The sequence below is a fragment of the Pseudophryne corroboree genome, chromosome 9, assembly GCF_028390025.1.
Source record: "Pseudophryne corroboree isolate aPseCor3 chromosome 9, aPseCor3.hap2, whole genome shotgun sequence".
NCBI lineage: Eukaryota > Metazoa > Chordata > Amphibia > Anura > Myobatrachidae > Pseudophryne > Pseudophryne corroboree.
In genome coordinates this window covers 155,441,580-156,013,497 of record NC_086452.1, presented here as the reverse complement: position 1 = coordinate 156,013,497, position 571,918 = coordinate 155,441,580, and the positions used below count along the sequence as shown (strand labels likewise).

At 47.4% G+C, this 571,918-nt stretch overlaps 2 protein-coding genes and 2 pseudogenes across 3 annotated transcripts; 1 reads left to right on the top strand and 3 right to left on the bottom strand.

Annotated features, from left to right (window-relative positions):
- Positions 1-89,076: 89,076 nt before the first annotated feature.
- TMED5 (transmembrane p24 trafficking protein 5) lies at positions 89,077-130,983 on the bottom strand. Its single transcript, XM_063939872.1, has 4 exons — positions 130,661-130,983; positions 122,038-122,135; positions 121,780-121,963; positions 89,077-90,949 (listed from the first exon to the last, which is right to left on the bottom strand). The coding sequence occupies exons 1-4, from the start codon at positions 130,880-130,882 to the stop codon at positions 90,731-90,733; spliced, it is 723 nt and encodes a 240-aa protein (XP_063795942.1). The 5' UTR covers positions 130,883-130,983; the 3' UTR covers positions 89,077-90,730.
- Positions 130,984-131,573: 590 nt separating this feature from the next.
- CCDC18 (coiled-coil domain containing 18) lies at positions 131,574-566,087 on the top strand. Of its 2 annotated transcripts, none has more exons than XM_063939870.1 (28): positions 131,574-131,747; positions 184,391-184,540; positions 185,140-185,296; positions 213,794-213,943; positions 225,847-225,956; positions 226,131-226,250; positions 280,747-280,843; positions 290,295-290,416; positions 290,561-290,834; positions 341,929-342,023; positions 342,114-342,229; positions 348,127-348,347; positions 367,593-367,703; positions 374,098-374,229; positions 388,380-388,514; positions 412,054-412,131; positions 412,286-412,402; positions 452,027-452,194; positions 454,158-454,300; positions 455,447-455,610; positions 456,308-456,509; positions 464,362-464,461; positions 491,173-491,289; positions 493,295-493,438; positions 522,654-522,857; positions 536,089-536,205; positions 564,431-564,931; positions 565,894-566,087. In XM_063939870.1, the coding sequence occupies exons 1-28, from the start codon at positions 131,662-131,664 to the stop codon at positions 565,897-565,899; spliced, it is 4,137 nt and encodes a 1,378-aa protein (XP_063795940.1). In that variant the 5' UTR covers positions 131,574-131,661; the 3' UTR covers positions 565,900-566,087. The 2 variants fall into 2 exon arrangements, with proteins under 2 accessions (XP_063795940.1, XP_063795941.1); XM_063939871.1 differs by lacking the exon at positions 131,574-131,747 and adding an exon at positions 131,754-131,854.
- Positions 223,170-223,287, bottom strand: LOC134964891 (5S ribosomal RNA; annotated as a pseudogene).
- LOC134964968 (5S ribosomal RNA) lies at positions 446,784-446,903 on the bottom strand (annotated as a pseudogene).
- Positions 566,088-571,918: the final 5,831 nt, after the last annotated feature.

Here is a 571,918-nt window from a genome sequence, read left to right as displayed (position 1 = left end):
TTGGATAAAAGTTGTCTTTTTTTTTTTTTTTTTCTCCTTCAGAAGTCCTAACTTGGTGTAAGGTGTGACTGACACTCCAAGAGTAGTAGTGTACCGTATATTCTTGACTTTTTGTGGCGTTAGCACAAATGAGATACACTATCTATTAGTGTACTAGAGACGCTAGGCTACAACTTTATCAGGAATTGGTTTTACATACGTACAAATTATGCAGATGAAGCACAACAGAACCTGGTGTGAGGAAAGCTGCGGCTGCTCACATTAGGGCCCTTTTTACATAGATTCAGACTGTCGCACACAGATGTACAAATGTTGCACAGCCCATTTGATCAGTGTACGCTAGCAATATAGTTTTTGTTTTTAATGTCGTTTGTATTTTAATTATGCTAATAAGACACACATTTTGAGCAAAACTTTTGGCATAACAGTCGCACAGGACCTGGCTCAGAGAGGGGACTATTAGGTGCCACTAAAGCAAAATACGTATCTGTAATACTTTCTGTAACTTACATCTACTGCCAAGGTTTCAGAGAGTTCAGTACGGGGCTCTTACCACTGATGAATGGCTTGTAACCCACACTAGATAATTTTATATGCAATGGCCATCATGAACGGTTTCTTTCACATTTGCCCTTTCCCATCTTAATACGGGATGCAGTTAAAATTACTGCTATTGGGATCCCAGGGTTCGGGAGACTGACGCCGGAATCATGACAGCCTATGAAAAGGAGAGTTATGGAAGACTTAACTTTGTTTACACTTTCTTCGAAGTTCATAGAGTCCACAGGGAACATTGGGGTTGTAGATGATGAATGAGTCAGGCACCAAACATTTAAAGCTTTCAGCGTTTAACAGAATCCTTGGCTCCTCTCCCCTATAACCCCTCCTCCAGGCTAAGGCATTCAGTTTTGTTAATCAGCTCAAAGCAGGAAGAGCAAAGGAGAGAAGAAAGATGGTAGGCTCAGAAAAACACATTCTCTCAGACAGGAGAAAGGAACCAGAGGCCAATGTTGCAAAAATCCAGGGAGGCCAGGTGTGTCAGGGTGGGCGCCCTGTGGACCCTATGAACTTCGATTTAACAAAGGTAAGTCTACCATAACTCTCCTTTTCTTCATCAGGGTTCATAGGTTCCACAGGGAACATTGGGGATGTCCTAAAGCAGTACTTCAAGGGAGGGGACCCGCCTGAGAGGGTAAAAGAATCCGGTGTCTGAGTGAAGCATTCTGGGAGGTGAATGTATCCAAGGCATAAAACCTAAGAAACGAGTGGACTGAAGACCACGGAGCAGTCTTGCACAATTGTTCGGTGGGCGCACCACGGCGTGCCACCCATGAGGGTCCTACAGATCGAGTAGAATGGAAGCTGGTACGGGAAGGTCTGCTTGAGTGTTAGCATGTGCAATTGACCATTCTAATCCATCTGGCATCTAATCCATATTAGCAGGCCAACAACGCTTGTGAATACCAAAAAGAATAAACAGGACATCAGACTGTCTGATGGAGCTAGTACGGTCTACATATATACATAGAGCATGAACCACATCAAAAGAACTTTATTTAGCAGACAAGTCTGGCGAGACAAAGGCTGGAACCACAATCTCCTGATTAAGGTGGAAGGAAGAAACTACTTTAGGGGGGTAACCAGGCCTATTTTGAATAACTGTCCTGTGTTGATGAAAAATCTTTAAGGGGAAGGATGGGAGAGGGCTCCTAAGTCTTAACACCCTTCTGGCTGAAGCAATGGCCAGCAAAAATAGCATTTTAGCAGTCAACCATCTGAGATCGGCTGACTCAAAAGGGAGACTCTTGAAGAGCAGTCAATACTATAGACAGATCCCATGGAGCCACAGGAAGGACATAAGGAGGTTGTATGTGGAGGACATCCTGAAGAAAGGTACGTACATCAGCAAGTGAGGCAATCTTGCGTTGGAACCAAACAGACAATGCAGAATGGTGCACTTTGAGAGAAGCAAAATGTAAGCCTAAATCCAAACCATGTTGTAGAAACACAAGTATTCTTGGTGTGTAAAAAACTATTGCATCATAACACTTGGCAGCGCACTACGTAAAGTAAGTGGGCCATACTCTATAATAGATTTGTGCTGAGGCAGGTTTACGGGCCTGAAGCATAGTTTGAATCTCAGCCTTCGAAAATCCTTTTGTCTTTAGGATTGATGATTCAAGAGCCATGCCATCAAAGACAGACAGGCCAGGTCTGGATGGAAACATGGGCCCTGAGATAGAAGGTCCCGTCACTGAGGAAGTTGAAGGGGTTGCCCAACTGAGAGGCCCTGGAAATCGTAGAACCAATGCCATCTGTGCCACCAGAATGAGATTTCCTCTTTGTTTGAACTTCTGAAGGACCTGAGGCTGAAGGGACACCAGAGGGTAGATGTATGGTAGATGATGGGTCCACTGGACGGACAGGGTGTCTACGAATGCTGTCTGAGGATCTGAAACGTATACTGCTGGTAGCTGGCGTTCAGCCCATTAGAGAATTTTGTACACTTATTGCATTGCCATCTTGCTGCGAGTGCCTCACTGATATATGCCACTGTTGTAGCGTTGTCTAACTTAACCTGTACTGGTTTGTCTTGGAGTAGTGTGTGGGCTAGAGTCTGCGCCCTGTACACCGCCCTCAACTCCAACACATTGGCAATTAAGACTCCACTAGGCTCCAACATCCCAGAAACGACCGTTCGGTTACCGCTCCCCAGCTGCGGAGGCTGGCATCGGTCGTCAGCAGGACCCAGAAAGGGCCTCCCATATTCAGTTGCTGGTTTTGAAACTACCAAGTCAGTGACAGCCGAACCTCCAGAGTCCTAGTTATCATTTGGGATCTGATGCAATGAGGTTGGCCATTCCACCTGGAAAGAATCAGTCTTTGCAGAGGACAAGAATGAAACTGAGCGAATTCGACCATGTCGAATGTTGACACCATTAGCCCGAGGATTTGCATTGCTGAAAGCACCAACACTCGACTGGTGAAGGAAGTGTCGTATTTTGTTCTGCACTTTCAAAATCTTGTCTGGGGATAGGTAGTCGTTGACTGTTAAAGTCCAGAAGCGGATTTGGGACGGAGTAAGGGAGGACTTTTTCTAATTTATTAGCCGTTGGTGACATTGCAGAAAGGCTATGGTTGGAAATGACTGAGGAGAACGTTGTACGAGTTTGCCAGAATCAGCAGATCGTCCAGGTATTGGAGAATCTGAATAACCTGGCGACAAAGGTGTGCTGCCATGACTTTGGTAAAGGATCTCTGTGCTGTGGATAGGCCAAACAGCAGTGCCTGGAACTGATGATGTTGGTTACATATAGCAAACCGCAGGAATTGCTGGTGGGAAATAGCAATAGGAATATGCATCTAGGCATCCTGTATAGGGGGGAGGGGTCTTGGGGTGCACACCGGTAATGAGCGGTGCGACCCTGCGGAGACCTTTCGGTAGTACTGCATACAAAGAAAAGGTTGCAGGTGCACAATTCAAACACTACCAATTTATTATTAATAATCTCACTCAAAATGCACAGTGTTTGAATTGTGCACCTGCAACCTTTTCTTTGTATGCAGTTCTACTGAAAGGTCTCCGCAGGGTCACACCTCGCATTACCGATGTGCACCCCAGGACCCCTCCCCTGTATACCTAATGCTGTGTATTTACATACACAATAGAAGGCCAGAGACCCCTTCTGCCTGGTGGTAGCACCCACGCCCACCTGTCCTATATATTGGTTTTAATTAGGTTCCTGACATTTCTTAGACTGCATGCAGAGCAAGGCGAGTCCTGCACAAATGTATATCGGATTATCAGATGGGGGTGCATTTCCTGGGTGTCCCCCCTGTACTGCTGTGGCTGTTTGGCCTCAGGAGCAACACATATTAACACTTTCATATTTACTGTCATCCCTATCGTGTTTTGTTTCAATGTAACTCATTTCCCACCTTCACTTTTCACTACTTTACCTCACTACTTTATTTCTCACCTCGTTATCTCTCTGATTTACCCCTTCTGTTTTCAGCAGCCTCTCTCACTAACCTATTTTCACTATATTTCTCTAACGTCCTAGAGGATGCTGGGGACTCCGTAATGACCATGGGGATAGACGGGCTCCGCAGGAGACATGGGCACTTTAAGAAAGACTTTGACTCTGGGTGTGCACTGGCTCCTCCCTCTATGCCCCTCCTCCAGACCTCAGTTTGATACAGTGCCAAGTGGAGACTGGGTGCATTTCAGGAGCTCTCCGGAGTTTCCTGTAAAGAAAGCATTTTAGTTAGGTTTTTTATGTTCAGGGAGCCTGCTGGCAACAGACTCCCTGCATCGAGGGACTGATGAGAGAGAAACAGACCCACTTCTCTGAGTTTCAGGGCTCTGTTTCTTAGGCTACTGGACACCATTCGCTCCAGAGGGATCGGTACGCAGGTCTCACCCTAGCCGTCCGTCCCAGAGCCGCGCTGCCGTCCTCCTCGCAGAGCCGGAAGATTGAAGCCGGGTGAGTATTGAGGAAAAGAACATCAGAGGCGGCAGAAGACACCTTGATCTTCATAGAGGTAACGCACAGCACTGCAGCTGTGCGCCATTGCTCCCATTCACCTCACATACCTCGGTCACTGTAAGGGGGGGGGGGGGGGGGGGCGCGGCGCCCTGGGCAGCAATATAAACCTCTCCTGTGGCATATATAGATATATACATGTACAGCTGGGCACTGTACATGTATATAAAGAGCCCCTGCCATGTTATTGAGAAATTTGAGTGGGATAGAAGCCCACCGCCGAGGGGGGCGGGGCTTCTCCCTCAGCACTCACCAGCGCCATTTTTCTCCACAGCAGCACTGAGAGGAAGCTCCCGGACTCTCCCCTGCTTAACACACGCTGAAAGAAGGGTTTTAAAGTAGAGGGGGGGCACATAATTGGCGCATATACATATCAAAAGCGCTTCTGGGTAAACATACTGTGTTTCTCTGATGTCCTAGTGGATGCTGGGGACTCCGTAAGGACCATGGGGAATAGACTGGCTCCGCAGGAGACTGGGCACTCTAAAGAAAGATTTAGGACTATCTGGTGTGCACTGGCTCCTCCCCCTATGACCCTCCTCCAAGCCTCAGTTAGATTTCTGTGCCCGGCTGAGCTGTATGCACACTAGGGGCTCTCCTGAGCTCCTAGGAAGAAAGTGTTTGTTAGGTTTTTTATTTTCAGTGAGACCTGCTGGCAACAGGCTCACTGCATCGAGGGACTAAGGGGAGAAGAAGCGAACCTACCTAAGTGGTGGTAGCTTGGGCTTCTTAGGCTACTGGACACCATTAGCTCCAGAGGGATCGAACACAGGACCCGACCTCGTCGTCCGGAGCCGCGCCGCCGCCCCCCTTACAGAGCCAGAAGCAAGAAGGTGGTCCGGAAAATCGGCGGCTGAAGACTTCTGTCTTCTCCAAGGTAGCGCACAGCACTGCAGCTGTGCGCCATTGCTCCTCATGCACACCACACACTGCGGTCACTGATGGGTGCTGGGGGGGGGGGGGGCGCCCTGAGCAGCAATACCGACACCTTGGCTGGCAAACTGGCACCATATATAGCCCCAGAGGCTATATAGGTGCTTTTTAACCCCTGCCAGAATCCATAAAAATGCGGGAGAAAAGTCCGCGAAAAAGGGGCGGAGCTATCTCCCTCAGCAGACTGGCGCCATTTTTCCCTCACAGCTCCGCTGGAGGGAAGCTCCCTGGCTCTCCCCTGCAGTCAATACACTACAGAAAGGGTTAAAAAGAGAGGGGGGGCACAATTTAGGCGCAGTATACAATATATATAGGCAGCTATAAGGGAAAACACTCTTTATATGTGATATCCCTGTGATATATAGCGCCCTGGTGTGTGCTGGCATACTCTCCCTCTGTCTCCCCAAAGGGCTTTGTGGGGTCCTGTCCTCTGTCAGAGCATTCCCTGTGTGTGTGCTGTGTGTCGGTACGGCTGTGTCGACATGTATGAGGAGGATAATGATGTGGAGGCTGAGCGAATGCCTGTAAATGTGATGTCACCCCCTGCGGGGTCGACACCGGTGTGGTTGGACTTATGGAAGGATTACGTGAAAGTGTCAACTCCTTACACAAAAGGTCGACAACACAGAACAGCCGGCTACTCAGCTTGTGCCTGTTCCAGCGTCTCAAATGTCATGGGGGGCTCTAAAAACGCCCGCTACCTCAGATGGCAGACACAGATGTCGACACGGATACCGACTCCAGTGTCGACTACGCTGAGACTAGTGTACCCTCCAAATAGGTCCACCCGTTACATGATTGAGGCAATGAAAAATGTATTACACATTTATGATAATACCCCAGGTACCACATAAAAGGGTATTATGTTTAGTGAGAGAAAACTACCAGTAGTTTTTCCTGCATCTGAGAAATTAAATGAGGTGTGTGAGGAAGCGTGGTCTTCCCCCGGTAAGAAAGTGATAATTTCTAAACGGTTATTGGCAGCGTACCCTTTCCCGCCAGAGGATAGGTCACGTTGGGAAACACCCCATAGGGTAGATACAGCGCTTACACGCTTATCAGATAAGGTGGCACTACCGTCTCCGGATACGGCCGCCCTGAAGGAACCTGCTGATAAAAAGCAGGGGGTTACCCTAAAAGATATAGTCACACACTCGGGCATTATATTGCGACCAGCCATTGCTTCGGCATGGATGTGCAGGGCTCCCGCTGCGTGGTCAGATTCCCTGTTGGAAAATAACTATGGATAGGGACAATATTTTGCTGACAATAGAGCATATAAGAGACGTGGTCTTATACATGCGTGATGCACAGAGGGATATTTGCCGGCTGGCATCAAAAATAAGCGCTAGGTCCATTGCCGCCAGACGGGGGTTATGGACTCTGCAATGGTCAGGCGATGCCGACTCGAATCGGCACATGGAAGTTTTGCCCTATAAGGGGGTAAAACTGTTTGGGGATGGTCTTTCAGACCTCGTTTCCACAGCTACTGCTGGGAAATCGACTTTTTTGCCACAGGCTACCCCACAACAAAAGAAAGCACCGTATCATCAAGTACAGTCCTTTCGGCCCCAGAAAAGCAAGAGGGCTAGAGGCTCATCCTTTCTGCCGAGAGGCAAAGGTAGAGGAAAAAGCTGCAGCACACAGCTAGTTCCCAAGAGCAGAAGTCCTCCCTGCGTCCGGTAAGTCCACAGCATGACGCTGGGGCTGCTCAGGCGGACCCGGGTACGGTGGGGGCCCGTCTCAGAAATTTCAGCGCCCAGTGGGCTCTCTCACATGGATCCCTGGGTCCTTCAAGTAGTATCTCAGGGGTACAGGCTGGAGTTCGAGACGTTCTTCCCCCCGCCGTTTCCTAAAATCTGCCTTACCGGCACCTCCCTCTGCCAGGGAGGCGGTGTTGGTGGCTATTCAACACTATAATCACAACAAGTGATTGTCAAGGTGCCCCTCCTTCAGCAAGGAAGGGGTTACTATTCCACAATGGTTGTGGTACCGAAACAGAACGGTTCGGTGAGACCCATCTTAAAATTAAAATACTTGAACTTTTATATCAGAAGATTCAAGTTCAAGATGGAATCGCTCAGGGCGGTTATTACGAGCCTGGACGAGGGGGATTACAGGGTCTCCCTGGACATCAAGGATGCGTACCTGCATGTCCCCATTTACCCTCCTCACCAGGAGTACCTCAGATGTGTGGTACAGGACTGTCACTATCCGTTCCAGACGCTGCCGTTGGAGTTGTCCACGGCACCGAAGGTCTTTACCAAGGTAATGGCCGAAATGATGATACTCCTTCGCAAGAAGGAAGTTTTTTATTATCCCGTACTTGGACGATCTCCTGATAAAGGCGAGGTCCAAAGAACAGTTGGTAGTGGGGGTAGCACTCTCTCGGGAAGTGCTACAACAGCACGGCTGGATTCTCAATATTCCAAAGTCACAGCTGGTCCCGACGACACGTCTTCTGTTCCTGGGAATGATTCTGGACACAGACTAGAAAAGAGTGTTTCTTCCAGTGGAAAAAGCCGAGGAGTTGTCATCTCTAGTCAGAGACATCCTAAAACCAGGACAGGTGTCGGTACATAAATGCACACGAGTCCTGGGAAAAATGGTAGCTTCGTACGAAGCATAATTCCATTTGGAAGGTTCCACGCAAGGACGTTCCAGTGGGACCTGTGGGACAAATGGTCCGGGTCCCATCTACAGATACAACAGCGGATAACCCTGTCAGCAAGAAACAGGGTGTCGCTGCTGTGGTGGCTGCAGAGGGCTCATCTACTAGAGGGCCGCAGATTCGGAATACAGGACTGGGTCCTGGTGACCACGGATGCCAGCCTTCGGGGCTGGGGTGCAGTCACACAGGGAAGAAATTTCCAAGGAGATTTCGCTTCACATAAATATTCTGGAGCTAAGGGCCATTTACAATGCCCTAAGCCAGGCGAGGCCCCTGCTTCAGAACCAGCCGGTACTGATCCAATCAGACAACATCACGGCGGTCGCCCATGTAAACAGACAGGGCGGCACAAGAAGCAGGATGGCGATGGCAGAAGCCACAAGGATTCTCCGAGGGGCGACCTACACCCGGGAGAATGGGGACTTCATCCAGAAGTTTTCCAAATGCGGGTAAACCGTTGGGAATGACCACGGGTGGACATGATGGCGTCCCGCCTCAACAAAAAGTTGAAAAGATATTGCGCCAGGTCAAGGGACCCTCAGGCGATCGCTGTGGACGCTCTAGTGACACCGTGGGTGTACCAGTCGGTTTATGTGTTTCCTCCTCTGCCTCTCATTCCCAAGGTACTGAGAATCATATGAAAGCGAGGAGTGGAAACTATACTCGTGGTTCCGGATTGGCCACGAGGAGCTTGGTACCCGGAACTTTAAGAGATGCTTGCAGAGGACCCTTGGCCTCTGCCGCTCAGACAAGACCTGCTGCAGCAGGGATCCTGTCTGTTCCAAGACTTACCGCGGATACGTTTGACGGCATGGCGGTTGAACACCGGATCCTAATGGGTATTCCAGAGGAAGTCATTCCTACCCTGATCAAAGCCAGGAAGGATGTCACCGCAAAACGTTATCACCGCATTTGGCGAAAATATGTTGTGTGGTGTGAGGCCAAGAAGGCCCCGACGGAGGAATTTCAGCTGGGTCGATTCCTACAATTCCTGCAAGCAGGAGTGACGTTGGGCCTCAAATTGGGGTCCATCAAGGTCCAGATTTCGGCTCTGTCGATTTTCTTCCAGAAAGAACGGGCTTCACTGCCTGTAGTTCAGACTTTTGTCCGAGTTCTGCATATTCAGCCTCCTTTTGTGCCCCAGTGGCACCTTGGGATCTAAATGTGGTTTTGGAATTCCTGAAATCACATTGGTTCGAGCCACTTAAGACTGTGAATTTAAAATATCTCACGTGAAAAGTGGTTCTGTTGTTGGCCCTAGCTTCGGCCTGGTGGGTATCAGAATTGGCGGCTTTGTCTTGTAAAAGTCCTTATCTGATTTTCCATATAGATAGGGCAGAGTTGAGGACTCGTCCTCAGTTTCTCCCGAAGCTGGTCTCGGCTTTTCACTTGAACCATCCTATTGTAAGCCTGCGGCTGCTAGGGTCTTGGAGGATTCCATGTTCCTGGACGTAGTCAGGGCCCTGAAAATTTATGTTTCCAGGACGGCTGGAGTCAGAAAGACTGACTCGCTGTTTATCCTGTATGCACCCAACAAGCTGGGTGCTTCTGAGCAGTCTATTGCGCGCCGGATTTGTAGCACTATTCAGCTGGCGCATTCTGCGGTGGGATTACCGCAGCCTAAATCAATAAAAGCCCATTCCACAAGGAAGGTGGGCTCATCTTGGGCGGCTGCCCGAGGGGTCTCGGCTTACAACTTTGCCGAGCAGCTACTTGGTCAGGGGCAAACACATTTGCAAAATTCTACAAAATTGATACTCTGGCTGAGGAGGACCTGGAGTTCTCTCATTCGGTGCTGCAGAGTCATCCGCACTCTCCCGCCCGTTTGGGAGCTTTGGTATAATCCATGGTCCTTACGGAGTCCCCAGCATCCACTAGGACGTCAGAGAAAATAAGAATTTACTCACCGGTAATTCTATTTCTCGTAGTCCGTAGTGGATGCTGGGCGCCCATCCCAAGTGCGGATTGTCTGCAATACTTGTACATAGTTATAGTTACAAAAATCGGGTTGTTATGGCGAGCCATCTATTCAGAGGCTCCATTGTTATCATACTGTTAACCGGGGTTCCTATCACGTGTTATATGGTGTGATTGGTGTGGCTGGTATGAGTCTTACCCGGGATTCAAAATCTTTCCTTATTGTGTCAGCTCTTCCGGGCACAGTTCCTAACTGAGGCTTGGAGGAGGGTCATAGGGGGAGGAGCCAGTGCACACCAGATAGTCCTAAATCTTTCTTTAGAGTGCCCAGTCTCCTGCGGAGCCCGTCTATTCCCCATGGTCCTTACGGAGTCCCCAGCATCCACTACGGACTACGAGAAATAGAATTACCGGTGAGTAAATTCTTATTTTTTTCCTGGGTCATATAGCGCTGGGGTGTGTGCTGGCATATTCTCTCTCTCTCTCTCTCTCTCTCTCTCTCTCTCTCTCTCTCTCTCTCTCTCTCTCTCTCTCTCTCTCTCTCTCTCTCTCTCTCTCTCTCTCTCTCTCTCTCTCCAAAGGGCCTGGTGGGGAACCTGTCTTCAGAAAAGAGCTTCCCTGTGTGGTGTCGGTACGCGTGTGTCGACATGTCTGAGATTGAAGACTCGCCTAAGGAGGAGGGGGAGTGTATGAATGTTAGGTCTCCGTCGGCAGTGCCGACACCTGACTGGATGGATATGTGGAATGTTTTAAGTGCTAATGTTAATTTATTGCACAAAAGATTAGACAAAGCTGAAGCTGGGGTACAGTCAGGGAGTCAACCCATGCCTGTCCCAATGTCGCCTGGACCTTCGGGGTCTCAGAAGCGCCCACTATCCCAAATAGTTGAGACAAATACCGACGCAGATTCAGACTCCAGTGTCGACTACGATGATGCAAAATTACAGCCAAAGGTGGCTAAATGTATTCGATATATGATTATCCTAATAAAAGATGTTTTGCATATCACTGAGAAACCCCCTGTCTCTGACACGAGGGTACACATGTATAAGGGAAAGAAACCTGAGGTCACCTTTCCCTCATCACATGAGCTGAATGAGTTATGCGAAAAAGCGTGGGAAACTCCAGACAAAAAACTGCAGATTCCCAAAAGGATTCGAATAGCATATCTTTTCCCGTCGCAGGACTGAATCCGATGGTAATCCTCCCCTAGGGTAGACATAGCTTTGACGCGCTTATCAAAAAAGATAGCTCTTCCATCCAAAGATACGGCTACCCTCAAGGAACCTGCTGACCGCAAGCAGGAGGTTACCTTGAAGTCCATTTACTCACATTCTGGTACGTTACTCAGGCCGGCTATTGTGTCAGCCTGGGTTTGTAGTGCTGTAGCAGCATGGGCAGATTCATTATCAGCGGATATTGAGACCCTTGATAAGGATACCATTTTAATGACCCTAAGGCATATAAAAGATGCTGTCTTATATATGAGGGATGCTCAAAGAGACATTAGTTTACTGGGTTCCAGGATAAATGCTATGTCTATTTCTGCTAGGCGTGTCTTATGGACCCGACAGTGGTCAGGTGATGCCGACTCCAAGAGACACAGGGAGTTGTTGCCTTACAAGGGTGAGGAATTGTTTGGAGAGGGCCTCTCGGACCTAGTCGCTACGGCAGGTAAATCGAATATTTTGCCATATATTCCCATACAATCTAAGGAAGCGCCTCATTATCAAATGCAGTCCTTTCGTTCCAATAAAAGCAAGAGTGCGTGGATCGTCTTTTCTTGCCAGAGGTAAGGGCAGAGGGAAGAAGCTGCATAACACAGCTAGTTCCCAGGAACAGAAGTCCTCCCCGGCCTCTGCAAAATCCACCGCATGATGCTGGGGCTCCCCTGAGGGAGTCCGCCCCAGTGGGGGCACGTCTTCGACTGTTCAGCCACATCTGGGTTCACTCACAGGTGGATCCCTGGGCAATAGAAATTGTTTCCCAGTGTTACAAGCTGGAATTCGAAGAGGTGCCTCCTCGCCGTTTTTTTAAATCGGCCCTACCGACTTCCCCCCTGGAAAGGGAGATAGTGTTACATGCGATTCGCAAATTGTGTCTTCAACAAGTGGTGGTAGAGGTTCCCCTGCTTCAAAGAGGGAAGGGTGTACTACTCAACTGTTTGTGGTCCCGAAACCGGACGGTTCGGTCAGACCCATTTTGAATTTAAAATCCCTGAACCTTTACTTAAAACGGTTCAAGTTCAAGATGGAATCGCTCAGAGCGGTCATCGCCAGCCTGGAAGGGGGAGATTTTATGGTATCTCTGGACATAAAGGATGCATACCTGTTCCCATATATCCTCCTCATCAGGCGTAACTGAGATTTGCGGTACAGGATTGTCATTACCAATTTCAGACGTTGCCGTTTGGGCTTTCCACGGCCCCGAGAATTTTCACCAAGGTAATGGCGGAAATGATGGTGCTCCTGCGCAAACAGGGTGTAACAATTATCCCGTACTTGGACGATCTCCTCATAAAAGCGAGATCACGGGAGAAGTTGCTGAACAGCGTCTCACTTTCACTGACTGTGTTACTACGACATGGCTGGATTATCAATATTCCAAAGTCGCAGCTGAATCCTACAACTCGTCTGCCCTTCTTGGGCATGATTCTGGACACAGACCAGAAGAGGATTTTTCTTCCGACAGAAGAAGCGCAGGAACTCATGACTCTAGTCATGAACCTGTTGAAGCCAAAACAAGTGTCAATACGTCATTGCACTCAAGTCCTGGGAAAAATGGTGGCGACATACGAAGCCATTCCCTACGGCAGATTCCATGCAAGGACATTCCAATGGGACCTATTGGACAAATGGTCCGGGTCACATCTGCAAATGCATCAGCGGATCACCCTGTCCCCCAGGGCCAGAGTATCTCTCCTGTGGTGGCTGAAAAGTGCTCACCTTCTAGAGGGCCGCAGGTTCGGCATTCAGGACTAAATCCTGGTGACCACGGACGCGAGCCTCCGAGGTTGGGGAGCAGACACACAGGGAAGAAATTTCCAAGGCCTTTGGTCAAGTCAAGAGACTTGTCTTCACATCAACATCCTGGAACTAAGGGCCATATACAACGCCCTACGTCAAGCGGAGATCTTACTTCGCGATCGACCAGTTCTGATCCAGTCAGACAACGTCACCGCAGTAGCTCATGTAAACCGCCAAGGCGGTACAAGGAGCAGGGTGGCAATGGCGGAAGCCACCAGAATTCTTCGCTGGGCGGAGAATCATGTAAGCGCTCTGTCAGCAATGTTCATTCCGGGAGTGGACAACTGGGAAGCAGACTTCCTCAGCAGACACGACCTGCATCCGGGAGAGTGGGGACTTCATCAAGAAGTCTTCACGCAGATTGCAAGTCGGTGGGGACTGCCCCAAATAGACATGATGGTGTCCCGTCTCAACAAGAAGCTACAAAGGTATTGCGCCAGGTCAAGAGACCCTCAGGCGGTAGCTGTGTACGCCCTAGTGACACCGTGGGTGTTCCAGTCGGTCTATGTGTTTCCTCCTCTTCCTCTCATACCCAAGGTGTTGAGGATAATAAGAAAAAGAGGAGTGAGAACAATACTCATTGTTCCGGATTGGCCACGAAGGACCTGGTATCCGGATCTACAGGAAATGCTCACAGAAGATCCGTGGCCTCTTGCTCTAAGGCAGGACCTGTTACAACAAGGTCCCTGTCTGTTCCAAGACTTACCGTGGCTGCGTTTGACGGCATGGCGGTTGAACGCCGGATCCTAGCGGAAAAAGGTATTCCGGATGAGGTTATTCCTACGTTAATAAAGGCTAGGAAGGACGTGACATCTAAACATTATCACCGAATATGGCGTAAATATGTTTCTTGGTGTGAGGCCAGGGATGCTCCTACGGAAGAATTCCATCTAGGCCGTTTTCTTCACTTCCTACAGACTGGAGTGAATTTGGGCCTAAAGTTAGGCTCCATTAAAGTTCAGATTTCGGCCTTATCCATTTTCTTTCAAAAGGAATTGGCCTCTTTACCTGAAGTACAGACTTTTGTGAAAGGAGTACTGCATATTCAGCCTCCTTTTGTACCTCCAGTGGTGCCTTGGGACCTTAACGTGGTGTTAAGTTTCCTTAAGTCACATTGGTTTGAACCACTTAAAACAGTGGAGTTGAAATATCTCACTTGGAAGGTGGTCATGTTGTTAGCCTTGGCTTCGGCTAGGCGAGTTTCGGAATTGGCGGCTTTATCACATAAAAGCCCCTATCTGGTTTTCCATATGGATAGAGCGGAATTGCGGACCCGTCCTCAATTCCTACCTAAGGTGGTCTCATCCTTTCATATGAACCAACCTATTGTCGTGCCTGTGGCTACACGTGACTTGGAGGATTCAGAGTCCCTGGATGTGGTCAGGGCTTTGAAAATTTACGTGGCCAGAACGGCTAGGATCAGAAAAAGAGAAGCACTGTTTGTCCTGTATGCAGCCAACAAGGTTGGCGGCCCTGCTTCAAAGCAGACTATTGCTCGCTGGATCTGTAACACGATTCAGCAGGCGCATTCTACGGCAGGATTGCAGTTACCGAAATCTGTTAAGGCCCATTCCACTAGGAAGGTGGGCTCGTCTTGGGCGGCTGCCCGAGGGGTCTCGGCACTACAGCTGTGCCAAGCTGCTACTTGGTCGGGTTCAAACACCTTTGCAAAATTCTATAAGTTTGATACCCTGGCTGAGGAGGACCTCCTGTTTGCTCAATCGGTGCTGCAGAGTCATCCGCACTCTCCCGCCCGTTTGGGAGCTTTGGTATAATCCCCATGGTCCTTACGGAGTACCCAGCATCCTCTAGGGCGTCAGAGAAAATAAGATTTTAAACCTACCGGTAAATCTTTTTCTCGTAGTCCGTAGAGGATGCTGGGCGCCCGTCCTAAGTGCAGACTACTTCTGCAAGACTTGTATATAGTTATTGCTTACATAAGGGTTATGTTATAGTTTCATCGGTTTTGGACCGATGATATGATGTTTTTTCATACTGTTAACTAGATAGTATATCACAAGTTATACAGTGTGGCTGGTGTGAATCTTGCCCTTGGATTAACTAAAATCCTTTCCTCGTACTGTCAGTCTCCTCTGGGCACAGTTTCTCTAACTGAGGTCTGGAGGAGAAGCATAGAGGCCGGAGCCAGTGCACACCCAGAGTCTAAAGTCTTTCTTAAAGTGCCCATGTCTCCTGTGGAGCCTGTCTATCCCCATGGTCCTTATGGAGTCCCCAGCATCCTCTACGGACTACGAGAAAAAGATTTACCGGTAGGTTTAAAATCTTATTTTTTTCACTTTAGTGTTGCCCTGGGGTCACTCAGCTGCTTCATTTTGGGGTGTACTGCACCCTAGATTTGTACCCCCCAAAATGTTAGCAATTTGCCCGACAAAAAGAAGTCACCTGGACACTGTGTGCAAGCCGTTACTTATGGCCATAACTATGCGAAGAACCTCGCTCAAAATGCTAAATTTTATTGCAATGATTATTATTAATAAATTGGTAGTGTTTGAATTGTGCACCTGCAACCTTTTCTTTGTATGCATGCATCCTGTATATCCAGGGAAACCATGAAATTCCCAGGTTCCATGGCTAGAACTATGGATCGCAATGTTTTCATGCGAAAACTTGGAAACTTTCACAAACTTGTTTAAACATTTGAGGTTGAGAATAGGCTGATGTGACACGTTTGGTTTTGGAACTAGGAACAGGGACAAACAATAGCATCTGCCCCATTGGGACTGAGGAACCGGTACCATCACTACTAAGTGTAGAAGGGAATGGACCACGGTTTGATCGGATCTGAAGGTAGGCCTGTGTTGACATACTGTTGAGGGGGGCTCCCTTTAATGAGACTGCGTACCCATGAGAGACAACTTCTTGCACCCAAGCGTCTGAAGTGGTCGTGGTCCAAACCTGCGCAACATGTAGGAGTTTGCTTCTCACCCTGAGCTCCCCCAGGTGGAGGCCCATTCCATCAGGTTCTGGGCTTGTCAGGTTTTGCTGCAGGTTGATGCGCTGCCCAGGGTAGCTTGGACTTGGATTCAGTGTTTGTCTAGGAAATGCTTGTCTCTTACCTTTTTCTCTGACGTCCTAGTGGATGCTGGGAACTCCGTAAGGACCATGGGGAATAGCGGCTCCGCAGGAGACTGGGCACAAAAGTAAAAGCTCTTAGGTCACCTGGTGTGCACTGGCTCCTCCCCCTATGACCCTCCTCCAAGCCTCAGTTAGATTTTTGTGCCCGGCCGAGAAGGGTGCATGCTAGGTAGCTCTCCAGAGCTGCTTAGAGTAAAAGTTTTAAATAGGTTTTTTATTTTCAGTGAGACCTGCTGGCAACAGGCTCACTGCATCGTGGGACTAAGGGGAGAAGAAGCGAACTCACCTGACTGCAGAGTGGATTGGGCTTCTTGGCTACTGGACATTAGCTCCAGAGGGACGATCACAGGTTCAGCCTGGATGGGTCCCGGAGCCGCGCCGCCGGCCCCCTTACAGAGCCAGAAGAGCGAAGAGGTCCGGAAAAATCGGCGGCAGAAGACGTTCCTGTCTTCAATAAGGTAGCGCACAGCACTGCAGCTGTGCGCCATTGCTCTCAGCACACTTCACACTCCAGTCACTGAGGGTGCAGGGCGCTGGGGGGGAGCGCCCTGAGACGCAATAAAACATGTTTAAACCTTATATGGCTAAAGAAATACATCACATATAGCTCCTGGGCTATATGGATGCATTTCACCCCTGCCAGTTTTCCTAAAAAAAGCGGGAGAAAAGGCCGCCGTGAAGGGGGCGGAGCCTATCTCCTCAGCACACAAGCGCCATTTTCCCTCACAGTTCCGCTGGAAGGAAGGCTCCCTGACTCTCCCCTGCAGTCCTGCTACAGAATCAGGGTAAAACAAGAGAGGGGGGGCACTAATTGGCAGAAAATACATATACAGCAGCTATAGAAGGGAGAAACACTTATATAAGGTTATCCCTGCATATATATAGCGCTCTGGTGTGTGCTGGCAAACTCTCCCTCTGTCTCCCCAAAGGGCTAGTGGGGTCCTGTCCTCTATCAGAGCATTCCCTGTGTGTGTGCTGTGTCGGTACGATTGTGTCGACATGTATGAGGAGGAAAATGATGTGGAGGCGGAGCAATTGCCTGTAATAGTGATGTCACCCCCTAGGGAGTCGACACCTGACTGGATGGTCGTATGGAAGGAATTACGTGACAGTGTCAGCACTTTGCAAAAAACTGTTGACGACATCAGACAGCCGGCAAATCAGTTAGTGCCTGTCCAGGCGTCTCAAACACCGTCAGGGGCTCTAAAGCGCCCGTTACCTCAGATGGTCGACACAGACCCAGACACGGATACTGACTCCAGTGTCGAAGGTGACGAGACAAACGTAATGTCCAGTAGGGCCACACGTTACATGATCACGGCAATGAAGGAGGCTTTGAACATTTCTGATACTACAAGTACCACAAAAAAGGGTATTATGTGGGGTGTGAAAAAACTACCCATAGTTTTTCCTGAATCAGATGAATTAAATGAGGTGTGTGACAAAGCGTCGGTTTCCCCCGATAAAAAACTGCTGATTTCTAATAAATTATTGGCATTATACCCTTTCCCGCCAGAGGTTAGGGCGCGTTGGGAAACACCCCCTAGGGTAGATAAGGCGCTCACACGCTTAAAACAAGTGGCGTTACCGTCTCCTGATACGGCCGCCCTCAAGGAACCAGCTGATAGAAAGCTGGAAAATATCCTAAAAGGTATATACACACATACTGGTGTTATACTGCGACCAGCAATCGCCTCAGCCTGGATGTGCAGTGCTGGAGTGGCTTGGTCGGATTCCCTGACTGAAAATATTGATACCCTGGATAGGGACAGTATATTATTGACTATAGAGCATTTAAAGGATGCATTACTATATATGCGAGATGCACAGAGGGATATTTGCACCCTGGCATCAAGAGTAAGTGCGTTGTCCATTTCTGCCAGAAGAAGTTTATGGACACGACAGTGGTCAGGTGATGCAGATTCAAAACGGCATATGGAAGTTTTGCCGTATAAAGGGGAGGAGTTATTTGGGGTCGGTCTATCAGACCTGGTGGCCACGGCGACGGCTGGGAAATCCACCTTTTTACCCCAGGTCACCTCTCAGCAGAAAAAGACACCGTCTTTTCAAACTCAGTCCTTTCGTCCCCATAAGGGCAAGCGGGCAAAAGGCCACTCATTTCTGCCCCGGGGCAGAGGAAGGGGAAAAAGACTGCAGCAAGCAGCCTCTTCCCAGGATCAGAAGCCCTCCCCCGCTTCTGCCAAGTCTTCAGCATGACGCTGGGGCTTTACAAGCGGACTCAGGCACGGTGGGGGCCCGTCTCAAAAATTTCAACGCGCAGTGGGCTCACTCGCAAGTGGACCCCTGGATCCTGCAGGTAGTATCACAGGGGTACAAACTGGAATTCGAGACGTCTCCCCCTCGCCGGTTCCTGAAGTCTGCTCTACCAACGTCACCCTCCGACAGGGAGGCAGTATTGGAAGCTATTCACAAGCTGTATTCCCAGCAGGTGATAATCAAGGTACCCCTCCTACAACAGGGAAAGGGGTATTATTCCACGCTGTTTGTGGTACCGAAGCCGGACGGCTCGGTGAGACCGATTTTAAATCTGAAATCATTGAACACTTACATAAAAAGGTTCAAATTCAAGATGGAATCACTCAGAGCAGTGATGGCGAACCTGGAAGAAGGGGACTATATGGTGTCTCTGGACATCAAAGATGCTTATCTCCATGTCCCAATCTACCCTTCTCACCAAGGGTACCTCAGGTTTGTGGTACAGAACTGTCATTATCAGTTTCAGACGCTGCCGTTTGGGTTGTCCACGGCACCACGGGTCTTTACCAAGGTAATGGCCGAAATGATGATTCTTCTTCGAAGAAAAGGCGTCTTAATTATCCCTTACTTGGACGATCTCCTGATAAGGGCAAGGTCCAGGGAACAGTTAGAGATCGGAGTAGCACTATCTCAGGTGGTGCTACGTCAGCACGGGTGGATTCTAAATATTCCAAAATCGCAGCTGATTCCAACAACACGTCTGCTGTTCCTAGGGATGATTCTGGACACAGTCCAGAAAAAGGTGTTTCTCCCGGAGGAGAAGGCCAGGGAGTTATCCGAGCTAGTCAGGAACCTCCTGAAACCAGGACAAGTGTCAGTGCATCAATGCACAAGGGTCCTGGGAAAGATGGTGGCTTCTTACGAAGCGATTCCATTCGGAAGATTCCATGCAAGAACGTTTCAGTGGGATCTGCTGGACAAATGGTCCGGATCGCATCTTCAGATGCATCAGCGGATAACCCTATCTCCAAGGACAAGGGTGTCTCTCCTTTGGTGGTTGCAGAGTGCTCATCTTCTAGAGGGCCGCAGATTCGGCATTCAGGACTGGATTCTGGTGACCACGGATGCCAGCCTGAGAGGCTGGGGAGCAGTCACACAGGGAAGAAACTTCCAGGGCTTGTGGTCAAGCATGGAAACGTCTCTTCACATAAATATCCTGGAACTAAGGGCAATTTACAATGCCCTAAGTCAAGCAAGGCCTCTGCTTCAGGGTCAGTCGGTTTTGATCCAATCGGACAACATCACGGCAGTCGCCCACGTAAACAGACAGGGCGGCACAAGAAGCAGGAGGGCTATGGCAGAAGCTGCAAGAATTCTTCGCTGGGCGGAAAATCATGTGACAGCACTGTCAGCGGTGTTCATTCCGGGAGTGGACAACTGGGAAGCAGACTTCCTCAGCAGACACGACCTCCACCCGGGGGAGTGGGGACTTCACCCAGAAGTCTTCCACGTGATTGTAAACCGTTGGGAAAAACCAAAGGTGGACATGATGGCGTCTCGTCTCAACAAGAAACTAGACAGATATTGCGCCAGGTCAAGGGACCCTCAGGCAATAGCGGTGGACGCTCTGGTAACACCGTGGGTGTACCAGTCGGTGTATGTGTTCCCTCCTCTGCCTCTCATACCCAAAGTACTGAGAATCATAAGAAGGAGAGGAGTAAGAACTATACTCGTGGCTCCGGATTGGCCAAGAAGGACTTGGTACCCGGAACTTCAAGAGATGCTCACGGAGGACCCGTGGCCTCTACCTCTCAGAAAGGACCTGCTCCAGCAGGGACCTTGTCTGTTCCAAGACTTACCGCGGCTGCGTTTGACGGCATGGAGGTTGAACGCCGGATCCTGAAGGAAAAAGGCATTCCAGATGAAGTCATCCCTACCCTGGTCAAGGCCAGAAAGGATGTAACCGCAAAACATTATCACCGCATTTGGCGGAAATATGTTGCGTGGTGTGAGGCCAAGAAGGCCCCTACAGAGGAATTTCAACTGGGTCGTTTCCTGCATTTCCTGCAAACAGGACTATCTATGGGCCTAAAATTAGGGTCCATTAAGGTTCAAATTTCGGCCCTGTCAATCTTCTTCCAAAAAGAACTGGCTTCAGTGCCTGAAGTTCAGACGTTTGTCAAAGGGGTACTGCATATACAGCCTCCTTTTGTGCCTCCAGTGGCACCTTGGGATCTCAATGTAGTGTTGAGTCTCCTAAAATCACATTGGTTTGAACCACTCACCACTGTGGAATTGAAATATCTCACATGGAAAGTGGTCATGCTGTTAGCCCTGGCTTCAGCCAGGCGTGTCTCTGAATTGGCGGCTTTATCATATAAAAGCCCTTACCTAATTTTTCATTCAGACAGGGCAGAACTGAGGACTCGCCCTCAATTTCTCCCTAAGGTGGTTTCAGCGTTTCACATGAACCAGCCTATTGTGGTACCTGCGGCTACTAGGGACTTGGAGGACTCCAAGTTGCTGGACGTAGTCAGGGCCCTGAAAATATATGTTTCCAGGACGGCTGGAGTCAGAAAATCTGACTCGCTGTTTATCCTGTATGCACCCAACAAGCTGGGTGCTCCTGCTTCTAAGCAGACGATTGCTCGTTGGATTTGTAGTACAATTCAGCTTGCACATTCTGTGGCAGGCCTGCCACAGCCAAAATCTGTAAAAGCCCATTCCACAAGGAAAGTGGGCTCATCTTGGGCGGCTGCCCGAGGGGTCTCGGCTTTACAACTTTGCCGAGCAGCTACTTGGTCAGGGGCAAACATGTTTGCTAAATTTTACAAATTCGATACCCTGGCTGAGGAGGACCTGGAGTTCTCTCATTCGGTGCTGCAGAGTCATCCGCACTCTCCCGCCCGTTTGGGAGCTTTGGTATAATCCCCATGGTCCTTACGGAGTTCCCAGCATCCACTAGGACGTCAGAGAAAATAAGAATTTACTTACCGATAATTCTATTTCTCATAGTCCGTAGTGGATGCTGGGCGCCCATCCCAAGTGCGGATTGTCTGCAATACTTGTATATAGTTATTGTTACAAAAATCGGGTTGTTTATTGTTGTGAGCCATCTTTTCAGAGGCTCCTACGTTTATCATACTGTTAACTGGGTTCAGATCACAAGTTGTACGGTGTGATTGGTGTGGCTGGTATGAGTCTTACCCGGGATTCAAGATCCTTCCTTATTATGTACGCTCGTCCGGGCACAGTATCCTAACTGAGGCTTGGAGGAGGGTCATAGGGGGAGGAGCCAGTGCACACCAGGTGACCTAAAAGCTTTTACTTTTGTGCCCAGTCTCCTGCGGAGCCGCTATTCCCCATGGTCCTTACGGAGTTCCCAGCATCCACTACGGACTATGAGAAAAAGAATTATCGGTAAGTAAATTCTTATTTTTTACTTGTTGATAAAAGGAGCGAGAAGTGGTACTTTTTGCGGTGCTGAGCAGGATTAGTTGGGGGCAAATAGGTTGTTTTGGCCACAGCCAAGGATCTCACAATTTTAGTTCTTTTCCAAATAAAATGTGAAGGGAAGACTTTCCAAATTTTTCTTGGAATCCAAATTCACCTACCAGTAACGCAGCCAAAGAATGTTGTGCCAGCACACATGTAGCAGACTCCTGTGCTGCCAAAAGACCGGCTTTAGATTAAGATTCTTCAAAGTAAGAAGTGACTGACTTAACATGTGAGATTCATTCTGCATTCTTGAGACATATCTAAAGGCAGTGCCTCTGCAATTACCTGTACCCATGCTTCAATAGCCTTAGTGGCCCAAGAAGCTGTCACTATTGGTTTACGTATAGCCCCTGTAACCAAAGAAATAGATTTCAGGCAGTTTTTTTCTTTACACCTATCAGTAGGGTTGTTTAATGAGTAGTCAGTGGTGACCGGTGAAGTGCATGGCACAACAAGATGTCTAACATGGGAGTCCACTGGAGGTGGAGTTTCCCACTTTTCACGCACATGTACCGGTACAGGATAGCTCGCCATTGCATGCTTGGACAAAGGAAACTTTATCAGGAGTATTCCAGGGTTCCTGCCCAATTTCCATTAAATCAGCATGTTGGAATTCAGGTTTAATTTTCTTTTGCTTTTTAAATAAATTTGTTTTCTTAGCAACCACTGTGGGTTCCTCCTCAGAAAATTGAAGAATATGTTTAATAGCTTGAATTACTGCAGGAACATCCACCAGAATGGGAGCTTTCTCCTCTGCTCCACAGGAGTCTGTGTCAGAGAGAGCTGTATTTTCCCCCTCTTCCTCAGATGACACATAGACAATGGATCCACCCAAGGTGGATTAACAATTGGCACAATATTGGGTGTTAGTGATTTAGAGGGCGTTATACGTTCCACCAGAGTACCTATTCGTTTAGAGAAGGCTGCCCAGGGAGGCTCCTGGGTGGGGGCAGGATGTATAGAAACGCCATCTTGTATAACATCCTCTGCAGATACCCCATATGAGAGTAGCACAGGAGGTTCTGCTTGTTTGCGGCCCTATTTGTCAGACATAGTAACATAGTATCTGAGGTTGAAAAAAGACATTTGTCCATCGAGTTCAACCTATTTGTTGTCTCCTATGCACGATTTGTCTAAAATTGACTGATGATTTCAGCCGTTGCATTTTATCCCTTTTTATAGTAACTATAGTGCGTGACTATGCACCATAACCCTGGATATCCTTATCCATGAGGAATATATCTAACCCATTCTTAAAGGTGTTGACAGAGTCCGCCATTACAACTCCCTCAGGCAGGGAATTCCAAACACGTATTGTCCTTACCGTGAAAAAGCCTTTACGACGTATTGTGCGGATTCTCCTCTCTTCTAACCTGAGCGGGTGTCCACGAGTCCTATGTGTTGATCTGGCCAAAAACAGGTCCCACACTAGCTCTGTGTATTGTCCCCTTATATATTTGTAGATGTTGATCATATCCCCTCTTAGTCTCCTCTTTTCCAATGTAAACATTCCTAGTCTTTCAAGCCTTTCATTGTATTCCATCCTCTCCATGCCCTTAATTAGTTTGGTAGCCCTCCTCTGAACCTTTTCTAGCTCCGGGATATCCTTTTTTTAGTATGGTGCCCAGAATTGTACATAGTATTCAAGATGTTGCCTCACTAGTGATTTATATAATGGGAGTATAATACTCTCGTCCCTTGCATCAATTCCCTGTTTTATGCATGCTAGTATCTTATTAGCCTTCTTTGCTGCCATCCTACTTTGGGAACTGCTGCTTAGTTTGCTGTCTATGAGAACACCTAAGTCTTTTTCCAGTACAGTATCCCCTAATTTTACCCCATTCAGTATGTTATTTTTATTCTTGCTACCACAGTGCATTACCTTACACTTGTCTGTGTTGAAGCGCATTCTCCATTTGGCTTCCCATGCTTCTAATTTAACTAAGTCGTTCTGAAGAGACTGCATCCTCCTCTGTATTTATAGCCTTACACAATTTGGTATCATCTGCAAAAATTTACACCATGCTCTCTAGACCTTCTGTTAGGTCGTTGATGAAAATATTGAACAATAGCGGTCCTAATACCGAGCCTTGTGGCACACCACTTAACACTTCAGTCCAATTTGAAAGAGATCCATTAACCACAACGTGCTGCTCTCTATTAACTAACCAATTCTTGACCCAAGTGCATATAGAGCTTCCTAGCCCTATTTCTTGTAGCTTGTAGGTAAGCCGCATGTGTGGTACTGTGTCGAAAGCTTTGGCAAAATCTAAAAAGATTACATCCACCTCTTTACCCTGATCGAGGTTTGCACTTACTGTTTCATAAAAACCAAGTAAGTTGGTTTGACAGGATCTGTCTTTCACAAATCCATGTTGATTCCTTTTAATGATTTTATTGGCTTCAAGGAACTTCTGAATACTATCCCTTAGAATACCTTCCAGTACTTTCCCCACTATAGATGTAAGACTAACTGGTCTATAGTTTCCCGGTTCAGTTTTACTTCCCTTTTTGAATATAGGCACTACTTCCGCTATACGCCAGTCTTTGGGAACCATACCTGATATAACTGAATCCTTAAAGATCAAAAATAGCGGTCTTGCAAGTTCAGAGTGAAGCTCCATTAGAACCCTTGGGTGAATTCCATCGGGCCCCGGTGACTTATTCATCTTTAAATGTTTTAATCGGTCACAGACTACCTCCTCGCTTAAATAAGTACCTATCAGTAGGATATTCTCATTATTGAGGTTGTGTGTTAGTCCCATAATTGGGTCCTCTCTAGTAAATACTTAATGAATTTTTTTCAACAGTATGTCCGCTATGTCATTATCATTTCTCTAACGTCCTAGAGGATGCTGGGGACTCCGTAAGGACCATGGGAATAGACGGGCTCCGCAGGAGATAGGGCACTTTAAGAAAGCTTTGGATTCTGGGTGTGCACTGGCTCCTCCCTCCTCCAGACCTCAGTTTTACACTGTGCCCAGAGGATGAAGGGCGCACTGCAGGGAGCTCTCTTGAGTTCTTTGCTACAGAAAGCATTTTTGTTTGGATTTTTACTTTTTCACAGGAAGCACTGCTGGCAACAGGCTCCCTACATCGAGGGACTGAGGAGAGAGGGGCAGACCTACTTAACTGATAGGATCTGCTTCCTCGGCTACTGGACACCATTAGCTTCAGAGGGGTTGAACACAGGTTCGTCCTGGGCGTCCACCCCCAGAGCCACGCCGCCGTTCTCCTCACAGAGCCAGAAGCAAGAAGACGTCTCAGGCGGCAGAAGCCTTCAGCTTCACAGAGGTAAGGCACAGCACTGCAGCTGTGCGTTATTGCTCCACATCACCTCACACACTCCGGTTTCTGTATGGGTGCAGGGGTGTGTGCCCTGGGCAGCAATAATAACACCTCTTAAATGGCAAATAGGTATATACATGTACAGCTGGGCACTGTACATGTATATAATTGAGCCCCCGCCATTTTACACGATTTTGAGTGGGACAGAAGCCCGCCACTGAGGGGGTGGGGCTTCTCCCTCAGCACTCACCAGCGCCATTTCTCTCTCCACAGAACGCTGAGAGGAAGCTCCCCGGACTCTCCCCTGCATACACACAGTTAAAAAGAGAGGGGGGGGGGGCACATCATTGGCGGAATAAAGTATAATACAGCGCTGCTGGTCTCCAGGTTGTTGCGCTGGGGTGTGTGCTGGCATACTCTGTCTCTCCAAAGGGCCTTTCAGGGGATACTGTCTTCAGAAAAAGTTTCCCTGGGTGTGTGCAGTGTGTTGGTACGTGTGTGTCGACATGTTTGATGAGGAAGGCTCGCTTAATGTGGAGGGGGGAGTGCTTGAATGTCAGGTCGCCGTCGGCAACGCCGATACCGGACTGGGTGGATATGCTGAAAGTCTTGAATGCAAATGTAAATCTCCTGCATAAAAGATTAGACAAGGCTGAAGCTAGGGATCAGTCAGGTAGCCAGTCCGTGCCTGTCCCTGTGGTGCCAGGACCTTCAGGGTCTCAAAAGCGCCCCGTATCCCAGGTCGCCGACACAGATACTGACTCTAGTGTCGACTATGAGGATGCAAAATTACAGCCGAAGGTGGCAAAAGGTATTAGGTACATGATTATTGCCATAAAAGAGGTTTTGCACATCACGGAGGAACCCCCTGTCCCTGACACGAGGGTTCACATGTATAAAGGGAAAAGGCCTGAGGTCACGTTTCCGTCCTCATTTGAGCTAAGCGAATTATGCGAAAAGGCTTGGGAATCTCGGGATAGGAGACTCCATGTTCCCAAAAGGATTCTTATGGCGTATCCTTTTCCACAGAAGGATCGGATACGATGGGAATCTGCGCCTAAAGTAGACAAGGCGCTGACACGCTTATCCAAGAAGGTGGCACTGCCTTCTCCGGATACTGCTTCCCTCAAGGATCCTGCTGATCGCAAGCAGGAAATTACCATGAAGCACATTTACACACATTCAGGAACTATAGTTAGGCCGGCCATGGCGTCGGCCTGGGTTTGTAGTGCTGTCGTGGCATGGGCAGACTCCTTATCTACGGAGATGGACACCTTAGATAGGGATACCATTCTAATGACCATGGAGCATATCAGAGATGCTGCCTTGTATATGAGGAATACTCAGAGAGACATTTGTTTACTAAGCTCTAGAATAAACGCTATGTCTATTTCTGCTAGGCGGCTCTTGTGGACCCGACAGTGGACGGGAGACGCCGACTCAAAGCGGCATATGGAGTCATTGCCTTACAAGGGGGAGGAGTTGTTTGGAGAAGGCCTCTCGGACCTAGACTCTACTGCTACGGCCGGGAAAATCGAATTTTTTACCTTATGTTCCCCCGCAGCATTCTAAGAAGGTACCACATTATCAAATGCAGTCCTTCCGTTCCAATAAAAACAAGAAGGTACGAGGATCGTCCTTCGTTGCCAGAGGTAAAGGCAAGGGAAAAAAGCTGCACTCAGCTAGTTCCCAGGAGCAGAAGTCCTCCCCTACTTCCGCAAAGTCCACAGCATGACGCTGGGGCTTTCAGGGGGGGGGGGGGAGGGGGTCAGATCAAGTGGGGGCACGTCTTCGCCTTTTCAGCCACGTCTGGGTTCAATCACAGGTGGATTCCTGGGCAATAGAGATTGTTTCCCAGGGATACAGACTGGAATTCGAAGACATGCCCCCTCGCCGGTTTTTCAAATCGGCTCTGCCGGCTCCCCCGTCAGAGAGGGAGCTAGTGTTAGCAGCAATTCACAAATTGTACATTCAACAGGTGATCATCACGGTTCCTCATCTCCAGCAAGGATAGGGTTATTATTCATCCCTGTTTGTGGTACCGAAACCGGACGGTTCGGTCAGACCCATTCTAAATCTAAAATCCCTGAACCTGTACTTGAAGAGGTTCAAGTTCAAAATGGTATCACTCAGAATGGTCATCGCCAGCCTGGAGGGAGGGGATTGGATGGTGTCCCTGGACATAAAGGATGCGTACCTTCATGTTCCGATTTTCCCCCCTCACCAGGCGTTTCTGAGATTTGCAGTACAGGATTGTCACTACCAATTTCAGACGTTGCCGTTTGGTCTTTCCACAACCCCGAGAATTTTCACCAAGGTAATGGCGGAAATGATGGTGCTCCTGCGCAAGCAGGGAGTCACAATTATCCCGTACTTGGACAATCTCCTTATAAAGGCGAGATCTCGGGAGAAGTTGCTGGACAGCATGTCTGTCCGTGCAGACGTTGCAGAAGCACGGCTGGATTCTCAATTTACCGAAATCCCAGCTAGTACCTGCAACGCGTCTGACCTTTTTGGGCCTGATTCTAGACACAGACCAAAAAAGAGTTTTTCTTCCGATGGAGAAGGCTCAGGAGCTCATAGCCCTGGTCAGGAACCTTTTAAAGCCAAAAAAGGTTTCGGTGCATCATTGCACAAAGGTCCTGGGGAAGATGGTGGCTTCATACGAGGCCATCCCCTTCGGCAGGTTCCATGCGAGGACTTTCCAATGGGACCTATTGGACAAATGGTCCGGGTCCCATCTACATATGCAGAAACGGATCACCCTGTCTCCCAGGGCCAGGGTATCTCTCCTGTGGTGGCTGCACAGTGCTCACCTCCTAGAGGGTCGCAGGTTCGGCATTCAGGACTGGATCCTGGTGACCACGGATGCGAGCCTCCGAGGTTGGGGGGCTGTCGCACTGGGAAGAAATTTCCAAGGTCTCTGGTCGAGCCTAGAGACTTGTCTCCACATCAATGTCCTGGAGTTGAGGGCCATTTACAACGCCCTACGCCAGGCGGAGGAATGGCTTCATAACAAACTGGTTCTGATTCAGTCCGACAATATCACGGCAGTGGCTCATGTAAACCGCCAAGGCGGCACAAGGAGCAGAGTGGCCATGGCAGAAGCGACCAGGATTCTGCGCTGGGCGGAAGGCCATATAAGCGCACTATCAGCAGTGTTCATCCCGGGGGTGGACAACTGGGAGGCGGACTTCCTCAGCAGGCACGACCTGCTTCCGGGAGAGTGGGGATTTCATCAAGAAGTCTTCGCACAGATCGTGGCTCGGTGGGGACTGCCTCAAATAGACATGATGGCGTCCCGTCTCAACAAAAAGCTGAAGAGGTATTGCGCCAGGTCAAGAGACCCTCAGGCGGTAGCGGTAGATCCTCTGGTGACACCATGGGTGTTCAGATCGGTCTGTGTTTCCTCCTCTGCCTTTCATACCCAAGGTGTTGAGACTAAGAAGGGTCAGAACAATTCTCATTGTTCCAGATTGGCCAAGGAGGACATGCTATCCGGATCTGCAAGAGTTGCTCACAGAAGATCCGTGGCCTCTTCCTCTAAGGCAGGACCTGCTGCAGCAGGGGCGCTGTCTGTTCCAAGACTTACCGCGGCTGCGTTTGACGGCATGGCGGTTGAACGCCGGATCCTAGCTGAAAAAGGGATTCCGGAGGAGGTTATTCCTACCCTGATCAAGGCTAGGAAGGATGTGACATTGAAACATTATCACCGTATATGGCGGAAATATGTTTCTTGGTGTGAGGCCAGAGCTGCTCCTACGGAGGAGTTCCATTTGGGCCGTCTGCTTCACTTCCTTCAAACGGAAGTGAATTTGGGCCTAAAATTAGGGTCCATAAAAGGTCCAAATTTCTGCCTTATCCATTTTCTTTCAAAGAGAATTGGCTTCTCTTCCTGAAGTACAGACTTTTGTACTGCTGCATATTCAGCCTCCTTTTGTACCTCCGGTGGCGCCTTGTGATCTTAACGTGGTATTAAGTTTCCTCAAGTCACCTTGGTTTGAACCACTCAAAACAGTGGAGTTGAAATACCTCACTTGGAAAGTGGTCATGTTGTTGGCCTTAGCTTCTGCAAGGCGTGTTTCGGAATTAGCGGCTTTATCATATAAAAGCCCATACCTGATTTTTCACGTGGATAGGGCAGAGTTGAGGACTCGTCCTCAATTTCTGCCCAAGGTGGTCTCATCTTTTCATATGAACCAACCTATTGTCGTGCCTGTGGCTACAAGGGACTTGGAGGACTCTGAGTCCCTGGATGTGGTCAGGGCTTTGAAGATTTACGTGACCAGAACAGCTAGGATCAGGAAGAATGAAGCTCTGTTTGTTCTGTATGCGGCCAACAAGGTTGGCGCTCCTGCTTCAAAGCAGACAATTGCTCGCTGGATCTGTAACACGATTGAGCAGGCGCATTCTACGGCAGGATTGCCATTGCCTAAATCGGTTAAGGCCCATTCCACTAGGAAGGTGGGCTCTTCTTGGGCGGCTGCCCGAGGGGTCTCGGCACTACAACTGTGCCTAGCTGCTACTTGGTCGGGGTCAAACACCTTTGCAAAGTTCTATAAGTTCTATAAGTTTGATACCCTGGCTGAGGAGGACCTCCCTCCTGTTTGCTCAATCGGTGCTGCAGAGTCATCCGCACTCTCCCGCCTGTTTGGGAGCTTTGGTATAATCCCCATGGTCCTTACGGAGTCCCCAGCATCCTCTAGGACGTTAGAGAAAATAGGATTTTACTTACCGGTAAATCTATTTCTCGTAGTCCGTAGAGGATGCTGGGCGCCCGTCCCAAGTGCGGACTTCTTCTGCAAGACTTGTATATAGTTATTGCTTACATAAGGGTTATGTTATAGTTGGTCGGTCTTGAACTGAGGCTATGTTACTTGTTCATACTGTTAACTGGGTAGTTTATCACAAGTGATACGGTGTGATTGGTATGAATCTTGCCCTTAGGTTACATAAATCCTTTCCTTGTACTGTTCATATGCTCTGGGCACAGTTCTCTAACTGAGGTCTGGAGGAGGGACATAGAGGGAGGAGCCAGTGCACACCCAGAATCCAAAGCTTTCTTAAAGTGGGGGGGGGGGTTTGGTTGTTATAGGGGAGAGGAGTCAAGCATTCTGGGATGTACTGAAAGCTTTAACGGTTTGGTATATAGGGGGGGGAAACACTGCGCTCACAGAAGGGCAATTAATAAAACAAACAAGTATCAAATTGTGTTGTCATGAATGAAATACTCTGAAGCTCAATAATATAAAAATGAGTTTATATATGAATAGATTAACAAACCATATCGCACACATAAAATAGTAAACAAGCTTTAAGTGTGCAAGCTTTAGGTACAATTGTATCTCATAGACCACTGCAATTGGGTATAGTGCTGCAGCACATAATGTTATCTGGTGCTGATTTAGTATAAATTGGTAAACATTAAAATAACTAAACAGCCATTGACCACGGTCCCAGTCTGTTTACACACACTTTTTTTTTTTTTTTTTTTTAATTTAACGGTTTGGTGCCTGACTCATTCACCACCTACAACCCTGATGTTTTCAGTGGAACCTATGAACCCTGATGAAGAGATACCGATGGACAGCATCTCGACATCTGTAGGTTATTCGCACTCGGCTGGTGGGTCCACACCACCAACTGAGTGGGAATACAACCTGTGGCGAGCCACCGGGCCCGAAGCATCACAAACGCAGCAAGTCCAGGAGGGAACTCTGTGCCGGGATTCCGACAGACAAAATGCTGCTGTCAGTATAATGATAGCTGCCATCCCGTCTTCTGGTAAAACACACAGAAATCTACAATACATACTAGTAAAGTATGTATGACAGTGTTATGTGAAATTGGAGGTCTTTCTGGGTGCTGTTGTTAAAATCTGCATCTACGACATGGAAACTTTATTCTCCAGATAGCTCTCCTTTTTTGTAAAAGCCATCTTCAGTTACCTGCAACAAAAAGTGCTGTAACTTTTGTACCATAACAGCTATTTAAAAAATTGTTTCCAGCAAAAAACTTTTCAGCAAATTCTGATGTTGTATGACATGTTATATGACCCCCTCTCCCTTTGTAAAAACTGATTTAGATTCAAGGTGGCTGATTTCAAGATTGCGCCGATGTTCGGTACATACCCTAAAAGATAGCCCACCTCACCCATAACGTACTGAAGTATTCAGTTTTCCCATTTCCTGCACAGTTTTTGAAACAAAAGGGTATACTGTGAATTTTGAATCACCCTGTATAGTCAAAATCTTAAAGTTAGTGCACATCTCAAAGTGTTAGGCAACTTTTGATCCCGATGCGCACTCCCGTGGGTTTATCGCAAGACTAAATAGTCAAGATTGACTTGCCTGCATAGGTGTGCGCAGGGGGGGGGTGCCTGGTGCGCACAGGCACCCCTTAATGTCTGACACCCCAATCTCACATGCCTGATGCAATGATCGCTGAGCAGTCTGATTACTGTCACCTCTGCGCTGCACCCTGTCAGGACTGCATTACTGACAAGACGCCTGGGTTAATCAAGGGTGCCACTGCCACCGGCTTTCAAACTCCCGGCTCCACCACCATGTACAAAAACATGCTCGCACGCCCACCTGCCACATGCCCACCTCTCCTTCTATGCTATGCCAACGCCAGCCACTGATGAGGAGCAGCATGCAGCCAGCGTTCCTCTTAGGAAGACAAATTCAATACTGGCAGGCGGCCGGCAGCAGCATTGACACGTCACTTTTGTTTCCAGCAGCAGCAGCACTAGTCTGCGACTGTCAGCGTCAGTGAGTGACTGACTTTTAAGTAAGCTGCTGCAGCTTGCAGGGGAAAGAGAGGGGGAGCCAGACCAGGCTGAGGAGGAGCAGTGTAATTGCAGTGAGTGCAATCAGCGGTGTTTGTTTGGTGCACACCACATCTGACAATGTATCTGCTTTATTAGGATTGGTACAAGGGTGGATATTTTATATTGCGTTGACCGTCAATAGATGGTTCTAGACACGCCCAAAAGGCGGTGCTAGACACACCCCTCCGATGGTGCACCCCCTAATAAAATGTGCTGCGCACGCCTATGCTTGCCTGCACAATCTATCTAGTACAAAGTATAGTCAAAAAGGAGATTTTTGGTAAGAACTTACCGTTGTTAAATCTCGTTCTGCGAGGTACGCTGGATTCCACAGCAAATAACATCAGGGTGTAGAGTTGGATCTTGATCCGAGGCACCAACAGGCTAAAAGCTTTGACTGTTCCCAGGATGCATAGCGCTGCCTCCCCTATATCACCGCCGCCAGGCACTGGAGCTCAGTTTTGTTACCCAGTCCAATGCAGTAGCAGGTAAGAGAGACGACAACAGTTAGTAGCCACATACACTACATTCTCACGACAGGAGAAGGTACCAGTGGCTAATGCCATACAAACGCAAAGAAGCTAAGTTCGTCAGGGTGGGCGCACTGGAATCCAGTGTACCTCGCAGAAAGATTTAAAAACGGTAAATTCTTACCGTAAATATTTTTTTCTGCAGTGGGGTACACTGGTATTCCACAGGGAATAACATCGTGGATGTCCTAAAGCAGTTCCTCATGGGAGGGAACGCACTAGCAGGCACAAGAACCCGGCGTCCAAAGGAGGCATCTTGGGAGGTGGAAGTATCGAAGGCATAGAACCTTATGAACGTGTTCCTTGAGGACCACGTGTCACGATCCGGGTATCTGGACGCCATTTCTTACCTATTAGATGCCTCCTAAGGCTGGCTCAGCGCTCCAGGGCCGGATCCCATCTGTTATCCTGATGTGCACATTCCCGCATCCTCTCCTGTCTCTCTGGACGCAGTCACAGTAACACCTTATACATCTGGCATGGCGGCCTCCGCCGCCGTCCCTGAGCTTCTGCATTCAGAGTGGCGATTACGTCAGCCGCGGCCTCCGCTGTGTCCGCGTGGTCGGATGTGCATCTGTCAGCCTGGCGTCTCCGGTGGCCGGCGCCGCCATTACTGTTTTCCAGACCACATGGATTACAATCCAAACTTCCCTCCAAGTGTCTGCATGGGCGCAGCCATCTTGGATTTTGTCAGCTGATCATTCCTACCAATCCGTTGTCAGTATTATTAATTTGCATAATTGCCTAGCCAATGCCTTCCTTGCTGCAAGTATAAATAGGTTGTGCCTGAGCAAGGAAGGCGTCAGTGCTTTGGTTGTCAAACCTAGTTCCAGTTTGTCTCTCTTCTGTGAATGTCTTCCAGGTTCCAGCTCCTGTCTCCAGACTTCTGCTATAGAGACCCGCACCAGCATTCCATCTGCGGTGTAGCCTGACTCTCCGATCCATTCTGGACTCACCTGTTTCCAGCTACAACATCACCTGCTTCCAGCTCAGCTTCCAGCAGTGTACAGCTTCTCTTAAAGGGCCGGTGTCCTTTCTGCAGTTTACCACTCTCCACCGGTATTATTATTTCTCCGCTCTCAAATTCTACATTTCATCTACATTGCATCGCTCTCAAGCTTTATTATTTAACTGGTTCCAGCCAGTATCCACTCCGTGCCAACACCTGTCTGGTTCTAACCAGTACCCACAGCAGCATTTTATCTACAGCAGTCCAGCTTTCCCTGGAACACCAGCTGGTACGACCCTGGGCTTTCCTCATTGCTACAGTTGAGCCTGGTAAGGACTTTCCAACTTGCAGATAATAAGAACTGTCTCATACCACCAGAGCTCTGTGGCCCCTGCCACCCTGTAGTACCCAGGAACTGTATTATTATTTCTCTGCTGATTTTTATGTTACTTTTTACTGCTACTGTGATGCATGGAGTTTGTCATAAATAAATATCATTGACTTTTACTCAAGTTGTCGTGGTCACGCCTTCGGGCGGTTTCTCTTCATGTTACTTACATGTCCAGGGGTCTGATACAACCTCCCAGGTTCCGGTACATCTCAGCCCCTACAACTGAGGCTGCCTTCCGTCAGCCCAGGCCCTCAGTTGTGACACCACGTAGCCACCTTGCACAATTGTTCAAGGGTTGCACCACGTCGGTCCACCCAAGAAGGTCCAACAGACTGAGTAGAATGGGCTTTGATGGTGGCAGGAGTTGGAAGGCCAGCCTATACATAAGCATGTGCAATCGCCATTCTAATCCATCTGGCCAAGGTCTGCTTATTAGCAGGCCAGCCGCATTTGTGAAAACAAAAAAGAACAAAGAGAGAATCAGACCTCCTAAGCGAAGCTGTTCTCTTCACATAAATACGGAGAGCCCGTACCACATCCAAAGACAGCTCTTTGGAGGATAAACCAGGAGAGGTAAAGGCCGGAACCACAATCTCTTGGTTAAGGTGGAAAGATGACATCACCTTAGGCAGATAACCAGGGCGAGTTCTAAGAACCGCCTGGTCACTGTGAAAAATCAGAAAGGGTGACCGACAGGACAAGGCACCCAAGTCTGAAATCTGTCCAGCAGAGGCAGTAGCCAGCAAAGACAAGACCTTAAGAGTAAGCCACTTAAGGTCCACAGACTCAAGAGGTTCAAATGGAGACTCTTGTAGGGCATCCAGAACAACCGACAAATCCTAAGGAGCCACAGGAGGAACATAGGGAGGTTGAATCCGTAGAACACCCAGAGTGAATGTGTGAACATCAGGAAGAGTCGCAAGCTTTCCCTGAGACCAAACCGACAAGGCAGAAATATGAACCTTGAGGGAGGCCAGACAAAGGCCCAAGTCCAGGCCCTGTTACAGAAAAGCCAAAAGATTGGCAGTACTGAACTTGAAAGCATCACAATTCTTAGTGGCACACCAGATGAAGTAAGAATTCCAGACCCTATGAAAAATCCAGGCAGAAGGCGGCTTACGGGCCTTTAACATAGTTTGAATGACCGACTCAGAAAAAACTTTTGCTCTCAGGACTGAAGCTTCAAGAGCCATGCCGTCAAAGCCAGCTGGGCCAAATCTTGGTAGACACAGAGGCCCTGAACAAGGAGGTCTGGTCATTGCGGAATCAGAAGAGGACGCTCTAACGGGAGACCCTGTAGGTCTGAGAACCAATGCCGTCTGGGCCATGCTGGAGAGATCAGAAGAAGGATTCCTCCTTCTTGCATGAACTTCCTTATTACTCTGGGCAGGAGTGACACCGGAGGGAACACGTACGGCAGCCAAAAGTTCTATGGAATTGCCAGTGCATCCATGAACGCAGCTTGAGGATCCCTTGTCCTTGCTCCGAAGACCCGGAACCTTGTGATTGTGTCGATACGCCATCAGATCTACATCTGGTAGGCCCCACTTGTCCACTAGGAGTTGAAAGACTTCCGGATGAAGACTCCACTCTCCGGCGTGTACGTCCTGGCGACTGAAGTTGAGGACTCCCGGAATGAACACTGCCAATATGGCTGGCAGATGGTGTTCCGCCCAACAAAAGGATTTTTGATACTTCCTTCATTGCCTTGCGGCATTGAGTGCCGCCTTGATGATTTATGTACGCCCCCATGGTGGCGTTGTCTGAATGTACTTCAACAGGCCGATTCTGTACTAGAGGCAGGGCTAGTGTCAATGCATTGAACACTGCCCGCAATTCCAGAATGTTTATCGGGAGGAGAGATTCCTCCCTGGTTCACCGACCCTGAAGAGAGTGTTGCTCCAACACTGCACCTCAGCTCCGCAGACTGGCATCTTTTGTCAGAAGTACCCAGTTGGAGATGCAGAAGGGACGACCCCTGCTCAATTGCTGGTCCTATAGCCACCAGTTCAGTGACTAGCAGACCTCCAGAGTCTAGGAGATCACGTGGGTCCTGATCCGGTGAGGCAGGCCGTCCCACTGGGAGAGTATCAACCTCTGCAGGCGGTGGGAATGAAATTGAGCGTCCCCTACCATGTCGAAAGCCGACAGCATGAGGCCTAGTACTTGCATTGCCGAATGAGGAGACACACTTTGGCGAGAGAGGAAGCATCATATCTTGTCCTGAAGTTTCAGGATCTTTTCCAGGGACAAAAACAACCGCTGGTTGTGGGTGTCCAATAGTGCTCCCAGGTGCACCGTGGTCTGAGCAGGGACCAGGGAAGATTTTTTTCCAGTTGATGAGCTACCTGTGGGCTAGCAGGAATTAACACAAGTAATTAATAGTAGCCCGCTGCGCCCTCCGCGGCTGCAGTTGCGTAGACCCTGGGTGTCACTCAACAGTCTACAATACAGATATACACAAAAAAATGAGTGCTACTTCAACTGTGCATAGCAAAAATGACCCACTTGGGTGCCTTACACATACGGGGAAACTTCAGTCTGTATAGAGATAGATAATTGTCTTCCAATTGTCTCTTTAGTCCATTTGGTAATGGAATTCCCTCTGGGTTGGTCCAATGTCCCTCAAAGAAAATAAGAATTTACTTACCGATAATTCTATTTCTCATAGTCCGTAGTGGATGCTGGGGACTCCGTAAGGACCATGGGGAATAGCGGCTCCGCAGGAGACTGGGCACATCTAAAGAAAGCTTTAGGACTATCTGGTGTGCACTGGCTCCTCCCCCTATGACCCTCCTCCAAGCCTCAGTTAGGATACTGTGCCCGGACGAGCGTACACAATAAGGAAGGATTTTGAATCCCGGGTAAGACTCATACCAGCCACACCAATCACACCGTATAACCTGTGATCTGAACCCAGTTAACAGCATGATAACAGAGGAGCCTCTGAAAGATGGCTCACAACAATAATAACCCGATTTTTGTAACAACTATGTACAAGTATTGCAGACAATCCGCACTTGGGATGGGCGCCCAGCATCCACTACGGACTATGAGAAATAGAATTATCGGTAAGTAAATTCTTATTTTCTCTAACGTCCTAAGTGGATGCTGGGGACTCCGTAAGGACCATGGGGATTATACCAAAGCTCCCAAACGGGCGGGAGAGTGTGGATGACTCTGCAGCACCAAATGAGAGAACTCCAGGTCCTCCTCAGCCAGGATATCAATTTTGTAGAATTTTACAAACGTATTTGCTCCTGACCAAGTAGCTGCTCGGCAAAGTTGTAAAGCCGAGACCCCTCGGGCAGCCGCCCAAGATGAGCCCACCTTCCTTGTGGAGTGGGCATTTACAGATTTTTGGCTGTGGCAGGCCTGCCACAGAATGTGCAAGCTGAATTGTACTACAAATCCAACAAGCAATAGTCTGCTTAGAAGCAGGAGCACCCAGCTTGTTGGGTGCACACAGGATAAACAGCGAGTCAGATTTCCTGACTCCAGCCGTCCTGGAAACATATATTTTCAGGGCACTGACAACGTCTAGCAACTTGGAGGCCTCCAAGTCCCTAGTAGCCGCAGGCACCACCAATAGGTTGGTTCAGGTGAGACGCTGAAACCACCTTGGGGAGAAACTGAGGACGAGTCCTCAATTCCGCCCTGTCCGAATGGAAAATCAGATAAGGGCTTTTTCAGGATAAAGCCGCCAATTCTGACACGCGCCTGGCCCAGGCCAGGGCCAACAGCATGACCACTTTCCATGTGAGATATTTTAACTCCACAGATTTAAGTGGTTCAAACCAATGTGACTTTTGGAACCCAAAACTACATTGAGATCCCAAAGTGCCACTGGAGGCACAAAAGGAGGCTGTATATGCAGTACCCCTTTTACAAACGTCTGAACTTCAGGGACTGAAGCTAGTTCTTTTTGGAAGAAAATTGACAGGGCCGAAATTTGAACCTTAATGGACCCCAATTTCAGGCCCATAGACACTCCTGTTTGCAGGAAATGTAGGAATCGACCCAGTTGAATTTCCTCCGTCGGGCCTTACTGGCCTCGCACCACGCAACATATTTTCGCCAATTGCGGTGATAATGTTTTTGCGGTTACATCCTTCCTGGCTTTGATCAGGATAGGGATGACTTCATCCGGAATGCCTTTTTTCCTTCAGGATCCGGCGTTCAACCGCCATGCCGTCAAACGCAGCCGCGGTAAGTCTTGGAACAGACAGGGTCCTTGCTGGAGCAGGTCCCTTCTTAGAGGTAGAGGCCACGGATCCTCCGTGAGCATCTCTTGAAGTTCCGGTTACCAAGTCCTTCTTGGCCAATCCGGAACCACGAATATAGTGCTTACTCCTCTCCATCTTATCAATCTCAGTACCTTGGGTATGAGAGGCAGAGGAGGGAACACATACCCTGACTGGTACACCCACGGTGTTACCAGAGCGTCTACAGCTTATTGCCTGAGGGTCCCTGGACCTGGCGCAATACCTGTCGAGTTTTTAATCATGTGGAAGACTTCTGGGTGAAGTCCCCACTCTCACGGGTGGAGGTCGTGCTGAGGAAGTCTGCTTCCCAGTTGTCCACTCCCGGAATGAATACTGCTGACAGTGCTATCACATGATTTTCCGCCCAGCGAAGAATCCTTGCAGCTTCTGCCATTGCCCTCCTGCTTCTTGTGCCACCCTGTCTGTTTACGTGGGTGACTGCCGTGATGTTGTCCGACTGGATCAACACCGGCTGACCTTGAAGCAGAGGTCTTGCTAAGCTTAGAGCATTGTAAATGTCCCTTAGCTTCAGGATATTTATGTGAAGTGATGTCTCCAGGCTTGACCATAAGCCCTGGATATTCCTTCCCTGTGTGACTGCTCCCCAGCCTCGCAGGATGGCATCCGTGGTCACCAGGACCCAGTCCTGAATGCCTAATCTGCGGCCCTCTAGAAGATGAGCACTCTGCAACCACCACAGGAGGGACACCCTTGTCCTTGGTGACAGGGTTATCCGCTGATGCATCTGAAGATGCGATCCGGACCATTTGTCCAGCAGGTCCCACTGGAAAGTTCTTGCGTGGAATCTGCCGAATGGGATTGCTTCGTAGGAAGCCACCATTTTACCCAGAACCCTTGTGCATTGATGCACTGAGACTTGGCTCGGTTTTAGGAGGTTCCTGACTAGCTCGGATAACTCCCTGGCTTTCTCCTCCGGGAGAAACACCTTTTTCTGGACTGTGTCCAGGATCATCCCTAGGAACAGAAGACACGTCGTCGGAACCAGGTGCGATTTTGGAATATTGAGAATCCAATCGTGCTGCCGCAACACTACCTGAGATAGTGCTACACCGACCTCCAACTGTTCCCTGGATCTTACCCTTATCAGGGAATTGTCCAAGGAAGGGATAACTAAAATTCACTTCCTTCGAAGGAATATCATCATTTCGGCCATTACCTTGGTAAAGACCCGGGGTGCCGTGTACCATCCATACGGTAGCGTCTGAACTGATAGTGACAGTTCTGTACCATAAACCTGAGGTACCCTTGGTGAGAAGGGTAAATTTTGACATGAAGGTAAGCATCCTTGATGTCCCGAGACATCATGTAGTCCCCTTCTTCCAGGTTCGCAATCACTGCTCTGAGTGACTCAATCTTGAATTTGAACCTCTGTACGTAAGTGTTCAAAGATTTTAGATTTAGAATCGGTCTCACCGAGCCGTCCGGCTTCGGTACCACAACAGTGTGGAATAATACCCCGTTCCCTGTTGCAGGAGGGGTATCTTGATTATCACCTGCTGGGAATACAGCTTGTGAATGGCTTCCATAACTGTCTCCCTGTCAGAAGGAGACATCGGTAAAGCCGACTTTAGGAAACGGCGAGGGGGAGACGTCTCGAATTCTAATTTGTACCCCTGAGATATCACCTGAAGGATCCAGGGGTCTACTTGCGAGTGAGCCCACTGCGTGCTGAAATTCATTGAGACGGGCCCCCCACCGTGCCTGATTCTGCTTGTAAAGCCCCAGCGTATACTGAGGGCTTGGCAGAGGCGGGAGAGGGTTTCTGTTCCTGGGAACTGGCTGATTTCTGCAGCCTTTTTCCTCTCCCTCTGTCACGGGGCAGAAATGAGGAACCTTTTGCCCGCTTGTCCACGAAAAGACTGCGCCTGATAATACGGCGTCTTCTCATGTTGAGAGGCGACCTGGGGTACAAACGTGGAATTCCCAGCTGTTGCCGTGGCCACCAGGTCTGAAAGACCGACCCCAAATAACTCCTCCCTTAATAAAGCAATACTTCCAAATGCCGTTTGGAATACGCATCACCTGACCACTGACGTGTCCATAACCCTCTACTGGTAGAAATGGACAACGCGCTTAGACTTGATGCCAGTCGGCAAATATTCCGCTGTGCATCACGCATATATAAAAATGCATCTTTTAAATGCTCTATAGGCAAAAATATACTGTCCCTATCTAGGGTATCAATATTTTCAGTCAGGGAATCCGACCACGCCAACCCAGCACTGCACATCCAGGCTGAGGCGATTGCTGGTCGCAGTATAACACCAGTATGTGTGTAAATACCTTTTAGGATACCCTTCTGCTTTCTATCAGCAGGATCCTTAAGGGCGGCCATCTCAGGCGAAGGTAGAGCCCTTACAAGCGTGTGAGCGCTTTATCCCCCCTAGGGGGTGTTTCCCAACGCACCCTAACCTCTGGCGGGAAAGGATATAATGCCAATAACATTTTAGAAATTATCCGTTGTTATCGGGGGAAACCCACGCATCATCACACACCTCATTTAATTTCTCAGATTCAGGAAAACTACAGGTAGTTTTTCCTCACCGAACATAATACCCCTTTTTTTGGTGGTACTCGTATTATCAGAAATGTGTAAAACATTTTTCATTGCCTCAATCATGTAACGTGTGGCCCTACTGGAAGTCACATTCGTCTCTTCACCGTCGACACTGGAGTCAGTATCCGTGTCGGCGTCTATATCTGCCATCTGAGGTAACGGGCGCTTTAGAGCCCCTGACGGCCTATGAGACGTCTGGACAGGCACAAGCTGAGTAGCCGGCTGTCTCATGTCAACCACTGTCTTTTATACAGAGCTGACACTGTCACGTAATTCCTTCCAACAGTTCATCCACTCAGGTGTCGACCCCCTAGGGGGTGACATCACTATTACAGGCAATCTGCTCCGTCTCCACATCATTTTTCTCCTCATACATGTCGACACAAAAGTACCGACATACAGCACACACACAGGGAATGCTCTGATAGAGGACAGGACCCCACTAGCCCTTTGGGGAGACAGAGGGAGAGTTTGCCAGCACACACCAGAGCGCTATATATATACAGGGATAACCTTATATAAGTGTTTTTCCCCTTATAGCTGCTGTATAGTTAATACTGCGCCCAATTAGTGCCCCCCTCTCTTTTTTTAACCCTTTCTGTAGTGTAGTGACTGCAGGGGAAAGACAGGGAGCTTCCCTCCAACGGAGCTGTGAGGGAAAATGGCGCCAGTGTGCTGAGGAGATAGGCTCCGCCCCTTTTTCGCGGACTTTTCTCCTGCTTTTTTATGGATTCTGGCAGGGGTTAAATGCATCCATATAGCCCAGGAGCTATATGTGATGCATTTTTTTGCCATCCAAGGTGTTTTTATTGCGTCTCAGGGCGCCCACCCCCAGCGCCCTGCACCCTCAGTGACCGAAGTGTGAAGTGTGCTGAGAGCAATGGCGCACAGCTGCAGTGCTGTGCGCTACCTTGTTGAAGACAGGACGTCTTCTGCCGCCGATTTTCCGGACCTCTTCTGCCTTCTGGCTCTGTAAGGGGGCCGGCGGCGCGGCTCTGGGACCCATCCAAGCTGGGCCTGTGATCGTCCCTCTGGAGCTAATGTCCAGTAGCCTAAGAAGCCCAATCCACTCTGCACGCAGGTGAGTTCGCTTCTTCTCCCCTTAGTCCCTCGATGCAGTGAGCCTGTTGCCAGCAGGTCTCACTGAAAATAAAAAACCTTATCTAAAACTTTCACTAAGAAGCTCAGGAGAGCCCCTAGTGTGCACCCTTCTCGTTCGGGCACAGAGATCTAACTGAGGCTTGGAGGAGGGTCATAGGGGGAGGAGCCAGTGCACACCAGATAGTCCTAAAGCTTTCTTTAGATGTTCCCAGTCTCCTGCGGAGCCGCTATTCCCCATGGTCCTTACGGAGTCTCCAGCATCCACTTAGGACGTTAGAGAAAAAGCAGTATCATGTAGTAAGTCCTTAGTCTGAGGGGATTGCTTTTCTCTCAATCTTAGATTTCGAGGTGTAAGGGGTTGGTTCGTACCGTACTCGCGTCTTAAGTTGATGGATTTCCACACATAAAGGTTTCTTTTTAAATCCGAGTTTCTCCCAACCGGATGAAGATGTTGTTTACACCCCTTCAGTATCTCCCAGAGTTGTATCCCATCGGAAATAAATATTGGAGAAAAAATAGCCCAAATTACTATATCATAGTGGGGTCCGTACCACCATTCTTATTAACAGTGAAGGAAAATAAACCGGCGTACCGTACTTACAATCCGCAAGTACTCAATAAGCCCATAAAGGTATCTTTAAATATACTCCACAGTAAGTACAAAGAACACAAAAAGGGCAAGCGTACCCAACTTACAGTATTCCAACTGGTAACGTGCCCGTAGCGGTTTCTTTACTCCATTTCCTCCTAGGAAGTGGAACTCCAATATCCGATACATATTTTTATTCTATCAAGATTGGGAGTATCGGATATTCCTGACGAATGTCAACCAAGCGGTCAGAATGAGGTAAAAATAGGATTTTAATACCTAGCAGTAAATCCTTTTCTCCTAGTCCGTAGAGGATGCTGGGGACTCCAAAAGGACCATGGGGTATAGACGGGATCCGCAGGAGCTTGGGCACACTAAAAAGACTTACTGGGTTTGAACTGGCTCCTCCCTCTATGCCCCTCCCCCAGACCTCAGTTATAGGAACTGTGCCCAGGAGAGACGGACATTTCGAGGAAAGGATTTTGTTAAATTAAGGGCGAAACACATACCAGCCCACACCAAACATACCGTACAACCGGAATAACAAGAAACCAGAAAACAGTATGAACTAATAACAGCAACAAGCTGAATATAACCGATACACAATCCGCGTGTAACCAAAACCAACCAGTAACACAACTACTACTGCAAGGAACAGTCCGCACTGGGATGGGCGCCCAGCATCCTGTACGGACTAGGAGAAAAGGATTTACCGGTAGGTATTAAAATCCTATTTTCTCTTACGTCCTAGAGGATGCCGGGGACTCCAAAAGGACCATGGGGTCTATACCAAAGCTTCAGACCGGGCGGGAGAGTGCGGACGACTCTGCAGCACTTAATGAGCAAACATGAGGTCCTCATCAACCAGGGTATCAAACTTGTAGAATTTAGCAACAGTGTTTGAACCCAACCACGTAGCTGCTCGGCAAAGTTGAAGTGCCGAGACCCATCGGGCAGCCGCCCAAGATGAGCCCACCTTCCTGGTGGAATGGGGCTTTACAGACCTCGGCAACGGTAGTCCAGCCGAAGAATGAGCCTGCTGAATCGTATTACAAATCCAACGTGCAATAGTCTGCTTAGAAGCAGGATTTCTAATCTTGTTGGGAGCATACAAGACAAACAGAGCCTCTGTTTTCCTAGTAAGAGCCGTTCTGACGACATAAATCTTCAAGGCTCTTACAACATCCAGAGACTTTGGAACCGCCACAACATCCGTAGCCACAGGTACTACAATAGTTTGGTTTATGTGAAATGAAGAAACCATCTTCGGCAGAAATTGCTGACAAGTCCTCAATTCCGCTCTATCAGAATGAAAGATCAAATATGGGCTCTTGTGACACAAAGCTGCCAACTCGGACACTTGTCTAGCAGATGCCAGAGCCAAAAGCATGACCACTTTCCAAGTGAGAAATTTTAACTCAACCTTCCTCAAAGGTTCAAACCAGTGAGACACAAGAAGCTGTAACACCACTTCAAGGTGCCACGGGTGGCACAAAAGGAGGATGTATATGCAGTACACCCTTCACGAAAGTCTGAACCTCAGGAAGGACAGCCAATTCCTTTTGAAAGAAAATAGATAAAACCGACATCTGCACTTTGATGGAACCCAATTTCAGGCCTGCATCTATGCCTGCCTGCAAAAAATGGAGGAAACGAACCAAATGGAACTCCTCTGCAGGAGCTGCCTTGGTTTCACACCAGTATACATACTTTCTCCAGATACGGTGATAATGTTTTGCCGTGACCTCCTTCCTAGCTTTAAGGAGAGTGGGATTGACCTCCCCAGGAATACCCTTCCGAGCTAAGATCTGGCGTTCAACTTCCACGCCGTGGAAAGTCTGGAAACACGCAGGGTCCCTGTAGTAACAGGTCCTATCTTAGAGGAAGCGGCCAAGGATCTTCTACCAGCAATTCCTGAAGATCCGGATACCAAGCCCTCCGTGGCCAATCTGGAACGAGTATTGCCTGAACCCCTGTTCGTCGTACGGTCCTCAGCACCTTTGAAATGAGAGGAAGCAGAGGGAACACATACACCGACCGAAACACCCACGGAGTTACCAGGGCGTCCACTGCACTGGCTTGGGGGTCTCTTGACCTGGAACAATACCTCGGAAGCTTCTTGTTGAGGCGCGACGTCATCATGTCTATTATAGGGATGCCCCAACGCCTTGTCACTTCTGCAAATACCTCTTGATGAAGAGCCCACTCTCCCGGATGGAGATCGTGTCTGCTGAGGAAGTCTGCTTCCCAGTTGTCCACGCCCGGGAGGAAAACTGCCGACAGAGCGCTCACGTGCTGTTCCGCCCAGCAAAGGATTCTTGTGGCCTCCGCCATTGCCGCCCTGCTTCTTGTTTTGCCTAGGCGGTTTACGTACGCCACTGCTGTTATGTTGTTCGTCTGGATCAGGACAGGAAACCCCCTGAAGAAGGTTCTTCGCTTGCAGCAGGCCGTTGTAAATGGCTCTTAACTCGAGGACATTTATGTGGAGACAAGCTTCCTGGCTTGACCACTTTCCCTGGAAATTTCTTCCTTGTGTGACCGCGCCCCAGCCTCGGAGTCTTGCATCTGTTGTCATCAGGACCCAGTCCTGGATTCCGAATCGGCGTCCTTCTAGGAGGTGAGAGCCTTGTAGCCACCGCAGAAGAGAGATCCTGACTCTGGAAGATACTTATTTTCCGGTGCATGTGCAGGTGAGACCCGGACCATTTTTTTTTTATTTTTTTTATTTTTTTTTAGCAGACCCCACTGAAACACCTGGGCATGAAACCTGCCAAACTGAATGGCTTCGTAAGCCACCACCATTTTCCCTAGCACTCGAGTGCATTGGTGAATCGACACACTTGTCGGCCTCAGAAGCTCACTGACCACAGTCTGGATTTCCAGGACTTTGTCCTCTGGAAGCAATACTCTCTGTTGTTCCGTGTCCAGGATCATACCTAGAAAGGACAGCCGAGTGGCCTGGAACAACTGAGACTTTGGCAAATTCAGAATCCAACAGTGATGCCGCAGAACCGACAGGGAGAGATCCACATTTCTCAACAACTGATCCTTGGACCTCGCCTTTATCAGGAGATCGTCCAAGTACTGGATAATTGTGACCCCTTGCTTGCGAAGGAGAACCATCATCTCCGCCATTACCTTGGTGAAAACCCTCGGGGCTGTGGAAAGCCCAAACGGCTGCGCCTGAAATTGGTAATGACCATCCTGTACCGCAAACCTCAGGAAGGCTTGATGAGGAGGGTATATCGGGATGTGCAAGTAAGCATCCTTCATGTCGACTGACGCCATACAATTCCCCCCTTCGAGGCTGGAGATCACCGCTCGAAGAGATTCCATCTTGAACTTGAACACTTTCAAGAATGGATTGAGGGATTTTAGGTTCAGAATCGGTCTGACCGATCTGTCCGGCTTCGGCACCACAAAGAGGCTCGAATAGAACCCTTCCCCCTGTTGGGACGGGGGAACCGGCACCACGACCCTCTGTTAACACAACTTTTGTATCGCATCCCTTACCACTTCACTTTCGGGAAGAGAAGCTGGCAAGGCCGACACGAAAAACTGGTTGGGGGACATCTCCTGAAACTCCAGTCTGTACCCCTGGGACACTATGTCTGAGACCCAAGGATCCAGGTCCGAACGAACCTAGACCTGACTGAAGAATCGGAGACGGCCCCCCACCGGTAGGGACTCCCCCAGGGGAGACCCAGCATCATGCGGTGGACTTGGTAGAGGCGGGTGAGGACTTTTGGTCCTGGGTGCCTGACACTGCAGGTGACTTCCTTCCTCTACCTTTTGAAGCGAGGAAGGACGAGCCCTTACCTCTTTTGTATTTATTCGGCCGAAAGGACTGCATCTGCTGATGGGGTGCCTTTTTCTGTTGTGTGGGAACATAGGGAAAAAAAGACTTACCCCCAGTAGCGGTAGACACCAGGTCAGCCAGGCCGTCACCGAACAAGACACTACCTTTAAAAGGGAGCGCTTCCATATTCTTCTTGGAGTCGGCATCAGCATTTCATTGATGAACCCACAGCGCCCCCCTGGCCGAAATCGCCACAGCATTGGCTCTTGATCCCAAGAGGCCAACATCCCTTGCCGCATCCTTTAGGTAATCTGCAGCGTCCTTGATATAACCAAGAGTCAAAAGAATATTATCTTTATCAAGAGCATCCATATCAGAAGCCATATTTTCAGCCCACTTAGCAATAGCACTACTCACCCATACCGACGCCACAGCAGGTCTGAGCAATGCACCAGTATTGACGAAAATGGACTTCAACGTCGTCTCTAGCTTGCGATCCGCCGGATCCTTGAGGGCAGCGGTGTCAGGAGACAGAAGCGCCACCTTCTTGGACAATCGCGAGAGGGCCTTGTCCACATTGGGAGACTACTCCCATTTTTCCCTGTCAGAAGGGAAAGGATATGCCATCAAAATTCTCTTGGGAATCTGCCACCGTTTGTCAGGCGACTCCCAAGCCTTTTCACAAAGCGCATTCATTTCATGAGAGGGGGGAAATTTTACCTCCGGTCTTTTCCCTTTAAATAAACAAACTCTTGTGTCAGGAACGGCAGGTTCCTCAGCTATATGTAAAACATCTTTAATGGCTATAATCATGTACTGAATATTCTTGACAACCCGTGGATGCAAAGAAGCTTCATTAAAATTGACATCGGAGTCAGAGTCCGTGTCGGTACCTGTATCTGCCATCTGGGTAAAAGAACGCTTTTGTGACCCTGAGACTGTACCTGAGACAAAGCGTCCTCCACGGACTGTCTCCATGTTTGTGTCTAAGAATCGGATTTATCCAGCCTCTTAGATAATAAAGCCACATTTGCATTCAGTGTACTCAGCATAGTCATCCAATCAGCAGTTGGCTGTGCCGACAGAGACATACCTAAATCCTTTTCTGCACCCCCAATAACTTTTTCCGGGGAGGAACACCCAGGCTCAGACATGTCGACACCGAGTGCCGACACACCCACACAAGCCACAAGCACGGGGACAGACCCACAGAGAAGCCTGTAGGGAGAAACACGGAGTATGCCAGCTCACACCCCAGCGCCCATACACTAAAGGAATAGTATATATGATCAGCGTTGTCTAAACATATATGAAAGCACCAAATTTTATGCGCTCCACCCCCCCCCCCCTGTTTTTTCCTCTCCGTTACTTGCGGGAGCTTGGAGGTCCGGGCCAGCGTCTCTGCAGCACTGTAGAGATAGGAGAAAATGGCGCTGGAGAGCAATGTGCGGCTAAGCCCCACCCCTTCCTGGCACGCTGTAGCCCGCTAAAATTCTAATTTCTTAACACTGGCGGGGGTACTCTATACGGTGTCCGGACACCGTATATTCCGTTTTTTGGCCAGCCACCGACCCCAGTAACTGCTGCCCAGGACGCTCCCCCCTAGCGCCCTGCAAGTGCCATTGGTGATGTGTGGGAGCATGGAGCGCAGCGCTACCGCTGCGCTGTACCTCGTCACTGAAGTCTTCGGTTCTTCTAATACTCACCCGGCATCTTTCTTCTGGCTTCTGTGAGGGTGGTGACGGCGCGGCTCCGGGAACAAGCAGCTAGGCGAACCAAGTGATCGAACCCTCTGGAGCTAATGGTGTCCAGCAGGGACGTGCGGTCAGGGGAGGCAGTGCCTCACCTGTCTAAAGATTAAAATAATACAAAGAAGTATATGCTTTAGACTTTGTATTATTTTAATAATTTTTACATTGTAAATACTGTTTAAAATGTGTGTTGGAGGCACCACTCTCGGTGCCTCCCGCAATTAATGAGAAATGGCTGGAAGCAGGGGGCAGGGCTAAGAAATGGACAGCGAAACTCCATTAAAAAAAGCACCTGAAGCGGCACTTACTATAAGTGCCTTTGTGACAGTTAGCTGTGATTCGGCAGTGGTAGGGGGTAGCACTAAACTGTGCATCGTCAAGAGCCGGCCTCCAACCCCTCCCCTCCTGTACACACCTTCTCCCCTCCGGCGGCGGCACCCTCACACACCCGCCTACCGTCCGGCACCTGCACACCCTCAAGGAGGATGACGGACGCTGCCAGCTGCTCCCTGCTCGCGGCTGTCTCAGCTCCCCCGCCGCACTCGTCCCACTTGGCTATCCTGAGGAGAGGAGTGGAGCTGACACTGAGCTGGAGAGCAGCCGGCTACACTCTTGACTATGCTGAAGGGGACATGCACTGCTGCTGGAGCTCCGGCCGAGGTCAGGAGATCACTACCCAGGTGTGGGCTGCACAGGAAAGAGGGGCTATGGGGTGTGCATGTGGGGGGACAGTGAGAGCAGGTTGTGTGGTGGGGGTAGTGGATTATTGGGTGTATGTGAGGGAACAGGGGGACTAGCTTATGTGTTGGGGTAGAGGGTTGTATGTGGGAAGACTAGGGTTTGTGAGGTGGTGATAGTTTATGGGTTTTATTTGAGGAGACAGAGTGATTAGGGTGTGTGAGTGATAGAGGGATATTTATTGTATGTGGGGAGACAGGGGGAGTAGGGTATGTTGTGGGGTAGAGGGGTATGCAGTGTATGTGGTCAGACATGGGAAGTAGGTTGTACAGGGATATGCGTTGTATGTAGGGGGGGCAGGGGGAGTAGGGTGTGTATAGATGATATGAAGATAGAGGTTGGATATGGGGCGATAAGGGTCATATGTGGACTGGGAGATTATGGGGATGTGTGGTGTTAACGGATAGGGTACTTGGTCAGAGGCCGAACTAGCGGTGGTGCAGCCAGTGCATTGCACTGAGATGCAAATTAGCGGCAAGGGAGGCCAGGGGGTTGATGGCGGTGATTTTGAAGGCCATTGGCTGGGGCAGCAGCCATTGGTAGTGGCGGTAGGGAGTATTGGCTTGAGGATGGTAGCTGGCATCGGCGGGACTCAGTGGACATTATGGTTACTGTGCCTCACCAGCCACTGACCTCACCGCACGCCACTGGTGTCCAGTAGCCTAAGAAGCAGAGCCCTTAACTAAGAAGAAGTGGGTCTGACTTCTCTCCCCTCACTCCCATGCTGCAGGGAGCCTGAAGCCAGCAGGTCTCCCTGAAAATAAAAACCTAACAAAAGTATTTCTAGAGAAACTCTGTAGAGCTCCCCTAGTGTGTGTCCAGTCCCTCCTGGGCACAAAGTCTAACTGAGGTCTGGGGGAGGGGCATAGAGGGAGGAGCCAGTTCACACCCAGTAAAAGTCTTTAGTGTGCCCAAGCTCCTGCGGATCCCGTCTATACCCCATGGTCCTTTTGGAGTCCCCAGCATCCTCTAGGACGTAAGAGAAACTAATTTAGTGACCTTGTGACTTTTAAACTTATCTGGTTTCTCAGAGGTAGCTGGAGGCTCTTCGTCTTTGAAGAATCAGCCTGATGGCCTCCAAAAAGTCAGGAACATCCACTTGTGTCAGATTTCCCATCAGAAGCATCTGCATCAGTGTCTGAAGGGTTAGTGTAAGCGCCACCTTTATCGGATGAGGTATCCGAAACGTGAGGAAGTAATGGCCCATTTCGATGGTCTTATACGAGCGAGAGTCAGGATTTTGCTTAGCCAGAACCTTATTTAATTGCTGTAACTGAGAAGACAGAGTATCTGCCCATGGTGGATTAACTACTGGGACAGTATGTGGCTGTAATGGCACAGAAGATCCCATAGGGGGTGCAAGTCTAGTTACTAGCGTAGTCAGTAAATTAGAGAAATCAGCCCAAGGTGGGTCTCTATTTGCCCACGTTGCTGCAGACTGACCAGGAGGTATAGAACCCCCAGTACCTGAACCCTCAGCTGCTATGTTTTCCTCCAAGTAATCAGTGGCATCAGCATTGCATGGTGCAGGATCAGCCATAGATTGACCACCCTGTTTAGCAGACATTATATGTAAGTGTAACCTTAAGGTGTAACAGTACAATATAAGCAAATTACCGGACAAAAAAAACCCTGTATTGTGTGACTACAAGCAGAGCACAAACAGGATTTAAAAGGTATATGGTGACTGAAAAATGGAGTTTAACCAAGGTTAGATCGGGCGCATAAAGGGCTGCTGTGCTAATTTGAGCAGCTGCTATAGAAACCGGTATAGTCAATCCTGTATAGCTAGAAATACCATACAACAAACAAAATTAGCAGCGCTATACAATCTATAAACATTCAGACAATGATGAGTGTATTAAGTAAAATCAAATGATATACATGGAGATGCGTGGACTGAAGGTGGGAAAAATAGGGTTATTTATTAAAATAATAAGAATTTACTTACCGATAATTCTATTTCTCGGAGTCCGTAGTGGATGCTGGGGTTCCTGAAAGGACCATGGGGAATAGCGGCTCCGCAGGAGACAGGGCACAAAAAAGTAAAGCTTTAGGATCAGGTGGTGTGCACTGGCTCCTCCCCCTATGACCCTCCTCCAAGCCAGTTAGGTACTGTGCCCGGACGAGCGTACACAATAAGGGAGGAATTTTGAATCCCGGGTAAGACTCATACCAGCCACACCAATCACACCGTACAACTTGTGATCTAAACCCAGTTAACAGTATGATAACAGCGGAGCCTCTGAAAAGATGGCTCACAACAATAATAACCCGATTTTTGTAACTATGTACAAGTATTGCAGATAATCCGCACTTGGGATGGGCGCCCAGCATCCACTACGGACTCCGAGAAATAGAATTATCGGTAAGTAAATTCTTATTTTCTCTATCGTCCTAGTGGATGCTGGGGTTCCTGAAAGGACCATGGGGATTATACCAAAGCTCCCAAACGGGCGGGAGAGTGCGGATGACTCTGCAGCACCGAATGAGAGAACTCCAGGTCCTCTTTTGCCTGGATATCAAATTTGTAGAAATTTACAAACGTGTTCTCCCCTGACCACGTAGCTGCTCGGCAGAGTTGTAATGCCGAGACCTCTCGGGCAGCCGCCCAAGATGAGCCCACCTTCCTTGTGGAATGGGCCTTAACCGATTTAGACTGTGGCAGGCCTGCCTCAGAATGTGCAAGTTGAATTGTGTTACAAATCCAACGAGCAATCGACTGCTTAGAAGCAGGCGCACCCAACTTGTTGGGTGCATACAGTATAAACAGCGAGTCAGATTTTCTGACTCCAGCTGTCCTGGAACATATTTTCAGGGCCCTGACAACTTCTAGCAACTTGGAGTCCTCCAAATCCCTAGTAGGTGCAAGGCACCACAATAAGCTGGTTCAGGTGAAACACTGACACCACCTTAGGGAGAGAACTGGGGACGAGTCCGCAGCTCTGCCCTGTCCGAATGGACAAACAGATATGGGCTTTTTTGAGAAAAAACCACCAATTTGACACTCGCCTGGTCCAGGCCAGGGCCAAGAGCATGGTCACTTTTTATGTGAGATGCTTCAAATCCACATATTTGACTGGTTTTAAACCAATGTGATTTGAGGAATCCCAGAACTACGTTGAGATCCCACAGTGCCACTGGAGGCACAAAAAAGGGTTTTGTATATGCAATACTCCCTTGACAAACTTCTGGACTTCAGGAACTGAAGCCAATTCTTTCTGGAAGAAAATTTACAGGGCCGAATTTGAACCTTAATGGACCCCAATTTGAGGCCCATAGACACTCCTGTTTGCAGGAAATGCAGGAAACGACCGAGTTGAAATTTCTTTGTGGGGCCTTCCTGGCCTCACACCACGCAACATATTTTCGCCACACGTGGTGATAATGTTGTGCGGTCACCTCCTTTCTGGCTTTGACCAGGGTAGGAATGACCTCTTCCGGAATGCCTTTTTTCCCTTAGGATCCGGCTTTCCATCTCCATGCCGACAAACGCAGCTGCGGTAAGTCTTGGAACAGACATGGTACTTGCTGAAGTAAGTCCCTTCTTAGCGGCAGAGGCCATAAGACCTCTGTAAGCATCTCTTGAAGTTCCGGGTACCAAGTCCTCCTTGGCCAATCCGGAGCCATGAGTATAGTTCTTACTCCTCTACGTCTTATAATTCTCAGCACCTTAGGTATGAGAAGCAGAGGAGGGAACACATACACCGACTGGTACACCCACGGTGTTACCAGAACGTCCACATCTATTGCCTGAGGGTCTCTTGACCTGGCGCAATACCTGTCCCGTTTTTTGTTCAGACGGGACGCCATCATGTCCACCTTTGGTATTTCCCAACGGTTTACAATCATGTGGAAAAAACTTCTCAATTAAGTTTCCACTCTCCCGGGTGGAGGTCGTGCTGAGGAAGTCTGCTTCCCAGTTTCCATTCCCGGGATGAAAAACTGCTGACAGTGTTATCACATGATTTTCCGCCCAGCGAAAAGTCCTTGCAGTTTCTGCCATTGCCCTCCTGCTTCTTGTGTCGCCCTGTCTGTTTACGTGGGCGACTGCCGTGATGTTTTTCCCACTGGATCAATACCGGCTGACCTTGAAGCAGAGGTCTTGCTAAGCTTAGAGCATTATAAATTTACCCTTAGCTCCAGTATATTTATGTGGAGAAAAGTCTCCATACTTGATCACACTCCCTGGAAATTTTTCCCTTGTGTGACTGCTCCCCAGCCTCTCAGGCTGGGCTCCGTGGTTACCAGCATCCAATCCTGAATGCCGAATCTGCGGCCCTCTAGAAGATGAGCACTCTATAACCACCACAGGAGAGACACCCTTGTCCTTGGATATTGGGTTATCCGCTGATGCATCTGAAGATGCGATCCGGACCATTTGTCCAGCAGATCCCACTGAAAAGTTCTTACGTGAAATCTGCCGAATGGAATTGCTTCGTAGGAAGCCACCATTTTTACCAGGACCCTTGTGCAATGATGCACTGTTTTTAGGAGGTTCCTGACTTGCTCGGATAACTCCCTGGCTTTCTCTTCCGGGAGAAACACCTTTTTCTGGACTGTGTCCAGAATCATCCCTAGGCACAGCAGACGTGTCGTCGGGATCAGCTGCGATTTTGGAATATTTAGAATCCACCCGTGCTGATTGTAGCAGTATCCGAGATAGTGCTACTCCGACCTCCAACTGTTCCCTGGACTATGCCCCTATCAGGAGATCGTCCAAGTAAGGGATAATTTAGACGCCTTTTCTTCGAAGAAGAATCATCAATTCGGCCATTACCTTGGTAAAGACCCCGGGGTGCCGTGGACAATCCAAACGGCAGCGTCTGAAACTGATAGTGACAGTTCTGCACCACGAACCTGAGGTACCCTTAGTGAGAAGGGCAAATTTGGGACATAGAGGTAAGCATCCCTGATGTCCCGGGACACTATATAGTCCCCTTCTTCCTGGTTCGTTATCACTGCTCTGAGTGACTTCATCTTAATTTGAACCTTTGTAAGTGTTCAAAAAAAATTTTTTAGAATAAGTCTCACCTAGCCTTCTGGCTTCAGTACCACAATATAGTGTGGAATAATACCCCTTTTCTGTAGTAGGAGGGGTAATTTAATTGTCACCTGCTAGGAATACAGCTTGTGAATTTTTTCCCATACTACCTCCTTGTCGGAGGGAGACTTGGTAAAGCAGACTTCAGGAGCCTGCGAAGGGGAAACGTCTCGACATTCCCATCTGTACCCCCGGGATACTACTTGTAGGATCCAGGGGTCCTGTACGGTCTCAGCGCCATGCTGAGAACTTGTCAGACGCGGTGAAACGCTTCTGTTCCTGGGAATAGGCTGCCTGCTGCAGTCTTCTTCCCTTTCCTCTATCCCTGGGCAGATATGATCTTATAGGGACGAGAGGACTGAGGCTGAAAAGACGGTGTCTTTTTCTGCAGAGATGTGACTTAGGGTAAAAAACGGTGGATTTTCCAGCAGTTGCCGTGACCACCAGGTCCGATGGACCGACCCCAAACAAGTCCTCTTCCTTTATACGGCCATACTGTGCCGTTTGGAATCTGCATCACCTGACCACTGTCGTGTCCATAACATCTTCTGGCAGTTATGGACATCGCGTTTATTCATGATGCCAGAGTGCAAATATCCCTCTGTGCATCTCGCATATATAGAAATGCTCTATAGTCAATAAAATACTGTCCCTGTCAAGGGTATCAATATTTTTAGTCAGGGAATCCGACCAAGCCACCCTAGCTCTGCACATCCAGGCTGAGGCGATCGCTGGCCGCAGTATAACACCAGTATGTGTGTATATACTTTTTATTATATTTTCCAGCCTTGTCAGCTGGTCCTTGAGGACGGCCCTATCTATAGACGGTACCGCCACTTGTTTTGATAAGCGTGAGCGCCTTATCCACCTTAAGGGGTGTTTCCCAACGCGCCCTAACTTCTGGCGGGAAAGGGTATACCGCCCATAATTTTCTATCGGGGGGAACCCACGCATCATCACACACTTTATTTAATTTATCTGATTCAGGAAAAACTATGGTAGTTTTTTCACATCCCACATAATACCCTCTTTTGTGGTACTTGTAGTATCAGAAATACGTAACACCTCCTTCATTGCCTTTAACGTGTGGCCCTAATAAGGAATACGTTTGTTTATTCACCGTCGACACTGGATTCAGTGTCCCTGTCTGTGTCTGTGTCGACCGACTAAAGTAAACGGGCGTTTTAAAACCCTTGACGGTGTTTTTGAGACGTCTGGACCGTACTAATTGTTTGTCGGCCGTCTCATGTCGTCAACCGACCTTGCAGCGTGTTGACATTATCACGTAATTTCCTAAATAAGCCATCCATTCCGGTGTCGACTCCCTAGAGAGTGACATCACCATTACAGGCAATTGCTCCGCCTCCTCACCAACATCGTCCTCCTACCTGTCGACACACACGTACCGACACACAGCACACACACAGGGAATGCTCTGATAGAGGACAGGACCCACTAGCCCTTTGGAGAGACAGAGGGAGAGTTTGCCAGCACACACCAAAAACGCTATAATTATATAGGGACAACCTTATATAAGTGTTTTCCCTTATAGCATCTTAATATATATATAAGCATATCGCCAAATTAGTGCCCCCCCTCTCTGTTTTAACCCTGTTTCTGTAGTGCAGTGCAGGGGAGAGCCTGGGAGCCTTCCCTCCAGCCTTTCTGTGAGGGAAAATGGCGCTGTGTGCTGAGGAGATAGGCCCCGCCCCTTTTTCGGCGGCCTCGTCTCCCGCTCTTAACGGATTCTGGCAGGGGTTAAATATCTCCATATAGCCTCCGGAGGCTATATGTGAGGTATTTTTAGCCAAAATAGGTATTCATTTGCCTCCCAGGGCGCCCCCCTCCCAGCGCCCTGCACCCTCAGTGACTGCCGTGTGAAGTGTGCTGAGAGGAAAATGGCGCACAGCTGCAGTGCTGTGCGCTACCTTTAGTGCTGTGCGCTACCTTTAGAAGACTGAGGAGTCTTCTGCCGCCGATTCTGGACCTCTTCTTACTTCAGCATCTGCAAGGGGGCCGGCGGCAAGGCTCCGGTGACCATCCAGGCTGTACCTGTGATCGTCCCTCTGGAGCTGATGTCCAGTAGCCAAGAAGCCAATCCATCCTGCACGCAGGTGAGTTCACTTCTTCTCCCCTAAGTCCCTCGTTGCAGTGATCCTGTTGCCAGCAGGACTCACTGTAAAATAAAAAACCTAAGCTAAACTTTCCTAAGCAGCTCTTTAGGAGAGCCACCTAGATTGCACCCTTCTCGGCCGGGCACAAAAATCTAACTGGCTTGGAGGAGGGTCATAGGGGGAGGAGCCAGTGCACACCACCTGATCCTAAAGCTTTACTTTTTTGTGCCCTGTCTCCTGCGGAGCCGCTATTCCCCATGGTCCTTTCAGGAACCCCAGCATCCACTAGGACGATAGAGAAATATATAATATATTCAATCAACAACAATGGTTAAAAAAATGAATAAAATTACACGACATCCAGAACACCAAAGGGCTATTTAAGTGGTTTGTCCGTTCCTTATTTCATGTGGACTATAGATGAATGGGTGTAAAAGAGATTAGGGCTGATGGCACAGTCCTGATGGTGATAATTACCACAGTGGTTACCGCTGGAGAGGGATCCTCTGGATTAGCGTCCCTTTTGGAGGGGAGTTAAACTCTGGGATCTTGTGTCCTCACCAGGTTGCGGAGTCCTCAATGCTGAGTGGATAAGTGGAGTCACCAGTGGGCAGATGCTGTTTGCCCAATCATCTAGAGATGTAATTTCAAAGTCCACTAAAGGTCCAGATAGCCCGTGCAGTTTCCGGTCGGCGGTGGTGAGCTGGAGTAGAAATCCGACGCGTTTCGCTGCAGTACCTGCAGCTTTTTCAAAGGTGATCTAGTCAGTCCCAGGGTTTCTGTATTTATACCCTAAGATGGCTGCTGATTGGTCCACACCTGTTCAGTCCACTTATCTCCAATTAATCAATCCATTACGCAAAACAAATAAATATCTTTCCAAATGCATTAAAAATTAGACTCTTTAATAGTACATACTTTGATCTTTTATTATTATTATTCTGTGTAAAAAGAGCTAAACTAGTTCTTATCTTTAGGAATTACATCCAGGTCATTAGACATCCTTATGGTCATGTGACTGTCCTGATCTCAGCTGAATAATTCTTTCCAGGTCAGCTGGCAGTGTTGCCTAGCAACCAAAATATACAACTCATCTCATTTGTAATGCTTTTAAATTTAGTCTCAATTGAGGTAACCCCTCTTTTGATTATACTTCTGCCATTTATACTATTAAGCTTTTTGTTTCATCTACAATCAGTCTTTGAACTAAGATCGTGTCTGTGTGACTTTTCTACACAGACCACGTCACTTCCGGTCGTGGAGGGGAGCTCCGCTCAGTGCCTAGACAACCATGCACTAAACGGTCATCCAGCCCGCGATTTGTATCCCCTCCCCGCATGTAAGTTGCCGAGAGCACGGGGTCCAGTGTGTGTAATACATGTATCTGCACTGTGGCTGCGCAGAGCCGAGAACACCGGTGCGGCGCACATCACTTCCAATTGCGGGAGAAAACCCCGGTCCGTATCCAGCCAACCATAACAACAACAACTGGTTACCGGACCGCACTAATAGCCCCATCTTTAACATGTAAACTGTTGAGGAATGAGGGGAACATAAAGGGAGGCGCTTTATCTTCTAGTGTGATTGTGTCTGTTTTGAGAAGGGGAATTTCTCAGCTCAGAACACATCACATCTATTAGGCACTATTCTTCAGTCCATAACAAGGCGGCCGCACAGCATCCGGTCACCTGTCCTATGGACCGCATCCTTCTATACTTCCTTAATTTTGGAACGCAATACATAGAAAACCTACTTTTAATCACATTGGCTGAGACCCACATCAGCGCCCGAACTCAAACGCATATTGGTATAGTTCTGGAAACTTTAATTTACTAGTATCCATGTAATATAATCCCTTTTATATTCCAAAATCTAGTATAACATACTTATAATTTCTCGTTTTGATTATTTTTGCACAATAAATTCATACATTCCTTGACTTTAGACAACCTTCCAGAAGAAAATTTAAAAATAAAGAATTATAATGTATAGAGAAGTATTTAATACGTGTTTATACGGTTCATCACAATATGATGTGTAACTATATCCATATGCCATCCACATATTGTGAATTAATAAATTTGCAATAATGTAACTGGACATTAAATGTCCTAACATTTCAATAAGACTCTATTATGCATGATTTACACAATATTTCTCTAACGTCCTAGTGGATGCTGGGAACTCCGTAAGGACCATGGGGAATAGCGGGCTCCGAAGGAGGCTGGGCACTCTAGAAAGATCTTAGACTACCTGGTGTGCACTGGCTCCTCCCACCATGACCCTCCTCCAAGCCTCAGTTAGATTTCGTGCCCGGCCGAGGTTGGATGCACACTAGGGGCTCTCCTGAGCTCTTAGAAAGTTATAGTCTTAGAATTTGTTATTTTCAGTGAGACCTGCTGGCAACAGGCTCACTGCAGCGAGGGACTAAGGGGAGAAGAAGCGAACTCGCCTGCTTGCAGCCGGATTGGGCTTCTTAGGCTACTGGACACCATTAGCTCCAGAGGGATCGACCGCAGGCCCAGCCTTGATGTTCGGTCCCGGAGCCGCGCCGCCGTCCCCCTTACAGAGCCAGAAGCAAGAAGATGGTCCGGAAAATCGGCGGCATGAAGACTCTGTCTTCACCAAGGTAGCGCACAGCACTGCAGCTGTGCGCCATTGCTCCTCTCACACACTTCACACTCCGGTCACTGAGGGTGCAGGGCGCTGGGGGGGGCGCCCTGAGGCAGCAATAAAAACACCTTGGCTGGCTAAAATACCTCAATATATGGCCCCAGGGGCTATATATGAGGTAAATACCCCTGCCAGAATTCCATAAAAAACGGGAGAATAGGCCGCGAAAAAGGGGCGGAGCCTATCTCCTCAGCACACTGGCGCCATTTTCCCCTCACAGCTCGGCTGGAAGGAAGCTCCCTGGCTCTTCCCTGCAATTACTACAGTACAGTAAGAGGGAAAAGAGAGGGGGGGGCATTAAAATTGGCACTGTATACAGTATATTATATAAAAAGCAGCTATTAGGGACATAACTCAGTTAGTCCCTGCATTATATAGCGCTCTGGTGTGTGCTGGCATACTCTTACTCTGTCCCCCCAAAGGGCTTTTGTGGGTCCTGTCCTCGTTTAGAGCATTCCCTGTGTGTCTGCGGTGTGTCGGTACGGCTGTGTCGACATGTTGAATGAGGAGGCTTATATGGTGACAGAACAGAGGCCGATATATGTGATGTCGCCCCCTGTGGGGCCGACACCAGAGTGGATGGATAGGTGAAAGGTATTAACCGACAGTGTCAACTCCTTACATAAAAGGGTGGATGACGTAACAGCTGTGGGACAGCCGGCTTCGCAGCCCGTGCCTGCCCAGGCGTCTCAAAGGCCATTAGGGGCTCAAAAACGCCCGCTCTCTCAGATGGCAGACACAGATGTCGACACGGAGTCTGACTCCAGTGTCGACAAGGTGGAGACATATACACAATCCACTAGGAACATCCGTGACGTGATCCCGGCAATAAAAAATGTGTTATACATTTCTGACTTTAACCCAAGCACCTCTAAAAATGGGTTTTAGGTTTGGGGAGAAAAAACAGGCAGTGTTTTGTTCCCCCATCAGATGAATAAATGAAGTGTGTGAAAGCGTGGGTTCCCCCGATAAGAAACTGGTAATTTATAAAAAGTTACTGATGGCGTACCCTTTCCCGCCAGGTGGATAAGTTACGCTGGGAGATATCCCCTAGGGTGGATAAGGCGCTCACACGTTTGTCAAAAAAGGTGGCACTGCCGTCTTAGGATACGGCCACTTTAATAGGTGCCTGTTGATAAAAAAAACAGGAGGCTATCCTGAAGTCTGTATTTACACACTCAGGTACTAGACTGAGACCTGCAGATAGTGCTGCTGCAGCGTGGTCGGTGACCCTGTCAAACAGGGATACTAGTTGGCAAACATAAAAACATATTAAAGACGTCGTCTTATATATGGGGGATGCACAGAGGGATATTTTGCCGGCTGGCATCCAAAATAAATGTAATGTCCATTCTGTCAGGAGGGTATTAGAGACCTGTCACTGGACAGGTGATGCTGACTTAAAAAGCGCATAGAGAGCCTTATAAGGGTGAGGAATTATTTGGGGATGGTCTCTGGGACCTCGTATCCACAGCAACTGCTGGGAAGAAATAATTTTACCTCAGGTTTCCTCACAGACAAAGGTACAGTCCTTTCGGCTTCAGAAAAGCAAGCGGGTCAAATGGCGCTTCCTTTCTGTACAGAGACAAGGGGGAAAAAGCTGCACCAGTCAGCCTGTTCCCAGAATCAAGATTCTTCCCCCGCCTCCTGTGAGGCCACACCATGACGCGGGTGCTCCACAGGTGTAGCCAGGTACGGTGGGGGGCCGTCTAAAAAATTTCAGCAATTAGTGGGCTCGCTCACAGGTGGATCCCTGTTTCTTTCAAGTAGTATTTCAGGGGTACAAGCTGGAATTCGAGATGTCTCCCCCCAGCCGTTTCCTAAAATATGCCTTGCTGACTACTCCCTCAGGCAGGGAGGCTGTGCTAGAGGCAATTAATAAGCGGTATTCCCAGCAGGTAATACTCAAGGTGCCCCTACTTCAACAAGGACGGGGTTACTATTCCACACGGGTTGGGGTACCGAAACCGCATAGTTCGGTGTGACCCATTTTATATTTAAAATCCTTGAACACAAAAATTCAAGTTCAAGATGGAATCGCTCAGGGCGGTTATTCCAAGCCTGGACGAGGGGGATTACATGGTATCCTGGGACATCAAGGATGCTTACCTGCATGTCCCCATTTACCATCCTCGCCAGGAGTACCTCAGATTTGTGGTACAGGATTACCATTACCAAGTCCAGACACTGCCGTTTGGACTGTACATGGCACCGAGGGTGTTTTATCAAGGTAATGGCCGAGATGTTGATACTCCTTCAAAAAAAGGGAGTTGTAATTATCCCGTACTTGGACAATCTCGTTATAAGGGCGAGGTCCAAGGAGCAGTTAGTAGTCGGGGTAGCACTATTTTGGAAAGTGCTACAACAGCATGGTTGGATTCTAAACAGTCCAAAGTCACAGCTGGTTCCTATGACACGTCTACTGTTCCTGGGGATGGTTCTGGACATAAGCCAGAAATAGTGTTTCTCCCGGAGGAGAAAGCCAAGGAGTTGTCATCTCTAGTCAGAGACCTCCTGAAGCCAAAATAGGTAGCAGTGCATCATTGCACGCGAGTCCTGGGAAAAATGGTAGCTTCCTACGAAGCAATCCCATTAGGCAGGTTCCATACAAGAACTTTTCAGAGGGACCTGTTGGACAAGTGGTCCGGATCGCATCTTCCGATGCATAGGCTGATAACCCTGTCTCCAAGGACCAGGGTATCTCTACTGTGGTGGCTGCAGAGTGCCCATCTTCAAGAGGGCCGCAGTTTCGGCATACAGGACTAGGTCCTAGTGACCATGGATTCCAGCCTTTGAGGCTGGGAGGCAGTCACACAGGGAAGAAATTTCCAGGGACTTTGGTCAAGTCAGGTTATTTCCCTACACATAAATATTCTGGACCTGAAGGCCATTTACAATGCCCTGAGGCCGGCAAGGCCTCTGCTTCAAAAACAGCCGGTACTGATCCAATCAGACAACATCACGGCAGTCGCCCATGTAAACCAACAGGGCGGCACAAGAAGCAGGATGGCGATGGCAGAAGCCACAAGGATTCTCCGATAGGCGGAAAATCATGTGTTAGCACTGTCAGCAGTGTTCATTCCCGGAGTGGACAACTGGGAAGCAGATCTTCTCAACAGACACGACCTCCACCCGGGAGAATGGGGACTTCCTCCAGAAGTCTTCCAATAGGATTGTACACCATTGGGAAAGGCCACAGGTGGACATGATGGCGTCCCGCCTCAACAAAAAGCTATAAAAGATATTGCAGGGTCAAGGGACCCTCAGGCGATAGCTATGGACGCTCTGGTAACACCGTGGGTGTACCAGTCGGTTTATGTGTTCTCCCCTCTGCCTCTCATACCAAAGGTACTGAGAATAATAAGAAGGCGAGGAGTAAGAACGATACTCGTGGATGGCCAAGAAGAGCTTGGTACCCAGAACTTCAAGAATTTATATCAGAGGACCCATGGCCTCTGCCACTCAGACAGGACCTGCGGCAGCAGGGGCCCTGTCTGTTCCAAGACTTACCGCGGCTGCGTTTGTCGGCATGGCGGTTGAGCGCCGGATCCTGAAGGAAAAGGGCATTCCGGAGGAAGTCATTCCTACGCTTACTAAAGCCAGGAAAGAGGTTACAGCAACTCATTATCACCGCATATGGCGAAAATATGTTGCATGGTGTGAGGCCGAAAGGGCCCCAACAGAGGAATTTCAACTAGGTCGATTTCTGCATTTCCTGCAAGCAGGAGTGACTATGGGCCTTAAATTGGGTTCCATTAAGGTACAGATCTCGGCTCTGTCGATTTTCTTTCAAAAAGAACTAGCTTCAGTACCTGAAGTTCAGACATTTATAAAAGGAGTGCTGCAGAGTCAGCCCCCGTTTGTGCCTCCTGTGGCACCTTGGGATCTCAACGTGGTGTTGAGTTTCTTAAAATCACATTGGTTTGAACCACTAAAAACCGTGGATCTGAAATATCTCAAGTGGAAGGTGGTTATGTTATTGGCCTTGGCTTCTGCCAGGCGAGTATCAAAGTTGGCGGCTTTGTCTTGTAAAAGCCCTTATTTGATTTTCCATATGGATAGGGCAGAATTGAGGACTCGTCCCCAGTTTCTCCCAAAGGTGGTGTCAGCGTTTCACCTGAACCAGCCTATTGTGGTGCCTAGGCTACTAGGGACTTGGAGGACTCCAAGTTGCTAGACGTTGTCAGGGCACTGAAAATATATGTTTCCAGAACGGCTAGAGTCAGAAAATCTGACTCGCTGTTTATCCTATATGCACCTAATAAGCTGGGTGCTCCTGCTTCTAAGCAGACTATTGCTCGTTGGATTTGTAGTACAATTCAGCTTGCACATACTGTGGCAGGCCTGCCACAGCCAAAATCTGTCAATGCCCATTCCACAAGGAAGGTGGGCTCATCTTGGGCGGCTGCCCGAGGGGTCTCGGCTTTACAACTTTGCCGAGCAGCTACTTGGTCAGGGGCAAACACGTTTGCAAAATTCTACAAATTTGATACCCTGGCTGAGGAGGACCTGGAGTTCTCTCATTCAGTGCTGCAGAGTCATCCGCACTCTCCCGCCCGTTTGGGAGCTTTGGTATAATCCCCATGGTCCTTACGGAGTTCCCAGCATCCACTAGGACGTTAGAGAAAATAAGAATTTACTCACCGGTAATTCTATTTCTCGTAGTACGTAGTGGATGCTGGGCGCCCATCCCAAGTGCGGTTTATCTGCAATACTTGTACATAGTTATTGTTAACTAAATCGGGTTATTGTTGAGCCATCTGTTGAGAGGCTCTATTGTTTCATACTGTTAACTGTGTTTCATATCACGAGTTGTACGGTGTGATTGGTGTGGCTGGTATGAGTCTTACCCGGGATTCAAAATCCTTCCTTATTGTGTACGCTCGTCCGGGCACAGTACCTAACTGAGGCTTGGAGGAGGGTCATGGTGGGAGGAGCCAGTGCACACCAGGTAGTCTAAGATCTTTCTAGAGTGCCCAGCCTCCTTCGGAGCCCGCTATTCCCCATGGTCCTTACGGAGTTCCCAGCATCCACTACGTACTACGAGAAATAGAATTACCGGTGAGTAAATTCTTATTTTATATAGTACCACAAGACCAAAGATACCTATCCTATGGAGCATTTGATTTTGTTCGTTCGTCTCATATGAATATGTACCTAATACAAATAAAGTTTATAAAACCACATAACAATGAATTATTTTACCGAAAAAGGGGTTGATGTTCTAAATTATTCTATTTAGTTCTACTCACTCATTGAGTCCGTCTGGGAATATTGTATTCATTTTGAACATCCATAATGCCTCTTGTTTACACAGCTTTTTTATATCTGTCACCTCCTCGTAAAGTTTTTGGGATATGTTCTATACCAAAAAGTTTTAGACATGTTGGATTCCCCTGATGGTAAATACTAAAATGGACCTTATTTTGGATGAACTCAAGTAATACATCTACTCTTTCCACATTTATAGCATCCCTTCAATTTTTTCAGCCAGTTAACATTATCCACACCTTTGATGTCACAAGGCGTGGTAGGTTTTAAATGGCTGGGTGCTAACAGATTCTTCAGGGATTGGTTCTTCTTAAAGATGATCCGTGGATTTTGTGGCAAGACAGAGGAGAAGTGGGTATCTTGTCTAAGAATATTGAAATTTCTAGAAACAATATTTTTTATTTCAGTATGACCGTTATTGAAAGTGGAGATGAAGGCTACTTCTTCTTGATCAAGGTTGGCCTTCTTATCTCTTTTGGTGGGACATAACAGTTGACTCCTTTCTAATTTTTTTACTTCATCTAGAGCATCTCTGAGTGGCTCTGGATATCCTCTCATAGCAAAAGAATCGTACATATGTTTTGCTTGTAATTCGAAGGAACTGTCTTCCGAACAGTTCCTGCGAATGCGCAAAAACTGACTTTTGGGGATACTTCTCTTCCAGGGCATATGATGAGCACTTTAGAAATGTAAATAGGCATTAGTGTCAACTTCCTTTGAGAAGTTTATGGTATGAATTTTTGATTCTCTTATCTTCAGGGAGATATCTAAAAAAGAGATGGAGTGTGCCTTAAAAGTCTGAGTGAATACCAAATTATACTGATTAGAGTTAAGGTGATCAACAAATTTTTGTGCAGAAGTGCTGTCCCCATTCCAAATAATAAAAAGGTCATCAATATAACGGCCATAGAGAACCAGGTTTGCGCCAATGCCGCCCCCCCCCCCCCCCCCCACACGAGTTGGTTCTCAACCTCACCCATGTAGAGGTTGGCGTAACTCGGCGCAAACCTGGTTCCCATGGCCGTCCCCATCACCTGTAAATAAAAAGTGTCCAAAAAAAGAAAATAATTGTGTTGTAAAATGAAAGAAATCGAATCTAATAAGAATGTTTGGTGTTCTTCAGTAAGATCCCCATCCTTATGTAATCTATTTGCTATAGTCCGAACACCTAGTTCGTGTGGAATATTTAAATACAAACTCTGGACATCAAGTGTGAGAAACGCATATGTCTCCCTCCACTCAATGTCCTTAATTAAGTTTAGAAAATGTGTTGTGTCTTTGATGTGTGACCTAAGTGTTGACACCCGTGGTTGTAAAAATGAATCAACATAAAACGAGAGGTTGGACGTGAGGGAATATATACCGGAAATAATGGGACGCCCAGGAGGTGATGTGAGGGATTTGTGTATTTTAGGGAGGTGGTAATAAATGGGAACAGTGGGATGTGAGCAATAAAGAAAATTATATTCTTCCCTGGAGATAATGTCATCATTCATTGCCCTAGTAAGGAGGTCCCCAAGTTGTTAGAAAAGCTTGGGAGGGATCACAAGCCAATATTTTGTAAAATTCCTCGTTCCTAAGCTGCCTAGAGGTTTCCTTAATATATTCCATCCTATCTTGTATTACTAGCCCCCCCCCCCTTATCTGCTTGTTTGATAATTATAGAACTATCCTTCATTAATTTTTTGATAGTGTGGTTTTCCCATTTATTTAGATTCTTAGGTTTTTTTTGCAAGTTTACAGGAATTCATACATAATTCTCCTAGAGTTGTCTTATAGAAGGAGTTAATACTGGATCCTTTGGATTTTATGGGGTAAAATTCTGACTTATTTTTGAATTTATTCCTCTCTTGTTTTATATCATATAACATAATCGTCTGTGAGGGTGAATTAATATCACCTTCCTCCAAAAGATCTGTTAAAGCTTCCAGAGCCACTTTATCCTCAGTATCGAGGACTATAGGGCAAGATTCATCTTTATTTTTCTGGAGGACCTGTATTGCGAAATATTTTTTTCGACATAGAGCCATCACAAACCGATTTAACTCTACGAAGAGGTTGAATATGTTGGGTGGTGCAGAAGGGGAAAATTTCAGGCCCTTATTAAGTACTCGTAGTTCATTCTCTGTTTATTTTTTGGTGGATAGATTAAAAACCGTATTTTGAAGTGTATTATTTCTATTTGTTTTTAGTCTCTTTAGTACCTCTTTCCTTCCTCCTCTTCTTCGTCTGTACTGATGTTTCTCCTTTTTGATGGTTCTATTTGTCAATCTCTGCCTCTGTCTTGGAACCTTCTTTTTCATTGTTCTAAAAAAAAAAGGGGGTGTGTCGTCTTGTGATGCACTTCCTGAGTGAGTTTTGGGTCTAGCACCTGGTTCTCTGGTGGCAATTCTGGATTCTTCTTTTTCAGTGGATTTCCTTCTTGTTGGGGAATTCCTAGTGCTATCCTGATGTTGGTATATCTGTCTATTTCTATTATGGGATCAATCCCTGGTAGTATCATGTTGATGGGGCCTATGAGGAGTCCTAGCATGTGGATGAAATGTATCTGTATCCAACCATTTAAAGGATTTTTTTATCTACTTTATATCAATAATTCCTAACACAGTCTGAACTGTAGTCTTCTATGTCTCTTTGAAATTTTCTACATTTTGTTTCTAAGATGGTCTGTTCAAATTTGTTTACTCTTTCTGTAGTAGCTACATCCCTTTCTTGAAATTCAACAGTGTTGCTAAGGGGTTCTAATTTTTGTTTGAGAGCTTCAATCTCTGTTTCAATACTCCTTAATTTGTTAGTTATGAAATCTATTACTAATGCCATAAGATTTAAGGAGCACTTATCTAACAATGAATTCCACTTATCTTGATATTCTCTGTTATCAAGAAAAATGGAAGGTTTTGACAGTCTCAGGCCTCTGGGGATAATCTTTCTATCAATATATTTTTGCATGTTTACAGTATCCAACCAGTGCCTTGCCTCAGACTTTAAAAGATCCTCTAATTTTAGGAATTCCTCACATAGGGGCAGATGTATTAACCTGGAGAAGGCATAAGGAAGTGATAAACCAGTGATATGTGCAAGGTGATAAATGCACCAGCCAATCAGATCCTAACTGTTAATTTACATCTTGGAGCTGATTGGCTGGTGCCTTTATCACCTTGCACATATCATTGGTTTATCACTTCCTTATGCCTTCTCCAGGTTAATACATCTGCCCCTTAGTTGGCTATCATGATTATTTAGCTTATTTTTTAGAGGGTTCTCCCATTTGGAAAAATATGACTGTCTTCTGTTGAATCTATCAGAAAAATTAGAAAAGCAGCCGATGCTGCCCGATTGTGGACTATGTGTAGAAGCAAAAAAAATGGAGTTTAACCAAGGTTAGATCGGGCGCATAAAGGGCTGCTGTGCTAATTTGAGCAGCTGCTATAGAAACCGGTATAGTCAATCCTGTATAGCTAGAAATACCATACAACAAACAAAATTAGCAGCGCTATACAATCTATAAACATTCAGACAATGATGAGTGTATTAAGTAAAATCAAATGATATACATGGAGATGCGTGGACTGAAGGTGGGAAAAAAAAGGGTTATTTATGAAAAAAAAAAAAAATATATATATATATATATATATATATATATATATATAATCAACAAAATTTGGTTAAAAAAATGCATAAAATTACATGACATCCAGAACACCAAAGGGCTATTTAAGTGGTTTGTCCGTTGGTATATATATATATATATATATTACCACATTATATTGTGATGAACCGTATAAACACGTATTAAATACTTCTCCATATATTATAATTCTTTATTTTTTTATTTTCTTCTGGAAGGATATCTAAAGTCAAGGAATGTATGAATTTATTGTGCAATGATAATCAAAACGAGAAATTATAAGTATGTTATACTAGATTTTGGAATATAAAGGGATTATATTATATGGATACTAGTAAATTAAAGTTTCCAGAACTATACCAATATGCATTTGAGTTCGGGCGCTGATGTGGGTCTCAGCTAATATGATTAAAAGTAGGTTTTCTATGTATTGCGTTCCAAAATTAAGGAAGTATAGAAGGATGCGGTCCATAGGACAGGTGACCGGATGCTGTACGGCCGCCTTGTAATGGACCGGAGAATAGTGCCTAATAGACACAATCACACTAGAAGATAAAGCGCCTCCCTTTATGTTCCCCTCATTCCTCAACAGTTTACATGTTAAAGATGGGGCTATTAGTGCGGACCAGTAACCAGTTGTTGTTATGGTTGCCTGGATACGGACCGGGGTTTCCTCCCGCAATCGGAAGTGACGTGCGCCGTGCCGGTGTTCTCGGCTCGGCGCAGCCACAATGCAGATACACGTATTACACACACTGGACCCCGTGCTCTCGGCAACTTACATGCTGGGAGGCGGGGAGGGGATACAGATCGCGGGCTGGGTGACCATTTAGTGCATGGTTGTCTAGGCAGGCACTGAGCGTAACTCCCCTCTGCGACCGGAAGTGACGTGGTCTGTGTAGAAAAGTCACACAGACACGATCTTAGTTCAAAGACTGATTGTAGATGAAACAAAAAGCTTAATAGTATAAATGGCAGAAGTATAATCAAAAGAGGGGTTACTAAAATTGAGACTAAATTAAAAGCATTACAAATTAGATGAGTTGTATATTTTGGTTGCTAGGCAACACTGCCAGCTGACCTGGAAAGAATTATTCAGCTGAGATCAGGACAGTCACATTACCATAAGGATGTCTAATGACCTGGATGTAATTCCTATAGATAAGAACTATTTTAGCTCTTTTTACACATAATAATAAAAGATCAAAGTATGTACTATTAAAGAGTCTAATTTTTAATGTATTTGGAAAGATATTTATTTCTGTTTTGCGTAATGGATTGATTAATTGGAGATAAGTGGACTGAACAGGTGTGGACCAATCAGCAGCCATCTTAGGGTATAAATACAGAAACCCTGGGACTGACTAGATCACCTTTGAAAAAGCTGCAGGTACTGCAGCAAAACGCGTCGGATTTCTACTCCAGCTCACCCCCGCCGACCAGAAACTGCACGGGCTATCTGGACCTTTAGTGGACTTTGAAATTACATCTATAGATGATTGGGCAAACAGCATCTTCCCACTGGTGACTCCACTTATCCACTCAGCATTGAGGACTCCGCAACCTGGTGAGGACTCGGGATCCCAGAGCTTTACTCCCCTCCAAAAGGGATGCTATCCAGAGGATCCCTCTCCTCCAGCGGTAAGCACTGTGGTAATTATCACCATCAGGACTGTGCCATCAGCCCTAATCTCTTTTACACCCATTCATCTATAGTCCACATGAAATAAGGAACGGACAAACCACTTAAATAGCCCTTTGGTGTTCTGGATGTCGTGTAATTTTATTCATTTTTTTAACCATTGTTGATTGAATATATTATATATATTTTTTAATAAATAACCCTATTTTTCCCACCTTCAGCCCACGCATATCAATTGATTTTACTTAATACACTCATCATTGTCTGAATGTTTATAGATTGTATAGCGCTGCTAATTTTGTTTGTTGTATGGTGACTGAAACACAGAGAAAAATACCAAGGTAGTATATCCTTTGAAACACTATATTTATGAGGACCCTGGTGCACTTAGCCCTCTCAGGGTACAGAATATAGGGATAGCAATATGTGTGGGATACACACGAAATAGAGATCACACAGCAGCTACAGGCGCACACACAGTCACATATACAATGTAGAAATTATTACCAACAATAAAACTACTGGACTAATAATACTAAGTACAACTGTACCACTAAGTAAAGCTATATAGGTATATAGATATAACAATGCACATTAAAGACTGGATGTATATCACAGGGTAGTAGGGTAGAACAAGGGTAGTAGGGTAGAACAAGTGTAGTAATACACTTGTTCTTAAATAACACTGTCTAAATGCCATGTACTTAAGTGTCCTGTAAATGCACAGCACTGATGATGCAAACAGCTTTAACGAGTAGACATTGCCCAGCAGTCCCAGAATCAGCTCAGCATGTTGTGATGGCGCCAAAAGCTGACAGGGAGTGAGGGAGACAGAGAGATGCAGCTCCAGGGTGGGAGCATTTACTGTAAATAGCGCCCAGGGGCTGGGGGAGGGGCTACAGGTCAGAGCCTTATCCCCTTGCTGGACTTAACCACCGGGTACTGCGGCCCTCAATAAAATGGATTATAGGAGAATCGGACCTGTGCCCCTAGTCTAGTGGGATCCCTATAACAACAGTGTCCATGCCAGTGTGCGCGGCCCGTCTCCTAATGGCTGAGCCGGATCGCTATTTGCAGCGGATCCCGCCTGAGGGACTCTCTTACCTCCTCCCTAGATGCGGCCATGCAGAGAGCTGCTGCGAGTGTATGTGCCTGATGAAAAAGACCGGAGAACTCCACTGTAAGTGCCCGGCAACCAGGGCGCGGGAGTATACAGCGCCGCCGGGGGAGGTGATGGAGCTGCAGCATGAGATGTCAAAATGACATCTAGCACTATGAGTGCCTATGCTGCAGCCCTTGAAGTCTTCTATCTTCTTTAAATAGCTGTTTTCAGGGCTGCTGCCTGTTTGTGTCCTGCACTGCAGACACCAACTTACAAACTGAGCTCCTGTGCACGGAGGTGGGGTTATAGAGGAGGAGGTGGCAGCGCTGAGCATCTTGGGAACAGTCAAAGCTTTTAGTCTGTTGGTCCCTCGGCTCAAGATCCTACTCTACACCCCCAATGTTATCCCTGTGGAACCCAGTGTACCCCACTGCAGAAATTGAGCATACTCCATGTCGAAAGGCGACATGAGGCCTAGTGCTTGCATCGCTGAGTGTATCGACACACGTGGGCGAGATAGGAAGCATCGTATCTTGTCCTGAAGTTTCAGGACCTTCTCCGGAGACAAGAACAACTGTTTGTTGTGGGTGTCCAATAATGCCCCCAGGTGCACCATGCTCTGAGCAAGGACCAGTGAGGATTTTTTCCAGTTGATGAGCCACCCGTGGGCTTGCAGGAATTGGATCGTCGGTTCCAGATGATGGAGGAGAACCTCTGGAGAGTTCGCCAGGATCAACAAGTCATCCAGATGCGGCAGAGCATAGCTGTTCATGACCGCTATGACCTTGGTGAAGATTCTCGGAGCCGTGATCAGACCAAAAGGTAAGGCCTGGAATTGAAAATGTGGGTTGCAAATAGCAAAGCACAGGTATTGCTGATGCGACATAGCAATAGGTACCTCTCTGAGCCAGAGGCACCGGCACTATGACTCCTGTGTCTAGGAGGGATTGTACCACCAAATGGAGAGTTTTTGCTTTTACCGGATCCGAAGGGATGTTTGTTGAGCAAAACTGGCGCAGGAGACGTTTCTTGAAAGAGATGACGTATCCGTGAGTGATGACAACCTTTACCCAGGCGTCTGAAGTGGTCTGTAACCATACCTGAGCAAACCGCAGAAGTCTGATAGCCTCCAAGAGGTCAGGAACACCCCCATCAGAAGCATCTGCATCAGTGTCTGAGGGGTCAGTGTATGCGCCATCTTCATCGGATGAAGTATCCGAAACGTGTGGATCGTGAGGAAGTAATGACCTGCTTAGAGGACCCATTGGTCCTAGGCGGGCAAGGGTTAGGTTTTTGTTTAGCCAAAGACTGATTTAATTGCTGTAACTGAGTGGACAGATTATCTGCCCATGGCGGATTAACTGCAGGGACAATATGTGGCTGTAATGGCACAGGAGGTCCCACAGGGGGTGCAAGTCTAGTTACCAGCGTAGTCAGTACATTAGAGAAAGCAGCCCAAGGTGGGTTTAGGTGTGCCCCCGGTGCTGCAGACTGACTGAGGGGTATAGAACCCCTGGTACATGAACACTCAGCTGCAATGTTTTCCTACGAGCAATCCGTGGCGTCAGCACTGCATGGTGCAGGATCAGCCATGGATCTACCACCGTTTAGCAGACATTATTTCTAAGCGTAACCTTAGGGTGTAATAGTACAATAAAAGCAGACAAAATACCTGACAAAAGATCCCCTGTATAGTGTGACTGCAAAGCAGAGCACAGAGAATTTAAGAGGTAAATGGTGACTGAAACACAGAGAAAAATACCTAAGTAGTAAATCCCGTGAGACACGATAACATGAGAACCCTGATGCACTTAGCCCCCTTCAGTCAGTGTACAGAATATAGGGATAGCAATATGTGTGAGATACATGGAATAGAGACCACACAGCAGTTATAGGCACACACAGTCACATGTACAATGCAGAAATTATTACAAATAACAATAAAGCTGCACTGGACTAACAATACTAAGTAACTGGACTACTAAGTAAAGCTATTTAGAGATGAGCGCCTGAAATTTTTCGGGTTTTGTGTTTTGGTTTTGGGTTCGGTTCCGCGGCCGTGTTTTGGGTTCGACCGCGTTTTGGCAAAACCTCACCGAATTTTTTTTGTCGGATTCGGGTGTGTTTTGGATACGGGTGTTTTTTTAAAAAAACACTAAAAAACAGCTTAAATCATAGAATTTGGGGGTCATTTTGATCCCATATTATTATTAACCTCAAAAACCATAATTTCCACTCATTTTCAGTCTATTCTGAATACCTCACAATATTATTTTTAGTCCTAAAATTTGCACCAAGGTCGCTGGATGACTAAGCTAAGCGACACTAGTGGCCGACACAAACACCTGGCCCATCTAGGAGTGGCACTGCAGTGTCACGCAGGATGTCCCTTCCAAAAAACCCTCCCCAATCAGCACATGACGCAAAGAAAAAAAGAGGCGCAATGAGGTAGCTGACTGTGTGAGTAAGATAAGCGACCCTAGTGGCCGACACAAACACCGGGCCCATTTAGGAGTGGCACTGCAGTGTCACGCAGGATGTCCCTTCCAAAAAACCCTCCCCAATCAGCACATGACGCAAAGAAAAAAAAAGACGCAATGAGGTAGCTGACTGTGTGAGTAAGATTAGCGACCCTAGTGGCCGACACAAACACCGGGCCCATTTAGGAGTGGCACTGCAGTGTCACGCAGGATGTCCCTTCCAAAAAACCCTCCCCAATCAGCACATGACGCAAAGAAAAAAAGAGGCGCAATGAGGTAGCTGACTGTGTGAGTAAGATTAGCGACCCTAGTGGCCGACACAAACACCGGGCCCATTTAGGAGTGGCACTGCAGTGTCACGCAGGATGTCCCTTCCAAAAAACCCTCCCCAATCAGCACATGACGCAAAGAAAAAAAGAGGCGCAATGAGGTAGCTGACTGTGTGAGTAAGATTAGCGACCCTAGTGGCCGACACAAACACCAGGCCCATTTAGGAGTGTCACGCAGGATGTCCCTTCCAAAAAACCCTCCCCAATCAGCACATGACGCAAAGAAAAAAAGAGGCGCAATGAGGTAGCTGACTGTGTGAGTAAGATTAGCGACCCTAGTGGCCGACACAAACACCGGGCCCATTTAGGAGTGGCACTGCAGTGTCACGCAGGATGTCCCTTCCAAAAAACCCTCCCCAAACAGCACATGACGCAAAGAAAAATAAAAGAAAAAAGAGGTGCAAGATGGAATTGTCCTTGGGCCCTCCCACCCACCCTTATGTTGTATAAACAAAACAGGACATGCACACTTTAACCAACCCATCATTTCAGTGACAGGGTCTGCCACACGACTGTGACTGATATGACGGGTTGGTTTGGACCCCCCCCCAAAAAAGAAGCAATTAATCTCTCCTTGCACAAACTGGCTCTACAGAGGCAAGATGTCCACCTCATCATCACCCTCCGATATATCACCGTGTACATCCCCCTCCTCACAGATTATCAATTCGTCCCCACTGGAATCCACCATCTCAGCTCCCTGTGTACTTTGTGGAGGCAATTGCTGCTGGTCAATGTCTCCGCGGAGGAATTGATTATAATTCATTTTAATGAACATCATCTTCTCCACATTTTCTGGATGTAACCTCGTACGCCGATTGCTGACAAGGTGAGCGGCGGCACTAAACACTCTTTCGGAGTACACACTTGTGGGAGGGCAACTTAGGTAGAATAAAGCCAGTTTGTGCAATGGCCTCCAAATTGCCTCTTTTTCCTGCCAGTATAAGTACGGACTGTGTGACGTGCCTACTTGGATGCGGTCACTCATATAATCCTCCACCATTCTTTCAATGGTGAGAGAATCATATGCAGTGACAGTAGACGACATGTCCGTAATCGTTGTCAGGTCCTTCAGTCCGGACCAGATGTCAGCATCAGCAGTCGCTCCAGACTGCCCTGCATCACCGCCAGCGGTTGGGCTCGGAATTCTGAGCCTTTTCCTCGCACCCCCAGTTGCGGGAGAATGTGAAGGAGGAGATGTTGACAGGTCGCGTTCCGCTTGACTTGACAATTTTCTCACCAGCAGGTCTTTCAACCCCAGCAGACTTGTGTCTGCCGGAAAGAGAGATCCAAGGTAGGCTTTAAATCTAGGATCGAGCACGGTGGCCAAAATGTAGTGCTCTGATTTCAACAGATTGACCACCCGTGAATCCTTGTTAAGCGAATTAAGGGCTCCATCCACAAGTCCCACATGCCTAGCGGAATCGCTCCGTGTTAGCTCCTCCTTCAATGTCTCCAGCTTCTTCTGCAAAAGCCTGATGAGGGGAATGACCTGACTCAGGCTGGCAGTGTCTGAACTGACTTCACGTGTGGCAAGTTCAAAGGGCATCAGAACCTTGCACAACGTTGAAATCATTCTCCACTGCGCTTGAGATAGGTGCATTCCACCTCCTATATCGTGCTCAATTGTATAGGCTTGAATGGCCTTTTGCTGCTCCTCCAACCTCTGAAGCATATAGAGGGTTGAATTCCACCTCGTTACCACTTCTTGCTTCAGATGATGGCAGGGCAGGTTCAGTAGTTTTTGGTGGTGCTCCAGTCTTCTGTACGTGGTGCCTGTACGCCGAAAGTGTCCCGCAATTTTTCTGGCCACCGACAGCATCTCTTGCACGCCCCTGTCGTTTTTTAAATAATTCTGCACCACCAAATTCAAGGTATGTGCAAAACATGGGACGTGCTGGAATTTGCCCATATTTAATGCACACACAATATTGCTGGCGTTGTCCGATGCCACAAATCCACAGGAGAGTCCAATTGGGGTAAGCCATTCCGCGATGATCTTCCTCAGTTGCCGTAAGAGGTTTTCAGCTGTGTGCGTATTCTGGAAACCGGTGATACAAAGCGTAGCCTGCCTAGGAAAGAGTTGGCGTTTGCGAGATGCTGCTACTGGTGCCGCCGCTGCTGTTCTTGCGGCGGGAGTCCATACATCTACCCAGTGGGCTGTCACAGTCATATAGTCCTGACCCTGCCCTGCTCCACTTGTCCACATGTCCGTGGTTAAGTGGACATTGGGTACAACTGCATTTTTTAGGACACTGGTGAGTCTTTTTCTGATGTCCGTGTACATTCTCGGTATCGCCTGCCTAGAGAAGTGGAACCTAGATGGTATTTGGTAACGGGGGCACACTGCCTCAATAAATTGTCTAGTTCCCTGTGAACTAACGGCGGATACCGGACGCACGTCTAACACCAACATAGTTGTCAAGGCCTCAGTTATCCGCTTTGCAGCAGGATGACTGCTGTGATATTTCATCTTCCTCGCAAAGGACTGTTGAACAGGACTTGCAGGGGGCGTGCAAATGGTGGAAGGCGCATGCTCTTCACGTCCAGTGTTGGGAAGGTCAGGCATCGCAACCGACACAATTGGACTCTCCTTGTGGATTTGGGATTTCGAAGAACGCACAGTTCTTTGCGGTGCTACTGCTTTTGCCAGCTTGAGTCTTTTCATTTTTCTAGCGAGAGGCTGAGTGCCTCCATCCTCATGTGAAGCTGAACCACTAGCCATGAACATAGGCCAGGGCCTCAGCCGTTCCTTGCCACTCCGTGTGGTAAATGGCATATTGGCAAGTTTACGCTTCTCCTCCGACAATTTTATTTTAGGTTTTGGAGTCCTTTTTTTACTGATATTTGGTGTTTTGGATTTGACATGCTCTGTACTATGACATTGGGCATCGGCCTTGGCAGACGACGTTGCTGGCATTTCATCGTCTCGGCCATGACCAGTGGCAGCAGCTTCAGCACGAGGTGGAAGTGGATCTTGATCTTTCCCTAATTTTGGAACCTCAACATTTTTGTTCTCCATATTTTAATAGGCACAACTAAAAGGCACCTCAGGTAAACAATGGAGATGGATGGATACTAGTATACAATTATGGACGGACTGCCGAGTGCCGACACAGAGGTAGCTACAGCCGTGAACTACCGTACTGTGTCTGCTGCTAATATAGACTGGTTGATAAAGAGATGTCGTAGTATGTATGTATGAAGAAGAAAAAAAAAAAAAAACACGGTTAGGTGGTATACAATTATGGACGGACTGCCGAGTGCCGACACAGAGGTAGCCACAGCCGTGAACTACCGTACTGTGTCTGCTGCGACTGGATGATAAATAATGATATAAAAAATATATATATATCACTACTGCAGCCGGACAGGTATATATATTATATAATGACGGACCTGCTGGACACTGTCTGTCAGCAGAATGAGTTTTTTATAGAATAAAAAAAAAAAACACCACACAAGTGAAGTCACACGACGAGTGTTTAACTTTTTCAGGCAATCACAATATAGTATACTACTAACTATACTGGTGGTCAGTGTGGTCAGGTCACTGGTCAGTCACACTGGCAGTGGCACTCCTGCAGCAAAAGTGTGCACTGTTTAATTTTAATATAATATGTACTCCTGGCTCCTGCTATAACCTATAACTGGCACTGCAGTGCTCCCCAGTCTCCCCCAAAATTATAAGCTGTGTGAGCTGAGCACAGTCAGATATATAATATATACATAGATGATGCAGCACACTGGGCTGAGCAGTGCACACAGATATGGTATGTGACTGTCTTGTACTCCTGGCTCCTGCTATAACCTATAACTGGCACTGCAGTGCTCCCCAGTCTCCCCCACAATTATAAGCTGTGTGAGCTGAGCACAGTCAGATATATAATATATACATAGATGATGCAGGCAAGCAGCACACTGGGCTGAGCAGTGCACACAGATATGGTATGTGACTGAGTCACTGTGTGTACCGTTTTTTTCAGGCAGAGAACGGATATATTAAATAAAACAACTGCACTGCTGGTGGTCACTGTGGTCAGTCACTAAACTCTGCACTCTCTTCTACAGTATCAGCCTCAGGTCAATCTCTCTCTCTCTCTCTCCTAATCTAAATGGAGAGGACGCCAGCCACGTCCTCTCCCTATCAATCTCAATGCACGTGTGAAAATGGCGGCGACGCGCGGCTCCTTATATAGAATCCGAGTCTCGCGAGAATCCGACAGCGTCATGATGACGTTCGGGCGCGCTCGGGTTAACCGAGCAAGGCGGGAAGATCCGAGTCGCTCGGACCCGTGAAAAAAAACATGAAGTTCGTGCGGGTTCGGATTCAGAGAAACCGAACCCGCTCATCTCTAGTAAATATACAGATATAACAATGCACAGTAAAGACTGGATGTATATCACAGGGTACGTGTACTAAATAACCCTGAAGTTATGCACTTTCTTCTTAACTAACACTGTCTAAATGACATGTAGAATACTTGTGTCCTGTAAATGCACAGCGCTGATGATGCAGGCGGCTTTACAGAGGAGACATTGCCCAGCAGTCCCAGAATCGGCTCAGCATGTGTGTAATGGCGCCCAAACGCTGACAGGGAGGGAGACAGAGAGATGCAGCTCCAGGGCACGAACATTTGCAGTAAATGGCACCTGGGGCTGAGGGGAGGGGCTTCAGGTCAGAGCCTTATCCCCTTGCTGGACTTCACCACTGGGTACTGCGGGCCTATTGATACGGATTTTAAGAAATACCACCTGTGCCCCTTGCCCTGGTGATCTAGTGGGGTCCCTGTACGGCCACAGTGTCCATGCCAGCGCACGCGGGCCATCTCATGGAGACAGTGCCTGATCGCGATTTCAGCGGGTCCCACCTGGGGGAACCTCTTACCTACTCCCGAAGATGCAGGCACGTGATCCAGGAGAGCAACGGCAAGTGTGTGCCTGAAGTAACCGGAGCCCTCTGCTGTAATTATCCGGCCACCAGGGCACGGGAGTATATAGCGCCACTTGGGGAAGCGAGGGTGAGCCGTAGCACGATATGTCAGCATGACATATAGCACTTCTAATTGCCTGTGCTGCGGCCCTTGAAGTCTTCTTTCTTCAAAAAGCTCTTTTCAGGGGTGCATGCACTGTAGGCACCAACTTAGAAACTGAGCTCCAGTGCCTGGAGGCAGGGATATAGAGCAGGCAGCGCTGTGCATCCTGGGAACAGTCAATGGTTTTAGCTTGTTGGTGCCTCGGATCAAGATCCAACTCTACACCCCACTGTTATTCCCTGTGGAATACCAGTGTACCCCGCTGCAGAAATTGACATTTAAAAGTCAAAATCATACAGACAAAATCGAAAGTACAGATAGTCAAAATCTGTGCTATCTGGGCTCTTGGGGAGTTCAAAGGAAATCGCATAGTCAAAATCGGGCATAGCAAGGATCTCACTGTGTGTACACACCTTTAGCCAGCAGTGAGGCTCCTCCCATCCAGTTAACTGCTTCTTTAGCCATCAACCGTGTATAGGTTGAGTATCCCTTATCCAAAATGCTTGGGACCAGAGGTATTTTGGATATCGGATTTTTCCGTATTTTGGAATAATTGCATACCATAATGAGATGTCATGATGATGGGACCTAAATCTAAGCACAGAATGCATTTATGTTTAATATACACCTTATACACACAGCCTGAAGGTCATTTTAGCCAATATTTTTTATGACTTTGGGCATTAAAGAAAGTGTGTGTATATTCACACAATTCATTTATGTTTCATATACACCTTATACACACAACCTGGGGGTCATTTAATACAATATTTTTAATAACTTTGTGTATTAAACAAAGTTTGTGTACATTGAGCCATTAAAAAAATAAGAATTTACTTACCGATAATTCTATTTCTCATAGTCCGTAGTGGATGCTGGGGACTCCGAAAGGACCATGGGGAATAGCGGCTCCGCAGGAGACTGGGCACAAAAGTAAAAGCTTTAGGACTAGCTGGTGTGCACTGGCTCCTCCCCCTATGACCCTCCTCCAAGCCTCAGTTAGGATACTGTGCCCGGACGAGCGTACACAATAAGGAAGGATTTTGAATCCCGGGTAAGACTCATACCAGCCACACCAATCACACCGTACAACTTGTGATCTGAACCCAGTTAACAGCATGATAACAGAGGAGCCTCTGAAAAGATGGCTCACAACAATAATAACCCGATTTTTGTAACAATAACTATGTACAAGTATTGCAGACAATCCGCACTTGGGATGGGCGCCCAGCATCCACTACGGACTATGAGAAATAGAATTATCGGTAAGTAAATTCTTATTTTCTCTGACGTCCTAGTGGATGCTGGGGACTCCGAAAGGACCATGGGGATTATACCAAAGCTCCCAAACGGGCGGGAGAGTGCGGATGACTCTGCAGCACCGAATGAGAGAACTCCAGGTCCTCCTCAGACAGGGTATCAAATTTGTAGAATTTAGCAAACGTGTTTGCCCCTGACCAAGTAGCTGCTCGGCAAAGTTGTAAAGCCGAGACCCCTCGGGCAGCCGCCCAAGATGAGCCCACTTTCCGTGTGGAATGGGCTTTTACAGATTTTGGTTGTGGCAGGCCTGCCACAGAATGTGCAAGCTGAATTGTACTACAAATCCAACGAGCAATAGTCTGCTTAGAAGCAGGAGCACCCAGCTTGTTGGGTGCATACAGGATAAACAGCGAGTCAGATTTTCTGACTCCAGACGTCCTGGAAACATATATTTTCAGGGCCCTGACTACGTCCAGCAACTTGGAATCCTCCAAGTCCCTAGTAGCCGCAGGTACCACAATAGGCTGGTTTAAGTGAAACGCTGAAACCACCTTAGGGAGAAATTGAGGACGAGTCCTCAATTCTGCCCTGTCCGTATGAAAAATTAGGTAAGGGCTTTTATAGGATAAAGCCGCCAATTCTGAGACACGCCTGGCTGAAGCCAGGGCTAACAGCATTACCACTTTCCATGTGAGATATTTTAAGTCCACAGTGGTGAGTGGTTCAAACCAATGTGATTTTAGGAACCCCAAAACTACATTGAGATCCCAAGGTGCCACTGGAGGCACAAAAGGAGGCTGTATATGCAGTACCCCCTTGACAAACGTCTGAACTTCAGGAACTGAAGCTAGTTCTTTTTGGAAGAATATCGACAGGGCCGAAATTTGAACCTTAATGGACCCTAATTTTAGGCCCATAGACAGTCCTGTTTGCAGGAAACGACCCAGTTGAAATTCCTCTGTAGGGGCCTTCCTGGCCTCACACCACGCAACATATTTACGCCAAATACGGTGATAATGTTGCACAGTTACATCCTTCCTGGCTTTGATCAGGGTAGGGATGACTTCATCCGGAATGCCTTTTTCCTTCAGGATCCGGCGTTCAACCGCCATGCCGTCAAACGCAGCCGCGGTAAGTCTTGGAACAGACAGGGTCCCTGCTGGAGCAGGTCCTTTCTTAGAGGTAGAGGCCACGGGTCTTCCGTGAGCATCTCTTGAAGTTCCGGGTACCAAGTCCTTCTTGGCCAATCCGGAGCCACGAGTATAGTCCTTACTCCTCTCCTTCTTATGATCCTCAGTACCTTGGGTATGAGAGGCAGAGGAGGGAACACATACACTGACTGGTACACCCACGGTGTTACCAGAGCGTCCACAGCTATTGCCTGAGGGTCCCTTGACCTGGCGCAATATCTGTCCAGTTTTTTGTTGAGGCGGGACGCCATCATGTCCACCTTTGGTTTTTCCCAACGGTTCACAATCATGTGGAAGACTTCTGGGTGAAGTCCCCACTCTCCCGGGTGGAGGTCGTGTCTGCTGAGGAAGTCTGCTTCCCAGTTGTCCACTCCCGAAATGAACACTGCTGACAGTGCCACCACATGATTTTCCGCCCAGCGAAGAATCCTTGCAACTTCCGTCATTGCCCTCCTGCTTCTTGTGCCGCCCTGTCTGTTTACGTGGGCGACTGCCGTGATGTTGTCCGACTGGATCAACACCGGCTGACCCTGAAGCAGAGGCCTTGCCTGACTTAGGGCATTGTAAATGGCCCTTAGTTCCAGGATATTTATGTGAAGTGACGTTTCCATGCTTGACCACAAGCCCTGGAAATTTCTTCCCTGTGTGACTGCTCCCCAGCCTCTCAGGCTGGCATCCGTGGTCACCAGGACCCAATCCTGAATGCCGAATCTGCGGCCCTCTAGAAGATGAGCACTCTGTAACCACCACAGGAGAGACACCCTTGTCCTTGGAGACAGGGTTATCCGCTGATGCATTTGAAGAAGCGATCCGGACCATTTGTCCAGCAGATCCCACTGAAAAGTTCTTGCGTGGAATCTGCCGAATGGAATCGCTTCGTAAGAAGCCACCATTTTTCCCAGGACCCTTGTGCATTGATGCACTGACAGTTGGCCTGGTTTTAGGAGGTTCCTGACTAGGTCGGATAACTCCCTGGCTTTCTCCTCCGGGAGAAACACCTTTTTCTGGACTGTGTCCAGAATCATCCCTAGGAACAGCAGACGTGTCGTCGGAATCAGCTGCGATTTTGGAATATTTAGAATCCACCCGTGCGGTCGTAGTACTATTTGAGATAGTGCTACTCCGACCTCTAACTGTTCTCTGGACCTTGCCCTTATCAGGAGATCGTCCAAGTAAGGGATAATTAAGACGCCTTTTCTTCGAAGAAGAATCATAATTTCGGCCATTACCTTGGTAAAGATCCGGGGTGCCGTGGACAATCCAAACGGCAGCGTCTGAAACGGATAGTGACAGTTCTGTACCACAAACCTGAGGTACCCTTGGTGAGAAGGGCAAATTGGGACATGGAGGTAAGCATCCTTGATGTCCAGAGACACCATATAGTTCCAGGTTCGCTATCACTGCTCTGAGTGACTCCATCTTGAATTTGAACCTTTGTATGTAAGTGTTCAAGGATTTCAGATTTAAAATAGGTCTCACCGAGCCGTCCGGCTTCGGTACCACAAACAGCGTGGAATAATACCCCTTTCCCTGTTGTAGGAGGGGTACCTTGATTATCACCTGCTGGGAATACAGCTTGTGAATGGCTTCCAATACCGCCTCCCTGTCGGAGGGAGACGTTGGTAAAGCAGACTTCAGGAACTGGCGAGGGGGAGACGTCTCGAATTCCAATTTGTACCCCTGAGATACTACCTGCAGGATCCAGGGGTCCACTTGCGAGTGAGCCCACTGCGCGCTGAAATTCTTGAGACGGGCCCCCACCGTGCCTGTGTCCGCTTGTAAGGCCCCAGCGTCATGCTGAGGACTTGGCAGAAGCGGGGGAGGGCTTCTGTTCCTGGGAAGAGGCTGCCTGCTGCAGTCTTTTTCCCCTTCCTCTGCCCCGGGGCAGATATGAGTGGCCTTTTGCCCGCTTGCCCTTATGGGGACGAAAGGACTGAGCCTGAAAAGACGGTGTCTTTTTCTGCTGAGAGGTGACCTGGGGTAAAAAGGTGGATTTCCCAGCCGTTGCCGTGGCCACCAGGTCCGATAGACCGACCCCAAATAACTCCTCCCCTTTATACGGCAATACTTCCATATGCCGTTTGGAATCCGCATCACCTGACCACTGTCGCGTCCATAACCCTCTTCTGGCAGAAATGGACAGCGCACTTACTCTTGATGCCAGAGTGCAAATATCCCTCTGTGCATCTCGCATATATAGAAATGCATCCTTTAAATGCTCTATAGTCAATAATATACTGTCCCTGTCTAGGGTATCAATATTTTCAGTCAGGGAATCCGACCAAGCCAGCCCAGCACTGCACATCCAGGCTGAGGCGATTGCTGGTCGCAGTATAACACCAGTATGTGTGTATATACTTTTTAGGATATTTTCCAGCTTCCTATCAGCTGGTTCCTTGAGGGCGGCCGTATCAGGAGACGGTAACGCCACTTGTTTTGATAAGCGTGTGAGCGCCTTATCTACCCTAGGGGGTGTTTCCCAACGCGCCCTAACCTCTGGCGGGAAAGGGTATAATGCCAATAATTTTTTAGAAATTAGCAGTTTTTTATCGGGGGAAACCCACGCTTCATCACACACCTCATTTAATTCATCTGATTCAGGAAAAACTACGGGTAGTTTTTTCACACCCCACATAATACCCTTTTTTGTGGTACTTGTAGTATCAGAAATGTTCAAAACCTCCTTCATTGCCGTGATCATGTAACGTGTGGCCTTACTGGAAAATACGTTTTTTTCCTCACCGTCGACACTGGAGTCAGTGTCCGTGTCTGGGTCTGTGTCGACCATCTGAGGTAACGGGCGCTTTAGAGCCCCTGACGGTGTTTGAGACGCCTGTACAGGTAATAACTGATTTGCCGGCTGTCTCATGTCGTCAACAGTCTTTTGTAAAGTGCTGACACTATCACGTAATTCCTTCCATAAGACCATCCAGTCAGGTGTCGACTCCCTAGGGGGTGACATCACTATTACAGGCAATTGCTCCGCCTCCATACCATTTTCCTCCTCATACATGTCGACACAACGTACCGACACACAGCACACACACAGGGAATGCTCTGATAGAGGACAGGACCCCACTAGCCCTTTGGGGAGACAGAGGGAGAGTTTGCCAGCACACACCAGAGCGCTATATATATATATATATATACAGGGATAACCTTATATAAGTGTTTTTCTCTTATATAGCTGCTGTATAGATTTATCTGCCAAATTAGTGCCCCCCCCTCTCTTGTTTACCCTGTTTCTGTAGTGCAGGACTGCAGGGTTGTCAGGGAGCTTCCCTCCAACGGAGCTGTGAGGAAAAATGGCGCCAGTGTGCTGAGGAGATAGGCTCCGCCCCCTTCTCGGCGGCCTTTCTCCCGCTTTTTTAAGGAAAAATTGGCAGGGGTTAAATGCATCCATATAGCCCAGGAGCTATATGTGATGTATTTTTTTGCCATATAAGGTGTTTTTATTGCGTCTCAGGGCGCCCCCCCCCCCAGCGCCCTGTACCCTCAGTGACCGGAGTGTGAAGTGTGCTGAGAGCAATGGCGCACAGCTGCGGTGCTGTGCGCTACCTTATTGAAGACAGGACGTCTTCTGCCGCCGATTTTCCGGACCTCTTCAGTCTTCTGGCTCTGTAAGGGGGCCGGCGGCGCGGCTCTGGGACCCATCCATGGCTGGGCCTGTGATCGTCCCTCTGGAGCTAATGTCCAGTAGCCTAAGAAGCCCCAATCCACTCTGCACGCAGGTGAGTTCGCTTCTTCTCCCCTTAGTCCCTCGGTGCAGTGAACCTGTTGCCAGCAGGATTCACTGAAAATAAAAACCTATACTTAAACTTTTTTACTAAGCAGCTCAGGAGAGCCACCTAGTGAGCACCCTTCTCGTTCGGGCACAAAAATCTAACTGAGGCTTGGAGGAGGGTCATAGGGGGAGGAGCCAGTGCACACCAGGTAGTCCTAACGCTTTTACTTTTGTGCCCAGTCTCCTGCGGAGCCGCTATTCCCCATGGTCCTTTCGGAGTCCCCAGCATCCACTAGGACGTCAGAGAAACAAAGGTTTCACTATCTCACTTTCACTCAAAAAAGTCCGTATTTCGGAATATTCCGTATTTCGGAATATTTGGATATGGGATACTCAACCTGTACTACCTAAACTCAAGTCTCTGAGCTCCCAGTACCAATCTAACTGCTAACAAAAGGTAAGCTTTAGCTGGTGCTAAGAAAGGGCTGCTGACTTCCCAACAACAATTTTATACATAATATAGCAGCCCTTAGAGAACACTGAAAACACTTTAAACCAGTGGTTCACAAACACTGTCCTCAAGGCACCTCAAGCGTCTTTTTATGGAGACTCGTGCTTAGGCATAGGCAGTACTATTTTTCTGGAAAAATAAGTTAAGGAACTATGGGTCTGGGGGTGGAGTTATTAAAAAATATTTCTGGATATTTTTTTTAGCTAAGAACGCACTCAAACTGGACTTTCAAGTAAGTTATCTTATGGATAATACATTTTGGCCAAGGACATGTTCTGGAACCTAGTTCCTGATTAGGTCATATTTAATTTGAGGTTCAGGAACTGAGCTCCTGTTGGTTCTTGATGAAAAGAGCACTGGGCACAGGTGACTTAATTACTACCTCAGTCAGTTTGACTATACAATCTGTGCACAGAGATATCCTTAAAACCTGGACTGTTGGGGTGCCTTGAGGACCACATTTGGAAAACAATACTATAAATCCAAGCATAGAAAATATTTTAAATCTCTAAATTACCACCCAAAAACCTGCGATATTGAACTGGTATCATACAGTTAGGGAAATTCAACTGGTTTTTGGGTGCCCTGTGTCTGACAAAGCAATTCGGTTGCATACAACTGGTGACTATTATTATATTAGTCTGGCTTTTTGCACATTTTTCTTGTCCCGCCCAATAGTTTAGACAGGTTTAGCCACTTTATGTTGCTAAACCCCATTTGGGTGTTCTCAGCGCAAAAAAGGAATGGGTGTTCAGTACCGGAAAACCAGCTGAATATCACTGTCTAAATCAGCAGGCCATGTTAAAACAATGGAATAACTAGGTAATAATCTGAAGCAAGTTTGGCCAAGTCTGATATAATTGAAGATGTTCTATTACTGGAAAGACCACTGGCCTGGTTTAAATTGGATATGCCAGGTAAAGCAGGTTCAGGTGTTTATCAATGAACATTCTCCTGATTTCACTTTTTCTTGTAGAAAAACTCTGCAATTTCTTATTGAGCTTCAGTCTGGTAATGTGACAATATCCTTCCTCCTGAGTGATGATTTATTTTTTTATCCTCGCGGCTAGAGTCTCCTTTCTGGCTCCTTCGAGAAGTTTGCAATGCTCATGTGTGAAGACAGATGCTCACAATTATTTACTAGGCTTTGTGCTGCAATGTATTTTGAATTATACAACAATTGAATTAAATCATTACTACAGTATCTAGCGGCTGTCCAGCCTGTCCTTGGCTACTGGAGGGTTATGGAACACTCAAAGAATGTAGCTGCAGAGCTGAAGTGTCACAGCTGAAGTGTCACAAGTAAATGCTTACCAACGATAGATCTCCACTAAGGGGACAGTTATTTATATTTACTCTATTATATTAACTGGTGGTAAAATTGTAATTGAAACTGTCATTATGGGCTGGATGTAATGAAATCCGAATTGCCTGGAAGTGCGGGCTCCTGCCTGAACTTGACTTTTTTTTTTTTTTAAAGTGGCAATCATTTTACAAGGCATAATATTTGCCTTGTACATGGATTGCCGCTTTAAAAAAAAAAAAAAAAAAGTCAGAGTCTGGCTAGGAACCCACACCTCTGGCCAACTCGGTCTTCATTAGACAAATTGATATTAGGGAAAGAGCTGGCTGCTGTGAGATAAGCACTTGTGTACTGGTTACTCTCAAGCAAACTTGAATCACTACCTAACACCAGCCTGAAATGGACATAAGTTGTCTAGTTAGAGAAAATTATTGGCTCACTTGTGGCTTGTTAAATTGTGCCAAGCAACTCTCCTCATTGCCCAGAACATGGACACCAAATTACAGTAGAGCTGGAGAAAACATAATACACAGTAAAAAACAGCTAAATGAAAATGCATTTTTTTTTTTTTGCTAGAACCCTTCGGCCATATTAGTCACAATCTGCATTTTTAATGTGGATATTACATCATTATTGCGTAAAGTTATATTGTAGAAGTGAATATTATGAACACTAACCATTATGCTCTGCTATGAGACGGGCTCTGATAAGGGATCCCTCTCCAAAAAAACAAAAACAAAACCCCAATACAGCAGCCCGTAGGATTATTCCATTTTCAGCATTTCAGAGCTTGGTATATCAGACTGCACAGCAGCTCTTCAGGGCTTTGGAGGGACTGTGGCAGATATCCTAGTAAATCCAGAGGATATTTAATATTTGCAGTTATTTCTGAAAACTAATTGCTAAATAGGCCCCTCGCTGTATGAAAGTTGTACAGTTCGTAAGAGTCTGTGTGTTTGATAAAAAGCGGAGTCTGTATGATGGAACTTGAACTTGCCTAACGGCAAAAGTCGTACTAAGTTCCAGGCATAGATGATGGAAACAAAGTAGTATCAATCCTCCCTCCACAGGTAATGAAGGAATTACCAGTCTTGCACTATACGTCATACCCTCTTACACATAAAAATTGGTACAAATGCGGAAAGGGTCGTGGCCACGCCTTTTTTCCCCCCTATAATTTCAATGGAAGCTTGGAGAGCCAAAAATCAGAACAGACCATGAAAAAAAAAAAAAAAAGTACTGTACCTGCCAAGAAGGTACAGTTGGAGCGTGCGTCACTGTCCTAAAGACTGCAATAAAACTCCAAACAGAAAACAAGCAAGGTATACCATTCCAGTGTACAGGTGAATCATTGTTCATATGAGCAGCCGTGTAGGCGTAATGGTTTCACTTCCTGTCCACAGCACTATTACATTCTCCCCATGTTTGGGTGGGTTGCCTCCCACAAGCCAAATGCATGGCTTCTGATAAAATAAGAAAACCCTGTGTGTGGCCAGGGACTGATGTGAATACATATTCTCTGTGAAGTGCTGCAGAGTGTGTGTACGCCTATAAAATAAATGTAAATTAATACAAATACACAAGGCACCCTTTCCGGTATCACAAGAAAGTGGCCTGGTCCTGGCATACATATAATAAAAAATAAAATAAAAAAAAAAGCTGCAGGCTTCCTTGCTGGGTGATAAATAGGGACAGAATCTAGAAATGCATTCATTTTTATTAGTTCTTAACCCCTTCAGTGGCATGCCCGGAAATCTTCCGGGCTAGCCAACGCTGGCACCCCCGGGAGATTTCCGGGCATACTACTGACTAAGATCCCAGGGACAGCCGTGCAGCGTGCACAGTGCCCGGGAATCAGTATACTCCATTATGGAGTATAGCCCGCCCCCGGACTCCTATTGGCCAGGGGCGGGCTTAGCAGTAAAATGCCTTATGCTGATTCCCGGGCGCAGCAAGGCACCTGGGAATCAGCGCTGGGGCTGGCGGGCATCGCGATTGTCAGGCAATTAACTCGCCCTGCCCCAACAGTCACCCCCCCCCCCCCGCACCTTCCCCCCCTCCCCCACTTTAATTTAAAAACACACCCCCATGGTGTATTTTTAAATTAAAAACCTGCCATTGAAGGGGTTAAAGTGCCTGAGTTCCTGGCTCCACATCTCTATCCCATTGTCACTCATTCATGGATAGAGGGCAAATTAATGTACAACAATTAAAAAGCCTTTTTCCTCAACTTGCATACTTAAAAACAGTGCGTTGAGGAACAGGATTACTGGCTCTGCAACTCCCAGACACTGAGGCTGGGTCTTTGTGCCCGCATGATTGTTCTAATCTACCACTGACCTTGCAGGAGCTCTGCAACATCGTTATCGGAGGTATACGACATTCCAGATCAGTCACTGTTCCCCTCTGCCTTCTTTAACGGATGGTGGGTTGGGCAATGATATACACACACACACACACACCAATTCTGTATAACAGACAATCCAAAACCACTTGAAGAAATTGTATTGGTTTATGCTTGTACCCTATGTAGACAAGTGATTGGACACCACTATCCCACTCCCAAGCGAAAATGGTGTGCTCCTGCAGCAGGTATGCGTTTGTGAAGGTATAAAACAGGTAGAGGGGCGCACTGATTAGATCATTTGCTAACAAAATGGCTTGCCGGAAGGATCTAACAGTGTTTGAAAAGGGATTATTGTAGGCATGCGCTGTGTCATGTTTCCAGGGCGACGCTGGACTGGTATACAGAACACGAACCAGCTCATAGTCCAGATCTTAAACCCATTAAGAACCTCTAGGACGAACTGGAGTGACTAGTGCGTTCTAGACTAACTCGGAACTTCTCCAGAGTCACAGTTGGTCACTGTACTTAAGGCGGAATGGCAAATCATGCCGCCTGCTGCTGTCCAGGATCTTGTAGACAGTTTGCCAAGAAGGGTGTCTGCAGTAATCACTGCACGTGGTGGATCTACAAAGTACGGACGTACATATAATCTCAGTGTCTAATAATTTATTAATCACCTCAGTGTAGATCAGTTATAACAAGATAATAGGTTAAGAACAGGTTAGGTTTTATTGGAAAACAATCAATGACATACAAAAATAAAAAATAAAAAAGCTTCAGATCAGCATTTCACATTTACCCAATACAAAGAGTGTGAGTATATATAAAAAGTCTTAAAATCTGCACTAGTCAAGTGTTCGTGTTTAAAGGGGATAGATGAATGAAGTTTAACACAGAGGCACCCATGGTAGGAGCATTAACCGTACACTGCTGCTCCATTACCAAAAACCACGTACTGGTGTGTTTTTGTGCACCTTAAAACAATCATCTGTAAAATATAGCCCGTCAATTCCTTAAGAACAAGTGATATCACTGAGAAGCTCCTTAATGTATGGTCTGCAATGATCCTAAAGACTGCCTCACTCATTCCACTGGCAGAGAACGTTCTTTTTGACATGGAAAAATTAAACTGTACATTTACCCATGCTGCATGCTCTTCAAGATCTGCACCTCGTGGCTAGAGTCAGAATAAAGAATGTACCGCAGGCAGGACTTTAACTAGAAGAAGTTGGTGGTTTTGGTGACCACTAACTTGTAAAAATAAGTTACAGTACAGCTTAGAAATCAGATATTTCCTTAGAAAAAAAAATCAGTGATGCTACTGATTGCTCCGATTACTGACCTAATGCCTAAATATCTTGTGCAATAAAGTGTACTGTAACAGGGTAAACATACATTCATGTTGGCTTTCACATACCTGATCTCTAGCATCAAACTGAATGCGCAGTAACTTCACACTCTAGTTAACTGCTCACTCACAGGCAATTACAGGAGGAACTACTCCGAAATATATATTGTATAGGGGAACCTGTAATATCACCTAATGTCCTAAAGATTTCATACATAAGTCATTATGTTTCTATGAAAGTGTCTCAAGTTTGTAAATCAACAAATTGGACCAACAGCAACAATGGATGCTTACTTGCTCAGACTTCACGCATTCCGTCGTTATTGGGTTTCATATCCCATATGTATTTATTTTTAATTTTCAGTGACAGTATTTTATATTTGTTCTTCACTCATTACATAAACATTGTACTGATTAGTGAGATCTCAAGACAGCCCTTCATCCATAACTAGTGGAACTTATGCAAATTCAATATATTCACACATGTATACAATCCCACTCTTTTGTATGAGTGGATGTGTTTTACATAACTTTTACAAAAGATGGGTGTATTCTATTTAATGCAGTTCAACTGTGGGATGAATTGGGGTTTTTAATAGGAAGGTTGACAATTCCATTGTATTACTCATTTGGTTGTATGACAAGTTTCCCCTACCATACAAAGTTTCCTAAATACATTAATGAAAGCAAATGTGAACTTGTCGTCCTTATCCCTAATAAGCCTGTTCTCTCTGGCACATATTGGTTTAGTAATGGCCCCAGTAGTACACAGATTTTGTTCACATTGGTGAGAAGGATGGAAACGATGGTAAAGTGATCATCATGCAGTTATTTGTCCCAGAGAAAAACAGGATGATCACTGCAGCAAGAAAATGTCACAATTAAAAGGTCATAAATGTACCTTATAACGATAGCTGTGATGGATTTAAAAAGGGGTGGGGAAAGAGTGGCGGAACAAAAATACTCTTCCTTTCAATCAAGTAAGGATTTTGGTTCAAAGCTTCTCCAATGTTCAGGGCCTACTCTTCCGCTTATCCTCAAAAAGACTCTTCAGCATAAAGACTTGCATAACAGACACCACAACCATCACCGCTAAGTTGACAATGGACCAGAAGGTCACTCTCTCGTAATTGCTTTCTTGGATTTTACGATCTCGTGCCTCAAAGGCCCTCAGAAGAGTCTGAATTTGCAGGCTCTTGCCTAGTCTTCCTTTTACGCCGTTGATGGTTTCCTGAACAGAGGGAAAACATGCAAATGTCAGATAACAGAGCTCCACCATGTGCTAACCAGAAAAATAGGATTTTAATACCTACCGGTAAATCCTTTTCTCTTAATCCGTAGAGAATGCTGGGGTGCTTCAAGAACCATGGGGTATAGACGGGATCCGCAGGAGACATGGCCACACTATAAGACTTTGAATGGGTGTGAACTGGCTCCTCCCTCTATGCCCCTCCTCCAGACTCCAGTTATAGGAACTGTGCCCAGGGAGACTGACATTTCGAGGAAAAGGATTTATTTAATATTTTTAAACCAAGGTGGGATACATACCAGCTCACACCTCTAACACGCCGTACAACATGGCATTCAACAAACAACGCATGCAACGGCATGACCAACAACAGTCACCGACTGACTGAACTCAACGCAACATGAGCGTAACTATAAACAAACTGCAGATACAGCCCGCACTGGGACGGGCGCCCAGCATCCTCTACGGACTAAGAGAAAAGGATTTACCGGTAGGTATTAAAATCCTATTTTCTCATACGTCCTAGAGGATGCTGGGGATGCTTCAAGAACCATGGGGTTTATACCAAAGCTCTAGAACGGGCGGGAGAGTGTGGATGACTCTGCAGCACCGATTGACCAAACAAGAGGTCCTCCTCAGCCAGGGTATCAAACTTGCGAAACTTTGCAAAGGTGTTTGATCCAGACCAAGTAGCAGCTCGGCAAAGCTGTAATGCAGAAACCCCTCGGGCAGCCGCCCAGGATGAGCCCACCTTTCTGGTAGAATGGGCCTTCACCGATTTCGGTAACGGCAATCCTGTCGTAGAATGAGCCTGCTGAATCGTATTACAGATCCAGCGTGCAATAGTCTACTTGGAAGCAGGAGCCCCAATCTTGTTGGGAGCCCACAGGACAAACAGAGCCTCTGTTTTCCTAATCTGCGCCATTCTGGCAACATAGATTTTCAAAGCTCTAACCACATCGAGAGATTTCGATTCCGCCAAGACGTCAGTAGCCACTGGCACCACAATAGGCTGGTTTACGTGAAATGAAGAAACCACTTTTGGCAGAAATTGTTGACGAGTTCTCAACTCCGCTCTATCAGCATGGAAAAGCAAATAGAGGCTTTTGTGAGACAAAGCCGCCAACTCAGACACTCGCCTTGCGGACGCCAAGGCCAACAACATGACCACTTTCCAAGTAAGGAATTTTAACTCAACCTTGCGCAAAGGTTCAAACCAATGCGATTGCAAGAATTGCAACACCACATTAAGATCCCACGGTGCCACAGGAGGCACAAATGGAGGTTGGATGTGCAGTACACCTTTTACGAAGGTCTGAACTTCTGGAAGAGAAGCCAATTCTTTCTGAAAAAAAGATTGACAAGGCCAAAATCTGTACTTTAAGAGAGCTTAACTTTAGGCCCGCATCCACACCTGCTTGTAGAAAATGGAGCAAACGCCACAGGTGAAATTCTTCCTTAGGAGCCTTCTTGGATTCACACCAAGACACATATATTTTCTCCAAATACGGTGGCAATGCTTTGCCGTTACTTCTTTTCTAGCCAGAAGAAGTGTGGGAATGACTTCACTGGGAATACCCTTTCAGGCTAGGATTTGGCGTTCAACCGCCACGCTGTCAAACGCAGCCGCGGTAAGTCCTGATACACGCACGGCCCCTGTTGTAACAGGTCCTCCCGAAGAGGAAGGGGCCAGGGATCTTCTATGAGCAATTCCTGAAGATCTGGATACCTGGCCCTTTTTGGCCAACCCGGAACAATGAGGATCACCTGAACCCTTGTTCTTATTTTTTTATCACCTTTGGAATGAGTGGAAGGGGGGGGGGGGGGGGGGGGGAGACGGGGGACGACACACACATATACCGACGGAAACACCCACGGTGTCACTAGGGCGTCCACCGCTATCGCTTGAGGGTCCCTTGACCTGGAACAACATCTCTGAAGTTTCTTGTTGAGGCAGGACACCATGTCTACTTGAGGAACTCCAACGACTTGTCACTAACGCAAAGAACCTCTTGATGAAGACCCCACTCTCCTGGATGGAGATCTTGTCTGCTGAGGAAGTCTGCTTCCCAGTTGTCCACTCCTGGAATGAAGACTGCTGACAGAGCGCTGGCATGTCTTTCCGCCCAGCGAAGAATCTTCGTGGCCTTGGCCATCGCCGCTCTGCTCCTTGTTCCTGCTTGGCGGTTTATGTACGCCACCGCTGTCACGTTGTCTGATTGAATCAAGACAGGCAGACCTCGAAGAAGATGTTCTGCTTGCAGTATGCCGTTGTAAATGGCCCTTAATTCCAGAATGTTTATGTGTAGACAAGCTTCCTGGCTTGACCACATTCCATGAAAGTTTCTTCCCTGTGTGACTGCTCCCCAGCCTCGGAGGCTTGCATCTGTGGTCACCAGGATCCAATCCTGAATCCCGAACCTGCGTCCCTCCAGAAGGTGAGAACTGTGCAGCCACCACAAAAGGGAGATTCTGGTCCTTGGAGATAGAATTATCTTCCGGTGCATGTCCAGGTGAAACCCGGACCACTGGTCCAACAGGTTCCACTGAAACACCCTGGCATGGAACCTGCCATACGGAATGGCCTCGTAGGCCGCCACCATCTTCCCCAGCAACTGAGTGCATTGAAGAACTGACACCTTTGCTGGCTTCAGAATCTGTTTTACCATGTTCTGTATTTCCAGAGCTTTTTCCACTGGAAGAAAAACTCTGCAATTCTGTATCCAAAATCATACCCAGGAACGACAGCCGTGTCGTCGGATCCAACTGTGATTTTGGCAAATTTAGGAGCCAACCATGTTGTTGCAGAATTGTCAGTGAAAGGGCAAAATTTTTCATCAATTTCTCCTTGGACCTCGCCTATATGAGGAGATCGTCCAAGTACGGGATAATTGTGATTCCCTGCTTGCGCAGGAGAACCATCATTTCCGCCATTACTTTGGTGAAAATCCTTGGAGCCGTGGAAAGACCAAACGGTAACGTCTGAAATTGGTAATGACAATCCTGCACAGCAAATCTCAGGTAAGCGTGATGTGGAGGATATATGGGGACATGCAAGTAGGCATCCTTTATGTCGACCAACACCATAAAATCCCCCTCTTCCAGACTGGAGATCACTGCTCGTAGAGATTCCATCTTGAATTTGAATTTTTTTTTAGAAAGAAATTGAGGGATTTTAGGTTCAGAATCGGTCTGACTGAGCCATCCGGCTTCGGGACCACGAACAGGCTCGAACAAAAGCCTTCCCCCTGTTGTGACGGGGGCACTGTGACAGTTACTTGATTTTGACACAACTTTAGTATCGCAGCGCTTACTATCTCCCTTTCTAGAAGAGAAGCTGGCAAGGCCGATTTGAAAAAAATAAAAATCGGTGAGGGGGCACGTCTTGAAACTCTAACATGTATCCTCGGGTTACTATTTCTACTATCCAAGGATCCAGGTCCGAGTGCACCCAGACCTGACTGAAGAGTTGGAGACGTGCCCCCACCGGTGCGGACTCCCGCTGAGGAGCCCCAGCGTCATGCGGTGGATTTGGTAGAAGCCGGAGAGGACTTCTGCTCTTGGGAACTTGCCACAGCCTGTGACCTTTTTCCCCTTCCTCTCCCCCTCACAGCAAGGAATTAGGACCCACGTCCTTTTTTTAAATTTATTGGGCGGAAAGGACTGCATCTGATAGTGAGGCGATTTCTTCTGCTGTGCAGGAACATAAGGTAAAAAAGAAGACTTACCCGCAGTAGCCATAGACACCAGGTCTGTGAGGCCGTCACCAAACAAGACCCTACCGTTAAACGGTAGAGACTCCATCGCCTTCTTAGAGTCAGCATTCCATTGATGAATCCACAATAATCTCCTTGCTGAGACTGCCATGGCATTGGCCCTTGATCCCAAAAGGCCAATATCCCTTACAGCTTCTTTTAAATATGCTGCAGCGTCCCTGATGTGACCCAGAGTCAAAAGCACACTATCCCTGTCCAGTGTATCTACCTCAGATGACAAGTTATCTGTACACTTTTCAATAGCGCTACTCACCCATGCCGAAGCAACGGCAGGCCTGAGTAGCGACCCTGTGAGGACATAAATGGATTTTAGAGTATTTTCCTGCTTACGATCCGCAGGATCCTTTAGGGCTGCCGTGTCAGGGGACGCAAGCGCCACCTTTTTGGAGAGACGCGATAAAGCTTTGTCTACCGTGGGGATTGACTCCCACCTTTCCCTGTCCCCAGAGGGGAACGGATATGCCACTGGAATCCTTTTGGGAACCTGTATCTTCTTGTCAGAATTTTCCCAAGTCTTTTCAAAAAGTGCGTTCAGTTCATGAGAGGGAGGAAACGTTACCTCAGGTTTCTTTCCTTTAAACATACAGACCCTCGTAACAGGAACAGCAGGGTCCTCTGTTATATGCAACACTTCTTTTATTGCCACAATCATGTACCGAATGCTCTTAGCCAGTTTAGGATTTAACCTGGCATCACTATAGTCGACATTGGAATCAGAGTCCGTGTCGGTATCTGTATCATCTATCTGGGTAAATGCACGTTTCTGTGACCCCGAAGGGGTCTGGGCTTGTGACAAAGCATCCTCCATGAATTTTCTCCATGTCTGGTTCTAAGACTCAGATTTATCAAACCTTTTAGTCAACCTAGTCACATTTGCGTTTAAAACACTCAACATATTCACCCAATCATCCGTCGGCGGTGGCGACACGGCCACTCACAGTATTTTCTGTCCCCACTCCAGCCTGGGAAGAGCACTCAGCCTCAGACATGTCGACACATGTACAGACACCCACAACCACACTGGGGCTATAGGAGACAGACCCACCACAAAGCCTGCAAGAGAGACACAGAGAGAGTTCTGGCAGCTCACACCCAGCGCCTATCCCAGTACTGCAGCAAGTAACAAGACTGCCCAGACCTGTTAGCGCTTTATATATATATATATATATATATATATATATATATATATATATATATATATATATATATATATATATATATATATATATATATATATAATTTAGCACCAAATCACTTGTGCCCCCCCCCCCCCCCCCCGTTTTACACCCTGTTACTTGTTCAGCAGTGTGGAGGTCAGGGCCAGCTTCTCTGCAGCTTCTGTGGATAGAAAATGGCGCTGGTCATAGCTGTGTGGGCTAAGCCCCGCCCACTACATGGCACGCTTCAGTCCTGCTTAAAATAATCTTTATACTGGCGGGGGGTCCCTTAACTAGTGCCTAGGCACTGTTATAACTTATGCCAGTGGCGTTTGTGGTGTTCATGCTGCCCAGGGCGCCCCCCCTGCGCCCTGCACCCTTCAGTGACGAGTTATGTGTGGGACCATGGCGCGCTGCGCGGTACCTTAAACACCGTCTTCTGCCATCACTGAAGTCTTCTGATCTTCTCATACTCACCCGGCTTCTGTCTTCTGGCTCTGTGAGGGGGATGACGGCGCGGCTCCGGGAACAAGCAGCTAGGCGCACCAAGTGATCGAACCCTCTGGAGCGAATGGTGTCCAGTAGCCTAAGAAGCAGAGCCCTTGAACTCAGAAGAAGTAGGTCTGACTTCTCTCCCCTCACTCCCACGATGCAGGGAGCCTGTTGACAGCAGGTCTCCCTGAAAATAATAAACCTAACAAAAGTCTTTCTGAGAAACTCTGGAGAGCTCCTCAGTGTGCATCCAGTCTCACTGGGCACAGAATCTAACTGGAGTCTGGAGGAGGGGCATAGAGGGAGGAGCCAGTTCACACCCATTCAAAGTCTTATAGTGTGCCCATGTCTCCTGCGGATCCCGTCTATACCCCATGGTTCTTGAAGCATCCTCTAGGACGTATGAGAAACAAGTGATGAATAGTCTGATCTGAGACTCATTGGTCCCCAATATTCCTTACTTCTTAAGAGCACAGGAATGATGTGTGGCCAAAATGGATTGTTACGTGAGATATACTGCAATAATGAGTTTGTAAGCCAATTTATTTGGAAGTGTTTCGATCAGGATAATCATCCATGTTTCAATCAAAGGTAAATGCATAGGAGGAGTGGACTTTATATGACTCTTTATGAAAGGTCATCATTTCTGAGGTTGTTAAAAGACAATTGTACATGGAGTTCAAACTGTTAGTGATCTCCTACACTGTAAATTTTGGACTAATTTTAGCTGGGGTGAATGTTTAGCCGTTATTTCATGTACTCCTTGTTTTTTTATTTTAATATATTATGTTCTATTGCTATAGTGCATGATTTACCCACCATATCCCTGTATATCCTTATCTATTAGGAACTTATCTAGCCCATTCTTAAAAGTAGTGACAGAGTCTGTGATTACTACTCAGGCATGGAATTCCAAATACATATTGTCCTTACTGTGAAGAAACCTTTTACGTTTCTGTGTGTGAAATCTTTCTAACCTAAGCGGGTGTTCACATGTCCTTTGTGATGATCTTACCAAAAACAAATCCCCCGCTAGCTCTGTGTCTTGACCCCTCATATCTGAAAATGTTACTCAATGGTTGCCCTTCAACAAATTTCGATATCACCAATGGTACGAGACAGGGCTGTCCATTGTCACCTCTCATCTTTGTGTTAGTGATTGAGCCCCTGGCTGAGAGAATCAGATAGTCAGCAGATATCCATGGTCCTATTATTGGTGATATTTCTCATAAGATTAGTCTCTTCGCGGATGATAATTTCTTATGTTTATTGAAACCTGAGATTTCACTCCCTACTTTACACTAAGTTCTGAAGTTCTCCGGAATTATCACAGGAATTAAAAGACAACTTTATGTATGCTTGGCAGTCTAAGGGGTCTATTTACTAAGCTTTGGATGGAGATTAAAGTCGCTGGAGATAAAGTACCAGCCAATCGGCTCCTAACAGTCATTTTTCAAACACAGCCTGTGGCATGACAGTTAGGAGCCGATTGGCTGGTACTTTATCTCCATCCAAGGCTTAGTAAATAGACCCCCTATGTCTCTCAAGTATTAATGGGTTAATTTATTTATGCCAGGGACTGTGACTTAATTGATTGCAATTATAAACCTTTATTGACTGCCTTTGAGACTCTGACCAAAGAATGGATGATGCACGAAGTCTCTTGGTTGGGCCGCATTGCGGCTGCTAAAATGGTGCTATTACCTAAATTAATGTACCTCTACCGTGCTATTCCAAGACTTCTTCCCAGACAATTACTTAACAGGTTTAACCAAATTCTCATTAAATATGTATGGAAATGTTCTATGCCTAAAATAGCCAGATACTATTTCCTTTCCAAAACTCAGAGGAGGTGCTGCCATTCCAGATTTTGAGGTGCACCACTCTGCCTGTATATTGAGCCAAATTAAAGACTGGTTCCAATCTGATTCCCTTAAACAGTTGGTTGTTATTGAATCTGCTATGTCGTCTCCTTTTGGTCTCCCAGACCTCCTATGGTTATCTACTACGGTAACTCCCCCCCCCGAACCCATACTTGTAAGGCGGTTTTCACGACCATTCAAATTTGTATCCTCTAACACAGGGATTACTGTACCTTCTTTAGAACTGTCCCCATCTGCCATAGCTGCCTTAATTCCCTCTCTACAATTTGATGCGTCAGCTGGAATGTGTTTGACTTCTTTGAACGATGTGTTCCAGGTTGATGGACTGGTACCCTTCTCTCTCCTCCAGAGTAAAGTCCCACACACACTGGCCGATATATTGGCCGTTCTATTGAACAGCCGATATATATCGCAGGTCTGTCGGCCAGTGTGTACGGGCGATATGTCTGTGAACTCAGTTCATTCAGACATATTGCGTCAGCCCTCCAGCACAGCCGACGACCAATATATCTACAGATATATTGGCACATCGCTGTGTGTGTGTACGGGCGACCAGCTGACCACCCGTACACATGCTGCGGCAGCCGAGGGTGATTGACAACTGAACTGGGTGGGCGTGTGTACATGCCTGCCCAGTTCATGATGCCAGTCCCCCACAGATCGGCCAGTGTGTATGCACAGCACACTGCCCGATCCATCCATAGATAGATATATCTGCAGATCAATTGATCTGCAGATATATCTATCAGTGTGTACCCACCCTTAAGGTGGGTACACACTGGCAGATATATTGGCGGATCAATTGATCAGCCAATATATCGTTAACTGATCGGCGGGTGTGTATAAACGATATGTCTGTGAACTACGTCGTTCACAGACATATCGCGTCTGCCCTGCTACACAGACGATGACCAATATATCTGTAGATACATTGGTACATCGTTCTGTGTGTACGGCCGACCCGGATCCGCTCATAGGTCGGCTGTCTTGGGGTGGGCGGGATTATTTAAATAATGTATCCCGGGGTGGGGGTGGTCAGCAGACAGGACCAGTGTACGTCCATGGCACCTGTCACCACAAGGCAGCCGGGGGAGAGATCGCAGTCCTCCAGATTCTGTTGCTGCTAAGCCCTGCGCGGAGCTCCGTGGCCTCTTCATGTACGCAGCCATGCGTACCCGGATCTCTGCTGTCTCCTCCACCGCCACCGCCCCCCGCATTCCGTGCCTCAGGCTCACCACAGCGCATCCGCCCGGGGCCAGCATACCCGCTCCAGGCAGCTTCCAGCTCTGCCGGCTGCACCACTTCCACAAAGAAATGGAGCTGCGGCCGGCGACCACCCGCACTTGTGCCCCCCCCCTCCCCCGTGCCCACACCTACACCTGTGTCCCCTCACCCTGCGTGACTACACCCGCAATTATGCCTCCCCCTCCCTACAACTGTACCCCCTCCCCCCCCGTGACTAAACCTGCACCTGTGTCTCCCCCCCTCCCCACACCTGTGTCTCCTCTCCCCCCTTGACTACACCTGCACCTGTGTCTCCTCTCCCCCCTTGACTACACCTGCACTTGTGCCTCCCCCCTCCCCACACCTGCGTCTCCTCTCCCCCCTTGACTACACCAGCACTTGTGCCTCCCCTATGCCTACACCTGTGCCCCCTCTCCCCCATGACCACACCCGCACTTGTGCCTCCCCTCCACCATGCCCATACCTACACCTGTGCCCCCTCTCTCCCCCTTGATTACACCCACACTTGTGCCCCCCCCCCCCCCTGACTACATCTGCACGTAGGAGCTGCAGCAGTGCATCCATAGCCAGCGTGGGACAGGATATTCCGTGCAGAGACTGTAGTATTCCACCACTGCGGGGTCTGGAGTTGGCATGCCGTGGAGCTGGTGAGTTTGGGCATCTTGCAGCACACAGCCAAGGGGGGCAGGGACACTACTGGGGGGTGTTGTAAATATCTTGAGTGTTGTAAATATCTTGAGCAGTAGGTGTCCAGCGGGAGTCCGACGTGTGGGTGCCCATGATGGTGATGCACACAGCATGTGGCCCGGCCGGGATCAGTATGAGATCACAGCGGTCGGGAGCCCGACAGCTGGGATCCCAGCGGCGAACGCAGCGCGTCCCCTTGCGGACTCGCTGCGCTCACCACGCTTCAGGCCAGGTGGCGACACAGGTCTCTCTTCACCTCCGGGTGGTGGAGTGGACCACCACCTAAGAGGGGTGACCGCCGGTATTTCAGCTGGTGTCGGGATTCCAACATCAGTATCCTGACTGCCGGGTCAACTGACTGTCGACCGGCCAGTAGTAGGTAGCGCAGGGGGTGGGGTTTTCATGTGCTCATTAGTTTTCAATACTATGGCCCTCATTCCGAGTTGATCGCTCGCTAGCTGCTTTTAGCAGCAGTGCAAACGCTAAGCCGCCGCCCTCTGGGAGTGTATCTTAGCTTAGCAGAAGTGCGAATGAAAGGATCGCAGCGCGACTACAAAAAAAATAATTGTGCAGTTTCAGAGTAGCTCCAGACCTACTTCTAGAGATAGTGATCACTGCAGTCTGTTTAGTTCCTGTTTTGTCGTCAGAAACACGCCCTGCGTTCGGCCAGCCACGCCTACATTTCCCCAGCCACTCCTGCGTTTTTATCAGACACGCCTGCGTTTTTCCACACACTCCACGAAAATGGTCAGTTACCTCCCAGAAACACCCACTTCCTGTCAATCACTCTGCGGCCAGCAGTGCGACTGAAAAGCATCGCTAGACCTTGTGTGAAACTGCATCGGCTTTTGTGAAAGTACGTTGTGGATACTAGGTCTATTGCTGGGTACACAGTAAACGATATATCACCTGATAAATTAATCGGGTGATACTGTATATCGCTCAATGATCAGCGGGTATATACAAATGATATGGCTGTGAACAGCATCGTCACTCCAGACATATCGCGTCAGCTGTTCTGCACAGACGATGACCAATATATCTGGTTCATCATTGTGTGTGTATGGCCGATGCACGATAGGGTGACTGGCTAGTCTGTCATGTAGATGGACTGGATGATGTAAATGCTCACATGTCCGGGGATCACTGGTATGGGCGGCGGCAGTGTGGGACTGTCAGCATCAGCGTGGACTGATTGAGAGCGGCATGCCTTGGAGTCCTCATGGGAACAGAGGCGTTGTCAGGAGCAGCATCAGCTTGGTAGCAGTGTTGTCCTATTGGGAGCCAGTGTCAGCGTGGAACAGGTGTCTTAGAGTAGACAGCGGTGCAGAGCCCACAGAACACATCCTGGATAGTGTGCGGGGTCAGCCTGACCAAAAAGGTACATGCTGGTCACTACAGAGTGTAGTCCCTGCTTGGCTGCTTAAGGGCCCTACACATTGACCGATCCGCCGCCGAGCTGCCCGACAGCGGATATGGCCGACGGGCGACCTGGCGGCGGGGGTGTAGCGATGGGGGTGGGGGAGTGAAGTTTCTTCACTCCCCCCGTCACCCGGCTCCATTGAAGTGCAGGTAAATATGGACGACATCATCCATATTGGCCTGCATGCACAGCCAACGGGGCACCAGAGATGAACAAGCGCGGGGCCGCGCATCGTTCATCGCTGGTGACTCCATACTCAAAGATATGAACGTTATCTCATTCATTAATGAACAAGATCGTTCATATCTTTGAGGAATATCGGCCAGTGTGTAGGGCCCATTAGTGTATAGTACCTAATTGGAGGTCTTAGATTTTTATTTATTATTGTTTTTGTTTTTAAAAAAATTAAATGAGGATGTTTTCATTTATTTAAAAAAAAAGTAACATTTACTGAAATGAGCAGTAGGGAAGGATTTTTTAAAAATACTATAACAATGTCTCCGCCATTGTATGTACTTTTTTATTCAGCTTGTAGAGCTAGTTTCTGCAATTTAGATTTTATAAAATGTCCACCTGAGAGTCGGTCCTCCCAGGCTTGCATTGGGCATGGCAGTGTGTGTAATAATTACTGTGTTTGTAATCTATTGTGGGGGCCAATGTGGTGTGATTTTTTTTTTTTTGTGGCCCAATGTGTGTACTTTATTGTGGGGGCCAATGCGTGTTATTACTGTTGAGCCACTGCTTTTGTACTTTAGCGTGTTTCAACCTCTGGGGCCAATTCAGTAAGGTTAGCAAATTCTGCTAATCAACAGAATTTGCTAACCATTAGCACTCATGCTGACAGACCCCCCCCCCCCCCCCCCCCCCCCGCTTCAAGCAGAAATTGTGAACAGCACGCAATTTCTGCTTGTTAGCAGAAATTAAGGATAACTGCTGCCGGCGCCATTTTAGCTGTCGCAGCAGCTGTGTGTGACGTCACGCAGCCGCACCCCCGACACCCCATTTGCGCGTACCAGCCCACCATTTGGGCTGGCACGCCCCCACAACACTCCGTTTCCACCCAGAAAACGGAACGTTGCCGCCTCCCTCCCGCCCCGCGACCGCCTCTGCTTGGTTGACAGGCAGAGGCGATCGTACTTTCAGCGGCCCCCCGCAGAAAATGCGGGCGCATGTGCAGTAGGGCCTGCTGTGCATGCGCCCGCGGCCCCTCAGCAAAAATTCTGTACGAATCGCTACTTGCGATTCATACTGAATTTGCCCCTCTGTTCTCAAATGTGCCACTGGCCAGAGACGCCTGCAAATCTGCTGCTGTCATCACATAAATTGTAGTGTGTGCTCTGTAGAAGGCCAGCCCATTATGTCAATTGCAGGAATATTTGGCACATTTCACAACGATGATCTGCCAGTGTGTACAGAGGAAAGATGAATTGGTCAATGTCCGCAACAACAGATATATCTGCAGATGGCAGTGGTGGTTGGTCAGTGTGTATGAACAATTACCATCTGCAGATATATCTGCAGATTGGTTGATCTGCAGATATATCTTTAGGTGTGTACCCAGCTTTAGGCTAATATTTCACCTCAAGATTTTTACAAATATTTACAATTGAAACATTGGCTACAGAGTCATGTCTCGCTTCCCTTGAGCAACTTCATCCCCCCCCCCCTCCCCCCCCTTCCTATCCCCCATATTACTGTCCAAACTTAACTCCTCAGCTCAGAGAACCAAATACCTCCTGGTGGTATCAGTATTAGCTTTCTGAACGGACATCTGGGAAATTGCCCTCTCAAGTTAAATGGGAGAAAGATTTCTCTCAAGTTAACAGATGAGGACCAGGATGTCATTTTTTAGACTTGTTTTTAAGATATCCAAATGTGCTTACCACTCAGAGATGTACTATAGACTACTTCATAGGGCCTATTTCACTCCGGAGCGGCAACATAGAACTGGGAAACTGAAGGCCATATTTTGTTGGAGGAACTGTGCCTCGACCGGAGATATTTTCCACGTTTTCTGGGCATGCCTGATTGTACAACCGCTCTGGAGAGAAGCATTAGGATTTGTTGTCCCTGCAGACCCATTTGGTTTAATTTTTTTCCGGGGCCTATGTCCCAGGGAGACAGGTACCTTAGGGGGACATATTTTGATAGTGGCCAAGGTTTCCATTGCCCAACTGTGGAAATCCCCTCTTATCCCTACTATCGCTGTTATTATGGGTAAAGTCCATAGGCATTGCTTATTTGAGATGGCGGAGACTACATATTCATCTTCTGCCTCCTCTAATCATATGAAATGGTTTAAGTGGGGAGAGTTCAGGGAACAAATGGGGCATTCCACTATTTACAGTGTGCCAATAGATTTTAATGTCTTGAATTCCCCTAACCCAGTTCCCTAAGACAGTGTTTTTGTTATTGCATAGATGTGATATTTTCCTTTTTTACTTCTACTGTGTGCATATAAGTAGGTTCTATTTGTTTGTTTGATGCTAGATTGGTCTGGCAATTCCCCCTCCCCTCTCCTATGTCATCTAATATTTTAATCTTTTTTTTTTTTCCCCCACACTTCTTCAAAGCTTGTTTGTTTGATTGTATTTCCTATACTGTATAATCCCAAAAGCTCAATAAAAATAAATTGTTAAAGAAAAAAAAAGAAAAAATGAAGAAAATGTTAATCACGTCCCCTCTTAATCTCCTTTTCCCCTGTGTAAACATGCCTAGCCTATCAAGCTTTCCCTCGTATTCTAGCGTCTCCATCTCCTTGATCAATTTGGTTGCCAGTCTCTAAATTTTTTATAGTTCCAGGATATCCCTTCTGTAGTATGGTGCCCATAATCTTCCGCAGTATTCGAGATGTGGCCTCATTAGCAATTTATAAAATGGAAGTATAAACACTCTCATACCTTGCATCAATTCCCCGCTTTATGCAAGCTAATACCTGGTTTGCCTTTTTTGCTGCATTCCTACTTTGGGTACTACAAATAACAAACTTAGCTATGTGAATACCTAAATCTTTTTCCAGTACAGAATCCCCTAGTTTCTCCCTATTTAGTATGTAGGTAGTATTTTTGTTCTTTCTACCAAAGTGCATTATCTTACATTTGTCTATATTGAACCGCATTCTCCATTTTGCTACCCATGATTCCAATTTAAATAAGTTGTAGTGTCATTTTTATTCTATTTTAAACAGCTCAGATTGGTTCCCATTACACCCCCAGTCTCTGGGAAAGAATCCTGACCACTTTCTAATGTTGAGGGCATACAGATTGCTTTGTGATGTAATTGTGCACACATGAGAAGATGTCTTTCTCCCCGGAACCCTGTGCACTTCTGAGGATTAGTACGATTTGCAATAAGCAGGAGGTATATCTGCAGGACAAGTCGGACTCAACTAGGCAAAAGTTGCTTTTCAGAAATGGCCTGCGTTTCTGGTAGAATAGTACACATTGGTAGTGGCAGTGATCTGACAGTAGACTGCAATCTCAGCGTTTGACCTGCTTCTAAAGAACAGCAGATGTCAGAGATGCTTCGATCTTGCAGCGTGGAAAAATGCACAATGTATTTCTCTTACGTCCTAGAGGATACTGGGGTCCTTTTAGTACCATGGGGTATATACACGAGTCCACTAGGAGCCATGGGCACTTTAAGAATTTGTTAGTTTGGGCTGGCTCCTCCCTCTATGCCCCTCCTACCAGACTCAGTCTAGAAAATGAAGGAAGCTCCTTAAGAGTTTTCTGCATTTATTTTCAGGCAGGGCAGGTTGGTACCAGCATGCCTGCTTCGTGGGACTTGGGGAGGGGGAGGAGAAGAACGGCCCAACCTCCTGAAGGGTCAATGGTCCCGTTCCCCGCTGACAGGACACTGCGCTCCTGAGGCACCTACTCGCAAGCCCCACCACGGTGAGCGTACATTCCCACAGCATGCCTCCACCCCTAACAGAGCCAGGAGAATGAAGAGTGGTGAGTACTAAGCCGGCGTCCCGGTTAGCGGGGCGCCGGCCATTATGGCGGCACGAGGGTACGGAGACGCACAGCTTTTAAACGGGGCAGAATGAGTCTCCACACACAGTACACAACTGTGTCTCAGTACCCAAACTGGAAAACACAGCCTTAAAACGGTTCTGCTCCATTTTAAGCACAAAAATTACCTCAGCCAGTATAAAAAATAAAAAGTGGGAAGACAGCACGCCATTGAAGGGGTGGGGCTTCACTATGAGAGGATCCAGCAGCTCACCAGCGCCATTTTCCCTCTGCAGTGGACACAGATGCTGACAGGGACGCGCAGCTCCTCCGGTGTGACTCCAAATTACCTCAGCGGTACCAGGGGGTCATAGCAGGGTGGGGGGTACTTAGCCTGCGACCCGGCTAAGCTTGGCATTAGCGGTAAGGTCGCGGTGGGCGCTGGCTCCAAACAACTCTGTCTTTCTGAAGGGGGGTGTGTGGTGTGGTGTGTGTGTGTGGTCACATTTACATTATGTCAGGCAAAGAGTGTTTCTTGTACACACCAGGGGGCTCACTACTGGGTACTCAGGGGTCACAGAATCGTGGGGCTGAACCGTAGTGGGTTAATTCTCTTAAAGGAATGATCTCCACTCTTTCTACAAAATTGTCCCACAATGAGAAAGACGCAATACTTAAAAACAGACTGTGGATGAGTTTACAAACAGAGACTCAGTCCCCAAAACAGGGTCTCAATCCCCTCCCATTTGTCCGCAAAAGCGATCTCTGGCCCATATCCTGCAGTCTGACTCTGAAGCTGACCGGTCAGACATGGAGGAGGGTGAGGTGGATTTGGATGGGGGATCCGGCTCTGTCACAGGGAATAGAGGCTCTTATAGGAGCCTATCAGAGATGTTCTGCATATTCCTGGTAAGGTGTCAGGGAAGTGCGAGGAAACTTATTTTAATGTAAAAAATAAAAAGAAGTCACTTTTCCTGCGTCAAAGGAATTGAATACCCTGTTTGAAGAGCCATGGGTTAATCCTGATAAGGAATTTCAGATCCCTAAAAAGGTTGCTCTCCTCTTTTCCTTTTCCTCTGGAGGATAGGAAAAATGGGAACATCCACCGATAGTGGACGCATCAGTCTCTAGGCTGTCACGTAAAATTGTATTGCCTGTTCCTGGTGCAGCCTCCCTGAAAGACATGGCTGATCACAAAATGGAGAATACACTCAAATCATTGTACACAGCTGCCGGGGCCCAAAGACCCACTATTGCATGTGCATGGATCACAAAAGCCATTGCAAAATGGTCAGGTAACCTAATTGAGGGGTTAGGTTCTTTGTCTAGGGGAGCAGGGGGGGGGGGGGGGGAATGTTATACTCCTGCAGCATATACAGGACTCTGCAAACTTTATGGTGGAAGCCATAAAAGAAATAGGCTTGCTTAATGCATGCACGCACCACCGCTATGGCAGTGTCTGCACGCAGGAGCTTGTGGCTACGCCAGTGGACTGCTGACATGGACTCCAGGAAAGGCCTACCATTCACAGGAGAGGCCTGGTTTGGAGATGAACTAGACAAATGGATCTCCACAGCTACTGCGGGTACGTCTACGTATCTTCCTTCCGCAGCCCCCCCCCCCCAACCAAGAAGACTTATTCAGCTTCTAAGTTGCAGTCCTTTAGGACAGCAAAGTTCAAGAAAAAATCCAGAGGTGCTTCTATGTCCTCCAGCGGCGCATGAGGTAAACCACGCAATCCAGCAACTGCCAGTGCTCAGAAACAGAGCTCAGGCTCTGCTTCCTCAAAGCCATCAGCATGACGGTGGACCGCAATGCATGGTAGGCTGTCAGGTGGGAGCCAGACTACAATTCTTCACTCAGATCTGGTCAAGTTCGTGCCAGGATCCCTGGGTCATAGATCTTATTTCCCTGGGCTACAGACTGGAGTTCCAAGAGCTCCCACCTCACAGATTCTTCAAAATCAGGCTTACCAGTGTCACAAGAGGCAAGTACCGCATATACTCGAGTATAAGCAGACTTTTCAGCACTTTTTTTGTGCTGAAAAAGCCCCCTCGGCTTATACTCGAGTCAGTGGGAAGGAGGGACACGGAGGGCACAGCGCGCGCCTCTCCTGTGTCCCTCCTGCGTCTCCGGCGGGTCTATTAAATGAAGTACCCGTTTGTGAGCTCTGATTGGCTCACGAACCGGCACTTTATTTAACACACACGCCGCTGCTGCCGGAGACGCAGGAGGGACACAGGAGAGGCGCGCGCTGTGCCCTCCGTGTCCCTCCTTCACAAAACAGCACGGGAGCGGCGGAGGGTAAGTTGTAACTGGCACTGGGGGAGCATATTTGGCACTTGGGGGGGGGGGCATATCTGGCACTGTGGGGGGAATATCTGGCACTATGAGGGCTGTGTACGGCTAGAGCTGCGTTTCCCACCCTAGGCTTATACTCGAGTCAATAAGTTTTCCCAGGTTTTTGTGGTAAAATTTAGGTGCCTCGGCTTATATTCGGGTCAACTTATACTCGAGTATATACGGTATAATTTTACAGCATACCATCCAAAAGCTGGTACAGACTCAAGTCATTGTTCCAGTTCCACCTCATCTGCAAAACAAGGGGTATTGGGGGTCATTCCGAGTTGTTCGCTCGTTATTTTTTTTCCGCAACGGAGCGATTAGTCACTAATGCGCATGCGCAATGTCCGCAGTGCGACTGCGCCAAGTAAATTTGCTATGCAGTTAGGTTTTTTACTCACGACAATACGAGGTTTTTTCTTCGTTCTGGTGATCGTAATGTGATTGACAGGAAGTGGGTGTTTCTGGGCGGAAACTGGCCGTTTTATGGGAGTGTGTGAAAAAACGCTGCCGTTTCTGGGAAAAATGCGGGAGTGTCTGAAGAAAACAGGGGAGTGTCTGGGCGAACGCTGGGTGTGTTTGTGACGTCAAACCAGGAACGAAACTGACTGAACTGATCGCAGTTGCCGAGTAAGTGTGGAGCTACTCAGAAACTGCTAAGAAGTGTCTATTCGCAATTCTGCTAATCTTTAGTTCGCTATTTTGATAAGTTAAGATTCACTCCCAGTAGGCGGCAGCTTAGCGTGTGCAATGCTGCTAAAAGCAGCTTGCGAGCGAACAACTCGGAATGAGGGCCATTATTCCAACTGGTTTGTAGTACCAAAACCGGACGGTTCGATAAGACCAATTTTGAACCTCAAGTCATTGAACTCATACTTACAAGTGTTCAAATTCAAGATGTCTTGAGAGCGGTGATCTCAGGTCTGGAGGAAGGAGAGTTCCTAGTGTCTCTGGACATCAAGGATGTATACCTTCACATTCCGATCTGGCCGCCTCATCAGGCTTCTCTACAGTTTGCACTGCAGGACTGGTCTCTCCACAGCACTGAGGGTGTTCACCAAGGTGATGGCAGAGATGATGTTTCTACTCCGCAAACAGGGAGTGAACATAATTCCGTACCTGGACGATCTGATAAAAGCACCGTCCAGGGAAAGGTTGCTGGACAGCATTGGTCTTTCAACCAAACTCATGGGTGGATTCTGAACCTTCCAATATCTCATCTAGAGCTAACACTGAGGCTCCCATTCCTGGGAATGATACTGGACACGGAGTCGCAGAAAGTTTTCCTTCCGTTGGAAAAGGCATTGGTCATCCAGTCGATGGTTCGGGATGTCCTGAAGCCAACCCGGGTATTGGTACATCTTTGCATTCGCCTTCTGGGGAAAATAGTGGCCTCTTACGTTTCACTTCAATACGGAAGGTTTCACGCAAGACCCTTCCAGCTCGATCTGTTGGACAAATAGCCCGGAACGCGTCTTCACATACACCAGAGGATCCATCCGTCGCCAAAAGCCAGGAACTCCCTTTTGTGGTGGCTACAAACTTCTCACCTCGTCAAGGGTCGGAGGTTCGGAATTCAGAACTGGATTCTGTTATCCACAGACGCAAGCCTCAGGGGTTGGGGAGCAGTCACTCAGGGGGTGCAGTTTCAAGGAAGATGGTCAAGTCAGGAAGTCATCCTTCCAATCAACATTCTGGAACTCAGGGCCATATACAATGACCTTCTGCAGGCCTCACATCTCCAAGATTGGGCCATTCAGGTACAGTCGGACAATGTGACGGCAGTAACGTACATAAACAGACAGGGTGGAACGAAAAGCAGAGCAGCAAAGTCAGAGGTGTCAAGAATTCTCCTCTGGGAAGAAAGAAGCGCTGTGGCGTGGTCAGCGGTCTCCATTCCGGGAGCAGACTTCGTCAGCAGACACGACCTGCACCCGATGGAGTGGGGCCTTCACCCGGAAGTGTTCAGGTGCTTGACACGTCGATGGGGATATTCCCAGATCAACATGATGGCCTCTCTTCTCAAGAAGCTCAGGCGGTATTATTCCAGGTTGAGAGACCCACAGGCAGTGGCGGTAGATGCTCTGGCGACTCCATGGGTTTATCAGATGGTGTACGTGTTTCCTCCACTTCCTTGGATCAAGAATTCTTAAGCGAATAAAAAGGAAAAAAAAAAAAAAAAAAAAAAAAAAAGGGGGGAGGTTCAAGCAATACTCATTGCTCCGGACTGGCCAAGAAGGGCCTGGTATGCGGACATTCTGGAGATGCTCCTCGGAGATCCGTGGCCTCTACCTCTTCGTGAGGATCTTCTGCAACAGGGCCCGTTCGTCTATCAGGACTTACCGCGGCTACGTTTGACGGAATGGAAGTTGTACGGCCGATTCTAACCAGGAGAGGGATTCGTAACAAGGTCATCACGACTTTGATCCAAGCCAGGAAGGGGGTAACGTCTAACCATTACCATCGTATTTGGAAGAAATAAGTCTCTTGGTATCAGAGCAGAAATTATTTTGCGGTGGCATTTCATCTGGGACATTTCCTGCTTTTTCTGCAGTTAGGTGTGGATGTAGGCCTGCGTCTGGGCTCCATAAAAAGTCCAGATTTCGGCCTTGTCCATTTTCTTTCAGAAACAATTGGCTTCTCTCTCCGAGGTCCAGACGTTCTTGAAAGGTGTTCTGCACATCCAACCTCCCTTTGTGCCTCCCACGGCACCTTGGGATCTCAATTTGGTGCTGCAGTTCCTCCAATCGGACTGGTTTGAAGTGTTACAGTAGGTGGACGTAAAATATCTTACGTGGAAGACCGTCACACTGTTGGCCTTGGCTTCAGCAAGATGTGTGTCGGAACTGGGGGCTTTGTCCCTATTTAATTTTCCATGCGGACAGAGCTGAACTCAGAACTAGTCAGCAGTTTCTTCCTAAAGTGGTGTCTGCGTTTAACATCAACCAACCTATTGTGGTTCCGGTTGTCACCGACACCTCTGCTACTTCAAAGTCTTTGGATGTTTGGAGGGCTTTGAAGGTGTATGTCAAGCGAACAGCTCGTCACAGAAAATTGGACTCGCTGTTTGTTCTTTAAGATCCCAATAAAATTGGGTGTCTTGCGTCAAAGCAGTCCGTTGCATGCTGGATCAGGCTTACCATCCAGCATGCTTATTCCACGGCAGGTTTGCAATTGTCCAAAATCTGTACAGGCCCACTCTACTAGGTTCTCTCTGGGCTGCTGCCCGGGTGTCTCTACTTTACAGCTCCGCCGTGCAGCTACTTGGTCAGGTTCGAACAAGTTTGCCAAGTTCTACAAGTTCGATACTTTGGCCTCTGAGAACCTTCAGTTTGGTCAATCAGTTCAGCAGGAACCTCAGCACTCTCTCACCCAGTTTGAGAGCTTTGGTACATCCCCATGGTACTAAATGGACCCCAGTATCCTCTAGGATGTAAGAAAAAATAGGATCTTAATTACCTACCGGTAAATCCTTCTTGCGTAGTCCGTAGAGGATACTGATCGCCCGCCCAGTGCTTCATTCTTCTTGCACTGTTACTCGGTTAAGTAATGATGGTTCAGCCGTTGCTGTTCCAAGTTTGGTTAGCTTGGCTTTCCTCTTGTTGTGTGTGTGCTGGTTCGTTATCTCACCACTATCCTTTTCTATCCTTCTCTCGAAGTATGTCCGTCTCCTCGGGCACAGTTTCCTAGACAGAGTCTGGTAAGAGGGGTATAGAGGGAGGAGCCAGCCCACATTATCAAATTCTTAAAGTGCCCATGGCTCCTAGTGGACCCGTCTATACCCCATGTTACTAAATGGACCCCAGTATCCTCTACGGACTACGAGAAAAGGATTTACCGGTAGGTAATTAAAATCCTATTTTTACCTTCATGGTTCATAAATAAATTAATGTGGGGTTCAGAGGTCTTTTAAACTAATGTATACATAGTTTTTTCCTTTCTAATATTTTTTATACCCAACCCATCATTAGAATTTTTTGGTTTTGCCGACAGAGGTTTAAAAAAATAAATAAAAGCTGGATCCAAACCTTTGCATCCCATCTCCTCTTACCTTTATACTGGCAAGGAGACAGATACACAAGTGCAGTACTAAAGATACATTAGCAAGTGATAAGATGGTGGGAGTTTACAAGGTCTTGGATATACATGGCAATAAGTAGGGGTGTGCGAGCAGTGCCATTGGCCATCTGATTAGCAGGGTCCCTGGAATGGAATTAGTGCAGCTTTAGCGCTGCTAGGAGAGAGTCCAGGCAACTCCCCACACTTCTGCTGGCTGTCCTGCCCCCTACTGTGATGCGAAGGGCTTGGGGGCGGAGCCAGCACAGGAAACCAATGTGATCTGCTCTGGCGCTGTGGATATATGGAACTGTAAAATTCTAGTAAGCCAAAGTAACATAATAATCACTCCTTGTTTGAAAGAAAGACTGAGGACTGAAAGTGCAATTGTAATCATGATGTGAAAACATACTAAAGAAACCCCCCCCCCCCCCCCCCAAGAAAGGATCAATATAAAATATTGAATTCTTAAAATAAGATTTTACTCACCGGTAAATCTATTTCTCGTAGTCCGTAGTGGATGCTGGGAACTCCGTAAGGACCATGGGAAATAAACGGGCTCCGCAGGAGACTGGGCACTCTAAAAGAAAGATTAGGTACTATCTGGTGTGCACTGGCTCCTCCCTCTATGCCCCTCCTCCAGACCTCAGTTAGGATACTGTGCCCGGAAGAGCTGACACAATAAGGAAGGATTTTGAATCCCGGGTAAGACTCATACCAGCCACACCAATCACACCGTATAACTCGTGATACTACACCCAGTTAACAGTATGAAATATAACTGAGCCTCTCAACAGATGGCTCAACAATAACCCTTTAATTAGGCAATAACTACATACAAGTATTGCAGACAATCCGCACTTAGGATAGGCGCCCAGCATCCACTACGGACTACGAGAAATCGATTTACCGGTGAGTAAAATCTTATTTTCTCTGACGTCCTAGTGGATGCTGGGAACTCCGTAAGGACCATGGGGATTATACCGAAGCTCCCAAACGGGCGGGAGAGTGCGGATGACTCTGCAGCACCGAATGAGAGAACTCAAGGTCCTCCTCAGCCAGGGTATCAATTTTGTAGAATTTAGCAAACGTGTTTGCCCCTGACCAAGTTGCAGCTCGGCAAAATTGTAAAGCCGAGACCCCTCGGGCAGCCGCCCAAGATGAGCCCACTTTCCTCGTGGAATGGGCTTTTACTGATTTAGGATGCGGCAATCCAGCCGCAGAATGCTCCAGCTGAATTGTGCTACAAATTCAGCGAGCAATAGTCTGCTTAGAAGCAGGAGCACCTATTTTGTTGGGTGCCTACAGGATAAAAAACGAGTCAGTTTTCCTGACTCCAGCCGTCCTGGAAATATACATTTTTAAGGCCCTGACTACGTCCAGTAACTTGGAATCTTCCAAGTCCCTAGTAGCCGCAGGCACTACAATAGGTTGGTTCAAGTGAAAAGCTGATACCACCTTAGGGAGAAACTGGGGACGAGTCCTCAATTCTGCCATATCCATATGGAAAATCAGATAAGGGCTTTTACATGACAAAGCCGCCAATTCTGACACACGCCTGGCCGAAGCCAAGGCCAATAACATGACCACTTTCCACGTGAGATATTTCAAATCCACAGTTTTAAGTGGCTCAAACCAATGTGATTTTAAGAAACTCAACACCACGTTGAGATCCCAAGGTGCCACAGAAGGCACAAAAAAAGGGGCTGAATATGTAGCACTCCCTTTACAAATGTCTGAACTCCAGGCAGTGAAGCCAGTTCTTTCTGGAAGAAAATCGACAGAGCCGAAATCTGGACCTTAATGGAACCCAAATTTAGGCCAATAGTCACTCCTGACTGTAGGAAGTGCAGAAAACGACCCAGCTGAAATTCCTCTGTTGGGGCCTTCCTGGCCTCACACCACGCAACATATTTTCGCCAAATACGGTGATAATGGTTTGCGGTTACTTCTTTCCTGGCTTTTATCAGCGTAGGAATGACTTCCTCCGGAATGCCCTTTTGCTTTAGGATCCGGAATTCAACCGCCATGCCGTCCAACGCAGCCGCGGTAAGTCTTGGAACAGACAGGGCCCCTGCTGTAGCAGATCCTGTCTAAGCGGTAGAGGCCATGGGTCCTCTAATATTATTTCTTGAAGTTCCGGGTACCAAGCTCTTCTTGGCCCATCCGGAACCACGAGTATCGTTCTTACTCCTCGTTTTCTTATTATTCTCAGTACCTTTGGTATGAGAGGCAGAGGAGGGAATACATAAACCGACTGGTACACCCACGGTGTCACTAGAGCGTCCACAGCTATTGCCTGAGGGTCCCTTGACCTGGCGCAATATCTAGTTTTTTGTTTAGGCGGGACGCCATCATGTCCACCTGTGGCCTTTCCCAACGGTTTACCAACAGTTGGAAGACTTCTTGATGAAGTCCCCACTCTCCCGGGTGTAGGTTGTGTCTGCTGAGGAAGTCTGCTTCCCAGTTGTCCACTCCCGGAATGAACACTGCTGACAGTGCTAAGACGTGATTTTCCGCCCATCGGAGAATCCTTGTGGCTTCTGCCATCGCCATCCTGCTTCTTGTGCCGCCCTGTCGGTTTACATGGGCGACTGCAGTGATGTTGTCCGATTGGATCAGTACCGGCTGGTTTTGAAGCAGAGGCCTTGCCAGACTTAGGGCATTGTAAATGGCCCTCAGTTCCAGAATATTTATGTGTAGGGACGACTCCTGACTTGACCAAAGTCCTTGGAAATTTCTTCCCTGTGTGACTGCCCCCCCAGCCTCGAAGGCTGGCATCCGTGGTTACCAGGACCCAGTCCTGTATGCCGAATCTGCGGCCCTCTAACAGATGAGCACTCTGCAGCCACCACAGTAGAGATACCCTGGTCCTTGGACACAGGGTTATCAGCCGATGCATCTGAAGATGCGATCCCGACCACTTGTCCAAGAGGTCCCACTGAAAGGTTCTTGCATGGAACCTGCCGCCGAATGGAATTTTGCTTCGTAAGAAGCTACCATTTTTCCCAGGACTCGTGTGCAGTGATGCACCGATACCTGTTTTGGTTTCAGGAGGTCTCTGACTAGAGATGACAGCTCCTTGGCTTTTTCCTGCGGGAGAAACACTTTTCTGTTCTGTGTCCAGAACCATCCCCAGGAACAGTAGGCGTGTGGTAGGAACCAGCTGTGACTTTGGAATGTATAGAATCCATCCGTGCTGTTGTAGCACTTCCCGAGATAGTGCTACTCCGACCAACAACTGCTCCTTGGACCTCGCCTTTATAAAGAGATCGTCCAAGTACGGGATAATTAAAACTCCCTTTTTCGAAGGAGTATCATCATTTCTGCCATTACCTTGGTAAAGACCCTCGGTGCCGTGGATAGTCCAAACGGCAGTGTTTGGAATTGGTAATGGCAATCCTGTACCACAAATCTGAGGTACTCCTGGTGAGGATGGTAAATGGGGACATGTAGGTAAGCATCCTTGATGTCCAGGGATACCATGTAATCCCCCTCCTCCAGGCTTGCAATAACCGCCCTGAGCGATTCCATCTTGAACTTGAATTTTTTTATGTATGTGTTCAAGGATTTAAAATTTAAAATGGGTCTCACCGAACCATCCGGTTTCGGTACCACAAACAGTGTGGAATAGTAACCCCGTCCTTGTTGAAGTAGGGGCACCTTGACTATCACCTGCTGGGAATACAGCTTGTGAATTGCCTCTAGCACAGCCTCCCTGCCTGAGGGAGTTGTCGGCAAGGCAGATTTGAGGAAACGGCGGGGGGGGGGAGACGCCTTGAATTCCAGCTTGTACCCCTGAAATACTACTTGAAGGATCCAGGGATCCACCTGTGAGCGAGCCCACTGATCGCTGAAATTTTTGAGGCGGCCCCCCACCGTACCTGGCTACGCCTGTGGAGCCCCCGCGTCATGCGGTGGACTCAGAGGAAGCGGGGGAAGAATTTTGATTCTGGGAACTGCTGACTGGTGCAGCTTTTTCCCTCTTCCCTCGTCTCTGTGCAGAAAGGAAGCGCCTTTGACCCGCTTGCTTTTCTGAAGCCGAAAGGACTGTACCTGATAATACAGTGCTATTCTTAGGCTGTGAGGAAACCTGAGGTAAAAAAATTTTTTCCCAGCTGTTGCTGTGGATACGAGGTCCCAGAGACCATCCCCAAACAATTCCTCACCCTTATAAGGCTCTATGTGCCTTTTAAAGTCAGCATCACCTGTCCAGTGTCGGGTCTCTAATACCCTCCTGACAGAATGGACATTGCATTAATTCTGGATGCCAGCCGGCAAAATATCCCTCTGTGCATCCCTCATATATAAGACGACGTCTTATGTTCGCAAAATAGTATCCCTGTTTGACAGGGTTACAGACCACGCTGCAGCAGCACTATCTGCAGGTCTCAGTCTAGTACCTGAGTGTGCAAATACAGACTTCAGGCTAGCCTCCTGCTATTTATCAGCAGGTACCTTCAAAGTGGCCGTATCCTAAGACGGCAGTGCCACCTTTTTTTGACAAACGTGTGAGCGCCTTATCCATCCTAGGGGATATCTCCCAGCGTAACTTATCCTCTAGCGGGAAAGGGTACGCCATCAGTAACTTTTTAGAAATTACCAGTTTATTATCGGGGGAACCCACGCTTTTTCACACTTCATTCACTCATTTGATGGGGGAACAAAACACTGCCTGCTTTTTCTCCCCACACATAAAACCCTTTTTTAGTGGTACTTGGGTTAATGTCAGAAATGTGTAACACATTTTTTATTGCCGGGATCATGTAACGGATGTTCCTAGTGGATTGTGTATATGTCTCAACCTCGTCGACACTGGAGTCAGACTCCGTGTCGACATCTGTGTCTGCCATCTGAGGGAGCGGGCGTTTTTGAGCCCCTGATGGCCTTTGAGACGCCTGGGCAGGCGCAGGCTGAGAAGCCGGCTGTCCCATAGCGGTTACGTCATCCAGCCTTTTATGTAAGGAGTTGACACTGTCGGTTAATACCTTCCACCTATCCATCCACTCTGGTGTCGGCCCACAGGGGGCGACATCCCATTTATCGGCATCTGCTCCGCCTCCACATAAGCCTCCTCAAACATGTCGACACAGCCGTACCGACATACCGCACACACACAGGTAATGCTCTGACTGAGGACAGGACCCCACACAGCCCTTTGGGGAGACAGAGAGAGAGTATGCCAGCACACACCAGAGCGCTATATAATGTAGGGATAAACACTATCACTGAGTGAATTTTCCCCAATAGCTGCTTGTATAAACAATATTGCGCCTAAATTTAGTGCCCCCCCTCTCTTTTTAACCCTTTGAGCCTGAAAACTACAGGGGAGAGCCTGGGAACTGTCTTCCAGCTACACTGTGAAGAGAAAATGGCGCCAGTGTGCCGAGGGAGATAGCTCCGCCCCTTTTTCGCGGACTTTTCTCCCGCTTTTTTATGGATTCTGGCAGGGGTAATTATCACATATATAGCCTCTGGGGCTATATATTGTGATTATTTTGCCAGCCAAGGTGTTTTTATTGCTGCTCAGGGCGCCCCCCCCCCCCCCAGCGCCCTGCACCCTCAGTGACCGGAGTGTGAAGTGTGTATGAGGAGCAATGGCGCACAGCTGCAGTGCTGTGCGCTACCTTGGTGAAGACTGAAGTCTTCTGCCGCCGATTTTCCGGACCATCTTCATGCTTCTGGCTCTGTAAGGGGGACGGCGGCGCGGCTCCGGGAACGAACACCAAGGACGGGTCCTGCGGTCGATCCCTCTGGAGCTAATGGTGTCCAGTAGCCTAAGAAGCCCAAGCTAGCTGCAAGCAGGTAGGTTCGCTTCTTCTCCCCTTAGTCCCTCGTTGCAGTGAGCCTGTTGCCAGCAGGTCTCACTGTAAAATAAAAAACCTAAAATAAACTTTCTTTCTAGGAGCTCAGGAGAGCCCCTAGTGTGCATCCAGCTCGGCCGGGCACAGAAATCTAACTGAGGTCTGGAGGAGGGGCATAGAGGGAGGAGCCAGTGCACACCAGATAGTACCTAATCTTTCTTTTAGAGTGCCCAGTCTCCTGCGGAGCCCGTCTATTCCCCATGGTCCTTACGGAGTTCCCAGCATCCACTAGGACGTCAGAGAAATAAGGATAATGAACACATACAATATTAAGAATGTTGCTCTATTCTCAAACATTTTATTTAGTCCTCCGCTTATCCTGCACAATTTCTCCCAGGGAATTTGTTGCTGGAGAGGAGATGCTCAGCTTTTATACACGTGTCACCTTTATTGCCAAGACTTGTGTGTACTGTCATCAGGTAAGCAGAGACACCCATGTTCTGTTTGCAGTATCAGTTTATTTAGATAAGAAATTCCTATGTAACTTGTACTATGTAAATATTTAAAAAATAAACACTAAATATTATATTTGGCCTGACAGTGACAGACACTGAATACACAGTAATTAATATCTACATTAGTTTATTAACTGGTCATTAAAAGTATGTTTATTCATGGCTGCTGATACTGCAACATTGGACACCCACACTCATTTACTCTTGTTTAAGTTACTTACAGTCAGGTCCATAAATATTGGGACATCGACAATTCTCATATTTTGGGCTCTATACACCACCACAATGGAGTTGAAATGAAAAAAAGATGTGCTTTAACTGCAGACTTTCCGCTTTAATTTGAGGGTATTTACATCCAAATCAGGTGAACGGTGTAGTTATTACAACGTTTTCTATATGTGCCTCCCACTTAAGAGACCAAAAGTAATGGGACAAACTAAAAACAATCCTAAATCAAACTTTCACTTTTTAATACTTTGTTGCAAATCCTTTGCAGTCAATTACAGCCTGAAGCCTGGAACACACAGACAACACCAGACGCTGGGTTTCATCCCTGGTGATGCTCTGCCAGGCCTCTACTGCAAAGCTCTTCAGTTCCTGCTTGTTTTTGGGGCATTTTCCCTTCATCAAGTGAAATGCATGCTCAAATCGGATTCAAGTCAGGTGATTGAATTGGCCATTGCATAACATTCCACTTATTTGCTTTAAAAAAAACAACAACAAAAAAACTTTGGTTGCTTTCGCAGTATGCTTCAGGTCATTGTCCATCTGCACTGTGAAGCGCCGTCCAATGAGTTCTGAAGCATTTGACTTAATATGAGCAGATAATATTGCCCGAAACACTTCAGAATCCATCCTGCTGCTTTTGTCAGCAGTCACATTATTCCATAAATACAAGGGAACCAGTTCCATTGGCAGTCATACATGCCCACGCCATGACACTACTACCACCACCATGCTTCACTGATGAGGTGGTATGTTTTGGATCATGAACAGTTCCTTTCCTTCTCCATACTCTTCTCTTCCCATCACTCTGGTACAAGTTGATCTTTGTCTCATCTGTCCATAGAATATTGTTCCAGAACTGTAAAGGCTTTTTTAGATGTTGTTTGGCAAACTCTAATCTGGGCTTCCTGTTTTTGTGGCTCACCAATGGTTTACATCTTGTGGTGAACCCTCTATGTTCACTCTTGTGAAGTCTTCTCTTGATTGTTGACTTTGACACATATACACCTACCTCCTGGAGAGTGTTCTTGATCTGGGCAACTGTTGTGAAGGGGTTTTTCTTCACCAGGGAAATAATTCTTCTGTCATCCACCACAGTTGTTTTCCAGATCTTTTGGTGTTGATAAGCTCTCCGGTGCGTTATTTTTTAAGAATGTTCCAAACAGTTGATTTGGCCACACCTAGTGTTTTTGCTCTCTCTCTGATGGGTTTGTTTTGATTTTTCAGCCTAATGATGGCTTGCTTCACTGATAGTGGCAGCTCTTTGGATCTCATATTGAGAGTCGACAGCAACAGATTCCAAATGCAAATGTCACACCTGGAATCTACTCCAGACCTTTTACCTGCTTAATGGATGATGAAATAACGAGGGAATAGCCCACTCCTGTCCATAAAATAGCTTTTGAGTCGATTGTCCCATTACTTTTGGTCCATTAAAAAGTGGGAGGCACATATAGAAACCATTGTAATTCCTACACCGTTCACCCGATTTGGACTTAAATATCCTCAAATTAAAGCGGAAAGTCTGCAGTTAATGCACATCTGGTTTGTTTCATTTCAAATCCATTGTGGATACAGCCCAAAATATGAGAATTGTGTCGATGTCCCAATATTTATGGACCTGACTGTATGTATTAGGCTACCAAATTCTAAAGTGTCTCATCTAAACATGCGGATGCTGTGTTTCTATGGGTTTTTGATATATATCACATACTTTATAGCTACTTTTAGAACATGTCAGTCTGTACTGGGTGTACTAAAAAAACAAAACAAAAATATGATCTATCTATCTAAGGGAACAGGACTGGCTATCAATTATTGCATCTGTACTTAAGCGGTGTAAGTAGTAAACACAAAATCATGAAACTTTGGGGCAATGGTGGGTTAAGGCACAGTCGCCTCCAAGTCATTGTACTGCTGCTGAATTTAAAAAAAAAAAAAAATTGGAAAAAGCGATTTCTAATATGCTCTATTTCTGCAAAAGACCTGTATCAGCTGAAATCTTGTGACCTACATATAAATGCTAACAATCTCATCCATCCCTGGCTTCCCTGTGTTTAACTTAGCTTGTTTAACTTAGCTGCCTGATACGTCTGGTTCATCCTTCAGAGTAAGCAGTCAGCATGAACCCAACATATCACCAGCCTGGGAGGAGCCATTGTACATCAGCTACACAACCCTCCTAGACTCAAAGGAGGCGATTAAATTATCGTTTGCCCCAGTAGCCACTAGATGGCGCCCACCGGAGCACTTCAATTGCTGCTCCATTCAGGCGCACATTTCAGATCGTAGCCTCCTGAGGTGAGAGCTGAAATGTGAGGAAAATACGGGTTGGGTTCTCAAACATGGCTAAACCCTGTACTAATGGGCCAGCACACAGGACATGAGCATCAAATGGGGGAGGCAGACAACTGAATAGCTTCAGTGGGCACCCACAAAAAAATTGAATCGCCCCCATTGACTTAACTTGTAACCATGGTGATAAGCAGTTAAAACTGATGCTACTTGACAGCCCAAAACTAAACGGCTGTATGACATTTATGGTGGGTTACTTAATGGTAAGGGGTGCATTCATGAAGCAGTGAAAAGAGTGGAGAAGTGTGCCAGTGTTAAAGTTGTCCATGGCAACCAATCAGCTTCAAAGTAACATTTATAAAGTGTGTTTTATAAAATGATACATAGCATCTGATTGGTTGCCATAGGCAACTTCGCCACTCTTCACTGCTTTATGAACAGGCATGTAAATCTGTAAAAACCCCACCCAATACAGGGTGGCAGAGTGATCCCATCATGTCCCAAGGAAAAATCTACATTTAAATAGATTTTTTCAATGAGTAATTCAGACAAATATGCATATATGTGTATTCAGCCCTGAACACTACACAGCTACCTGGAGCTGTTAGTCTGTGATTGAGCTCTAGTATGTAAGTGAAACAATGTGGATAGATACAGGATTTATTTTATTTTTTTAAACATACAGAAGAGCGGTCATCACTCCATGCTATTAGGGGAACTTAACCTTCACCATCTCATTTTTAGTCTGTGATGTTCCAGCTTATCTCCATTACCTTCCTCCCTGCCTCGGTCAGGAACAGTGTTGTCCTCACTAACATAAAACACCCATGTGGACAGGTTAATGACCTTCAGAAGCCTAATAAACTCATATCCTGAAACATCAGAACCTGTGCCACTATGTGCATTCCTATGAACATATTTGGGAAAGCATGACCGCTATACACAACACACTCACCAGTATGTCTTCCAGCTTCATATCAAGCAGATCTGTGCCTATTACGAAATTCTTCCAGTCTTCTTGATCACTCTCTTCATCACTGAGGTGATCTAAAATCAGTTCAAAGAAGATCACCTTTTCAGATATATGGCTGAAGGTGTTGTCAAAGCAGAACTGGTAATCTCCATCGATCGCTTCTATCCTGTGTGAAATGCGTAGGATTATACAAGACACAATGCAATTCTCAGCCCATCACAAATATTTCATTAAACTTACGTGTGAACTCCATCTGACTGTCGCTCCTCAGCTAGGACGATCTCACCGTTCGGGGCGATGAGGGAGAAGTCGATATCTAAACCTGCACCATCCAGAACCTAGAAGAAAAGAAAAAAAAAAAAAAAAATAAGATACATTAAGTCAGAGGTTCCCAAACTGAGTGCCATGGCTCCCTGGGGTGCCTCGGGACACTTGCAGGGGTGCCCTGGGTTGGTGGTCCAGTACCAATTCAAATTATTCATGGTCAATATAATAGGCAAAACCAGTGCTGGTAGCTGCCAGTCATAAAATATGTGCCCAAACAGAAGCAAATCTTGTCCCTCACCACACAACTGACCCTAAGGATGACATATAAACGCGACCTACTTAATGTAATATTTCTTTCTAAATTTCTCAGACATTTTTGGCCTAGGGACGGGTGTCGTGAAAAAAAATTCTGATATTCTAGGGGGCCGTGATTCAAAAAAGTTTGGAAACCACTGCATTAAGTGCAAGTCTGGTGTCACAAGCAGGACAGTAAATCCCTTACTGATCAAAGTCAGCGAGACACTTAGAATGCATGCTACAAAATGCCATGTTGCTCTTAGATAGGCAATCCAATGCACATCAGGGTCCATGTTTACTCTCCACTGTTTGGGGAAAGTACAGACCTCAAAAAACACAATTTGCAAAAAAGATACTAATCATATCAGTTTGCGCCCCTTTCTACTACTACCCAATTTAAATAATCCCACTCCTCAAAACACTGTACACCACGTGTCTACTTCATAGTTTACCTTGTAACAAGCGCACTACTCCACCCAACTGCTCATCAGTGTGTGCAAACTTCTGCACACTGACATACACTACTGCATTCAACTTAAACCCATGCTCCTTGTCAGAAATCAAGGCACACACACGTGCAAATTATACAAGTTAATATTTTACTCCTGCATCCTTCCATTCCCCCCATAATATCCCAGAGGGGAGGTCAGTGTGGCCACTGCAGGACACTTTGCATCACAAACTGCACAACAGCAGCTTCATGAATGCTGTCCAATGCCACAATTCAGAGTGTAGCATCATCAAGCCGCTGATTGCCCACTTCACTAGGTAAGTGGGTTCCGGAAGTCTTGTCTATTCTCCTCAGACAGATGCACAAAATTCAGTAGTTATCCAGACATCTCATGATAACAGGTAGATATGATGCAATTTAAAGCAAGCAGGGTTCCAAAGGTGATCTTGCACTAAAGAGTGAAAACTTACTTGTAAAACACCCAGTGGCCATACGTGTGGTACGGGATGCAGTCAATATACTGGCTGACCAGATACAGTGTTCAGAAGAGAGATGCCAGAATCCCGATGCCCGGAATCTAAAACGCTCAGTATTCCCACTCGGTTGGTGGGTCCACCACACGTTGACTGGTGGACTCAAGGAAGGTGCTGATGCCTCCACTACACATCAAGTTGCCTTATGAAACTATTTGTTAAAGCTCTAGATAAGAATTTGGCAGCCTTCAAATACCTTTAATCCCTAAACTGTCTGAGGCAAAGGTCAAAACTGGTGTTTTTGTGGGACCACAGATTAGGAAGATCCTGCAGTGCAAGAAATTCCTAAGGATGCTCACTCAGGAGGAAGCTGCTTGGACCAGCTCAACTGCAGTGATTCGTGGCATCCTGGGCAATCAGAAGGCTGAAAACTACATGCAGTTTGTTAAGACTGTGATGAAGAACTAAGGCTGAATGGGGTGCAGGATCTCCCACAAAGTTCATATTTCTGATGCTCATATTGAGAAATTCAAGAAGCAAGGCAAGCGCTTCCACCAGGATATACTGAAGTTTGAACGCTGCTACCAAGGACAGTATAGCAAGAACATGATGGGAGACTACATCTGGGGGCTGTTTCGTGACAGTGATGTACTGTATATATAATCATAAATCTACTCACTTCTAATTCTTCTGTGGTCTTGTTTGGACAACTTTATATGTTCATTTTCATACACACGCCGATTTGGTTTCTCACATTGTACAAAATAAAATGCAAATTTGCCCTTTTCTCATTTGAAATAGGTACATTTCAAAGTATAAAATGTCCTGGCCACAAAACAAGTTATGGGAATAAATACGATTTTCTGTACTATTGAGACATAAGCATTTAAGAAACAGCACTTACTACCCAGTGACAAAAACGTTGTTACATAGTAATAATCTACCTGTTTTTTTGGGCTGTATAGTCAATGACCTTTCACAGAAACAATTAAGATAATGACATAAAAGCTGCGAGTTAACTGCTCTCATAAATATGATAATGTGATCAACCCATACATACATACACACAAGGTGATCAAAAATAATCCAGCTTTGATTACATTTAACTGTGTAATTTTATATATGTCTCTAACAAACACACACATAATAACTGCAACAGCTCATTACACATGTTTTCTGGGACACATTTAGGCATTAACGGATTTCCCCCCTCAAAAAAAATAACCCCATGCTTATGTTTCATGAGTTCTGGGAATTGTAATTGACCCTCCTGCTATTACATCACCCTCCACCATCATTTAATGTTTGTATACTGCATTGATTTGCTGGTACTGTATTACAGATTGGCTGCATGCAACAGAACCAGGGAGTCCAACAAGTGGGAAGGGGTGGTCTTCTGTATACCGGCGGTCGGGCTCCCGGCGCTCAGTATACCGGCGCCGGGAGCCCGACCGCCAGCATACCGACACTTATTTTCCCTCGTGGGGGTCCACGACCCCCATAGAGGGAGAATAAAATAGTGTGGCGCGCGTAGCGCGCCACCGTGCCCGTAGCGTGGCGAGCGCAGCGAGCCCGCAAGGGGCTCATTTGCGCTCGCCACACTGTCGGTCAGCCGGCGGTCGGGCTCCCGGCGCCGGTATGCTGGGCGCCCGACCGCCGGCCAGCCGTAGTGAACCCGTGGGAAGGGGACCTTAGTAAAATCTTTTTTTAGTAGTATGATGAATATTTAGCGGGTTATAATTTTTCTTATGCACATCACTTGTTATAAAAATAAATATAATTATACTATGTGTGCATATCTTTTCATAAACTTGCTTAATTAGGATTGTGCAATCTTCCCACATAGAAAGCTATATACTTATTACTGGGAGACCAATACGTTCACACTTGGAGGTCATACCTTTTGGATGATCTTCTGATATGCACATGACCACATATAAAATTCGCCCCCAAGTTTTGCTTACCTTGTATTTACTCCTAGAGGGAACAATATATGCACCTGGTTTACACTAGGAGTAATGGCTTCAAAGTAGCAGTGCTAAAACCTAAAATCCAGTATGTCAGGACATTGTTATTAATAGCTAAAAATGTTGCATTTACAATGTGAAAGAAAACAGGAGAAGGAACAACATAAAATGAAAGTACTAGGTTCAAATCGGTAAACGTTTATTGGCGTCACATTTAAAAAGGATGATCAAATGTTAATCTGCTCTAATGCTGTGCAGGTACACCATTGTAATAAACAGATTGCAGCAGTCACATTATAATAGTATAAGAGGCAGGGATTCAGGCATGCACAGCCCACTAGAAGAGCCTGCTGACTGTCCCCAGTTTGCATTATGCACCAGGTGTCAAGCACTCGCAGGTGATTCGCTCCCCAATACCCCTTTTAGACACAAGACCTGGGAAATACACGGGTACAACCTAGGTCTAACAACCCAGGAATTTGTCAGGTCTACGTTTCGAGAACCCCATTCACAATACATTAAAAAAACGGAGAAATTCCCAGGTCGGATACATTCACACTGAACCCGAGTCTGCCTTGGAATTTGATGTGTATTTAAAATGTGTCACTTTCATGTATATTATTCAGCCTTTGCTATTTGGTAATTTTCTATTTGGTTTTATGTTCTATTTAAATACATTTTTCTTTATAGCTCTGCTACTTACTATGTCATTCTTTATATTTTCTCTTACTAAAGTGCCCCCACTGAAATTCCCCCACCCACACCCAACTATCAGCCACTATTACCATTCCTCTGTGTCAGATATGCCCTTCTCGTGTGTGAACATCCTGTATGTATACAGCATTTCCCAGTCTGCTGTCAAATAGTCTACACTTAGCTGGGTTATGTTATAGCCAGTGGTTAAAGTGTGCCGAAACGGGGCGTAACTGCGTTCCGTCAGTTCCACTTGGAGACGGAACACAGTTCCACCTCCTCCGGCTCACCTAACCCGCTGTGTGCAGTGCGATGCCGGGCGCCCGCTGAGATTGCATTATCAGCAGGCGCCCGGCGGCAGCCGGAGGCAGGAGCTCAGTACTGAGCTCCGGCTTCCGGCGCCCGCTATGGGAGAGACGTCATGATGTCTCTCCCATAGTGCCGAGAAGCGGGCGGCGAGAGAGGACTGCAGCGGTCTGGAAGCGGGGCTCGGTAAGTATTGTGATTGTTTTCTTCCGTAGCGGCGCATCTACTGGGGGGGGGGGGGCAAACTACTGGGGGGTGGGGGGATCTACGGGGGGCATCTACTGGCGGCATTACTACTGGGGGAGCATCTACTGGGGGACATTATTACTGGGGGCCAACTACAAGGGGGCAAGCTACAGGAGGGCATTACTACTGGCGGCAAACAACAGGGGGCATTACTACTGGGGGGCATCTACTGGGGGACATTATTACTGGGGGCAAACTACAAAGGGGCTAACTACAGGAGGGCTTGACTACTGGGGGCAAACTACAGGAGGGCATTACTACTGGGGGGGCATCTACTTGGGGCAAACTACAGGAGGGCAAACTACTGGGCTAAACTACAAGCAGGCAAACTACTGGGGCTAAACTACTGGGGGCATTACCACTGGGAGGCTAAAACTAAAGGGGGGGGGGGTAAACTACTGTGGTCATAACTGCAGGGGCATTACCACTGGGGGCATACATAACTACTAGGGCTAAACTACAGGGGGCTAAATGACTGGGGCATTAATACAGGCAACATTACTACTGGGGGCCCTTCTAATGAGGGCATTGTAAAGAGGGCACTTCATAAGGGGCATGACTCCTGAGGACATAAGGGGCACTACTATTGCGGGCATTGCATAAGGGGCACCACTATTATGGGGTCTATATAAGGGGCACTACCACTGTGAGCACTAGCAGTACAGTGGACATTGCATAAGGAGCACTACTACTGTGGGCATTGTATAAGAAGCGCTACTGCGGTGGGCATTATGTGTATTACGGGGTGCTACTACTGTGGGCATTATTACTATTCTGTGACCACGCCCCTTTCTTTTTGAGACCACGCCCAATACCTTTGTTACATGTGCGCCGTGGGGTGGGGGTGAGTTCCACCACCTCTGTAGAACCACTTTAAGCACTGTTTATAGCCATTAGCAGAACAGCCAATCAGACACTTCTTCTAATCCGGGTCTAAAATCCCAGGTTGGATGCATTCACACTAGAGGTGATCAAAGTTTCCCGTTCACACTATAAGGACAGGCAGCGCTTGGAGACCATGTGATCTCCAAGTGCCGCCTGTCCCTATAGTGCGAATGGGAAATGGGCCGCAGTGACCTGGCTTTCCCGTTCACACAGCACAACGAGCCGGGGTGAACGTGCGTTCAACCCTGCTCGCTACCAAAGTTGAAATACCGGGTCGCTTGACCCAGATAATTTCAACTGACCCCTTTCAGACCGCACAGCAATGCAGGTTATGCGCGCTCATGTGCAATAACCTGTGTTAAAAGCTGGCGGTATGAAAGGGGTATAACAGGCACATAAGCATCTTTGTTGTGGTCAGCATGATATGCATTTTGCACAGAAAAGAAAAATCCTTATTTTTGTGGGGCTGAGGCACCCCTGCTACCCCCTGTTCCGCATCTTAAAGCGCAAGGAGTTGCAAGCACTAGATACATCTTAGCTACCACTGGGGCAACTATACGAGGGGACAATACAATTCGCATTGTGGTGATATAGCTCCCAGGTTACATGAGGGTGCGATCAGAAATACGCATTAACTAGAGCCTCAGAGCTAGATGAACTATGTATGGTAACAGAATCACACCCACAAGATGCAGTTTACAGTGAGCTAGCACCGGGCATTAGTCGTGGTAAAGTGCACATCCTGGTTTAAGTGCCGAGCATGATACAGTCAAGCTAATAGCGCCGGGCACTTAACCTGGGAGCTACATCCCCGCGATGCTAATTGAATCACCCTCCAAAAATGTATGGCACAGTAAAAAATAAACAACACTTGCTTCTGAGTCCAACTCTACACGAGTCCCTTGTATATGGGCCGCCTTATGCAACATAAAACCACATTCAGGAGGACAGGGCTTTACAATGACTATGTGAATAATACAAATATACCAGTTTTTTTTTTTTTTTAAAGGCCTCTGTAGCCCCCTCCGAAAGCTGCTTGGCTTGAAATAAAATACCATCCACAAATTGGCTGGCTTTCTCATAGGTCATGTAACAATGATGTTGCAACTTCTCATTGGTTGGACAGAAAGTTATGCTGATCTTTGCTTTACTTTGTCATCTATTTGCCCAGAGGACATTGTGTTTATGTCAAGGAAACCTGAATCAGCTGAAGCCTTGGCAACTCTCCAAAGTATGTAAAGTCTGTTCTCCAACTCCAGTGCCAAGATAGGACTGGAATAATATAGATAGTACTAATATTACAGGTTGAGTATCTCTTATCCAAAATGCTTGGGACCAGAGGTATTTTGGATATCGGATTTTTCCGTATTTTGGAATAATTGCATACCATAATGAGATATCATGGTGATGGGACCTAAGTCTAAGCACAGAATGCATTTATGTTTCATATACACCTTATACACACAGCCTGAAGTTAATTTTAGCCAATATTTTTTATAACTTTGTGCATTAAACAAAGTGTGTCTACACTCACACAATTCATTTATGTTTCATATACACCTTATACACACACAGCCTGAATGTCATTTAATACAATATTTTTAATAACTTGTGTATTAAACAAAGTTTGTGTACATTTAGCCATCAAAAAACAAAGGTTTCAGTATTTCACTCTCACTCAAAAAAGTCCGTATTTCTGAATATTTGGATATGGGATACTCAACCTGTATATGACAAAATGACTATAGCTACTACCAGTGTCAATATATGATAGGTACACTATAGCCGCTGCCACTGCCATTATACGATAGGTACACTATAGCCACTACCAATATGATTATACGATAGGTACACTATAGCCACGCCACTACCAGTATTATTATATGACAGGTACACTATAGCCACTGCCATTATACGATAGGTACACTATAGCCACTACCAATATTATTATAGGATAGGTACACTATAGCCACGCCACTACCAGTATTATTATATGACAGGTACACTATAGCCACTGCCATTATACGATAGGTACACTATAGCCACTACCAATATGATTATACGATAGGTACACTATAGCCACGCCACTACCAGTATTATTATATGACAGGTACACTATAGCCACTGCCATTATACGATAGGTACACTATAGCCACTACCAATATTATTATAGGATAGGTACACTATAGCCACGCCACTACCAGTATTATTATATGACAGGTACACTATAGCCACTGCCAGTATTATTATAGGATAGGTATACGATAGCAACTACTACTACATTATTATTATTATTCACAATACTGGTAGTGGCTATATTATACCTATCGTAATGATACTGGTAGCTATAGTATTACTTTCCTATCCTGGCGCTGGCAGCAGCTATAGTATACCTATCTTATAATAATACTAATATTGGCAGTAGCATAATAATAATAATAATAATAATAATAATAATAATAATACTACAGCTGCTGCCAGCGCCAGGATAGGACAGTAATACTATAGCTACCAGTATTATACGATAGCTGGGGATACAGTCAATTTACAGACGGTCAAAATACCAGACAGCAATTGACCGACGGTCAAAATGCCAGCATGGTCAAAATGCTGACACGATTTTTTCATTGAAACCGAGTTGTTCATACTTTACCATCCCAGTGGACCTGGAGGTGGAATAGAATAGTGTGCCTGAAGCATGGCGAGCGCAGCGAGTCACGCGAAGGGATGCGGTACACTTATATGGTGTCCATGTCGACCTATGTTGACATACACACCAAAAAAACAATGAAAAACTCATGTCGGCATTTTGACCTGTCAACATTCTACATGTCGGTATTTTGATCTTGTCTGTATTTTGACCGTCGGTCAATTACTGTCGGTATTTTGATTGTAGGTATTTCATACCGATCCCAATAGCTATACTATAGATACTATTATAATTCGATAGCTATGCTATAGATACTATTATTATTATTATTCGATAGCTATGCCATAGCAGCGGCCAGTGCCATTACACGGTAGGCATACTGTAGCTATTACTGAAATACACGTCTATTAGTTTCAGTGTGTACAGCTACCAATGACCCTGATCCCCGGGCACAGGGCAATGTGCTATACGTTGCCGGGGATCAGTGCCCCTGTGCATGTAACAGAGAGCGGCTGGTGTTACTCTATACAGGGCAATGTACAACATTTGTGCCCTCCATCCCCCCGTTGTGCACGGTGCCCCCGGCATGCACACCCACCCGTTACCTTACATGGGGGGTAACACATACCTGATACTCTATCTCCAGGGTGGCCCCCTGCCGCATGGGCTGGAAGAAGCACTCCCGCCGGCCTGACGGGAGGGTGAAGGTGAAGTCATTGTCCACAGACTGCGAGAAGGCGGCCACGCAGTACCGGGCGGTGTGCCATGCCAGCAGGAGGGTGATCAGCGCTGCCTGCCCCATCCCAACCCGGTGCCCGCCGTACTGCGCTGCCGATACACACAGGAGCATGTGCTGCCGCACCTCTCCCCGGGCCGGGCGGGGCGTGTCCGGAAGAGGCGCTGCCGCCAATCACAGCCTCACCCTGCGGCCACAGCCCGGGGAGTCCCCAGCCCACAGGGTGACAGCTCCGGCACCACTTACTGATCCCCCGGCCTGTTCTCCACCGGTAGCTGCCATAGTCCAACCCCTCGCTGCCCGCATACAGCCAGCCCCGCACACTCTCCCAGTCCTCATATAGCCGATCCCGCACAGCACGCAGGCCACTGGGACGTATTTGGCGGAGCCGGCGCTGTCCCTGTACGGGAAAGGTGGTGGTGTGTGTCGCCCATGCTGCCGCGCTATCACACCTCCCTGCCTTCTGGGACGTATTGTTCCTCCGCAGCCGCGGAGACTCGGTTTTCTGTCCTTTCTTCTATGCGACCAGGAACTACAACTCCCAGAGTGCACCGCGCGGAGCCCAGTACCGTAGTATGTACTGTATGTATGTACCGTATGTACGGGTATAGCGGCTGATCCTTTCCTGTATTTGCTATGTCATGTATATTCTGTATGTAAGCCTGGCGCCGGCACAGTGCGTTGTGTGTCAGGCTGTACGGGACTATACATATGTGTGTAAAAGACAGTAAATGACACAGAGGAACACAGCTGCCAGAGGAATTATGGAATTGCCACGTGACGGGCAGCTGTCTATGCTAATAAAGTTACATCTGACAGAACTGTCGGCATGGAAACGGTACATGCGTCATCCCGCCCTCTCTGTAACGGACGGCTGTGCTACTGGGTGAGGGATGAGAAGCGGGAAGGTGACGTCACGTGGCTTCATCCAATCACAGGCGCGGAGCCCTGGCTGTCCGTTTGGGCGTGGTCGCTGGAGGTGAGGAAGTGGGCGGGGTCTGGCTGTGTTGTGGTGTGAGTTGTAGAGCGGCGGCATGATAAGGGGAGAGCCGGTGTGGGGATGGAGGCCGCTCTGTGCTAGCAGTGGTGAGTGCCGGCTACATTCATTTAACGTTACAGTTGTTATAAACTCTACATCGAGCTTCACGAGCAGCCTGGTCATGTGACGGGGAGGGGGGGCTCGCTGCGTGGTGACAGTGACACTGGGGCAGATGCAGCTTTAACTGCATAATGTGCAGAATGCGTTTCCAAGAAGTTGCACGCAGAAGTAGCGTATTTCCCACCCACACGTGAGGATGCCCTTTCCGTCAGTAAAGTATGGCATACAGCATGCAACTTGTTTACGGCAGGCACACAGCCCAGATGATGATGTCCCACCTGCGCTCATATTGTAATCATTTATGCTATGTGCAGCTAACCATTCACTCAGGCATCATTTATACAGTAATCTTCCCTGATACTGCAAAAACTGCGCCATGTTTTGTTTATGCTAAGAAAAAACATAAACGTTCTAAAGGGCCCCATGCACTAGAACCATAATACCCGATTTCGGCCATTCGGTCCGATATATCGTATAAAATCGGGAATTTCGGATGTGTTTTACATCCGATCCGATGCGCGCTCCTGTGAGCATCGGATCGGATTCCCTAGATTAAATGTGCTGCACTCGTGATATGTCGGACCCCGCAGGCATGGCTGGGATCGCACAAGATACATCGTATGCAAAAGGACAACATACAATGTAATCTTATGCGATCCTGTCCCCCGGGAAGCTGCCACGGTGATCGCCTGCGACATGAGGGTCCAACATGTCGCAGTAGTGTATGGGGCCCTTAATGCTAACCATACACTAGAGCAGTGGTTCTCAAACTCGGTCCTCAGGACCCCACACAGTGCATGTTTTGCAGGTAACCCAGCAGGTGCGCAGGTGTATTAATTACTCACTGACACATTTTAAAAGGTCCACAGGTGGAGCTAATTATGTCACTTGTGATTCTGTGAGGAGACCTGCAAAACATGCACCGTGTGGGGTCCTGAGGACCGAGTTTGAGAACCTGTACACTAGAGCGTTCTCATATTTAAATATATATACGATTTCGCCACATTGTACAATGTTTTGCATATGATTGTGATGCAATGCGCGGCTCCGTGGGTCGAATGTCAAATCCTCAGATCATATGTGAAGGCCATATTATCCGTGGTAATTGTATGCACATAAGTGTATAGTAGGATGATGCATACGATCAGCGTCCTTTTAGATTACTTTTTATTTTTAGTGATCACGTGTTTAAGGTGAGGCATACGATTGTACAATAGATTGTATGCCTCATCGTATGGCAAAAAAATAAATCGTGTGCCTGGAGCTCCTAGGGAGATTGAAGAGAAATCATCTGTGCATTAGGATCTTATGCTGGTCGGGGTTGGGTACTGCCGCTGGGGATCCCGGAAGTCAGCATTAAGATTGCGGGCTTGGTGTCGAGCTTATGGGTGCTGGATTTAGCCTTCAGTAATGTGGCCGGCGCTCACATAACTAAATCCCGCTGGTAGTACTAATGTACGGCCAGCATTAATCACACTGATTAACAATTAACAATGTTACTGATGCCCAAGTGTGAAACAAAAAACCACCAATCGGTGTCTCCAGAGTGTTTGCAAACAGCCAATCACAAGCGGTTGACTAGTACCGGCGACCACCATCATCATGCCCAGCTCCCATGTTAATAATACGGCAATAACGTGCACACCCTTAATGGGGTCTATTCAGGGTGTTTATTTTCATGATAAAAATGTGGAAACTAGTGTTTCCGAACATTTATCTTAACCATGCTATTCAGCAAATGGTTAACAGAGAAGATAATGTAATTTTCTCTAACGTCCTAGTGGATGCTGGGGACTCCGTCAGGACCATGGGGAACAGCGGCTCCGCAGGAGACAGGGCACAAAAAGTAAGCTTTTAGGATCACATGGTGTGTACTGGCTCCTCCCCCTATGACCCTCCTCCAAGCCTCAGTTAGGTTTTTGTGCCCGTCCGAGCAGGGTGCAATCTAGGTGGCTCTCATAAAGAGCTGCTTAGAAAAAGTTTTTTAGGTTTCTTATTTTCAGTGAGTCCTGCTGGCAACAGGCTCACTGCTACGAGGGACTTAGGGGAGAGAAGTGAACTCACCTGCGTGCAGGATGGATTTGCTTCTTAGGCTACTGGACACCATTAGCTCCAGAGGGATCGAACACAGGCCCAGCCATGGAGTCCGGTCCCGGAGCCGTGCCGCCGACCCCCCTTGCAGATGCCGAAGTTGAAGAGGTCCAGAGGTCCGGAAACAGGCGGCAGAAGACTTTTCAGTCTTCATAAGGTAGCGCACAGCACTGCAGCTGTGCGCCATTGTTGTCGGCACACTTCACACCAGCGGTCACTGAGGGTGCAGGGCGCTGGGGGGGCGCCCTGGGCAGCAATGTATAATACCTTTTTCTATGGCTAAAATACATCACATATAGCCCTTGAGGCTATATGGATGTATTTAACCCCTGCCATATATCGCAAACTCCGGGAGAAGAGCCCGCCGTTTTAGGGGGCGGGGCCTATTCTCCTCAGCACACAGCGCCATTTTCCTGCTCAGCTCCGCTGTGAGGAAGGCTCCCAGGACTCTCCCCTGCACTGCACTACAGAAACAGGGTCAAACAGAGAAGGGGGGCATATTTTGGCGATATTTTTATATATTAAGCGCATATAACAGAAACAACACCTTTTAGGGTTGTTTATATACATTTTTATAGCGCTTTGGTGTGTGCTGGCAAACTCTCCCTCTGTCTCCCCAAAGGGCTAGTGGGGTCCTGTCTTCGATAAGAGCATTCCCTGTGTGTCTGCTGTGTGTCGGTACGTGTGTGTCGACATGTATGAGGACGATGTTGGTGTGGAGGCGGAGCAATTGCCGGTAATGGTGATGTCACCCCCTAGGGAGTCGACACCGGAATGGATGGCTTTAATTATGGAATTACGTGATAATGTTAGCACGCTGCAAAAGTCAGTTGACGACATGAGACGGCCGGAAAACCAGTTAGTACCTGTCCAGGCGTCTCAGGCACCGTCAGGGGCTGTAAAACGTCCCTTACCTCAGTCAGTCGACACAGGTACCGACACAGATGAATCTAGTGTCGACGGTGAAGAAAGAAACGTATTTTCCAATAGGGCCACACGTTATATGATCACGGCAATGAAGGAGGCTTTGCATATCTCTGATACTGCAGGTACCTCAAAGGGGGGTATTATGTGGGGTGTGAAAAAACTACCTGTAGCTTTTCCAGAATCAGAGGAATTGAATGACGTGTGTGATGAAGCGTGGGTTAACCCCGATAGAAAACTGCTAATTTCAAAGAAGTTATTGGCATTATACCCTTTCCCACCAGAGGTTAGGGCGCGCTGGGAAACACCCCCTAGGGTGGATAAGGCGCTCACACGCTTATCAAAACAAGTGGCGTTACCGTCTCCTGATACGGCCGCCCTCAAGGATCCAGCTGATAGGAGGCTGGAAACTACCCTGAAGAGTATATACACACATACTGGTGTTATACTGCGACCAGCAATAGCCTCAGCCTGGATGTGCAGTGCTGGGGTGGTGTGGTCGGATTCCCTGACTGAAAATATTGATACCCTGGAAAGGGACAGTATTTTATTGACTATAGAGCAATTAAAGGATGCTTTTCTTTATATGCGAGATGCTCAGAGGGATATTTGCACTCTGGCATCGAGAGTAAGTGCGATGTCCATATCTGCCAGAAGAAGTTTATGGACGCGACAGTGGTCAGGTGATGCGGATTCCAAACGGCATATGGAAGTATTGCCGTATAAAGGAGAGGAATTATTTGGGGTCGGTCTATCGGATCTGGTGGCCACGGCAACAGCCGGAAAATCCACTTTTTTACCTCAGGTCACCTCCCAACAGAAAAAGACACCGTCTTTTCAGCCGCAGTCCTTTCGTTCCTATAAGAACAAGCGGGCAAAAGGACAGTCATATTTGCCCAGAGGCAAAGGAAGGGGTAAGAGGGTGCAGCAAGCAACTACTTCCCACGAACAGAAGCCCTCCCCGGCTTCTACAAAGCCCTCAGCATGACGCTGGGGCTGTGCAAGCGGACTCAGGGGCGGTGGGGTGTCGACTAAAGATTTTCAGCACACAGTGGGCGCGCTCACAGGTGGACCCTTGGATCCTGCAGGTAGTATCTCAGGGTTACAAGTTGGAATTCGAAAAGTCTCCCCCTCGCCGGTTCCTAAAGTCTGCTTTACCAACGTCTCCCTCAGAAAGGGCGACGGTATTGGAAGCCATTCACAAGCTGTATTCTCAGCAGGTGATAGTCAAGGTACCCCTCCTACAACAGGGAAAGGGGTATTATTCCACACTAATTGTGGTACCGAAGCCGGACGGTTCGGTAAGACCTATTCTAAATCTGAAATCCTTGAACCTGTACATACAGAAATTCAAGTTCAAGATGGAGTCACTCAGAGCAGTGATAGCGAATCTGGAAGAAGGGGACTTCATGGTGTCCCTGGACATAAAAGATGCTTATCTGCATGTCCCAATTTACCCTTCACACCAAGGGTATCTCAGGTTCGTGATACAAAACTGTCATTATCAGTTTCAAACGCTGCCGTTTGGTTTGTCCACGGCACCTCGGGTCTTTACCAAGGTAATGGCCGAAATGATGGTTCTTCTACGAAGAAAAGGCGTATTAATTATCCCTTACTTGGACGATCTCCTGATAAGGGCAAGGTCCAGAGAACAGCTGGAAGTCGGAGTAGCACTAACCCAAGTAGTGCTTCAACAACACGGGTGGATTCTGAATCTTCCAAAATCTCAATTGACCCCGACGACACGTCTGCTGTTCCTGGGAATGATTCTGGACACTGTTCAGAAAAAGGTGTTTCTCCCGGAGGAGAAAGCAAGGGAGTTATCCGAACTTGTCAGGAACCTCCTAAAACCAGGAAATGTGTCAGTACATCAATGCACAAGAGTCCTGGGAAAGATGGTGGCTTCTTACGAAGCAATTCCATTCGGCAGATTCCACGCACGAATATTTCAGTGGGATCTGCTGGACAAATGGTCCGGATCGCATCTGCACATGCATCAGGGGATAACACTGTCACCAAGAACAAGGGTGTCTCTTCTGTGGTGGTTGCAGAGTGCCCATCTGTTAGAGGGCCGCAGATTCGGCATACAGGACTGGGTCCTGGTGACTACGGATGCCAGCCTACGAGGCTGGGGAGCAGTCACACAGGGAAGAAACTTCCAGGGCGTGTGGTCGAACCTGGAGACGTCTCTTCACATAAATATACTGGAGCTAAGAGCGATTTACAATGCTCTAAGCCTGGCAAAACCGCTGCTTCAGGGTCAGCCGGTGTTGATCCAGTCGGACAACATCACGGCAGTCGCCCACGTAAACAGACAGGGCGGCACGAGAAGCAGAAGAGCAATGACAGAAGCTGCAAGGATTCTTCGCTGGGCGGAAAATCATGTCATAGCACTGTCAGCAGTGTTCATTCCGGGAGTGGACAACTGGGAAGCAGACTTCCTCAGCAGACACGACCTCCACCCGGGAGAGTGGGGACTTCATCCAGAAGTCTTCCACATGATTGTGAACCGTTGGGAAAAACCAAAGGTGGACATGATGGCGTCCCGCCTCAACAAGAAACTGGACAGATATTGCGCCAGGTCAAGAGACCCTCAGGCAATAGCTGTGGACGCTCTGGTAACACCGTGGGTGTACCAGTCCGTGTATGTGTTTCCTCCTCTGCCTCTCATACCAAAGGTACTGAGAATTATACGGCTACGGGGAGTAAGAACAATACTCGTGGCTCCGGATTGGCCGAGAAGGACTTGGTACCCGGAACTTCAAGAGATGCTCACGGAAGAGCCGTGGCCTCTACCGTTAAGAAGGGATCTGCTTCAGCAGGGACCTTGTATGTTCCAAGACTTACCGCGACTGCGTTTGACGGCATGGCGGTTGAACGCCGGATTCTAAAAGAAAAGGGCATTCCAGAGGAAGTTATTCCTACCTTGATTAAAGCCAGGAAGGAAGTGACCGCACAACATTATCACCGCATTTGGAGAAAATATGTTGCGTGGGGTGAGGCCAAGAAGGCCCCAACGGAGGAATTTCAATTGGGTCGATTCCTACATTTCCTGCAGGCAGGATTGTCTATGGGCCTCAAATTGGGGTCTATTAAGGTTCAAATTTCGGCCTTATCGATATTCTTCCAGAAAGAATTGGCTTCAGTGCCTGAAGTACAAACCTTTGTCAAAGGTGTACTACATATACAGCCCCCGATTGTGCCTCCAGTGGCACCGTGGGATCTCAACGTAGTTTTGGATTTTCTCAAATCCCATTGGTTTGAGCCGCTCAAATCGGTAGATTTGAAGTATCTTACATGGAAAGTAACCATGCTACTGGCCCTGGCTTCAGCCAGGAGAGTATCAGAGTTGGCGGCTTTATCGTACAAAAGCCCATATCTGATTTTCCATTCGGACAGGGCAGAACTGCGGACGCGTCCTCAGTTTCTGCCTAAGGTGGTTTCGGCTTTTCACTTGAACCAGCCTATTGTGGTGCCTGCGGCTACTAGCGACGTGGAGGACTCCAAGTTGCTGGACGTTGTCAGAGCATTGAAAATATATATTTCAAGGACGGCTGGAGTCAGAAAATCTGACTCGCTGTTTATCCTGTATGCACCCAACAAGATGGGTGCTCCTGCGTCTAAGCAGACGATTGCTCGTTGGATCTGTAGCACAATCCAACTTGCACATTCTGTGGCAGGCCTGCCACAGTCTAAATCTGTAAATGCCCACTCCACAAGGAAGGTGGGCTCATCTTGGGCGGCTGCCCGAGGGGTCTCGGCATTACAACTTTGCCGAGCAGCTACGTGGTCAGGGGAGAACACGTTTGTAAAATTTTACAAATTTGATACTCTGGCTAAGGAGGACCTGGAGTTCTCTCATTCGGTGCTGCAGAGTCATCCGCACTCTCCCGCCCGTTTGGGAGCTTTGGTATAATCCCCATGGTCCTGACGGAGTCCCCAGCATCCACTAGGACGTTAGAGAAAATAAGAATTTACTTACCGATAATTCTATTTCTCATAGTCCGTAGTGGATGCTGGGCGCCCATCCCAAGTGCGGATTGTCTGCAATACTTGTACATAGTTATTGTTACAAAAATCGGGTTATTATTGTTGTGAGCCATCTTTTCAGAGGCTTCTTCGTTGTTATCATACTGTTAACTGGGTTCAAATCACAAGTTGTACGGTGTGATTGGTGTGGCTGGTATGAGTCTTACCCGGGATTCAAGATCCTTCCTTATTGTGTACGCTCGTCCGGGCACAGTACCTAACTGAGGCTTGGAGGAGGGTCATAGGGGGAGGAGCCAGTACACACCATGTGATCCTAAAAGCTTACTTTTTGTGCCCTGTCTCCTGCGGAGCCGCTGTTCCCCATGGTCCTGACGGAGTCCCCAGCATCCACTACGGACTATGAGAAATAGAATTATCGGTAAGTAAATTCTTATTATCTTCTCCGTTCATACCCATCTCGCTGAATATCGCACAGTAGGGAACACTCCATTGATCTCTCATTGATCTCTACTGTGGTTTAACCTTTTATGCTATTCAACAAGCATAAAATTGTTAAACTTCCCGAAAAATCGTTATTTATATAACGCCAATTCAGAATAGCATTATATAAAGCAAATCTTTAATTTTGACCAAAAATGCAGGGACAGAGGTCATTTTTCCCATCAGACCCTGCAGGATATTATGACAAGTGGCAATTGGGCTATCAGTTGCCGCTTGTTACACTTGACTGCAGACTTAACGATGCGAGACTATTCGCATTGTTAAATAAAAGCATGACTGAGCATGTGCAGAACAAAAACACAGAAAGTTTTGTTTTCGGATTACCGCAACCACTGTTCCTATGAAGTTTTATGCTGAATAGCATGATAAAAAAAAGGGTTAACAATTTTTTTTTCATGCCGATATTGCCCGATAATGATCGAGTCAATATCGACTTTCTTGCCGAATAGAGCCCACTGTGCTTGACCCAAGTAAGAACCCTAAGTTCCGCTTAACCATAAATGGGATGTAGTTAAAATGCCGCCGGGATTGAAATACCGATGCCGGAAACCCGGACGAGGACATAAGGCTGGCGTCAAAATCCAGGCGGAGCTCGACATCCCGGCATCAAAATACCGACACCCGGAATCCCGATCGTTCTTCCAGCGGGACGCCTTTGTGTGCTGCTGCGAGGGGTGGGAGGTTTAGGCATTAGAAGGGGGGTTAGGGTGAAGGGAAGGGCATGGTTAGGTATTGGGGAGGGGGAGTTAGAGTTAGGCACTTAAAAGGGGAGGTTAGGGTTAGGCACCACTGGAGAAGGTTAGGCACCTACAAGGGAGGGTTAGGGTAGATGGCAGGGGAGGTTTAGGATACTTTCTGGGGGCTGTGTCAGGATTCTGATGGTCAGGATGCCGATGTCAGTATTCTGACAACCGGCATCCCGTCCATCGGGATTTCATACCGAATCGCCATAAATAATAATGTTATTTATGTAGCACTTTTCTCCCAATAGGGCTCCTAGGGACATATTTATCACAATCTGCATCTCGGATGCAGACGGATTGACATAAATTCTCCCAAATTCGCCTGTAGTTTGTGTACAGGTAACAATACGCTGTGATCGTTAAACAATTCATGACTGTGAGCTGCTAGCTGGTGCTTGCTCATTCAATACAAACATGATGACTTTCGATAAAAGTGACAGTATAATTTCTCAAACGTCCTAGAGGATGCTGGGGACTCCGTAAGGACCATGGGGTATAGACGGGATCCGCAGGAGACATGGGCACACTATAAGACTTTGAATGGGTGTGAACTGGCTCTTCCCCCTATGCCCCTCCTCCAGACTCCAGTTTGATTCTGTGCCCAGGACAGACTGGACACACACTAGGGGAGCTCTACTGAGTTTCTCTAAAAGACTTTATGTTAGGTTTTTTATTTTCAGGGAGACCTGCTGGCTACAGGCTCTCTGCTTCATGGGACTGAGGGGAGAGAAGTCAGACCTACTTCTGTGAGTTAAAGGCTCTGCTTCTTAGGCCACTGGACACCATTAGCTCCGGAGGGTTCGATCACTTGGTGCGCCTAGCTGCGGAGCCACGCCGTCACCCCCCTCATAGAAGCCAGAAGAAAGAAGCCGGGTGAGTATGAGAAGAATAGAAGACTTCAATGATGGCAGAAGACTTCCGAGTCTCAGAGGTACCGCGCAGCGCGCCATTGTTCCCACCCACCAGCGGCTGACCACGGGTTACCTCACCGCTGACCGCAAAGTTCCCACCATTGAAGATAATGGAGGGGCTGTGCGATGCGCTGTCTGCCAGCTCAGACGCGCATAGGCAATCAGGAGAGTGCCACGACGTGGCGCTCCCTGATTGCCTGAAGGGAACCTCTGTGACAGGAGTCACGGGGGGGTCTCGGCATTCGGGGAAAGGGGTCCCATGTGTAAACATGGGACCCCTTTCAGTCCGTGTGGATCGGGTAAATGCGGTTTGTTTTTTTGCCAAGTACGTGGATTACAAAAACAGGACAGGACACACTGGATTTAGGTGAGTATAATTTTATTTTCAGGTACCCCGGATTCTACATGGAGAAGTGGACAGAGGTCGGCATGTGAACATAAGTAAGTATGTGTGTGTCGGCATGTGTGTAATAAAGTTGTACTTTCACGGTGTGCGTGTGTTTTTATTTGGGTATTTTTTTTGCAGAACTACAGGTACCAGCGGGCCCATTTCCCCCCCCGCATGCTGGTACTTGTGGTTCTCCAAGTACCAGCTTGCGGGGGAGGCTTGCTGGGACTTGTAGTTCTGCAAAAAAACAATATTCTTTCATTTTTACACATGGCTATCAGCCCCCCATCCGCAGCCCTTGGATGGGGGGGGGGCAGCCTCGGGCTTCACCCCTGGCCCTTGGTTGGCTGGAGGGGGAGACCCCTTGATTTAAGGGGTCCCCACTCCTCCAGGGTACCCTGGCCAGGGGTGACTAGTTAGGTATTTAATGCCACGGCCGCAGGGACCGGTATAAAAGTGTCCCCCGGCTGTGGCATTATCTCCCCAGCTAGTGGAGCCCGGTGCTGGTTCAAAAAATACGGGGGACCCCTACGCTTTTTGTCCCCCGTATTTTTTGCACCAGGACCAGACGCAGAGCCCGGTGCTGGTTCTAAAAATACGGGGCATCCCCTGTCCATTTCCCCCCCGTATTTTTACAACCAGGACCGGCTCAAAGAGCCAGAGGCTGGTTATGCTGCAGAGGGGGGGCCCCACGCATTTTTTTTCCAGAATTTTAACCCATTCCCACCCCTTCCCACTGAAAACCATGCTCTCTCAATTTTAGTCAGTTAAAAAAAAAATATATATTTTTAAAAATATATAAATAATAGTTGAAAATCCTAATAGACAAATCAAGTACCTAATCCCTTCTAATAGAAATAGATATGCTATTAGCAATAAAAAAAACACATAAAAACATGTTTTAAATTTTTTTTATTAGATTCCGCCAGCAAAATGAGGCGGAATGAAATTGACGAATTTACTGTCGAAAAGCACTGTTGTCGAATCGACATTTTTCAATTGAATATACTTTTGTTGAAAAGCCGCATTTTTACCATTGCAGACATGTCGAATTTCAAAAAGTCGAATCTGAAAAGTCAGGTTTTTTTTTGTCGAAAAGTACTGTATTGCATCGTCGAATTTTTTTTTGTCGAAAATGCACCGTTTTTCGACATTTTCGGCAATTCGACCGCAATTGCATATACCCCTATATGTATGTATGTATATATATATATATATATATATATATTATAAAATGATATGTGTATCACATTATGTATATTCATATTACGATTTCTAATGAATGCTGAAGTAAAAGTATTCCTTCTCATGTGCTGGTCGCTCTGTTGATAAAGCTCTAGGTCGGCCGTGACGAGTTGGTCTCAGATCCTCACAAGGAGTCCGAATATTTGTTCTTTTCCCGCCGCGGATATAATACTGTGAAAGGTCCTGGTCGACACGGGGCGCTGTCACAAAGGATCGTACACAGGAAGCTAAGTGATTTTTTATTTATATGCTTTGGAGTTATTTGCATTACATGCACATGGGGGAGTGTTTGTATTCGGAAAGGCATCCAATAGAATTGCCCTAAAGAGAGTGGGGATGTTTCTTATGTTGATTTTTCTCTATAACATGGCGGCAGGCTGCCGTGCGACGGCAGGAGGTGTGGCCGGGGGAATGCTGAGACTGACTCCGAGAGATACTGGAGTTTCTCTTACGTCCTAGAGGATGCTGGGGACTCCGTAAGGACCATGGGGTATAGACGGGCTCCGCAGGAGACATGGGCACTCTAAAACTTTAGATGGGTGTGAACTGGCTCCTCCCTCTATGCCCCTCCTCCAGACCCCAGTTAGATCCTGTGCCTAGAGGAGACTGGATGCACTACAGGGGAGCTCTACTGAGTTTCTCTGAAAATACTTTTGTTAGGTTTTTTTATTTTATCCCTGCTTCGTGGGACTGAGGGGAGAGAAGCAGACCCACTTTTCTGGACTGATGGGCTCTGCTTCTTAGGCTACTGGACACCATTAGCTCCAGAGGGTCGGAACACAGGTGTCGTCCTTGCTGTTCGTCCCAGAGCCGCGCCGCCGTCCTCCTCACAGAGCTGGAAGATTGAAGCCGGGTAAGTATAGGAAGCAAGAAGACTTCAGATCTTTATGAGGTACCGCGCAGCGCGCCATTGCTCCCACAACGCACACAGGCACAGCAAGGGTGCAGGGGGGGCGCCCTGGGCAGCAATTATTACCTCACATAAGACTAGCACACGTATATAGATACTGCGGAGGCAGTATATAATAAATTCCCTGCCAGTATAATAAAAATAGCGGGACCGAAGCCCGCCTTCGAGGGGGCGGAGCTTGATCCTCCAGCACTAACCAGCGCCATTTTCTCCACAGCATGCTGCAGAGAAGCTGCTCCCGGATTCTCCCCTGCTGAACAAGTAACAGGGGGCAAAAACGAGGGGGGGGGGGGCACATTTATTTGGTGCTAATTGTGTATATATATAAAGCGCTGTACAGGCTGGGACTTTGTTTCAGTATCTAGTGGCGCTGGGTGTGTGCTGGCATACTCTCTCTCTGTCTCTCCAAAGGGCCTTATTGTGGGTCTGTCCCCATATTCATATATCCCAGTGTGTGTGGGGGTGTCAGTATGTGTGTGTCGACATGTCTGAAGCGGAAGGCTCGTCTAGGGAGGAAACATAGCAGATGGTGGTGGTGTCTCCGTCGGCACAGCCGACACCTGATTGGTTGGACATGTAGAATGTTTAAAATGCTAATGTGGCTTTATTACATAAGAGATTGGACAAAGCAGAGTCCAAGGACAAAGCAGGGAGTTAATCCATGGCTTGTACTGTGTCACAAGACCCTTCAGGGTTCCATAAACGTCCCTTTTCCCAGATAGCAGACACTGATACCGACACGGATTCCGACTCCAGTGTCGACTATGATGATGCAAGGTTGCACCCAAGAGTGGCCAAGAGTATTCAATATATGATTATTGCAATAAAAGATGTTTTGCATATCACAAAGGACCCCTCTGTCCCTGACACGAGGGTCTGCATGTTTAAGGAAAAGAAACCTGAGGTAACGTTTCCCCCATCTCATGAGCTGAACGCTTTATTTGAAAAGGCTTGGGAAACTCCAGACAAGAAACTGCAGGTTCCCAAGAAAATTATTATGGCGTATCCTTTCCCCTCAAAGGACAGGTTATGGTGGGAATCCTCGCCCACGGTGGACAAGGCCTTGACGCGCTTGTCCAAAAAGGTGGCACTACCGTCCCCGGCGGCCCTAAAGGATCCTGCAGATCGCAGGCAGGAAACTACCTTAAAATCAATTTATGCGACTACGGGAGCCCTGCTCAGACCTGCAGTAGCGTTGGCATGGGTGGGTAGCGCAATTGCAGCTTGGGCAGATAACTTGTCATCTGACATTGACACCCTGTTATGAGCCACGGCTGTGGCTCATTCCTGTTTTGTATTTTATGTTATACTTCTGTTTATGTTCCCCGTGGGTGTCATGGGGTGTTCTGAGCTCACCCTTAAGGAGAGGGTACTGTTATGAACCACAGGTAGTGGTTCATTCCTATTTTATGTTTATAGTTGTCTTGCAGGCCAGGATTTCCCGTTGCTCTGGTTTAAGAAAACTCTTGTTTGCTGCCGGTGGTGAGTCTGTGTAATTGCAGCTTGTTCCCATGTGTTCAGCCTCACCTGTCTGTTGATTGCACTTCTCAGTTGTGCAGCAGGTCAGCTGCACCACATAATTAATTAAGACTCTGTTATATTCTGGCTCAGTGCAATTCACAGACGCTGGTGATATTTCCTGAGTTCCAGAGTTCTTGAGTTCTGAGCTAGTCTTTGCCAGTTCCTGAGCTCCTGTCTAGCAGTGTCTGTCTAGCTGCTTCCAGTGTCGGTTCCTGTGTCGATTCCAGTGTCTGATCCTGTGTCCTGCCGTGAAGCGTTCCTGTCCAGGAGTCCTGTGGCTTTGTCTGTGCCTGGGCGAGTGCCTGGCTTCTTGGTGTCCACCGGTCTGTCGTTTGGGATTCTGCCTGTCCTCCAGTTCTAATGGAACAAGTGAAATATAGATATTGTGATATCTGCGCAGAAGTACAATGTTAGATTAGCAGCATACACATTTACAGAAAAAATCACCAATTTCTCTGACGTCCTAAGTGGATGCTGGGGACTCCGTCAGGACCATGGGGAATAGCGGCTCCGCAGGAGACAGGGCACAAAAGTAAAAGCTTTAGGATCAGGTGGTGTGCACTGGCTCCTCCCCCTATGACCCTCCTCCAAGCCTCAGTTAGATTTTTGTGCCCGGCCGAGAAGGGTGCAATCTAGGTGGCTCTCCTAAAGAGCTGCTTAGAGTAAAAGTTTTGTTAGGTTTTTTTTATTTTTAGTGAGTCCTGCTGGCAACAGGCTCACTGCATCGAGGGACTTAGGGGAGAGAAGTGAACTCACCTGCGTGCAGGATGGATTGGCTTCTTAGGCTACTGGACACCATTAGCTCCAGAGGGAGTCGGAACACAGGTCTCACCCTGGGGTTCGTCCCGGAGCCGCGCCGCCGACCCCCTTGCAGATGCCGAAAAGTGAAGAGGTCCAGAAACCGGCGGCAGAAGACTTTTCAGTCTTCATAAGGTAGCGCACAGCACTGCAGCTGTGCGCCATTGTTGTCAGCACACTTCATAGCAGCGGTCACTGAGGGTGCAGGGCGTTGGGGGGGGGCGCCCTGGGCAGCAATGATAGTACCTTATTCTGGCTAAAAATACATCACATATAGCCCCTGGGGGCTATATGGATGTATTTAACCCCTGCCAGGTCTCAGAAAAACGGGAGAAGAAGCCCGCCGAAAAGGGGGCGGGGCCTATTCTCCTCAGCACACAGCGCCATTTTCCCTCACAGAAATGCTGGTGGGAAGGCTCCCAGGCTCTCCCCTGCACTGCACTACAGAAACAGGGTTAAAACAGAGAGGGGGGGCACTTATTTGGCGATATGACTATATATATATTAAAATGCTATAAGGGAAAAACACTTATATAAAGGTTGTCCCTGTATAATTATAGCGTTTTTGGTGTGTGCTGGCAAACTCTCCCTCTGTCTCCCCAAAGGGCTAGTGGGGTCCTGTCCTCTATCAGAGCATTCCCTGTGTGTGTGCTGTGTGTCGGTACGTGTGTGTCGACATGTATGAGGACGATGTTGGTGAGGAGGCGGAGCAATTGCCTGTAATGGTGATGTCACTCTCTAGGGAGTCGACACCGGAATGGATGGCTTATTTAAGGAATTACGTGATAGTCAACACGCTGCAAGGTCGGTTGACGACATGAGACGGCCGGCAAACCAATTAGTACCTGTCCAGGCGTCTCAAACACCGTCAGGGGCGTTAAAACGTCCTTTTACCTCAGTCTGTCGACACGGACACTGACTCCAGTGTCGACGGTGAAGAAACAAACGTATTTTCCTTTAGGGCCACACGTTACTTGTTAAGGGCAATGAAGGAGATGTTACATATTTCTGATACTACAAGTACCACAGAAAAGGGTATTATGTGGAGTGTGAAAAAACTACATGTGGTTTTTCCTGAATCAGATAAATTAAATGAAGTGTGTGATGATGCGTGGGTTTCCCCCGATAGAAAATTATTGGCGGTATACCCTTTCCCGCCAGAAGTTATGGCGCGTTGGGAAACACCCCTTAGGGTGGATAAGGCGCTCACACGCTTATCAAAACAAGTGGCGTTACCGTCTCCAGATACGGCCGCCCTCAAGGAGCCAACTGATAGGAGGCTGGAAAATATCCTAAAAAGTATATACACACACATACTGGTGTTATACTGCGACCAGCGATCGCCTCAGCCTGGATGGGCAGCGCTGGGGTGGCTTGGTCGGATTCCCTGACTGGAAATATTGATACCCTTGACAGGGACAGTATTTTATTGACTATAGAGCATTTAAAGGATGCATTTCTATATATGCGAGATGCACAGAGGGATATTTGCACTCTGGCATCAAGAGTAAGTGCGATGTCCATATCTGCCAGAAGATGTTTATGGACACGACAGTGGTCAGGTGATGCAGATTCCAAACGGCACATGGAAGTATTGCCGTATAAAGGGGAGGAGTTATTTGGGGTCGGTCCATCGGACCTGGTGGCCACGGCAACAGCTGGAAAATCCACCTTTTTTACCCCAAGTCACATCTCAGCAGAAAAAGACATCGTCTTTTCAGCCTCAGTCCTTTCGTCCCCATAAGGGCAAGCGGGCAAAAGGCCAGTCATATCTGCCCAGGGATAGAGGTAAGGGAAGAAGACTGCAGCAGGCAGCCTATTCCCAGGAACAGAAGCCTTCCACCGCTTCTGCCAAGTCCTCAGCATGACGCTGGGGCCGTACAAACAGGTGCGGTGGGGGGTCGTCTCAAGAGTTTCAGCACGCAGTGGGCTCACTCGCAAGTGGACCCCTGGATCCTACAAGTAGTATCCCAGGGGTACAGATTGGAAATTCGAGACGTCTCCCCCTCGCAGGTTCCTGAAGTTTGCTTTACCAACGTCTCCCTCCGACAGGGAGGCGGTATTGGAAACAATTCACAAGCTGTATTCCCAGCAGGTGATAATCAAAGTACCCCTCCTACAACAAGGAAAGGGGTATTATTCCACACTATATTGTGGTACTGAAGCCAGACGGCTCGGTGAGACCTATTCTAAATCTGAAATATTTGAACACTTACATACAAAGGTTCAAATCAAGATGGAGTCACTCAGAGCAGTGTGAAGGGGACTATATGGTGTCCCTGGACATCAAGGATGCTTACCTCCATGTCCCAATTTGCCCTTCTCACCAAGGGTACCTCAGGTTCGTGGTACAAAACTGTCACTATCAGTTTCAGACGCTGCCGTTTGGATTGTCCACGGCACCCCGGGTCTTTACCAAGGTAATGGCCGAAATGATGATTCTTCTTCAAAGAAAAGGCGTCTTAATTATCCCTTACTTGGACGATCTCCTGATAAGGGCAAGGTCCAGAGAACAGTTGGAGGTCGGAGTAGCATTATCTCAAGTAGTTCTACGACAGCACGGGTGGATTCTAAATATTCCAAAATCGCAGCTGTCTCCGACGACACGTCTGCTGTTCCTAGGGATGATTCTGGACACAGTCCAGAAAAAGGTGTTTCTCCCGGAGGAGAAAGCCAGGGAGATATCCGAGCTAGTCAGGAACCTCCTAAAACCAGGAAAAGTGTCAGTGCATCATTGCACAAGGGTCCTGGGAACCAGCTTATTGTGGTACCTGCGGCTACTAGGGACTTGGAGGACTCCAAGTTGCCAGATGTTGTCAGGGCCCTGAAAATATAGGTTTCCAGGACGGCTGGAGTCAGGAAAACTGACGTGCTGTTATCCTGTATGCACCCAACAAACTGGGTGCTCTTGCTTCTAAGCAGACGATTGCTAGTTGGATGTGTAGTACAATTCAGCTTGCACATTCTGTGGCAGGCCTGCCACAGCCAAAATATGTAAATGCCCATTCCACAAGGAAGGTGGGCTCATCTTGGGCGGCTGCCTGAGGGGTCTCGGCTTTACAACTTTGCCGAGCTGCTACTTGGTCAGGGGCACACCCTGGCTGAGGAGGACCTGGAGTTCTCTCACTCGGTGCTGCAGAGTCATCCGCACTCTCCCGCCCGTTTGGGAGCTTTGGTATAATCCCCATGGTCCTGACGGAGTCCTCAGCATCCACTTAGGACGTCAGAGAAAATAAGAATTTACTTACCGATAAGTCTATTTCTCGTAGTCCGTAGTGGATGCTGGGTGCCCATCCCAAGTGCGGATTGTCTGCAATACTTGTACATAGTTATTGTTACAAAAATCGGGTTATTATTGTTGTGAGCCATCTTTTTCAGAGGCTCCGCTGTTATCATGCTGTTAACTGGGTTCAGATCACAGGTTGTACAGTGTGATTGGTGTGGCTGGTATGAGTCTTACCCGGGATTCAAAATCCTTCCTTATTGTGTACGCTCGTCCGGGCACAGTATCCTAACTGAGGCTTGGAGGAGGGTCATAGGGGGAGGAGCCAGTGCACACCACCTGATCCTAAAGCTTTTACTTTTGTGCCCTGTCTCCTGCGGAGCCGCTATTCCCCATGGTCCTGACGGAGTCCCCAGCATCCACTACGGACTACGAGAAATAGAATTATCGGTAAGTAAATTCTTATTTTTTCCACAAATTGCAGTACGTAGTAGATAAAATGTATAATTGCGCTTATACTGTACAAAGATGCAAAGGTTTTGAATGCGAAGTTTTCATATAGTCAAATGCATGGAACAGTAAACCAAAGGGGAATGATCCCTTGGATGGTATAGCTATAAAAGAAAATAAACAATAGTGCAAGTACGCCAGTATAGGAAATAATTTCTTTTAATGATCTGTATATTAAACTCACAAACGCAGGTTTTTTGAGAGCATGTCACAGTAAAGGTGGTTTACAATTAGGAACAGTTGGTGAATTCCATGCTTCTTTCTTATGGCAAGATTAGGAAGGCTGGAAAATAATAATAAAAAAGTGCAATAGCACCAAATGCACTCACAAACATAAAAGCAGCTGTGGCTACCCTTGGATTAACTGGAATTGGAATCTCTTTGAGAAACCCCCTCGAGTATCCGGAACTCTGTGGGACCTCTGCGAGACTTATCTCTTGATAAGTATATGTGACTCCATCTATCCAGCATTTTTATTACAAGCTTCTTTTAAATCTGTTTGTGAGTGCATTTGGTGCTAATTAAATTGTTTATTTGCACATCAGGTTTTGCACTATTGCACTTTTTTATTATTTTTATAGCTATACCATCCAAGGGATCATTCCCCTTTGGTTTACTGTTCCATGCATTTGACTATATGAAAACTTTGCATTCAAAACCTTTGCATCTTTGTACAGTGTAAGCGCAATTATACATTTTATCTACTACGTACTGTCCTCCAGTTCTGAGAGTCTGTGTCGGCTGCATTAGGGGTTCCTGTCCATTTGCCAGTATTTGTTCCGGTTCCGTGAGTAGCGGCTTTGCCGCGTCCGTCGGCCTAGGCCGCAGTATTCTTTGGTTATATTTAGTTACTGGTGTTTTGCAGAGGGTTCTGCTTATGCTGTCACCGCCGGTACGCAAAAGTATTGTGTCGGCGTGTGGACAGCATTTCCTTTGTTGTTCTTTTCCTTTGGCGGCATGCCGCACATATATTTAGTTTTAGGGTAGTTAGTAGCCCCTAGCTTTCTGTTTTAGTAAGAGGTCCCCTTGTTATTATCCTGTCTCGGTTCACGCCTTGTCTCACGCTAAAACCTGGGGGCATCGGAGTTGGGCAGACATAATCCGCCCTTCAAACGCGGCTGCCGTGGGCCCAAGAAACCATAGTCACTCAGGCGTGAACGGACCACACGGGTGAAACAACGGAGGTAGGGTGCTAGGGGCTATTTCCACACCACACCTTGTTTCAGCGTCACGTTCTGGTGCTCAGGACTCACTACGCAACATCTCCCTTGTTCTGAGCACCAGGAACCTAACACACCCTAGATAAAGATAGTTTCTCTGACGTCCTAGTGGATGCTGGGGACTCCGTAAGGACCATGGGGATATAGCGGCTCCGCAGGAGACAGGGCACAATAATAAAAGCTTTAGGATCAGGTGGTGTGCACTGGCTCCTCCCCCTATGACCCTCCTCCAAGCCTCAGTTAGATTTTTGTGCCCGGCCGAGAAGGGTGCAATCTAGGTGGCTCTCCTGAGCTGCTTAGAATAAAAGTTTAAGTTAGGTTTTTTTCTTTCAGTGAGACCTGCTGGCAACAGGCTCACTGCTACGAGGGACTTAGGGGAGAGAAGTAAACTCACCTGCGTGCAGGATGGATTTGCTTCTTAGGCTACTGGACACCATTAGCTCCAGAGGGAGTCGGAACACAGGTCTCACCCTGGGGTTCGTCCCGGAGCCGTGCCGCCGACCCCCCTTGCAGATGCCGAAGTTGAAGAGGTCCAGAGTCCAGAAACAGGCGGCAGAAGACTTTCAGTCTTCATAAGGTAGCGCACAGCACTGCAGCTGTGCGCCATTGTTGTCAGCACACTTCACCAACAGTCACCAACTGTCACTGAGGGTGCAGGGCGCTGGGGGGGGCGCCCTGGGCAGCAATGTATAATACCTTTTTATGGCTAAAATACATCACATATAGCCCTTGAGGCTATATGGATGTATTTAACCCCTGCCAGATCTCACAAACTCCGGGAGAAGAGCCCGCCGAAAAGGGGGCGGGGCCTATTCTCCTCAGCACACGGCGCCATTTTCCTGCTCAGCTCTGCTGTGAGGAAGGCTCCCAGGCTCTCCCCTGCACTGCACTACAGAAACAGGGTTAAAACAGAGAGGGCGGGCACTTATTTGGCGATATGATTACATATATAAAAATGCTATAAGGGAAAACACTTGTATAAGGGGTTGTCCCTGTATAATTATAGCGTTTTTGGTGTGTGCTGGCAAACTCTCCCTCTGTCTCCCCAAAGGGCTAGTGGGGTCCTGTCCTCTATCAGAGCATTCCCTGTGTGTGTGCTGTGTGTCGGTACGTGTGTGTCGACATGTAGGAGGACGATGTTGGTGAGGAGGCAGAGCAAATTGCCTGTATTGGTGATGTCACTCTCTAGGGAGTCGACACTGGAATGGATGGCTTATTTAGGAATTACGTGATAATGTCAACACGCTGCAAGGTCGGTTGACGACATGAGACGGCCGGCAAACAAATTAGTACCTGTCCAGGCGTCTCAGACACCGTCAGGGGCTTGTAAAAACGCCCATTTACCTCAGTCGGTTGACACAGACACGGACACTGACTCCAGTGTCGACGGTGAATAAACAAACGTATTTTCCTTTAGGGCCACACGTTTCATGTTAAGGGCAATGAAGGAGGTGTTACATATTTCTGATACTACAAGTACCACAAATAAGGGTATTATGTAGGGTGTGAATAAACTACTTGTAGTTTTTCCTGAATCAGATAAATTAAATGAAGTGTGTGATGATACGTGGGTTTCCTCCGATAGAAAATTATTGGCGGTATACCCTTTCCCGCCAGAAGTTAGGGCGAGTTGGGAAACACACCTTAGGGTGGATAAGGCGCTCACACGCTTATAAAAGCAAGGGGCGTTACCGTCTCCAGATACGGCAGCCCTCAAGGAGCCAGCTGATAGGAAGCTGAAAAATATCCTAAAAGTATATACACACATACTGGTGTTATACTACGACCAGCAATCGCCTCAGCCTGGATGTGCAGCGCTGAGGGGGCTTGGTCGGATTTCCTGACTGAAAATATTGATACCCTTGACAGGGACAAGATTTTATTGACTATAGATGCATTTCTATATATGCGAGATGCGCAGAGGGATATTTGCATTCTGGCATCAAGAGTAAATGTGATGTCCATATCTGCCAGACGAAGACACGACAGTGGTCAGGTGATGCAGATTCCAGACGGCACATGGAAGTATTGCCGTATAAAGGGGCGGTCCATCGGACCTGGTGGCCATGGCAACAGCTGAAAAATCCACCTTTTGTTACCCCAAGTCACATCTCAGCAGAAAAGGACACAGTCTTTTCAGTCTCAGTCCTTTCGTCCCCATAAGGGCAGGCGGGCAAAAGGGCCAGTCATATCTGCCCAGGGGTAGAGGAAAGGGAAGAAGACTGCAGCAGGCAGCCCATTCCCAGGAACAGAAGCCCTCCACAGCTTCTGCCAAGTCCGCAGCATGACGCTGGGGCAGTACAAGCGGACTCAGGTGCGGTAGGGGGTCATCTCAAGAGTTTCAGCACGCAGGGGGCTCACTCACAAGTGGACTCCTGGATCCTACACGTAGTATCCCAGGTGTACATTGGAAATTCGAGACGTCTCCCCCTCACAAGTTCCTGAAGTCTGCTTTACCAACGTCTCCCTCCGACAGGGAGGCAGTATTGGGAACAATTCACAGGCTGTATTCCCAGCATGTGATAATCAAAGTACCCCTTCTACAACAAGGGAAGGGGTATTATTCCACACTATATTGTGGTACTGAAGCCAGACGGCTCGGTGAGATCTGAAATATTTGAACACTTACATACAAGCGTTCAAATCAAGATGGAGTCACTCAGAGTAGTGATAGCGAACCAGGAAGAAGGGGACGATATGGTGTCACTGGATATCAGGGACGCTTACCTACATGTCCAAATTTGCCTTCTCACCAAGGGTACCTCAGGTTCGTGGTACAGAACTGTCACTATCAGTTCAGACGCTGCCGTTTGGATTGTCCACGGCACCCCGGGTCTTTACCAAGGTAATGGCCGAAATGATGATTCTTCTTAAAAGAAATATGGACGCTTTCCTGATAAAGGCAAGGTCCAGAGAACAGTTGGAGGTCGGAGTAGCACTATCTTAAGTAGTTCTACGACAGCACGAGTGGATTCTAAATATTCCAAAATCGCAGTTTTTTCCGACGACACGTCTACTGTTCCTAGGGATGATTCTGGACACAGTCCAGAAAAGGATGTTTTCTCCCGGAGAAGAAAGCCAGGGAGTTATCCGAGCTAGTCAGGAACCTCCTAAAACCAGGAAAAGTATCAGTGCATCATTGCACAAGGATCCTGTGAAAAATGGTGGTTTCTTACAAAGCGATCCCATTCGGTAGATTTCACGCAAGAACCTTTCCGTGGGATCTGCTGGAAAAATGGTCCGGATCGCATCTTCAGATGCATCAGCGGATAACCCTGTCTCCAAGGACAAGGGTGTTTCTTCTGCGGTGGCTGCAGAGTGCTCATCTATGAAAGGGCCGCAGATTCGGCATTCAGGACTGGGTCCTGGTGACCACGGATGCCAGCCTGAGTGGCTGGGGAGCAGTCACACAAGGAAAAAATTTCCAGAGAGTGTGATCAAGTCTGGAGACTTCTCTCCACATAAATATACTGGAGCTAAGGGCAATTTACAATGCTCTAAGCTTAGCAAGACCTCTGCTTCAAGGTCAGCCGGTATTGATCCAGTGGGACAACATCACGGCAGTCGCCCACGTAAACAGGGCGGCACAAGAAGCAGGAGGGAAATGGCAGAAACTACAAGGATTCTTCGCTGGGCGAAAAATCATGTGATAACACTCTCAGCAGTGTTCATTCCGGGAGTGGAAAACTGGGAAGCAGACTTCCTCAGCAGGCATGACCTCTACCCGGGAGAGTGGGGACTTCATCGGGAAGTCTTCCACATGATTGTAAACCGTTGGGAAAAACCAAAGGTGGACATGATGGCGTCCCGCCTGAACAAAAAACTAGACAGATATTGCGCCAGGTCAAGGGACCCTCAGGCAATAGCGGTGGACGCTCTGGTAACACTGTGGGTGTACCAGTCAGAGTATGTGTTCCCTCCTATGCCTCTCATACCAAAAGTACTGAGAATCATGAGAGGGAGATGAGTAAGAACGATACTCGTGGTTCCGGATTGGCCAAGAAGGACTTGGTACCCGAAACTTCAAGAGATGTTCACGGAAGACCCGTGGCCTCTACCTTTAAGAAAGGACCTGCTCCAGCAGGGGCCTTGTCTGTTCCAAGACTTACCGCGACCGCGTTTGACGGCATGGCGGTTGAACGCCGGATCCTGAAAGGGCATTCCAGATGAAGTCATCCCTACCCTGGTCAAAGACAGGAAGGATGTAACCGCAAAATATTTTCACCGCATTTGGTGAAGATATGTTGCGTGGTGTGAGGCCAAGAAGGCCCCTACAGAGGAATTCCAACTGGGTCGTTTCCTACATTTCCTGAAAACAGGACTGTCTATGGGCCTAAAATTAGGGTCCATTAAGGTTCAAATTTCGGCCCTGTCGAATTTCTTCCAGAAAGAACTGGCTTTAGTGCCTGACGTTCAGATGTTTGTAAAAGGGGTACTGCATATACAGCCTCATTTTGTGCCCCAGTGGCACCTTGGGATCTCAATGTTGTTTTGAGTTTCCTAAAGTCACATTGGTTTGAACCACTCACCACTGTGGTCTTAAAACATCTCACATGGAAGGTGACGATGCTATTAGCCCTGGCTTCAGCCAGGCGTGTGTCAGAATTGGCGGCTTTATCATATATAAAGCCCTTACTTAATTTTTCATTCTGACAGGGCAGAATTGAGGACTCGTCCTTAATTTCTCCTTAAGGTGTTTTCTGTTTTTCACATGAACCAACCTATTGTGGTACCTGCGGGTACTAGGGACTTGGAGGACTCCAAGTTACTTGACGTTGTCAGGGCCCTGAAAAATATGTTTCCAGGACGGCTGGAGTCAGAAAATCTGACTCGCTGTTTAGCCTGTATGCACCCAACAAGATGGGTGCTCCTGCTTTTAAGCAGACGATTGCTCGCTGGATTTGTAATACAATTCAGTTTACACATTCTGTGGCAGGCCTGCCACAGCCAAAATCTGTAAAAGCCCATTCCAAAAGGAAGGGGGCTCATCTTGGGCGACTGCCCGAGGGGTCTCGGCTTTACAACTTTGCCGAGCAGTTACTTGGTCAGGGGCAAACACGTTTGCTAAATTCTACAAATTTGATACCCTGGCTGAGGAGGACATGGAGTCTCTCATTCGGTGCTGCAGGGTCATCCGCACTCTCCCGCCCGTTTGGGAGCTTTGGTATAATCCCCATGGTCCTTACGGAGTCCCCAGCATCCACTAGGACGTCAGAGAAAATAAGATTTTACTTACCGATAAATCTATTTCTCGCAGTCCGTAGTGGATGCTGGGCGCCCATCCCAAGTGCGGATTGTCTGCAATACTTGTACATAGTTATTGTTACAAAAATCGGGTTATTCTTGTTGTGAGCCATCTTGTCAGAGGCTCCTTCGTTGTTATCATACTGTTAACTGGGTTCAGATCACAGGTTGTACGGTGTAATTGGTGTGGCTGGTATGAGTCTTACCCGGGATTCAATATCCTTCCTTATTATGCACGCTCGTCCGGGCACAGTATCCTAACTGAGGCTTGGAGGAGGGTCATAGGGGGAGGAGCCAGTGCACACCACCTGATCCTAAAGCTTTTATTATTGTGCCCTGTCTCCTGCGGAGCCGCTATATCCCCATGGTCCTTACGGAGTCCCCAGCATCCACTACGGACTGTGAGAAATAGATTTATCGGTAAGTAAAATCTTATTATTTTGTTGACCTTAAGTCACATCAAGGACGCAGCGTTATATATGAGAGAGGCTGCGAGAGATATTGGGATTTTGGGTTCAAGAGCCAATGCCATGGCAGTTTCTGCTAGAAGGTCCCTGTGAACCCGTCAATGGACAGGTGGTGCTGCCTCAAAGAGACATATGGAGGCTTTGCCTTACAAAGGTGAAGTTTTATTTGGGGAGGGCCTCGCGGACCTGGTTTCCACAGCTACCGCGGGTAAGTCTTTTTTGCCTTACGTTCCCCCACAGCAGAAGAAAACACCTCAATACCAGATGCAGTCCTTTCGGTCTCATAAGTTCAGAAAGGGGCGTGGCTCTTCTTTCCTCGCCAGAGGTAGAGGGAAAAGAACACCAGCTACGGCTAGTTCCCAGGAACAAAAATCCTCCCCGGCCTTTACCAAATCCACTGCATGACGCTGGTGCTCCGCTACGGGAGTCCGCACCGGTGGGGGCACGTCTTCGACTCTTCAGCCAAGTCTCGGTTCAGTCGGATTTGGATCCTTGGGTGGTTGAAATTGTATCCCAGGGCTACAAACTGGAGTTCGAAGATGTGCCTCCACACCGATTTTTCAAATCGTCCTTGCCAACTTCTCCCCCAGAGAGGGAAATAGTTTCAGCTGCCATACTAAAGCTGTGTCAACAGCAAGTGATTATCAAGGGGAATTATCAAGGTGCAACAGGGGAAAGGGTTTTATTCAACCCTATTTGTGGTCCCGAAGCCGGATGGCTCGGTCAGACCAATTCTGAATCTAAAATCCCTAAACCTATATTTGAAGAGGTTCAAATTCAAGATGGAATCTCTCCGGGCAGTGATCTCCAGCCTGGAAGGGGGGAATTTTATGGTGTCACTAGACATAAAGGATGCATACCTCCATGTCCCCATATATCCTCCTCATCAGGCGTACCTGAGATTCGCTGTACAGGATTGTCATTACCAGTTTCAGAGGTTGCCGTTTGGGCTTTCCACGGCCCCGAGAATTTTCACCAAGGTAATGGCGGAAATGATGGTGCTCCTGCGCAGGGGGTCACAATTATCCCATACTTGGACGATCTCCTGATAAAGGCAAGATCAAGAGATCAGTTACTAAAAAGCGTGTCTCTCTCCCTGAGAGTACTACAACAACACGGCTGGTTTCTAAATCTACCAAAGTCGCAGTTGGTTCCGACAACTCGGCTCTCATTTTTGGCCATGATTCTGGACACGGAAAAAAAATAGGGTTTTTCTCCCAATGGAAAAAGCCCAGGAACTCCAGAACATGGTCAAGGACCTGCTGAAGCCAAAAGAGTGTCCGTTCATCAATGCACTCCAGTATTGGGAAAGATGGTGGCGGCCTACGAGGCCATTCCGTTCGGCAGGTTCCATGCGAGAACTTTTCAGTTGGACCTTCTGGACAAGTGGTCAGGGTCCCATCTACAGATGCATCGGAGGATAAGCCTGTCCCCCAGGGCCAGGGTCTCTCTCCTGCGGTGGCTCCAGAGTGCTCACCTTCTAGAGGGTTGCAGGTTCGGCATTCAAGATTGGGTTCTTGTGACCATGGACGCGAGCCTCCGAGGATGGGGAGCAGTCACACAAGGAAAAGATTTTCAGGGAATATGGTCAAGCCAAGAGGCTGGTCTACACATCAGTGTGCTGGAATTAAAGTCCATATACAACGGCCTGCAACAGGCGGAGAATGTTCTTCGCAACCTACCCGTTCTGATCCAGTCAGACAACGTCACAGCCGTGGCGCATGTAAACCGCCAGGGCGGGACAGGGAGCAGAGCAGCAGTGGCAGAAGCCACCAGGATTCTTCGCTGGGCGGAAAATCATGTAAGCGCTCTGTCAGTGGTCTTCATTCCGGGAGTAGACAACTGGGAGGCAGACTTCCTCAGCAGGCACAATCTCCATCCAGGAGAGTGGGGACTTCATCAAGAGGTCTTTGCAGAGGTAACAAGTCGTTGGTGACTTTTTCAAATAGACATGATGGCGTCACGCCTCAACAGAAAGCTTCGGACGTATTGTTCCAGGTCGAGGGACCCTCAGGCAGTGGCGGTGGACGCCCTGGTGACACCGTGGGTGTTTCAGTCGGTCTATGTGTTCCCTTCACTTATCCCAAAAATATTGAGAATCATAAGACGAACAAGAGTGCAGACAATACTCATTGTTCCAGATTGGCCTCGAAGGGCCTAGTATTCAGATCTTCAGGAAATTATCACAGAAGATCCGTGGCCTCTTCCTCCCAGGGAGGACCTGTTGTAACAGGGGCCCTGTGTGTTTCAAGACTTACCGCGGTTACGTTCGACGGCATGGCGGTTGAACACCAAATCCTAGCTAGGAAAGGTATTCCGGGGGAAGTCATCCCTACTCTAATCAAAGCTAGGAAGGAGCTAACGGCGAAGCACTATCACCGTATCTGGAGGAAATATGTATCTTGGTGTGAAGCCAAGAATGCTCCTACGGAAGATTTTCAGCTGGGTCGTTTTCTCCATTTTCCACAGACAGAAGTGGATATGGGCCTAAAGTTGGGCTCCATTAAGGTGCAGATTTCAGCCTTATCTATATTCTTTCAGAGGGAATTGGCTTCTCTCCCAGAAGTCCAGACTTTTGTTAAGGGAGTGCTGCACATCCAACCTCCTTTTGTGCCCCCTGTGGCACCGTGGGACCTTAACGTGGTGTTACAGTTCCTTAAATCACACTGGTTTGAACCTCTCCAAACAGTTGAATTAAAATGTCTCACTTGGAAAGTGGTCATGTTGTTGGCCTTGGCATCTGCGAGGCGGGTGTCCGAATTGGCGGCTTTGTCTCACAAGAGCCCCTATCTGATTTTCCATGTGGATCGAGCAGAGTTGAGGACTCGTCCTCAATTTCTGCTTAAATTGGTTTCGTCGTTTCATATGAACCAACCTATTGTGGTGCCTGTGGCTACGGGTGACTTGGAGGATTCCAAGTCCCTTGATGTACTCGGGGCCTTAAAAATTTATGTAGCCAGGACGGCTCGGGTTAGGAAAACAGAGGCTCTGTTTGTCCTGTATGCAGCCAACAAGGTTGGCGCTCCTGCTTCTAAGCAAACTTGCTCGCTGGATCTGTAACACGATTCAGAAGGCTCATTCTACGGCTGGATTGCCGTTACCAAATTCGGTAAAGGCCCATTCCACTAGGAAGGTGGGCTCTTCTTGGGCGGCTGCCCGAGGCGTCTCGGCATTATAGCTTTGCCGAGCAGCTACTTGGTCGGGTTCAAACACTTTTGCAAAATTCTACAAGTTTGATACCCTGGCTGATGAGGACCTCATGTTTGCTCAATCGGTGCTGCAGGGTCATCCGCACTCTCCCGCCCGGTCTGGAGCTTTGGTATAAACCCCATGGTCCTTACGGAGTCCCCAGCATCCTCTAGGACGTAAGAGAAAATAAGATTTTATACCTTCCGGTAAATCTTTTTCTCCTAGTCCGTAGAGGATGCTGGGCGCCCGTCCCAGTGCGGACAAATTCTGCAAGGCTTGTATATAGTTGTTGCTTACATAAGGGTTATGTTACAGTTGAGATCAGTCTCTGGCTGATGCTGTTTTGTTCATGCTGTTAACTGGTTTAGTATATACCATGTTGTACGGTGTGGGCTGGTATGTATCTCGCCCTTAGATTAACATAAATCCTTTCCTCGTACTGTCCGTCTCCTCTGGGCACAGTTCTATAACTGAGGTCTGGAGGAGGGGCATAGAGGGAGGAGCCAGTTCACACCCATCTAAAGTTTTAGAGTGCCCACGTCTCCTGCGGAGCCCGTTTATGCCCCATCGTCCTTACGGAGTCCCCAGCATCCTCTACGGACTAGGAGAAACAGATTTACCGGTAGGTTTAAAATCTTATTTTTTTTCCCAGTGACTGTGTACCGCTGTTTGGGGATGCCTCGGTTAAGTCACTCTCGGCGGATACCACTGGTAAGTCTACCTTCGTGAGTTAGACTCCCTCACAACGGTTGGTGACGCATTCTTTTGTGGGATGCAGTCATTTGAACCGGTTCGATACTGTTCTTTTTTCCCTTTCTGCGCAGATAGTGGAAAGTGAAAAGGTAAGAGTTTCTGCAGCCTTGTTAGGTTTGCAGAAGCGGATATCGTCTTCTGTTTCTACCACATCCACCGCATGTCGCTGGGTCTATCTGGCTGGAGCCCACACCAGTGGGAACTCTTCTAATACTCTTCAGTCAGTCCGGGAATGGACTTGGACCTGTGAGTTAATAATAGAATCCAAACGGGGACGTACTGGAGTTTACAGATGATTCCCCTCACTGATTTTTCAAATAGATCTTACCGATTCCCCTCTGGAAGGGGAGGTAGTACGCAACGCCATACCAGAGTTGCGTCAGGTTCAGGACATTGCCTTGCTGTCCCTGTTAAAAAACAAAAACAAAAAAAAAACAAAGCTTTCTACTTACGAAGTTGAACTACAGGTTGGAATTTCTCAGGCCAGGGAGCTCCAGCACGTAAAGGTAAAAAAGGGTTTAAATGCATTTTTCTGCACATTCAGCTTACCTGGGTTGGTATCCAGGATTGTCTTTGCCATTTCACCGGAGTGATGGCAGTATGATGGTTTTCTTTCAATAGTAAGAGCCATTGTTATTCTGGACTGAGACACTCTCCTGATTAAGGCGAGGTCAAGAAACAAGTGGTGCATATCGTTGTTTCTCTCTGACTGTTCTTCAACACAGGGAATGGCTGTTGTTCCCAACGACGCAGATGTCGGAGGTGGGTATCAGAGTAGATACTGAACGGTTGAGGTTCTGTGTTTTCCTGTGGAAAGAGGTCTGAGGATCCAGAGTCGGATCAGATTTGCAGTGACAATCCATCAATATGTTCCGTTGATGAAGAAGATGAGTGTGGCCTATGAGGCCTTTTCGGTGAGCAGGTCAAATGCCAGAGTGGTTTTCACGGGACCAGTTCGAAATGTGGTCCGGGTCTCACCTGCACATGCACCGGAATATAATCCTCTCTTACCTCCTAGAGGGACGAAGGTTCGGGATTCAGGATTAGATCCTGGTGTCCATGCATGCAGATCTCCGAGGCTGGGGAGCAGTCCTTGCAAGGGAAGTATTTCCAGAGGAAAAGGTCAAGCTGGGAAGCTTGTCTGCGATAAGCTTTCTTGAATTAAGAGCTATTTTCAACGAACATATTCTTCATGATCTGCCCGTGTTAATTTTGTCTAACGACTTGACAGCAGTGGCGTAAGTAAGCCGCTAGGGTGGAACAATGAGCAAAGTGGCAATGGCAGAAGCCGCAAAGGTTTTCCGCTGGGTGGAAAGACTGGTAAACGCTATATTAGCAGTCTTCGTTCCGGATGTAAACGATGGAGAAATAGATTTCCTCTGCAGACGCGATCTCCATCCGGGAGAATTACAGTCATCGAGAAGTTTTCACAGAAGTGACAAGTCTTTGAGGAGTGCCTCAATTGGACATGTTGGCGTCTCGCCTCAACGAGAGATCTCAGGGATATTGTTCCAGGTCAAGAGATACACAAGCTATAGCAGTGGACGTCCTCGTGACACCTTGGGTGTTTTCAGTCGGTCTATGTGTCCCCTCCGCTTTCACTCTTCTGAAGGTGATAAACGTAAGAAGAACAAAGGTTCAGGCGATCCTCATTGTTCCGGTTTAGCCAAGGAGGACTTGGTATCCAGTTCTTCAAGATTTACTCATAGAAGATCCCTGGCCTCTTCCTCTACGTGAGGAACTGTTACAGCAAGATCCGGCCGTGTATCAAGACTGCTGCGTTTGACGGCGTGGCGGTTGGACGCCATATCCTAGCCCGAAAGGGTTTTCCCAGTGAAGTCATTTCCACACTTCTTCAGGCTAGAAAAGAAATAACGGCAAAGCCTTACCACCGTATTTGGCGTAAATATGTGTCTTGGTGTGAATCCAAGAAGGCTCCTACGGCAGACTTTCAGATGGGTCGTTCTTCTCCATTCTTTGCAAGCAGGTGTGGATGCAGGCATAAAGTTCGGCTCCATTTCAGTGCAGTTTTGGCTTTATAAATTTTCTTTCAATGAAAGAATTGGCCACCTTTCCAGAAGTTCAGACTTTCGTGAAAGGAGTACTGCACATTCAACCTCCATTTGTGCCCCCATTGGCACCGTGGGTCCTTGACGTGGTGTTGTGTTTTCGTGTGTCACACTGATTGGAACCTTTATGAAAGGTTGTGGTAAGATTTCTCTCTTGGAGAGTGGTCATGCTATTGGCTTTGGCGTTCGCAAGGCGGGTGTCAGAAGTAGCGGCTTTGTCTCACAAGAGCCCCTGTTTGATCTTCCATGTGGATAGAGCGGAATTGAGAACTCTGATAATAGTTCTGCCAAAAGTGGTTTCTGTGTTTCGCAGAAACCAGCCTATTTTGATGCCTGTGGTTACTTAAGCATTAGCTGATTCAAAGTCTCTCGATGTAGTCAGGGCTTTGAATATTTATGTTGCCAATTTGGCTCAGATTGGGGAAACAGAGGCTCTGTTTGTCCGGTATGCTCCCAGCATGATTGGGGCGCCTGCGTCTATGCAGTCTAGTGTTCACTCTAGGAGTGAAAAGGGGCAGGGCACCGGACTCCGGTGGCACATGTGCGCGCGGCCACGCAAATTAGGGGGCGTGGCCATGCCTACGTCATTTTAGGGGGCGGTGCGGCCCACAGACGCTACTATAGAGAGCGTCTGTGGCCGGCGATGTCACTGTTGGGGGCGTGCCCAGCACCTCCGTCTGTCTCCCCTCCGTCGGTGCTGGGCTTCCCCCAGCCCTCTCCCAATGCGTGAATGGATGCCGAGCGCATGCGCACGGCATCTATACACGCCAGGAGGGCAGGAAGCGGGCGGCTGTTCTAGCAGGGCGCCGCAAAAGGGGCAGGGCGGGTTTCGCCCTGCTAAAACAGCCTAGAGTGAACACTACAGTCTGTTACACGCTGGATCTGTGATACGATTCGGCGTGCTCGTTCTACGGCTGGATTGCCGTTACCAAAGTTGGTGGAGACCCATTCTACTAGGAAGATGGGCTCTTCTTGGGCGGATGCCCGAGGAGTCTCGGCGGTTCAACTTTGCGGAGCGGCTACTTGGTCGGGTTCAAACACTTTTTTGCTATGCTTTACAAGTTTGATACCCTGGCTGATGGGGACCTCATGTTTGCTCAATCGGTGCTGCAGAGTCGTCCGCACTCTCCCGCCCGGTCTGGAGCTTTGGTATAAACCCCATGGTCCTTACGGAGTCCCCAGCATCCTCTAGGACATTTGAGAAAATAGGATTTTAATACCTACCGGTAAATCCTTTTCTCTTAGTCCGTAGAGGATGCTGGGCGCCCGTCCCAGTGCTTACTGTGTCTGCAGTTATTGGTTATGGTTACACTCGTGTGGTGTTTTCTTTTCTGTCAGGCTGTTGCTGACGTTGTTCAAGCCATGGCATGCGGTGTCTTATTATTGGTTGTGTTGACACACAGGTTGTGTTACATATTCTCTCAGCATGTGGCTGTGTATTTTTTTTTAAGGCCGTTGGCTGGTGTTCTGTTGAATGCCACGTTCTGCGGTATGTTCGAGGTGTGAGCTGGTATGACACTCACCGTGTTTAAACAATACATTTTTTCCTCGAAATGTCCGTCTCCCTGGCCACAGTTCTCAACTGGAGTCTGGAGGAGGGGCATAGAGGGAGGAGCCAGTTCACACCCATTCAAAGTCTTATAGTGTGCCCATGTCTCCTGCGGATCCCGTCTATACCCCATGGTCCTTACGGAGTCCCCAGCATCCTCTACGGACTAAGAGAAAAGGATTTACCGGTAGGTATTAAAATCCTATTTCTCTGACGTCCTAGTGGATGCTGGGGACTCCGTAAGGACCATGGGGAATAGACGGGCTCCGCAGGAGACTGGGCACTCCAAAAGAAAGATTAGGTACTATCTGGTGTGCACTGGCTCCTCCCTCTATGCCCCTCCCCCAGACCTCAGTTAGAATCTGTGCCCGGCCAGAGCTGGATGCACCTAGTGGGCTCTCCTGAGCCTGCTAGTAAAGAAAGTAATTAATTAAGTTTTTTATTTTCAGTGAGATCTGCTGGCAACAGACTCACTGCTACGTGGGACCGAGGGGAGAGAAGCAAACGTACCTGTTCACAGCTAGGTTGCGCTTCTTAGGCTACTGGACACCATTAGCTCCAGAGGGTTCGAACACGGGCAGAGGTCCTCGGTCGTCCGTTCCCGGAGCCGCGCCGCCGTCCCCCTCGCAGAGCCAGAAGATCAGAAGATTGGTGATGAAATCGGCGGCTGAAGACTCCTGTCTTCATTAAGGTAGCGCACAGCACCGCAGCTGTGCGCCATTGCTCCCACTGCACACCACACACTCCGGTCACTGTAGGGTGCAGGGCGCTGGGGGGAGGGGGAGGGGGGGGGGGCGCGCGCCCTGAGCAGCAATAAGAATACCTTTGGCATAAAAAGACACATAATACAGTCTGTGACTGTATATGTGTAAAACCCACGCCATTTTTCAGTCAGAAACAGCGGGACAGAAGCCCGCCGCTGAGGGGGCGCGGGGCTTTCTTCCTCAGCACACCAGCGCCATTTCTCTTCACAGCTCCGCTGGAAGGACTCTCCCCAGGCTCTCCCCTGCAGTCTCCTGGCACTAAGAGGGTAAAAAGAGAGGGGGGCACATAAATTTAGGCAAAAGGTGTATTTATACAGCAGCTATTGGGAAAAATTCACTTCTGTTAGTGTGTATCCCTGTGTTATAGCGCTGTGGTGTGTGCTGGCATACTCTTTCTCTGTCTCCCCATAGAGCTTGTGGGGTCCTGTCCTCAGTCAGAGCATTCCCTGTGTGTGTGCTGTGTGTCGGTACGGCTGTGTCGACATGTTTGATGAGGAGGGTTACGTGGAGACGGAGCAAGTGCAGATAAATGTGGTGTCGCCCCCGTCGGTGCCGACACCTGATTGGATGGATATGTGGAAGGTCTTGAATGACAATGTAAACTCATTTACACAAGAGATTTGATGATGTTGCTGCCGGGGGACAGCCGGGCTCTCAATATCCACAAATCGACATGATGGCCTCTCGTCTCAACAAGAAGCTCAAGCAGTATTGTTCCATGTCGAGACACCCACAGGCAGTGGCGGTAGATGCATCAGATGGTGTACATGTTTCCTCCACTTCCTCTGATCCCAAGAATTCTAAAAAGAATAAAAAGGGAAAAGGTCCAAGAAATACTCGTTGCTCCAGACTGGCCAAGAAGGGCCTGGTACGCAGACCTTCTGGAGATGCTCCTACAGGATCCGTGTCCTCTACCTCTTAATGAGGATCTTCTGCAACAGGGCCCGTTCGTCTATCAGGGCTTACCACGGCTAGGTTTGACGGCATGGAAATTGAACGGCTGATTCTAGCAGAAGAGGGATCCCTAACAAAGTTTTCCCGACTATGGGCCTAATTCAGAGTTGATCGCAGCAGCAAATTTGTTAGCAGTTGGGCAAAACTATGTGCACTGTAAGGGGAGCATATATAGCATGTGCAAAGAGTTAGATTTGGGTGGGGTGTGTTCAAACCGAAATCTAAATTGCAGTGTAAAACTAAAGCAGCCGGTATTTACCCTGCACAGAAACAAAATAACCCACCCAGGTCCATGTGCCGCGGTAGGCGGCAGTGGGGGGGGGTCTGCTCGTGGCGGCGGGACGCCGATACAGCGGGTCTCTTTTGCCTGGCGGTTGCTAGGAGACCTGGGGCAGTAATTGTGTGGCTATGTCTTACTGGGTGCCGCCATGTTGTAGATCAAGTTTGGAAGCATAGTGCAGGCTTCCTGTTTCTTCCTGCCAATCCAGAGTAAGTTCTCCTTATAAAAGGGGGCTGGTTTATGACAGGGAGGCCAGTGCTTCAAGTTACAACCCTGTTGTAGGTGCTTTAGCCCTGTGCTCCCAGGATTCTTGCCGTGTTCTGGTTACTCCTAACTCCGCTTAGCCGTGTCTCAGTTGCTGCTGCAGCCCTGCCGTTCCTAGCCTACTGCTGCCTGTGGAAGCACTCCTGGAAACCCCGGTCCAGTAAGAGCCTTAGGGCACGGACGGTCCCGGGCTTTCTGCCTGACCTTTCAAGCCACAGTCCGCAGTTCATTATCTACAGTCACATCTTTCAAGCCACCGTCCGCATTTCTTTGTCTCCAGCCACGTCTTTAAACCACCATCCACAGTCCGCAGTTTATTATCTACAGTCACGTCTTTCAAGCCACTGTCCGCAGTTCTTTGTCTCCAGCCACATCTTTAAACCACCATCCACAGTCCGCAGTTTATTATCCACAGCCTCGTCTTTTCAAGTCACAATCCGCAGTTCTTCGTCTTCAAACCTTGTCTTCAAATCAACGTTCACGAACCAGTTCTTTTCTCTGTCTCGTTCTCAAGAACTACTACCCACTGACTCTTTGCTCCACCTACGTTCTCCATTGATCCCTGTCCCATGAGAAGGAACTATATCCAACCCCCACGTCTTCTTCATCCGCAGACAACTACTTCCTTGGGCAAGTCTCAGCTGCCGGATCCTCAAAACCAGCCGAGCATGACACTCTCTCTGTAAATGTTATATCTGCCCCACCTGCAGTGCACATAGTTTTGCCCAACTGCTAACAAATTTGCTGCTGCGATCAACTCTGAATACCCCCTATGATTCAAGCCAGGAAGGGGGTAACGTCTAAACATTACTGCCGTATTTGGAAGAAATACGTCTCTTGGAGTGAGCAGAAATTTTTCTGTGGTGGAATTTAATCTGGGACGTTTCCTGCTTTTTCTGCAGGCAGGTGTGGCTATGGGCCTACGTCTGGGGTCCATAAAAGTCCAGATTTCGGCCTTGTCCATTTTCTTTCAGAAACAATTGGCTTCTCTCCCTGACGTTCTCGAAAGGTGTTTTCCACATCCAACCTCCCTTTGTGCCTCCCACGGCACCTTGGGATCTCAATTTGGTGCTGCAGTTCCTCCAATCGGACTGGTTTGAACCATTACAGGAAGTGGATGTAAAATATCTTACGTGGAAGACCGTAACACTGTTGGCCTTGGCTTCAGCAAGACGTGTGTCGGAGCTGGGAGCTTTGTCTCACAAAAGCCCCTATTTAATTTTCCATAAGGACAGAGCTGAACTCAGAACTAGTCAGCAATTTCTTCCTAAATTCTGCATTTCACATCAACCAACCTATATTGGTTCCGGTTGTCACTGACACCTCTGCTACTTCAAAGTCTTTGGATATTGTGAGGGCTTTGAAGGTATACGTAAAGAGGACAGCTCGTCACAGGAAATCCGACTCGCTGTTCGTTCTCTATGATCCCAATAAAATTGGGTGTCCTTCAAAGCAGACAATTGCACGCTGGATCAGGCTCACTATCCAGCATGCTTATTCCACGGCAGGTTTACCGGTTCCGAAATCTGTATAGGCCCACTCTACTAGGTCGGTGGGTTCTTCCTGGGCGGCTGCCAGGGGTGTCTCGGCCTTACAGCTGTGCTGAGCGGCTACTTGGTCTGGTTCGAACACGTTTGCTAAGTTTTACAAGTTCAATACTTTGGCCGCTGAGGACCTTTTGGTTTGGTCAATCGGTTCTGCAGGAACCTCCGCACTCTCCCACCCGGTTTGGGAGCTTTGGTACATCCCCATGGTACTAAATGGAACCCCAGTATCCTAGGGCATAAGAGAAAATAGGATTTTCTCTATCGTCCTAGTGGATGCTGGGGTTCCTGAAAGGACCATGGGGAATAGCGGCTCCGCAGGAGACAGGGCACAAAAAGTAAAGCTTTTCCAGATCAGGTGGTGTGCACTGGCTCCTCCCCCTATGACCCTCCTCCAGACTCCAGTTAGATTTTTGTGCCCGGCCGAGAAGGGTGCAATTCTAGGTGGCTCTCATAAAGAGCTGCTTAGAGAAAGTTTAGCTTAGGTTTTTTATTTTACAGTGATTCCTGCTGGCAACAGGATCACTGCAACGAGGGACTGAGGGGAGAAGAAGTGAACTCACCTGCGTGCAGGATGGATTGGCTTCTTGGCTACTGGACATCAGCTCCAGAGGGACGATCACAGGTACAGCCTGGATGGTCACCGGAGCCGCGCCGCCGCCCCCCTTGCAGATGCTGAAGTCAGAAGAGGTCCAGAATCGGCGGCTGAAGACTCCTGCAGTCTTCTAAAGGTAGCGCACAGCACTGCAGCTGTGCGCCATTTTCCTCTCAGCACACTTCACACGCAGTCACTGAGGGTGCAGGGCGCTGGGGGGGGGCGCCCTGGGAGGCAAATGTAACCTATATAAAGGCTAAAAATACCTCACATATAGCCCCCAGAGGCTATATGGAGATATTTAACCCCTGCCTGGATTCACTAAATAGCGGGAGACGAGCCCGCCGGAAAAGGGGCGGGGCCTATCTCCTCAGCACACGGCGCCATTTCCTCTCACAGCTCCGCTGGTCAGGACGGCTCCCAGGTCTCTCCCCTGCACTGCACTACAGAAACAGGGTAAAACAGAGAGGGGGGGCAAATTTATGGCGATATTTTGATATATATAAAGCAGCTATAAGGGAGCACTTATTATAAGGCTATCCCTGTTATATATAGCGCTTTTGGTGTGTGCTGGCAAACTCTCCCTCTGTCTCCCCAAAGGGCTAGTGGGTCCTGTCTTCGTTAGGAGCATTCCCTGTGTGTCTGCTGTGTGTCGGTACGTGTGTGTCGACATGTATGAGGACGATATTGGTGTGGAGGCGGAGCAATTGCCAAATATGAGGATGTCACCCCCTAGGGAGTCGACACCAGAATGGATGCCTTTATTTATGGAACTACGGGATAGTGTCAACACGCTAAAGCAGTCGTTTGACGACATGAGACGGCCGGACAATCAATTAGTGCCTGTCCAGGCGACTCAAACACCGTCAGGGGCTGTGAAACGCCCTTTGCCTCAGTCGGTCGACACAGACCCAGACACAGGCACTGACTCCAGTGGTGACGGTGACGAATCAACCGTATTTTCCAGTAGGGCCACACGTTATATGATTTTGGCAATGAAGGAGGCGTTACATTTAGCTGATACTACAGGTACCACTAAACAGGGTATTATGTGGGGTGTGAAAAAACTACCTATAGTTTTTCCTGAATCAGAAGAATTAAATGACGTGTGTAATGAAGCGTGGGTTGCCCCTGATAAAAAGCTGATAATTTCAAAGAAATTATTGGCATTATACCCTTTCCCGCCAGAGGTTAGGGAGCGCTGGGAAACACCTCCTAGGGTGGACAAGGCGCTAACACGCTTATCTAAACAAGTGGCGTTACCCTCTCCTGAGACGGCCGCACTTAAAGATCCATCAGATAGGAGGATGGAAAATATCCAAAAAAGTATATACACACATGCAGGTGTTATACTACGACCAGCTATAGCGACTGCCTGGATGTGCAGTGCTGGGGTAGTTTGGTCAGAGTCCCTGATTGAAAATATTGATACCCTGGACAGGGACAATATTTTACTGTCGTTAGAACAAATAAAGGATGCATTTCTTTATATGCGTGATGCACAGAGGGATATCTGCACACTGGCATCACGGGTAAGTGCTATGTCCATTTCGGCCAGAAGAGCTTTATGGACGCGACAGTGGACAGGCGATGCGGATTCAAAACGACATATGGAAGTTTTGCCGTATAAAGGGGAGGAGTTATTTGGAGTCGGTCTATCAGATTTGGTGGCCACGGCTACAGCCGGGAAATCCACCTTTCTACCTCAAGTCACTCCCCAACAGAAAAAGGCACCGACTTTTCAACCGCAGCCCTTTCGTTCCTTTAAAAATAAGAGAGCAAAGGGCTATTCATATCTGCCACGAGGCAGAGGTCGAGGGAAGAGACAGCAACAGGCAGCTCCTTCCCAGGAACAGAAGCCTTCCCCGGCTTCTACAAAAGCCTCAGCATGACGCTGGGGCTTCTCAAGCGGACTCGGGGACGGTGGGTGGTCGTCTCAAAAATTACAGCGCGCAGTGGGCTCACTCGCAGGTAGATCCCTGGATCCTGCAGATAATATCTCAGGGGTACAGGTTGGAATTAGAGACAGATCCACCTCGCCGTTTCCTGAAGTCTGCTTTACCAACGTCCCCCTCCGAAAGGGAGACGGTTTTGGAAGCCATTCACAAGCTGTACTCTCAGCAGGTGATAGTCAAGGTACCTCTTCTACAACAAGGGAAGGGGTATTATTCCACTCTTTTTGTGGTACCGAAGCCGGATGGCTCGGTAAGGCCTATTCTAAATCTGAAGTCCTTGAACCTGTACATAAAGAAGTTCAAGTTCAAGATGGAGTCACTCAGAGCAGTGATAGCGAACCTGGAAGAGGGGGACTTTATGGTATCCTTGGACATCAAGGATGCGTATCTCCACGTTCCAATTTACCCCTCACACCAGGGGTACCTCAGGTTCGTTGTACAAAACTGTCACTATCAGTTTCAGACGCTGCCGTTCGGATTGTCCACGGCACCTCGGGTCTTTACAAAGGTAATGGCCGAGATGATGATTCTTCTTCGAAGAAAAGGCATATTAATTATCCCATACTTGGACGATCTCCTAATAAGGGCAAGGTCCAGAGAACAGCTAGAGATGGGATTAGCACTGTCGCAAGAAGTGCTAAAACAGCACGGGTGGATTCTGAATATTCCAAAATCCCAGTTAATGCCGACAACTCGTCTGCTGTTCCTAGGGATGATTCTGGACACGGTTCAGAAAAAGGTTTTTCTCCCGGAGGAAAAAGCCAAGGAGTTATCCGAGCTTGTCAGGAACCTCCTAAAACCAGGAAAGGTGTCTGTACATCAATGCACAAGAGTCCTGGGAAAAATGGTGGCTTCTTACGAAGCAATTCCATTCGGCAGATTCCACGCAAGAATTTTCCAAAGGGATCTGTTGGACAAATGGTCAGGGTCGCATCTTCAGATGCACCTGCGGATAACCCTGTCTCCAAGGACAAGGGTGTCTCTTCTGTGGTGGTTGCAGAGTGCTCATCTATTGGAGGGCCGCAGATTCGGCATACAGGATTGGATCCTGGTGACCACGGACGCCAGCCTGAGAGGCTGGGGAGCAGTCACACAAGGAAGAAACTTCCAGGGAGTATGGACGAGCCTGGAAACGTCTCTTCACATAAACATTCTGGAACTAAGAGCAATATACAATGCTCTAAGCCAGGCAGAACCTCTGCTTCAGGGAAAACCGGTGTTGATCCAGTCGGACAACATCACGGCAGTCGCCCATGTGAACAGACAGGGCGGCACAAGAAGCAGGAGTGCAATGGCAGAAGCTGCAAGGATTCTTCGCTGGGCAGAGAATCATGTGATAGCACTGTCAGCAGTGTTCATCCCGGGAGTGGACAACTGGGAAGCAGACTTCCTCAGCAGACACGATCTTCACCCGGGAGAGTGGGGACTTCATCCAGAAGTCTTCCACTTGCTGGTAACCCGTTGGGAAAGACCAATGGTGGACATGATGGCGTCTCGCCTCAACAAAAAACTGGACAGGTATTGCGCCAGGTCAAGAGATCCGCAGGCAATAGCTGTGGACGCGCTGGTAACGCCTTGGGTGTACCAGTCGGTGTATGTGTTTCCTCCTCTGCCTCTCATACCAAAAGTATTGAGAATTATACGGCAAAGAGGCGTAAGGACGATACTAGTGGTTCCGGATTGGCCAAGAAGGACTTGGTACCCGGAACTTCAAGAGATGATCACGGAAGATCCGTGGCCTCTACCTCTAAGGAGGGACTTGCTTCAGCAGGGTCCCTGTCTGTTTCAAGACTTACCGCGGCTGCGTTTGACGGCATGGCGGTTGAACGCCGGATCCTAAAGGAAAAAGGCATGCCGGAAGAAGTCATTCCTACTTTGATTAAAGCAAGGAAGGAAGTAACCGTGCAACATTATCACCGAATTTGGCGAAAATATGTTGCGTGGTGCGAAGATCGGAGTGCTCCGACGGAGGAATTTCAACTGGGTCGATTCCTACATTTCCTGCAATCAGGATTGTCTATGGGTCTCAAATTGGGATCTATTAAGGTTCAAATTTCGGCCCTGTCGATTTTCTTTCAAAAAGAATTGGCTTCAGTCCCTGAAGTCCAGACCTTTGTTAAGGGAGTGCTACATATACAGCCTCCTGTGGTGCCTCCAGTGGCACCGTGGGATCTCAATGTGGTTTTGGACTTTCTAAAATCTCATTGGTTTGAACCACTAAAGAAGGTGGATTTGAAATATCTCACATGGAAAGTGACCATGCTTCTAGCCCTGGCTTCGGCCAGGAGAGTGTCAGAACTGGCAGCTTTATCTTACAAAAGCCCATATCTGATTTTCCATTCGGACAGGGCAGAACTGCGGACTCGTCCGCATTTTCTCCCTAAGGTGGTGTCAGCATTTCATCTGAACCAGCCTATTGTAGTGCCTGCGGCTACAAGTGACTTGGAGGACTCCAAGTTACTGGACGTTGTCCGAGCATTAAAAATATATATTGCAAGGACAGCTGGAGTCAGAAAATCTGACTCGTTGTTTATATTGTATGCACCCAACAAGATGGGTGCTCCTGCGTCTAAGCAGACGATTGCTCGTTGGATCTGTAGCACAATCCAACTTGCACATTCTGTGGCAGGCCTGCCACAGCCTAAATCTGTAAAGGCCCACTCCACAAGGAAGGTGGGCTCATCTTGGGCGGCTGCCCGAGGGGTCTCGGCATTACAACTTTGCCGAGCAGCTACGTGGTCAGGGGAGAACACGTTTGTAAAATTTTACAAATTTGATACTCTGGCTAAGGAGGACCTGGAGTTCTCTCATTCGGTGCTGCAGAGTCATCCGCACTCTCCCGCCCGTTTGGGAGCTTTGGTATAATCCCCATGGTCCTTTCAGGAACCCCAGCATCCACTAGGACGATAGAGAAAATAAGATTTTACTTACCGATAAATCTATTTCTCGGAGTCCGTAGTGGATGCTGGGCGCCCATCCCAAGTGCGGATTATCTGCAATAATTGTACATAGTTATTGTTAACTAATTCGGGTTATTGTTGAAGGAAGCCATCTTTCAGAGGCTCCGCTGTTATCATACTGTTAACTGGGTTTAGATCACAAGTTGTACGGTGTGATTGGTGTGGCTGGTATGAGTCTTACCCGGGATTCAAAATCCTCCCTTATTGTGTACGCTCGTCCGGGCACAGTACCTAACTGGAGTCTGGAGGAGGGTCATAGGGGGAGGAGCCAGTGCACACCACCTGATCTGGAAAAGCTTCACTTTTTGTGCCCTGTCTCCTGCGGAGCCGCTATTCCCCATGGTCCTTTCAGGAACCCCAGCATCCACTACGGACTCCGAGAAATAGATTTATCGGTAAGTAAAATCTTATTTTAATTACCTACCGGTAAATCCTTTTCTCGTAGTCCGTAGAGGATACTGGGCGCCCGCCCGGTGCTTCGTTCTTCCTGCACTGTTACTGGGTTAAATATTGTTGGTTCAGCTGTTGCTTTTCCTGATTAAAGTTGGGTTAGCATAGCTTTCCTCTGGTGTGTGTGTGTGTGTGTGTGTGTGTGTGTTGGTTCGGAATCTCACCACTATCCTTTAGATCAGCTATTTTCAACCGCTGTGCCGCGGCACACTAGTATGCCGCGAGCGGTCTCTAGGTGTGCCGCCGCCCGCCAGGGAGATCCGCTGCCACTAGCCAGAGAGACCAGCCGGCCGCCCGCCACCCGCCGCAATCAATAGCCGGCTCGAAAAGCGCAGCCAGCGCTGTGCACTTCCGCGAGCGGCCTGTGACCTATTGTGACTCGGGTCACGCAGGCCACGTCGCATTCCTTCCTGGAGTGCCCGCCCGCCCCCACCGGTCATTGCTGCTCGTCAATCCGTGCTGCCTTCTCAGCGCTCATCACAGTTGCAGGTATACAGTATATTTAAAAACAAACAAACATGTGTTTGTGTGTGGAATTACTGTGGGTGTTTGGATGCAAATACAATGTCAGGAAATATGGGGGGGGTACGCGAACAGGCAGTGAGTGTAATTAATGTGAGTGGAATTATTATGGGGACAGTGAGTGGAATTATTATGGGGGCAGTGAGTGGAATTGTTATGGGAGCAGTGAGTGGAATTGTTATGGGGCAGTGAGTGGAATTGTTATGGGGGCAGTGAGTGGAATTATTATGGGGGCAGGGAGTGGCATTATTATGGGGGCAGGGATTGGAATTACTATGTGGAGCATCATGTGGAATTACTGGGGGAGAAGTGTGTACCATTATTATAAAATTGATATGTTTTATCGACAAACGGGATGCTGGCTGTAAGTATACCGACAGCGGCCTCGCGTCTGTTGGAATCCCAGCAGTGAGTACCCTCGCGGGCTCGCTGCGCTCACCACACTTCAAGCCCGGTGGCTTGCTTAGCTAGCCACAGGTTATATTCCCACTCAGTTTATGGCGTGGACCCACCAACCCGAGTGAGAATACCCTGCAGAGGTCGGGATTCCACTTTTTCCACTTTTACTGTCTGTCGGTATTCCGGCGTCGGTCTCCCTAACGCCGGAATCCCGACAGACGGTATTTTAACTGCATCCCATTATTATAAATCTGTGGGGGTGAAAGCATTTTTTTTTTTTTTTATTACCGCAGGGCCCAATGTATTTGTATTACTTTGGGGGCCAATGTATTTGTGCTACTGTGGTGGCCAGTGTGTCTGTTTAATTACTATGGGGGCCAATGTTTTTTTCCCCCGTGGGGCACTGATGGTGTGCCTTGGCAATTTTAAAGTCTTGCCGGTGTGCCGCGAGTTGAAAAAGGTTGAAAATTACTGCTTTAGATCCTTCTCTCAAAGTATGTCCGTCTCCTCGGGCACAGTTTTCTAGACTGAGTCTGGTAGGAGGGGCATAGAGGGAAGAGCCAGCCCACACTATCGAATTCTTAAAGTGCCCATGGCTCCTAGTGGACCCGTCTATACCCAATGGTACTAAGTGGAACCCTAGTATATTCTACGGACTACGAGAAAAGGATTTACCTGTAAGTAATTTTTTCTGGCGACTCTTTCATAAAGCCCAGCTCTATGGAGTGTACAGCTTATTATCGCAGTATGGATGGTGTAATGGTTAGCATTACTGCCTTACAGCACTGGAGTCATGGATTCGATTCCCACCATGGCCATAACTGTGCAGAGTTTGTATATTCTCCCGTGTTTGCGTGGGTTTCGTCCCTCAATCCAAAAATATACTGGTAGGTTAATTGGCTCCCAGCAAAATTACCCCTAGCATGGATGTGTCTGTGTGTACATGTGATAAGGAATATAGATTTTCTCTATCGTCCTAAGTGGATGCTGGGGTTCCTGAAAGGACCATGGGGAATAGCGGCTCCGCAGGAGACAGGGCACAAAAGTAAAGCTTTTACAGGTCAGGTGGTGTGTACTGGCTCCTCCCCCTATGACCCTCCTCCAGACTCCAGTTAGATTTTTGTGCCCGGCCGAGAAGGGTGCAATTCTAGGTGGCTCTCATAAAGAGCTGCTTAGAGAGTTTAGCTTAGGTTTTTTATTTTACAGTGATTCCTGCTGGCAACAGGATCACTGCAACGAGGGACAGAGGGGAGAAGAAGTGAACTCACCTGCGTGCAGGATGGATTGGCTTCTTGGCTACTGGACATGAAGCTCCAGAGGGACGATCACAGGTACAGCCTGGATGGTCACCGGAGCCACGCCGCCGGCCCCCTCACAGATGCTGAAGCAAGAAGAGGTCCAGAATCGGCGGCTGAAGACTCCTGCAGTCTTCTTAAGGTAGCGCACAGCACTGCAGCTGTGCGCCATTTTCCTCTCAGCACACTTCACACGGCAGTCACTGAGGGTGCAGGGCGCTGGGGGGGGGCGCCCTGGGAGGCAAATGAAAACCTTTAAAAAGGCTAAAAATACCTCACATATAGCCCCAGAGGCTATATGGAGATATTTACCCCTGCCTAAATGTACTAAATAGCGGGAGACGAGCCCGCCGAAAAAGGGGCGGGGCCTATCTCCTCAGCACACGGCGCCATTTTCTGTCACAGCTCCGCTGGTCAGGAAGGCTCCCAGGTCTCTCCCCTGCACTGCACTACAGAAACAGGGTATAACAGAGAGGGGGGGCAGAATAAATGGCAATATATTAATATAAAAGCAGCTATAAGGGAGCACTTAATCATAAGGCTATCCCTGTCATATATAGCGCTTTTTGGTGTGTGCTGGCAGACTCTCCCTCTGTCTCCCCAAAGGGCTAGTGGGTCCTGTCTTCGTATAGAGCATTCCCTGTGTGTCTGCTGTGTCTCGGTACGTGTGTGTCGACATGTATGAGGACGTTATTGGTGTGGAGGCGGAGCAATTGCCAAATATGAGGATGTCACCTCCTAGGGGGTCGACACCAGAATGGATGCCTTTATTTGTGGAATTACGGGATAGCGTCAACTCGCTTAAGCAGTCGTTTGCCGACATGAGGCGGCCGGACACTCAATTAGTGTCTGTCCAGGCGCCTCAAACACCGTCAGGGGCTGTAAAACGTCCCTTGCCTCAGTCGGTCGACACAGACCCAGACACAGGCACTGATTCCGGTGGTGAAGGTGACGAATCAACCGTATTTTCCAGTAGGGCCACACGTTATATGATTTTGGCAATAAAGGAGATGTTACATTTAGCTGATACTACAGGTACCACTAAACAGGGTATTATGTGGGGTGTGAAAAAACTACCAGTAGTTTTTACCGAATCAGAAGAATTAAATGACGTGTGTGATGAAGCGTGGGGTGCCCCGATAAAAAACTGCTAATTTCAAAGAAGTTATTGGCTTTATACCCTTTCCCGCCAGAGGTTAGGGAGCGCTGGGAAACACCTCCTAGGGTGGACAAAGCGCTAACACGCTTATCAAAACAAGTGGCGTTACCCTCTCCTGAGACGGACGCACTTAAAGATCCATCAGATAGGAGGATGGAAAATATCCAAAAAGGTATATACACACATGCAGGTGTTATACTACGACCAGCTATTGCGACTGCCTGGATGTGCAGTGCTGGGGTAGTTTGGTCAGAGTCCCTGATCGAAAATATTGATACCCTGGACAGGGACAATATTTTACTGTCGTTAGAACAAATAAAGGATGCATTTCTTTATATGCGTGATGCACAGAGAGATATCTGCACACTGGCATCACGGGTAAGTGCTATGTCCATTTCGGCCAGAAGAGCTTTATGGACACGACAGTGGACAGGCGATGCGTAGAGGAGTTATTTGAGGTCGGTCTATCGGATTTGGTGGCCACGGCTACGGCCGGGAAATCCACCTTTCTACCTCAAGTCACTCCCCAACAGAAAAAGGCACCGACCTTTCAACCGCAGCCCTTTCGTTCCTTTAAAAATAAGAGAGCAAAGGGCTATTCATATCTGCCACGAGGCAGAGGACGAGGGAAGAGACAGCAACAGGCAGCTCCTTCCCAGGAACAGAAGCCCTCCCCGGCTTCTACAAAAGCCTCAGCATGACGCTGGGGCTTCGCAAGCGGACTCGGGGGCGGTAGGCGGTCGTCTCAAAAATTACAGCGCGCAGTGGGCTCACTCGCAGGTAAATCCCTGGATCCTGCAGATAATATCTCAGGGGTACAGGTTGAAATTAGAGACAGAGCCACCTCGCCGTTTCCTGAAGTCTGCTTTACCAACGTCCCCCTCAGAAAGGGAGACGGTTTTGGAAGCCATTCACAAGCTGTATTCTCAGCAGGTGATAGTCAAGGTACCTCTTCTACAACAAGGGAAGGGGTATTATTCCACTCTATTTGTGGTACCGAAGCCGGATGGCTCGGTAAGGCCTATTCTAAATCTGAAGTCCTTGAACCTATACATAAAGAAGTTCAAGTTCAAGATGGAGTCACTCAGAGCAGTGATAGCGAACCTGGAAGAAGGGGACTTTATGGTATCCTTGGACATCAAGGATGCGTATCTCCACGTTCCAATTACCCCTCACACCAGGGGTACCTCAGGTTCGTTGTACAAAACTGTCACTATCAGTTTCAGACGCTGCCGTTTGGTTTGTCCACGGCACCTCGGGTCTTTACAAAGGTAATGGCCGAGATAATATTTCTTCTTCGAAGAAAAGGCGTATTAATTATCCCATACTTGGACGATCTCCTAATAAGGGCAAGGTCCAGAGAACAGCTAGAGATGGGTTTAGCACTATCTCAAGAGGTGCTAAAGCAGCGCGGATGGATTCTGAATATTCCAAAATCCCAATTAATGCCGACAACTCGTCTGCTGTTCCTGGGGATGATTCTGGACACAGTTCAGAAAAAGGTTTTTCTTCCCGAAGAAAAAGCCAAGGAGTTATCTGACCTGGTCAGGAACCTCCTAAAACCAGGAAAGGTGTCTGTACATCAATGCACAAGAGTCCTGGGAAAAAATGGTAGCTTCTTACGAAGCAATCCCTTTCGGCAGATTCCATGCAAAGGGATCTGTTGGACAAATGGTCAGGGTCGCATCTTCAGATGCACCTGCGGATAACCCTGTCGCCGAGGACAAGGGTATCCCTTCTGTGGTGGTTGCAGGAGGCTCATCTATTGGAGGGCCGCAGATTCGGCATGCAGGATTGGATCCTGGTGACCACGGATGCCAGCCTGAGAGGCTGGGAAGCAGTCACACAGGGAAGAAATTTCCAGGGAGTGTGGTCGAGCCTGAAAAAGTCTCTTCACATAAGCATTCTGGAACTAAGAGCAATCTACAATGCTCTAAGCCAGGCGGAACCTCTGCTTCAAGGAAGACCGGTGTTGATCCAGTCGGACAACATCACGGCAGTCGCCCATGTAAACAGACAGGGCGGCACAAGAAGCAGGAGGGCAATGGCAGAAGCTGCCAGGATCCTTCGCTGGGCGGAGAATCACGTGATAGCACTGTCAGCAGTATTCATCCCGGGCGTGGACAACTGGGAAGCAGACTTCCTCAGCAGACACGACCTTCACCAGGGAGAGTGGGGACTTCATCCAGAAGTTTTCCACATGCTATTAAACCGTTGGGTAAAACCAATGGTGGACATGATGGCGTCTCGCCTCAACAAAACACTGGACAGGTATTGCGCCAGGTCAAGAGATCCGCAGGCAATAGCTGTGGACGCGCTGGTAACACCTTGGGTGTACCAGTCGGTATATGTGTTTCCTCCTCTGCCTCTCATACCAAAGGTATTGAGGATTATACGGCAAAGAGGAGTAAGACTAGTGGCTCCGGATTGGCCAAGAAGGACTTGGTACCCGGAACTTCAAGAGATGGTCACGGACGATCCGTGGCCTCTACTTCTGAGAAGGGACCTGCTTCAGCAGGGTCCTTGTCTTTTTCAAGACTTACCGCGGCTGCGTTTGACGGCATGGCGTTGAATGCCAGATCCTAAAAGGAAAAGGCATTCCAGAAGAAGTCATTCCTACCTTGATAAAGGCAAGGAAGGAAGTCACCGCGAAGCATTATCGCCGTATTTGGCGAAAATATGTTGCGTGGTGCGAGCAGCGGAGTGCTCCGATGGAGGAATTTCAACTGGGTCGTTTTCCTACATTTCCTGCAATCAGGATTGTCTATGGGTCTCAAATTGGGATCTATTAAGGTTCAAATTTCGGCCCTATCAATATTCTTCCACAAAGAATTGGCCTCAGTCCCTGAGGTCCAGATTTTTATCAAAGGAGTACTGCATATACAGCCTCCTGTGGTGCCTAAGGTGGCACCGTGGGATCTAAATGTAGTTTTAGATTTCCTCAAATCCAATTGGTTTGAACCACTAAAGAATGTGGATTTGAAATATCTCACATGGAAAGTGACTGTTACTGGCCCTGGCTTCGGCCGGGAGAGTATCTGAACTGGCGGCTTTGTCTTATAAAAGCCCTTATATAATTTTCCATTCGACATAGGGCAGAGCTGCGGACGCGTCCGCATTTTCTCCCTAAGGTGGTATCAGCGTTTCACCTGAACCAGCCTATTGTAGTGCCTGCGGCTACAGACGACTTGAAGGACTCCAAGTTGTTGGACGTTGTCAGAGCCTTAAAAATATACATTTAAAGGACGGCTGGAGTCAGAAAATCTGACTCGCTGTTTATACTGTATGCACCCAACAAGTTGGGTGCACCTGCTTCTAAGCAGTCGATTGCTCGTTGGTTTTGTAACAAAATTCAACTTGTACATTCTGTGGCAGGCCTGCCACAGCCTAAATCTGTTAAGGCCCATTCCGCAAGGAAGGTGGGCTCATCTTGGGCGGCTGCCCGAGGGGTCTCGGCATTACAACTCTGCCGAGCAGCTACGTGGTCAGGGGAGAACACGTTTGTAAATTTTTACAAATTTGATACCCTGGCAAAGGAGGACCTGGAGTTCTCTCATTCGGTGCTGCAGAGTCATCCGCACTCTCCCGCCCGTTTGGGAGCTTTGGTATAATCCCCATGGTCCTTTCAGGAACCCCAGCATCCACTAGGACGATAGAGAAAATAAGAATTTACTTACCGATAATTCTATTTCTCGGAGTCCGTAGTGGATGCTGGGCGCCCATCCCAAGTGCGGATTATCTGCAATACTTGTACATAGTTATTGTTAACTAATTCGGGTTATTGTTTAGGAAGCCATCTTTCAGAGGCTCCTCTGTTATCATACTGTTAACTGGGTTTAGATCACAAGTTGTACGGTGTGATTGGTGTGGCTGGTATGAGTCTTACCCGGGATTCAAAATCCTCCCTTATTGTGTACGCTCGTCCGGGCACAGTACCTAACTGGAGTCTGGAGGAGGGTCATAGGGGGAGGAGCCAGTACACACCACCTGACCTGTAAAAGCTTTACTTTTGTGCCCTGTCTCCTGCGGAGCCGCTATTCCCCATGGTCCTTTCAGGAACCCCAGCATCCACTACGGACTCCGAGAAATAGAATTATCGGTAAGTAAATTCTTATTGTAAGCTCCACTGGGGCAGGGACTGATGTGAATGGGCAAATATTCTCTGTACAGCGCTGCGGAATATGTGTGCACTATATGGTATTAAATAAATAAATAATTGTGGTGACATGCGCAGATACACCAGTCTCTGCTGTGGAACTCTGCAGCTCCTTCAGGGTTACCTTTGGTCTTTGTGCTGCCTCTCTGAATAATGCCCTCCTTGCCCGGTTTGTGAGTTTTGGTTCCCGGCCCTCTCTTGGCAGGTTTGTTGTGGTACCATGTTCTTTCTATTTGAAGATGATGGATTTGATGGCGATCGGGGGATCATCAAAGATTTGGATATTGTTTTTATAATGCAACCCTGACTTGTACTTTTCAACAAATTTGTCCCTGACTTGTTTGGAGAGCTCCTTGGTTTTCATGGTGTGATGCCTCTTTGCTTAGTGGTGTTGCAGCCTCTGGGGCCTTTCAGAAAAGGTGTGTTTATACCGACCGATCAACTTAGACTATTTTGTGCAGATCCATCACATCAAATTCAGATTAAAAAATTTAATTACAGGTTGTAATGTAACAAAATATGTAAAAGCCAATGGGGGTGATTACTTTAGCAATGCACTGTAAATCTAGGGTCAGAGAGGATGGAGAATACTGAATAAAATACAGTATTATTAATTAAAGTCTACAATAAATCACTAAAAAAATACAACCTGGTTGATCCTGATACAACAAGTAGTACTTAATTAAGCCGTAAGGATGCATATCACATGCTAATATATAGCTATTTAGCTCAACTGAGTGATTCCCATGACAAAGAGTTGTTGCGCAGCGGCGGCGCAAGTAAATCTAGGGCTAGAGAGTGAGAATGGATAAAACTGTATAAAAATACAGTATTATTAATTAAAGAATGCAATAAATCAATCACTAGAAAAATACAACCTGGTTGATCCTTCCTGATACAAGTAAGTAGTAGTAATACAGTATTCCTACTTCTGCTACAAAAGAATGAAGCCGTATAGAAAGGAGGCATATCATGTCTCATGATAGAGTTGTTGCACAGCCACTGTCCGGGCTGGCAGACCACTACGACCTATCCACAAGACTAGAGCTCTCTCTTTAGTTTGTTGTTCTTATGCATATGGATTGGCACTTTGAAGTCAAAGCAATCACATTCGGAAGAGTTGTCTGTTGTTTATCTTTTTCCCTGCCTGTTTTCTATACAGCGATAGTCTCCGGAATTTGTAGGATTAAAAAATGATGTGCAACAAGCAGTCGTGTTTATCCCTCACCCGTGCACTTTAGACACCCAGATTTCAAGTTTAGATAAATCATTCTGCAGAGACTCCACATTAATTACCCTACACAGTTTAGTTTCATCTGCAAAGATTGACACTATGCTTTCCAGGCCTATTTCTAGGTCATTGATAAATATGTTGAACAGTAGTGGCCCGAGTACGGACCCTTGTGGTATTCCGCTGACTACTGGTGTCCAGCTTGAGTACTTCCCGTTGACCACTACTCGCTGTACCCTGTTATCCAGCCAGTTACTTATCCATGTACAAACAGTTTTTCCTAGGCCAAGCTCATTTAATTTGATGATCAGTCTCCTGTGAGGCACTGTATCGAAGGATTTTGCAAAATTTAAGTAGACCACATCCACTGCTTTTCCCTGGTCAAGGTTATCACTCACTTCCTCGTAGAAGCTAATTAAGTTAGTTTGACATGATCTGTCCCTCACAAACCCATGCTGGTTCTTGCTAATAATCTTAGCGATCTGTAGATACTCCTGTATGCTATCCCTTAGAATTCCTTCCAATATTTTCCCCACTATAGACGTCAAACTAACCGGTCTGTAGTTACCCGGATGATTTTTGGATCCCTTTTTAAATAATGGCAATACCTCAGCTATACGCCAATCCTTCAGTACCATGCCTGATCTAATTGAACTTATGAAATTCAAGTATAGGGGTCTTGCTAGTTGTGACCTAAGCTCCATCAGAACCCTCGGGTGAAGTCCATCAGGACCAGGTGATATATTAATCTTAATTTTGCTTAGTCTCTCCCGGACTACTTATTCACTTAAACAAGTATCTAACCACGAATCATTACTGGCACTATCGTTATGCACTACTCCCACCATCAGTACATTCACCGGAACTCAGATATAAGTTTATATGCAGATATTTCTTTCTTTTACAATCAATTTTTTATCTTCATTTTTATATACAATTTCTAGCATGCATGCATAGTATCTGATATGATCCACCTTTCAGGATAATCATTTTTGGTACCTTTTTATAACTTGTGTGGTCATCATTATTGTGAGATATAATAGGTGTAAACTGTAGTATTAATTAAATTTATATAAAACAAAATGCAAATGAAATATTGAAATAGTGTGATTCGAGGGTTCATCCAAACCAGTGCTCCATCCACTAGACAGCGCAATTTTTCCTCAGCAATTCATTTAGTGTTCTGATCAGTCAGAAGATATTTAATGATTATGCACACACAAGCACCAACAGCCGACATGCCAACTAACAGGGAATATTCCGCTCGCTACCGAGCCTGCAAGGGGCTCCATTGTGCCTCCCCTCCCCCGCGCTGGCATTCTGCGTCCGGGATCCTGGTATCGAGATGCAGACCCTGTGATGCTGGCCGCCGGTAACCCATACCCATCCCATTTTTACCTTATGAATCAGTTTCCTATACTGACAGTTTGTTTTTTCCCTCACAAATAACTGATTAATGAAAACTTCAAACCTTCACTGCCGGCACGTGACCTCTACTGATGTGTGCGCAGGATGCCGTATATTCATTGTAAGATGTTGCTTCAGCTTATTCCAGGAGAGATGGATTGAATTTGTGTTTATTTATTAACAATGACAATTACTTATCTAGCACCAGCATATAACGCTGCACTTTACAGATGGGTTTGCTACATTATTTAGAAGTGATGTTCACGATGGACTGTAGCCTGTGTTAGTTTTATATTGTCTGCATTTAACTATTTTATTATCTGTAATCTGTTACTCTCACAGAAATTGCATTATATTCGTTAGAGAGATCTCGTATGAAATGGAATCGAATGCACCAAAATACCAAAACAAACAGACTTTAGCAAACCGTGACACGTCAATACTAATGCAGACAGAGAATAACTTACAGAACTTGAAAGGTCATCATTCCAGGTATGTATTAAATCTCTGTTAAAGAAAGTGTTCTCCCAGCAGCAAAATACAAGCTGTGCTTTTATCATTTTGCCTTTCCTGACAGGCAAAAGATTACAAGCAGACAGAAGTTTTAGGATGTCTGACTTGTGCTTTCTTATATTCCGTAGGGATGTTTTGTATTTACGGGTCAGTAGACGTTTGTGTTATGGAGAAAGTATATGGTACTGTATTTGCTTATCAAGCAAGACGCCTACAATTATAACTTTGCAAAGAACTACTTATAGATGATGCTTCATTCATTGTTATAGCATATCATTCCATAGTCTTCTCTAACACTAGTAATATTTCTGATGTTGATTACTCATAGCAAATTGAAGTAATAGTAAGTTTTATTGAAATATTTGAGCAACTTTATAGTCACGTGTAATACATTTTATATTTATTATAGTTAACGACTGTAACATTTAAATAACTACTTAAAATGTATCTTGTAGCTACTGTATACAGCTGCTTTTGAGTGTCTCATTATTCCAGTTTTTGTAGTTAGTTTTTCTTATTATGGTGTTATTTTATTCTTCATTGTGCATTGTTTTCCATGCTGCCTTTTACTGTATCAGTGACAGCGGGAGCGAGCACTCCATCAGCAGAGCTCCCTTAGGTCTGACTCTAGAAGATCTCGAGCAGCCTAGTTACTGTGAGCCCCGGGAGAGTGTACCTAAACAGAGGAACATGTCTCTAAATGGAGGATATTCCCTGAGGAGAGCTCAAGATAAGGTATGTAGCTCCCTTGTGCCACACAAATCACATATTCATGTATTGCACCTGTCTGCAAATTAAATATATATTTTCTTGGACATTAATATGTCTGAGGTAGAATTATAGTTTGAAAACACACATCAGTCACCAAATGCTACATGGTGCGGGAAAACAGAAGTTATTTTTTTCATGTTGTTCTTGCATAGGAAACAGTTCTTTAATAGGAACAACTAGGTTTCATAACGCACCATTTTGAAGTGAGATATATAGGAGAATTCACATAAAGGAAAAGAAACATTGGTAGCGAAAAACTTAAATTTTTAGTGATGTTTCCTGATGTTTCTCCTGTAATTTTTTTTTTCCGGACAATCTAATTTGGCCGCCTGAAAAAAATACATGTTCTACTGAAAACACACAGGTTCAGTGAAACCTGTGTGTTTTCAGTAGAAACTGCCCAGTTTTCATCTGAAGACAAAGAAGTTTTTCAGGGATTTATTTCTCCTGCCTGAGTCAGGAAAAACATAATCCCAGATAAATGACGTAATTGCCATGCCTTTTACAGAAATATTTACTATGTCACCGTTGTATCTACTGTTTTTTGTTTTTTACCATGTGCTACCACCCTACTGTATGCAATACTGTACCATGTGCTACCACCCTACTGTATGCTATTCCTCAAATGTCTGCACACACTGCCAGCAGCGACCTACACAGTGCACCCCAGAATGCTGCCTCATAAGGGTTTTCTCTGGGCAGGATGTGCCACATTTGGATCTGTTCATACAGAATACTAGGTGATTCATCGCGCCCTACGGGCGCTCTTCACACCGTTGTAAGGGGCTACGTCCCCTTAACCCTTGCACACCCTTGTGGCATGCAATATTTTTTTTATATGGCGTATAACCTCTAATCATAATTGTGTGAGTGGTTAAATATTGCAAGGATAAAGGGCGTGCAATGGTTAAGGGGTCGAAGCCCCTTGCAACGGCGTGAACAGCGCACGCAGGGCCTGATGAATCACCTAGTAGGTACTTTGGTTGGGGTAGTGGCGGGTGCGGGGAAGACGCGGATGGGATCCGGGGGTGGAGGGGCGGTTGCGATGGTGCCGCAGGTGGGGGAGGGGCTGGTGCTGTGGTGCCGTGGGTGGGGGTCCAAAGCTACCGCGGGTGGGGGAGGAGCAGTTGCGGTGGTGCCCCGGGTGGGGGAGGGGCGGATGCGGTGGTGTGGCGGAGGGGCGGGTGCGGGGGTGCTGCGGGTGGGGGAGGGCGTCTGGAGCTACCGCGGGTGCTGGAGGGGGTGTGTGGGGGTGCCGCGGATGGGGCCCAGAGGTACTGTGAGTGGGGGAGGGGCGGGTAATGCTTCTCCTCCTGTCAGCAGCTAAGCTGCTTTCCTCCCTTTGGCAGTGGCTCTCCCGGAGACTCGCACGGAAGCAAAGCAGCCAGTCACTATTCTTAGCGCCGGTGTCCCAACGTGCCGCATTACAGGGAAAAAGATGCACTCAATAAACTACAGCTCCCAGCAGCCTTAAGGGCCGGAATGCTTCGGCGCTAAGGGCAGCTGGGAGCTGTAGTTTATTTAGTGCGTCTACTTCCCTGTAATGCGGCGCGTTGGGACACTGGTGCTAACAATAGTGACTGGCTGGCAGAACTGTCTGACTGGCTGAATCGAAGTAAAGGTGAGAGTGCTGTGCAGTGTCAGTGACACTGCACACAGGCCCTGTGCTAGCCGCTCAGCACAGGGATGCAGTGCAGGGAGGCAACAGGAAGGAGAGGCGTTCTCCCTGCTCTGCATCCCTGTGCTGAGCTGCTGCTGCTATCCCTGCTGCTGCTGCCGGCTGCTGTCACACATGCAGCGGCGCCGGCAGCACAAAACCTCCTCTCCCCCTCGGCGCCGGCAGCACAAAGCTTCCTCTCCCCTCCCCTGTGTGACATTCAGTGGCCGGGTGGGAGCCAAAGGGGGCACAGCTAGATGGGAATAAGGGGCGGAGCTAGACGGGACCATGCTGCAGCAGAAGTGTCGGGAAAGAGAGTGAGTGTGTGTGTATGTATATGTGTGTGTGTGTATGTATGTATGTATGTATGTATGTATGTATGTATGTATATATATATATATATATTAGTGTCTGTGTATACTGTATATATGTGTGACTGTGTGTGTGTATGTATGTACAGTATGTTTGTGTGTATATATAAATATATATTTCTCTAACGTCCTAAGTGGATGCTGGGGACTCCGTAAGGACCATGGGGAAATAGCGGCTCCGCAGGAGACTGGGCACATCTAAAGAAAGCTTTAGGACTATCTGGTGTGCACTGGCTCCTCCCCCTATGACCCTCCTCCAAGCCTCAGTTAGATCTCTGTGCCCGAACGAGAAGGGTGCACACTAGGGGCTCTCCTGAGCTTCTTAGTGAAAGTTTTAGATTAGGTTTTTTATTTTCAGTGAGACCTGCTGGCAACAGGCTCACTGCATCGAGGGACTAAGGGGAGAAGAAGCGAACTCACCTGCGTGCAGAGTGGATTGGGCTTCTTAGGCTACTGGACATTAGCTCCAGAGGGACGATCACAGGCCCAGCTTGGATGGGTCCCAGAGCCGCGCCGCCGGCCCCCTTACAGAGCCAGAAGGCAGAAGAGGTCCGGAAAATCGGCGGCAGAAGACGTCCTGTCTTCAACAAGGTAGCGCACAGCACTGCAGCTGTGCGCCATTGCTCTCAGCACACTTCACACTTCGGTCACTGAGGGTGCAGGGCGCTGGGGGGGGGCACCCTGAGACGCAATAAAAACACCTTGGATGGCAAAAAAATGCATCACATATAGCTCCTGGGCTATATGGATGCATTTAACCCCTGCCAGAATCCATAAAAAAGCAGGAGAAAAGTCCGCGAAAAAGGGGCGGAGCCTATCTCCTCAGCACACTGGCGCCATTTTCCCTCACAGCTCCGTTGGAGGGAAGCTCCCTGTCTCTCCCCTGCAGTCACTACACTACAGAAAGGGTTAAAAAAAGAGAGGGGGGCACTAATTAGGCGCAGTATTAACTATACAGCAGCTATAAGGGGAAAAACACTTATATAAGGTTATCCCTGTATATATATAGCGCTCTGGTGTGTGCTGGCAAACTCTCCCTCTGTCTCCCCAAAGGGCTAGTGGGGTCCTGTCCTCTATCAGAGCATTCCCTGTGTGTGTGCTGTATGTCGGTACTTTTGTGTCGACATGTATGAGGAGAAAAATGATGTGGAGACGGAGCAGATTGCCTGTAATAGTGATGTCACCCCCTAGGGGGTCGACACCTGAGTGGATGAACTGTTGGAAGGAATTACGTGACAGTGTCAGCTCTGTATAAAAGACAGTGGTTGACATGAGACAGCCGGCTACTCAGCTTGTGCCTGTCCAGACGTCTCATAGGCCGTCAGGGGCTCTAAAGCGCCCGTTACCTCAGATGGCAGATATAGACGCCGACACGGATACTGACTCCAGTGTCGACGGTGAAGAGACGAATGTGACTTCCAGTAGGGACACACGTTACATGATTGAGGCAATGAAAAATGTTTTACACATTTCTGAAATACGAGTACCACCAAAAAAGGGGTATTATGTTCGGTGAGGAAAAACTACCTGTAGTTTTCCTGAATCTGAGAAATTAAATGAGGTGTGTGATGATGCGTGGGTTTCCCCCGATAACAACGGATAATTTCTAAAATGTTATTGGCATTATATCCTTTCCCGCCAGAGGTTAGGGTGCGTTGGGAAACACCCCCTAGGGGGGATAAAGCGCTCACACGCTTGTAAGGGCTCTAACTTCGCCTGAGATGGCCGCCCTTAAGGATCCTGCTGATAGAAAGCAGGAGGGTATCCTAAAAGGTATTTACACACATACTGGTGTTATACTGCGACCAGCAATCGCCTCAGCCTGGATGTGCAGTGCTGGGTTGGCGTGGTCGGATTCCCTGACTGAAAATATTGATACCCTAGATAGGGACAGTATATTTTTGCCTATAGAGCATTTAAAAGATGCATTTTTATATATGCGTGATGCACAGCGGAATATTTGCCGACTGGCATCAAGTCTAAGCGCGTTGTCCATTTCTACCAGTAGAGGGTTATGGACACGTCAGTGGTCAGGTGATGCGTATTCCAAACGGCATTTGGAAGTATTGCTTTATTAAGGGAGGAGTTATTTGGGGTCGGTCTTTCAGACCTCGTGGCCACGGCAACAGCTGGGAATTCCACGTTTGTACCCCAGGTCGCCTCTCAACATGAGAAGACGCCGTATTATCAGGCGCAGTCTTTTCGTGGACAAGCGGACAAAAGGTTCCTCATTTCTGCCCCGTGACAGAGGGAGAGGAAAAAGGCTGCAGAAATCAGCCAGTTCCCAGGAACAGAAACCCTCTCCCGCCTCTGCCAAGCCCTCAGTATACGCTGGGGCTTTACAAGCAGAATCAGGCACGGTGGGGGGCCCGTCTCAATGAATTTCAGCGCGCAGTGAGCTCACTCGCAAGTAGACCCCTGGATCCTTCAGGTGATATCTCAGGGGTACAAATTAGAATTCGAGACGTCTCCCCCTCGCCGTTTCCTAAAGTCGGCTTTACCGATGTCTCCTTCTGACAGGGAGACAGTTTTGGAAGCCATTCACAAGCTGTATTCCCAGCAGGTGATAATCAAGATACCCCTCCTGCAACAGGGAACGGGGTATTATTCCACACTGTTGTGGTACCGAAGCCGGACGGCTCGGTGAGACCGATTCTAAATCTAAAATCTTTGAACACTTACGTACAGAGGTTCAAATTCAAGATTGAGTCACTCAGAGCAGTGATTGCGAACCTGGAAGAAGGGGACTACATGATGTCTCGGGACATCAAGGATGCTTACCTTCATGTCAAAATTTACCCTTCTCACCAAGGGTACCTCAGGTTTATGGTACAGAACTGTCACTATCAGTTCAGACGCTGCCGTATGGATGGTACACGGCACCCCGGGTCTTTACCAAGGTAATGGCCGAAATGATGATATTCCTTCGAAGGAAGTGAATTTTAGTTATCCCTTCCTTGGACAATGCCCTGATAAGGGTAAGATCCAGGGAACAGTTGGAGGTCGGTGTAGCACTATCTCAGGTAGTGTTGCGGCAGCACGATTGGATTCTCAATATTCCAAAATCGCACCTGGTTAAGACGACGTGTCTTCTGTTCCTAGGGATGATCCTGGACACAGTCCAGAATAAGGTGTTTCTCCCGGAGGAGAAAGCCGAGTTATCCGAGCTAGTCAGGAACCTCCTAAAACCGAGCCAAGTCTCAGTGCATCAATGCACAAGGGTTCTGGGTAAAATGGTGGCTTCCTACGAAGCAATCCCATTCGGCAGATTCCACGCAAGAACTTTCCAGTGGGACCTGCTGGACAAATGGTCCGGATCGCATCTTCAGATGCATCAGCGGATAACCCTGTCACCAAGGACAAGGGTGTCCCTCCTGTGGTGGTTGCAGAGTGCTCATCTTCTAGAGGGCCGCAGATTAGGCATTCAGGACTGGGTCCTGGTGACCACTGATGCCAGCCTGCGAGGCTGGGGAGCAGTCACACAGGGAAGGAATATCCAGGGCTTATGGTCAAGCCTGGAGACATCACTTCACATAAATATCCTGAAGCTAAGGGACATTTACAATGCTCTAAGCTTAGCAAGACCTCTGCTTCAAGGTCAGCCGGTGTTGATCCAGTCGGACAACATCACGGCAGTCACCCACGTAAACAGACAGGGTGGCACAAGAAGCAAGAGGGCAATGGCAGAAGCTGCAAGGATTCTTCGCTGGGCGGAAAATCATGTGATAGCACTGTCAGCAGTATTCATTCCGGGAGTGGACAACTGGGAAGCAGACTTCCTCAGCACGACCTCCACCCGGGAGAGTGGGGACTTCACCCAGAAGTCTTCCACATGATTAAAAACTCGACAGGTATTGCGCCAGGTCCAGGGACCCTCAGGCAATAAGCTGTAGACGCTCTGGTAACACCGTGGGTGTACCAGTCAGGGTATGTGTTCCCTCCTCTGCCTCTCATACCCAAGGTACTGAGATTGATAAGATGGAGAGGAGTAAGCACTATAATCGTGGTTCCGGATTGGCCAAGAAGGACTTGGTAACCGGAACTTCAAGAGATGCTCACGGAGGATCCGTGGCCTCTACCTCTAAGAAGGGACCTGCTCCAGCAAGGACCCTGTCTGTTCCAAGACTTACCGCGGCTGCGTTTGACGGCATGGCGGTTGAACGCCGGATCCTGAAGGAAAAAAGGCATTCCGGATGAAGTCATCCCTATCCTGATCAAAGCCAGGAAGGATGTAACCGCAAAAACATTATCACCGCAATTGGCGAAAATATGTTGCGTGGTGCGAGGCCAGTAAGGCCCGACGGAGGAAATTCAACTGGGTCGATTCCTACATTTCCTGCAAACAGGAGTGTCTATGGGCCTGAAATTGGGGTCCATTAAGGTTCAAATTTCGGCCCTGTCAATTTTCTTCCAAAAAGAACTAGCTTCAGTCCCTGAAGTTCAGACGTTTGTAAAAGGGGTACTGCATATACAGCCTCCTTTTGTGCCTCCAGTGGCACTTTGGGATCTCAATGTAGTTTTGGGTTCCAAAAGTCACATTGGTTTGAACCACTTAAATCTGTGGAGTTAAAATATCTCACGTGGAAAGTGGTCATGCTGTTGGCCCTGGCCTGGGCCAGGCGCGTGTCAGAATTGGCGGCTTTATCCTGAAAAAGCCCTTATCTGATTTTCCATTCGGACAGGGCGGAATTGAGGACTCGTCCTCAGTTTCTCCCCAAGGTGGTTTCAGCGTCTCACCTGAACCAACCTATTGGTGGTGCCTGCGGCTACTAGGGACTTGGAGGCCTCCAAGTTGCTAGACGTTGTCAGTGCCCTGAAAATATATGTTTCCAGGACGGCTGGAGTCAGGAAATCTGACTCGCTGTTTATCCTGTGTGCACCCAACAAGCTGGGTGCTCCTGCTTCTAAGCAGACTATTGCTCGTTGGATTTGTAGTACAATTCAGCTTGCACATTCTGTGGCAGGCCTGCCACAGCCAAAAATCTGTAAATGCCCACTCCACAAGGAAGGTGGGCTCATCTTGGGCGGCTGCCCGAGGGGTCTCGGCTTTACAACTTTGCCGAGCAGCTACTTGGTCAGGAGCAAATACGTTTGTAAAATTCTACAAAATTGATATCCTGGCTGAGGAGGACCTGGAGTTCTCTCATTTGGTGCTGCAGAGTCATCCGCACTCTCCCGCCCGTTTGGGAGCTTTGGTATAATCCCCATGGTCCTTACGGAGTCCCCAGCATCCACTTAGGACGTTAGAGAAAATAAGAATTTACTTACCGATAATTCTATTTCTCATAGTCCGTAGTGGATGCTGGGCGCCCATCCCAAGTGCGGATTGTCTGCAATACTTGTACATAGTTATTGTTACAAAAATCGGGTTATTATTGTTGTGAGCCATCTTTCAGAGGCTCCTCTGTTATCATGCTGTTAACTGGGTTCAGATCACAGGTTATACGGTGTGATTGGTGTGGCTGGTATGAGTCTTACCCGGGATTCAAAATCCTTCCTTATTGTGTACGCTCGTCCGGGCACAGTATCCTAACTGAGGCTCGGAGAAGGGTCATAGGGGGAGGAGCCAGTGCACACCAGATAGTCCTAAAGCTTTCTTTAGATGTGCCCAGTCTCCTGCGGAGCCGCTATTTCCCCATGGTCCTTACGGAGTCCCCAGCATCCACTACGGACTATGAGAAATAGAATTATCGGTAAGTAAATTCTTATTATATATATATATATATATATATATATATATATATATATATATATATATATATATATATATATATATATTGGTAACAACAGCCCGGCACTCCCTTGTGCTGAAGAGTTGAACAATGCCCCGGTGCCCTCAGAATGTATGCACATCAAATGGAAAAAGAAGGACTGCGGCACTCAGGGACGTTTTGAAAAAATAGCTGTATTAAGTTCAGTACATCATGGCATCGACGTTTCGGGGATTTTAACCCCTTCCTCAAGATGCGGTAGAGACAAGAAGAAAAGAAGGAAACCCACTCACCTTTAAAGAAGAAAAGCCCGCCAAGACCCCCGTGCGTTCCGTCCCGAGCTCCAATGTCCGGCGTGAGGGGTGCGCCTGGAGATGACCTGCCGTGACGTCCTTGCTGTGCGCGGACGCCCGTAACCTGGCAACACCGACGCTGTACCCGCCGGCCGGAGACTGGGGAACGGGAAGAGAAGAGGGACATGAAGCATAGCGCCATGCACTAGAACATGGTGGCTGGCTAAAACACACAGTGATGGTACAAATAAAGTATGACAATAAAGCACCATTGGTCCCTTTAACCCCAGAAAGCCATACATGCTGAAGATGGAACATGCCTTGTGTGCAGATAGTGGGATGAGAAGAGAAAAGTGCGTGGTCGAGTATTAGTACAGGTGAAACTGTGACCTGGCACCGTAGGGGGTGTGTCCTATATGGATGTCTCCTCCAGATCCCCTTATCCCAAATGGTGAAGTCACTAAAGGGTTAGGGGTGATATAGGGAAAAGACTGTCCTAAGGACTGTTTCCAGTCAGGATAGTACATAAGGACATGAAAGAGTAGGAACAGCATAAAAATTTGGGAGAGAAACACATATTCCAGCAAGTCCATGTATTACGGGTCCAGGCTGGGTGTGTCGCCCCTCCTCCTGATCCTGCTCGGTCTGCTGGCCACCCTTGTGTACTTCGTATATTAACGTATTGAGGGAACAGGCGGCTGTTATCCAAATATACTCCACACTATCCGCTCATTTAGACCTTTAGGATGGATCGTATTGAGTCCATAGATCCAAGATGCCTCCTTACGGAGTAACAGTCCATCACGGTTGCCCCCCCGTATATGCTTAGGGACGTGGTCGATGATGATGTGTTTAAGGTCTCCCAAGGAGTGTCCGGCCTCATAAAAGTGTCTAGCCACCGGTTGTTCGGAGGGAGTGCCCTTGATGGCAGACTTGATCGCCGAGCGATGTAGGGCCATGCGTTCTCTTAAAGTTCTAATTGTCTTCCCTACATAACAAAGATTGCAGGGACAAATGATGAGGTAGATGATATGCGTGGTAGTACACGTAACTACGTGTTTGATGGTAATTTGTTTATCCGTGAGTGGAACTGCAAAAGATGGCCCAACGATCATGTGGCTGCAGGTGGTACATCCCAGGCAGCGGTAACAGCCTGGTTTTTTTGAAAGAAACGTCTCCTTGGAAGACTTTGAGAAATTAGAGATATCTGTATGTACTACGAGGTCTTTGATATTTCGACCCCTCCTGTAGCACATCATTGGAGAGGTGTGTTTGAAGGGGAGGGACGCATCTGTGGAGACTATGGGCCAAAGGGCTCGGTTGACTCTGTTCAGGATAGGACTAGAAGTGTCGAAAGACGTGGTCCATGGGATTCTGTCTGTCAATGAACGTGGAGTAGGCCTTAGAAGTTCATCACGTGACAGCTGTAGCATCTCCCTCTTTGTTTGGACCAGAGCTGTTTTGTTATATCCCCTTTGCGTAAATTTGATGACCATCTTGTCCAGTTCCTGTTCCAACTTGTCTGGTTGGTTACAAATGCGCACTGTTCTTAGCATTTGGGATCTAGGTAACCCCCGTTTGAGGGAGCGTGGGTGATGGCTGTTGGCCCGTAGGAGGGTGTTCTTGTCCGTAGGTTTGCTGTAAATGTTGGTTAGGAGTTTTCCGCAGCTCAGAGACAACAGGACGTCCAGGTAATTGATGGAGGTCGAGGACCACTGGTAGGTGATCCTGATAGGGGAGGGTCTGATGTTGATGAATTCCAGTAGCCGTTTAAGTGCCGTCTCCCCTCCAGTCCACAAGATGAAAATGTCATCAATATATCTGGTGAACAACGCTATAGACTGGGCTACCAAGGGATCTTGAAAGAACATGGATACCTCCTCTTGTAACATATAAACGTTGGCATAGGAAGGTGCCACGTTACTCCCCATGGCACATCCTGTCTTCTGTTGATAAAATTTGCCATCAAAGAGGAAGAAGTTCCTTGTTAAGGTAAGCTCCAATAGGGTCATAAACAAGTCGAGGTCCACTTCACTCATAGCCTCTTTGCGTAAGAAAGACCTCATTGCATTTAAACCCCCTTCGTGGGGTATACTAGTGTAGAGACTGCAGATATCTATTGTGCACAACAGTGATCCCTCTCGAACTGTGCCAACGGCATCTAGAAGCAAAAGAAAAGACGTGGTGTCTTTCAAACATCTCGGTTGTTTCAAAATGAGTGGCTGAAGCACACAGTCCAGAAACTGAGAAATAGGTTGATACAAGGATTGACGTGCGGATATGATCGGACGACCAGGGGGTTGGGTGAGATCCTTATGGATTTTGGGGACTGTAAAAAAGATAGGGACCCTGGGAAAGTCCTGAATGAGGGCTTTAAGGATCCTGTCCGATATATATATATATATATATATATATATATATATATATATATATATATATATATATATATATATTTCTCTGACTTCCTAGTGGATGCTGGGAACTCCGAAAGGACCATGGGGAATAGCGGCTCCGCAGGAGACTGGGCACAACTAAAGAAAGCTTTTAGCTCACCTGGTGTGCACTGGCTCCTCCCACCATGACCCTCCTCCAAGCCTCAGTTAGATTTTGTGCCCGGCCGAGGTTGGATGCACACTAGGGGCTCTCCTGAGCTTCTAGAAAGAAAGTATATAATTAGGTTTTTTATTTTACAGTGAGACCTGCTGGCAACAGGCTCACTGCAGTGAGGGACTAAGGGGAGAAGAAGCGAACCTACCTGCTTGCAACTAGCTTGGGCTTCTTAGGCTACTGGACACCATTAGCTCCAGAGGGATCGACCGCATGGAACTGGCCTTGGTGTTCGGTCCCGGAGCCGCGCCGCCGTCCCCCTTACAGAGCCAGAAGTAAGAAGTGGTCCGGAAAATCGGCGGCAGAAGACATCAGTCTTCACCAAGGTAGCGCACAGCACTGCAGCTGTGCGCCATTGCTCCTCATACACACTTCACACTCCGGTCACTGAGGGTGCAGGGCGCTAGGGGGGGGCGCCCTGAGCAGCAATAAAAAGACCTTGGCTGGCAAAAATACCACAATATATAGCCCCAGAGGCTATATATGTGATAATTACCCCTGCCAGAATCCATAAAAAAGCGGGAGAATAGTCCGCGAAAAAGGGGCGGAGCTATCTCCTTCAGCACACTGGCGCCATTTCTCCCTCACAGCTCCGCTGGAAGGAAGCTCCCTGGCTCTCCCCTGCAGTCTACACTACAGAAAAGGGTAAAAAAGAGAGGGGGGGCACTAAATTTAGGCGCAGTATATATAACAGCAGCTATAATTCAGTTAGTCCCTGCATTATATAGCGCTCTGGTGTGTGCTGGCATACTCTCACTCTGTCTCCCCAAAGGGCTTTTGTGGGTCCTGTCCTCTGTTAGAGCATTTCCTGTGTGTGTGCGGTGTGTCGGTACGGCTGTGTCGACATGTTTGATGAGGATAATGATGTGGAGGCGGAGCAGATGCCTATAGAAGGGATGTCACCCCCTGCGGGGCAGACACCTGAGTGGATGGACTTATGGAAGGAATTGCGTGCACGTGTCGACTCCTTACACAAAAAATTTGACGACATGCCAAATGCGGGACAGCCGGCTTCTCAGCTCGTGCCTGTCCAGGCGTCTCAAAGGCCATCGGGGGCTCTAAAACGCCCGCTACCTCAGATGGCAGACGCGGATGTCGACACGGATACTGACACCAGTGTCGACGACGATGAGTCTAGTCTAATGTCCACTAAGGCCATTCGTTGCATGATTGAAGCAATGAAAGAGGTGTTACAAATTTCTGATATAAACCCAGGTACCACTAAAAAGGGTATTATGTTTGGGGAGAAAAAACTACCCGTAGTTTTTCCCCCATCAGAAGAATTAAATGAAGTGTGTGAAGAAGCGTGGGCTTTCCCTGATAAAAGATTGGTAATCTCTAAGAAGTTACTAATGGCGTTCCCTTTCCCGCCAGAGGATAGGTCACGTTGGGAGACACCACCTAGGGTGGATAAAGCGCTCACACGTTTGTCTAAAAAGGTGGCACTACCGTCTCCGGATACGGCCGCCCTCAAGGAACCTGCTGATAGAAAGCAGGAGGCGATCCTGAAGTCTGTATATACACACTCAGGCATTATACTTAGACCAGCTATTGCGTCAGCATGGATGTGCAGTGCTGCCGCTGCGTGGTCAGATTCCCTGTCAGAAAATATTGACACCCTAGACAGGGACACTATTCTGCTAACCATAGAGCATATAAAAGACTCAGTCTTCTACATGAGAGATGCACAGAGGGAGATCTGCCGACTGGCATCTAAAATAAGTGCACTGTCCATTTCTGCTAGGAGAGGCTTATGGACTCGCCAGTGGACAGGGGATGCAGATTCAAAAAGGCACATGGAAGTTTTGCCTTATAAGGGTGAGGAGTTATTCGGGGATGGTCTCTCAGACCTAGTTTCCACAGCAACTGCTGGGAAGTCAGCATTTTTACCCCATGTTCCCTCACAGCCTAAAAAGGCGCCGTTTTATCAGGTACAGTCCTTTCGGACTCAGAAAAACAGGCGTGGAAAAGGCGGGTCCTTTCTGTCCAGAGGCAGAGGTAGGGGAAAAAGGCTGCAACAAACAGCAGGTTCCCAGGAGCAAAAGTCCTCCCCCGCTTCTTCCAAGTCCGCTGCATGACGGTGGGGCTCCACAGGCGGAGCCAGGTACGGTGGGGGCCGCCTCAAAAATTTCAGCGATCAGTGGGCTCGCTCACAGGTGGATCCCTGGATCCTGCAAATAGTATCTCAAGGGTACAAACTGGAATTCGAGGCGTCTCCACCCCACAGGTTCCTAAAATCTGCCTTGCCGACAACTCCCTCAGGCAGGGAGGCTGTGCTAGAGGCAATTCACAAGCTGTATTCCCAGCAGGTGATAGTCAAGGTGCCCCTACTTCAACAAGGACGGGGTTACTATTCCACACTGTTTGTGGTACCGAAACCGGACGGTTCGGTGAGACCCATTTTAAATTTGAAATCCTTGAACACATACATAAAAAAATTCAAGTTCAAGATGGAATCGCTCAGGGCGGTTATTGCAAGCCTGGACGAGGGGGATTACATGGTATCCCTGGACATCAAGGATGCTTACCTGCATGTCCCCATTTACTATCCTCACCAGGAGTACCTCAGATTTGTGGTACAGGATTGCCATTACCAATTCCAGACGCTGCCGTTTGGACTCTCCACGGCACCGAGGGTGTTTACCAAAGTAATGGCGGAAATGATGATACTCCTTCGAAGAAAGGGAGTTTTAATTATCCCGTACTTGGACGATCTCCTGATAAAGGCGAGGTCCAAGGAGCAGTTGTTGGTGGGAGTAGCACTATCTCAGGAGGTGCTACACCAGCACGGTTGGATTCTGAATATTCCAAAATCACAACTGGTTCCGACGACACGTCTACTGTTCCTGGGTATGATTCTGGATACAGTCCAGAAAAAAGTGTTTCTCCCGGAGGAGAAAGCCAAGGAGCTGTCATCTCTAGTCAGAGACCTCCTGAAACCGAAACAGGTATCGGTGCATCACTGCACGCGGGTCCTGGGAAAGATGGTGGCTTCTTACGAAGCAATTCCTTTCGGCAGGTTCCATGCCAGAATCTTTCAGTGGGACCTGTTGGACCAATGGTCCGGATCGCATCTTCAGATGCATCGCCTAATAACCCTGTCTCCAAGAACCAGGGTGTCTCTGCTGTGGTGGCTGCAGAGTGCTCATCTTCTAGAGGGCCGCAGATTCGGCATACAGGACTGGGTCCTGCTGACCACGGATGCCAGCCTTCGAGGCTGGGGGGCAGTCACACAGGGAAGAAACTTCCAAGGACTATGGTCGAGTCAGGAGACTTCCCTACACATAAATATTCTGGAACTAAGGGCCATTTACAATGCCCTAAGTCAGGCAAAATCCCTGCTTCTACACCAGCCGGTACTGATCCAGTCAGACAACATCACGGCAGTTGCCCATGTAAATCGACAGGGCGGCACAAGAAGCAGGATGGCAATGGCAGAAGCCACAAGGATTCTCTGATGAGCGGAAAATCACGTACTAGCACTGTCAGCAGTGTTCATTCCGGGAGTGGACAACTGGGAAGCAGACTTTCTCAGCAGGCACGACCTCCACCCGGGAGAATGGGGACTTCATCCAGAAGTCTTCACGCTGATTGTAAATCGATGGGAACGGCCACAGGTGGACATGATGGCGTCCCGCCTAAACAAAAAACTAGAGAGATATTGCGCCAGGTCAAGGGACCCTCAGGCGATAGCTGTGGACGCTCTAGTGACACCGTGGGTGTACCAGTCAGTTTGTGTTCCCTCCTCTGCCTCTCATACCAAGGGTACTGAGAATAATAAGAAAACGAGGAGTAAGAACAATACTCGTGGTTCCGGATTGGCCAAGACGAGTGTGGTACCCGGAACTTCAAGAGATGATCTCAGAGGACCCATGGCCTCTGCCGCTCAGACAGGACCTGCTGCAGCAGGGGCCCTGTCTGTTCCAAGACTTACCGCGGCTGCGTTTGACGGCATGGCGGTTGAACGCCGGATCCTGAAGGAAAAGGGCATTCCGGAGGAAGTCATTCCTACGCTGATTAAAGCCAGGAAAGATGTAACTGCAAAGCATTATCACCGCATATGGCGAAAATATGTTGCTTGGTGTGAGGCCAAAAAGGCCCCAACAGAGGAATTTCAACTAGGTCGATTTTCTGCATTTCCTACAAGCAGGAGTGACTGTGGGCCTGAAATTAGGCTCCATTAAGGTACAGATCTCGGCTCTGTCAATTTACTTCCAGAAAGAACTAGCTTCACTACCTGAAGTTCAGACGTTTGTGAAAGGAGTGCTGCATATTCAGCCCCTGTTTGTGCCTCCAGTGGCACCTTGGGATCTCAACGTGGTGTTGAGTTTCTTAAAATCACATTGGTTTGAGCCACTTAAAACCGTGGATCTAAAATATCTCACGTGGAAAGTGGTCATGTTATTGGCCTTGGCTTCAGCCAGGCGTGTATCAGAATTGGCAGCTTTGTCATGTAAAAGCCCTTATCTGATTTTCCATATGGATAGGGCGGAATTGAGGACTCGTCCCCAGTTTCTCCCTAAGGTGGTATCAGCTTTTCACTTGAACCAACCTATTGTGGTGCCTGCGGCTACTAGGGACTTGGAGGATTCCAAGTTGCTGGACGTAGTCAGGGCCTTGAAAATGTATGTTTCCAGGACGGCTGGAGTCAGGAAAACTGACTCGCTATTTATCCTGTATGCACCCAACAAGCTGGGTGCTCCTGCTTCTAAGCAGACTATTGCTCGCTGGATTTGTAGCACAATTCAGCTGGCGCATTCTGCGGCTGGACTGCCGCATCCTAAATCATTAAAAGCCCATTCCACAAGGAAGGTGGGCTCATCTTGGGCGGCTGCCCGAGGGGTCTCGGCTTTACAACTTTGCCGAGCTGCAAGTTGGTCAGGGGCAAACACGTTTGCAAAATTCTACAAATTTGATACCCTGGCTGAGGAGGACCTTGAGTTCTCTCATTCGGTGCTGCAGAGTCATCCGCACTCTCCCGCCCGTTTGGGAGCTTTGGTATAATTCCCATGGTCCTTTCGGAGTTCCCAGCATCCACTAGGACGTCAGAGAAAATAAGATTTTACTCACCGGTAAATCTATTTCTCGTAGTCCGTAGTGGATGCTGGGCGCCCGTCCCAAGTGCGGATTGTCTGCAATACTTGTACATAGTTATTGTTAACTAATGGGTTATTGTTGAGCCATCTGTTGAGAGGCTCAGTTGTTTTTTTATACTGTTAAACTGGGTATAGTATCACGAGTTATACGGTGTGATTGGTGTGGCTGGTAAGAGTCTTACCCGGGATTCAAAATCCTTCCTTATTATGTCAGCTCGTCCGGGCACAGTGTCCTAACTGAGGCTTGGAGGAGGGTCGTGGTGGGAGGAGCCAGTGTACACCAGGTGACCTAAAAGCTTTCTTTAGTTATGCCCAGTCTCCTGCGGAGCCGCTATTCCCCATGGTCCTTTCGGAGTTCCCAGCATCCACTACGGACTACGAGAAATAGATTTACCGGTGAGTAAAATCTTATTATTTCTGCTGCGGTGTACACTGGGCTCCATATGGAATGACATTGGGGTGTAGAGTAGGATCTTGATCCGAGGCACCAACAGGCTCAAAGCTTTGACTGTTCCCAGAATTCATAGCGCCGCCTCCGTGCACAGGAGCTCAGTTTTGTCGTTGGTGCCATGCAGTAAGCAGGCATACAACAGGGGGGCTGCTCCAGCAGCCCTGAGAAGAATCTTTTAAAGAAAAATGAAGACTTCAAGGCTGCAGCAGGGACACTGACTGTGTTAGATGTCAGTCAGACATCTCCTGCTGCAGCTCTATCACCTCCCCCAGCAGCGCTGTACACTCCCGGGCCTTGGTTGTCGGGTACCTACAGCGGAGGCTCCGGTTTTCTTCCAGTTAGTCACACACACGACCGCTGTTCTCCTGGATCGCGTGCCCTAACTCAGGGAGGAGGTAAGTGGGTCCCCCCGGCGGGACCCGCTGTAAATCGCGATCCCGCGCGGCCAGTGGGAGTACTGGGACCCCACTAGACCATCAGGGCAATGGCACAGGTCGGTTTTCTCTCATAAACCGTTTATATAAGCCCACAGTACCCGGTGGTGAAGTCCAGCAGGGGTATAAGGCTTTGACCTGTAGCCTCTCCCCCAGCCCCGAGGCGCCATTTAGAGTAAATGTTCTCGCCCTAGAGCTGCATATCTCTCTCTCCCTCACTCCCTGTCAGCGTTTGGACGCCATTAGGACAAGCTGAGCTGATCCTGGGACTGTTTGGGCAAATCCTCCTCTGTAAAGCCGCCTGCAGTATTCTACATGTCTATTGACAGTCTTTAGTTAAGAAAGAGTGCATTTAGTCAGGGTTTTATAGTACAAGTACCCTGTGATATACATCCAGTCTTTACTGTGCATTGTTATATCTATTGAGTGTATAGCTATACATAGTACTACTCTGTATTGCTAGTCCAGTGCAGTTTTATTGCATGTCATAATTTCTGCATTGTACTATGTGTGTGTGTGCATATAGCTGCTGTGTGACCTCCATTTCGTGTATCTCATTTAGATTGCTATCCCTATATTTTATAACCTGAGGGGGCTAAGTGCGTCAGGTTTATCATTTAATATAGGTAGTTCACAGGATATACTCAGTGTGTATTTTTCTCTGTTTTCTAGTCACCATATAGCTCTTGAATTCCCTGTTTGTGCTGATACACTGCAAGGGGTTCTTGACATGTATTGTGCTGCTGATATTGTACTGTGTTGCCTTGTATTGAGCTTTCGGATATGTCAGCTACAAAGGGCAATGGTGCTGGGGCTTATCCCACATTGCGTGGTGGTGACGGCTTGAGGGCCAAAGGTTTGTCTGAGGCGTTTATTCAAACTATGTTGAAGGCCCGGATACCGGCTTTTGCTTGGATGTACCATAGGGTTTGGAATTCTTACTTTGCTTGGTGCGCAGCTAATAATCATGACGCTTACAAGTTTTGTACGGTCAAAATTTTGGCCTGTCTACAACAGGGCCTGGACTTGGGCCTTCGTCTGGCCTCCATCAAGGTTCATATTTCTACCTTGTCTGTTTGGTTCCAGAGAAAAATTGCAACTTTACCTGATGTTCATACGTTCACTCAGGGTGTGTTGCAGATCCAACCTCCTTATGTCCCGCCTGTGGCTTCTTGGGACTTGTCGAAGGTTCTAGAGGCATTGCAAGAGTCTCCGTTTGAGTCCCTTTGATCGGCAGACCTTAAGTGGCTTTCTCTTAAGGTTTTGTTTCTGCTGGCTATTGCCTCTGCTAGACGGCTGTCGGATTTGGGTGCCTTATCTTGTAGGTCACCATATCTGGGTGGTTCTTAGAACACGTCCCGGGTATTTACCTAAGGTGGTGTCTTCTTTCCACCTCAATCAGGAGATTGTGGTTCCTGCCTTTGCCTCTCCTGAATTGTCTTCCAAAGAGCGGTCTTTGGATGTGGTACGGGTCTCTGTATATACCTGAAGAGAACTGCCTCCATTAGGAAGTTGGACTCTCTCTTTGTTCTGTTTGGTTTTCACAAACGTGGCTGGCCTGCTCACAAGCAGACCCTAACCAGATTGATTAGAATGGTGATTGCACATGCTTATGTACAGGCTGGCCTTCCAGCTCCTGTTACCATAAAGGCCCATTCTACTCGGTCGGTTGGACCTTCTTGGGCGGCCCGCCGTGGTGCGACTCTTGAACAATTATGCAAGGCGGCTACGTGGTCCTCAGTGAACACGTTCATAAGGTTTTATGCCTTCGATACTTCCGCCTCCCAGGATGCTTCCTTTGGACGCCGGGTTCTTGTGCCCGCTACAGTGCATTCCCTTTCCATAAAGAACTGCTTTAGGACATCCCCAATGTCAGTCCCTTTGGAGCCCAGTGTACCCCGCAGCAGAAAACGAGTTTTATGGTAAGAACTTACCATTGTTAAATCTCTTTCTGCGAGGTACACTGGGCTCCACAGGGCACCCACCCTGACGCACTTAGCTTCTTTGGGTTGGTATATCATTAGCCGCTGACACTTTCTCCTATCATGAGAATGTAGTGTATGTGGCTACTAACCGTTGTCTCTTTTGCCTGCTACTGCATTGGACTGGTTAACAAAAACTGAGATCCTGTGCATGGAGGCGGGGTTATAGAGGAGGCGGCGCTATACATTCTGGGAACAGTCAAAGCTTTGAGCCTGTTGGTGCCTCGGATCAAGATCCTACTCTACACCCCAGTGTCATTCCCTGTGGAGCCCAGTGTACCTCGCAGAAAGAGATTTAACAACGGTAAGTTCTTACCATAAATCTCGTTATATGTGTATGTTGTGTGTGTATGTGTGACTGCGGCATAATGTGTGTAAGCGTCACTGGTACAGGAGGCGTTACGTGTGTAAGCGGCACTGGTACAGGGAGGTGTTACGTGTGTAAGCGGCACTGGTACAGGGAGGCTTTACGTGTGTAAGCGTCACTGGTACAGGGGGCGTTACATGTGTAATTGTCTCTACTACAGGGGGTATTATGTGCGCTGTGCCTTTGTAATGTATGCGAGGGTGCAAATTTATAATTTGCAGGGGGGCGCCGAACACCCTAGCACCGGCCCTTACTGCACACCAATGTCACCTTTTACATTGATTCAGCGTCCAGACATTACCCTCCGTGATATCACCCACTCTACCCGTTACATTAGCCATCTCAGGGCTTCCAGGCCGGCAGCCCAGGTGCTGTGTTGCGGAGTCAGGGCCTCTGGGGACCTGGGCGCGGCTGTGGCGGGGAGGCACTTCTGTGACATCACGCACCGAGGAGGCTCCGGGGCTCAGAGAGTATGCGGCGCAGGGAGGGCTATGAAAGCCTTCCGCTGCGCCGCTTTCAAATACATCTATGCCGGTGGCTGCAGCAGTTTTTGTTCCACCTGCGCTGTGGCTAGGGAGTGGGGACTGTTGATGTCGGAGGGGGCAGGTAGACTGCATACCCTCCAACAATTTACACATAAAAATCGGTACAAATTCGAAAAGGGGGCATGACCACGGGTAAAGTGGCGTGGCCACGCCCCTTTTCCTATACTTTCAATGGAAGTTTGGAGAGCCAAAAATCTGTACAGACCATAAAAAAAAGGCACTGTACCTGCCAAAAATGTACAGTTGGAGGGTATGGGACTGGCAGCAGGACATAGGATGCTGCAGTAGAAGTTTTTTTTTCCCCCCCTATCTACAGCACAGAGACTTGCTGCAGATGCAGTGGCATACCCTCCAGCTGTACCTTTTTGGCAGGTACAGTCCCTTTTTTTTATGGTCTGTACCGATTTTTGACCCCCCCAAACTTCCACTGGAAGTATAGGAAAAGGGGCGTTGCCACACCGCTGTACCCGTGGCCACGCGCCTTTTCAAATTTGTATTCATTTTTATGTGTAAATTGTTGGAGGGTATGATGCTGCAGATGCAGTGGGCCTATTTTGGGTTGTGGGGCTGGAGCTGCAGCTCCATCAGTCCCATTGTTAATCCTGCTCTGGGAAAACACAGCAGCCAAAGGGCATAGCCTCCCATTGGATGTAACCTGTGTGGGAGGGCGTTTCTCGCCCAATCAGCTGTGGACTGGTTGTGATAGACCTGCCACTAACCCAATGAGAGCTGCTAGCCACGCCCAGCGTTAGAGACACAGGTACAGAGTCACAGATCTGGGCTATTATATAGGAGATACTATACTACCATACACGTGTCAGTTTTCCCAGATGTGCCTTGGTTCCTGTATGGCTTTTCTCCAACAGTGTAACGTTTTGTAGTGAGCCGAATATGGCTGCCTCACCTGGTACATTCATGGACGAGATCGAAAATATATAGACCTGATGGCTTTGGGGGGGTAATTCAGATCTGATCGCTGGGCTGCGTTTTTTGCTGTCCTGCGATCATATAGTCGCCGCCTACAGGGGGTGTGTATTTTTGCGGTATCCGGACTCCAGATCGACAGCAAAAAGGTCGACAAACCTTAGGTCGACGCCAATTGGTCGACAAACCTTAGGTCGACATGGACAAAAGGTCGACATGGACAAAAGGTCGACAGGAACAAGGTCGACATGGAAAAAGGTCGACATGAGTTTTTCACGGTTTTTTTCTTTTTTGGAACCTTTTCATACTTAACGATCCACGTGGACTACGATTGGAACGTTAATCTGTGCCGAGCGAAGCGGTAGCGGAGCGAAGGCACCATGCCCGAAGCATGCCATGCGAGGGGACGCAGTGCACTAATTGGGGTTCCCGGTCACTCTACGAAGAAAACGACACCCAAAAAAAAAACAACCTCATGTCAACCTTTTTCCATGTCGACCTTGTTCCTGTCGACCTTTTGTCCATGTCGACCTAAGGTGTGTCGACCAATTGGCGTCTACCTAATGTTTGTCGACCTTTTTGCTGTCGATCCTGAGTCCCAGACCCATTTTTGCTGTGCAGGTATGCGTTCCTATGTGTTAGCAGAGCTGCTAAAAATCAGTTTGTGCAGTCTCTGCGCAGCCCAGGACTTACTCTTCCAGTGCGATTGAATCCTGCTGATCGGTGCCGGAGCTGACGTCAGACACCTTCCCTCAAAACGCTTGGACACGCCTGTGTTAATCCAGACGCTCCCTGTAAACCGTCAGTTGCCACCCACAAATGCCCTCTTCCTGTCAATCACCTTGCGTTCGCCCGCGCGAATGGATCCTTCGCACCATCCCGTCAGTGACCGGCGATGCCCGTTGTAGCTGTCTGACGCGCCTGCGCATTGCGGTACATATGCATGCGCAGTTTGGACCTGATCGCCAGTTGTGCGAAAAAGCAGCGATCAGATCTGAATTACCTCCTATGTTTGGACCCTACTCCAAGCATTAGGACTCTGCAGCCACCCTATTTCTCTATCGTCCTAAGTGGATGCTGGGGTTCCTGAAAGGACCATGGGGAATAGCGGCTCCGCAGGAGACAGGGCACAAAAAAGTAAAGCTTTACTAGGTCAGGTGGTGTGCACTGGCTCCTCCCCCTATGACCCTCCTCCAGACTCCAGTTAGATTTTGTGCCCGAACGAGAAGGGTGCAATCTAGGTGGCTCTCCTAAAGAGCTGCTTAGAGAAAGTTTAGTTTAGGTTTTTTTTTTTCTTTACAGTGAGTCCTGCTGGCAACAGGATCACTGCAACGTGGGACTTAGGGGGAAAGTAGTAAACTCACCTGCATGCAGAGTGGATTTGCTGCTTGGCTACTGGACACCATTAGCTCCAGAGGGATCGAACACAGGCCCAGCCGTGGAGTCCGGTCCCGGAGCCGCGCCGCCGACCCCCTTGCAGATGCTGAAGCGTGAAGAGGTCCGGAAACCGGCGGCTGAAGACTCCTCAGTCTTCATAAGGTAGCGCACAGCACTGCAGCTGTGCGCCATTTTCCTCTCAGCACACTTCACTGGGCAGTCACTGAGGGTGCAGAGCGCTGGGGGGGGGCGCTCTGAGAGGCAAATATAAACCTTATACAAGGCTAAAAATACCTCACATATAGCCCATAGGGGCTATATGGAGATATTTAACCCCTGCCTGACTGGAAAAATAGCGGGAGAAGAACCCGCCGAAAAAGGGGCGGGGCCTATCTCCTCAGCACACGGCGCCATTTTCTGTCACAGCTCCGCTGGTCAGAACGGCTCCCAGGTCTCTCCCCTGCACTGCACTACAGAAACAGGGTAAAACAGAGAGGGGGGGCACATTAATGGCTATATATATATATATTAAAGCAGCTATAAGGGAGCACTTAATATAAGGATATCCCTTGTATATATAGCGCTTTGTGGTGTGTGCTGGCAGATTCTCCCTCTGTCTCCCCAAAAGGGCTAGTGGGTCCTGTCTTCATTAGAGCATTCCCTGTGAGTTTGCGGTGTGTGTCGGTACGTGGTGTCGACATGTATGAGGACGATATTGGTGTGGAGGCGGAGCAATTGCCAAATATGCAGATGTCACCCCCCAGGGGGTCGACACCAGAATGGATGCCTTTATTTGTGGAATTACGTGATGGTTTATCTTCCCTTAAACAGTCAGTTGAGGACATGAGGCGGCCGGACAATCAATTAATGCCTGTCCAGGCGCCTCAAACACCGTCAGGGGCTGTAAAACGCCCTTTGCCTCAGTCGGTCGACACAGACCCAGACACGGGCACTGATTCCAGTGACGACGGTAGAAATTCAAACGTATTTTCCAGTAGGGCCACACGTTATATGATTTTGGCAATGAAGGAGACGTTACATTTAGCTGATACTACAGATACCGTAAAACAGGGTATTATGTATGGTGTGAAAAAACTACAAACAGTTTTTCCTGAATCAGAAGAATTAAATGACGTGTGTGATGAAGCGTGGGTTGCTCCTGATAAAAAGTTGATAATTTCAAAAAAGTTATTGGCATTATACCCTTTCCCGCCAGAGGTTAGGGCGCGCTGGGAAACACCCCCTAAGGTGGACAAGGCGCTCACACGCTTATCCAAACAAGTGGCGTTACCCTCTCCTGAGACGGCCGCACTTAAGGATCCATCAGATAGAAAGATGGAAGTTATTCAAAAGAATATATACACACATGCAGGTGTTATACTACGACCAGCTATAGCAACTGCCTGGATGTGCAGTGCTGGAGTAGTTTGGTCAGAATCCCTGATTGAAAATATTGATACCCTAGATAGGGACAATGTTTTACTGTCGTTAGAACAAATAAAGGATGCATTTATCTATATGCGTGATGCACAGAGGGATATTTGCACACTGGCATCTCGGGTGAGTGCTATGTCCATTTCAGCCAGAAGAGCCTTATGGACACGACAGTGGACAGGCGATGCGGATTCAAAACGTCACATGGAGGTTTTGCCGTATAAAGGGGAGGAGTTATTTGGAGTTGGTCTATCAGACTTGGTGGCCACGGCTACTGCCGGGAAATCCACTTTTTTACCTCAAGTCACTCCCCAACAGAGAAAGGCACCGACCTTTCAACCGCAGCCTTTTCGCTCCTACAAAAATAAGAGAGCAAAGGGCTTGTCGTACCTGCCACGAGGCAGAGGAAGAGGGAAGAGACACCAACAGGCAGCTCCTTCCCAGGAACAGAAGCCCTCCCCGGCTCCTGCAAAAACCTCAGCATGACGCTGGGGCCTCTCAAGCGGACTCGGGGACAGTGGGGGGCCGTCTCAAAAATTACAGCGCGCAGTGGGCTCACTCGCAGGTAGACCCCTGGATCCTGCAGATAATATCTCAGGGGTACAGGTTGGAATTAGAGACGGATCCTCCTCATCGTTTCCTGAAGTCTGCCTTACCAACCGTCTCTTCCGAAAGGGAGAGGGTGTTGGAAGCCATTCACAAGCTGTACGCTCAGCAGGTGATAGTCAAAGTACCCCTATTACAACAAGGAAAGGGGTATTATTCCACTCTATTTGTGGTACCGAAGCCGGATGGCTCGGTAAGGCCTATTCTAAATCTGAAGTCCTTGAACCTCTACATAAAAAAGTTCAAGTTCAAGATGGAGTCACTCAGAGCAGTGATAGCGAACCTGGAAGAAGGGGACTTTATGGTATCCTTGGACATCAAGGATGCGTATCTACACGTTCCGATTTACCCCGCACACCAGGGGTACCTCAGGTTCATTGTTCAAAACTGTCACTATCAGTTTCAGACGCTGCCGTTCGGATTGTCCACGGCGCCTCGGGTCTTTACCAAGGTAATGGCCGAGATGATGATTCTTCTTCGAAGAAAAGGCGTATTAGTTATCCCATACTTGGACGATCTCCTAATAAGGGCAAGGTCCAGAGAACAGCTGGAGACAGCTTTAGCACTATCTCAAGAGGTGCTAAGACAACACGGGTGGATTCTGAATATTCCAAAATCCCATTTAATCCCGACAACTCGTCTGCTGTTCCTAGGAATGATTCTGGACACGGTTCAGAAAAAGGTTTTCCTTCCAGAGGAAAAAGCCAAGGAGTTATCCGATCTGGTCAGGAACCTCCTAAAACCAGGAAAAGTGTCAGTACATCAATGCACAAGAGTCCTGGGAAAAATGGTGGCTTCTTACGAAGCAATTCCATTCGGCAGATTCCATGCAAGAATATTCCAAAGGGATCTGTTGGACAAATGGTCAGGGTCGCATCTGCAGATGCACCTGCGAATAACCCTGTCACCAAAGACAAGGGTGTCACTTCTGTGGTGGTTGCAGAAGGCTCACCTATTAGAAGGCCGCAGATTCGGCATTCAGGATTGGATCCTGGTGACCACGGACGCCAGCCTGAGAGGCTGGGGAGCAGTCACACAAGGAAGAAACTTCCAGGGAGTATGGACGAGTCTGGAAAAGTCTCTTCACATAAACATTCTGGAACTAAGAGCAATCTACAATGCTCTAAGCCAGGCGGAACTTCTCCTGCAAGGAAAGCCGGTGTTGATTCAGTCGGACAACATCACGGCGGTCGCCCATGTAAACAGGCAGGGCGGCACAAGAAGCAGGAGTGCAATGGCAGAAGCTGCCAAGATTCTTCGCTGGGCGGAGAATCACGTGATAGCACTGTCAGCAGTGTTCATCCCGGGCGTGGACAACTGGGAAGCAGACTTCCTCAGCAGACACGATCTTCATCCGGGAGAGTGGGGTCTACATCCAGAAGTCTTCAACATGTTAATAGACCGTTGGGAAAGACCAATTGTAGACATGATGGCGTCTCGCCTCAACAAGAAACTGGACAAATATTGCGCCAGGTCAAGAGATCCACAGGCAATAGCTGTGGACGCACTGGTAACTCCTTGGGTGTACCAGTCAGTGTATGTGTTTCCTCCTCTGCCGCTCATACCAAAGGTATTGAAGATCATACGGCAAAGAAGAGTAAGAACAATACTAGTGGTTCCGGATTGGCCGAGAAGGACTTGGTATCCGGAACTTCAAGAGATGCTCACGGACGAACCGTGGCCTCTACCTCTGAGAAGGGACCTGCTACAGCAGGGTCCCTGTCTTTTTCAAGACTTACCGCGGCTGCGTTTGACGGCATGGCGGTTGAACGCCAGATCCTAAAAGGGAAAGGCATTCCAGAAGAAGTCATTCCTACCTTGATTAAGGCACGGAAGGAAGTCACCGTGAAACATTATCACCGCATTTGGCGAAAATATGTAGCGTGGTGCGAGGATCGGAGGGTTCCGACGGAGGAATTCCAACTGGGTCGTTTCCTACATTTCCTGCAATCAGGATTATCTATGGGTCTCAAATTGGGATCCATTAAGGTTCAAATTTCGGCCCTGTCAATATTCTTCCAAAAAGAATTGGCCTCTGTCCCTGAGGTCCAGACTTTTGTCAAGGGAGTACTGCATATACAGCCTCCTGTGGTGCCTCCGGTGGCACCGTGGGATCTAAATGTAGTTTTAGATTTCCTCAAATCCCATTGGTTTGAACCATTGAAAAAGGTGGATTTGAAATATCTCACATTGAAAGTGACTATGTTACTAGCCCTGGCCTCTGCCAGGAGAGTATCTGAATTGGCGGCTTTATCTTATAAAAGTCCTTATCTAATCTTCCATTCGGATAGGGCAGAACTGCGGACTCGTCCGCATTTTCTCCCTAAAGTGGTATCAGCATTTCATCTGAACCAACCTATTGTGGTGCCTGCGGCCACTAGCGACTTGGAGGACTCCAAGTTGTTGGACGTTGTCAGAGCCTTAAAAATATACATTGCAAGGACGGCTGGAGTCAGAAAATCTGACTCGCTGTTTATATTGTATGCACCCAACAAGTTGGGCGCACCTGCTTCTAAGCAGTCGATTGCTCGTTGGATTTGTAACACAATTCAACTTGCACATTCTGTGGCAGGCCTGCCACAGCCTAAAACTGTAAAAGCCCACTCCACAAGGAAGGTGGGCTCATCTTGGGCGGCTGCCCGAGGGGTCTCGGCATTACAACTCTGCCGAGCAGCTACGTGGTCGGGGGAGAACACGTTTGTAAAATTTTACAAATTTGATACCCTGGCAAAGGAGGACCTGGAGTTCTCTCATTCGGTGCTGCAGAGTCATCCGCACTCTCCCGCCCGTTTGGGAGCTTTGGTATAATCCCCATGGTCCTTTCAGGAACCCCAGCATCCACTTAGGACGATAGAGAAAATAAGAATTTACTTACCGATAATTCTATTTCTCGGAGTCCGTAGTGGATGCTGGGCGCCCATCCCAAGTGCGGATTATCTGCAATACTTGTACATAGTTATTGTTAACTAATTCGGGTTATTGTTAAGGAGCCATCTTTAAGAGGCCCTTTCTGTTGTCATACTGTTAACTGGGTTTAGATCACAAGTTGTACGGTGTGATTGGTGTGGCTGGTATGAGTCTTACCCGGGATTCAAAATGCCTCCCTTATTGTGTATGCTCGTCCGGGCACAGTACCTAACTGGAGTCTGGAGGAGGGTCATAGGGGGAGGAGCCAGTGCACACCACCTGACCTAGTAAAGCTTTACTTTTTTGTGCCCTGTCTCCTGCGGAGCCGCTATTCCCCATGGTCCTTTCAGGAACCCCAGCATCCACTACGGACTCCGAGAAATAGAATTATCGGTAAGTAAATTCTTATTTTTGTGTCATCTCTTCTGGGCGTAACCTATTTCACCCAGAGTAATCCTACGTAGTGCGCCCAAGACAGCTGCCTCACCTGGACGTCTTTGTGGGTGGAGTGTATAACTTGTGGAACTTCTTACCCAGAATGTCTGCACCTTCCCCGCAATATGCTTATTGTGCTCTCTAGGTTTTTCGTTTTGTTCTGTTTTTACTTTGTTTTATTGAAGCATATGTCATTATATAATGCACAGTATAGATTCGTACAACATTGTAAAACTTTACATTGTAAGAACATTTCAGTGCTGAGTGGTGGATTAACAAATACAACAGCTGGCCGAGCGCAAATGAGCCCCTTGCGGGCTCGCTGCGCTGGCCACGCTGCGGGCACGGTGTATTCTCGCTCAAGGGGGGTCGTGGACCCCCAAGAGAGAGAAAAGATGTCGGTATGCCGGCGGTCAGGATTCCGGCACCGGTATGCTGGTCGTCGGGAGCCCGGCCGCCGGCAAACAGAAGACCACCCTAATGAAATATCATACAGTTAAGTGTGAAGGTTTACTGTATAGATTATACAGCAATATTATGTGAAATAGATCATGTGAGGCTCGCCGCTCATGTCTTAATATTTTCTGTAAAATCTGGGTGTTCACAAAATGATTGGGGGATCACTGTCCAGAATTCTCAGGCAATACCAATTAGTCAAGTGCAAGCTATTATGGATTGTCTTACGTGTTAAAATAGGTAGTTGTGCAACGTAACTCTCCCATACATCAAAGAATCTACACACACATTTTACTTTGTTAAACATGGTTACCACCCAGTCCATCCGAAAAATGTGGTGGTTTTTCCTTGTATAGGAAAAAAGATGGGGGTGCTAGGGTGTATCCAGTTTTGTAAAATGTTTTTTTTTAGCTGCAGAACTTAGGGCTAGTAAAAGATTCTTGCCTCCTTTAGTGAAGCGTTGAGTTTTGGGGGGAAATCCAAATATAGCCCACTCTTGTGAGAAGGGAATATCATTATTTAACAAGGTCTCTGCATCACGTTTAATTCTTAACCAAAAACCCCTGATAATAGGGCAATCCCACAAACAATGGTATAGGTCGGCTAGATTCGTTTGACATTTGGGATATGTATCTGAGGATGTTAGTCCCATGAGATACTGTCTGGTTTTGTTGTTTTAATCATTTCTGTCTGGTTTTTCTACTTGCTGTAAAACTACATGCTTTGTCCTATGTACTGTGTTTTTGATGTCTGTAAAGCGACTTTGAGTCCCGCTACAGTATATAAATAAAAGTATTATACTTTGCAGGCTGGGTCACTCAGAAACAATGAACAAGAGAAGTTGGTAGAGAAACTTAGTTCTCTTCGGGAGCAAAATGCTTCTTTGATCTCACAAAACCACTCTCTTCTGAAGAAAATGGAATCTGTGCAAGAGGAACTTGCAAAATCCAAATCAAAGGTATTCAAATGAATTTTGATGTCATCTTGTTAAATTATAATATGTTATGTTATAAAATACTAATATTAGAGATGCACCAAATCCATGTGTTAAGTTTCTGCCAAAAAATCTTTTTGTAAAATATGCTCTTGATTACCTAACCAAATGCAAATATTAAGCCTGTAGGTCGCCTTTTGCAGATTACTTTTTCTGTTAATGTTTACTGAAGCTCCATAATAGAAATCACAAGGAATCTGTCCTTTTCTGACATGAGGTCTCACAACCACACTGCCCATAGATACATTACAAAATAATTTTTTATTTGTTTTACCTTTTTAGGTTTTTGTTTGTTTCCTACCTTTCCTGCAGTATTATGTTATCTAGGGCTATTGGCAATACTGTGCAAATAATACTGCTTTTCCACCAAAATCCCGGGTCTGACCCAGTACCAGGTCTCACTCCAATGTCCCCGTTTCCACTGCACTCTATTCCCGGGTTTCTCTTACGTCCTAGAGGATGCTGGGGTTCACATTAGTACCACGGGGTATAGATGGGTCCACCAGGAGCCATCGGCACTTTAAGAGTTTAATAGTGTGAGCTGGCGCCTCCCTCTATGCCCCTCCTACCAGACTCTGTTTAGAAAATGTGCCCGGAGGAGCCGGTCACAGCTAGGGGAGCTCCATAGGAGTTTCTCTGTTTTTTTTTTATTTTAATAGAGTTTAGGCACAGGGAGGCTGCTGGCAACAGCCTGCCTGCTTCGTGGGACAAAGGGGGGGGGAGTAGTGTCTGCCCTAAGGGGTCTGAGCCACTGTCTCCGCTGACAGGACACTGAGCTCCTGAGGGGAATGAACGTTCGCCGCCACAGGTGATCGCTCACCCCCGCAGCATGCCGCCACCCTCTTACAGAGCCAGAAGACTTCAGTGGCGAGTGAGTCACCGGTCCCCTGGCAAGCGGGGAGCCGGTGTGAAGTACTAACTGCGCTCCGGGGCTCAGCGGTACATTGTGCGGCGCTTTGAGGGGCGTCCTGAGCCAGCGCCTGCACCCTACACTGGTCAGAAGCCTGTCTGGGACCCCAGGTCACTGCCAGCAGATATTCCTCAGGCCAGTAAAAAGAACCAGAGAGCGGGAATCAGCACCATGGAAGGGGGCGGAGCTTCTCCTCAGAGCGGACCCAGCAGTGTTCAGCGCCATTTTTCCTGCATGCAGAGACGCTGACAGGGAGAGCTGTTCCTCCTTATCAACTCCAGCTATCTTGTACTGTAACCAGGGGATTGTAGGAAGGGGGGGGGGGGGCGGTGTATGTGTACTGTGTTACCTATTAAGGTGCACAGTAAGCGCTGGACAGTGGTTTTCCCTATATCTAAAAAGCGCTGTGTGTGGGTTGGCTCCAATCTTTGTGGGTTTCTTGGCATTCTTGGGGGGAAACTCTGTCTGCCTTTTCCCTGTGTGTGTGTGTGGAGTGTTTGTTGTCCCAAACTGGCCATGTCTAGGGACTCTGTGTCATATCCTGCAGAGGATATGTCCTCTCAGGATGACCCCATTCCATGTAATCAGGATTGCACTGTTTTAGCACAGATTCCTGCTAAGGAGCCTGAGTGGTTAGCCTCTCTTAAGGGTATGATCTCTCAGATTTCTGCTAGGGTAGCGCAAACTGAGACAGCAACTCAGGTTTTACAAAACTCTATGGCTGTATGGTCCGGTTCTGTTCCTCCAGGGCCCCCTAGCATACACTCTCAAAAATGTGCTCTTGCCCAGATTATGCAAGGTGACACGGATACTGATTCTGACACGGCAGACGGTGAGGGGGATGTGCTGAGGGGAGCGGCATCTCTTGCAAAAGGGGTGCAGTTGATGATTGAAGCTATTAGAGATGTGTTGACTATTACTGACGCAACACCTGAGCAGGTTGAGGAGGCTTACTTCACGGATAATAAGAAAGTCTCGCTAAGCTTCCCTGCGTCTAAAGAATTAAACGCTATATTTGAGAAATCCTGGGAAAACCCGGAGAAAACATTCCAGATCCCCAGAAAGGTTCTGGTTACTTTTCCCTTTCCTTAGGACGATAGAAAGAAATGGGAAAACCCACCCATAGTTGACGCATCTGTTTTCAGACTGTCAAAGAAGGTGGTTTTACCTGTCCAAGGATCTACCGCGTTAAAAGAAACGGCTGATCGCAAAATTGACACTACGCTCAAATCCATATACACAGCTTTAGGGGCGATATACGACCTACTATTGCCTGTGCATGGATCTCTAAAGCTATAGTAAAGTGGTCAGGCACGTTACTTGAGGAATTGGATTCAATTGATAAAAGTGACGTTGAATTGTTTTTACGTAACATACAGGACTTTGCAAGATTTATGGTGGAATCCATGAAAGACCTGGGTTCGATGGCTGCAGGGATATCGTCCATGTCTGTCTCGGCTCGCAGAGGACTCTGGCTACGCCAATGGTCTGCTGACGAGGAATCCAGGAGAGGTGTGGAGAACCTACCATACACAGGTCAGGCTCTATTTGGGGAAGCGTTGGATGCGTGGATTTCCACGGCAACTGTGGGTAAGTCACCTTTTCTTCCCTCAGCTACACCTGCTATGAAGAAACCTTTTTCTTTATTCCCATCACAGTCCTTTCGGACAGAAAAAACAAAAAGGCCAAGCCTTCTAACACCTTCTTTAGAGGAGGTCGTGCAAAATCCAAAAAACCTGCTACTGCAGGTTCCCAAGACCAGAAGCCTGCTCCTGGTACATCAAAATCCTCAGCATGAGAGTGGACTGCACGGCCTGGAGGAAGGGCCGGTGGGGGCGAGGCTCAGACGGTACAGCCACGTGTGGGTGTCATCCGGCCTGGACCCCTGGGTGCAGGAGATTGTGTCCCAGGGGTACAGGCTGGAGTTTCAAGAACTCCCGCGTCACCGATTCTTCAAATCAGGCTTACCAGCTTTATTGGCAGACAGGGCTGTCCTACAGGAAGCCATCCAAAAATTGGAGAAGTCAAAGGTCATTGTCCCAGTTCCACCTCAGATACAAAACAAGGGTTACTGTTCAAACCTTTTCATGGTTCCGATACCGGATGGCTCGGTCAGGCCAATTTTGAATTTGAAAATGTTAAACCCCTATCTGAGGGAGTTCAAATTTAAAATGGAGTCTTTGAGAGCGGTGATCGCAGGTCTGGAGGAGGGGGGAGTTCCTGGTTACCCTGGATATCAAGGATGCGTACCTCCACATTCCAATTTGGCCGCCGCATCAGGGTTATCTCCGATTCGCACTGTTAGACTGTCACTATCCGTTCCAGGCACTGCCATTCGGCCTCTCCACGGCACCGAGGGTGTTCACCAAGGTGATGGTAGAGATGATGGTTCTCCTCCGCAAACAAGGGGTGAACGTAATCCCATATCTGGTCGATCTGCTGATAAAGGCATCGTCCAGGGAGAGGTTGTTGCAGTCCATTGTTCTCACGACTCATCTGCTCAGGGAACACGGTTGGATCCTGAATCTTCCAAAACCACATTTGGAGCCGACAAGGAGGTTGTCTTTTCTGGGAATGATCCTCGACACAGAGGTGCAGTGGGTGTTTCTTCCGGAGGAGAAAGTGTTGGTGATAAAAACAATGGTCCGGAATGTTTCATGCTCGGCCCTTCCAACTGGATCTCCTGGACAAGCGGTCGGGATCTCATCTACACATGCACCAGAGAATACGTCTGTCGCCAAAAGCCAGGATTTTACTCCTCTGGTGGCTACAACTACCTCACCTTCTGGATGGCCGCAGGTTCGGGATTCAGGACTGGATCCTTCTAACCATGGATGCAAGTCTCCGGGGCTGGGGCGCAGTCACTCCGGGGGAAACCTTCCAATAAACATGCTGGAACTAAGCTGTCTACAATGGTCTTCTCCAAGCGGCCCATCTTCTGCGAGATTGAGCCATTCAAGTGCAGTCGGACAATGTAATGATAGTGGCTTACATAAACCGACAGGGCAGAACTAAGAGCAGAGCTGCAATGTCAGAGGTAACAAGAATCATCCTCTGGGCGGAAAAACACTCGTTGGCGCTGTCCGCAATCTTCATTCCGGGAGTAGACAACTGGGAAGCAGACTTCCTCAGCAGACACGATCACCATCCAGGAGAGTGGGGACTCCATCCGGAGGTGTTCACGGAGGTAACAGATCTTTGGGTGTATCTCAAATAGACATGATGGCCTCTCGTCTCAACAAGAAGCTTCGGCGGGACCCGCAAGCCGTGACGGTGGACGCCCTAGTGACTTTGTGGCTGTTCCGTTCGGTGTACGTGTTTCCTCCACTTCCACTCATTCCAAGAGTTCTAAAACTCATAAGGAGAACAACAGTTCAGACGATCCTCATTGCTCTGAACCGGCCAAGAAGGGCTTGTTACGTGGATCTTCTGGATCTACTGCTAGAAGAGCCGAGGCCTCTTCCTGTTCGGGAGGACCTGCTGCAGCAGGGGCCATTCGCTTATCAAGACTTACCGCGGCTACGTTTGACGGCATGAAGGTTGAATGCCAGATATTAGCTCGGAAGGGCATTCCGAACAAGGTTATTCCTACCCTGATACAGGCTTCATAAAGGAGTAACGTCTAAACATTACCATCTTATTTGGAAAAAATATGTATCTTGGTGTGAGTCCAAGAAGTTTCCTATGGTGGAGTTTCAACTGGGACGGTTTCTCCTCTTCCTGCAAGCAGGTGTGGATATGGGCCTGAGGTTGGGATCCGTAAAGGTCCAGATTTCGGCCCTATCCATTTTCTTCCAGAAACAGTTGGCTTCCCTCCCTGAGGTTCAGACCTTTTTGAAAGGGGTTCTGCACATCCAGCCTCCCTTTGTGCCGCCTACGGCACCATGGGATCTTAACGTGGTGCTACAGTTTCTCCAATTGGATTGGTTCAAGCCTCTACAGGAGGTTGAGGTCAAATTTCTCACATGGAACGCTGTCACTTTGTTGGCCTTACCTTCTGCTAGAAGTGTGTCGGAGCTGGGGATTTTGTCTTGTAAGAGCCCCTACTTGGTCTACCATGAAGATTGAGCTGAGCTCCGGACATGTCAGCAGTTCCTTCCGAAGGTTGTGTCGGCATTTCATATCAACCAACCTATTGTGGTGCCAGTTGCTACTGACTCCTCAATTTCACCAAAGTCCTTGGATGTTGTAAGGGCTCTGAAAATCTATGTAAAGAGGACTACTCGACACAGAAAATCGGACTCTCTGTTTGTCCTGTATGATCCCAAGAAACTTGGGTGTCCTGCTTCTAGGCAGACGATCTCTCGCTTGATCAGGTTCACTATCCAGCATGCGTATTCTACGGCAGGATTCCTGTGTCCTACGTGAGTTAAGGCCCACTCTACTTGTAAGGTGGGTTCTTCCAGGGCGGCTGCCCGGGGAGTCTCGGCTTTACAGCTTTGCCGAGCGGCTACTTGGTCGGGGTCGAACACGTTTGCAAAATTCTACAAGTTCGATACCTTGGCCGCTGAGGACCTGAAGTTTGGTCAATCGGTTCTGCAGGAGCCTCCGCGCTCTCCCTCCCGTTCTGGGAGCTTTGGTACATCCCCATGGTACTAATGTGGACCCCAGCCTCCTCGTTGACGCAAGAGACAATAGGATTTTAATTACCTACTGGTAAATCCTTTTCTCGTAGTCCGTAGAGGATGCTGGGCACCCGCCCAGCGCTTCGTGATCCTGCAGTGGTTACTGAGTTCAGCACTGCTTAGTTCTTCGTTGAGTACTGTTTTGTTACTTGGTTAAGTAATCTTGTTCAGCCGTTGCTGATATTTCAAGCTAGTTAGCTTGGTTTGCCTTGTTTGTGTGAGCTGGTGTGAATCTCGCCACTATCTGTGTAAAATCTTTCTCTCAAAGTTGTCCGTCTCCTCGGGCACAGTTTCTGGACTGAGTCTGGTTGGAGGGGCATAAAGGGAGGAGCCAGCCCACACTCTCAAACTCTTAAAAACACGGTAAAACACAGTAAAACCTGTGTTGTCATAGCAACTCTCCTTCTGCTTTCTCTCTGTGTGACCAGCTCCCTCTCTGTGCTCTGTCACCTGTGCCCAACGTCCAATCTGTAGCCTGTGTGACCAGCTCTGTGTCCAGCACTCCTAACAGCGACCAGCTTGTAAACCAGCCTCTCCAGAGTCCTCTCTGTGCTCTGCCATCTGTGCCCAGCGCCCAATCTGTAGCCTGTGCCCAGCTCTCCCAACAGCGATCAGCATGTAGACAAGTCTCTCCCAGCGTCTCCTCTGGTCCCTGGGCAATGACATCAGCTGCCAGCGCCCAGGAGGGACTAATCAGCGCTTTTTCGAAATTCCTCGGTTGAAAATCCCAGGTAAGAGCTGTTTCCACTGCAGCTCACCAAGGAAAGACCCGCTAAATACCCTGCTTGTGACCAGGGTAAAAATCCCAGGTCACTTTACCCGGGAATTTTAACTTGTAGCCGTTTCCACTGACCAAAATCCCGGATAGGTGCACGTTCATGTGAAAAAATACAGGATTTTCATGTCAGTAGCAATTTTGCTTTCCACAAAGAGTCCTCTGCAAAATTCTTATTTAGTGTCAATTTGCAGATTTTTAAGGACTTGTTGGTTGTGAATAGATGGTCTAAGGTTTTATACTTTTGAAACATGGCATTCAATTTTGTTTCTAAAGTACAGTACCTATGATTTCGAACATTGTTGGTTTTGTTGAAAATATCAGTTATTATTACCAGTTATTTATATAGCGCATACATATTGTGCAGCGCTTTACAGAGAATATTTGGTCATTCACATCAGTCCCTGCCCCAGTGGAGCTTACAATCTATATTCCCTATAACATGTAGGCGCACACACATTCACACAAGGGTTAATTTTGTTGGTAGCCAGTTAAGCTACCAGTATATTTTTGGATTGTGGGAGGCAACCGGAGGAAACCCACACAAGTATGGGGAGAATATACAAACTCCACACAGTTATTGCCATGGTGAGAATCGAACCCATGACCTCAGTGCTGTGAGGCAGTAATGCTGACCATTACACCATCCGTACTGCTCAGTCATTCAAATGTAAGATTTTATTTTGGTTTATTTACATTATTATAGGAAATATGTACAAAATGGCTACTGACCAGTTAGGTGCTTGGTAGTTTTGCACTTACAGCAAATATAAGAGTCACATAAAACAAATACAAAGAGGAGTGGATGAATAGAGTTTTAAGACTTCCCTCCTTAGCAGAAGTGGCAAGGCAATTTCCCATTGACACATGGGATAAACGAGTATAAATGACGTTGTGTCAAATATCAAACAGAAGTCGCAATGCCACCAACAGGAAGTCGCGGGACCACACATTTTTGTAATAACACCACAAAGGACCTATAAGAGACTACCAGCACTGCACCGCATCTATCTGCCTTGAAAAAGAGCCCAGATTGGCTCGAAACGCGTCGGCGCTACTAGTCTGGATGCAGCAATTCCTCACCTTGGACTACTCATCTCCCCGGTATTGCTATGGAGATCGGGCAGTGTATTAATCCGGAGATTCACTGCTTATACCAACCATCAGTGGCTCACACCTCACCAACTGGGTGCGATCGTTTCCAGCATGTGGCACTTTATATCTAGCTACACATGCTTGATATTTGTTATACACGTCATGTATACTGGTTTATCCCATGTGTAATCTGCATATTGCCTTGCCACTTCTACTAGGGAGGGAAATCTATATTCTCCCATTCCCTTTGTATTTATTTTATGTGACTCTAAAGGCCCATACACACTTGACGATGCACACATCGTTAACGACCGTCGTTAACGACTTCCCTTGAACAGCTGAGCAAACGACATGAGCATACACACTACCAACGACCAAAGACGAAAGACCAAAGACCATTCATCGTTGAAGCATCCAAGCTGAACAGTTTATTAAACTAATGAGCTGGGAACAGGGCTGGTGAACAGTGGCTTGGTCGTTGGTCTTTCACACCATACACATTCAACGATGTCTCTGGTCGGTAACGACCATAGTGGAAATTGAGCATACATGCTCCACAGATAAGCGAGGGTCGTTAACGTCCCGCGGGGCCGCGCATCGGTGGTCGTCGGATGCATACACACTTGACGATATAATGAGCGACGTCGTTGATGAGGGCTGAAATGAACGACGTCGTTCATTTTATCGTCAAGTGTGTATGGGCCTTTAGATTTGCTATAAGTGCTAATTATATTTATTTTTTTAGTTCCATACTGTCCAAAATACCAGATGCCTAGTAACCTAAATACCCACATGGATATAAAACAAAGGCACAAATCTATATGTAACAAAGTGAAGGTATGAGGTATTGGTCATATTTTGATCAAAACAGTTAAATTGTAACATTTTACTTTTATTGATGTATTAAAGGGTTATCTTTCTAATAACTACAATTCTCCCTCTATACATTGCTGCTTTTCCCTACCATTGAGTAAGGTCTTTCATACATACAAAACAGGTTGAGTATCCCATACCCAAATTTTCAGAAATACAGAATTTTTCCGAAATACGGAATTTTTTGAGTGAGATGGAGATAGTGAAACCTTTGTTTTCTGATGGCACAATGTACACAAACTTTGTTTAATACACAGTTTTATTAAAACATATTGTATTAAATGACCATCAGGCTGTGTGTATAAGGTGTATATGAAACATAAATGAATTGTGTGAATGTACACACACTTTGTTTAATGCACAAAGTTATTAAAAATATTGGCTAAAATTACCTTCAGGCTGTGTGTAGAAGGTAAACTATTTGTAAAAAAAAATGGTTCCCGTATAGTACCGGAGCCAAAGAGAAAAAAGAAAGACTATATGTCTCTTCTGGGGCACGCTTGTATTGAAAATTATGTAATGTGTTAAGTTTAAAATATAACTTTTATTAGTAACCCTCTTAAAATAATGGCTATGAGGCAAAAGAAGGGGATAAAGAAATAGCAAAAAAAGGAATAGCAAAAATTAAAGTCAATTTATCAATCCAAGTAAACATCAAATGTTGTAATACAAATTTTTCATGGTGGCTCTGAGAACGAAAATATGTATGTGTCTCCAATATTGAGAAAATGATGTCTTCTTCCAAATTTAATACAAAATAAACTATGATAGAAATATACCAGGAAAAGAGAGGGAACATACAATATAATGTATACCGGGCTCCACCCTGATTGCTAATATGGTATAGATTTCAGACAAATGAAAGGAAGTAATACTTGGTTCTAGGTCCTGTGTCCTTGGTTTGGATAAAAATACCTGCAGTACCCGGTATTCTCTGGTGGTCTCCCACCCAGGTACTGACCTGGCCCACAGTGCTTGGCTTCCAAGATCAGACGAGGTTGTGCATACTCAGTGTGGTTTGACCGCAGGTAGATATATCGCACCTGATGACATCAGGACCCATGTGTTGTGGGCTCTGAGAGAAATCCCAAACTTTCCTGTAGGATTACTGGGTGCTCCTGAATCAAGATACCAGTGGTACCTGGTATTCGCTGATGGTCTCCCAACCAGGTGCTGAACCGGCCCACTTGGCTTAACTTCAAAGAAATCAGATAAAGTTAGGCCTCTTCCGTGTGGTTAGCCTTGGGTGGATAAGTTGCACCTAATAGCTGCTGGAAACCAAGTGGAAACCAAAGAGCTAAGGGCTAAATGAGTCTGATCTGAGGTGTCTGTGGGAACCAGTGAACAAGCTCTCCCGAGCGAAACGTACGTCACTTCCGGTTCCGAACTTCCGGTCGGCGGACACCGGCGTCTCACTGCTGGGCTCACCCTTCACCACGGACACTCAGGAGCGGCGTCCAGCGACCCAAGGGGGTATTCCACCCCTCCACCTATTAGTAGGTCACAGGGCATTTCTGACTTTTTTCAGCGGACCCGTTTTCCCTGGTAATCTGTTTTTGCTCCTTTCATTCACTTCTGCATTAACCAATTGTGTGACTATACATATTTTTGACAAGTGAACAAAGCAAATGAGAGATATACATATTTTTCCATCACCAACCAGGAATATACGGTAACAAGGGAATATGCCATACTCACCAACAAGCCGCATCAATGTCCAGGACTCATCATAAATTTATTACTACTTACTAACCACCCATTCATGGTTCCTAATAGGTTCAGCCCTTATTTTGGGTTTTTTATATATGCATAAGACAAGTGTTTATATTTAATTACCTTTCCCACAGATACGAGCATTCTCTTTTCTCCATCCTTTTTTGATAAGTGACTTTTTGATACACTGCAAATCGGAAATTGATTTATTGTGTTGCTGACTGTATTGCGCAGTTGTGGATCAAACACGTGATTTATCACAAATTATCACCTGAGTATTTTTCTATATACAAACAGTTAATCTCTTAAGAACATTCCCACTTATATGGGATTTCTGGAACTCTCTCTCATTCTGTTCAAACAATCCTGGTGGCTCTGCAATGCAATATGTAAACAGAGCACCATTTTGTTACAAAACAGGACAGTAGAAGTGTTCCTCTACCTTTCTTCTGTCTCAGTGTCGTTTCTCACCACCCTCTCATTTTTTCATTCGATGCCCAGGCAGATGATCAAAAAGTAGAAGTGGTGTTTAACTCAGACCTGATTCTTTAATACTCAACCTCTTTTACAGCAGTGTCACACTATCATCCACTCAGCACTCCTCACAAAACCTGGGGAGTTCCCACAGACACCTCAGATCAGACTCATTTAGCCCTTAGCTCTTTTGGTTTCCACTTGGTTTCCAGCAGCTGTTAGGTGCGACTTATCCACCCAAGGCTAACCACACGGAAGAGGCCTAACTTTATCTGATTTCTTTGAAGTTAAGCCAAGTTGGCCGGTTCAGCACCTGGTTGGGAGACCATCAGCGAATACCAGGTACCACTGGTATCTTGATTCAGGAGCACCCAGTAATCCTACAGGAAAGTTTGGGATTTCTCTCAGCGGTCAAACCACACTGAGTATGCCCAACCTCGTCTGATCTTGGAAGCCAAGCACTGTGGGCCAGGTCAGTACCTGGGTGGGAGACCACCAGAGAATACCGGGTACTGCAGGTATTTTTATCCAAACCAAGGACACAGGACCTAGAACCAAGTATTACTTCCTTTCATTTGTCTGAAATCTATACCCTATTAGCAATCAGGGTGGAGCCCGGTATACATTATATTGTATATTCCCTCTCTCTTCCTATTATATTTCTATCATAGTTTATTTTGTATTAAATTTGGAAGAAGACATAATTTTATCAATATTAAAGACACATACATATTTTCGTTCACAGAGCCACCATGCCAAATTTGTATTACAACATTTGATGTTAACTTGGATTGATAAATTTACTTACATTTTTGCTGTTCCTTTTTTTGCTATTTCTTTATCCCCTTCTTTTGCCTCATAGCCATTATTTTAAGAAGGTGACTAATAAAAGTTATATTTTAAACTTAACACATTACATAATTTTCAATACAAGCGTGCCCCAGAAGAGACATATAGTCTTTCTTTTTTCTCTTTGGCTCCGGTACTATACGGGAACCATTTTTTTACAAATAGTTTACTGAACTATTTCTGGGAGCTCCGCCAACCCAGCGCCGAATACCAATTATCTGTTAGATATATGGCCATACGTTGGTTTACACTAGAGCTATAGCTTTAATGATATCATTCTAAATATTAAGCATTTAGATAGTGATCTTGTGCAGACTCCACCAATCTCTGTGTGTAGAAGGTGTATATGAAACATAAATGTATTCTGTACTTAGACTTACATCCCATCTCCATGATATCCCATTATGGTATGCAATTATTCCAAAATACGGAAAAAAACGGATATCCAAAATACTTCTGTTCCCAAGCATTTTGGATAAGGGATACTCAACCTGTATGTTACTTGGTAGGATATCTATTTATTTATTAAAGGTAATCAACACTCTTTTTTTAGGTCCGTTTTTACGAGTCTACCTTTGGACCTGGAACGTCTAGAATCCCTGGACTTCAGGAACAGATTGGAAGCTTGAAAGCAGAATCCGGAGCTCAGGAGAAGGCACTAAGGTAACATTGTTGTGTTATTAGTGCACTGTTATTCAAATATTTTGATACATGCTTCCTTCAAGTAGTATAGTACAGTTTAATTGCAACAACAACATATTGATGTGTACATTTATCATGAAGCATCTATGGATTTAGTAAAGGACATCTCCAGTGTTCTTACTTTTCATTTCTTAGGATTGCTGAAGACAAGCTACTGGAAAATCGCTGTATAATGGCTGAGAAAGAACAAAAGTTCAGAAATGAATTGAAAAGAATGAAAATAGAGCTGTATGAATGTAATAAGCTATGTAAAAGGTGAGGCATAAGTACTAAACTTATATTACTTTTATTGTTGTTTTCTTTTAGGAACTAGAAAATACTTTTAGGGGGAGATGTATCAAGTCCTGGTGTTGTATAAAGCCTCTGAGAGATATAAAGTGGAGCAGTTGCCCAAAGCATCTTCATCTTTTTTCATTTCTTTTTGGTTTTATTGCAAGAAAATTCTTGAAGATGTACAACCATGGTTACAGACAATGAGTAAAGAGAAATAAAGGTGTACATCCAGCGAGATACGTAATAGGAAAATAACATATCAATACACTTTCTCACTCTTCAATATATGGAAAACGAAACCGTATAGTTAGCAGGTAAAAAGGGATTTCTGAGGAGGGGAAACAAAGAAAGGGGAGACAATATGAAATGATCTTAATGGAGAATGTCATAGGTTCTGAAACCTGTTGCTTTGAGTACTAGATTTGATTTTTTGAACTTTGTAAATTGAGATATTAGTCACAGTTGTAGAGCATTCTATATAAAACAAAAAAGATTGTTTAAGCAACTACAGTATAAGCCAGCCGGATTTAGCAAATCACGTGCTATAGAAAGTAAAAGAATGTTAAGGAAGTCAATGCTAGTAAAGCAATCGTAGACATAGTATATAAAGGGAACAAAAGGAAAATAAAAGAATTACTAACAAGCCTGTATTCATGTATAATATGAATTGCAAATAACATAATAAGCTAGGAGATAATCGTGTTACACAGATATTTTCGTTAAGTGTGAGGAGTGAGATCTAAATCGTAGTTAAAAGTGGCCAGCATGGAGCCAAGGCGCTATAGAAAAGCTAAGAAAATTCAGCTTCACCCCATACCGCTTCTAGGGAAGAAAAAGAGCAATTTAAATAAAGAGTGGAAATGCCTCTCACCGTCTTCTGATTATCCATCCCGACCCGTGGAATTAGGCAATTAAAGCCGAGGGTAACAAAAACAAAACAAAAAACGCCACTTGGAGAGCCCTAAGAGGATCCCGGGAACAGGAAGCACAGATGCATAGCCATGGATGGAAACTGGAGGGAAAGCTAAATCATCAGTAAACAAATTGGGCAGCACAGATTTCCCTATGCCCCAGGCATACTCAGGTCAGTCATATCAATAGGTGGGAAAACAAGAACCTGAGGATGAGATTGTACAAGTAGACCACTATCAACATCTAGATTCTGCTAGGAATCCAGGACAGGTGGTGTGATAGAGCGTACTCATGATAGCAGGGACGTGCCGTGAGGTAAATGTCTCAGGAGGCACTGGCTAGTACCAGAGCCAGATTTAAACACAATATGTAAGCCCAAGAGTTCATGTGGGCATTATACACAGGTGCAGCAGTACATACTGATGGAAATTCAGTGAGTTTTGATCAGAGATGTGCAGATAAGGTAGGCAGGGAAGGCACTGCCTCATCTGTAATAGACTTTTTACTCCGGAGTTTTCACTATAAAAATGATTAGAATAATACAAAGAAGATATTTATTTTATATATATATATATATATATATATATATATATATATATATATAGTTTCAATGCCTTTCCCACCTGTGGCTCAGGTGTATCTGGAAAAGGACGAGAGGCGGCACTCCAAGGACTTGAAAAAACTTTTATGTGCAAAACATGGCAGGACAATAAAGTGCAAAACAGCTAAAAAACATGGAGGTCTTACGACGTTTCAAGGCAGCAAGCCTTTTCCTCAGGTAAGGTAACCCATGTGGAGTGTGATGTGCAAAAAGCAAGAACCAGGCTTTTTGCACATCACACTCCACATGGGTTACCTTACCTGAGGAAAAGGCTTGCTGCCTTGAAACGTCGTAAGACCTCCATGTTTTTTAGCTGTTTTGCACTTTATTGTCCTGCCATGTTTTGCACATAAAAGTTTTTTCAAGTCCTTGGAGTGCCGCCTCTCGTCCTTTTCCAGATACACCTGAGCCACAGGTGGGAAAGGCATTGAAACTGCATTATTTCAAGGAAGGCACCCAGGCAGTTGCATCGTTGCACAGAGTGCCGGATCAGTACATTTTAATATTTTAATATATATATATATATATATATATATATATATATATATATAATTTGTATTTTTAAAATACTTTATATAGGCATTACTCTGGCATACACGTTAGTATGACAGGAAAGGCTCTGCCCACCTACCTCACCTCCACGCATGTCACTGCGTGATAGTACTGTTTGTAGGGTAGCCCAAATAACATTTAATTTGTTACAAAAGTGAGATGTTAAACATGGCAGTTGTGACATGGCAACAATGGGAAACTTAGCCAAGATATCCATAACTAAATAAGGATACAGACAAATGAATATAGACTACAACACCAAAAATACGTACAGTAGCAAACACCATTAATAGCTTTTTGAAAAGAAGAAAGTTGGGTAGAACATATAGGGCGCTCCTTGTAATATAGACCTCCTGCTGCCTCTTTCTGACACCCCTGGATTAATCCCAAAAAACCCAAAATTGAACAAAGCTAGAAGGAGTGGATGGGTGCAGCAAGTTGGCGCTGGAATGAAAAAAAAAAAAAAAGACCTTGGTGGCTGATGATTCAGCCAAATGTTATTGGACTAAACAAATTGATGTGATGAAAGGTGAAAAAAATAAAGAATACTTATCCTAAATGATTGGTTTGCTGAATCTTCTGGTCATCGAGATGAAGAGGTTTTTCTCTGACGTCCCAGTGGATGCTGGGTACTCCGTAAGGACCATGGGGTATAGACGGGCTCCGCAGGAGACTGGGCACTCTTAAAAGAAAGATTAGGTACTATATCTGGTGTGCACTGGCTCCTCCCTCTATGCCCCTCCTCCAGACCTCAGTTAGTATCTGTGCCCGGCTAGAGCTGGATGCACCCTAGGGGCTCTCCTGAGCTTCCTAGAAAAGAAAGTATTTGTTAGGTTTTTTATTTTCAGTGACATCTGCTGGCAACAGACTCACTGCTACGTGGGACTGAGGGGAGAGAAGCGAACCTACCTGCTTGCAGCTAGCTTGGGCTTCTAAGGCTACTGGACACCATTAGCTCCAGAGGGATCGAACACAGGCCCAGTCCTCGGTCGTCCGGTCCCGGAGCCGCGCCGCCGTCCCCCTTGCAGAGCCAGAAGAACGAAGAGAAGTTGAAAATCGGCGGCTGAAGACTCCGGTCTTCATTAAGGTAGCGCACAGCACTGCAGCTGTGCGCCATTGCTCCCTTAGCACACCACACACTCCGGTCACTGATGGGTGCAGGGCGCTGGGGGGGGCGCCCTGGGCAGCAATTAGATTACCTTACTTGGCGAAAAGCACATAATACAGTCTGATAAACTGTATATGTGCATTAACCCCCGCCATTAAAGTACATAAAAGGACAGAAGCCCGCCGCTGAGGGGGCCGGGCCTTCTTCCTCAGCACACCGGCGCCATTTTCTCTTCACAGCTCAGCTGGAAGGAAGCTCCCCAGGCTCTCCCCTGCAGTATCCTGGTACACAAAGGGTAAAAAAGAGAGGGGGGGGCACATAAATTTAGGCGCAAAACTGTGTATATAAGCTGCTATAGGGGAAAAATCACTCAGTATAGTGTACATCACTGTATTATATAGCGCTGTGGTGTGTGCTGGCATACTCTCTCTGTCTCTCCAAAGGGCCTGGTGGGGGAACTGTCTTCAAATAGAGCATCCCCTGTGTGTGTGGTGTGTCGGTACGCGCGTGTCGACATGTCTGAGGTAAAAGGCTCCTCTAAGGAGGTGATAGAGCGGATAAGTGTGTGGGAGGGTGTCTCCGTCAACAACGCCGACACCTGTTTGGATATGTGTAAGTGCTGAGGTAAAATTATTGCACAAAAGGTTAGGGAACAGAAAGGAAATCTACCCTGGTCTGTCCCTATGTCACAGAGTTCTTTAGAGTCTCTCTATGCTCACTATCCAAAATAACAAAGTATCGACACGGAGTTTAACTCCACTGTCGACTACGATAATGCAAAGTTACAGCCAAGAGGGCTAAAAGATATTCAATATATGATTATTGGAATAAAAGATGATTTGCATATCACTGATGACTCATCTGTCCCTGACACGAGAGTACACATGTTAAGGGGAAGAATGCTGAGGTAAATTTCCCTCCTCTCATGAGGAAAAAGAGCGGGAATCTCCAGACGAGACGGCAGCTTCCCACAAGCGAATTCTCAGGCTGGATCCTTTCCCCACTAGGGCCAGGATGTGTTGAGAATCTTCCCCTTGGGTGTCCTGTTTGCACTAGCTATTCTCAGGGATCCTGCAGATAGAGTGCACATTCTAGTATACTACCCAGACCGGCGATTGTGTCGGCATGGGTTTATAGCGCTGTGGCAGCGTGGACAGGTACCTTACCAGCAGAGATTGAGACCCTAGTATGCATATAAATATTTTAAGATGCTGTCTTAAGTGACAGATATATAATTATAAAGCATGCCCAAAGGGACATGAGTATACTGGGTCCTAGAGACAAAAGCTATGTCGATTTCTGCTTGACGTGTCCTGTAGAATATACATTGGACAGATGATGCCGACTTAAGAGGCATATGGAAGGCTGAGGATTGTGTGGAGAAAGGTTCTCGGGCCTGGTCTCCACAGCTATAGCTGGTAATTCTGATATTTTGCCTTATATTCCTGCACAGCCTAGGAAAGCACGACATTATTAAGCGCAGCTTTTCGAATAAAGAAACAAGAAAGTCTGAGGTGCGTCCTTTCTTGTCAGAGCCGGGGGCAGAGGAAAGAAGCTGTACAACACAGCTAGTCCCCAGGAACAGAAGTCCTCCCCGGCCTCTACAAAAATCCACCGCATGTCGCTGGGGCTCCACAGGCGGAGCTAGGCCCGGTGGGGACACGCCTTCGTAAGTTCAGCCACAAGTGGGTTCACTCCCTGTTAGATCCCTGGGCAATAGAAATTGTATCGCAGGGATACAGGCTGGACTGTGAGAAGATGCCCCCTCACCGAGGACCCGGCAGGCTTCCCCCCAAGAGAGGGAGCCAGTGTTAACTGCAATTCGTAAATTGTATCTTCAACAGGTGGTGGTCAAGGGTCCCCTCCTTCAACAAGAGGGTGTTATTATTCGACCATGTTATAATCCCGAAACCAGACGGTTCGGTTAGACCCATATTGAATTAAAATCCCTGAACATATACCTGAAAAGGTTCAGGTTCAAGATGGAATCGCTAAGAGCGGTCATTGCAAGCCTGAAATGAATCGGGACATAAGGGATGCATACCTTCGTGTCCCCATTTATCCACCTCATCAGGCGTACCTCAGAATTGCGGTACGGGATTGTCATTACCAATTTCACCAAGGTAATGGCGGATATGATGGTGCTCCTGCGGAAGCAAGGTGTCACTATTATCATATACTTGGATGATCTCCTCATAAAAGCGAGATCAAGAGAGCAGTTGCTGGACAGCGTATCACCTTCTCTGGAAGTGAAACGGCAACACGACTGGATTCTATATATTCCGAAGTCGCAGTTGGTTCCTACAGCTCATCTGCCTCGCCTAGGCATGATCCTAGACACAGACCAGAAGAGGGTTTATCTCCCGATAGAGAGAGCTCAGGAGCTCATGACACTGGTCAGGAATCTATTGAAAACCAAAACAGGTGTCAGTGCATCACTGCACTCGAGTCCTGGGAAGGATGATGGCATCATACGAGGCCATCCCCTTCGGCTGGTTCCATGCAAGGACAATGGAACTTACTGGACAAGTGGTCCGGATCACATCTTCAGATGCATCGGTTAATCACCCTATCCCCCAGGGCCAGGGTGTCTCTCCTGTGGTGGCTGCGGAGTGCTCACCTTCTCGAGGGCCGCAGATTCGGCATTCAGGACTGGGTCCTGGTGACCACGGATGCAAGCCTCCGAGGGTGGGGGGCAGTTACACAGGGAAGAAAATTCCAAGGTTTGTGGTCAAGCCAACAGACTTGCCTTCACATCAATATCCTGGAACTAAGGGCCATATACAACGCCCTAAGTCAAGCGGAGTTCCTGCTTCGCGACCAACCGGTTCTGATCCAGTCAGACCGCAGGGGCTCATGTAAACTGCCAGGGCGGCACAAGGAGCAGGGTGGCGAGGGTAGAAGCCACCAGAATTCTTCGCTGGGCGGAGAATCAAGTAAGCGCACTGTCAGCAGTGTTCATTCCGGGAGTGGACACGACCTCCACCCGGGAAAGTGGTGACTTCATCAGGAAGTCTTCACGAGTTTTGCAAATTGATGGAAACTGCCTCAGGTGGACTACATGGCGTCCCACCTCAATAAAAAGATAAAAAAGGTTTTACGCTGGGTCAAGGGACTCTCAGGCGATAGCTGTGGTCGCACTAGTAACACCGTGGGTGTTCCAGTCGGTCTATATATTCCCTCCTCTTCCTCTCAGACCCAAGGGCTGAAAATTGTAATAAACGGAGGAGTGTGAACAATATTCTTTGCTCCGGATTGGCCAAGAAGGACTCGGTACCCGGAACTGCAAGAAATGCTCTGAGGACCCAAGGCCTCTGCCTCTCAGTCAGGACATGTTGCAACAGGGACCCTGTCTGATCCAAGACTTACCGCGGCTGCGTTGGACGGCATGGCGGTTGAACGCCGGATCCTAGCGGAAAAGGGCATTCCGGATGCAGTTATTCCTACGCTGCTAAAGGCTAGGAAAGACGTGACAGCAAGACTTTTTCACTGTATATGGCGAAAATAGGTTGCTTGGTGTGTGGCCGGGAAGGCCCTACAGAGCAATTCCAGGGGGGTCGATTCCTGCACTTCCTACAGTCAGGAGTGACTATGGGCCTAAAATTAGGACCCATAAAGGCCAAGATTTCACCCCTATCCCTTTTTATCTCAAAAAGAACTGGCTTCACTGCCTGAAGTTCGGACGTTGTTACAGGGGTGCTGCATATTCAGCCCCTTTTGTGCCTCCAGTGGCACCTTGGAATCTTAACGTGTGTTGGATTCCTAAAATCCCACTGGTTTGAGCCACTTAAGACCGTGGAGCTAAAATATCTCACGTGGAAAGTGGTCATGCTTTTGGCCTTAGCTTGGACTAGGCGTGTGTCAGAATTGGCGGCTTTGTCATGTAAAAGCCCATATCTGATCTTCCATATGGAAAGGGCAGAATGGAGGACTCGTCCCCAATTTCTCCCTAAGGTGGTATCATCGTTTCATTTGAACCTACCTATTGTGGTGCCTGCGGCTGCTAGGGACTTGGAGGATTCCAAGTTGCTGGACGTAGTCCGGGCCCTGAAACTTTGTTTCCTGGACGGCTAGAGTCAGAAAAACTGACTCGCTATTTATCCTGCATGCACCCAACAAGCTGGGTGCTCCTGCTTCAAAGCAGACTATTGCTCGCTGGATCTGTAGCACGATTTAGCTTGCACATTCTGCGGCAGGACTGCTGCATCCTAAATCAGTAAAAGCCCATTCCACGAGGAAGGTGGGCTCTTCTTGGGCGGCTGCCCGAGGGGTCTCGGCTTTACAACTTTGCCGAGCTGCTACTTGGTCAGGTTCAAACACTTTTGCAAAATTCTACAAGTTTGATACCCTGGCTGAGGAGGACCTTGAGTTTGCTCATTCGATGCTGCAGAGTCATCCGCACTCTCCCGCCCGTTTGGGAGCTTTGGTATAATCCCCATGGTCCTTACAGAGTACCCAGCATCCACTGGGACGTCAGAGAAAATAAGAATTTACTCACCGGTAATTCTATTTCTCGTAGTCCATAGTGGATGCTGGGAGCCCGTCCCAAGTGCGGACTCTCTGCAATACATGTATATAGTTATTGCTTAACTAAAGGGTTATTGTATGAGCCATCTGTTGAGAGAGGCTCAGTTATTGTTCATACTGTTAACTGGGTATAGTTATCACAAGTTGTACGGTGTGATTGGTGTGGCTGGTATGAGTCTTACCCTGGATTCCAAATCCTTTCCTAGTAATGTCAGCTCTTCCGGGCACAGTTTCCCTAACTGAGGTCTGGAGGAGGGGCATAGAGGGAGGAGCCAGTACACACCAGATATAGTACCTAATCTTTCTTTTAAGAGTGCCCAGTCTCCTGCGGAGCCCGTCTATACCCCATGGTCCTTACGGAGTACCCAGCATCCACTATGGACTACGAGAAAAAGAATTAGCGGTGAGTAAATTCTTATGTTTCTCCAAGAAGAATGAAATCGCAATTGCGGGATGATATAAAAAATAAAAAATAATGGGTTTTGAGTCAAGGCCTCTTAAAAGTTTCAAATAGCACACTTCTGATAGTGAATTCAATAGGAAGATGGACTGCTTTCACTACAATGAGCGTACCTCACTTACATAAAGTGGGTGAGGCTAAAAACATATAAAGGTATCTTTCAGCAGTAATATTGAAGCTTTAGGCGTACCTAACTTACAATAAGGCAGGTAGGTATACACTCATAAAGGTATCTTTTAGCTGAACTGCGTACCGGTACTCACTGGTAAAGGTGTCTTCCGTCTGCGCATAGAGGTATCTTTATCCAGTCAGCATTCATAATGGAACACCCATAATTAAAACAGGGGGGTTTATTGGATAAAACAAATTTAATACAGATTATAACAAATTATAAAAATGTAGCATTTGCCGCAAGGAGAGAGGCTGCCAGAGAGAGGAGAAAGCACGACTTTCAACACTGAGCTACGATTGGCCCGGTACCAAAAGAACTGAATGTGAGAGATTTTACCTAAAGATTCGTACCTTCCTCCTCAATCGTGCAGAAACCAATCCAAGCGGACAAAGGCTCTTTCCAGCCAACGCGTTTCGAGTTCTCTTTGTCAAGGCTCACATTCAGTTCTTTTGGTACCGGGCCAATCGTAGCTCAGTGTTGGAAGTCGTGCTTTCCCTTCTCTCTGGCAGCCTCTCTCCTCGCGGCAAATGCTACATTTTTATAATTTGTTATAATCTGTATTAATTTGTTTTATCCAATAAACCCCCCTGTTTTAATTATGGGTGTTCCATTATGAATGCTGACTGGATAAAGATACCTTTATGCGCAGACGGAAGACACCTTTACCAGTGAGTACCGGTACGCAGTTCAGCTAAAAGATACCTTTATGAGTGTATACCTACCTACCTTATTGTAAGTTAGGTACGCCTAAAGCTTCAACATTACTGCTATTGAAAGATACCTTTATATGTTTTTAGCCTCACCCACTTTATGTAAGTGAGGTACGCTCATTGTAGTGAAAGCAGTTCATCTTCCTATTGAATTCACTATCAGAAGTGTGCTATTTGAAACTTTTAAGAGGCCTTGACTCAAAACCCATTATTTTTTATTTTTTATATCATCCCGCAATTGCGATTTCATTCTTCTTGGAGAAAAAAACTCTTCATCTCGATGACCAGAAGATTCAGCAAACCAATCATTTAGGATAAGTATTCTTTATTTTTTTCACCTTTCATCACATCAATTTGTTTAGTCCAATAACATTTGGCTGAATCATCAGCCACAAAGGTCTTTTTTTTTTTTTTTTTTTTTCATTCCAGCGCCAACTTGCTGCACCCATCCACCAATAATAGCTTTACTTCTCAATAGTGGGTGCTATGAGCCACTCAAAAGAACATATATAGGGCGTGATTCAGACCTGATCGCTTGGCTGCAAACTTTGCTGTCCTGTATTCAGATAGTTGCATCCTCCAGGAGGAGTCTAAATTCACTGTGCAACTGTGCGATTCCATGTGTATGCTGAGCTGCAAAAATCTACTTTGTGCAGTCTCTGCGCAGCCCAGGGCTTACTCCTACAGTGCGATGAGAACAGGCTGATCGGGGCCAGAGCTGACGTCACACACCCTCCCTGAAAACGCTTGGGCACGCCTGCGTTTTTCCGGACACTTCCAATAAACGGTCAGTTACCACCCACAAATGGCTTCCTCCTGTAAATCACCTTGCGAACGCCCGTACGAACAGATTTTTCGCACCATCCCGACTCTGCCCTTTGTTGTTGTCCTAGACACGTGCACATTGCGGTGCATACAGAATGCATGCGCAGTTAGTACCTGATCGCCCACTGTGTGAAAACGCACAGCATGATGAGGTTGGAATCCCCCCCCCCCCCCCCCCTAGTGTATTACTAAGAAGTGTGCAGTTATGCAATTACAATGGCCCTCATTCCGAGTTGATCGGTCGCAAGGCGAATTTAGCAGAGTTACACACGCTAAGCCGCCGCCTACTGGGAGTGAATCTTAGCTTCTTAAAATTGCGACCGATGTATTCGCAATATTGCGATTACTAACTACTTAGCAGTTTCAGAGTAGCTCCAGACTTACTCTGCCTGTGCGATCAGTTCAGTGCTTGTCGTTCCTGGTTGACGTCACAAACACACCCAGCGTTGGCCCAGGCACTCCCACCGTTTCTCCGGCCACTCCTGCGTTTTTTCCGGAAACGGTAGCGTTTTCAGCCACACGCCCCTGAAACGCCGTGTTTCCGCCCAGTAACACCCATTTCCTGTCAATCACATTACGATCGCCGGAGCGAAGAAAAAGCCGTGAGTAAAAATACTTTCTTCATAGTAAAGTTACTTGGCGCAGTCGCAGTGCGAACTTTGCGCATGCGTACTAAGCGGATTTTCACTGCGATGCGATGAAAAAGAACGAGCGAACAACTCGGAATGAGGGCCAATGTAAGAAAATGCAGTGTCTCAAAACATGTATGCAGACTTAGCAGGTGCAGCAGGCATTGTGATATTACACACTAAAGATCCCAAGTTGCAAAAGGGAGTATATCTCAAGAAGGACAGCTGTGTAATATGATACTAATTAGAAGGGACCACCACCACCGCCGCAATACAGCAGGAGGGAGTTTGCACAACACTACAGCCAGATAACACTGGGACAGGGCCGGCTACAGAGGGATGGGTGCAGGCAAGAAAGGGACACAGCAGGTCAGCGGCAACAACAGCATGGCAAAGAGTGGTGCAGATGTCTGGGCGAGTGATGCAGCTCGCAGGTGGCAGCGGGATGGAGCCGGCTGCAGGCACCACCACAGAGAGTTAGTAGCAGCAGTCAGCACCAGGCTGACAGTCCGCCGGGGGTCAAAGGTACCGGCAATACAAAGCTAGCCAAGGCCAGTGATGAAGAGCGGCACCGATTGGACAGCAGAAGGGAACGTGAGCAACAGCAAGAAGTCAGCAGCCCCGTCTAGTCGAAATCCACCGGTCAACAGTCTTAAGATTAGGCATAGACCCCAAAGCTGTCCAAAGAGGCGTGCCACAGGTGGGATACCAGGACAGAGGATCTTCCAGCTACAAGGAGCACGCCGGCCGGCAAACCGCCGAGCCTCCACCTATGTCTCAAAATAGGTACAGCAACAGAGTAGCGGGATCAAAGGGGGCCAGGTAGAATAACATGATGCAGGAAAGCGTAGTCCTTGAGGAGGAGGAGTCCGGAGTCCCGCACAGGCAGAAGAGTGAGGGAACGAGCGTGTAAAAGGTCCGTTACTCAGGCTCACTAAAAATAGCAAGGGGGCCTGAAGGTCGCGCCAACTAGCATGGCAATCATGAGCTCCTCACATTAAAAGGCTGCATTCTAGGGATAAAGGATAGCTCAATTTTATATATATATGGTTCTCCAGTATCCTAAAGCCTCCAGGACTGTTGATAGCCAAAGGTTTGGCAAATAAAAGTAAATCTGGAGGCCAGATGGAGTTAGATTAAAGAAAAAGAGGAAAAAATAAAATAAAGATAAAGAAAAAAATAATAAATACCAATAAATAAAACAATTAATAACACCAATATTAAAACTGATACTGAGATGGAATACCAGAGAAAAATATATACCAATGATAATTTAATCTAATTGGCTTGAAACATTTGTAAAACCTGTGCAAGCTAAATTAATATCGCACAATGTCCTCGCTTGGTAGTAAGATCCCTTGGAATAGTTCAGATGGTTAATAGTTGCTGGCCAGAAGGAAACATAGTTTCATTTTTCATGAAGATTTTAAAGATTGATATAATGTCATCCACATATGCCACAATGTGACAGTACGGATCCAGCTGAATGAAATAGCCTTTGAAAAGGATTCCTTAATACACAGTCTCTTATGTTAGAGTTACCTGGGTCCCACGGCACTGGTGCTGTACCTCTGTGATCCTCCTACTGGACCTGCCAGCGTGTTACAACAATGGAGGAGGGTGATTTTTCCGGTGTGATCCGTGGTCCCGTTCTCTTCGCTGACGTCAGAACTGTGTACAGGTAATTCGGGTATTGTGCTCAGCGGCACTCCGGGGCCCCGGAGTGCCGCTGAGCACAATACCCGAATTACCTGTACACAGTTCTGACGTCAGCGAAGAGAACGGGACCACGGATCACACCGGAAAAATCACCCTCCTCCATTGTTGTAACACGCTGGCAGGTCCAGTAGGAGGATCACAGAGGTACAGCACCAGTGCCGTGGGACCCAGGTAACTCTAACATAAGAGACTGTGTATTAAGGAATCCTTTTCAAAGGCTATTTCATTCAGCTGGATCCGTACTGTCACATTGTGGCATATGTGGATGACATTATATCAATCTTTAAAATCTTCATGAAAAATGAAACTATGTTTCCTTCTGGCCAGCAACTATTAACCATCTGAACTATTCCAAGGGATCTTACTACCAAGCGAGGACATTGTGCGATATTAATTTAGCTTGCACAGGTTTTACAAATGTTTCAAGCCAATTAGATTAAATTATCATTGGTATATATTTTTCTCTGGTATTCCATCTCAGTATCAGTTTTAATATTGGTGTTATTAATTGTTTTATTTATTGGTATTTATTATTTTTTTCTTTATCTTTATTTTATTTTTTCCTCTTTTTCTTTTTTCTTATTTTTGTTTTTTATGTCATCAATTAAAAGTTTATTGATTATCTATACCGCTAAATGAGTATCAATTATATGATTAAAGTAAGTCTAAATTTGTAGTAATCCTAGCAGCGCTCCCACTCTGTCTGTTTTTTGTTTCTATCATAATCACGGGGGTTGCAAAACATCCCTTAATGTGGGCAGCAGCAGCAGCTTTACTACTAAAATATTTCTGAAAAGGAATTGTATTAATAGCAGTTTCTCCACCGGTGAATCAGCGCAACACCTATTTTCCAATATTAGATTAAATCTTGAATGAAGGATCTGTTGTAAAAGGCTGCCATTCATGGTGCTCCGCCCCCGGAAGTCTCCAAAGCATCTTCTAACTATTATTTATCTTGCACAGTCTTTGAAATGACCGTTAGAAGCTGATTTGTTCCTTTGGGCAGCTTCTCCACTTTCTCTCTCCAGGGCTTGATATATCTACCCCTTTACTAAACCCTAAACTTACAACCCATAAATTAACCCAAAAATAGAACACTGTAAGGGCAACAATTTAAATGTAATATATTAAACTAAACCATGTAATTACAGTGGAGTTGACCTTTGGCCATGTTTGCTGATCTGTCCAGCCATGGTTGAAAAATCGCTTTTGTTGCTCCACAGAGCACAGCTAACAGGAGACGTGCACATTTCCAAACATTGCTGCAATATGGCTGCTCATCTAAAGCTGGGCATACACTATACAATTACATGGCAGATGATATGCCAGATCTGGCTGGTTGAAATGAAAATATGGTAATGGATGATAGCATTGACAATCAACAAAACCTGTTGTTCAGACAAATTGGTTAAATCACAGATTTAACCAATTTGTATGAATGGTGATTTTTGTCCATTTTCCAGTGTTTATAGAAACACAGAATTTGACGGCAGATAAGAACTACTTGGCCCATCTAGTCTGCCCCTTTTTTACCATATTTTTATCTCTAACCTTATTTGATGCTTATGTCTATCCCATGCATATTTAAATCGCTCTACTGTCTTAGCCTCTACCACCTCTGATGGGAGGCTATTCCACTTGTCCGCTACCCTTTCTGTGAAGTATTATTTCCTCAAATTTCCCCTGAACCTACCTCCTTCCAGTCTCAGTGCATGTCCTCGTGTCCTATTGCTTCTCTTCATTTGAAGAATGTTTCCCTCCTAGACTTTGTTAAAACCCTTGATATATTTGAACGTTTCTATCATGTCCCCCCTTTCCCTTCTCTGCTCCAAACTATACATATTGAGATTTTTTTTGTCTTTTGGGTATGTTTTGTGATGTAAGCCATGCACCATTTTAATTGCCATTCTTTGTACAGTCTCTAATGTATTAATATATTTTCTCCTTCATCCACTAGGGGCCACTGGAGCGTAGTTACAATGGGGAAATAGTAGGCAGTAATTGGGAGCTGGCACTTTAAAATTCTCACACTGTGGCTAGCTCCTCCCCTACTATCTCCCCTCCAAGCCAGTCTTAGTTTAGTGCCCGAGGTGAGCTGGTTCACTTGGGTTTTTTAGCTGAAGAATTTTTTCTTTTTTCTTTATTATTTTATTTTTCTTTCACACACACACACAGACTGGCAGCTCTGCCACTGCCAGTCTGCACCGCGGGAGCTGCCGGCGGGGTCCCATCGCAGCTGCGTGCGGCTCGGGATGGGCCCCGGCTGAGGGAGACACTGAGCTCTCCTGAGTTGGCCGGACACCGCTGCGTGCGGCGCGTGTCGGGGCCGCTCCACCAGCAGAAGATTCCGGCAGCATGGCAGCGGTAAGTCTCAAAAGTGGCCGGACACCGCTGCGTGCGGCGCGTGTCGGGGCCGTTCTGTCGAGGAGTAAACACCGCTGAGTGCGGCGCAGATCGCTACATCTGGACAGTGGTGAGTAATGTACATTTTGGGCGCGGAGCTTCAGCCCGCTATGTAAGTGGGCTCAACGCTCACCGCTCCCCGGCCGCAGCAGACTAAGCAAATAACTCAGACCTGGGTTCAATCCTGATCACTGTCAGGTTGTTACAGGGAGTCCTATGTTTAATCCCCTCTATGGGCTGTGATTAAGATGCAGCCGGGTGGTACAAGCGCTTCCCGCTTATTTTACATAGCAGCGGGTTTAAATTTGAAATTGGCGCCAGAACTCCCGCTCCGTACGGCAGGCTCAGCGCGCTCCGCTCCCCGGCCGCAGCATACAGGCGGCCGGGGGATACAGGGCACTTCCCGCTTACTGTACACTTGAAGCGGGTTTCATTTAAACTTGGTGCCGAAGCGGGGGGGGCGGAGCTAACTCCCGCTCTGTACGGCGGGCTCAGCGCTCTCCGCTTCCCGGCCGCTGCAGCATGCCAAGACGCCGCCTCAGTCCCCTGCTCCCCGGACCGCTGAAAGATCTTTTCCTCTGCCGGGCTGTTTGATGAGCATATTCTACATTAAAAGGTATGAGGTGGTGGAGGAACTTATTCCCGTTTTACTCAGCGGGCTCCCCGGCGACGGCTAGCAGCGCTCAGTGTCTCTTGGCAACAAATCCTGTCTCAGGGGGTTTTTAGTTTTTCTGAGCAGGGAGATGCTAATATATTTGTTATATCGCACCCATTCCTCCCTGCAGGGCAGTCCTCTGCCTGGCACAGAGAGCCAGCTTTATTACAGGAGCTGGGGCTCAGCTCCTTATTAATTAAAATATAGTGTGCATGGACAGTATTTATTTACCCTATTAGGTTCAAATAGACAGTATTGATCTACCCTGTGAGGTTCACATTGACAGTATTGATCTACCCTGTTGGGTTCACTGTGTGGATATGTGTGTATATATGTATATGTGTGTGTGCATACAATACCATATATAGGGGATAAAACAGACCACTTCCGCAATGTTTTATAATAACAAAATACCAACCTTGCCACATAACATTTCTCTATCGTCCTAGTGGATGCTGGGGTTCCTGAAAGGACCATGGGGAATAGCGGCTCCGCAGGAGACAGGGCACAAAAGTAAAGCTTTCCGATCAGGTGGTGTGCACTGGCTCCTCCCCCTATGACCCTCCTCCAAGCCAGTTAGATTTTTGTGCCCGGCCGAGAAGGGTGCAATTCTAGGTGGCTCTCCTAAAGAGCTGCTTAGAGAAAGTTTAGCTTAGGTTTTTTACTTTACAGTGAGTCCTGCTGGCAACAGGATCACTGCAACGAGGGACAGAGGGGAGAAGAAGTGAACTCACCTGCGTGCAGGATGGATTGGCTTCTTGGCTACTGGACATCAGCTCCAGAGGGACGATCACAGGTACAGCCTGGATGGTCACCGGAGCCTTGCCGCCGGCCCCCTTGCAGATGCTGAAGTAAGAAGAGGTCCAGAATCGGCGGCAGAAGACTCCTCAGTCTTCTAAAGGTAGCGCACAGCACTGCAGCTGTGCGCCATTTTCCTCTCAGCACACTTCACACGGCAGTCACTGAGGGTGCAGGGCGCTGGGAGGGGGGCGCCCTGGGAGGCAAATGAATACCTATTTTGGCTAAAAATACCTCGCATATAGCCTCCGGAGGCTATATGGAGATATTTAACCCCTGCCAGAATCCGTTAAGAGCGGGAGACGAGGCCGCCGAAAAAGGGGCGGGGCCTATCTCCTCAGCACACAGCGCCATTTTCCCTCACAGAAAGGCTGGAGGGAAGGCTCCCAGGCTCTCCCCTGCACTGCACTACAGAAACAGGGTTAAAACAGAGAGGGGGGGCACTAATTTGGCGATATGCTTATATATATTAAGATGCTATAAGGGAAAACACTTATATAAGGTTGTCCCTATATAATTATAGCGTTTTTGGTGTGTGCTGGCAAACTCTCCCTCTGTCTCTCCAAAGGGCTAGTGGGTCCTGTCCTCTATCAGAGCATTCCCTGTGTGTGTGCTGTGTGTCGGTACGTGTGTGTCGACATGTAGGAGGACGATGTTGGTGAGGAGGCGGAGCAATTGCCTGTAATGGTGATGTCACTCTCTAGGGAGTCGACACCGGAATGGATGGCTTATTTAGGAAATTACGTGATAATGTCAACACGCTGCAAGGTCGGTTGACGACATGAGACGGCCGACAAACAATTAGTACCGGTCCAGACGTCTCAAAAACACCGTCAGGGGTTTTAAAACGCCCGGTTACTTTAGTCGGTCGACACAGACACAGACAGGGACACTGAATCCAGTGTCGACGGTGAATAAACAAACGTATTCCTTATTAGGGCCACACGTTAAAGGCAATGAAGGAGGTGTTACATATTTCTGATACTACAAGTACCACAAAAGAGGGTATTATGTGGGATGTGAAAAAACTACCATAGTTTTTCCTGAATCAGATAAATTAAATAAAGTGTGTGATGATGCGTGGGTTCCCCCCGATAGAAAATTATGGGCGGTATACCCTTTCCCGCCAGAAGTTAGGGCGCGTTGGGAAACACCCCTTAAGGTGGATAAGGCGCTCACACGCTTATCAAAACAAGTGGCGGTACCGTCTATAGATAGGGCCGTCCTCAAGGACCAGCTGACAGTAGGCTGGAAAAATATCATAAAAAGTATATACACACATACTGGTGTTATACTGCGACCAGCGATCGCCTCAGCCTGGATGTGCAGAGCTGGGGTGGCTTGGTCGGATTCCCTGACTAAAAATATTGATACCCTTGACAGGGACAGTATTTTATTGACTACAGAGCATTTAAAGGATGCATTTCTATATATGCGAGATGCACAGAGGGATATTTGCACTCTGGCATCATGAGTAAATGCGATGTCCATAACTGCCAAAAGATGTTATGGACACGACAGTGGTCAGGTGATGCAGATTCCAAACGGCACAAAGGTGTATTGCCGTATAAAGGAAGAGGAGTTATTTGGGGTCGGTCCATCGGACCTGGTGGCCACGGCAACTGCTGGAAAATCCACCGTTTTTTACCCTAAGTCACATCTCTGCAGAAAAAGACACCGTCTTTTCAGCCTCAGTCCTCTCGTCCCTATAAGATCATATCTGCCCAGGGATAGAGGAAAGGGAAGAAGACTGCAGCAGGCAGCCCATTCCCAGGAACAGAAGCGTTCCACCGCTTCTGACAAGTTCTCAGCATGGCGCTGAGACCGTACAGGACCCCTGGATCCTACAAGTAGTATCCCAGGGGTACAGATTGGAAGGTCGAGACGTTTCCCCTTCGCAGGCTCCTGAAGTCTGCTTTACCAAGGTCTCCCTCCGACAAGGAGGCAGTATGGAAAAAAATTCACAAGCTGTATTCCCAGCAGGTGATAACTAAATTACCCCTCCCACTACAAGAAAAGGGGTATTATTCCACACTATATTGTGGTACTGAAGCCAGAAGGCTAGGTGAGACTTATTCTAAAAAATTTTTTGAACACTTACAAAGGTTCAAATCAAGATGGAGTCACTCAGAGCAGTGATAACGAACCAGGAAGAAGAGGACTATATAGTGTCCCGGGACATCAGGGATGCTTACCTCTATGTCCCAAATTTGCCCTTCTCACTAAGGGTACCTCAGGTTCGTGGTGCAGAACTGTCACTATCAGTTTCAGACGCTGCCGTTTGGATTGTCCACGGCACCCCAGGTCTTTACCAAGGTAATGGCCGAAATGATGATTCTTCTTCGAAGAAAAGGCGTCTTAAGTATCCCTTACTTGGATGATCTCCTGATAAGGGCATAGTCCAGGGAACAGTTGGAGGTCGGAGTAGCAGATACTGCTACAACAGCACGGGTGGATTCTAAATATTCCAAAATCGCAGCTGATCCGACGACACGTCTGCTGTGCCTAGGGATGATTCTGGACACAGTCCAGAAGAAGGTGTTTCTCCCGGAAGAGAAAGCCAGGGAGTTATCCGAGCTAGTCAGGAACCTCCTAAAAACAGTGCATCATTGCAAAAGGGTCCTGGTAAAAATGGTGGCTTCCTACGAAGCAATTCCATTCGGCAGATTTCACGCAAGAACTTTTCAGTGGGATCTGCTGGACAAATGGCCCGGATCGCATCTTCAGATGCATCAGCGGATAACCCTATATCCAAGGACAAGGGTGTCTCTCCTGTGGTGGTTATAGAGTGCTCATCTTCTAGAGGGCCGCAGATTCGGCATTCAGGATTGGATGCTGGTGACCACGGAGCCCAGCCCGAGAGGCTGGGGAGCAGTCACACAAGGAAAAAATTTCCAGGGAGTGTGATCAAGTCTGGAGACTTTTCTCCACATAAATATACTGGAGCTAAGGGTAAATTTATAATGCTCTAAGCTTAGCAAGACCTCTGCTTCAAGGTCAGCCGGTATTGATCCAGTGGGAAAAACATCACGGCAGTCGCCCACGTAAACAGACAGGGCGACACAAGAAGCAGGAGGGCAATGGCAAAAACTGCAAGGACTTTTCGCTGGGCGGAAAATCATGTGATAGCACTGTCAGCAGTGTTTCATCCCGGGAATGGAAACTGGGAAGCAGACTTCCTCAGCAGGCACGACCTCCACCCGGGAGAGTGGAAACTTCATCGGGAAGTTTTTTTCCACATGATTGTAAACCGTTGGGAAATACCAAAGGTGGACATGATGGCGTCCCGTCTGAACAAAAAACGGGACAGGTATTGCGCCAGGTCAAGAGACCCTCAGGCAATAGCTGTGGACGTTCTGGTAACACCGTGGGTGTACCAGTCGGTGTATGTGTTCCCTCCTCTGCTTCTCATACCTAAGGTGCTGAGAATTATAAGACGTAGAGGAGTAAGAACTATACTCATGGCTCCGGATTGGCCAAGAAGGACTTGGTACCCGGAACGTCAAGTGATGCTTACAGAGGTCTTATGGCCTCTGCCGCTAAGAAGGGACTTGCTTCAGCAAGTACCATGTCTGTTCCAAGACTTACCGCAGCTGCGTTTGTCGGCATGGCGGTGGAAAGCCGGATCCTAAGGGAAAAAGGCATTCCGGAAGAGGTCATTCCTACCCTGGTCAAAGCCAGAAAGGAGGTGACCGCACAACATTATCACCACATGTGGCGAAAATATGTTGCGTGGTGTGAGGCCAGGAAGGCCCCACAAAGAAATTTCAACTCGGTCGTTTCCTGCATTTCCTGCAAACAGGAGTGTCTATGGGCCTCAAATTGGGGTCCATTAAGGTTCAAATTTCGGCCCTGTCGATTTTCTTCCAGAAAGAATTGGCTTCAGTTCCTGAAGTCCAGAAGTTTGTCAAGGGAGTATTGCATATACAACCCCCTTTTGTGCCTCCAGTGGCACTGTGGGATCTCAACGTAGTTCTGGGATTCCTCAAATCACATTGGTTTAAAACCAGTCAAATCTGTGGATTTGAAGCATCTCACATGAACAGTGACCATGCTCTTGGCCCTGGCCTGGACCAGGCGAGTGTCAAATTGGTGGTTTTTTCTCAAAAAAGCCCATATCTGTTTGTCCATTCGGACAGGGCAGAGCTGCGGACTCGTCCCCAGTTCTCTCCCTAAGGTGGTGTCAGTGTTTCACCTGAACCAGCTTATTGTGGTGCCTTGCACCTACTAGGGACTTGGAGGACTCCAAGTTGCTAGATGTTGTCAGGGCCCTGAAAATATGTTCCAGGACGGCTGGAGTCAGGAAAACTGACTTGCTGTTATCCTGTATGCACCCAACAAACTGGGTGCTCTTGCTTCTAAGCAGACTATTGCTAGTTAGATGTGTAATACAATTCAGCTTGCACAGTCTGTGGCAGGCCTGCCACAGCCAAAATATGTAAATGCCCATTCCACAAGGAAGGTGGGCTCATCTTGGGCGGCTGCCCGAGGGGTCTCGGCTTTACAACTTTGCCGAGCAGCTACTTGGTCAGGGGCAAACACGTTTGCTAAATTCTACAAATTTGATACCCTGGCTAAGGAGGACCTGGAGTTCTCTCATTCGGTGCTGCAGAGTCATCCGCACTCTCCCGCCCGTTTGGGAGCTTTGGTATAATCCCCATGGTCCTTTCAGGAACCCCAGCATCCACTAGGACGATAGAGAAAATAAGAATTTACTTACCGATAATTCTATTTCTCGGAGTCCGTAGTGGATGCTGGGCGCCCATCCCAAGTGCGGATTATCTGCAATACTTGTACATAGTTACAAAAATCGGGTTATTATTGTTGTGAGCCATCTTTTCAGAGGCTCCGCTGTTATCATACTGTTAACTGGGTTTAGATCACAAGTTGTACGGTGTGATTGGTGTGGCTGGTATGAGTCTTACCCGGGATTCAAAATTCCTCCCTTATTGTGTACGCTCGTCCGGGCACAGTACCTAACTGGCTTGGAGGAGGGTCATAGGGGGAGGAGCCAGTGCACACCACCTGATCGGAAAGCTTTACTTTTGTGCCCTGTCTCCTGCGGAGCCGCTATTCCCCATGGTCCTTTCAGGAACCCCAGCATCCACTACGGACTCCGAGAAATAGAATTATCGGTAAGTAAATTCTTATTTTTCCCCCATCTTTTCTCGCAGGCTGGCCACCATTTTGAAAAGCCAGCGGAACCTCTGAGAAACTTCTGGTGCACCTAAATTAGTGGTACACTACATACAGGGCAGGGTGTTGCCTTCCCTTTATTATTCCTTGGTGTCATTGGGTACTAATGCTATTAGTAATTTGGGGAATGTGTGTAAGGCATCAGACAAATAGCGCTGTGGCTCAGTACGCTAGTAGCGGGTATCTGAACAGGGGGACCAGGGTTTGAATCCCAAAAAAAAAAAAAAAAAAACTTTAAGGGGAGCTCCTATAGCCTAGTGGCTAAGACTCCTGTCCCACAGCGCAGCGCTACTGGTTCAGGTCTCCGCTGCTCCAGAAAGTTCATTTGAATCGGGTCGGTCACTACAAGTTATAGTGCAGACCTTACAGAAGGCTGTGTTTATTTAACCCACCTTTTCTCCTTTAGTTTGTCTCACCTGGGATAGTCAAAGAATTCCCTCTTAGGTGTGAAGTATGCGGTGAAGCCATCGGCTTAGCCCTCCACGCACCTGCAGGACGCTCCTGTTTGAACAGCTCAGATTATGCAGGTAATGTCACTGTTAACCAGAGACCTTGTACGTCATTTCACCTTTCCAGGTTTCTAAAAGAACCTTGCTAACCTTCCATGTTACACGACTCGGCGGTGGAAAGGCCTCTCTGGGAGGAGGCGAGAGATGTCCAGGATACTGATGATGTCTGTTTTCGGTGGAGTCTGAACCAGGGTCTCAGAATATCCAGGTGCATTATACAGCAGTTCGTCTGATACTGCAGGTAAGGGTGGCGGACACGTCAGGTCCATCAGGGTTCGACGCCGATGACGAAATGTCAGCGACTGGTCCAGTTTCGGATGAGCGGGGCAGGCTCCGGTAGGCGGCCTGCAGACACCCGAATACACAATTTCAGGTATCAAACAATGTTTGTTTTTCCTATCCTTTCCCCGCAGACGGCAGGAAATGGTATCAGAACCTCTCCAGGGTATACCCCTCGATGTATCGCCGGTCCTACAGGCTGCCGTTTTTCCTGAGGTAACCTTGCTCAGGGATCCATCGAAGACACATATACGGCAGCGGGGTTCTACCTTGTCCGGAACAGGTAGGTTGTGGAACAATTGTCCTCTAGGTTACGGGATAAGTCGCATCAGGATAAACTGATACTTTGGGACAGTTCAGAATCACGATTCTGCTTTATGTTCTTTTGAGGTCTCCACGTCTGCAGACACGGAACCTGCATTTCTCTATCGTCCTAAGTGGATGCTGGGGTTCCTGAAAGGACCATGGGGAATAGCGGCTCCGCAGGAGACAGGGCACAAAAAAGTAAAGCTTTTACCAGATCAGGTGGTGTGCACTGGCTCCTCCCCCTATGACCCTCCTCCAGACTCCAGTTAGATTTTGTGCCCGAACGAGAAGGGTGCAATCTAGGTGGCTCTCCTAAAGAGCTGCTTAGAGAAAGTTTAGCTTAGGTTTTTTACTTTACAGTGAGTCCTGCTGGCAACAGGATCACTGCAACGAGGGACTTAGGGGAGAAGTAGTGAACTCACCTGCGTGCAGAGTGGATTTGCTGCTTGGCTACTGGACACTAGCTCCAGAGGGACGATCACAGGTACAGCCTGGATGGTCACCGGAGCCGCGCCGCCGGCCCCCTTGCAGACGCTGAAGAGAGAAGAGGTCCAAAATCGGCGGCTGAAGACTCCTGAGTCTTCATAAAGGTAGCGCACAGCACTGCAGCTGTGCGCCATTTTCCTCTCAGCACACTTCACACAACAGTCACTGAGGGTGCAGAGCGCTGGGGGGGGCGCTCTGAGAGGCAAATAAAAACCTTATTAGAGGCAAAAAATACCTCACATATAGCCCACAGAGGCTATATGGAGATATTTAACCCCTGCCTAACTTCAAAAATAGCGGGAGACGAGCCCGCCGAAAAAGGGGCGGGGCCTATCTCCTCAGCACACAGCGCCATTTTCTCTCACAGAAAGCCTGGAGAGAAGGCTCCCAGGCTCTCCCCTGCACTGCACTACAGAAACAGGGTTAAAACAGAGAGGGGGGGCACTGATTTTGGCGATATTGTATATATATAAAAGATGCTATAAGGGAGAAACACTTATATAAGGTTGTCCCTATATAATTATAGCGTTTTTGGTGTGTGCTGGCAGACTCTCCCTCTGTCTCCCCAAAGGGCTAGTGGGTCCTGTCCTCTGTCAGAGCATTCCCGGTGTGTGTGCTGTGTGTCGGTACGTGTGTGTCGACATGTATGAGGACGATGTTGGTGAGGAGGCGGAGAAATTGCCTGTAATGGTGATGTCACTCTCTAGGGAGTCGACACCGGAATGGATGGCTTATTTAGAGAATTACGTGAGAATGTCAACACGCTACAAGGTCGGTTGACGACATGAGACGGCCGACAATCTATTAGGACCGGTCCAGGCGTCTCAGAAACACCGTCAGGGGTTTTAAAAACGCCCATTTACCTCAGTCGGTCGACACAGACACAGACACGGACACTGAATACAGTGTCGACGGTGAATAAACAAACGTATTTCTCATTAGGGCCACACGTTAAGGGCAATGAAGGAGGTGTTACGTGTTTCTGATACTACAAGTACCACAAGAAAGGGTATTATGTGGGAGTGAAAAAACTACCTGTAGTTTTTCCTGAATCAGATAAAATAAAATGAAGTGTGTGATGATGCGTAGGGTTACCCCGATAGCAAATATTGGCGTTATACCCTTTCCCGCCAGAAATTAGGGTACGTTGGGAAACACCCCTTAGGGTGATAAGGCGCTCACACGCTTATCAAGTGGCGTTACCGTCTCCAGATACGGCCGCCCTCAAGGAGCCAGCTGATAGGAAGCTGGAAAAATATCCTAAAAAGTATATACACACATACGGTGGTTATACTGCGACCAGCGATCGCCATCAGCCTGGAGATGCAGTGCTGGGTTGGCTTGGTCGGATTCCCTGACTGAAAATATTTTATTCATGTAGAGCATTTAATAGGATGCATTCTATATATATGTATGTGAGATGCACAGAGGGATATTTGCTCTCTGGCATCAAGATAAGTGCGTTGTCCATATCTCCCAGAAGATGTCAGGGACACGACAGTGGTCAGGTGATACAGATCCCATACGGCAGATGGAAGTATTGCTGTATAAAGGGAAGGAGTTATTTGGGGGTCGGTCCATCGGACCTGGGGACCACAGCAACAGCTGGGAAATCCAACCTTTTTTACCCCAAGTTACATCTCAGCTAAAAAAGACACCGTCTTTTCAGCCTCAATCTTTCCTTTCCCATGAGGGCATGCAGGCAAAAGGCCAGTCATATCTGCCCAGACATAGAGGTAAGGGAAGTAGACTGCAGCAGGCAGCCCTTTCCCAGGAAAAGAAGCCCTCCACCGCGTCTGCCAAGTCCTCAGCATGACGCTGGGGCCGTGCAAGCGGACTCAAGGTGGGGGGGTAGTCTCAAGAGTCTCAGGGCGCAGTGGGATCACTCGCAAGTTGACCCCTAGATCGTACGAGTATTATCCCAGGGGTAAAGATTGGAGAGTCGAGACATCTTCTCCTCGCAGGTTCCTGAAGTCTGCTTTACCAACGGCTCCCTCCGACAGGGAGGCAGCATTGGAAACAATTCACAAGCTGTATATCCAGCAGCTGATAATCAAAGTACCCCTCCTACGACAAGGAAAAGGGTATTATTTGTCCACACTATATTGTGGTACTGAAGCCAGACGGCTTGGTGACACATAGTCTAAATCTAAAATGTTTTGAACACTTACATAAAAGGTTCAAATCGAGATAAAGTCACTCAGAGCAGTGATAGCGAACCGGAAAAAAGGGGACTATATGGTGTCCCTGGACATCAAGGATTACCTCCATGTCCAAATTTTGTCCTTCTCATCAAGGGTACCTCTGGTTCGTGGTACAGAACTGTCAATATCAGTTTCAGACGATGCCGTTTGAATTATCCACGGCACCCCGGGCCTTTTTACCAAGGTAATGGCCGAAAAGATGTTTCTTCAAAGAAAAAAGGCATCTAAATTATCCCTTACTTGCACGACCTAAAAAGGGCAAGTTCCAGAGAACAGTTGGAGGTCGGAAGAGCACTATCTAAAGTAGTTCTTCGACGGCACGACTGGATTCTAAATATTCCAAGAATCGCAGCTGTTTTCCGACGATACGTCTGCTGTTCCTAGGGATGATTCTGGACACGGTTCAGAAAAAGGTTTTTCTTCCCGAGGAAAAAGCCAAGGAGTTATCCGACCTGTCAGGAACCTCCTAAAACCAGGAAAGGTGTCTGTACATCAATGCACAAGAGTCCTGGGAAAAATGGTGGCTTTTTACGAAGCAATTCCATTCGGCAGATTCCATGCAAGAATTTTCCAAAGGGATCTGTTGGACAAATGGTCAGGGTCGCATCCTCAGATGCACCTGCGAATAACCCTGTCGCCAAGGACAAGGGTATATCTTCTGTGGTGGTTGCAAAAGGCTCATCTATTGGAGGGCCGCAGATTCGGCATACAGGATTTGATCCTGGTGACCACGGACGCCAGCCTGAGAGGTTGGGGAGCAGTCACACAAGGAAGAAACTTCCAGGGGGTATGGACGAACCTGGAAAAGTCTCTTCACATAAACATTCTGGTACTAAGAGCAATCTAAAATGCTCTAAGCCAGGCGGAACCACTCCTGCAAGGAAAACCGGTGTTGATTCAGTCGGACAACATCACGGCGGTCGCCCATGTAAACAGACAGGGCGGCACAAGAAGCAGGAGTGCAATGGCAGAAGCTGCCAAGATTCTTCGCTGGGCGGAGAATCACGTAATAGCACTGTCAGCAGTGTTCTTCCCGGGCGTGGACAACTGGGAAGCAGACTTCCTCAGCAGACACGATATTCACCCGGGAGAGGGGGGTCTTCATCCAGAAGTCTTCCACATGCTAATAAACTGTTGGGAAAGACCAATGGTAGACATGATGGCGTCTCGCCTCAACAAGAAACTGGACAAGTATTGCGCCAGGTCAAGAGATCCACAGGCAATAGCTGTGGACGCACTGGTAACACCTTGGGTGTACAAATCAGTATATGTGTTTCCTCCTCTGCCTCTCATACCAAAGGTATTGAAGATTATACGGTGAGGAGGAGTAAGAACAATACTAGTGGCTCCGGATTGGCCAAGAAGGACTTGGTACCCGGAACTTCAAGAGTTGGTCACGGACGACCCGTGCCCTCTACTTCTGAGAAGGGACCTGCTACAACAGGGTCCCTGTCTCTTTCAAGACTTACCGCGGCTGCGTTTGACGGCATGGCGGTTGAACGCCAGATCCTAAAAGGGAAAGGCATTCCAGAAGAAGTCATTCCTACCTTGATTAAGGCAAGGAAGGAAGTCACCGCGAAACATTATCACCGCATTTGGCGAAAATATGTCGCGTGGTGCGAGGATCGGAGTGTTCCGACGGAGGAATTTCAACTGGGTCGTTTCCTACATTTCCTACAATCAGGATTGTCTATGGGTCTCAAATTGAGATCTATTAAGGTTCAAATTTCGGCCCTGTCAATATTCTTCCAAAAAGAATTGGCCTCAGTTCCTGAGGTACAGACTTTTGTTAAAGGAGTACTGCATATACAGCCTCCTGTGGTGCCTCCGGTGGCACCGTGGGATCTAAATGTAGTTTTAGATTTCCTCAAATCCCATTGGTTTGAACCATTGAAAAAGGTGGATTTTAAATATCTCACATGGAAAGTGACTATGTTACTGGCCCTGGCTTCCGCCAGGAGAGTATCTGAATTGGCGGCTTTATCTTATAAAAGCCCTTATCTAATCTTCCATTCGGATAGGGCAGAACTGAGGACTCGTCCGCATTTTCTCCCTAAGGTGGTATCAGCGTTTCACCTGAACCAACCTATTGTGGTGCCTGCGGCCACTGGCGACTTGGAGGACTCCAAGTTGTTGGACGTTGTCAGAGCCTTAAAAATATACATTTCAAGGACGGCTGAAGTCAGAAAATCTGACTCGCTGTTGATACTATATGCACCCAACAAGTTGGGTGCCCCTGCTTCTAAGCAGACGATTGCTCGTTGGATTTGTAACACAATTCAACTTGCTCATTCTGTGGCAGGCCTGCCACAGCCTAAATCTGTTAAGGCCCATTCCACAAGGAAGGTGGGCTCATCTTGGGCGGCTGCCCGAGGGGTCTCGGCATTACAATTCTGCCGAGCAGCTACGTGGTCGGGGGAAAACACGTTTGTAAAATTCTACAAATTTGATACCCTGGCAAAAGAGGACTTGGAATTCTCTCATTCGGTGCTGCAGAGTCATCCGCACTCTCCCGCCCGTTTGGGAGCTTTGGTATAATCCCCATGGTCCTTTCAGGAACCCCAGCATCCACTTAGGACGATAGAGAAAATAAGAATTTACTTACCGATAATTCTATTTCTCGGAGTCCGTAGTGGATGCTGGGCGCCCATCCCAAGTGCGGATTATCTGCAATACTGTACATAGTTATTGTTAACAAATTCGGGTTATATTGTTAAGGAGCCATCTTTAAGAGGCTCTTTCTGTTATCATACTGTTAACTGGGTTTAGATCACAAGTTGTACGGTGTGATTGGTGTGGCTGGTATGAGTCTTACCCGGGATTCAAATTGCCTCCCTTATTGTGTACGCTCGTCCGGGCACAGTACCTAACTGGAGTCTGGAGGAGGGTCATAGGGGGAGGAGCCAGTGCACACCACCTGATCTGGTAAAAGCTTTACTTTTTTGTGCCCTGTCTCCTGCGGAGCCGCTATTCCCCATGGTCCTTTCAGGAACCCCAGCATCCACTACGGACTCCGAGAAATAGAATTATCGGTAAGTAAATTCTTATTTTTCGCTTGGGCTGTCTTAGCCCGTCGACCTCTGGGGCTGCGACAGTGACAGGTGAACCTGCAATCCTATGGGGCAGATGGTTCAGGGGAAGAAAATTTCTGCACCATGGGAGGTAAGTCCACTTTTCTTTCTCCTACTGCTGCCCCAGCTCCAAGACGGACCTTTTCCGGTCTTTCCTTTAGATCTTTCCGTGCCCTTTCAGACTTTCGACTCCACACGGGCGGTATCTCCGTCGCCAAGGGATCTCATGATAACAGGCTGAAGCAGAGGTTCAGCATCCTCGGTCCAGTCTGATTTTAGGTCATCCTACACATCCACTACAGGTCAGACCTTCCTACCACCTGGAGGGTCCCAGGGTAGGCGCTGGTCGGTGGTCCTACTGGGAGGACTGAGAAGGTTTGGCCCTCGGCATGGGTCGGCCGGTTTACGATGACAAGAGAGTCATACTGCAGGCGGTGCTCCATATGCTTCTAACCACAAAGGGGTGTTGATCCCTGTTTTCACATATCATTTGAATCGGAACAGTTCTCAGGCCTTTGTTTTCTTTTCACGTGCCGAAGCCAGATGGCTCGGCCACGCCTATTCTGGCCTTACAATCCTTTCAGTCTGAGATTGCTAGTTTTGAACAAGAAAAGGGGTTTTACGCGTCCCTTGTCTTCAGGGATGCCGGTTTACTCATTTCCGTTGGGTTTTTTCCTCATCTGGCTTTTCTCAGATTCGCATTACAGGATACTCATTTTCACTGTCAGTCCTTTCCATTCGGTCTCTCTCTTCCGCTCCCACAGGGTTCAGGAAGATCACAGAATAGCTCTTTTTCAAGGGCAGGAAGTGACGTTTGTTCCCTAATGGCACAATCTACTGCTAGTATCTCACTCTGCAGATTAGGTGGCTTCTGAATATCCGGAGGATCCAGGAGTTTCTGGGTCGACACGGATCCAATTTAGGCTCCTCGTAGACGTTTTTCAACACGGTCCGTCAGAGGATTTTTCCTTCCTCGGCACCAGGTACTCTCTTTCTTCAGTCAAGTTGCGACGCAATGAGTGGTCGCCTACATTCCCCTCTGAGCAGAGGACAACAATCTTCTTTCCAGGTCAAGCCGCCAGGTCAGACTCCCGGGGGAAAGGACATTCCCCGGTGTTTTGTCAACTGGTCCGCTGTTGGCGGAGATTTCGGATCGACCTCCGGGCGTTCTGACTGACTCTTTAACCCTTTACTGCTCTCGGAAGTGAGCTCTGGCGGCAGTAGCCGAGGATGCCCTCAGGGCTCCTTGGAGTTTCTGGTTAGTCTATCCTGCCTCCTTTTCTATTTCTACCTCACTTTTGGTAACACAGGTGGGGAGAATGCGCGCTAGTCCTCTCGGTGGCTCCGGTTGGGCCACGCATGACTTAAAGATCCAGCCTGCACCTGTTGTCAGTAGAGGAGCCTTGGCTCCTACCTCGACTGGACTGTCTACTTCAACAGGGTCCTTTTCTTTGTTCAATCTTACACTGGTTTCGTTTAACCGCGTGACTGTTCACGAGACCTCAGAAGGGAGGAGTTCCCTAGTTCGGTTATGCCTACTGGGCCCCGATTTCAGAAGTCTGTTACCTCTTCTCGCTTTTGCCACTTTTGCAAAACTTTATGGGGCATAGTAGGGATAACAGGGGTTTTCCCCTTCTTTCAGTTACCATTCAGCCGTCATCTTTGGTTTATCTGGGAGATTTTGCTCGGCTGCGCTTCATACTACATTGGCCTGAATTTTAGGTCTCTGACCTTTCGGCTTTCTTCCAAAAGAGATTAGCCTGGCGGCCGTAAGTTCGGGCTCTCTTTCAGGGAATACTCTATTGGCAACTCCCCCGGCTGAGTTTTCACATTCAGAGTTTCAGCGGTCTTTTCTTCCAGAGGGGATGTCCGTTTTTCATATACGTCTGACACTAGTGTTTTCGGCCCTCTTTGCATGTTGTCAGGGCTCGCCGACTCTCTCTATAGAGGTCTTCGGCTATTCGACGAAGTGGTTTCTTCTTTGTTCTGTACGATGCTCCCGTACTAAATAGCCGGGGTCCCAGCATACACTGGGCCGTTGGATACATCTGACCATCAGAGAGTCTTCTTGGCGGGTGCTCGGGAGCCTCCGTTTTCCATTTCAGCGCACTCTACGCGCATTGTGGGACCTTTGTGGGCGGCTGCCCGTGGGGTCTCCATGAATACTTTGTCGGGCGGCTACTTGGTCGGACCGTCATTCGTTTTGTCGAATTCTACAAGTTTGACACTTTAGCGGCCTCTGCATCACAGTTTGGCCGAGCGGTTTTACAAGACTCTCAGCGCTTTCCCACCCGTTTTGGGAGCTCTGGGACGTCCCCATTGTAACTACGCTCCAGTGGCCCCTAGTGGATGAAGGAGAAATCAGGATTTTGGTACTTACCGATAAATCCCTTTCTCCGATTCCACAGGGGCCACTGGACGCCCGCCCAGCGCTGTTCCTCCTTGTTTTTTGCTTAACGGTTTGCAGATCACCATGTGACTGCTTGTTGAGTTCGGGCTAGCCTGTTTTTTGTTAGGTTCTGTTCCAGGTTTGGTTTGTGTTATCCTGGTTTACAGGGCGTCATTAACCTCCTCTACCTTACGGTTTGTTTATTCTAGCTCTCCTCGGGCACAGTTTTACGTAGACTGGCTTGGAGGGGAGATAGTAGGGGAGGAGCTAGCCACAGTGTGAGAATTTTAAAGTGCCTACTATTTCCCCATTGTAACTACGCTCCAGTGGCCCCTGTGGAATCGGAGAAAGGGATTTATCGGTAAGTACCAAAATCCTGATTTTAAAGATATGGGAGTAAATTTACTAAGATGTGAGTTCTATTTAATGTGGTATGTTGCCCATAGCAACCAATCAGATTCCAGGTATTATCTTCTAGAAGGTGCTAGATAAATGAGAAGTAGAATCTGATTGGTTGCTATGGGCAACATCCCATCTTAAATAGAACTCCCATCTTAGTAAATTTACCCACTGGCTTCCAGAATTGAACACAGTATTCTAGATGAGGTTGTACGAATGACATATACAGTGGCATTATTACTTCTTTATTTCTGCTGCTGATTCCACTCCCAATGCAGCCTTCCTCATTGCTTTGCTACATTGCTTACATGCCTTTTAAGTCACCTGAAATAGTGACTCCTAGATCCCTTTCCTCAGTAGCGCCCAGTATAGTGCCATTAATACTATATTTCTCTAACGTCCTAGTGGATGCTGGGAACTCCGTAAGGACCATGGGGAATAGCGGGCTCCGAAGGAGGCTGGGCACTCTAGAAAGATCTTAGACTACCTGGTGTGCACTGGCTCCTCCCACTATGACCCTCCTCCAAGCCTCAGTTAGATTTCGTGCCCGGCCGAGGTTGGATGCACACTAGGGGCTCTCCTGAGCTCTTAGAAAGTTATAGTCTTAGAATTTGTTATTTTCAGTGAGACCTGCTGGCAACAGGCTCACTGCAGCGAGGGACTAAGGGGAGAAGAAGCGAACTCGCCTGCTTGCAGCCGGATTGGGCTTCTTAGGCTACTGGACACCATTAGCTCCAGAGGGATCGACCGCAGGCCCAGCCTTGATGTTCGGTCCCGGAGCCGCGCCGCCGTCCCCCTTACAGAGCCAGAAGCAAGAAGATGGTCCGGAAAATCGGCGGCATGAAGACTCTGTCTTCACCAAGGTAGCGCACAGCACTGCAGCTGTGCGCCATTGCTCCTCTCACACACTTCACACTCCGGTCACTGAGGGTGCAGGGCGCTGGGGGGGGCGCCCTGAGGCAGCAATAAAAACACCTTGGCTGGCTAAAATACCTCAATATATGGCCCCAGGGGCTATATATGAGGTAAATACCCCTGCCAGAATTCCATAAAAAACGGGAGAATAGGCCGCGAAAAAGGGGCGGAGCCTATCTCCTCAGCACACTGGCGCCATTTTTCCCTCACAGCTCGGCTGGAGGGAAGCTCCCTGGCTCTTCCCTGCAATTCTACAGTACAGTAAGAGGGAAAAGAGAGGGGGGGCATTAAAATTGGCACTGTATACAGTATATTATATAAAAGCTATTAGGGACATAACTCAGTTAGTCCCTGTATATATATATAGCGCTCTGGTGTGTGCTGGCATACTCTTACTCTGTCCCCCCAAAGGGCTTTTGTGGGTCCTGTCCTCGTTTAGAGCATTCCCTGTGTGTCTGCGGTGTGTCGGTACGGCTGTGTCGACATGTTGAATGAGGAGGCTTATATGGTGACAGAACAGAGGCCAATATATGTGATGTCGCCCCCTGTGGGGCCGACACCAGAGTGGAAGGTGAAAGGTATTAACCGACAGTGTCAACTCCTTACATAAAAGGGTGGATGACGTAACAGCTGTGGGACAGCCGGCTTCGCAGCCCGCGCCTGCCCAGGCGTCTCAAAGGCCATCAGGGGCTCAAAAACGCCCGCTCTCTCAGATGGCAGACACAGATGTCGACACGGAGTCTGACTCCAGTGTCGACAAGGTGGAGACATATACACAATCCACTAGGAACATCCGTGACGTGATCCCGGCAATAAAAAATGTGTTATACATTTCTGACTTTAACCCAAGCACCTCTAAAAATGGGTTTTAGGTTTGGGGAGAAAAAACAGGCAGTGTTTTGTTCCCCCATCAGATGAATAAATGAAGTGTGTGAAAGCGTGGGTTCCCCCGTTAAGAAACTGGTAATTTATAAAAAGTTACTGATGGCTTACCCTTTCCCGCCAGGTGGATAAGTTACGCTGGGAGATATCCCCTAGGGTGGATAAGGCGCTCACACGTTTGTCAAAAAAGGTGGCACTGCCGTCTTAGGATACGGCCACTTTAATAGGTACCTGTTGATAAAAAACAGGAGGCTATCCTGAAGTCTGTATTTACACACTCAGGTACTAGACTGAGACCTGCAGATAGTGCTGCTGCAGCGTGGTCGGTGGCCCTGTCAAACAGGGATACTAGTTGGCAAACATAAAAACATATTAAAGACGTCGTCTTATATATGGGGGATGCACAGAGGGATATTTTGCCGGCTGGCATCCAAAATAAATGTAATGTCCATTCTGTCAGGAGGGTATTAGAGACCTGTCACTGGACAGGTGGTGCTGACTTAAAAAGCGCATAGAGAGCCTTATAAGGGTGAGGAATTATTTGGGGATGGTCTCTGGGACCTCGTATCCACAGCAACTGCTGGGAAGAAATAATTTTACCTCAGGTTTCCTCACAGACAAAGGTACAGTCCTTTCGGCTTCAGAAAAGCAAGCGGGTCAAATGGCGCTTCCTTTCTGTACAGAGACAAGGGTAGAAGGAAAAAAGCTGCACCAGTCAGCCTGTTCCCAGAATCAAGATTCTTCCCCCGCCTCCTGTGAGGCCACACCATGACGCGGGTGCTCCACAGGTGTAGCCAGGTACGGTGGGGGGGCCGTCTCAAAAATTTCAGCAATTAGTGGGCTCGCTCACAGGTGGATCCCTGTTTCTTTCAAGTAGTATTTCAGGGGTACAAGCTGGAATTCGAGATGTCTCCCCCCAGCCGTTTCCTAAAATATGCCTTGCTGACAACTCCCTCAGGCAGGGAGGCTGTGCTAGAGGCAATTAATAAGCGGTATTCCCAGCAGGTAATACTCAAGGTGCCCCTACTTCAACAAGGACGGGGTTACTATTCCACACGGGTTGGGTACCGAAACCGCATGGTTCGGTGTGACCCATTTTATATTTAAAATCCTTGAACACAAAAATTCAAGTTCAAGATGGAATCGCTCAGGGCGGTTATTCCAAGCCTGGACGAGGGGGATTACATGGTATCCTGGGACATCAAGGATGCTTACCTGCATGTCCCCATTTACCATCCTCGCCAGGAGTACCTCAGATTTGTGGTACAGGATTACCATTACCAAGTCCAGACACTGCCGTTTGGACTGTACATGGCACCGAGGGTGTTTTATCAAGGTAATGGCCGAAATGTTGATACTCCTTCAAAAAAAGGGAGTTGTAATTATCCCGTACTTGGACAATCTCGTTATAAGGGCGAGGTCCAAGGAGCAGTTGGTAGTCGGGGTAGCACTATTTTGGAAAGTGCTACAACAGCATGGTTGGATTCTAAACAGTCCAAAGTCACAGCTGGTTCCTATGACACGTCTACTGTTCCTGGGGATGGTTCTGGACATAAACCAGAAATAGTGTTTCTCCCGGAGGAGAAAGCCAAGGAGTTGTCATCTCTAGTCAGAGACCTCCTGAAGCCAAAATAGGTAGCGGTGCATCATTGCACGCGAGTCCTGGGAAAAATGGTAGCTTCCTACGAAGCAATCCCATTAGGCAGGTTCCATACAAGAACTTTTCAGAGGGACCTGTTGGACAAGTGGTCCGGATCGCATCTTCCGATGCATAGGCTGATAACCCTGTCTCCAAGGACCAGGGTATCTCTACTGTGGTGGCTGCAGAGTGCCCATCTTCAAGAGGGCCGCAGGTTCGGCATACAGGACTAGGTCCTAGTGACCATGGATTCCAGCCTTTGAGGCTGGGAGGCAGTCACACAGGGAAGAAATTTCCAGGGACTTTGGTCAAGTCAGGTTATTTCCCTACACATAAATATTCTGGACCTGAGGGCCATTTACAATGCCCTGAGGCCGGCAAGGCCTCTGCTTCAAAACCAGCCGGTACTGATCCAATCAGACAACATCACGGCAGTCGCCCATGTAAACCAACAGGGCGGCACAAGAAGCAGGATGGCGATGGCAGAAGCCACAAGGATTCTCCGATAGGCGGAAAATCATGTGTTAGCACTGTCAGCAGTGTTCATTCCCGGAGTGGACAACTGGGAAGCAGATCTTCTCAACAGACACGACCTCCACCCGGGAGAATGGGGACTTCCTCCAGAAGTCTTCCAATAGGATTGTACACCATTGGGAAAGGCCACAGGTGGACATGATGGCGTCCCGCCTCAACAAAAAGCTATAAAAGATATTGCACCGGGTCAAGGGACCCTCAGGCGATAGCTATGGACGCTCTGGTAACACCGTGGGTGTACCAGTCGGTTTATGTGTTCTCCCCTCTGCCTCTCATACCAAAGGTACTGAGAATAATAAGAAGGCGAGGAGTAAGAACGATACTCGTGGATGGCCAAGAAGAGCTTGGTACCCAGAACTTCAAGAATTTATATCAGAGGACCCATGGCCTCTGCCACTCAGACAGGACTTGCGGCAGCAGGGGCCCTGTCTGTTCCAAGACTTACCGCGGCTGCGTTTGTCGGCATGGCGGTTGAACGCCGGATCCTGAAGGAAAAGGGCATTCCGGAGGAAGTCATTCCTACTCTTACTAAAGCCAAGAAAGAGGTTACAGCAACTCATTATCACCGCATATGGCGAAAATATGTTGCATGGTGTGAGGCCGAAAGGGCCCCAACAGAGGAATTTCAACTAGGTCGATTTCTGCATTTCCTGCAAGCAGGAGTGACTATGGGCCTTAAATTGGGTTCCATTAAGGTACAGATCTCGGCTCTGTCGATTTTCTTTCAAAAAGAACTAGCTTCAGTACCTGAAGTTCAGACATTTATAAAAGGAGTGCTGCAGAGTCAGCCCCCGTTTGTGCCTCCTGTGGCACCTTGGGATCTCAACGTGGTGTTGAGTTTCTTAAAAATCACATTGGTTTGAACCACTAAAAACCGTGGATCTGAAATATCTCACGTGGAAGGTGGTTATGTTATTGGCCTTGGCTTCTGCCAGGCGAGTATCAAAGTTGGCGGCTTTGTCTTGTAAAAGCCCTTATTTGATTTTCCATATGGATAGGGCAGAATTGAGGACTCGTCCCCAGTTTCTCCCAAAGGTGGTGTCAGCGTTTCACCTGAACCAGCCTATTGTGGTGCCTACGTTGTCAGGGCACTGAAAATATATGTTTCCAGAACGGCTAGAGTCAGAAAATCTGACTCGCTGTTTATCCTATATGCACCTAACAAGCTGGGTGCTCCTGCTTCTAAGCAGACTATTGCTCGTTGGATTTGTAGTACAATTCAGCTTGCACATACTGTGGCAGGCCTGCCACAGCCAAAATCTGTCAATGCCCATTCCACAAGGAAGGTGGGCTCATCTTGGGCGGCTGCCTGAGAGGTCTCGGCTTTACAACTTTGCCGAGCAGCTACTTGGTCAGGGGCAAACACGTTTGCAAAATTCTACAAATTTGATACCCTGGCTGAGGAGGACCTGGAGTTCTCTCATTCAGTGCTGCAGAGTCATCCGCACTCTCCCGCCCGTTTGGGAGCTTTGGTATAATCCCCATGGTCCTTACGGAGTTCCCAGCATCCACTAGGACGTTAGAGAAAATAAGAATTTACTCACCGGTAATTCTATTTCTCGTAGTCCGTAGTGGATGCTGGGCGCCCATCCCAAGTGCGGTTTATCTGCAATACTTGTACATAGTTATTGTTAACTAAATCGGGTTATTGTTGAGCCATCTGTTGAGAGGCTCTATTGTTTCATACTGTTAACTGTGTTTCATATCACGAGTTGTACGGTGTGATTGGTGTGGCTGGTATGAGTCTTACCCGGGATTCAAAATCCTTCCTTATTGTGTACGCTCGTCCGGGCACAGTACCTAACTGAGGCTTGGAGGAGGGTCATAGTGGGAGGAGCCAGTGCACACCAGGTAGTCTAAGATCTTTCTAGAGTGCCCAGCCTCCTTCGGAGCCCGCTATTCCCCACGGTCCTTACGGAGTTCCCAGCATCCACTACGGACTACGAGAAATAGAATTACCGGTGAGTAAATTCTTATTTTATCCTTTGGATTTTTGAGATCCAAGTGCATGATTTTGCATTTTTTGGCATTAAACTGTAATTGCACACTCTTAACCATTCCTCTAGTCTACCTAGATCCTCAATCATTTGTTTTACCCCTCTTGGTGTGTCTACCCTTTTGCACACCTTTGTGTCATCTGCAATAAGGCATACTCTCCCTTTAATGCCATTTGCAATGTCCCCAATAAAGATATTAAAAAGAGCTGGTCCAAGTACAGATCCCTGGGGGTACTCCACTGGTAACATTTCCCTCCTGTGAATGCACTCCATTTACTACAACTCTCTGTTTTCTATTCAGCAACCAAGATCTTATTCATTCAACAGTCTTAGTATCCAATCCCAAGCTTTCAAATTTACTTAGCAGTCTGCAATGTGGAACAGTGTCTAAAGCCTTTCTAAAGTCTAGATAAGCTATATCCACGGCTCCACCTTTATCCATCACTTTAGTCACAAATTCAAAAATGCCAATAAGGTTTGTTTGGCATGATCTCCCCCAACCCCCCCATACCCCCCCAGTGAATCCATGTTATTTGGGATCCTGTAAATTGCTGGATTTGAGATAATCTACAACTCTTTTAAGAGTGCTTCCATCAATTCCCTACTTAATATCCCTACCAATGAAGTAATGGTATGTACACACGGTGAGATATTTTCTTATGATTTTGACTATATAGTCAAAATCGTAAAAAGAAAAGTTAGTGCAGATTGCAAGGTGAAAGTCACCTTGCGATCCCGATTCGATGCCGATGATAAACATTGGGATATGAGGTAGCGTCAGCAGATCGGCACCACTGATCAAAGCTTTCGGCCTCCCAGAATGCAATGGGCCACTCCCCTATGTCACCGCCTCCTGGCTCAGGCAATTCAGTTTTTTTTGTTGTTGCGGCAAGAGCCGGACCACGATCTTTGGGTTGCTGATTTTGGCAGCCATAAGCTTGTTACTCAATTTATTTTTAGTCTTAAGTTTTTTGAGCAAGTTTTCTAAAAAGCATCTTACACACACCTTAGAAAGAGTCGCTCCAACAACTCTCCGCCGGGTCGCAACAACACTTTCCTACGTGTACAGTGCTGTATCGGCGGGCGTCTGTGTCGGATGTACTAGCAAGTCTAGCAGACGTTACCAGGTTGTGACCGGAGCACAGGGAGAAGGTAACAAGTCTGGTAAGACTAGAAAACATTGGGCTACCAGAGGGTCTGCTTCCAAGCCAGAAGGTAAGCCATCAGCCTGATGGTGCAGTCCTCCACCTGGGGGATCCCAGGGCGGGAGGTCGACTTCTTCATTTCTCTTACGTCCTAGAGGACACTGGGGTTCCATTTAGTACCATGGGGTATAGACGGGTCCACTAGGTGCCATGGACACTTTAAGATTTGATAGTGTGAGCTGGCTCCTCCCTCTATGCCCCTCCTACCAGACTCAGTTTAGAAAATGTGCCCAGAGGAGGCAGTCACGCTTATGGAAGCTCCTGAAGAGTTTTCTTCATTTATTTTATATTTTTGTTATTTTCATGCAGGGCACCAGCCTGCCTGCTTCGTGTGACTTGGGGGGGGGGGGGGGAACGGACCAACCTCTTGAAGGGTTAATGGACCCGTTTCCCGCTGACAGGACACTGAGCTCCTGAGGGAACTATTCGCAAGCCCCACCATGGCGAGCGTACATTCCCGCAGCACGCGGCCACCCCTAACAGAGCCTGAAGAAAGAAGAGTGGTGAGTACTAAGCCATTATGGCGTCACAAGGGTACGGAGACGCACGGTTTCTAACCGGGGTGGAATGCGTCTCCATACACAGCACACAGCTGCGTCTCAGTACCTACTCTGGCAAAAATAGCCTTAAAACGGTTTTCTCTCCATTTTAAGCACCAGATTACCTCAGCCTGTATAAAAAAGCAGGAAGACCGCGCGCCATTGAAGGGGTGGGGTCTTCACTATGAGAGGATCCAGTAGCTCACCAGCGCCATTTTCCCTCTGCAATGAACACAGCCGCTGAGTGACAGGGACGTGCAGCTCCTTTGGAGAGACTCCATATTACTTCAGCGGTACCAGGGGATCATAGCAGGGGGGCAGCGATTCTTAGTGTACTAAGTCCCCTATCAGGGTACTTAGTCTGCGACCCGGCTAAGTTTGGCATTAGCGATAAGGGCGTGGTAGGGGCTGGCTCCAAATAACTCTTGTGACTCCCTGAAGGGCTCTTTGTGGGTTAATTGTGCTTAACCTTCCTGTGTGTGTGCTGTCACATTTACATTATGTCAAGCAAAGAGTGTGTTTCTTGTACAGCGGAGTGTTCCTCTTCACCAGGTGGCTCACTAATGGGTACTCAGGGCAGTGCACCTTCCCAAACTGGATTGGGTTGCTTCCATTAAGGGAATTATCTAAAATATTTCTACAAAGCTATCCTGCAATGAGAAAGAGACGCAATACTTAAGACAGACTGTGGATGAGTTTATGAATAGAGACTCAGTCCCCAAACCACGGGTCAGACATGGGGGTACATTTACTAAGATGGGAGTTCTATTTAAGATGGGATGTTGCCCATAACAACCAATGAGATTTCATGTATTATCTTCTAGAAGGTGCTAAATAAATGAGAAGTAGAATCTGATTGGTTGCTATGGGCAACATCCCAACTTAAAAAAAACTCCCATCTTAGTAAATTTACCCCATGGAGCAGGGTGAGGTGGATTTGGAGGGGGGGATGCTACTCTGTCACAGGGGATAGAGGCTCTTATAGAGACTATCAGAGATGTTCTGCAAATTCCTGATAAGGTGTCAGAGGAGTGCGAGGAATCATATTTTAATGTAAAATAGAAGTCCTCAATCACTTTTCCTGTGTAAAAGTAATTGAATACCCTGTTTGAAGAACCGTGGGTTAATCCTGATAAGAAATTTCAAATCCCTAAAAGGTTGCTCTCCTCCTTTCCTTTTCCTCTAGAGGATAGGAAAAGTGGGAAAATCCACTGATAGTGGACGCATCAGTCTCTAGGCTGTCAGGTAAAATTGTATTGCCAGTCCCTGGTGCAGCCTCCCTAAAAGATACGGCTGATCGTAAAATTGAGACTACACTTAAATCATTGTACACAGCTGCTGGGGTGGCCCAAAGACCCACTATTGCATGTGCGTGGATCACAAAAGCCATTGCTAAAATGTCAGGTAACCTAATTGAGGGGTTAGATTCCTTGTCTAGGGGGATGTTGTTTTACTCCTGCAGCATATACAGGACTCTGCAAACTTTATGGTGGAGGCCATAAAAGAGATTGGTTTGCTTAATGCATGCACCACCGCTATGGCAGTGTCAGCACACAGGGGCTTGTGGCTATGCCAGTGGACTGCTGATGCGGACTCCAAGAAAGGCGTGGAAGGCCTGCCATTCACAGGAGAGGCCTTGTTTGGAGACCATTTAGACAAATAAATCTCCAAAGCTACAGCAGGTAAGTCTACGTTTGTCATACGTCCTAGAGGATGCTGGGGACTCCAAAAGGACCGTGGGGTATAGACGGGATCCGCAGGAGACATGGGCACTTTAAGACTTTGAATGGGTGTGAACTGGCTCCTCCCTCTATGCCCCTCCTCCAGACTCCAGTTAAATTCTGTGCCCAGAGAGACTGGACACACACCAGGGGAGCTCTCCTGAGTTTCTCTGAAAAATACTTTATTTAGGTATATTATTTTCAGGGAGCACTGCTGGCAACAGGCTCCCTGCATCGTGGGACTGAGGGGAGAGAAGCAGACCTACTTCTGTGAGTTAAAGGCTCTGCTTCTTAGGCTGCTGGACACCATTAGCTCCAGAGGGTCTGTTCACTTGGTATAGCCCAGCTGCTCGTTCCCGGAGCTGTGCCGTCGTCTCCCTCACAGAGCCAGAAGAAAGAAGCCGTGTGAGTAACCGAAGTACAGAAGACTTCACTACAGACGGCAGAAGACTTCAGTGTCTCTGAGGTACCGCGCAGCGGTCGCGCTGCGCGCCATTGCTCCCACACACAAGCGGCACTACAAGGGTGCAGGACGCGGGGGGGGGGGGGCGCCCTGGGCAGTAATATACCTCATATATTAACCTGGCACAGAGGTATACACTGCATAGGGGGGGGGGGGGGGGGGGGGCACAGTTGTTTAGTGCACTATAGGTGAAAAATAAAGCACTATATATAATGAGCGTGTGGTAAATGGGCTGGTAAACGTTTTCTGTGTTCTCCCTGTCAGATACTGGGATCTACCCCTTATAGTCAGGTGTAATGTCGGTGGGTGTTTAGTACACGTGTGTCGACATGTCTGAGTGCTCTGCCACAAACGGCTATGGGAATCCCTCTGTCGGCACCGCCGACTCCTGATGGTACTTGATTCATGAAATTAAGTGTCAACATGTCAGTAGTTGTATGCTTTTCCAAAAGAAAAAAATATATGGGAGACACAGGCGTGTGTGGGTGACCATGTCAGCACCAACTAATCTGACTGAGTATAAATTAACATGATAATGTGATGCATTTAAAAAAAGCTATACCTGTGTGTGTGTATATATATATATATGTATGTATGTATGTATGTATGTATGTATGTGTGTGTATGTATATATATATATATAATATGTATATGTATGGTACGGTTGCATTGATCTGTGGCTCGAGCACAGACGTAGTAATATTTGTGGGGGCGTAATATTAATAATATATATATATTTCCCTCAGACCCCTCGGGGTCACAAAAATGTTATTTTGCCCGGTTACTACTCCCTGTTGTCGACACGAATACTATGTCTTATGTCGACCATAATGTTTCCTGATTAGATCCACAACATTGGCATTCAGTACATGTTTCATACACATTAAGAACGTATTAATGTCACTAGGGACCCTGCTGTTCCTGACAAAAATATATATATATATATATATATATATATGTGTGAGATATGTATATATAGCTACATGTGTGTATATGTGTATTTAAATGTGTATATTTATACAAAAAATTTATAATGAATGCTGAAGTAAACTTTTTCTTCTCATGTGCTGGTCGCTCGGTTGAATAACTCTAGGTCAGCCGTGACAAGTTGGTTTCAAATCATCACGAGGTGTCCGAGTGTTTATTCTTTTCCCGCCGTGGATAGAATAAAGTGAGAGTCAACCCCTGTTCTGCACGGGGCCCTGTCACAAAGGATCGTTTACAGGAAGCTAAGTGATATTTTAATTATATGCTTTGATTATACTTGCATTGCATGCGCAGGGGGGAGTGCTTGTATTCAGAAATGGTCGGTTACTTTGTCATCTGATATAATTACCCTGGGGAGAGATGTGATACTCCTTAAGTTGGGTCATATCTAGAACATTGCAGCATACTTCCGTGCGACTACAAGGGATGGGACTCTTGGGTGCGCGGGCCACTTCCATGGCGGTCTAGGTTAGGAGGACGTTGTGGATTCACCAAAGGGATGCAAATGCTGACTCCGAAAAGAAGTGGAGTCTCTTCGCCATGAAGGTGAAGCCTGGTTTGGTGATGGCCTTGTTAATATGCTCTCGGCAGGTGCCACGGGTAAGTCTACCTTCTTGTCCTATGTTCCCTCACAACGGTTGGTGACGCATTGTTGTAGGATGCAGTCATTTCGACCGAATAGATAAAGAAGTAGGATGCAATCATTTCGACCGAATAGATAAAGATTCCCCTTTCTTTGCAGGTAAAGGAAGGTAAAAAAGGTAAGAGGTCAGCTGCCTTTCAGGTTCACAGGAGCAGAAATCATCCGTTGTTTTCTGCCACGTCCACCGCAGGACGTTGGGTCTATCTTGCGGGGGCCCACACCGGTGGGACCACGTCAAAAACTCTTCAGTCAGTCCTCGAAAGGACATGGACCAGTGATTTAAGGATAGAATCCCTAGGGGGACATACGGGAGTTTCCCCTCACTGATTTTTTTCAAATCGACCTTACCGATCCTCCTCATTGCAGGGAGGTAGTATGTGACGCAATACAAGAGTTGTGTCAGGATCAGGTCATTGTCCTGCTGTTCCGGTCATCATTTTTTTTTAAATAAATAATAAAAAAAGAGAAGAAGCTGTTATTCAAGCTTTTTCGTGCTCTTGAGGCCTGACGGCTCGGTCAGACAAATCCCAATATTCCTGCTTAAACTCCATGAGGAAATCTCTCATGGCAGGGTTCTCCACTCTGAAAGATGATGAAGAAGGTCTGATTTACGGTTTCTTCCGCATTAGGCTTCCTTGAGGATTGTTGTTACCATTTCACCAGGGTGATGGAGGTATGATGGGTATCCTTCGATAGTAAGGAGTCATAATTATTCTGTACTGGATCGCTCTCCGAATTACGGAGAGATCAAGAAGCCAAATGGTGCAAAACGTTGTTTTCTCCTTGACTGTTCTTCAACAACAGGACTTGCCAGAATCCCTGTTGGTCCCAACGACGCGGTAATCGGCTTGGGCAATATTATTAGATGCAGTACTGAGGAGAGTTTATTTGCTTCCAAAAAAATAAAAAAGGGGAAGCTCTGAGAATTCAGAGTCTGGCAGACCTGCAACGGTGTCAATCCGTCAATGCATTCAGTTGCTGAAAAAGATGGTTGCGGCCTACGAGGCCATTCAGTGAGCAGGTTGCAGGCCTGAGTGTTTAGCGGGACCTGTTGGACAAGTGGTCCGGTTCCCACCTGGGATAATCATGGTTTCAAGACCAGTATCTCGCTCCTGTGGTAGCGGCGCAATTCTCACCGAGGATAAGTGTCATGTTAGGATACTTGTCGCCTCATTAACGGTCTAAAGTTAAGGGCCGTTATAACGGTTTTCCACAGACAAAAACCGGAGAAGAAATAGCGCCAGCTAGATTTTCTGCTGGGCGACGAAAACATTTACGCGCTCTATCAGCGATGTTCGTTCCAAGAGTGGAGAACTGGGAAGCAGACTTCCTCGGTGGACACGTTCTCCGTCCAGGAGGGTTGAGTCTTCATCAAGCGGTTTTCACAGAAGTGACAAGTCTTTGGAGAATTCCGCAAATAGACAAGATGGCGTCTTGCCTCGGCAAGAAACTTCAGAAATATTGTTCCAGGTCGAGGGTACCTCAAGCGATAGCGGTAGATGCCCTAGTGACACCGTGGGTGTTTCGGTCGGTCTATGTGTTCCCTCCACTTACACTCTTTCCAATGATGTTAAAGATTATAAGAAGAACAAAGGTTCAGATGATCCTCATTGTTCCAGACTGGTAAAGGAGGGCTGGTGTCCGGATCTTCAGCAATTACTCATAGGAGATCCCTGACCTCTTCCTCTGCAAGAGCATCTGTTATAGCAGGGGCCGTGTGTGTTCCAAGACTTACCGCGGTTTCCATTGACGACTTGAAAATTGAACGTCGGATCCCAGCCCGGAAGGGTATTCCCAGTGAAGTCATCCCTACTCTTCTTCAGGCAGAAAAGAAGTAACGTCAAAACATTACCACTATATTTGTAGGAAATTAGGTGTCTTGGTGTGAATCCAAGAAGGTTCCTACAGAAGAATTCCAGTTGGATCGTTTTCTCCATTCTTTTGTTACAAGATCATGTGGATGGGATCTTAGGTTGGGCTCGATTAAGGTTCAGATTTCAGCCTTATCGGGTTTTCTTCCAAAAACAATTGGCCTCCTTTCCAGAGTTTCAAACTTTCGTTAAAGGAGTCTTACACATCCATCCTCCCTTTGTGCCTCTGTGGCACCATGGGATCTTTGCGTGGTGTTGCAGTTCCCGCAATTTCTTTGGTTGAACTTTTCAGTAGGGTTGAGTTGGAATTCCGCACTTGGAAAGTGGTCATGCGGTTGACCTTGGCATCCGCAAGGCGGGTGTCTGAGTTGGCGGCTTGGTCTCACAAAAGCCCTGTTTAATCTTCCATGAAGATAGAGCGGAGTTGAGAACCAGTTTCTGCCAAATGTGGTTTCATCGGTTTCACTTGAACCAACCTATTGTGGTGCCGGTGACTACTGACGCCTGGGCGATATCGAAGTATCTCGATGTGGTCTGAATGTTGAAATTTTGTGTTGCCAAATTGGCTCAGATCAGGAAAACGGAGGATCTGTTTATCCTATATGCTCCCAACAAGATTGGGGTTCCTGCTTCCAAGCAGACTATTGCACGCTGAATCTGTAATACGATTAAGCTTGCTCGTTTTACGGCTGGATTGCCATTACCGAAATCGGTGAAGGCCCATTCTACCAGGAAGGTGGGCTCATCCTGGGCGGCTGCCCGAGGGGTCTCGATTTTATAGCCTTGCGGAGCAGCTACTTAGTCGGGTTCAAACAGTTTAGCAAATATTCTACAAGTTTGATACCCTGGCTGATGAGGACCTCTTGTTTGGGCAATCGGTGCTGCAGAGTCATCCGCACTCTCCCGCCCGTTCTAGAGCTTTGGTATAGACCCCATGGTCCTTTTGGAGTCCCCAGCATCCTCTAGGACGTATGAGAAAATAGGATTTTAATACCTACCGGTAAATCCTTTTCTCTTAGTCCGTAGAGGATGCTGGGCGCCCGTCCCAGTGCATACTGTATCTGCAGTTATTGGTTATGGTTACACTCATGTTGTGTTTCTTTTCAGTCAGTCTGTTGCCGACGTTATTCATGCCATGGCATGCGGTATGCTATTATTGGTTGTGTTTACACACAGGTTGTGTTACATTTTCGGTCAGCATATTGCTGTATGTTTTTTCATGCTGTCGGCTGGTGTTCTATTGAATGCCACGTTCTGCGGCATGTTTTAGGTGTGAGCTGGTATGACGCTCACCGTGTTTAAACAATAAATTCTTTCCTCGAAATGTCCGTCTCCCTGGGCACAGTTCTATAACTGGAGTCTGGAGGAGGGGCATAGAGGGAGGAGCCAGTTCACACCCATTTAAAGTCTTAAAGTGCCCATGTCTCCTGCGGATACCGTCTATACCCCATGGTCCTTTTGGAGTCCCCAGCATCCTCTACGGACTAAGAGAAAAGGATTTACCGGTAGGTATTAAAATCCTATTTTCTTCCGTCTGCAGCTACCCCAGCCAGGAAAGCTTATTCAGCTTCAAATTTACAGTCCTTTCGGACAGCCAAGTTTAAGGGAAAATCCAGAGGCGCTTCTATGTCTTCCAGAGATGTAAGAGGTAAACCACGCAAACCAGCAACTGCAGGTGCTCAGTAACAGAGCTTAGGCTATGCTTCCTCAAAGCCTTCAGCATGACGGTGGACCGTGAGGACTGGAGGGCTGTGAGGTGGGAGCCCGACTAAAATTCTTCAGTCACATCTGGTCAAGTTCGTGCCGGGATCCCTGGGTCATAGATCTTATTTCCCAGGTATACAGACTGGAGTTCCAAGACCTCCCACCACACAGATTCTTCAAATCAGGCTTACCAGCTTCACAAGAGGCAAGTATAACTTTACAGCAGGCCATCCAAAAACTGGTACAGACTCAAGTCATCGTTCCTGTTCCACCGCATCTGCACAAGAAGGGATACTATTCCAACTTGTTTGTAGTACCGAAACCGGACGGTTCGGTACGACCAATTCTGAACCTCAGGTCCTTGAATCCGTTCTTAAGAGTGTTCAAGTTCAAGATGCAGTCCCTGAGAGCGGTGATCTCAGGTCTGGAAGAAGGGGAATTCCTTGTGTCTATGGATATCAAGGATGCGTACCTTCACATTCCGATCTGGCCGCCTCATAATGCTTATACACGGTTTGCACTACAGGGCTGTCACTACCAGTTCCAGGCCCTGCCATTTGGTCTCTTCACGGCACCAAGGGTATTCACCAAAGTGATGGCAGAGATGATGTTTCTCCAACGCAGGCAGGGAGTGAACATAATTCTGTACCTGGACGATCTTCTAATAAAGGCGCCGCCCAGGGAGAGGTTGCTGGACAGCATTGGCCTCTCAACCAAACTTCTACAGGATCACGGGTGGATTCTGAACCTTACGAAATCTCACCTAGAGCCAACACGGAGGCTCCCATGATACTGGACACGGAGTCGCATAAAGTGTTCCTTCCGTTGGAAAAGGCACTGGTAATCCAATCGATGGTTCGGGATGTCCTGAAGCCAACCCGGATATCGGTTCATCTATGCATTCGACTTCTGGGGAAAATGGTGGCCTCTTACGAGGCGTTTCAATACAGAAAGGTTTTCTGTAAGACTCTTCCAGCTCGATCTGTTGGACAAATGGTCCGGATCGCATCTTCACATGCACCAGAGGATCCGTCTGTCGCCAAAAGCCAGGATCTCCCTTCTGTGGTGGCTACAGATTTCTCACCACATAGAGGGTCGGAGGTTCGGAATTCAGGACTGGATCCTGTTAACCACGGATGCATGCCTCAGAGGTTGGGGAGCAGTCACCCAGGGGGTGCAGTTTCAAGGAAGATGGTCAAGTCAGGAAGTCACCTTCCAATCAACATTCTAGAAATCGGGGCCATATACAACACCCTTCTGTGGGCCTCTTATCTTCTTCAGGATTGGGCCATTCAGGTCCAATCAGACAATGTGATGGCAGTGACGCACATAAACCGACAGGGCGGAACGAAAAGCAGAGCAGCAATGTCAGAGGTGTCAAGAATTCTCCTCTGGGCAGAAAAAAACGCTGTGGCGTTGTCGGCGGTCTTCATTTCGGGAGTAGACAACTGGGAAGCAGACTATGTCAGCAGACACGACCTGCACCCGGGGAAGTAGGGCCTTCACACGGAGGTCTTCAGGTGCTTGACACGTCGGTGGGGATATCCACACATTGACATGATGGCCTCATGTCAACAAAAAGCTCAAGCAGTATTGTTCCAGGTCGAGACACCCACAGGCAGTGGCGGTGGATGCTCTGACGACTCCATGGGTCTATCAGATGGTGTACGTGTTTCCTCCACTTCCTCTGATCCCAAGAATTCTGAAAAGAATAAAAATGGGAAAGGTTTGAGCAATTCTCATTGCGCTGGACTGGCCGCGAAGGGCCTGGTACGTGAACCTCCTGGAGATGCTCCTCGAAGATCCGTGGCCTCTTTGCGAGGATCTTCTGCAACAGGGCCCGTTCGTCTATCAGGACTTACCACGGCTACGTTTGACGCCATGGAAGTTGAACGGCTGATTCTAGCCAGAAGAGGGATCCCAAAGTTATCCTGACTATGATCCAAGCCAGAAAGGGGGTAACGTCTAAACATTACCACCGTATTTGGAAGAAATAAGTTTCCTGGTGTGAGGGCAGAAAATATGCTGTGGAATTTCACTTTGGACTTTTCCTGCTTTTTATGCAGGCAGGTGTGAATGTGGGCCTACGTCTGGGCTCCATAAAAGTCCAGATTTCGGCCTTGTCCATTTTCTTTCAAAAACAATTGGCTTCTTTCCCTGAGGTCCAGACCTTTTTGAAAGGTGTTCTGTGCATCCAACCTCCCTTTGTGCCTCCCACGGCACCTTGGGATCTCAATTTGGTGCTGCAGTTCCTCAAATTGGACTGGTTTGAACCGTTACAGGAGGTTGACGTAAAGTACCTTATGTGGAAGACCGTCACACTGTTGGCCTTGGCTTCAGCAAGATGTGTGTCGGAGCTAGGGGCGTTGTCTCACAAGAGTCCCTACTTCATTTTTCATGAGGACAGAGCTGAACTCAGAACTTGTCAGCAATTTCTTCCTAAGGTGGTGTCTGCATTTCAACCAACCTATTGTGGTTCCGGCTGTTACGGACACCTCTGCTACTTCAAAGTCTTTGGATGTTGTGAGGGCTTTGAAGGTATACGTAAAGAGGACAGCTCGTCACAGGAATTCCGACTCGCTGTTCATTCTATATGATCCTAATAAAATTGGGTGTCCTGCTTCAAAGCAGACAATAGCACGCTGGATCAGGTTCACTATCCAGCATGCTTATTCCACGGCAGGTTTGCCGGTTCTGAAATCTGTACAGGCCCACTCTACTAGGTCGGTGGGTTTTTCCTGGGCGGCATGCCCGGGGTGTCTCGGCTTTACACCTCTGCCGAGCAGCGACTTGGTCAGGTTCGAACACGTTTGCTAAGTTCTACAAGTTCGATACTTTGGCCTCTGATGACCTTCACTTTGGTCAGTCAGTTCTGTAGGAATCTCAGCACTTTCCCACCTGGTTTGGGAGCTTTGGCACATCCCCATGGTACTAAATGGAACCCCAGTATCCTCTAGGACGTAAGAGAAAATAGGATTTTAATTACCTACCGGTAAATCCTTTTCTCGTAGTCCGTAGAGGATACTGGGCGCCCGCCCGGTGCTTCGTTCTTCCTGCACTGTTACTTGGTTAAGTATTGTTGGTTCAGCTGTTGCTGTTCCTGTTTAAAGATGGGTTAGTATAGCTTTTATCTGTTTATGTGTGCTGGCTCAGAATCTCACCACTATCTTTATCTGTCCTTCTCTCAAAGTATGTCCGTCTCCTCGGGCACAGTTTCCTAGACTGAGTCTGGTAGGAGGGGCATAGGGGGGGGAGCCAGCCCACTGTGTCAAATTCTTAAAGTACCCATGGTTCCTAGTGGACCCATCTATACCCCATGGTACTAAATGGAACCCCAGTATCCTCTACGGACTGCGAGAAAAGGATTTACCTGTATGTAATTAATATCCTTTTTATGCACAGATTCGGCAGCAGTCCACCAAAGCTGCCTGGGTGCAAGAAGCGGTATCTCACGGTCAGTGGCGTAACTAGAAATTTTTCTCCCCAAGCCAAAAAGTGCGCCCAAAAAGGGGTGTGGTTTCATTAAAATGGGTGTGGCTTCGCTTAAAGGGGCGTGGTGTTGCAGGAAAAGCCTACCTTATACCCCAGTTTTGCAACCTGCACGCCGAGACATTGGCGACCACGGGAAAAATAAATAATTCTGATTTATGCCCCTTACATTATTTGTCATTATTCCTCCTTATAGTAATGCCCAGTATACATTATGCCACATACTGCAATGGCCCTTAGACATTATGCCACACACCGTAATGCCTGTGACACATTATGCCACACTGCAATGACCGTTATAAATTATGCCACACACTTCAGTGTCCCTGAGACATAATACCACACACCATAATGCCTGTGACACATTACGCCACGCATCACAATGCCCGTTATACATAATGCTACAAACTACAATGCCCCTGAGATATTATACCACATACAATGCCCGTGATACAGTATACCACACACCGTCATGTCTGTGACACATTATGACACACACCGCAATGCCCGTTATACATTATACTACACACTGCAATGCCCCTAAGACATTATGCCACATACAATGCCCGTGATACAGTATACCACACACCGTCATGTCTGTGACACATTATGACACACACCACAATGTCCGTTATACATTATACCACATACCACAATGTCCATGATACAATATGCCACACACCGCAATGCCCGTTATATATTATGCCACACATTGCAATGCCCACTACACATTAAGCCCAACAGTAAGTCTTCTAATTACTTTTAAATTACCTGATCGTTGCCGGGGGTTTCATGATCTTCGTTCCATGCACGGTGCCAGGGGTTTTCATGCTCAGGGTGTCATGCTCGTTGCCAGGGGTTTCATGCTCAGGGTGTCATGCTCGTTCGTTGCCAGGGGTTTCATGCTCAGGGTTTCAGGGAAAAGTTCAAAATGATTTGCCTTTCTGCTATCCGTCTCCAGTAGTTCTTATGTTCTTTTCCAGTACATGGGGCGTCAGTAACTTTTGCCAGAATTATGCTTAGAGTTCTGTGTTTCAATCTCATTATACATGTTCTTCTAGTTTGCAGACAAAGATATCATTACTTCTACCCACACTTTGATCTCATTAATCAATGGTCTGCAATACACATCTGGGAATTGGCAAGTGCATTATATGTGCCACGGGCACCGCTTCCCGGTCCCCCCGTTGTTGCTGCTGCCCCCGCCACTCCATGGTAGCAGGGTGGCAGGGTGTTGCTGGCCGCGGCCAGCGCTATGCGCTCCTGCGGGTCCCGGCACTTTCTAGACCTCTAGCATGTCTCTTCTATGGCAGCGGCCATTTTGGAAAAGACATTTAGTAGATTGACATGCGGACGAGTCGTCCGCATGTCAATCTGCTCTGATTCAGTGGCGGTGCCCCCTCAGCCCTGCTCCTCCAAGCCTCCGCAGGGGCTGCGGGGGCAGTAGTTACGCCACTGCTCACGGTTGTAAGTTTGCCTTAAAGAAACACCCTCCACAAAGGTTCTTTTGTACCAGCCCGTCTTCAGTGGAAATTATGGTAGTAATGGCGGCTTACCTCCGTTAACAGGGGATAAGAATTTTTCCATACCTCGACAATTTATTAATCCTGGCACAATCTCAGGATTGCTTCAGTTTCATCTGCAACAGACAATAGCTTGTTTGCAGAGACACAGATGGCAAAGTCATCCCTGGTTCCGTCACAGCATATGACACACTTGGGGGCTGTATTGGATTCAGGTCTTCAGAGAGTGTTTTTACCTCTGAACAAAATATCCACAATACAGTCGAGGATTCAGGAGCTGCTACACAGTCAATGGGTATCCATCCAAATGGAATGGGTTACATCAGACAATAAAAACTCAGACTATGGTCCTTCCTCTGGAAGTATGGAGGTCGTTAGCCTGGTGGCTACAGACATCCCATCTGGACAAAGGGAGACCCTTTTGGATCTCGGATTGGGAGGTTCTGACAACGGATGCCAGTCTGCAAGGCTGGGGAGCAGTGTCAGAAAGAAGTTGCTTCCAAGGGCAGTGGACCAAGGAAGAAAGTTGCCTGCCAATAAATATATTGGAGCTTCAGGCCATATATGTGGCACTCATTCAGGCAAAGGACATTCTTCAGGGGAAACCAGTTCAAATTCGCTCAGACAATGCAACGGCAGTAGCATACCTCAATCATCAGGGAGGAACTCGCAGTCAAAAAGCAATGAAGGAGGTAAGCCGTTACGTTAATGTGGGCAGAACTTCATCTGAGCCTTGTCCGCAGTGTTCATTCCGGGAGTCCAAAACGGGGAAGCTGACTTTCTCAGTCGACACGTCATTCATGCAAATGAATGGGCTTTACACCCCGAGGCCTTCCAGACTCTGGTAGACAAGTGGGGGTTACCAGAGATGGATATCATGGCTTCCTGTCAGAACAACAAAGTTCCCACATACGGGTCAAGGATAAAGCATCCCAAAGCGATCTTTGTGGATGCCTTGTCAGCAAAATGGGACTTTTGTCTGGCTTATGTGTTTCAACCGATCACCCTGTTACCCAGGGTGATGCGAAAGGTAAAACAGAAAAAGGGTGCCATGATACTAATAGCTCCGGTTTAGCCAAGAAGACATTGGTACACAGATCTACAGAGGCTGTTGTGGATGCTCCATTCCTACTCCCTCAATGTCCAGGTCTACTGTCTCAGGGTCCTTGCTATTACAAGCACCTGGATCGGCTGTCTTTGACGGCGTGGCTCTTGAGACTTCCATCCTGAAAGTAAGAGGATTTTCACAACAGGTAATTCAAACAATGCTCAGAGCAAGGAAACCATCCTCCGCTCGCATTTATTACCGAATATGGCAAGCCTATAGTCAGTGGTGCAGTGATAGGAAATTTAACTCTAGGTCTATCAGAGTGTCCAGAGTCCTAGCATTCCTTCAGGCAGGAATGGACAAAGGTCTATGGGTGGCTTCCTTGAAAGTTCACGTGTCAACATTGACTGCATGGTTTCAAAAGAAAATTGCTCACCTATAGGATGTTCACACTTTTTTCCAAGGAATGCTTCACATCCAACCTCCTTTTGCTCCTCCTACAGCTCCTTGGGATCTAAGTTTAGTCATAAAGGAGCTTCAAGTTGCCCCATTTGAACCACTGAAGCAAGTGGATCTTAAATGGTTGACAGCTAAAGTTCTCTTTCCACTGGCTATTGCTTCAGCTAGAAGAGTTTCAGACTTAGGGACACTGTTATGTCGCCCTCCTTTTCTGATATTTCATCCAGATAGAGCGTTTCTCAGAACCAAATCTGGGTATCTTCCTAAGGTGGTGTCTAATTTCCACCTTAACGAAAAAATTGTATTCCCAGCCTTGCAAGGGCCGGATCTTTCTGTGGGAGATGCATCCTTGGACGTAGTCTGTGCTTTAAGGATCTACGTGGATCGTACCAGTGCCATCAGAAAGACAGAAACTTTCTTTGTTCTCTACGGATTTCACAAGAGAGGATGGCCTGCTGACAAGCAGACAGTGGTGAGGTGGTTTCGGATGACTATTTCAGAAGCATATTCTCAAGCTGATCTCCCTGTTCTGGCTAATGTCTCTGCTCACTCTACTCGTAAGGTAGGTCCTTCATGGGCAGCACAATGTGGTGCTTCAGCTGAACAGATATGTAAGGCAGCCACATGGTTTTCCATTACTACATTCATTAGACATTATGCCTTTCAAACCTTTGACACTCAGGACGCTGAATTCGGGCGAAGGATTCTCCTGTCTAATCAGGAGCGTCCCCTCCACTAAATTTGCTTTGGGACATCCCAATGTTTATCCTGTGGATAATTTGTGGACCCTGCAGGAGTATAGTAGTTATGGTAGACATATTGTTGATAACTCTTTCTCCTGAGTCCACAGTATCCACAGGGATCCCATCCTGATGCACCTGATATGAGGATCCTTTCACCTACTACCCTCTTCACTCTTGTACGGAAGGGTGTGCATGTATGTTCTTCTCGCTTGATTAGGGCTCTCTGATGCTACTGCCTTGAGCTTTGGAAAACGACTGAATTGCCTGAGCCAAGAGGCGGGGATTTAGGGGACTGGCCAGTTGCATTCTGGGAGGCCGAAAGCTTTGATCGTTGGTGCAAATCCGCTGACGCTACCTCATATCCCAATGTGTATCCTGTGGATACTGTGGACTTAGGAGAAATAGAGTTATTGACAGTAAGTCTTCCATAACCACGTATTTTCATTCCAACAAGCCAGATCTGCCAGATAATTGTATGGTGTATGCCCAGCTTAAGTGCACTGAAGCTGGATCATCCATTGTGAAAGCAAAATTGGTTAATTGGCCTTTTACTTTGCTTAGACCATGAGTCTTCAACCTGCGGCCCTCCAACTGCTGTGGAACTACACATCCCACCATGCCCTGCCATACTTTTGCTATTAAGGTATGCTACAACTGAGGCAGGGCATGCTTGGAGGGCCACAGGTTGAAGACCCATGGCTTAGACCCATAATAAGCACGAAGCCCAGTAATAGTCTAGTCACTCATTACGTAATTTAGGGGGTTATTCAGGTCGCATTGCTAATCAATGCGACCACAATAACCTGATTACCAGGCAGAGGCGTTGGCGTGGGGGGCTGCGTGAAAAAAACAGCGGCAGGTCGGCTGCATTTTCGGGCCACCATGCAGTCACAGCCACTGGGTATGCCCTTTAGTATGCTGGTTGGCCTTGCCCTGCGATGGGTAGTCCCCAGCATGCGATAGAAAGGATTGCAGATTCTGCTTTTTAGCAGACTCTGCAGTACTTACTGAATAACCCCCTTAGTGCGGTTTGAAGCAGTATGGAACTTAAAATATTAGTTGCTTTATGTAAGTGCCTTTATAAACATTGATTTGTTTTTGTTTTTTCCAACAATCAGAGTTCTGATAACTTTTGTATTTTAACATTTTGAGTTTGTTTTATAATATCAGAGTACAGTGTTAACAAATTCAATTTCTCCTGTAAAGAGCTGAAAGACAGAGGAATGAAGCACTGCTTAATGCTGAGGGGCTGACTCAGGCGTTCCAACAATACAAAAACAATATTGCTGATAAATTAGAAAGGGTAAGATATATATTTCTTTATGGTTGTATATAACTATAGGACAAAGATTTCTTTATTTGCCATTGAAGTGTATTTTCAGTCTTTACATCACTTGTTTTTGATAAGCGTCTCTAGGAATCTGGTGTCTTGAAAGGTTCATTTATTTCTTATTTTTTTATTTTTTTAATAGTTCAACATAATGAAAGTAAATAGAGTCTGTCTCAAATGAGTTTAAATTCTAAAAGTGTGTCTAAATGCAGAGATTTAGAGTGACATTAGAGGGAGTGTGAGCCGGTGGAATTTCCTAGTGCATTTATTGATTGATGAGTTTACAGATATTTGAATGAAATGCATAAGTGAGTTACATGAAGTCCTCTTGGAGCAATAAGTAAAGAAGTTAGTAGAGTAGTGTGACTGTGGGTCTGGAGGTGAGGTTGGAAGTAAAAGAAGTGTTTAAAATTGGGTTGTAGAGCGATTTTTATATATATATATATATATATATATATATATATATATATATATATATATATATATACACCAACAATCAAAATCAGAGGCGGCACTCGGAGTCTTTGAAAGCAGTGAAAAAGCTGTATTAGTGAGGTCACTAATACAGCTTTTTCACTGTTTTCAAAGACTCCGAGTGCCGCCTCTGATTTTGATTGTTGGTACTTGTTAGGGAGAGGATCCCTGGGGAGGGCACCGGAGCGAGGCACACCCTGAGGGGGAGGACTGGAGTGCCGGAGTCTATTTGCGATATATATATATATACATACAGATCCCTGCACTCTCACATAACTCTGCCAACAACTGGGGTGCCAATCAGAGTCCAACCCACTTAGAGGTGGGACCTGATAAAGCTAAATATTTATCTTATTTAAAACCCTTTAAGAGGTCTAAGAACACTGTACGCTATTGACGTATGGAGTACCGTAAGGGTACGCACGTTGCGTAGCAATCGCTTAGCCGAGGTCGAGACGCTCAAGCGTCACGTTCGCTCACGGCCAAGAGATCACAGGCAGGCACACTATTGGCTGCCGACTAACGTAATGATTTGCTATAGCGATGCGAACGCTCGAGACCACGAGGAGATCACCAGCGGCGCAGACGCTCACAATGTTAAACCTTTGTAACTATACCATAAAACAGTGTATTATGCAGTAAACCTTGGTGCAGAGATTGAGTGTAGATGCAACACCGTGTAACCTTATTAACTTAAAAGCTGTTCGAGCGTCACCGACGCTCTGAGAATACTTAACACTATAAGAAATACACAAATACCGTGCTTAGGGTCTAACGCCTAATATGAATGTTATACTTGAAAAAGAATAATACAATTACAAGTCATACACTACAATATAACATAGACTAACTAACCAGATAACTACACGGGAAATACAATACAATACAATTACGTTTTAAGAGAATACTAGAGAAAGAGAAGAGAGAGAGAGAGAGAGAGAGAGAGATATGGCCCATAATAACAAGAAAGACAATATGATTGCGGAGAAAACTTACGCACAAGGGGAACAATCGCATGCGCCTCTGGACATCCAGCTCCCGATTTTCAGCAATGAGAACCGTTGAAGAGTGAGCTGGATGTGATCGGCTTGTCTATTTATGCCCCACACACAATACAATTCAATGGTCCCTACAATCTCATTGTTCATTGGACACAGGAATTCCTCCTCGCATTATAACAAAAGGTCATAGGTTGATTCATACAGGTGGGCTGTGACGATTTCCAACTGCTCAGGTGGGTGGGGAACTGGGTTTCCCGCCGCATGGATAAGTAAGTGCAAATAATAGCAAATGGACATAAACTTCTTATGTCCATAACTATTCGCACGAGCGATTAATCCGCTTCAAACCAACACCGGAATATTGCTAATTAAATACTCTTCCGATGGATACTAAACACCACTGTATTACTCCTGTCTGACCCTTTGTATCAAACAAAGAGGGATTTCTCTGTCCATGAACATGCTACATTAACCAAACTTTCAGAATCTATCAAAGGGATCATAATCTACAAAATACATCATATAGTGGAAATATGTAACGAAAGAGTCGCCCGCTAGACGCATACAATCTCTACCGTAAATGCGCATACCGTGCGCCTGCGGGTGCCCGCAACAGCGAGTATGCGCACGCACGGGAGAGCGCACGCATGCGCAGCAGGGACACATATGAGGTGCAAATATGGCAGTGTGCATCGTGATATTTTTCTGACTTTGACAGTCCCATAGTACAGTACAAGGTTATCCACCTAGTGGAACAGATAGCACTCTCCAGACTTTATCTCAATTAATCAGCAAAGAGAATTTAATAAAGGTAATCTCACAGTTCCAGTTTAAAGTCCAATTCCGACGTTTCGGTCCACACCAGGACCTTTGTCAAGGAGTTACAGCATGGTTACAGCAGACATCAGCACAGCACGGTCAGCATAAATGGGAACTGTTGTTACAGAGGAATTGCCTCACCGGCCCCCATTATATACCCCTCCTATTGGCGCTAGTCCCACCTCTCCACTTCCTGGGAGTTATGTGGAACGCATTGCAGGACCATATGCAGCACTTACTGGTACCCAGGAAGTGTGCTGTGTCCGTGCGAGCCGGCCCGAGCAGCGGGCGCGTCGTGGAACGCAAACCGGAAGCGCGTGTTGGAACGCACGCGTCACTTCCGGTCTTTGAGCAAGTTGTAGTTTCCATGGTAGCGGTGAAACCGCTACTAGTCTCAATCGTGTGTGTTGTGTTGTTATTATTCTCATTCAGAGGTGCATAGTCCTATGCTACTGGAGGGCGCTTATTAGAACAGGGTAAAGGGGGATAATTATATCATAATTTCTCTATCGTCCTAGTGGATGCTGGGGTTCCTGAAAGGACCATGGGGAATAGCGGCTCCGCAGGAGACAGGGCACAAAAGTAAAGCTTTCCGATCAGGTGGTGTGCACTGGCTCCTCCCCCTATGACCCTCCTCCAAGCCAGTTAGATTTTTGTGCCCGGCCGAGAAGGGTGCAATCTAGGTGGCTCTCCTAAAGAGCTGCTTAGAAAAGTTTAGCTTAGGTTTTTTATTTTACAGTGAGTCCTGCTGGCAACAGGATCACTGCAACGAGGGACTTAGGGGAGAAGAAGTGAACTCACCTGCGTGCAGGATGGATTGGCTTCTTGGCTACTGGACATCAGCTCCAGAGGGACGATCACAGGTACAGCCTGGATGGTCACCGGAGCCTTGCCGCCGGCCCCCTTGCAGATGCTGAAGTAAGAAGAGGTCCAGAATCGGCGGCAGAAGACTCCTCAGTCTTCTAAAGGTAGCGCACAGCACTGCAGCTGTGCGCCATTTTCCTCTCAGCACACTTCACACGGCAGTCACTGAGGGTGCAGGGCGCTGGGAGGGGGGCGCCCTGGGAGGCAAAATGAATACCTATTTTGGCTAAAAATACCTCACATATAGCCTCCGGAGGCTATATGGAGATATTTAACCCCTGCCAAAATCCGTTAAGAGCGGGAGACGAGGCCGCCGAAAAAGGGGCGGGGCCTATCTCCTCAGCACACAGCGCCATTTTCCCTCACAGAAAGGCTGGAGGGAAGGCTCCCAGGCTCTCCCCTGCACTGCACTACAGAAACAGGGTTAAAACAGAGAGGGGGGGCACTAATTTGGCGTTAGAAATATATAAAAAAGATGCTATAAGGGAAAACACATATAAGGTTGTCCCTATATAATTATAGCGTTTTTGGTGTGTGCTGGCAAACTCTCCCTCTGTCTCTCCAAAGGGCTAGTGGGTCCTGTCCTCTATCAGAGCATTCCCTGTGTGTGTGCTGTATGTCGGTACGTGTGTGTCGACATGTAGGAGGACGATGTTGGTGAGGAGGCGGAGCAATTGCCTGTAATGGTGATGTCACTCTCTAGGGAGTCGACACCGGAATGGATGGCTTATTTAGGGAATTACGTGATAATGTCAACACGCTGCAAGGTCGGTTGACGACATGAGACGGCCGACAAACAATTAGTACCGGTCCAGACGTCTCAAAAACACCGTCAGGGTTTTAAAACGCCCGTTTACTTTAGTCGGTCGACACAGACACAGACAGGGACACTGAATCCAGTGTCGACGGTGAATAAACAAACGTATTCCTTATTAGGGCCACACGTTAAAGGCAAAGAAGGAGGTGTTACATATTTCTGATACTACAAGTACCACAAAAGAGGGTATTATGTGGGATGTGAAAAAACTACCATAGTTTTTCCTGAATCAGATAAATTAAATAAAGTGTGTGATGTTGCGTGGGTTCCCCCCGATAGAAAATTATGGGCGGTATACCCTTTCCCGCCAGAAGTTAGGGCGCGTTGGGAAACACCCCTTAGGGTGGATAAGGCGCTCACACGCTTATCAAAACAAGTGGCGGTACCGTCTATAGATAGGGCCGTCCTCAAGGACCAGCTGACAGGAGGCTGGAAAATATCATAAAAAGTATATACACACATACTGGTGTTATACTGCGACCAGCGATCGCCTCAGCCTGGATGTGCAGAGCTGGGGTGGCTTGGTCGGATTCCCTGACTAAAAATATTGATACCCTTGACAGGGACAGTATTTTATTGACTATAGAGCATTTAAAGGATGCATTTCTATATATGCGAGATGCACAGAGGGATATTTGCACTCTGGCATCAAGAGTAAATGCGATGTCCATAACTGCCAGAAGATGTTATGGACACGACAGTGGTCAGGTGATGCAGATTCCAAACGGCACAAAGGTGTATTGCCGTATAAAGGAAGAGGAGTTATTTGGGGTCGGTCCATCGGACCTTGTGGCCACGGCAACTGCTGGAAAATCCACCGTTTTTACCCTAAGTCACATCTCTGCAGAAAAAGACACCGTCTTTTCAGCCTCAGTCCTTTCGTCCCTATAAGATCATATCTGCCCAGGGATAGAGGAAAGGGAAGAAGACTGCAGCAGGCAGCCCATTCCCAGGAACAGAAGCGTTCCACCGCTTCTGACAAGTTCTCAGCATGGCGCTGAGACCATACAGGACCCCTGGATCCTACAAGTAGTATCCCAGGGGTACAGATTGGAATGTCGAGACGTTTCCCCTTCGCAGGCTCCTGAAGTCTGCTTTACCAAGGTCTCCCTCCGACAAGGAGGCAGTATGGGAAAAAATTCACAAGCTGTATTCCCAGCAGGTGATAATTAAATTACCCCTCCTACTATAAGAAAAGGGGTATTATTCCACACTATATTGTGGTACTGAAGCCAGAAGGCTAGGTGAGACTTATTCTAAAAATTTTTTTGAACACTTACAAAGGTTCAAATCAAGATGGAGTCACTCAGAGCAGTGATAACGAACCAGGAAGAAGGGGACTATATAGTGTCCCGGGACATCAGGGATGCTTACCTCTATGTCCCAAAATTGCCCTTCTTACTAAGGGTACCTCAGGTTCGTGGTGCAGAACTGTCACTATCAGTTTCAGACGCTGCCGTTTGGATTGTCCGCGGCACCCCGGGTCTTTACCAAGGTAATGGCCGAAATGATGATTCTTCTTCGAAGAAAAGGCGTCTTAATTATCCCTTACTTGGACGATCTCCTGATAAGGGCATAGTCCAGGGAACAGTTGGAGGTCGGAGTAGCAATATCTAGGATACTGCTACAACAGCACGGGTGGATTCTAAATATTCCAAAATCGCAGCTGATCCCGACGAAACGTCTGCTGTGCCTAGGGATGATTCTGGACACAGTCCAGAAAAAGGTGTTTCTCCCGGAAGAGAAAGCCAGGGAGTTATCCGAGCTAGTCAGGAACCTCCTAAAAACAGTGCATCATTGCACAAGGGTCCTGGTAAAAATGGTGGCTTCCTACGAAGCAATTCCATTCGGCAGATTTCACGCAAGAACTTTTCAGTGGGATCTGCTGGACAAATGGTCCGGATCGCATCTTCAGATGCATCAGCGGATAACCCTATATCCAAGGACAAGGGTGTCTCTCCTGTGGTGGTTATAGAGTGCTCATCTTCTAGAGGGCCACAGATTCGGCATTCAGGATTGGATGCTGGTGACCACGGAGCCCAGCCCGAGAGGCTGGGGAGCAGTCACACAAGGAAAAAATTTCCAGGGAGTGTGATCAAGTCTGGAGACTTTTCTCCACATAAATATACTGGAGCTAAGGGTAAATTTATAATGCTCTAAGCTTAGCAAGACCTCTGCTTCAAGGTCAGCCGGTATTGATCCAGTGGGAAAAACATCACGGCAGTCGCCCACGTAAACAGACAGGGCGACACAAGAAGCAGGAGGGCAATGGCAAACACTGCAAGGACTTTTCGCTGGGCGGAAAATCATGTGATAGCACTGTCAGCAGTGTTTCATCCCGGGAATGGAAACTGGGAAGCAGACTTCCTCAGCAGGCACGACCTCCACCCGGGAGAGTGGAAACTTCATCGGGAAGTTTTTTCCACATGATTGTAAACCGTTGGGAAATACCAAAGGTGGACATGATGGCGTCCCGTCTGAACAAAAAACGGGACAGGTATTGCGCCAGGTCAAGAGACCCTCAGGCAATAGCTGTGGACGTTCTGGTAACACCGTGGGTGTACCAGTCGGTGTATGTGTTCCCTCCTCTGCTTCTCATACCTAAGGTGCTGAGAATTATAAGACGTAGAGGAGTAAGAACTATACTCATGGCTCCGGATTGGCCAAGAAGGACTTGGTACCCGGAACTTCAAGAGATGCTTACAGAGGTCTTATGGCCTCTGCCGCTAAGAAGGGACTTGCTTCAGCAAGTACCATGTCTGTTCCAAGACTTACCGCAGCTGCGTTTGTCGGCATGGCGGTGGAAAGCCGGATCCTAAGGGAAAAAGGCATTCCGGAAGAGGTCATTCCTACCCTGGTCAAAGCCAGAAAGGAGGTGACCGCACAACATTATCACCACATGTGGCGAAAATATGTTGCGTGGTGTGATGCCAGGAAGGCCCCACAAAGAAATTTCAACTCGGTCGTTTCCTGCATTTCCTGCAAACAGGAGTGTCTATGGGCCTCAAATTGGGGTCCATTAAGGTTCAAATTTCGGCCCTGTCGATTTTCTTCCAGAAAAAATTGGCTTCAGTTCCTGAAGTCCAGAAGTTTGTCAAGGGAGTATTGCATATACAACCCCCTTTTGTGCCTCCAGTGGCACTGTGGGATCTCAACGTAGTTCTGGGATTCCTCAAATCACATTGGTTTAAAACTAGTCAAATCTGTGGATTTGAAGCATCTCACATGAAAAGTGACCATGCTCTTGGCCCTGGCCTGGACCAGGCGAGTGTCAAATTGGTGGTTTTTTCTCAAAAAAGCCCATATCTGTTTGTCCATTCGGACAGGGCAGAGCTGCGGACTCGTCCCCAGTTCTCTCCCTAAGGTGGTGTCAGTGTTTCACCTGAACCAGATTATTGTGGTGCCTTGCACCTACTAGGGACTTGGAGGACTCCAAGTTGCTAGATGTTGTCAGGGCCCTGAACATATGTTCCAGGACGGCTGGAGTCAGGAAAACTGACTTGCTGTTATCCTGTATGCACCCAAAAAACTGGGTGCTCTTGCTTCTAAGCAGACTATTGCTAGTTGGATGTGTAATACAATTCAGCTTGCACATTCTGTGGCAGGCCTGCCACAGCCAAAATATGTAAATGCCCATTCCACAAGGAAGGTGGGCTCATCTTGGGCGGCTGCCCGAGGGGTCTCGGCTTTACAAATTTGCCGAGCAGCTACTTGGTCAGGGGCAAACACGTTTGCCAAATTCTACAAATTTGATACCCTGGCTAAGGAGGACCTGGAGTTCTCTCATTCGGTGCTGCAGAGTCATCCGCACTCTCCCGCCCGTTTGGGAGCTTTGGTATAATCCCCATGGTCCTTTCAGGAACCCCAGCATCCACTAGGACGATAGAGAAAATAAGAATTTACTTACCGATAATTCTATTTCTCGGAGTCCGTAGTGGATGCTGGGCGCCCATCCCAAGTGCGGATTATCTGCAATACTTGTACATAGTTACAAAAATCGGGTTATTATTGTTGTGAGCCATCTTTTCAGAGGCTCCGCTGTTATCATACTGTTAACTGGGTTTAGATCACAAGTTGTACGGTGTGATTGGTGTGGCTGGTATGAGTCTTACCCGGGATTCAAAATTCCTCCCTTATTGTGTACGCTCGTCCGGGCACAGTACCTAACTGGCTTGGAGGAGGGTCATAGGGGGAGGAGCCAGTGCACACCACCTGATCGGAAAGCTTTACTTTTGTGCCCTGTCTCCTGCGGAGCCGCTATTCCCCATGGTCCTTTCAGGAACCCCAGCATCCACTACGGACTCCGAGAAATAGAATTATCGGTAAGTAAATTCTTATTTTCAGAGACATTTGGGGCTAAATGAACCACACCTCTTATTAAAGAGAGATTGCTGGCTGTAGGTGGCTTACCTCAGCCAGTTTTAATAGGGTTTTGATCATTACTGGGTATATTGGAGGCCGGTGAAGTCACTATATTAAGTACTGTAAGTAATAGTAATAAACTGCTTTAACAGTATAGTGCTTAAACAGTATAAAATTATAGTACATGCAGATACAGTAAAGTACATAATACATCTAATGTCTGAATGGTGTTTTTCTTCACACCTATCTGACCCGAGCGATCTTGCAATTAAGGCATCAAAGGTACAACAAAGAATTTAGTCATAAGTGAAAATAAATATAATCATAAATATAATCATAACTGCAAAAGCGCCCTCCAGTAGCATAGGACTATGCACCTCTGAATGAGAATAATAACAACACAACACACACGATTGAGACTAGTAGCGGTTTCACCGCTACCATGGAAATTACAACTTGCGCAAAGACCGGAAGTGACGCGTGCGTTCCAACACGCGCTTCCGGTTTGCGTTCCACGACGCGCCCGCGGCTCGGGCAGGCTCGCACGGACACAGCACACTTCCTGGGTACCAGGAAGTGCTGCATATGGTCCTGCAATGCGTTCCACATAACTCCCAGGAAGAGGAGAGGTGGGACTAGCGCCAATAGGAGGGGTATATAATGGGGGCCGGTGAGGCAATTCCTCTGTAACAACAGTTCCCATTTATGCTGACCGTGCTGTGCTGATGTCTGCTGTAACCATGCTGTAACTCCTTGACAAAGGTCCTGGTGTGGACCGAAACGTCGGAATTGGACTTTAAACTGGAACTGTGAGATTACCTTTATTAAATTCTCTTTGCTGATTAATTGAGATAAAGTCTGGAGAGTGCTATCTGTTCCACTAGGTAGATAACCTTGTAATATATATATATATATATATATATATATATATATATATATATATATTTATATATATTGAATCCCATTACTTATGTTATCTGCTTAGGGTAACATCATAACCTTTGATTTGTGTTAATATGGAAAGGGGTATGGAATAAAGTAATTATTGGGTTTTATTGCTTAACAGTTTTGTCTTGGTTTTTATTAGATTCAAGCAGAAGGAGAGTTACGTAACAAGAACTTCCAAAACTGTGAAAAAGAACGTGTGGAATCACAGGAAAAATGTACAAAGTTGGAAAATGAACTTGAAAATGTGAAAGAGCATTTAAGGTACTGTACAGAAGGCTGGTAACAGTGAGACCTTACTACCAGATATCTGTGACCGTTTGTAATAATTTCGGGCACTTGTAGTGGAAAAATAGAGACAACACTACATGTAGAATATATATGAAATTGGTATCTTCCCCCCTCTAGAAACTTGATGTCGGAAAAGACAGATGAACGAGAGAAGCAGAAATGTAACGAGATGAAAACTGCAGAGCTAATCTCACTCCTCGCTCAGTCTAGCCAGAGAGTTCTTAGACTTGAGAGTGAACTTGAAAATAAAGAGAGAGTGCTTGAAGAAAACATTAATCTTCTACATGAGACTAAAGAGTTAAAAAAGCATCTTGCTGAAATTGAAGACATCAACGAAATAAAACATTGTGAGTCTGAGTCCGGTGATATTTGGCCAATATCAAAGTTACAGGTGAGAGTAATTCACAGTACTTTTATGTTGGAGAACATGAATTGTTTATTGCTATATTATCCTGTATTACAGGGGAGAAGTTCCATTCCATGATTTATACCCACTGTTACCACTGCTAACTCTGACCCTGCTTACTGTGTTTTCATCAGACTCTCCTGCCTCCTTCTCTCCCTCTTTATAAGGATTATATAGTTAAGGAGAGCTGAAGGTGTTGGTGACATGCAAGTTGTTTTGTATGAGGGATTAGCTGCATATATCCCTCTGTGAGAGTAACACCTTTCAGGCAGAGCTCCACGGCCTCTTTGGTGACTGGATGTAGAGAAGGCACTGTGTTCATTTTCTTTCCCAATGTACATAGATAATGTCTTGAAAGTCTTTTAGGGGGGAATTCAGTTATCCGTGGTAAATTATCGTGGACTAAATGATCCCCCGGGGCTATTCAAATAGGCCCCTCTGGCAGCACTTACAGTTATTTTAATGGGTGTTACACGGGTTCTCGGGTGAGAAACAGAGTGCAGTTGAATAGCCACAGTAAAGCCTGAGGATGCCTCCATTTTTCATCCCCCTGTTAACTTGACGTGAATAGTTGAGTTCCCCCATAGGCTTTAGAGGTGGGGTTTAACTTTCCAAACCAGATTTATTTATTTATTTATTTATTTTTCTTCAGCTATGTCATTGTCTGGACTTTCAGTTAGAGAGTAGCCTTTCTAATTTCTCAGTGCGCTTCAGACCCTCAGCAGAGGCCGTGGTTAGATTAGTACTAAAGGGGCAGACTAGATGGACAAAGTGGTTCTTATCTGGCGTCAAATTCATGTACTTATTGATGTGTAGTCCATGAAAGGAAATTGATGTGGGAGATGTACAGTATGCTTGCCACCTCAATAACGATGATTGGGAAGAAGACCCTTTCCCGAACTACAATGAACATAATGTCTGATATTGTACCTCCTAAATGAAGCAAAATCAGACAAGACACCCAGGGAGATATTTATGAAGCAGTGGAGAAGTGTGACTGTGGAGAAGTTGCCTATGGTAACCAATCAATTTTGATGTAAAATGAATTAAGTGCAGTCTATAAAACTATAGGTAGCAACTGATTGGTTGCCATGGGCATCTTCTCCGCTGTCCCACTTCTCTCTTTTCACTGCTTCATATGTCTCCCCCCAGTATCCTAAGTATCACACTCACCCAGGTAGATTTATGCATTCACTTTGGTGTTCTCTCAAACTGCAGAGTTTTATGCGCAAAGTAAGGAAATTGCTTAATTCAGTGGTTCCGAGGGATCGGACATGGAGTAGCACACAGGTTGTCTGGCTCTCCAGCTCTACAATCCGCTAGATCGATCCTGTGAACCCCCCGGGGGCTGTGGGCTGGACCGGTTGGATATCAAGCTGTAAGGCGCTGCAGGTGATTCTCCTCGAGCTGGCTGGCTGCTGTGTGAGGCGGGGCCCGAGAGGAAGCCGCTGTGTGAGGCGGGACCCGAGAGGAAGCCGCACCACGTGGGACACTTACCTACTCCAACACCGCCACCATTGTGTGGGCTCCGCCAAGTCCTCCCTCCTGTGCTTCCATCGCTGACCCATCAGTTGCCGGATGTTAAGCGGCGCTTTGGAGCCTGGACGCCCACTCCTCTGATGGTCATCTGGAGACGGGCAGTGCCACGAGCAACGCCGTCCCACAGCTCCTACTGAATGCGGAAGGTGCTCCCCTGGCTTTCTATTCATATGCAGCTCTTAAGGGCCCTACACATTTTAACAATCCGCCGCCGAATTGCCCGACGGCGGATACGGCCGACGGGCGACCCGGCAGCGGGTGGGCAGTGACGGCGGGAGTGAAGTTTCTTCACTCCCCCCGTCACCCGGCTCCATTGACGTGCAGGCAGATATGGACGATATCGTCCATATTGGCCTGCATGCACAGCCGACGGGGCACCAGCGATGACCGAACGCGGGGCCGCGCATCGTTCATCGCTGGTGACTCCACACTCAAAGATATGAACGTTATCTCGTTTAATAATGAACGATATCGTTCATATCTTTGATGATTATCGGCCAGTGTGTAGGGCCTATCAGTCTTGCTGACGCTGCCCGGAGAGATTGGGGTGCTGCAGAGATCCTCTGGTTACGATGCTATGTGCTGTGTCAATCCTGTTGGTTGGAGGAAAATCTCCTACACTGTGACCTGCTATGTGGCTTCCTTGGCTCTCATAAACCTGATAGAAGCTGACCGTCGGTGAGCCCTGCAGCTGTCTGTCCCACTGTATTGGAAAATCTCAGGTGATGCATCATTTTGGCAAGTGTTGTATATGCCTGTTATCACATACTATCAAATACGCTTACTGAGACATTACTTTGCCTTTGATTAGTGCCCTTTGAGGGTTGTCTTGTCCTGCTAAACTATTCAGCCTGCTGTACCTGGACAATAAATTACATCTTTAGCTCTGTTGGAAGTGTCAGACTAGTCCCACTACAGAGCTCAGTACCTATTGTGACTTATTCCATTTCTTTTGGTGACTCGCTAAATTCTTAGTGTTGGTATGAAATATGCCGGTTATAAAAGCCCCAGCTACTGAGACTCCAGCTTTTTTTTTTTTTATTGAAAGTTTTTCAAACATTTAATACAGGTAGACAGACTTGCTATACTGTAGAGCCACGTAGTAATAGAACAACACAAATCAGCACGCAAGAAGATGTCAAAGGACATAGGCCGCAAGCCTATCAGACAATACTTCTGAACATCTCTGTGCAGGTAAAGTCAGCAAGACATGACTCTAGTTTATGTAAAGATAAACACAGTTTCATTCATACCACAAGACAAACAAAAGGTAAGAAAAGGATTGGAGGGGAGGGGGTGTTCAAGTTTCCATAACCGTAGTCAAAAGGAAAGAGATACTGCAATGCGTATGTCCAGATGATAACAGAATAATAAGATAAAAATGGTTAATTATCTGACAATGTCTTGTTGGAGGTCAACGAGAGACCGTCAAATAGTTTCAGTACGTGGGCACGTTGTGATGATTCTAAAGGTTCCACAAACGGGCCCCATTTCTTATAAAAGAGTGTCACTTTGGTTCCCAAATCAGGCAAGGTAGATTGTCTCTCAAAATATAGTATGCTAGTCAAAGAGGATTTCAAATGTTCTAACCGTGGTGGGGAAGCACAGATCCATTGGGTTAAAATCCGTTTTTTTCCAACTGTAAGTATAACCCACAATAGGGAATATAATTGGAATGAGAGCGGGGCAAGTCCCATGTCGAGACAAGCATACCCAAAAAAGAGCCAGGTGTTAGGGGGGATAAGAATACCAAAAGTCTGGCTTATGTACCATTGTACTTTGTGCCAAAACTTTGTAATCTTAGGGCAGTGCCAAAAATGATGCATAAAGGAAGCATCCGGTGTTTTACATTTAGGACATCTGCCAGATTCCGTAGGAACCATGTGCTTCCTCCGACGAGGGGATATATAGGCTCGCTGCAAGAACTTATAGTGTGTTTCTTGTAATTCGGAAGAATGGAGCACTTCGAAAACATTTGGTATAAGTTTAAAGACATCTACCCAAGCTAAGTCTTGAGATAAATCAGAGCTCAACTTTTCTGACCAAGTCGACCACATCTTATTCACTTTGGTACCCTTAGGAAAAAGGTCCCAATAAATCCATTGGGCCTTAAAACCTTGTTTACTAGTTGTAGCAATTTATTATTATTATTATTATTATTATTATTATCCTTTATTTATATGGCGCCACAAGGGTTCCGCAGCGCCCAGTTACAAAGTACATAAACAAATAATCAAACAGGAAAACAGCAACTTACAGTTGATGACAGTATAGGACAAGTACAGGGTAAATGAACATAGTTACATCAGCAGATGACACTGGAATAAGTATCAGGTGGCAGAAGACTGGTTACCAGGGGCTCAGGCCCATCTTCAGCATTCCATACAGGTGGTAGGGACTGGACGTAATGGCGAAGCTGGAGATACATAAAGAAATCTGAACGATGAAGTCTGAACTTCTGCATTAGGTCCAGAAAAGAGCATAATACTCCTCCAGGATCAAAAATGTCCCTTACTACCGCGATAAAAAAACAAACAAATACTCCCAATTTGCGCTTAATAATACATATATGCAACCGATAGTAAATTAAAAACCACAATTTTATTCAAATAAAAGAATTAAAACAACCTCCCGGGGGTTTATGTGTACAGTTAATACAACAATGGGTTCAGTATAAAATTATACACAATCTGAAAGAACACCAGTAAACTGTAAGTTTAGTAGATCATATATAAGGTTTGACTGGTGTTGATTCATATACTCGCAAGAAACCTGTATTATATTGCGCCTGCATGAGCCAAATAATAGATTGTAATGAATATTATATTACCAGCTGGATATTTAACCAAGCAGCGGAGACTGTCAGTGTTTGTGGAGCCTGTCTCGACGCTGATGGAGAGTCTTAGTAGGTAGATGACAAAGCAGGGGACCCCACGCTGTAAGTGAGCTGATGGCCCGCTGTGTTCTGGCACACTGTGTGTTATGCAACCAGAGCGTGTCTTATCCTGTGCTCAATGGTGTACTTTCCTGTATGGGGAAATATCCAGACCACCGGAATCCGCACACGACTAGGAATTTGCGGCCGCGGCTTACCGGTGTATGCTGAGTGCTGTAGGGTGTGAGCAAAGGCGTAAGCAGCCGTGTGTTCAGTGCTGCATATAGGGATGTCCAAACTGCTGAGAAAAGCCTCCTTGCAGTGCGGGAAACGCGTAGAAGATACAAGAGTCTGCTCTATCTCTTCCTGCATCTCACAACTACCTGTATCTGCACCTGCAAATAACCCCTAAACCAGGAACATTCAAAGAGATCCTGGCACGGCCGAAGTGCTCACACACCAGTTATAGCTATAGTTCCGTCAGCGTGCTCAGCCTGATTCTACGTGTCTTTGTAAACACTGAGCGGCACTGTGCGCTGCACTGCCAGTGTCCCCTGTGTGCACATCGGTGTGTACTTCAACGTTGCTGGCTGACAGGTCACGGACCGGCACACTGCTACTGCTGAAAGCTCTCCTACACCACAGCCGTGTGCTGCTCTGATCGACCCACTGTGATGTGCGGCTCCTGTTCACCTCTGAGCCTTTACCATCTTTGCCGGTAAAGCGGTCCAGCTCTCCACCATGTGCGGATCCCGGCAGTTTGAACATCCCCATATGCAGCACTGAACACACGACTGCTTACGCCTTTGCTCACACCATACAGCTCTCAGCATACACCGGTAAGCCGCGGCCGCAAATTCCTAGGCTCCACAAACATTGACAGTCTCCGCTGCTTGGTTAAATATCCAGCTGGTAATATAATATTCATTACAATCTATTATTTGGTTCATGCAGATGCAATATAATACAGGTTTCTTGCGAGTATATGAATCAACACCAGTCAAACCTTAAATATGATCTACTAAACTTACAGTTTACTGGTGTTCTTTCAGATTGTGTATAATTTTATACTGAACCCATTGTTGTATTAACTGTACACATAAACCCCCGGGAGGTTGTTTTAATTCTTTTATTTGAATAAAATTTTGTTTTTTTGTTCTGTGTTAAGAGGCTGGCTTACTCTTTTTCTCAGTCGGCTGCTGATATACACTAATCAAGAGCTATATTCAGTACAGCGCCCCAAAGCCATTTTCTTCTTACTACCGCAATACCTTTTTGTTTCCAATTATGAAATTTGGTGTTATCCGACGCCGGCGTAAAACAGGGGTTGCCTAAAAAAGGAATAAACGAGGACTGCCCAGGTTGTCTACGCAGAGCTAAACTTAGGGCCCTCCAAGCTTGGTAAGTATCCCAAAAAAGTATATTTTTCTGTATACTTAAAGGTATCAAGTTCTTAGGGGCGTGTATGAGTGCACGAAGATCATACGGTGCCACAAGAGCTTGCTCAATATTGTAGTTAGCAAAGGTGCAAGATTCCAGCAACCAATCCGAAAGGTTTCGAAAAGCGATTGCCGTGGAAAAAGCTGCTAAATCTGGAACTGCCAGTCCGCCATGAGTTTTCTGAAGTTTAAGTTTGGATAGGGCTATGTGGGATTTCTTGCCACTCCATACAATTTTTGTAAACATCCTATCATAAGCAAGAATATCTGCTTTATTAAGTTTGAAAGGTAACATTTGAAGGACATAAGAAATCTTAGGGAAAATTATACTTTTTAAAACTGCCACTCTGCCCAGTAGGGATATTGGAAGTGTGGACGATGAAAATAACAACTGTGAGACTTTAGTCAGTATAGGGGAGAAATTTACTGCGTAAAGCTGAGAAAGCTCTGCAGAGATAAATATTTAAGCGTGGAAGAGTTAAACGTAACTGTGATAAGACAGGGGAAGAGGCCATGCGAAAAGCAGGGGGATTAAGTGGAAGGAGTTCTGATTTGGACATGTTAACTTTATAACCAGCAAAGGATCCGAACAGGTTTAACTTGGACATTATGGCTGGGATCGATTTTTGAGGATCTTTGACTAATAATAACATGTCATCAGCAAGAAGACTTAATTTCAATTCCTAATCACCTATAAGAATTCCAGAAAATGGAGAGAGCACCCTCAATGCTACCGCCAGAGACTCAATAGCTAGGGCGAACAATAAGGGAGATAGGGGGCAACCTTGCCGGGTACCTCTATGCAATTGCACTGGTGCAGAGAGATATCCGTTACATAGAATACAGGAGCTCGAGGAAGCATACAGGGTTTACAGTACACTGGAGAGGCCCAACGGAAAACCAAATCGTGAGAGGGTGGTAAACAAATAATCCCAACTGACTACATCAAAAGCTTTGTCTGCATCAATAGATAACAAAGTGTGGGGTTGGGTTCCCGTGGAGCCTCCTCCAATGCGCCGCAGCCAGCACCTTGCATATGTTGCTAGAAGAATGCCGCCCCACAATAAATCCAGTCTGGTCTGTGTGGACTATAGAGGGAAGAAGGGGTTTTATTGTGTCTGCCAGTATTTTCGTAAATAATTTGTTATCTACTTTAAGTAGTGAGATGGGCCTATAACTACCTAGTAGATTAGGATCCTTTCCTGGTTTTGGGAGGAGACGAATCATGGCATCATTGAAATATTGGGGGATTTTATGAGAACGCATTATAATATTGAACACTGCCGTCAAAGTTGCCACTATTCTGGTCTTCAAAATCTTATAGAACTCCCCCGAAAAGCCATCGGGACCCAGAGTCTAAACTGGCTTCAGAGATCCTATTGCCTTTTCCACTTCTTGAGGGGTAATTAATGCACAGATCTGTTCAGCCAGGGAAGACTCAATAAACGGTAGCTCCAGAGAGCTCAAAAAAGAAGATTTAGAACTTCATATATATCAGAATAAAAGTCAGAAAGTACAGGCGCTATATCTCTAGATTCTGTAGGAAGGGAGGCATCAGGGCGTCGAAGTGCCTGTGTAAGGGAGTATGGGGAAGTACCTTTCAATAAATTTGATAAGTCTGCCTGTCTTGTTGCCAAAATGATAGAACTTATGATTTTTGTGGAAAGAATGTTTATCCCCTAATACTCGTAAAGTAGCATCAAAGTGGGCTTTAGCCTCAAGGTATAATCGTCTGGAGCTAGATGTAGGGCTCGTCTTAAAAGTCGAATAGGTCTCAGTCAATCGTGATTGGACCCATTTAAAGGTGGCAGCAAACTGTTTTTTTACGGCGGAATACATACTCTATTATACTATATTATATTATAGCTTTCACGACCTGCCACATAAGTTGAGGGTCAGTTTGGGCCATTTCAGCATTGTCTTTCTCTAACGTCCTAGTGGATGCTGGGAACTCCGAAAGGACCATGGGGAATAGCGGGCTCCGAAGGACGCTGGGCACTCTAGAAAGATTTAGGACTACCTGGTGTGCACTGGCTTCTCCCACTATGACCCTCCTCCAAGCCTCAGTTAGATTTTGTGCCCGGCCGAGGTTGGATGCACACTAGGGGCTCTCCTGAGCTCTTAGAAGAAAGATAGTCTTAGGTTTATTATTTTCAGTGAGACCTGCTGGCAACAGGCTCACTGCAGCGAGGGACTAAGGGGAGAAGAAGCGAACTCGCCTGCTTGCAGCCGGATTGGGCTTCTTAGGCTACTGGACACCATTAGCTCCAGAGGGATCGACCGCAGGCCCAGCCTTGATGTTCGGTCCCGGAGCCGCGCCGCCGTCCCCCTTACAGAGCCAGAAGCAAGAAGATGGTCCGGAAAATCGGCGGCATGAAGACATCTTTCTTCACCAAGGTAGCGCACAGCACTGCAGCTGTGCGCCATTGCTACTCTCACACTTCACACTCCGGTCACTGAGGGTGCAGGGCGCTGGGGGGGGGGCGCCCTGAGGCAGCAATAAAAACACCTTGGCTGGCAAAAATACCTCAATATATAGCCCCAGGGGCTATATATGAGGTAAATACCCCTGCCAGATTCCATAAAAAAAGCGGGAGAATAGGCCGCAGAAAAGGGGCGGAGCTATCTCCCTCGGCACACTGGGCGCCATTTTCCCTCACAGTTCCGCTGGAAGGAAGCTCCCTGACTCTCCCCTGCAGACTACTCTACAGAAAAGGGTAAAAAAGAGAGAGGGGGGGCATTTAATTTGGCGCAGTATATAGTTATATTAAAAAGCAGCTATAAGGGACATAACTCAGTTAGTCCCTGCCTTATATAGCGCTCTGGTGTGTGCTGGCATACTCTCACTCTGTCCCCCCAAAGGGCTTTTGTGGGTCCTGTCCTCTATATAGAGCATTCCCTGTGTGTGTGGAGTGTGTCGGTACGGCTGTGTCGACATGTTTGATGAGGATAATGAGGTGGAGGCGGAGCAGATGCCTTTAGAAGGGATGTCACCCCCTGGGGGGCAGACACCTGAGTGGATGTGCTTATGGAAAGAAATGAGTGCACGTATAGACTCATTACATAAGAAATTTGACGACATGCCGACTGCGGGACAGCCGAGTTCTCAGCTCGTGCCTGTCCAGGTGTCTCAAAAGTCATCAGGGGCTCTGAAACGCCCGCTATCTCAGATGGCACAAGTAGATGTCGACACGGATACTGACACCAGTGTCGACGACGATGAGTCAAATTTAATGCCCATTAAGGCCATTCACTGCATGATTGAGGCAATGAAAGAGGTGTTAAATATCTCTGATTTACATCCAGGTACCACAAAAAAGGGTATTATGTTTGGGGAGAAAAAACTACCTGTAGTTTTTCCCCCGTCAGATGAATTAAATGAAGTGTGTGAAGAAGCGTGGGCTTCCCCTGATAAGAAATTGGTAATTCCTAAGAAGGTACTAATGGCGTTCACTTTCCCGCCAGAGGATAGGTTACGTTGGGAAACACCTCCTAGGGTGGATAAAGCGCTCACACGTTTGTCTAAAAAGGTGGCACTACCGTCTCAGGATACGGCCGCCCTTAAGGAACCTGCTGATAGAAAGCAGGAGGCGATCCTGAAGTCTGTATATACACACTCAGGCATTATACTTAGACCAGCTATTGCGTCAGCATGGATGTGCAGTGCTGCCGCTGCGTGGTCGGATAAACTGTCAGAAAATATTGACACACTAGACAGAGACACGATTCTGCTAACAATTGACCATATCAAAGACTCAGTCTTCTATATGAGAGATGCACAGAGGGAAGTCTGCCGGCTGGCATCTAAAATAAGTGCATTGTCCATCTCTGCTAGGAGATGCTTATGGACTCGCCAGTGGACTGGAGATGCAGATTCCAAAAGGCACATGGAAGTTTTGCCTTATAAGGGGGAGGAATTATTTGGGGATGGTCTCTCCGACCTGGTTTCCACAGCAACGTCTGGGAAGTCAGCATTTTTAACCCATGTCCCCTCACAGCCTAAGAAGGCGCCATTTTATCAGGTTCAGTCCTTTCGGACCCAGAAAAACAAGCGGGGAAAAGGAGGGTCTTTTCTCTCTAGAGGCAGAGGTAGGGGAAAAGGCTGCAACAAACAGCAGGTTCCCAGGAGCAAAAGTCCTCCCCCGCTTCCTCTTCCAAGTCCGCCGCATGACGGTGGGGCTCCACAGGCGGAGCCAGGTACGGTGGGGGCCCGCCTCATGAATTTCAGCGATCAGTGGGCTCGCTCACAGGTGGATCCCTGGATCCTTCAAATAGTATCTCAGGGGTACAAGCTGGAATTCGAGGCGACTCCACCCCACCGGTTCCTAAAATCTGCCTTGCCGATTGCTCTCTCAGGCAGGGAGGCGGTGCTAGCTGCGATTCACAAGCTGTATTCCCAGCAGGTGATAATCAAGGTACCCCTACTTCAACAAGGCCAGGGTTACTATTCCACACTATTTGTGGTGCCGAAACCGGACGGTTCGGTGAGACCCATTTTAAATTTGAAATCCTTGAACACATACATAAAAAAATTCAAGTTCAAGATGGAATCGCTCAGGGCGGTTATTGCAAGCCTGGAGGAGGGGGATTACATGGTATCCCTGGACATCAAGGATGCTTACCTGCATGTCCCCATTTACCATCCTCACCAGGAGTACCTCAGATTTGTGGTACAGGATTGCCATTACCAATTCCGGACGCTGCCGTTTGGACTCTCCACGGCACCGAGGGTATTTACCAAGGTTATGGCGGAAATGATGATACTCCTTCGAAAAAATGGAGTTTTAATTATCCCATACTTGGACGATCTCCTAATAAAGGCACGATCCAAGGAACAGTTGTTAGTGGGAGTGGCACTATCTCAGGAAGTGCTGCGCCAGCACGGCTGGATTCTGAATATCCCAAAGTCACAGCTGGTCCCGACGACACGTCTAATGTTCCTGGGAATGATTCTGGACACAGTCCAGAAAAAAGTGTTTCTCCCGGAGGAGAAAGCCAGGGAGTTGTCTTCTCTAGTCAGAGACCTCCTAAAACCAAAACAGGTATCGGTGCATCACTGCACGCGGGTCCTGGGAAAGATGGTAGCTTCTTACGAAGCAATTCCATTCGGCAGATTCCATGCCAGGATTTTTCAGTGGGACCTGTTGGACAAGTGGTCCGGATCGCATCTTCAGATGCATCGCTTGATAACCCTGTCCCCAAGAACCAGGGTGTCTCTTCTGTGGTGGCTGCAGAGTGCTCATCTTTTGGAGGGCCGCAGATTCGGCATACAGGACTGGGTCCTGGTGACCACGGATGCCAGCCTACGAGGCTGGGGGGCAGTCACAAAGGGAAGAAACTTCCAAGGACTATGGTCAAGTCAGGAGACTTCCCTTCACATAAATATTCTGGAACTAAGGGCCATTTACAATGCCCTAAGTCAAGCAAAATCCCTGCTCCTACACCAGCCGGTGCTGATCCAGTCAGACAACATCACGGCAGTCGCCCATGTGAATCGACAGGGCGGCACAAGAAGCAGGATGGCAATGGCAAAAGCCACAAGGATTCTCCGATGGGCGGAAAATCATGTACTAGCACTGTCAGCAGTGTTCATCCCGGGAGTGGACAACTGGGAAGCAGACTTTCTCAGCAGGCACGACCTCCACCCGGGAGAGTGGGGACTTCATCCAGAAGTCTTCCAAATGATTGTAAATCAGTGGGGTCGTCCACAGGTGGACATGATGGCGTCCCGCCTAAACAAAAAACTAGAGAGGTATTGCGCCAGGTCAAGAGACCCTCAGGCGATAGCTGTGGACGCTCTAGTGACACCGTGGGTGTACCAGTCAGTTTATGTGTTCCCTCCTCTACCTCTCATACCAAAGGTATTGAGAATAATAAGAAAGCGAGGTGTAAACACAATTCTCGTGGTTCCGGATTGGCCAAGAAGAGCGTGGTACCCGGAACTTCAAGAGATGATCTCAGAGGACCCGTGGTCTCTGCCGCTCAGACAAGACCTGCTACAGCAGGGGCCCTGTCTGTTCCAAGACTTACCGCGGCTGCGTTTGACGGCATGGCGGTTGAACGCCGGATCCTGAAGGAAAAGGGCATTCCGGAGGAAGTCATTCCTACGCTTATTAAAGCTAGGAAAGAGGTTACAGCAAATCATTATCACCGCATATGGCGGAAGTATGTTGCATGGTGTGAGGCCGAAAAGGCCCCAACAGAGGAATTTCAACTAGGTCGTTTTCTGCATTTCCTGCAAGCAGGAGTGAATATGGGCCTAAAACTAGGCTCCATTAAAGTACAGATCTCGGCTCTGTCGATTTTCTTTCAAAAAGAACTAGCTTCAGTACCTGAAGTTCAGACATTTGTGAAAGGAGAGCTGCATATTCAGCCCCCATTTGTGCCTTCTGTGGCACCTTGGGATCTCAACGTGATGTTGAGTTTCTTAAAATCACATTGGTTTGAGCCACTAAAAACCGTGGATCTGAAATATCTCACGTGGAAAGTGGTCATGTTATTGGCTTTGGCTTCAGCCAGGCGTGTGTCAGAATTGGCGGCTTTATCATGAAAAAGCCCTTATCTGATTTTCCATATGGATAGGGCAGAATTGAGGACTCGTCCCCAATTTCTCCCAAAGGTGGTGTCAGCGTTTCACCTGAACCAGCCTATTGTGGTGCCTGCGGCTACTAGGGACTTGGAGGACTCCAAGTTGCTAGACGTTGTCAGGGCCCTGAAAATATGTTTCCAGGACGGCTGGAGTCAGAAAATCTGACTCGCTGTTTATCCTGTATGCACCCAACAAGCTGGGTGCTCCTGCTTCTAAGCAGACTATTGCTCGCTGGATTTGTAGTACAATTCAGCTTGCTCATTCTGTGGCAGGCCTGCCACAGCCAAAATCTGTAAATGCCCATTCCACTAGGAAGGTGGGCTCATCTTGGGCGGCTGCCCGAGGGGTCTCAGCTTTACAACTTTGCCGAGCAGCTACTTGGTCAGGGGCAAACACGTTTGCAAAATTCTACAAATTTGATACCCTGGCTGAGGAGGACCTGGAGTTCTCTCATTCGGTGCTGCAGAGTCATCCGCACTCTCCCGCCCGTTTGGGAGCTTTGGTATAATCCCCATGGTCCTTTCGGAGTTGCCAGCATCCACTAGGACGTTAGAGAAAATAAGAATTTACTCACCGGTAATTCTATTTCTCGTAGTCCGTAGTGGATGCTGGGCGCCCATCCCAAGTGCGGTTTATCTGCAATACTTGTACATAGTTATTGTTAACTAAATCGGGTTATTGTTGAGCCATCTGTTGAGAGGCTCAGTTGTTTCATACTGTTAACTGGGATTCATATCACGAGTTGTACGGTGTGATTGGTGTGGCTGGTATGAGTCTTACCCGGGATTCAAAATCCTTCCTTATTGTGTACGCTCGTCCGGGCACAGTGTCCTAACTGAGGCTTGGAGGAGGGTCATAGTGGGAGGAGCCAGTGCACACCAGGTAGTCCTAAATCTTTCTAGAGTGCCCAGCCTCCTTCGGCGCCCGCTATTCCCCATGGTCCTTTCGGAGTTCCCAGCATCCACTACGGACTACGAGAAATAGAATTACCGGTGAGTAAATTCTTATTTTTTGAAACTCCTCCCAAAACAGAATTAACTGTTCTCTAAAAGAAGCAGAGAAGGCAAAATCTGTAGGGAAGTGCCATCGCCCAAAAGAGCCCACATCAAGTGAGGTGGAAACTTCAACCCAAACTAAAGAGTAATCAGAGAGGGCCATGGGCTGTAGAGAACTGGGCATTAAGGAATCAGACTATAAAAGAAAATCTATACGGGACAATGAATTATGGGCAGCAGAGAGAGGCACGTAAAATCCTTCTCAGTAGGATGAAAGAATCTCCACACATCAGTAACCTTTAATTGTTGCACTATATAGAGAATACCAAGCTTGGAGGGAGATCTCGAATGCATTCGAGAGTTAGGATCTAGCAGTTTAGAGGATATCATATTGAATCCCCACCTACAATCAACGGCATAGAGGAATACGTGAGGAGTTTTGAAATAAGTAGGCGGATAATGGAGCTTCACTCTGAACTGGCAAAACCGCTATTTTTGATCTTTAAAGATTCAGTTATATCAGGTATGGTTCCCAAAGACTGGCGTATAGCGGAAGTAGTGCCTATTTTCAAAAAGGGAAGTAAAGCTGAACCGGGAAACTAAAGACCAGTTAGTCTTACATCTATAGTGGGGAAAGTACTGGAAGGTATTCTAAGGGATAGTATTCAGAAGTTCCTTGAAGCCAATAAAATCATTAAAAGGAATCAACATGAATTCGTGAAGGACAGATCCTGTCAAACCAACTTACTTGGTTTTTACGAAACAGTAAGTGCAAACCTCGATCAGGGTAAAAACGTGGATGTAATCTTTTTAGACTTTGCCAAAGCTTTCGACACAGTACCACACATGCGACTTATCTATAAGCTACAAGAAATAGGGCTAGGAAGCAATATATGCACTTGGGTCAAGAATTGGTTAGATAACAGAGCAGCGAGTTGTGGTTAATGGATCTCTTTCAAATTGGACTGAAGTGTTAAGTGGTGTGCAACAAGGCTCGGTATTAGGACCGCTATTGTTCAACATTTTCATTAACGACCTAACAGAAGGTCTAGAGAGCATGGTGTCTATTTTTGCAGATGATACCAAATTGTGTAAGGCTATAAATACAGAGGAGGATGCTGAGTCTCTTCAGAACGACTTAGTTAAATTAGAAGCATGGGCAGCCAAATGGAGAATGTGCTTCAACACAGACAAGTGTAAGGTAATGCACTGTGGTAGCAAGAAAAAAAATGTACACTTACAAACTGAATGGGGTAACATTAGGGGATACTGTACTGGAAAAAGACCTAGGTGTTCTCATTGATAGCAAACTAAGCAACAGTTCCCAAAGTAGGATGGCAGCAAAAAAGGCTAATAAGATACTAGCATGCATAAAACGGGGAATTGATGCAAGGGACGAGGGTGTTATACTCCCGTTATATAAATCACTAATGAGGCCGCACCTTAAATACTGTGTACAATTCTGGGCACCGTACTACAAAAAGGATATCCTGGAGCTAGAAAAGGTTCAGAGAAGGGCGACTAAACTAATTAAGGGCATGGAGACGATGGAATACAAGGAAAAACTTGAAAGACTAGGCATGTTTACATTGGAAAAGAGGAGACTAAGAGGGGATATGATCAACATATACAAATATATAAGGGGACAATACACAGATCTTGCGCGGGACCTGTTTTTGGCCAGATCAACACATAGGACTCATGGACACTCGCTCAGGTTAAGGAGATTCCGCACAATACGTCGTAAAGGCTTTTTCACAGTAAGGACAATACGTGTTTGGAATTCCCTGCCTGAGGGAGTTGTAATGGCGGAATCTGTCAACACCTTTAAGAATGGGTTAGATAAATTCCTAATGGATAAGGATATCAAGGGTTATGGTGCATAGTCACGCATTATAGTTACTACAAGAAGGGATAAAATGCAACGGCTGACATCAGCATCAGTCAAAAATTGTAGACAAATCATCATGCAAATGTCTTTTTTCAACCTCAGATACTATGTTACTATAAATAATTTGGAATTCGTATTTGGGGCGTATACAGTGCATAAAACATATTTTTTATATTATATATTTCCACTTTCAGTATCAAAAATCTGCCCTCCGGGTCTAAAATAGATGAGACTATCTGGATCGGGAGACTAGATTTGGCCAGGATCATAACTCCCCTATCTTTCGTGGAGTAGGGGGCATCTACAAGAACCCGCCAACCCAAAGATCCCAGTTTCTGGGCTTCAGGGGTAAGGAGATGCGTTTCTTGCAGAAATACTAAGTCCAATTTCAATCTATTTAAATACATGAGACATTTTTTCCGTTTTATTGGTGAATGAATACCACCGACAATCCATGTCGCTACTCTATTAGTGGCCATACTCCTGTGTTATACAAAGAGGAACAGATATATGCCTAGCAAAAATTTGTAAAACAATAAATCATGAAAAGTCCGTAAGGAAAACATCAAAACAGTTAGGGAAACAGGAGGGAAAGGGATGGGGGAGAGGGGCACAACAAGACAAACACATCCATACCAAACAACAATACAAGCAAATAAGAAATTGTCAGAGAGTTCCAAGTATGGAAAACTCTGCGTTTTCTTTTCAAGGGACTTCGCGGCAGGCAAGGGAAACCCTGCCCCATGCAGCATGGAGTTACCGCACTCCTAGCCCTTGCTACAACCAGCTATCATAGTCGGAAGATTAAATACTAGGTACCCACACAGAATCCGCTTAACACATGAAATGAGGGGTTAGCACGGAGGCCAGTCCCACTAAAAGGCATGTCCAAAGTCAGACGGAGAATATGTACCAGCATAGTCATAACCAAGCTAATCTGAGAAATAGAGGAAGAGCACTGTAAAAAAAATCAAACGTCATGGATAGCTAATAAATCACAAATAATCCAGGAAACCCACAGGTAGTTCTAATCAGTCAGCCTCAGATTCAGTACGGTTCGCTTCCAAGACATAGGCCTGTGCATCTTCAGGAACCGTAAAATCTTTGAATGAGGAACCATCAAACACCCTTATCCTCGCCGGATACAGCAACGCAAACTTATGCCCCGACTGGGCCAGCTTAAAGCAGGTAGGAGAAAAGGCCTTATGTAGCCTGGTAAGTTCTGGAGAGTAATCCTGGAACAGTAATGGTCGAGATTCCTCCCAAACAAGATCTTTCATACTGCGTGAGGCGGACCATAGGGCCTCCTTGTGAATAAAGTTGATGCATCCTAAAAAAAACTGTCTGGGTCTAGCTGAAGCAGAGGAGGACACTCGAACAGGACCAGTCCTGTGGGCCATCTCCACGACCAGATCATTGCAGACGTCCCGTACTTCCAACAGATCAGGTAGGGTATTGTGTAGAAAGTCATACAATGCGGGACCTTTAATGGATTCGGCAGACCAATCAGACGCATATTGTTGCCACATGATCTGTTCTCGAGATCGTCTAACTTTGCCCATACCTGTGCATCAGATTTATGCAATTGTCCCATTCCATTTTTAAGCTCAGTAATAGCTTGAAAATTCTCTCCTGCAGTGTGCTCAACATGAGAGAGACGTTTTGCAAGCTGCTTGCACTGGCTTTTTATGTCAGTGACCGCTTGTTGTACAGCTGCAGCATTTGTCTGTGCTTGTTTCAGGAGCAGGAGCTGCACCGTTTCCCTGACTGCTTTGACCACATCATGGTAGGAAAGAGGGGGTCCAGGGGGCTGCTCAGCAGTGTGGGCTGCTTTACTGATCGTTTAGGAGCTGATCCGTCAGAATGAGGAGCAGAGGCAGAGTCCCCAGTGTCTGGCTGTGTGACGGCGGCCATTTTTTCTGCTGCACCACAGTCAGAATCAGGGCGCGAACGGGCTGATTTCCTCGGCATTCCAGACAGGAAACGCTCCATAAACAGTGGGGGCAACTTGCGCGAGGTGCGGAGAGCGGTGAGGGGGTCTGTAGATGCCTAGAAACAGCGTGGAGCAGGGGTAATAGGCGGCTGGCTCAGGGAGCTGCAACCCAATGAAGCACCAAAACCAGAAGTGACTCCAGCTCTTTATTAGATTCAGGTTCAGCTTTACTGTGAAATAGAAAGCATCGGCAAATTGATCTGTGTGTTGCCTTCTTAGTTCAGTGACTATGTTTAAAATACTCCGTCCAAACTAAAAAGTTGGTCCAGCACTTTCTACTACACAACGTGATATTTAAGTGTGAACTATAGGATCCATAAAGGAAACTTGATACTGCAGGTCGAGACTTTACTATCCTAATAAGCAAGTGATATTTTTTGCTATCTAAATATACTAGTGAAAACAGCTAGTTTCTGCGTGCAGTTTCTTGTATCATTAAAAGACCGCTTGCCACAATGGTTAGACAGCGCCATAATGCAGCGGCAGCAGCCACGGCCAAGCTAGAGGTTTTCTAGAAATCCCCCTATAGCACAGCAGCTGGGGGGGAGAAGCAGCAATCTGTCCCACCACCACTGTCTCCTAATATCAGCACTTCATCTGTTGAGACCTTCGTTGTGGCTATTCAGAAAGTATTGGATGCAGTGAACGCTAGTGAAGCTAGGCTAGCAGATAAGATCGGCCAAGTGCAGACGGGTTTATCTACTGTACACCAGGAGCTCCAGCGGGTGAGAGAGAGAGTTGGAGAGGCGGAAACGCGCATTTTCACACTTCCAGACATCGTATCACCACTTGAGAAGCGCACCACTACCTTGGAATCCCAATGATGGAGGTGCACAAAAATTTGCAGATGTAGAAGGGCGCCTATGCCGCAATAATGTTTGCTTTATTGAACTGCCAGAAAAAGAGGAAGGAGCCTATCCTGAAAAGTTCGTAGAGAAATGGTTTATTGACATGTTTGGTGCAGAGGAATTCACTCCACACTTTGCAGGGGAACGAGCCCATGGGGTGCCAATGCAGCCCTCACCTCCAGGTGTTCCACCTTGCACACTCCTTGCCAGACTGCTGCATTATCAGGACTAGGACATAATATTGAAACTGGCACGTAATAAAGGCCCTCTCAAGTGGAACAGGTCCCAAATCTCGATCTTTCCAGACTTTGCAATAAGTGTGCAAAAAGATAGAGCCCAATTCAAGCCAGTCAAAATAAGATTTTACTCACCGGTAAATCTATTTCTCGTAGTCCGTAGTGGATGCTGGGAACTCCGTAAGGACCATGGGGAATAGACGGGCTCCGCAGGAGACTGGGCACTCTAAAAGAAAGATTAGGTACTATCTGGTGTGCACTGGCTCCTCCCTCTATGCCCCTCCTCCAGACCTCAGTTAGGATACTGTGCCCGGAAGAGCTGACACAATAAGGAAGGATTTTGAATCCCGGGTAAGACTCATACCAGCCACACCAATCACACCGTATAACTCGTGATACTATACCCAGTCAACAGTATGAAATATAACTGAGCCTCTCAACAGATGGCTCAACAATAACCCTTTAGTTAGGCAATAACTATATACAAGTATTGCAGACAATCCGCACTTGGGATGGGCACCCAGCATCCACTACGGACTACGAGAAATAGATTTACCGGTGAGTAAAATCTTATTTTCTCTGACGTCCTAGTGGATGCTGGGAACTCCGTAAGGACCATGGGGATTATACCAAAGCTCCCAAACGGGCGGGAGAGTGCGGATGACTCTGCAGCACCGAATGAGAGAACTCAAGGTCCTCCTCAGCCAGGGTATCAAATTTGTAGAATTTAGCAAACGTGTTTGCCCCTGACCAAGTTGCAGCTCGGCAAAGTTGTAAAGCCGAGACCCCTCGGGCAGCCGCCCAAGAAGAGCCCACTTTCCTCGTGGAATGGGCTGTTACTGATTTAGGATGCGGCAATCCAGCCGCAGAATGCTCCAGCTGAATTGTGCTACAAATTCAGCGAGCAATAGTCTGCTTAGAAGCAGGAGCACCTATTTTGTTGGGTGCCTACAGGATAAAAAAACGAGTCAGTTTTCCTGACTCCAGCCGTCCTGGAAATATAAATTTTTAAGGCCCTGACTACGTCCAGTAACTTGGAATCTTCCAAGTCCCTAGTAGCCGCAGGCACTACAATAGGTTGGTTCAAGGTGAAAAGCTGATACCACCTTAGGGAGAAACTGGGGACGAGTCCTCAATTCTGCCCTATCCATATGGAAAATCAGATAAGGGCTTTTACATGACAAAGCCGCCAATTCTGACACACGCCTGGCCGAAGCCAAGGCCAATAACATGACCACTTTCCACGTGAGATATTTCAAATCCACAGTTTTAAGTGGCTCAAACCAATGTGATTTTAAGAAACTCAACACCACGTTGAGATCCCAAGGTGCCACAGAAGGCACAAAAAAGGGGCTGAATATGTAGCACTCCCTTTACAAATGTCTGAACTCCAGGCAGTGAAGCCAGTTCTTTCTGGAAGAAAATCGACAGAGCCGAAATCTGGAGCCCAATGGAACCCAAATTTAGGCCTATAGTCACTCCTGACTGTAGGAAGTGCAGAAAACGACCCAGCTGAAATTCCTCTGTTGGGGCCTTCCTGGCCTCACACCACGCAACATATTTTCGCCAAATACGGTGATAATAGTTTGCGGTTACTTCTTTCCTGGCTTTTATCAGCGTAGGAATGACTTCCTCCGGAATGCCCTTTTGCTTTAGGATCCGGAATTCAACCGCCATGCCGTCCAACGCAGCCGCGGTAAGTCTTGGAACAGACAGGGCCCCTGCTGTAGCAGATCCTGTCTGAGCGGTAGAGGCCATGGGTCCTCTGATATTATTTCTTGAAGTTCTGGGTACCAAGCTCTTCTTGGCCCATCCGGAACCACGAGTATCGTTCTTACTCCTCGTTTTCTTATTATTCTCAGTACCTTTGGTATGAGAGGCAGAGGAGGGAATACATAAACCGACTGGTACACCCACGGTGTCACTAGAGCGTCCACAGCTATTGTCTGAGGGTCCCTTGACCTGGCGCAATATCTAGTTTTTTGTTTAGGCGGGACGCCATCATGTCCACCTGTGGCCTTTCCCAACGGTTTACCAACAGTTGGAAGACTTCTGGATGAAGTCCCCACTCTCCCGGGTGTCGGTCGTGTCTGCTGAGGAAGTCTGCTTCCCAGTTGTCCACTCCCGGAATGAACACTGCTGACAGTGCTAAGACGTGATTTTCCACCCATCGGAGAATCCTTGTGGCTTCTGCCATCGCCATCCTACTTCTTGTGCCGCCCTGTCGGTTTACACGGGTGACTGCCGTGATGTTGTCTGATTGGATCAGTACCGGCTGGTTTTGAAGCAGAGGCCTTGCCAGACTTAGGGCATTGTAAATGGCCCTCAGTTCCAGAATATTTATGTGTAGGGACGACTCCTGACTTGACCAAAGTCCTTGGAAATTTCTTCCCTGTGTGACTGCCCCCCAGCCTCGAAGGCTGGCATCCGTGGTTACCAGGACCCAGTCCTGTATGCCGAATCTGCGGCCCTCTTGAATGTGAGCACGCTGCAGCCACCACAGTAGAGATACCCTGGTCCTTGGAGACAGGGTTATCAGCCGATGCATCTGAAGATGCGATTCCGACCACTTGTCCAAGAGGTCCCACTGAAAGGTTCTTGCATGGAACCTGCCGAATGGAATTTTGCTTCGTAAGAAGCTACCATTTTTCCCAGGACTCGTGTGCAGTGATGCACCGATACCTGTTTTGGTTTCAGGAGGTCTCTGACTAGAGATGACAGCTCCTTGGCTTTCTCCTGCGGGAGAAACACTTTTTTCTGTTCTGTGTCCAGAACCATCCCCAGGAACAGCAGGCGTGTGGTAGGAACCAGCTGTGACTTTGGAATGTATAGAATCCATCCGTGCTGTTGTAGCACTTCCTGAGATAGTGCTACTCCGACCAACAACTGCTCCATGGACCTCGCCGAGATCGTCCAAGTACGGGATAATTAAAAACTCCCTTTTTTCGAAGGAGTATCATCATTTCTGCCATTACCTTGGTAAAGACCCTCGGTGCCGTGGACAGTCCAAACGGCAGTGTTTGGAATTGGTAATGGCAATCCTGTACCACAAATCTGAGGTACTCCTGGTGAGGATGGTAAATGGGGACATGTAGGTAAGCATCCTTGATGTCCAGGGATACCATGTAATCCCCCTCCTCCAGGCTTGTAATAACCGCCCTGAGCGATTCCATCTTGAACTTGATTTTTTTTATGTATGTGTTCAAGGACTTCAAATTTAAAATGGGTCTCACGAACCGTCCGGTTTCGGTACCACAAACAGTGTGGAATAGTAACCCCGTCCTTGTTGAAGTAGGGGCACCTTGACTATCACCTGCTGGGAATACAGCTTGTGAATTGCCTCTAGCACAGCCTCCCTGCCTGAGGGAGTTGTCGGCAAGGCAGATTTAAGGAAACTGCGGGGAAGAGACGCCTCGAATTCCAGCCTGTACCCCTGAGATACTACTTGAAGGATCCAGGGATCCACCTGTGAGCGAGCCCACTGATCGCTGAAATTTTTGAGGCGGCCCCCCACCGTACCTGGCTACGCCTGTGGAGCCCCCGCGTCATGTGGTGGACTCAGAGGAATCGGGGGAAAAATTTTGATTCTGGGAACTGGCTGACTTGGTGCAGCTTTTTCCCTCTTCCCTCGTCTCTGTGCAGAAAGGAAGCGCCTTTGACCCGCTTGCTTTTCTGAAGCCGAAAGGACTGTACCTGATAATACAGTGCTTTCTTAGGCTGTGAGGAAACCTGCGGTAAAAAATTTTCTTCCCAGCTGTTGCTGTGGATACGAGGTCCCAGAGACCATCCCCAAACAATTCCTCACCCTTATAAGGCTCTATGTGCCTTTCAAAGTCAGCATCACCTGTCCAGTGTCGGGTCTCTAATACCCTCCTGACAGAATGGACATTGCATTAATTCTGGATGCCAGCCGGCAAAATATCCCTCTGTGCATCCCTCATATATAAGACGACGTCTTATGTTCGCAAAATAGTATCCCTGTTTGACAGGGTTACCGACCACGCTGCAGCAGCACTATCTGCAGGTCTCAGTCTAGTACCTGAGTGTGTAAATACAGACTTCAGGATAGCCTCCTGCTTTTTATCAGCAGGTACCTTCAAAGTGGCCGTATCCGAAGACGGCAGTGCCACCTTTTTTGACAAACGTGTGAGCGCCTTATCCACCCTAGGGGATATCTCCCAGCGTAACTTATCCTCTGGCGGGAAAAGGTACGCCATCAGTAACTTTTTAGAAATTACCAGTTTCTTATCGGGGGAACCCACGCTTTTTCACACTTCATTCACTCATTTGATGGGGGAACAAAACACTGCCTGCTTTTTTTTCCCCAAACATAAAACCCTTTTTTTAGTGGTACTTGGGTTAATGTCAGAAATGTGTAACACATTTTTTATTGCCGGGATCATGTAACGGATGTTCCTAGTGGATTGTGTATATGTCTCAACCTCGTCGACACTGGAGTCAGACTCCGTGTCGACATCTGTGTCTGCCATCTGAGGGAGCGGGCGTTTTTGAGCCCCTGATGGCCTTTGAGACGCCTGGGCAGGCGCGGGCTGAGAAGCCGGCTGTCCCATAGCTGTTACGTCATCCAGCCTTTTATGTAAGGAGTTGACACTGTCGGTTAATACCTTCCACCTATCCATCCACTCTGGTGTCGGCCCACAGGGGGCGACATCCCATTTATCGGCATCTGCTCCACCTCCACATAAGCCTCCTCATCAAACATGTCGACACAGCCGTACCGACACACCGCACACACACAGGGAATGCTCTGACTGAGGACAGGACCCCACACAGCCCTTTGGGGAGACAGAGAGAGAGTATGCCAGCACACACCAGAGCGCTATATAATGGAGGGATAAACACTATCACTGAGTGAATTTTCCCCAATAGCTGCTTGTATAAACAATATTGCGCCTAAATTTAGTGCCCCCCTCTTTTTTTAACCCTTTGAGCCTGAAAACTACAGGGGAGAGCCTGGGGAGCTGTCTTCCAGCTACACTGTGAAGAGAAAATGGCGCCAGTGTGCCGAGGGAGATAGCCCCGCCCCTTTTTCGCAGACTTTTCTTCCGCTTTTTTATGGATTCTGGCAGGGGTAATTATCACATATATAGCCTCTGGGGCTATATATTGTGATTATTTTGCCAGCCAAGGTGTTTTTATTGCTGCTCAGGGCGCCCCCCCCCCCCCCCAGCGCCCTGCACCCTCAGTGACCGGAGTGTGAAGTGTGTATGAGGAGCAATGGCACACAGCTGCAGTGCTGTGCGCTACCTTGGTGAAGACTGAAGTCTTCTGCCGCCGATTTTCCGGACCATCTTCATGCTTCTGGCTCTGTAAGTGGGACGGCGGCGCGGCTCCGGGAACGAACACCAAGGGCGGGTCCTGCGGTCGATCCCTCTGGAGCTAATGGTGTCCAGTAGCCTAAGAAGCCCAAGCTAGCTGCAAGCAGGTAGGTTCGCTTCTTCTCCCCTTAGTCCCTCGTTGCAGTGAGCCTGTTGCCAGCAGGTCTCACTGTAAAATAAAAAACCTAACATATACTTTCTTTCTAGGAGCTCAGGAGAGCTCCTAGTGTGCATCCAGCTCGGCCGGGCACAGAAATCTAACTGAGGTCTGGAGGAGGGGCATAGAGGGAGGAGCCAGTGCACACCATATAGTACCTAATCTTTCTTTTAGAGTGCCCAGTCTCCTGCGGAGCCCGTCTGTTCCCCATGGTCCTTACGGAGTTCCCAGCATCCACTAGGACGTCAGAGAAAAGAAGATTGCGCGAGTTAAATCTAGTCTATGCTATGTTGTTTCCCTCTAAATTACGGGTTATCGCTGATGGAGAAACAAAATTTATTCTAAATCCTCAGGAAACATCAGCTTGGCTGGACAGATACTTTCTGGCGTGAAGAGCGCTTGTGAATTAATAATCTTGAAGTTTAATTGATATTCTGACCACTATGAAACTATATGGTAGTCTATTGATATTTGATCGATGTAAAGACATAGAGGTACTTTTGTGGTATATGTTCTAGATAAAAAATGGTACATGATAGATGAGCTTGAGTTCATGTCAAGGCCATCAATATGTTTATTTTCATTTTTTTGTAAAAAGATGCACCCCTTCTTTATTGGATTGGATTTTAATCTTGGTCTACATTATCTTTGTAATGTAATTCTATTGCATGCCCTAAGAGGGTAGGATTCCAGCTGGGAGGGTCTCCTGCCCTGATGCTGCTAAATTCCTAACCCCCCACCCCCTTCCTGCCTCCCCCCTTCCTTCCCCCCCACCTCAGTCAGCTTCCCAGTTGCATTAGGGCTAGTAGTATGTGAGTTTATACTCCCATCATAGCGGGTATACTTTTGTAACGGAGGCATTGTTTTGCTAGGGCAATAGGTATGCTACAAGGGGGGAGTAGTATATAGGGAGGAGGGTGGGACAAGGTTAGGGATTGTTATATGTTGTATTATTTGTGGTTGTACTATGTGTCTGAGGTTGTTCTACTGATAATGCGAGTGAGAGTAATCGTATCTTTTCAGCTATATTTTCGATGTGGCTGGCTCCATGCTGGTTTCCTCATTGTTAGGATAGAAATTCATGGCTGTGGCTAACATTCTCTCATGGAATGTGCGGGGAATTAATGACAAAATTAAACGCTCCCTTGAACTTAGACAGACCAAGCATTATGCGGCAGATATGATATGCCTTATGGAAACCCATTTACTGGGGAGTAAGATAATGTCCCTTAAAACCCCTTGGGTGGGCTGGGCTTTTCATTCAGTGTATACCTCGGCTTCGTGAGGGGTCTCGATTCTTAATAAAAAAAACTGTTCCTTTTTTTTGGAAGGTGTACATGTGGACCCATAGGGCAGATATGTCTTCTTAAACTGTAAAATCAATTCCATACCTTTACTCCTTCTAGCTGTGTACATACCGCCTCCCTATTCGCATAATGTACTTAAAAAAGTGGCTGGATTTATGACTCTATCACCAGGTGTGCCCACAATATGCCTATGAGATTTTAACAATGTCTTGGATCCAGTGAAAGATAGGTTGTCTGCGGTGCCCTCTAGTGCACATATGGGGCAATCACGATTTACAGTTACTGTTTCGGAGTTGGGTTTGATTGATCCTTGGAGATTGAAGTATCCCTCCCTGAGACAATATTCGTGTTTTTCTTATACCTACTCTTCTTTTTCAATAGATATGGCCCTCCTCTCAAAAGAATTGATCCCTAGAGTTCATACATTTAGATGCGAGACCAGAGGAATCTCGTATCACTCCCCTATATCACTCCATATTGATCTAGATTTACAACGGGGACAGGCAGTTTGGAAATGTAATCCTTTCTGGCTGATGCATATGGGGAGTGCTTTGAGATGTAGGCTGTTTGGCTGTAATTCTTTCAACATAACATTGAGATATTTGAAATATCCCTACTTTGGGATGCCTTTAAGGCTTTATTAAGAGGGACCTTGATTAAGAGGGTGGCGATTCTTGCTGTTGCCGAATTAGTTTATTTGGAGGATAGGTCAGATAGTTCCAGATTGGATTGGTTATCTGTCCAAAAAGAATGGAAAGCTTTTTTGACGGAGAAAATACAACATCGGCATTTGTTCTCCTCCCATGCCATCTATGCTACAGGTGATCGGCCAGGTATATACCTGGCCAATTTAGCACGTGGAGATCGATCCTCTAGTACAGTATTGGAAATTATAGCGCCAAGAGGAACCAGTTTAGTTCAGACCCCTCAAATTGTGGCAGAATTTGTAATATATTATCAACAGTTGTATAGTTCAAAATTGGATTGTAATATATCGGAATTTGCAGATTATATACATAATATACAGCTGCCGTGTTTGTCTAAGTATGCTCATGACCTTTTAGAAGCTCCATTAACATCTGATGAGATTGAAACCACAATGAAGATGTCTCCTGGTGGTAAAGCTTCGGGCTTAGATGGCATCCTGATAGAGTTATATAAAAGTTATCTGGCTTTCTTTGTACCTCAACTACTTAATTTATACAGGTTAATTTTTGAACAGAATACGCTTCCCCCATCTATGGCGGAGTCATTAATTATTGTAATTCGAAAATCCGATAAAGATTCTAGGTATGTTGAGTCATATCGTCCCATCTCTCTCTTATCTACTGATATTAAAATCCTGGCAAAAATTTTAGCGACCAGACTAAATCAGGTTCTAACACAAATTTTTCACCCTGATCAAACAGGTTTTATGCCCAGTAAATATAAGTCAATTAATTTGAGACGTTTATTTACTCATTTCCAGATTTCACATAGGGAGGCCTGCTCTTTCATTATAGTGTCATTGGATGCAGCAAAAGCTTTTGATTCGATGGAATGAACCTTCCTTTGGGAAACTATGGGCAGATTTGGTATAGTTCCGAATTATATTAAATATGTCAACCATTTAGATGGGTAGACTTGTTCATGTATTTGGGTATATGGGTGTCTAATGACTCTAAGGACTATATTACTCTTAATATTATGCCGCAGATAACCTATGTTCATTCCAAAATTAACACCTGGGGTAAATTGCCCTTAACTGTTACAGGGCGGGTTAACTTGATAAAAATGGTTTACCAGCCCAAACTACTTTATGTCCTCCAGCAAGCACCTCTATACATTAACTTGAAAATCTTTAAACAAATAGACAGCTTAATGTCGTCCTTGATATGGGCAAAAAAAGAGAGCTTGAGTAAAAATCAAAACTTTTTATCTTGACCTAAATTGATAGGAGGATTGGCCCTTCCTGCTTTTAAATTCTATTATTACGCAGCTCAGCTGGCGCACATTTGGGACTGGGTAAATGACTCGAACATGATATCTCTGCATTCACAAATGATACTGCAGGAATATCCAGAGGGCACACCTCTTCAAATCTTCCTCTGTGGAAATACCAAGATATCTAAGTTGTCTTTAATAAAGCAAGCAATGCTTATTTGGAAGTTGGTACATTCCATCTTACAAGGTCAGGGAATAGACCCAGATACCCCTTTAGATAATAAGTATGGTTTTCCAGAATTATCTTCAATACAAATCAAGGAGACATGGGGGATGTGGGATATAATGTCCCTGGGACAGCTGTTTATTGGTAATGTATTTAAATCTTTCCAGCAACTCCAGCAGAGTATGGTGTGCCTTCTTACTATTTCTATTGTTACCTGCAGTTAAGGCATGCGACAAATGCACAGTTTTCTGGAGTCTCTCCAATTCTTAATAATTCTCTTCTCAAGTTGCTATTGCAGAATCGGGGGAATGGGCATCTTGTATCTGGTATTTATGCCACCATAATACAAACCTATTACTTAGATCCAATGACTAGTCTTAGAAATAAATGGGAGGTAGATCTGTGTCCCATTACGGATAAGAAATGGAAATGTGCTTTAAATTCTCCTGGTATTTCTACTACTGCCATCAGATATCCGCAAATTCAATTGTTTCTCTTACGTCCTAGAGGATGCTGGGGTCCACATTAGTACCATAGGGGTATAGACGGGTCCACCAGGAGCCATTGACACTTTAAGAGTTTGAGAGTGTGGGCTCTCTCTATGCCCCTCCTACCAGACTCAGTTTAGAAAATGTGCCCGGAGGAGCCGGTCACAGCTAGGGGAGCTCTACAGAGCTTCATTAGAAAAAGTTTTTTTAGAGTTTATTATTTTACAGGGAGGCTGCTGGCAACAGCCTCCCTGCTTCGTGGGACTAAGGGGGGGGAGTAGTGTTCGCCCTGCGGGGTCTGAGCTACTATCTCCGCTGACAGGACACTGAGCTCCTGAGGGGATCGATCGTTCCCCGCCACAAGGGATCGCTCCCCCCCAGCAGCATGCCGCCACCCCCTTACAGAGCCAGAAGATTGGCGGCGAGTGAGTCACCGGCCCCCCTAGCAAGCGGGGTGCCGGTGTGAAGATGGCGGCAACATAGTATGGAGCACAGTACTAACTGCGCTCCGGGATTCAGCGGTACATAGAGGGTCATTCTGACCTGATCGAATGCTGCAGTTTATCGCTGTGGTGCGATCGGGTCAGGACTGCGCACACGCCAGCGCCGCAGTGCGCCGGCGCATGCCAGAAGGCCGTTGGGCCGCTACGATCGCCTCTGCCTGATTGACAGGAAGAGGCGGTCGCTGTGCGGGTGGGGGGGGCGGAGCGGCGGCGTTTGGACGTCGTTTCGTGGGCGTGGTCCGGCCAATGCAGGCGTGGCTGGGCTGAACGGGGGCGGGTCGCTGAGTAGCTCCCGGCCAGCACGCTAAGGCTGCGCTGGTCGGGAGCTACACTTGAATTGCAGCGGCGATGCCTTTGCACTTATGCAGGGGGGTGGGGGGCGTCACTGACATGCGGGGCGGGATAGCCCTGTGCTGGGCATCCCTCCACATGTCATTGTGAAAGATCATAGCTGTGCTAAATTTAGCACAGCTACGATCATCTCGGAATGACCCCCATAGTGCGGCGCTGTGAGGGGCGCCCTGAGCCAGCGCCTACACCCTACACTGACCTTCCAGCCTGTCGGTCCCTGGATTGCTGCCAGCATAATTCCTCAGGCTAGTATAATCTTCTGAAGAGCGGGAAGACAGCGCCATTTTGGGGGCGGAGCTTCTCAGAGTGGACCCAGCAGCGTTCAGTGCCATTTTCCTGCCTGCACAACGCTGTCAGTGAAGAGTGTCAAAGTCGAAAAATATCATGCTTCACATTGCCATATACTAACCCCATACACATGCCCGCTGCTCGTGCATTCAGTCTGCCGTACGTGCACATGTCCGCAAATTGCGTACACTCGCTCCGGCGATTACGCGCGGTATATGCGTATTTACGGTAGAGTTTATGAGCTTGTAGCGGACGACTCGTTTATAGCATAGTTAACTAAAATAGTGCGTTTTGTAGATAATATTCCCTTTAATAATGTCTGCAAGTATGTTTAGTGTAAATGGTTCGTGGACATGGGGATTCCTCTTTGCATGATACGAAGGGTCTGACAAAGGTTGAACAGTGGTGTCTAGTACTTAACTGAAGAGTATTTTATTAGAAACATTCCGGTGTTGGTTAGGAAGAGATTAATCGCTCCTGCGTATAGTTATGTCTATAAGAAGTTTATGGACATTTACTGTATTTGCAGTTCATTATCCATGCGGCGGGAATCCTGTGGATACCTCCCACCTGAGCAGTTTGAAATAGTCACAGCCCACCTGTTCAAATCCACCTATGACCTTTTGTTATAGTGCAGAGAGACATTCCTGTGTCCAATGAACAATGAGATTGTAGGGCCCATTGTAGTGTACTGTATGTTGTGTATATAAAGGCCACTGTCCCCTGACCGGCCAGTACTCTCTCTCATCAACATTTATCTGTCGGATAATTGGAGGACTGGATCCGGTTGCGCTAGCGAGTGTTCCCCCGTATGGTATGTTTCTCTGTGGCCACTTTGTTACCCGTTTAATGTAAGCCATTCATTCTTATTCTATGTATTTGTGTTTGCGTTCGTTCGCCATTGTGTATATTTCTGTCTAGTGATTCTGTTTAGTTATTAATGTTAGGACTGTAGTGTATAAGCTGTAAACTGTTTTTCTTTTCCCTTTTACATACTAAAATCATCTAGTAAGGTGTTGGAACCTTAACAAGTGTCTGTGTGTTTCACCATTTATCACTAAGGGTTTCTGAGCATCTCAATCGCTCAAACTGCTGGCTTAAATACAAAGGTTAATCAGTGTTATATCGTTACAGTACCTCAATGCTAAGGTTTACAGTGTAAGCATATTCTGTTTAAGGTTTAAAAAGGATATTGTCTGTGTGTACGCTCGCTGTGTGTATTCCGTACACCCAGCGTAGCGTGTGTACGTAACTTGCGTACCACGTGCAAAGTCTTTGTACGCAAATAGCGTACAAAGTGCGTAGCACGTGCACAAGGTTTAGCGGCCATTACGGCTTCACGGTATTAGTAAATAGCTTGTGTTAAAGGATAAATATTTAGCTTTATCAAGAGCAAGTCCCTCCAGAACAACTCCAGCTATCTCTCATGGTACCGGGGGTTGTAGAAGGGAGGGGGGAGGCTGTATATAGGCTGTGTAACCTATTAAGGTGCACAGTCAGCGCTGGTTGGGGGTCTCCCTTTACCTAAAAAGCGCTGTGTGTGGGTTGGCTCCAATCTCTGTGTCTCTCTTGTCATTCTTGGGGGTGAAACTCTGCCTGCCCCTCCCCTGTGTGTGTGGAGTGTCTGTGGTCTCCATTAAGCTATGTCCAGGGCCTCTGTGTCATATGCTGCGGAGGATATGTCCTCTCAGGATTATCCCATTCTATGTAATCAGGAGATTGCACTGTTTTAGCACAGATACCAGCAAGGAAGCCTGAGTGGTTATCCTCTATCAAATCTATGATTACTCAGATTTCTACTAGGGTTGCACAGAATGAGTCTACAACTCAGGCTTTACAGAACTCTATGGCAGTCTGGCCCAGTTCTGTTACCTCAGGGCCCCCCGCTGTATATTCCCAAACACGTGCTCTTGCACAGATTATGCAATATGACACGGATACCGATTCTGACTCTGAGGACGGTGATGTGGATGTATTGAGGGGGGCAGCATCCCTTGCAAAAGATGTGCAGTTGATGATAGAGGCCATTAGGGATGTGTTGAGTATTACTGAGCAGGTTGAGGAGGCTTACTTCACTGAAAATAAGAAAGCCTTGCTAACCTTCCCTGCGTCAAAAGAATTAAATGCTATTTTTGAAAAAGCTTGGGAAATCCCTGATAAAAAATTCCAGATCCCTCAAAGGGTCCAGGTGGCGTTCCTTTCCCTGTGGAGGATAGGAAAAAATGGGAAAACCCGCCCATTGTTGACGTGTCTGTATCCAGACTCAAAAAAGGTTGTTTTACCTGTTCCAGGATCCATCGCCTTGAAAGAGAGTGGCTGAAGGTAAAATTGATAATACGCTCAAATCCATGTACATGGCTTCAGGGGCTATACTATGTCCCACTATTGCCAGTGCTTGGATTGCCAAAGCAATAGTAAAGTGGTCAGGCACGTTACTTGAAGATTTGGATACTATGGATAAATCTGATGTTGAATTGTTTTTGCGTAACATTCAGGATTCGGAAGGATTTCTGGTAGAATCCATGAAAAACCTGGGTTCCATGGCTGCCGGAATTTCTTCCATGTCTGTCTCAGCTCGTCGAGGACTGTGGCTGCGACAGTGGTCTGCCGACGCGGAATCCAGGAGGAGTGTGGAGACCCTACCCTACACAGGTCAGGCTCTCTTTGGGGAAGCATTGGATGCGTGGATTTCCACGGCAACCGCGGATAAGTCACCTTTTCTTCCCTCAGCTACTCCTTCTACGAAGAAACCCTTTTCTTCAGCTGCATCGTAGTCCTTTCGGACCGCTAAGACAAAAAAGTCAAAGCCTCCTACCACCTTCTTTAGAGTTGGTCATGCAAAATCCAAAAAGCCTGCACCCGCAGGCTCCTAGGACCAGAAACCGGCTTCTGGTTCCTCAAAGATGCATAGATCTCCACGGCTACAGTGGGTAAGTCACCTTTTCTTCCCTCAGCTGCACCTGCTCTGAAGAAACCCTTTTCTTCAACTGCATCACAGCCCTTTCGGGCTGCCAAGCCACGGAAGGCCAGACCGTCCAACACCTACTTTCGGGGAGGTCGGCTCCAATCCAAGAAACCTGCTGCTGCGGGTTCCCAGGAACAGAAACCTGCTTCAGGTACGCAGAAGTCCTCTGCATGACGGTGGACTGCACGCCCCGGAGGTGGGGCCGGTGGGAGCGAGACTCAGGCATTTCTGTCACGTCTGGGTGTCGTCCAGCCTGGATCCCTGGGTGCAAGATATCGTGTCCCAGGGGTACAGGCTGGAATTTCAAGATCTCCCTCCGCAGCGATTCTTCAGATCAGGCTTGCCAGCTTTGCTGGCAGACAGGGCTGTCCTGCAGGCAGCCGTCCAGAAGTTGGTGGAGGCACAGGTTATTGTACCGGTCCCTCCTCATATGCAAACAAAGGTTACTATTCGAACCTTTTCTTGGTACCGAAACTGGATGGTTCGGTCAGGCCCATTCTGAGCCTAAAATCGGTAAATCCCTTTCTGAAGGAGTTCAAGTTCAAAATGGAGTCTCTAAGGGCGGTTATATCAGGTCTGGAAGAGGGGGAATTCCTGGTATCCCTGGATATCAAGGATGTGTACCTCCACGTTCTGATTTGGCCGCCGCATCAGGCTTAACTCCGATTCGCACTGTTGGACTGTCACTATCAGTTCCAGGCTCTGACATTTGGCCTCTCCACAGCACCGAGGGTATTCACTAAGGTGATGGCGGAAATGATGGTTCTCCTCCGCAGACAGGGGGTGAACATAATTCCATATCTGGATGATCTGCTGATAAAGGCATCATCCAAGGAGAAGCTGTTACAGTCCATTCTTCTCATGACCCACCTGCTCAGGGAACACGGTTGGATCCCGAATCTTCCAAAATCAAATTTGGAACCAACCAGGAGGTTGTCCTTTCTGGGAATGATCCTCGACACGGAAGTGCAGAGGATGTTTCTTCCAGAGGTAAAAGCATTGGTGATACAAACAATGGTCTGGGATGTCCTGAAGCCAGCCCGGGTGTCGGTTCATCAGTGCATTCGCCTTCTGGGAAAGATGGTGTCCTCTTCCGAGTTTCTACAGTATGGGAGTTTTCATGCCCGGTCCTTCCAACTGGATCTCCTGGACAAGTGGTCGGGATCCCATCTACATATGCACGAGAGTATACGTCTGTCACCAAAGGCCAGGATTTCACTCCTATGGTGGTTGAAACTACCTCACCTTCTGGAAGGCCGCAGGTTCGGGATTCAGGACTGGATCCTTCTAACCACGGTTGTAAGTCTCCGGGGCTGGGGCACAGTCACTCAAGGTTAGACCTTCCAAGGAAGGTGGTCAAATCTGGAAGCCAGCCTGCCGATAAACATTCTAGAACTAAGAGCTGTCTACAACAGTCTTCTCCAAGCGGCCCATCTTCTGAGAAAGTGCAGTCGGACAATGTAATGACAGTGGCTTAAATTAACCGACAGGGTGGAACAAAGAGCAGAGCTGCAATGTCAGAGGTAACGTGAATCATCTTCTGGGCATAAAAACACACGTTGGCGCTGTCAACAATCTTCATTCCGGGAGTAGACCACTGAGAAGCGGACTTCTTCAGCAGCAACGATCTGCATCCAGGAGAGTGGGGTCTCTATCCAGAGGTGTTCAAGGAGGTAACAGATCTTCGGGGTGTACCTCAAATCGACATGAATTCATCTCATCTCAACAAGAAGCTTCGTGATATTGTTCCAGGTCGAGGGACCCGCAAACAGTGGCGGTGGACACCCTAGTGACTCCGTGGGTTTTCCAGTCGGTGTACGTGTTTCCACCACTCCCACTCATTCTAAGAGTGCTAAAGCTCATAAGGAGAACAAGGGTTCAAGAGATCCTCATTGCTCCAGACTGGCCAAGAAGGTCTTGGTACGCTGATCTTCTAGATCTACTGCTAGAAGAGCCGAGGCCTCTTCCTCTTCGGGAGGACCTGCTGCAGCAGGGACTGTTCGCCTATCAAGACTTACCACGGCTGCGTTTGACGGCATGGAGGTTGAACGCCAGATACTAGCTCGGAAGGGCATTCCGAAAAAGGTTATTCCTACCCTGATACAGGCTAGGAAAGGAGTAACGTGTAAACATTACCATCGTGTTTGGAAAAAATATGTATCTTGGTGTGAGTCCAAGAAGTTTCCTACGGTGGAGTTTCAACTGGGACGTTTTCTCCTCTTCCTGCAAGCAGGAAGCAGGGCCTTAGGTTGGGATCCATAAAGATCCAAATTTCAGCCCTATCAATTTTCTTCCAGAAACAGTTGGCTGCCCTCCTTGAGGTTCAGACTTTTTTGAAGGGAGTTCTGCACATCCAACCTCCCTTTGTACCGCCTATGGCGCCCTGGGATCTTAGCATGGTGTTGCAGTTCCTCCAATCGGACTGGTTTGAACCTCTACAGGAGGTTGAGGTCAAGTTTCTCACGTGGTAGGCTGTCACTTTGTTGGCCTTAGCTTCTGCTAGACGTGTGTCGGAGTTAGGGGCTTTGTCATGTAGAAGACCATACTTGATCTTCCATGAAGATAGAGCTGAGCTTCGGACACGTAAGCAGTTTCTTCTGAAGGTTGTGTCGGCATTTCATATCAACCAACCTATTGTGGTGCCATTTGCGACTGACTCCTCAATTTCATCAAAGTCCTTAGATGTTGTAAGGGCTCTAAAAATCTATGTGAGGAGGACTGCTCATCACAGAAAATCGGACTCGCTGTTTGTCCTGTATGATCCCAAGAAAATGGGGTGTCCTGCTTCTAAGCAGAAGATCTCTCGCTGGATCAGGTTCACTATCCAGCATGCGTATTCTATAGCGGGATTGCCGTGTCCTACGTCTGTTAAGGCCCACTCTACTCGTAAGGTGGGGTCTTCCTGGGCGGCTGCCTGGGGTGTCTCGGCGTTACAACTTTGTCGAGCAGCAACTTGGTCTGGGTCGAACACGTTTGCAAAGTTCTACAAGTTCGATACTTTGGCCTCTGAGGACCTGATGTTTGGTCAATCAGTTCTGCAGGAGCCTCCGCACTCTCCCTCCCGTTCTGGGAGCTTTGGTACATCCCCATGGGACCCCAGCATCCTCTAGAACGTAATAGAAAATAGGATTTTGGTTACCTACCGGTAAATCCTTTTCTCGTAATCCGTAGAGGATGCTGGGCGCCCGCCCAGCGCTTTGTTTTCCTGCTATTGTTATTTGGTTCAGTACAACTTTGTTTAGTTGAGTACGGCATTGTTAGTTGGTAAGTAATGTTTCAGCGGTGGCTGAGTTTTAAGCTAGTTAGCTTGATGTGCCTTGTATCTGTGAGATGGTGTGAATCTCGCAACTATCTGTGTAAAATCCTTCTCTCGAAGATGTCCGTCTCCTCTGGCACAGTTTCTAGACTGAGTCTGGTAGTAAGGGCATAGAGGAAGGAGCCAGCCCACACTCTCAAACTCTTAAAGTGCCAGTGGCTCTTGGTGGACCCCTCTATACCCCATGGTACTAATGTGGACCCCAGCATCCTTTACGGACTACGAGAAAAGGATTTACCGGTAGGTAACCAAAATTCTTTTTTTTTCATTCAGTTACATGACATCAATGAGAGTGTCTCGGTTTGAAAGTACACACTCAACGAAGTGTCCTAAATGTGGGATATAGACGCTAATTTTTGGCATCTAGTCTGGCTGTGTTCCATGCTAGCATCATTTTGGAGCGGGGTGATTAGGATATTGGTGATAACTGGAATTCCAGTGTCTGTTTTTCCCCTGGTGGCATGTGTTTTGTCAGCAGTAGATGATGATACTCTAGATTCTTTTAGTAGACGCTACATAATTAATACTTGTATTTTAGCTAAAGTATGTACCGCTAGATTATGGCTTGATAGGGAAGCCCCAAAATGACAGTCTTTGATTGCATTAATTAATGAGAGTACGAAAAATTTGTATATTTGGCCAGGAAGGCGGGAAGTAAATATTACAATCTGTGGGATAAATGGCTTGATTCTCCATATGCTGCTTGATTTGTCTTTAACTGGGGAGCTTATCATAGGCGGAATGAAGGTGACGATCTGCGGCCAGCTACATACTATATTACATTGTTATATTTTTGTTTTAATTAACTCTATCTGGTTCTCTCACTTACATACATAAATATGGTTATCTCTTTAAGATATGTGATAGCTTCACTTGTATATTTACATTCCTCAATTTATTAAGCTTGGACAATAATGTATATATGAGCGTATGAGGAATAATATATTGCGGTAAATTGTCAAGTGGTAGCTTTGTTTCACGTTTTTGTTTTGAAGTGATGGGGTGTTAGGTGTGATGGTAGATCAGATGAATGAGGATGTGAGCTCTGATGAGGCTTGGGTATGATAAACTAATTTAATGGGAAAATAATATATGTGAATTCATATAAATAAATGATTAGTTATGATTAGATTTAGGTAAATCACAAAAAAAAATCATTTTTTGTTTGTAAGCGATATATATACCGATATCAAATTGTTTGATTATTTAAAGGCACTAATCACTATTTATAGGTAAAATGGAGGTAAATAGAGAAAATATCAATACATGTATAATTATATACGGATATATACTCACGGATATTAGATTATATTAAGAATAGGGGCTTAATCGCACTAGTAGAAGTTTTCTGTTTGATTTAGTTAATAATCACTGAGATGTTTAAATTTAAACGCATGATAAAAAGCACAAACTAAAAATATTTAATACAACTCACTGAGATATAATAAATTTTATAGATAAGATAATTAAAGGGGTAAAATTATCTGGTTTACAATAAGTGAATAGACCATACCCAGAGTTTAAAATAGAATCACAATCTCTGCTGAGAAATAGTACGGTAACATACCAGCTGTCAGAATTGTCTTCTTTGTTTTTGTTTGTCTATTTAATGTATGTGATGTTTTTTTCTATGTAAAAACTCAATAAAAACAATTAAATTAATTCAGTGTTTCCAAAACTTTGTTGAGTCCCGGTGCCCTAGAGTATCAGAATTAAATTTTTTGTTTAAATGGCATCCATAGGCCAAAAGCATCTTATTGATAAATTCAGGAAAAAATAGAAAATAGTAAATTGTGTTTATAGGTCACCATCAGGTGCAGTTATGTGGTTAGGGACAGGATTCACTTCTGTTTATCCACATATTTTATGATCGGCAGCCACCAACACTGGTTTGACCAAATGTAGGAGAGCTGCGCTTGGGTATTGCAGATAAAGAATTAGCAGACCCTGTGAAATTCTAAGAACATAGTTTATTTACATAGCATATAAAATAGTCCACATAAAAATGGGTGTGGTATTGAAAGTCGACAGTAACTAGGTCGACAATGTCTAGGTCGACCACTATTGGTCGACAATAACTAGGTCGACAGGGTGTCTAGGTCGACAGGGTCTTTAGGTCGACATGTTCTAGGTCGACAGGTCAAAAGGTCGACATGAGTTTTTAATGTCATTTTGGTGTCGTTTTCTTCGTAGAGTGACCGGGAACCCCAATTAGTGCACAGCGCTCGCTCGCCATGCTTCGGGCATGGTGCCTTCGCTCCGCTACCGCTTCGCTCGGCACAGATTACCATTCCAATCGTAGTCCACGTGGATCGTTAAGTATGAAAAGGTTCAAAAAAAGAAAAAAATTGTGAAAAACTCATGTCGACCTTTTGACCTGTCGACCTAGAACATGTCGACCTAGACACCCTGTCGACCTAGTTGCTGTCGACCAATAGTGGTCGACCTAGACATTGTCGACCTAGTTACTGTCGACTTTCAATCCGGATCCCTATAAAAATACACCTAATATGGTACCATTACATAAATACAATAAATTATAAAATCCTAAATAGTACTAATACTACAGTATATATTAGACCTGTGTATTTAGGTATAAAAAATTATCCCATTCACCCGTTCCTTTTATAGCTGAATGATATAGTCAAACAGTTCCAGGTTATTACTTTTATATTGGTGAACTTAGTTAAAATCAGTCAAATCTCTTAGACATATATTGTAGTATGTAGCCCAATACCTGCCAGGGCTGATAGTCCTCAGATGGTAAAGCTGAACTGTCAATTCCTGGAATCCTCTGCGAATGGATAAGATGTTAACATTCGTTGCTGGCTCGCTCCCTTGTAATCCAGGGCAGAATTAGCCAAAGGGTACCAGTGAGCCGGATGCCGATTTTACCGTGCTGGACCAAGCTCAGTGGGCGAATGCCGGTGTGTGGGCAATGTCCAACCCGCGGAGCTGATGGGTCGCGGGTTACACCAAGCTGCCTGATGTTGAAATGTTCCTCAGCTAATCTTGTACCCTGACCTGTGTCAGCACCCTGTATCAGAGACCCGGGGCAACGGTCTGCAGGCCTGTCTGCACCTGCTGGAATGAGAGCTAATGATCGCAGGTGCACTGCACTGTTAAGATCTTGCCTGCTCCACAGCCATGCACAAATCCGAATATCTTCAGGCAATGGAAATGAATCCTTGGGTTGTAGAGTATTCCAATGTGTATATAGCAGAATCCACGGCAGGCGGAGGTCGCAGACGGGCAATGGGTAGTTCCAGTTATCGGGATGAATCCAGGTGTAATACTGGCATGTAGGTTATTAGTGTTCACGCTAGGCTGTTTTAGCAGGGCGCCACGCCCTGCCCAATTTTTTTTTTTTTTAAGGGCAAAATCCACCCTGCCCTTTCTGCGGCGCCCTGCTAGAACAGCCGCACGCTTTCTGCCCTCCCAGCGTGTAAAGATGCCGTGCGCATGCGCGCAGCATCCCTTCACACTGTGAGAGAGCTTGGGGGAAGTCCAGCACCTCCGTAGGTGCTGGACACGCCCCCAACAGTGACGCCGCCGGCCGCTCACGCCCCCCATCTGTGGGCTGATCTGACCACTTTTATTACGTTTATTGATCACGCCCCTATTTTGTGTGGCCACGCCCCTTTTTTGAAGCCGCGCACACGCTTGTGCCAAACATTTGCAGAGAGAGTTAGTTATTAGGTGGGTTATTTTGTTTCTGTGCAGAGTAAATACTGCCTGCTCTATTTTTACGCTGCAATTTAGGGAACACACCCCACCCAAATCTATCTCTCTCAGCACATTTTATATCTCCCCCCCCCCCCCCCCCTTCCCCCCCCCCCGTAGTGTGATTTTGCCCAACTGCTAACAAATTTGCTGCTACAATCGGGTCTGAATTACCCTCCCCACTGTGTAATATAGATTTACCTTTATTCAAGAAACACTTTTCCATGTATGTAGGTCAATTGCCAGCTCTTCGTATACAGAGTCAAACACTTAGTCATACACAGATATACAAGTGTTCTATATGAAATTAATCCGCACAGTCTCCTCGTGCATTCTAGTCACATTGCATTGTGAGTTACTGTAGATGCATTTTTGTCAAAAAGAAGCAACAAAGATGCCCAATGCTAGAAGATTCTCATGTGACTTGGCGTGCCAAAAGGGCCTGTTTGGTGTGACTGCAGCAAAGCTGTATGAGGAAACCTGACACTTGTAAATCTGTGTGTGACTGAAGGCCCGTACACACTGGCCGATATATTGGCCGTTCTCTTGAACGGCCGATATATCGCGGGTCCGTCGGCCAGTGTGTACGGCCGATACGTCTGTGAATTCTGTCGTTCACAGATGTATCGCATCGGCTCCGCAGCACAGCCGACGGCCAAAATATCTACCGATATATTGGCGTGTCGCTGTGTGTGTACGGCGGTCGGCCGACCGCCCGTACACATGCTGCGGCGGCCGGCGGTGATTGACAGCTGAACTGGGCGGACGTGTGTACACGCCCACCCAGTTCATAACGTCAGTCCCCGACGGATCGGGCAGTGTGTATGCTCAACACACTGCCCGATCCGTCCATAGATATATCTGCAGATCAATTGATCTGCAGATATATCTACCAGTGTGCACCCACCTTGAGTCTCTGAATCTGTATATGAAGTGCTACAATGTAGCAGCCACAGTTTTTTTCGGATACAAATTCTGTTCTGCTCCGTATACAGACTCGTGTCACACACGATATACACAATATACAAATTAATCAGCACAGTCTTCTCATGTGTCCTAGTTGCATTGGGTTGCGACTAATACTGAAAAAAATGAAAATTCAGATCCTAACTCTCTCAAACTACCGTCCCATTTCTCAGCTCCCAAACCCCTCCAAGCTACTTGAGCGATTTATCTACACTGCCGCACACTCATAACTCGCACAGCTTATTGGACCCACTTCTGTCAGGCTTTCATTCCGAACTCTCCACAGAGACAGCACTGACTAAAGTAGTGAATGACCTGGTCACTGCTAAGTCTAAAGGCCATTACTCTCCTCATACAAACGCTACAACCCCTAGGTCTTCAGGACACAGCCCTTTCTTGGTTCTCCTCCTACATATCTAATCGCTCTTTCAGTGTTCGTTTCTCTATATCCACCTCCTCTTCACTTCCTCTATCAGTTGGAGTACCGCAAGACTCGGTCTTAGGTCCTCTGCTTTTCTCAATCTATACCACATCTTTTGGCAAACTAATCAACTATTTTGGATTTCAGTATTATCTACGTGGATGATACTCAAATCAACCTATACTCCCCAGATTTGTCATCATCTGTATTGGTCCGTATCACTGAATGCCTTTCTACCGTTTCATCTTGGCAGCAAACTTAATATTTATTACATAGACTTAATTATTTCTGCTGCGGGGTACACTGGGCTCCACAAGGATAGACATAGGGGTGTAGAGTAGGATCTTGATCGGAAGCACCAACAGGCTCAAAAGCTTTTACCTTCTTCCCAAGATGCATAGCGCCGCCTCCTATATCACCCCGCCTCCGTGCACAGGAGCTCAGTTTGTAGTTGGTGCTTGCAGTGCAAGCATGTAACAGGAAGAAAAGCTTTTTCTGAGGAAAAAAGAAGACTACAAGGGCTGCAGCAGAGGCACAGATTGTGCTGGATGTCAGTAGACATTGCCTGCTGCAGCTCCATCTCTCCCCCAGCGGCGCTGTACACTCCCGTGTCCTGGTTGCCGGGTACCTACAGCAGGAGGCTCCGGTCTTCTTCCAAGTTAGTCACACACAGCTGGGGCTCTCCGGGATCGTGTGGCCGCACTTCAGGAGGAGGTAAGTGGGTCCCGCTCGCGGGACCCGCACTTTATCGCGATGCGGCGCAGCCGGTGGGAGGCGGGCCGCGCGCGCTGGCGGTGGACACTGTGGCAGTACAGGCGATCCCACTAGATCACCAGGGCATGGGTGCAGGTCAGGTTTTCTCTCTAAACCTTTTTTACAAGTAGCCCGCAGTACCCTGTGGTTTTACCAGCAGAGGGGATAAAGCTTAGACCTGGAGCCCCTCCCCCATCCCCAGGGCGCCATTTCCCGCAAATGTTCCCGCCCTGGAGCTGCATATCTGTCTCTCCCTCACGCTCTGGCAGTGTCTGCGGTGCCATTATCCCTCGGCTCACTGTTCCTGGGAATGCTTGTGCAAATCCTCCTATGTAAAGCCGCCTGGTTGTCAGTGCTGTGACTTTACAAGACACTTAAGTATTCTACCTGCCTTTTTTAGTCAGTGTTAGTTAAGAAAGAGTGCACTTAGTCAGGGTTTCCTAGTACAATTACCCTGTGATATACATCCAGTTCTTACTGTGTACTGTTATATCTATTGTTATATAGCTGTGTAAGCTAGTCCAGTGCAGTATTATTGTTAGTAATAACCTCTGCATTGTACAGACTGTGACTATTTGTGTGTGCATTTGATAGCTGAGTGGTGTCCATTTCGTGTCTTTCACTCAACCTGCTATCCCTATATTCTAAAACCTGAGGGGGCTTGGTGCGTCAGGTTTTATCTAATATAGAATTTTCACAAAGATATACTGTATTACGTATTTTTCTCTGTGATTTAGTCACTGTCACAACTGAGGGACTGAGCTGACGGGAGGCAGCCTCAGTTGTAGGGGCTGAGATGTACCGGAACCTAGGAGGTTGTATCAGACCCCTGGACATGTAAGTAACATGAATAATAACTGCCCGAAGGCGTGACCACGACAACTTAGATAAAAGTCAATGATGTTTATTATGACAACTCCGCAACACAGCAGCAGTAAAAGAAAACGTAAAAAGTCAGCAAAGAATAAATACAGTTCCTGGGTACTACAGGATGGCAGGAGCCACAGGGCACTGGTAGTGTGAGATAGTTCTTATAATCTTCTAGATGGAAAGTCCTTACCAGGCCCGACTGTAGCAATGGAGATAACCCAGGATTGTACCAGCTGGTGTTCCAGGAAAAGCTGGGTTGCTGAAGATAAAACGGCTGGTGTGGATACTGGCTGGAACCAGACTGTTGTTAGCACGGAGTGGATACTGGCTGGAACCAGTTAAATAATAAATGAACTTGGGAGCGATGAAATATGAGCTGAAATGTAGAACTTGAGAGCGGAGAAATAATAATACCGGTGGAGAGTGGTAAAGTGTAGAAAGGACACCGGCCCTTTAAGAGAAGCTGTACTCTGCTGGAAGCTGGGCTGGAAGCAGGTAATGTTGTAGCTGGAAACAAATGAATCCACAATGGATTGGAGAGTCAGGCTACACCGCAGGTGGAATGCTGGTGCGGGTCTCTATGGTGGAAGTCTTGAGACAGGAGCTGGAACCTGGAAGACAATCACAGGAGAGAGACAAACAGGAACTAGGTTTGACAACCAAAGCACTGACGCCTTCCTTGCTCAGGCACAGTGTATTTATACCTGCAGCAAGGAAGGGATTGGCTAGGCAATTATGCAGATTAACAATACTGACAACAGATTGGAGTAAATGATCAGCTGACAGAATCCAAGATGGCTGCGCCCATGCAGACACTTGGAGGGAAGTTTGGTTTGAAATCCATGTGGTAATGAAAACAGTAATGGCGGCGCCGGCCACTGGAGACAGGAGGCGCCAGGCTGACAGATGCACATCCAACCACGCGGACACAGCGGAGGCCGCGGCTGACGTAATCGCCACTCAGACACTCTGCATGCAGAAGTTCAGGGACGGCGGCGGAGGCCGCGGGAGACGCCATGCCAGGTGTAATATGGCGTTTACTGTGACAGCGTCCCAGAGTGACAGGAGAGGATACAGGAATGTACACATCAGGATAACAGATGGGATCCGGTCCTGGAGCGCTGAGCCAGCCTTAGGAGGCATCTGATGGGTAAGAAATGGCGTCCAGATACCCGGATCGTGACAGTCACCATATCTCTCCTTTATCTCTGCTGGTGCTGAATACACTGCGCAGGGGTTTGGGCTAGAGGTATTGTGCTGCTGACAAATTGTACTGTGTTACCTGATACTGCAAGTTATATCATGTCTGCTTCTGAGGGTAACGGTTCTGGGGCTAAACACACTGCCGGTGTTGCTAAAGCCGCAGATAGCTATGAGGAGAATATAGCAGCTTTGGGCTCAGGTTCTGGGGGCTCCTTGCCCCCCAGCGGGACTGTGGCAACGGGGGCAAATAATGACCCGCCGTGGGCCGCTTTTTCCATGCTTCTGCATACGCTAGTTCATAAACTAACACCCCCTATGGGACTATGGGACCCCCAATGCCGGTGCAACTGTTTGTGGTCCCTGCAGCTAACCCGCCATGGGCGGACGATTTATCTGCTCAAATAAAGAAGTTAAATCAGTCCCTGACTACTAAAAAAGTCTGACCGTCGCTCGCCTACGTCCAAGTGGTCCTCTAAGCGAGCGCTTGTCTCCTAACAATCCACTGCTGTCACTGACACCTCGTCGAATGAAGACGGCACTTACACTGACCCCACAGGTTCTGACTCGGATACGGCTGATGGGGAGGGTGGTTCACATGTGGATGTTCCTGATCTTTTGGAGGCTATTAAGTTAATTTTACAGATTACGGATGATCCCGAGCCATCCGTTCCTCCTAAGAAACCAGATAGGTTCAAGCGTCAGAAGGTGGTTAAACAAGTTTTACCTCACTCTGACCACCTAGTGGAGATACGTCAGGAACCCTGGGGAAACCCGGGAAAGAAGATTGCCTCAAAGAAGATGCTGGCTCGCTATCCCCTTGCGCCAGAGCTGTCTAAAAATTGGGAAACGCCTCCTCCAATAGACTCGCATGTGGCTAGGATGGTGGTTTCCTCAGCTCTACCTGTCACTACCATCACGTCTCTAAAAGAGCCTACGGATAAAAGTGTGGAGGGTTGTCTGAAAGCGATTTACACCCTCACGGGTGCTGCACATAGGCCCTCTATTGCAGCAACACTGCAAGGGCTATTGATGCATGGGCCCTAGAGTTGGAAGCTGAAATCTCTTCTGACCATGCTAGACAATGCTTGTCCTATATTGTCACAGCTTCTCACTATATTAAAGAGGCGGCTTCTGATGCCGGTATTCTAGCAGCCAAGGCCTCTACTACATCAGGCCTGGCTCGCCGGATATTGTGGCTGAGATCCTGGTCTGTGGATCTGGACTCTAGAAAAACCCTGGAGGTACTCCCTTTCAAGGGAGATATTCTTTTTGGGGAGGATTTAAATAAGATTGTGGCTGACTTGGCTACTGCCAAAACTTCCTGTCTGCCAAGTACTGCTCCTTCTGTGTCGAAGGCTAAAGGTACTTCCTTTCGTCCTTCAGTTAAAGCAGAAGGTCAGGCGTACAACAAGCAGGCCCGCACTTCCAAACCTGGTAAGCCTAAGCCCAAAAGAGCCTGGGCGGCCCGTCAGCCAGCTTCCAAGGCCGATAAGCCTGTCGCATGACGGGGCGGGCCTCCCTCTGGGGGATCCCAGGGTGGGGGGCCGGCTTCTAGGGTCTACCCAGGAATGGTTGAAGACCACTTCAGATGCCTGGGTATGGGAAGTCGTCACTCGAGGTTACGCCATAGTCTTCAAAAACCGACCCCCTCATCGATTTTGCCAGACAGATGTCCCGTTGGACAAGACAAAGGCAAACACACTACATTCGGTGGTACAGACCCTCCTGGATACAGGAGTCGTAGTACAGTGCCTCATGCGCAGAGGGGCCGGGGGTACTATTCTCCGCTGTCTCTAGTCCCGAAACCGAATGGGTCCTCCCGGCCCATTCTCAACCTCAAGGCATTGAACAGGGTTGTGAAGGTTTCCAAGTTCCGGATGGAAACCCTTCGCTCTATAGTTCTGCCCTTGAAACCTGGGGACTTCATGGTCTCCCTGGATATACAGGATGCTTACCTGCATATTCCTATAGCAGTGTCTCATCAGCAATACCTGAGATTTGCTATTGGCAACCTCCATTACCAGTTTCGGCCGTTACCTTTTGGTTTAACAACGGCTCCGCGAGTCTTTACAAAAGTCATGGTGGTGATGACGGTGGTACTCCGCCGTCAAGGGGTCAGGATACTGCCGTATTTGGATGACTTGTATATCCTGGCAAATACCCCAGAACTTCTTCTCCTGCGTCATCTAGATGTGACGGTCCGGTTTCTGCAAGCCCACGGGTGGCTCATCAACTGGAAGAAGTCATCTCTTATCCCTGCTCAGAGCATGGTGCATCTGGGAGCACTATTGGACACTCACAACCAGCGGTTGTTCCTGTCTCAGGAGAAAGTCCTGAAACTTCAGGACAGGATTCGTTGCTTCCTATCTCGTCCGCAAGTGTCGATACATTCGGCAATGCAGGTGCTGGGCCTCATGGTGTCAGCATTCGACATAGTGGAGTACGCTCAATTTCACTCTCTCCTTCTCCAGAGGCTGATTCTAGCCAAATGGGAAGGCCTGCCTCACCGGATCAGGTCTCAAATGATCTCATTGACTCCGGAGGTCCGTCTGTCGCTGCTCTGGTGGCTCCGGGACCAACAACTGTGCAGGGGCCGTCCGTTCTGGATATCCGACTGGGTCCTGTTGACGACAGATGCCAGTCTAAGAGGTTGGGGCGTGGTGCTGGAGCAACACTCCCTTTAGGGGCGGTGGAGCAAGGAGGAGTCCCTCCTCTCGATCAATATTCTGGAGTTGCGGGCGGTCTTCAATGCCTTGAACCTAGCCCAGCATTTAATTCAGAACCATCCTGTTCAAGTACAGTCGGACAACACCACCACAGTGGCTTACATAAATCATCAAGGCGGCACTCGAAGCCGCTTGGCAATGAATTCTTCAATGGGCGGAACGCCATCTACCGGCCATATCGGCGCTATTCATTCCGGGAGTCCTGAATTGGGAAGCGGACTTTCTCAGTTGTCAGGACGTACACGCCGGAGAGTGGGGCCTCCATCCAGAAGTGTTTCAACTCCTAGTGGAAAGGTGGGGCCTTCCAGATGTGGATCTGATGGCGTCTCGACACAATCACAAGGTTCCGGTCTTTGGAGCAAGGACAAGGGATCCTCAAGCAGCATTCGTGGATGCGCTGGCGGTACCGTGGAGGTTTCGGCTGCCGTGCGTGTTCCCTCCGGTGTCACTCCTGCCCAGGGTAATTCGGAAGTTGAAGCAAGAAAAAGGAATTCTGCTTCTCATAGCTCCAGCGTGGCCCAGACGGCACTGGTTCTCAGACCTGCAAGGCCTGTCGTCAGAGCGTCCAATTTTACTTCCACAACGCCCAGACCTCCTCGTTCAGGGCCCCTGTGTCTACCAGGACCTAGCCCGGCTGTCTTTGACGGCGTGGCTCTTGAAGCTTCCGTCTTAAGGGCTAAAGGGTTTACTGAGGCGGTCATTCAAACTATGTTGCGGGCCCGGAAACCGGCTTCTGCTCGGATTTACTATAGGGTCTGGCATTCTTACTTTGTTTGGTGCGCATCTAATGATTATGACGCTTCCAAGTTTAGTATAGCCAAGTTGTTGGCTTTTCTTCAGCAGGGCCTGGACTTAGGCCTGCGTCTGGCCTCCCTCAAGGTTCAAATATCTGCCTTGTCGGTGTGGTTTCAGAGAAAAATTGCGACCTTACCTGATGTGCATACCTTTACTCAGGGCGTGTTGCGTATCCAACTTCTCTATGTCCCACCTGTGGCTCCTTGGGACTTGTCTGTGGTTTTGGAGGCGTTACAAGAGTCTACGTTTGAACCTCTTGGTTCAGCTGACCTTAAGTGGCTTTCCCTTAAGGTGGTGTTTCTGCTGGCTATTGCTTCAGCTAGAAGAGTGTCGGATTTGGGTGCCTTGTCCTGTAGTTCCCCATATCTGATATTTCACCGTGACCGGGCGGTTCTTAGGACTCGTCCCGGCTATCTACCTAAGGTGGTTTCTTCGCTCCACCTTAATCAGGAGCTTTTAGTTCCGGCACTTGTTTCTCCTGATCTGTCTCCCAAATAGCAGTCTTTGGATATGGTATGGGCTCTCCGTATCTATGTGAAGAGAACTGCTTCTATTAGGAAATCTAATTCTCTTTTTGTTGTGTTTGGGTTTCACAAACGGGGCTGGGCTGCTCACAAGCAAACTCTGGCCAGATGGATTAGAATGGTGATTGCACATGCTTATGTGAAGGCTGGTCTCTCTGCTCCTGATCACTTTACTACTTTATCACTTTATCACTTTACATTCTACTCGGTCTGTTGGACCTTCTTGGGCGGCCCAACGTGGTGCGACCCTTGAACAATTGTGCAAGGCGGCTACATGGTCCTCTGTGAACACGTTCATAAGGTTCTATGCCTTCGATACTACCGCTTCCCAGGATGCTTCCATTGGACGCCGGGTTCTTGTGCCCGCTGCAGTGCGTCCTCTCCCATAAGGAACTGCTTTAGGACATCCCCTATGTCTATCCTTGTGGAGCCCAGTGTACCCCGCAGCAGAAAACGAGTTTTATGGTAAGAACTTACCTTTGTTAAAACTCTTTCTGCGAGGTACACTGGGCTCCACAAATCGCCCACCCTGACGCACTTAGCTTCTTTGGGTTGGTATGGCATTAGCCGCTGACACTTCTCCTGTCGGGAGAGTGTGGTGTTTGTGGCAACTGGCAGTTGTCGTCTCTTTTACTTGCTACTGCATTGGGCTGGTTAACAAAACTGAGCTCCTGTGCACGGAGGCGGGGTGATATAGGAGGCGGCGCTATGCATCTTGGGAAGAAGGTCAAGCTTTTGAGCCTGTTGGTGCTTCGGGTCAAGATCCTACTCTACACCCCTATGTCTATCCTTGTGGAGCCCAGTGTACCTCGCAGAAAGAGTTTTAACAAAGGTAAGTTCTTACCATAAAACTCGTTATTTCCACTGGCCAATAGTAGTTACCAACTATCACTGTTGATAACTCAACAATCAATCCTACCACACAAGCTCGCTGCCTAGGTGTCATCCTTGTCTCTGAACTGTCCTTTGTCCCCCACGTGTCTCAAAATCATGTTACATGCATCTAAAAGAACGTATCCAAAATATGACCATACCTTACACGAGGCACTGCAAAAACTCTATCTCATGTTCTTATTATGTCCTGCATTGATTATTGCAATAGTCTTCTTACTGGTCTTACCAAAAAGACACTCTCACCACTACAATCCATTCTGAATGCAGCTGCGAGGCTTATCTCCCTCGCTAGACGTTCGTAGGGGGTTATTCAGAGATGAACGCAGATCGCTGCATATGCAGCCGGATCTGCGTTCATCTCTGCACATGCTGAGGGCCGCTCAGTATGTATTGGGATGCCTCTCAATGCATCCGCAATCTAATTGTGAACATATCGGATCTAGGGTTGACTCCTGGCAGGGTTATAACACTAGTGTATATGTGGGTTTTTACATGTGGTAGGGTATATAGATTGTAAACTGATGTGAATGGTTCATTCTCTGTAAAGTGCTGCAGACTATATGTGAGCCATGGAAGTAACTGTAAATAAATACGCAGCACTAAGAAAAATCGTCCTAAAGCTGGGTACACACTACATCAGGGGTGGCCAACCAGTCAGAGACAAAGATCCAAGATAGCTTGTTAGGTACATCAAAGAGCTGACATTGAGCCGAAGACGCACTTGCAAAAATGGGGTGTTACCTTGTGCCTGCTAGGCCACGCCCCTGGTATAAAATACATTGAAAAAGCCAGATCCAACATAAAATACAATGAAAAAGCCACTTCTACATCAAATAATTGATAAGTCCACATCTGCATAAAATATATTGAAAAGCCAGATTCACATAATACACTTTAGTTCCCCCATGTGTCACTCCAGCCAGCACCCGCCTGTGTCACTCCAGCCAGCTCCCCCATGTGTATTTGGCTCCCTCAGTTCTCAGTCTACGTAGTGCTGCTGAATGTCTGGCTGGAGTGCAACAGTTTACAGATCTCTTGTGGTCACGTGACTTTGAGTGTTGGGAGCCACATTTGAATAAAGAAAGAGCCGCATGTGGCTCAAGAGCCACGCGTTGGCCACCACTGCACTACATGATCCCGGATTGTGGCCGACATCACGACCAACGGAACATATGTCTGTCGGCTGTACACACATAGCATATATTATGCAATATATCGTTCAGTGGCCACATCCAGGAGCAAGCAGTTAACGATCTCTTCAGACCTGCTTGCACTGCAGGCAGATGTGACACTTGACAATATGGACAGTTTGTCATTCCAGTTTGGCTCAAAATGACAAATCGCCCATTACATCATCTGGTGTGTACCCAGCCTCAGTCACAGCAAGCTACAACACACAGTACTGCTGGTGATGCTGGGAGACAGGAATGTAAGGGGACAATATCCCACCATGTCCAAAAATGTGAGGAAAGGCGTCTTCTTCTATTGGGATTTATTTTTATTTAATAATAATTTTATATATATATATATATATATATATATATATATATATATATATATATATATATATATATATACATACATACACACGATACCAGTTCCCTTTTGAATAAAGGAGAGGCGGCACTCATCCGGTCTTGAAAAAAGCTGGAAAAATGCTGTGTTTAATCACATCACATCGTTTCAAAGCTCACATGCTTTGTCTTCAGGTGCATAAAGTTTGGAGGGCAACCCGGCATCCAAACAGGAAACCCGAGTGCCACTTCTACATGCCTGTGTGTGTGTATATATATATATATATATATATATATATATATATTACTTACACTTACAGAGTCTCTGCCCAGGTGGAGCATGCAATTTATGTTCTCTACCACATAGGCACGCACATAGTAGTATGTCGGATGACCTGAAGCACCCCACCCAGAGGAAACCCACGTAAGGACAAAAGCTGCACACTTGATAGCGTTATGATGTGAAGCAGATCCATGAACCCAGAGGTGTGAGACAACCACTGTGCAACTTGTAATTATAAAATCTTTGTTGAAGAACAAGGTATTTAAGGGCACTAAGACAAGTATATAATATTTTTGCTCCCTGGTGTAAGGAGATCTTTGGATGTCCGGTGCAGCTGGTTAGAATACGCAGTGTGATATTATGCTAGCAGTACTGTTTTTTCTAGCTTGATGTTTATATATTTGCTCTGATATCCAGCTGTCCTGAATTGTTCAGTCTATACATACTGTATGTGTGCTCTGTAATAACAATAACAAAAAAAAACTGTCCCTACCTTACTTATTATGTAGCCACAATAAACTGTTTATCGCAGCGCTGTTATCTTTCTGGTTATAACTCTGCCTCTACTCATAAATGATATGCTGTAGTTGGTTACGTTGGACCTAATTCAGTGAAGATTGTATTTACAAAGCTGCTCGCAGCAGCTTTGCAAATAGAATCCTTAGCAATGCAAATGCAGTAGGAGGTGCACATCACCTCCTTCTTGCGTTTGCGATACCAACACTGCGATCGCAGACCAGGATGAACATCGGTCCTGATGTTCATCTGCGATGGCAGGCTGAGTAAGCCTGAGCTCACTCAGGCTTGCTGTCGTAGGGCAGCTTTCAAGGCGAAGGAAACTGCGTCTCGCGACGCACTCCTTGGTTCGCCACCCTGGGAAAATTGGGGTGACACGCCCCCTTTCTGTCAACTCCCGACTGCTCCTACCCACGTCCCTACCCCCCGAACACCTCTGCCTATCAGTCAGGCAGAGGCATTCGTATCGTATCCCTGTACATCATCAGGAAACTGGATTGGATTGTGATTGCGGTCCAGCCTGAATAAGGCCCATTGTCTGTAACAATATTTATATACCTAAAAATACACAGAAGTGTCTATTGAAGTTTTCGCAACTCTGTTTAATGTTTTGCTTTTTACAGTATGACCAGGTGACTTTTGCATGTAAAAAAGATGATGTGTTGAAAGATGTAGATAATTCTGATCTGGATAACAGCAGGTCCATTGTGGAACTAAGGTATTTATATATACATCTGAAACTGTACCAAATGCGCAGATGTTATTATGGAAATAAATAGAGATTCATCTTACTTTCCACTTCCTTCAGGACACAACTGAAAATGAAAGAAGCAGAAAATAGAGAGCTTCAGGCTAAGCTTTTGGGCGCATATAACAGTGATACACTTGATGCAGAACCAGTAAAGTTAAGCACCCAGCAAATAGGTAAGTGTGCTTTGTCTAGGTCATACAGTAGTCCTTTATCATATACTGTACTTGTTTGTTGAGGTTTTTGTATTTGTTTGGCATAAGCTTTTAGATAACACACATAGAATATACACTGAGATTTTGGCGTTACTGTCACATGTCCAAGTTAACCTCAGTGACGAGAGATTTATTTTAGACAGGCTCCTGTCCCCAAACGCTTCACCATTGTTCATTATGAAGAGTTTTTCCACTGTTTGTCCTACAAGAATTAAGCTTGCTCCACTGTAGATTTGACGGTGGAATAAATAAAGAATGCTTTAAAGACGATATAATGATATTTTCTCTAACGTCCTAGTGGATGCTGGGGACTCCGTAAGGACCTTGGGGAATAGACGGGCTCCGCAGGAGACAGGGCACTTTAAGAAAGAATTAGGAATACTGGTGTGCACTGGCTCCTCCCTCTATGTCCCTCCTCCATACCTCAGTTAGAATCTGTGCCCGGACGAGCTGGGTGCACTTTAGTGAGCTCTCCTGAGCTTGCTAGATAGAAAGTATTTTGTTAGGATTTTTTATTTTCAGAGAGATCTGCTGGCAACAGACTCTCTGCTACGTGGGACTGAGGGGAGAGAAGCAGACCTACTAACTGCGGATAGGTCATGCTTCTTAGGCTACTGGACACCATTAGCTCCAGAGGGATCGAACACAGGAACGCACCCTTGGTCGTCCGATCCCAGAGCCGCGCCGCCGTCCCCCTCGCAGAGCCAGAAACCAGAAGCCGGCGTGAGAAGCAAGAAGACTTCAAAAGCGGCGGCAGAAGACTCCAGTCTTCATATGAGGTAGCGCACAGCACTGCAGCTGTGCGCCATTGCTCCCACATTACACCCACACACTCCGGTCACTGTAGGGTGCAGGGCGCAGGGGGGGGGGCGCCCTGGGCAGCAATTAGAGACCTCTTGGCAAAGTGGACATATATACAGTTGGGCACTGTATATATGCATGAGCCCCCGCCATTATTTTACACAAAATCGCGGGACAGAAGCCCGCCGCTGAGGGGGCGGAGCTTCTTCCTCAGCACTCACCAGCGCCATTTTCTCTCCACAGCTCCGCTGAGAGGAAGCTCCCCAGGCTCTCCCCTGCAGAAGCATAGAAGAGGGTGAAAAAGAGAGGGGGGGCACATAAATTTGGCGTAAAAACAATATATACAGCAGCTACTGGGTTAACACTACGTTACTGTGTGATTCCTGGGTCATATAGCGCTGGGGTGTGTGCTGGCATACTCTCTCCCTGTCTCTCCAAAGAGCCTTGTGGGGGAACTGTCTTCAAATAGAGTATCCCCTGTGTGTGTGGTGTGTCGGTACGTGTGTGTCGACATGTCTGAGGTAAAAGGCTCCCCTAAGGAGGAGATGGAGCTAATATGTGTGTGAGAGGGTGTCTCCGTCGACAACACCGACACCTGTTTGGATATGTGTAAGTGCTAAGGTGAATTTATTGCACAAAAGATTAGAGAACAGACAGGAAATCTACCCATGTCTGTCCCTATGGCGCAGAGACCTTCAGAGTCTCACAATGTTCACTATCCAAAATAATAGACACTGATATCGACACGGAGTTTGACTCCAGTGTCGACTATGATAATGCAAAGTTACAGCCAAAATGGCAGAAAAGTATTCAATATATGATTATTGTAATAAAAGATGATTTGCATATCACTGATGACTCATCTGTCCCTGACACAAGGGTACACATTTTAAGGGGAAGAAAGCTGAGGTAAATTTCCCTCCTCTCATGAGGAAAAAGAGCGGGAATCTCCAGACAAGAGACTGCAGCTTCCCACAAAGAATTCTCAGCCAGTATCCTTTCCCCACTAGGGCCAGGATGTGATGGGAATCTTCCCCTAGGGTGTCACGTTTGCCCAAAAGGTAGCCCTAGCTATTCTCAGGGATCCTGCAGATAGCGTGCACATTTGGGTACACTACTCAGACCGGCGATTGTGTCGGCATGGGTCTATAGCGCTGTGGCGGCGTGGACAGGTACCTTATCAGCAGAAATTGAGACCCTAGTATATGTGTATATATATATATATATATATATTAAAGATGCTGTCTTAAGAGATATATATCATAAAACATGCCCAAAGAGACACGAGTATACTGGGTCCTAGAGGAAAAGCTATGTCAATTTCTGCTTGACGTATCCTGTAGAATATGCAATGGACAGATGATGCCAACTTAAGTGGCATATGGAAGGCTGAGGATTGTGTGGAGAAGGGTTCTCGGACCTGGTCTCCACAGCTATAGCTGGTAATTCTGATATTTTGCCTTATATTCCTGCACAGCCTAGGAAAGCACGTCATTATCAAATGCATCCGTTCGAACAAAGAAATCCTTTCTTGCCAGAGGCGGGGGCAGAGGAAACCAGCTGCACAACACAGCTAGTTCCCAGGAACAGAAGTCCTCCCCGGCCTCTACGAAAATCCACCGCATGTCCCTGGGGCTCCACAGGCGGAGCTAGGCCCGGTAGGGGCACGCTTTCGTAAAGTTCAGCCACAAGTGGGTTCACTCCCTGTTAGATCCCTGGGCAATAGATATTGTGTCTCAGGGATACAAGCTGGACTTTGAGAAGATGCCTCCTCACTGACGGCCCTGCCGACTTCCCCCCCGAGAGGGAAACAGGGTTAACTGCAATTCACAAATTGTATCTTCAACAGGTGGTAGTCAAGGTTCCCCTCCTTCAACAAGGAGGGGGTTATTATTCGACCATGTTGTAGTCCCGAAACCAGATGGTTCGGTCAGATCCATATTGAATTTAAAATCCCTAAACATATACTTGGAAAGTTCAAGTTCAAGATGGAATCGCTCAGAGCGGTCATCGCAAGGGAGGGGGATTTTATGGTGTCTCTGGACATAAAGGATGCTTACCTCCATGTCCCCGTTTATCCACCTCATCAGGAGTACCTCAGATTTGTGGTACAGGATTGCCATTACCAATTCCAGACGTTGCCGTTTGGTCTGTCCACGGCACCGAGAATATTTACCAAGGTAATGGCAGTAATGATGGTGCTCCTGCGAAAGCAAGGAGTCACAATTATCCTATACTTGGACGATCTCCTCATAAAGGCGAGGTCCAGAGAGCAGTTGCTGATTAGTGTAGCACGCTCTCGGGAAGTGTTACAACAACACGGCTAGTTTCTGAATATTCCAAAGTCGCAGCTGATTCCTACGACGTGTCTGCCCTTCCTGGGCATGATTCTGGACACAGACCAGAAGAAGGTTTTCTCCCGACGGGGAAGGCTCAGGAACTCATGACACTGGTTAGAGACCTCTTAAAACCAAAACAGGTGTCGGTGCATCACTGCACGAGAGTCCTGGGAAAGATGGTGGCATCATACGAGGCCATTCCCTTCGGCAGGTACCATGCGAAGACCTTTTCAATGGGATCTGTTGGACAAGTGGTCCGGATCGCATCAACAGATGCATCGGCTGATCACCCTATCCCCCAGGGCCAGGGTGTCTCTTCTGTGGTGGCTGCAGTGTACTCACCTTCTCGAGGGCCGCAGGTTCGGCATTTAGGACTGGGTCCTGGTGACCACGGATGCAAGCCTCCGAGGGTGGGGGGCAGTCACTCAGGGAAGAAGTTTTCAAGGGCTGTGGTCAAGTCAGGAGACTTGCCTTCACATCAATATCCTGGAGCTAAGGGCCATATACAATGCCCTAAGTCAAGCGGAGACCCTGCTTCGCAACCAATCTGTGCTGATTCAATCAGACAACATCACCGCAGTGGCTCATGTAAACCGCCAAGGCGGCACAAGGAGCAGGGTGGCGATGGCGGAAGCCACCAGAATTATTCGATGGGCGGAGAATCACGTACAAGCACTGTCAGCAGTGTTCATTCCGGGAGTGGACAACTGGGAAGCAGACTTCCTCAGCAGGCACGACCTCCACCCGGGAGAGTGGGGACTTCATCAAGAAGTCTTCACGCAGATTATAGGTCGGTGGGAACTGCCACAGGTGGACATGATGGCACCCCGCCTCAACAAAAGGTTACAGAGGTATTGCGCCAGGTCAAGAGACCCTCAGGCGATAGCTGTAGACGCACTGGTGACACCGTGGATGTTCCTGTCGGTTTATGTGTTTCCTCCTCTTCCTCTCATACCCAAGGTGCTGAGAATCATAAGAAAAAGAGGAGTGAGAACAATACTCATTGTTCTGGATTGGCCAAGAAGGACTTGGTATCCAAAGCTGCAAGAAATGCTCACAGAGGACCCATGGCCTCTGCCTCTAAGGCAGGATCTGTTGCAGCAGGGACCTTGTCTGTTCCAAGACTTACCGCGGCTGCGTTTGACGGCAGGGCGGTTGAACGCCGGATCCTAGTAGAAAAAGGGATTCCGGATGAGGTTATTCCTATGCTAATAAAGGCTAGGAAGGACGTGACTGCTAAGCATTATCACCGTATACGGCGAAAATATGTTGCTTGGTGTGAGGCCAGGAATGCCCCTACAGAGGAATTCCAGCTGGGCCGTTTCCTTCAATTCCTACAGTCGGGAGTGACTTTGGGCCTAAAATTGGGGTCCATTAAGGTACAGATTTCGGCCCTATCCATTTTCTTTCAAAAGGAACTAGCTTCTCTTCCTGAAGTTCAGACGTCTGTAAAGGGAGTGCTGCATATTCAGCCCCCGTTTGTGACCCCAGTGGCACCTTGGGATCTTTACGTGGTGTTGAGTTTCCTGAAATCACACTGGTTTGAGCCACTTAAAACCGTGGAGTTAAAATATCTCACGTGGAAGGTGGTCATGCTATTAGCCTTGGCTTCGGCTAGGCGTGTGTCAGAATTGGCGGCTTTGTCACATAAAAGCCCCTATTTGGTTTTCCATATGGACAGGGAAGAATTGAGGACTCGTCCGCAATTTCTGCCAAATGTGGGGTCATCTTTTCATATGAACCAACCTATTCTGGTGCCTGTGGCTACTCGTGACTTGGAGGATTCTGAATTACTGGATGTAGTCAGGGCTTTGAAGGTTTATGTAGCCAGAACGGCTAGAGTCAGGAAAACTGAGTCGCTGTTTATCCTGTAGGCGTCCAACAAGCCGGGTGCTCCTGCTTCAAAGCAAACTATTGCTCGCTGGATCTGTAACACGATTCAGCAGGCTCTTTTTGCGGCTGGATTGCCGCTTCCAAAATCAGTAAAAGCCCACTCCACAAGGAAGGTGGGCTCTTCTTGGGCGGCTGCCCGAGGGGTCTCGGCATTAGAGCTTTGCCGAGCGGCTACTTGGTCAGGTTCAAACACCTTTGCAAAGTTCTACAAGTTTGATACCCTGGCTGAGGAGAACCTTGTGTTTGCTCATTCGGTGCTGCAGAGTCATCCGCACTCTCCCGCCCGTTTGGGAGCTTTGGTATAATCCCCATGGTCCTTACGGAGTTCCCAGCATCCACTAGGACGTTAGAGAAAATAAGATTTTACTTACCGGTAAATCTATTTCTCGTAGTCCGTAGTGGATGCTGGGCGCCCGTCCCAAGTGCGGACTTCTTCTGCAATACTTGTATATAGTTATTGCTTAAATAAGGGTTATGTTATGATTGCATCAGGTTTGTCTGATGCTCTGTTGTTGTTCCTACTGTTAACTGGGTAAGTTTATCACGAGTTATACGGTGTGATTGGTGTGGCTGGTATGAGTCTTGCCCTGGATTCCAAAATCCTTTCCTTGTACTGTCAGTTCTTCCGGGCACAGTTTCCTTAACTGAGGTCTGGAGGAGGGACATAGAGGGAGGAGCCGGTGCACACCAGTATTCCTAATTCTTAAAGTGCTTTGTCTCCTGCGGAGCCCGTCTATTCCCCATGGTCCTTACGGAGTCCCCAGCATCCACTACGGACTACGAGAAATAGATTTACCGGTAAGTAAAATCTTATTTTTATTACAGAAGAGGAAAAATACCTGCATCTAGAGACTGTAGGCAAACAGTTAGAGGCAGAGAATGAGAGGCTGACTGATGCCGTGAAAGAACTACAGAGGAAACTTGGTAAAGCTCAAGCTGAAACAACCAAAACAAAATTTTCTATGGCCCAAAGAACCAGTCAGTTTCAGCTCATCCAGGAGGAGCTGCTGGTGAAAGCTTCCAAAACCACCAAGCTAGAACAGGACGTAAGTGCAGATCACGCATTCTTTCTTATATGTTACACTACGTACTAAGCAGTGCATGTTCGATTTGTCTGTGAGCCACAGCCGCATGTTTCCTCTTCCTATATAACACTATTCTGTGCTGAGTACTGCAACTATCCATTTAAAAGAGGGGATGCTATTGTTACATATCTTTGTAGGTGTACATACCATTTAAATAAATGACTCAGGAGATAACAATATAGAATGTAGCAGCTACTGTATCCGTTGTAACTACAAAACTGTGACATATACACTTATATTTTGCTTTGCATTATTTGCTGCAAAGTAAAATCCTTTATAAGCTGTTTATTTTGTGCCTCGTTTAGATTTAAGAAAATACTCGCGGGGTACACTGGGCTCCACAAGTCTGGACAATGGGGGTGTAGAGTAGGATCTTGATCCGAGGCACCAACAGGCTCAAAGCTTTGACTGTTCCCAGAATGCACAGCGCCACCTCCTCTATAACCCCGCCTCCCAGCACAGGAGCTCAGTTTGTCAGTTGGTGCTGCAGTAAGCAGGCACTTAACAGAGGGGCTGCTCCAGGCAGCCCTAAGAAAAGCTTTTTATGAGGTAAAAAGTGAAGACTTCAAGGGCAGCAGCGGTGGTAAATGTCTTGTGACATTCTCTGCTGTAACTCCAGCTCTCCCCAGCGGCGCTGTACATTCCCGAGCACTGGTTGCCGGGTACCTACAGCGGAGGCTCCGGTTTACTTCACGTTAGGCACACACGGCTGGGGCTCTCCAGGATCGCGTGGCCGCGCTTCGGGAGGTGGTAAGTGGGTCCCGCTCGCGGGACCTGGTCTTTATCGCGATCCAGCGCGGTCAGTGGGAGGCGGGCCGCGCGCGCTGGCGGTGGACACTGTGATTACAGGCGATCCCACTAGATCACCAGGGCATGGGTGCAGGTCAGGTTTTCTCTTAAAACCGATTTTAATATCGCCCACAGTTACCCGGTGGTTTTGCCAGCAAGGGGGATAAGGCTTAGACCTGAAACCCCTCCCCCAGGGCGCCATTTCCAGAAAGTGTTCCCGCCCTGGAGCTGCATCTATGTCTTTCCTCACTCCCTGTCAGTGTCTGCGGCGCCATTACTCCTCAGCTCACTGTTCCTGGGACTGCTTGGGCAAATCCTCCTATGTAAAGCCGCCTGGTTGTCAGTGCTGTGACTTTACATGACACTTAAGTATTCTACCTGCCTTTTTAGTCAGTGTTAGTAAGAAAGAGTGCATTTAGTCAGGGTTTTATAGTACAATTACTGTGTAGTGTTATATCTATTGACTATATAGCTGTGTAAGCTAGTACAGTGCAGTATTATTGTCTGTAATAACCTCTGCATTGTACAAACTGTGACTATTTGTGTGTGCATTGATAGCTGAGTGGTGTCCATCTCGTGTCTTTCACTCAACTTGCTATCCCTATATTCTATAACCTGAGGGGCCTTGGTGCGTCAGGTGTTATTTAATATAGGATTTTCACAAAGATATACTGTATTACGTATTTTTCTCTGTGATTTAGTCACCATATCTCTCCTTTATCTCTGCTGGTGCTGACTACACTGCGCAGGGGTTTGGGTTTAGGGATATAGTGCTGCTAATAATTGTACTGTGTTACCTCATACTGCAAGTTATATCATGTCTGCTTCTGAGGGTAACGGTTCTGGGGCGGAACACACTGCTGGTGTTGCTGAAGCCACAGGCACATATGGGGAGAATATAGCAGCTGTGGGCTCTGGTTCTGGGGGCTCCTTGCCCCCCAGTGGGACTGTGCAACGGAGGCACATACTGACCCTCCGTGGGCCGCTTTTTCCACGCTTCTGCATACGCTAGTTCATAAACTAACACCCCCTATGGGACCCCCAATGCCGGTACAACCGTATGTGGTCCCTGCAGCTAACCCGCCATGGGCGGACGATTTATCTGCTCAATTAAAGAAGTTGAACCAGTCCCTGACTACTAAAAAGTCTGACCAACGCTCGCCTAAGTCCAAGAGGTCCTCTAAGCGAGCGCTCGTCTCCTCACAATCCACTGCTGTCACTGACATCTCGTCTGATGAAGACAGCACATACACTGACCCCACAGGTTCTGACTCAGATGTGGCTGATGGGGATGGTAGTTCCCATGTGGATGTTCCTGATTTTTTGGAGGCTATTAAGTTAATTCTGCAGATTACGGATGATCCCGAGCCATCCGTTCCTCCTAAGAAACCAGATAGGTTCAAGCGTCAGAAGGTGATTAAACAAGTTTTACCTCACTCTGACCACCTAGTGGATATACGTTAGGAACCCTGGCAAAGCCCGGGTACGAAGTTTGTGCCTCAAAAGAAGATGCTGGCTCGCTATTCCCTCGCGCCAGAGCTGTCTAAGAATTGGGAAACGCCTCCTCCAGTAGACTCACATGTGGCTAGGATGGTGGTTTCCTCAGCTCTACCTGTCACTACCGTCACGTCTCTAAAAGAGCCTACGGATAAACGTGTCGAGGGTTGTCTAAAAGCGATTTACACCCTCACGGGTGCTGCACAAAGGCCCACTATTGCAGCTACATGGGCGGCAGAGGCTATTGAAGCATGGGCCTTGGAGTTAGAGGCTGAAATCTCCTCTGACCATGCTAGACAATGCTTGTCATATATTGTCACAGCTTCTCGCTATATTAAAGAGGCGGCTTCTGATGCCGGTATCCTAGCAGCCAAGGCCTCTACTACATCAGTCCTGGCTCGCCGAATATTGTGGCTGAGATCCTGGTCTGTGGAGCTGGACTCTAGAAAAACCCTGGAGGTACTCCCTTTCAAGGGGGATATTCTGTTTGGGGAGGACTTAAATAAGATAGTGGCTGACTTGGCTACTGCCAAAGCTGCCTGTCTGCCTAATACAGCTCCTTCTGTGTCGAAGGCCAAAGGCCTGCAAAAGGTCAGACGTACCATAAGCAGGCCCGCACTTCCAAACCTGGTAAGCCGAAGCCCAAAAGAGCCTGGGCTGCCCGTCAGCCAGCAGCCAAGACCGATAAGCCTGCCGCATGACGGGGTGGGCCTCCCCCTGGGAGTTCCCAGGGTGGGGGGCCGGCTTCTAGGGTATACCCAGGAATGGTTGAAGACCACTTCAGATGCCTGGGTACGGGAAGTCGTCACTCGAGGTTACGCCATAGCCTTCAAAAACCGACCCCCTCATCGATTTTGCCAGACAGACGTCCTGTCGGACCAGACAAAGGCAAACACTCTGCATTCGGTGGTACAGACCCTCCTGGATACAGGAGTCGTAGTACAGGTGCCTCTTGCTCAGAGGGGCCGGGGGTACTATTCTCCGCTGTTTCTAGTCCCGAAACCGAATGGGTCCTCCCGGCCCATTCTCAACCTCAAGGCACTGAACAAATTTGTGAAGGTTTCCAAGTTCCTTATGGAAACCCGTCGCTCTATAGTTCTGGCCTTGGAACCTGGGGACTACATGGTCTCCCTGGACATACAGGATGCTTACCTGCATATTCCTATAGCAGTGTCACATCAACAATACCTGAGGTTCGCTATTGGCAACCTCCATTACCAGTTTCGGGCGTTACCTTTTGGTTTAACAACGGCTCTGCGAGTCTTCACCAAAGTTATGGCAGTGGTGACGGTGGTACTCCGCCGTCAAGGGGTCAGGATACTGCCGTATCTGGACGACTTGTTAATCCTGGCAAATTCCCCAGATCTTTTACTGCGTCATCTGGATATGACGGTCCGGTTTCTACAAGCCCACGGTTGGCTCATCAACTGGAATAAATCCTCCCTGGTCGCTGCACAGAGCATGGTGCATCTGGGAGCGCTGTTGGATACTCACAACCAGAGGTTGTTCTTGTCTCAGGAGAAAGTCCTGAAACTTCAGGACAGGATTCGTTGCTTCCTTTCTCGTCCGCAAGTGTCGATACATTCGGCAATGCAGGTGCTGGGCCTCATGGTGTCAGCATTCAACATGGTGGAGTATGCTCAATTCCATTCTCGCCCCCTCCAGAAGCTGATTCTAGCCAAGTGGGACGGCTTGCCTCACCGGATCAGGTCTCACATGATCTCTTTGACTCCGGAGGTCCATGTGTCGCTGCTCTGGTGGCTCCTGGACCGACAATTGTGCAGGGGCCGTCCCTTCTGGATATCCAACTGTGTCCTGTTGACGACAAATGCCAGTTTAAGAGGTTGGGGCGCGGTGCTGGAGCAGCACTCCTTGCAGGGTCGGTGGACCAAGGAGGAATCTCTCCTCTCGATCAACATTCTGGAATTGCGGGCGGTCTTCAATGCGTTGAACCTAGCCCAGCATTTGATTCAGAACCGTCCTGTTCAAGTACAGTCGGACAACGCCACCACAGTGGCTTACATAAATCATCAAGGCGGCACTCGAAGCCGTTTGGCAATGAAGGAAGCCTCACGGATTCTACGTTGGGCAGAACGCCATCTACCGGAAATATCGGCAATATTCATTCCGGGAGTCCTGAATTGGGAAGCGGACTTTCTCAGTCGTCAGGACGTGCATGCCGGCGAGTGGGGCCTCCATCCAGAAGTGTTTCAACTCCTCGTGGAAAGGTGGGGTCTTCCAGATGTGGGTCTGATGACGTCTCGACACAATCACAAGGTTCCGGTCTTCGGAGCAAGGACAAGGAATCCCCAAGCAGCATTCGTGGATGCGCTGGCAGTGCCGTGGAGGTTTCGGCTGCCGTACGTGTTCCCTCCGGTGTCACTCCTGCCCAGGGTAATTCGGAAGTTCAAGCAAGAAAAAGGAAATCTGCTTCTCATAGCTCCGGCGTGGCCCAGACGGCACTAGTTCTCAGACCTGCAAGGCCTATCGTCAGAGCGTCCACTTCTACTTCCACAACGCCCAGACCTCCTCGTTCAGGGCCCCTGTGTCTACCAGGACCTAGCCCTGTTGTCTTTGACAGCGTGGCTCTTGAAGCTTCCGTCTTAATAGCTAAGGGTTTTTCTGAAGAGGTCATTAAAACTATGTTGCGGGCCCGGAAACCGGCCTCTGCTCGGATTTACCATCGGGTCTGGCATTCCTACTTTGTTTGGTGCGCATCTAACCATTATGACGCTTCCAAGTTTAGTACAGCCAAACTTTTAGCTTTTCTACAGCAGGGCCTGGATTTAGGCCTGCGTCTGGCCTCCCTCAAGGTTCATATTTCTGCCTTGTCGGTGTGGTTTCAGAGAAAAATTGCGACTTAACCTGATGTTCATACTTTCACTCAGGGTGTGTTGCGTATCCAACCTCCCTATGTCCCGCCTGTGGCTCCTTGGGACTTGTCGGTGGTTTTGGGGGCGTTGCAGGAGCCTCCATTTGAACCTCTTGGTTCAAGCTGACCTTAAGTGGCTTTCCCTTAAGGTGGTGTTCTTGCTGGCTATTGCCTCTGCTAGAAGAGTGTCGGATTTGGGTGCCTTGTCTTGTAGTTCCCCGTGTCTGATTTTTCACCGTGACCGGGCGGTTCTTAGGACTCGTCCCGGATATTTACCTAAGGTGGTTTCTACGTTCCACCTTAATCAGGAGATTGTGGTTCCAGCTTTTGTTTCTCCTGATTTGTCTCCCAAAGAGCGGTCTTTGGATGTGGTACGGGCTCTCCGTATCTATGTGAAGAGAACTGCTTCCATTCGAAAGTCTGATTCTCTCTTTGTTTTGTTTGGATTTCACAAACGTGGCTGGCCTGCTCACAAGCAGACACTGGCCAGGTGGATTAGAATGGTGATTGCGCCTGCTTATGTGAAGGCTGGTCTGTTAGCTCCTGTTCACATTACGGCCCATTCTACTCGGTCTGTTGGACCTTCTTGGGCGGCCCAACGTGGTGCGACCCTTGATCAATTGTGCAAGGCGGCTACGTGGTCCTCCGGGAACACGTTCATAAGGTTCTATGCCTTCGATGCTGCCGCTTCCCAGGATGCTTCCTTTGGACGCCGGGTTCTTGTGCCCGCTACAGTGCGTCCCCTCCCATAATGAACTGCTTTAGGACATCCCCATTGTCCAGACTTGTGGAGCCCAGTGTACCTCGCAGCAGAAAACGAGTTTTATGGTAAGGACTTAACCTTGTTAAAACTCTTTCTGCGAGGTACACTGGGCTCCACAAGGCACCCACCCTGACGCACTTAGCTTCTTTGGGTTGATATGGCATTAGCAGCTGACACTTCTCTTGTCGTGAGAGTGTGGTGTATGTGGCTACTAACCGTTGTCGTCTCTTTTCCTGCTACTGCATTGGGCTGGTTAACTAAACTGAGCTCCTGTGCTGGGAGTCGGGGTTATAGAGGAGGCAGCGCTGTGCATTCTGGGAACAGTCAAAGCTTTGAGCCTGTTGGTGCCTCGGATCAATATCCTACTCTACACCCCCATTGTCCAGACTTGTGGAGCCCAGTGTACCTCGCAGAAAGAGTTTTAACAAAGGTAAGTTCTTACCATAAAACTCGTTTTTGCACCTTAGCGAAACCATGTTGCAGTACAGGGAGGAAAATGTAAAATATGCAGATGTATATTTGGGGGGGTACGCAACTGTAAATCATCCTTTGAGTCAAATTTAGCTGGATTTGCTCATAATGCTACATTTATTTCATTTAATTAAATATTTCCTCCTTTCCGTAACTAAAGTGTCTTTATCTATCATACATGTTATATACCTACAGGGGTCCTTTCTTCATGATAGGTCAAAATTAGTTATAGTGATGGGAAATTGGTTTACTATTCTGCTAGGCAGAGGGGAGAGAGATAATGTAAAGTACAGTATGGTCAAAGAAATATAAGCTTCTGTTAACCACTTAACGGACTCATTTTTTCTCTTACGTCCTAGGGGATACTGGGAATCCATTTAGTACCATGGGTATAGACGGGTCCACTTGGAGCCATGGGCACTATAGAAGTTTGATAACGTGTGCTGGCTCCTCCCTCTATGGGGGTCATTCCGACCTGTTCGCATACTGCCGTTTTTCACAGCGCAGCGATCAGGTCACTGCGTATGCACCGCAATGCGCAGGCGCTACGTACGAGTACAAAGCGGATCCTTGCTGAGTGATGGATTTAACTAAGAATCCATTTGCACGGCCGATCGCAAGGAGATTGACAGGAAGAAGGCGTTTATGGGTGTCAACTGACAGTTTACTGGGAGTGTTTGGAAAAACGCAGGCGTGTCCAAGCGTTTGCAGGGCGGGTGTCTGACGTCAATTACGGGACCAGACAGGCTGAAGTGATCACAGCGGCTGAGTAAGTTCAGACCTAATCAGAAACTGCACAAAATGTTTTTGCAGAGCTCGGCTGCACAGGCTTTCGCCCACTTGCGAAGCAAAAATACACTCCCCTGTAGGCGGCGACTATTTGATCGCAGCGCTGCAAAAAATAGCTAGCGAGCGATCAACTTGGAATAACCCCCTATGTCCCTCCTACCAGACTCGGTTTAGAAAATTTGCCCGACGGAGCCGGTCACATCTCTGGAAGCTCCTGAAGAGTTTTCTGCATTTATTTTTAAAGTTTGTTATTTTCAGGCAGAACTGGATGGAACCAGCCTGCCTGCTTCGTGGGACTTAGGCGAGGAAACGGCCCAACCCCACTAAGGGTTAATGGTCCCGTTCCCCGCTGACAGGATGCTAGCTCCTGAGGGAACTATTCGTAAGCCCCACCACGGCGAGCGTATATTCTCACAGCCTGCCACCACCCCTAACAGAGCCAGAAGATAGAAGAGTGGTGAGTACTAAGCCGGCGTCCCAGCTAGCGGGTCGCCAGCCATTATGGCGACATCAGGCTATGGAGACCTCATGGCTTCTACGAGGCGGACGGAGTCTCCAGACTTTGTACACAGTATGTGTACATGGTACCCAGACTGACATTGCAGCTTAAAAGGGGGCTTACTCCATTTTATGCACTAAGACACATAAAGCCAGTGTAAAGAAGAGTGGGAAGACCGCATGCCGTTGCAGGGGCGGGGCTTCACTATGGGTGGATCCAGCAGCTCACAGGCGCCATTTTACCCTACTGCAGCAACACAGATGCTGACTGCAGGGCCGCGTGACTCCTCCGGAGAGCCTCCCAGATTACCTCAGCGGTACCAGAGGGTCGTAGCAGGTTCATAATCCAGGTACTTAGTCTGCGACCCGGCTAAGCTTGGCTTTAGCGATAGGGGCGCCGTGTGCTGGTTCTTTTTTCTCTATGTGTCTCTCAGGAAGGGCTCTTTGTGGGTTAACTGTGCTTTTAACCTTTTTCTGTGTGTGTGCACTGTTACTGCTGCAGTTTGTCAGGCAAAGAGTGTGTATCGTGCAAGGCGCAGTGTTCCTCTTCTCCAGGGGGTTCACTAGTGTGTACTCAGTGTAGTATCCCTTCTCAGGCTAGTGGGATGGAGCCAGCATGGCTATACTCCATTCGGGGGACGATTTCTACCATATCTACTAAATTATCTCGTAATGAGAAGGAGACGCAATACTTAAGACAGTATATGGCTGAGTTTATGCAAAAGGACTCAGTACTCAGACCAGCGTCTCAATCCTCCTACCATTTGTCCGCAAAAACCTACTTTGGTCCATATCCTGCATTCTGACTGATAATAAAGGGTCAGAAATAGAGAAAGGTGAGGTGGACATAGAGGTGAGGGAGGGTACTCTGTTGCAAGGTGTTGAGGCTCTCATAGACTCTGTCAGGGAAGTCCTCAATATTCCTGATAAGGTGATAGAGGTGTGTGAGGAATCTTTCTTTAATGTTAAGAAAAAATCCTCAGCCACTTTTCCTGTGTCTAAGGAACTAAATATCCTGTTTACAGAACCGTGGTTTAATCCAGATAGAAATTTCAAATTCCTAGGCGGTTATTATCATCATTTCTGCAGCGGGGTATACTGGTATTCCACAGGGAATAACATTGGGGTGTAGAGTTGGATCTTGATCCGAGGCACCAACAGGCTAAAGCTTTGAGTGTTCCGAGGATGCACTGCACTTCCTCCTCTATAGCCCCGCCTCCATGCACTGGAGCTCAGTTTGTAAGTTGGTGCCTGTAGTGCAGGCAGCTAACAAGTGGAATATACAGAACCAACTACAAAAGAGAGCGCAAAGAATATAATATATATTGTAAAAAACTATTTATTTTACCATTAAAAAGTTTCATATACTGGTAACAATGTTATTCTAAACAAACAGAGCCACATACCAAACTAATGACAATCACTATGTATGTAATGTATTAATTATACTAAAGGGTAACAATGAAGTCCCAATCCGGATATAATTATAATGTCCATATGATTCTGTGTAAAAGGAGATTATAATCCTGGAACATACCCCACTCAGATCTCCATGGTAGGAATATTGAAAAACGGGATGATTGAAACTCCTGCTGATCCTGGGACTGCTGGGCACTGTCTCTTCTGAAAAGCCGCCTGTCTCATCAGCGCTGTGCCTTTACAGGACACTTAAGTATTCTACATGTCGTATAGACAGCGTTTGTTAAGAACAAGTGCATTCTATATGAATATTTAGTACAAGTATTCTGTGATATACATCCAGTGTTTACTGTGCATTGTTATATCTGTATACATACATAGCTATATGTAGTATTACTAGTCCAGTGCAGTTTTATTGATTATACAGTATGTAATATTTTCTGCATTGTACCTGTGACTGTGTGTGCCTGCTGCGTGAATTCTTTTCTGTGTATCACACATATTGCTATATTCTGTACCCTGGGGATCTAAGTGCGTCAGGGTCTCAAATACCATATAGTGTTCCACAGGATATACTGTTTAGTATTTTTCACTGTGTATTTCAGTCACTTGATACCGCTTAAATCCTCTGTTGTGCTGTGAATTTGCGGTCACATAACACAGGGTTTTTGTCAGGTATTGTCTGGCTATATTGTACTGTTAAGCCCTACGGCTACATTCCCAATAATGTCTGCTACACAGGGCGGGAAATCCGCAGACGCTCCTGCATCATGCAGTGCTGACGTCACGGATTTATCTGAGGAAAAGATTTCTGCTGAGGGTTCAGGTAGTGGGTGTTCTCCCCCCCCCCCCCCCCCCCCCCTAGTCAGCCCGCAGCACCTGTGGCACATCAAGACCCACCTTGGGCTGCATTTTCCAATATGCTGACTACGCTTGTGACATGGCTTACGCCCCCATGTGGGAGCTCCTGTGCCATTACAGCCACATATTGTCCCTGTAGTTAATCCACCATGGGCGGATACTCTGTCAACCCAGTTACAGCAATTAAATCAGTCCTTGGCTAAACAAAAACCTAACCGTCGCCCTACTGGGACCAAAGGGTCATCTAAGCGGGCCATTTCTTCTGCTGATATTTTGGATGATTCTTCTGATTCGGATGGGAAATATGCTAATTCATCAGATGCTGATACTGCTGCTTCTGATGATGACTCTACAACATAGGTTGATGTCCCTGACCTAGTGGAGGCTATCAAGCTGATTCTTCAGATTGATGATGACGTTGACCCTCCTGACACGTCTAAGAAACCTGATAAGTTCAAATGACAGAAGGTTACTAAATTAGTTTTCTCTGACGTCCTAGTGGATGCTGGGGACTCCGTCAGGACCATGGGGAAATAGCGGCTCCGCAGGAGACAGGGCACAATAATAAAAGCTTTAGGATCAGGTGGTGTGCACTGGCTCCTCCCCCTATGACCCTCCTCCAAGCCTCAGTTAGATTTTTGTGCCCGACGAGAAGGGTGCAATCTAGGTGGCTCTCCTGAGCTGCTTAGAATAAAAGTTTAAGTTAGGTTTTTTATTTTCAGTGAGTCCTGCTGGCAACAGGCTCACTGCTACGAGGGACTTAGGGGAGAGAAGAAAACTCACCTGCGTGCAGGATGGATTTGCTTCTTAGGCTACTGGACACCATTAGCTCCAGAGGGAGTCGGAACACAGGTCTCACCCTGGGGTTCGTCCCGGAGCCGTGCCGCCGACCCCCCTTGCAGATGCCGAAGTTGAAGAGGTCCAGAGGTTCAGAAACAGGCGGCAGAAGACTTCCAGTCTTCATAAGGTAGCGCACAGCACTGCAGCTGTGCGCCATTGTTGTCAGCACACTTCACCAACAGTCACCAACTGTCACTGAGGGTGCAGGGCGCTGGGGGGGGGCGCCCTGGGCAGCAATGTATAATACCTTTTTATGGCTAAAATACATCACATATAGCCCTTGAGGCTATATGGATGTATTTAACCCCTGCCAGATCTCACAAACTCCGGGAGAAGAGCCCGCCGAAAAGGGGGCGGGGCCTATTCTCCTCAGCACACGGCGCCATTTTCCTGCTCAGCTCTGCTGTGAGGAAGGCTCCCAGGCTCTCCCCTGCACTGCACTACAGAAACAGGGTTAAAACAGAGAGGGGGGGGCACTTATTTGGTGATATGATTACATATATAAAAATGCTATAAGGGAAAACACTTGTATAAGGGGTTGTCCCTGTATAATTATAGCGTTTTTGGTGTGTGCTGGCAAACTCTCCCTCTGTCTCCCCAAAGGGCTAGTGGGGTCCTGTCCTCTGTCAGAGCATTCCCTGTGTGTATGCTGTGTGTCGGTACATGTGTGTCGACATGTAGGAGGACGATGTTGGTGAGGAGGCGGAGCAAATTGCCTGTATTGGTGATGTCACTCTCTAGGGAGTCGACACTGGAATGGATGGCTTATTTAGGAATTACGTGATAATGTCAACACGCTGCAAGGTCGGTTGACGACATGAGACGGCCGGCAAACAAATTAGTACCTGTCCAGGCGTCTCAGACACCGTCAGGGGCTTGTAAAAACGCCCATTTACCTCAGTCGGTCGACACAGACACGGACACTGACTCCAGTGTCGACGGTGAAGAAACAAACGTATTTTCCTTTAGGGCCACACATTTCATGTTAAGGGCAATGAAGGAGGTGTTACATATTTCTGATACTACAAGTACCACAAATAAGGGTATTATGTAGGGTGTGAATAAACTACTTGTAGTTTTTCCTGAATCAGATAAATTAAATGAAGTGTGTGATGATACGTGGGTTTCCTCCGATAGAAAATTATTGGCGGTATACCCTTTCCCGCCAGAAGTTAGGGCGAGTTGGGAAACACACCTTAGGGTGAATAAGGCGCTCACACGCTTATAAAAACAAGTGGCGTTACCGTCTCCAGATACGGCAGCAGTCAAGGAGCCAGCTGATAGGAAGCTGAAAAATATCCTAAAAGTATATACACATATACTGGTGTTATACTACGACCAGCAATCGCCTCAGCCTGGATGTGCAGCGCTGAGGGGGCTTGGTCGGATTTCCTGACTGAAAATATTGATACCCTTGACAGGGACAAGATTTTATTGACTATAGAGCATTTTAAGGATGCATTTCTATATATGCGAGATGCGCAGAGGGATATTTGCATTCTGGCATCAAGAGTAAATGTGATGTCCATATCTGCCAGACGACAGTGGTCAGGTGATGCAGATTCCAGACGGCACATGGAAGTATTGCCGTATAAAGGGGCGGTCCATCGGACCTGGTGGCCATGGCAACAGCTGAAAAATCCACCTTTTGTTACCCCAAGTCACATCTCAGCAGAAAAGGACACAGTCTTTTCAGTCTCAGTCCTTTCGTCCCCATAAGGGCAGGCGGGCAAAAGGGCCAGTCATATCTGCCCAGGGGTAGAGGAAAGGGAAGAAGACTGCAGCAGGCAGCCCATTCCCAGGAACAGAAGCCCTCCACAGCTTCTGCCAAGTCCGCAGCATGACGCTGGGGCCGTACAAGCGGACTCAGGTGCGGTAGGGGGTCATCTCAAGAGTTTCAGCACGCAGTGGGCTCACTCACAAGTGGACTCCTGGATCCTACACGTAGTATTCCAGGTGTACATTGGAAATTCGAGACGTCTCCCCCTCACAAGTTCCTGAAGTCTGCTTTACCAACGTCTCCCTCCGACAGGGAGGCAGTATTGGGAACAATTCACAGGCTGTATTCCCAGCAGGTGATAATCAAAGTACCCCTTCTACAACAAGGGAAGGGGTATTATTCCACACTATATTGTGGTACTGAAGCCAGACGGCTAGGTGAGATCTGAAATATTTGAACACTTACATACAAGCGTTCAAATCAAGATGGAGTCACTCAGAGCAGTGATAGCGAACCAGGAAGAAGGGGACGATATGGTGTCACTGGATATCAGGGACGCTTACCTACATGTCCAAATTTGCCCTTCTCACCAAGGGTACCTCAGGTTCGTGGTACAGAACTGTCACTATCAGTTCAGACGCTGCCGTTTGGATTGTCCACGGCACCCCGGGTCTTTACCAAGGTAATGGCCGAAATGATGATTCTTCTTAAAAGAAATATGGACGCTTTCCTGATAAGGGCAAGGTCCAGAGAACAGTTGGAGGTCGGAGTAGCACTATCTTAAGTAGTTCTACGACAGCACGAGTGGATTCTAAATATTCCAAAATCGCAGTTTTTTCCGACGACACGTCTACTGTTCCTAGGGATGATTCTGGACACAGTCCAGAAAAGGATGTTTTCTCCCGGAGAAGAAAGCCAGGGAGTTATCTGAGCTGTCAGGAACCTCCTAAAACCAGGAAAAGTATCAGTGCATCATTGCACAAGGATCCTGTGAAAAATGGTGGTTTCTTACAAAGCGATCCCATTCGGTAGATTTCACGCAAGAACCTTTACGTGGGATCTGCTGGAAAAATGGTCCGGATCGCATCTTCAGATGCATCAGCGGATAACCTTGTCTCCAAGGACAAGGGTGTTTCTTCTGCGGTGGCTGCAGAGTGCTCATCTATGAAAGGGCCGCAGATTCGGCATTCGGGACTGGGTCCTGGTGACCACGGATGCCAGCCTGAGTGGCTGGGGAGCAGTCACACAAGGAAAAAATTTCCAGAGAGTGTGATCGAGTCTGGAGACTTCTCTCCACATAAATATACTGGAGCTAAGGGCAATTTACAATGCTCTAAGCTTAGCAAGTCCTCTGCTTCAAGGTCAGCCGGTATTGATCCAGTGGGACAACATCACGGCAGTCGCCCACGTAAACAGACAGGGCGGCACAAGAAGCAGGAGGGAAATGGCAGAAACTGCAAGGATTCTTCGCTGGGCGAAAAATCATGTGATAACACTCTCAGCAGTGTTCATTCCGGGAGTGGAAAACTGGGAAGCAGACTTCCTCAGCAGGCATGACCTCCACCCGGGAGAGTGGGGACTTCATCGGGAAGTCTTCCACATGATTGTAAACCGTTGTGAAAAACCAAAGGTGGACATGATGGCGTCCCGCCTGAACAAAAAACTAGATATTGCGCCAGGTCAAGGGACCCTCAGGCAATAGCGGTGGACGCTCTGGTAACACTGTGGATGTACCAGTCAGAGTATGTGTTCCCTCCTATGCCTCTCATACAAAAAGTACTGAGAATCATAAGAGGGAGATGAGTAAGAATGATACTCGTGGTTCCGGATTGGCCAAGAAGGACTTGGTACCCGAAACTTCAAGAGATGTTCACGGAAGAACCGTGGCCTCTACCTTTAAGAAAGGACCTGCTCCAGCAGGGGCCTTGTCTGTTCCAAGACTTACCGCGGCCGCGTTTGACTGCATGGCGGTTGAACGCCGGATCCTGAAAGGGCATTCCAGATGAAGTCATCCCTACCCTGGTCGAAGACAGGAAGGATGTAACCGCAAAACATTTTCACCGCATTTGGCGAAGATATGTTGCGTGGTGTGGGGCCAAGAAGGCCCCTACAGAGGAATTCCAACTGGGTCGTTTCCTACATTTCCTGAAAACAGGACTGTCTATGGGCCTAAAATTAGGGTCCATTAAGGTTCAAATTTCGGCCCTGTCGAATTTCTTCCAGAAAGAACTGGCTTTAGTGCCTGACGTTCAGATGTTTGTAAAAGGGGTACTGCATATACAGCCTCCTTTTGTGCCCCAGTGGCACCTTGGGATCTCAATGTTGTTTTGAGTTTCCTAAAGTCACATTGGTTTGAACCACTCACCACTGTGGACTTAAAATATCTCACATGGAAGGTGACGATGCTATTAGCCCTGGCTTCAGCCAGGCGTGTGTCAGAATTGGCGGCTTTATCATATATAAAGCCCTTACTTAATTTTTCATTCTGACAGGGCAGAATTGAGGACTCGTCCTCAATTTCTCCTTAAGGTGTTTTCCGTTTTTCACATGAACCAACCTATTGTGGTACCTGCAGGTACTAGGGACTTGGAGGACTCCAAGTTACTTGACGTTGTCAGGGCCCTGAAAAATATGTTTCCAGGAAGGCTGGAGTCAGAAAATCTGACTCGCTGTTTAGCCTGTATGCACCCAACAAGATGGGTGCTCCTGCTTCTAAGCAGACGATTGCTCGCTGGATTTGTAATACAATTCAGTTTACACATTCTGTGGCAGGCCTGCCACAGCCAAAATCGGTAAAAGCCCATTCCAAAAGGAAGGGGGCTCATCTTGGGCGACTGCCCGAGGGGTCTCGGCTTTACAACTTTGCCGAGCAGTTACTTGGTCAGGGGAAAACACGTTTGCAAAATTCTACAAATTTGATACCCTGGCTGAGGAGGACATGGAGTTCTCTCATTCGGTGCTGCAGGGTCATCCGCACTCTCCCGCCCGTTTGGGAGCTTTGGTATAATCCCCATGGTCCTGACGGAGTCCCCAGCATCCACTAGGACGTCAGAGAAAATAAGATTTTACTTACCGATAAATCTATTTCTCGTAGTCCGTAGTGGATGCTGGGCGCCCATCCCAAGTGCGGATTGTCTGCAATACTTGTACATAGTTATTGTTACAAAAATCGGGTTATTCTTGTTGTGAGCCATCTTTTCAGAGGCTCCTTCGTTGTTATCATACTGTTAACTGGGTTCAGATCACAGGTTGTACGGTGTGATTGGTGTGGCTGGTATGAGTCTTACCCGGGATTCAATATCCTTCCTTATTATGCACGCTCGTCCGGGCACAGTATCCTAACTGAGGCTTGGAGGAGGGTCATAGGGGGAGGAGCCAGTGCACACCACCTGATCCTAAAGCTTTTATTTTGTGCCCTGTCTCCTGCGGAGCCGCTATTTCCCCATGGTCCTGACGGAGTCCCCAGCATCCACTACGGACTACGAGAAATAGATTTATCGGTAAGTAAAATCTTATTTTACCACATTCTGACCATTTAATTGACATATGTCAAGAATCCTGGTCTTCTCCAGGAAAGACATTTTCCCTGTCTAAAAAGATGCTAGCTCGTTATCCTATTTCTGCGGAGTTGAGTAACAAGTGGGAAACCCCGCCACCAGTGAACTCGCATGTAGCCCGTCTTGTGGTGTCATCTACTCTGCCTCTCGTCTCTTTGGAGGAACCGACGGATAAACGTGTGGAAGGTTGCTTGAAGTCTATTTACACTCTTACAGATGGCAGCCTTTTGCTTGAAGCATGGGTTCAAGCTATTGAGGAAGAGCTACCTCTTAATTTTTCTTACACTGACAGACGATATCGGTCATATATTACCACAGCCGGCATCAGGAGGCGGCCTTTGATGCCGGCGTTATGGCGGCTAAGGCATCTACTACGTCTATCCTAACTTGACGAATTCTGTGGTTACGGTCCTGGTCGGTGGACCTGGACTCTAAGAAGACCTTGGAGGCGCTCCCTTTTAAGGGAGATATACTATTTGGGGAGGACCCGAACAAGATTGTGACCGACTTGGCGTCGGCCAAGACTGCGTTTCTCCCAAGTACTAATCCTACGGCTCCGAAGGCTAACAGTACTACTTTTCGTTCCTTTGGCCCTCCAGGTAAAGCAAAGGGTCAGGTGTACCCGGGACAGTCTCGCACTTCCAAATCCTCTAAGCCCATACCTAAACGTTCTTGGGCCGCCCGTCAGCCTGCTTCCAAACCAGACAGGCCTGCTGCATGACGGGACGGGCCACCCCCTGGGGGACCCAAGGGTGGGAGGTCGACTTCTGCAGTTCGCCCAGGTATGGATAAAGACCACTTCGGACGCCTGGGTGCAGGAAGTGGTCTCTCACGGGTACGTGATCTCTTCAGGAGACGTCCCCCTCGCCAGTTTTGCTCGACTGTTATCCCTTCGGATCCATTAAAAGCATAAATTCTACATTTGGTTGTACAATCCCTCCTGGATACTGGAGTGATTGTGCCGGTGCCTCTGTCTCAGAGAGGCAGGGGATACTATTCAACACTGTTTCTGGTTCCGAAGCCGAATGGATCCTCCCAGCCTATACACAACCTCAAATCTTTGAACAAATTTGTCAGGGTATCCAAATTCCGTATGGAAACCCTGCGCTCTATTGTACTGGCTTTGGAACCCAGAAATTATATGGTATCCCTGGACATACAGGTTGCTTACCTACACATACCTATTGCCATGTCGCATCAGCAATATCTGCGGTTTGCTATTGGCAAGTATATCCAATGCAATTTTATTAAAAAATTATCAGAAAAAAATAATAGTTAAAAAAAATCAGTACAAACATCGATGGTCAGAACATCATGACCATCGTGACTTCAGTTTCACAGCACGTGATCCTTTCTTCAGCTTCCGGGGCTCATCAGAGAAGGTGAGAACTGCTTCTTCTTTTTTTACATTTCCTCAGCAGCTATGACTATCTGCTGCCGCTGAGTGGGGGATGGTGCCGGGCTGAACAATCAGTAGTGATCGGCAGAACTACAGGTGTGGGGGATGGGGGGGGGGGGGGGGGGGGCTTGGTGGTTGGGGACCAGGGAGCAGAGGGACCAGAGGTCCTTCTGAGAGCGGCAACTGCAGGAAGCTTCTCTTCCTGCAGCTGCACAATGAGTTTTCTGACGTGTCGCAACTGATTCAACCATGTCAGGGAAAGCACAGCCTGGTGTAGTCGCATTTGAAGGAAAGGAAAGGAAGGACGAATTATCAGGACAAGGTGTCATTATGTACTATAAACTTTCTAGGAGGAAGTTATAGGGGTATATACAATGCTTGTCGGATCCTTTCCGATAATCATTGTCGGAAAGGATCAGACAAAGCAGTATTCAATGAACTCTCTGAGTTCAGCTCCCTGAGGGGAGAGCTGTCACTTGGGTGACAACAGAGGCCCTCTCTTTCCCCCGATACCCCTCCCATGCCCCCGCCCTCAGCCCTGGCCTGCTCTGGTACCGCCTCCCCCGGTCAGCCTCCTGCCTATATCGCTGCCCCTGTCTCCTTCCCGCCTACTACTTTCACCCTTGTATTGTATACTACACACACACAGTGTGGTGCTGGAGCGGCATTTCCCCGTCACACCCGAGCAGCGTGAGCGAGGTGTGAGGACCAGGATCCGACAAATTCTCGACAGTGCCAATCCGACTTTTTAAAAAAGTTTGATTGACATTGTTGGAAACGGGGCCAAAATCTGTTGGATTTGCTGCGTTTCCGTCAAAAGCACGTGGATCTACGACTAATCCGCCGTTCCAGGGGGGTCATTCTGAGTTGATCGCTAGCTGCCGTTGTTCGCAGCGCAGCGATCAGGCTAAAAATCGGCACTTCTGCGCATGCGTATGGCACGCAGTGCGCACGCGCGACGTACTTTCCCAAAAGCCGATGCAGTTTCACATAAGGCCTAGCGACGCTTTTCAGTCGCACTGCAGATCGGTGAGTGATTGACAGGAATGGGGCGTTTCTGGGAGGTAACTGACCGTTTTCCGGGAGTGTGCTAGAAAACGCAGGCGTGCCTGGGGAAACGGGGGAGTGGCTGGCCGAACGCAGGGCGTGTTTGTCACGTCAAAACAGGAACTGAACAGACTGAAGTGATCACTAGCTAGGAGTAAGTCTCGAGCTACTCTGAAACTGCACAATTTTTTTTTTTGGAGCAATTCTGTGATCCTTTCGTTCGCACTTCTGCTAAGCTAAGATACACTCCCAGAGGGCGGCAGCCTAGCGTTTGCACTGCTGCTAAACGCAGCTAGCGAGCGATCAACTCGGAATGACCCCCCATGTGTTTTCCGACAAGTCTAAGCCCCATTGAATAGGTCGGAACACCTTCCGACCTAAAATAGTCGGAAACTGCCGTCTTTCCGACTTCAATTGAATACCCCCCATAGACTGGCAATGGAAGGCACTTCATTAGTATTAATAGTTGTCACTAAAGAAAAGTTGCCAGCATGCTGACTGCTTTATACCCACTTCTGGCATTCACTTTTTTCAACGCTTACAACTAGTGTTAAAGGGGGACTGCGTCACATCTTGCCCCCTCCCTGCTGTAGCGTTTTGCATAAATGTATTAATTTTATAAACCTATAAATAAATTGTATGATTTTTACAATCAGACTTATCCAATTTGAAATGTGTTTGCAGATGACAAAGAAATCTTTAAAGATCGCCACACTCCATAGACTTCTGGAAGAGAAAACTCAGGCCTACTCCTCCACTGCAGCACGGAATGCAGAGCTAGAAGAGGAACTCAGGGTAATTCTGTTTTTCTGCACACAGATGCAGTATGCGACAAAGTATTGCACTTTCAGAAATAAAGGGTAATCTCTTTATGGCTTGTCTCACCATTGTGATCAATGTGACCACCATATGATTAAGCTCCATGATTAAGCTATGGGCGAAATGCGCATTGGAGTGATTCGCCGGGAACCCCGTGTTTACTTTTGAAATACTGTGCAATCACGTGTCATATCACTATTATTAATGTTTAACATTTAACTATTGTGTAATAGGCTGAGTGGGGCAGTGTCTGCGAACATATCACTGCTACACAGTGAGACACAGTGAGACAGAGATATATGCCCTGTGTAGTGGTGTGAGGGTTGATAATTAGCGTGATGCCCTGTCATCCAGTGTTATTGACAGCGCATTCATATTGAAGCAGTTAGCAGCATATATAAAGTTATACTTGCACCTAGGCATTATTTGTGAGCAAACATAAACCTTTATACCCTGAGGATAACTAATATTAAACAATTTTTCTCTGACGTCCTAGTGGATGCTGGGAACTCCGTAAGGACCATGGGGAATAGCGGCTCCGCAGGAGACTGGGCACATCTAAAGAAAGCTTTAGGATCACCTGGTGTGCACTGGCTCCTCCCCCTATGACCCTCCTCCAAGCCTCAGTTAGATTTCTGTGCCCGACGAGAAGGGTGCACACTAGGGGCTCTCCTGAGCTTTTTGTGAAAGTTTTAGTTTAGGTTTATTATTTTCAGTGAGACCTGCTGGCAACAGGCTCACTGCATCGAGGGACTAAGGGGAGAAGAAGCGAACTCACCTGCGTGCAGAGTGGATTGGGCTTCTTAGGCTACTGGACATTAGCTCCAGAGGGACGATCACAGGTTCAGCCTGGATGGGTCACCGGAGCCGCGCCGCCGTCCCCCTTACAGAGCCAGAAGAGCGAAGAGGTCCGGAAAAATCGGCGGCAGAAGACGATCCTGTCTTCAGATAAGGTAGCGCACAGCACCGCAGCTGTGCGCCATTGCTCTCAGCACACTTCACACTCCGGTCACTGAGGGTGCAGGGCGCTGGGGGGGGCAGCGCCCTGAGACGCAATAAATCGATAAAAAAACCTTATATGGCTAAAATAAATGCATCACATATAACTCCTGGGCTATATGGATGCATTTAACCCCTGCCAAAACATACAGAAAAAGGATGATAAGGACGCCGAGAAAGGGGCGGAGCCTATCTCCTCAGCACACTGGCGCCATTTTCCCTCACAGCTCAGTTGGAGGGAAGCTCCCTGGCTCTCCCCTGCAGTCACAATGGAAAAAGTTTACACTTTTCTGATAATATGAATACCACCAAAAAAAGGGGTATTATGTTTGGTGAGGAAAAACTTCCTGTAGTTTTCCTGAATCTGAGAAATAAAATGAGGTGTGTGATGATGCGTGGGTTTCCCCCCGATAACAATTGATATTTTCTAAAAAGTTATTGGCAGTATACCTTTTCCCGCCAGAGGTTAGGGTGCGTTGGGAAACACCCCCTAGGGTGGATAAAGCGCTCACACGCTTGTAAAAACAAGGGCTCTACCCTCTCCTGAGATGGCCGCCCTTAAGGATCCTGCTGATAGAAAGCAGGAGCGTATCCTAAAATGTATTTACACACATACTGGTGTTATACTGCGACCAGCAATCGCCTCAGCCTGGATGTGCAGTGCTGGGTTGGCGTGGTCGGATTCCCTGACTGGAAATATGATATCCTAGATAAGGACAGTATATTATTGCGTATAGAGCAATTAAAAGATGCATTTCTATATATGCAGGATGCACAGCGGAATATTTGCCGACTGGCATCAAGTATAAGTGCGTTGTCCAATTATTCCAGTAAAGTGGTCAGGTGATGCGGATTCCAAACGGCATTTGGAAGTATTGCCTTAAAAGAGGGGATGTACCCCAGGTCGCCTCTCAAAATAAGACGCCGTATTATCAGGCGCAGTCCTGGTTGGCAAGCGGACAAAAGGGTTCCTCTTTTCTGCTCGTGACAGAGGGAGAGGAAAATGGCTGCAGAGATCAGCCAGTTCCAAGGAACAGAAACCCTTTTCCGCCGCTGCCAAGCCCTCAGTATGACGCTAGAGCTTTACAAATTCAGGCACGGTGGGGTCCCGTTCTCAATGAATTTCAGTGCGCAGTGGGCTCACTCGCAAGTAGACCCCTGGATCCTTCAGATAATATTTCAGGGGTACAAATTGGAATTCGAGACGTATTCCCCTCGCCGTTTCCAAAAGTCTGTTTTACCGACGTCTCCCGCTGACAGGGAGGCAGTTTTGGAAGCCATTCACAAGCTGTATTCCCAGCAGGTGATAATCAAGGTACCCCTCCTGCAACAGGGAACGGGGTATTATTCCACACTATTGTGGTACCGAAGCCAGACGGCTCGGTGAGACCGATTTTAAAATCTAAAATCTTTGAACACTTGCATACAGAGGTTCAAATTCAAAATTGAGTCACTCAGAGCAGTGATTGCAAACCTGGAAGAAGGGGACTACATGATGTCTCGGGACATCAAGGAGGCTTACCTTCATGTCAAAATTTACCCTTCTCACCAAGGGTATTTCAGGTTATGGTACAGAACTGTATCAGTTCGGACGCTACCGTAGGGATGGTCCACGGCACCCCGGGTCTTTACTGAAGTAATGACCGAAATGATGATATTCCTTCGAAGGAAGGGAATTTTAGTTATCCTTTACTTGGACGATTCCCTGATTAAGGGTAAGATCCAGGGAACAGTTGGAGATCGGTGTAGCACTATATCAGGTAGTTTTGCGGCAGCACGATTGGATTTTCAATATTCCAAAAATCGCAGCTGGTTCCGACGACTTGTCTTCTGTTCCTAGGGATGATTCTGGACATAGTCCAGAAAGAAGGTGCTTCTCCCGGAGGAGAAAGCCAGGGAGTTATCCGAGCTAGTCAGGAACCTCCTAAAACCGAACCAAGTCTCAGTGCATCAATGCACAAGGGTTCTGGGTAAAAATGGTGGCTTCCTACGAAGCAATCCCATTCGGCAGATTCCACGCACAGTGGAACCTTCTGGACAAATGGTCCGGGTCGCATTTTCAGATGCTTCAGCGGATAACCCTGTCACCAGGGACAAGGGTATCCCTCCTGTGGTGGTTGCAGAGTGCTCATCTTCTAGAGGGCCGCAGATTCGGCATTCGGGACTGGGTCCTGGTGGCCACGGATGCCAGCCTGCGAGGCTGGGGAGCAGTCACACAGGGAAGGAATTTCCAGGGCTTATGGTCAAGCCTGGAGACATCTCTTCATAAAAACATTCTGGAACTAAGGGCCATTTACAATGCCCTAAGTCAAGCGAAACCCCTGCTTCAGGGTCAGGCGGTATTGATCCAATCGGACAACATCACGTCAGTCGCCCACGTAAACAGACAGGGCGGCACGAGAAGCAGGAGGGCAATGGCAGAAGCTGCAAGGATTTTCGCTGGGCGGAAAATCATGTGATAGCACTGTCAGCAGTGTTCATTCCGGGAGTGGACAACTGGGAAGCAGACTTCCTCAGCAGACACGACCTTCACCCGGGAGAGTGGGGACTTCACCCAGAAGTCTTCCACCTGATTGTAAACCGTTGGGAAAAACAAAAGGTGGACATAATGGCGTCCCGTCTAAACAAAAAACTAGACAGATATTGCGCCAGGTCAAGGGACCCTCAGGCAATAGCGGTGGACGCTCTGGTAACACCGTGGGTGTACCAGTCAGTGTATGGGTTCCCTCCTCTGCCCCTCATACCAAAAGTACTGAGAATCATAAGAAGGAGAGGAGTAAGAACTATACTCGTGGTTCCGGATTGGCCAAGAAGGACTTGGTATCCGGAACTTCAAGAGATGCTCACGGACGAACCGTGGCCTCTACCTCTAAGAAAGGACCTGCTCCAGCAAGGGCCTTGTCTGTTCCAAGACTTACCGCGGCTGCGTTTGACGGCATGGCGGTTGAACGCCGGATCCTGAAGATCCCTACCCTGGTCAAGGCCAGGAAAGACGTAACCGCAAAACATTATCACCGCATTTGGCGAAAATATGTTGCGTGGGGTGAGGCCAAGAAGGCCCCTACAGAGGAATTTCAACTGGGTCGTTTCCTCCATTTCCTGCAAACAGGACTGTCTATGGGCCTAAAATTAGGGTCCATTAAGGTTCAAATGTCGGCCCTGTCGATTTTCTTCCAAAAAGAACTGGCTTCAGTGCCTGAAGTTCAGACATTTGTAAAAGGGGTACTGCATATACAGTCTCCTTTTGTGCCTCCAGTGGCACCTTGGGGATCTCAATGTTGTGTTGAGTTTTTCTAAAGTCACATTGGTTTGAACCACTCACCACTGTGGACTTAAAATATCTCACATGGAAGTGACGAGTTAGCCCTGGTTTCAGCCAGGCGGGTGTCAGAATTGGCGGCTTTATCATATAAAAGCCCTTACTTAATAGTTCATTCTGAAAGGACAGAATTGAGGACTCGTCCTCAAATTTTCTACCTAAGGTGGTTTCTGCATTTCACATGAACCAACCTATTGTGGTACCTGCGGCTACTAAGGACTTGGAGGATTCCAAGTTGCTTGACGTGGTCAGGACCCTGAAAATACATGTTTCCAGGACGGCTGGAGTCAGAAAATCTGACTCGCTGTTTATCCTGTATGCACCCAACAAACTGGGTGCTTCTGCTTCTAAGCAGACGATTGCTCGTTGGATTTGTAGTACAATTCAGCTTGCACATTCTGTGGCAGGCCTGCCACAGCCAAAAATCTTAAAATGCCCACTCCACAAGGAAGGTGGGCTCATCTTGGGCAGCTGCCCGAGGGGTCTCGGCTTTACAACTTTGCCGAGCAGTTACTTGGTCAGGAGCAAATACGTTTGTAAAATTCTACAAATTTGATATCTTGACTGAGGAGGACCTGGAGTTCTCTCATTCGGTGCTGCAGAGTCATCCGCACTCTTCCGCCCGTTTGGGAGCTTTGGTATAATCCCCATGGTCCTTACGGAGTTCCCAGCATCCACTAGGACGTCAGAGAAAATAAGAATTTACTTACCGATAATTCTATTTCTCGTAGTCCGTAGTGGATGCTGGGCGCCCATCCCAAGTGCGGATTGTCTGCAATACTGGTACATAATTATTGTTACCAAAAAATTCGGGTTATTGTTGTAGTGAGCCATCTTTTCTAGAGGCTCCTCTATTATCATGCTGTTAACTGGGTTCAGATCACAAGTTGTACAGTGTGATTGGTGTGGCTGGTATGAGTCTTACCCGGGATTCAAAATCCTTCCTTATTGTGTACGCTCGTCCGGGCACAGTATCCTAACTGAGGCTTGGAGGAGGGTCATAGGGGGAGGAGCCAGTGCACACCAGGTGATCCTAAAGCTTTCTTTAGATGTGCCCAGTCTCCTGCGGAGCCGCTATTCCCCATGGTCCTTACGGAGTTCCCAGCATCCACTACGGACTACGAGAAATAGAATTATCGGTAAGTAAATTCTTATTTATGTGCACTGACCAGAGAATCGATATCTAACTTCACATACCAGCAATATATACAGGGATTTTAGTGTAAAGATAAATTGTTGCTATATCTTCACAAGGCTCTACCCTGACAGTATGCAACTTTCTGTGAATAGATACAATATGGATACATTTGCATAGCTTTCAGTGGTTAGGAAATAGACTGCAGAGCTCATAGGACAGAGATAATAATAGAATTTAAACTGTCAAACGAGCTGTATGATCGTATGGTGATTCCCATTTAAATATTGCCCACCTGGTGAATTACTATGAGCATCACCTCGGAGCGAACAGTTTAATTCCGGGTGCAGTAGCTAATCCGGATGTAGATATAAAATAAAACGATAGTTATTTACTGTACTATTTCCCAATACTAACTGATAGCTATACCCATATTGACAGGGTAAGATCAACATTAAGAGCTTTTAATCAGTCATTCTCTATTTATAGAACTAAACACTTTTAGACCGAAAGAGAAGTGAATTCTGTTCATCTCCGCTAACTACGTATGTGAATATTCAGCCTGATAATATAACCATTGGCAAAGACATGACACGACACCAATCTTAGTCACAGTAGATTTATTGACATTTTGAATAAGGAATTAAGTTATAATAGAAGTATCTAGCGGCATCCCGGCACAATATTTTATTCCTTTCATTTCTTATCTATTGTCTATCTTTTTAAATATTTTGCTTTTTAACTTTACTAGGTGGGGAATCAACTTCATTTATATATTCTTAATAAAAGTTATATTTTAACATTTATTCTTAAGCCTTATCGACTTAGTGCACCACATCGCTACCCTCTTTTCTCTTTTGCAATACCATATGTTGTCAGAATTCTTGAGGTTTCATGATATTTTTCATATTTTTCAGGATGTGAAAGCTCAGATACACCACTTAGAGGAAAACATTAGCAAAGAACATAAAGAGGTTCATTTGGCGTTTGAAAAATGTAAAACCATCCACCTAGCTCAACACAATGAACTCTTGAAACAGATTGAGCATGTAAGAGCATCAAACGGATGCATTGTTTTCATGTTATGTAGGGAAATGCATATTTAGCTTATCCATCCAGCTCTACTGCTACTTAACGATGTAGCCTATCAGGGAAGGGCAACATTTGTCTCTTAGCAACCCCATATTCAGCAAGTCCTATACTGCCCACTATGCAGAAACTCGGTAAACCGGAAATGATTACACATCAGTTTTATTAGTTGTTTTGGTAAGCATATACACTTACTGATTGGCCGCTCTATATCTTAGTCCTGTCATCCAGCTGGGTGAGAATTTCAGTCGTCGTCGCCGCCCCCCTCCCCAGCTGTTACGTTAGGGTCTGCAGGAAGTGTCTGGGGGTGGCTGCATAGCTGATGTGATATGTCTGTGAATAATGTTATTATTGGGTGTACACACCTGCTGACCCGCTAGCGTTATATTGACCGTTCACTCGAACTGCCAATATATCGCCCTGTGGGGATTACTCAGGTGTGGAAGCAAATGAAAAGAAAAAAAGCAAGCAACTGGTCAAAACCATGTTGCACGGCAGGTGGGGCAAAGGTAGCAAGTGCAGAAAGAGTTATAGTGTGTACACACGGTGAGATTTTTTCTTTCGATTTTGACTATATAGTCAAAATCGCAAGAAAAGTTAGTGCAAATTGCAAGGTGTTATGCCACTTGCGATCCCGATGCACGGTCCCGCCAGGTCGGTATCGCAAGAAAAGATAGACTGTGCAGGCAAGTCCATCCTTGCTAGATCGGTGTACTATCTAGTTCATCTCACATAAGCCAAAATCTCACATAAGCCAAATTCGTAAGCACACATAGTCCATATCTCAAGAAAAGTTAGTCAAAATCGGTGGTGCTGGGCTCCGGGGAGCTCAGGGGAAATCGCAAAGTGAAAATCGGGCATAGCAAGGATCTCACTGTGTGTACACACCCTTAGATTTGGGTGGGATGTGTCCAAACTGAAATCTAAATTGCAGTGTAAAAATAAAGCTAACATTTGAGGGCTACATGCAAAAGCAGCCAGTATTTACCCTGCACAAAAAAAAATATATGTTTACTACCCTTGCATTACAAAATGGTTTGTTCCAGATACAAAATCACATGCTTTTTCTGACTTGCTTCCAAATCTAAATCAAGGCCTGTGTGTAACCAACTTAACAGTAGCAGGAAATGAAGGAATAACCTGTATTTCTCTTACGTCCTAGAGGATGCTGGGGACTCCGTAAGGACCATGGGGTATAGACGGGCTCCGCAGGAGATAGGCCACCTAAAAAGAACTTTGACTATGGGTGTGCACTGGCTCCTCCCTCTATGCCCCTCCTCCAGACCCCAGTTAGATCTTGTGCCCAGAGGAGAATGGGTGCACTGCAGAGAGCTCTCCAGAGTTTTCTGTTGAAGAAGAATTTTGTTAGGTTTTTTATTTTCAGGGAGTCCTGTTGGCAACAGGCTCCCTGCATCGTGGGACTGAGGAGAGAGAAGCAGAGCTGGCTTGTCAAGTTGGGCACTGCTTCTAAGGCTACTGGACACCATTAGCTCCAGAGGGAGTTGGAACACAGGTCTCACCTGGAGTTCGTCCCGGAGCCGCGCCGCCGTCCTCCTCACAGATGCCGAAGAAAGAAGCCGGATGAGAAGGCAGAAGACATCTTAGGCGGCAGAAGGCATCAGATCTTCATGAGGTAAGGCGCTGCGCGCCATTGCTCCCAGTCACACACACACAGAGCAGCACTGAAGGGCGCGGGGGGGGGGGGGGGGGGAGGGGGGCGTCGGCGCCCTGGGCAGCAATAAACCTCACATTTGGCAAATGCAGATAGATTAGGCTGCGGAGGCAGTAAATCTAAGATCCCCCGCCATTTTCATTGAAAAATCACTGGGACCGAAGCCCGCCGTCGGGTGGGCGGGGCTTGATCCTCAGCACTAACCAGCGCCATTTTCTCCCCTGCTGAACTTCACAGGCTGGAAAAAAGAGAGGGGGGCACATTAGCGACGCAGTGAGTGGGAATTGGTATATTATATATAGAAAAGCGCTATCTGGTCATAATTTTTCCAGTGTTTTTAAGCGCTGGTGTGTGCTGGCATACTCTCTCTCTGTCCCTCCTTAGGGCCTGGTTGGGATTTTGTCCCCTTATAGGTTAATCCCTGTGTGTGTGGGGTGTCGGTACGTGTGTGTCGACATGTCTGAGGCGGAAGGCTTCTCCAAGGAGGAGGTGGAGCAAATGAGTGGTGTGTCCCCGTCGGTTGTACCGACTCCGGATTGGATGGACATGTGGCATATGTTGAATGCAAGTGTGGCATCTTTACATAAAAGGCTTGATAAGGCTGAATTAGGGGGGACATCAGGGGGTCAATCCTCGGATTGGACCGACTCACAGGGCACGTCGGGGTCTCAAAAGCGTCCCTTAACACAAGACACTACTACCGACACGGATTCTGATTCCAGTGTCGACTACGACGAAGTAAAATTGCACCCTAGGTTGACTAAAACCGTTCAGTGTATGATTGTGGCAATAAGGGATGTGTTGCATATTGAGGATGAACCCTCGGTCCCCGACACAAGGGTACACATGTTTAAGGAAAAGAAACAGATTATTAACTTTCCCACATCTCATGAATTAAATGATTTCTTTGGAAAAGCTTGGCAGATCCCCAAAAGAATTTATATGGCATACCCCTTCCCTAAGCAGGACAGGGAGATTTGGGAATCACTCCCCCCACTGTGGACAAGGCCCTGACGCGCTTGTCCAAGAAAGTGGCGCAACCGTCTCCTGACACAGCGACCCTTAAGGACCCTGCAGATCGCAGGCAAGAAACTACCTTAAAGGGTATTTATTCTCATACGGGTGCTGTGCTAAGACCGACAATTGCGTCGGCATGGGTGTGTAGCGCAATTGCAGCTTGGACAGATGAGCTGACAGATCAATTTGATAATATGGATAAGGATACTATATTCTTAACTCTAGCCCATATAAAAGACGCAGTCTTATTTATGAGGGATGTTCAAAGGGACATTGGATTGCTAGCTTCTAGGGCCAATGCCATGTCTATCTCAGCGAGAAGATCCTTATGGACTCGCCAATGGACGGGTGATGCGGATTCCAAAAAACATATGGAAGTACTACCCTATAAGGGTGATGTATTGTTTGGGGATGGGCTGACGGACCTGGTTTCCACAGCTACAGCAGGTAAATCAAATTTTTTACCATATATTCCCCAACAGCAAAAGAAAGTGACACCCTATCAGATGCAGTCCTTTCGGTCGCACAAGTCCAGAAGAGGTCGGCGATCCTCTTTCCTCGCCAGAGGTAAGGGCAGAGGCAAAAGAGCACCTGCTTCGGCAGGTGCCCAGGAACAAAAGTCCTCCCCGGCTGCTCCAAAACCCACAGCATGACGCTGGGGCTCCCCTGAGGGAGTCCGCACCGGTGGGGGCACGTCTTCAACTTTTCAGTCAGGCCTGGGTCAGTTCGGACCTGAATCCCTGGGTGTTGGAAATAGTTTCCCAGGGTTACACATTGGAATTCGAGGAGGTGCCCCCGCGCCGATTTTTCAAATCGGCCCTACCAGCTTCCACATCGGACAGGGATATAGTGTTAGCTGCAATTCAAACGCTGTGTATACAGCAAGTGATAATCAAGGTTCCCCTGCACCAGCAGGGAAGAGGTTACTACTCAACCCTATTTGTGGTCCCAAAACCGGACGGTTCGGTCAGACCTATTTTGAATCTGAAATCCCTAAACCTGTACATAAAAAGATTCAAATTCAAAATGGAATCTCTCAGAGCGATAATAGCCAACATGGAGGAGGGGGAGTTTATGGTGTCTCTGGACATAAAGGATGCGTACTTTCATGTCACCATATATGCCCCCCATCGGGAATACCTGAGATTCGCTGTATATGATCGTCATTACCAATTTCAGACGTTGCCGTTTGGACTCTCCACGGCCCCGAGGATTTTCACCAAGATAATGGCGGAAATGATGGTGGTCCTGCGCAAGCATGGAGTCACAATTATCCCATACTTGGACGATCTTCTGATAAAAGCGAGATCAAGGGAGAAATTGCTGAGCAGTGTGGAGCTCTCTCTGAGTGTGCTCCAGCAACACGGTTGGATTCTAAATCTACCGAAGTCGCAGTTGATTCCGACAACTCGACTACCGTTCCTAGGTATGATACTGGATACGGAACAAATGAAGGTCTTCCTCCCAATAGAGAAAGCCCAGGACATCCAGGACATGGTCAGAGACCTGCTAAAACCGAAAAGGGTGTCAGTTCACCAATGCACTCGAGTTCTGGGGAAAATGGTGGCGGCCTACGAGGCCATTCCCTTCGGAAGGTTCCATGCAAGGACTTTTCAATGGGATCTTCTGGACAAGTGGTCCGGGTCCCATCTGCACTTACATCGGAAAATAACTCTGTCCCCAGGGGCCAGAGTGTCCCTCCTGTGGTGGTTGCAAAGTGCTCACCTCCTGGAGGGTCGCAGGTTCAGAATTCAGGATTGGATCCTGGTTACCACGGACGCGAGCCTCCGAGGATGGGGAGCGGTCACGCAGGGAAAGAATTTTCAGGGTCTTTGGTCAGACCAGGAGTCCTGTCTACACATCAATGTGTTGGAACTCAGAGCCATTTACAACGGCCTTCGACAAGCGGAGAGTCTTCTTCGAAACCTACCGGTTCTGATTCAATCAGACAATGTCACAGCAGTGGCTCATGTGAACCGCCAAGGCGGGACAAGAAGCAGAGTCGCGATGGCGGAAGCCACAAGGATCCTTTGCTGGGCGTAAAATCATGTAAGCGCTCTGTCGGCTGTCTTCATTCCGGGAGTGGACAAGTGGGAAGCAGACTTCCTCAGCAGACACGATCTCCATCCAGGAGAGTGGACTTCATCAAGAAGTCTTTGCAGACGTAACGCGTCTTTGGGGAACTCCTCAAATAGACATGATGGCGTCACGCCTCAACAAAAAGCTTCGGAGGTACTGTGCCAGGTCTCGGGACCCTCAGGCAGTAGCAGTAGACGCTCTGGTAACACCGTGGATGTTCAAATCGGTCTACGTGTTTCCTCCTCTTCCTCTCATCACAAAAGTGTTGAGGATCATAAGACGAAGAAGAGTACAGACGATACTCGTTGTCCCAAACTGGCCTCGAAGGGCCTGGTACTCGGATCTACAAGAGATGCTCACAGGAGACCCCTGGCCTCTTCCTCTGAGGGAAGACCTGTTGCAACAGGGGCCCTGTGTATTTCAAGACTTACCGCGGTTCCGTTTGACGGCATGGCAGTTGAACGCCGAATCCTAGCGAAAAAGGGGATTCCGGAAGAGGTCATCCCTACTTTAATAAAGGCTAGGAAGGAGGTGACGGTAAAACATTATCACCGTATCTGGCGAAAGTATGTGTCTTGGTGTGAGACCAAGAATGCACCTACGGAAGATTTTCATCTGGGTCGTTTTCTCCACTTCCTACAAACAGGAGTGGATATGGGCCTGAAATTAGGCTCTGTTAAGGTACAGATTTCGGCCCTCTCGATTTTCTTTCAGAAGGAATTGGCCTCTCTTCCAGAAGTCCAGACGTTTGTAAAGGGAGTGCTGCACATCCAGCCCCCTTTTGTGCCTCCAGTAGCACCATGGGACCTGAACGTGGTGTTGCATTTCCTAAAATCACACTGGTTTGAACCGCTTAACAAGGTTGAGTTGAAATTTCTTACCTGGAAGGTGGTCATGTTGTTGGCCTTAGCATCAGCAAGGCGAGTGTCAGAATTGGCGGCTTTGTCACACAAGAGCCCCTACTTGATTTTTCATGTGGATCGAGCTGAATTGAGGACACGTCCGCAATTTTTACCTAAAGTGGTTTCTTCATTCCATATGAATCAACCTATTGTGGTCCTAGTTCTATAGTTTTGCTGGGGTGCGCTCCCTGGGTCACTACGGGTACTATTTATTTTTGTGGGAAGGCAAAGTTCTCCTCACTGGACAGTTTATCAGCAGTACTTCCTTGTTCTGGTATAACACGGTGTCCTCAAAGAAAGAATTGGTATATAGTGAAGTCCCGTAGGGTTCAAATGGATTATAAGAATTTACAATCACATATACAGTGTATCGTAAAGGAAATTTTAATCCGCCTGGGTGCGGCGGACCTACGTACCGGACTTAGTGGGGTGTCAGCAATGTCCACCCAATTGCGCTTGTAGTATCCCTTCCTTTAATCCTGTCGATTCCAATATTGGTTCTTCCCTAGTTCACCTTTACCTCTCCATCCAAGTGGGGGGTTTCCGTAAATAGGAAAAAATACCAATATAGTGAAGTATTGCTTGTGTTTAGGTGTAAGAATTATTTATTCATAAAGTGCAGGTAAATATAATAATATTTTAAAAATTAAAGACGTCTTGATCACAATAACAAATTTAAAATCCACCACAGATTAGTGGACCCACGTACCAGAGGTTGTAGGGTGTCACAGTGGCCCACCCAAACAGCGCTTGCAATGTAGCTCCCCGGGGTATATAGCAGCAATCAGCGTGTTCCCTCTGGCTCCAGCAGGTCCCTCCAATCAGTCACCAACGCGTTTCTGCCCGGGCAGTGGATTTTAAATTTGTTATTGTGATCAAGACGTCTTTAATTTTTAAAATATTATTATATTTACCTGCACTTTATGAATAAATAATTCTTACACCTAAACACAAGCAATACTTCACTATATTGGTATTTTTTCCTATTTACGGAAACCCCCCACTTGGATGGAGAGGTAAAGGTGAACTAGGGAAGAACCAATATTGGAATCGACAGGATTAAAGGAAGGGATACTACAAGCGCAATTGGGTGGACATTGCTGACACCCCACTAAGTCCGGTACGTAGGTCCGCCGCACCCAGGCGGATTAAAATTTCCTTTACGATACACTGTATATGTGATTGTAAATTCTTATAATCCATTTGAACCCTACGGGACTTCACTATATACCAATTATTTCTTTGAGGACACCGTGTTATACCAGAACAAGGAAGTACTGCTGATAAACTGTCCAGTGAGGAGAACTTTGCCTTCCCACAAAAAGAAATAGTACCCGTAGTGACCCAGGGAGCGCACCCCAGCAAAACTATAGAACTAGGATTGAACTTTTTGGGAAATTGATAACCGTCCCAGCTGGGAGATTGCAGCACCTTTGAACTGAAGCGCCATCTGTACATTTGTTTTTGTGTATAACCTATTGTGGTGCCTGTGGCTACAAGTGACCTGGAGGATTCCAGATCCCTGGACGTAGTCAGGGCCTTAAAAATGTATGTAGCCAGGACGGCTAGACTTAGGAAAACAGAGGCTCTGTTTGTCCTGTATGCGGCCAATAAGATTGGCGCACCTGCTTCGAAGCAGACTATTGCTCGCTGGATCTGTAATACGATTCAGCAGGCTCACTCTACGGCTGGATTGCCGGTACCAAATTCGGTTAAGGCCCATTCCACTAGGAAGGTGGGCTCTTCTTGGGCGGCTGCCCGAGGCGTCTCGGCATTACAACTTTGCCGAGCGGCGACTTGGTCGGGTCAAACACTTTTGCTAAATTCTACAAGTTTGATACCCTGGCTGATGAGGACCTAGCGTTTGCTCAGTCGGTGCTGCAGAGTCATACGCACTCTCCCGCCCGATTGGATGCTTTGGTATAAACCCCATGGTCCTTACGGAGTCCCCAGCATCCTCTAGGACGTTAGAGAAAATAAGATTTTAAACCTACCGGTAAATCTATTTCTCCTAGTCCGTAGAGGATGCTGGGCGCCCGTCCCAGTGCGGAAACTCTGCAAGACTTGTATATAGTTGTTGCTTACATAAGGGTTATGTTACAGTTGAAATCGGTCTTGGACCGTTACTGTTGTTGTTCATACGGTTAACTGGTTATGTATGTTCCAGGTTACATTGTATGATTGGTGTGGGCTGGTATGAATCTTGCCCTTGGATTGCTAAATCCTGCCTTGTATTGTCCATCTCCTCTGGGCACAGTTCTCTAACTGAGGTCTGGAGGAGGGGCATAGAGGGAGGAGCCAGTGCACACCCATAGTCAAAGTTCTTTTTAGGTGCCCTATCTCCTGCGGAGCCCGTCTACACCCCATGGTCCTTACGGAGTCCCCAGCATCCTCTACGGACTAGGAGAAATAGATTTACCGGTAGGTTTAAAATCTTATTTTCTCTAACGTCCTAGTGGATGCTGGGACTCCGTCAGGACCATGGGGGATAGCGGGCTCCGCAGGAGACAGGGCACATCTAAAAAAGCTTTTAGGTCACATGGTGCGTACTGGCTCCTCCCCCTATGACCCTCCTCCAAGCCTCAGTTAGGTTTTTGTGCCCGTCCGAGAGGGTGCAATCTAGGTGGCTCTCTTAAAGAGCTAGTTAGAAAAGTTTTTTTTAGGTTTCTAATCAGTGTCTCCTGCTGGCGACAGGAGCACTGCAACGAGGGACTTAGGGGAGAGACTTGCAACTCACCTGCCTGCAGGAGGATTGAAGTCTTAGGCTACTGGACACTGAGCTCCAGAGGGAGTCGGAACACAGGTCAGCCTGGGGTTCGTCCCGGAGCCGCGCCGCCGATCCCCCTTACAGACGCTGAAGAACGGCAGAACGGAGGTCCGGAAACAGGCGGCAGAAGACTTCAGTCTTCATAGAGGTAGCGCACAGCACTGCAGCTGTGCGCCATTGTTGCTACACGGCTCACGGATCTCGGTCACGGAGGGTGCAGGGCGCTGCTGGGGGCGCCCTGGGCAGCAATATAGAGTACCTTAGAGGCAAATATATACATCACATATAGCCATTAAGGCTATATGTATGTATTTAACCCAGGCCAGTTTATTAGAAAAACCGGGAGAAAAGCCCGCCGGAAAAGGGGCGGAGCTTATTCTCCTCAGCACTCGGCGCCATTTTCCTGCACGGCTCCGCTGGTGAGGAAGGCTCCCACGACTCTCCCCTGCACTGCACTACAGAAACAGGGTAACAAAGAGAGGGGGGGCATAAATTGGCGATATAAATATATATTGAGAGCGCATATATAAAAACAACACCTTCTAGGGTTGTTATATACTGTATAGCGCTTTTGGTGTGTGCTGGCAAACTCTCCCTCTGTCTCCCCAAAGGGCTAGGAGGGTCCTGTCTTCAATAGAGCATTCACTGTGTGGCTGCTGTGTGTGTCGGTACGTGTGTGTCGACATGTATGAGGACGAAGTTGGTGTGGAGGCAGAGCAATTGCCGATGATGGTAATGTCACCCCCTAGGGAGTCGACACCGGAATGGATGGCTTTGGTTATGGAATTACGTGATAATGTCAGCACATTACAAAAGTCAGTTGACGAAATGAGACGCCCGGCAAACCAGTTAGTACCGGTTCAGGCATCTCAGACACCGTCAGGGGCTGTAAAACGTCCCTTACCTCAGTCAGTCGACACGGGTACCGACACAGATGAATCTAGTGTCGACGGTGAGGAAGTAAACGTATTTTCCAATAGGGCCACACGTTATATGATCACGGCAATGAAGGAGGCTTTGCAGCTTTCTGATACTACTGGTACCTCAAAAAGGGGTATTATGTGGGGGGTGAAAAAACTACCTGTATTTTTCCCAGAATCAGAGGAATTGAATGATGTGTGTGATGAAGCGTGGGTTACCCCCGATAGAAAAATGCTAATTTCAAAGAAGTTGTTGGCATTATACCCTTTCCCACCAGAGGTTAGGGCGCGCTGGGAATCACCCCCTAAGGTGGATAAGGCGCTCACACGTTTATCAAAGCAAGTGGCGTTGCCGTCTCCTGATACGGCCGCCCTCAAGGATCCAGCAGATAGGAGGCTGGAAACTACACTGAAGAGTATATACACACATACGGGTGTTATACTGCGACCGGCAATAGCCTCAGCCTGGATGTGCAGTGCTGGGGTAGTGTGGTTGGATTCTCTGACTGAAAATATTGAGACCCTGGATAGGGACAGTATTTTATTGACTCTAGAGCAATTAAAGGATGCTTTTCTTTATATGCGAGATGCTCAGAGGGATGTTTGTACTCTAGCATCAAGAGTAAGCGCGATGTCCATATCTGCTAGAAGAAGTTTATGGACGCGACAGTGGTCAGGTGATGCGGATTCCAAGAGGCATATGGAAGTATTGCCATATAAAGGAGAGGAATTGTTTGGGGTCGGTCTTTTGGACCTGGTGACCAAGGCAACTGCCGGCAAATCCACCTTTTTACCTCAGACCCCTTCACAACAGAAAAAGACACCGTCTTTTCAGCCGCAGTCCTTTCGCTCCTATAAAAAGCGACCAAAAGGACAGTCTTATCTGCCGAGAGGCAGAGGAAAGGGTAAGAAAGGGCAGCACGCAGCCCCTGCCCAGGAACAGAAGCCCGCCCCGGCTTCTACAAAGCCATCAGCATGACGCTGGGGCTTTACAAGCGGACCCAGGAACGGTGGGGGGTCGACTCAAGATTTTCAGCAATCAATGGGCTCACTCACAAGTGGACCCGTGGGTCCTGCAGATAATATCTCAGGGTTACATGCTGGAGTTCGAAAGGTTTCCCCCTCGCCGGTTCCTAAAGTCTGCTTTACCAACGTCTCCCTCAGAAAGGACGTCGGTTTTGGAAGCCATTCACAAGCTGTATTCTCAGCAGGTGATAGTCAAGGTACCCCTCCTACAACAGGGAAAGGGGTATTATTCCACACTATTTGTGGTACTGAAGCCGGACGGTTCGGTAAGACCTATTCTAAATCTGAAATCCTTGAACCTGTACATACAGAAATTCAAGTTCAAAATGGAGTCACTCAGAGCAGTGATAGCGAATCTGGAAGACGGGGACTTCATGGTGTCCCTGGACATAAAGGATGCTTATCTGCATGTCCCAATTTACCCCTCACACCAAGGGTATCTCAGGTTCGTGATACAAGACTGTCATTATCAGTTTCAAACGATGCCGTTTGGTTTGTCTACGGCCCCTCGGGTCTTTACCAAGGTAATGACCGAAATGATGGTTCTTCTACGAAGAAAAGGCGTATTAATTATCCCTTACTTGGACGATCTCCTGATAAGGGCAAAGTCCAGAGAACAGCTGGAAGTCGGTGTAGCACTAACCCAGGTAGTGCTCCAGCAACACGGGTGGATTCTGAATCTTCCAAAATCTCAATTGACCCCGACAACTCGTCTGCTGTTCCTGGGAATGATTCTGGACACGGTTCAGAAAAAGGTGTTTCTCCCGGAGGAAAAAGCAAGGGAGTTATCCGAACTTGTCAGGAACCTCCTAAAACCAGGAACGGTGTCAGTACATCAATGCACAAGAGTCCTGGGAAAGATGGTGGCTTCGTACGAAGCGATTCCATTCGGCAGATTCCATGCACGGACATTTCAGTGGGATCTGCTGGACAAATGGTCCGGATCGCATCTGCACATGCATCAGCGGATAGCACTGTCACCAAGAACAAGGTTGTCTCTCCTGTGGTGGCTGCAGACTGCCCATCTGTTAGTGGGCCGCAGATTCGGCATACAGGACTGGGTCCTGGTGACTACGGATGCCAGCCTACGAGGTTGGGGAGCAGTCACAAAGGGAAGAAATTTCCAGGGCGTGTGGTCAAGCCTGGAGACGTCTCTTCACATAAATATACTGGAGCTAAGAGCGATCTACAATGCTCTAAGTCTGGCAAAACCGCTGCTTCAGGGTCAGCCGGTGTTGATCCAGTCCGACAACATCACGGCAGTCGCCCACGTAAACCGACAAGGCGGCACGAGAAGCAGGAGTGCAATGGCAGAAGCGGCAAGGATTCTGCGCTGGGCGGAGAATCATGTCATAGCACTGTCAGCAGTGTTCATCCCGGGAGTGGACAACTGGGAAGCAGATTTCCTCAGCAGACACGACCTTCACCCGGGAGAGTGGGGACTTCATCCAGAAGTTTTCCACATGATTGTGAACCGTTGGGAAAAACCAAAGGTAGACATGATGGCGTCTCGCCTCAACAAAAAATTGGACAGGTATTGCGCCAGGTCAAGAGACCCTCAGGCAATAGCTGTGGACGCTCTGGTAACACCGTGGGTGTACCAATCAGTGTATGTGTTCCCTCCTCTGCCTCTCATACCAAAGGTGCTGAGAATTATACGGAAAAGAGGAGTAAGAACGATACTGGTGGCTCCGGACTGGCCAAGGAGAACTTGGTATCCGGAACTTCAAGAGATGCTCACGGAGGATCCGTGGCCTCTACCTCTGAGAAGGGATCTGCTTCAGCAGGGACCTTGTATGTTCCAAGACTTACCGCGTCTGCGTTTGACGGCATGGCGGTTGAACGCCGGATTCTAAAAGAAAAGGGCATTCCAGAGGAAGTTATTCCTACCTTGATTAAGGCTAGGAAGGAAGTGACTGTACAACATTATCACCGCATTTGGCGAAAATATGTTGCGTGGTGTGAGGCCAAGAAGGCTCCAACGGAAGAATTTCAATTGGGTCGATTCTTACATTTCCTGCAAGCAGGATTGTCTATGGGCCTAAAATTGGGGTCTATTAAAGTTCAAATTTCGGCCTTATCAATTTTCTTCCAGAAGGAATTGGCGTCAGTGCCTGAAGTACAAACTTTTGTCAAAGGTGTACTACATATACAACCCCCAATAGTGCCTCCAGTGGCACCGTGGGATTTGAACGTGGTTCTAAATTTTCTCAAATCTCATTGGTTTGAGCCGTTAAAATCGGTAGAATTAAAATACCTTACATGGAAGGTAACCATGCTGTTGGCCCTGGCTTCTGCCAGGAGAGTTTCAGAGTTGGCAGCTTTGTCATACAAGAGCCCATATCTGATATTCCATTCGGACAGGGCAGAATTGAGGACGCGTCCTCAATTTCTCCCTAAGGTGGTTTCGGCATTTCACTTAAACCAGCCTATTGTGGTGCCTGCGGCTACTAGCGACTTGGAGGACTCCAAGTTACTGGACGTTGTCAGAGCATTAAAAATATATATTTCAAGGACAGCTGGAGTCAGAAAAACTGACTCGTTGTTTACATTGTATGCACCCAACAAGATGGGTGCTCCTGCGTCTAAACAGACGATTGCACGTTGGATCTGTAGCACAATCCAACTTGCACATTCTGTGGCAGGCGTGCCACAGCCTAAATCTGTAAAGGCCCACTCCACAAGGAAGGTGGGCTCATCTTGGGCGGCTGCCCGAGGAGTCTCGGCATTACAACTTTGCCGAGCAGCTACGTGGTCAGGGGAGAACACGTTTGTAAAATTTTACAAATTTGATACTCTGGCTACAGAGGACCTGGAGTTTTCTCATTCGGTGCTGCAGAGTCATCCGCACTCTCCCGCCCGTTTGGGAGCTTTGGTATAATCCCCATGGTCCTGACGGAGTCCCCAGCATCCACTAGGACGTTAGAGAAAATAAGAATTTACTTACCGATAATTCTATTTCTCATAGTCCGTAGTGGATGCTGGGCGCCCATCCCAAGTGCGGATTGTCTGCAATACTTGTACATAGTTATTGTTACAAAAATCGGGTTATTATTGTTGTGAGCCATCTTTTTAGAGGCTACTTCGTTTTGTTATCATACTGTTAACTGGGTTCAGATCACAAGTTGTATGGTGTGATTGGTGTGGCTGGTATGAGTCTTACCCGGGATTCAAGATCCTTCCTTATTGTGTACGCTCGTCCGGGCACAGTACCTAACTGAGGCTTGGAGGAGGGTCATAGGGGGAGGAGCCAGTACGCACCATGTGACCTAAAAGCTTTTTTAGATGTGCCCTGTCTCCTGCGGAGCCCGCTATCCCCCATGGTCCTGACGGAGTCCCCAGCATCCACTACGGACTATGAGAAATAGAATTATCGGTAAGTAAATTCTTATTTTTCAAATGATATATTATTAAAGACTGATTCAATTTTATACACCTATCATATGGTTGTATATTTAATGATATTGCATACACAGCTTGTTATGCAAGGCTTAGATAACCTTCATTATCATGTTATTCCAGTTTCATGGCTTTAATTGTCAGTTAATATAGATTTCTAGTAAATGGTTGGGTGTATGTCTTGTTAAAGAAGCGTCCTGGGGACCTATATGCACTCCTGGCCATTCCTCTGTGTTGCCTGAGGTGGCTCATTTTGCTGACCTTGCCTAATGGTAGAAATGTGATCTATGTCACAATGTATTGTGATTTGATGTTTTGATTCTTATAGCTAAAGTGTCAGTTGGATTTAAAAAACCTTCAAGTATCTGAACATGAGTTTACCATAAAGACCCTGCAAGAAGACATTGTATCAAAACAACAACAGCTTCAATCTCTGGATAACTTGGTGATAGAAACAAGAAAGGTACATATATTATCTCTTTTCCAGGCTTTTGCAATATTTTTGAATAAAGGTTTGATTAATTAAACTATAAAAACATTGTTTGCATTATCACATAGGTATTGATGTAGAATGCAGATGTGTTCCTTTGGGACACTAATGGTAATACATAGGTCAGTGGTTCTCTGACTGTGTGCCATGGCACCCTGGGGTGTCTCGGGACACTTGCAGGGGCCCCTGGGTTGGTGACCCTGGACCAATTCCAATTATTTATAGTCAATGTAATAGTTAAAACCAGTGTTTGTGGCTGACAATCATAAAATACAGTGCATCCGGAAAGTATTCAGAGCTTCACTTTTTCCACATTTTATGTTACAGCCTTAGGGGTATATTCAAATAGCGTCGGAACCATTCCGACATGCATTTGTCGGAATGGATCCGACAACCCCTATTCAATCTCATCTCAATTTGACTTTTTCAAGTCGAATTGAGATGAGGGACCCAGAGGAGGAGAGGAAGGGGGGGGGGGGGAGAGCCGCGGGGACAGCCGCCGGCAGACGGAGGAGATCAGCGCTACAGTAGAGCTGCAGGAGGATGTCACACAGCCGCCCGACCTCACGGCAGTGTCCACCCGACTCCAGCAAGCGTGACCTCACTTGCTGTAGCCGGGTGGAAGCTGCCGTGAGCGGCACGGCTGTGTGACATCCTGCTGCTGTGCTGTAGCGCTTATCTCCCCTATATGCCCGCGGCTCTCCCTCCCTCTCCTGCTCTGGGTCCCACATCTCAGTCCGACATTTTTTTATGTCAGACTGAGATGGTCGAAACGTTTTCAACACAAGCACGTGGATCGGCAGCTATTCCGCCGATCCACGTGCTTTTCGACAAGTCGAATTCATCACCTTGTCAAATAATTTTGGGTTATATTGAATAGGTCGAATCGTGATTCGACCTTAAAAAGTCGAAAACTGACGTCTTTACGACAGACGGCAGCTTTCGACTTCAATTGAATATACCCCTTAATCCAAAATGGAATAAATTCATTTTTTCCCTCAAAATTCTACACACAATACTCCATAATGACAATGTGAAAAAAGTTTTTTCGAGATTTCTCTAACGTCCTAAGTGGATGCTGGGGACTCCGTCAGGACCATGGGGTTTAGCGGCTCCGCAGGAGACAGGGCACAATAATAAAAGCTTTAGGATCAGGTGGTGTGTACTGGCTCCTCCCCCTATGACCCTCCTCCAAGCCTCAGTTAGATTCTTGTGCCCGGCCGAGAAGGGTGCAATCTAGGTGGCTCTCCTGAGCTGCTTAGAATAAAAGTTTAAGTTAGGTTTTTTATTTTCAGTGAGTCCTGCTGGCAACAGGCTCACTGCTACGAGGGACTTAGGGGAGAGAAGTAAACTCACCTGCGTGCAGGATGGATTTGCTTCTTAGGCTACTGGACACCATTAGCTCCAGAGGGAGTCGGAACACAGGTCTCACCCTGGGGTTCGTCCCGGAGCCGTGCCGCCGACCCCCCTTGCAGATGCCGAAGTTGAAGAGGTCCAGAGGTCCAGAAACAGGCGGCAGAAGACTTTCAGTCTTCATAAGGTAGCGCACAGCACTGCAGCTGTGCGCCATTGTTGTCAGCACACTTCATACCAGCGGTCACTGAGGGTGCAGGGCGCTGGGGGGGGGCGCCCTGGGCAGCAATGTATTATACCTTTTTTATGGCTAAAATACATCACATATAGCCCTTGAGGCTATATGGATGTATTTAACCCCTGCCAGATCTCACAAACTCCGGGAGAAGAGCCCGCCGTTTTAGGGGGCGGGGCCTATTCTCCTCAGCACACGGCGCCATTTTCCTGCTCAGCTCTGCTGTGAGAAAGGCTCCCAGGCTCTCCCCTGCACTGCACTACAGAAACAGGGTTAAAACAGAGAGGGGGGGCACTTATTTGGCGATATGATTACATATGTGAAAATGCTATAAGGGAAAACACTTGTATAAGGGGTTGTCCCTGTATAATTATAGCGTTTTTGGTGTGTGCTGGCAAACTCTCCCTCTGTCTCCCCAAAGGGCTAGTGGGGTCCTGTCCTCTATCAGAGCATTCCCTGTGTGTGTGCTGTGTGTCGGTACGTGTGTGTCGACATGTAGGAGGACGATGTTGGTGAGGAGGCGGAGCAAATTGCCTGTATTGGTGATGTCACTCTCTAGGGAGTCGACACCGGAATGGATGGCTTATTTAGGAATTACGTGATAATGTCAACACGATGCAAGGTCGGTTGACGACATGAGACGGCCGGCAAACAAATTAGTACCTGTCCAGGCGTCTCGGACACCGTCAGGGGCTTGTAAAAACGCCCATTTACCTCAGTTTTTCGACACAGACACGGACACTGACTTCAGTGTCGACGGTAAAAAAAAAAAAAAAAAAAAAACGTATTTTCCTTTAGGGCCACACGTTACATGTTAAGGGCAATGGAGGAGGTGTTACATATTTCTGATACTACAAGTACCACAAATAAGGGTATTATGTAGGGTGGGAATAATCTACTTGTAGTTTTTCCTGAATCAGATAAATTAAAGTGTGTGATGATACGTGGGTTTCCTCCGATAGAAAATTATTGGAGGTATACCTTTTCCCGCCAGAAGTGAGGGCGAGTTGGGAAACACACCTTAGGGTGGATAAGGCGCTCACACGCTTATAAAAACAAGTGGCGTTACCGTCTCCAGATACGGCCGCCCTCAAAGAGCCAGCTGATAGGAAGCTGAAAAATATCCTAAAAAGTATATACACACATACTGGTGTTATACTACGACCAGCAATCGCCTCAGCCTGGATGTGCAGCGCTGGGGGGGCTTGGTCGGATTTCCTGACTGAAAATATTGATACCCTTGACAGGAACAATATTTTATTGACTATAGAGTATTTGCATTCTGGCATCAAGAGTAGATGTGATGTCCATATCTGCAAGACGATGTTTATAGACACGACAGTGGTCAGGTGATGCAGATTCCAGACGGCACATGGAAGTATTGCCGTATAAAGGGGCGGTCCATCGGACCTGGTGGCCATGGCAACAGCTGGAAAATCCACTTTTGTTACCCCAAGTCACATCTCAGCAGAAAAGGACACAGTCTTTTCAGTCTCAGTCCTTTCGTACCCATAAAGGCAGGCGGGCAAAAGGCCAGTCATATCTGCCCAGGGTTAGAGGAAAGGGAAGAAGACTGCAGCAGGCAGCCCATTCCCAGGAACAGAAGTCCTCCACAGCTTCTGCCAAGTCCGCAGCATGACGCTGGGGCCATACAAGCGGACTCAGGTGCGGTGGGGGGTCATCTCAAGAGTTTCAGCACGCAGTGGGCTCACTCGCAAGTGGACTCCTGGATCCTACACGTAGTATCCCAGGTGTACATTGGAAATTCGAGACGTCTTCCCCTCACAAGTTCCTGAAGTCTGCTTTACCAACGTCTCCCTCCGACAGGGAGGCAGTATTGGAAAAAAATTCACAGGCTGTATTCCCAGCAGGTGATAATCAAAGTACCCCTCCTACAACAAGGGAAGGGGTATTATTCCACACTATATTGTGGTACTGAAGCCAAACGGCTCGGTGAGATCTAAAAGATTTGAACAATTACATACAAGGGTTCAAATCAAGATGGAGTCACTCAGAGCAGTGATAGCGAACCAGGACGATATGGTGTCACTGGATATCAGGGACGCTTACCTACATGTCCAAATTTTGCCCTTCTCACCAAGGGTATCTCAGGTTCGTGGTACAGAACTGTCACTATCAGTTCAGACGCTGCCGTTTGGATTGTCCACGGCACCCCGGGTCTTTACCATGGTAATGGCCGAAATGATGATTCTTCCTAAAAGAAATATGGACGCTTTCCTGATAAGGACAAGGTCCAGAGAACAGTTGGCGGTCGGAGTAGCACTATCTCAAGTAGTTCTACGACAGCACGAGTGGATTCTAAATATTCCAAAATCGCAGCTTTTTCCGACGACACGTCTAATGTTCCTAGGAATGATTCTGGACACAGTCCAGAAAAGGATGTTTTCTCCCGGAGAAGAAGACCAGGGAGTTATCCGAGCTAGTCAGGAACCTCCTAAAACCAGGAAAAGTATCAGTGCATCATTGCACAAAGGTCCTGTGAAAAATGGTGGTTTCTTACAAAGCGATCCCATTCGGTAGATTTCACGCAAGAACCTTTCAGTGGAATCTGCTGGGAAAATGGTCCGGATCGCATCTTTAGATGCATCAGTGGATAACCCTGTCTCCAAGGACAAGGGTGTTTTCTTCTGCGGTGGCTGCAGAGTGCTCATCTATGAAAGGGCCGCAGATTCGACATTCAGGACTGGGTCCTGGTGACCACGGATGCCAGCCTGAGTGGCTGGGGAGCAGTCACACAAGGAAAAAATTTCCAGGGAGTGTGATCAAGTCTGGAGACTTCTCTCCACATAAATATACTGGAGCTAAGGGCAATTTACAAGGCTCTAAGCTTAGCAAGACCTCTGCTTCAAGGTCAGCCGGTATTGATCCAGTGGGACAACATCACGGCAGTCGCCCACGTAAACAGACAGGGCGGCACATGAAGCAGGAGGGAAATGGCAGAAACTGCAAGGATTCTTCGCTGGGCGAAAAATCATGTGATAACACTCTCAGCAGTGTTAATTCCGGGAGTGGAAAACTGGGAAGCAAACTTCCTCAGCAGGCATAACCTACACCCGGGAGAGTGGGGACTTCAGCGGGAAGTCTTCCACATGATTGTAAACCGTTGGGAAAAACCAAAGGTGGACATGATGGCGTCCCGCCTGAACAAAAAACTAGACAAATATTGCGCCAGGTCAAGGGACCCTCAGGCAATAGCGGTGGACGCTCTGGTAACACTGTGGGTGTACCAGTCAGGGTATGTGTTCCCTCCTATGCATCTCATACCAAAAGTACTGAGAATCATAAGAAGGAGATGAGTAAGAACGATACTCGTGGTTCCGGATGGGTCAAGAAGGACTTGGTACCCGGAACTTCAAGAGATGCTCACGGAAGAACCGTGGCCTCTACCTTTAAGAAAGGACCTGCTCCAGCAGGGGCCTTGTCTGTTCCAAGACTTACCGCGGCTGCGTTTGACGGCATGGCAGTTGAACGCCGGATCCTGAAAGGGCATTCCAGATGAAGTCATCCCTACCCTGGTCGAAGCCAGGAAGGATGTAACCGCAAAACATTTTCACCGCATTTGGCGAAAATATGTTGCGTGGTGTGAGGCCAAGAAGGTCCCTACAGAGGAATTCCAACTGGGTCGTTTCCTACATTTCCTGAAAACAGGACTGTCTATGGGCCTAAAATTAGGGTCCATTAAGGTTCAAATTTCGACCCTGTCGAATTTCTTCCAGAAAGAACTGGCTTCAGTGCCTGAAGTTCAGACGTTTGTAAAAGGGGTACTGCATATACAGCCTCCTTTTGTGCCCCCAGTGGCACCTTGGGATCTCAATGTTGTTTTGAGTTTCCTAAAGTCACATTGGTTGGATCCACTCACCACTGTGGAATTAAAATATTTCACATGGAAGGTGAAGATTCTATTAGCCCTGGCTTCAGCCAGGCGTGTGTCAGAATGGGCGGCTTTATCATATAAAAGCCCTTACTTAATTTTTTTATTCTGATAGGGCAGAATTGAGGACTCGTCCTCAATTTCTCCTTAAGGTGTTTTCTGTTTTTCACATGAACCAACCTATTGTGGTACCTGCGGTTACTAGGGACTTGGAGGACTCCAAGTTACTTGACGTTGTCAGGGCCCTGAAAATATATGTTTCCAGGACGACTGGAGTCAGAAAATCTGACTCGCTGTTTAGCCTGTATGCACCCAACAAGATGGGTGTTTCCTGCTTCTAAGCAGACGATTGCTAGCTGGATTTGTAGTACAATTCAGCTTGCACATTCTGTGGCAGGCTTGCCACAGCCAAGATCAGTAAAAGCCCATTCCACAAGGAAGTGGGCTCATCTTGGGCGGCTGCCCGAGGGGTCTCGGCTTTACAACTTTGCCGAGCTGCTACTTGGTCAGGGGCACACCCTGACTGAGGAGGACCTGGAGTTCTCTCATTCGGTGCTGCAGAGTCATCCGCACTCTCCCGCCCGTTTGGGAGCTTTGGTATAATCCCCATGGTCCTGACGGAGTCCCCAGCATCCACTTAGGACGTTAGAGAAAATAAGAATTTACTTACCGATAATTCTATTTCTCGTAGTCCGTAGTGGATGCTGGGCGCCCATCCCAAGTGCGGATTGTCTGCAATACTTGTACATAGTTATTGTTACAAAAATCGGGTTATTATTGTTGTGAGCCATCTTTTCAGAGGCTTCTTCGTTGTTATCATACTGTTAACTGGGTTCAGATCACAGGTTGTACGGTGTGATTGGTGTGGCTGGTATGAGTCTTACCCGGGATTCAATATCCTTCCTTATTATGCACGCTCGTCCGGGCACAGTATCCTAACTGAGGCTTGGAGGAGGGTCATAGGGGGAGGAGCCAGTACACACCACCTGATCCTAAAGCTTTTATTATTGTGCCCTGTCTCCTGCGGAGCCGCTAAACCCCATGGTCCTGACGGAGTCCCCAGCATCCACTGCGGACTACGAGAAATAGAATTATCGGTAAGTAAATTCTTATTTTTTGCAAGTTTATTAAAAATAAAAAAACTAAGAAATCACATGTACATAAGTATTCACAGCATTTGCCATGAAACTCAAAATTGAGCTCAGGTGCATCCTGTTTCCACTGATCATCCTTGAGATGTTCCTACTGCTTAATTGGAGTCCACCTGTGGTAAATTCAGTTGATTGGACGTGATTTGGAAATGCACACACCTGTCTATATAAGGTCCCACGCTTGAGAGTGCATGTCTGAGCACAAACCAAGCATGAAGTCAAAGGAATTGTCTGTAGACCTCCGAGACATGATTGTCTCAGGCACAAATCTGGGGAAGGGTACAGAAAAATATCTGCTGCTTTGGAGGTCCCAATGAGCACAGTGGCCTCCATCATTCGTAAATGGAAGAAGTTCTGAACCTCCAGAACCCTTCCTAGAGCTGACCGGCCGCCTAGTCTGAGTGATCGGGGAAGAAAAGCCCTAGTCAAGGAGTTGACCAAGAACACGATGGTCAGTCTGTCAGCTACAGCATTCCTCTGGAGAAAGGAGAACCTTCCAGAAGGACAACCATCTCTGCAGCAATCCACCAATCAGGCCTGTATGGTAGATTGGCCAGACAGAAGCCACTCCTTAGTAAAAGCACATGGCAGCCCACATGGAGTTTGCCAAAATGCACCTGAAGGACTCTCAGACCATGAGAAACAAAATTCTCTGTTCTGATGAGACAAAGATTGAACTCTTTGGCGTGAATGGCAGGCGTTATGTTTGAAGGAAACCATGCACCACTCATTACCAGGCCAATACCATCCCTACAGTGAAGCATGGTGGTGGCAGCATCATGCTGTGGGGATGTTTTTCAGCGGCAGGAACTGGGAGACTAGTCAGGATAGAGGGAAAGATGAATGCAGCAATGTACAGAGACATCCTGGATGAAAACCTGCTCCAGAGCACTCTTGACCTTAGACTGGGGCGACAGTTCATCTTTCAGCAGGACAACGACCCTAAGCACACAGCCAAGATATCAAAGGAGTGGCTTCAGGACAACTCTGTGAATGTCCTTGAGTGGCCCAGCCAGAGCCCAGACTTAAATCCGATTGAACATCTCTGGAGAGATCTGAAAATGGCTGTGCACCTACGCTTCCCATCCAACTTGATGGAGCTTGAGAGGTGCTGCAAAGAGGAATGGGCGAAACTGCCCAAAGATAGATGTACCAAGCTTGTGGCATCATATTTAAAAAGACTTGAGGCTCTAATTGCTGCCAAAGGTGCATGAACAAAGTATTGAGTAGAGGCTGTGAATACTTATGTACATGTGATTTCTTAGTTTTTTATTTTTAATAAATTTCCAAAAATCTAAAAAAAAAAAACTTTTTTCACTTTGTCATTATGGGGTATTGTGTGTAGAATTTTGAGGGGAAAAATGAATTTATTCCATTTTGGAAAAAGGCTGTAACATAGCAAAATGTGGAAAAAGTGAAGCGCTGTGAATACTTTCCGGATGCACTGTATGTGGACAAGCAGAAACAAATCTTGTCCTTCACACACAACTGAACCTAAGGATGACATAAACACAGTTTACTTAATTTAATATATATTTTTTCAATGAGAAACTTTTGGCCTAGGGGTGCCGTGAAAAAAATTCTAATACTCTAGGCTGCTGTGACTCAAAAAAGTTTGGGAACCACTGACATAGGTTGTTCCTACAGTGAGGTTATGGGCAGTGTACCCTCTACTACTGAAGGCACCCAACAAATTTTAAACATAACAGGAATCCACAATTCCTCTACCCTCTGTTACATGGTAATATGTTCAGCAAAGTGTCCCCTTTTTACTAGTCCATAGGTTCTCAACCATAGTCCCTCAGGAGCCCAAACAGTTCATGTTTTTCAGGTCACCTAACAGGTGCATCGTGTACTCATTACTCACGGACACATTTTAGTGTTAGGAGATCTGGAAAACTGTTTGGGGTCCTGAGTAGCGAGTTTGAGAACTGATGTACTTGTCTTATCTAGTTGCAGCAGGGCAGGGCTGTATTGATAGCAGGTAGTGTGCATAGGTAAATTTTGCAATTTCAGGAACACACATTGATGATCCTCATATAATTGTTTTAAATATATTTGTATACATGTGTGTGTGTGTGTGTGTGTGTGTATATATATATATACATATATATATATATATATATATATATATATATTTTGTTTGTATATGTGTGTATATATAAAACCAAAGACAAAATACAACATATGCGGAAAGAATGTATTCACTTTGTTCCTGTTTGTATTATTACATATACAGGTTGAGTATCCCATATCCAAATATTCCGAAATACAGAATTTTTTGAGTGAGATAGTGAAACCTTTTGTTTTCTGATGGCTCAATGTATACAAACTTAGTTTAATACACAAAGTTATTAAAAATATTGTATTAAATGACCTTCAGGTTGTGTGTATTAGCTGTATATGAAACATAAATGAATTGTATGAATGTACACACACACTTTATTTAATGCACAAAGTTATTAAAAATATTGGCTAAAATGACCTTCCGGCTGTGTGTATAAGGTGTATATGAAACATAAATGCATTGTGTGCTTAGACTTAGGTCCCATCACCATGATATTTCATTATGGTATGCAATTATTCCAAAATACGGAAAAATCCAATATCCAAAATACTTCTGGTCCCAAGCATTTTGGATAAGGGATACTCAACCTGTATTAAAGAAATAATGAAAAAATGTGAGTTGCTTTTAACAAATTAACATCACACAGTTTGGGATAGGCAAATGTTTAATTTTAAATGTGAACATGAGTGTGAAGATACAGGGTTTCAGATCACTGGGGCATGATGGTAGATGAAAAGCAACGTTGGTTTATTGAACAGAATGGGTGATGAACAGCACACGTCTGTAATCCAATTTCACACGACAGCAGAGGCGTAACTAAGGCAGGGCGAGTGGGGCACGTGCCCTGGGCGCCTTGGCAGGCCCAGCAGAGGGGGGCGCCGCCGGCGGCCAGGGCATCATGCCCACTCGCCCCCGTCACACTGCAATGTGATGGAAGGAGAGCGCAGCGTCTCTCCTGCCCCTCAATGTGCTAACTGCCGCGCTGCCAGCAGCGCTGCGTGTGTGTCCGGTCTCCGGCGAGCTTGCGGACCGGCTCCTGATTGGCTGCCGGTCCGCGAGCTCTGATTGGCTAACGAACCGGCGCCACATTTAAGATAGCCGCCGCCGGACACCTGTAGCGTTGAACGGCTGGAGGGGCGCTGCGCTGCGCTCTCCTCTCCTCACATAGCAGAGGGAAGCGGTGGGGGGGGGGGGGTCTTATATCTGGCACTGTGGGGCATGTAACTGGCACTGTGAGACATGTATCTGGCACTGTGGGGCATGTGTGGCACTGTAAGGCATGTATGGCACTGTGGGGCATTCTAACTGGCACTGTGGGGGCATTCTAACTGGCACTGCGGGGCATTGTATCTGGCACTGCGGGGCATTGTATCTGGCACTGCGGGGCATTGTATCTGGCACTGCGGGGCACTGTGGGACACTGTGTATCTGGCACTGTGGGGCAATTGTGTATCTGGCACTATGTAAAAAGGAGACTCTGCATGCGTACTGTGCAAAAATTGATTGAAGGTGTGCTGAGAGGCGACACAGGGGGTAGGTTATAGTCATGTTGGCACGCCCCATTTTCTCTAACGTCCTAGTGGATGCTGGGGACTCCGTCAGGACCATGGGGAATAGCGGGCTCCGCAGGAGACAGGGCACATCTAAAAAGCTTTTTAGGTCACATGGTGTGTACTGGCTCCTCCCCCTATGACCCTCCTCCAAGCCTCAGTTAGGTTTTTGTGCCCGTCCGAGAAGGGTGCAAACTGGATGGCTCTCTTAAGGAGCTGTTTAGTAAAGTTTTTTTTTAGGTTTCTAATCAGTGATTCCTGCTGGCGACAGGATCACTGCAACGAGGGACTTAGGGGAGAGACTTGCAACTCACCTGCGTGCAGGAGGATTGAAGTTTTAGGCTACTGGACACTGAGCTCCAGAGGGAGTCGGAACACAGGTCAGCCTGGGGTTCGTCCCGGAGCCGCGCCGCCGATCCCCCTTACAGACGCTGAAGAAAGACGGCGGAACGGAGGTCCGGAAACAGGCGGCAGAAGACTTCACAGTCTTCAGAGAGGTAGCGCACAGCACTGCAGCTGTGCGCCATTGTTGCTACACGGCTCACTGACACGGTCACGGAGGGTGCAGGGCGCTGCTGGGGGCGCCCTGGGCAGCAATATAAATACCTATTTGGCAAATAAATACATCACATATAGCCATTAAGGCTATATGTATGTATTTAACCCAGGCCAGTTTTCCTAATAACCGGGAGAAAAGCCCGCCGTGAAAGGGGCGGAGCTTATTCTCCTCAGCACTCAGCGCCATTTTCCTGACCAGCTCCGCTGGTGAGGAAGGCTCCCACTCTCCCCTGCACTACAGAAACAGGGTTAAAGAGAAGGGGGGCATAAATTGGCGATATAATTATATATTAAGAGCCCATATATAGAAACAACACCTTCTAGGGTTGTTATATACATTATGGCGCTTTTGGTGTGTGCTGGCAAACTCTCCCTCTGTCTCCCCAAAGGGCTAGTGGGTCCTGTCCTCTATCAGAGCATTCCCTGTATGTGTGTGCTGTAGGTCGGTACGTGTGTGTCGACATGTATGAGGAAAATGTTGGTGAGGAGACGGAGAAAATTGCCTGTAATGGTGATGTCACTCTCTAGGGAGTCGACACCAGAATGGATGGCTTACTTATGGAATTACGTGATAATGTCAACACGCTGCAAGCCGGTTGACGACATGAGACAGCCGGCGGACAAATTAGTATCGGTCCAGGCGTCTCAGACACCGTCAGGGGCTTGTAAAAACGCCCATTTACCTCAGTCGGTCGACAGACACTGACACGGACACTGACCCCAGTGTCGACGGTGAAGAAACAAACGTATTTTTCCTTTAGGGCCACAAGTTACATGTTAAGGGCAATGAAGGAGGTGTTACGTATTTCTGATACCACAAGTACCACAAATAAGGGTATTTTGTAGGGTGGGAATAAACTACTTGTAGTTTTGCCTGAATCAGATAAATTAAATGAAGTGTGTGATGATACGTGGGGTTCCTCCGACAGAAAGTTATGGGCGGTATACCCTTTTTCCCGCCAGTAGTAAGGGCGAGTTGGAAAACACACCTTAGGGTGGACAAGGCGCTCACACGCATATAAAAAACATGGCGTTACCGTTTCCAGATACGGCCGCCCTCAAGGAGCCAGCTGATAGGAAGCTGAAAAATATCATAACAGTATATACACACATACTGGTGTTATACTACGACCAGCAATCGCCTCAGCCTGGATGTGCAGCGCTGAGGGGGCTTGGTCGGATTTCCTGACTGAAAATTTTGATACCCTTGACAGGGACAGGATTTTATTGTCTATAGAGCATTTTAGGGATGCATTTCTATATATGTGTGATGCGCAGAGGCATATTTGCATTCTGGCATCAAAGAGTAAATGTGATGTACATATCTGCCAGACGAAGACACGACAGTGGTCAGGTGAGGCAGATTCCAGACGGCATATGGAAGTATTGCCGTATAAAGGGGCGGTCCATTGGACCTGGTGGCCATGACAACAGCTGAAAAATCCACCTTTTGTTACCCCGAGTCACATATTGGCAGAAAAGGACACAGTCTTTTCAGTCTCAGTCCTTTCGTCCCCATACGGGCAGGCGGGCGAAGGCCAGTCATATCTGCCCAGGGGGAGAGGAAAGGGAAGAAGACTGCAGCAAGCAGCTCATTCCCAGGAACAGAAGCTCCTCACGGCTTCTGCCAAGTCCGCAGCATAACGCTGGGGCCGTACAAGCGGACTCAGGTGCGGTAGGGGGTCATCTCAAGAGTTTCAGCAACACTCGCAAGGGAACTCCGGGATCCTACATGTAATATCCCAGGTGTACATTGGAAATTCGAGACGTCTCCCCCTCACACAATTCACAGGCTGTATTCCCAGCAGGTGATAATCAAAGTACCCTTCTTACAACAAGGAAGGGGGTAGTATTCCACACTATATTGTGGTACTGAAGCCAACCGGCTCGGTGAGATCTGAAATATTTGAACACTTACATACAAGCATTCAAATCAAGATGGAGTCACTCGGAGCAGTGATAGCGAACCAGGAAGAAGGGGACGATATGATGTCACTGGATATCAGGGACGTTTACCTACAGGTCCAAATTTGCCCTTCTCACCAAGGGTACTTCAGGTTCCTGGTACAGAACTGTCACTATCAGTTCAGACGCTGCCGTTTGGATGGTCCACGGCGCCCCGGGTCTTTACCAAGGTAATGGCCGGAATGATGATTTTTCTTAAAAGAAACATGGACGCTTTCCTGATAAGGGCAAGGTCCAGAGAACAGTTGGAGGTCGGAGTAGCACTATCTTAAGTAGTTCTACGACAGCACGAGTGGATTCTAAATATTCCAAAATCGCAGCTTTTTCCGACGACACGTCTACTGTTCCTAGGGAAGATTCTGGACACAGTCCAGAAAAACGTGTTTCTCCCAGTGGAGAAAACCAGGGAGTTATCCGAGCTAATCGGGATCCTCCTAAAACCAGGAAAAGTGTCAGTGCATCATTGCACAAGAGTCCTGGTAAAAATGGTGGCTTATTACGAAGCAATTCCATTCGGCAGATTTCCCGCAAGAACTCTTCAGTGGGATCTGCTGGACAAATGGTCCGGATCGCATCCTCAGATGCATCAGCGGATAACCCTATATCCAAGGAAAAGGGTGTCTCTCCTGTGGTGATTACAGAGTGCTCATCTTCTAGAGGGCCGCAGATTCGGCATTCGGGATTGGATGCCGGTGACCACGGAGGCCAGCCTGAGAGGCTGGGGAACAGTCACACAGGGAAAAAATTTCCAGGGAAGTGTGATTAAGTCTTGAGAATTCTCTCCGCATAAATAAGCTTAGAGCAAATTTATAATGCTCTAAACTTAGCTAGACCTCTGCTTCAAGGTCAGCCGGTATTGATCCAGTGGGATAACATCACGGCAGTCGCCCACGTAAACAGAAGGGCGGCACAAGAAGCAGGAGGGCAGTGAAAACTGCAAGGATTTTTCGCTAGGCGGAAAATCATATGATAGCACTGTCAGCAGTGTTCTTTCCGGGAGTGGACGACTGGGAAGCAGACTTCCTCAGCAGGCATGACCTCCACCCGGGAGAGTGGAAACTTCATAGGGAAGTTTTTCAACATGATTGTGGACCGTTGGCAAAGACCAAAGGTGGACATGATGGCGTCCCGCCCGAACAAAAATGGGACAGGTATTCCGCCAGGTCATGAGACCTTCAGGCGATAGCTGCGGATGTTCTGGTAACACCGTGGGTGTACCAGTCTGTGTATGTGTTCCCTCCTCTGTTTCTCATAACCAGGGTATTGAGAATTATAAGACATAGAGGAGTATGAACTATACTAGTGGCTCCGGATTGGCCAAGAGGGACTTGGTACCCGGAACTTCAAGAAATGCTCACAGAGGACTAAGGGCCTGGGGAGCTAAAAAGGGACTTGATTCAGCAAGTACCATGTCTATTCCAAGACTTACCGCGGCTGCGTTTGACGGCACGGCGGTTGAATGCCGGATCCTGAGGGGAAAAGGCATTCCATAAGAGGTCATACCTACCCTGGTCAAAGCCAGGAAGGAGGTGACCGCACAACGTCATCACCACATGTGGTGAAAATATGTTGCGTGGGTGAGGCCAGGAAGGCTCCACGACGGAAATTCAACTAGGTCGATTTCTACACTTCCTGAAAACAGGAGTGTTTTGGACCTCAAATTGGGGTTCATTAACATTTAAATTTCGGCCCTGTAGATTTTCTTCCAGAAAGAATTGACTTCAGTTCCTGAAGTCCAGATTGTAAAGGATGTATTGCATATACAGCTTTTTTGTGCCCCTAGGGGCACCGTGAGATCTCAACATAGTGTTGGGATTTCTTAAAATCATAGTGGTTTGAACCGCTCAAATCTGTGGATTTGAAATATCTCACATGGAAAGTGACCATGCTGTTGACAAATATCTCACATGGGAAGTGACCATGTTGTTAGCCCTGGCCTCGGCCAGGCGATTGTCAGAATGGGCGGCTTTGTCTTACAAAAGCCCATATTAAAATTTTCCATTTGAACAGGACAGAACTGGGACTCGTCTCCAGTTTCTTCATGAAGGGGTGTCAGCGTTTTCACCTGAAACAACCTCTTGTGGTGCCTGCGGCTACTAGGGACTTGGAGGACTCCAAGTTACTAGACGTGGTCAGGGCCCTAAAAATATATATATATATATATATATATAGTTAGGACGGCTGGAGTCAGAAAGTCTGACTTGCTGTTTATACTGTATACACCCAACAAGCTGGGTGCTCATGCTTCTAAGCAGTCTATTGCACGCTGGATTTGTAGTACAATTCAGCTTGCACATTCTGTGGCAGGCCTGCCACAGACGAAATATGTAGATGCCCATTCCACAAGGAAGGTGGGCTCATCCTGGGCTGCTGCCCGAGGAGTCTCGGCATTACAACTTTGCCGAGCAGCTACGTGGTCAGGGGAGAACACGTTTGTAAAATTTTACAAATTTTGATACTCTGGCTAAGGAGGACCTGGAGTTCTCTCATTCGGTGCTGCAGAGTCATCCGCACTCTCCCGCCCGTTTGGGAGCTTTGGTATAATCCCCATGGTCCTGACGGAGTCCCCAGCATCCACTAGGACGTTAGAGAAAATAAGAATTTACTTACCGATAATTCTATTTCTCGTAGTCCGTAGTGGATGCTGGGCGCCCATCCCAAGTGCGGATTGTCTGCAATGCTTGTACATAGTTATTGTTACAAAAATCGGGTTATTACTATTGTTGTGAGCCATCTTTTCGGAGGCTACTTCGTTTTGTTATCATACTGTTAACTGGGTTCAGATCACAAGTTGTACGGTGTGATTGGTGTGGCTGGTATGAGTCTTACCCGGGATTCAAGATCCTTCCTTATTGTGTACGCTCGTCCGGGCACAGTACCTAACTGAGGCTTGGAGGAGGGTCATAGGGGGAGGAGCCAGTACACACCATGTGACCTAAAAAGCTTTTTAGATGTGCCCTGTCTCCTGCGGAGCCCGCTATTCCCCATGGTCCTGACGGAGTCCCCAGCATCCACTACGGACTACGAGAAATAGAATTATCGGTAAGTAAATTCTTATTTTCAGTGGCCACACCCCTTCTGGTGCGTGACCACGCCAACACACTTCTTTTTGAGTGTGTGTGTTTGTATTGGGGGATGGGGGGGGGGCGCCATTCTTCATCTTGACCCTGGGCTCCGAAAACCCTAGTTACGCCTCTGCACGACAGTCCCCGCAATGAATCCTTGGCACAGCATCACCTCTTAGCCTAGATCAGTGATCTTCTCTCCAGCACTTACAATAGCCCACTTTTATAACACTCCTCATCTTCCCCCAAGGGAATGCCCTGCCCAGGGGAGTTACAAAAGGTTCAGATTGGTTGGAGTCTCCTGGGGCAGACTCCTGGCTGTCTGGCATAGCTCACTGTTGGACAATAGGGAGTAAACAAAAGGTACAATGGTACCTTAAAAGACTCGACTTTTGAGTATCCACTGTGGTTTAAGTAAAAGAGGAGCTCTGATGCGAACAGGAATAACCAACATACAGTGTAACTGATAACATAACACAATTGCATGTTTTGGGTGTTGTTCAGGTTTGTTAGCAAACAAAAAAAGCACATTACTGGGCAAATCTAAATCTCTCTGCACATGTTACATCTGCCCCACCTGCAGTGCAACATGGTTTTGCCCATTAGTGTACTTTTTTGATTTGCTAACAAACCTGAATAAGGTCCATTATCAATGTTAAGGCTGCTTGAAACATAGTATGGGGGTGAGCAGCAATATGCTATGGGGGATATAAAGTAAATATTTAACTGGTTTTGGTGACGTGGGAAATGAGGCATAACTTAATTAATTGTCATTGGCCCTCTTTCCGAGTTGATCGCTCACTAGCTGCTTTTAGTAGCAGTGCAAACGCTAAGCTCCCGCCCTCTGGGAGTGTATCTTAGCTTAGCAGAATTGCGACCAAAAGGTTAGCAGTTCTGCTATAAAATATTTCCCTGCAGTTTTTGAGTAGCTCCAGACTTACTCCTAGATTGCGATCACTGCAGACTGTTTGGTTCCTGGTTTGACGTCACATACACGCCCTGCATTCGTCCAGCCACTCCTCCGTTTCCCCTGGCACGCCTGCGTTTTTACCTGACACGCCTGCGTTTTTTAGCACACTCCCGTATAACGCTCAGGTACCTCCCAGAAATGCCCCTTTCCTGTCAATCACTCCCCGATCAGCAGGGCGACTGAAAAGCGTCGCTCTGACCTGTGTAAAATTGCTTAGTTTGTTGTGAAATTACTTTGCGCGTGCGCACTGCGGCGCATGCGCAGAAATGCCGATTTTAGCCTAATCGCTGTGCTGCGAAAAAACGGCATCGAGCGATCAACTCGGAATGACCACCATTGTCTTCCCATTTCCTCACAATTAGTAAAGGACGTAAGGGTTTATTTCTCTGACGTCCTAGTGGATGCTGGGACTCCGTAAGGACCATGGGGAATAGCGGCTCCGCAGGAGACAGGGCACAAAATAAAAGCTTAAGGATCAGGTGGTGTGCACTGGCTCCTCCCCCTATGACCCTCCTCCAAGCCTCAGTTAGATTTTTGTGCCCGGCCGAGAAGGGTGCAATCTAGGTGGCTCTCCTGAGCTGCTTAGAATAAAAGTTTAGTTAGGTTTTTTTATTTTCAGTGAGTCCTGCTGGCAACAGGCTCACTGCATCGTGGGACTAAGGGGAGAAGAAACGGACTCACCTGAGTGCAGAGTGGATCGGGTTTCTTAGGCTACTGGACACTAGCTCCAGAGGGACGATCACAGGTTCAGCCTGGATGGGTCACCGGAGCCGCGCCGCCGTCCCCCTTACAGAGCCAGAAGAGACGAAGAGGTCCGGTGAAATCGGCGGCAGAAGACATCCTGTCTTCAGACTAAGGTAGCGCACAGCACCGCAGCTGTGCGCCATTGCTCTCAGCACACTTCACACTCCGGTCACTGAGGGTGCAGGGCGCTGGGGGGGGAGCGCCCTGAGACGCAATATAACGGAATACCTTAGGTGGCAAAACAGAATACATCACATATAGCTCCTGGGCTATATGGATGTATTTTAATCCCCTGCCATTTTACACAGAAAAGCGGGAGATAAGGACGTCGTGAAGGGGCGGAGCCTATCTCCTCAGCACACAAGCGCCATTTTCCCTCACAGCTCCGCTGGAAGGACGGCTCCCTGACTCTCCCCTGCAGTCCTGCTTCAGAATCAGGGTAAAAAAGAGAAGGGGGGGCATTTTTGGCAGCAAATAACGATAATAACAGCAGCTATAAGGGAATAACACTTATATAAGGTTATCCCTGTATATATATATATATAGCGCTGGGTGTGTGCTGGCAGACTCTCCCTCTGTCTCTCCAAAGGGCTAAGTGGGGTCCTGTCCTCTATCAGAGCATTCCCGGTGTGTGTGCTGTGTGTCGGTACGCGTGTGTCGACATGTATGAGGAGGAAAATGATGTGGAGGCGGAGCAGTTGCCTGTGTTGGTGATGTCACCCCCTAGGGAGTCGACACCTGACTGGATGATTGTATTTAAACAATTAAGTGATAATGTCAGCAATTTGCAAAAAACTGTTGACGACATGAGACAGCCGGCAAATCAATTAGTGCCTGTCCAGGCGTCTCAGACACCGTCAGGGGCGCTAAAACGCCCGTTACCTCAGTGGGTCGACACAGACCCTGACACAGATACTGAGTCTAGTGTCGACGGTGACGAGACAAACGTAATGTCCAGTAGGGCCACACGTTACATGATCACGGCAATGAAAGAGGCATTGAACCTTTCTGACACTACAAGTACCACAAAGAAGGGTATTATGTGGGGAGAGAAAAAACTACCAATATTTTTTCCTGAGTCAGAGGAAATAAATGAGGTGTGTGAAAAAGCGTGGGTTTCCCCCGATAAAAAACAGCTAATTTCTAAAAAATTATTAGCATTATATCCTTTCCCGCCAGAGGTTAGGGCGCGTTGGGAAACACCCCCTAGGGTAGATAAGGCGCTCACACGTTTATCAAAACAAGTAGCGTTACCGTCTCCTGATACGGCTACCCTCAAAGAACCAGCTGATAGAAGGCTGGAAAATATCCTAAAAAGTATATACACACATACTGGTGTTATACTGCGACCAGCAATCGCCTCAGCCTGGATGTGCAGTGCTGGAGTCGCATGGTCGGATTCCCTGACCGAGAATATTGATACCCTGGATAGGGACAATATTTTGTTAACTATAAAACATTTAAAGGATGCACTACTATATATGCGTGATGCACAGAGGGATATTTGCACCCTGGCATCAAGAATAAGTGCTATGTCCATCTCTGCCAGAAGAGCGTTATGGACGCGACAGTGGTCAGGGGATGCGGATTCCAAACAGCACATGGAAGTATTGCCGTATAAAGGGGAGGAGTTATTTGGGGCTGGTCTATCGGACCTGGTGGCCACGGCAACGGCTGGAAAATCCACCTTTTTACCCCAGGTCACTCCACATCAGCAGAAAAAGACACCGTCTTTTCAAACTCAGTCCTTTCGTTCCCATAAGTACAAGCGAGCAAAAGGCCACTCTTTTCTGCCCCGGGGCAGAGGAAGAGGAAAAAGACTGCACCATGCAGCCGCTTCACAGGAGCAGAAGCCCTCCCCTGCTTCTGCCAAGTCTTCAGCATGACGCTGGGGCTTTACAAGCAGACTCAGATATGGTGGGGGCCCGTCTCAAGAATTTCAACGCGCAGTGGGCTCACTCGCAAGTGGATCCCTGGATTCTACAGGTAGTATCGCAGGGGTACAAACTGGAATTTGAGGCGTTTCCCCCTCGTCGTTTCCTGAAGTCTGCTTTACCAAAGTCTCCCTCCGACAGGGAGGCAGTTTTGGCAGCCATTCACAAGCTGTATTCCCAGCAGGTGATAATCAAGGTACCCCTCCTGCAACAAGGAAAGGGGTATTATTCCACGCTGTTTGTGGTACCGAAGCCGGACGGCTCGGTGAGACCAATTTTAAATCTGAAATCCTTGAACACTTACATAAAAAGGTTCAAATTCAAGATGGAGTCACTCAGAGCAGTGATAGCAAACCTGGAAGAAGGGGACTATATGGTGTCTCTGGACATCAAGGATGCTTATCTCCACGTCCCGATATACCCTTCTCACCAAGGGTACCTCAGGTTTGTAGTACAAAACTGTCATTATCAGTTTCAGACGCTGCCGTTTGGATTGTCCACGGCACCTCGGGTCTTTACCAAGGTAATGGCCGAAATGATGATTCTTCTAAGAAGAAAAGGCATTTTAATTATCCCTTACTTGGACGATCTCCTGATAAGGGCAAGATCCAGGGAACAGTTAGAAGTCGGAGTAGCACTATCTCAGGTAGTGTTACGTCAGCACGGGTGGATTCTAAATATTCCAAAATCGCAGCTGATTCCAACGACACGTCTACTGTTCCTAGGAATGATTCTGGACACAGTCCAGAAGAAGGTGTTTCTCCCGGAGGAGAAGGCCAGGGAGTTATCCGAGCTAGTCAGGAACCTCCTAAAACCAGGACTGGTCTCAGTGCATCAGTGCACGAGGGTCCTGGGGAAAATGGTGGCTTCTTACGAAGCGATTCCATTCGGAAGATTCCATGCAAGAACATTTCAGTGGGATCTACTGGACAAATGGTCCGGATCGCATCTGCAGATGCATCAGCGGATTACCCTGTCGCCAAGGACAAGGGTGTCTCTCCTGTGGTGGCTGCAGAGTGCTCATCTACTAGAGGACCGCAGATTTGGCATTCAGGATTGGATCCTGGTAACCACGGATGCCAGCCTGAGAGGCTGGGGAGCAGTCACACAGGGAAGGAATTTCCAGGGCCTGTGGTCAAGCCTGGAAATGTCTCTTCATATAAACATTCTGGAACTAAGGGCCATTTACAATGCCCTAAGTCAAGCAAAACCTCTGCTTCAGGGTCAGGCGGTGTTGATCCAATCGGACAACATCACGTCAGTCGCCCACGTAAACAGACAGGGCGGCACGAGAAGCAGGAGGGCAATGGCAGAAGCTGCAAGGATTCTTCGCTGGGCGGAAAATCATGTGATAGCACTGTCAGCAGTATTCATTCCGGGAGTGGACAACTGGGAAGCAGACTTCCTCAGCAGACACGACCTTCACCCGGGAGAGTGGGGACTTCACCCAGAAGTCTTCCACCTGATTGTAAACCGTTGGGAAAAACCAAAGGTGGACATGATGGCGTCACGTCTAAACAAAAAACTGGACAGATATTGCGCCAGGTCAAGGGACCCTCAGGCAATAGCAGTGGACGCTCTGGTAACGCCGTGGGTGTACCAGTCAGTGTATGTGTTCCCTCCTCTGCCTCTCATACCAAAAGTACTGAGAATCATAAGAAGGAGAGGAGTAAGAACTATACTCGTGGTTCCGGATTGGCCAAGACGGACTTGATACCCGGAACTTCAAGAGATGCTCACGGACGAACCGTGGCCTCTACCTCTAAGAAAGGACCTGCTACTGCAGGGGCCTTGTCTGTTCCAAGACTTACCGCGGCTGCGTTTGACGGCATGGCGGTTGAACGCCGGATCCTGAGGGAAAAAGGCATTCCAGAAGAAGTCATCCCTACTCTGGTCAAAGCCAGGAAGGACGTAACCGCAAAACATTATCACCGCATTTGGCGTAAATATGTTGCGTGGTGTGAGGCCAAGAAGGCCCCTACAGAGGAATTTCAACTGGGTCGTTTCCTTCATTTCCTGCAAACAGGACTGTCTATGGGCCTAAAATTAGGGTCCATTAAGGTTCAAATTTCGGCCCTGTCGATTTTCTTCCAGAAAGAACTGGCTTCAGTACCTGAAGTTCAGACATTTGTAAAAGGGGTCCTGCACATACAGCCTCCTTTTGTGCCTCCAGTGTCACCTTGGGATCTCAATGTGGTGTTGAGTTTTCTAAAGTCACATTGGTTTGAACCACTTTCCACTGTGGACTTAAAATATCTCACATGGAAGGTGTCGATGCTGTTAGCCTTGGCTTCAGCCAGGCGTGTGTCAGAATTGGCGGCTTTATCATATAAAAGCCCTTACTTAATATTTCATTCTGACAGGGCGGAATTGAGGACTCGTCCTCAATTTCTACCTAAGGTGGTTTCTGCATTTCACATGAACCAACCTATTGTGGTACCTGCGGCTACCAGGGACTTAGAGGACTCTAAGTTGCTTGACGTTGTCAAGGCCTTGAAAATATATGTTTCCAGGACGGCTGGAGTCAGAAAATCTGACTCGCTGTTTATCCTGTATGCACCCAACAAGCTGGGTGCTCCTGCTTCTAAGCAGACGATTGCTCGTTGGATTTGTAGTACAATTCAGCTTGCACATTCTGTGGCAGGATTGCCACAGCCAAAATCAGTAAAAGCCCATTCCACAAGGAAAGTGGGCTCATCTTGGGCGGCTGCCCGAGGGGTCTCGGCTTTACAACTTTGCCGAGCAGCTACTTGGTCAGGGGCAAACACGTTTGCTAAATTCTATAAATTTGATACCCTGGCTGAGGAGGACCAGGAGTTCTCTCATTCGGTGCTGCAGAGTCATCCGCACTCTCCCGCCCGTTTGGGAGCTTTGGTATAATCCCCATGGTCCTTACGGAGTCCCAGCATCCACTAGGACGTCAGAGAAAATAAGATTTTACTTACCGATAAATCTATTTCTCGTAGTCCGTAGTGGATGCTGGGCGCCCATCCCTAGTGCGGATTGTCTGCAATACTTGTATATAGTTATTGTTACAAAAATTCGGGTTATTATTGTTGTGAGCCATCTTTTCAGAGGCTCCTTTGCATTTATCATACTGTTAACTGGGTTCAGATCACAAGTTGTACGGTGTGATTGGTGTGGCTGGTATGAGTCTTACCCGGGATTCAATATCCTTCCTTATTATGTACGCTCGTCCGGGCACAGTATCCTAACTGAGGCTTGGAGGAGGGTCATAGGGGGAGGAGCCAGTGCACACCACCTGATCCTTAAGCTTTTATTTTGTGCCCTGTCTCCTGCGGAGCCGCTATTCCCCATGGTCCTTACGGAGTCCCAGCATCCACTACGGACTACGAGAAATAGATTTATCGGTAAGTAAAATCTTATTTTTTCAAGATGGAGCGTTATCACTTCTTTGTCCCATATAATAGGAGGTCTACTGCAGAGAATAAAAGATTTCTCATGTGGACTCTCTAATTTCACTTGTTACTGCTGGCTGATTCACATAATATGTAATATACGAAATGTAATAAACTTTTAATATTTCTTAGTCAGCCACTAGGGGACACTGGAACATGCAGACACTGGGGTATAGATGGGTGGCTATAGGGAGCCTGGCACTTTACATTTTAAAGAAGTGTGAAAGCTCCTCCCCCATCAGCCCTCAGTTTTAGAATTGTGCCGTGGGAGCTGTTTTATTACTTGTTTTTCTCAGTTAATAATATTATAAATTATATTTCTTTTTTGGCCATAAGGATAAACTTATATCTCTGCTTCCTTAGTAAAGAAATTGATAGCTTTGCACTTCACTTACAACCTTTTATGTAGACTAGAGGGAATAATATACAATGTTGTTGAATTTTGTAAATAAACTGTATTGTGTAAGTGGTGGTATGACTAGTACTGGAGACGACTGGTAAATAAATGGATGAGCATAGCGGGGGGGGGGGGTGTATCATCTTCTTTACCATTATTTCTCATTATGCATTACTTGTTATTATCACTGACGTGTATTCTTTACTCAAAGGAAATGGACCTTCAAACAAAAAGCACAGCAGATGCAATGAACGCCCTTGAAAACCAGCTGGAGGATGAAGCTGTAAAGGTGAATCACTGTTATGTGTCTACAGTATTACAAAGTATTAGTATTCTTTCCAGTACATGACTGCCCCTTGTGGCAACACTAAGGCTATTGCACATTCACCTTGTATGAACAAAGATCATCCTCTTAAGTGCAGTTGTATGTTTTGCATTTACAGGTAAGACAGCTTGAGTCAGCACTTGTAGTATGCAAAGAAGAACTGGGATTGTATCTACAAAAGCTAGAAGACAACAGGGAATGCTTCGAAAATCAGGTCAAGAAAAAAGCAGAAGAGGTGAATGTTTACAAAAATAAACAAATCGTTGAAGATCTGTTGTTATGAGTGCATTGTATTCATGTGTCACTTTCTACCCGAGTGGTGAATCATAGCTACACATTTGCACTAATTAGTTACGGCATTTATAATAGGTTCGACATACAGGCAACTACCCAATTCTGAAATATATATTTATTATAATTATATGTTACTTTGTTTATAGATTAGATTTCTCTGCCTTTGGCAAGTATTCCAATAGGGAGTTGGGTATTTCATGCAAGCCCCCTGGCAGCTGCTATGTCTTCATGTACCCAGGAGGAGGTTGGAGGTGGTATTCATGTGACCGGCGGTCTGCTGACCGACAGTCACATGACCTCCTCCACCATCCCGCCGGCTCAGTATCCCGATGGTCGGCATGCCGACCAACAGGGACTATTTCCACTCGTGGGTGTCCACGACACCCATAGAGTGGGAATAGAAACCGTGGCGACCGCAGGTCGCCACCGAGCCCGCAGCGTGGCGAGCGCAGCGAGCCCGCAAGGGGCTTGCTGCACTCGCCCCTCCCCGCCGGGATCCCGGCGTCGGTATGCTGCCGGGATCCCAGCGTTGGTAAGCTAACCGGCGGTCAGGAGACTTCCGGTCAGCCATACTACACCCGGTGGTTGGGACCGACCTCTTTCAGACAAAGAAGAGGAAAACGCAAGCTATCTAAGGTGGAAGCTTTCATAGCACACGCTACTTTTTCAGACAACTCTTTGTTCTTAAGGATTCAGTTGTATGGTTTTCTGTGCCCCAGTTGAAGGTTTTGCTACATAGGCTCAGTGTAAATGTTCTCCAATGACTGTCTTTGTCTGACCATTTTACATGAGGTATCTGGAAAAAGACTGGAATCATTTCTAGGATTCCAATTCCACTGTGTTTGGCTTTTTATCTGAAAGCATGACATCTACTCCCTGTGGATTCAAGGTTCCTTTTTTTAAATAGGATTACACCCTTCAGACTAGTCACCTAATCACAGGAGTAAGCTGTTTCTTTCTACCCATCCAATCTACCAGTTCACTACTTTGTCCTGCATGTCAGATGAGCAGATCCTGGTCCTATGGAAGGCAGTCTTGAGCAGGATCGGAATGTGCAGTTTTGTGGCAAGCTTCCAAACACCCAGATTTTCCCATAGCAGGTACCAGGTTTTTTTTTCTCTTTTGCTACTGCTAATTAATTTCCACCACTGATGCTTAGGATTGTGTTTCCTTCTGTTGAGCATACCTCATAGATCCTGAATTCCCCATCAGGACTTTTTTCTCTCTTACGTCCTAGAGGATGCTGGGGACTCCGTAAGGACCATGGGGTATAGACGGGCTACGCAGGAGACATGGGCACTATAAAGAACTTTTAGTATGGGTGTGCACTGGCTACTCCCTCTATGCCCCTCCTCCAGACCTCAGTTAGATTCTGTGCCCAGAGGAGACTGGGTGCACTACAGGGGAGCTCTACTGAGTTTCTCTGATAAAAGAATTTTGTTAGTTTTTTTATTTTCAGGGAGCACTGCTGGCAACAGGCTCCCTGCATCGTGGGACTGAGGAGAGAGAAGCAGACCTACTTAAGTGATAGGCTCTGCTTCTTAGGGATCGGAACCCAGGTCTCCCCCCGCCGGTCGTCCCAGAGCCGCGCCGCCGTCCTCCTCGCAGAGCCGGAAGATACAAGCCGGGTGAGTATAAGAAGAAAGAAGACTTCAAAGGCAGCAGAAGACTTCAGATCTTCCCTGAGGTAAGCGCGCAGCGGTAACGCTGTACGCCATTGCTCCCACACATTACACACACTGACAGGCACTGATCGGTGCAGGGCGCAGGGGGGGCTCCCTGGGCAGCAATATAAACCTCTGGACTGGCATTTTTAATATATGGGCTGCGGAGGCAGTAGATATATACATTCCCCGCCATTATTTGTACATTTGAGCGGGACTGAAACCCGCCCCGCTGAGGGGGCGGAGCTTGGTCTCACAGCACTAACCAACGCCATTTTCTCCACAGTGATCTGCAGAGAAACTGGCTCCCCGGACTCTCCCCTGCTGAACGGTTATACAGGGCTGAAAAAGAGTGGGGGGGGGGGGGGGGGGGGCACATGTAGGCGCAGTGAGTGTATATCACAGTTAATATATATAAAAGCGCTTTATCTGGGAATTGGTTCCAGTGTCAGTTGGCGCTGGGTGTGTGCTGGCATACTCTCTCTCTGTCTCTCCAAAGGGCCTTGTTGGGGAACTGTCCCCTTATAGATATATCCCTGTGTGTGTGGGGGGGTGTTGGTACGCGTGTGTCGGCATGTCTGAAGCGGAAGGCTCATCCAAGGAGGAGGTGGAGCAGATGATTGTAGTGTCTCCATCGGCAACGCCGACTCATAATTGGTATGATATGTGGAATATTTTAAATGCAAATGTGACCTTATTACATAAGAGAATGGACAAAGCTGAGTCCAGGGAAACAGCAGGGAGTCAATCCATGGATTTGACTGGGTTACAGGGCCCGTCAGGGTCTCAAAAGCGTCCCCTATCCCAAATAGCAGACACTGATACCGACACGGATTCTGACTCCAGTGTTGACTATGATGAGGCAAGGTTACACCCAAAGGTGGCCAAAATTATCCATTATATGATTATGGCAATAAAAGATGTTTTGTATATCACAGATGAACCCTCTGTCCCTGACATGAGGGTGCGCATGTATAAGGAAAAGAAACCGGAGGTAACTTTTCCTCCATCTCATGAACTGAACGAATTATTTTAAAAAGCTTGGGAAACTCCAGACAAAAAACTGCACATTCCCAAGAGGATCCTTATGGCGTATCCTTTCCCTGCAAAGGACAGGGTACGGTGGGAATCCTCGGCCAGGGTGGACAAGGCTTTAACGCGTCTGTCCAAGAAGGTGGCGCTACCGTCTCCAGACACCGCAGCGGATCGTAGACACGAAACTACCTTAAAATCTATTTCTCTTACGTCCTAGAGGATGCTGGGGACTCCGTAAGGACCATGGGGATAGACGGGCTCCGCAGGAGACATGGGCACTTTAAGAAAGACTTTAGGTATGTGTGTGCACTGGCTCCTCCCTCTATGCCCCTCCTCCAAACCTCAGTTTACTACTGTGCCCAGAGGAGACTGGGTGCATTACAGGGAGCTCTCCTGAGTTTCCTGTCAGAAAGTATATTTGTTAGGTTTTTTTATGTTCAGGGAGCCTGCTGGCAACAGACTCCCTGCATCGAGGGACTGAGGGGAGAGAAACAGACCTACTTTAATGCTAGGCTCTGTTTCTTAGGCTACTGGACACCATTAGCTCCAGAGGGATCGGTACGCAGGTCTCACCCTCGCCGTCCGTCCCAGAGCCGCGCCGCCGTCCTCCTCGCAGAGCCGGAAGATAGAAGCCGGGTGAGTATGAGAAGAAAAGAAGACTTCAGAGGCGGCAGAAGACTTCACGATCTTCACTGAGGTAACGCACAGCAGTAAAGCTGTGCGCCATTGCTCCCATACACCTCAAACACGGCAGTCACTGTAAGGGTGCAGGGGGGGCGCCCTGGGCAGCATATGAACCTCTCTTTGGCAAAAAAAAATATATATACAGCTGGGCACTGTATATATATATATATATATATATATATATAGAGAGAGACCCCGCCAGTTTTTTAGTATATTTGAGCGGGACAGAAGCCCGCCGCCGAGGGGGCGGGGCTTCTCCCTCAGCACTCACCAGCGCCATTTTCTCCACAGCACAGCGCTGAGAGGAAGCTCCTGTTGCCTTATAGGTAATTGTCTGCACTTAGTCTAATATTAGGGCAATAGATGTTGTCTGAATCAAAATATAATTCATTATAAATAGGCGATGTTACCATAGTGGACAGTATAGTGGATATATATAGTAAGGAATAGATATGAAATAAGTTTGAATGTATGAGGTAATGTTTAGCTGATTTAAGAAATTAGGTTTGTGTATGTGTTTATATAGATATACTGTATATTTGTGTTTTACTGCAAGATGGTAAAAAAATAGTGTAGGGAACAGGTTTATTCTGCTCTAGTCATAAATAAGGCCAGAGAGGTTACAGTAAGATCAAGAGTCATTGTAGAGAAAAGGTATTAGGCCATAAATGATAATAGGTGTGTGACAGAGCTCTGTTGGTCATTGGAATTCACAGGTGTGCTTACAGTAGATCAGAATCTACTGGTTTGTCTATTGTCCAGTGAAGGTTAAAAGCTAGGGAGCATAAATTAACTACTATGAAAAGAGATCACATCCATTGATAAAACATTGTGTAACCGACCCCAGGAAAACTTGTCAATACAACAGAACTTTGGATGAAAAGACATTCCAGATTTTACAATACTATACTTGCTTAAGGCAGTGTGGACACCACACTTTTATGACACCATGCCTCCGTGAACAGGACACGACAGCCCAGTTCAATGTTTGTTTTATTACACCTTGGAATCTGACAAACCTATAATTACCTATTCCATTGGAAACTATGAGAATATGATAGTTTGAATTGGTAAAATATGAGATAAAAGGACCAGACTTGTAGTTAGGAGTTAGAAGGAAGAGGGAGAGGGAGAAGAAGAAGGAGAAGGAAGGAAGTCAGTCAGGAGGAGAAGTCATGGAGAACATGCAGAAGGAATGATTCTTGGGATGGCAATCTTTAACTTGCAAGTATAAATATGATAATAATTGAAACTGTTTGTGAAACTTATGTCATGTTGTTTTATGTTATGTAACGAAGGAAACATAGCATAGCTTAATATAATTATAATTAGTATATATATCACTACTGTGTATATCTTATTCTGTACGATTTGATCTGCCTGTAAATAAAGAATCATATAAAAAGAGCGGTAATATTCAAGCTTGAACTCTCTTTAAGGAATCTTAACTTCATAATTTCATGTCATATGTATATATAAGGACTGCATATATTTATCAGCCAATTAATTTGTAAGCCTGACATAATATATTTGCAGATATATATGATAACGCATATTAATTTAAATATATCCATATATTAATAACCATATATGTTATATTAAATATTAATATTCATAAATATGATTCCATAAATCAATATTGGCGACCACGAATTGGACTTGTTATTACTGAATCTGATTATCTGATTTATAATATTTATGAGGAGTAGCAAATGCTATAAGCTGGCTACCAAATCTGCAGAATCACGGTGGGGATGTATCTATGAAAATTTATTACCATTGTGTAATGTCAATTTTGTATTCTGTATAACCTAGGATAAATGTGTTAGTGCAATATACGTTATTTTAACTAACATAATATCTATTAGGAAGCAGCACCAATGGCTATAAGCCTGCTGGCAAAGTACAAGATCACAGTGGAATAGGTTACAAATGAGAATAAAGAATTTAAAGGCCTAGAATAGAAAATGTGCACAGTGGAAATTAGTATTTCCAAATAAATGTATAAATGTACCAGGTATTAGAGTTTAACCTTAAGACACCGGTCAATCTTAAGGAGAGGATACCGTCAGTACAAAAACAAGGAATATAAAAATTTAGCATTGTAAATGATTGCAATGTTAAAAATGCAAAAGTTTTCTGTAGCATTAAGAAAAATGCGCAGAACTGCGGCTTTAGAAGCCAAACAGAAATGTAAAGAAGAATCAGGTTCTCGTCTTCGTAAGGCGTGCCTGACCATTAATGCAAAAATGCATTCATTATTTAAGTCCCTTAAACAGAAAAATAAACAGAAAAAGTTTGGGGCAGAAGCAAAAAGCCTGGCAGATTGTAAGCAAACTGTCATGACCTCTCAGGAGGGGATAAAAGAAAGTACAAGGGAGAATATTGTAGATGTAGGTGAGACTCAGGACAGCATTGTCCATGTGCAGCACACAGAGTCTGCTATGGTCACACAGACCACCAGCAGAACAGCCTCTTTGGTAAATGAAGAAAGTAGCAATGTGCAGGATGTGTCTATCATCAGACAGCACATTAATGTAAAGGAGGTAGCAGCAATAGGAGATGTCCCCTATACTGTGTCTAGTAAGGGGGAAGATCAGTGTAATTCAGATTATGAGTATTCTGCTGAATACACTCTCAGAGTTCCCAATGTAAATGAAGAATTTGTTATGCCCTTAGGCAAAGGTGAATTGTCAGCAGATTTAAACACTGATAGCAGCAGTACAGTGCACACAGGGGTGGAGAAGTTCCCCATGGTGAAAACTCCCATGGCAACCAGAGTTGCAAACCTTGAAATGTATTCACCTGGAAACATGTTTAAAGGGGAAATCCATGAAATTAATTCAGGAATGCATGTTTACAAACAAGGTTCCCAAACTTTTGTAACCCCCACACAACACTCAGAGACATCTAGTGATGGTGCAAATGTTTGCATGCTCTCAGAGAGACCACATGCAGAGTGTCATTCTGCAAACCACACACCAATTAACAATGACAAAAAGGATCACCAGGATGAAAATGTTTTTATGCCCTGGTGCCATAACCATTTTATTACAGGTGTGGAAAGACAGAAAGCCCTGGGACCTGCAATACATATTTGGCAAAGTCTAACAAGTTTCTCTCCCCACAAAAGTAGGTTTTTTCAGAAGCTCCAAGATTCTTCCAGACTAAGGAGCCATGCCAAGCAGCAAACGCTATGGTTGAAGACAGTCTGGGCCCAGGCTGCATCACAAGGGAGTATGGTCACAAGTGAATACGGTAGTATCATTCCTTTACTTGTTAGATCCAATGTAGCCATTGTTTGCTTTGATGTTCAAACAGCCACAGTTTCCAAATTAAACCAGCATCATATCTGCAGCGACAATTGTGCTGTCATTGACACACAATGTGACAGGAAAGATTGGCACAGGCCAGAAACAATTGTTTGTTTGTTCTTCAATCTTTAAAGACACATTTGTAAATTCTGTACCTGATAACATGCAGCAGATAGGACAGAATGCATAGCAAGCTATGTTAAATCACTGTATAAATATCTGTGATATTCATTGTATGTATTTTTGTTTGATTCATAGTAATCCTGGCAACCTGTATACAGAATGGTGCAAGACTCCAAAAAGACTCCAATTTACAAGGGAAAAGGTCTTCATTAACCCTTTCATCGCTGCTATCCAGCAAAATCTACATAGCATCCCTAAAGACTGATATATGGACAAATCCTCAAGGAGTTTTCCAGTTTCACAAGAAAGGGGAATGTTTTCATTAACCTTTTCATCACAAGTAATCATTACTTGTCTTTCAAACTACATGTACACTCCCAAAACAGTGTACAGCACATCTCATCACTGTGATTATACAGAACTGTCTCATCCCTTCATATACCTTAATCACATATATGTAAACATTTGTCTGATATATATTTTATATCATTGTATTATATACCTTGTAAATATTTTATGTTTTTTTTATATATTACACAGTAGATACTACCTATGCTTCCTTCGTAAAAGCTTCAAAAGTAATTAAATATCTAATACAGGATGGTATACCGCGTTATAACAAATTGGGACAAGATTATTAAGTGGGATGAATAATTCTCTTAATAAAGACTGTAACAAGTCAAAGGGAATTATTTGTAGCGTAACAGGGTCAACTGTATATGCACATGGCTGCATATAAAATAATATTGGATGGAATTAGATATATTTAAAGCCATTCCTAAATGATATTTAATATCTGTTTGAAGCAAAATTATATTCATTTATTGTATTGATAGGATGTTACTATATACACATCAAAAGCATTTTAAATAATTATTAGTCAAAATATAGGTAGGATAGAAAACGCCTTTATATGGGTTAAACTGGTATAAGTTTATTTAAGATTGAGATGTATAAATAGGTTCAAGGTAGAATAAGGAGACTTAAGACTGCATGGTAATTTATTCAGTGAGGAAATACAGTAAACAGAGTAGGTGTACTACTCGCAGCCATTTGTGGTACTATTGCCCGAAGACAATTAAGACCTACTATTAACAAGCAAAGAAAGAAAGAAAGACTGGTTCATATATGACTGTTCTGTTCAAAATCACAACCTGTTTTGTGCAAAGCAATATGGACACTGGTCACAACTGCGGTATTGGATAAACGCAAAGGAAACAGAACTGCTAAATACTGTATAAAGACCATTACCGAGGGTCATCACAAGTACTGAGTTGCAAACTCAAGATCATAGTACGCAAAATACACAGCCCTCTGCGTCAAACAGCGAAATGGCAAGCAAAGGAGCAGCTGCTATGAAGAATTCTACTTCAACTGCCTCCATAATGCAGACGCAAGACGTCTCCAATTGCAAGCAAACCACGCAGATGACAGTCTTATCCCAGTAAATTGCTACAGCCAAGAACAGCAAAAATGTCCAAATGTACTGATCCAGATACAGAAAAAAGGTCTACAATTGGGCTATGGTATTCCAAATGTCTGTAGAAATTAGTTTTCCTCATGAATACTGAATAAAAACCTCAGTCTTGTCTGCTTTAGTTAAAAAGTAGAATAAGGTTAGGTAAGCTAAGAATTTTTATAGATTTTTAAAATCACAATGGTTATTATTATTACACTTATGGTATATATTATGGTTACAACGAAAGTTATGTTTGAAGGAATATTTTGAAACGTATTTGGAGGCAATTACGCTAGTTTAATGTGTGGCCAATCAAAATAATTTCTCATGGCCACAAGGGGGCGACTGTTGCCTTATAGGTAATTGTCTGCACTTAGTCTAATATTAGGGCAATAGATGTTGTCTGAATCAAAATATAATTCATTATAAATAGGCGATGTTACCATAGTGGACAGTATAGTGGATATATATAGTAAGGAATAGATATGAAATAAGTTTGAATGTATGAGGTAATGTTTAGCTGATTTAAGAAATTAGGTTTGTGTATGTGTTTATATAGATATACTGTATATTTGTGTTTTACTGCAAGATGGTAAAAAAATAGTGTAGGGAACAGGTTTATTCTGCTCTAGTCATAAATAAGGCCAGAGAGGTTACAGTAAGATCAAGAGTCATTGTAGAGAAAAGGTATTAGGCCATAAATGATAATAGGTGTGTGACAGAGCTCTGTTGGTCATTGGAATTCACAGGTGTGCTTACAGTAGATCAGAATCTACTGGTTTGTCTATTGTCCAGTGAAGGTTAAAAGCTAGGGAGCATAAATTAACTACTATGAAAAGAGATCACATCCATTGATAAAACATTGTGTAACCGACCCCAGGAAAACTTGTCAATACAACAGAACTTTGGATGAAAAGACATTCCAGATTTTACAATACTATACTTGCTTAAGGCAGTGTGGACACCACACTTTTATGACACCATGCCTCCGTGAACAGGACACGACAGCCCAGTTCAATGTTTGTTTTATTACACCTTGGAATCTGACAAACCTATAATTACCTATTCCATTGGAAACTATGAGAATATGATAGTTTGAATTGGTAAAATATGAGATAAAAGGACCAGACTTGTAGTTAGGAGTTAGAAGGAAGAGGGAGAGGGAGAAGAAGAAGAAGGAGAAGGAAGGAAGTCAGTCAGGAGGAGAAGTCATGGAGAACATGCAGAAGGAATGATTCTTGGGATGGCAATCTTTAACTTGCAAGTATAAATATGATAATAATTGAAACTGTTTGTGAAACTTATGTCATGTTGTTTTATGTTATGTAACGAAGGAAACATAGCATAGCTTAATATAATTATAATTAGTATATATATCACTACTGTGTATATCTTATTCTGTACGATTTGATCTGCCTGTAAATAAAGAATCATATAAAAAGAGCGGTAATATTCAAGCTTGAACTCTCTTTAAGGAATCTTAACTTCATAATTTCATGTCATATGTATATATAAGGACTGCATATATTTATCAGCCAATTAATTTGTAAGCCTGACATAATATATTTGCAGATATATATGATAACGCATATTAATTTAAATATATCCATATATTAATAACCATATATGTTATATTAAATATTAATATTCATAAATATGATTCCATAAATCAATACTCCCCGGACTCTCCCCTGCTTATTCCATGGTGAAAGAGGGTTTTAAAGAAGGGGGGGGGCACATAATTTGGCGTATATATATATATATATATATATATATATATATAAAAAGCGCTACTGGGTGAACATATATTTATTGTGTTTTTTCCTGGGTCATATAACGCTGGGTGTGTGCTGGCATACTCTCTCTCTGTCTCTCCAAAGGGCCTTGTGGGGGAATTGTCTTCAGATAAGAGGATTCCCTGAGTGTGTGGTGTGTCGGTGCGCGTGTGTCGACATGTCTGAGGTAGAAGGCTCGCCTATGGAAGAGGGGGAGCAAAAGGATATGGTGTCTCCGTCGACAACGCCGACACCTGACTGGATGGATATGTGGAATGTTTTAAGTGCTAATGTAAATATATTGCACTAAAAATTAGACAAAGCTGAAGCTAGGGAACAGCCAGGGAGTCAACCTATGTCTGTCCCTATGTCGCAGGGACCTTCGGGGTCTCAAAAGCGCTCACTATCCCAAATAGTAGACACGGATTCTGACTCCAGTGTCGACTACGATGATGCAAAGTTACAGCCAAAATTGGCTAAATGTATTCGATATGATTATTGCAATAAAAGATGTTTTGCATATCACAGAGGAACCCCCTGTCCCTGACACGAGGGTACACATGTATAAGGGAAAGAAACCTGAGGTAACCTTTCCCCCCTCACATGAGTTGAATGAATTATGTGAAAAAGCTTGGGAATCTCCAGACAAAAAACTGCAGATTCCCAAAAGGATTCTTATTTTGTATCCTTTCCCGCCAAAGGACAGGATACGGTGGGGATCCTCCCCTAGGGTAGACAAAGCATTGACATGCTTATCCAAAAAGGTAGCGCTGCCATCCCAAGATACGGCTACCCTCAGGGATCCTGCTGACCGCAAGCAGGAGGTTACCTTGAAGTCCATTTACACACAAAGATGCTGTCTTATACATGAGAGATGCTCAAAAAGACATTAGTCTACTGGGTTCTAGAATCAACGCTATGTCGATTTCTGCTAGACGAGTCCTATGAACCCGGCAATGGACAGGTGATGCCGACTCAAAGAGGCATATGGAGGTTTTACCTTACAAGGGTGAGGAATTGTTTGGGGAAGGTCTCTCGGACCTGGTCTCCACAGCTACAGCTGGTAAATCAAATTTTTTGCCTTATATTCCCTCACAGCCTAAGAAAGCGCCACATTATCAAATGCAATCCTTTCGCTCACAAAGAAACAAGAAAGTACGAGGCGCGTCCTTTCATGCCAGAGGTAAGGGCAGAGGAAAAAAGCTGCACAACACAGCTAGTTCCCAGGAACAGAAGTCCTCCCCGGCCTCTACAAAATCCACCGCATGACGCTGGGGCTCCGCTAAAGAGGTCCGCCCCAGTGGGGGCACGTCTTCGAGTTTTCAGCCACATCTGGGTTCACTCACAGGAGGTGGATCCCTGGGCAATGGAAATTGTTTCTCAGGGTTAAAAGCTGGAATTCGAAGAGGTGCCTCCTCACCGGGTTTTCAAATCGGCCCTACCAGCTTCTCCCCCGGAAAGGGAGATAGTGTTAAATGCAATTCACAAATTGTATCTTCAACAGGTGGTGGTCAAGGTTCCCCTGCTTCAACAAGGGAAGGGATATTACTCAACCCTGTTTGTAGTCCCGAAACCGGACGGTTCGGTCAGACCCATTTTAAATTTAAAATCCCTGAACCTATACTTGAAAAGGTTCAAGTTCAAGATGGAATCGCTCAGAGCAGTCATCGCCAGCCTGGAAGGGGGGGATTTTATGGTATCTCTGGACATAAAGGATGCATACCTTCATGTTCCCATTTATCCACCTCATCAGGCGTACCTGAAATTTGCGGTACAGGATTGTCATTACCAATTTCAGATGTTGCCGTTTGGGCTTTCCACGGCCCCGAGGATTTTCACCAAGGTAATGGCGGAAATGATGGTGCTCCTGCGCAAGCAAGGTGTCACAATTATCCCGTACTTGACGATCTCCTCATAAAAGCGAGATCAAGAGAGTGGTTGTTGAACAGCGTCTCACTTTCACTGAAGGTGTTACAGCAACACAGCTGGATTCTCAATATCCCGAAGTCGCAGTTGGTTCCTACGACTCGTCTGACCTTGGGCATGATTCTGGATACAGACCAGAAAAGGGTTTATCTTCCGATAGAAAAAGCTCAGGAACTCATGACTCTGGTCAGGAACCTATTGAAGCCAAAACAGGTGTCAGTGCGTCACTGCACTCGAGTCCTGGGAAAGATGGTGGCCTCCATATGAAGCCATTCCCTTCGGCAGGTTCCATGCGAGGACTTTCCAATGGGACCTACTGGACAAGTGGTCCGGGTCACATCTACAAATTCATCAGTTGATCACCCTGTCCCCCAGAGCCAGGGTATCTCTCCTGTGGTGGCTGCAGAGTGCTCACTTTCCAGAAGGCCGCAGGTTCGGCATTCAGGACTGGATCCTGGTGACCACGGACACGAGCCTCCGAGGTTGGGGAGCAGTCACACAGGGAAGAAACTTCCAAGGTCTTTGGTCAAGTCAAGAGACTTGTCTTAACATCAACATCCTGGAACTGAGGGCCATATACAACGCCCTACGTCAAGCGGAGACCTTACTTCGCGACCAACCAGTTCTGATCCAGTCAGACAACATCACCGCAGTGGCTCATGTAAACCGCCAAGGCGGCACAAGGAGCAGAGTGGCAATGGCGGAAGCCACCAGGATTCTTCGCTGGGCGGAAAATCATGTAAGCGCACTGTCAGCAGTGTTATTTCCGGGAGTGGTCAACTGGGAAGCAGACTTCCTCAGCAGACACGACCTGCATCCAGGAGCCACTCTCCTTCATCAGGAAGTCTTCGCACAGATTGCAAGTCAGTGGGGACTGCCCCAGATAGACATGATGGCGTCCCGCCTCAACAAAAAGCTACAGAGGTATTGCGCCAGATCAAAAGACCCTCAGGCGGTAGCTGTAGACGCCTTAGTGACACCGTGGGTGTTCCAGTCGGTCTTTGTGTTTCCTCCTCTTCCTCTCATACCCAAGGTGTTGAGAATAATAAGAAAAAGAGGAGTGAGAACAATTCTCATTGTTCCAGATTGGCCACGAAGGACCTGGTATCCGGATCTGCTGGAAATGCTCACAGAAGATCCGTGGCCTCTTCCTCCACGACAGGACCTGTTGCAACAGGGGCCCTGTCTGTTCCAAGACTTACCGCTGCTGCGTTTGACGGCATGGCGGTTGAACGCAGGATCCTAGCGGAAAAAGGCATTCCGGATGAGGTCATTCCTACGCTGATAAAGGCTAGGAAGGACGTGACAGCTAAACATGATCACCGTATATGGCGAAAATATGTTTCTTGGTGTGAGGCCAGGAATGCTCCTACGGAAGAATTCCATCTGGGCCGTTTCCTTCACTTCCTACAGACTGGAGTGAATTTGGGCCTAAAATTAGGCTCCATTAAGGTTCAGATTTCGGCCTTATCCATTTTCTTTCAAAAAGAATTGGCTACTCTCCCAGAAGTACAGACTTTTGTAAAGGGAGTGCTGCATATTCAGCCTTCTTTTATACCTCCGGTGGCGCCTTGGGACCTTAACGTGGTGTTGAGTTTCCTTAAGTCGCACTGGTTTGAACCACTTCAAACGGTGGAGTTAAAATATCTCACTTGGAAGGTGGTCATGTTATTAGCCTTGGCTTCGGCTAGGCGAGTGTCGGAATTGGCGGCTTTGTCTCATAAAAGCCCCTATCTGGTTTTCCATATGGATAGAGCAGAATTGCGGAGCCGTCCTCAATTCTTGCCTAAGGTGGTGTCATCTTTTCATATGAACCAACCTATTGTGGTGCCTGTGGCTACGCGAGACTTGGAGGATTCCGAGTCCCTTGATGTAGTCAGGACTTTGAAAATTTACGTGGCCAGAACGGCTAGAGTCAGAAAAACAGAAGCACTGTTTGTCCTATATGCAGCCAACAAGGTTGGCGCCCCTGCTTCAAAGCAGACTATTGCTCGCTGGATCTGTAACACGGTTCAGCGGGCGCATTTTACGGCTGGATTGCCGTTGCCGAGGTCGGTCAAGGCCTATTCCGCTAGGAAGGTGGGCTCGTCTTGGGCGGCTGCCCGAGGGGTCTCGGCACTGCAACTATGCCGAGCTGCTACTTGGTCGGGTTCAAACACCTTTGCAAAGTTCTATAAGTTTGATACCCTGGCTGAGGAGGATCTCCTGTTTGCTCAGTCGGTGCTGCAGAGTCATCCGCACTCTCCCGCCCGTTTGGGAGCTTTGGTATAATCCCCATGGTCCTTACGGAGTCCCCAGCATCCTCTAGGACGTAAGAGAAAATAAGATTTTAAACCTACCGGTAAATCTTTTTCTCGTAGTCCGTAGAGGATGCTGGGCACCCGTCCCAAGTGCGGGCTACTTCTGCAAGACTTAGGGTTATGTTATAGTTTTCATCGGTCTTGGACTGATGCTATGCTGTTTTCATACTGTTAACTGGTTAGTATATCACAAGTTATACGGTGTGATTGTTGTGGCTGGTATGAATCTTGCCCTTGGATTAACAAAAATCCTTTCCTCGTACTGTCCGTCTCCTCTGGGCACAGTTTCTCTAACTGAGGTCTGGAGGAGGGGCATAGAGGGAGGAGCCAGTGCACACCCATACCTAAAGTCTTTCTTAAAGTGCCCATGTCTCCTGCGGAGCCCGTCTATCCCCATGGTCCTTACGGAGTCCCCAGCATCCTCTACGGACTACGAGAAAAAGATTTACCGGTAGGTTTAAAATCTTATTTTATACATATACGGGTGCTTTGCTCAGGCCGGCAATAGCATCGGCATGGGTTTGTAGCGCAGTAGCAGCGTGGACAGATACTTTATTAGCTGACATTGATACCCTGGACAAGGATACCATTTTACTGACTTTAGGTCACATTAAAGATGCAGTCTTATATATGAGAGACGCTCAAAGAGACGTCGGGCTGCTTGGTTCCAGAGCCAACGCCATGGCAGTTTCGGCAAGACGAGCTCTGTGGACCCGCCAATGGTTGGGTGATGCCGACTCAAAGAAGCATATGGAGGTTTTACCTTACAAGGGTGAAGTTCTGTTTGGGGATGGTCTCGCGGACCTGGTTTCCACAGCTACCGCGGGTAAATCTACATTTTTACCTTTTGTTCCCCCACAGCAAAAAAAAACTCCACAATATCAGATGCAGTCCTTTCGGTCGCATAAGTCCAGAAGAGGTCGGGGCTCCTCTTTCCTCGCCAGTGGTAAGGGTAGAGGTAAGAGAACACCTGCTTCGGCTAGTTCCCAGGAGCAGAAGTTCTCCCCGGCTTCTGCTAAATCCACCGCATGACGCTGGGGCTCCAGTGAGGGAGTCCGCGCCGGTGGGGCACGTCTTCGACTCTTCAGCCAGGTCAGGATTCTGTCAGACGTGGATCCTTGGGCGTTGGAAATTGTATCCCAAGGTTACAAACTGGAGTTCGAAGAGGTGCCCCCTCTCCGATTTTTCAAGTCGGCCTTGCCAGCCTCTTCCCTGGAGAGGGAAGTAGTATTAGATGCAATTCAAAAGCTGTGTCAACAGCAAGTGATTGTCAAGGTTCCCCTGGTCCAACAGGGAAAAGGGTACTATTCAACCCTGTTCGTGGTCCCAAAGCCGGATGGTTCGGTCAGACCCATTTTAAATCTTAACTCCCTAAACCTGTACTTGAAAAAGTTCAAATTCAAGATGGAATCACTCCGGGCTGTGATATCCAGTCTGGCAGGAGGGGATTTTATGGTGTCGCTGGACGTGAAGGATGCCTACCTTCATGTCCCCATATTTCCTCCTTATCAGGAGTACCTGAGGTTCACGGTACAGGACTGTCATTACCAGTTTCAGACGTTGCCGTTTAGGCTTTCCACGGCCCCGAGGATTTTCACCAAAGTGATGGCGGAAATGATGGTGCTCCTGCGCAGGCAGGGAGTCACAATTATCCCGTACCTGGACGATCTCCTGATAAAGGCGAGATCGAGAGATCAATTGCTGAAAAGCGCGTTGCGCTCCCTGAGAGTGTTACAACAACACGGTTGGATTCTCAATCTGCCAAAGTCACAGTTGATTCCAACGACTCGACTATCATTCTAGGCATGATTCTGGACACGGAACAGAAGAGGGTTTTTCTACCAATGGAAAAAGCCCAGGATCTCCAGAGCATGGTCAGGGGCCTGCTAAAACCAAAAAGAGTGTTTGTTCATCAATGCACTCGAGTTCTGGGAAAAATGGTGGCAGCCTACAAGGCCATCCCCTTCGGCAGGTTCCATGCGACGACGTTTCAGTGGGACCTTCTGAACAAGTGGTCAGGGTCCCATCTGCAACTACATCAAAAGATAAGCCTGTCCCCCAGGGCCAGGGTGTCTCTCCTGTGGTGGCTGCAGAGTGCTCACCTTCTAGAGGGTCGCAGGTTCGGCATTCAAGACTGGGTTCTGGTGACCACGGACGCGAGCCTCCGAGGATGAGGAGCAGTCACACAAGGAAGAAATTTTCAGGGTCTATGGTCAAGCCAGGAGGTTTGTCTACACATCAACGTGCTGGAATTGAGGGCCATATACAATGGCCTACGACAAGCGCAGTATCTTCTTCGCGACCTACCGATTCTGATTCAATCAGACAACGTCACAGCCGTGGCTCATGTAAACCGCCAAGGCGGGACAAGGAGCAGAGTGGCAATGGCGGAAGCCACCAGAATTCTGCGCTGGGCGGAAAATCACGTAAGCGTTCTGTCAGCAGTCTTCATACCGGGAGTGGACAACTGGGAAGCAGACTTCCTCAGCAGACACGATCTCCATCCAGGAGAGTGGGGACTTCATCAAGAGGTCTTTGCAGAGATAACAAGTCTTTGGGGACTTCCTCAAATAGACATGATGGCGTCACGCCTCAACAAAAAGCTTCGGAGGTATTGTGCCAGGTCAAGGGACCCTCAGGCAGTAGCGGTAGACGCCCTGGTGACACCATGGGTGTTTCAGTCGGTCTGTGTGTTCCCTCCTCTGCCTCTCATCTCAAAAGTACTGAGAATCATAAGACGAAAAAGAGTACTGACAATACTCATTGTTCCAGATTGGCCTCGAAGGGCCTGGTATTCGGATCTTCAGGAGATGTTCACAGAAGATCCGTGGCCTCTTCCTCTCAGGGAAGACCTGTTGCAGCAGGGGCCTTGCATGTTCCAAGACTTACCGTGGTTGCGTTTGACGGCATGGCGGTTGAACACCGAATCCTAGCTGAGAAAGGTATTCCGGAGGAAGTTATCCCTACTCTGATAAAGGCTAGGAAGGAGGTAACAGCGAAGCATTATCACCATATCTGGAGGAAGTATGTATCTTGGTGTGAAACCAAGAATGCTCCTAAGGAAGATTTCCATCTGGGCCGTTTTCTCCACTTCCTACAGACAGGAGTGGATATGGGCCTAAAGTTGGGCTCCATTAAGGTACAGATTTCGGCCCTATCTATATTCTTTCAGAAGGAATTGGCTTCTCTCCCAGAAGTCCAGACTTTTGTAAAGGGAGTGCTGCACATCCAGCCTCCTTTTGTGCCACCAGTGGCACCATGGGACCTTTAACGTGGTGTTACAGTTCCTTAAATCACACTGGTTTGAACTCCTTCAAACGGTTGAGTTAAAATTTCTCACCTGGAAGGTGGTCATGTTATTAGCCTTGGCATCTGCAAGGCGGGTGTCAGAGTTGGCGGCCTTGTCTCACAAGAGCCCCTACTTGATTTTCCATGTGGATAGAGCGGAATTGAGGACTCGTCCTCAATTTGTGCCTAAGGTGGTTTCTTCATTTCATATGAACTAACCTATTGTGGTACCTGTGGCTACGAGTAACTTGGAGGACTCCAAGTCCCTGGTTGTAGTCAGGGCCTTAAAAATCTATGTAGCCAGGACGGCTAGGGTTAGGAAGGCAGAAGCTTTGTTTGTCCTGTATGCAGCCAACAAGGTTGGCGCGCCTGCTTCTAAGCAGACTATTGCTCGCTGGATCTGTCACACGATTCAGCAGGCTCACTCTACGGCTGGATTGCCGTTACCAAATTCGGTTAAGGCCCATTCCACTAGGAAGGTGGGCTCTTCTTGGGCGGCTGCCCGAGGAGTCTCGGCATTACAGTTGTGCCGAGCAGCTACTTGGTCGGGTTCAAACACTTTTGCAAAATTCTACAAGTTTGATACCCTGGCTGATGAGGACCTCGCGTTTGCTCAATCGGTGCTGCAGAGTCATCCGCACTCTCCCGCCCGGTTTGGAGCTTTGCTATAAACCCCATGGTCCTTACGGAGTCCCCAGCATCCTCTAGGACATAAGAGAAAATAAGATTTTAAACCTACCGGCAAATCTTTTTCTCCTAGTCCGTAGAGGATGCTGGGCGCCCGTCCCAGTGTGGACTAAATCTGCAAGACTTGTATATAGTTGTTGCTTACATAAGGGTTATGTTACAGTTGAGATCGGTCGTTGACTGATGCTGTTTTTTGTTCATACTGTTAACTGGTTGCGTATATTCCAGGTTATACGGTGTGGTTGGTGTGGGCTGGTATGAATCTTGCCCTTAGATTACAAAATCCTTTCCTCATATTGGGGGTAATTCCAAGTTGATCGCAGCAGGAAATTTTTTAGCAGTTGGGCAAAACCATGTGCATTGCAGGGGAGGCAGATATAACATGTGCAGAGAGAGTTAGATTTGGGTGGGTTATTTTGTTTCTGTGCAGGGTAAATACTGGCTGCTTTATTTTTACACTGCAATTTAGATTGCAGATTGAACACACCACACCCAAATCTAACTCTCTCTGCACATGTTATATCTGCCTCACCTGCACTGCGCATGATTTTGCCCAACTGCTAAAAAATTTCCTGCTGCGATCAACTTGGAATTACCCCCATTGTCCATCTCCTCTGGGCACAGTTTCTCTAACTGAGGTCTGGAGGAGGGACATAGAGGGAGGAGCCAGTGCACACCCATACTAAAAGTTCTTTATAGTGCCCATGTCTTCTGCGGAGCCCGTCTATACCCCATGGTCCTTACGGAGTCCCCAGCATCCTCTACGGACTAGGAGAAAAAGATTTACCGGTAGGTTTGAAATCTTATTTTTTTTTTTGGCTCCTAGAGACATAATCTGGGCATGCTGCTTTAGAGATGTCATTCAGTCTTTAGTTTCTGTGTGAATAGTTATTTCAGTACCAGAGGTTTAGTAGAGAGAAGTTTTTCTCCAATCTCATCGTGAACTGTATCCGGCCACATTTGTTTGTTCTATACTGGATCTACATTACTTCAATGTTCTGCTGTGATGTTCGGGTTTAGGCCTCTCTATAGTTATTTACTATAGCCTAGATGAGTTCAGGGTTCTATGGGTTACAGGGATGGTATTTGTAGGTTCAAATCTGCAGAGAACACTCTACAGGTTGGCCACATTATATTTTTTGTCCTGATTTCAGCATCTTCGGTTTCACTTCAGTCAAGTCAAGCTCCATGCCTTGTTGCACTCATTGGCTCTGATGTCATCCCAGACCTGGAGTCACATAGTTGGGATCATCAAATATCGGAGATCCCACCTGACTTTTTCCCGGAAGATGATGTCTTTGAGGTTTCCGTTCAACCCCCATCAGTGGATTGCGTGCTTTCTTGACAACACATTTCTCTAGCTCCACTGAATCTTGTAAAAGCCTTATTAGCTTGCAGATAGGTATATGTTCTGCTTTTCTTACCTGCTCTTGGTAACTTGATATCTGTTTTTAGGCAGTCTACTCTATACACTCCAAATTATATAGTAGCTCGGTCTCTCCATCTCCGAACAAGCCAGCTTTCTGACTGTTTATCACTCCACTGGGGCTGTGAGAATGTAGGCTTCAGCAAAGGACGCCCGTTCTCCATCCGGTACTAGGGTGATTGTGACATTGGATGCGGTCATCAAGGCTGGAGGTCTTTTGTTTTCAATGCTGTTATCCACACAATGCAGGGTGACAAGGGAGAATCCTGTAGGAGACTGTGAGAGGCTGAGCTAGAAGATCTATCCAGCCCAGCGGTTTTCATCCAGAAGGTAGAAAGCTGGGAAGCTATTCCTCAAAAAGTAACCGCTTCGCCCAGTTAATTGCTCTCTTCTTTGGGTATTCTGCAAAAGTTGTGTCTGATAGACACCTTATGGTAACTTAATACTGCCTTTTTCACAGTGTGGTTGTCCAGCCTTGATCTTTTGAGCTTATGTTTTGCTGTGGTGTGTTTTATATCCTGCTCAGGGAAGGTTTGGGGTTTTTTTGCTTTTTTTCCAAAGGATTTTGTCTTTGGGAAGCCATGGGGCTCTAAATCTTCCTTCAGTTGGTTTGCTTACTTCTGTTCTTGCAGGTAAATCTGGAAGGTGGTGTTTAACCCCTGGTCTTAAAGGTTAGGTTCTCAACCATCTAGGTTTTCATTTAGAGAAACCTGCATTCCTTTTTCTGAGAGTGTGGCTTGTGCAGCCTATCCCCATATTGTTTGGTTCTCAACCTTTGGATGCAGGTGCATTTAGGTTGCATACCTGAAAAACTGCTATCTCAGCTGCTAAGTGGGTTTGCAGGTTCTGTATTGTAGGTCTCCATATATATCCTTCATGTAGGCGAGGTTGTTCTTGAAAGTAAACCTTCTTTGTGGTTCTCTTTGTTGAACGTGGCTGATGGCTCTCTCCTTTTACTCTAGTTAGTACCGTTGATTTCTCTAGCATCCATAAAGGATATTGGGGAGACTTAGTACGATGGGTATAGACGGGGTCCAAAGGAGCTGGTGCACTTTACATTTCTTCACTGGGTGTGCTGGCTCCCTCCCACAGGCAGTTTAGAAAAAAGTGCACTCAGGAGAGGATGCACATCTCCGCAGCTCTAGAAAGTTTTCTTCAATTTCTTTTAAACTTTCATTATTTTCGGTAAGCTGTTTGGGCAACAGCATACCTGCACTGTGGTAGTTAGGGGGGCGGTCACCGGTCTTGCGAGGTGTCAGAGCCGCTTCCCCACTGCAGGACCACCGTCCTCAGAGGTTGTTTGTTCAGCGGGGCACTTTGACTAAGCTGTCGCAATCGCAGCACGCCGCACACCCCTAGCAGTAGCCTGAAGGTGACGACTGTGGCGAGTACAAACCGGGGACCCCGCTAGGGGGGTCCACAGGTTCATGGTGCGGCAGAACATGGGCGCGGCATACGGGACCCTCCTGGGGGGGACCCGCTAGAGCCCCCCGTGTAGACTGGCTAGCGGTGGCTTAAACTAGCACTTGTGTGATGTTTTTAAGCAACATAGGAGACATTGCCAGTATAAAAATCTTTGTAGCTCCCGCGCCATTGGGGGGGGGGGGGGGGGCGGCAACGGCAATCTGCCTCAGAGCTGGACCAGCGGCATTTTGGCGCCTTCCTCTGCTTAATGCAGCAGCAAGCACGCACAGCTCCTCCTGACTCACAAGAAACGCTGGAAAACTGGTACATGGTGTAGCAAAGGGGTAGAGCCGCTATTGTACACATTCTGTGTCCTGTATAGGACAGAAATCATTAGTGTTTCACTGTGATATAGTAAGCTGACAGTGTGTGTGTGTGTGTGTGTGTGTGTGTGTGTGTGTGTGTTATTGTGATTACTGTGAACATGGGTAAACACAAACTATGCAGTGTATGCCACACCAGATTCTCTCCCTTATCATCTGATTCTGTTTCATGTGAACAATGCAGCTGATCTTTACAGCTCAGTGAAGGGGCTGGGGGAGAGGGACCAGAGCCATACTGGTTAGGTGCTCTTAACATAACATATAACATAGTAATTGAGGTTGAATAGAGGCAAAATGCCCATCATGTTCAACCTGTATTCTGTATTAAGTTGAGTTGATTATAATGTACCTGCTGAAGTAATGTTTTATGACTAGTTAACAACTATAAATCATGTTACACCCGGATTATCAACGTTAATATTTTAAATGTTATAACCTTGGATATCCTTTTCAATCAGAAATGTGTCCAATCCTTTTTTAAAGGCATTTACAGAGTCCGCCATTACCACCTTCCCTGGCAAGGAATTCCAACTCCTTTTTGCCCTAACAGTGAAGAACCCTTTCCTCTGTTGCATACGGAATTTTCTCTCCTCCAGCCTCAGCGAGTGCCCACGTGTCCTAAACGGAGTTCTTTTAATAAATAAATTCCTCTGATAACTCTTTGTAATGCCCCTTTACATATTTGAAGACATTAATAATGTCTCCTCTTAGACGCCTCTTTTCCAAGTATACATATTCAACCTAGTAAGCCTTTCCTCGTAATCCAGTCCCTCTAGCCCGTTAATCAATTTAGTAGCTCGCCTTTGAACCCTTTCGAGTTCACCGATATCTTTTTTTATACAGTGGTGCCCAAAACTGAACACAATATTCCAGGTGCGGACGTACCAATGATTTGTACAGCGGCAGGATTACATCCTCATCCCTTGTCTCAATTCCCCGTTTTATGCACGCTAGCACCTTATTTGCCTTCTTTACTGCGCTTTGACATTGTATACGATTATTAAGCCTATTATCAGTGAGTACCCCCAAGTCTTTTTCCAATACTGTTACCCCTAGACTCTCCCCATTTAATATGTAGGATGCAAGTTTGTTTTTAGTCCCGAAATGCATAACCTTGCATTTTTCTATATTGAACCTCATTCTCCATTTAGACATCCAGATTTCAAGTTTAGATAAGTCATTCTGCAGAGACTCCACATCTATTTCTGAATTAATTACCCTACACAGTTTAGTATCATCTGCAAAGATTGACACTGTGTTTTCCAGGCCTATTTCTAGGTCATTGATAAATATGTTGAACAGTAGTGGCCCGAGTACGGACCCTTGTGGTATTCCGCTGACTACTGGTGTCCAGCTTGAGGACTTCCCGTTGACCACTACTCGCTGTACCCCAACAAAAGAGACAAATATTCCAGCGCGTCACTAACACCTAACTCATGCACTTTTGGGTCGTATGTGCTGAAATAAGCAGCTCTCAACTGGACAGTACTGACCTGTCCACACACAAAACGGCACCAAGGATAATAATATATTACCAGAGAGCGCTTTAACCAAATATATTGAATTTATTACATATATATCACAATAAAATATAAAATAAACACATGTACACATAGATTTATAATTGAAGTTAAAAAATCCTCCCTGCTGCAGCTGATTAAATTTAACCGGTTATTTATATTATATCCAAATAAAAGTACTTATTGTAACTCTATTTTCAGTGAAAAGTCCCGAACAATATATAGTCCTTATTAGGAGCAATTTATGGATGCTTGCTGTTTAATTCCAGCTATAGGATTTTTTCCACATGCTCATGGAGATCTCCTTATATATCAGGTAGAAGCCGGCTTTCTACTCCCGTTAATTAATGCCGCTGAGCGGCCAGGTGCGTAGGATACTTATGCTTTAGTATCTGTTTAACGGACTTTTTTCGTCCTACTCTCACTGCGCTAGATAGGGCCACATTTGCAAGATTATCCACTTTACTCACAGCCAGGAGTGGATCCGTTTGATCTCCGTGGACGGCCCCCGTTGTCGAACACAGCCACAGTGGAGAGAGACACCTTCCTGGATTACGGGGTACCTGGAGAATCTCTAGAGACGGTTAGCATCCATACGTGGACAATAGCACCAAGAGGGTATTATTCAGCCGGAATCCGCTGGTAGCAGGAAGGACATCCGTATAGAATAAGCCCCAGTCCTAACTTCAATTATAAATCTATGTGTACATGTGTTTATTTTATATTTTATTGTGATATATATGTAATAAATTCAATATATTTGGTTAAAGCGCTCTCTGGTAATATATTATTATCCTTGGTACTCGCTGTACCCTCTTATCCAGCCACTTACCCATGTACAAACAGTTTTTCCTAGGCCAAGCTCCTTTAATTTGATGATCAGTCTCCTGTGAGGTACTGTATCAAAGGCTTTTGCAAAATCTAAGTAGACCACATCCACTGTTTTTCCCTGGTCAAGATTGTCGCTCACTTCTTCGTAGAAGTTAACTAAGTTAGTTTGAAATGATCTGTACCTCACAAACCCATGCTGGTTCTTGCTAATAATCTTAGCGGTCTGCAGATACTCCTGTAGGCTATTCCTTAGAATTCCTTTCAATATTTTCCCCACTATGTTTGTCAAACTAACCGGTCTGTAGTTACCCGGATGATTTTTGGATCCCTTTTTAAATAATAGCACTACCTCAGCTATATGCCAATCCTTCGGTACCATGCCTGATCTAATTGAACTATTAAAAATCAAGTATAGGGGTCTTGCTAGTTGTAACCTAAGCTCCATAAGAACCCTCGGATGAAGTCCATCCGGGCCAGGTGATTTATTCATCTTTATTTTGCTTAATCTCTCCCTGACTACTTCTTTACTTAAACAAGTATCTAACCATGAATCATTACTGTCACTATCGCTATGCACTACTCCCACCGTGAGTTCTTCTCTGGTGAACACTGGTGAAAAATATTTGTTCAGTATTTCCGCTTTTATTTTGTTATCATTTATCAATACTCCAAAATTCATCTTTTATTGGACCTATGTTCTCCTTTTTTAACCTTTTACTGTTTATGTATTTAAAAAAACTTTTTGGGATTGGTTTTACTCTCTATAGCAATTTGCTTTTCGTTTTCAATTTTAGCTGCTTTTATTGCTTTTTTGCCTCTTTTATTGCATTCCTTGTAGTACTGGAATGAGTCCTCCTTTCCATTAGATTTAAATTATTTGAAAGCACACTTCTTTTTATCCATTTCTGCCTTGATCTTCTTGTTAAGCCACTTCGGTTTGAGTTTGGTACTCCTGCATTTACTGCTCATGGGAATAAATTTTTGAATATTGCTATCTAGCAACCCTTTTAAAGCACGCCACATTTCCGAAGTATTCTTGCCATGAAACAAAACTTCCCACTCAATGTCGTTTAGTGCACATCTCAGCATACTGAAATTAGCCTCCCTAAAGTTAAATGTTTTCGTTGAACCTTTATAGCTATGTTTCCTGAAACTGATGTCGAATGTGATCATATAGTGATCACTGTTACCCAAAGTCTCCCCAACTTTAGTGTTTGATATAATGTCCACATTATTAGTAATTACTAGATCCAGAGTAGTTTTACCCGTAGTTCGGTCCTCGACTAATTGAGATAAGTAGTGATCCGTTAACATATTTAAGAACCTGTTGCCCCTAGCTTTAACACATGAATCGTGACTCCAATTTATAGCAGGATAATTAAAATCCCCAATCACTAGGATGTCCCCCAATCCCACAGCCCTTTCGATTTGCTTCAAGAGTTGTTCTTCTTCATGTATGCTAATATCCGGCTGTTTGTAGCACATGCCTATAACTAGTGTTTTTGCATCAATACCCCCACTTGAGATTTCAACCCATAGTGACTCCACAGTATCGCTAGTCCCCTCATAAATAGCCTCCTTTAAGTATGGTTTAAAAGATGGTTTAACATAAAGACATATACCTCCTCCTCTTTTGCTTGCCCTGTCCCTCCTGAAAAGAGAATACCCCTCCAAGTTCGCAACCCAGTCGTGAGAGTCGTCCCACCATGTTTCTGTAATACCTATAATATCATACTCCGCCTTTGATGATAACAAGACATTGATCTTAAGACTAAGATGTCTGATATGTCATCACAACTCGCTGCTAATGTTCAGAAAACTCAGCTACTACAACAGGCTGTTGCAGACTTAGCTGCTATGGCAGATGTTACACAGCCCCCCTCTCTCACTCAGGACCAGAAAAGCGTGATTTACCTGCTCTGCTCTCTGATTCAGATGATGAAATACAGGATTATGGGGATGACTTGGATCTCGAGGTGGTACCTCGACTTCGTCTCTTCAGTCGCGTCTGGGATGTTTCTTGCCAGGATACCTGGGTCAGGGACCTCATTTCTCAGGGCTACAAGCTGGAGTTCGACGGTGCTCTTCCCCAACGCTTTTTCAAATAAAGCTTACCAGCTTTGGAGGATACGCAAGTTACGTTTCAACAGGCCATCCAAAAGTTGGAATCCTTGAGAGCAGTGATTGCGGACCTGGAAGAACAGGAATTCATGGTTTCCTTGGATATCAAGGACGCCTACCTTCATATTCCTATTTGGCCACCTCATCAGACTTATCTGAGGTTTGCCCTGCTGGACGACCACTACCAGTTCCAGGCACTGCCCTTCGGCCTGTCCACAGCTCCGAGGGTATTCACAAAGGTAATGACGGAGATGATGTTCCAGCTCCGGGTCCAGGTAGTCAATGTTGTCCCTTACATGGACGATCTTCTGATAAAAGTAAGATCCAGGGAGCATTTATTGCTCCATATCGACCGCGCTATCCAGCTTCTGTTACACCATGGGTGGATTCTCATTTTACAGAAGTCTCACCTGGAGCCAACTCAGCGGCTCCTGTTCCTGGGGATGTTACTGGATACTGTGGGCCAGAAGGTGTTCCTCCCGGAGGACAAAGGAAGAACACTTCAGGAGATGGTCCGCATGGTACTCCGACCTGCTCGAGTATCCATCCATCTCTGCATAAGATTGCTGGAGAAGATGGTCGCCTCATATGAGGCGATCCAATATGGGAGGTTCCATGCCAGAATATTTCAATTGGATCTCCTGAGCAAGTGGTCCGGGTCACATCTACAGATGCACCGGAAGATATGGCTGTCACCTCAGGCCAGGATTTCCCTCCTGTGGTGGCTACAGTCCTCCAATCTTCTGGAAGGCCGGAGTTTCGGGATTCAGGATTGGATTCGCCTCACGACAGATGCTAGTCTGAGAGGATGGGGATCTGTCACCCAAGGGGCACAATTCCAGGGCAGAAGGTCAGCTCACAAATCCCTCCTTCCGATCAACATTCTGGAACTTTGGGCGATCTTCAGTGCTCTGCTTCAGGCCTCTCCTCTGCTCAAGGATCACGTGATCAAGCAGTGGCGTACATCAATCGATAAGGAGGGACAGAAAGTAGAGCCTGCATGCGAGAGGTGTCAAAGATACTTCTCTGGGCGGAAAGAAATGCAAGAGCAATGTCAGCAATCTTCATTCCGTGAGTGGACACCTGGGAATCGGACTTCCTGAGTCGTCACGATCTCCACCCGGGGGAGTGGGGACTTCACCATCAGGTGTTTCAGCAGATCATCGACCGGTGGGGCTGCCCACAAATAGACATGATGGCGTCTCGTCTCAACAAGAAGATTTACTCGTATTGCTCACGAACCAGGGACCCTCAGGCGGGGGCAGTAGATGCACTGACGTCGCCTTGGCCTTGCCGGCTGGTCTACTGGTTTCCTCCGATTCCGTTGCTCCCAAGGGTGCTCAAGCGAATCAGACATCAAGGAGTCCAGGCAATTCTGATTGCCCCGGATTGGCCTCGGAGGGTGTGGTACGCGGATCTTCTGGACATGTCCATCGAAGACCCTTGGCCTCTACCACTAAGAAGAGATCTTCTTCAACAAGGGCCATTTATCTACCCAGACTTACGGCGACTTCGTTTGATGACATGTAGGTTGAGCGGAACATCCTAGCTCACAAGGGCCTTTCCAAGAAGGTTATTGCTACCATGGTTCAGGCCCGGAAACATGTGATGTCAAAACACTATCCTCATATCTGGAGAAGATATGTCTCTTGGTGCGAGGAACGCCAGCACACCCAGTGAAGAAATTTAAAGTGCACCGGCTCCTTTGGACCCCGTCTATACCCATTGTACTAAGTCTCCCCAATATCCCTTATGGAATATGAGAAAATAATTTACCGGTAGGTAATTAAAATCCTATTTTTGTCCTTCAAAGGCTTTGTAAACAATAAATAAAAAACTCCCAGGCAGCCGCTGGTGCATAGAGAGGAAAGAGCTTGATCTTTTGAGTTGGTACTGCACCTCTATGCCCCATGATGCTCTAGTGTCCCCCAATGGACTGTGAGAAAGATATTTTACGTAATTACAAATATCCAATATTCTCTTACGTCCTAGAGGATGCTGGGGTCCACATTAGTACCATGGGGTATAGATGGGTCCACTAGGAGCCGTTGGCACTTTAAGAGTTTGAGAGTGTGGGCTGGCTCCTCCCTCTATGCCCCTCCTACCAGACTCGGTTTAGAAAATGTGCCGGAGGAGCCGGTCACAGCTAGGGGAGCTCCTAGAGCTTCTTTAGTTTTAGTTTTTTCTAAGAGTTAGTATAGGCACAGGGAGGCTGCTGGCAACAGCCTCCCTCTCTCGTGGGACTTAGGGGGTTAATAGTGTCCGCCCTGTGGGGTTTGAGCCGCTATCTCCGCTGACAGGACACTGAGCTCCTGAGGGTGATGATCGTTAGCCGCCGCAGGCGACCGCTCATTCTCACAGCACTGCCGCCACCCCCTAACAGAGCCAGAAGATTCAGGTGGCGAGTGAGTCACTAGCTTTCCTGGCAAGCGGGGAGCCGGTGTGAAGATGGCGGCATTAAGGTGGGAGCGCAGTATTAACTGCGCTCCGGAGGCTCAGCGATACATAGTGCCCTGAGCCAGCGCCTATACCCTACACTGGCACCAAGGCTGTCAGGGACCTCGGTAACGCTGCCAGCACAATTCCTCAGGCCAGTATAAAGAAGTGGAGAGCGGGAAGGAGCGCCATGTTCAGGGGCGGAGCTTCTCCTCAGAGCGGACCCAGCAGCGTTCAGCGCCATTTTCCTGCCTGCAGATCCTCTACATTGACGCTGACAGGGAGAGCTGTCCCTCCAAGCAACTTCCTGTGCGGTACCAGGGGGTTTTAGAAGGGGGGGGGGGGGCTGTGTAAATACTGTGTAGTCTATTAAGGTACACAGTAAGCGCCAGGTAGTTGTATTATATCCACCTTGGGAAGCGCTGTGTGTGGGTTGGCTCCAATCTCTGTGTTTCTCTGTGCCATTCTTGGGGGGAAACTGTGTCTGACATTTCCCTGTGTGTGTGTGGTGGTGGTGTTGTCTCACATAGCCATGTCTAGGGACTCTGTGTTTTATGCTGCAGAGGACATTTCCTCTCAGGAGGAATCCATTCCATGTATGCAGGAATGTAATGCATTGTCTCAGATCCCTATTGCTGAGCCTTAGTGGTTGACCTCTATTAAGGGAATGATCTCTCAAATCTCTACTAGGGTAGCTCATACTGAGACTGAAACTCAGGTTTTAAAGAAGTCTATGGCAGTTTGGTCAGGTTCTGTTCCTATTCCTTCAAAATCACCTAGCATATACCCACAGAAACGTGCACTTGCCCAGATCATGCAAGATGACACGGATACTGACTCTGACACGGCAGATGGTGATGGGGATGTGCTGAGGGGTGCGGCATCCCTTGCAAAAGGGGTGCAGCTCATGATTGAGGCCATTAGAGATGTGTTAAATATTACTGACACAACACCTGAGCAGGTTGAGGATGCTTACTTCACAGATAATAAGAAAGCCTTGCTAACCTTCCCTGCTTCTAAAGAATTAAACGCTTTATTTGAAAAATCCTGGGAAAACTCGGAGAAAAAAATTCCAGATTCCTAGAAGGATTCTGGTTGCATTTCCCTTCCCTGTGGAAGATAGGAAAAAATGGGAAAACCCACCCATAGTTGACGCATTTGTTTCCAGACTGTCGAAAAAGGTGGTTTTGCCTGTGTGGGTCTACCGTGTTACTTGAGGATTTGGATTCAATGGATAGAAGTGACATTGAATTATTTTTTAAGTAGCATACAGGATTCTGCGGGGTTCATGGTGGAATCCATGAAGGACCTGGGTACGCTGACCGTAAGAATATCTTCCATGTCTGTATCAGCTCGCAGGGGACTCTGACTATGGTCTGCAGACGCGGAATCCATGAGAAGTGTGGAGAACCTACTCTACACAGGTCAGGATCTATTTGGGGATGCGTGGATTTCCACGGCAACCGTGGGTAAGTCACCTTTTCTTCCCTCAGCTACGCCTTCCACGAAGAAACCCTTTTCTTCATCTGCATCACAGTCCTTTTGGACCGCTAAGACAAAAAAGTCCAAGCCTCCTACCACCTTCTTTAGAGTTGAGCGGGCAAAATCCAAAAAGCCTGCACCCACAGGTTCTCAGGACCAGAAACCTGCCTCTGGTCCCTCAAAATCCTCAGCATGATGGTGGACCACACAGCCTGGAGGACGGGCTGGTGGGGATGAGACTCAGGCGTTTCAGCCACGTCTGGGTGTCGTCCGGCCTGGGTCCCTGGGTCCCAGAGGTACAGACTGGCGTTTCAAGAAACCCCACCTCAATGATTCTTCAAATCAGGCTTGCCGACTTTACTGTCAGACAGAACTGTCCTACAGGAAGCTATCCAAAAATTGGAAAAGGTAGAGATCATTGTTCCAGTTCCACCTCATATGCACAGCGTGGGTTACTATTCAAACTTTTTTATTGTACCGAAACCGGATGGTTCGGTCAGACCAATTTGGAACTTGAAATCGCTAAACCCTTATCTAAAAGAGTTGAAATTCAAAATGGAGCCTCTGAGAGCGGTGATCTCAGGTCTGGAGGAGGGGGAGTTTCTGGTATCCCTAGATATCAAGGATGCGTATCTCCACATTCCGATTTGGCCTCCGCACCAGGCTTATCTCAGATTTGCACTGTTAGACAGTTACTATCAGTTTCAGGCACTGCCATTCGGTTTCTCAACAGCACCGAGGGTGTGAACATAATTCCATACCTGGACGATCTGCTGATAAAGGAGTCGTCCAGGGAGAAGCTGTTGCAGTCCATTTACTCTTGCGACTCATATGCTCAGGGTCCATGATTGGATACTGAACCTTCCAAAGTCACATTTGGAGCCAACACGGAGATTGTCTTTCCTGGGGATGATCCTCGACACAGAAGTGCAGAGGGTGTTTCTACCAGAGGAGAAAGCATTGGTGATACAAACAATGGTTCGGGATGTCCTGAAGCCAGCCCGGGTTTCCGTTCATCAGTGCATTCGCCTTCTGGGGAAGATGGTTGCCTCCTACAAGGCTCTACAATACGGAAGATTTCATGCTCGATCCTTCCAATTGGATCTCCTAGACAAGTGGTCGGGTTCTCATCTACATATGCACCTGTGGATACGTCTGTCGCCAAAAGCAAGGATTTCACTCCTCTGGTCGCTACAAATGCCTCACCTTCTGGAGGGCCGCAGGTTCGGGATTCAAGACTGGATCCTTCTAACCACGGATGCAAGTCTCCGAGGCTGGGGTGCAGTCACTCAAGGGGAAACCTTCCAAGGAAGATGGTCAAGTCTGGAGTCCAGTCTTCCAATAAACATTCTGACACTAAGAGTCGTATACAATGGTATTCTCTAAGCGACTCACCTTCTGCGAGATCGACCCATTCAAGTGCAGTCGGACAATGTAACGACGGTGGCCTACATAAACCGACAAGGTGGAACAAAGAGCAGAACTGCAATGTCAGAGGTGACAAGAATCATCCTCTGGCCGGAAAAGCACGCATTAGCACTGTCAGCAATTTTCATTCCGGGAGTGGGCAACTGGGAGGCGGACTTCCTCAGCAGACACGATCTCCATCCCGGAGAGTGGGACCTCCATCCAGAGGTGTTCACGGAGGTGACAAATCTTGTGGGGGTGGTTCCTCAAATAGACATGATGGCCTCCAACCTCAACAAAAAACTTTGGAGGTATTGCTCAAGGTCAAGAGACCCACAAGCAGTGGTGGTGGACGCCCTGGTAACTCCGTGGGTGTTCCAGTCGGTGTATGTGTTTCCCCCACTTCCACTAATTCCAAGGGTTCTAAAGCTCATAAGGAGAATAAGAGTTCAGGCAATCCTCAATGCTCCAGACTGGTCAAGAAGGGCTTAGTACACAGATTTTCTGGATCTGCTGCTGGAAGAGCCAAGGCCTCTTCCTCTTCGGGAGGACCTGCTACAGCACGGGCAGTTCACTTATCAAGACTTACCGCGGCTACGTTTGACGGCATGGATGTTGAACACCAGATCATAGCTCGGAGGGGCATTCCGACCAAGGTTATTCCTACCCTGATGCAGGCTGGGAAGGGAGTAACGTCTAAACATTACCATCGCATTTGGAAAAAATATGTATCTTGGTGTGAGTCCAAGAAGTTTCCTACGGTGTAGTTTCAACTGGGACAGTTTCTCCTCTTCCTGCAAGCAGGTGTGGATATGGGCCTGAGGTTGGGATCCGTAAAGGTCCAGATTTCGGCCCTATCCATTTTCTTCCAGAAGCAATTGGCCTCCCTCTCTGAGGTTCAGGCTTTCTTGAAGGGGGTTCTGCACATCCAGCCTCCCTTTGTGCCGCCTACGGCGCCCTGGGATTTTAACGTGGTGCTACAGTTCCTCCAATCGGATTGGTTCGAACCTCTACCGGAGTTTGAGGTCAAGTTTCTCACGTGGAAGGCTGTCACTTTGTTGGCCTTAGCTTCTGCTAGACGTGTGTTGGAGTTGGGGGCTTTGTCTTGTAAGAGCCCCTACTTGATCTTCCATGAAGATAGAGCTGAGCTCCGGACACGTCAGCAGTTCCTTCCGAAGGTTGTGTCGGCGTTTCATATCAACCAACCTATTGTGGTTCAATTGCTACTGACTCCTCAATTTCATCTAAGTCCTTGGATGTTGTAAGGGCTCTGAAAATCTATGTGAAGAGGACTGCTCGTCACAGAAAATCGGACTCTCTGTTTGTCCTGTATGATCCCAAGAAACTTGGGTGTCCTGCTTCTAAGCAGACTATATCTCGCTGGATCAGATTCACTATCCAGCATGCGTATTCTACGGCAGGATTGCCGTGTCCTAAGTCTGTTAAGGCCCACTCTACTCGTAAAGTGGGTTCTTCCTGGGCGGCTGCCCGGGGTGTCTCGACTTTACAGCTTTGCCGAGTGGCTACTTGGTCGGGGTCGAATACATTTGCAAAGTTCTACAAGTTTGATACTTTATCCTCTGAGGACCTGAAGTTTGGTCAATCAGTTCTGCAGGATTCTCCGCGCTCTCCCTCCCGTTCTGGGAGCTTTGGTTCATCCCCATGGAACTAATGTGGACCCCAGCATCCTCTAGGACGTAAGAGAAAATAGGATTTTAATTACCTACTGGTAAATCCTTTTCTCGTAGTCCGTAGAGGATGCTGGGCGCCCGCCCAGCACTTTGTGATCCTGCAGTTGTTGCTTAGTTCAGTACTGCTTAGTTCTTGGTTAAGTACTGTTTTGTTACTTGGTTAAGTAATCTTGTTCAGCCGTTGCTGAGTTTTCAAGCGGGTTAGCTTGGTTTGCCTTGTATGTGCGAGCTGGTGTGAATCTCGCCACTATCTGTGTAAAATCCTTCTCTCGAAGTTGTCATTCTCCTCGGACACAGTTTCTGTACTGAGTCTGGTAGGAGGGGCATAGAGGGAGGAGCCATCCCACACTCTCAAACTCTTAAAGTGCCAATGGCTCCTAGTGGACCCGTCTATACCCCATGGTACTAATGTGGACCCCAGCAACCTTTACGGACTACGAGAAAAGGATTTACCGGTAGGTCATTAAAATCGGGTCTGGGACTCCGGGTCGACAACAAGAATGTCGACACACCTTAGGCCGCCGCCAATTGGTCGACACACCTTAGGTCGACATGGCCAAAAGGTCGACATGAACAAGGTCAACATGGAAAAATGTCGACATGCATTGTTTTTTTGTGTCGTTTTCTTTGTAGAGTGACCGGGAACCCCAATTAGTGCACCGCGTCCCCTCGCATGGCTCGCTTCGCTCGCCATGCTTCGGGCATGGTGCCCTCGCTTCGCTCGGCACAGATTACCGTTCCAATCGTAGTCCACGTGGCTCTTTAAGTATGAAAAGGTTCCAAAAAAGAAAAAAAATCGTGGCAAAACTCATGTTGACCTTTTTCCATGTCGATCTTGTTTCTGTCGACCTTTTGTCCATGTACTAACAATGGGAGAAAGAGAAGGCTCTTGTGTGGGCGCACTCTTATGTAATAAAGGAGATTTTCTATAATATCTGAAAGAGAATATTTAATACATAACTTTTATTAATTAAATTAAAACGTGATTACCCCTCTAAATGATCCATTGAAAATAAAGAAATTGTGAGGGAAAATAAATTAAAAATGTTCTGGTCTTTTTTATTCACGAGAAGTGATTGGAAAGGTTGTAGAGACACAGTTGTCTTGCCCCCGTTTCCCCTGACCAGTACAGAGCATCTGCATTAATGGGACCTTGGAGTGGTCACAGGGATGGTAGTAAGTATGTCCCAATAGGACCACTCAAAATTAGAAAATATGGTCACCTGACGGTGGAAATCTAGGTGGGTGACATATATAGTATATATTCAAGAGCTGGACGTGAAATTACAGTAAACAGAAAATTGTAAAAAAGAGTGGTGATACTGCTGTTGGCATCGCATCTCATATAGAGAGGAAAATGAATCCTGCTCTACAACACCAGGTATTTACAGGAAGTCTCCTCTCCAGGTACTAGCCCGGCCCAACGCTGTTTGGCATCCAAGATCAGACAAGATCGGGCATTTGTCAGCGTGGTATGATAGTAGAGAATTAATATGATCTGTGTACCAATGAGAGTGCACCTATATAGGAAATTAGTAAAGAATGGAAATATTTCTAAGACAGGAGAGTGGGTGAATAAGTAAAGTGGGTAGAATTATGTGGATCTGCTTTCTACGTTAGGCACGATCCAACAAGTCCCATATTCATGGTATTGTGTTTCGTGGATCGTAGATGAGAGTCCACGGAAAAAGAAGAAGAACAAAGAGCAAAGAATTGCTAATTGTAGTTATATAGTAATGTGAAAAATGTACTGCATTGAGCGTCAAGATCAGTTATAGAAAAAAATCTGTGTCACCGTTGTATTATTATGCTCCTGACACCAATTGCTGGTTCTTAGCAAAAAATGGAACATACAAATCTGTTTTCAAAAGACATATGGCATACTCTCTAGATAAAAATGCAAGCGTGATATTTAATCACATGTTACTTGAATCCCATTAGGGATGAGACTATATAAGGCAAATGCAAACATTCAGTACATATAAGTCACCATCCATGTTATTATATCCATAACAAAAAGAAGGGTAATTTATAACACCAGAATAGAGCATGAAAAATCCATTCACATAGGAAAACATATATATCACGTATGGTCCTGGCTATTCTGGAGATACACCCTTATTATTAATGCGATCAATTTCTGGAATAACACTTAGAAGATTGTGTTACATAAAAAGTGGTATGGAAAATAATGTGGCAGTGTACTCGCATCGCCTTATAATAAGGAGACCTAATTGCAAGTTCTACCAGTTCATATACAGGATATCAGTTAAACACTGGGATCAGGATTACCCAGACAGTATAGCAATATGATAATATAGTGACCCCTATTATGGAGATTAAGTCCGAAGCCTATATCACAAGACAGCCTTTCCAGGAATGTCTGCTCCAACATAGATAAAATATGTACCATAAACGTCAGAGTGTGGCTATATACATGTGCTAAATCGCTGTCTGTGAGGGGAGTTCACAGGACAGATTAGGGTTACGGAACACCACAATGAAGGGGTCAGAGTGGGTGGGTCAGGGCATCATCAGGTGAAGACCCCTTCATTGTGGTGTTCCGTAAACCTAATCTGTCCTGTGAACTCCCCTCACAGACAGCGATTTAGCACACGTATATAGCCACACTCTGACGTTTATGGTACATATTTATCTATGTTGGAGCAGACATTCCTGGAAAGGCTGTCTGGTGATATAGGCTTCGGAACTTAATCTCCAAAATAGGGGTCACTATATTATCATATTGCTATACTGTCTGGGTAATCCTGATCCCAGTGTTTAACTGATATCCTGTATATGAACTGGTAGAACTTGCAATTAGGTCTCCTTATTATAAGGAGATGCGAGTACACTGCCACATTATTTTTCATACCACTTTTTATGTAACACAATCTTCTAAGTGTTATTCCAGAAATTGATCACATTAATAATAAGGGTGCATCTCCAGAATAGTCGGGACCATACGTGCAGAGTCGGCACTAAGCATAGGCAAACTAGGCAACTGCCTAGGGCATTTGGCATGCCTAGGGGCACCAGCAGCTTCTGCTGATGAAAATGATATGCGGCATGCCTATATTCTGTGTGTAGCATTTCGTATGCAGATACAGCCACAGTCGCACACAGTATATAGGCATGCCGCATATCATTTTATTCAGCAGAAGCTGCTTGTGCATCCTAGCCATACAGAAATGCAAAGAAGATGCATTTTCATTAAAAAAAAAAAGGTGCCCGACGTTAGGAGAGCTGCCAGCTGACTCACACAAGGCATCTCCTGCTGCATGGTGTATTGAGGCAAGATGTATGAGGACACATCTGTATCCAAGCAGAGGCAGAGGTCACCGTGTTAACAGCCGTGTGAGTGCTGTGTGCAGGTAGGTTGATTGTGCAATAGTATTCGGCATAAGAGGCATTATGCATGTCATGTGAATAAATGCATTAATAATGTGCAGCAAATGTGTAAGGGACATTGGGGGGTCATTCCAAGTTGATCGCAGCCAGCAACTTTTTGCTGCTGCTGCGATCAACTAATCCCCGCCTATGGGGGAGTGTATTTTAGCATAGCAGGGCTGCGATCGCTTGTGCAGCCCTGCTATGCTTAAAAAGTTTAATGCAAAACAAGACTAGCCCTGCAGCTACTTACCCAGCGATGAAGGTCCCGGTCCTGACGTCAGACATCCGCCCTCTGTTCGCCTGGACACGCCTGCGTTCTTCTTACCACTCCCCGAAAATGGCTTCCAACGGTGAGTATCCGCCCCAGAACACCTCTCCACTGTCAATCTTCTTCCATCCAGCGCTGCGTCTTTTTTTTTTCGCTTGCCGCTCCGTTGCCTGGCCACATCCGTCGCCAGGCAACGACACGCGTGTGCAATGCGCACGCCGCGCATGCACAGTTCCGACCCGTTCGCACTGCAGTGAAGAACCGCTGCATGCGTACGGTTCGGAATGACCCCCATTATGTGTATAAGGGCATTAATAAAGGTTGGCAGAATGTGTAAGGCACATTATGTTTATAAGGACATTAATAATGTGTGTCATGTGTGTGAGGGGGCATTACTGTGTGGTATTATGTGTATAAATGCATTACTAATGTGTGGCATTATGTGTATAAAGTGCTCTACTATGTGGCATAATGTATCGAAAGGGCACTACTGTGTGGTCTAATGTGAATAAAGAGCAATATGATGTGGTGTAATGTGAATAAGGAACATTTCAGTGTGATGTAATGTGAATAAGGGGCTCTAATGTGAGGAGTAAAGTATATATTGTAAAGTGGTACTACTGTGTGATGTAACGTGAATAAGTGACACTATTACATAATAAAATGTGAATAAAGTTGCACCACTGTGTGGCATAATTTGAATTGAGGGTACTATTGTGTGCCCATGCCTCTTGCCAGCAAAAACACACCCCTCTTTGGGCTGCGCGCAGAATGTGCACACTGTTCCTATTTTAAATATAGGGGGTAGGAACATGAAAATGAGGACTGCTATGGGTGAGGGGTGATGGTGCTGGAAAAGGGGTACAAAGTCAGAGGCGGACATAGCGGTGGTGCTAGGGGGCACCAGACAAAATCTTGCCTAGGGCATCATATTGGTTAGGGCCAGCTCTGCAAACGTGATATATATGTTTTCCTATGTGAATGGATTTTTCATGCTCTATTCTGGTGTTATAAATTACCCTTCTTTTTGTTATGGATATAATAACATGGATGGTGACTTATATGTACTGAATGTTTGCATTTGCCTTATATAGTCTCATCCCTAATGGGATTCAAGTAACGTGATTAAATATCACGCTTGCATTTTTTTCTAGAGAGTATGCCATATGTCTTTTGAGAACAGATTTGTATGTTCCATTTAAGATTTTTTTCTATAACTGATCTTGACGCTCAATGCAGTACATTTTTCACATTACTATATAACTACAATTAGCAATTCTTTGCTCTTTGGGGGTAATTCCAAGTTGATCGCAGCAGGAGTTTTTTAGCAGTTGGGCAAAACCATGTGCACTGCAGGGGAGGCAGATATAACATGTGCAGAGAGAGTTAGATTTGGGTGTGGTGTGTTCAATCTGCAATCTAATTTGCAGTGTAAAAATAAAGCAGCCAGTATTTACCCTGCACAGAAATAAAATAACCCACCCAAATCTAACTCTATCTGCACATGTTATATCTGCCTCCCCTGCAGTGCACATGGTTTTGCCCAACTGCTAAAAAAATCCTGCTGCGATCAACTTGGAATTACCCCCTTTGTTCTGCTTCTTTTTCCATGGACTCTCATCTACGATCCACGAAACACAATACCATGAATATTGGACTTGTTGGATCGTGCCTAACGTAGAAAGCAGATCCACATAATTCTACCCACTTTACTTATTCACCCACTCTTCTGTCTTAGAAATATTTCCATTCTTTACTAATTTCCTATATAGGTGCACTCTCATTGGTACACAGATCATATTAATTCTCTACTATCATACCACGCTGACAAATGCCCGATCTTGGAAGCCAAACAGCGTTGGGCCGGGCTAGTACCTGGAGAGGAGACTTCCTGTGAATACCTGGTGTTGTAGAGCAGGATTCATTTTCCTCTCTATATGAGATGTGATGCCAACAGCAGTATCACCACTAAATCTCTTTTTTTTACAATTTTCTGTTTACTGTAATTTCACATCCAGCTCTTGAATATATACTATATCTGTCACCCACCTAGATTTCCACCGTCAGGTGACCATATTTTCTAATTTTGAGTGGTCCTATTGGGACATACTTACTACCATCCTTGTGACCACTCCAAGGTCCCAACAATACAGATACTCTGTACTGGTAAGGGGAAACGGTGGTAAGACAACTGTGTGTCTACAACCTTTCCAATCACTTCTCGTGAATAAAAAAGACCAGAACATTTTTAATTTATTTTTCCCTCACAATTTCTTTATTTTCAATGGATCATTTAGATGGGTAATCACGTTTTAATTTCATTAATAAAAGTTATGTATTAAATATTCTCTTTCAGATATTATAGAAAATCTCCTTTATTACATAAGAGTGCGCCCACACAAGAGCCTTCTCTTTCTCCCATTGTTATTACATGTACTTTCTGACTCTGGGCGCACCACCAACTTGGACAACATTCACAATAAGAAGAAAAAATTGTGTTTTCTTTCTTCTTCCCGATTGTAAGGGGTGCAATTGTCCGAATATGGTATTTCACATTTATGATCATATTACTTTAGACCGGTGCCCGATCGCCCCTCGTCTAATCACGACCTTTTGTCCATGTCGACATAAGGTGTGTCGACCTAAGGTGTGTCGACCTTCTTGTTGTCGACCTGGAGTCCAGATACCATTAAAATCCTATTTTCTCATTCAGGTTGGAGGAGCGCTTACAGTTTTATTTGCAGAATAATATTTTAGTGTATACATTTAAAAAAATAAAATGCACTGGATATAAATGGCTGTGGAAGTAGCCTTAGAGATCCCACATGTTCAGTGTGTGTGTGTACGTATTTGCCCTTACAAGAACACTTGTCACTCATTGACTATTCAGTAACTAAGTTGTTGTGTGATGTTTATGCCTCTAATATTACTTCTGGAACTCCTTCAAGGTTCAGCTTTTGCAAAAGGAAATCAAATTAAAGACTCAAAGCCTTCAGGACACCACTGAAGAAAATCTGCTTTTGCAGCAAACCCTTCATCAGCAGCAGCAGATGTTACAGCAGGGAAATGCCCGTATTGGGGAACTAGAAGATACCCAGACAGAGTTACAGCAACAGGTGCATTTCTTCTGCTTTATGGAGTCATTGCTATCTTTTATCCCACTGCTGCATCATGGTACTTTTAAACTTGGTTAGAAAGAGAGAGCTTCAGGTTTGTTATGATATATTTAAGAGTGTATGTCCCCTGGATAATACTAATAAGTGGTTGGTTACTATAAGAAGAGTTCATTATGAATTACTACTATAGTATTACAGGTTGAGTATCCCATATCCAAATATCCGAAATACGGAATATTCCGAAATACGGACTTTTTTGAGCGAGAGTGAGATAGTGAAACTTTTGTTTTCTGATGGCTCAATGTACACAAACTTTGTTTAATACACACAGTTATTAAAAATATTGTATTAAATGACCTTCAGACTGTGTATATAAGGTGTATATGAAACATAAATGAATTGTGTGAATGTAGACACACTTTGTTTAATGCACAAAGTTATAAAAAATATTGGCTAAAATGACCTTCAGGCTGTGTGTATAAGGTGCATATAAAACATAAATGCATTCTGTGCTTAGATTTAGGTCCCATCACCATGATATCTCATTATGGAATGCAATTATTCCAAAATACGGAAAAATCCGATATCCAAAATACCTCTGGTCCCAAGCATTTTGGATAAGGGATACTCAACCTGTAATATCTAGTGTGAGCAGAGTGCTTATAAAAACAGTTACAGCCACCATTTGAAAATTATATTGCTCAGTTCAATTATGGACCTGAAAGATATGGTTTAGACCAGTGGTTCCCAAACTTTTTTAATCACAGCGCCCTTGAGAATCAGAATTTTGTTCACGGCGCCCCTAGGTCAAAAGTTTCTTATTGAGAAATTTAGAAATAATAAATACAAGTTGAGTATCCCTTATCCAAAATGCTTGGGACCAGAGGTATTTTGGATATGGGATTTTTCCGTATTTTGGAATAATTGCATACCATAATGAGATATCATGGTGATGGGACCTAAGTCTAAGCACAGAATGCATTTATGTTACATATACACCTTATACACATACCCTAAAGGTAATTTTAGCCAATATTTTTTATAACTTTTTGCATTAAACAAAGTGTGTCTACATTCACACAATTCATTTATGTTTCATATACACCTTATATACACAGCCTGAAGGTCATTTAATACAGTATTATGAATAACTTTGTGTATTAAACAAAGTTTGTGTACATTGAGCCATCAGAAACAAAGGTTTCACTATCTCACTCTCACTCAAAAAAGTCCGTATTTCGGAATATTCCGTATTTCGGAATATTTGGATATGGGATACTCAACCTGTATTACATTAAGTAAAATGTGCTTATGTGTCATCCTTAGGTTCAGTTATGTGGTGAGGGACAAGATTTGCTTCTGCTTGGCCACATAGTTTATGATTAGAAGCCACTAGCACTGGTTTTGCCTATTACATTGACCATAAATAATTTGAATTGGTCTTGGACCACCAACCCAGGGCACCCCTGCAAGTGTCACGAGGCACCCCAGGGAGCCACGGCACACAGTTTGGGAAACACTGGTTTAGACTAAATGTGTACCATGTTCTAAATAGAATTAGTTATAGATATTATCCCAAAAGCTTTAATGATAATGATGGGTTGAAATTCACTGAACAGAGGCTGAATACAACACTGTCACTCCTATACGATGCTGAGAAAGTGGCTTGTAAAGAACAAAAAGAATCCAGGATCCAATGTTGTACTGGGATGTAGAATCCATCCACCACTGGTATATGCTCCACAATTAATATGAGTTCTGTTGCTGTCTATGAGCCACCTGGATTTCAGAACAGTGGATAGGGAAGTACATTGTTGCGTTTAACCTCTGCCCATTTGTTGTGAAAAAGAAAACTTTTGGTACAGTATTTATCAATATTATTCTTTTTATGGCTTTGCAATACTGGTAGCATATATGTCATAAATGTTATGTGCTGTAACTGGTCAATTCCTCCTCCCTGTAGGTGTCTAAATTGGAATTTGAACTTGAGAAACACAGGTCAACTTCTCTATTAGAGATGAGAGCCACAGAGGGGAAACTTCAGGCAGCCAATCAAGAGCTAGCTTGCAAAACTCATCAAGTTCATGAGTTAAGCAACACTCTCAAGTAAGTATGGGGTATATGTAGGAAGCAGTGACAGGAGTGGAGAAGTGAGCCACTGGAGAAGTTGCCCATTGCAACCAGTCTGCTGCTACGTATGATTTTATTGCATGCACTTGATAAATGTAACTTCAAAGCCGATTGGTTGTCATGGACAACTTCTCCACTCTTTTCATTGCTTCATACATCTCCCCCTATATACGGTATTTTCATGAAGTATGCCGGGCAATTATGGTTTATATTGTTGTAGAATACCTTAGTGCAGAACACAAGCTACAATATGTTTATATAAATGAGCACTACACCACAGAAGCCATGCTGTTCCATGCATGCTGCAGTAGGCCAGTTAGCGCCTCACTCGAATTGAAGGTTGCAGAAAAGGTATGCCAGGAGCCGTGATTAAGAAGAGTGAGGGCTTTTGTGCAAACTGTATGTATTATATCTTATCCCCGAGTTCTGCTGTAAGGTCTCTGAAGTCCCATTGCTAAACCCTAAATTGCTGTTTCATATATTTAACACTTTAGTACAGTGCTTTAGTGGTCAGAGGCAACAAGAAGTAGACTTCTAGACTTCTTGAAGCAAGCATTTAAATACAGAATGCCATTTTATTGTACTGTTGGCAGATGTAACCATGTATGCATACTTTATTAACTGGTGGTATGCACAGGAGTGTTACAGCAGATCATGTGACCAGCCCAGACAGGGAATGATGTTATACATGCACACCACACGTACAAATGCCTGGATAAAAAGCTGTATGTTTATGTGGGGTTTTGGAGGTAAACGTGGGCTCTGCAACAATATTTGCATTATGTTAATGGTAGCAGATACTGTAACATGACTACTGTGCTATGTGACTGTACCAATCTGCTTATGTCTGATATTAAACTGGGGGGAATGTAATAGGGCGTGAAAATCAGGATGTGAGAGTTTTCCTATATTTTTTTCTAAAGTAGCAATCATTTACATGGCACAATCAACCTGGTTTTGCCATGTAAATGATTGCCACTTTAAAATAAAACAGGAGGACTCTCACAAAATCTCAAATCCTGATTCTCACATCCTATTACATTCCCTCCTATATCTCTGATGTATTTTCATATTAATGCCATATTATATATTATACAGTATACCCTCTATTTTGTGTTCTAGTCAGGTGAAACATGAATTTCACCTTTGCACAGAAAGGTTGAGCCAAGCAGAAGGACAGCTGGTGTCTGTCTCTGTAGATGGGGAATCAAGGAGAAATAAACTGAGCCAGTTGGAAGTTACTTTGCAGAAAACACAAGTGGAACTGCATGACAAAGCTCAGCTCGGTAAGGCCTGAGGTGAAACATCAAGCAGTGGGCCCGATTCAGACCAGATCGCTGTTGGGCAAAATCATACAGCGGGCGATTATCGAATGACTGCGTATGCACCGCAATGCGCAGGCGTGCTGCCAAACAGTGACATAATGGTGCAAAAATTTCGATCGCAAGGCGTTTGCAAGGTGCTTGACCGGAAGAGGACATATGTGGGTGGTAACTGGCTGTTTTATGGGAGTGTCAGGAAAAAACGCCGGCGTTCCCAAGCGGTTTCTGGGAAGGTGTGTGACATTGGCTCCGGCCCCAATCAGCCTGTTGTATCGCACTGTATTAGTAAGTCCTGGGCTACGCACAGACTGCACAGTATGGAAAAATCATTCGATGGTGTGTTAGTTGCGAACGGATTTGCAGATGTGCACTGCCTGGCAAAGTTTTCGCACAGCGTACACATGCATTCGCACACTTGCACAGGGCAGGTTTTCACTCTCCCTAGGCAGCGACCATCTGATCGCAGACCTCTGCAAATTTGCAGCACAGCGATCAGGTCTGAATTAGGCCCATTATCCTTTAATGATTTTACATTAAGCTTCTTACCAAAGACATGTTCCGTAATATAATTCTAGTACATGAGTGTCAATCTAAATTATGGCTGTTAATATTGTGAATCCAAATTTTCTAGATGCGTCAGTATAGTCATTTCTCTTTTTAGTGGCTGTATTACAAGAGCGAATTCTCAGTGCTGAGAACAATCTCAAGCAGAAAGGAGAAATGGAACTGGAGCTGCAGCAGCTAAGGAAGGAATTGCAGGACAATGTGAAACATGTTGAAGAATTGCAAGAGACACTCACAAAGACCCATATGTCCGTAGAAGAGAAACAAGTGATGGTACAGGCCCTTACAGAGGAACTACGGTGAGAAACTACAATAACAACCATTAGCTACTTGCAGAAGTTGGATGTATGACCTTCTCATATACTGGTATGTTTGTAAAATAGCAGTTGTACTTTTACTCCAGTAGCTTTCCTGTCTCCATGGTAGCAGGCTCAGCAGATAGGTGAAACGAGTGTGGAAGCCTATGCTGGTTGCCTGCCGTGAAACAACCACAGCCTTGCAGGAAGTTTTCTTGCCTGGCAGCCAGTAGTGTATGCCATAGGTGTTGTAGATAGTGTCTTAAGTTCCACATCTTTATTCTTCATGGTTCTTGCTATGTTAAAACACTTTTCCTAACGTTCATGTCAGCGGTGCAGAAAAATTAAAGTTGGTTCCAAATATTTTACTCTTCTGCCGATGGCAGCAAGTCTAGTCCCCAATATCCACTCTACTGTTTAAATGGGACCACAGACTAGCTACTTACAGTTGTTACAGGGAAAGTGCTAGTGGGAAAGTGCTTTTAAGTGATGCCAAAGTGAATGATTGTGACCCTCTTGCACCATTAACTTATTTGAGTGTGTCTCAATAACACACATTCCTTATTGGTTTGCAAGTTCCAAAGCTACTTCTATCCTTCTCGCAAAGGAATTACCATTCTTCAGTGAAGGACCATCTAGCAGCTCAGCTATGTAGCTGGGACCACTAAGCACTTAGTTATAGTTGCAGCTGGGAGAGTACTGGCAGGAAGCATTGCTTTGAAAATTTGGGTCTGTGAAAGATCATGTGACTCACTTGAACAGGTGACTTGTGTAAACTCTTCTTATTGGGGCGGATTAAAGTTTCTACTCACACAATAGAATTTGTTTGCTCCTCCTACTGCTCGCAAACTGTCATCTGAACTCCCTGCTGCATCAGTGATAGCAGACTATTGTTTTCTCTGCCAGAGATGCAACTATTCAGTATTGCTGTCCGTACAGTGTATTCCCTTTCTCCCTTTTATGGACTTAAGGTCTAATGTGTTTTTTAATGCGTTTAAGAGGTCCTTTCAATTTCAATTACTTTAAACTTCATAAATTTATATTACAGAATAGAAAAATGAATAATGTGACCTACAAATGGAATGCAAATAAAGGAGAAAAAATAAATGACACAATGGGGGTCATTCCGAGTTGATCGTAGCTGTGCTAAATTTAGCACAGCTACGATCATGTTCCCTGACATGCGGGGGGACGCCCAGCTAGTCCGCCCCGCATGTCAGTCAGCCCTCCCCCCCCCCCCCCCGCACAAATACAAATGCATCGCACAGCGGCGATGTCTTTGTATTTGAGGAGTAACTCCCAGCCGACACGACGTCACGCAGCCGACACGATCCGCCCCCCCAACGGTCTGGCCATGCCTGCGTTGGCCGGACCGCTCCCCCTAAACGGCTTAACGCCGCCGTTTAGCCCCCTCCCGCCCAGCGACCGCCTCTGTCTCAGAGGCGATCACTAGGCACCGAAAGCTGCCATGCGCCGGCGCACTGCGGCGCCGGTGCATGCGCAGTTCCGACCCGATCGCTGCGCTGCGACAAACTGCAGCGAACGATCGGGTCGGAATGACCCCTAATGTATCTTGTAAATGTAAAAAAAAAAAGTGAAAATTAAATGTACAAAACAAATCTTATAATTTTCTGCCATCACCCTGTACAACATTTATTATTTATTTTGTTTACATACAGTATGTTAGGCTGTAACATTTGTATTGTAGTTGGTTTTATTTACATTGGAATTTCCCCCTCTAATAATACCTATAGTTATTTCCTTTAGTCCGGGGGGAGTATTTAATACCTTTAGGATAGCTAACTGAATAGCGCAGTGAAATCAGTGGAGGCAGCACTGCATCTGCTGCTTTTGCATTAAAACTTGTGGGGAGCAGATCCTATAGATGGGAAAAGATGTACCTGGTATGTGTGTGTTCTCTGTAAGTGCAGGCCGCAGCCATTGCAGTGTTTCATAGAGTAGGGAAGCAAGTATCTGTCCCTCTTCATATATTTAGTGTTGGTGATTGGCTGAGGAGAGATTAGTGAGTGTCTGTTATCCTGAATCCAGGAACCAGAGCGGAAGGCTGTCTTTTACCATGCTGGTGCTGCATGTGCTATATAATAGACCTGTGATTTGTGGCACTGAAATGATTGACATTACAATAAATTGGGGTGATGAGGGTTTGTATTTGGGACTGCTTCAGTCTAGCCATCCGAGTACATGCAAAGTACAAAACCATTTTGTTTTTCTCTATCGTCCTAGTGGATGCTGGGGTTCCTGAAAGGACCATGGGGGATAGCGGCTCCGCAGGAGACAGGGCACAAAAAGTAAAGCTTTAGGATCAGGTGGTGTGCACTGGCTCCTCCCCCTATGACCCTCCTCCAAGCCTCAGTTAGATTTTTGTGCCCGGCCGAGAAGGGTGCAATCTAGGTGGCTCTCCTAAAGAGCTGCTTAGAAAAGTTTAGATTAGGTTTTTTATTTTACAGTGAGTCCTGCTGGCAACAGGATCACTGCAACGAGGGACTTAGGGGAGAAGAAGTGAACTCACCTGCGTGCAGGATGGATTGGCTTCTTTGGCTACTGGACATTAGCTCCAGAGGGACGATCACAGGTACAGCCTGGATGGTCACCGGAGCCTCGCCGCCGGCCCCCTTGCAGATGCTGAAACAAGAAGAAGGTCCAGAATCGGCGGCATGAAGACTCCTCAGTCTTCTTAAGGTAGCGCACAGCACTGCAGCTGTGTGCCATTTCCTCTCAGCACACTTCACACGGCAGTCACTGAGGGTGCAGGGCGCTGGAAGGGGGGCGCCCTGGGAGGCAATGAAAACCTATTTTTGGCTAAAAATACTTCACATATAGCCTCCGGGGGCTATATGGAGATATTTAACCCCTGCCAGAATCCGTTAAGAGCGGGAGACGAGGCCGCCGAAAAAGGGGCGGGGCCTATCTCCTCAGCACACAGCGCCATTTTCCCTCACAGAAAGGCTGGAGGGAAGGCTCCCAGGCTCTCCCCTGCACTGCACTACAGAAACAGGGTTAAAACAGAGAGGGGGGGCACTAATTTGGCGTTAGAAATATATAAAAAAGATGCTATAAGGGAAAACACTTATATAAGGTTGTCCCTATATAATTATAGCGTTTTTGGTGTGTGCTGGCAAACTCTCCCTCTGTCTCTCCAAAGGGCTAGTAGGTCCTGTCCTCTATCAGAGCATTCCCTGTGTGTGTGCTGTGTGTCGGTACGTGTGTGTCGACATGTATGAGGACGATGTTGGTGAGGAGGCGGAGCAATTGCCTGTAATGGTGATGTCACTCTCTAGGGAGTCGACACCGGAATGGATGGCTTATTTAGGGAATTACGTGATAATGTCAACACGCGGCAAGGTCGGTTGACGACATGAGACGGCCGACAAACAATTAGTACCGGTCCAGACGTCTCAAAAACACCGTCAGGGGTTTTAAAACGCCCGTTTACTTTAGTCGGTCGACACAGACACAGACAGGGACACTGAATCCAGTGTCGACGGTGAATAAACAAACGTATTCCTTATTAGGGCCACACGTTAAGGGCAATGAAGGAGGTGTTACATATTTCTGATACTACAAGTACCACAAAAGAGGGTATTATGTGGGATGTGAAAAAACTACCGTAGTTTTTCCTGAATCAGATAAATTAAATGAAGTGTGTGATGATGCGTGGGTTCCCCCCGATAGAAAATATGGGCGGTATACCCTTTCCCGCCAGAAGTTAGGGCGCGTTGGGAAACACCCCTTAGGGTGGATAAGGCGCTCACACGCTTATCAGAACAAGTGGCGGTACCGTCTATAGATAGGGCCGTCCTCAAGGAGCCAGCTGACAGGAGGCTGGAAAATATCATAAAAAGTATATACACACATACTGGTGTTATACTGCGACCAGCGATCGCCTCAGCCTGGATGTGCAGAGCTGGGGTGGCTTGGTCGGATTCCCTGACTAAAAATATTGATACCCTTGACAGGGACAGTATTTTATTGACTATAGAGCATTTAAAGGATGCATTTCTATATATGCGAGATGCACAGAGGGATATTTGCACTCTGGCATCAAGAGTAAGTGCGATGTCCATATCTGCCAGAAGATGTTTATGGACACGACAGTGGTCAGGTGATGCAGATTCCAAACGGCACAAAGGTGTATTGCCGTATAAAGGAAGAGGAGTTATTTGGGGTCGGTCCATCGGACCTGGTGGCCACGGCAACTGCTGGAAAATCCACCGTTTTTTACCCTAAGTCACATCTCTGCAGAAAAAGACACCGTCTTTTCAGCTTCAGTCCTTTCGTCCCTATAAGAGTCATATCTGCCCAGGGATAGAGGAAAGGGAAGAAGACTGCAGCAGGCAGCCCATTCCCAGGAACAGAAGCGTTCCACCGCTTCTGACAAGCTCTCAGCATGACGCTGAGACCGTACAGGACCCCTGGATCCTACAAGTAGTATCCCAGGGGTACAGATTGGAATGTCGAGACGTTTCCCCTGCGCAGGCTCCTGAAGTCTGCTTTACCAAGGTCTCCCTCCGACAAGGAGGCAGTATGGGAAACAATTCACGAGCTGTATTCCCAGCAGGTGATAATTAAATTACCCCTCCTACAACAAGAAAAGGGGTATTATTCCACACTATATTGTGGTACTGAAGCCAGAAGGCTAGGTGAGACCTATTCTAAATCTAAAAAAATTTGAACACTTACAAAGGTTCAAATCAAGATGGAGTCACTCAGAGCAGTGATAACGAACCGGGAAGAAGGGGACTATATGGTGTCCCGAGACATCAGGGATGCTTACCTCCATGTCCCAAATTTGCCCTTATCACTAAGGGTACCTCAGGTTCGTGGTACAGAACTGTCACTATCAGTTTCAGACGCTGCCGTTTGGATTGTCCACGGCACCCCGGGTCTTTACCAAGGTAATGGCCGAAATTATGGTTCTTCTTCAAAGAAAAGGCGTCTTAATTATCCCTTACTTGGACGATCTCCTGATAAGGGCAAAGTCCAGGGAACAGTTGGAGGTCGGAGTAGCACTATCTCGGATACTGTTACAACAGCAGGGGTGGATTCTAAATATTCCAAAATCGCAGCTGATCCCGACAACAAGTCTCCTGTGCTTAGGGATGATTCTGGACACAGTCCAGAAAAAGGTGTTTCTCCCGGAAGAGAAAGCCAGGGAGTTATCCGAGCTAGTCAGGAACCTCCTAAAATCAGTGCATCATTGCACAAGGGCCATGGTAAAAAAAAAAAAAAAATGGTGACTTCCTTCGAAGCAATTCCAGTCGGCAGATTTCATGCAAGAACTTTTCAGTGGGATCTGCTGGACAAATGGTCCGGATCGCATCTTCAGATGCATCAGCGGATAACCCTATATCCAAGGACAAGGGTGTCTCTCCTGTGGTGGTTACAGAGTGCTCATCTTCTAGAGGGCCGCAGATTCGGCATTCAGTTTTGGATGTTGGTGACCACGGAGGCCAGCCCGAGAGGCTGGGGAGCAGTCACACAAGGAAAAAATTTCCAGGGAGTGTGATCAAGTCTGGAGACTTTTCTCCACATAAATATAGCTAAGGGTAAATTTATAATGCTCTAAGCTTAGCAAGACCTCTGCTTCAAGGTCAGCCGGTATTGATCCAGTGGGATAAAACATCACGGCAGTCGCCCACGTAAATAGACAGGGCGGCACAAGAAGCAGGAGGGCAGTGGCAAAAACTGCAAGGACTTTTCGCTGGGCGGAAAATCATGTGATAGCACTGTCAGCAGTGTTTCATTCCGGGAATGGAAACTGGGAAGCAGACTTCCTCAGTAGGCACGACCTCCACCCGGCAGAGTGGGAACTTCATGGGGAAGTTTTCCACATGATTGTAAACCGTTGGGAATTACCAAAGGTGGACATGATGGCGTCCCGTCTGAACAAAAAACGGGACAGGCATTGCGCCAGGTTAAGAGACCCTCAGGCAATAGCTGTGGACGTTCTGGTAACACCGTGGGTGTACCAGTCGGTGTATGTGTTCCATCCTCTGCTTTTCATACCTAAGGTACTGAGAATTATAAGACGTAGAGGAGTAAGAACTATACTCATGGCTCCGGATTGGCCAAGAAGGACTTGGTACCCGGAACTTCAAGAGATGCTCACAGAGGACTTATGGCAGCTGCGTTTGACGGCATGGCGGTGGAACGCCGGATCCTAAGGGAAAAGGCATTCAGGAAGAGGTCATTCCTACCCTGGTCAAAGCCAGAAAGGAGGTGACCGCACAACATTATCACCACATGTGGCGAAAATATGTTGCGTGGTGTGAGGCCAGGAAGGCCCCACGAAGAAATTTCAACTCGGTCGATTCCTGCATTTCCTGCAAACAGGAGTGTCTATGGGCCTCAAATTGGGGTCCATTAAGGTTCAAATTTCGGCCCTGTCGATTTTTCTTCCAGAAAGAATTGGCTTCAGTTCCTGAAGTCCAGAAGTTTGTCAAGGGAGTATTGCATATACAACCCCCTTTTGTGCCTCCAGTGGCACTGTGGGATCTCAACGTAGTTCTGGGATTCCTCAAAACACATTGGTTTAAAACCAGTCAAATCTGTGGATTTGAAGCATCTCACATGAAAAGTGAACATGCTCTTGGACCTGGCCTGGACCAGGCGAGTGTCAAATTGGTGGGTTTTTTTTTCTCAAAAAAGCCCATATCTGTTTGTCCATTCGGACAGGGCAGAGCTGCGGACTCGTCCCCAGTTCTCTCCCTAAGGTGGTGTCAGTGTTTCACCTGAACCAGCTTATTGTGGTGTCTTGCGCCTACTAGGGACTTGGAGGACTCCAAGTTGCTAGATGTGGTCAGGGCCCTGAAAATATAGGTTCCAGGACGGCTGGAGTCAGGAAAACGGACTTGCTGTTATCCTGTATGCACCCAACAAACTGGGTGCTCTTGCTTCTAAGCAGACTTTGCTAGTTGGATGTGTAATACAATTCAGCTTGCACATTCTGTGGCAGGCCTGCCACAGCCAAAATATGTAAATGCCCATTCCACAAGGAAGGTGGGCTCATCTTGGGCGGCTGCCCGAGGGGTCTCGGCTTTACAACTTTGCCGAGCGGCTATTTAGTCAGGGGCAAACACGTTTGTAAAATCCTACAAATTTGATAACCTGGCTAAGGAGGACCTGGAGTTCTCTCATTCGGTGCTGCAGAGTCATCCGCACTCTCCCGCCCGTTTGGGAGCTTTGGTATAATCCCCATGGTCCTTTCAGGAACCCCAGCATCCACTAGGACGATAGAGAAAATAAGAATTTACTTACCGATAATTCTATTTCTCGGAGTCCGTAGTGGATGCTGGGCGCCCATCCCAAGTGCGGATTATCTGCAATACTTGTACATAGTTACAAAAATCGGGTTATTATTGTTGTGAGCCATCTTTCAGAGGCTCCGCTGTTATCATACTGTTAACTGGGTTCAGATCACAGGTTGTACAGTGTGATTAGTGTGGCTGGTATGAGTCTTACCCGGGATTCATAAATCCTTCCTTATTGTGTACGCTCGTCCGGGCACAGTATCCTAACTGAGGCTTGGAGGAGGGTCATAGGGGGAGGAGCCAGTGCACACCACCTGATCCTAAAGCTTTACTTTTTGTGCCCTGTCTCCTGCGGAGCCGCTATCCCCCATGGTCCTTTCAGGAACCCCAGCATCCACTACGGACTCCGAGAAATAGAATTATCGGTAAGTAAAGTCTTATTTTTACCTTTATGCCTCGACATGTATTGCACGCATTAAGTCTACTTAAAAGTTAGTTTTTATCATGACTGTCCCACAGCTACAAATCTCGCTTGTCCATCGCCTGTAATCTGTTTAACATATTTTTTATTATTTCAATTGCAGAACATGCAAGAGAGAGCTGGAGGAGAGAGACCTTGAGCTGCTTGATATGGACCAGGCCCTAAAGGACAGGAACTGGGAGCTCAAACAAAGAGCAGCACAGGTGACTGTTGTATTATCTCTCTTTCTACCTAATAATGTTATGTGAACAGTTATGTCTGCCTTCAGTACAAAAGCCATAGAAAAGAAATAGAACCTAAAAAAGACCAAATCTATTACCAGTCGCTCCTTGGAATAGCCATGCTGCTAGCATTATCTCCAGTCACCTCATGTAGCATCCTGCTATGTAATATGGTAGATGAATAATTAGTAGAGAACAGAGGAGCAGTAACGTCCAAAACACAAGCTTCTTTTGTTGCAGGAAATCTGTCTCCCTAGTTTCTGTCTGCAGAGTATTTATGGCCTAACCTTGGTGCTAGTGGGGGGAACGGAGGGGAGAGGTTAGTTTATGTCCTTTTCATAATGATTATTTCACATTTTAAAACATGTTTCTCTTACGTCATAGAGGATGCTGGGGTCCACATTAGTGCAATGGGGTATAGACGAGTCCACTAGGAGCCATTGGCACTTTAAGAGTTTGAGAGTGTGGGCTGGCTCCTCCCTCTATGCCCCTCCTACCAGACTCAGTTTAGAAAATGTGCCCGGAGGAGCCGGTCACAGCTAGGGGAGCTCTACAGAGCTTCTCTGGTAAAAGTTTGTTTTTAGAGTTTATTATTTTACAGGGAGGCTGCTGGCAACAGCCTCCCTGCTTTGTGGGACTAAGGGGGGGAGTAGTGTCCGCCCTGCGGGACTGAGCCACTATCTCCGCTGACAGGACACTGAGCTCCTGAGGGGATCGAACCTTCTCCGCCACAGGGGATTGCTCACCCCAGCAGCATGCTGATCCTGGGACTAGTTGGGCAAATCCTCCTCTGTAAAGCCGCCTGCATGTCAGCGCTGTGTATTTTACAGGACACTTAAGTATTCTACATGTCTGCTGACAGTGTTACTTAAGAAATAGTGCATTTAGTGAGGGTTATTTAGTACAAGTACCCTGTGATATACATCCAGTCTTTACTGTGCATTGTTATATCTATATTTCTCTGACGTCCTAGTGGATGCTGGGACTCCGTCAGGACCATGGGGAATAGCGGCTCCGCAGGAGACAGGGCACAAAATTTAAAAGTTTGACCACTAGGTGGTGTGTACTGGCTCCTCCCCCTATGACCCTCCTCCAAGCCTCAGTTAGGTTTTTGTGCCCGTCCGAGCAGGGTGCAATCTAGGTGGCTCTCCTAAAGAGCTGCTTAGAAAAAGTTTGTTAGGTTTTTTTATTTTCAGTGAGTCCTGCTGGCAACAGGCTCACTGCAACGAGGGACTTAGGGGAGAAGAAGTGAACTCACCTGCGTGCAGGATGGATTTGCTTCTTAGGCTACTGGACACTAGCTCCAGAGGGACGATCATAGGTACAGCCTGGATGGGTCACCGGAGCCGCGCCGCCGACCCCCTTGCAGATGCCGAATAGAGAAGAGGTCCAGAAACCGGCGGCAGAAGACGTCTCAGTCTTCATGAGGTAGCGCACAGCACTGCAGCTGTGCGCCATTGCTCTCCGCACACTTCACACCAGCGGTCACTGAGGGTGCAGGGCGCTGGGGGGGGCGCCCTGGGCAGCAATGTAATATACCTATTCTGGCTAAAATATATCACATATAGCCCCTGGGGCTATATGGATGTATTTAACCCCTGCCAGGTTCCAAAAAAACCGGGAGAAGAAGCCCGCCGAAAAGGGGGCGGGGCCTATTCTCCTCAGCACACAGCGCCATTTTCCTGCCCAGCTCCGCTGCGAGGAAGGCTCCCAGGACTCTCCCCTGCACTGCACTACAGAAACAGGGTAAAAACAGAGAGGGGGGGCACTTATTGGCGATATTTATAATATTTGAGCTGCTATAAAGGGAACACACTTAAGGTTGTCCCTATATATATTTATAGCGCTTGGGTGTGTGCTGGCAAACTCTCCCTCTGTCTCCCCAAAGGGCTAGTGGGGTCCTGTCTTCTATCAGAGCATTCCCTGTGTGTCTGCTGTGTGTCGGTACGTGTGTGTCGACATGTATGAGGACGATGTTGGCGTGGAGGCGGAGCAATTGCCTGTAATGGTGATGTCACCCCCTAGGGAGTCGACACCAGAATGGATGGCTTTGTTTATGGAATTACGGGATAGTGTCAGCACGCTACAAAAGTCGGATGACGACATGAGACAGCCGGCAAACCAGTTAGTACCTGTCCAGGCGTCTCAGACACCGTCAGGGGCTGTAAAACGCCCTTTACCTCAGTCGGTCGACACAGACCCAGACACTGACACTGAATCCAGTGTCGACGGTGAAGAAACAAACGTATTTTCCAGTAGGGCCACACGTTATATGATCACGGCAATGAAGGAGGCTTTGCATATCTCTGATACTGCAAGTACCACAAAAAGGGGTATTATGTGGGGTCTGAAAAAACTACCTGTAGTTTTTCCTGAATCAGAGGAATTGAATGACGTGTGTGATGAAGCGTGGGTTACCCCTGATAAAAAACTGCTAATTTCAAAGAAGTTATTGGCATTATACCCTTTCCCGCCAGAGGTTAGGGCGCGCTGGGAAACACCCCCTAGGGTGGACAAGGCGCTCACACGTTTATCGAAACAAGTGGCGTTACCGTCTCCTGATACGGCCGCCCTCAAGGATCCAGCTGATAGGAGGCTGGAAAATACTCTAAAAAGTATATACACACATACTGGTGTTATACTGCGACCAGCAATCGCCTCAGCCTGGATGTGCAGTGCTGGGGTGGCTTGGTCGGATTCCCTGACTGAAAATATTGATACCCTGGATAGGGACAGTATTTTATTGACTATAGAGCAATTAAAGGATGCGTTCCTTTATATGCGAGATGCACAGAGAGATATCTGCACTCTGGCATCAAGAGTAAGTGCGATGTCCATATCTGCCAGAAGAAGTCTATGGACACGACAGTGGTCAGGCGATGCGGATTCCAAACGGCATATGGAAGTATTGCCGTATAAAGGAGAGGAATTATTTGGGGTCGGTCTATCGGATTTGGTAGCCACGGCAACAGCCGGGAAGTCCACCTTTTTACCTCAAGTCCCCTCCCAACAGAAAAAGCCGCAGTCTTTTCAGCCGCAGTCCTTTCGTTCCTATAAGAACAAGCGAGCAAAAGGACATTCATATTTGCCCCGAGGCAAAGGAAATGGTAAGAGACTGCACCAAGCAGCCCCTTCCCAGGAGCAGAAGTCCTCCCCGGCTTCTGCAAAGGCCTCAGCATGACGCTGGGACCTTACAAGCGGACTCAGGGGCGGTGGGGGGGTCGCCTCAAGAATTTCAGCGCACAGTGGGCTCACTCGCAGGTGGACCCCTGGATCCTGCAGGTAGTATCTCAGGGTTACAGGTTGGAATTCGAGAAGTCTCCCCCTCGCCGGTTCCTAAAGTCTGCTTTGCCAACGTCTCCCTCCGACAGGGCGACGGTATTGGAAGCCATTCACAAGCTGTATTCTCAGCAGGTGATAGTCAAGGTACCCCTTCTACAACAGGGAAAGGGGTATTACTCCACGCTATTTGTGGTACCGAAGCCGGACGGCTCGGTAAGACCTATTCTAAATCTGAAATCTCTGAACCTGTACATACAAAAATTCAAGTTCAAGATGGAGTCACTCAGAGCAGTGATAGCGAATCTGGAAGAGGGGGATTTTATGGTGTCCTTGGACATCAAGGATGCTTACCTTCCTGTCCCAATTTGCCCTTCACACCAAGGGTACCTCAGGTCCGTGGTACAAAACTGTCATTATCGGTTTCAGACGCTGCCGTTTGGATTGTCCACGGCACCCAGGGTCTTTACCAAGGTAATGGCCGAAATGATGATTCTTCTTCGAAGAGAAGGCGTATTAATTATCCCTTACTTGGACGATCTCCTGATAAGGGCAAGATCCAGAGAACAGCTGGAGGTCGGAGTAGCACTAACTCAAGTAGGGCTCCAACAGCACGGGTGGATTCTGAATTTTCCAAAATCCCAACTGATCCCGACTACACGTCTGCTGTTCCTAGGGATGATTCTGGACACTGTTCAGAAAAAGGTATTTCTTCCGGAGGAGAAAGCCAGGGAGTTATCCGAACTAGTCAGGAACCTCCTAAAACCAGGGACAGTGTCTGTGCATCAATGCACAAGAGTCCTGGGAAAAATGGTGGCTTCTTACGAAGCGATTCCATTCGGCAGATTCCATGCACGAATTTTTCAGTGGGATCTGCTAGACAAATGGTCCGGATCGCATCTGCAGATGCATCAGCGGATAAAATTGTCGACAAGGACAAGGGTCTCTCTGCTATGGTGGTTGCAGAGTACTCATCTGTTAGAGGGCCGCAGATTCGGCATACAGAACTGGGTCCTAGTGACCACGGATGCCAGCCTGAGAGGCTGGGGAGCGGTCACACGAGGAAGAAACTTCCAGGGCGTGTGGTCAAGCCTGGAAACGTCTCTTCACATAAATATACTGGAGCTAAGAGCAATCTACAATGCTCTAAGCCTGGCAAAACCTCTGCTTCAGGGTCAGCCGGTGTTGATCCAGTCGGACAACATCTTGGCAGTCGCCCACGTAAACAGACAGGGCGGCACAAGAAGCAGGAGGGCAATGGCAGAAGCTGCAAGGATTCTTCGCTGGGCGGAAAATCATGTGATAGCACTGTCAGCAGTGTTCATTCCGGGAGTGGACAACTGGGAAGCAGACTTCCTCAGCAGACACGATCTTCACCCGGGAGAGTGGGGACTTCATCCAGAAGTCTTCCACATGATTGTGGTCCATTGGGAAAGACCAATGGTGGACATGATGGCGTCCCGCCTCAACAAAAAACTGGACAGGTATTGCGCCAGGTCAAGAGACCCTCAGGCAATAGCTGTGGACGCTCTGGTAACACCATGGGTGTACCAGTCAGTGTATGTGTTCCCTCCTCTGCCTCTCATACCCAAGGTACTGAGAATTATACGGCAAAGGGGAGTAAGAACGATACTCGTGGCTCCGGACTGGCCAAGAAGGACTTGGTACCCGGAACTTCAGGAGATGCTCACGGAAAATCCGTGGCCTCTACCTCTAAGAAGGGACCTGCTTCAGCAGGGACCGTGTCTATTCCAAGACTTACCGCGGCTGCGTTTGACGGCATGGCGGTTGAACGCCGGATCCTAAGGGAAAAAGGCATTCCGGAAGAGGTCATCCCTACCCTGGTCAAAGCCAGGAAGGAGGTGACTGCACAACATTATCACCGCATTTGGAGAAAATATGTTGCATGGTGGGAGGCCAGGAAGGCCCCGACAGAGGAATTTCAACTGGGTCGATTCCTACATTTCCTGCAAACAGGATTATCTATGGGCCTCAAATTAGGGTCCATTAAGGTTCAAATTTCGGCCCTGTCGATATTCTTCCAGAAAGAATTGGCTTCAGTTCCTGAAGTTCAGACTTTTGTAAAAGGAGTACTACATATACAGCCCCCGGTTGTGCCCCCAGTGGCACCGTGGGATCTCAATGTAGTTTTGGATTTTCTCAAATCCCATTGGTTTGAGCCACTCAAATCGGTAGATTTGAAATATCTTACATGGAAAGTAACCATGCTACTGGCTCTGGCTTCAGCCAGGAGAGTGTCAGAATTGGCAGCTTTATCATATAAAAGCCCATATCTGATTTTCCATTCGGACAGGGCAGAATTGAGGACGCGTCCTCATTTTCTGCCTAAGGCGGTATCAGCGTTTCACCTGAACCAGCCTATTGTGGTGCCTGCGGCTACTAGCGATTTGGAGGATTCCAAGTTGCTGGACGTTGTCAGAGCATTGAAAATATATATTTCAAGGACGGCTGGAGTCAGAAAATCTGACTCGCTGTTTATACTATATGCACCCAACAAGCTGGGTGCTCCTGCTTCTAAGCAGACGATTGCTCGTTGGATTTGTAGCACAATTCAACTGGCATATTCTGTGGCAGGCTTGCCACAGCCTAAATCTGTCAAGGCCCACTCCACAAGGAAGGTGGGCTCGTCTTGGGCGGCTGCCCGAGGGGTCTCGGCATTACAACTCTGCCGAGCAGCTACGTGGTCAGGGGAGAACACGTTTGTAAAATTCTACAAATTTGATACCCTGGCTAAGGAGGACCTGGAGTTCTCTCATTCGGTGCTGCAGAGTCATCCGCACTCTCCCGCCCGTTTGGGAGCTTTGGTATAATCCCCATGGTCCTGACGGAGTCCCAGCATCCACTAGGACGTCAGAGAAAATAAAATTTTACTTACCGATAAATCTATTTCTCGTAGTCCGTAGTGGATGCTGGGCGCCCATCCCAAGTGCGGATTGTCTGCAATACTTGTACATAGTTATTGTTACAAAAAAAAATCGGGTTGTTTATTGTTGTGAGCCATCTTTTCAGAGGCTCCTACGTTATCATACTGTTAACTGGGTTCAGATCACAAGTTGTACGGTGTGATTGGTGTGGCTGGTTTGAGTCTTACCCGGGATTCAAAATCCTTCCTTATTGTGTACGCTCGTCCGGGCACAGTATCCTAACTGAGGCTTGGAGGAGGGTCATAGGGGGAGGAGCCAGTACACACCACCTAGTGGTCAAACTTTTAAATTTTGTGCCCTGTCTCCTGCGGAGCCGCTATTCCCCATGGTCCTGACGGAGTCCCAGCATCCACTACGGACTACGAGAAATAGATTTATCGGTAAGTAAAATCTTATTATTATATATCTGTACTTAGTATTACTTTGTATTGCTAGTCCAGTGCAGTTTTATTGCATGTCATAATTTCTGCATTGTACATGTGATTCTGTGTGTGTGCATATAGCTGCTGCGTGACTTCCATTTCGTGTATCTCACTCAGATTGCTATCCCTATATTCTGAAACATGAGGGGGCTAAGTGCGTCAGGTTTATTGTTTAATATAGGTGTTTCACAGGATATACTTACTGTGTATTTTTATCTGTGATTTTCAGTCACCATATACCTCTTGAAATCTCTGTTTGTGCTCATACACTGCACAGGGGGTTCTTGTTAAGGTATTAGGCTGCTGATATTGTACTGGGTTGCCCGTGAATGGAGCTTTGAAACATGTCCACTACAAGGGGCGACGGAGCTGGGGCTGATCCCACATTGCGTGGTGGTGAAGCTGCAGACATATTAGAGGAAAACATAGCATAGAGGGTTCAGGTTCTGGGTGTTCCTTACCCCCCCCCCCCCAGTGGAACTGTAGCAATGGGGGTTCCTAACGATCCACCTTGGACTACTTTCTCCACGTTATTAAGTACGCTGGTGACTAGACTTGCGCCCCCTGTGGGACCTCCTGTGCCGGTACAACCGCTTATGGTCCCTGCGGTTAATCCGCCTTGGGCAGATCAACTGTCCGCTCAGTTACAGCAATTGAACCACTCACTGACTAAACAGACATCTAACCCTCGCCCGCCTAAGACCAAGGGGTCCTCTAAGCGGGCCATTACTTCCTCACAATTCACCCACGTTCCAGACACCTCATCTGATGAAGAAGGCGTATATACTGACCCCACAGACACTGATCCAGATAATTCTGATGGGGAATCGGTCTCTCAGGTGGATGTTCCTGACTTATTGGAGGCTATATCAGGCTAATTCTTCAAATTACTGATGACCCAGAGCCTGATGCTACCTCCAAGAAACCGAACAGATTTAAACGTCAGAAGGTTATTAAACAAGTTTTACCTCATTCTGACCATTTAGATGAAATACGTCAGGAATCCTGGGAAAATCCAGGAAAGAAATTCACACCTCACAAGAAGATGCTGGCTCGCTATCCCCTCGCTGCGGAGCGAAGTAAAAATTGGGAAACACCCCCGCCAATGGATTCGCAAGTGGCGCGGCCGGTGGTGTCCTCGGCTCTGCCTGTATCTACCGTCACTTCTCTGATAGAACCGACGGATAAGCGTGTGGAGGGTTGCTTAAAAAGCGATTTGCACCCTAGCAGGTACTGTGCATCGGCCCACTATTGCAGCAACAAGGGCTGCAGAGGCTATTGAAGCGTGGGCTCAGGAGGTGGAAGCAGAGCTGCCATCCAACTTTTCTGATAATGCTAGACAATGTCTCTCGTATATTGTCACAGCATCTAATTACATTAAGGAGGCGGCTTCTGATGCCGGTATTCTGGCGGCCAAGTCTTCTTCTACGTCCATTTTGGCTTGCCGGATTCTCTGGTTACGGTCCTGGTCTGTGGATCTGGACTCTAAGAAAACCCTGGAGGTGTGCTCCCTTTTAAGGGAGACATTCTTTTTGGAGGGGACCTCAGCAAAATAGTGGCTGACTTAGCTTCTGCTAAAAGAGCGTGTCTACCTAGTACTGCTGCTTCGGTGCCGAAGGCTAAGAGTACTTCCATTCGCTCCTTTCGTCCTTCAGGTAAAGCAAAAGACCAGGCGTACCCGAAACAGGCTCGCACTTCCAAAACCGCTAAGCCCAAACCTAAACGGGCCTGGGCTGCCTGTCAGCCTGCTTCCAAAACGGACAAGCCTGCTGCATGACAGGGCGGGCCTCCCTCTGAGGGATCCCAGGGTGGTGGGCCGACTTCTAGGGTTTACCCAGGAATGGTTGAAGACCACTTCCGATGCCTGGATACGGGAAGTCGTCACTCGAGGTTACGCCGTATCCTTCAAGAGTCGCCCCCCTCATCGATTTTGCCTGACAGACGTCCCTTCGGATCAGGTGAAGGCAAAAAAACTTCATTCAGTGGTACAGTCCCTCCTGGACACAGGACTGGTAGTACAGGTGCCTCTGGCTCAGAGAGGCAAGGGGTACTAGTCACCGCTATTCCTAGTCCCAAAACCGAATGGGTGCTCTCAGCCCATTCTCAACCTCAAGTCCTTGAACAAATTTGTGAGAGTCTCTAAGTTTCGTATGGAAACCCTTCGCTCTATTGTTCTGGCTTTGGACCAGGGGATTATATGGTCTCCCTGGACATACGGGATGCTTACCTGCATATTCCTATTGCAATGTCGCATCAGCAATATCTGAGGTTTGCTGTTGGCAACCTCCATTACCAATTTCGGGCGTTACCTTTTGGCTTGACCATGGCCCCACGAGTCTTCACCAAGGTCATAGCGGTAATGACGGCTGTACTCCGCCATCAAGGGGCCAGGATCCTCCCGTATCTGGACAACTTGTTGATCCTGGCGAATTCCCCAGAAATTCTCCTACGCCATCTGGATCTGACTATCCAGTTTCTGCAAGCCCACGGGTGGCTCATCAACTGGAAGAAATCTTCCCTGGTCCCTGCGCAGAGCATGGTGCACCTGGGGGCGTTGTTAGACACTCACAACCAGCGGTTGTTCTTGTCTCAGGAGAAGGTCCTGAAACTTCAGGACAGGATTTGATGCTTCCTATCTCGTCCGCAAGTGTCGATACATTTGGCGATGCAAGTGCTAGGTCTCATGGTTTCGGCCTTTAACATGGTGGAGTATGCTCAATTCCATTCCCGCCCTCTACTGAAATTGATTCTTTCCAATTGGGACGGCCTTCCTCACTGGATCAGGTCTCACATGATCTCCTTGTCTCCGGAGGTCCGTCTGTCACTGAGCTGGTGGCTTCAGGACCAACGATTGAGCAGGGATCGTCCTTTCTGTATCTCCGACTGGGTCCTTCTGACAACGGATGCCAGTCTGAGAGGTTGGGGCGCGGTGTTGGAGCAACACTCCCTACAGGGTCGGTGGACCAAGGAGTCTCTCCTCCCGATAAACATTCTGGAACTGCGGTCGGTGTTTAATGCTCTGAACTTGGCCCAGCATTTAATACAGAACAGACCTGTTCAAGTACAGTCGGACAACGCCACCACGGTGGCCTACATAAATCATCAAGGCGGCACTCTAAGCCACATGGCAATGAGGGAAGTATCCAGAATTCTTCAGTGGGCAGAATGCCATCTACCAGCCATATCGGCAGTGTTTATCCCGGGAGTCCTAAACTGGGAAGCGGATTTACTCAGTCGTCAGGACATATACGCCGGAGAGTCCATCCAGAAGTATTTCAACTCCTAGTGGACAAGTGGCGCCTCCCAGATGTGGACCTGATGGCGTCTCGACACAATCACAAGGTTCCGGTCTTCGGAGCAAGAACAAGGGATCCTCAAGCAGCGTTCGTTGACGCTCTGGCAATTCCATGGAACTTTCGGCTGCCGTATGTTTTCCCTCCGGTGTCACTCCTGCCCAGGATAATAAGGAAGTTCGAGCAAGAAGGAGGAATCCTACTTCTGATCGCTCCAGCGTGGCCCAGACGGCATTGGTTCTCAGACCTCCAGAGTCTCTTGTTGGAGCGTCCTCTTCTGCTTCCAAAACGACCAGACCTCCTCGTTCAGGTTCCTTGTGTTTACCAGGATTTGGCCCGTCTGGCTTTGACGACGTGGCTCTTGAAGCTTCCGTACTAAGGGTCAAGGGTTTTTCTGAGGCGGTCATTCAGACTATGTTGAAGTCCCGTAAGCCGGCTTCTGCTCGGATTTACCATAGGGTCTGGAATTCTTACTTTGCTTGGTGGGCATCTAAAAATCATGACGTTTACATGTTTAGTACGGCCAAACTTTTGGCCTTTCTGCAACAGTGCCATGGACTTAGGCCTTCGTCTGGCCTCCATCAAGGTTCATATTTCTGCCTTGTCAGTTTGGTTTCAGAGAAAAATTGCCACTCTGCCTGATGTTCATACCTTCACTCAGGGTGTGTTGCGGATTCAACCTCCTTACGTCCCGCCTGTGGCTCCTTGGGATTTGTCGGTGGTTCTGGAGGCTTTACAAGAGTCTCCATTTGAACCTCTTGAATCTGCAGACCTTAAGTGGCTTTCCTTTAAGGTATTATTTCTGCTGGCTATTGCCTCTGCTACACGGGTGTTGGATTTGGGTGCCTTGTCTTGTAGGTCCCCCTATCTGATTTTTCACCGTGACCAGGCAGTTCTTAGAACACGTCCCGGGTACTTACCTAAGGTGGTGTCTTCTTTCCACCTTAATCAGGAGATTGTGGTTCCGGCCTTTGTCTCTCCTGAATTGTCTTCCAAAGAGCAGTCTGTGGATGTGGTACGGGCTCTACATATCTATGTGAAGAAGACAGCTCCTATCAGGAAGTCTGATTCTCTCTTTGTACTGTTTGGTTTTCACAAACGTGGCTGGCCTGCTCACAAGCAGACACTGGCCAAATGGATTAGAATGGTGATTGCACATGCTTCTGTACAGGCTGGCCTTCCAGCTCCTGCTACCATCAAGACTCATTCTACTCGGTCGGTTGGACCTTCTTGGGCGGCCTGCCGTGGTGCGACCCTTGAACAATTGTGCAAGGCGGCTACGTGGTCCTCAGTGAACACGTTCATAAGGTTCTATGCCTTTGATACATCCACCTCCCAGGATGCTTCTTTTGGATGCCGGGATCTTGTGCCCGCTACAGTGCGTCCCCTCCCATGAGGAACTGCTTTAGGACATCCTAGATGTTATTCCCTGTGGAACACGTGTACCCCGCAGCAGAAAATGAGATTTATGGTAAGAACTTGCCGTTGTTAAATCTCTTTCTGCAAGGTACACTGGTCTCCGCAGGGCGCCCACCCTGACGCACTTAGCTTCTTTGGGTTTTTATGGCATTAGCCACTGACACCTTCTGCTGTCATGAGAATGTGGTGTATGTGGCTACTAACGGTTGTCGTCTCTTTTTGCCTGCTACTGCATTGGACTGGTTAACAAAACTGAGCTCCTGTGCACGGAGGCGGGGTTATAGAGGAGGCGGCGCTATGCATTCTGGGAACAGTCAAAGCTTTTAGCCTGTTGTTGCTCGGATCAAGATCCTACTCTACACCCGATGTTATTCCCTGTGGAGCCCAGTGTACCTCGCAGAAAGAGATTTAACAACGTTAAGTTCTTACCATAAATCTCGTTATTTGAAAGTCTCCTTTTCTTCCCTCAGCTGCACCTGCTACGAAGAAACCCTTTTCTTCAGCTGCATGTCAGTCCTTTTGGACTGCCAAAGCAAGAAAGGTCAAGCCATCCAACACCTTCTTCAGAGGAGGTCGGCCAAAATCCAAGAAATTTGCTGCGGCGGGTTCCCAGGAACAGAAACCTACTTCAGGAATGCCAAAGTCCTCAGTATGACGGTGGACCGTGCGGCTTAGAGGTGGGGCCGGTGGGGGCGAGACTCAGGCATTTCAGTCACGTCTGGGTATCGTCAGGCCTGGATCCCTGGGTGCAAGATATTGTGTCCCAGGGGTACAGGCTGGAATTTCAAAATCTCCCTCCTCACCGGTTCTTCAAATCAGGCTTGCCAGCTTTACTGGCAGACAGGGCTATCCTACAGGAAGCCATCCAGAAGTTGGAGGAGTCACAGGTTATTATACCAGTTCCACCCCATATGCAAAACCAAGGTTACTATTCGAACCTTTTTTCGTGGTACCGAAACCGGATGGTTCGGTCAGGCCCATTCTGAACTTAAAGTCGCTAAACCCCTTCCTAAGGGAGTTCAAGTTCAAAATGGAGTCTCTAAGGGCAGTGATATCGGGTCTGGAGGAGGGGGAATTCCTGATATCCCTGGATATCAAGGATGCGTACCTCCACATTCCGATTTGGCCGCCGTATCAAGCTTGTCTCCGATTCGCACTGTTGGACTGTCATTTTCAATTCCAGGCCCTACCATTCGGCCTCTCCACAGCACCGAGGGTATTCACCAAGGTGATGGCGGAAATGATGGTGGTTCTCCGCAGACCAGGGGTGAATATAATTCCATATCTGGACGATCTGCTGATAAAGGCATCGTCCAAGGAGAAGTTGTTACAGTCCATTGCTCTCACAACCCATCTACTGAGGGAACACGGTTGGATCCTGAACCTTCCAAAATCACTTTTGGAACCAACCAGGAGATTGTCCTTTCTGGGAATGATCCTCCACACGGAAGTGCAGAGGGTGTTTCTTCCAGAGGAAAAGCGTTGGTGATACAAACAATGGTCCGTGATGTCCTGAAGCCAGCCCACGTGTCGGTTCATCAGTGCATTTGCCTTCTGGGGAAGATGGTGGCCTCTTACGAGGCCCTGCAGTACGGAAAGGTTTCATGCTCGGTCGTTCCAACTGGATCTCCTGGACAAGTGGTCGGGATCTCATCTACACATGCACCAGAGAATACGTCTGTCGACAAAGGACAGAATTTCACTCCCCTGGTGGCTACAATTGCCTCACCTTCTGGAGGGCAGCAGGTTCGAGATTCAGGACTGGATCCTTCTAACCACGGATGCAAGTCTCCGGGGCTGGGGCGCAGTCACTCAAGGGGAACCTTCCAAGGAAGGTTGTCAAGTCTGGAAGCCGACCTGCCGATAAACATTCTGGAACTAAGAGCCGTCTACAACGGTCTTCTCCAAGCGGCCCATCTTCGGAGAAATCGGGCCATTCAAGTGCAGTCGGACAATGTAACGACAGTGACTTACATAAACCAACAGGGCTGAACGAAGAGCAGAGCTACAATGTCAGAGGTAACAAAAATCATCCTCTGGGCAGAAAAACACGCGTTGGCGCTGTCAGCAATCTTCATTCCGGGAGTAGACAACTGGGAAGCGGACTTCCTCAGCAGACACGATCTCCATCCAGGGGAGTGAGATCTCTATCCGAAGGTGTTCAAGAATGTAACGGATCTTTGGTGTATACCCCAAATAGACATGATGGCCTCTCGTCTCAACAAGAAGCTTCAGCGATATTGTTCCAGGTTGAGGGACCAGCAAGCAGTGGCGGTGGACGTCCCAGTGACTCCGTGGGCATTCCAGTCAGTGTACGTGTTTCCACAACTCCCACTTATTCCAAGATTGCTAAAGCTCATAAGGAGAACAAGGGTTCAAGCGATCCTCATTGCTCCAGACTGGCCAAGATGGTCTTGGTACGCAGACTACTACTAGAAGAGCCGAGGCCTCTTCCCCTTCGGGAGGACCTGCTGCAGCATGGGCCGTTCGCCTATCAAGACTTATCACGGCTACGTTTGACGGCATGGAGGTTGAACGCCAGATACTAGCTCGGAAGGGCATTCCGAACAAAGTCATTCCTACCCTGATACAGGCTAGGAAAGGAGTAACGTCTAAACAATACCCTCGCATTTGGAAAAAGTATGCATCTTGGTGTGAATCCAAGAAATTTCCTACGGTGGAGTTTCAGCTAGGACGTTTTCTCCTCTTCCTGCAAGCAGGTGTGGATATGGGCCTGAGGTTTGGATCCGTAAAGGTCCAGATTTCGGCCCTATCCATTTTCTTCCAGAAACATTTGTCTGCCCTCCCTGAGGTTCAGACTTTTTTTGAAGGGCGTTTTGCACATCCAACCTCCCTTTGTGCCGCCTACGGCGCTCTGGGGATCTTAACGTGGTGTTGCAGTTCCTCCAGTCGGACTGGTTTGAGCCTCTACAGGAGGTTGAGGTCAAGTTATTTCATATCAACCAACCTATTGTGGTGCCAGTTACTACTGACTCCTCAGTTTCATCAAAGTCCTTGGATGTTGTAAGGGCTCTGAAAATCTATGTGAAGAGGACTGCTCGTCACAGAAAATCGGACACTCTGTTTGTCCTGTATGATCCCAAGAAACTTGGGACTCCTGCTTCTAAGCAGACAATCTCTCGCTGGATCAGGTTGACTATCCAGCATGCATATTCTACGGCAGGATTGCCGTGTCCTACGTCTGTTAAAGCCCACTCTACTCGTAAGGTGGGTTCTTCCTGGGTGGCTGCCCGGAGTGTCTCGGCTTTACAGCTTTGCCGAGCGGCTACTTGGTCTGGGTCGAGCACATTTGCAAAGTTCTACAAGTTCGATATTTTGGCCTCTGAGGACCTGAAGTTTGGTCAATCAGTTCTGCAGGAGCCTCCACACTCTCCCTCCCGTTCTGGGAGCTTTGGTACATCCCCATGGTACTAATGTAGACCCCAGCACAGGACGTAAGAGAAAATTGGATTTTCTCATACGTCCTAGAGGATGCTGGGGATGCTTCAAGAACCATGGGGTATAGACTGGATCCGCAGGAGACATGGACACTTTAAGACTTTAAATGGGTGTGAACTGGCTCCTCCCTCTATGCCCCTCCTCCAGACTCCAGTTAGATTCTGTGCCCAGGGAGACTGGTCACAAACAGGGGAGCTCTACTGAGTTTCTCTGAAAAAAGACTTTGTTAGATTTTTTATGTTCAGGGAGCACTGCTGGCAACAGGCTCCCTGCTTTGAGGGACTGAGAGGAGAGAAGCAGACCTACTTCTGTGAGTTCAAAGGCTCTGCTTCTTAGGCTACTGGACACCATTAGCTCCAGAGGGTTCGATCACTTGGTGCGCCTAGCTGCTCGTTCCCGGAGCCGCGCCGTCACCCCCCCTTGCAGAGCCAGAAAAAAGAAGCCGGGTGAGCAAAAGAAGATAAGAAGACTTCAGGTCTTGCACCCGATAACACAGCGGTACTGACAGGGTGCAGGGCGCGGGGGGGGGGGGGGGGCTGGGCAGCATGGGGACCTGAAAGGACTGGCAAAAGTATATGTGAAGTGCCTAGGCACTCAATATAGACCCCCGCCAGTATAAAAAAGTTAAATTGAGCGGGATTGAAGCGCGTCGGTGAGGGGACGTGGCTTAGTACCCACAGCTCTGAACAAGCGCCATTTTCTTTTCACAGAAGCTGCAGAGACGCTGGCCCTGACCTCCACACTGCTGTACAAGTAACAGGGTGCAAAACGGGGGGGGCACAGTAGATTTGGTGCTATTGTCTATATATAATAAAAGCGCTAGGAGGTCTGAGGCATTGAATGTAAAGTTTCAGTACTGGGATAGGCGCTGGGTTGCGAGCTGGCAAACTCCCTCTGTGTCTTTCTAACAGGCTTTGCTGTGGGTCTGTCCCCTATAGCCCAGTGTGATTGTAGGTGTCGGTACGTGTGTGTCGACATGTCTGAGGCTGAGTGCTCTTCCCAGGAGGAGGTTGGAATGGGGACAGAAAAGGCTGTGGGAGTGACCGTGTCGGCACCGCCGACTGCTGAATGGGTAAATATGTTGAGTGTTTTGAATGCAAATGTGGCTCGGTTGACTAAGAGATTAGATAAGTCAGAGTCTAAGAACCAGACATGGAGGAAATACATGGAAGATGCACTGTCACAAGCTCAGACCCCTTCGGGGTCACAGAAACGTGCATTTACCCAGATAGCAGATACAGATACCGACACGGACTCTGATTCCAGTGTCGACTGTAGTGATGCCAGATTAAATCCTAAACTGGCTAAGTGCATTCAGTACATGATTGTGGCAATAAAAGACGTATAACATATCACGGAGGACCCTGCTGTTCCTGATACTAGGGTCTGTATGTTTAAAGGAAAGAAACCTGAGGTAACGTTTCCTCCCTCTCATGAACTGAACGCTCTTTTTGAAAAGGCTTGGGAAAATCCTGACAAGAAGATGCAGGTCCCCAAAAGAATTCCAGTGGCACAGGGAAAAGTGGGAGTCAACCCCCACAGTGGACAAAGCTCTATCGCGTCTGTCCAAAATGGTGGTGCTTCCGTCTTCTGACACGGCAGCCCTAAAGGATCCTGCGGATCGTAAGCAAGAAAATACACTAAAATCCATTTATGTCACTACAGGTTCGCTACTCAGGCCTGCCGCTGCTTCGGCATGGGTTGAGTAGCGCTATTGAAAAATGGGCAGATAACTTGTCATCTGAGATGGGATAACGTGCTTTTGACTCTGGGTCATATCAGGGACGCTGCAGCATATTTAAAAGAAGCTGTAAGGGATATTGGTCTTTTGGGATCAAGGGCCAATGCCATGGCTGTCTCGACTAGAAGGGCATTGTGGATTCATCAATGGAATGCTGATGCTGACTCGAAGAAGGCTATGGAGTCTCTACCGTTTAACGGTAGTGTCTTGTTTGGTGACGGCCTCACTGACCTGGTATCTACGGCTACCGTGGGTAAGTCGTCATTTTTACCTTATGTTCCTGCGCAACAAAGGAAAACGCCGCACTCTCAGATGCAGTCCTTTCGGCCCAATAAATACAAAAAAGGACGAGGATCCTCCTTCCTTTCTGCGAGAGGAAGAGTAAAGGGAAAAAGGTCACATGCTGTGGCAAGTTCCCAAGAACAGAAGTCCTCCCCGGCTTCTACCAAATCCACCGCATGACGCTGGGGCTCCTCAGTGGGAGTCGGCACCAGTGGGGGCACGTCTCAAACTCTTAACTCAGGTCTGGGCTCGCTCGGCCCTGGATCCTTGGATATTAGAAATAGTGTCCCAAGGGTACAAATTAGAGTTTCAAGACGTGCCCCCTCACCGATTTTTCAAATCGGCCTTGCCAGCTTCTCTTCCAGAAAGGGAGGTGGTATGCGCGCGATACTAAAGCTGTGTCAAAATCAAGTCATTGTCACGGTACCCCCGTCGCAACGGGGGGAGGGTTTTTATTCGAGTCTGTTCGTGGTACCAAAGCCGGATGGCTCAGTCAGACCGGTTCTGAACCTAAAATCCCTCAATTTCTCTTACGTCCTAGAGGATGCTGGGGACTCCGTAAGGACCATAGGGTATAGACGGGCTCCGCAGGAGACATGGGCACTATAAAGAACTTTAGAATGGGTGTGCACTGGCTCCTCCCTCTATGCCCCTCCTCCAGACCTCAGTTAGATCCTGTGCCCAGAGGAGATTGGGTGCACTACAGGGGAGCTCTCCTGAGTTTCTCTGATAAAGAATTTTGTTAGGTTTTTTGTTTTCAGGGAGCACTGCTGGCAACAGGCTCCCTGCATCGTGGGACTGAAGAGAGAGAAGCAGACCTACTTAAGTGATGGGCTCTGCTTCTTAGGCTACTGGACACCATTAGCTCCAGAGGGAGTCGGAATGCAGGTCTCCCCTTGCTGTTCGTCCCGGAGCCGCGCCGCCATCCTCGCAGAGCCGGAAGATAGAAGCCGGGTGAGTATAAGAAGAAAAGAAGACTTCAAGGCGGCAGAATACTTCAGATCTTCAATGAGGTACGCACGCAGCGTTGCTGCCACACACACACACACACACACACACTAGCTGGTGCAGGGCGCTGGGGGGGGGCGCCTTGGGCAGCAATAAAGCCTCTATATCTGGCATAGATACTGCGGAGGCAGTGTTTCTTTCAATCCCCCGCCAGTTTGTGATATTTTGAGCGGGACCGAAGCCCGCCGCTGGAGGGGGCGGAGCTTGATCTCTCAGTACTAACTAGCGCCATTTTCTCCACAGAGATCTGCTGAGAAGCTGGCTCCCCGTCTCTCCCCTGCTGAATACGGTGACACAGGGCTGAAAAGAGGAGGGGGGGCACTTGTAAGGCGCAGTGAGTGTATTACGCAGTAATTTAATATAAAAGCGCTATTATCTGGGACATTATTTTCCAGTGTCAGTTGGCGCTGGGTGTGTGCTGGCATACTCTCTCTCTGTCTCTCCAAAGGGCCTTATTGGGGAACTGTCTCCTTATACTATATCCCTGTGTGTGGGGGGGTGTCGGCACGAGTGTGTCGGCATGTCTGATGTGGAAGGCTCAGCTAAGGAGGAGGTGGAGCAGATGATGGTGGTGTTGCCGTCGGCAACGCCGACTCATGATTGGATGGACATGTGGAATGTTTTAAATGCAAATGTGACCTTATTACATAAGAGATTGGACAAAGCAGAGTCCAGGGAAAGAGCAGGGAGTCAGTCCACGGCTTCGGCCGGGTCACCGGGCCCTTCTGGGTCTCAAAAACGTCCCCTATCCCAGATAGCAGACACTGATACCGACACGGACTCTGACTCCAGTGTCGACTACGATGAAGCGAGGTTGCACCCAAGGGTGGCAAAAAGTATTCATTATATGATTATTGCAATAAAAGAGGTTTTGCATATCACAGATGACCCCTCGGTCCCTGACACGAGGGTGCGCATGTATAAGGAAAAGAAACCTGAGGTAACCTTTCCCCCATCCCATGAGCTTAACGAGTTATTTGAAAAGGCTTGGGAAACTCCTGATAAAAAACTGCAGATTCCCAAGAGGATCCTTATGGCGTATCCGTTCCCTGCACGGAACAGGGTACGTTGGGAATCCTCACCCAGGGTGGACAAGGCTTTAACACGCCTGTCTAAGAAAGTGGCGCTACTGTCTCCGGACATGGCGGCCCTCAAGGATCCTGCTGATCACAGGCAGGAAACTACTTTAAAGTCTATTTATGCGCATACAGGTGCTTTGCTCAGACCGGCAATAGCATCGGCATGGGTGTGTAGTGCTGTTGCAGCTTGGACAGATACCTTGGGGTAAATTTACTAAGATGGGAGTTCTATTTCAGATGGGATGTTGCCCATAGCAACCAATCAGATCCTACTTCTCATTTATCTAGCACCTTCTAGAAGATAATACCTGGTATCTGATTGGTTGCTCCCATCTTAGTAAATTTACCCCATTGTCAGCTGACCTTGATACCCTAGATAGGGATACCATTTTATTAACCTTAGGCCACATTAAAGACGCAGTCTTATATATGAGGGGTGCTCAAAGAGACGTTGGGCTGCTTAGTTCGAGAGCCAACGCCATCGCGATTTCTGCTAGGCGCGCCCTGTGGACTCGCCAATGGACGGGTGATGCCGACTCAAAGAAACATATGGAGGTTTTGCCATACAAAGGTGAAGTTTTAATTGGGGAAGGTCTCGCGGACCTGGTTGCCACAGCTACCGCGGGTAAATTACCTTTTTGCCTTTTGTTCCCCCACAGCAAAAGAAAACTCCACAGTATCAGATGCAGTCCTTTCGGTCGCGTAGGTCCAGAAGAGGTCGGGGCTCATCTTTCCTCGCCAGAAGTAAGGGTAGAGGGAAAAGAATGCCTGCTACGGCTAGTTCCCAGGAGCAGAAGTCCTCCCCGGCTTCTACTAAATCCACCGCATGACGCTGGGGCTCCACTGAGGGAGTCCGCACCGGTGGGGGCACGTCTTCGACTATTCAGCCAGGTCTGGGTTCTGTCAGACGTGGATCCTTGGGCGATGGATATTGTATCCCAAGGCTACAAACTGGAATTCGAAGAGGTGCCCCCTCGCCGATTTTTCAAGTCGGCCTTGCCAGCTTCTCCCCCAGAGAGGGAAGTAGTGTTCGCTGCAATTCAAAAGCTGTATCAACAGCAAATGATTGTCAAGGTTCCCCTAGTTCAACAGGGGAAAGGGTACTATTCGACCCTGTTCGTGGTCCCGAAGCCGGATGGTTCGGTCAGACCCATTTTAAATCTAAAATCCCTAAACCTGTACTTGAGAAAGTTCAAATTCAAGATGGAATCGCTCCGGGCTGTGATCTCCAGTCTGGAAGGGGGGGATTTTATGGTGTCACTTGACATAAAGGATGCATACCTTCATGTCCCCATATATCCTCCTCATCAGGCGTACCTGAGGTTCGCTGTACAGGACTGTCATTACCAGTTTCAGACGTTGCCGTTTGGGCTTTCCACGGCCCCGAGGATTTTCACCAAGGTGATGGCGGAGATGATGGTGCTCCTGCGCAGGCAGGGAGTCACAATTATCCCATACTTGGACGATTTCCTAATAAAAGCAAGATCGAGAGATCAATTGCAGAAGAGCGTGTCGCTCTCCCTGAGAGTGCTACAACAACACGGTTGGATTCTCAATCTGCCAAAGTCACAATTGATTCCAACGACTCGACTATCATTCCTAGGCATGATTCTGGACACGGAACAGAAGAGGGTTTTTCTCCCGATGGAAAAAGCCCAGGACCTCCAGAACATGGTCAGAGACTTGCTAAAACCAAAAAGAGTGTCTGTTCATCAATGCATTCGAGTTCTGGGGAAAATGATGGCAGCCTACGAGGCCATCCCCTTCGGCAGGTTTCATGCAAGGACGTTTCAGTGGGACCCTCCTGGACAAGTGGTCCGGGTCCCATCTACTAATACATCAGAAGATAAGCCTGTCCCCCCGGGCCAGGGTGTCTCTCCTGTGGTGGCTGCAGAGTGCTCACCTTCTAGAGGGTCGCTGGTTCGGCATTCTGGACTGGGTTCTGGTGACCACGGACGCGAGCCTCCGAGGATGGGGAGCAGTCACACAAGGAAGAAATTTTCAGGGGCTATGGTCAAGCCAGGAGGCTTGTCTACACATCAACGTACTGGAATTGAGGGCCATATACAACGGCCTACGACAAGCGGAGGATCTTCTTCGCGACCTACCGATTCTGATTCAATCAGACAACTTCACAGCCGTGGCTCATGTAAACCGCCAAGGCGGGACAAGGAGCAGAGTGGCAATGGCGGAAGCCACCAGGATTCTTCGCTGGGCGGAAAATCACGTAAGCGCTCCGTCAGCAGTCTTCATTCCAGGAGTGGACAACTGGGAAGCAGACTTCCTCAGCAGACACGATCTCCATCCAGGAGAGTGGGGACTTCATCAAGAAGTTTTTACAGAGATAACGAGTCGTTGGGGAATTCCTCAAATAGACATGATGGCGTCTCGCCTCAACAAGAAACTTCAGAGATATTGTTCCAGGTCGAGGGACCCTCAAGCAATAGCGGTGGACGCCCTAGTGACACCGTGGGTGTTTCCGTCGGTCTTTGTGTTCCCTCCACTTCCACTCCTTCCAAAGGTGATAAGGATCATAAGAAGAACAAGGGTTCAGGCGATACTCATTGTTCCAGACTGGCCAAGGAGGGCCTGGTATCCAGATCTTCAGGAGTTGCTCATAGAAGATCCCTGGCCCCTTCCTCTACGAGAGGACCTGTTACAACAAGGACCGTGCGTGTATCAAGACTTACAGCGGCTTCGTTTGACGGCATGGCGGTTGAACGCCAAATCCTAGCCCGAAAGGGTATTCCCAGTGAAGTCATTCCCACACTTCTTCAGGCTAGAAAATAAGTAACGGCAAAGCATTACCACCGTATTTGGAGAAAATATGCATCTTGGTGTGAATCCAAGAAGGCTCCTACGGAGGAATTTCAGCTGGGCCGTTTGCTCCATTTTTTGCAAGCGGGTGTGGATGCGGGCCTAAAGTTAGGCTCCATTAAAGTACAAATATCGGCCTTATCAATTTTCTTTCAGAAAGAATTGGCCTCCCTTCCAGAAGTTCAGACCTTCGTGAAAGGCGTACTGCACATCCAACCTCCCTTTGTGCCCCCAGTAGCACCATGGGATCTTAATGTGGTGTTGCAGTTCCTGCAATCTCATTGGTTTTAACCTTTACGTAAGGTTAAGTTAAAATTCCTTACTTGGAAAGTAGTCATGTTGTTGGCCTTGGCGTCCGCAAGGCGGGTATCTGAATTGGTAGCTTTGTCTCACAAAAGCCCCTATTTAATCTTCCATGCTGATAGAGCGGAGTTGAGGACTCGTCAGCAATTTCTGCCAAAAGTGGTTTCATCGTTTCACGTAAACCAGCCTATTGTGGTGCCAGTGGCTACTGACGCCTTGGCGGAATCGAAGTCTCTCGATGTGGTCAGAGCTCTGAAAATCTATGTCGCCAGAACGACTCAAATTAGGAAAACAGAGGCTCTGTTTGTCCTATGGGCTCCCAACAAGATTGGGGCTCCTGCTTCCAAGCAGACTATTGCACGCTGGATCTGTAATACGATTCAGCAGGCTCATTCTACGGCAGGATTGCTGTTACCGAAATCGGTGAAGGCCCATTCTACCAGAAAGGTAGGCTCATCCTGGGCGGCTGCCCGAGGGGTCTCGGCATTACAGCTTTGCCGAGCTGCTACTTGGTCGGGATCAAACACTTTTGCAAAGTTTTACAAGTTTGATACCCTGGCTGAGGAGGACCTCTTGTTTGGTCAATCGGTGCTGCAGAGTCATCCGCACTCTCCCGCCCGTTCTAGAGCTTTGGTATAAACCTCATGGTTCTTGAAGCATCCCCAGCATCCTCTAGGACGTATGAGAAAATAGGATTTTAATACCTACCGGTAAATCCTTTTCTCTTAGTCCGTAGAGGATGCTGGGCGCCCGTCCCTGTGCGGACACTATCTGCAGTACTTGTTTCATAGTTATTGCTTGTGTTACACAAAGGTTGTGTTTCAGTTATGGTCAGCCTGTTGCTGATTTTGTTCATGCCGTTGACTGGAATTCTGGTTAATGCCATGTTGTACGGCGTGTTTGGTGGTGTGAGCTGGTATGCATCTCACCCTTAGTTTTAAAAATTAAATAAATCCTTTTCCTCGAAATGTCCCTCTCCCTGGGCACAGTTCCTATAACTGGAGTCTGGAGGAGGGGCATAGAGGGAGGAGCCAGTTCACACCCATTTAAAGTCTTAAAGTGCCTATGTCTCCTGCGGATCCCGTCTATACCCCATGGTTCTTGAAGCATCCCCAGCATCCTCTACGGACTAAGAGAAAAGGATTTACCGGTCGGTATTAAAATCCTATTTTAAATACCTACCGGTAAATCCTTCTCTGGTAGTCCGTAGAGGATGCTGGGCGCCCGCCCAGCGCTTCGTGATCCTGCAGTGGTTACTTGGTTCAGTACTGCTTAGTTCCTGGTTAAGTACTGTTTTGTTACTTGGTAAGTAATATTGTTCAGCCGTTGCTGATGTTTCAAGCTAGTTAGCTCGGTTTGCCTTGTATGTGTGAGCTGGTGTGAATCTCGCCACTCTGTGCAAAATCCTTCTCTCGAAGATATCCGTTACCTCGGGCACAGTTTCTAGACTGAGTCTGGTAGGAGGGGCATAGAGGGAGGAGCCAGACCACACTCTCAAACTCTTAAAGTGCCAATGGCTCCTAGTGGACCCGTCTATACCCCATGGTACTAATGTGGACCCCAGCATCCTCTACGGACTAAGAGAAAAGGATTTACCGGTAGGTAATTAAAATCCTATTTTTATTTATGCAATAGATAAAATAATTTCTTCAGACACGTGGGATGGGGCATGTCACTCTGGGCAGGGCCGGCTCCAGGCCTACTAGCACCCTGAGCGAGAAAATGTAAAAGCGCCCCCCAACCCCTATGCGCGCGCGCTTCGGGGAAAGTGGGCGTGGCCTCCTGTGAAAGTGGGTGTGGCCTCGTAACTTCATATTATTAAACTATAAATAAATATATTTTTTCACACCCCCTCTATGCACACAATTAGCAGCCTTATGCAGAACAGCCACAGTAGTGTTCCTTACACACAATGTCTCCAGTGTAGTGCCAGCTACACATGACATGCCCCGCAGCAGTGCCAGCAACACATGACATGCCCCGCAGCAGTGCCAGCAACACATGACATGCCCCGCAGCAGTGCCAGCAACACATGACATGCCCCGCAGCAGTGCCAGCTACACATGAAATGCCCCGCAGCAGTGCCAGCTACACATGACATGCCCCGCAGCAGTGCCAGCTACACATGACATACCCCCCCAGCAGTGCCAGCTACACACAATAGACCCCCAGCAGTGCCAGCTACACATGATAGTGTTCACGTTTTAGGGCAGGGTGCTGATCACAAGGAGGGCACATTTTTAAGTAAGGAGGGCAAAATGATGTACATACTGTAATGCTTGGTGCTCCTCCACCCACATGCTGAAGCAGGGACAGTGCGCGCCGAAGGCGCGCAGCAAAAAATTAGGGGCGTTGCTTCGTGGGGAAGGTGCATGACCACAGAATAGTGGCAATTCGCATTACACCACATAGTAATGCAGCTAATACACATTGCACCAGGTAGAACCTCCTATACACTTTGCGCCAGGCAGAGCACGTTAGACACTTTGCGCCAGGCAGAGCACGTTAGACACTTTGCGCCAGGCAGAGCACGATAGACACTTTGCGCCAGGCAGAGCACGATAGACACTTTGCGCCAGGCAGAGCACGATAGACACTTTGCGCCAGGCAGAGCACGATAGACACTTTGCGCCAGGCAGAGCACGATAGACACTTTGCGCCAGGCAGCGCACGATAGACACTTTGCGCCAGGCAGCGCACGATAGACACATTGCCTAGCCACAGACACCTAGTAGATACACTACATGATATGCCCCCCAGCAGTGCCAGCTACACGTGACATGCCCCCCAGCAGTGCCAGCTACACGTGACATACCCCCCAGCAGTGCCAGTACACATTGCACCAGGTAGAACCTCCTATACACTTTGCGCCAGGCAGAGCACGATAGACACTTTGCGCCAGGCAGAGCACGATAGACACTTTGCGCCAGGCAGAGCACGATAGACACTTTGCGCCAGGCAGCGCACGATAGACACATTGCCTAGCCACAGACACCTAGTAGATACACTACATGATATGCCCCCCAGCAGTGCCAGCTACACGTGACATGCCCCCCAGCAGTGCCAGCTACACGTGACATACCCCCCAGCAGTGCCAGTACACATTGCACCAGGTAGAACCTCCTATACACTTTGCGCCAGGCAGAGCACGATAGACACTTTGCGCCAGGCAGAGCACGATAGACACTTTGCGCCAGGCAGAGCACGATAGACACTTTGCGCCAGGCAGCGCACGATAGACACATTGCCTAGCCACAGACACCTAGTAGATACACTACATGATATGCCCCCCAGCAGTGCCAGCTACACGTGACATGCCCCCCAGCAGTGCCAGCTACACGTGACATACCCCCCAGCAGTGCCAGCTACACGTGACATGCCCCCCAGCAGTGCCAGATACATAAATGGCCACACAGTGCAGATATGCCCCCAGTGCCAGATACATAAATGCCCCCACAATGCCAGATACATAAATGACCACACAATGCCAGATACATAAGTGCCCCCACAGTGCCAGATGCATCAATGACCCCACAGTGCCAGATACATAAGTGCCAGATACATAAATGCCCCCAGTGCCACAAAACATATATGCCCCCACAGTGCCAGATAAATAAATGCCCGCCGTGCCACAAAACATAAAAGCCCCCACAGTGCAGATATGCCCCCACAGTGCCAGATACATAAATGCCCCCAGTGCCAGAAACATAAATGCCCCCACAGTGCAGATATGCCCCCACAGTGCCAGAAACATAAATGCCCCCACAGTGCAGGTATGCCCCCACAGTGCCAGAAACATAATGCCCCCACAGTGCAGATATGCCCCCACAGTGCCAGAAACATAATGCCCCCACAGTGCAGGTATGCCCCCACAGTGCCAGAAACATAATGCCCCCACAGTGCAGATATGCCCCCACAGTGCCAGAAACATAATGCCCCCACAGTGCAGATATGCGTATGCCCCCACAGTGCCAGAAACATAATGCCCCCACAGTGCAGATATGCCCCCACAGTGCCAGAAACATAATGCCCCCACAGTGCAGATATGCCCCCACAGTGCCAGAAACATAATGCCCCCACAGTGCAGGTATGCCCCCCACAGTGCCAGAAACATAATGCCCCCACAGTGCAGATATGCCCCCACAGTGCCAGAAACATAAACGACCCCACACAGTGCCAGACAGATTTTAACTTACCTGTCACTGACACTGCGGTGCTGGGAGCCGGGAGTACTGCTGTGGGCACGGGCGGGTGGGAGTACTGCTGTGGGCACGGGCGGGTGGGAGGGCCGCGGATGGAGGAACGATACTGTTTGCGCGCTATGCATGCTGCGCGGCGACGGCGTCTAACGTCAGACGCCGGCGCTGCATAGCGCGCACACAAGCGGCCGGGAGTGGGACACGGCACACAGATTAAAGGCTGGCTCCAGGCAGAAATATGGCGGCCGCAGCGTGCGGCGCCCTATAAGAGTGGCGCCCCGCGCGGCCGCTCTAGTCGAACATGCCTGGAGCCGGCCCTGACTCTGGGTAAAGCCTTTCTTTAATAATGTACTGCTGAAAGGTTCTCCACATAGGTCTTGGGAGATGTTATACCTTTTCCACAGCTTCAATATTCTGCATGAAATTCACTTTTTGCTGCTTTTGTAGCTGACACAGTTGGACATGAGTATTCGGGAACGTAAGGGAGAAATGGAGCAGAAAATTATTCAGCTGGAAAGCACCTTACAGAAATCAGAGTTGGAAGCAGATGGTCGTATTAAACAGGTAGAGAGTCCCTGCATTACAGCACTTGATTAGTTCACAATCGTATATCGTTGCAACCTTCAGCAAATGCCTGGTTGTGTAGCATGGGGATTGTCATTGGAATCTAACTCAACAGTTTAAGCTAATCACATACACATATGATAGTAGCTTATGACCAGTGTATCATTGTAAGAGCAATGGAAACGAATGTTTCCAAACTTCCAAATTCAGAATAATTGATGTAAGAGCAATGGAAACGAATGTTTCCAAACTTACTTTACTTAATATAAATCTGTTAGATTTTAATTGGTATTTTAATATTTTAATTTGCTGATATGTTGTTACAGATAGATTTATCTTTTTTCTTTTTATCAAGTGTATTGTTTTAACATATTACTTTACTGAGATTAGGAATAATGAGGGTTAGAGGACGTCTATACAGCCCCTTAATTTTATTTCTGCACTAAATGATATTCAGGCAATTTTATAAAGAAAAGCAACCAATCTGTATGTGAGTGTGTAGCTTGCTTTACATAGGGCCTGATTCATATTTCTATGCAAACCTGATGGTGTGTGTACAAATACATTGTTAGGGGTCTACACATGTGCAGAACGAGTCTTGCAATGTCGCTTGCAGCCCCCTGTCAGCCGCATCTTGATTGGCACGCTGCTGCATTTGGGGGGGCGGATCCATTTTTTAAAATGAGGCGGTGTTGTCCCGGTTTTGAACGTGTGATGGGTCCAGGGTCTGTGTTGGGCACACACTTTTCTGAACCCCGGTGTCCGAATCCTACGACCAGCCTGCGTAAGTTTCAGCTCACGCATGCTGGCTAGTACCCGTATCCATCATTAATGGCGATGGTCGCAATGGTAATCAGAGGCTGCGTCCTCAGACGCACGAATCGGATCCTTGCTAATGATAACAGGAGCAGAAATATGACCTTCTATAAGAAAAAAAGACCAAAAGCAACTATGTGTCTTTTCCAGGGCACACTTGAAAAGATGATGATGATAATAATATGAAATAAATATTTAATTAAAATTACAATTTTATTGGTATACACTTAAAAAAGAAGGAAGACACTATATGTATATTGATATAAGCACAAATGCTATAATCCTAGGCGATAATGTATTGGTAGGCGAAAATATACAATTCCTTAATCGTCATAATAGTTTGTCTACCCTTTTGATGGGGATTAGTTGTAGGAATCGTTAGCTCACTTTGGCTCTGCATAATACAAATGCTGACTATACTGAAAATTGTGTCTGGAAATGACGGACTACTGCTAGAGTGTGGGTGAACAAATAATAATACATTATCGCCTAGGATTATAGCATTTGTGCTTTTATCAATATACATATAGTGTCTGCTTCCTTCTTTTTTAAGTGTATACCAATAAAATTGTAATTTTAATTAATTAATTTTTTCATATTATTATCTTTTCAAGTGTGCCCTGGAAAAGACACACAGTTGCTTTTGGCCTTCTTTTCTTATAGAAGGTCATATTTCTGTTTCATAGTTCATTTAACTATCTTCTGAGAGCACCACCAACTCATTGCTGAACCAATTGTTATTGAGGCTTAATGTTGGTTTTGTAAAACTATAAGATTAAACAATACTATATTATATCCTGTGCAGATTAGCACCCTTTTAGTAATGATAACAGGATGCATCTATTCCCTGCAGACACCTCCTGCTGCTTCTTTTTCAATTTTAATTAGATTTTTCACAGCCGCTTCATTCCATACAAACATTAATCGAGCCCATAGACCACAATGTCAGCACTATAAAGCTGGTAGTATGTATTAAAGGGTTTTGGGGTTTTTTTTAATACATTTTGTTCCCATAATCAGATGACTTATTATAAAGGTGTCCTCTCAGTGTCCCAGACCAGGCTCCATAGCCAGCAAGCTAAGCCCTAGTGCAGCTGCTTTTCAATATTCCATTATCTTGTATATCAATAATGTATGAATAATCACTAACTCCTATTTAAATGCCAACATTTTTACTGACATTTTACAGATTTCATCCCTTGATGAAAAACTACAAGAAACAAGAGATCAGCTTCGTGAAAAAGATTTTGGATTACTTCAAAAAGATCAATATATAAATCAATTGCAAAAAGAGATGGAGAAAAAACAGTTAGTAATAACTGAAATGGATCAGGTATGTGCTGCCTGAAACCTATAACTGGGACTATATCATGAAATTAAGATATATGTTCTAGCCAATGGGTAGCCAAAACGTTAATCGCAGTGGACAGCCAACAGCAGCCAATAAGAATCAGGCTGATTTTTATTGGCTAACTGCGCTGAACTGAAGCCACGACTGTGTGTGTTGGCTGTCACTGTGACAGCTACAGCCAATAAGAAGCAGGCTGATTCTTATTGACTGTGGCTGTCGCAAGTAACAAGCTCCATTGTGCGCGTGCCAGAGAGCCAGATTAAGGGGGGGGGGGGGGGGGGCTGAGCCAACTTTAGGGGGTACAGACATGATATCATTCAGGTGCTTGAAAGGGAGGGGTTTCTCTAAGCAGGAAAAAAAAACACGTTTAGTTTCCCCAAGCACCCTGAATAACAGCAGTAACCAGATTCAAATCCCACACAATATCTTAGAATTCAGAGATCTTGGTTACATATATCTGCACAAGTGTATGTATAAGCCCCCAAGCCACGTCAAGGCCCCTCTGTATATATTGGGGGTCCCTAGCTCTATGTGACCCTAGACTGATCAAGACTGGCGGCAAATGCAGCTGCCCGCACAGTGCTTTGGAGTCTGCACTGATGCTGCGCTGGATTGCCAGTGCCGCCCACGGTTGAAGGCAGGGAGGGGCTGAGAGCTCCTCTCTGACAGGTCAGACTCTATGTGGGGGGTTGGGGCAATTTAGGTTTTCTTTTTTTCCCTTTGGAGGACACTGTGTTTGGGGTTTATTCTGTGGGACAGTGTCCGTCCCCCCCCCCCCCCCCCCCTGTGACAGTACCCACACCCCTTACCATGAGACCATGCCCCTTTTGACACACCACTCCCCCTTTTTGTGCCTACTTGGTAGATCACAAAGGATTTTCAGGTTTTAGAGTAGATCACTAAGTCCAAAAGTAAGTAAAGTATTATATTTTACAGTTAATTTTTTTGTCTTTTTACTTTACCATATAAATGATGACTACACTTTGAACTGAAATCAGGAGACCTCCTGTCGGGATCCCGGCGGTCACAATGCCGACGCCAGAATCTCGACAGGCGGTGAAATGCCGCTGCTGGAATACCGGCAAGCCAGGCTGTATGGGTGTCCAAGACACCCATACAGGGAGAATAAAACCTGTGCTAAGCGCAGCGAGCCACCGTGCCCGCAGCGTGACGAGCACAGCGAGCCTACAAGGGTCTTTCAAGCGTTCTTCCCGCTGCCGGCATACTGGCGGATGGGATGCCGCTGTCGGTATTTTGACAGCCGGCATCCCAGCTGCCGGTAATTAGTATTCCTCTGGCTGGGTCCACAGGATTATCCACAGGATAACATTGGGATATTGTCGAGCGACAGCGAAAATGGCACCAACACGGTCACAAGCTTTCTGGCCTCCCAGGATGCATTGGGGCCTCCACTATATAGTCCCGCCCACTGACTCAGTCAGATCAGTTTTTTGCTTGGTGCGGCAGCCTCAAGTTTTCATTACTTTATTTTTATAGACTTACTATAATGTTTTCTCTGTCATCCATCTGGGGGACGCTGCGCCGTTACTTGTGGGTTAGAGGTGTGTGGTAGTGGAGTTTGGCACAGAATCTATCTAAAGCTGACTCCTCCCCCCTCTAACCCCTCCCATCTCCTTCCTGCTCAGCCATCACTCCGTTTTAGTTTTGTGCCTGTGGAGTACAGACACAGTTTTTATTTCTCCTAGATTTTTTCTTTTATTTTATTTACTATTTACAAGATACCTAGTCCCTGTTTACAGGTGACGGGTATAAATGGAGCAAGGATGCTGTCGAAAAGGGCCACCATACCTTGGTCACTGGGGCCTTTTTATTCACTAAAAAGCGGCAGATCAAGGTACTGGACAGCCACAATCTGTCACTGACAGTATTGGGCTTTCCCTAACTTATTTTCTTATTTATTTTATTTATTAGTTTTACCCCCCCAACCCCCCCCCCCCCCCGGCGCACGCACGCCAGCCAGCTGGAGCTGTACCGGAGACCTGTCCCCTACACCCGCAGTGAGAGTGTCTGAGGGGTTGTGGGGACGGACGGAGATCCCGGACATAGAAGCCGCCGCGACAGCCGCTGTGCTTAGCGACTCGCGGCGGCCCGAACTTCCGGTCTGACGCGTGGTGACAGCGGGAGCGCAGGGACGGCTTCCCGCCGTGCTCTGCCCGCGCGCGCGCCACTTTACATGACGCCACCTTCCCTAGCTGAAGCAGGGGGACGCTGTGCAGAGCAAGGAGCCTTCCAGGGGGAGAAATTATTTACAAACCGCAAGTATAGAGGGGGCTAATCCAAGGGGGGGATTACAGTCAGCCCTATTGGGACACAGATCACTAGTCAGAATTTTATGATACTTTTCTTTAGTACACAATTTCAGAATAAGAAAAATGACTAGTAAACCGGACAAACCTACAAAGGGCAAAACGGCCTCAGTAGTTTTTTTTTCCTGCTCTCAGTGTGGCTCAAAGCTAGCTAAAGGTAGTACTGACGCAGGTACCCTATGTACTTCATGCTCTGGTGCATCAGTGACAGATCAGCAGGGAGGTTCCACAGATCAGCCGATGCCCCCATGGGTTAAGAACATGGTGGATGCCATTTCAGATTTGCGTCAGTCTAGAGAGACTGAATCTGATCGGACTCAGGTGGAGCCTTTATGGGCCCAAAATATGGGCAAGTGTCTCACTGATTTAACTCAGTCCTTAAATAAGTTTGTAAATGCTGCCAGCAGTTCGACTGCTACTAAGCGATCGCAGCCGTTACCCGCTATAGCGTTTCCAGGAGAGGAGGCGGACTTTGTCATCTCCTTTGGAGGAGGGGGAGGTAGATCCTGAATGGGATGAAGTTTCGGCTTGGGAAGATGAGGAACCTTCTACTAGTTCAGGTGTTAGATTGTTAATAGAAGCCATTCGTCAGACTCTTAATATTCAGGACGCGGCGGTGGAGGAAACTCCTTCCCCCTTTTTCAAACGACAGAAGAGACAGGTTACTGCCTTCCCTTCTTATTCTCACTTTGCGGATATTTTAAAAGAACCCTGGCTTAAACCGGATTCTCGTTTTCAGGCGCCTAAAAAGTAAAAATTTCTATATCCTTTTACGGAGGAAGATACAAAATTGTGGGAGACGGCCCCAAAGGTAGACGCTCCTATTTCACATCTGGCAAAAGCTACGGTTATTCCGTCGGTACAGTCTGTGACCTTAAAAGACACTACCGATAGGAAGATAGAAGCATTACTAAAATCTATGTTTCTCTGACGTCCTAGTGGATGCTGGGAACTCCGTAAGGACCATGGGGAATAGCGGGCTCCGAAGGAGGCTGGGCACTCTAGAAAGATTTATGACTACCTGGTGTGCACTGGCTCCTCCCACTATGATCCTCCTCCAAGCCTCAGTTAGACTTTGTGCCCGGCCGAGGTTGGATGCACACTAGGGGCTCTCCTGAGCCCTTAGAAAGAAAGTATAGATTTAGGTTTTTTATTTTCAGTGAGACCTGCTGGCAACAGGCTCACTGCAGCGAGGGACTAAGGGGAGAAGAAGCGAACTCGCCTGCTTGCAGCCGGATTGGGCTTCTTAGGCTACTGGACACCATTAGCTCCAGAGGGATCGACCGCAGGCCCAGTCCTTGGTGTTCGGTCCCGGAGCCGCGCCGCCGTCCCCCTTACAGAGCCAGAAGCAAGAAGAGGTCCGGAAAAACGGCGGCAGAAGACATCAGTCTTCACCAAGGTAGCGCACAGCACTGCAGCTGTGCGCCATTGCTCCTCATACACACTTCATACTCCGGTCACTGAGGGTGCAGGGCGCTGGGGGGGGGGCGCCCTGAGAAGCAATAATAACACCTTGGCTGGCAAAAAATTCCACAATATATAGTCCCAGAGGCTATATATGTGGAAAATACCCCTGCCAGAATATGGAAAAAAGCGGGAGAATAGTCCGCGGAAAAGGGGCGGAGCTATCTCTCACAGCACACTGGCGCCATTTCTCCTTCACAGATCCGCTGGAAGGAAGCTCCCTGGCTCTCCCCTGCAGTCTACACTACAGAACAGGGTAAAAATAGAGAGGGGGGGCACTAAATTTAGGCGCAGTATATAATATATAGAAAAGCAGCTATAGGGGACATAACTCAGTTAGTCCCTGCATTATATAGCGCTCTGGTGTGTGCTGGCATACTCTCACTCTGTCCCCCCAAAGGGCTTTTGTGGGTCCTGTCCTCATTCGGAGCATTCCTTGTGTGTGTGCGGTGTGTCGGTACGGCTGTGTCGACATGTTTGATGAGGATAATGATGTGGAGGCCGAGCAGATGCCTTTAGAAGGGATGTCACCCCCTGCGGGGCAGACACCTGAGTGGATGAGCTTATGGAAAGTAATGAGTGCACGTATAGACTCCTTACATAAGAAAATTGACGACATGCCAAATGTGGGACAGCCGACTTCTCAGCTCGTGCCTGCCCAGGCGTCGCATGGGTCGTCAGGGGCTCTAAAACGCCCGCTACCGCAAGCAGACCCAGAGGTCGACACTGATACTGACACCAGTGTCGACGACGATGAGTCTAACCTGATGCCCACTAAGGCCATTCACTGCATGATTGAGGCAATGAAAGAGGTGTTACACATTTCTGATATAACTACAGGTACCACTAAAAAGGGTATTATGTTTGGGGAGAAAAAACTACCCGTAGTTTTTCCCCCATCAGATGAATTAAATGAAGTGTGTGAAGAAGCGTGGGCTTTCCCTAATAAAACACACGTTTGTCTAATAAGGTGGCACTACCGTCTCCGGATATGGCCGCCCTCAAGGAACCTGCTGATAGAAAGCAGGAGGCGATCCTGAAGTCTGTATATACACACTCAGGCATTATACTTAGGCCAGCTATTGTGTCCGCTTGGATGTGCAGTGCTGCCGCTGCGTGGTCAGATAAACTGTCAGAAAATATTGACACATTAGACAGAGACACGATCCTGTTAACCATAGACCATATAAAAGACTCAGTCTTATATATGAGAGATGCACAGAGGGAAATCTGCCGACTGGCATCTAAAGTAAGTGCATTGTCCATTTCTGCTAGGAGAGGCTTATGGACTCGCCAGTGGACAGGAGATGCAGATTCTAAAAAGCACATGGAAGTGTTGCCATATAAGGGTGAGGAATTATTTGGGGATGGTCTCTCGGACCTAGTTTCCACAGCAACGTCTGGGAAGTCAGCATTTTTACCCCATGTCCCCTCACAGCCTAAGAAGGCGCCGTTTTATCAGGTTCAGTCCTTTCGGACCCAGAAAAACAGGCGTGGAAAAGGCGGGTCCTTTCTGTCCAGAGGTAGGGGAAAAAGGCTGCAACAAACAGCAGGTTCCCAGGAGCAAAAGTCCTCCCCCGCTTCTTCTTCCAAGTCCGCCGCATGACGGTGGGGCTCCACAGGCGGAGCCAGGTACGGTGGGGGGTCGCCTCAAGAATTTCAGCGATCAGTGGGCTCGCTCACAGGTGGATCCCTGGATCCTGCAAATAGTATCTCAGTGGTACAAACTGGAATTCGAGGCGTCCCCACCCCACCGGTTCCTAAAATCTGCCTTGCCGATTGCTCCCTCAGACAGGGAGGCGGTGCTAGCGGCAATTCACAAGCTGTATTCCCAGCAGGTGATAATCAAGGTACCCCTACTTCAACAAGGCCGGGGTTATTATTAAACACTATTTGTGGTACCGAAACCGGACGGTTCGGTGAGACCCATTTTAAATTTAAAATCCTTGAACACGTACATAAAAAAATTCAAGTTCAAGATGGAATCGCTCAGGGCGGTTATTGCAAGCCTGGACGAGGGGGATTACATGGTATCCCTGGACATCAAGGATGCTTACTTGCATGTCCCCATTTACCATCCTCACCAGGAGTACCTCAGATTTGTGGTACAGGATTGCCATTACCAATTCCAGACGCTGCCGTTTGGCCTGTCCACGGCACCGAGGGTATTTACCAAGGTTATGGCGGAAATGATGATACTCCTTCGAAAAAAGGGAGTTTTAATTATCCCGTACTTGGACGATCTCCTAATAAAAGCGAGGTCCAAGGAACAGTTGTTGGTGGGAGTAGCACTATCTCAGGAGGTGCTGCACCAGCACGGCTGGATTCTGAATATCCCAAAGTTACAGCTGGTTCCGACGACACGGCTACTGTTCCTGGGTATGATTCTGGATACAGTCCAGAAGAAAGTGTTTCTCCCGGAGGAGAAAGCCAGGGAGTTGTCATCTCTAGTCAGAGACCTCCTGAAACCAAAACAGGTATCAGTGCATTGCTGCACACGGGTCCTGGGAAAGATGGTGGCTTCTTACGAAGCAATTCCCTTCGGCAGGTTCCATGCCAGAATCTTTCAGTGGGACCTGTTGGACCAGTGGTCCGGATCGCATCTTCAGATGCATCGCCTAATAACCCTGTCTCCAAGAACCAGGGTGTCTCTACTGTGGTGGCTGCAGAGTGCCCATCTTCTAGAGGGCCGCAGGTTCGGCATACAGTACTGGGTCCTGGTGACCACGGATGCCAGCCTTCGAGGCTGGGGGGCAGTCATACAGGGAAGAAACTTCCAAGGACTATGGTCGAGTCAGGAGACTTCCCTTCACATAAATATTCTGGAACTAAGGGCCATCTACAATGCCCTAAGTCAAGCAAGATCCCTGCTCCTGCACCAGCCGGTGCTGATCCAGTCAGACAACATCACGGCAGTCGCCCATGTAAATCGACAGGGCGGCACAAGAAGCAGGATGGCGATGGCAGAAGCCACAAGAATTCTCCGATGGGCGGAGAATCATGTACTAGCACTGTCAGCAGTGTTCATTCCGGGAGTGGACAACTGGGAAGCAGACTTCCTCAGCAGACACAACCTCCACCCGGGAGAGTGGGGACTTCACCCAGAAGTCTTCCAGATGCTGGTAAACCGTTGGGAAAAACCACAGGTGGACATGATGGCGTCCCGTCTCAACAAAAAGTTAAAAAGATATTGCGCCAGGTCAAGGGACCCTCAGGCGATAGCTGTGGACGCTCTAGTGACACCGTGGGTGTACCAGTCGGTTTATGTGTTCCCTCCTCTGCCTCTCATTCCAAAGGTATTGAGAATAATAAGAAAGCGAGGAGTAAACACAATTCTCGTGGTTCCGGATTGGCCAAGACGAGCGTGGTACCCGGAACTTCAAGAGATGCTCTCAGAGGACCCGTGGCCTCTACCGCTCAGACAGGACCTGTTACAGCAGGGGCCCTGTCTGTTCCAAGACTTACCGCGGCTGCGTTTGACGGCATGGCGGTTGAACACCGGATCCTAAAGGAAAAGGGTATTCCGGAAGATGTCATTCCTACGCTTATTAAGGCCAGGAAAGATGTTACGGCAACGCATTATCACCGCATATGGCGGAAATATGTTGCATGGTGCGAGGCCAATAAGGCCCCAACAGAGGAATTTCAACTAGGTCGATTTCTGCATTTCCTGCAAGCAGGAGTGGATATGGGCCTAAAACTAGGCTCCATTAAAGTACAGATCTCGGCTCTGTCGATTTTCTTTCAAAAAGAACTAGCTTCAGTACCTGAAGTTCAGACATTTGTGAAAGGAGTGCTGCATATTCAGCCCCCATTTGTGCCTCCTGTGGCACCTTGGGATCTCAACGTGATGTTGAGTTTCTTAAAATCACATTGGTTTGAGCCACTAAAAACCGTGGATCTGAAATATCTCACGTGGAAAGTGGTCATGTTATTAGCCTTGGCTTCAGCCAGGCGAGTGTCAGAATTGGTGGCTTTATCATGTAAAAGCCCTTATCTGATTTTCCATATGGATAGGGCAGAGTTGAGGACTCGTCCCCAATTTCTCCCTAAGGTGGTGTCAGCATTTCACCTGAACCAGCCTATTGTGGTGCCGGCGGCTACTAGTGAATTGGAGGACTCCAAGTTGCTAGACGTTGTCAGGGCCCTGAAAATTATATGTTTCCAGGACGGCTGGAGTCAGAAAATCTGACTCGCTGTTTATCCTGTATGCACCCAACAAGCTGGGTGCTCCTGCTTCTAAGCAGTCTATTGCTCGCTGGATTTGTAGTACAATTCAGCTTGCACATTCTGTGGCAGGCATACCACATCCAAAATCAGTGAAAGCCCATTCCACAAGGAAGGTGGGCTGTTCTTGGGCGGCTGCCCGAGGGGTCTCGGCATTACAACTTTGCCGAGCAGCTACTTGGTCAGGGGCAAACACGTTTGCAAAATTCTACAAATTTGATACCCTGGCTGAGGAGGACCTGGAGTTCTCTCATTCCGTGCTACAGAGTCATCCGCACTCTCCCGCCCGTTTGGGAGCTTTGGTATAATCCCCATGGTCCTTACGGAGTTCCCAGCATCCACTAGGACGTCAGAGAAAATAAGAATTTACTCACCGGTAATTCTATTTCTCGTAGTCCGTAGTGGATGCTGGGCGCCCATCCCAAGTGCGGATTGTCTGCAATACTTGTAAATAGTTTTCTCTAACGTCCTAGTGGATGCTGGGGACTCCGTCAGGACCATGGGGAATAGCGGCTCCGCAGGAGACAGGGCACAAAAGCAAGCTTTTAGGATCACATGGTGTGTACTGGCTCCTCCCCCCATGACCCTCCTCCAAGCCTCAGTTAGGTTTTTGTGCCCGGCCGAGAAGGGTGCAATCTAGGTGGCTCTCTTAAAGAGTTGCTTAGAAAAAGTTTTTAGGTTCTTTATTTTCAGTGAGTCCTGCTGGCAACAGGCTCACTGCATCGAGGGACTTAGGGGAGAGATTTTCAACTCACCTGCGTGCAGGATGGATTGGATTCTTAGGCTACTGGACATAGCTCCAGAGGGAGTCGGAACATAGGGCTCGCCCTGGGGTTCGTCCCGGAGCCGCGCCGCCGACCCCCCTTGCAGATGCTGAAGATGAAGAGGTCCGGAACCAGGCGGCAGAAGACTCTCAGTCTTCATCAGGTAGCGCACAGCACTGCAGCTGTGCGCCATTGTTGTCAGCACACTTCACACAGCGGTCACGGAGGGTGCAGGGCGCTGGGGGGGGGCGCCCTGGGCAGGAATGTATAATACCTGTATGGCGAAAAATACATCACATATAGCCCTTGAGGCTATATGGATGTATTTAACCCCTGCCAGATATCTAAAACTCCGGAGAAGAAGCCCGCCGAAAAGGGGGCGGGGCCTATTCTCCTCAGCACACAGCGCCATTTTCCTTCACAGAAAGGCTGGTGGGAAGGCTCCCATGATCTCCCCTGCACTGCACTACAGAAACAGGGTTAAAACAGAGAGGGGGGGCACTGATTTGGCGATATGTATATATATTAAAATGCTATAAAAGGAACACTTATATAAAGGTTGTCCCTGGATAATTATAGCGTTTTGGTGTGTGCTGGCAAACTCTCCCTCTGTCTCCCCAAAGGGCTAGTGGGTCCTGTCCTCTATCAGAGCATTCCCTATGTGTGTGCTGTATGTCGGTACGTGTGTGTCGACATGTATGAGGAAAATATTGGTGAGGAGGCGGAGCAAATTGCCTGTAATGGTGATGTCACTCTAGGGAGTCGACACCGGAATGGATGGCTTATTTATGGAAATTACGTGACAATGTCAACACGCTGCAAGCCGGTTGACGACATGAGAGGGCCGGCGAACAAATTATTATCTGTCCAGGCGTCTCAAACACCGTCAGGGGCTGTAAAATGCCCATTTACCTCAGTCGGTCGACACAGACCCAGACACGTACACTGATTTCAGTGTCGACGGTGAAGAAACAAACGTATTTTCTTTTAGGGCCACACGTTAAGGGCAATGAAGGAGGTGTTACATATTTCTGATACTCCAAGTACCACAAAAAAGGGTATTATGTGTGAGGTGAAAAAACTACCTGTAGTTTTTCCTGAATCAGATAAATTAAATGAAGTGTGTGATGATGCGTGGGTTTCCCCCGATAGAAAATTATTGGCGGTATACCCTTTCCCGCCAGAAGTTAAGGCGCGGTGGGAAACACCCCTCAGGGTGGATAAGGCGCTCACACGCTTATCAGAACAAGTGGCGGTACCATCTACGGATAGGGCCGTACTTAAGGAGCCAGCTGATAGGAGGCTGAAAAATATCCTAAAAAGTATACACACACATGCTGGTGTTATACTGCGACCAGCGATCGCCTCAGCCTGGATGTGCAGAGCTGAGGTGGCTTGGTCGGATTCCCTGACTAAAAATATTGATACCTTTGACAGGGACAGTATTTTATTGACTATAGAGCATTTAAAGGATGCATTTCTATATATGCGAGATGCGCAGAGGGATATTTGCACTCTGGCATCAAGAGTAAATGCGATGTCCATATCTGCAAGAAGATGTTTATGGACACGACAGTGGTCAGGTGATGCAGATTCCAAACGGCACAAAGATGTATTGCCGTATAAAGGGGAGGAGTTATTTGGGGTCGGTCCATGGGACCTGGTGGCCAGGGCAACTGCTGGAAAATCCACCGTTTTTTACCCTAAGTCACATCTCTGCAGAAAAAGACACCGTCTTTTCAGCCTCAGTCCTTTCGTCCCTATAAGAGTCATATCTGCCCAGGGATAGAGGAAAGGGAAGAAGACTGCAGCAGGCAGCCCATTCCCAGGAACAGAAGCCCTCCACCGCTTCTACCAAGTTCTCAGCATGACGCTGGGACCGTACAGGACCCCTGGATCCTACAAGTAGTATCCAAGGGGTACAGATTGGAATGTCGAGAGGTTTCCCCCCTCGCAGGTTCCTGTAGTCTGCTGTACCAATGTCTCCCTCCGACAGGGAGGCAGTATTGAAAACAATTCACAAGCTGTATTCCCAGCAGGTGATAATAAAATTACCCCTCCGACAACAAGGAAAGGGGTATTACTCCACACTATATGGTGGTACTGAAGGCTAGGTGAGACCTATTCTAAATCTGAAAAATTTGAACACTTGCAAGGGTTCAAATCCAGATGGAGTCACTCAGAGCAGTGATAGCAAAGAACAAGGGGACTATATGGTGTCCCGGGACATCAGGGATGCTTACCTCCATGTCCCAAAATTTGCCTTTTCTCACCAAGGGTACCTCAGGTTCGTGGTACAGAACTGTCACTATCAGTTTCAAGACGATGCCGTTGGATTGTCCAAGGCACCCCGGGTCCTTACCAAGGTAATGACCGAAAGGAGGATTCGTCTTCAAAGAAAATGGACGACCTCCTGATAAGAACAAGGTCCAGAGAACAGTTGGAGGTCGGAGTAGCACTATCTCAAGTAGTTCTACGACAGCATGGGTGGATTCTAAATATTCCAAAACCGCAGTTGTTCCGACGACACGTCTGCTGGTCCTAGGGATGATTCTGGACACAGTCCAGGAAAAGGTGTTTCTCCCAGAGGAGAAAGCCAGGGAGTTATCCGAGCTAATCGGGATCCTCCTAAAACCAGGAAAAGTGTCAGTGCATCATTGCACAAGAGTCCTGGTAAAAATGGTGGCTTATTACGAAGCGCTTCCATTCGGCAGATTTCACGCAAGAACTCTTCAGTGGGATCTGCTGGACAAATGGTCCGGATCGCATCTTCAGATGCATCAGCGGATAACCCTATATCCAAGGACAAGGGTGTCTCTCCTGTGGTGATTACAGAGTGCTCATCTTCTAGAGGGCCGCAGATTCGGCATTCAGGATTGGATGCTGGTGACCACGGAGGCCAGCCTGAGAGGCTGGGGAGCAGTCACACAAGGAGTGTGATCAAGTCTGGAGAATTCTCTCCACATAAATATACTGGAGCTAAGAGCAAATTTATAATGCTCTAAGCTTAGCAAGACCTCTGCTTCAAGGTCAGCCGGTATTGATCCAGTGGGATAACATCACGGCAGTCGCCCACGTAAACAGAAAGGGCGGCACAAGAAGCAGGAGGGCAGTGGCAAAACTGCAAGGATTTTTCGCTAGGCGGAAAATCATGTGATAGCACTGTCAGCAGTGTTCATTCCGGGAGTGGACGACTGGGAAGCAGACTTCCTCAGCAGGCACGACCTCCACCCGGGAGAGTGGGAACTTCATCGGGAAGTTTTCCGCATGATTGTGAACCGTTGGGAAAGACCAAAGGTGGACATGATGGCGTCCCGCCCGAACAAAAAATGGGACAGGTATTGCGCCAGGTCACGAGACCTTCAGGCGATAGCTGTGGACGTCCTGGTAACACCGTGGGTGTAACAGTCGGTGTATGTGTTCCCTCCTCTGCTTCTCATAACCAAGGTATTGAGAATTATAAGACATAGAGGAGTAAGAACTATACTCGTGGCTCCGGATTGGCCAAGAGGGACTTGGTAACCGGAACTTCAAGAGATGCTCACAGAGGACTAATGGCCTCGGGAGCTAAGAAGGGATTTGCTTTCAGCAAGTACCATGTCTGTTCCAAGAGGAACCGTGGCATCGGCCTTTAAGAAAGGACCTGCTCCAGCAGGGACCTTGTCTGTTCCAAGACTTACCGCGACTGCGTTTGACGGCATGGCGGTTTGAACGCCGGATCCTAAGGGAAAAGGCATTCCGGAAGAGGTCATACCTACCCTGGTCAAAGCCAGGAAGGAGGTGACCGCACAACGTTATCACCACATGTGGTAAAAATATGTTGCGTGGGTGAGGCCAGGAAGGCCCCACGAAAAAATTTCAACTAGGTCGATTTCTGCACTTCCTGCAAACAGGAGTGTCTATGAGCCTCAAATTGGGGTCCATTAAGGTTCAAGTTTCGGCCCTATAGATTTTCTTCCAGAAAGAATTGGCTTCAGTTCCTGAAGTCCAGACGTTTGTCAAGGGAGTATTGCATATACAGCCCTTGTGTGCCTCCAGTGGCACCGTGGGATCTCAACGTAGTGTTGGGATTCCTCAAATCATGTTGGTTTGAACCACTCAAATCTGTGGATTTGAAATATCTCACATGGAAAGTGACCATGCTGTTGGCCCTGGCCTCGGCCAGGCGATTGTCAAAATTGGCGGCTTTGTCTTACAAAAGCCCATATTTGATTTTCCATTCGGACAGGGCAGAACTGCGGACTCGTCCCCAGTTTCTTCCTAAGGTGGTGTCAGCGTTTCACCTGAAACAACCTATTGTGGTGCCTGCGGCTACTAGGGACTTGGAGGACTCCAAGTTGCTAGACGTTGTCAGGGCCCTGAAAATAAATATATATATATATATATATATATATATAATTCCAGGACGGCTGGAGTCAGAAAGTCTGACTTGCTGTTTATATTGTAGGCACCCAAAAAGCTGGGTGCTCCTGCTTCTAAGCAGACTATTGCTCGTTGGATTTGTAGTACAATTCAGCTTGCACATTCTGTGGCAGGCCTGCCACAGCCAAAATCTGTAAATGCCCATTCCACAAGGAAGGTGGGCTCATCTTGGGCGGCTGCCCGAGGGGTCTCGGCTTTACAACTTGCCGAGCAGCTACTTGGTCAGGGGCAAACACGTTTGCAAAATTCTACAAATTTGATACCCTGGCTGAGGAGGACCTGGAGTTCTCTCATTCGGTGCTGCAGAGTCATCCGCACTCTCCCGCCCGTTTGGGAGCTTTGGTATAATCCCCATGGTCCTGACGGAGTCCCCAGCATCCACTAGGACGTTAGAGAAAATAAGATTTTACTTACCGATAAATCTATTTCTCATAGTCCGTAGTGGATGCTGGGCGCCCATCCCAAGTGCGGATTGTCTGCATTACTTGTACATAGTTATTGTTACAAAAAATCGGGTTATTATTGTTGTGAGCCATCTTTTTTAGAGGCTACTTCATTGTTATCATACTGTTAACTGGGTTCAAATCACAAGTTGTACGGTGTGATTGGTGTGGCTGGTATGAGTCTTACCCGGGATTCAAGATCCTTCCTTATTGTGTACGCTCGTCCGGGCACAGTACCTAACTGAGGCTTGGAGGAGGGTCATAGGGGGAGGAGCCAGTACACACCATGTGATCCTAAAAGCTTGCTTTTGTGCCCTGTCTCCTGCGGAGCCGCTATTCCCCATGGTCCTGACGGAGTCCCCAGCATCCACTACGGACTATGAGAAATAGATTTATCGGTAAGTAAAATCTTATTATTGTTAACTAAAGGGTTATTGTTGAGCCATCTGTTGAGAGGCTCAGTTGTTTTTCATACTGTCAAACTGGATATAGTATCACGAGTTGTACGGTGTGATTGGTGTGGCTGGTAAGAGTCTTACCCGGGATTCTAAATCCTTCCTTATTATGTCAGCTCGTCCGGGCACAGTGTCCTAACTGAGGCTTGGAGGAGGGTCATAGTGGGAGGAGCCAGTGCACACCAGGTAGTCATAAATCTTTCTAGAGTGCCCAGCCTCCTTCGGAGCCCACTATTCCCCATGGTCCTTACGGAGTTCGCAGCATCCACTACGGACTACGAGAAATAGAATTACCGGTGAGTAAATTCTTATTTTTCTTTATCAGGTGTTTCCCTCCGTCCAGTGCTGGCGAGTGCCTGGGTACTTAAGGCCGTGGATGAATGGCTTGCACAGGTGCTATCTGGAATGCAGTCGGACGACCCGTCGGAAGCCATTCAATTAGCGGAACAGATTTCGGAGGCTCTCACTTATGTGGGTGAAGCTTTGTTGGATTCGGTTGTGCTACAGTCCCGGGTTTCAGCCTTGACAGTATCCGCAAGACGCTCTTTGTGGCTTAGAGTTTGGAATGCTGATTCTGACTCAAAGCAAACATTGACGGCAGTGCCTTTTGAAGGTGAGTTTCTTTTTGGATCAGAGTTAAAGAAGATTATTTCAGATACTACTGGAGGAAAGAGCCCTTTCCTTCCACCTGCACCTCACAAACCAAAACCTACAAGGTTTCGGTCCTTTCGTACACAGGGCAGAGGTAGTTTCCAATCCTTTCGTGCTTCCTCCAGATTTCCAAGACGGGGGTCTTTCAGAGGAAGAGGATCCCAGGCTATTCGCAGACCGGCCAGTAAGCCTGCCGACAAACCTGAGGCATGACGCCTCAGGTCTCCTGGAGGGATCGATGAAGGTTGGGGCCCGGTTACTTCAGTTCAGGAAAGTGTGGCTCCTATCGAAACCGGATCGGTGGGTAATGGGGGTCATATCCAGAGGATATATGTTGGATTTCGAAGAGACAGTCCCAACCCGACTATTCATAACGCCTCTCCCAGACGATCCCTCCAGACGTCAAGCTCTTCTTCAGGCAATCACAACCCTCTTACGAAATGGAGTAATCATTCCGGTTCCCTCTCATCAGAGGGGTCGGGGTTTTTACTCAAGTCTTTTTCTCGTGGACAAGCCGGATGGTTCGTTTCGGCCCATTCTGAATCTGAAGGCTCTCAACCCGTATCTCTCAACCCAAAAATTCAAGATGGAATCCATTCGCTCAATTATCGCCGCCATGGAGCCAGTGGAATATTTGGCTTCAATAGACATAAAAGACGCCTACTTACATGTCCCGATTTGGGTAGGACATCAGTCTCTGCTGAGATTTGCAGTCGGCCCGGAGCATTTTCAGTTTCAAGCTCTTCCCTTTGGTCTCTCTACGGCTCCCCGGGTTTTTACAAAGGTCATAGGCCATGTAGTCGCAGTTCTTCGTTGCCAAAGGGTCAACATCACTCCATATTTGGACGACCTGTTGGTCAAGGCACCGTCAGCGGAGATTCTCACTCAGAACCTGCATCTAACGATGGAGACGCTACAGTCGTTCGGGTGGATAATCAACTTTCCAAAGTCATCTCTACTCCATTCCCAGAAAATGATTTTTCTGGGACTTTTATTCGACACCAACAGCCAGAAGGTGTTTCTTCCTGTAGACAAGATTCAGGATCTGCAGTCCAGAATCCGAACCCTGTTACACTTACCAGTAGTGTCGGTCCTCAGATGTATGCAGGTGTTGGGCAAGATGGTATCCTCTTTCGAGGCAGTTCCATATGCCAGATTTCATGCCCGACCTCTTCAAACTCAGATTCTCAACTGTTGGACTCGGACGGAACTACGTCTCGAATTGCAGTTGATCCGCTTGTCGGTAAAGACTCGTCAGTCTCTTCACTGGTGGCTTCACAGTCACAATTTGAAAAAGGGTGCACCGTTCACGATCTGGTCTTGGATGATGGTCACCACGGACGCAAGCCTCAGTGGTTGGGGGGCAGTGTTCCAGACTCATCACTTCCAAGGACGCTGGAACAATCAGGAGTCAAAATTACAAATCAACATTCTGGAACTAAGGGCGATTCGGTATGCACTCCTTCACATTCAGACCATGGTACAGGGTCAACCAGTTCGTGTGCAGTCCGACAATGCCACCGCAGTGGCTTACATCAACAAACAGGGAGGAACTCGCAGCTGGTCCGCAATGAGAGAAGTCGCTCAGATTCTCGCGTGGGCGGAACGTTGGGTTCCTGTGATCTCCGCAATTCACATTCCAGGAGTCGAGAACTGGGAAGCAGACTTTTTGAGTCGTCACACGATTCATCCGGGAGAATGGGAACTTCATCAAGAAGTGTTTCTCTCTCTAGTGGACCGATGGGGAATGCCAGACGTAGACCTGATGGCGTCTCGCCTCAACGCGAAACTTCCTCACTACGGCTCAAGGACTCAAGATCCACAGGCATTCCTGATCGATGCTCTAACTGCTCCATGGCAGTTTCAACTGGGGTATGTGTTTCCGCCAATCCCACTGATCCCGCGTCTACTTCAACGCATTCGGCGAGAGGGTCTCGCAGTGATTCTGGTGGCTCCAGATTGGCCGCGTCGACAGTGGTACACTCTTCTGCGCAGTATGGTTGTCGGAGACCCCTTTCGTCTACCTCTGCGACCAGATCTTCTTCTTCAAGGACCTTGTCGCCACCCAGATTTACATCGGATGGCTTTGACGGCTTGGCTCTTGAATCCAAGATTTTAAAGGCAAAAGGTCTTTCTCGATCGGTTGTTCAGACGATGATTCGAGCTAGGAAACCGGTGACTTCTGGCATTTACCATAGGGTATGGCGTATTTACATTGCTTGGTGCGAACAAAGGAGCCTAACTCCGCATTTGTTTAGACTACCTCGCCTGCTCTCTTTCCTTCAGGAGGGTCTCGATAAGGGCCTAAAGCTTTCTTCACTAAAAGGTCAGGTTTCAGCTTTATCGGTTCTTTTTCAGAAGAAGCTAGAGATTATTCCAGAGGTTCAAACATTCCTGCAGGGAGTACTTCGGATTCAACCACCTTTTGTCCCTCCGGTTCCTCCCTGGGATTTAAACTTGGTCCTTACGGCTCTTCAAACCTCTCCATTTGAACCTTTGGAATCGGTGGAACTACGTTATCTGACGCAAAAAGTTGTTTTTCTGTTGGCTATTGCCTCAGCTAGACGGGTATCTGAGTTGGCGGCCCTTTCTTGCAGACCCCCCTTGTTAGTGTTTCATGAGAACCGGGTGGTTCTACGGACTAAGCCTTCTTTCCTTCCAAAGGTTGTTTCAATATTCCATTTAAATCAGGACATTGTCCTTCCGGCTTTTACTCCGACATCTCCTCCTGGGGAGGACTCTCATTTGGCTCTCCTGGATGTGGTTTGAGCCTTACGTATCTATTTGTCTCGCACAGAGTCATTCCGTCGTACGGATAACTTGCTGGTTTTGATTGATGCTCCGAAACGAGGTTGGCCGGCCTCCAAAAATACTGTGGCCCGTTGGATAACTTCGGCCATAAGACAGGCTTACGTGTCTTCTCATGTTTCGGTTCCTGACTCAATTAGGGCTCATTCGACTAGAGCTGTTGGAGCCTCTTGGGCTGTTCGCGGTGGTGCATCTGTTGAGCAACTGTGCAGGGCGGCGACCTGGTCGTCAGTTCATACTTTCACAAAGTTTTATCGTTTTCATACTTTTGGTTTGGAGACTGCCTCTGTTGGGCGTCGTATATTAAAGACTGCTATGCCGTCACCGTCTCCCTCCTCTCATTAGCTTGCTTTGGGAAATCCCACAAGTAACGGCGCAGCGTCCCCCAGATGGATGACAGAGAAATGGGGATTTTTGTTTACTTACCGTAAAATATCTTTCTCTGAGTCCATCTGGGGGACGCTGCGATCCCTCCCATGGTTTTGTCTGGTTTAATTGGTTAGTTTTTTTGTTCTGTTCTATCTCCTTTGGCTTGGCTAAACGTTAACTGAGTGATGGCTGAGCAGGAAGGAGATGGGAGGGGTTAGAGGGGGGAGGAGTCAGCTTTAGATAGATTCTGTGCCAAACTCCACTACCACACACCTCTAACCCACAAGTAACGGCGCAGCGTCCCCCAGATGGACTCAGAGAAAGAGATTTTACGGTAAGTAAACAAAAATCCCCATTTTTAGAGCGACTTCTCTTAACAGCGTCTTAAACGCCTATTAGACAGAGTCGCTCCAACAACTCCCCACCGGGTCGCAACAACGCTTACCTCCGCGGTACAGTGCTGTCTCGACGGGCGTCTGTGTCGGATGTTCTAGCAGGTCCAGCAGATGTAACCAGGCTGTGGCCGGAGCATGGGGAGACGGTGAGTCTATGGACTTCCTCTTACTAGAGGGGTCAGGACACAGCTACACTGATTTGGTGGAGACTACAATCAGTGTGTTAATGCGCCGAACATCTCAAGTGTGACAGCGCTACGCTCCGGGGATCATAGGCGCCAGGACTAGGTAGAGGCCGCGATCCTGGGAGTTTGTCAACAGGGGGATTCAGACGTTCTCCTGGCCGCCCCTCCTCCGAGTTCATGGCCAGTTCCCGCGTGTCTCTCGTTTCATGAACTGAATGACCTCACTTCCGGCTCAGACGCTACCACGAGGGTACTCGGTCGCAGCTTAGACGCTGCGGTTGTGTACACTGGATATAAACCCGCCCAGACCGAGTCGCAGGCCTTAGCGTCTGCATACACGTGGAAGTCGCTCAGCGTCTGTGTCCGTTATCAGTTGTCAAGAGCGGCAGTGTACACCAGTAGCGTCTGAATCCACTCAGCGTCTTACGAGCGTATTTGCTTGGATATGGAAGTGGGGTGAGTCTCCCTGTATCCCGTTCTCTGGAGGCAGGGTATACAGTACTAAAAATTCCTTCTACTTTTTAGTATGCATTGTTAATTTTTAGTACCTATTGCATATGAGACCTGTATATTACTGTGTTTTCTGCATGTTATGTTGAAAATAGAGCCAGTTAAAACAGAAGTACAATTTTCCTACTTATGTATAAGTCATTATGGAGGTTGTATTCTCATATGACAATGTCTAATGCTTTAACATGTGACTGACTGCTAGTATGTGTGCTGACTTTTCTGTGTAATGTCAGTCCTGTTCTGACCCTCAAATCAGGTGCACTGTGGTCAGTTTGATCTCACCTCTATATACTGACATATAGGGTGTTTTTCAGTCACAAAGTGTGTAGTCGATAACAGGTTAATACCATGTCTATGAGCGGCAAAAGTGATGAGGAGAATTTACCAAGCACTCCTATAACCCTAACATGCTTATCTTGTAAGTCAGGGGTAATTGATATGAATTAATTGGTCACTTATGAGGGTTTGTGTGCAAACTGTTTCGCTTTTCAGCGAAGTAAAAAATAGGAGTTAGTTCAACCTCCAGTAGAGCCACCATGGAATATGTTCGCAAAGACTCTGTCTTCAATAGCGGACAGGTTAGCTCCGGTAGCACCACCTCAAGGGTTAGGTTACACTATGAACCCATACATGCAGCTCCCTTCCTATGGTTTGGTTCCAGTAGCCTCTACAAGCAACCAAGGGGCAGGTAAGACTAAGACAGATACGTCTGTATGGCAGACTACACAAGATGATACATCGGATGATGATGCGGAAACAATAGATTCAACTCCGTATGATTATCAGTCGCAGAGCTTTAGTTCAGAAGATGTAGCTGAACTTATTAATGCAGTGAAGGCTGTGCTTCTTTGGAAGAGCCAGCCAAGACAGCGTTAAAAGCAAAAGCACCTGTATTTAAACGAACAAAATCAGTGAAAGCTGAATTTCCAGCGTCAGATGAGTTGACTGACATGATGGATGGGATTCTTATTATCCATTTCCTGCTGGGGATTGTTCGAAGAGAGAAGTTCCTCCAAAAGTAGATGCACATGTTCTGCGACTCGTGCATAAATCTGCTTTACCACTGTCATCTACCTCATTGAATGATGTCACAGACAGAAGGGTAGAGAGCCATGTGAAAAATATTTTTTCTCTTGTAGGAGCAGTGATAAGACCTGCTATGGCTTCGGCCTGGGTAGCAAAGGCAATGGGCGAATGGATAGAGGAACTAGAGAATGACATCCCCTCTCCTACTAGGGAGCAAGAGGATCGTTTTTGCCGTTTAAGACAATCTGCCCAGTATTTAGAAGAAGCAGCAATTGATGTAGGCACTGTTGCTTCTAAAGCTTCAGCCTTGACAGTAGTCGCTCGCAGAGCAGTTTGGCTACGGACCTGGAAGGGGATGCGGAGTCCAAGAAAGAATTGGAAGCATTGCCTTTCGTTGGTAATATATTATTTGGAAAACCTTTATCGGATATCCTAGAATCAGAGGCTGAATAGAAAAAGGTCAGATTTCCGGCTGCTTATAACCCTAAGTCCAAGGGTTTAAAATTTAGCTCTTTTCGTTGGCAAAGCAAAGCGAAAGCTAAGGAGGAGCCTAAGCAACCCCAGTTTAAATCCAGGGGTAGGAAGCAGTGGGCTAGCAAGAAGCCAGCTTCCAAACCTGAACAGAAACCCTCAGCCTGAAGAGACGGGCCTCCGCCTGGAGGATTCCAGGGTTGGGCGCCGACTCCTTCAATTTGCACACATATGGCAACAGTCAACAACAGATGCCTGGGTGCAGAAGGTAGTATCTCAGGGGTATGGGTTCCCATTCAGGAGGCAGCCTCCTCAAAGATTTTTTTGCACCAGCCCGTCTCGTATAGAGTCGAAGGCCAATGCCCTGCAAGAAGCAGTCCAAAAATTACTGCAGTCAGGTGTGATTGTCCCAGTACCTCCATCACAAAAGGGACTAGGGTATTACTCCAATCTATTTCTAATCCAGAAACCAAATGGGTCATATCGACCAATTCTAAATCTAAAAATGTTGAACAACTACATATGGATCCCGAAGTTCCACATGGAGACGTTATGCTCCATAATGTTGGCTATGGAACCGGGAGACTACATGGTATCTCTGGATGTACGGGATGCTTACCTACATGTGCCTATAGCACTGTCACATCAGTGTTACCTCAGGTTTGCCATCCTCCAGGAACATTTCCAGTTCCAAGCTCTGCCTTTCGGGCTAGCTACAGCACCCAGGGTGTTTACCAAGATCATGGTGGTTATGGCAGCTTGTCTGCGCAGACAGGGGATAAGAATATACCCATACCTCGACGACCTGTTAATCTTAGCACAGTCGCAAGATTTACTGTTGAGCCATCTCCAACAGACGATAGTTTGTTTGCAGAGACACGGGTGGCTCATAAATTGGGAGAAGTCGTTCCTGAATCCGTCACAGCGGATGGTTCATTTGGGGGCCATATTGGATTCAGACCTACAGAGAGTTCTCTTACCAGAGAAAAAGATAGTCAAGGTGCAGGTCATGGCTAAGGAAGCGTTGCAAGCCCAGACAATGTCAGTTCATGCAGCAATGCGACTGTTGGGTCTGATGGTATCAACCTTCGACATGGTGGAATATGCGCAATTCCACTCCAGACAGTTGCAGCATCTCATTTTGACCAAATGGAACGGAAATCATCAAATGATAAAGAAACAGATGATAAAGATTCCAGTAAAGGTAAAAAGGTCTCTAGCGTGGTGGCTACAGACAGACCATTTAAACAAGGGGAGACCCTTTTGGATAAACGAGTGGCAAGTCCTGACAACAGATGCCAGCCTGCAAGGCTGGGGGGCGGTACTCGGAAGCCTATGGTTCCAGGGAAAATGGACCGCAAGGGAAAGCCGCCTGCCGATAAATCTGTTGGAGATAAGGGCCGTTTACTTGGCTCTAGTTCAGGCAAAGGACAAACTACAAGGAAGACCAGTCCAGATCCGCTCAGACAATGCGACGGCAGTAGCATACCTCAATCATCAAGGAGGAACTCACAGCAAGAGTCTGATGGAGGAAGTAACTCCCATTCTAAGATGGGCGGAACTCCATCTCCCGGCATTGTCAGCAGTATTTGTCCCGGGTATACTAAACTGGGAAGCGGATTTTCTCAGTCGGCACACCATTCAGGAAACCGAATGGGCACTACACCCGGAAGTGTTTCAGACACTGGTGAACAGATGGGGTCTACCGGAGATGGACCTTATGGCGTCTCGTCTAAAAACAAGGTTCCGAGGTACGGATCAAGAACAAGGGACCCAGGAGCGGTCCTGGTAGACGCACTGTCAGTAGAATGGAGGTTTCAGCTGGCATATCTGTTCCCTCCAATATCTCTGTTACCCAGAGTAGTGAGAAAGATAAAACAGGCAAAAGGAGCAATCATTCTAATAGCTCCAGCTTGGCCAAGAAGGCATTGGTACACAGATCTGTTGAGAATGTCCGTGGAAGCATCGATACTGCTCCCTCAACGTCCAGATCCAGGGTCCTTGTTGTCACAGTCATCTGGATCGCCTATCTTTGACGGCGTGGCTGTTGAAACCTCTATCTTAGAGGCTAAAGGATTTTCGAAACAAGTAATCCAAACCATGCTTAGAGCAAGAAAGCTCTCTTCGGCTCGTGTGTATCATAGAATATGGCAAGCCTATATTCACTGGTGTACTGGAAAAAATTACAATCTGAGATCTTTTAAAGTAGCTAGGATTTTGGATTTCCTTCAGGCAGGATTGGATAAAGGGTTGAAAGTTGCTTCCTTGAGGGTGCAAGTCTCAGCGTTGACTGTATGGTTTCAGCAGAAGATTGCTGACCTACAGGATGTACGTACGTTTTTCCAAGGAGTAGTACATATTCAACCTCCATTTGTTCCTCCTGCAGCTCCCTGGGATTTGAATTTAGTTCTTAAATTTCTCCAGGGTCCTTTGTTTGAACCACTTGAGAGAACAGATCTTAAGTGGTTAACGGTTACAGTTCTTTTTTTACTGGCAATGGTGTCAGCCAGAAGAGTGTCAGATTTAGGAGCATTATCTTGTAAGTCTCCTTTCCTAAGTTTTTTTCCAGACAGAGCAGTTCTCAGAACGAGATCTAGTTATCTTCCAAAGGTGGTATCAAAGTTTCACCTGAATGAAGAAATTGTAGTCCCAGCTTTTCAGATATCGGGACTATCTGCGGGAGAAGCGTCGCTGGACGTGGTCCGGGCTTTAAGAATCTACATAGATCGTACTAGTGCCATCAGGAAAACAGATTCTCTCTTCATCCTCTACGGATTCCATAGGAGAGGTTGACCTGCTAGTAAACAGACGCTGGCGAGGTGGCTCCAAATGGTAATATCAGAAGCTTATTCTCATGCAGATCTCCCTATTCTGGCTAATGTCTCTGCACACTCTACACGTAAGGTAGGTCCTTCTTGGGCAGCACAACAGGGTGCTTCAGCAGAACAGATATGTAGGGCAGCCACATGGTCTTCCATAAACACATTCATTAGACATTATGCCTTGGATACTTTTGCCTCTCATGACGCAGACTTCGGGCGAAAGGTCCTCCTGTGCAATCAGGAGCGTCCCCACCACTAAAATGGCTTTGGGAATCCCAATGTTATCCTGTGGATAATCCTGTGGACCCAGCCAGAGAAATGAACGTTATGGTAAGAACTTACCGTTGATAACGTGATTTCTCTTATGTCCACAGGTATCCACAGGGATCCCACCCTGACGCATCTGATTTGAGGATCTAGACGATCACTAAACCTCTTCCTTCTTGTATGGAAGGGTGTGCATGTGTGTTCTTATCGCCTGTACAGGTCTCTACCTAATGTTCCTGCCTAAAATCGCTGTGGAAAGAACTGATCTGACTGAGTCAGTGGGCGGGACTATATAGTGGAGGCCCCAATGCATCCTGGGAGGCCAGAAAGCTCGTGACCGTGTTGGTGCCATTTTCGCTGTCGCTCGACAATATCCCAATGTTATCCTGTGGATACCTGTAGACATAAGAGAAATCACGTTATCAACTGTAAGTTCTTACCATAACGTTTATTTATTGCCTTTGAACACACAAAGCTTTTGGTTTCATGCAGTGGTCCCATTTACGGAATAAATAACAGTCTTGGAATAATAACAGTTTTTTTTAAATGGAAAACAAATACAATTGTTGCATATTGTACCATCTGTGCTGTTAGCCAGGTGTATGAATCTCCACAACATGACAATCATCACTGGATCTGACTAGCCCACGGCCTTATAAGCTTCTGATATAAACCATTTGTAGCCTAAAAATGGGATTTTGGTACTTTCCGGTAAATCCTTTTCTCGTAGTCCATATGGAATACTGGGATGGTGAATTACAGTGGGGTATATGGATGTTAGAGAAAGACAAATGGGTATTACATCCTCACCTGCTTCTCCATGTAGAGAGGTCAGCAATTGCCACTACTTTAAACTCTGGCTTACACATTTTTGTGTGTTTTGGGTCTTTATTTTTAAACAAAATAATTAATTTTACACTTCCCAACCTGTTGACTGAAGTTGCAGTGAGGATTCTTTTGCAAGTGATTGACAGCGAGCAGCCATTTTGTTGGAGGTAACAGGGAGTGATGGCAGACACGCGGGCGTGTCCGGACAGTTTACAGGGCATGAATCAGCCATCCGACTGCGATCCTGTACACCGGAAACATGTCTGTGGCGTCCATTCTGATTGACCATAGACTCAGGAGTTCAGTGTTTCCTGGATCTGCGTTGATGCTGGGAATGTGTACCCAGCTGTTAGCAGCTGTGAGGGCTCTAGTGGCCGTCTCTATATATGTATATATGTATGAGCATATTTTCTCACATCCTCTGACTGAAAATTTGTATCTTCAGCTGCATTAGTGCACAACTAGGAATCAGGTTTAGATATAATAAACTCTGTTAGTAACATGCAGTATTGAGGATCTTCGTCCATCCACCCCAGATGGGTTCCTAACATTACTAATACTAACACATTTTGTCATTTTCTCAAGGACTAACCATAATAGTGCCCCCTAATGATTAGACAGCAATGCAGGACCTGTGCTAAAAAAAAAAACTCATTTATAATCCATGTTATTTGCAGAGTTTATTATATTTTTATTTTTTTTAATTTTTTTTACTATTGATATACTTAGTGCTTAGAGCAGTGTTTCCCAACCTCTGTCCTCAAGGCACACTAATGGGCCCTACACACTGGCAGATGATACTGCATGATATGAACGTTCTCGTTCATTAATGAACGAGAACTCGTTCATACCGTGCATTGTGGAGGCACCAGCGATGAACGATGCGCGGCCCCGCGCTCGTTCAGCGCTGGTGCCCCGTCGCTTGTGCATGCAGGCCAATATGGACGAGATCGTCCATATTTGCCTGCACTGCTATGGAGCCAGGTGACAGGGGGAGTGAAGAAACTTCACTCCCCCCGTCACTGCCCCCAGAGTGGGCAGCATTAGGAATCCTATAGGACACCCGCACTGCTGCTCCACCACCCGCAGCGCTGGTGACTGGGTCAGCATCTTCGGCCGGGCTCCACAGCATACACGGGGAGCTGCAGAGGGAGACAAGTGAGGTGGTTCACTGTTTGCAAGGAACTGCATTGTAGCGGCTGTCACCGCCAGTCTGGTATACGACTGGCAAAGCTGACAGTGGGCGTCCAGGTTGCCTGCACAGAAGAGCAATTCAGAATAGAGACAGAGAGCAATGGGGGATAAGCATAAAATATTGAACTGGCTCAAATACAACATTTAATTAAGACATGGTATAGACAAAATATATACTGTAGCTTGCAAGGTATTGAAAGCATTAAATGAAGCAGTTTGTGGGTCTTACCATGTGTGCATAAAGCAGTGAGTTTAAAAAGTCCCTCCACAGTGAGCGCTGTCTCCTCTGCAACAGTGGGTGGGCATACATGAACAGAACCAGTGGGGAGATGCGAGAGACCCTGCCGCATGAGCAGGACCATGTAAGTAATTCTGCTGTCCTATTACTTGGCACATATTCTTTTCGGGGAGACTTACTTAGCACACAGTCACCTCGGAGGGACTTTTTGAACCTCCTGTGTTATGGGAACTCACATCCTATATAATAGGCTAACGCTGCTTTTTACCTCTATGAGGGGAATTCAAGTGTTTTGCACACCTGTGGCCACTAGATGGTGCCTGACGGAGCAATTCAAGCATTTTTCCGTTCAGCCGCGCACATCAGCCGACGCTGACATTACTGTTATGTTCCATCGTTTTAACGGACTGTTATCTAGTGTGTTTTATAAATGCATAGCAGAATTGCATGCCGAGGTGTTATATTTGTTATTTCAAGTTTCAAAGTACCATGCAATTATTTTATAAACATTTGTAAAAGTATTTAGTAAACCTTCACTACTTGGCTTCTAGGCAATATATATTTTACCTTAATGATGACACCTCTGATACTAGCTTTCCTCCGTTCTCAGATTTTACGTTACGGTACGGCAGTCCCAACCACAGACTTCTTTTGCTATCTCCAAATTTGACACTTTCACTCCACAATTTCCTCAACTCTCACTAACAGGCTCTTATCCTCCTTTGAATATATCTGCTGGAAACGCTCTACAACTAGGGGTTTAATTTCTAGTATCTATGCTTTATTATGTGACGATCTTGTCCCTAACCGAGATACCCATGACCTAGCTTGGGAATCAGATCTTGAGCACGCTATAGATAGTAAAGATTGGGCTGAAATATGGGATAATGCTGCTTCCAGTTCAATTTGCGTTAAAATAAAAGAGATCGTTGTTAATTGTTGTGGTATTATGTGCCTTCCTGTCTAAAGGCCATGTTCCCGGATACTTCAGATAAGTGCTGGAGGGGGGGTGCTAATGAGGGTTCTTTTTTACTTATCTGGTGGTCTTCCCCGAAACTTTCCAGTATTTGGCGGGAGGTCTCCACTCTGCTCTCGCACCAATTTAAAACTAGTATCCCCTTTGATCCCCAAAATGTTCTGCTTCCCTTGACTCCCCCCAACCTCACCAGACACCAAAATAAATTATTTCGTAATATAGTCTCTGCTATGACCTGCCAAGTAGCTGCAGACTGGAAAAGCCTAACGCCCTCCCCCATGTAGGTAATAATTTCAAGAATATGGTACGTGTACATAATGGAATACAAGACAGCTATAATTCGCAACTCCTCTAAATCCTTTGATAGAGTCTGGTCCCCCTGGCTGGTTTCACAACGCGCTGTCTCTCCATTTGACACCTGATTATGTGCTAATTACAAACCAAAATATTTAAAACTATTGCTAAATATACTTTGGTTTTACAATCTCTGCCATTGCTAACTAGAAGGTGTCATATATCAGAGTTACCAGTGCTGTGTATTCCTGGCTGAATAACATGTATTATTATTAATAACAATTATTCAGGCTTCTCACACTCGCTTACAAAGCCCTCACCTATTCCTCCCTAGTTACGTATCTGACCTTATCTCCCTGTACACCAGTGGCAGATTTTACCTATGGGCCGCAGAATTGCAGCCCTCCCCAGTAAAATTCGCCACTACAGGGAGTGAGCCAGTTGCAGTGTGCGACTGCACTGGCTACGCAGTGACTGGCAGTGATGACTTCTATTAGAAGTCCTACCTGCAAGTCAATCCCAGTACAGGCAGTCCCATTGGGAGGTGTCTCCTCCCTCCATGACTGCCAGACCGGGCTGCGATTGCCTGATAGCAAGCGGCACATGTGCAGTCAAGCTGCTGCTTCACTACGTATGTTCAGATCCATCCGGTGGCAGCAGTTGCTCTCTCCTCTACCCGGGCGGTGGGAGCAGCTGCTCTCTCCCCTCTCCAGGACCCAGCCGGCGGGAGCAGCGGCTCTCTCCTCTCCCCGGGACCTGACCTGTTGCAGCCAACCTCCTTAAAAGTAGGAGCCGCTACTGCTTTACACTCCTGCCCGCCCTCATTGCTCCACAAATACATGCCGCCTCTCCTGCCAACTGAATAGTTCCTCCCATTCCTGCCTCCAAGACTTTGTCCGTGGTGCTCCCTACATCTGGAATTCTCTGCCTCTCCCTATCAGACTTTTGACCTCTCTACAAAACTTTAAACAGGCTCTCAAGACCCACTTCTTCATTGAACCCAGTGATCTCTCATTCTAACCCTCTGTCACATGCTCCCTTCTTCCCCATCTATGTCACCCCTGTCTGTCTGCCCCTGTAAGTCTCATGAGCAGGGCCCTCTCCCCCCATGTGCTTTCCCTCTCTTAAGGGGGGATACACACGGAGAGATCCGTGTTTAAAATGTAAGCAATCTGACTAGAATGCTTAGATTTTAAGCACGGATCTTTCATGTGTATGCCCCCTCGTGCGATAGCGATGCCCGGCCCCCCCGCATCGCTATCGCTAATGCTAGGTTGAGCCTGCAATCTAGGCTCAATCTAGCAGGTCACTCACTTCAGCGCTGTGTGAAGTGAGTACCCCCTCGCTTGTGTGAAGTGAGCACACCCTCGCTTAGCACACATCGTGCTGTGCTGAGCGGGGGGAGAGATGTGTGCTGAGCGGTCTGTGTTAAGATCGCTCAGCACACATCTGTCCCGTCAGTACTGGCCTTTAGACTGTTTTCAACTTGATAATTTCTTCAGTGCCCTGTCCCCTGATGCAGCTATGTTTATATACCATGTACTTGTCCTACATTGTCTTGTACTGTAAGTCATTGTTTTCCTGTTTTGCTCATTTGTTTTTGTACTTTGTTAGGCACTGCGGAACCCTTATGGCGCCATATAAATAAAAGACAATAATGTAGCACCATAATTTACAGTTATGTGATATTTCTTTGTGTCTGTTGCCTATTAATGCCATATGGGGCAGCTGGATTTTCACCAAATAGACATAAAGTGACAAGGAAAGGGAAATTACAGCCTAAAAAATGTAATTTTTTTTTTTTTTTTTTCCCCTTGAAAGAGGAGCCCACAGAAATTACAGATAGGTGTGTATGTTGTAGTGATTTACAGTAATTATGCAGCTTGTGTGCGTCTCTCAGAACAGTCCGCAGTGTTGTTTCTGTACTGAGACCAAAGAACATTCTTTTATTACAGAATAAATTGTTCCAGTTGTCATGTTTACTTTTGATATGTAAATGGTGACATTATGCATCAAAGTTACTTTATTTTTAAGTGGACAAATGTTGTTTCTGTGTATTAGACTATGAAAGAGCAACAAAGGTACATCTCCGAACAGAAGCAAGAGGGTAAGGATCTAAGCCAGCAAGTACGACTGGCACGCGAGGGCATGCAGCGCACTCACCTCGAACTCGTGGAGACACAACAACAGCTGGCTGGGGCTCAGAAAGAATCAGACAGACTTACACATAAGCTGGAGGAAATGGATCGCCTTTCCAGAGAAAAGGTAGCCGACAATCCCACCAGCGGGATCCCTTAACTACTTTTGATGGATGCTTTTTAACTGAAGCATTGCAGCATGACGTGCGTAACATGGTAAATGATGTTTCTCTATCGTCCTAGTGGATGCTGGGGTTCCTGAAAGGACCATGGGGAATAGCGGCTCCGCAGGAGACAGGGCACAAAAAGTAAAGCTTTAGGATCAGGTGGTGTGCACTGGCTCCTCCCCCTATGACCCTCCTCCAAGCCTCAGTTAGATTTTTGTGCCCGGCCGAGAAGGGTGCAATCTAGGTGGCTCTCCTAAAGAGCTGCTTAGAAAAGTTTAGCTTAGGTTTTTTATTTTACAGTGAGTCCTGCTGGCAACAGGATCACTGCAACGAGGGACTTAGGGGAGAAGAAGTGAACTCACCTGCGTGCAGGATGGATTGGCTTCTTTGGCTACTGGACATTAGCTCCAGAGGGACGATCACAGGTACAGCCTGGATGGTCACCGGAGCCTCGCCGCCGGCCCCCTTGCAGATGCTGAAACAAGAAGAAGGTCCAGAATCGGCGGCATGAAGACTCCTCAGTCTTCTTAAGGTAGCGCACAGCACTGCAGCTGTGCGCCATTTCCTCTCAGCACACTTCACACGGCAGTCACTGAGGGTGCAGGGCGCTGGAAGGGGGGCGCCCTGGGAGGCAATGAAAACCTATTTTTGGCTAAAAATACCTCACATATAGCCTCCGGGGGCTATATGGAGATATTTAACCCCTGCCAGAATCCGTTAAGAGCGGGAGACGAGGCCGCCGAAAAAGGGGCGGGGCCTATCTCCTCAGCACACAGCGCCATTTTCCCTCACAGAAAGGCTGGAGGGAAGGCTCCCAGGCTCTCCCCTGCACTGCACTACAGAAACAGGGTTAAAACAGAGAAGGGGGGCACTAATTTGGCGTTAGAAATATATAAAAAAGATGCTATAAGGGAAAACACTTATATAAGGTTGTCCCTATATAATTATAGCGTTTTTGGTGTGTGCTGGCAAACTCTCCCTCTGTCTCTCCAAAGGGCTAGTAGGTCCTGTCCTCTATCAGAGCATTCCCTGTGTGTGTGCTGTGTGTCGGTACGTGTGTGTCGACATGTATGAGGACGATGTTGGTGAGGAGGCGGAGCAATTGCCTGTAATGGTGATGTCACTCTCTAGGGAGTCGACACCGGAATGGATGGCTTATTTAGGGAATTACGTGATAATGTCAACACGCAGCAAGGTCGGTTGACGACATGAGACGGCCGACAAACAATTAGTACCGGTCCAGACGTCTCAAAAACACCGTCAGGGGTTTTAAAACGCCCGTTTACTTTAGTCGGTCGACACAGACACAGACAGGGACACTGAATCCAGTGTCGACGGTGAATAAACAAACGTATTCCTTATTAGGGCCACACGTTAAGGGCAATGAAGGAGGTGTTACATATTTCTGATACTACAAGTACCACAAAAGAGGGTATTATGTGGGATGTGAAAAAACTACCGTAGTTTTTCCTGAATCAGATAAATTAAATGAAGTGTGTGATGATGCGTGGGTTCCCCCCGATAGAAAATATGGGCGGTATACCCTTTCCCGCCAGAAGTTAGGGCGCGTTGGGAAACACCCCTTAGGGTGGATAAGGCGCTCACACGCTTATCAGAACAAGTGGCGGTACCGTCTATAGATAGGGCCGTCCTCAAGGAGCCAGCTGACAGGAGGCTGGAAAATATCATAAAAAGTATATACACACATACTGGTGTTATACTGCGACCAGCGATCGCCTCAGCCTGGATGTGCAGAGCTGGGGTGGCTTGGTCGGATTCCCTGACTAAAAATATTGATACCCTTGACAGGGACAGTATTTTATTGACTATAGAGCATTTAAAGGATGCATTTCTATATATGCGAGATGCACAGAGGGATATTTGCACTCTGGCATCAAGAGTAAGTGCGATGTCCATATCTGCCAGAAGATGTTTATGGACACGACAGTGGTCAGGTGATGCAGATTCCAAACGGCACAAAGGTGTATTGCCGTATAAAGGAAGAGGAGTTATTTGGGGTCGGTCCATCGGACCTGGTGGCCACGGCAACTGCTGGAAAATCCACCGTTTTTTACCCTAAGTCACATCTCTGCAGAAAAAGACACCGTCTTTTCAGCTTCAGTCCTTTCGTCCCTATAAGAGTCATATCTGCCCAGGGATAGAGGAAAGGGAAGAAGACTGCAGCAGGCAGCCCATTCCCAGGAACAGAAGCGTTCCACCGCTTCTGACAAGCTCTCAGCATGACGCTGAGACCGTACAGGACCCCTGGATCCTACAAGTAGTATCCCAGGGGTACAGATTGGAATGTCGAGACGTTTCCCCTGCGCAGGCTCCTGAAGTCTGCTTTACCAAGGTCTCCCTCCGACAAGGAGGCAGTATGGGAAACAATTCACGAGCTGTATTCCCAGCAGGTGATAATTAAATTACCCCTCCTACAACAAGAAAAGGGGTATTATTCCACACTATATTGTGGTACTGAAGCCAGAAGGCTAGGTGAGACCTATTCTAAATCTAAAAAAATTTGAACACTTACAAAGGTTCAAATCAAGATGGAGTCACTCAGAGCAGTGATAACGAACCGGGAAGAAGGGGACTATATGGTGTCCCGAGACATCAGGGATGCTTACCTCCATGTCCCAAATTTGCCCTTATCACTAAGGGTACCTCAGGTTCGTGGTACAGAACTGTCACTATCAGTTTCAGACGCTGCCGTTTGGATTGTCCACGGCACCCCGGGTCTTTACCAAGGTAATGGCCGAAATGATGGTTCTTCTTCGAAGAAAAGGCGTCTTAATTATCCCTTACTTGGACGATCTCCTGATAAGGGCAAAGTCCAGGGAACAGTTGGAGGTCGGAGTAGCACTATCTCGGATACTGTTACAACAGCAGGGGTGGATTCTAAATATTCCAAAATCGCAGCTGATCCCGACAACAAGTCTCCTGTGCTTAGGGATGATTCTGGACACAGTCCAGAAAAAGGTGTTTCTCCCGGAAGAGAAAGCCAGGGAGTTATCCGAGCTAGTCAGGAACCTCCTAAAATCAGTGCATCATTGCACAAGGGCCATGGTAAAAAAAAAAAAAAAATGGTGACTTCCTTCGAAGCAATTCCAGTCGGCAGATTTCATGCAAGAACTTTTCAGTGGGATCTGCTGGACAAATGGTCCGGATCGCATCTTCAGATGCATCAGCGGATAACCCTATATCCAAGGACAAGGGTGTCTCTCCTGTGGTGGTTACAGAGTGCTCATCTTCTAGAGGGCCGCAGATTCGGCATTCAGTTTTGGATGTTGGTGACCACGGAGGCCAGCCCGAGAGGCTGGGGAGCAGTCACACAAGGAAAAAATTTCCAGGGAGTGTGATCAAGTCTGGAGACTTTTCTCCACATAAATATAGCTAAGGGTAAATTTATAATGCTCTAAGCTTAGCAAGACCTCTGCTTCAAGGTCAGCCGGTATTGATCCAGTGGGATAAAACATCACGGCAGTCGCCCACGTAAATAGACAGGGCGGCACAAGAAGCAGGAGGGCAGTGGCAAAAACTGCAAGGACTTTTCGCTGGGCGGAAAATCATGTGATAGCACTGTCAGCAGTGTTTCATTCCGGGAATGGAAACTGGGAAGCAGACTTCCTCAGTAGGCACGACCTCCACCCGGCAGAGTGGGAACTTCATGGGGAAGTTTTCCACATGATTGTAAACCGTTGGGAATTACCAAAGGTGGACATGATGGCGTCCCGTCTGAACAAAAAACGGGACAGGTATTGCGCCAGGTTAAGAGACCCTCAGGCAATAGCTGTGGACGTTCTGGTAACACCGTGGGTGTACCAGTCGGTGTATGTGTTCCATCCTCTGCTTTTCATACCTAAGGTACTGAGAATTATAAGACGTAGAGGAGTAAGAACTATACTCATGGCTCCGGATTGGCCAAGAAGGACTTGGTACCCGGAACTTCAAGAGATGCTCACAGAGGACTTATGGCCTCTGCCGCTAAGAAGGGACTTGTTTCAGCAAGTACCATGTCTGTTCCAAGACTTACCGCAGCTGCGTTTGACGGCATGGCGGTGGAACGCCGGATCCTAAGGGAAAATGCATTCAGGAAGAGGTCATTTCCTACCCTGGTCAAAGCCAGAAAGGTGGTGACCGCACAACATTATCACCACATGTGGCGAAAATATGTTGCGTGGTGTGAGGCCAGGAAGGCCCCACGAAGAAATTTCACCTCGGTCGATTCCTGCATTTCCTGCAAACAGGAGTGTCTATGGGCCTCAAATTGGGGTCCATTAAGGTTCAAATTTCGGCCCTGTCGATTTTTCTTCCAGAAAGAATTGGCTTCAGTTCCTGAAGTCCAGAAGTTTGTCAAGGGAGTATTGCATATACAACCCTCTTTTGTGCCTCCAGTGGCACTGTGGGATCTCAACGTAGTTCTGGGATTCCTCAAAACACATTGGTTTAAAACCAGTCAAATCTGTGGATTTGAAGCATCTCACATGAAAAGTGAACATGCTCTTGGACCTGGCCTGGACCAGGCGAGTGTCAAATTGGTGGTTTTTTTTTTCTCAAAAAAGCCCATATCTGTTTGTCCATTCGGACAGGGCAGAGCTGCGGACTCGTCCCCAGTTCTCTCCCTAAGGTGGTGTCAGTGTTTCACCTGAACCAGCTTATTGTGGTGTCTTGCGCCTACTAGGGACTTGGAGGACTCCAAGTTGCTAGATGTGGTCAGGGCCCTGAAAATATAGGTTCCAGGACGGCTGGAGTCAGGAAAACTGACTTGCTGTTATCCTGTATGCACCCAACAAACTGGGTGCTCTTGCTTCTAAGCAGACTTTTGCTAGTTGGATGTGTAATACAATTCAGCTTGCACATTCTGTGGCAGGCCTGCCACAGCCAAAATATGTAAATGCCCATTCCACAAGGAAGGTGGGCTCATCTTGGGCGGCTGCCCGAGGGGTCTCGGCTTTACAACTTTGCCGAGCGGCTATTTAGTCAGGGGCAAACACGTTTGTAAAATCCTACAAATTTGATAACCTGGCTAAGGAGGACCTGGAGTTCTCTCATTCGGTGCTGCAGAGTCATCCGCACTCTCCCGCCCGTTTGGGAGCTTTGGTATAATCCCCATGGTCCTTTCAGGAACCCCAGCATCCACTAGGACGATAGAGAAAATAAGAATTTACTTACCGATAATTCTATTTCTCGGAGTCCGTAGTGGATGCTGGGCGCCCATCCCAAGTGCGGATTATCTGCAATACTTGTACATAGTTACAAAAATCGGGTTATTATTGTTGTGAGCCATCTTTCAGAGGCTCCGCTGTTATCATACTGTTAACTGGGTTCAGATCACAGGTTTTACAGTGTGATTGGTGTGGCTGGTATGAGTCTTACCCGGGATTCATAAATCCTTCCTTATTGATACGCTCGTCCGGGCACAGTATCCTAACTGAGGCTTGGAGGAGGGTCATAGGGGGAGGAGCCAGTGCACACCACCTGATCCTAAAGCTTTACTTTTTGTGCCCTGTCTCCTGCGGAGCCGCTATTCCCCATGGTCCTTTCAGGAACCCCAGCATCCACTACGGACTCCGAGAAATAGAATTATCGGTAAGTAAATTCTTATTTTCAGATTAATGTATGATGTATTGTGCGCCCCACTCACTGCTGAAGAAAATGTGCTGCTTTTATTGCTGTATCCTCATCCCCAGCTTATCTGGGCAAGGCAGATGCTTTACATTGTCTGCGATTTCTGTGATCGCACCATAGTAAATGGGAAACCAATGTGGAGCTATTTCTATAATGGCGTTTATGTGTTCAGGATTCTCCTGCCTGGGAGCAGCATCCAGAAAGAGCCCCCACAGAGAGGTGAAGACCCCAAATATCTCATTAAGAAGGAAATAATTCTGAATGTATGGCCCTTTTTAGATAAATATATACAACTGCAATAACTGTGAACAAAGATCTCTGGCCCTTATTAACAGGCTAATCAGCCAATAATGTGCAGGCCAAAATTCACTCTGGAACGGTCACCTCAATTTACAGGACGTATTCTTGCAACACCTCTAAGCTGTCAGATTTCTTACTTCATCATATACCTTTATTAGGATGTATTGCGAGCCTTACGATTGTAGGTAGTCAGACTTTGATGTGTCCTTTGATGTGTCATGTACACACCCTGCAAACCTATGGCATACCCCAAGAACAGACAGTACTGTGGGTGCACACTGATGTGTGTTGCATGGACCATTTCTGATTTCTCTTACGTCCTAAAGGATGCTGGGGACTCCGTAAGGACCATGGGGTACAGCCGGGCTCCGCAGGAGACATGGGCACTCTAAAGACTTTAGAATGGGTGTGCACTGGCTCCTCCCTCTATGCCCCTCCTCCAGACCTTAGTTAGATCCTGTGCCCAGAGGAGACTGGGTACACTGCAGGGGAGCTCTACTGAGTTTCTCTGTAAAGGACTTTTTGTTAGGTTTTTTATTTCCAGGGAACACTGCTGGCAACAGGCTCCCTGCATCGTGGGACTGAGGGGAGAGAAGCAGACCTACTTAAATGATAGGCTCTGCTTCTTAGGCTACTGGACACCATTAGCTGCAGAGGGTCGGAACGCAGGTCTCACCCTCGTCATTCGTCCCGGAGCCGCGCCGCCGTCGTCCTCACAGAGCCGGAAGATAGAAGCCGGGTGAGTATTAAGAAGAAAAGAAGACTTCACAGGCAGCAGAAGACTTCAGTTCTTCACTGAGGTAACGCTGCGCGCCATTGCTCCCACACAGACGCACACAGAGGGCACTGTAAGGGTGCAGGGCGCAGGGAGGGCGCCCTTGGCGGCAATAAAAACCTCTAGGGACACTGGCATATATATTATGCCAGGCAGTATATTAATAAACCCCCGCCAGTATAAATAATTTGAGCGGGACCGAAGCCCGCCCGTGAGGGGGCGGGGCTTGGTCCTCCAGCACTAACCAGCGCCATTTTCTCCACAGCACACTGCAGAGATGCTGGCTCCCCGGACTCTCCCCTGCTGAACAAGGTTACAGAGGGCAAAAAGGGGGGGGGGGGGGGGGCACATTTTATTGGCGCAGTGAGTGTATTTATATATATATATATATATATATATATATATAAAAGCGCTGAATACTAACTGGGATTTTATTCCAGTGTCCAGTGGCGCTGGGTGTGTGCTGGCATACTCTCTCTCTGTCTCTCCAAAGGGCCTTATTGGGGGACTGTCTCCATATAGATATATCCCTGAGTGTGTGGGAGTGTCGGTACGTGTGTGTCGGCATGTCTGAAGCGGAAGGCTCATCTAAGGAGGAGGTGGAGCAGATGATTGTGGTGTCTCCGTCGGCAATGCCGACACCTGATTGGTTGGATATGTGGAATGTTTTAAATGCAAATGTGGCTTTATTACATAAGAGATTGGACAAAGCAGAGTCCAGGGATAAAACAGGGAGTCAATCAATGGCTTTGACTGTGTCACAGGGCCCTTCAGGGTCTCAAAAACGTCCCCTGTCCCAAGTAGCAGACACTGATACCGACACGGATTCTGACTCCAGTGACGACTACGATGATGCGAGGTTACACCCAAGGGTGGCCAAAAGTATTCATTATATGATTATTGCAATAAAAGATGTTTTACATATCACAGATGACCCCTCTGTCCCTGACATGAGGGTATGCATGTTTAAGGAAAAGAAACCTGAGGTAACCTTTCCCCCATCTCATGAGCTGAACGCGTTATTTGAAAAGGCTTGGGAAACTCCAGACAAAAAACTGCAGATTCCCAAGAGGATTCTTATGGCATATCCTTTTCCTACACAGGACAGGGTACGGTGGGAAGCCTCGCCCAGGGTGGACAAGGCTTTAACGTGCTTGTCCAAGAAGGTGGCGCTACCGTCTCCAGACACGGTGGCCCTCAAGGATCCTGCTGATCGCAGACAGGAAACTACCTTAAAATCAATTTATTCACATACGGGTGCTTTGCTCAGACCGGCAATAGCATCGGCTTGGGTTTGTAGTGCGGTAGCAGCTTGGACAGATACCTTGTCAGCTGACATTGATACCCTAGATAGGGATACCATTTTATTGACCTTAGGTCACATTAAAGACCCAGTCTGATATATGAGAGACGCTCAGAGAGACGTTGGGCTGCAAGGTTCAAGAGCCAACGCCATGGCGATTTCTGCTAGGCAAGCCCTGTGGACCCCCCAATGGACGGGTGATACCGACTCAAAGAGGCATATGGAAGTTTTGCCTTACAAGGGTGAGGTGTTATTTGGGGAAGGTCTCGCGGACCTGGTTTCCACAGCTACCGCGGGTAAATCTACTTTTTTGCCTTATGTTCCCCCACAGCAAAAGAAAACACCACAATATCAGATGCAGTCCTTTCGGTCGCATAAATCCAGAAGAGATCGGGGCTCTTCCTTCCTCGCCAGAGGTAAGGGTAAAGGGAAAAGAATGCCTGCCACGGTTAGTTCCCAGGAGCAGAAGTCCTCCCTGGCTTCTACTAAATCCACCGCATGACGCTGGGGCTCCACTGAGGGAGTCCGCGCCGGTGGGGGCATGTCTTCGACTCTTCAGCCAGGTCTGGGTTCAGTCAGACGTGGATCCTTGGGCGATGGAAATTGTATCCCAGGGCTACAAGCTGGAATTCGAAGAGGTGCCTCCGCGCCAATTTTTCAAATCGGCTTTACTAGTTTCTCCCCGAGAAAGGGAGATAGTTTTAGCTGCAATTCAAAAGCTGTGTCAACAGCAAGTGATTGTCAAGGTTCCTCTAGTTCAACAGGGGAAGGGGTACTATTCAACCCTGTTTGTGGTTCCGAAACCGGATGGCTCGGTCAGACCCATTCTAAATCTAAAATCCCTAAACCTGTACTTGCAAAAGTTCAAATTCAAGATGGAATCGCTCCGGGCAGTTATCTCCAGCCTGGAAGGGGGGGATTTTATGGTGTCACTGGACATAAAGGATGCATACCTTCATGTCCCCATATATCCCCCTCATCAGGCGTACCTGAGATTCGCTGTACAGGGCTGTCATTACCAGTTTCAGACGTTGCCGTTTGGGCTTTCCACGGCCCCGAGGATTTTCACCAAGGTAATGGCGGAAATGATGGTGCTCCTGCGCAGGCAGGGAGTCACAATTATCCCGTACTTGGACAATCTCCTGATAAAAGCGAGATCGAGAGATCAGTTGCTGAAAAGCGTGTCGCTCTCCCTGAGAGTGCTCCAGCAGCATGGCTGGATTCTAAATCTACCAAAGTCACAGTTGGTTCCAACGACTCGGCTATCGTTCTTAGGCATGATTCTGGACACGGAACAAAAGAGGGTTTTTCTCCCGATGGAAAAAGCCCAGGAACTCCAGAACATGGTCAGAGACCTGTTAAAACCGAACAGAGTGTCAGTTCATCAATGCACTCGAGTAATGGGAAAAATGGTGGCGACCTACGAGGCGATCCCCTTCGGCAGGTTTCATGCGAGGACATTTCAGTGGGACCTTCTGCACAAGTGGTCCGAGTCCCATCTTCAAATTCATCAGAAAATAAGCTTGTCCCCCAGGGCCAGGGTGTCTTTCCTGTGGTCAGAGCCGGATTAAGAGGGGTGCCCCGGGGGTCAGTACCCCGGGCCCCCCTGTTTTAAGGGGCCCCCTGGCCAAAGCTCTGCACCGATCTACAGGTTGCCGGGGCAGGAGGGATCCACGCTGTGCATGTGGCTTCCTCCCCCCTCCTCTCGGGCAGCACGGTCGGGGACTGAGTCAAGCAATCTCCAGCCTTCGCTGCTGCCAGGAGAGATGCTGCTGGCGGCAGAGGCTGGAGATTGCTTGACTCAGTCCCCGACCGTGCTGCCCGAGAGGAGGGGGGAGGAAGCCGCATGCACAGCCGCACTCCTCCCCCGGCAGCGTGGATCCCTCATACCCCGGCAGCCTGGTGTCTTCTATTCTCCCCCTGCTGCAGCGCGGCTCCCGTTGCCTGTGACCGTGGGAGGTGAGCAGCGGGGTGGAGGGGTGGGGGGTAACTGTGGGGGCTGGTGGTCCACTGGGGGGCCCTGCTGCCTTTGGTGCCCCGGGCCCCCAGAGGGCTTAATCCGGCCCTGCCTGTGGTGGCTGCAGAGTGCTCACCTTCTAGAGGGTTGCAGGTTCGGCTTTCAGGATTGGGTTCTGGTGACCACGGACGCGAGCCTCCGAGGATGGGGAGCAGTCACACAAGGAAGAAATTTTCAGGGACTATGGTCGAGCCAGGAGGCTTGTCTACACATCAACATTCTAGAATTAAGGGCCATATACAACGGCCTACGACAAGCGGAGAATCTTCTTCGCGACCTACCGATTCTGATTCAATCAGACAACGTCACAGCCGTGGCTCATGTAAACCGCCAAGGCAGGACAAGGAGCAGAGTGGCAATGGCGGAAGCCACCAGGATTCTTCGCTGGGCGGAAAATCACGTAAGCGCTCTGTCAGCAGTCTTCATTCCGGGAGTGGACAACTGGGAAGCAAACTTCCTCAGCAGACACGATCTCCATCCAGGAGAGTGGGGACTTCATCAAGAAGTTTTTGCAGAGATAACAAGTATTTGGGGTCTTCCTCAAATAGACATGATGGCGTCACACCTCAACAAGAAGATTCGGAGGTATTGTGCCAGGTCAAGGGACCCTCAGGCAGTAGCGGTAGACGCCCTGGTGACACCGTGGGTGTTTCAATCGGTCTATGTGTTCCCTCCTCTTCCTCTCATCTCAAAAATATTGAGAATAATAAGACGAAAAAGAGTTCGGACAATGCTCATTGTTCCAGATTGGCCTCAAAGGCCCTGGTATTCAGATCTTCAGGAGATGCTCACAGAAGATCCATGGCCTCTTCCTCTCAGGGAGGACCTGTTGCGGTTACGTTTGACGGCATGGCGATTGAACACCGAATCCTTTCTGGGAAAGGTATTCCGGAGGAAGTCATCCCTACTCTGATAAAGGCTAGGAAGGAGGTGACGGCAAAACATTATCACCGTATCTGGAGGAAGTATTTATCTTGGTGTGAAGCCAAAAATGCTCCTACGGAAGATTTCCACTTTTCTCCACTTTCTACAGACAGGAGTGGATATGGGCCTGAAGTTAGGCTCCATTAAGGTACAGATTTCGGCCCTATCTATATTCTTTCAGAAGGAATTGGCTTCTCTCCCAGAAGTCCAGACTTTTGTAAAGGGAGTGCTGCACATCCAGCCTCCTTTTGTGCCCCCAGTGGCACCTTGGGACCTTAACGTGGTGTTACAGTTCCTAAAATCTCACTGGTTTGAGCCTCTTCAAACAGTTCAATAAAAATTTCTCACTTGGAAGGTGGTCATGTTGTTGGCCTTGGCATCTGCAAGGCGGGTGTCCGAATTGGCGGCTTTGTCTCACAAAAGCCCCTAGCTAATTTTCCATGTGGATAGAGCAGAGTTGAGGACGCGTCCTCAATGTTTGCCTAAGGTGGTTTCATCTTTTCATATGAACCAACCTATTGTGGTGCCGGTGGCTATGGGAGACTTGGAGGATTCCAAGTCCCTGGATGTAGTCAGGGCCTTAAAAATTTACGTAGCCAGGACGGCTCAGATTAGGAAAACAGAGGTACTGTTTGTCCTGTATGCGGCCAACAAGGTTAGCGCTCCTGCTTCTAAGCAGACTATTGCTCGCTGGATCTGTAACACTATTCAGCAGGCTCATTCTACGGCTGGATTGCCGTTACCAAAATCGGTAAAGGCCCATTCCACTAGGAAGGTGGGCTCTTCTTGGGCGGCTGCCCGAGGTGTCTCGGCGTTACAGCTTTGCCGAGCAGCTACTTGGTCGGGTTCAAACACCTTTGCAAAATTCTACAAGTTTGATACCCTGGCTGATGAGGAGCTCATGTTTGCTCAATCGGTGCTGCAGAGTCATCCGCACTCTCCCGCCCGGTTTGGAGCTTTGGTATAATCCCCATGGTCCTTACGGAGTCCCCAGCATCCTCTAGAACGTAAGAGAAAATACTGTAAGATTTTAAACCTACCGGTAAATCTTTTTCTCCTAGTCCGTAGAGGATGCTGGGCGCCCGTCCCAGTGCGGACATATTTCTGCAAGGCTTGTATATAGTTGTTGCTTACATAAGGGTTATGTTACAGTTAAGATCAGTCTTTGGCTGATGCTGTTTTGTTCATACTGTTAACTGGTTGCGTATATTCCAGGTTATACGGTGTGGATGGTGTTGGCTAGTATGAATCTTGCCCTTAGATTAACAAAAATCCTTTCCTCGTACTCTCCGTCTCCTCTGGGCACAGTTTCTCTAACTGAGGTCTGGAGGAGGGGCATAGAGGGAGGAGCCAGTGCACACCCATTGTAAAGTCTTTAGAGTGCCCATGTCTCCTGCGGAGCCCGTCTATACCCCATGGTCCTTACGGAGTCCCCAGCATCCTCTACGGACTAGGAGAAAAAGATTTACCGGTAGGTTTAAAATCTTATTATCTCCTACATTAGGCTATTCTTAAAAAGCTCTGACACTGAAATCATGAGGGGAAACTGCCATTTCTGCATGATATTAGGGGGATAAAGGGCTTGTTAATTCCGCCAGCTCCTTGTGTCAGCACCTGTTAAGAGTTGGGAACGAAGTGCCGGCTGTCAGGATGCCGATTGTGAGGAGACCGACAGCGGCATCCCGACATAGGGTGTTAAGGAGTCTAACTCTCCCTTTTAGGTGTCTAACCTTACCCCCAACACACAACTTAACCCTAACCACCCCGTGTGTTGCCTAAACCTAACCCTCCCTCCCCGGCGTAGTAAATACCCGGGCCGCTGTGTTGACGATCTTGATCCTGGCGGTCGGGATTCTGGCGTTGGTGTTGTATCCCCTTTCGGGATACCGGCGTCTGCATTCCTTCGTGTCTTGGGATTCCGGCACCAGGATCACGACCGTCGGGATGGTATCCGCATCCCTCTGTTAATACAGACGGAAAGCAGCACACATACCGTGTGGTATGTTTAGTAAGAACTGGCCATATCACAGGGCAAACACAGTGATAGAACATTGAGCTATAACATAGACACTTGTGCTAGGGCTATTAAAGTGAAAAATTAGTTTTTGGGTTGTAGTCCCTTTTATTGTCTGAATTACAGAAGAGTGAAGACTTGTGGGAAACATGTTGCATGGAATTTACAAGCCAGTTATTCTATTATTACATGAGAGTAACTACAAATCCATTCTGGTTTCATATTGGCAGCTGCAGCGTTTGGAACAAGACTTAGATGAAGCACAAGATACAATTTGTCATTTAAAAACACAGCTTGAAGCCAGAAATGAGGTGATCAAAGCAACCAACGAAGTTTTGATCCTGAAGGTGAAATCATATTTTTTGAAATAAATGTGTATGTGTCTTAGTGTTCTATACCAGAATGGTCTTTTGGAGATAAGTGAATTAGGGGTCTATGTACTAAGCCTTTGAGAGAGATAAGTGGACAGAGAAAAAGTACCACCAACCACCTCCTAACTGTACTTTTTCAAACACAGCCTGTAACATGGCAGTTAAGGCCCGTACACACTGGTTGATATATCGGCCGTTCTCTTGAACGGCTGATATATCGCGGGACCGTCGGCCAGTGTGTACGGCCGATATGTCTGTGAACTTCGTCGTTAACAGACGTATCGCGTCGGCCGCGCAGCACAGCCGATGGCCAATATATCTACTGATATATTGGCGCGTCGCTGTGTGTGTACGGGGCGGTCGGTCGACCGCCCGTACACATGCTGCGGCGGCCGGCGGTGATTGACAGCTGAACTGGGCGGGCGGGTGTACACGCCCACCCAGTTCATGACGTCAGTCCCCGACGGATCGGGCAGTGTGTATGCTGAACAAACTGCTCGATCCGTCCATAGATATATCTGCAGATCAGTTGATCTGCAGATATATCTATTAGTATGTACCCACCTTTACTTTATGGCTGATTGGCTAGTACTTTATCTCCATCCACTTTATCTCACTCCAAGGCGTATGTAGACCCCTTAGTTTCTATACATAGTTCCTTGACTCAGAAATAGAAGTAAAAATGCTTAAAAGTGCTGGTAAAGTGTGGGGGTTTTAATCCATTCTAGGACAAATTGGGATGACTTCTTGCTTGTGAAATATATTAAATGATAATGGTATTAGCTGATAATGGTATTCGCTCGGCCAGTGGTTCTCAAACTGTGTGCCATGGGGTGCCTCAGGATACTTGCAGGGGTGCCTCGGGTTGGTGATAGAGAACTAATTCAAATTATTTATGGTCAATGTACTAGGCAAAACCAGTGCTGGTGGCTGCCAATCATAAAATATGCGGACAAACAGAACCGAATCTTGTACCTCACCACTTAATTAAGCCTAAGGATGACATAAAAACAAAATTTACTTAATTCAATATTTAAAAAAATAAATAAATCCAATAAGAAACTTTGGCCTAGGGGTGCCATGAAAAAAATTCTGATACTCTAGGACGCCATGATTCAAAAAAGCTTGGGAACCACTGAGCTAGGCAATGAGTAGGGAGAGATTAGACAGGGACCTGGAAAGAAAGACTGAAGGAAAAGCAGTACTTGATCTCTCTATAGTGCAATCTGACTATTCCTAAAACATGCTTCCTAAAGCACAGAATGCAGAGTGATGCTCCCCACAGCACTGGCTGTATCCTATAACACTGCTGTTCACTTAATTTGCTTTGTAGGAAGTGCTATGACTTTTGCAAGACTTGTCATTGGGTATCCAGTGATCGAAGCACAGCACAAATATATTGTCATGCAAAGCAATTTCATGTGTATCCAAGAGCGGGACAGAGGCTGGATCCATGCCAGCACGCAGACTGCAGCCCATTCAGTCCGCTTCAGCCATATATTGACTGGTGCAGGCCTACTGCGGAGCCTCCTTCATTGGTCCCAATATGATCATTATATATACATTAGCCAGGAAGCCCCAACACAGGCAGATGAGGATGCATTCTCTCATAGGAGTAGTTTTCTTCCCAAAATAGTCAAGGTATATGATATTTTGGGGTTTGCTTATTACTCTGAGTAAAGTCCTCAAAATATTGACCACTTTGGCCATTGTGAAAGAGCTCATATCCAGATATGATGTTAGGTCTACCTGCATCTTGCCGACATGGTCATGCAGCATGTCAACATTCGTGTCTACATGAATGCTAGGTCGACATGATAGAATGTCAACGTACTGTCCCTGTGGTCCAGCATTCCCAGCGGCTGCAGCGGTTCCAAAGTAGTCTTCCAGGTCCCAGCGTTTTGTGTGACCTGTGTGCTGAGCAGCTGTTCAGGTGAGTTATCTCCCCGTAACCCTCCGTTTAGTGCCTAAGCTTAACCTCCCCTCACAGCCTGACCGTAACCGTCGTCATTCTGAGCATGACAACATGGTGCCTGTCAGCCATGTGACTGGTTCCCTCATGTCCACCCTACTCTAGCCCACCACAGGAGAGTGCTTTGTCAGTGACAACAGGGCTGGTTGGTCTACAGTAAATGTGATAAAACATGTATAACAAGGGAGCGCCGACGAATAAGTGATTTTTCTCTGACGTCCTAGTGGATGCTGGGACTCCGTAAGGACCATGGGGAATAGCGGCTCCGCAGGAGACAGGGCACAAAATAAAAGCTTAAGGATCAGGTGGTGTGCACTGGCTCCTCCCCCTATGACCCTCCTCCAAGCCTCAGTTAGATTTTTGTGCCCGGCCGAGAAGGGTGCAATCTAGGTGGCTCTCCTGAGCTGCTTAGAATAAAAGTTTAGTTTAGGTTTTTTTATTTTCAGTGAGTCCTGCTGGCAACAGGCTCACTGCATCGTGGGACTAAGGGGAGAAGAAACGGACTCACCTGAGTGCAGAGTGGATCGGGTTTCTTAGGCTACTGGACATTAGCTCCAGAGGGACGATCACAGGTTCAGCCTGGATGGGTCACCGGAGCCGCGCCGCCGTCCCCCTTACAGAGCCAGAAGAGACGAAGAGGTCCGGTGAAATCGGTGGCAGAAGACATCCTGTCTTCAGTCTAAGGTAGCGCACAGCACCGCAGCTGTGCGCCATTGCTCTCAGCACACTTCACACTCCGGTCACTGAGGGTGCAGGGCGCTGGGGGGGAGCGCCCTGAGACGCAATATAACAATATACCTTAGGTGGCAAAAAGAATACATCACATATAGCTCCTGGGCTATATGGATGTATTTTAATCCCCTGCCATTTTTACACAAAAAAGCGGGAGATAAGGACGTCGTGAAGGGGCGGAGCCTATCTCCTCAGCACACAAGCGCCATTTTCCCTCACAGCTCCGCTGGAAGGACGGCTCCCTGACTCTCCCCTGCAGTCCTGCTTCAGAATCAGGGTAAAAAAGAGAAGGGGGGGGCATTTTTGGCAGCAAATAACGATAATAACAGCAGCTATAAGGGAATAACACTTATATAAGGTTATCCCTGTATATATATATATAGCGCTGGGTGTGTGCTGGCAGACTCTCCCTCTGTCTCTCCAAAGGGCTAAGTGGGGTCCTGTCCTCTATCAGAGCATTCCCGGTGTGTGTGCTGTGTGTCGGTACGCGTGTGTCGACATGTATGAGGAGGAAAATGATGTGGAGGCGGAGCAGTTGCCTGTGTTGGTGATGTCACCCCCTAGGGAGTCGACACCTGACTGGATGATTGTATTTAAACAATTAAGTGATAATGTCAGCAATTTGCAAAAAACTGTTGACGACATGAGACAGCCGGCAAATCAATTAGTGCCTGTCCAGGCGTCTCAGACACCGTCAGGGGCGCTAAAACGCCCGTTACCTCAGTGGGTCGACACAGACCCTGACACAGATACTGAGTCTAGTGTCGACGGTGACGAGACAAACGTAATGTCCAGTAGGGCCACACGTTACATGATCACGGCAATGAAAGAGGCATTGAACCTTTCTGACACTACAAGTACCACAAAGAAGGGTATTATGTGGGGTGAGAAAAAACTACCAATAGTTTTTCCTGAGTCAGAGGAAATAAATGAGGTGTGTGAAAAAGCGTGGGTTTCCCCCGATAAAAAACAGCTAATTTCTAAAAAATTATTAGCATTATATCCCTTCCCGCCGGAGGTTAGGGCGCGTTGGGAAACACCCCCTAGGGTAGATAAGGCGCTCACACGTTTATCTAAACAAGTAGCGTTACCGTCTCCTGATACGGCCACCCTCAAAGAACCAGCTGATAGAAGGCTGGAAAATATCCTAAAAAGTATATACACACATACTGGTGTTATACTGCGACCAGCAATCGCCTCAGCCTGGATGTGCAGTGCTGGAGTCGCATGGTCGGATTCCCTGACTGAGAATATTGATACCCTGGATAGGGACAATATTTTGTTAACTATAGAACATTTAAAGGATGCATTACTATATATGCGTGATGCACAGAGGGATATTTGCACCCTGGCATCAAGAGTAAGTGCTATGTCCATCTCTGCCAGAAGAGCGTTATGGACGCGACAGTGGTCAGGGGATGCGGATTCCAAACGGCACATGGAAGTATTGCCGTATAAAGGGGAGGAGTTATTTGGGGCTGGTCTATCGGACCTGGTGGCCACGGCAACGGCTGGAAAATCCACCTTTTTACCCCAGGTCACTCCACATCAGCAGAAAAAGACACCGTCTTTTCAAACTCAGTCCTTTCGTTCCCATAAGTACAAGCGAGCAAAAGGCCACTCTTTTCTGCCCCGGGGCAGAGGAAGAGGAAAAAGACTGCACCATGCAGCCGCTTCACAGGAGCAGAAGCCCTCCCCTGCTTCTGCCAAGTCTTCAGCATGACGCTGGGGCTTTACAAGCAGACTCAGATATGGTGGGGGCCCGTCTCAAGAATTTCAACGCGCAGTGGGCTCACTCGCAAGTGGATCCCTGGATTCTACAGGTAGTATCGCAAGGGTACAAACTGGAATTCGAGGCGTTTCCCCCTCGTCGGTTCCTGAAGTCTGCTTTACCAAAGTCTCCCTCCGACAGGGAGGCAGTTTTGGAAGCCATTCACAAGCTGTATTCCCAGCAGGTGATAATCAAGGTACCCCTCCTGCAACAAGGAAAGGGGTATTATTCCACGCTGTTTGTGGTACCGAAGCCGGACGGCTCGGTGAGACCAATTTTAAATCTGAAATCCTTGAACACTTACATAAAAAGGTTCAAATTCAAGATGGAGTCACTCAGAGCAGTGATAGCGAACCTGGAAGAAGGGGACTATATGGTGTCTCTGGACATCAAAGATGCTTATCTCCACGTCCCAATATACCCTTCTCACCAAGGGTACCTCAGGTTTGTAGTACAAAACTGTCATTATCAGTTTCAGACGCTGCCGTTTGGATTGTCCACGGCACCTCGGGTCTTTACCAAGGTAATGGCCGAAATGATGATTCTTCTACGAAGAAAAGGCATTTTAATTATCCCTTACTTGGACGATCTCCTGATAAGGGCAAGATCCAGGGAACAGTTAGAAGTCGGAGTAGCACTATCTCAGGTAGTGTTACGTCAGCACGGGTGGATTCTAAATATTCCAAAATCGCAGCTGATTCCAACGACACGTCTACTGTTCCTAGGAATGATTCTGGACACAGTCCAGAAGAAGGTGTTTCTCCCGGAGGAGAAGGCCAGGGAGTTATCCGAGCTAGTCAGGAACCTCCTAAAACCAGGCCAGGTCTCAGTGCATCAGTGCACGAGGGTCCTGGGAAAAATGGTGGCTTCTTACGAAGCGATTCCATTCGGAAGATTCCATGCAAGAACATTTCAGTGGGATCTACTGGACAAATGGTCCGGATCGCATCTGCAGATGCATCAGAGGATAACCCTGTCGCCAAGGACAAGGGTGTCTCTCCTGTGGTGGCTGCAGAGTGCTCATCTACTAGAGGGCCGCAGATTTGGCATTCAGGATTGGATCCTGGTAACCACGGATGCCAGCCTGAGAGGCTGGGGAGCAGTCACACAGGGAAGGAATTTCCAGGGCTTGTGGTCAAGCATGGAAACATCTCTTCATATAAACATTCTGGAACTAAGGGCCATTTACAATGCCCTAAGTCAAGCAAAACCTCTGCTTCAGGGTCAGGCGGTGTTGATCCAATCGGACAACATCACGTCAGTCGCCCACGTAAACAGACAGGGCGGCACGAGAAGCAGGAGGGCAATGGCAGAAGCTGCAAGGATTCTTCGCTGGGCGGAAAATCATGTGATAGCACTGTCAGCAGTGTTCATTCCGGGAGTGGACAACTGGGAAGCAGACTTCCTCAGCAGACACGACCTTCACCCGGGAGAGTGGGGACTTCACCCAGAAGTCTTCCACCTGATTGTAAACCGTTGGGAAAAACCAAAGGTGGACATGATGGCGTCACGTCTAAACAAAAAACTGGACAGATATTGCGCCAGGTCAAGGGACCCTCAGGCAATAGCAGTGGACGCTCTGGTAACGCCGTGGGTGTACCAGTCAGTGTATGTGTTCCCTCCTCTGCCTCTCATACCAAAAGTACTGAGAATCATAAGAAGGAGAGGAGTAAGAACTATACTCGTGGTCCCGGATTGGCCAAGAAGGACTTGGTACCCGGAACTTCAAGAGATGCTCACGGACGAACCGTGGCCTCTACCTCTAAGACAGGACCTGCTACTGCAGGGGCCTTGTCTGTTTCAAGACTTACCGCGGCTGCGTTTGACGGCATGGCGGTTGAACGCCGGATCCTGAGGGAAAAAGGCATTCCAGAAGAAGTCATTCCTACTCTGGTCAAAGCCAGGAAGGACGTAACCGCAAAACATTATCACCGCATTTGGCGTAAATATGTTGCGTGGTGTGAGGCCAAGAGGGCCCCTACAGAGGAATTTCAACTGGGTCGTTTCCTTCATTTCCTGCAAACAGGACTGTCTATGGGCCTAAAATTAGGGTCCATTAAGGTTCAAATTTCGGCCCTGTCGATTTTCTTCCAAAAAGAACTGGCTTCAGTACCTGAAGTTCAGACATTTGTAAAAGGGGTGCTGCACATACAGCCTCCTTTTGTGCCTCCAGTGGCACCTTGGGATCTCAATGTGGTGTTGAGTTTTCTAAAGTCACATTGGTTTGAACCACTTTCCACTGTGGACTTAAAATATCTCACATGGAAGGTGTCGATGCTGTTAGCCTTGGCTTCAGCCAGGCGTGTGTCAGAATTGGCGGCTTTATCATATAAAAGGCCTTACTTAATTTTTCATTCTGACAGGGCGGAATTGAGGACTCGTCCTCAATTTCTACCTAAGGTGGTTTCTGCATTTCACATGAACCAACCTATTGTGGTACCTGCGGCTACCAGGGACTTAGAGGACTCTAAGTTGCTTGACGTTGTCAGGGCCTTGAAAATATATGTTTCCAGGACGGCTGGAGTCAGAAAATCTGACTCGCTGTTTATCCTGTATGCACCTAACAAACTGGGTGCTCCTGCTTCTAAGCAGACGATTGCTCGTTGGATTTGTAGTACAATTCAGCTTGCACATTCTGTGGCAGGATTGCCACAGCCAAAATCAGTAAAAGCCCATTCCACAAGGAAAGTGGGCTCATCTTGGGCGGCTGCCCGAGGGGTCTCGGCTTTACAACTTTGCCGAGCAGCTACTTGGTCAGGGGCAAACACGTTTGCTAAATTCTACAAATTTGATACCCTGGCTGAGGAGGACCTGGAGTTCTCTCATTCGGTGCTGCAGAGTCATCCGCACTCTCCCGCCCGTTTGGGAGCTTTGGTATAATCCCCATGGTCCTTACGGAGTCCCAGCATCCACTAGGACGTCAGAGAAAATAAGATTTTACTTACCGATAAATCTATTTCTCATAGTCCGTAGTGGATGCTGGGCGCCCATCCCTAGTGCGGATTGTCTGCAATACTTGTATATAGTTATTGTTACAAAAATTCGGGTTATTATTGTTGTGAGCCATCTTTTCAGAGGCTCCCTTGCGTTTATCATACTGTTAACTGGGTTCAGATCACAAGTTGTACGGTGTGATTGGTGTGGCTGGTATGAGTCTTACCCGGGATTCAATATCCTTCCTTATTATGTACGCTCGTCCGGGCACAGTATCCTAACTGAGGCTTGGAGGAGGGTCATAGGGGGAGGAGCCAGTGCACACCACCTGATCCTTAAGCTTTTATTTTGTGCCCTGTCTCCTGCGGAGCCGCTATTCCCCATGGTCCTTACGGAGTCCCAGCATCCACTACGGACTATGAGAAATAGATTTATCGGTAAGTAAAATCTTATTTTTTTAATTATCCAATAAAATATAAGAAATTCTTTATACATACAGTAATATTATCACATAAACACCAGCCTGTATTAATCACATAAAACATACGTATATTAAAAATGAGAAATATAAAGCAAAGCATAGATCCTCCTAAATGCCACAAAATACATAAACTTTCTGCTGCTTTATCTTGGTCATTGCTAGAAATAAGTATCCAGGTGCCGTTGCCTGTTAGTAATCAACCTTGCTGATCTTAAAATTAGCAGTCACTTTTATAATGTTAGCCATGCAGTGTTAAGCTAGGTACACACTTGCAGATTTTTTTTTGGTCATAGAAACATAGAATTTGACAGCAGATAAGAACCACTCGGACCATCTAGTCTGACCCTTTTTTTCTCTAACGTCCTAGTGGATGCTGGGGACTCCGAAAGGACCATGGGGAATAGCGGCTCCGCAGGAGACTGGGCACAAAAGTAAAAAGCTTTAGGACTACCTGGTGTGCACTGGCTCCTCCCCCTATGACCCTCCTCCAAGCCTCAGTTAGATTTTTGTGCCCGAACGAGACGGGTGCAGGCTAAGGGGCTCTCCTGAGCTGCTTAGTGTAAAAGTTTAAAGTAGGTTTTTTATTTTCAGTGAGACCTGCTGGCAACAGGCTCACTGCACCGAGGGACTAAGGGGAGAAGAAGCGAACTCACCTGCGTGCAGAGTGGATTGGGCTTCTTAGGCTACTGGACATTAGCTCCAGAGGGACGATCACAGGCCCAGCCATGGATGGGTCCCGGAGCCGCGCCGCCGGCCCCCTTACAGAGCCAGAAGAGTGAAGAGGTCCGGAAAATCGGCGGCAGAAGACGTCCTGTCTTCAATAAGGTAGCGCACAGCACCGCAGCTGTGCGCCATTGCTCTCAGCACACTTCACACTCCGGTCACTGAGGGTGCAGGGCGCTGGGGGGGGCGCCCTGAGACGCAATAAAAAACCTTTGTTTGGCAAAAAATACATCACATATAGCTCCTGGGCTATATGGATGCATTTAACCCCTGCCAATTTTTCCATTAGAAAGCGGGAGAAAGGCCGCCGATAAGGGGGCGGAGCCTATCTCCTCAGCACACTGGCGCCATTTTTTCCTCACAGCTCCGTTGGAGGAAGGCTCCCTGACTCTCCCCTGCAGTCCTGCACTACAGAAACAGGGTAAAACAAGAGAGGGGGGGCACTAAATTGGCATATTAATATATACAGCAGCTATATTAGGGAAAAACACTTATATAAGGTTATCCCTATATATATATAGCGCTCTGGTGTGTGCTGGCAAACTCTCCCTCTGTCTCCCCAAAGGGCTAGTGGGGTCCTGTCCTCTATCAGAGCATTCCCTGTGTGTGTGCTGTGTGTCGGTACGCTGTGTCGACATGTATGAGGAGGAAAATGATGTGGAGGCGGAGCAATTGCCTGTGTTAGTGATGTCACCCCCTAGGGAGTCGACACCTGACTGGATGGTCTTATGGAAAGAATTACGTGATAGTGTCGGCACTTTACAAAAGACTGTTGACGACATGAGACAGCCGGCAAATCAGTTAATACCTGTACAGGCGTCTCAAACACCGTCAGGGGCTATAAAACGCCCGTTACCTCAGGTCGATACAGACACTGACACGGACACTGACTCCAGTGTCGACGGTGAGGAAACAAACGTATTTTCCAGTAGGGCCACACGTTACATGATCACGGCAGTGAAGGAGGTTTTGAACATTTCTGATACTACAAATACCACAAAAAAGGGTATTATGTGGGGTGTGAAAAAACTACCCGTAGTTTTTCCTGAATCAGATTAATTAAATGAGGTGTGTGATGAAGCGTGGGTTTCCCCCGATAAAAAACTGCTAATTTCTAAAAAATTATTGGCATTATACCCTTTCCCGCCAGAGGTTAGGGCGCGTTGGGAAACACCCCCTAGAGTGGATAAGGCGCTCACACGCTTATCAAAACAAGTGGCGTTACCGTCTCCGGATACGGCCGCCCTCAAGGAACCAGCTGATAGGAAGCTGGAAAATATCCTAAAAAGTATATACACACATACTGGTATTATACTGCGACCAGCAATCGCCTCAGCCTGGATGTGCAGTGCTGGGGTGGCTTGGTCGGATTCCCTGACTGAAAATATTGATACCCTGGACAGGGACAATATATTATTGACTATAGAGCATTTAAAGGATGCATTTCTATATATGCGTGATGCACAGAGGGATATTTGCACTCTGGCATCAAGAGTAAGTGCGATGTCCATTTCTGCCAGAAGAGGGTTATGGACACGACAGTGGTCAGGTGATGCGGATTCCAAACGGCATATGGAAGTATTGCCGTATAAAGGGGAGGAGTTATTTGGGGTTGGTCTATCGGACCTGGTGGCCACGGCAACGGCTGGGAAATCCACCTTTTTACCCCAAGTCACCTCGCAGCAGAAAAAGATACCGTCTTTTCAGGCTCAGTCCTTTCGTCCCCATACGGGCAAGCGGGCAAAAGGCCACTCATATCTGCCCCGGGGCAGAGGAAGGGGAAAAAGACTGCAGCAGACAGCCTCTTCCCACGAACAGAAGCCCTCCCCCACTTCTGCCAAGTCCTCAGCATGACGCTGGGGCCTTACAAGCGGACTCAGGCACGGTGGGGGCCCGTCTCAAGAATTTCAGCGCGCAATGGGCTCACTCGCAAGTGGACCCCTGGATCCTGCAGGTAGTATCTCAGGGGTACAAATTGGAATTCGAGACGTCTCCCCCTCGCCGGTTCCTGAAGTCTGCTTTACCAACGTCTCTCCCCGACAGGGAGGCGGTATTGGAAGCCATTCACAAGCTGTATTCCCAGCAAGTGATAATCAAGGTACCCCTCCTTCACCAGGGAAAGGGGTATTATTCCACGCTGTTTGTGGTACCGAAGCCGGACGGCTCGGTGAGACCCATTTTAAATCTGAAATCCTTGAACACTTACATAAAAAGGTTCAAGTTCAAGATGGAGTCACTCAGAGCAGTGATAGCGAACCTGGAAGAAGGGGACTATATGGTGTCTCTGGACATCAAGGATGCTTACCTCCATGTCCCAATTTGCCCTTCTCACCAAGAGTACCTCAGGTTTGTGGTACAGAACTGTCACTATCAGTTTCACACGCTGCCGTTTGGATTGTCCACGGCACCCCGGGTCTTTACCAAGTAATGGCCGAAATGATGATTCTTCTTCGAAGAAAAGGCGTCTTAATTATCCCTTACTTGGACGATCTCCTGATAAGGGCAAGGTCCAGGGAACAGTTAGAGGTCGGAGTAGCACTATCTCAAGTAGTACTACGACAGCACGGATGGATTCTAAATATTCCAAAATCGCAGCTGATTCCGATGACACGTCTGCTGTTCCTAGGAATGATTCTGGACACAGTACAGAAAAAGGTGTTTCTCCCGGAAGAGAAAGCCAGGGAGTTATCCGACCTAGTCAGGAACCTCCTAAGACCAGGCCAAGTGTCAGTACATCAATGCACAAGGGTCCTGGGAAAGATGGTGGCTTCTAACGAAGCGATTCTATTCGGCAGATTCCACGCAAGAACTTTTCAGTGGGATCTGCTGGACAAATGGTCCGGATCGCATCTTCAAATGCATCAGCGGATAACCCTGTCTCCAAGGACAAGGGTGTCTCTCCTGTGGTGGTTACAGGGTGCTCATCTCCTAGAGGGCCGCAGATTCGGCATTCAGGATTGGGTCCTGGTGACCACGGATGCCAGCCTGAGAGGCTGGGGAGCAGTCACACAGGGAAGAAATTTCCAGGGCTTGTGGTCAAGCATGGAAACGTCACTTCACATTAATATCCTGGAACTAAGGGCCATTTACAATGCCCTAAGTCAGGCGAGACCTCTGCTTCAGGGTCAGCCGGTGTTGATCCAGTCGGACAACATCACGGCAGTCGCCCACGTAAACAGACAGGGCGGCACAAGAAGCAGGAGGGCAATGACGGAAGTGGCAAGGATTCTTCGCTGGGCGGAAAATCATGTGATAGCACTGTCAGCAGTGTTCATTCCGGGAGTGGACAACTGGGAAGCAGACTTCCTCAGCAGACACGATCTTCACCCGGGGGAGTGGGGACTTCACCCAGAAGTTTTCCACATGATTGTGAACCGTTGGGAAAAACCAAAGGTGGACATGATGGCGTCCCGCCTCAACAAAAAACTGGACAGGTATTGCACCAGGTCAAGGGACCCTCAGGCAATAGCTGTGGACGCTCTGGTAACACCGTGGGTGTACCAGTCAGTGTATGTGTTCCCTCCTCTTCCTCTCATACCAAAAGTACTGAGAATCATAAGAAGGAGAGGAGTAAAGACTATACTCGTGGCTCCGGATTGGCCAAGAAGGACTTGGTACCCGGAAATTCAAGAGATGCTCACGGAAGACCCGTGGCCTCTACCTCTAAGAAAGGACCTGCTCCAGCAGGGACCATGTCTGTTCCAAGACTTACCGCGGCTGCGTTTGACGGCATGGCGGTTGAACGCCAGATCCTGAAGGAAAAAGGCATTCCGGATGAAGTCATCCCTACCCTGATCAAAGCCAGGAAGGATGTGACCGTACAACATTATCATCGTATTTGGCGAAAATATGTTGCGTGGTGCGAGGCCAGGAAGGCCCCTACAGAGGAATTTCAACTGGGTCGATTCCTGCATTTCCTGCAAACAGGACTGTCTATGGGCCTCAAATTAGGGTCCATTAAGGTTCAAATTTCGGCCCTGTCAATATTTTTCCAAAAAGAACTAGCTTCTGTTCCTGAAGTTCAGACGTTTGTCAAGGGAGTACTGCATATACAGCCTCCTTTTGTGCCTCCAGTGGCACCTTGGGATCTCAATGTAGTGTTTGGATTCCTAAAATCACATTGGTTTGAACCACTCACCACTGTGGACTTAAAATATCTCACATGGAAAGTGGTAATGCTGTTAGCCCTGGCTTCAGCCAGGCGTGTTTCAGAATTGGCGGCTTTATCCTATAAAAGCCCTTACCTAATTTTTCATACGGACAGGGCAGAATTGAGGACTCGTCCTCAATTTCTCCCTAAGGTGATTTCAGCTTTTCACTTAAACCAGCCTATTGTGGTGCCTGCGGCTACTAGGGACTTGGAGGATTCCAAGTTGCTGGACGTAGTCAGGGCCCTGAAAATATATGTTTCCAGGACGGCTGGAGTCAGAAAATCTGACTCGCTGTTTATCCTGTATGCACCCAACAAGCTGGGTGCTCCTGCTTCTAAGCAGACTATTGCTCGCTGGATTTGTAGTACAATTCAGCTTGCACATTCTGTGGCAGGCCTGCCACAGCCAAAATCTGTAAAAGCCCATTCCACACGGAAAGTGGGCTCATCTTGGGCGGCTGCCCGAGGGGTCTCGGCTTTACAACTTTGCCGAGCAGCTACTTGGTCAGGGGCAAACACGTTTGCTAAATTCTACAAATTTGATACCCTGGCTGAGGAGGACCTGGAGTTCTCTCATTCGGTGCTGCAGAGTCATCCGCACTCTCCCGCCCGTTTGGGAGCTTTGGTATAATCCCCATGGTCCTTTCGGAGTCCCCAGCATCCACTAGGACGTTAGAGAAAATAAGAATTTACTTACCGATAATTCTATTTCTCATAGTCCGTAGTGGATGCTGGGCGCCCATCCCAAGTGCGGATTGTCTGCATTACTTGTACATAGTTATTGTTACAAAAATCGGGTTATTGTTGTTGTGAGCCATCTTTTCAGAGGCTCCTTTTGTTATCATGCTGTTAACTGGGTTCAGATCACAAGTTGTACGGTGTGATTGGTGTGGCTGGTATGAGTCTTACCCGGGATTCAAAATCCTTCCTTATTGTGTACGCTCGTCCGGGCACAGTATCCTAACTGAGGCTTGGAGGAGGGTCATAGGGGGAGGAGCCAGTGCACACCAGGTAGTCCTAAAGCTTTTTACTTTTGTGCCCAGTCTCCTGCGGAGCCGCTATTCCCCATGGTCCTTTCGGAGTCCCCAGCATCCACTACGGACTATGAGAAATAGAATTATCGGTAAGTAAATTCTTATTTTTATTGTTTACCATATTTTCATCACATTTTTTTTTGTTTACCACATTCTACCATATTTTTGGTCTGCCCGACAACTGGATGATTATTCAGGAAATTGTAGGCACCAATATCTGAGCTACACAATTTTCTGCCACATTACACTGCATTTGCATATGTCCGCCCACAAGGAGGATGACGTGGTGAGAGTAAAACATAGGAATCATGGCAGATTATTGAGAACACACACACACACTGCTCAATATCTGGAGATTGTGGCAGATATTTTTGGTCTGGACCGATAGAGCGGAAAATCGATCGTTCGGGGGGAGGGGGGGGAGTGGGTGCAAGATTTTCCTGAATTATTAGCGAAACGCCACCACGATTGTTTGTACACACTATACAATAAATCAGGCCAATGTCCCAATTATTGTCAAATCGGCCCAATAATTGTATAGCGCATACCTAGCTTTAGGCAGATCTGTTAATAAAAATCGACTAGTATGCAACCAATGAATGGGCCTACCTAATTCAGACCTGATCGCAGCAACAAAATCTTTCTCTAATGGGCAAAACCATGTGCAGTGCAGGTGGGGCAGATGTAACATGTGCAGAGAGAGTTAATTTGGGTGGGTTATTTTGTTTCTGTGCAGAGTAATTACTGGCTGCTTTATTTTTTTAACACTGCAATTTAGATTTTAGTTTGAACACACCCCACCCAAATCTAAAGGGGGGTACTCACGGAGAGATCCATGCTTAAAATCTAAGCAATCTGACTAGATTGCTTAGATTTTAAGAACAGATCACTCGTGTGTAGCCCCCTCAGCGATAGCGATGCGCTGCCCCGCACATCGCTATCGCCGGTGCTATATTGAGCGCCCCTCCCCTAACCCCCCACCCCACCCCCGGTCCTCCCCCGCATCGCTCAGCACACATCTCTACCGTGTACATGGCCTCTAACTCTCTCTGCACGTTATATCTGCCCCACCTGCACTGCACATGGTTTTGTCCATTAGATAAAAAGATTTTGCTGGTTCGATCAGGTCTGGATTAAACCCCGTGTCTTAGAAACTTTGATGTCTTCACTATTAGTAACAATATAATATTATTACTTGCTTTTTATTGCACATCCTGGCCAGGAAATACTCTATATACAGGCAGTCACCCACTTTGTTACTCAGTCCACTCACATATACGGGCAGCAATCCTCTTTCCCGGTTGCTGGTGCGGTTGAATAGTCGCAAACTTTTGGAGTGTATGAGCTGCAATTTCCAATTCAGGTCCCAAGCGTAGAGTAGCAGAAAGTAGCGTTTCCCTGCTTATAATCCAATGTCAGCAGCTTCCTCAGTAGTAATAAATCATGTATTTCATCTCTTGGTCTATATCCCAGAGCCACCTGGTTTGTACATGCACGCTGTGTACCATCTCCGATTCACACATGCACACTGCGCACCATCTCCAAGCCTCGTTCCAAGATGGAACGCATACGCAAGAAGCGCACCATGCATTCCATTGTTTGTTTGTTTTTAAACATGGGCGTTCGTTCCATTGGCCTAATTCAGACCTGATCTCAGCAGCAATTTAGTTAGGTAATGGGCAAAACCATGTGCACTGCAGGTGTGGCAGATATAACATTTGCAGAGAGAGTTAGATTTGGGTGGGTTATTTTGTTTCTGTGCAGGGTAAATACTGGCTGCTTTATTTTTACACTGCAATTTAGATTTCACTTTGAACACACCCCACCCAAATCTAATGGGCCCTACACACTGGCAGATAATACTGAAAGATATGAACGATCTCGTTCATTTAATGAACGAGATACCGTTCATTTCTGCTGCGGGGTACACTGGGCTCCACAAGTCTGGACAATGGGGTGTACAGTAGGATCGTGTTCCGAGGCATCAACAGGCTCAAAGTTTTGACTGTTCCCAGAATGCACAGCGCCGCCGCCTCTATAACCCCGCCTCCCAGCACAGGAGCTCAGTTTGTCAGTTGGTGCTGCAGTAAGCAGGCACTTAACAGAGGGGCTGCTCCAGGCAGCCCTAAGAAAAGCTTTTTATGAGGTAAAAAGTGAAGACTTCAAGGGCAGCAGCGGTGGTAAATGTCTTCTGACATTCTCTGCTGCAGCTCCAGCTCTCCCCAGCGGCGCTGTACACTCCCGAGCCCTGGTTGCCGGGTACCTACAGCGGAGGCTCCGGTTTTCTTCACGATAGGCACACACGGCTGGTGCTCTCCAGGATCGCGTGGCCGCGCTTCGGGAGGTGGTAAGTGGGTCCCGCTCGCGGGACCCGTTCTTTATCGCGATCCTGCGCGGTCAGTGGGAGGCGGGCCGCGCGCGCAGATGGTGGACACTGTGGATACAGGCGATCCCACTAGATCACCAGGGCATGGGCGCAGGTCAGGTTTTCTCTTAAAACCGATTTTAATATCGCCCACAGTACCCGGTGGTTTTGCCAGCAAGGGGGATAAGGCTTAGACCTGAAGCCCCTCCCCCAGCCCCAGGGCGCCATTTCCAGCAAGTGTTTCCGCCCTGGAGCTGCATCTCTGTCTTTCCTCACTCCCTGTCAGTGTCTGCGGCGCCATTACTCCTCAGCTCACTGTTCCTGGGACTGCTTAGGCAAATCCTCCTATGTAAAGCCGCCTGGTTGTCAGCGCTGTGCCTTTACATGACACTTAAGTACTCTACCTGCCTTTTTAGTCAGTGTTAGTAAGAAAGAGTGCATTTAGTCAGGGGTTTATAGTACAATTACCCTGTGATATACATCCAGTTTCTTACTGTGTAGTGTTATATCTATTGACTATATAGCTGTGTAAGCTAGTCCAGTGCAGTATTATTGTCTGTAATAACCTCTGCATTGTACAAACTGACTATTTGTGTGTGCATTGATAGCTGAGTGGTGTCCATCTCGTGTCTTTCACTCAACTTGCTATCCCTATATTCTATAACCTGAGGGGGCTTGGTGCGTCAGGTGTTATTTAATATAGGATTTTCACAAAGATATACTGTATTACGTATTTTTCTCTGTGATTTAGTCACCATATCTCTCCTTTATCTCTGCTGGTGCTGACTACACTGCGCAGGGGTTTGGGTTTAGGGATATAGTGCTGCTAATAATTGTACTGTGTTACCTCATACTGCAAGTTATATCATGTGTGCTTCTGAGGGTAACGGTTCTGGGGCGGAACACACTGCTGTTGTTGCTGAAGCCACAGGCACATATGGGGAGAATATAGCAGCTGTGGGCTCTGGTTCTGGGGGCTCCTTGCCCCCCAGTGGGACTGTGGCAACGGAGGCACCTACTGACCCTCCGTGGGCCGCTTTTTCCACGCTTCTGCATACGCTAGTTCATAAACTAACACCCCCTATGGGACCCCCAATGCCGGTACAACCGTATGTGGTCCCGGCAGCTAACCCGCCGTGGGCGGACGATTTATCTGCTCAATTAAATAAGTTGAACCAGTCCCTGACTACTAAAAAGTCTGACCAACGCTCGCCTAAGTCCAAGAGGTCCTCTAAGCGAGCGCTCGTCTCCTCACAATCCACTGCTGTCACTGACACCTCGTCTGATGAAGACAGCACATACACTGACCCCACAGGTTCTGACTCGGATACGGCTGATGGGGAGGGTAATTCACATGTGGATGTTCCTGATCTTTTGGAGGCTATTAAGTTAGTTCTGCAGATTACGGATGATCCCGAGCCATCCGTTCCTCCTAAGAAACCAGATAGGTTCAAGTGTCAGAAGGTGATTAAACAAGTTTTACCTCACTCTGACCACCTAGTGGATATACGTCAGGAACCCTGGCAAAGCCCGGGTACGAAGTTTGTGCCTCAAAAGAAGATGCTGGCTCGCTATCCCCTCGCGCCAGAGCTGTCTAAGAATTGGGAAACGCCTCCTCCAGTAGACTCACATGTGGCTAGGATGGTGGTTTCCTCAGCTCTACCTGTCACTACCGTCATGTCTCTAAAAGAGCCTACGGATAAACGTGTCGAGGGTTGTCTAAAAGCGATTTACACCCACACGGGTGCTGCACAAAGGCCCACTATTGCAGCTACATAGGCGGCAGAAGCTATTGAAGCATGGGCCTTGGAGTTAGAGGCTGAAATCTCCTCTGACCATGCTAGACAATGCTTGTCATATTTCTCTAACGTCCTAGTGGATGCTGGGGACTCCGTCAGGACCATGGGGAATAGCGGCTCCGCAGGAGACAGGGCACAAAAAGTAAGCTTTTAGGATCACATGGTGTGTACTGGCTCCTCCCCCTATGACCCTCCTCCAAGCCTCAGTTAGGTTTTTGTGCCCGTCCGAGCAGGGTGCAATCTAGGTGGCTCTCTTAAAGAGTTGCTTAGAAAAAGTTTTTAGGTTCTTTATTTTCAGTGAGTCCTGCTGGCAACAGGCTCACTGCATCGAGGGACTTAGGGGAGAGAAGTGAACTCACCTGCGTGCAGGATGGATTGGCTTCTTAGGCTACTGGACACCATTAGCTCCAGAGGGAGTCGGAACACAGGTCTCGCCCTGGGGTTCGTCCCGGAGCCGCGCCGCCGACCCCCCTTGCAGATGCTGAAGATTGAAGAGGTCCAGAACCAGGCGGCAGAAGACTTTCAGTCTTCATCAGGTAGCGCACAGCACTGCAGCTGTGCGCCATTGTTGTCAGCACACTTCACCCAGCGGTCACGGAGGGTGCAGGGCGCGGGGGGGGGGGCGCCCTGGGCAGCAATGTATAATACCTGTATGGCGAAAAATACATCACATATAGCCCTTGAGGCTATATGGATGTATTTAACCCCTGCCAGATATCACAGACTCCGGAGAAGAAGCCCGCCGAAAAGGGGGCGGGGCCTATTCTCCTCAGCACACAGCGCCATTTTCCTTCACAGAAATGCTGGTGGGAAGGCTCCCATGCTCTCCCCTGCACTGCACTACAGAAACAGGGTTAAAACAGAGAGGGGGGGCACTGATTTGGCGATATGAATATATATTAAAATGCTATAAGGGAGGAACACTTATATAAAGGTTGTCCCTGTATAATTATAGCGTTTTGGTGTGTGCTGGCAAACTCTCCCTCTGTCTCCCCAAAGGGCTAGTGGGTCCTGTCCTCTATCAGAGCATTCCCTATGTGTGTGCTGTATGTCGGTACGTGTGTGTCGACATGTATGAGGAAAATGTTGGTGAGGAGGCGGAGCAAATTGCCTGTAATGGTGATGTCACTCTCTAGGGAGTCGAAACCGGAATGGATGGCTTAATTATGGAATTACGTGATAATGTCAACACGCTGCAAGCCGGTTGACGACATGAGACGGCCGGCGAACAAATTAGTACCTGTCCAGGCGTCTCAAACACCGTCAGGGGCTGTAAAACGCCCATTTACCTCAGTTCCCATTCCCAGGAACAGAAGCCCTCCACCGCTTCTACCAAGTTCTCAGCATGACGCTGGGACCGTACAGGACCCCTGGATCCTACAAGTAGTATCCAAGGGGTACAGATTGGAATGTCGAGACGTTTCCCCCTCGCAGGTTCCTGTAGTCTGCTGTACCAATGTCTCCCTCCGACAGGGAGGCAGTATTGAAAACAATTCACAAGCTGTATTCCCAGCAGGTGATAATAAAATTACCCCTCCTACAACAAGGAAAGGGGTATTATTCCACACTATATGGTGGTACTGAAGCCAGAAGGCTAGGTGAGACCTATTCTAAATCTGAAATATTTGAACACTTACAAAGGTTCAAATCCAGATGCAGTCACTCAGAGCAGTGATAGCGAACCGGGAAGAAGGGGACTATATGGTGTCCCGGGACATCAGGGATGCTTACCTCCATGTCCCAAAATTTGCCTTTCTCACCAAGGGTACCTCAGGTTCGTGGTACAGAACTGTCACTATCAGTTTCAGACGATGCCGTTGGATTGTCCAAGGCACCCCGGGTCCTTACCAAGGTAATGACCGAAATGAGGATTCGTCTTCAAAGAAAATGGACGACCTTCTGATAAGAACAAGGTCCAGAGAACAGTTGGAGGTCGGAGTAGCACTATCTCAAGTAGTTCTACGACAGCACGGGTGGATTCTAAATATTCCAAAACCGCAGTTGTTCCGACGACACGTCTGCTGGTCCTAGGGATGATTCTGGACACAGTCCAGAAAAAGGTGTTTCTCCCAGAGGAGAAAGCCAGGGAGTTATCCGAGCTAATCGGGATCCTCCTAAAACCAGGAAAAGTGTCAGTGCATCATTGCACAAGAGTCCTGGTAAAAATGGTGGCTTATTACGAAGCGATTCCATTCGGCAGATTTCACGCAAGAACTCTTCAGTGGGATCTGCTGGACAAATGGTCCGGATCGCATCTTCAGATGCATCAGCGGATAACCCTATATCCAAGGACAAGGGTGTCTCTCCTGTGGTGATTACAGAGTGCTCATCTTCTAGAGGGCCGCAGATTCGGCATTCAGGATTGGATGCTGGTGACCACGGAGGCCAGCCTGAGAGGCTGGGGAGCAGTCACACAGGGAAAAAATTTCCAGGGAGTGTGATCAAGTCTGGAGAATTCTCTCCACATAAATATACTGGAGCTAAGAGCAAATTTATAATGCTCTAAGCTTAGCAAGACCTCTGCTTCAAGGTCAGCCGGTATTGATCCAGTGGGATAACATCACGGCAGTCGCCCACGTAAACAGAAAGGGCGGCACAAGAAGCAGGAGGGCAGTGGCAAAACTGCAAGGATTTTTCGCTAGGCGGAAAATCATGTGATAGCACTGTCAGCAGTGTTCATTCCGGGAGTGGACGACTGGGAAGCAGACTTCCTCAGCAGGCACGACCTCCACCCGGGAGAGTGGGAACTTCATCGGGAAGTTTTCCGCATGATTGTGAACCGTTGGGAAAGACCAAAGGTGGACATGATGGCGTCCCGCCCGAACAAAAAACGGGACAGGTATTGCGCCAGGTCACGAGACCTTCAGGCGATAGCTGTGGACGTCCTGGTAACACCGTGGGTGTAACAGTCGGTGTATGTGTTCCCTCCTCTGCTTCTCATAACCAAGGTATTGAGAATTATAAGACGTAGAGGAGTAAGAACTATACTCGTGGCTCCGGATTGGCCAAGAGGGACTTGGTACCCGGAACTTCAAGAGATGCTCACAGAGGACTAATGGCCTCGGGAGCTAAGAAGGGACTTGCTTCAGCAAGTACCATGTCTGTTCCAAGACTTACCGCGGCTGCGTTTTGACGGCATGGCGGTTGAACGCCGGATCCTAAGGGAAAAGGCATTTCGGAAGAGGTTATACCTACCCTGGTCAAAGCCAGGAAGGAGGTGACCGCACAACGTTATCACCACATGTGGTGAAAATATGTTGCGTGGGTGAGGCCAGGAAGGCCCCACGAAGAAATTTCAACTAGGTCGATTTCTGCACTTCCTGCAAACAGGAGTGTCTATGAGCCTCAAATTGGGGTCCATTAAGGTTCAAGTTTCGGCCCTGTAGATTTTCTTCCAGAAAGAATTGGCTTCGGTTCCTGAAGTCCAGAAGTTTGTCAAGGGAGTATTGCATATACAGCCCCTTTTGTGCCTCCAGTGGCACCGTGGGATCTCAACGTAGTGTTGGGATTCCTCAAATCATATTGGTTTGAACCGCTCAAATCTGTGGATTTGAAATATCTCACATGGAAAGTGACCATGCTGTTGGCCCTGGCCTCGGCCAGGCGATTGTCAGAATTGGCGGCTTTGTCTTACAAAAGCCCATATTTAATTTTCCATTCGGACAGGGCAGAACTGCGGACTTGTCCCCAGTTTCTTCCTAAGGTGGTGTCAGCGTTTCACCTGAAACAACCTATTGTGGTGCCTGCGGCTACTAGGGACTTGGAGGACTCCAAGTTGCTAGACGTTGTCAGGGCCCTGAAAATATATATATATATATATATATATATAATTCCAGGACGGCTGGAGTCAGAAAGTCTGACTTGCTGTTTATATTGTATGCACCCAAAAAGCTGGGTGCTCCTGCTTCTAAGCAGACTATTGCTCGTTGGATTTGTAATACAATTCAGCTTGCACATTCTGTGGCAGGCCTGCCACAGCCAAAATCTGTAAATGCCCATTCCACAAGGAAGGTGGGCTCATCTTGGGCGGCTGCCCGAGGGGTCTCGGCTTTACAACTTTGCCGAGCAGCTACGTGGTCAGGGGGGAACACGTTTGTAAAATTCTACAAATTTGATACCCTGGCTGAGGAGGACCTGGAGTTTCTCTCATTCGGTGCTGCAGAGTCATCCGCACTCTCCCGCCCGTTTGGGAGCTTTGGTATAATCCCCATGGTCCTGACGGAGTCCCCAGCATCCACTAGGACGTTAGAGAAAATAAGATTTTACTTACCGATAAATCTATTTCTCGTAGTCCGTAGTGGATGCTGGGCGCCCATCCCAAGTGCGGATTGTCTGCATTACTTGTACATAATTATTGTTACAAAAATCGGGTTGTTATTGTTGTGGGCCATCTTTTCAGAGGCTCCTTCGTTGTTATCATACTGTTAACTGGGTTCAAATCACAGGTTGTACGGTGTGATTGGTGTGGCTGGTATGAGTCTTACCCGGGATTCAAGATCCTTCCTTATTGTGTACGCTCGTCCGGGCACAGTACCTAACTGAGGCTTGGAGGAGGGTCATAGGGGGAGGAGCCAGTACACACCATGTGATCCTAAAAGCTTACTTTTTGTGCCCTGTCTCCTGCGGAGCCGCTATTCCCCATGGTCCTGACGGAGTCCCCAGCATCCACTACGGACTACGAGAAATAGATTTATCGGTAAGTAAAATCTTATTATTGTCACAGCTTCTCGCTATATTAAAGAGGCAGCTTCTGATGCCGGTATCCTAGCAGCCAAGGCCTCTACTACGTCAGTCCTGGCTTGCAGGATATTGTGGCTGAGATCCTGGTCTGTGGAGTTGGACTCTAGAAAAACCCTGGAGGTACTCCCTTTCAAGGGGGATATTCTGTTTGGGGAGGACTTAAATAAGATAGTGGCTGACTTAGCTACTGCCAAAACTGCCTGTCTGCCTAATACAGCTCCTTCTGTGTCGAAGGCCAAAGGCACGTCCTTTCGCCCCTTTCGTCCTTCAGGTAAAGCAAAAGGTCAGGCATACCATAAGCAGGCCCGCACTTCCAAACCTGGTAAGCCGAAGCCCAAAAGAGCCTGGGCTGCCCATCAGCCAGCAGCCAAGACCGATAAGCCTGCCGCATGACGGGGCGGGCCTCCCCCTGGGGGATCCCAGGGTGGGGGGCCGGCTTCTAGGGTATACCCAGGAATGGTTGAAGACCACTTCAGATGCCTGGGTACGGGAAGTCGTCACTCGAGGTTACGCCATAGCCTTCAAAAACCGACCCCCTCATCGATTTTGCCAGACAGACGTCCCGTCGGACCAGACAAAGTCAAACACTCTGCATTGGGTGGTACAGACCCTCCTGGATACAGGAGTCGTAGTACAGGTGCCTCTTGCTCAGAGGGGCCGGGGGTACTATTCTCTGCTGTTTCTAGTCCCGAAACCGAATGGGTCCTCCCGGCCCATTCTCAACCTCAAGGCACTGAACAAATTTGTGAAGGTTTCCAAGCTCCGTATGGACACCCTTCGCTCTATAGTTCTGGCCTTGGAACCTGGGGACTACATGGTCTCCCTGGACATACAGGATGCTTACCTGCATATTCCTATAGCAGTGTCACATCAACAATACCTGAGGTTCAATATTGGCAACCTCCATTACCAGTTTCGGGCGTTACCTTTTGGTTTAACAACGGCTCTGCGAGTCTTCACCAAAGTTATGGCAGTGATGACGGTGGTACTCCGCCGTCAAGGAGTCAGGATACTGCCGTATCTGGACGACTTGGTAATCCTGTCAAATTCCCCAGATCTTCTCCTGTGTCATCTGGATATGATGGTCCGGTTTCTACAAGCCCACGGGTGGCTCATCAACTGGAAGAAATCCTCCCTGGTCCCTGCTCAGAGCATGGTGCATCTGGGAGCGCTGTTGGACACTCACAACCAGAGGTTTTTCTTGTCTCAGGAGAAAGTCCTGAAACTTCAGGACAGGATTCGTTGCTTCCTTTCTCGTCCGCAAGTGTCGATACATTCGGCAATGCAGGTGCTGGGCCTCATGCTGTCAGCATTCGACATGGTGGAGTATGCTCAATTCCATTCTCGCCCCCTCCAGAAGCTGATTCTAGCCAAGTGGGACGGCCTGCCTCACCGGATCAGGTCTCACATGATCTCTTTGACTCCGGAGGTCCGTCTGTCGCTGCTCTGGTGGCTCCTGGACCGACAATTGTGCAGAGGCCGTCCCTTCTGGATATCCAACTGGGTCCTGTTGACGACAGATGCCAGTCTAAGAGGTTGGGGCGCGGTGCTGGAGCAGCACTCCTTGCAGGGTCGGTGGACCAAGGAGGAATCTCTCCTCTCGATCAACATTCTGGAATTACGGGCGGTCTTCAATGCGTTGAACCTAGCCCAGCATTTGATTCAGAACCGTCCTGTTCAAGTACAGTCGGACAACGCCACCAAGGTGGCTTACATAAATCATCAAGGCGGCACTCGAAGCCTCACGGATTCTACGTTGGGCAGAACGCCATCTACCGGCAATATCGGCAATATTCATTCCGGGAGTCCTGAATTGGGAAGCGGACTTTCTCAGTCGTCGGGACGTGCATGCTGGCGAGTGGGGCCTCCATCCAGAAGTGTTTCAACTCCTCGTGGAAAGGTGGGGTCTTCCAGATGTGGATCTGATGGCGTCTCGACACAATCACAAGGTTCCGGTCTTTGGAGCAAGGACAAGGGATCCTCAAGCAGCATTCGTGGATGCGCTGGCAGTGCCGTGGAGGTTTCGGCTGCCGTACGTGTTCCCTCCGGTGTCACTCCTGCCCAGGGTAATTCGGAAGTTCAAGCAAGAAAAAGGAAATCTGCTTCTCATAGCTCCGGCGTGGCCCAGACGGCACTAGTTCTCAGACCTGCAAGGCCTATCATCAGAGTGTCCACTTCTACTTCCACAATGCCCAGACCTCCTCATTCAGGGCCCCTGTGTCTACCAGGACCTAGCCCGGCTGTCTTTGACGGCGTGGCTCTTGAAGCTTCCGTCTTAAGAGCTAAGGGTTTTTCCGAAGAGGTCATTAAAACTATGTTGCGGGCCCGGAAACCGGCCTCTGCTCGGATTTACCATCGGGTCTGGCATTCTTACTTTGTTTGGTGCGCATCTAACCATTATGACGCTTCCAAGTTTAGTACAGCCAAACTTTTGGCTTTTCTACAGCAGGGCCTAGATTTAGGCCTGCGTCTGGCCTCCCTCAAGGTTCATATTTCTGCCTTGTCGGTGTGGTTTCAGAGAAAAATTGCGACTTTACCTGATGTTCATACTTTCACTCAGGGTGTGTTGCGTATTCAACCTCCCTATGTCCCGCCTGTGGCTCCTTGGGACTTGTCGGTAGTTTTGGAGGCGTTGCAGGAGCCTCCATTTGAACCTCTTGGTTCAAGCTGACCTTAAGTGGCTTTCCCTTAAGGTGGTGTTCTTGCTGGCTATTGCCTCTGCTAGAAGAGTGTCGGATTTGGGTGCCTTGTCTTGTAGTTCCCCATATCTGATATTTCACCATGACCGGGCGGTTCTTAGGACTCGTCCCAGATATTTACCTAAGGTGGTTTCTTCGTTCCACCTTAATCAGGAGATTGTGGTTCCAGCTTTTGTTTCTCCTGATTTGTCTCCCAAAGAGCGGTCTTTGGATGTGGTACGGGCTCTCCGTATCTATGTGAAGAGAACTGCTTCTATTCGAAAGTCTGATTCTCTCTTTGTTTTGTTTGGATTTCACAAACGTGGCTGGCCTGCTCACAAGCAGACCCTGGCCAGGTGGATTAGAATGGTGATTGCGCATGCTTATGTGAAGGCTGGTCAGTCAGCTCCTGTTCACATTACGGACCATTCTACTCGGTCTGTTGGACCTTCTTGGGCGGCCCAACGTGGTGCGACCCTTGACCAATTGTGCAAGGCGGCTACGTGGTACTCCGGGAACACGTTCATAAGGTTCTATGCCTTCGATACTGCCACTTCCCAGGATGCTTCCTTTGGACGCCGGGTTCTTGTGCCCGCTACAGTGCGTCCCCTCCCATAAGGAACTACTTTAGGACATCCCCATTGTCCAGACTTGTGGAGCCCAGTGTACCCCGCAGCAGAAAACAAGTTTTATGGTAAGAACTTACCCTTGTTAAAACTCTTTCTGCTAGGTACACTGGGCTCCACAAGGCGCCCACCCTGGTGCTCTTAGCTTCTTTGGGTTGATATGGCATTAGCCGCTGACACTTCTCTTGTCGTGAGAGTGTGGTGTATGTGGCTACTAACCGTTGTCGTCTCTTTTCCTGCTACTGCATTGGGCTTGTTAACTAAACTGAGCTCCTGTGCTGGGAGGCGGGGTTATAGAGGAGGCGGCGCTGTGCATTCTGGGAACAGTCAAAGCTTTGAGCCTGTTGGTGCCTCGGATCAAGATCCTACTGTACACCCCATTGTCCAGACTTGTGGAGCCCAGTGTACCTCGCAGAAAGAGTTTTAACAAGGGTAAGTTCTTACCATAAAACTCGTTATCTTTCAGTGTGGAGGCATCAGCGATGAACGATGCTCGGTCCCGCGCTCGTTAATCACTGGTGCCCCGTCGCTTGTGCATGCAGGCCAATATGGACGAGATCGTCCATATTTGCCTGCACTGCTATGGAGCCGGGTGACGGGGGAAGTGAAGAAACTTCACTCCCCCCGTTACTGCCCCCCATTCCACCCTCCACCTCCCTCTCCCCCGCCCCCGCTGTCGGGCAGCACGGCGGCGGATCTATCAGTGTTTATGGCCCATTACTCTCTCTGCACATGTTATATCTGTCCCCGTCCCCCCCCCCCCTGCAGTGCACATGGTTTTGCCCATTCGCTAACAAATTTGCTGCTGGGTTCAGGTCTGAATTAGGCCCCATATCTCCTGCTCTGCCGGGCTCAATCTACTTTTACTGAATATAATATGTTTATACACAGTCCCCCTCTTTCTTTGCACCTTTATTATAAACATTGAAGACTTGAAATATGTGGCAATGAGAGGCTTCTATAATGTAGAAAAAGACGTAACGCTATACAGCACTATGCAAAAGGTCTGGGAAAAAATGCTTCAAAGTAATAATGCTTTTAAAAATAGAAGTGTTAATTGTTTATATTTATCAATTAACAAAATGCAAAGTGAATGAACAGAAAAGAAATCAAATCAATATTTGGTGTGACCACCCTTTGCCTTCAAAACAGCATGAATTCTTCTAGGTACACTTGCACACAGTTTTTGAAGGAACTATGCAGGGAGGTTGTTCCAAACATCTTGGAGATGTAGGTGTGCTGAAATCCTTCTGTCGCTTCATGTAATCCCACACAGACTCAACGATGTTGAAATCATCTAACGCCCAGGATCCCAACACCTGTTAGTGTTCTAACCCTGATGCCCTACCCTTCCCCCCAGCCCTCCCTTCTTGCAGCCTAACCCTCCCCAGTGATGCCTTACCCCCCCCCCCTTCTCCTCCCCACACCAAATATTGGTTTGATTTAGATTTCTCTTCTGTTCAAAAATAAACTATTAACACATCTATTATTTACAGCATTCTTACTTTGCAGCATTTTTTTACACACCTGCCTTTTTATATATATTTGATCAAAGAAATACTGGATCTTCCCATGCAAATATGCACAAGTATGAAAGCATCCGACTCCTACATGTGTGGGGAGAGGTGGGACGCTACCCACCACGTAGGAGGAGCAGGTGAAAAGGTTACTGCTAAATACAACACAGAGCAGATAGGAGAGACATAAATCCCCAACTATTCAAAAAAGGTGAATGGTATATCCATCCTTTTAAACTAAGAGGATGGAGAAGGAGAAGCGTATGTAAAAGAGAGAATACAGAACATATGGGACTACAGTAAATGTGATAAAAGTTCAGTCAGACAATTTTTGCCTCTCCCAGCTGGGTTTGGGATTGAGGACGGCACTCAAAAGGACGCGTCCCTGATTATCACGCGTTGTTAAGTGGACATACCTTGACTGTAAGGTGAGAGAGAGAACCTTTGGTCCATAAACAACATAATCCATCAAAAACCCATCTAGTCTTTTTTTTTTTTTTTTTTTTTTTTAGTGTATTTTGGCTAAGTAAAGATGTCTTTTTGTTTTATACCTTTGTGTTGTTGAAATAAGCGCATTGACTGAGTCACTTCAGTGTGCTGTCATGAACAATACATTGTTTGTTGTCTATGTTTAAAAATTATATAAAAATTCTCGTTTGTGTCTTTGTTCTTGCTATAGGAATCAGAGTTGACCAGGTTGAAAGCACGTATTTCAGGTTACGAAAGATCACTGGTTCTCAAACAGCAATCCAACACAAGCTCATTGTCTCCTGAATTATTTAGTGACTGTCGTGAACCAGAATCATACAAACTTCCTGAGGCCTCAGGCTTGAACTGGAAGATGCACAGCTCTATAAGTGACATAAGCCTTAATGACTATGATTCCATAGATTTCCCAGAACATATGATGGAGGACATAAAGAAGTTGGTACTGCCGGATTCCTCACTAGCACGGAGTACCAGTGACAAGGTTGTCCATGTTCCATCAGACAATTTGAATGACACGTCGTTCAACCCCCTAGAGTATGTAGTTGATGACTGTGACAGGACATCAGACTGCCCTGATCTAGGAACTCTCAGTGGTATGCTTAAATATATTAAGCAAGAGATGAAGTTATCAGAAGTCGCACATTCCCATGGCAACAATATGCGGATTGAAGATGGACAGAAAGAACAGCAGGTTTGTCTATATATTATTTCTCTCATACTTTTTGTAGTTACTTTAAAGCTCCTATGTGCACTAAATAAAGACATTGGGGGCAAATCAGATCTGATCGTAGATGTGCTAAATTTATCACATCTACGATCATTTACTCTGACATGCGGCGGGACACCCAGTACAGGGCTAGTCAGCCCCGTATGTCTAGCTCTACGTCCATCCATCTGTCCGTCCGTGTCCCCCCCTGCACAAGTGCAAGAACATCGCACAGCAGCGTTGCTTTGGCACCTGGCGAGTAGCTCCCCTGTCAGCAAAGGTCTATGCCGTTGGCATGCCCTCTCCCGCCCCGCAACCACCTCTGCCAGTCAATCAGGCAGAAGCGATCACAGCCCAGAGATGCTGTTAGCATCTCACTGTGCTCCCAGGGTGCGCACATGCAGTGCAGGGTAATTTATTCTCAGATACAAATTACAGACCACACTTTGTTTTTAATGGATATGATGTGATGATGTTAAGTGGCTGCTTTTATCATAAAAAAAAGGGGAATACATACAAAATCCCGGGTGGTCGAGATGTTGGTGGTCACATGACCGACAGCGCCATATACAGACATAGGAGGGGACAAGTATTTTAACCCCCCCCGGCAGTGTTATTCAATACTAATTCATTTAAAGGTCTGTTATGCTTCAGAAATGCTCCTAAAACGGTAAAATAGTAACAAGCAGCAGTTTTCTTTAGAAGAACGGTATGAAAACTGATGACTGCAGCGTTTTCCACCACGACGTTTAACATTCATATCACATGTAGTAAAATCATTCTAGAGCAAAACCGTTATTCTCCACTCTACTATCATTGAAAACAACTTGTTATTAAGATATTGACATATGCTGTGGTCACAGTAGTTATCAGTCCATAGTATACTGGGTTCTTTATCTCTTTTAGTTTAGCTCTACTTTGAATAATTAATCTCTCCTCTATTTCAGGACTAGGTGTCACAACCTGTGGACCTCGCAGACAAACCTCCACCTGTATATGTGTTGTTATATTTGTATGTTCATATTTATTTGTGCAAAAGTTTATACTTGTGGATTTTTGTATATTTTTTTATGCTTTTTTTTGTTTTTTTTCTTTTAATGAGAATCTTGTTTACATGAAATAAAGACGTTTAATAATTGTATAGTCTCTTGACCAGAGTTTTTCATCTTGAGGCTTACTCTGTAGAGTAGCTTAAATATCAAAGTAAACTAAAAAGCTGCTTATGTGTCATGCAGAGTGATTAGTTATAAGAGTCAATCTTTGCTCTGAAAAATTCCGCCCAGTGAAGAAGTGTGTTGTGTGACCACGTGGATTCAAAGTCAGGTGGGATGTGAAATAAAGACTTTGTTGTTGGAGGAAATGCTCTGGAATAAAAATAAAATGTCAAGTTTACATTTGATATTATTTGCTGTAGTAGTTTGTTTTTGTTTGGGGGGAAAGAGTGGGGGGAGTTTACCAGTGTAGTGCAGTGGCTCCCAAACTGTGTGCCGTGGCACCCTGGGGAGCCTCAGGACACTTGCAGAGGTGCCTTGGATTGGTGGTCCAGGACCAATCCAAATTGTTTATGGCCAGTGTAATGGGCAAAACCAGTGCTGGTGGCTGCCAATCATAAAATATGTGGACAAATAGAAGCAAATTTTGTCCCTCACAACACAATTCAACTTAAGGATGACCTATAAACAACATTTACTAAATTCAATATTTCTTTCTAAATTTCTCAATGAGAAACCTTTGGCCTAGAGGTACGGCAAACAAATTTGGGAACCACTGGTGTAGTCTTTTTTTTCATTTTGATTTGTTCTTTTATTTTTTTTTTAGAGCTGGGGTTATATTTGTGTTTTCTTACACATGCCAAAAACAAAGTGGTAGTTTATGAGGTCATGTGTTAGCGTGGTATAAAATTTATGGCCTGAGTCTGAGAAGTACCCGTATCACACAGCCACTGTGATAATATGCTAATGTCGCAGGATGCGTCTTGGACGTTACTTAGGATGGCCGGGAAATTCATGTTGATGAAGCCAGTGAAGCTATGCCAAAGGACCCAGCCACTGGTTTCAACATGCCAACACGCCCCCATTTTCTGGAATGCTGCCTGCCACCGCCCCCAAACGCATGCAGCATGTCAGTTATGCTGTGGCATCAACGCAGCCCTGGATGTGTACATGTGCAGACCCAAAAACATCTGATGTACGTAACATCAGGTTTGTGTACGTCTCTGAATTAGGCCCTTAGACTGGGAGCTCCAATGGGACAAGGGCTGATGTGACTGATCATTATCACATTACAGTGATAAGTGTTATATTTAATTAGTTCCCACAAATTGACAGAGCTTTAGATTTGTTTTTACTTTATTTGTATAATTCCAGTGTAAACAATTGTCATTAGTTATCAGTTAGCTTATTAATGTGTATCTGCAAAGTAGGAACCTGTGCTAATTAAAATTAATCTTACGTCCTAGAGGATGCTGGGGACTCCGTAAGGACCATGGGGATAGACGGGCTCCGCAGGAGACATGGGCACTAAAAAAGAACTTTAGGTATGGGTGTGCACTGGCTCCTCCCTCTATGCCCCTCCTCCAGACCTCAGTTTATTACTGTGCCCAGAGGAGACTGGGTGCATTACAGGGAGCTCTCCTGAGTTTCCTGAAAAGAAAGTTTTTTGTTAGGTTTTTTATTTTCAGGGAGCCTGCTGGCAACAGACTCCCTGCATCGAGGGACTGAGGGGAGAGAAACAGACCTACTTTAATGTTAGGCTCTGTTTCTTAGGGTACTGGACACCATTAGCTCCAGAGGGAACGGAACGCAGGTCTCGGCCTCGCCGTTCGTCCCAGAGCCGCGCCGCCGTCCTCCTCGCAGAGCCGGAAGATAGAAGCCGGGTGAGTATGTGAAGAAAGAAGACTTCAGATCTTCATAGAGGTAATGCTGTGCGCCATTGCTCCCAGACAGCACACACACGGCAGTCACTGTAAGGGTGCAGGGCGCAGGGGGGGCGTCCTGGGCAGCAATAGGGGCCTCCAAATCTGGCTTAAATAGTGATATACAGGCTAGGAACTGCATATATGAGACCCCCGCCAGTTTTTTAAAATTTTTCAGCGGGACCGAAGCCCGCCGCTGAGGGGGCGGAGCTTGTTCCTCAGCACTCACCAGCGCCATTTTCTCCACAGCACACCGCTGAGAGGAAGCTCCCCGGACTCTCCCCTGCTTACCACGGTGAAAGAGGGTTTTTAAGAAGGGGGGGGGGCACATAATTTGGCGCAAAATAGATGATAACAGCGCTATCTGGGTAAACATATTGTGTTTTTTCCCTGGGTCATTAGCGTTGGGTGTGTGCTGGCATACTCTCTGTCTCTCCAAAGGGCCTTAAGGGGGAACTGTCTTCAGATGAGAGGATTCCCTGAGTGTGTGGTGTGTCGGTACGCATGTGTCGGCATGTCTGAGGTAGAAGGCTCTCCTAGGGAGGAGGTGGAGCAAATGACTGGTGTCTCCGTCGGCAACACCGACACCTGACTGGTTGAATATGTGGAATGTTTTAAGTGCTAATGTGAATTTATTGCACAAAAGGTTGGACAAAGCTGAGTCCAAGGGATGTACAGGGTGTCGAGCCCTGCCTGCCCCTATGTCACAGGGACCTTCGGGGTCTCAAAAGCGCCTACTATCCCAAATAGTAGACACGGATACCGACACGGATTCTGACTCCAGTGTCGACTACGATGATGCAAAGTTACAGCCAAAATTGGCTAAAAGTATTCAATATATGATTATTGCAATAAAAGATGTTTTGCATATCACAGAGGAACCCCCTGTCCCTGACACGAGGGTACACATGTATAAGGAAAAGAAACCTGAGGTAACCTTTCCCCCGTCTCATGAGCTGAACGAGTTATTTGAAAAGGCTTGGGAATCTCCAGACAAAAAACTGCAGATTCCCAAAAGGATTCTTATGGCGCATCCTTTCCCGAAAAATGACAGGATATGGTGGGAATCTGCCCCAAGGGTGGACAAAGCGTTGACACGCTTGTCCAAAAAGGTAGCGCTGCCATCCCAAGATACGGCTACCCTCAGGGATCTTGCTGATCGCAAGCAGGAGACTACCTTGAAGTCCATCTACACACATTCTGGTACCTTACTCAGACCGGCGATAGCGTCGGCTTGGGTTTGTAGCGCTGTAATAGCGTCGACAGATACCTTATCGGCGGAAATTGATACCCTGGATAAGGATACCATGTTATTGACCCTGGGTCATATTAAAGATGCTGTCTTATATATGAGAGATGCTCAAAGAGACATTGGCCTACTGGGTTCTATCGCTATGGCGATTTCTGCTAGACGAGTCCTATGGACCCGGCAATGGACAGGTGATGCCGACTCAAAGAGGCATATGGAGGTTTTACCTTACAGGAGTGAGGAATTGTTTGGGGAAGGTCTCTCGGACCTGGTTTCCACAGCTACGGCAGGTAAATCAATTTTTTTGCCTTATATTCCCTCACAGCCTACGAAAGCGCCACATTATCAGATGCAGTCCTTTCGGTCAAATAGAAACAAGAGAGTACGAGGATCGTCCTTTCTTGCCAGAGGTAAGGGTAGAGGGGAAAAGCTGCCTATCACAGCTGGTTCCCAGGAGCAGAAGTCCTCCCCGGCCTCTACAAAATCCACCGCATGACGCTGGGGCTCCGTTGAGGGAGTCCGCCGCAGTAGGGGCACGTCTTCGACTTTTCAGTTACATCTGGGTTCACTCACAGGTGGATCCCTGGGCAATAGAAATTGTTTCCCAGGGGTACAAGCTGGAATTCGAAGAGGTGCCTCCTCGCCGGTTTTTCAAATCGGACCTGCCAGCTTCTCCCCCAGAAAGGGAGATAGTTTTAAATGCGATTCACAAATTGTGTCTTCAACAGGTGGTAGTCAAAGTTCCCCTGCTTCAACAAGGGAAGGGGTATTACTCAACCCTGTTTGTAGTCCCGAAACCGGACGGTTCGGTCAGACCCATTCTAAATTTAAAATCCTTGAACCTCTACTTGAAAAGGTTCAAGTTCAAGATGGAATCGCTCAGAGCGATCATCGCCAGCCTAGAAGGGGGGGATTTTATGGTATCACTGGACATAAAGGATGCATACCTTCATGTTCCCATTTATCCACCTCATCAGGCGTACCTGAGATTTGCGGTACAATAGTGTCATTACCAATTTCAGACGTTGCCGTTTGGGCTTTCCAGGGCCCCGAGGATTTTCACCAAGGTAATGGCGGAGATGATGGTGCTCCTGCGCAAGCAGGGTGTCACAATTATCCCGTACTTGGACGATCTCATAAAAGCGAGATCACGAGAGCAGTTGTTGAACAGCGTGTCACTTTCAATGAAGGTGTTGCAGCAACACGGCTGGATTCTCAATATCCCAAAGTCACAGTTGGTTCCTACGACTCGTTTGACCTTCTTAGGCATGATTCTGGATACGGACCAGAAAAGGGTTGATCTTCCGATAGAAAAGGCCCAGGAACTCATGACTCTGGTCAGGGACCTATTGAAGCCAAAACAGGTGTCAGTGCATCACTGCACTCGAGTCCTGGGAAAGATGGTGGCGTCTTACGAGGCCATTCCCTTCGGCAGGTTCCAGGCGAGGACTTTCCAATGGGACCTACTGGACAAGTGGTCCGGGTCACATCTTCAGATGCATCGGTTGATCACCCTGTCCCCCAGGGCCAGGGTGTCACTACTGTGGTGGCTGCAGAGTGCTCACCTTCTATAGGGTCGCAGGTTCGGCATTTAGGATTGGATTCTGGTAACCACGGACGCGAGCCTCCGAGGTTGGGGAGCAGTCACACAGGGAAGAAACTTCCAAGGTCTTTGGTCAAGCCAGGAGACTTGTCTTCACATCAACGTCCTGGAGCTGGGGGCCATATACAACGCCATTCGTCAAGCGGAGACTTTGCTTCGCGATCTACCGGTTCTGATTCAGTCAGACAACATCACCGCAGTGGCTCATGTAAACCGCCAAGGCGGCACAAGGAGCAGAGTGGCAATGACGGAAGCCACCAGGATTCTTCGCTGGGCGGAAAATCATGTCAGCGCACTGTCAGCAGTGTTCATTCCGGGGGTGGACAACTGGGAAGCAGACTTCCTCAGCAGACACGACCTACACCCGGGAGAGTGGGGACTTCATCCAGAAGTCTTCGCACAGATTGTGAGTCGGCGGGAGCTGCCACAGATAGACATGATGGCGTCCCGCCTCAACAAAAAGCTACAGAGGTATTGCGCCAGGTCAAGAGACCCTCAGGCAGTAGCGGTAGACGCCCTAGTGACACTGTGGGTGTTCCGGTCAGTCTATGTATTTCCTCCTCTTCCTCTCATACCAAAGGTGTTGAGGATAATAAGAAGAAAAGGAGTGAGAACAATCCTCATTGTTCCAGATTGGCCAAGACGGACCTGGTATCCAGATCTGCAGGAACTGCTCACAGAAGATCCGTGGCCTCTTCCTTTAAGACAGGACCTGTTGCAACAGGGACCCTGTCTGTTTCAAGACTTACCGCGGCTGCGTTTGACGGCATGGCGGTTGAACGCCGGATCCTAGCAGAAAAAGGCATTCCGGTTGAGGTTATCCCTACGCTGATAAAGGCTAGGAAGGAAGTAACAGCAAAACATTATCACCGTATATGGCGAAAATATGTTTCTTGGTGTGAGACCAAGATTGCTCCTACGGAAGAATTCCATCTGGGCTGTTTCCTTCACTTTCTACAAACGGGAGTGAATTTGGGCCTTAAATTAGGTTCCATTAAGGTCCAGATTTCGGCCCTATCCATTTTCTTTCAAAAAGAATTGGCTTCTCTCCCAGAAGTTCAGACTTTTGTAAAGGGAGTGCTGCATATTCAGCCTCCTTTTGTGCCTCTGGTGGCACCTTGGGATCTTAACGTGGTGTTAAGTTTCCTAAAGTCACACTGGTTTGATACAGGTGGGGGTGTGGTCTGCGCTCCCTCCAGTTAGAGT

What these genes read in the sequence shown, in the direction of transcription:
- TMED5 (XM_063939872.1), bottom strand. Translation starts at nt 130,882, where the DNA reads ATGCTCCTGTGTGTATCGGCAGCGCAGTACGGCGGGCACCGGGTTGGG. An exon ending in CCCTGGAGATAGAGTATCAG is followed by an intron (nt 122,136 to 130,660) that starts GTATGTGTTACC and finishes CTTTTCTTCTAG; the next exon opens with GTTCTGGATGGTGCAGGTTT. An exon ending in CAGTCAGATGGAGTTCACAC is followed by an intron (nt 121,964 to 122,037) that starts GTAAGTTTAATG and finishes CATTTCACACAG; the next exon opens with GATAGAAGCGATCGATGGAG.
- CCDC18 (XM_063939870.1), top strand. Translation starts at nt 131,662, where the DNA reads ATGAGAAGCGGGAAGGTGACGTCACGTGGCTTCATCCAATCACAGGCG. An exon ending in TTTGGGCGTGGTCGCTGGAG is followed by an intron (nt 131,748 to 184,390) that starts GTGAGGAAGTGG and finishes TTACTCTCACAG; the next exon opens with AAATTGCATTATATTCGTTA. An exon ending in TAATAACTGAAATGGATCAG is followed by an intron (nt 493,439 to 522,653) that starts GTATGTGCTGCC and finishes TCTGTGTATTAG; the next exon opens with ACTATGAAAGAGCAACAAAG.